The sequence below is a fragment of the Mixophyes fleayi genome, chromosome 6 (genome assembly GCF_038048845.1).
Source record: "Mixophyes fleayi isolate aMixFle1 chromosome 6, aMixFle1.hap1, whole genome shotgun sequence".
Lineage (NCBI taxonomy): Eukaryota > Metazoa > Chordata > Amphibia > Anura > Limnodynastidae > Mixophyes > Mixophyes fleayi.
The window spans coordinates 115,077,203-115,653,918 of NC_134407.1; positions in this window are offsets into that span (position 1 = coordinate 115,077,203).

The following is a 576,716-nucleotide window of genomic DNA, read 5'->3' on the forward strand; positions in this document are numbered from 1 at the left end:
TGCAATCATGTGGCAGACTGATACTTTAGAGAATTACCAGCTGGTAGATAGTACAGCAACAAGGTAAAGGTAGCCTGGAAAGCAGTATATAGTTGGACTGTTATAACACAATCTCACTATATTTAATTATAATTGTTTCAACCAGCTGTTCTATCTTTTCTTGAGAATAATCAAAGCCATATCAGGATATATTATCTTAATCCCTGTGAGAATACCATTGTTTAAGGCACCGGATATTAGCTAAGCATACTGTATGTAAGAACTCAATCAATATAGGGAATTGAACAATCTTTATTAAGAGATATAAAAAACTATAAACCAGGATTACATTTCTTTAATAGATCTTTATTATTCAAACATTTTTATAACATCAGTTCATTATAATAAATTAACATAGCGAGGTTTGGCAAATTTTCTGCCATTTTAAACACATTTGTTTATCACTGTGCCACTCACTCAGACCGCTTTTAGGGCCAGGGAGTAGGCCTGCCAGCCGCCCCCCGAATGCAATATATCACCTTTTTACCCGCGGCCGCATCTGATGACATGAGATGCGGCCGCGTTAGCGCACAGGCGGCCGCATCCCAATGACAGGGATGCGGCCGCGTCATTAATGACGCGGCCGCATCCCGTGTCATGTGATGCGGCCATCTGTGTGCCCCCCGGGCTTACCTCTCCCAGCCCGCGCCTGTGCATCACTATTTTGTTTTTAATTATTTCGCTACTGGTGACATTCAGGATAATATGGGAATCCAATTTTAAACATACCTAATGAAGAATTTGATTATAGAATTAATCAGCAATCACAGAGTGCCTCTGATTTCCATGTTTTTTTTCTTTTACTGTTTAATGTATTCCTGTAAGTGCAACACAACTAGACATGGACACATGGAATGATAATGATGGTTATCAGGAGCATTAACTACCCACTTCTTATTGGCTGACTGCATTTTGACCATTCCAGACGACAGTAGTTAAATCATTAGTGTTGTGGCTATTTTATATTAAATCATGGCTGTCTATTCACATTACACAATTGACATTTCCATTTGGAGTACTGCAGGAAAGAAGATTCACATTTTTTTTTTTAAAGGGAAAAAACAATGCTTGTATTTAATTTTATTTGTGCTTTGTGTTTAATTAGTTTTTCTATGAAACATGCTACGTTCATGTTTATTACTAACACTATCAAGTCACATCTCTATGCTAACTCTTTGCTTTGTCTATGCTATCTCTGTGATATCGCGGTGTGCAAAGTATTTGAGCTGAAAGCATATTGAGCTGAGAGAGGTATGTATCCTAGTAATGACAATAATCGTTAGCATATCACTATTAGTATACCATTTGAGTGAGATCGCCTGTAGATGCGCATTTAGATTTTGATAAAAATGTGCACTAAGGATATCATATTTACTGGTGAGTTGCTATTCCCCAGTTTTCTTATATCGTACTGTTTTCATGGCCACTATATAGATTGGACTAGGCAGTCAGCAATTCACTTGGTACCTGTCACTCACCGGACCGTGAGTGCTTCTGCGCTAGTGCATGATTCTCTAGCCTTCCTGCCGGCGCCTGTCCTGAGCCGCGGCCGTCCGCCATCTTGATGCACTGCGCATGCGCAGCATCCAAGAACTTATGACCTTTGCTTTTAATCTAATTGGTGGATTAGGCACCTCTCCCTATTTAAGGCACCTGTGCTCATTACCTCGTTGCCTGAACTTGAGTCTCATTCCCTGTGAGTCTCTGAAGGTGTCTCCTGTGTTCTGCTAGTGTCCTCAGCTTCCTGCTGATTACCTGCTCTACTCACCTGGGGTTCCCATACCCGCTACAGATTCCTGTATCCTGCTCGTGTCCTCAGCTGTCTGATATGCATACTTGTGATTGACTATCAGTTATTATCCCGCATATCCGCTTTGTGCAAGCCTCTCTACTCAGCAGCGGTATACATACCGTTATAGACTATTAGCTGTAACGCTGCATATCTGTTTGGAACAAGTTCCTCTGTGCTCTGTGTCTTCGTACCGTTATTGACTCTTTTCATGCCTCCACTCATCCGCACCTGAACTACTCCTCACTTACTATCAGTGGTACAACTTGCTATACGCAGACCACTGACTTCCTCGCTACCTACCTGCACCTGGACAAGTCTTCTCATCACAGCAGTGGTACAACTTGCTGTACACAGACCACTGACTTCCCCGCTACCTACCTGCACCTGGACAAGTCTTCCCTTCACAGCAGTGGTACAACTTGCTATCCGCAGACCACTGACTCTCCTGTTACCTTCCTTCACCTGCTCACGTCCACCCTGGTCTCCGTGGTTCAAGACTGCCTTTCCACTATAGATGCAAGTCGCTGACTCATCTACCAATATAGCTGCAAGTCGCTAACTCATTTACCAGTATAGCTGCAAGTCACTGACTATCATCAATTCCATTGGCATCCTCTCTCCATCTGCTGTTATATACGTTCCACTATTCACCCTGCTGCCAGAGGACTGCTGTGCAAACTCCGCCTCTCTGGTAAGCATAAGTCAACTGGTGAAATACTGGGAAAGACTCCTAGTGCCTGTGACAATAAGATCAGGCCATGACAGACCCAGGATCGGAACCAACAGCTAAAGAGATGCTGCAGTATCTGGTTACTCAGATTGAACAACAAGATGTTCGACAGCAACAGTTGTTTCAATGTTGTCAGGCTTTAGCCGCCCGTGGAATCCCTGAGCAAAATGTAGCAGCTACTGTTGATCCTCCAGTACCTCCATCTTCTTCCCCAGTGCCATTCCAGGTGTCTACCGCTTCCACGCTACACCTGCCTACTCCTTCTTAGTATGATGGAGACCCCAAAACCTGTAGGGGTTTTCTTAAGCAATGTTCCATTCATTTCGAACTCCAACCACATAACTTTTCTACTCGTTCCAAAGTGGCCTATCTCATCTCTTTGTTTTCCGGACAGGCTCTCGCATGAGCCTCCCCTCTGTGGGAAAGAAATGACCCCTTGCTGGAAGATAGTGCCATGTTTAATTCTACGTTTCGAAGAATTTTTGACGAACCTGGTCGTTTTATCTCTGCAGCTTCCAGTATTCTCCGACTACGCCAAAGATCTCGGTCTGTAGCTCAGTACGTCATACAATTTCAGATTCTTGCCTCTGAGCTTCAGTGGAACACTGAGGCGCTGATAGCCGCCTTCTGGCAGGGGCTTGCCGACAAGATCAAAGACGCACTGACCTCACAAGAGCTACCCTCCTCCTTGGACGAATTAATTTCTCTATGCCATCGTGTATACATGAGGTTTCATGAGAGAGATTCCGAAAGAGTAACTTTCTCCAAAGCGCCTGTTCGCACAGTATCCCAAGTTTGTCATCTTCCACCTCCAGTAGAACCCATGGAGGTAGGTCGCTCTAAATTAACATCTGAAGAGAGAGAGCGACGAGTGAAGAATAGACTCTGTATTTATTGCGCTGACTCTACTCACATGCTGAACTCATGCCCTAGAAGGTCGGGAAATGCCAGGCCCTAACCAGTTCTGGAGAGGTAAGGTTAGGGTCCCTGGAGTCCTCTCCATGTTCTATGGATGCTAAAGTCTGTGCTTTTGATGTTACCGTTTCCTTTGCTACTAAATCATTTATGTCTCAAGCACTTCTAGATTCTGGAGCTGCTGGAAATTTTATCTCTAGTTCCCTAGTGAATCAATGGTCCCTACCAGTGATTTCTTTAAAAGCACCTATAGCTGTTACTGCTATCGATGGGTCACGTATAATTAATGGACTCATTACTCAAAGTATGTCTCCATTGACCGTTCAAATTGGTGCCTTACACCAAGAAAAAATTTCTTTACTGGTCCTTCCTGTTACCACCAGTCCCATCGTACTTGGCCTTCCATGGCTTCAACTTCATTCCCCTCAGATTGACTGGAACACTCCTCAAGTCACCTCCTGGGGTCCCGATTGTCGTCATAGATGTCTCTCTCAAGTTGTTCCACTCAAAATACATCAGTCTTCTATTTCACCTTGCCCGCCGGGTCTCCCTCCACAGTATACTTCCTTCGCGGATGTATTCGATAAGGTTCAGTCTGATCGCCTTCCTCCCCATCGGGCGTGGGATTATCCGATTGATTTACAACCTGGCAAGAACCCTCCTAGGGGTCGTGTGTATCCACTCTCGCTACCAGAAACTCAAGCAACATCTGAGTCTATCAAGGAGAACATCCAGCGAGGATTTATCCGACCTTCCACCTCTCCCGCTGGAGCGGGGTTCTTTTTTTGTGAGGAAAAAGGATGGATCAATATGACCCTGTATAGATTATCGTGGAGTCAATGCCATTACCATCAAAAATCGGTATCCTATTCCACTAATTACTGAGCTCTTTGATCGCATTAGGGAGCCCGGATCTTCACCAAGCTTGATCTTCGAGGTGCTTATAACTTAATCCGGATCAAGTCTGGAGACGAATGGAAGACAGCTTTTAACACCAGGGATAGCCATTATGAATATCTAGTTATGCCCTTCGGGTTGTGTAACGCCCCTGCTGTCTTCCAGGGTTTCGTGAATGAGATCTTCCGGGACTTGTTGTATGTCTGTGTCGTCGTCCACCTGGACGACATAATAATCTTTTCCCAGGATCTACCCACTCATCATCAACATGTGGCAGAGGTCCTTTCAGGACTCCGAAGAAACTCTTTATTCTGCAAGTTAGAAAAATGTTCCTTTGAGTTATCCCAGATTCCATTCTTGGGATATATTGTGTCCGGAGTTGGTCTCAAGATGGATCCTGAAAAGGTGAACGCTGCACTATGTTGGCCCCACCCAACTACTCTTAGAACAATCCAACGTTTTTTAGGTTTTGCTAACTACTACAGACGTTTCATTCAAGGTTTTTCATCCATCGCCTCTCCAATAGTGGCTCTGACCCGGAAGGGAGCTAACACTAAACAATGGTCCTCCGAGGCCCTTCAAGCTTTCCAGTTCCTCAAGGAGTCCTTCTCTTCCGCTCCTGTTCTTCGACAGCCTGACGTGACTCTTCCTTTCTTCCTGGAGGTAGACGCCTCTAATGTTGGCCTAGGGGCTATACTATCCCAAAGATGGGAGCAACAAAAATTCCATCCTTGTGCCTTCTACTCTCGAGGTCTTCTACCTGCGGAGAGAAATTACACTATCGGGGACAAGTAGTTGTTGGCCATAAAAGCAGCATTAGAGGAGTGGAGATATCTGCTGGAGGGAGCTCGTCATCCTGTAACTATTTTTACGGATCCCAAAAACCTGTCATATTTGCAGTCAGCCCAATGTTTGAATCCTCGTCAAGCAAGATGGTCTCTTTTCTTTTCCTGTTTTGAGCTTATCATAACCTTCAAACCAGCTTCCAAGAATAAAAAAGCAGACGCCTTGTCTCGGGCGTTTGTGGCGTCCTCAGACGTTGAAGATGGTCCTAACCATACTATATTAGATCCCAAATGTGTGACTCTGGCCACTTCTTCCACCAAGGTGCTACCCTCGTGCCTCCATCTCTACGGAGGAAAATATTGTCCTGGTATCATTCCTCACGCTTTTCTGGACTTTCGGGTGAACGCAAGACTTTAGAAGTCCTTTCTCAAAGCTACTGGTGGCCCTCTATGAGGAGAGATGTCAAAGAATTTGTGGCTGCATGTGAGGTGTGTTCCCAGTTTAAAACTCCCCGAAGAACACCGGCGGGATTACTTCAACCACTACCCATTCCTTCCAAGCCTTGGACCCATATTAGTATGGACTTTGTCACCGATCTTCCTCCGAGTAAAAAGTGCAATACCATCTGGGTAGTGGTGGATAGATTTTCGAAAATGGCACATTTCGTTCCTTTGACCGGTTTACCTTCCTCATCTACTCTGGCTGACCATTTTATCAAGGAGATCTTCCGAATTCATAGATGTCCATCTGAGATTGTTTCGGATAGTGGAGTGCAATTTGTTTCCAGATTCAGGCAAGCCCTTTGCAAGACCTTGGGTATCTGATTGTCACTATCATCCTCCTACCATCCTCAATCAAATGGACAGACCGAGAGAGTCAACCAAGATCTTGAGACTTTTATAAGGATGTTCTCCTCAGCCAACCAAGACAACTGGGTAGATTTACTTCCATGGGCTGAATTTGCCCATAACAACATGTATCACGAGTCATCTTCAAAAAGTCCATTCTTTATGGTATACGGTCACCATCCGTCTTTCCCAGAATTTCCTGCCCTCCCTCCCACCCAAGTTCCTGCAGTGGAGAGTGAATGTCAGAGTTTCAAAAATATCTGGTCTCAGGTTAAATCCTGCCTAAAGAAGACATCTGCCAGATACAAGTGTTTTGCGGATAAAAAGAGGCGAGCTATTCCACCACTTAAGATTGGAGACCGCGTATGGCTTTCTACCAAAAATATTTGCCTGAAGGTTCCATCCATGAAGTTCGCTCCCCGTTTAATTGGTCCATACAAGATCACTCAGGTGATAAATCCGGTGTGCTTCAAACTACTATTACCTAAGAACCTTCGTATCTCCAACGCCTTCCATGTGTCATTACTCAAGCCTCTTATCATCAACCGTTTCTCTGTTCCTCCTGCAGCACCTCGGCCAGTACAAGTTCATCAAGAGGAAGAGTTTGAAATTACTCATATTTTAGATGCTAAAATTTCGCGAGGAGTTCTTCACTTCCTTGTGCATTGGAAGGGCTTTGGTCCAGAGGAAGGTTCTTGGATCCGCGCAGATGATCTCAATGCTCCAGCTCTTCTAAAAAAATTCTACTCCAAGTATCCGGGCAAACCCGGCTCCAAGTGTTCTGTGCCCACCTTTAAAAGGGGGGGTACTGTCACTCACCGGACTGTGAGTGCCTCTGCGCTAGTGCATGATTCTCTAGCCTTCCTGCCGGCGCCTGTCCTGAGCCGCGGCCGTCCGCCATCTTGATGCACTGCGCATGCGCAGCATCCAAGAACTTATGACCTTTGCTTTTAATCTAATTGGTGGATCAGGCACCTCTCCCTATTTAAGGCACCTGTGCTCATTTCCTCGTTGCCTGATCTTGAGTCTCATTCCCTGTGAGTCTCTGAAGGTGTCTCCTGTGTTCTGCTAGTGTCCTCAGCTTTCTGCTGATTACCTGATCTACTCACCTGGGGTTCCCATACCCGCTACGGATTCCTGTATCCTGCTCGTGTCCTCAGCTGTCTGCTGGATTACCTGCTCTGCTCACCTGGAGTTCCCATATCCGCTACAGACTACTGTATCCTGCTTGTGTCCTCAGCTGTCTGCTGAATTACCTGCACTGCTCACCTGCGGTTCTCATACCCGCTACAGCCGTTCAGCGCTCCCGCTGTACCTGCATATCCTCGTGGACAAGCTTCTCTACTCATCAGCGGTATGCTTACTTGTTATTGACTATAAACTGTTACTTTGCATATCCGCCTAGGACAAGCTTCTCTACTCAGCAGCGGTATCCATACCCGCTATAGACTATTTGTTGTTACGCTGCATATCAGTTTGGAACAAGCTTCTCTACTCAGCAGAGATATGCATACTTGTGATTGACTATCAGTTATTATCCCGCATATCCGCTTTGTGCAAACCTCTCTACTCAGTAGCGGTAAACATACCGTTATAGACTATTAGCTGTAACGCTGCATATCTGTTTGGAACAAGTTCCTCTGTGCTCTCAGTGTCTTCATACCGTTATTGATTCTTTTCATGCCTCCACTCATCCGCACCTGAACTACTCCTCACTTACTAGCAGTGGTACAACTTGCTGTACGCAGACCACTGACTTCCCCGCTACCTACCTGCACCTGGACAAGTCTTCTCATCACAGCAGTGGTACAACTTGCTGTACGCATACCACTGACTTCCCGCTACCTACCTGCACCTGGACAAGTCTTCCCTTCACAGCAGTGGTACAACTTGCTGTACACAGACCACTGACTCTCCTGTTACCTTCCTTCACCTGCTCACGTCCACCCTGGTCTCCGTGGTTCAAAACTGCCTTTCCACTATAGATGCAAGTCGCTGACTCATCTACCAATATAGCTGCAAGTCGCTAACTCCTTTACCAGTATAGCTGCAAGTCACTGACTATCATCAATTCCATTGGCATCCTCTCTCCATCTGCTGTTATATACGTTCCACTATTCACCCTGCTGCCAGAGGACTGCTGTGCAAACTCCGCCTCTCTGGTAAGCATAAGTCAACTGGTGAAATACTGGGAAAGACTCCTAGTGCCTGTGACAATAAGATCAGGCCATGACAGACCCAGGATCGGAACCAACAGCTAAAGAGATGCTGCAGTATCTGGTTACTCAGATTGAACAACAAGATGTTCGACAGCAACAGTTGTTTCAATGTTGTCAGGCTTTAGCCGCCCGAGAAATCCCTGAGCAAAATGTAGCAGCTACTGTTGATCCTCCAGTACCTCCATCTTCTTCCCCAGTGCCATTCCAGGTGTCTACCGCTTCCACGCTACACCTGTCTACTCCTTCTTAGTATGATGGAGACCCCAAAACCTGTAGGGGTTTTCTTAACCAATGTTCCATTCATTTCAAACTTTTCTACTCGTTCCAAAGTGGCCTATCTCATCTCTTTGTTTTCCGTACAGGCTCTCGCATGAGCCTCCCCTCTGTGGGAAAGAAATGACCCCTTGCTGGAAGATAGTGCCATGTTTAATTCTACGTTTCGAAGAATTTTTGACGAACCTGGCCGTTTTATCTCTGCAGCTTCCAGTATTCTCCGACTACGCCAAGGATCTCGGTCTGTAGCTCAGTACGTCATACAATTTCGGATTCTTGCCTCTGAGCTTCAGTGGAACACTGAAGCGCTGATAGCCGCCTTCTGGCAGGGGCTTGCCGACAAGATCAAAGACGCACTGACCTCACAAGAGCTACCCTCCTCCTTGGACGATTTAATTTCTCTATGCCATCATGTATACATGAGGTTTCATGAGAGAGATTCCGAAAGAGTAACTTCCTCCAAAGCGCCTGTTCACACAGTATCCCAAGTTCGTCATCTTCCACCTCCAGTAGAACCCATGGAGGTAGGTCGCTCTAAATTAACATCTGAAGAGAGAGAGCGATGAGTGAAGAATAGACTCTGTATCTATTGCGCTGACTCTACTCACATGCTGAACTCATGCCCTAGAAGGTTGGGAAATGCCAGGCCCTAACCAGTTCTGGAGAGGTAAGGTTAGGGTCCCTGGAGTCCTCTCCGTGTTCTACGGATGCTAAAGTCTGTGCTTTTGATGTTACCGTTTCCTTTGCTACTAAATCATTTATGTCTCAAGCACTTCTAGATTCTGGAGCTGCTGGAAATTTTATCTCTAGTTCCCTAGTGAATCAATGGTCCCTACCAGTGATTCCTTTAAAAGCACCTATAGCTGTTACTGCTATCGATGGGTCACGTATAATTAATGGACTCATTACTCAAAGTATGTCTCCATTGACCCTTCAAATTGGTGCCTTACACCAAGAAAAAATTTCTTTACTGGTCCTTCCTGTTACCACCAGTCCCATCGTACTTGGCCTTCTATGGCTTCAACTTCATTTCCCTCAGATTGACTGGAACACTCCTCAAGTCACCTCCTGGGGTCCCGATTGTCGTCATAGATGTCTCTCTCAAGTTGTTCCACTCAAAATACATCAGTCTTCCATTTCACCTTGCCCGCCGGGTCTCCCTCCACAGTATGCTTCCTTCGCGGATGTATTCGATAAGGTTCAGTCTGATCGCCTTCCTCCCCATCGGGCGTGGGATTATCCGATTGATTTACAACCTGGCAAGAACCCTCCTAGGGGTCGTGTGTATCCACTCCCGCTACCAGAAACTCAAGCAACATCTGAGTCTATCAAGGAGAACATCCAGCGAGGATTTATCCGACCTTCCACCTCTCCCGCTGGAGCGGGGTTCTTTTTTTGTGAAGAAAAAGGATGGATCAATATGACCCTGTATAGATTATCGTGGACTCAATGCCATTACCATCAAAAATCGGTAACCTATTCCACTAATTACCGAGCTCTTTGATCGCATTAGGGAGCCCGGATCTTCACCAAGCTTGATCTTTGAGGCGCTTATAACTTAATCCGGATCAAGTCTGGAGACGAATGGAAGACAGCTTTTAACACCAGGGATAGCCATTATGAATATCTAGTTATGCCCTTCGGGTTGTGTAACGCCCCCGCTGTCTTCCAGGGTTTCGTGAATGAGATCTTCCGGGACTTGTTGTATGTCTGTGTCGTCGTCCACCTGGACGACATATTAATCTTTTCCCAGGATCTGCCCACTCATCATCAACATGTGGCAGAGGTCCTTTCCAGACTCCGAAGAAACTCTTTATTCTGCAAGTTAGAAAAATGTTCCTTTGAGTTATCCCAGATTCCATTCTTGGGATATATTGTGTCCGGAGTTGGTCTCAAGATGGATCCTGAAAAGGTGAACGCTGCACTATGTTGGCCCCACCCAACTACTCTTAGAGCAATCCAACGTTTTTTAGGTTTTGCTAACTACTACAGACGTTTCATTCAAGGTTTTTCATCCATCGCCTCTCCAATAGTGGCTCTGACCCGGAAGGGAGCTAACACTAAACAATGGTCCTCCGAGGCCCTTCAAGCTTTCCAGTTCCTCAAGGAGTCCTTCTCTTCCGCTCCTGTTCTTCGACAGCCTGACGTGACTCTTCCTTTCTTCCTGGTGGTAGACGCCTCTAATGTTGGCCTAGGGGCTATACTATCCCAAAGATGGGAGCAACAAAAATTCCATCCTTGTGCCTTCTACTCTCGAGGTCTTCTACCTGCGGAGAGAAATTACACTATCGGGGACAAGTAGTTGTTGGCCATAAAAGCAGCATTAGAGGAGTGGAGATATCTGCTGGAGGGAGCTCGTCATCCTGTAACTATTTTTACGGATCACAAAAACCTGTCATATTTGCAGTCAGCCCAATGTTTGAATCCTCGTCAAGCAAGATGGTCTCTTTTCTTTTCCCGTTTTGAGCTTATCATAACCTTCAAACCAGCTTCCAAGAATAAAAAAGCAGACGCCTTGTCTCGGGCGTTTGTGGCGTCCTCAGACGTTGAAGATGGTCCTAACCATACTATATTAGATCCCAAATGTGTGACTCTGGCCACTTCTTCCACCAAGGTGCTACCCTCGTGCCTCCATCTCTACGGAGGAAAATATTGTCCTGGTATCATTCCTCACGCTTTTCTGGACATTCGGGTGAACGCAAGACTTTAGAAGTCCTTTCTCAAAGCTACTGGTGGACCTCTATGAGGAGAGATGTCAAAGAATTTGTGGCTGCATGTGAGGTGTGTTCCCAGTTTAAAACTCCCCGAAGAACACCGGCGGGATTACTTCAACCACTACCCATTCCTTCCAAGCCTTGGACCCATATTAGTATGGACTTTGTCACCGATCTTCCTCCGAGTAAAAAGTGCAATACCATCTGGGTAGTGGTGGATAGATTTTCGAAATTGGCACATTTCGTTCCTTTGACCGGTTTACCTTCCTCATCTACTCTGGCTGATCATTTTATCAAGGAGATCTTCCGAATTCAGATGTCCATCTGAGATTGTTTCGGATAGATGAGTGCAATTCGTTTCCAGATTCTGGCAAGCCCTTTGCAAGACCTTGGGTATTCGATTGTCACTATCATCCTCCTACCATCCTCAATCAAATGGACAGACCGAGAGAGTCAACCAAGATCTTGAGACTTTTATAAGGATGTTCTCCTCAGCCAACCAAGACAACTGGGTAGATTTACTTCCATGGGCTGAATTTGCCCATAACAACATGTATCACGAGTCATCTTCAAAAAGTCCATTCTTTATGGTATACGGTCACCATCCGTCTTTCCCAGAATTTCCTGCCCTCCCTCCCACCCAAGTTCCTGCAGTGGAGAGTGAATGTCAGAGTTTCAAAAATATCTGGTCTCAGGTTAAATCTTGCCTAAAGAAGACATCTGCCAGATACAAGTGTTTTGCGGATAAAAAGAGGCGAGCTATTCCACCACTTAAGATTGGAGACCGCGTATGGCTTTCTACCAAAAATATTTGCCTGAAGGTTCCATCCATGAAGTTCGCTCCCCGTTTAATTGGTCCATACAAGATCACTCAGGTGATAAATCCGGTGTGCTTCAAACTACTATTACCTAAGAACCTTCGTATCTCCAACGCCTTCCATGTGTCAATACTCAAGCCTCTTATCATCAACCGTTTCTCTGTTCCTCCTGCAGCACCTCGGCCAGTACAAGTTCATCAAGAGGAAGAGTTTGAAATTACTCATATTTTAGATGCTAAAATTTCGCGAGGAGTTCTTCGCTTCCTTGTGCATTGGAAGGGCTTTGGTCCAGAGGAAGGTTCTTGGATCCGCGCAGATGATCTCAATGCTCCAGCTCTTCTAAAAAAATTATACTCCAAGTATCCGGGCAAACCCGGCTCCAAGTGTTCTGTGCCCACCTTTAAAAGGGGGGGTACTGTCACTCACCGGACCGTGAGTGCCTCTGCGCTGGTGCATGGTTCTCTAGCCTTCCTGTCAGCGCCTGTCCTGAGGACCGGCCGTCCACCATCTTGATGCACTGTGCATGCGCAGCATCCAAGAACTTATGACCTTTGCTTTTAATCTAATTGGTGGATCAGGCACCTCTCCCTATTTAAGGCACCTGTGCTCATTACCTCGTTGCCTGATCTTGAGTCTCATTCCCTGTGAGTCTCTGAAGGTGTCTCCTGTGTTCTGCTAGTGTCCTCAGCTTTCTGCTGATTACCTGCTCTACTCACCTGGGGTTCCCATACCCGCTACGGATTCCTGAATCCTGCTCGTGTCCTCAGCTGTCTGCTGGATTACCTGCTCTGCTCACCTGGGGTTCCCATACCCGCTGCAGACTACTGTATCCTGCTTGTGTCCTAAGCTGTCTGCTGAATTACCTGCACTGCTCACCTGCGGTTCTCATACCCGCTACAGCCGTTCAGCGCTCCCGCTGTACCTGCATATCCTCGTGGACAAGCTTCTCTACTCATCAGCGGTATGCATACTTGTTATTGATTATCAACTGTTACTTTGCATATCCGCCTAGGACAAGCTTCTCTACTCAGCAGCGGTATTCATACCCGCTATAGACTATTTGTTGTTACGCTGCATATCAGTTTGGAACAAGCTTCTCTACTCAGCAGAGATATGCATACTTGTGATTGACTATCAGTTATTATCCCGCATATCCGCTTTGTGCAAACCTCTCTACTCAGTAGCGGTAAACATACCGTTATAGACTATTAGCTGTAACGCTGCATATCTGTTTGGAACAAGTTCCTCTGTGCTCTCAGTGTCTTCATACCGTTATTGACTCTTTTCATGCCTCCACTCATCCGCACCTGAACTACTCCTCACTTACTAGCAGTGGTACAACTTGCTGTACGCAGACCACTGACTTCCCCGCTACCTGCCTGCACCTGGACAAGTCTTCTCATCACAGCAGTGGTACAACTTGCTGTACGCATACCACTGACTTCCCCGCTACCTACCTGTACCTGGACAAGTCTTCCCTTCACAGCAGTGGTACAACTTGCTATCCGCAGACCACTGACTCTCCTGTTACCTTCCTTCACCTGCTCACGTCCGCCCTGGTCTCCGTGGTTCAAAACTGCCTTTCCACTATAGATGCAAGTCGCTGACTCATCTACCAATACAGCTGCAAGTCACTGACTATCATCAATTCCATTGGCATCCTCTCTCCATCTGCTGTTATAAACGTTCCACTATTCACCCTGCTGCCAGAGGACCGCTGTGCAAACTCCGCCTCTCTGGTAAGCATAAGTCAACTGGTGAAATCCTGGGCAAGACTCCTAGTGCCCGTGACAGTACCTATACAGCGACATTGCAGCTTGTATGCTGCTATTTACTCTATTTATTATTAGTGAACAGGCTCATTACATCCCCGGTAATATATTGGGTTGATTACTTTATACCCCAATCCTTACTTTTGAAGGGGATTCTGCCTAAGACTATACTTCTTTCTATGTCACAGTTATACATTATTTTGACCCTAAGATATACTATCTAGGGTAAACAGAATCAATCTCATTAATCCTTATATTATAGGGAAAAGCGGGAAGCTGTTATTAACCCTTATTAAAGGGTGATAATAAACTAGTGGACAATTAATTACACTATATAGGGAGAAACTGACAGATATTTTCTACTACTATCTGATATTAATTCATTGACAGAACTATGGGTCCATTTTCATATTATTACCAGAGGTATCATATACACACACAACTATCCTATCTCCCTTACAATAGGAGAATAAACAAGACTGGTATCATAATATTATAATAGTCAATAGTATAAACACTATTTAAAATGTTTATTAACAAAATTTAAGAGACAACAAAGCTACTTAAGTTTGATCTGCATTTTAATCAGTTATACCCAAGTTAATTATCAAATATAATTTCCCTTGTTTTTATTATTTTCAACTTTTTGAATAAATCAATATCAATAAAACACAATATTTTTAATGTCATTGAATACCCTGGAGTGCCGTGATATATACTTCTGTTTTCTCTTTTTCGTATACACTATTTAAATGCATGCAATCACACTATGAATTTATTTTTTATTTGACATATTACTTTATTGATATACTATCTCAGTATATCGTGTATTAGTAAAATATACCAATGATTAATAGATATATAATTTCTTCTTTGTGGATAAAGTATTTAATTAAATTTTTCCTTTATGAAGAACTGCCCAATTGCCCCTACATAAATTCCTTTCTTAGGTTATAACTCGTATTCAATGCTCCCAGAATACAAAATCTGCTACTATTTTCTTCCGTGTATGATTTTTTTTAAAGCTATGAACAAAGTGAGAAACCAGCTATTGCTTCCTTCCCCTTCAATAGGAAGCTGCAAGTTTTTCTCTATGTGCTAACAAGCTCTCAAGACCTTCATTCTCAACAATGTTCATTGTATTGAAAAGAATCAGCCTTCCATGATCTCACCTCTAAATTTAAAGGACCTAAAGAAAGACATGCCTGTAGCTGGCAGAGTCCATATTCCAGGGAATCCCTCCTGAGAGGTGGGAGACAGGAGGGGCTCTCAGTTGTATTGAGACTATTCTAAGGACACAATTGATCTTTGAGCTTGCTGCTTCCTGAAGCTGGCTCCTACTATATTTATATATAATTATGTTTTAACTTTAGGGTTTATTTACACTCCATTTTCTATAAATATTCAGAATTGGTTATTTCATTTGTGTGTTTGTGTGTAAAAAAATGTTCATTACAATCTGTTGTTTATCCAAGTTTGAAGAATAAATAATATTAGTAAACATTAAGGGCCTGATTCATTAAGAAACGTGAATGCCCATACGTGCCATATTTTGCAATAAATTGTGCTGCTCAAGCCCAGCAACGAACTATACGCCAGAGAACGCAAGTGTATGCAATTCATCTTCGAGCGCAAAGGACACTTTTGACAGCCTACAATATCATGGGCAGAACAGGAAGGGGAAGGGGTGTGTGCACGCAATCAATGTACAGTGCCAAGCTCAAGGGCACGCAGCAGCGTCCAATTCAATCTTTGGGCATATCTCAGGTACGTGTGTTCAGTCAAATCACTTGCACGAGCTACAGGTCAGATGTAAATGCCGAGTGATAGTGATGACGCTCACATATGCATGCTAGCACATGTGTTTTCAATCAAGAGGAACTGTAAAAATGCATTTTATGTACAGTAGACATTAGCAACATCCTTAGAAATGTATTTCATTGGAAAAAAATATAAAGAAAGTTATATTTTTTAAAATGTCTTTCATTACTGACTGATTCATTAGCGATCGGATCTTATCTTTTCTCATCTTAAGTTGCGATGAGTACTTTAAGCTGAAACTTGTTTAGAAATTCACATTTCAATAAGGAACGGAAAGTATAAAAGACACTCACCTTCAGTCCTTTACGCAACGGAATATAAGATGCAACGGATCTTAAGCAACTTTTTTAAGATAAGAAATGTATACGCCATGCCAAATGTGGGAGGGTCAACGAGTTTGTTTACAAATATAAAAAAACACAATTCGGTATGCATTTTATGCAGGACAGTTGTAACCTCATTATTCCTTTCACATTTATATGTTTTGTGAACCTGGAACAAATGACTTTGAAGTGTTTTCAATAGAGATGGGCGGGCTCGGTTTCGTGAAAACCGAACCCACCCGAACTTTGGAGTTCCGAGTACTCGGCTCGGATCTCTCGCGCCTCTTCGGATTCCAAAACGAGGCAAAACATCATTGTGACGTTGTCGGATCTCGCAAGTTTTGGAATCTATAAGTATCGCCCTTCCCCGCTATCTATTTGGTCATTGCTAAAATCCTAATATACCAGTCCTTGTAGTCTTTTTTTCTGCATTTGCACTAATAAGTGTAGGTGTATACAGTTATACACCCAAATAGAAGAGCTGTGTTGGTAATTTTGTCATTGCTGAAATAGTAATCTACAAGTCCTTGCAGGCTTTTTTTCTTAATTTGCACTATTAAGTGTAGGGTCTAATACACACCTAAAGAGGAGTGCTCCATTGCTAAGAATCATTGATGAATAGGAAGTCAAGCAGGCTTGTCTTCTGAATTTGCAGGCAAATTCAACAGTGTTATATTGAATAAACAGACACATAGGGGGAGACAGAAAATTAATCATCTTCCTCTTCCTCATTACTGTCAATGGTGTTATAGTCTCTTAGTAGGCTGTGGATCAGCCTGCAACAGTCCTGGATGGTCATCTTCTCCTTTTTCAAGATGAAGCGATTCCTGGCAAGCCAAATAGCATCCTTCAAGTATTTCATTAGGCTCCAGGCCTCCTTGATTGCCCCAATGATGTGGGTCCCAGGAAATAATCCATAAAATACCGAATGGTATGAAAGGCAAGTTCTGGGCACACTGTCCTTATGTTCATGTTCCAAGGCATCCAGCAGTTTCTGTGCAGTGGGGCAGTCCCAAAAAATATGCTGTGCTGTTTCCCTTCTGGTGATGCAGAAGGGTCAGTGGACATATCGACACAGGTTCCGGGAGTGCATGAATGTCCTGAGAGGTAGACATCGCTGGATAACTATCCATGCAATGTCTTTGTGTCTATCAGTCAGCCTCCTAGAGGCCACATTCTTCCACACGTGTTTTGTTGTGTTTGGAATCTGCACTGTACATGAAAGGTACCTAACTAGATTATAATTTTGTGGGAATTGGGGCTGATTCGAAGCTCACTGATAAACTATTATGTGTATGTTATTACTACGGATGGGCTACCTCTTGAAGGGGGGAATTGTTGTTTAAGGGCATAGGTTCCCTTTTGTGAAATGCAACTAGCAAATGCAAACCTTTTTTCCATCATCTACTGCTTGTATGTTATTTACCCATCTTGTATGGAAGAATACTATAGCAAACACTGGGTCAGCATGGTGGCTTAGTATCTAGCACCTCTGCCTCCCTGTGCTGGTGTCATGAGTTTGATTCCTGACCATTGCCTTATCTGTATGTAGCTAGTGTTCTCCCCATGCTAGTGTGGATTTCTTTGCAAAATCCAAAGACATACTAGTATCATCATTTGAGTCTCTCTGTGTTCCAGCTTTTACATTGTAAGCTCTTTTGGGACAGATTGCCTTCTCTGTGCACTGAGGCAGAATTAGTGTTGCTATATAAATGTTGCAATTATGATGTAGTAGTAACAAACAATCTAGCTTAAATGTTATTATTGTTTTATTGAAATATCCATTCTTTATTGTCCTTATACCCACATGTTGTGCAATTGTAATATATTAATAAACTAATATAATAAAGACACACACACACACCAATGACTGTGTTTGATTATATAATATTATTTATAAAATTGTGAAAAACGTAAAATTATGTAAATGAAAGAAAAAAACATTTAACCATACAGGTTTTTAAATAATTTAGTTTGGATTTTTTTTTTTTTTTTTTTATATTTTGTAATTTTTTAATTATATTGCATGATTTTACCAATGATTTCGGCCACCGATGGGGGGTTTCTGGCCCTTGTTGAGGCGTATTCTGGCCTCCACCACCGCCTCTGGCCCCTCCTCCTCGGCCTCCACCGCCGCTTCTGGCCCCTCCTCCTCCTCCTCGGCCTCCACCAACGCCTCTGGCCCCTCCTCCACATCCTCGGCCTCCACCTCTTCCTCCACCTCATGTTATTCTTGACGTCTATGGTCTGTTAGAATAAATATAACATATAAGTATATTGTTGAAAAGTTAACCTGGTTAACAATTATACAGATGTAGTCAGATAATATTGTTTTCAAACATTGTGAATCATTTTTTGGGCAACACAGATAAAGCTAATCTTTACCAAAAGGAAAGAAACATGACACATATTTCTTTCACATGGCCTGTAGCAATGTTTGCTTTAGGCTTAGGAGATGTGGACTGTCTCAGTTTTACTCAGTAATTGTTAAATAGTCGTTTTTTGGGGGGGCACATCAGAATTCAAACAGCCAGATAATGAATGACTGATTAGGGAGATATAATACAGTAGGTATTTTTTTTGCCCTGCTAATATGTGAAAATCATCTAAGGACAACTGTGAGCGTGGACATTGTTTACAAAGATGACGTTCAATTCTTTTTGCAATAACAAAAACACATCTGCCACTGTAATATTAAAAATGTTTTTAAGGTAAGGTCAACAAGTTGCCTTAGTGAGTAGCACTTCTGCCTCACAGCACTGGGGCAAGAGTTGAAATCCAAAACCTGCCTTAATGGTCTGGAGTTTGTCCCTTAATCATTAAGTAAAGTAAACGTTCAGCCACAAAAATTAAGAGACAGGGGCAAAAGCATGTTGCATTGGAGGGGGAGTTACATTTCTAGCCTTGTGGAAGATTGATATGTAGGGGTAGGCCATGTCATGTGATTTGGGTTAAAAATTTTCAAAAATTAAACCAAGTATGTTTAAGCACGAATTTATGCGAACAATAGAGAACTCACATCTCCTAATCTCCTCCCTGAGCTCATTCAAGAGCTGCGATTGACAGCAGCGAAGGTCGCTCCAGCGACGCTGGAGTTGGACAACCGTCCGCCGCCTATTGAATCGCACTCAAAGATAACTGCGGACCCATAGATAGGCCCGCAACTTTATTTCATTAGTGATGTATCTGTCACGGACTTACCTGATCCCCGCCGCTCCGTCCAGCCGCACTTCCGCATTCAGGACCATGTGACCGCACCCGGAGGCGGTCACATGACCACAACCCTAGAGGCGGGGATTTTGAATCCCCTTCAGTATAAAAAACTCACTCTGACACTCGCTGAGTGTCAGAGCAACACTTACCTGTTCCTGGCTCCTGCTCTTCGTGGATTGCAGTGTCTTCCTGTTTCCAGTGTCTCCTGTGTGCTGATCTCTGCCTGTTTGACTTCCCTGGCTCTCCTATCCCTGTGTACCGACCCGGCTTGCTGACCATTCTCCTATTCTTGTGACCCGTGTACCGAACCTGGCTTGTTGACTCCGAGTTGCCTTCTGATTCTGCCTGACTCCATTCCTGTGTACCGAACCGGCTTGTTGACTCCGCTACCACCGCTTCACTCCGCTGTACTACATCTTGAGGCAAACCTGGGGACCGCAACCAGCGACTCCTGGCAGCGAAGCCCACCCCGCCTTGCGGCGGTTCTTGGTGAACACCGGGGAGATCGTTAGACTCCGCACCTCAGGTAAGCCAGTGCTAATCAAGATTAGTACTATAGTATCCAGAATCTGTTACAGTTTGCTCTGACCATGGATACCACAGCTAAAGATCTGTTGGAGCATTTAGTAGGAAGGATGGATAAGCAAGAAGCTAACCAAGAGCAACTTTTAAAATTCCTCAATAGTCTATCCACTCGGTTGGATGTTGTCCAGAACACCCTAGTGGCTGGTGGATCACCCGGGCCGGCAGTGGCCCCTGTACCTCAGGCCACAGCAGCAGCTTCTTCCTCGCAGCTACGGTTACCTAACCCACCCAAGTTCGATGGAGACCCTAAAAATTGCAGAGGATTTTTAAATCAATGCTCCATACAATTCGAGCTTCTACCTGGGAACTTCCCCTCCGGAAAAACGAAAGTGGCCTATGTGATTTCGTTATTGTCTGGTCAAGCTTTAGCATGGGCTTCCCCCTTATGGGAGAGGGACGACCCCATTCTACATAACTTCAACCTCTTCTTGTCCACCTTCAAGAAAATATTTGATGAGCCAGGAAGGGTGTCCAATGCCGCTTCCGGCTAACTACGTCTCCGCCAGGGAAACCTGTCTGTGGGGCAGTATGCGGTCCACTTCAGAACCATGGCCTCTGAACTTCGCTGGAACGATGAGGCCCTAGTAGCTACATTCTGGCAGGGCCTTTCAGACCGAATCAAAGACGAGTTGGTATCCCAGGAACTCCCTACGTCTTTGGACGACATTATCTCCCTCTGTGTCAAAATTGATTTGCGTTTCAAGGAACGTAATTCCGAGAAGGAACAGTCGCGGCGTAGTATGATTCGCTTGGCCCCCAACTTCCAAACCCCTGTTCTTCCCCCTGAAGAGCCCATGCAACTTGGGAGGACCCGCCTATCAGCCGAAGAGAGGGAGAGGAGATTTCGGAACAAGTTGTGTTTATATTGTGCAGAGAGTGGCCATCTTCTGAGTTCTTGTCCCAAACGCTCGGGAAACGACAGGGCCTAACGAGTTCTGGAGCTGTATCGTTGGGCCTCTTTTCTCAGTGTCAGTCAGTTCCCAATAGTAATGATTGCCTGTCTATTCCCATTTCCCTTCAGTTAGGACAAAAGACCTTCCCGCAGTCGGCTCTTCTAGATTCCGGAGCCGCAGGAAATTTCATTTCTGCCACAGTAGTTAAACAATTCGCTATTCCCACACAAGCCTTGGAACAACCCATCTCTCTGATGGCCATTGATGGGGGAAGAATCCCTGAGGGGTCCATCCTGGTACGCACTATTCCTCTTCTACTTCAGATAGGAGCACTTCATCGAGAGAAGATTTCTTTTCTAGTAATACAGAGATCTACCAACCCAGTCATCCTAGGACTTCCTTGGCTGCGTGTCCACTCTCCCACTGTCACTCACCGGACCGTGAGTGCCTCTTCCCGGACATTTAGGAACCGTGGCCGTCCTCCATCCTGAGGGTCTGCGCATGCGCAGCCCTTTTCTACCCTTCAGTGTATGTCCCTTTAACTTAATTGGCAGATCAGGCAACACTCCCTATATTAAGCACCTGTGGTCAACACCACGTTGCCTGATCTTGGAGTCTCATTCCCCATGAGTCTCTGAAGGTGTTCCTGTGTTTCCTCGTGTATTCAGCGCTGCTGATTCCTGTGGTTTCCAAACCACTTCTACCTCTGTGGTTTCCAAACCACTTCTACTACTGTGGTTCCCATACCACTTCTACCATCAAGTTCATCATCAAGACTGTGAGCTGATTCCTATCCGCTGCCTCCGTGCACTACAGTCTTCTATACCACTTCAACTCTATCTCATATCATTGTGACTGTGAGCTGATTCCTATCCGCTGCCTCCGTGCACTTCAGCCACTCTCCACATCTACTCACCTGTTCATCATCAAGACTGTGAGCTGATTCCTATCCGCTGCCTCCGTGCACTTCAGCCACTCTCCACGTCTATTCACCTGTTCATCATCAAGACTGTGAGCTGACTCCTATCCGCTGGCTTCGTGCACTACAGTCTCCAGCTTGCAACTCGTCTGTGTTTCAACATCGTGACTGTTAGCTGATTCCTACCCGTTGCCTCCGTGCACTACAGTCTCCAGCTTGCAACTCGTCTGTGTTTCAACATCGTGACTGTTAGCTGATTCCTACCCGCTGCCTCCATGCACTACAGACTCCAGCTTGCAACTCGTCTGTGTTTCAACATCGTGACTGTGAGCTGATTCCTGTCCGCTACCTCTGTGCGCTGCAGTCTTCATCTCATCTCTCCCGTGTTTCCTCGAGACTGCTGCTATTATTGCCATTTGCTACTCCCGTGATCAACAGCTCCTGGTCTACTCTGCTCACCCGTGTTCCATCGCTATTTGCACCTGCTGGTTGCTACTGGTTACCTCCGTGTGTCCGCAGAGTCCTGCTCCTGCTGCCAGTGCTAATCGTCCATCTGTTGCTGATCCGCTCTCCACACCTTCCTGTGTCCCGCTGGTCTCTACCCGCCTGTCAGCATTGGATTCGTGTCTCATCTGCTATCCTGCTGCTAGATCATCACCATTCTCCTGGGTCCGCCAAGAGTCCAGTTCCGTGTTCTACCGATTCCTGTGGATTCGTGTCCCTGTTGGTTTACTTACCTGTACGCTGCACCTACTAGACCTCTGCTTCATCCATCCAGGGACTTCTCATCCTGCCGGCCTCCTGCCGCTCAGGTATCGCTGCACTCCTGTCTGACTGCCTGCTTCTGAACCACGGTATGCATACTTCTCCTTGACTGTGCTGTGTATTGCATATCTTGCTGGACTGTGTTGGTTCTCCTCTGGAGTCTGCTATCCGCTGAGTCTGTTGCCATCATTGACTGTACTATCTTGTTCCGGATTACTTCAAGAGACTTTCCATATTTGCAGTGCTGTTCAGTCATTCATATATCTATATTGTGCATATTACTGTGGATCGTGTTAAGGTGCCGTGTTTACCCTGTGTTGCAGTCTCTCCCCGTGCACCTCCTCACATATATATTCAGTGGTAGAACTTGCTAGTAGCAGACCACTGATCCCTGTTTCCAGTTTCACCTGTTCCAGTATCCTCTCACATAGCAGTGGTACAACTTGCTATCGCAGACCACTGACTCCCCGGATACCTCCACTTGGATTCCATTCCTTCACTCAGACAGCGGTACAACTTGCTATCCGCAGACCGCTGACTCTCATCACCTCCTCGTTTCTGTTGGACATTCCTCCTCACTATAGCAGTGGTACAACTTGCTATCGCAGACCACTGACTACCTTCACGTGTCCTTGTCCATACAGTTCCTCGTGTACTATTACCTCCATATTACCAGTGTTGCTAGTCATAGACTTTCCTGAGCATCTCATCATCTGCTATTTACTGTTCCGTGATCACCCTGCTACCAGAGTACCCTATTACCACCTACATTGCTCTGGTAAGCCTACCACCTGGTGATCCCTGGGTAAAGACTCCTAGTGCCCGTGACAGTAAGATCAGGCCATGACAGACCCAGATACGGAACCTACCGCCAAAGAGATGCTGCAGCATCTGGTCAGCCGTGTGGAGCAACAGGATGCCCGCCAACAGCTGTTACTTCAGTGTTATCAATCATTAACCTCCCAAGGAACATCTGGACAGACTGTGACAGCCACTACTGAGGCTCCTGTGCTTTCCTCCGTTTCCCCAGTGCCATCCCAGGTGTCTACAGCTTCCACGCTTCACCTGCCTACTCCGTCAAAGTACGATGGGGACCCCAAAACTTGTAGGGGTTTCCTTAACCAATGTTCAGTCCATTTTGAGCTCCAACCTCAAAATTTTTCTACCCATCGTTCCAGAGTGGCCTATCTTATCTCTTTGTTTTCTGGACAAGCCCTGGCTTGGGCCTCCCCTCTGTGGGAAAGAAACGACCCAATATTGCAAGATAGTGCCAAATTCATTTCTACATTCCGAAGTGTGTTCGATGAACCAGGTCGTGTGACCTCCGCTGCTTCCAGCATCCTCCGTTTGCGACAAGGATCTCATACAGTAGGCCAGTACGTCATTCAATTTAGGATCTTAGCCTCTGAACTTCAGTGGAACACTGAAGCCCTAGTTGCCGCCTTCTGGCAGGGGCTCTCCGATAAAATTAAAGATGCACTGACTACCCAGGAGCTTCCTTCGTCACTTGAAGATCTGATCTCTCTTTGCCATCGTGTTGATATGAGATTTCGTGAAAGAGAGGCTGAAAAAACAACTTCTGCTAAAGCACCTCTTCGTTCAAACCCTCAATTTCTTCCAGTTTCACCCTCTGTGATTCCCATGGAGATAGGACGTTCCAAATTATCTTCAGAGGAGAGGAAACGAAGAGTCAAGAATAGACTCTGTATCTATTGTGCTGATTCCACTCATATGCTCAGCTCTTGCCCTAAGAGATCGGGAAATGCCAGGCCCTAACTAGTTCTGGAGAGGTGAAGTTAGGGTCCCTGGAGTCCTCTCCATCTTCTATGAAATCTAAAGTCTGCGCTTTTGATGTTACGATTTCCTTTGCTACCAAAACCTTTGAGTCACAAGCATTGATTGATTCCGGAGCAGCAGGAAATTTTATTTCCAAATCATTAGTGCATCAATGGTCTCTACCAGTAATTACGTTAAGAACACCCATTACTGTGACGGCTATAGATGGATCACGTCTCATCAACGGTCTCATCACCCAGAGTACGTCTCCAGTAACACTTCAGATTGGTGCCCTGCACCATGAAGAAATATCGTTTTTAATCCTTCCAGTTACGACAAGTCCGATTGTCTTAGGCCTTCCATGGCTTCAGTGTCACTCTCCCCAGATTGACTGGCGCACTCCTCAAGTTACGTCTTGGGGGTCTGAATGTTACCATCGGTGCCTTTCCCAAGTTATTCCTCTCAAAGTACAGCAATCTTCCATCTCATCTTCCTCACCGGGACTCCCTCCTCAGTATGCTTCATTTACTGATGTGTTTGATAAAGCTCAGTCTGAACGTCTTCCTTCTCATCGTTCTTGGGATTGTCCGATCGACCTTCTACCTGGCAAGACTCCTCACAGGGGCCGGGTCTATCCACTCTCGTTACCTGAAACTCAAGCCACGTCTGAGTACATACAGGAGAACCTCCAGCGTGGGTTTATTCGACCTTCCACCTCTCCCGCTGGAGCTGGGTTCTTCTTCGTCAAAAAGAAGGATGGATCATTACGCCCTTGCATAGATTTTCGTGGACTCAATGCCATTACTATCAAGAATCGGTATCCCATTCCGCTGATCACTGAGTTGTTCGATCGCATCAAGGGAGCCCGTATCTTTACTAAGTTGGATCTTCGTGGTGCCTACAATTTAATTAGAATTCGTTCCGGTGATGAATGGAAGACAGCGTTCAACACCAGAGACGGGCATTACGAATATCTGGTAATGCCTTTCGGGCTGTGTAATGCCCCCGCTGTTTTCCAAGGCTTCATCAATGAGATCTTTCGGGACTTATTATACGTATGTGTCGTCGTCTACCTGGACGACATATTGATCTTTTCACAGGACCTGCCTTCTCATCACCAACATGTGGCAGAAGTCCTCTCCAGGCTACGGGAAAACTCATTGTTCTGTAAATTAGAAAAATGTTCATTCGAATTGCCCCAGATTCCATTCTTGGGGTATATAGTTTCCGGAGTTGGCCTGAAGATGGATCCAGACAAGGTGAATGCTGTACTACATTGGCCCCAGCCAACTACTCTTCGTGCTATCCAGCGTTTTTTAGGTTTTGGCAATTACTATAGACGCTTCATTCAAGACTTTTCTTCCATTGCATCCCCTATTGTGGCCCTGACTCGGAAAGGGGCTAATCCTAAGCAATGGTCATCTGAGGCTCTCCAAGCCTTTCAAATTCTCAAAGAGTCCTTCTCCTCGGCTCCAATTCTTCGACAGCCTGATGTGACACTTCCCTTCTTCCTAGAAGTAGATGCCTCTAATGTGGGCTTGGGAGCCATCCTCTCCCAACGCTCGGAACAGCAAAAATTCCATCCTTGTGCCTTCTATTCTCGGGGTCTTCTGCCCGCAGAGAGGAATTATACTATCGGGGACAAGGAGTTACTGGCTATCAAAGCTGCATTAGAGGAATGGAGATACTTATTGGAAGGAGCTCGCCATCCGGTGACGATCTTCACGGATCATAAGAACTTGTCATATCTCCAGTCTGCTCAATGCTTGAACCCTCGTCAAGCAAGATGGTCTCTTTTCTTTTCCCGTTTTGAATTAATTATAACCTTCAAACCAGCTGCCAAGAACAAAAAAGCTGACGCTCTATCTAGATGTTTTGTAACGTCCTCTGATGTAGAAGAGGTTTCCAACCATACTATTCTAGACCCCAAATGTATCTCACTGGCTGCCTCCTCCACCAAAATGCTACCATTTGGGAAGACCCTTGTGCCTCCTACTCTAAGGAGGAAAATCCTTTCGTGGTTCCATGCCTCCCGTTTTTCTGGACACGCCGGTGAACACAAGACCTTTGAGATTCTCTCTCGAAATTACTGGTGGCCTTCAATGAGGAGAGATGTCAAAGAGTTCATTGCTTCCTGTGAGTTATGTTCCCAGTTTAAATCCTCCCGCAGAACTCCAGCAGGGTTGCTGAGACCACTACCCATTCCGTCCAAACCATGGACCCATATTAGTATGGATTTCGTCACTGATTTACCACCTAGTAAGAATCATAATACTATTTGGGTGGTGGTGGACAGATTTTCGAAGATGGCTCATTTCGTCCCTCTGTCTGGTTTGCCTTCCTCGTCTATTCTGGCTGAACATTTCATTAAAGAGATCTTCCGTATCCATGGATGTCCGTCGGAGATTGTGTCTGATAGAGGAGTACAATTCGTTTCCCGATTCTGGCGAGCCCTTTGTAAAACCTTGGGCATACGATTAGCACTCTCATCTTCTTACCATCCGCAATCTAACGGACAAACGGAACGAGTCAATCAAGACCTTGAGACTTTTATAAGGATGTTCTCTTCAGCCAATCAAGACAACTGGGTAGAATTGCTTCCCTGGGCTGAATTCGCCCATAACAACATGTACCATGAGTCATCATCCAAAACTCCATTTTTTGTGGTCTACGGTCACCATCCGTCTTTTCCGGAATTTCCTGCCCTCCCGCCCACCCAAGTTCCTGCTGTGGTGACTGTTTGTCAGACCTTCAAAAATATCTGGTCTCAGGTCAAAACCTGTTTAAAGAAGACATCTAACAAATATAAGTCTTTTGCAGATAAGAAGAGGCGGGCTATTCCACCACTAAAAATTGGAGATCGTGTCTGGTTATCTACCAAAAATATTCGTTTGAAGGTCCCATCTATGAAATTCACCCCTCGTTTTATTGGTCCATATAGGATCATTCAAATAATCAATCCAGTATGTGTTAAACTTCTTCTTCCTAAGAATCTTCGAATTTCCAATGCCTTTCATGTGTCTTTACTCAAACCTCTTATCATCAACCGTTTCTCAACTCCTCCCTCAGCTCCGCAGCCAGTTCAGGTTCACCAGGAGGAGGATTTCGAGATTACTGAGGTATTGGATGCAAAAATTTCGCGAGGAGTCCTCCGTTTCCTCGTTCATTGGAAGGGCTTTGGTCCTGAGGAGCGCTCTTGGATCAAAGCTGAAGATCTTAATGCTCCTGCCCTTTTGAAGAAGTTTTATTCCAAAAATCCGGACAAACCCGGTTCCAGGCGTTCTGTGCCCACCTTTAAAAGGGGGGGTACTGTCACTCACCGGACCGTGAGTGCCTCTTCCCGGACATTTAGGAACCGTGGCCGTCCTCCATCCTGAGGGTCTGCGCACGCGCAGCCCTTTTCTACCCTTCAGTGTATGTCCCTTTAACTTAATTGGCAGATCAGGCAACACTCCCTATATTAAGCACCTGTGGTCAACACCACGTTGCCTGATCTTGGAGTCTCATTCCCCATGAGTCTCTGAAGGTGTTCCTGTGTTTCCTCGTGTATTCAGCGCTGCTGATTCCTGTGGTTTCCAAACCACTTCTACCTCTGTGGTTTCCAAACCACTTCTACTACTGTGGTTCCCATACCACTTCTACCATCAAGTTCATCATCAAGACTGTGAGCTGATTCCTATCCGCTGCCTCCGTGCACTACAGTCTTCTATACCACTTCAACTCTATCTCATATCATTGCGACTGTGAGCTGATTCCTATCCGCTGCCTCCGTGCACTTCAGCCACTCTCCACATCTACTCACCTGTTCATCATCAAGACTGTGAGCTGATTCCTATCCGCTGCCTCCGTGCACTTCAGCCACTCTCCACGTCTATTCACCTGTTCATCATCAAGACTGTGAGCTGACTCCTATCCGCTGGCTTCGTGCACTACAGTCTCCAGCTTGCAACTCGTCTGTGTTTCAACATCGTGACTGTTAGCTGATTCCTACCCGTTGCCTCCGTGCACTACAGTCTCCAGCTTGCAACTCGTCTGTGTTTCAACATCGTGACTGTTAGCTGATTCCTACCCGCTGCCTCCGTGCACTACAGACTCCAGCTTGCAACTCGTCTGTGTTTCAACATCGTGACTGTGAGCTGATTCCTGTCCGCTACCTCTGTGCGCTGCAGTCTTCATCTCATCTCTCCCGTGTTTCCTCGAGACTGCTGCTATTATTGCCATTTGCTACTCCCGTGATCAACAGCTCCTGGTCTACTCTGCTCACCCGTGTTCCATCACTATTTGCACCTGCTGGTTGCTACTGGTTACCTCCGTGTGTCCGCAGAGTCCTGCTCCTGCTGCCAGTGCTAATCGTCCATCTGTTGCTGATCCGCTCTCCACACCTTCCTGTGTCCCGCTGGTCTCTACCCGCCTGTCAGCATTGGATTCGTGTCTCATCTGCTATCCTGCTGCTAGATCATCACCATTCTCCTGGGTCCGCCAAGAGTCCAGTTCCGTGTTCTACCGATTCCTGTGGATTCGTGTCCCTGTTGGTTTACTTACCTGTGCGCTGCACCTACTAGACCTCTGCTTCATCCATCCAGGGACTTCTCATCCTGCCGGCCTCCTGCCGCTCAGGTATCGCTGCACTCCTGTCTGACTGCCTGCTTCTGAACCACGGTATGCATACTTCTCCTTGACTGTGCTGTGTATTGCATATCTTGCTGGACTGTGTTGGTTCTCCTCTGGAGTCTGCTATCCGCTGAGTCTGTTGCCATCATTGACTGTACTATCTTGTTCCGGATTACTTCAAGAGACTTTCCATATTTGCAGTGCTGTTCAGTCATTCATATATCTATATTGTGCATATTACTGTGGATCGTGTTAAGGTGCCGTGTTTACCCTGTGTTGCAGTCTCTCCCCGTGCACCTCCTCACATATATATTCAGTGGTAGAACTTGCTAGTAGCAGACCACTGATCCCTGTTTCCAGTTTCACCTGTTCCAGTATCCTCTCACATAGCAGTGGTACAACTTGCTATCGCAGACCACTGACTCCCCGGATACCTCCACTTGGATTCCATTCCTTCACTCAGACAGCGGTACAACTTGCTATCCGCAGACCGCTGACTCTCATCACCTCCTCGTTTCTGTTGGACATTCCTCCTCACTATAGCAGTGGTACAACTTGCTATCGCAGACCACTGACTACCTTCACGTGTCCTTGTCCATACAGTTCCTCGTGTACTATTACCTCCATATTACCAGTGTTGCTAGTCATAGACTTTCCTGAGCATCTCATCATCTGCTATTTACTGTTCCGTGATCACCCTGCTACCAGAGTACCCTATTAGCATCTACATTGCTCTGGTAAGCCTCCCACCTGGTGATCCCTGGGTAAAGACTCCTAGTGCCCGTGACACCCACCTTGGACTGGAAATCTGGTCACATATTGTCCTGGGGGCAGTCCTGCTTCTCTCGCTGCCTACAGAGAGTGGTTCCCCGGAATAGTCCCAGACGTACCCAAGAATTTCCTGTGACTCTCCTGCCTGAGCCATACCAAACCTTCTCTGATGTTTTTTGTCAACAAGAGGCCACTAGACTTCCCCCTCACAGAATCTGGGACTGTGGCATTGATCTGATACCTGGTAAACCCATTCCCAGGGGCCGTGTTTACCCCCTTTCCCTCCCGGAGTCTAAGGCTATGGAGGAGTACATCCAAGAAAATCTAAACAGGGGCTTCATCCGCAAGTCTGCCTCCCCAGCTGGGGCTGGCTTCTTCTTCGTAAAAAAGAAAGATGGGGGCCTCCGCCCTTGCATTGATTACAGAGGCCTGAATGCCATTACCGTTAAAAATCGGTATCCACTGCCACTGATTTCTGAATTATTTGACCGGATTAAGGGTGCCACCATCTTTTCTAAACTTGACCTCAGAGGAGCGTATAACCTTATATGCATTAAGGAGGGGGATGAATGGAAGACGGCGTTTAACACCCGAGACGGCCACTTTGAATATCTGGTCATGCCTTTCAGGCTATGCAATGCCCCAGCTATATTTCAGAGCTTTATGAATGAGCTGTTTCAAGACCTCTTGTACCAATCTGTAGTCATCTACTTGGACGACATTCTCATCTTTTCTCAAGATCTAGCATCTCATCGTACTCATGTATTGGAGGTCCTCTCTCGTATCCGAAAAAATCAGTTATTTTGCAAATTGGGGAAATGCACCTTCGAGCAGAGACAAATTCCCTTCCTGGGATATATTATTTCGGGCACCGGTCTACAGATGGATCCCACAAAATTGAAAGCCATACTTGACTGGCCCCAACCTTCGGGCCTTAAGGCCACTCAACGCTTCCTAGGATTCTCCAACTATTATCGTCAATTTATCAAGGGGTACTCCTCTCTCGTGGCTCCCATCACAGCATTGACCCGCAAATCTGCTGATGCTGGTATTTGGTCCTCTGAGGCTATCCAAGCCTTTATATTATTAAAGTCTCTCTTTTCATCTGCACCCATTCTTCAACAGCCAGATTGTTCTCGTCCCTTTGTCCTGGAGGTAGATGCCTCTTCTGTTGGCACAGGAGCCGTACTATCACAGCGAGGTCCTTCTGGAAAACTTCATCCCTGCGGATTCTTTTCCCGTCGCTTTTTACCTGCTGAGAGGAATTATGGGATTGGCGACAAAGAGCTCCTGGCCATCAAATTGGCTCTCTCCGAATGGAGACATTTACTAGAAGGAGCGCAATTCCCTATCACCATATATACCAAACAATAGAATTTGCTTTACTTACGCACTGCTCGATGTCTAAACCCTCGACAAGCAAGGTGGTCCTTATTCTTCTCACGCTGTGATTTCAACATCACTTTTCACTCGGGATCTAAGAATACGAAGGCAGACGCCTTATCTCGCTCTTTTGATCCAGCTGACATGGAATCCTCGGAAGATAAGAAATTCATTGTAAATCCATGTCAAGTATTGGCAGCTACACACCTGAAAAAGGGTTGTCCTCCAGGCAAAACATTCATCTTGCCACATCTACGCACCCGGCTCCTTCACTGGGCTCATCACTCACTCTTCTCTGGGCATGCCGGCATTGCAAGACTTGGGACTTATTGTCCTGAAGCTACTGGTGGCCTTCCTTGCTGGAGGATGTGAAGAGATTTGTTGCTGCTTGTTCCAAATGTGCTCAACACAAGACCTCTAGGAAAAAGCCTTATGGATGCTTGCTCCCATTACCCATTCCTGATTACCCTTGGTCACAGATCTCCATGGATTTTATCACGGACCTTCCCCCTTCCAAATCCTGTACTGTAGTGCTTGTGGTCACGGATCGCTTCTCTAAAACAGCCCACTTTATTGCTCTCAAAGGCCTTCCTTCTTCCTCCTCCTTAGCCAATATTTTTATTAAAGAAATATTTCGCCTCCATGGCTGTCCTCAACATATTGTCTCCGATAGGGGATCACAATTCATATCAAAATTTTGGCGGTCTTTTTGCAATAAATCCGGGATTAAGCTTGACTTTTCTTCCGCATATCATCCCCAGTCCAATGGGGCTACTGAGAGAACCAACCAAGAATTAGAGAAGTTTCTAAGAATATTTATCTCTAGTAACCAAGACAACTGGGTGGACCTTCTCCCTTGGGCCGAGTTCGCCCATAACAACCATTTTCATGAGGCCATCTCTAACTCCCCCTTTTTTGTTTTGTATGGCTGCCATCCTAGACTACCCACCTTCTCTCAAGTCACATCTTCTGAAGTTCCAGCAGTGGTCTCTCTGGTTCGTAACTTCTCTGATATTTGGGAACAAACCAAGACAAACTTAAAACAAGCAACTACTCGTTCCAAAAAATTCTACGATAAAAGGAGAAGAATGACTCCTAGTTTTGCAGTTGGTGACAGGGTATGGCTATCCACCCAGAACATTCGTTTAAAGGTTCCCAGTAAAAAATTTGCTCCCAAGTTTATTGGCCCATTTGCTATATCTGAGATTATTAATCCCGTAGCCTTTAGATTGAGTCTGCCTCCCTCTTTACGCATAACCAATGTCTTCCATGTCTCCTTGTTAAAACCGATGGTAACCAACAGATTCTCCACCTCATCCAGAACTCCTCCTCCTGCTGTGGATCGGGATCAAGTTGAATACGAGATTAAAACTATCCTAGATTCTCATAAAGTTCAAGGTGCCATACAGTTCATGGTGGATTGGAAGGGTTACGGCCCTGAGGAGCGCTCATGGGTAAGAGCCATTGACCTACATGCTCCCCGTCTACTTAAATCCTTCCATAAAAAATTTCCTTTGAAACCCTATTAGGTGTTCGGAGTCCACCTTTATGGCAGGGGGTACTGTCACGGACTTAACTGATCCCCGCCGCTCCGTCCAGCCGCACTTCCGCATTCAGGACCATGTGACCGCACCCGGAGGCAATCACATGACCACAACCCTAGAGGCGGGGATTTTGAATCCCCTTCAGTATAAAAAACTCACTCTGACACTCGCTGAGTGTCAGAGCAACACTTACCTGTTCCTGGCTCCTGCTCTTCGTGGATTGCAGTGTCTTCCTGTTTCCAGTGTCTCCTGTGTGCTGATCTCTGCCTGTTTGACTTCCCTGGCTCTCCTATCCCTGTGTACCGACCCGGCTTGCTGACCATTCTCCTATTCTTGTGACCCGTGTACCGAACCTGGCTTGTTGACTCCACTACCACCGCTTCACTCCGCTGTACTACATCTTGAGGCGAACCTGGGGGCCGCGACCAGCGACTCCTGGCAGCGAAGCCCACCCCGCCTTGCGGAAGTTCTTGGTGAACACCGGGGAGATCGTTAGACTCCGCACCTCAGGTAAGCCAGTGCTAATCAAGATTAGTAATATAGTATCCAGAATCTGTTACAGTATCTTCCTGAGGGCATGCTGTCCATGCCCTCAGTCAGCACCCGCAACTCCCTTCGGGCAAAAATTGCAGACCTCATTTTTAATCTCCAAAACCTACTCTCCAATACTCTGCGCTCTGATTGGTTCACTGAGCACATATGGGCATGCTCACGACGCACGTAGGTCTTTCCTACACCTGTGTGTAAAATGGCTGCCTGTCATTCCTAACAGTCCGAAAGGTGGAGAACGGAGCCATGAGACAAGTACTCCATGCAATGAAGTTGACTACTTTATGCTATTTGTTTTTGTGACTTCAAAAACATTATTATAGTATGTACTATTTGATGTGATATGTTTCAATCGATAGAACCTTTTTGCTTCAGAATAGGAACCAAACTTGTTAGGCAAAAAGCAATGTTACTGTTCTTGCAATTTTCAAATAGTGTGGTTTTGCTCTATATGCACAGGCAAGGTGTCATATTTAAAGCAACATTCTGCTAATGGGTTTCCAAATCAAAACCCAGGAGTAAGCAGACTATGGGCTAGATTTACTAACAGGCGTGTTTGTAAACCCGCCGACTTTCGGTGGGTTTGGCGGCGGTTTAGCCTTCACCGGATTTACTAAGGCTAAACCCGCCGTCCAAATGGCCAATAATGATGTTGTCAAACCCGCCTCTGTATAAAGCGCCATAACGGTTTCAACAATGTTCAACATACAAACAGCCGGATTTACTATTAGGGGGTTTATAAAGCCGCCGGAAAACTGCCATTCAAAAGACCAAAATGAAAGCGCTGCTTGTGAGCGGCGAGATTGCTCAAACAGTGTGCTGTTTCAGCTATTTTGACATTCAGAACAGAAGGGAAAGGGCCATTTTCATGTACAAAGTTTGCTCCTTTGGAATTGTATATGTGAAATAGCCACAGTGTCTTGTAATTTAAGTGAACGGGTGTTTTTATTTTATTTTTTTTCCCACCATGCAATCTATTTACTGATTTCAACATTTGTTTATTTTTTTCAATTGTAACAAATCCTCATGAATACTGGTGTTTGGGCAAAATCAGGATGTACAATAAGTAATTACATAGGTAACCCTTATTAGAGTGTAAAAACAATCCAAAATTTACCAATGAAAAAATGGGTTTCTGGCTGATGACTCCTCTGCTGCATCCTCAGACATCTGCACAGCACAAATTCAATGAGGCACACGTAGCCACTAACAGAGGTGTGTTACCTTCGTACTCTTGTAAACCGGGTTCAGGTTCAGAGAATAATCTGGTGGGGTGGCTATGTATGCACCTGAAAAGGTGTCTGATATTATCCTGGCTGGCTGTTTGATATGTAGCGCTTGCGGGGAACAGGACAGACGCAACACAAAAGAACTTACCCTGTAAAGGATGGTCACCTCCAGTCCGCCTCCGATATCCCAGCTGCGACCCGCTCCCAGCAGATTCGCAGCCGCAACCCTTGTCACCTCCAAACACGTCACCCGGAACACTCCCACTTCCGATCCGGTTCTCCTGCACCTCCCCGACTCCTGCGGATGACATGGAACACACAGCCTCCCTCTGCGCTGTCAGTGAGACTAAGATGGGCACCCACAAGTGCTAAGCTGTCTACAATAGCGACCCGACTCTAACAACACTCTAATGGTCGGCAACGCAACTAAACTATACAGCTGCAACTAACTAGGTGTGGTGCACTAATGGAACTGCTCACTAACCACTACGGGGAACACCAGCCGTGTTCACGGACTAAACCGGAGGGCGGTTCCTAACCCCCTCACCCAGGCCGTACCAAGAAGCTGCCTTCTTGCTATGGGGTCACCCACGGATCCTAAGGACCGGCTGCACCAGGCCCGACTGAGGCTCACTGGAACAGCACACTAACCTGCGTACAGACTGCCGCCCGGAGCAGCCGATCAAACTGAACCGCCCGACTGCCTGCACCCAGATATCGAACACGTATCCCACTCCGGAACCGCCAGGGAACCTGCACGGAACTGAGGACTGGGACACTCAACCTGAACCACGGGACGCCCCTGGAACTGCGTTGAGCTGTGCTGCACTACCACTGACTCACTCAGTCACCCCCTCTGGAAACCAGTGCGACCCCAGGGACCTAAGGGACGGGAAAACTACGTGTGTTCTTCCCTGACTATGTGTACGCTGGTAACTACACTTGTCCCCCACAGCACGGGTTAGTACAGGCAAACACAGGGAACAAGAGCCTACCTTTAATGCCCTTGTCACCTCCAACCACGTCCCTCTAAGAAAGAGGCAGAGATTACGGCCCTGCCTACCAGGTAAGGGCTGTCCGAGAATACGGCAATGAACAAGAACACTCTCAGTCCAAGCTCTCTTGCCGCCTCCTCACTTTGCGCAGAGGGAGGCTGTTTGTTCCTTGTCATCCGCAGGTGTCGGGGAGGTGCAGGAGAACCGGATCGTAAGTGGGAGTGTCCCGGTGAGTATCACGCTCGATTCCCACTTTCGGTTAGGCCCTCACCGGCAGGTGTGCGAGGTACTTGAGGCGGGACTAGTCCTGGTCTCAAGTGCCTGTAGTCCCCCGTGCCTTGGCATGAGCAAAGTGAGGAGGCGACAAGGGAGCGTGGACTGAGAGTGCTCTTGTTCCTTGCCGTATTCTCGGACAGCCCTTACCTGGTAGGCACGGCCGTAATCTCTGCCTCTTTCTTAGAGGGACGTGGTTGGAGGTGACAAGGGTTGCGGCTGCGGATCTGCTGGGATCGGGTCGCAGCTGGGATATCGGAGGCGGACTGGAGGTGACCATCGTTTACAAGGTAAGTTCTTTTGTGTTTTGTCTGTCCTGTTCCCCGCAGGTGCTACAGATACATAGCTTTACAACAACTTACCCCACCGATTATTGCAGTAGACAGTGAACAAGTAGGGGTCCGTGTCCCATCTGGTGATGTGCAGTGCACAGAGGGGGAGGCAGATTAGAGTCCGTCTCATTACAAACTACTTTACCTGTAAGGTCATATTTTGAAAAAGTTTTATTGCTATAAAATGTGTTTGATGTCATTGCAATTTATTTTTTACCTTAAATTTATAAGTAGATTGGAACCTTAAAACATAGGATAGTGTGTACTCCTCATGTGGTGCATGTGAACCTCCCTGAAAAGTTACAGTCAAATGTCAATGTGTAAGTGAAATTAGTGCATTGCTTTTTACAAGCAGTATACTCTTGATTACTTTGCAAAAATGAAAGACAGATGCATTGAAATATAACTGCATTTATTGCATTACAACACATTAGAAATAAATGTACAATGCATACACATGCATAACAAAACATAAAAACAAAATATATTTTAGACACTAGCGCCGCCTTTTTGCAGGCACCTCACCACCTCGGAAGCCACTATCTCCTCTCCCTCGCCTCTCCTTGGAGGCGTACTCTGTGCCGATCTGCTTGGCGTACTAGCTGTACTGGTGGAGGCGGATGAAAAAGGTGCTGGCAAGCGCGCAATGAGTTCCTGCTGTAGTTGGCCTGCCCGCCGGGTCACGTTCGCATTCCCTTCGCGAACGGATGAATGTAATGCCTCCACAGCCCCAGTCATTTGGGCCATCTACACATCTGTTTGTTCCCATGCATTAGCCAGACGGTTGATTGCAGCAGGTATCTGGCTATTTGTGCGGTGTAACCGCCTCATATTATTATTATTATTATTAATTTTTATTTATAGGGCGCCACAAAGTATCCGTAGCGCCGTACAAGGACAAACAATGGCACAGTACAAGGTGAAACAGCACAGAACAAGTAACAGTAAGCACTATAACTCTGGGGGCTCAGGCACAGCATGAAAGAGAGGGAGGGAGGGGAAAAGTGAGTATAGGCAGGTAACTATGGCCCAAGAGGGTGGGCACGGATGACAGGTTGAGAGTCACTGAGGGGAGCGGAGAGAAGCGAGAGGAGACAGAGGGCAGAGGGACTGAGAGGAGGTGAGCTGAGTAGCAGGAGAGCGCAGTTAAAAGTGATAGAAACAGAAGGTAGGAGAGCCCTGCTCAAAGGAGCGAACAATCTAAAGGGAGGGGAAGACAGACAGACACATGGATGAGACGGAGAGACGGGTGGAAGGGGGAGAAGGGATGAGAAAGAGAGGTAGCTGACCTGTGGGAGTTTAGGCATGACACTGGAAGGCTTTAAGGAAAAGGTGGGTTTTTAATGTTCGTTTGAAAGAGGACAGATTAGGGGAAGTTCTGGATGGAGCGGGGGAGCTTGTTCCAATGGAGGGGAGCGGCGCGGGAGAAGTCTTGGATACGTGCGTGAGAGGAGGTAATCAGAGGGGAAGAGAGGCGACGATCGTTGGACGATCGCAGAGAGCGGAAGGGGGTGGGAATAGAGATAAGGTTAGAGATGTAGGGAGCAGTGGAGTAAGTCAGTGTGAGGAGCTTGAAAAGGATTCTGTAGGGGAAGGGGAGCCAGTGAAGGGCTTGGTAGAGTGGGGATACAGAGGTGGAACGGCGAGAGAGGAAAATAAGCCTAGCAGCGGCGTTAAGTACAGATCTAAGGGGAGCGAGATGAGAGAGGGGGAGGCCGATAAGGAGAAGGTTGCAGTAGTCATATGGCCCGCAATTTGGGACATGTGGCGAGTTTTGCTCTCCATGAACATTGTTTGCTGCTGCTGGAATGCACCAATAGACAGCGCCATTTCTCTGGCTGGGTCCATACTTTGAGGTGCATGTTACTGGTGTGCTGGGGCTTCAGCAGGGCCAGATGCAACATCCTGGAAACCAGACACAGGGGCATCCACTGTTTCCAGGGTAATTGTCGTTTGCTCATCTGGCTCAGGGGACATTTGCAGGGACTCCGCCTGAGGTGCCTGGTATGAAGAGGGCCCTGTGTATGAAAAATGACGGTAAGTATATAGGATATAATATGTTTGTATATTGCATTCTGAACACTGGATAGGAAAGAATAATCTTTAGCAACTACAGATTGTTTGACAATGTTTGCATTCCTGATTTCTTGTCCTATGCTACCTGCTTCAGGATGCACTTTTTATTTTTGAATACACATTATCATTTGGACTATGTATGGCTGAGGGGGGTAAAAAAGCAAAGTTTTTTTAACCTACAAATATGAGGATTTAGTCAGCCAAATTCTGCTAGACCGTGGTTTGGGGTAAACTAATACTATTTTAGTACTCCCTCTGTGTAGTACATGCTGGGGTATTTTGAGTAAACTGCGTGGTTGCAAAAGTGGAGATGTTGCCTATAGCAACCAATCAGATTGTAGCTGTCATTTTGTTGAATGCAATACATAAAGTAAAGGTATATTCTGATTGGTTGCTATAGGAAACATCTCAGTTTAGTAAATGTAGCCCTAAGTTCTCATTGCAAACCCTTAAAAAAAAATGACAGCAACATTTGCACAGAAAATCAATTAACTCCATTATTTCTCTCCTAAACAGAAATCACGCACCTGCTTGCTCGTCTGTGCCCAAATCTCTCACTGAAGGTGGAGGTGTAAGTCTCGGACTGGGACTGTACTGCGGTCCTGGCGAATCTGGATGTATTTGAAAAAGCATACAATGTATTTGCAGCAAAAAACAATTTCAAAATATACAGTTTATTTCAAAAATGTGTTTGCAAATAAAAAAACAGGTTTTTTTTTTTTAAAAAAAAACCTTTACAAACTAATAGAGTAAAAAATACACTTGAAAAAGAAAAAAGTCACTTTTAAAAAGCAAAAAGCATTTCAAAAAAGAAAAAAGCATTTTTACAAAGAAAAAAACATTTTCAATACTGTTAGGGTAAAAAAACCAAATAACTCACCAACTACTTGGCCAAAAGAGGGCGAATCGGTATCCTGCACATTTATGCCCTCTACAATCTCAGACGGCATTATCTGGCGCAGCTCCTCCTCGTAAATGGTGTACTCTACACGAAGTGGGGGGCCACCACCCATGCGCCTTGTAGACCTCCTTTCCTGGGCCATTTTTTCCTTCACCCTCCTCTTAATGTCAGAGAAGCGCTTGCGGCAGTGCGCCACTGTCCGCTTCAGTGGGCCCACCGCGTTCACGGCATCACAGACACGCCCCCACAATTGGCTACGCCGCCTTAGAGGAGTCCGGGCTGCCAGGTTGCCTAGGATGACCTCATAACGGGGAATAATATTGTGCACCAGCACACAATTCTCATCATGTGAGAAACGCACATTCCTCCCTGTCTTTGTCTTCCTGCCCTGTCCTGTCTCCTCAAACTCTCCCTCTCCATCCTCTGACCCCTCAACCTCCATCTCCCTCTCCTCAGCCTGTTCTCCCCTCCTATCTCTGGACATTTTCACACAGAGAAACACAAAACACTGAAGGACTGACAAACACAAAGGACAAACTAGACTAACTACAGGCACACTCTCAACACAGGCACACACAAGTAACATAGACAAAGGACAAGTCAAATACAAAAAATACAAGACAGAAAATAAATGAGAAAATAAATGTACAAAACAGAAAAATACCACAGGACTACTCACACTTCAATTAGATATCGCTCCACCAAACTCCAACTCTCACCAACTATCACAAAGCACAATCCTCCAAACTCCTCTCACAAAACTCCTCAAAACCCTATCAAAAAAAAAGTGGCAGGCCAGTGGTTTATATAGGGCTTGTGATGTCAAATCTCCTGACTTTGAAAATAGGCAATAGTAACAGGCCATGAGACAGGTGTATTTTTCAAAAAAACCGTCTTCACACGAAAGCGCCGCGCTGCATGGTGGCTTCAAGCCGCCATGCATCACGCCTGATAGTAAATCTAGCCCTATAGCATTGTTGGCCTGATTAATTGAAATGTATAGAGCCACTATCTTTGGTGGACAAAAAATATGTATGTACAATATTGTATACACTTTCAATCATCCTTATGCCTCTTTTTTGCCCTCTCCTTAGATTTATAAGCAAATTGGTGCCATAGCTTTGCTCTGCTCAGGTATCTGACTTCAATATTAGTGAGTTCTCTGTGTTTCAAACACTGCAGATTAGTTAGTGATAAGAATGGATCTGTCCAATTGACCTTCATTTATCTGGGCCTCAGAAGGGGGTTGAGGCCCGTTACACCTGTTGGGGAGTTTCTGCGGTTAATCTCAATTACAGACACCTTGATCTATAAAGTTAGCAAACTTTCTTGTGTGAACTTTTTAACTGCTGCTGTTTTGGTTACTCACTCCTTTCCTCTTTTCTGGTGTTTCATTTGCCCATTTGTAAAAGTATTTGCTTTTAAAACCTATAGGGGGAAATACAATGTAATAAAGGCATATCTGAGTAGTGGAAGTGTTTTGCAAATGATGAATTTGTGGCTTTCCCTAACCCCCTTTTTTATCTGTTTTCTAAGTTGCAGGCAGGCCCGGCGCTCCCATTAGGCAACCTTAGGCAGTTGCCTAGGGCGCCGGGACCTGCAGGGCGCCGCTGCCGCTGACTAGATTTGAAAATCTAGTCAGCGGTGAGAAGTGGGAGAGGTGGTGCAGCGGCGGCGGGGTGCCGTCGCTGTTTCTTCAATGTCCGCCCAGGCTGCCCGGCGCGTCGCTCCCACTGTCTGTCACACACCTGATCACTGACATCAGTGATCAGGTGACACTGGGTCACTCTTCCGCGGCGCCTGTGTAGTATATCACACTGTCTGTCAGTGACAGACAGTGTGAATAAAGTTTGCTACCCAGCGCCCCCCTCCCTTCCCAGCATGCCACGGCTGCTCCACCCCTCTCCTCTGGTGTAAAGAAGCTGAGGAGCGGTGGGCAGCCATTACAGAAGAGCCTCTCTGCATCTGAACAGCCTTCAGCATCAAAAACAGTAAGTATCTTTATCTTTTATTTTTTTTTGTATTATTAATTTCATTTTATAAAAAATGGGGTACCCAAAGGGGAAGTGTGGAGGCCCAAAAAATGTTGGGGGTGGGATTTTTTATTATTATGTCACACATTATGGTCTATATTTAATTTAAAAACTATGGTGGATAAAATAATTATTTTATTGCACCTGATGCTCTATGTTTGATTTGCTTAAAGTCAATAATAGAGCATGACGTGCCAATAAAATAATTATTTTATCCACCATAGTTTTTAAATCAAAGATAGAGCATGAAGTTGCAAATAATATTAATATTTTTCTCTCATAGCTTGAAAATTAAATATAGAGCATGAGGTGGAAAATAGTATTTTTTCAATGGTATAAAAATTACTATTTTCCACGTCATACTCTATATTTGATTTGCAAAATATGTGGTGGAAAAATGACTATTTTGCTCTATCTTTGATTTAAACACTATGGAGGATAAAATAATTATTTTATTGGCACCTCATGCTCTATTATTGACTTGCTGCAAGTCAAATATAGAGCATGACGTGCCAATAAAATCATGGTACTGCAGGGGGGGGGGACAGAGGACATGATGCTGCAGGGGGGGGCAGAGGACATGGTGCTGCAGGGGGGGGGGCAGAGGACATGGTGCTGCAGGGGGGGACACAGAGGACATGGTGCTGCAGGGGTGGACACAGATGACATGGTGCAGCATGGGGGGGGCAGAGGACATGGTGCTGCAGGGGCAGGGACAGAGGACATGGTGCTGCAGTGGGGGGGTCAGAGGACATGGTGCTGCAGGGGGGGACAGAGGACATGGAGCTGCAGGAAGGGGACAGAGGACATGGTGCTGCAGGGGGGGGGACAGAGGACATGGTGCTGCAGCGGCGGGGACAGAGGACATGGTGCTGCAGGGGGGGGTCAGAGGACATGGTGCTGCAGGGGGGGGACAGAGGACATGGAGCTGCAGGGGGGGGACAGAAGACATGGTGCTGCAGGGGGGGGGGACAGAGGACATGGTGCTGCAGGGGCGGGGACAGAGGACATGGTGCTGCGGGGGGGGGGGGGGAGAGAGCACATGGTCAAGCAGTGGGGTGGGGCAGTATGCTGCAGGGGGAGCAGAGTGTGATGGGTCATTCTCACAAGTTTTTGTTCCCATATCTAATACTGGATACTTCCCCTCTAGAAATCTTGTGATTGCCCCTGGACAGCAGTAGAGTCTGGAGGAGTCTGTAGGAGGTAAGGCTTATTTTTTTATTTTTTTTTACCGAAAGTGAAGTGTGTGAGTGTCTGGGAAGTGGGTATTTGGCGTGTTCTGGGGTGGGTGGGGGGGGGGGGGCGGTATTTTGAAATTTTGCCTAGGGCGCTGAGAACCCTAGCACCGGCCCTGGTTGCAGGTGTATATTTATAAAGCACAAGCGTTTATATATTAATGTGCATGTACTTGCAAACTATGTAGGAGTCTACAGAATGCATTGTTTAGGTTTATCATGCAATAAAGTCGAATAAGGGGGTGGGCTTTTCAAATGTGCAAAGTTCAACATGAGTGTTTGATTTGTCAATGTTCACACTCGATTTCTATTATAGCTAACAATGTCTGATGCTGGGCCCAGCTCGTCCCCCGATCCAGTGGAAAGAATCAGGCACCGCCTTAATTTTACCAAGCGAGAATCACAGGTGTTTGTGGAGGAAGTGGCAAAAAAATTCCATTCAAGCACCAGACGACTTGCCGCCTTTGAAAAATCCCACCTATGGGAAGAGGTCACCAATCAAGTGAACGTCATAGCTTAGTGTTGACGTATGCCCCATGAAGTCCAGAAACGGTACTCTGCAATTACTTTGTATAAGCCACAATTTCATTTTGGTGCCTCGAAACATAGTACAAGTCTGATGACTGTAACCTTGACACATATTGGCCTGTGTAAGTCATTTGTCTGTCAAGCCCTTTTTTTTGCTAGCAAATGCCCATGGTGGCTCAAAGTGTACTTTTACAAATTTACAGGTCACTTTCGGTCCATTATCCACCCAGGAAAAGCCACACACATTTAACAGTGTAGTTGTGGGTAAATTGACACTATTATGTACCATGTTTTTGGTTATCAAACCATTTGAAGGCTAATATTTTTTTAAAATTTTGGCAGCTGGGCTGACTATAAGCAAAAATTAAAGACGAAAATAAATCTCCCCTAGGTATATGAGGAATATTTAATATTTCTGTCTGTTAATGTTTATGTTGTGTTTACGAACATGTGGCACCTCTATCAGTATGCGACTTAATGCATCCTTTCCAGTCATACTGTTTGTGCACCACATTTGAGGGAATGAAATGTCCACACTGATTGTAGAATGTGTTAATCTGTTGTTCCAATCTATTTCCAAACATAATTATGACTCTTTCCTAATGTCCAAACCACATATACTTAATACCAAGGTATGTTTGTTACTAAATTCCCTGTAGTCTTAATAATCAAAATGGATGCATCACAATTGGCCAGAATTAACATTTGTGCACTGAGCATTTTTGGAGTTTGCTTACTTCAGAAGGTAATTTATTATTTTATTGTTTTTTTCTCTATATCGGCGGTTCCCAAACTGTGCGCCTCGGCTCCCAGGGGTGCCGCGGCGCTGTCACTGAGGTGCCGCGGGCCAGCCATATAAAAAAAAAAAAGAAAGAACACAGTAACTTACCAATCCGCCAAGCGCCGAGACCCAGTAGACTCCTCTCTCCCGCAGCAGCTGTCACTGACGTCCATATTGAGTGACACTCTGCCTCTTCTCTGCCCCACTGTCACTCTCCTGCTGTCACCCTCCTCTGCCTCTCCTCTGCCCTGCTGTCACCCTCCTCTGCCTCTCCTCTGCCCCGCTGTCACTCTCCTGCTGTCATCCTCCTCTGCCTCTTCTCTGCCCCGCTGTCACTCTCCTGCTGTCACCCTCCTCTGCCTCTTCTCTGCCCCGCTGTCACCCTCCTGCTGTCACCCTCCTCTGCCTCTTCTCTGCCCCGCTGTCACTCTCCTGCGGGTGACACTACGACACATTATCTAGTTTGCCTAGTGATGTATCTCAAAGCACAATATTCCAAAATATCTCTGTTAGCCTTTAATGTGTTACTAATTAGCAATGTTAATAGCAAGGCTGAATATACACAATCTATATAAATGGTTACAGCATAATGTAATGTTGGCTATTCACTCTATTGTTTTTGAAACAGAACACTTGCCTAACTAGATTTTAACAGAGGACAGGTCACTAGCCCTAGCTAGATCTCCTGTTGTTTATGTTAACAAAGATAAGAAATGTTAAGCCAAAATCGGGGAAACCTGACAACAGAATTATTGATATATGTTTCTACAGATTGAGAATACACATACACCTACCCTTTTGCGTGAACAAAAGAAGTCTCAGACTAACATGAATACATGACCTACAGTGTAATAGATAATGTTACACCGTCTCATATATGACCAATCTTAAGGCTCATATCCAACCACAGTATGGTGCTGAGCACAGACATGCTATGGGAATGACATACTGAATTTCCAGTGTTAATGTGTGCTAGGGCAGACACTCTAGGGGGACATGGGGATAAAAAGTACATCTTAAACAGTATAGGGACAGTTTGGTCCTTGAGTAAAAATAACAAAAAATGCAATGATATCTCAACCCACCAGTGAACTGATATTGCACTGTGGATAATAAAAATATATATATTTTAAAACATCACATAAAAATCTCACATAAACAGTGATATATCGCTATTCAATAGACAATAATATAGTCACAATACAGGCTGAAATATGGAAAAAAAACATAAAAGTGTGTATAGGTGCACCTGTATTAATATAAACTTCCTCTTATAAAGGTTCTTCCAAAAATCGAACGGAGTGTTCATAAAAAATCAATAGAGTGTCTGATGAAGAAAGTTCTTATCAAACAGTCTCAATAGAGACAATGATGAAAATATATCAATCCTGGGCTGTCGCGGCTAATAATGAGTGAGGCGAAAAATAACTGTCTAAACTGGAAGATAATCCACAGGGTACAACTTAGGAAACAATCTCTTACCAGATTCCTGGATATAACGGTATAACGTCCAATCTATACCTTTCCAATGGCTCTATGAGCACTTGCTGTTTGGTGTTACAGTGAGGAGTTCCCCCGAAAGCATTTGCCCTGATTCTCCAGCTCCCGTTCCTCCACGAGTTCCACTACAAAGCACAATAGCGCTTGCCCGAAAACAAAAGTGAGCTGCCGATGTAGCGATATTGAGCAGTATAAAACTTCACATAAATATTGTATCAACTGGAACAATTCTCGTAAATATTCAGACACTTGAATCAGCAGTGTATGTATTCTATTTAACTATAAGTAGCGATCACACAAAGAAATAGATAACCAAACTGATGCATTTTATTGCCAGCAGACAACTTCATCAGAGATATAGTTCAAATCCCTTCTGGGGAGTGTTTTATATGGTTCAACCTATTAATTAAAATACCTTACACCTGGGGGTAAATGTATCAATCTGCGGGTTCTTCAACACCCGCGTATTCAGCCTCTTCCGCGATTAAATTTCAAGCGGCGCTGCATTGTAAAGGGAAGTTAACCCTTTACAATGCAGCGCCGCTTGAAATTTAATCGCGGAAGAGGCTGAACACGCGGGTGTTGAAGAACCCGCAGATTGATACATTTACCCCCTGCTGTTAATTCAGCTATATATCCACAGTGCAAAATAGCAGTTCAAAACTAACCTTTTAGATTCAAATACCAACAACAATAAAGATCCCTAAAACAATCAGAGAATATTTTCATTTATTATTTAGTTTGTATTTCTATATTGTAAATTTATTCTTGATAATGTATGTTTATTATTTGTTCAGCATATTAAAAAACAATAATGATATCTAAAGAAACCCCAAGACCTAACATAGCAGCATAAATAAACTAGCAATGCAGATGTCAACATATTGCATACTATTGTTAGTACATATTTACAACATAAAATTACACAAAGAATGATGAGTATATTCAGTTTACAATTCGACACTAGACTATTTCATTAAGTTCAATAGATTTATTGAGACCTGTGGGGGATAATGTGTTTAGGAGATAGATCCAGAAGACCTCCTGTTTACAGAGGCTCCTGAAACAATCTTCCCTCTAGGAGTAGTTTTAATAAACTCCAAACCTGTAAGCGAGATGCAATCAGGACTATCAATTTGATACAGTTAGGACACTTAATCGAAACAGCAGTAGAAGAACTAGTGAGAGAAGTAGGAGTAATAGGAGATTCTCGGGTACAAGGGCATCCTATAAACAAGCCCGTCCAAGATATGACTCATCAAATCATAAAAATAAGAGATCACCATATAAAAGAGATGTTTCAAGTCGATTTAAAGAGGAATCTAACCGTTCACGGGATTCTATGAGTGTTAGACATAAAATGAGGATCTGGATATTGAGTGATCATTACACACGATCTGATAGTGAGGGTCCAGGTCGGGTTATACCATCCATTAGAGATCATGATTCTGTGACTTTTTAAAGACACACCAGTCTCAGAGAGGAAAAGAAAAAGAAGGGTTACAAAGAAATCCATATCACCTACTTTCAACATGTCCGTTATAGGACCTGTTGAAAGTAGGAAAAAGGTCAAGACATGTGTCAGAAGAAAGGGAGGCAGAATCAGATCTCCATGTCAAGGAATGGGATGAGGTCTAGAGATCAAAGGCATTCATTTAAATGTTTCTGATTTAGTAAATAATATTAGTGATACAGCAATGGTGATGAAATTAAATTCAAAGAATAAGAATAAGGATGTAAATAGAAATAAATACAAAAATAAAAGCAAAAATAATGATACGAAATGTTTGAAAAATAGAGGAGTGTTTAATTGTCAAAGAAAGTGCTAACAGAAGCACAGGTAGAACTACTAAGCAAGGGGTTGAATTTTGCCCCATCTTTGGATCAAAATTTGCTTGAACTCTTTACGGAGTTAAATCGATTTGTGAGACTACTTTGCCGTAAAAAACATTTTGCAAATAAAAAATTAAAGAAGATCGGATTAGATACAGCAGTCCAGTCTATTATTTTAGATACAGAGCCAGAAGTCAAAGCATTGTCCGATCTAGAGGAACTTTGGTTACAAACTAATCATGACGAAAATTCCCCCACTGTATTATTTGATATCAAGATATTCCTATCAGATCATATTTTAAAGTAAAATCTGAATTCTTCTTTGTCCAAATGAAAAGTATACAGATGGATTGTTTCTTTAAGGTCACTATGGAGCAATTTAAGGATTTGTGCTCCAGAATGAATAAGAATAACAACAAGAAGAACATGATAACTTATCATAGCAGGAACAGAAAGCAATTAAAGCCTTGCAACATGATTTTTCTATGATCATTAAAAATGCAAATAAGGGGGAGGTGTAGTAGTTCAGGACCTGGTAGACTATCAAAAAGAGGCTCATAGACAGTTAGATAATTGTGAGTTTTATAGAAAATTGGCTAATAATCCGAGTGAGTCATATAAATTGGAATTAAAAGATCTCCTTGATTAGGCAGTGGCTGAGGGGGTCATTTCAAAAAATGAATTGCATTTTTTATTTGTTTCCCACCCTGTTACACCTGTTTATTATCATTTACCTAAAATACACAAACACTTGCCCTCCCCCCAGGACGTCCTATTATTTCAGGGATCGGATCACTCACTGCAAACTTATCGAGTTACGTTGACTCTTATTTACAACCACTGGTGTTCCGATTAAGATCCCATATCTGGGACTCTACACATCTCCTGAGTCTTCTTCAAAATGTTTCTTGGGATGCAGATTTTGCATTCCTTACAATGGATGTTGAGTCATTATACACTAATATTCCTCATGGTAAAGGAGTTGAAGTGATTAGAAAAGTACTAGCTCAGGGAGATGATTTTTCAGTTGAACACAAGAGGTTCCTTATAGATTCTATCACTTTTATTTTATCATACAATTATTTTATATTTGAGGGTTCACATTATTAACAGATCAAGGGGATGGCCATGGGGGTGCGCTTTGCCCCCAGCTACGCCAATCTTTATGTGAGGGACTTTGAGGAGTCCCGCGTGTGGACTGGCGAGTTTGTGGCGAACCTCATCTTCTATGGCCGTTATATTGATGTCCTATATTCTATTTGGAAAGGGGTGAATCACGTGCACAGTCTTTTGTGGATTATTTGAATATGAACAATTATCATCTTAAATTCACAAATAAATATCACAGAACTGAAATGAAATTTTTTTGATTTGTCCCTTACAGTCATAAATGTTCTGATATCTACCTCTACATATATTAAACAGGTGGATTGTAATAATTATTTACATTATTCGAGTGCCCACTATTATAAGTGGAAGAAAAATATCCCAAAGGGACAGTTTATACGTTTACATCGTAACTGTTCTGATGAGATCTTTTTTCAACAAGCTAATATAATATTAAACAGAATTTTTGGATCGGGGATATCCCCCATTTTTGGTTCATCAAGCACTTGAAGAGGTTAAAAAGCTAGATAGAGGAACTTTGCTGATCCCCAATAAGGATGGGGCAGATTCAGAAATTGGTATTAGTGGAATTCAACAAATTAAGAATGTTAGTAATAAATGTAGTAATGAAGTAAAAAGAAGGAAATATGGTGAGAATCTTGAATGGGCATTTATTTCTAAATTTAATAAAGCATCTTTGACCACACAAAAAATTATTCGCTCTAATTACCCGATTTTGAAACAGGATCCATTATTAAAATCACTTCTACCTAAAGACCCCGTAGTGGTTTTTAAAAAAGCTAGTAATTTGAAAAATATGCTGGCTGCTAGTTTTTTGAGATCACAGGTGAAAACCCCAAAAGAAAAATGATACAGAAAAGTTTGTGTCCCCTGGTGGGGCTAATCTGGACTGATTTCCATCTATTCCAGATGGCTCTTTTAAGTGTGGAGGACAACGGGTTGCACTACTTGCAAATATATTAAGAATAACACATATTCTGTTGAGACTATAGATGGTGAGAAAACATTTAATATTCCTTGATTCATCAATTTTAATTCAACTTTTTTAATTTACCTTCTTAGGTTTAGTTGTAATTTGTATTATGTGGGTCGCACCACAAGAAAACTTAAAGTAAGATTTAATGAACACAGAAGAAATATTCTTTAATGGGTTGAGAACCCATAGTGTATCAAGGCATTTCTATGAGAAACATAATTGTAATCCTGATTGCATCTCGCTTACAGGTTTGGAGTTTATTAAAACTACTCCTAGAGGGAAGATTGTTTCAGGAGCCTCTGTAAACAGGAGGTCTCCTGGATCTATTTCCTAAACACATTATCCCCCACAGGTCTCAATGAATCTATTGAACTTAATGAAATAGTCTAGTGTGGAATTGTAAACTGAATATACTTATCATTCTTTGTGTAGTTTTATGTTGTAAATATGTACTAACAATAGTATTCAATGCGTTGACATCTGTATGGCTAGTTTATTTATGGTGCTATGTTAGGTCTTGGGGTTTCTTTAGATATCATTATTGGTTTAATAGATTTGAATATGCTGAACAAATAATAAACCTATATTATCAAGAATATATATACAATATAGAAATACAGATTAAATAATAAATAAAAATATTCTCTTCTAGGATCTTTATTGCTGTTGGTCTTTAAATTTAAAAGGTTAGTTTTGAACTTTTTTTTGCACTGTGGATATAAAGCTGAATTAACAGCAGGTGTAAGGTATTTTAATTATTAGGTTGAGCCATATAAAACACTCCCTAGAAGGGATTTAAACTATTTCTCTGATGAAGTTGTCTGCTGGCAATGAAACGCGTCTGTGGAAGGATTTTTCCCTCCTTTTGGGTTTCAATCTCTTTAATATTCTGGCAAATGTATGTATGACCATTTAATACCGTTATATATATGACTATTACCATCAACCAACTCCTCGCAAAAGGTATTTCTAAATTAACCCAAGAAATATCATTCTTATATTCCCTTAAATCGACAAGCTTCAAGAATAACCACGACAAGATATAAATTCATTTAAAGTGTGTTGTATTATATTATAGAACAATAAACAGCGTAACAATATTGTACACAACATATATATTTTGTGCCATATATAACACTTATTGCCTGTAATATACTTATATGTAATTGTGTGTGTGTTTTGACTAACTATAGTCTAAAGGTGTGTGTGTGTGTGTGTGTGTGTGTGTATGCATTGTGTAGTGAAGGGGGAGGGGAAGAATCCATAGATACACTCACTCCATTCATCTCACTCAAAGTCCATAATGAAACTTCTTCTTACAATGTAGTCACCATCCAAAATGGCTGACTTGCCATGCTTTGTTACAAACACATGTTGACTCACAAGGCCTCACTTACTAACAATGTGAAGTCAGTACAGACCCATTACTCATTACAAGCCGTATTAGCCAGTCCACCACAAATAGCTCTCTATTCAGCAGTTAACACACAATGTCCACTGGCCAATTTTAACACATGGTATTCAAACCACATACTACATCCATCCGCACTACTTTCCCTATAAACCAACACAACCAACAAAACAATCTGATCACTTCCTGAAACCAACACAAAACCACACAGGACTATGTATAACACCAATACAAAATGTTATATTTAACGATCTGATCACTTCCTAATCCATCAATTTCTATGCATGTACATTAAACTGCATAAAGCAAATTCACTTCCTGAAACCAACACAAAACCACACAGGACTATGTATAACACCAATGCTTCCATGACCAAAGCTTAACCAACAAAGAACCATGTATAACACAAATGCTTCCATGACTAAAGCCTAACCAATACAGAACCATCTATAACACAAATGCTTCCATGACCAACAAGGTATGCATTTATGTAACTCTATTAAACAAAAATACAAATGCGCTCAATAATAGACTTAGTGACACCCTGCAGCAGCGGTGGAACCAAGGAATCCCTCCTTGTACAAATGAACAATAAATAAAAAAGTCCCAACTGCGCTCACAGGATAAAAGTTGAAGGCAGAAAATGAATGGAAATACTAAGGTGTCACGAAACCAGATGGTAGATGACAAATAATAAATCACAAATAATGACTATCAAATATCAAATATCTATGAATAACTATAGGTGATGTATCAATGTGTGACTAATATTCTGCAAATATACCACACAATAAACAAATTAACAACGGATCACATGATCTTGGGAGTTGTATAAATGTGAGCAAGGCTCTGAAATTAACTGTTGAAGCTTGGTTCAGTATCGATAATGTGTAGGTGAATCAATCCAGATTTACTCAGTCTGTCCAAAAAAGCTTGGATAAAAACCTCAAAGAAAAAGAAAAGAAAAAAAAGGGGGGGAGGGGAGGGGGAATGGGAATGGAGGGGGCAATTAGCGATTGTATAAATAATAAATGGAAATGAGATGCAATTGTAAAATATTATGGAGACAAGGTTAATGAAAGACTGGAGAAAGACAGTATAAAAAAATAATTACACAAATTTAATGATTCTCAGAAAAAGGCCATACAGACCAAGCAAATTATACCATAAAAACATGTGCAAATAATCAGAATGGGAATAAAAACATGTCCCAAATGCAGAAATTGGACAAGAACTCACACTGGAGGAGAGCATGGTGACATGAGATTGTAGATGTAGCCAAAGTGAAATATCCTCCTTCGGAATAGGAGTCCAGGACAGGCAGGATGGTCACGATGTCCAGGCTTGTGTAACGGAGGTCCGCAAACACCCTGCATTCCACCGTGGAACGCAGAGCTCCCTACTTCCTATGTACGGATGCTGAAAATGGTCAAAAAGGTGTCCCAACACGTTTCATCTCAACGGAGACTTCTTCAAGGACCTACACATTATCAATACTGAACCAAGCTTCAACAGTTAATTTCAGAGACTTGCTCACATTTATACAATTCCCAAGCTCATGTAATTTATGTAACTCTGTCCATCATTTACCATCTGTAATCAAACTTTCATTCTCACTTAAACTTTCATGTCACTTACAACAAATAATCATTCATTCTCATGTCCTCCATTCAACAACACATTACAACATGCTCACACTCACCTTTCATGCCATGCACACTCCAATCAAACTCCATACTAGTTAGGGCCTAAGGCCTGCTCACCTAGGAGCAGCAGGCAGCATGTTCCCTCTGTCCGAGCACCAAGTATGAAGAGATAGATTATTTCTCTGTGTACAGTATAAAACCTTTGTGGGCGGAGTCTAGAACCTGACTACAGTCTTTCATATGTTAATTACTGACCAAACTGAGACTGGTTTTACAAGTATTTATAAGCCATGCTTTCCCAGTGGGGGGAGGAGGATTTGTTCCTTGTCAGTGTGCTAATTCAATTGTAGCTGACTCTGTTGTGTTATAAATTTAAACATAAATGATAGATTATTTATGTACTCTTCATCAGCGTCAGTTTGGTTATCTATTTCTTTGTGTGATCGCTACTTATAGCTAAATAGAATACATGCACTGCTGATTCAAGTGTCTGAATATTTACGAGAATTGTTCCAGTTGATACAATATTTATGTGGAGTTTCATACTGCTCAATATCGCTACATCGGCAGCTGACTTTTAATTTTGGGCAAGCGCTATAGTACTTTGTAACGGAACTCGCGGAGGAACGGGAACTGGAGAATCAGGGCAAATGCTTTCGGGGGAACTCCTCACGGTACCACCAAATATCAAGTGCTCATAGAGCCATTGGAAAGGATAGATTGGACATTATACCATTATATCCAGGAATCTGGTAAGAGATTTTTTCCTAAATTGTACCCTGTGAATTATCTTCCAGTTTTGACTGCTATTTCTCGCTTCACGCATTATCAGCCGCGACAGCCCAGGATTGATATATTTTCATCATTGTCTTTAATGAGACGGTTTGATATGAACTTTCTTCTTCAGACACACTGTTGATTTTTTATGAACACTCCGTTCGATTTTTGGAAGAACCTTTATAAGAAGAACTCTATATTAATATAGGTGCACTTATATATACTTTTATGTTTTTTTCCATATTTCAGCCTGTATTGTGACTATATTATTGTCTATTGAATAGTGATATATCACAGTTTATGTGAGGTTTTTATGTGATGTTTTAAAATAAATGTATTTTTATTATCCACAGTGCAATATCAGTTCATTGGTGGCTTGAGATATCATTGCATTTTTTGTTATTTTATTTGATTGTTTTGAGGACTCAGACCTCATGCTCCGGTCTCTCATGTCCACCGCCATATTTAGCGCTAAAATAATTTTCTGGTCCTTGAGTTAACTTGTATTAAAATATATTAGAAAAATCCTTATTGAATGGGTGGAAGATTTGGAGTAGGGTTAGGGCTTGTCAGAGTTTAACTGTACAAATTTGTGCTGAGTGCTTTGGGTGGACAATGTGATTTGGATTATCATATTTGTGTTAAAAGTTTGGATTTTCCTTTATTGGGTCTCCATCACTTTGTGACATGGTTGCGCACAGTTAACATTAGCCAGATTGATAGTGCCTTCCTTTCCTTTATAACACAGTCCCTCTAGGTCACAGGGTGGCCATGGTATATTCCTCGCCTAGTAGCTACTTAGGCACATAAAACTTTGCATAGTGAATGGGGATATTTATAAATGCACCTGGGTGGAAACCCCTATGTTGGTGGTGGGGTTGGACATCTCCCTAGGGAATTTGTGCCAGTGGTCATTACTTACTGCTTGCTTGTCATTCTGGAGGATAGCCACTCTGCTTTGTGAGAAGAATGAAATTGTTGCCTGGTTGTGCTATTATGTCTAACATTTTGCAAGTACTTGTGATACATTAAATTTAGACACATGCTGAAGTAGGCATTGGTCTTACAATGACAAAAAGTGGGCCAACCTATTAATTACACACACACTTACAGATCCTCCTTGCAGATATTACCATCCTGATTCTGGCTTAACACTAATGTTTGTTTCTTTCCAGGACCATTTGCAATGTGAATACTATTGAAAATGAATGTTAACTTCTGACACCCAAATCCGATATGAACATTTGAGTTTAGATCAATACTGCTTGTTCAAAAACCCTAGTCATGTGATACTGTGACCATGTTCACACTATATATTCTGTACGGTTACATCATTAACCATCGTCAGACAAAAAAGTTTTTACAAAATAAAATAACCCAATGCAAGCAGCCCAAATAATACTGGCCATTAAAACACCAGGGACATTCAGGCTAATACTACCTAGCTAAGTGTAAGTGACAAAATGCAGGTTTGATGAGATTTCATGTTGGTGAATATAACAAAATTCAAACGTCTTGTGTCCCCCAGATTTTATCTGAAAACAACAAGTTACATATATGACAGGTGTGTGCAAGATCATAATCTGTGTCTTCACCAACAATGGAGTATGCTTAGAAGTGTGTATATCTGTGTGGATGGAATGGAATATTGCATGACTGGGCATCAACAATATAGTTGATGTGTAGCAGTTCAAAAATACACTAGGAAGCTAGACAAATCTGAAAAGGGTTTATAGTGTCATTGTTTAACTGCTGGACAAAACCGGATTTAAAAGTAATGTTGATAAGGCCTCCAACAGATGCTGAACTTGCGTATGACACCAAGGCATTGGACTTGATTGTGTGGACTTTGTGCTTTGCATTTGTCTGTAGCCACGATTCCGAGCAAAGTGACGATTGTGTCTGGAGTCTAATTTTTGCATTGTCGTTTGAACCTGTCCTTGCCTTGGAAGTGTTGTGGGCAACAATTCTAACATTTAAGGACCCTACTTTGACAACATTTACAGACATTACTGAAAAATATATATAGGATTAAGTTCAAATACCATGTTGAACTTGCACAATACAAAATCCTAACACGTGGACAAAGAAAAGAGAACACACATAATAACCACACAAATATATAGAATCTTAGAAAGTTCAAACCCACAAAATATAGTGTGAGTTAAGGGGAAGGGCTGTATGTGGCTAATGTCAAAATAAGCAAGGATGGCTACAATAGATAGTACAAGTATACATGTACCTAAATGGGCCCCATGGAGTGATATGGAGTGATTGTTGTGTATGACAAGAGGAAGAACAGCAGTGTAGTAAGCAGTAGATACGTCTTTGTGACTGATTGCTGACACTATTGCAGAGTCATATTTATTATTAACAGACATTATTAAATATTTGCAGCACAATACACGGAGAGTAAGACAGTGGTCTTTGACAAAGCTCCTTGGAGGATGAGCAAACAATCAGGGCCAAGTGAAGAAACACATAGGCTGGGTTGTAGCATTGGAAAAATACTTCAACGTGTGATAAGACACGGAATGCAGAGCTCTAAAATGCATGTCATTTTTGGCTGTTGAATGGAAAGAAAAAAATACTACAACAATATTAGCTCAAATCTAACTTTACTGCATCTACTTCGTTTATGCCTTTGTGCACATGAAGGTGGCCACTGTAACCTAACATGCAAAGGCTCTTGTAAGGCTCAACACAGTACTCTCTTGTCTAGAAAGTACCTAAAAAACCTCCAGCTATTAAGAATGTGGATTGGATAACACAAATTTCCATCACAATTTCAAAGGTTTTTTTACAGCAATATTGTATGCAGCACCCACACTTTTCAATAATATTAAATGTTATTTATCAGAACACTATAGATACTTACATTCTTCATCTGGTTATGACAGTATGGCCACCTCCTGCAACTCCAAAGACAAGTGCTGTGGGCCCTCAGCCCTGCCAGCACCTACAAAGTGTGGCATGTGGGTGAAACAACCTGTGGTTACAAAGGTAACACATTACTAGTTGTAAAAATGTTGCAATTGCTTCAGTCTAATGCCAACAAATTATAATATATACTTTAGATTCCTTGATGAACACTGTTATCCTAGATTTTTACTAATAATGTTAAACAAGAATATTTGAACGGTAATTGCCATTGCCTTACCAAACCATTATGCCATTTAATCAATGATATTATTCAAACAGCATATGGGTCATGTTAGGACAGTTGCAAACTAAGTCTTAATTTTGCCACTTAAGGACGTTGATGTTTTCACATTAGCCATTAGTTTTTCACAAAAACATTATTTTTTTGAGGGGGGAGGCCAAATGCTTGTTCAAAAAATTACACTAATTTGCGGAGAATTCCTAAAGCATTTTCAAGTACACTTACAGGTTGACATAGATTTTACAAGCGTGTCAAATGGATACAATTTCATTAGGACAACACCACATGTATGTTTGCCAAGCCATTTGTTTGTTTTGAATGTATGTTTGCATATATTTTTAGTTTGCTCATTATTAAATCAGATAGCATTGGTGTATTTGACATTTGACCTTTAAAGGAAACAGTACTAATACATTTTATTACCTCAAAAATATGTATCAATGACATACTGCCTAAAATTGGCCCCTTGATCTGAATCCCGTGGTGTGGCTTCAGGTTCCCCCACCTCGTCCATGCCAACAACCTCGTCCACCACCCCTGGAGCCACACTCCAGATGGCAATATTGCGAAACACCACACACAGAGCTATGATGTCATACTTTACTCGGCCCATACATCAGTGCACCACCAGACCAGTCAAGGAATCTGAAGCGGGCTTTTAATAGGTCAAATGCCCTTTCAATGACCGATCTGGTGGCTGTATGAGCCGAGTTATATGCAACCTCACGCTCTGTGTGTCGGCTCAACATCGGAGTGAGGAGCCTAGGGCGTAAGGGATAAGCGTTGTCTCCTATGTAGGATGAGAGGAAAGACATAAGAGTCAAACATTAATACACTGTAACACAAACAAATAACCACCCTCAAAATGCTACCATTCAAAAATCTGTCTAGTACATTATAGCAAAGGCAAATTGACAGCTAAGTGAGGAATATTACATTAAATAAACAAAACATTGAAAACTAATCACATTTGGGAAAACACAAACCATAGGTGGCTATAGGCTTTTTGCAATGTGTCTTCTACGTTATTTCGGAGGGATGGCATGGCCAATATCTATTTTACATGTAGTGACTACTTTTAATGTAACCACCTCTTTAACAATTTAAGCAAAACAAATATAATGTAACAATTTGAAAAGACACATTTCAAAGCAACTTGATTTAGGCATATGACCTTGTAGAGTTTACTAATGTGTGTAGCAAAATAGCCACTTTTCAAAACATCATGTAACCTTAGATGTTATATCTGTTTATGAAATCTGGCACAGGAGCATTTAGAAACGTGGACATTTTAAAAAAACAGTTTTTTAACAACTATAAAGAAAGGGCACATGCACTGTATGAAACAATGTGGAAACATAACATCTGAGGACAAATATCACATTCAGAGTACAGTAACTTTGAAGTTGATGATTGTTGAAAAAGGTTACCAATAAATTGAATAAATACATTTTTCTAGTTACCAAGAAGCCACGCGTCTCCATGTGGCTTTGCACCCCCTTGCCTCTCTTGCAATCTGTGCCACATCCCAGATTGCCTAAACGCGAAGGAGTCATGGGTACTACCACCCCATTTGGCAACCAGGGAATGAATCTGGAGAGACGGGTCACATATAGCCTGGACATTTATCGAGTGGAAATGCTTCCTGTTCAAATACAGAGAAGCATCCCCACTCGGCGGGACCAAGGCCACATGCGTCCCATCTATTGCCCCTATGACGTGCAGAAAGCCAGCTATGGTGACAAACTGCTGCTTAATCCGCACAAGGGATTCCTCATCGAGTGGCAGATGTATAAATTGGGAGATCCGCAACAGGAATGGCCAAAGCGCAACCTTCAGCACACAACTGAAGGTGTCCTGGGACATACCTGTCACGACCCCCACTGTGGTCTGGAAGGAACCAGATGCACAGAAGTGCAGTACCGACAAAAGTTTGGTCAAAGGCGGTACTGCTGTCGGGATGTGGCGCATTGGCTCAAGGTTACTCTGCACAATGCGCAGGGTGTCCAAGATGATATGAGGAATAAGCTGATAGTGACGGGCAACCTCAGCCTCTGAGATCCCAAAGAGGCTTGCACGTGGCCTGAAGACACACTCCCTAGGACGGGGATCTTGTACTAGTTGCTGATTTGGACATTGTAGAGGATCAGCCTTCTCGAGAACCAGATTCTCATCCAACTCCAGGATCGTCTGTATATGTGACAAAAGGCTGAGTTTAACATCAAACAAAATCATTAGCTGAGCCCTTTACAGCTTTGCATTTTCATTGTAGACTCCAAACATGAAACTTATACTTGCAACAAAATTGCGATTCATCTTCAATCTTTGTTTTGCAAGTACAGTCAGGAATTATTGAAATTAAATTAAAAACAAAACTAATAGTCAATACTTAAGCCCGAATGAATGAGCAAAGACACCACATCAGAGACCACCTCACCATAAAGAGACAGAAAGAGAAACACAACAGCCATAAGATTGGGTGCCATTGCATACTTACCACACAACAAAACCCAAAAGGCACCTTGTGCAAACCCAAAATATTTCCCTAAAGTTTGTATCAGATAATCTGTTAGGGGGGAAGCAGGTAAGAAAGAGAGACAAGAAAAGGGGTTATAAAAAAGAAATTAAAAAGAAAACGTGCATCAATACTCAAGCCATAGTGAAAGAGCAAAGACACCACATCAGAGACTACCTCACCATAAAGAGACAGAAAGAGAAACACAAAAGACATAAGAGTGGGTGCCACTGGATACTTACCACACACCAAAACCCAAAAGGCACCTTGTGCAAATCCACAAAATTTCTCCAAACTTTGTCTCATATAATCTGTTAGGGGGGGGGGGTAAATAAGAAATATAGACAAGAAAAAGGGGCACAAATTAAAGCAAACTATAAATAATTCTGTCAAGATGCAGTCCCTATTCAAAGTGACAATACACAGTGCAAGAAGGTCATCAATCCTAAATCATTTTCAATACTTTACTCCAATCGTCAAAAATCCAATTTAAAAAAGCAAATGTAAACCCCTTACTTCACAAAGTAGAGAAGCTTATAGTTAAATTAGCATTGGTGTATGAAACAATAAAACGCATCGCAATGCTATTTTAGCTAATAAAACATACTTTGATTTGTGAAAATACTATTCCAAATAGCTCTAAACAGCACTTCTTGGTCTGTCTTACTCACCAAAACCACTTAACTCCCAACCAAGAAAGAGTGCAGCAAATACAGTTTTAAAGTGAGGCCTAATTAAAGAAGTATCTGCAGGTGCATACGCTGATGCTGATCAGATGATGGCAGACACAGGTTCGTTTAGAGAGCGAGTGTGTTTGTTTTGGCCTAAGAAACCACCATGCTTTTTTCGCATTGTATTGCAAAAAATAATGTAAGTGTACGTGGTTCGTTTGATTACATCGTTTGCTAGTTTACTTAGGTGTTCCTACTGTGTAAAGAATAAGGGTTCACCATTGTAGATATGTTGCATGATCGATTGTTTTAGTATAATCTATGTAACATATTTACTCTTCAGTCTGGGTGTTAGTGTGGTGGTTAGCCATTCCATCTGGCAACAGTAGGGTACTAGATTTGCATCCTAATTGAAGAACGTACATGTACAGACATTGCATGTCACCATATACATCACTGAAATTACAGTATGCAAGTACATGTTTCACATTGCATACTATTAACCTTTACATCCGCATCCATGTTTATTTACATTTTTAAATTTCCAATGACACATTTTTCGTGATGGAGAACAAGAGAATGTGTGTGTGTAATTCTTTATTGTTTCTCCTTCAACCTTCATGTTGGCAGTAATGCTTGTGTTGAGTTGTATATTTGTTACAAGCTGAAGTATGCATTAGTGGTTAGAGATATGAGCTGGCAACAGCAGGGTCATGAGTTCAAAACCAGAATCATGCCTGTATCAGTGCTGAATTTGTATATCCCCATGTTTCTGTGGATGTACTCCAATGTGTCACTTATTGAAGAGCACGCTAGTATATGGTTTTTGAGTATCGTATATATTTATGATTGTGAATTGTTAGCCGTTACATCCACATCCAATGACACATTATTTGTGATGGAGAACAAGAGAATGTGTGTGTAATTCTTTATTGTTTATCCTTAAAGCTTCATGTTGACAGTAATGTATGTGTTGTGTTGGGAATTTCCATATCCAAAAATGTAAAATGTGCATGTACCAAGGATTAAGGGCTTGAATATTTCATTGTAGATTTGATAATAATCATATAATTGATTCATTAGTAAATTAATTAAAATTATCCACGTTAATCTGTTTGTTATGAGAGACGTTGATGCTCAGCTTTTCCTTCCAGTCTATTTCATGCACATAGTGTTTCCAATTGCACGTTGACATAGTAGTTAGACAATGCGCTTTTCATCAGGGGATTCATGAGTTTGATTACTGCTACATATTGAGGAATATGGCTAAATGGCATGCTGAAAATTGTGTGCAGCTACAATGCAGAGAAGCAGCTGTTCAAAATGACTTGATTGCAAAGACATAAGAAATATCCACAGATAAAAGCTAAAAAGACCTAAGTGTCCAAAAAAACAGAAAAACCACACAATCAATTTTAAGTCCAATTATGATTATTATATTTTTTATTATTATTAGTATACATGACTGAATTTCCATATCCAAAAACTGTGCATGTACCAATGACTTATGTCTAAAATATTTCAAAGTATAATCATTGACATTAATTACAATTAAAAATGGAAAAAAGCTTGTTATGAGAGAAGTTGCTGCTCAGCTTTTCCTTCTATTCTATTTCATTCACATATTGTTTTCACCACTTGCACATTGGCTTAGCGGTTAGACAATCCGCCTTTAAACAGTGGAAACCTGAATTTGAATCCTCACCAATGCTCTTGTCCTTGTGGAATCAATAATATCCTTCCCATATTTGTTTTGATGTCCAAAGTGTCCTTGATGTAAGAGTACGCTTGGTTTAAGTTCGCACAAATTATCCGTTAAATTTTCATAACTTATTTTTTATATTATTACTAGCGTATTGTTAGCTGTTTTGTTACAAACACTAGCAACGAACTGTTGACACATAAGCTACTTTACATTGCGATTTATTACAATTGTGGTTGTAATTAAAAGGAGGTTGTTTTTTTGTAAAAAATACACAATGTTTAATATTTGAGCTACATATAAAATAAAAATAATATTTTTCTAGTGAAGTGTATTAAGATGTTTATTGTGCATATTTAGTTGTGAGTGTTTTAAATGAACGATGCTTTTAGAACAGTTTATTGTTGTTACTCAGTACTGCTGCTATAGCTGGTATGGATTTAAACATGACCCTGAGCTTCCTTAAGTTTCAGCAAGGAGTTAAGATAAAACTCAACTTAACTATCCAACGGATCCGAAGGTAACGCCTACTCTTCTTAAGTCAGTACAAACAACTCCTACTCTTCTTAACTTATTTAAGATCTCCGGCCATTCCCCTCCCATTCTCAACCCTTTTTTCTTAAGTGGTCAGAAAATTTCTTAAGTGCAGTTACAATGGAATTTCATCTAAACTTAAGAAAATCTTAGCATACGCTATGGAATTTCCTTCGTATCTCCCTTTTCTGGGCATGCGCAGAGAAGATTTTCGTAAGATACACAAAAAACGGCAGATCCGATCGCTAATGAATCAGGCCCTATATTGTTAACGGGTGCATTCTGCTTGGACTGTATATACCACATAGGTATTTTACGTATCCTGCAGTGTATTGTGTCTTTCTCAATATGGAAAGTGCCGTTTATGCAGAGAGTACCTATGCCTGTTTTCAAAAAGAGATGTTTCTTCAAATCAACTTGTAGTTAAATACGTCAACTGCGATTTAAAACAAATGCACATTACGTTAGTTTTGCGTGCCTTAATGAATCAGGCCCTAACTGACTAAACAATATATGACTGGCAAGTGTTACAAAATTAGTGTGATGGGGATGTTTATGGCTCTCCTCACTAGGTCAAAGTAATTATTGTAATTAGGAAATGCTGTATTCACTATTTAGCCTTTTCTCTATTTTTGTGTTTGTTTTTACTTTTTTAATTCTTTTTTTGTTTAGTATGGCATGTGTTAACAGATAAAACCAAAGGCTTGGATAGCATTTACATCTAAGCTGTGTTTTTTGGCAATTCCAGTTTTATGGAATAAAAAGTGGATGCACTATCACCTATGTTTACTTTACAAATGTCTTCATAACCTATTTGAATGGAATGATGGATACATGTTGGCCCCTTAAATAAAATGAACTATTATTGAAACAAGCAAAACATTTTTGCATTATGTATACCAAGCATTGTGATATAATGGTAGCCCACCAATAGCAGAAGGGTTGCATTTTCCTTTGTTATTGAATACCCCCTAAAGATCTCCCAAAGTTGGCAAGTATGGTTCACACTAAATTGAGCTGAGTCATTGTTCCCCACAGTGTATTGATCTGTCCTCATTTACAAGAGGCTGCATTTACAGATTAGGTTATGGGCTCAGTTGATGACAATATTGTGATCTGAAAATATTTGGAGAGGCGAAATACAGTTGACCACCTGGTAAAATGATTGCCTGCCACCAGGTTAAATTATTCAAAGCTGAAAAATGTTAATTACAGTACATTTAAGTTCAATGTGCAAATACTTCTATGTGCCAAGTACTCAGAGTAGAGAAGCAAGGAAGACATTTTGATAAATTGGATAAAGAAATTTCACAGCAGTTGAGAAGTTTTAAGAAGCTTTAATTAATACACTTGAAGCTATACCAGAATAAGAAGTCTCTTTTGAGTCTGTTTAATTGATTGATGGATATAACCACAGGAAGGAAAGAGCAGAAACAACTGTTGAAGCTGGATAAATGATTGAAACTAATTCAGAATGTAGCTTTTGTTAATAGAATACTCTATTTAAAAAACTGTCAATGCAGGAGAATAACAAAGGAATTTGCATAGGCTGTTGAAAATAAAACTCCAAGTAACATAACTCCTCAGGAGAACGAGTGTTTTACACTCACTCAAGAAAACCTCTCATTAAAGATGAAAAAAATCATTGTGAAATTAAGTTTGGATGTGGAACAGGCCATTTTGCAGAAGTACGACATTTCGGCAATATAATCTTCCATTTCCATTTCTGCAGGATTGACGTTTCACACTGTAGGCCAAAAATGTAGTCGTAAATAACATCTATTTAAAGTATGAACTTTACTTAGTATTCAAAGCCACGCATATCTTTAGATATGTGTGGCTCAGAATACTAGAAAGCATGGTAGATATACGGTCTTAACTCTTTGGCACTTAAGAGTCTCAATGAGGAGTTCAACCTATCCTGTTTTCTACGAAACGCAATGTAATTAAAATTTTGAGTTGTAATTATCTGGCCATGCCTGGACATTACTAGTAATACTTTTGATCGAAAAACTTCACTTATCTTACTTCCAATTAGTATTATGAATTCCCTGAATGGAACTGCCTTATCCTGCTTGTTGTTGTTGACTCATAACTTAGCATCATTAATTTTTAACTGTGTAATATGTTGGCGCTACATAAATATTAACAATACTAATAATAATAATAATAATATGGAAAGGATCTTGTTCCAGTATGTCTGCACTAGTGGGCTTGTGTTCCCTGTAGCATCTCCAACATCTCCAAGCAGGTAGGGAAATTGTTCTTAATATAACATGTAAAATATCTTAAATTCCTTAGCCATGCTCACATTACACAAAAAGTAAAAAAAAAATGGATATAAAAATATATAAAAATGATCACAATAGATTAATAAAAACTTTTAATGCAATGCCCAAATCAGCAGCTCCTTTCTTCCAATAATCCACACCCACTGTGAATAAGATCTAGAAACTAAAAAATTGGGAAAACAGGTGCTCATGGTATAGTAATTGACATACCAATCATCGAACTATCGAAAAAAGCAGCGTACATCTTTTAAAAAGAATTATAGCTTATCTGTCAATGACTTGATTAAAGTTACTCTTACAATCCACACCAATCACTGAGGGTAGATTCGAGCACAGAATGACTGTATCCGAGACACAGTTGTGACCATGGCGGAAGATATTGTCCTGCACACAACAGACTTCCTGTCAGTAATTCTAGCCTCATATATTCTCTTTGTGTCTGAAAATCATCCAGTCTGAATCAGAGTGATGCATAATTTGTAGTTACTTTCTTGGATTGAATTGATTATTAGGGCTTATTAATAACAAGCTTTGTTTCTCTTGTTTTGTTAATAAAATATTCAATTCTTTCTTGATTTTTTTTATAGTGAGAGCCAGAACTAATTCTTGTGAGAATGCATTCCATAGTTTCACTGCTCTTACTATAAAAAGCCCTCACTGGTGGGAAATAAATCTCTTTCCTTCCTTCCAACCATAAGGGGTGACCTTGTGTCCTCTGCAAGGGCTTACATTGAACAGATTGCCAGAACTTACTGTATACGCCAAAAACCTACTTATACACCCTGATTATATCCCTTTTCACATGTAAATAAATCTAGTAACTCAGATCTTCCTTGCCCCTTATTAATTTAGTTGATCTACTCCATATTCACTCCAGTTCTGGGATATCCTTTTTGGGAATTGCTTGAACAAGAATAATATTCATGTCCAGGGTCCTCTAATAAAGAGGCAAAATGTTATTTTATTTTCTTGAGTGTATGACATTGTGTTCCTTTAAATCAATATAGATTTTACATTTTAAAATATAAATTCTAATTGTGCTGTTCAAATAAAGGCAAAGGAAGTGCTGATTTGCTCCATGTACACTAAAAGAATTGCAATTGAAAAGTAATATATCAAGGAAAACTAGAGAGGCACAAACTGTTTTGAGTTGGTCCATGTCTCTTCTGGTGTTGTGAGTGTAGTTTGTGATTTTCAGGTGGTTTGCCCATTTCCAAACAGAAACCACACATTTTAAATTACAATGAGTTAATGAAGTCTTTCCTTAGGATAAAAAAAAATATACCTAAGGTTCTTCAATGTTACCTACCATTGAAAATGAAATGTTTCCTCAATTTATAAGATATTTCAACCCCAAGCCATAGATAACATTCTACATAGTAACATAGTTGATGAGGTTGAAAAAAGACACCAGTCCATCAAGTTCAACCTATTTTGGATCTCCTGAGATCCCCCTCTTATATTTGAAATTGATCCAGATGAAGCAACTGCCAATCTGTTTCAATAAGGTAAAATCCCTCTTTTTTAACAATGTGTATATATATTAGCAACACTCACATCACGCACACTTAAACGTGGATAACCTTTCACTGAAATTAGGGGCAACTTTTCCCCTCATCCTGGGGTGCCTCTTTTCTCACAGAGGATAATCTGTGGACAAAATACTTCTCTAGTCCTTTAATAGTTCCCAGTTCCACACGGCACAAGGGGGTCCTGTTGTGGTGCCCCAAAATCTGAGTACCCTGGGGTGTATCTATATGTTTTTAATTTGTTAATTTAATTTGTTAATTGTTAAAAGTGTTTATAATTTTTTTTTTAAAAAAATGTTTCTTGAGGGAGAAGTGACAGTTGGGAGTGGTTGGTGGTTGCCGGGAGTGACAGGAAGGAGGAGTGTGTGGCATAGCAACAAGTCCACTAACTTTGGTAATAACTGTGAACTCCCAGAAGGCAGTGGGAAGAGGAAAGTTCTAGACTTCTGAGGGAGAGAGATCCCTGTGTCTGCATAGACTGAGAGAGAAAAATAGGAACAGAATGAAAATCGGACAAAGAGATATATAAGCAGATTAAAAGTGAAGAAAGTGTAAGAAGAGAAGAAGTGAGCCAAAGAGAGGTGTGAGTAAAAAGGAAAGTACTGAAAATAAATAAGCAGTATAGAGATCTGTGACATCACACTAAACAGACTGAGCTATGTACTGAGAACAGTGTGAGAGGAGAGAAAATAGAGAGGTCTGTGAATACACACAAAAGAGACTGTGTAATACAAAAGATTATCAGCTTATTTGGTGTGAAAAAGTAATTTATGGGCTCCAACCACGTGCAGCACTTCTACTAAATTCCTGTGCACAGTTCAACCCAGGACTGAGTGTAAAATATGGTAATGTTACCAGGGATAATATTGGTGCACCAAATGTATTAGTTAAATGTTAATGTTAAGTGATTTACCTAAAATTGATTTATTGTTATTGAAGATTTTATCGCAATTGTGCTCTATGTTGATCAAATGAATATTTTGTTATTACCATTGAGTTGAAGGGGTCAGTGGCGCGGTGGCTTACCAAAATTATCTTTACCGCATTATTAATAAACCCAAGCTATTTGTCCAATCCTTGTCCCTTTCATTGAAGAATTTATCTCCTGACCACCGGATATCCGACCAAAAAAGAACCTGACTCGTGTCTGGAGGACAAGGTAAGGGAAGGAACTCCCATCAGTCTCGGCCACCACACTGTTACTTGTGGGTAATTTGATTTCCACTCCCAATCACATGACCAGAAACAGTAAGTTTCAATCAGCTAGTAGCTGATCTCAGGGAAAAGGCTTTCAGGGGTTAAACTGGGAGATGTCTAGATCTTATTAGGACCCAGTCCCTCAATTAGGTTAAGTAGGTCCCCATTGTTCCAGGCTTTTTCCAACCTGACAGCCCAGAATCATAACATCTGAGGGTGTGTTGGTTTTAGCTAGGGACAGTCCCATAAGACAGCTGCCAATCCATGAGGGGTGATATATCTAAGCCCACCCATGGGCTAGTTCCATGGGAAATCTAACTGTCTTTAAAAGGAGGAATCCAGCCCTGGGAAAAGGGAGGAAAAACAGAGTCCAAAGGGTGTTGTGTTGGAGATTTTGGCTTCTGCTGGACTAGTGTTAACTCACACCTCCTCTGCGCATCAACCTGTTAGTCTGATAGCTTGGTGGGCCTCCTGGAGCAGGGAGACTTTGGATCAGATTCCTACCACACTGGTAGAGGGGTACAACATTTGGCTAAAAAATTGGAACTCAAGGTTCCAGGAACAAAGGTAACTGCAGTCCTCTGGGTTAGAAAGGTAAGGGTCAGGGTGTGTGTTAAACCAGCCTTGCATTTGTTTAAGGTATTTATTCTGGTGTATTATTAAAAAAATGACCATTGTTCTTAATAACTGCTTTGCCTTAGTGATTGTCAAATTCCTAGAAGATAAAAGATATACTTCTCAGGTATAGTAAGGCACCCCTGGGTGGCCAGCCAATGGGAAGTAGGTATTATTGAGCTAGATAAGCCTGATATCTTTGTAATTTTTAGCACATATCTTACATGTAGTACACATTACCTCTGAAGTTGCGCTAAATCCACATTGATTGAAATGCATGCGTCATTATTTTTGAAAGGATAACACACTAATGAAATCAAACAATCCATTGATTCTTGTTCTAGACATAATAATAATCATTTATTGGCTCTGAAAGATGTGACCCTTAAGAAAGACACTAGACCAGTGGTTCCCAAATTTTCTCAGTTCCGGCCCTGTGATCGTTGAGGCACCCCATCTGTTCCTGCCTGTAAGGGGTTAAATTCTCATAATTGGATTTGGAACATGATCAGCTGTGTCTGGCCTTTATAAGACTGCCTTTCCCTGCAAACTGGACCAGTTCATCAAGTGTCATTGCTGCTGGTCTCTTAGTGTAAACTCTTGTGAGCTGCTCCTGACTTCACCCCTGGTATTTGACTCCTGCTTGTTCTACATTTTCCACCTCCTCAGTTTATTCGCTGGTATTATTGTTGATCTCCTGGCTTCTGATCCCTGGCTTGCGAGACTCACCTTTTGCCTGATTCTCCAGATATCCAATATCTGCAGACCACTGTCTAACCTGGAAAACCAGAGTCTCCAGCTTGTTAGCTTCATTGGGCAATCCAGACTTCCTATACCTGCAATCACTTGTCAAACTTGGAAAACCAGTCTCCAGCTTCCCTGCTTAACCTGGAAATACAGACATCTGATACTTGCAGTCACCTGTCAAACTTGGAAAACCAGAGTCTATAGCTCCCCTGCTTAACCTGGCAATCCAGATAACCTGCACTCACAGTCATCCTGGTCTCCAGCTTCCCAGCCAGACCTGTTTACTCTGACTAACCTGTACCTGCAGTTAATCTGTTGAGCCTATTTCAACTGTTTCTATGGACTTGTTTTCAATGCCTTCTCTGTTCTATCTAAACAACTTATTGAATTGTAAAGAAACGGCATGGTGTATGGAACCAGAGTTACAACTCCTTATTCTAATCCATAACCGGACTGCACTTTTAGCCCTGCTGTTCTCAGGAAGTATCAGTGATGAAAATGTAATATCTCCTTGGGAAAGCACTTCAGGGGTTAAATTCTACCCCCACAGGGAACACTTAGAAGTTGAGTGAATTATCTTTCTGTTGTTACTTTTGTTTGCTCCCTATTGTCCACTAGTAAGCTATACAGACAGCCAGTATCCAGACCCAGCAAGGGTCACCTGAGGGAAGACTCCTGGGGGAGGTAGGGGAGGGGGCTGGATAGCATGAGAAGCCCACCAATCGAGACCTTTTGCAACTCCCCTGGGCAGGTAGTTCCCAAAGTAGGATTATGAAGTGATAAAAGAGGCTAGCATGGGAGCTGAGAAAGAGTGGCTGACTTTGGCCAAGAGGTGATGGTCTGCCAGAGATTCGCTATGGAACAGATCTCACGGGATTTATTTGAACTGATTTCCTCACTTGTTGGACCTGTTATTGTTAAGGGGGCCATGCTGTATTTAATCCTGTTCTGGAGAATAATGCAACCTTCTATTTTTCCTCCAATAACATGTGTGAGTGATTTGGGAACCACGTATCTTCACATTTGGTGGCAAGCAGTGGGATCACTCAGTGACAAGCACGGAATCGGAAAGGCACAGCAGAATGGAGGCAGCAGCACAAACATACAGAAACACCAAGAAAGGAGTCCTGCAGGAACTTTGCAAGGCAAGAAAAATTAAAATCAACTCAGTGGATAAAAGGGGGCCCCTAATCAAAAAATTGGCTCAGTGGCACTTAGTAAACCCTGCTGAGGAGGAGGAACAGTAAGACACTGTTCAGGGCCCGTCGGGGGAACCCAGTTATGGAACCAAGGGGATGGCAACCCAGGCAGCTGAAATAACCATCGGCAACACGGAACAGCTGCAGATTTGGCTGGATGTACTTGGTGTTAGGCGCCGTCCCGCGATCTCTCCGGGACGGCCGCCTGTTCTTCTGCCCAGAAACCAGACACATTACTTCCGGCCCGGCCGTCCGACCGCAGAAAAACAGCGTTGCTAGGCAACGGGACGCTATGAGCGGATCCCCCCGGCACTGAGTATGACAGCGCTGCAGCGGTGATTTCTATTGGGGCACTCCAGTATTGTATGGTATGGTTATCCACCTGGGACCTGAAACTAAAAGTTCCTTCTATGAAGATGGCTCCACGATTTATTGGCCCTTACACTATCCTGCAAGTAATCAATCCTGTGTGCTTTAAATTGAGACTTCCTCCTTTTCTGAAATGTCATAATACTTTCCATGTCTCATTACTACGACCATTGGTACTCAATAAATTCTTTCGTCCCCCCTGTCGTCCCCAACCAATACAAACCTCTTTTGGAACAGAATTTGAGGTTAACCGGATCTTGGCCTCCCGCATTCTTCATGGCAAACAGCAATATCTTGTCCATTGGAAAGGATACGGCCCAGAGGAGAGATCATGGGTGGACAAGCAGGACCTTCATGCTCCTAGGGTCCTTAAGAAATTCCTTCAAATAGGAGGAGGAGAAAGAAGAGGAGGGTATACTGTCAGGCGCCGTCCCGCGATCTCTCCGGGATGGCCGCCTGTTCTCCTGCCCAGCGTGTCTGGTTGCTTAGCAACCAGATGCATCACTTCCGGCTCGGCCGCCCGACCTCAGCAAAACAGCGTGCCCCGTTGCCAGGAAACCGGATGCTATGAGCGGATCCCCCCAGCGCTGAGAATGACAGCGCTGCAGCGCTCATTCCTATTGGGGCACTCCAGTATTTAAACATCTTTTTGCCCTCCTACCAGTGCCAAAGTATCAGGTCTTCCTGCCTCCAGCGTTTCAGTGTGTGTACCAGTCTTCTGCATTTGTTCCTGACTATCGTTGTGCTGCCTGTGACCTTTTGACCCGGACCGTTTGACCACCCCTATTTGGATTCTCCCTCTGTACTGTGCTACCTGAACGTTATGGACCCAGCTTGTCTCACCATTCTTCTGGATATCCTTTTATACCTCGTACTACCAGAACGTTACCGACCCGGCCTGTCTGACACCTCTTTGTATCTCGCTGTTGACTCGTGGGAGGACCGAGACCTGCGTGTCCCTGCAGCGGAGTCCATACTTCCTTGCGGGGGTTCCTGGTGAATACCAGGGGCATGTTAGATTCCGCACCTTCCTCTGAGTTGCGCCAACAATAGCAGGTATGCAATATAGTTGTGACACTTGGACCAGGAGCTGCCGCACATGAGAGAGCAGCAGTATTGGGAGCAGCGCTGGGTAGACCAGTCGTGGTACCTGCAATGCCATCAGTGTCAGTATTGGAAAGAAGACAGAAGCTGCGATTCAGATATCACAATGTACCATGCTTTGTGGAATCAGCCACGGACAATGACACTCACATTCAGATATTTGAGTCCATGATGGCAATGCATGGTATACCTGTGGCGGAGTTGTTGAAATATTTGATGCCTAGTTTGATGGGCCAGAGGCATACCATGCCCTGAGCCCAGAGCAAGGGAGAGACTACCAGGAGATTCGGAAAGTATTGTTGGCTCCAAATGCGGTCACCCCCTGAATCCTACAGAATTAAGACCAGAACCATGGCAAGAAGCAGTGACTCTTCTTATACAGAATGTAGCAGTTTTTTGCAAAGAAGCTATAATGGCTAGAAGGGAAGCAAGCAGCAACCGTAACGGACATTAAGAACATCTTTATATTGGAGCAGCTAATAAATAAAATGACTCCAGAAATCAGAGAGTAAGTGGTGGACAGAAATCCCACCACACCAGAGAAAGCAGCAGCATTAGCCGATTAATTCCTGATAAACTGTCCCCGATGAAGGGGACCTAGCACAGGTAACATAGTAACATAGTAACATAGTTGATGAGGTTGAAAAAAGACACCAGTCTATCAAGTTCAACCTATTTTGGATCTCCTGCGATCCTGCATTTATATTTGAAATTGATCCAGAGTAAGCAAACGCCAATCTGTTTCAATTGTGAAAATTCCCCCAGACTAAATATTGCAGTCCTATTTTTACCCTATATCCACTACTATCCTTCATTTTAATTAACGGTGAGATCCCTGGATACACTTTTCGGCTAAAAATTTGTCTAACCCTTTCTTAAACATATCTATTGAATCTGCCATCATAACCTTCCCTGGCAATGAATTCCATATCTTGACTGCCCTTACTGTAAAGAACCCCTTCCTTTGCTGGTTGTAAAATTTCCTCTCCTCTAAACTTAGGGGGTGACCGCGTGTCCTGTGTATAGTCCTTGGGGAAAAAAGTTCCCATGAAGGATCTCTGTATTGACCCTTAATGTATTTGTACATAGTAATCATATCTCCCCTTAGATGCCTCTTTTCTAAAGTAAACGTGCCTAAACTGGCTAACCTTTCCTCATAAGTTAATGACTCCATACCCTTTATCAATTTTGTCGCCCTTCTCTGAACCCTCTCTAGTTCCAGATTATCTTTTTTATAGAGTGGTGTCCAGAACTGTACCGCATATTCAAGATGAGGTCTTACCATCGATTTATACAGTGTCAAAATTACACTATCTTCCCTTGTATCTCTGCCCCTTTTTATGCATGCCAATACTTTGTTTGCCCTTGCAGCTGCTGCTTGACATTGAGCACTATTGCTAAGTCTACTGTTTACGAGCACTCCCAAATCCTTTTCCATTATAGATTCTCCTAAATTAATTCCATTTAATTTATAGATTGCGTTCTTGTTTTTGATCACTAAATGCATAACCTTACATTTATCTATGTTAAACCTAATATTTTATTTGGCCGCCCAATTCTCCAGGTTATTTAAGTCCCTCTGTAGAGAAGCTACATCTTGCTCTGATTTTATTACCTTAGAGTTTAGTGTCATCTGCAAAAATAGAAACTTTACTCTCTAAACCATCACCAAGATCATTAATAAATATATTAAAAAGGAATGGCCCCAGCACAGAATCTTGAGGTACTCCATTTAAAACTTTTGACCAATTAGAAAATGTTCCATTTATCACAACTCTCTGTTCCCTATTCTATAGACAGTTTTTGATCCAAGTACAAATGTTGATTTCTAGACCCAGTTCCCTTATTTTGTAAACCAACCTCTTGTGTGGCACTGTATCAAAGGCCTTTGCAAAATCTAAGTAGACCACATCTACTGTGCTGCCATGGTCTAAGTTCCCACTAACTTCCTCATAGAAACTAATTAGATTAGTTTGACATGACCTATCCCTCACAAATCCATGTTGATGCCCACTAATAATTTTATTGCGCACCAAGTAATCCTGAATACTTTCCTTTAAAATACCTTCCAGTAGTTTCCCCACTATTGATGTCAGGCTTATAGGTCTCTAATTCCCTGGTTGTAATCTCGTCCCCTTTTTAAACAACGACACCACATCTGCTATTTGCCAATCCCTTGGCACTGAGCCTGATGAGATTGAATCTCTGAAAATTAAGAATAGCGGTCTAGCTATTTCCGAGTTTAACTCCATAAGGACCCTCGGGTGTATGCCATCTGGACCTGGAGCTTTATTTTTCTTAATATTCTTCAGTCGCCTTTGGAATTCTTCCTTTGACAACCAAGTATTAATTAATGGTATGGTTTCATTTCCATTTTTATGTATTACTCCTACCATTTGTTCCTCTCTAGTAAATACTGAAGAAAAGAAAGTGTTTAATACCACTGCTTTTTCCTTAGTATCATTTATCAATTCACCCATCTCACTTCTTAGGGGTCCTATATTATCTTTTTTAATCTTTTTGCCATTTATATACTTAAAAAACTTTTTGGGGTTTGTCTTACTTTCTTTTGCAACTTGCCTTTCGTTTTCTAATTTAGCCAATCTAATTTCCTTTTTGCATGTTTTATTACATTCCTTGTACCTATGGAAGGACTCCTCTGACCCTTCAGACTTAAACTATTTAAATGCATGCTTCTTCCTTTGCATTTCTTCACTTGCCTTTTTATTTAGCCACATTGGTTTAGACTTAATTCTTTTACATTTATTTCCCATAGGAATGAACTTATACATGTATGTTTCCAACAACATTTTAAAGACAGCCCACTTTTCTTCCGTATTTTTTCCTTCAAATGCTTTGTCCCAGTCTATGCTCTTTATAGACTCCTTTAGCATATTAAAATTTGCCTTTCTAAAGTTTAAAGTCCTAGTTGATCCCTTATACAATTGCTTCTGGAAACTAATTTCAAATGAGACCATATTATGATCACTGTTTCCTAAGTGCTCTGTTTCTTGAATATTTGATATTACGGCTACATTGTTTGTTATTACTAGGTTCAGTACAGTCCGGTTCCTAGTTGGTTCCTCTACTAATTGGGACATGTAATGGTCTTTTAGTGCTCAAAACCTATTTCCCCTAGCTGTACCACCGGTCTCAGTACTCCAATCAATGTCCGGATAATTAAAATCCCCCATAATTAAAATTTGACCTAGTTGTATAGCCTTCTCAATTTGCTGTAGAAGTTGCGTTTCCTCAATCGTACTAATATCTGGCGGTTTATAGCATATCCCTATCCGCAACTTCTCTGAACTTTTTCCTCCGCTGGATATTTTCACCCACAATGCCTCTATATTATCACCTATATTCTTGTATATAACTTCCTGAATACTTGATTTTAATTCTGGCTTAATATAAAGACATACTCCTCCTCCCCTTTAATTTACCCTATCCCTCCTGAAGAGAGAATGGCCTTCCAAGTTGACTGCCCAGTCATGTGTATGATCCCACCAGGTCTCCGTAATACCTATAATAACATATTACTCATTCTTTGCTACTAGTTCTAACTTCCCTATTTTACCTGTTAGGCTTCTTGCATTTGCAAGCATACACTTAAGTCTATTGCCTCCCTTAGGTATTTCTTTTTGCTTTAAAAAGGGCCTCTCCTAATCGGCTATGCTTCCCTTTCCCCCCTCTCCACCCCCTTGACTCTTGTCAAATTCCTCCTTGCTACTCTCAATGTCCTTCCCATAAATATTTGCTTGCCCCTTCCCCCCGGAGCCTATTTTAAAATCTCCTCCAACCTTTTAACCATCCTCTTCCCTAGCACTGCAGCCCCCTCCTCATTCAGGTGCAATCCATCTCGACAATAAAGATGGCAACTGACCGAGAAATCAGCCCAGTGCTCTAGGAATCCAAAACCCTCCTTCCTACACCAATCTTTTAGCCACGCATTAACCTCCCTAATCTCCCGCTGCCTCCCTGGACTAGCGCGTGGCACAGGTAGTATTTCCGAAAATATTACCTTGGATGTCCTTGCTTTAAGTTTGCGACCTATGTCCCTGAAATCATTCTTTAGGACACTCCCTCTTCCTTTAACTCGGTCATTGGTGCCAACATGCACCAAAACCGCTGGGTCATTCCCAGCCCCTCCCAACAATCTGTCCACCCGATCCGCAATATGCCGAGCCCGAGCACCCGGGAGACAACACACTGTTCGGCATGCAAGGTCCCGGTAACAGATTGCCCTATCTACCTTCCTAATAATTGAATCCTCTACCACCACAATCTGCCTGGGTCCCTGAGTAACTTTGGTCCCCTCTATGCTGGAGAGACCGTTCTCCTGGTTGCAAGAGGAAGTAGTCTCATCCAACTCTACCAATTCTGAACTGCCTTCCACAGTATCTTCATCCAATCTGGCAAATCTGCTGGGATTGCTTAGCTCAGAAATGGCCTGTCTCTTCCTCCCTCTGCTATCCCTAGTAACTGTTACCCAGCTGCCTACCTGTGCATCCTCAGAGAAAAAGGAATCATCCGCACAGAGCCAGGATATACCTCATTATTATATAGAAAACATTTGTTTATATAGATGAGGGGGTGCTCTTTCCATTTGTAACATAGGAAGAAACAGAGGGGAAAAGAAATGGATAACCAGAGCACTCCTATCCAAACCAGAAAAATAAATATATTTATTATTTTGGGGCAAATGCCTTTATTATCGATATAATTTTAAAAAAAACATATCCATACAAATAGATTTGATACCCTCATTGGTAAAAAGTGAAAAATAAAAGAAAGAAATTTTTTTTTATGTGAAAAGAGAAATATAGTAGTGTATTAGAATTAACCATGGATAATGGAGCCAGATAGGGAAGCAGAGCTCATATATAGAATCAAATATAATCCAATTTGATTGTCACTTATTATTCCAAAGTGTGTTCAGACAAGTGAGGATTGGTATTAATATCCCTTACAAATTGAGATCATAGAGAGTGAACATATATTGGTGCATAAGCGTTGTATAGCTCTTAGGAATTTCTGTCAAATCGTATCTGGATCTTATATTGGGTGTAGCAGCAAGTAAGAATGTAGTCTAATAATGATTCCAAAGATCATAAGAAAGGCACTGTAACAGAAAAAATGATATAGAACTGTTGCTGTTAATATAATATACAGTGTGTCATCTTATCATATTACTCCCACCAGATAAATATTTCAATGATAAATACTGTGACAGCAAGGGTGATATAGAGCTGGGTATATTGCTGTTAGTATAATACACAGCATCTAATCTGATGTTATTACTCCTGGCATATGCACTTTGTGAGTCTCCCTTGATTAATATAGTTAGTGATATGAACGGGATCTGGTAATACTGCACAGGTCTAGTATTTCAATTGCAAGTAACCATGCTCGCTATAGCGATTGCCCTGCATTTCCATAATTGTAAACAGCGCTGGTACTAAATGAATCTAAAAACTAACCACATTGATAAGTGGTGAGAGAGCGCTCGAGGTGCCGTTGCTCCCTGGCTCCACTTCCGGGTATGACGTCAGTGTTGACGTCAATTACCCATAACCCCCAATGTACGTTTCACTTCAAAAAGCTTTGAAGTGAAACGTACATTGGGGGTTATGGGTAATTGGGAGGTGAATGTGGGACTTTGGATGGATTATCTACCCACGTTATTCTGGGGAATGATCTGGTTGGTGGAATGGCCAGTTTATATGTGGGAACTATCACCCAGAGTCGAGCACAGGCTTTGGAGACAGCACCTGAGGTCCCACCCGTACCAGCACCAGAAGTCTATTTTGGATCAGCTGCCACACCACCTGAACCGCTGTCGGTGAGTAGCGCTGTACCAGACTTACTTGACATTGATGTGAATCTGGGGGAGGTAGATAGGACTGCAGTTTTAGGAAGCCCAATGGACTGACCTGTCCTTAGGTGGTCTCCGCAGTGTGGCGGAAATGACACACTGGGGACCTCAGGAGGATAGGATCATGTGGGAAGAAGAGATGTTGCACAAAGTGCCCACCAAGGCTGACTCTCTAGAGCCAGGAGTGGCTAGAAAAGAAATGAATGTTTCCCAGCAGTATCGTTGATGGTTACTAGCACTAGCCTATGGCATGCCCGGTTGCTACAACATTTCTTCTGGCATGGAGATAACCAGGAGGTCAAACACTATAGTTCCTCATGCGATGTATGCCAACACCTGTGGGGACCCCACAACTGGTCCCCCTAAAGTCCATGCCCATCATAGGTGAGCCATTTAGGAGGGTAGCCATGGACATAGCGGGACCTTTTAAGAAACTGAGCTGAACAGGGAAGTAGTACATCCTGACTGTAGTTGACTACGCGACTAGATATCCTGTGGCAGTGGCACTAGCATCCATCTATGCTGAACATATTGCCCATGCTCTCATGGATATCTTTAGCAATGCAGGATTCCCTCAAGCAGTAGTCACCGACCAGGGGATGCAGTTTCAAGGGGATTTGCTGCAGACAGTATGGGACAAGTTTGGGGTTCAACCCTTCCACACAACCCTCTACGATCCCCAGACTAACTCGCTGTGTGAGAGATTTAATGTGATCCTTAAGCAGTTGCTTCGAGCATATGCTGAGTCAGAGAGGGCAGACTAGGAGAAGTCACTGCAGAAGCTATTATTTACATATCGTGAAGTGACACAGGATTCTACTGGGTTCTCTCCTTTTGAGTTACTAAATGCTCGAAGGGTACGGGGACCTCTCGACCAAGTCCGGGAAAACTGGTAAGGGTCATTCCAGGAACCTGAGGTTCCTGCCTTGGAATATGTAGTACAAATGAGCGATAGACTGCAGAGGTTGATGCAGCTCACTCATGACCATACGTGGCTCGAGAAAGGGAGCTAGAAGTTGGACAGAAAGTGATGGTGCTAGTACCTGCCCGAAAACACAAGTTACATGCGACCTGGGCAGGGCCCTATACCATAGTGGACAGGCAGGGCTGGGTAGATTACGTTATTGCACTAGATCGAACCAGGAAGCAGGTGGATACCTATCATATTAATAAGTTAAAGGAGTATGTCACCAGGGAAATAGGGGCCATGGCAATATGCTGCCCACCTGACGACCCAGTGACTGCCACCCTCCCTGACATACTTGCAGCAACCAAAATGGATATAGGGGTGGAGGCAGTGCCCATAGGCCAGCAGTTAACATAAGCTAAGACTCAACAGATGAAGGGAGTAGTGGAGGTAGAGCGGCCTAAGTTCACCAGCAGGCCTGGTTGCACTCATGTAGTGGCCCATAATGTTGTCACCGGTGAGACTCGACCTATTGGGCAACCTGTGTATCGAGTGAGTCCCAAAGTGCTTGACATGATCAAAACAGAGGTCGATGAAATGCTGGCATTGGGGGTCATTATACCATCCAATAGACCCTGGGAGGTTAGTGTGGTGTTAGTGCCCAAGAAAGACAGGAATACATGTTTCTGTGTAGATTATAGGGAGCTGAAGGAAGTGACAGTGACAGACACATATTCCATGTCCCGGGTAATGAGCTGTTAGACAGTCTGGGGGCGTCTTGCTGTGTGTCTGCTTTGGACCATAGTAAGGGGTTCTGGGAGACACCTCTTACCAGGGAGGCACAGGAGCGGACTGCGTTCACCACTCCTTTTAGACTATTTGGGCCTAAGTCATTAAGGTGTGCATACTGAGCGCATTGAGCAGTTGTTCTCAACGGCACGTAAATCGGCTAAGGAAACTCCCGGAGTCAGCAAGGAACTTATCACAAGATGCGTGTGGTGTTGACTATGGGTGTAGGTTCAGTCTGCTAGACCAGTCACTGCAGGATTTGTACAATACATATGTGGAATATGAAATCTCGAAGGAATGTACAGGACAAAAAATATTAATCAATTAATGTCAGCTGTCAATAATATAGTCATTTATGATTAGAAATGGAAATTGTATAAAAAATATATATATATATATATATATATATATATATATTTATTTTTTCCATTGAAAAACATTATGGTTAGGCTGTCTTTAATGTCTACTGTACATAAAATATATTTTTACAATTGCTCCTGATTGCAGACACATGTTATTGCATGCATACAATACTGACTCAGGACTTAGACTAGCCCCTTAGCTGGTGCAAGAGATACAGCAGAAAAACAAGACAGTTTCACACACGAAGAGCTTCATTCCGACATAGCTGCATTCGCTTGAGTTTGGCACACCCACATTGTGCATCGAGTATGGACACACTCCCTTTCCACGCCACGTTCACTCCCCGATTTCGTAGACCATCGTAATTGTCATTTGCGGTGGCATACGCAGCAGACTTGCTTTCGTTGACAGCCGAGTGTCCTCGATCTGGGCATGAACAGAAGGGAATTGCGTACGATACGCACAAAAAACAGAGATAAATTCCTCAATGACTCAGGCCGTTTGAGTTTACTGCCTTGGCCTCCGGAATGAAGAATGCCTGGACACCTTTCAGTGTACAGTAGACCGTTTGCTGACAGGGTGTGAGGAGTTCGCCCAGCCATACCAGAACAATATAGCTATTTTTAGTGAGACCTGGGAGGAACATCTGCAACATGTGGCCCAAGTATTAGCCCGGATTAGCCAGGCAGGGTTGTCGATCAAACCAGACAAATGTCAGATGGGAATAGCGGAGGTGTTGTACCTTGGGAACAGGGTTGGTGAAGGAAATATTCGATAGGAGCCGGCAAAAATTGATGCCATCCTGAATTGGCCTCAGCCCACTAACCAAAATTAGATACACGCCTTCAGTGGGACGGCGGGGTACTATCGCAAGTATGTGCCCCAGTACAGCACCATTGCCAAGCCGCTGATTGATATGATGACCAAAAAGTACTCCCGACAAATTGACTAGATCCCTGAGTGTGAACGGGCCTTTTCCAAGCTTAAGGATATCTTGTCCTGGTGCCTAGTATTTGCAGCCCCTGACTTCCACCGGCGGTTCATTGTGCAAACAGATGCCTCGGGCTGTGGAATAGGAGCTGAGTCAAATAGGGGAGGATGGTTGTGAGTACCCAGTGACCTATCTCTCCCGTAAATTTTTTGATCGCTAGATAGCATACGCCACTATTGAAAAAGAGTACCTGGCCATAATTTGGGCCCTCAAAAAGTTGCAGCCATACTTATATGGGCGCAAGTTCTTGATGGCCACAGATCACAATCTCCTTAGTTTGACTACAATACACCGCAGGAGTCAATGGACGGTTGTTGAGATGACGCTTGGCCCTACAACTGTATCACTTTTCCATCTCCCACAAAAAGGGTAAAGATCACGGGAATGTGGATGGCCTGTCCTGTCAGCAGGGACCAGACTCCAAGCCTTGGCACACCCCTGGAGCTGTCCAGCCAGCCTCTCTCACCACGGGGAACCAGAGTTACAAGTCCTTATTCTAATCCATACCCGTACTGCACTTTTTAGCCCTGTTGTTCTCAGGAAGTATTAGTGATGGAGATGAAACATGTCCTTGGAAAAGCACTTCAGCGGCTAAATTCTACCTCCACAGGGAACACTCAGGAGTTGAGTGAATTAAGTTACCTTTGTTACTCCTGTTTGCTCCCTATTGTCCACTAGTGAGCTATACAGACAGCCAGGAGCAGTTCCCAGCAAGGATCACCTGATGGAAGACACCTGGTGGTGGTAGGGGAGGGGGCTGGATAGCATGAGAAGCCCACCAATGGAGACCTTTTGCAACTCCTCTTGGCGGGTAGTTCCCAAGGTGTGATTATGAGGTGATAAAAGAGGCTAGCCTGGGAGCTGAGAAAGAATGACTGACTTTGGCCAAGAGGTGACGCTCAGCCAGAGATTCGCTGTGAAACAGATCTCACTGGATTTATTTGAACTAATTTCCTCATTTGTTGGACCTGTTATTGTTAAGGGGGCCGTGCTGTATTTAATCCTTTTTCGCGGAATAAATCATCCTTTTATTTTTCCTCCAATGCTGTGTCTGAATGATTTGGGAACCACGTATCTTTACATGAATCTCCAATGTTTTGCTCTACCCAAGACAAAACATCAACTCATGAATTTAAATGTACATCCAGATTCTAATTCTGTATCCAAGAATTTGCTCAGAATTTGGCTCAAGCCTGATACTGATGTTTTAAATGCCCTTGTTCCATTAAATGCCAATTTCTGCTTGTTGATTCTAATTTTGTGCACCATGTCAAGGGCCTTTCCTATCAGACCAAGCACAGACTTACTTGTGAGAGTCATTGCATTATTTACATCATCCAATGTCAATGTAAAAAATGAAACGTTGGGAAATTTATACGAATGGCTACGGAACACTTTGCTAATTATAGTTTTTCAGTTAAGAAGTTAAGCTAAATGGGACTACTAATACTGTTACCATATTGCCGGTCACCAGGCATATTGTGGAAGAAGAACATGCTGTGAAAAATGTTACAGTCATGCCTATTGTAACGATTGTCTTAGGAAGAGAGCCCTGGGGTGATGGATACACGTGTTAATCTGGTTTAGCGCTGGCCAAACAGAGAACCGCCGCAAGGCAGGGTGGACTTTTGCAGCCCAGAATATGCAGTTTGCAGCACTGTGATTAGCCACTAGGTGCAACAGAGCGGAGAGAAAGAGAAATCGGAAAGCAGGTCAGCTAGCCGAGGACTGGTACACTGGCTGTATGGAGGTGCAAAATTAGTATGCAGAATGGAAGTCCAATAGCAGGCCCGGGATCTGGTACACTGGCAATAATCCAGTACAAATTCAAGATCCGAGAGAGAATGGTCAAAACAAGAAAGGAGTTTAAAGGCAGAAGCACTATCCAAGAAGGAATCACAAGGGAACCAAATGTCAGCAGCAATACAGCATAATAGAGAGTCAGTCTGAGTATGAATACCTGTTGCTCTGACACAGCTGAAATGTCAGAGTGAGTTCTATATACTCTGCAAATTTGAATATGCCGCCTCCCAGCCACGATAATGTGACCGCCCGAAACTAGGAAGTGCTGACCTATACACAGAGGCAGAGGGAATCAGCAGCACAGGAGTGTGAAGCAGGTAAGTTTTGTGACATCTATTGACTTCTTCAGCTTGAACCAAAATGGATTGAGAGACTTAGTAATCTAATGGGAAAATACAGGTGCTTCCTTTGTTCGATCATAGGAAACACATATAACATACAAAAACTCAACAATCGCCCCATGAATAATAAATGTCCGGCAACATGAAAAACTTGATGTAAACTAAAATAAAATTATCTATGACAATCTCATGCGTAATACAAAAATCCAACAAGTCCTCATATAAACAATAATTTCTTCACTCCTGCCCCCATATGATTCTACTTACAGAATGCAAAGTAGAATCGGGCTCAGCGAACAGGGTTATTCCGACGGCTTCTGTAAAATGATCTGTGTTTTCCCAAGAGCCAAAAAACAAATGTCGAACCCACGTGTAGAATAGAATTCGAATCAACGAATAGGATGGTCCCGATGTCTTATTGTAAGGCAATAGATTTTTTTTCAGGAACAGAACAAATGAAGACCGAGTACTCCAATTCAGAGCAGATGTTGGTCCATCTAATTTCATTCAAATATGAAAGAAAGAAAAGGGGACATACATAGAGTAATACTGTCTTGTATAAAAAAACATATATTATTTATTTATATCAAACTCACATTTAATATATAAAACGTGAAACATATAGACACGTAGAGCATCTATAAACTGCAATATCTGTGATAATGCAAGATTCTTATCAGATGGTAGCGGGTAACAAACATTAACAAAGAACAAGCATCTAGCACCCGGGCTGAAGCTAAGATGCTAGTATAACATGCTTTCTTCACAATTTTACACAGATTGTATAGTAATAATGCTCCTCCAGCTCTGCACAAACGCATTTCAACTCCATAAGAGCTTTTCTCAAGGTGATAAAAATGAGCCGGAAAAGATCCAATATAAATACTCTTTAATTTATTCAATAATATAAAATAGATCAAATATCTCCATGCAATGATGCATGAAAAATACACAGCATACCGTATATACTCGAGTATAAGTCAACCCGAATATAAGCCGAGGCACTTAATTTTACCACAAAAAACTGGGAAAACTTATTGACTCGAGTATAAGCCTAGGGTGGGAAATGCAGCAGCTACTGGTAAATATCAAAAAATAAAAACAGTGCTGGATATCGTTAACACTGGGCTCCCAATAATACAAACGTGAGGTTGTAAATAAATGTATCAAAATTTATTGTTATTAAACATCAATAAAATTATATAAGTACATAATATATACCCATATCCTAATAAATTGTACACAAATGGTTAAACAAAATCCTTTGCACTTGGTATCAAGCCTAATAGGTGAACACAGATATAAATAACATTCACTAAAGACAACTCAGATCATTAATATAGAAATCAATGAGACAGTCTGTGGATACTAAATACATGTGCCAGTTCCGTTTATTCTCCTTTAGAAGGTGATGAGCAGTTACTCCTAAGTGTTCAGAACAGTACAGTAATTTAGGCTTTAGTAATGCAAAAGATGCTGCACATACGCTAAATGGAATTTGATATAATAGCTCAGATAAAGATAAGTTTGATTTTGTTTGCTGGAAGAAACATTTTAACAGAACAATACAATTTGCTTTGTGTGATTTAACCCTTATTATACTTGAAGTTTGGGATGTTTTTAGACTTTTCAATGATTTCACAGTTATGCAAAGCAATCTTCAGACACTTATTAATAGGTGACAAAAAATGAAAATATTGGACTTTAGAAAACTGATGCAAATAATTACAGTGGACAAGTCAGGGTACTCACATGTGTCTCTGACCAGCGGGGCTAGATGGAAATGTCCCGTTCTTTAGCTTTGACTGACAGGCTCCTTTTATTTTACTTTATTGTTCCATGTGCAATGAACACACAAAAACGGGCTACAATAAAATGGTGGCTGACAGTGATCCACAGAGGCTGCAGATGCCTGCAGATGAGCGGGGGAGACTGGAGAACGGAGACCGGGTAAGTGGGACTTGAGTATAAGCCAAGGGGGGCTTTTTTCAGCACAAAAAAATTGCTGAAAAACTCGGCTTATACACGAGTTTATATGGTAATTCATTCTATAAACAGTGTGCTAAAAAAATGAATGAATAAATAAATAAATCACGTTCATAGCATACTCGTCATACCTGTAGTGGACTAGATGATAAACTGAAAAGAAAATCCTCTCATTCACATGCAATGGTATCCCGATATAAACTGTAATAAAAGACTACTAACCTATTAAATAAACCTATTTTAATAAAGTGCTAATATAATAAAATTGAAGTCGATCAGTGCATCATTTATGAAATAAGGTTGACAGCAAAACGTTTCCTAACTAAAGCTTCTCAAAGTCGATCCACTGTCGACTAAATATTACACATGCACATCATTAGATAGATTAACACAATATAACTCCATTATATGAGTAAAAATAATGTGTTAAAGAAACAATTCTTTAATCAGCCTTCACTAGTAGGTGTAATGTCTATAAATATCCTAAGCAAATGAACTAATACTTTATCTAGATCAAAACTCCATATGAACAAATACAGACTATCCATGTATACTAAAAAAAAACAAAAAAACGCATTAATAGCAGAAAAATCTGAAACGGACCACATATCGATCTCAACTAATTAAAATTAACACACCATAGTAAGGTTTAAAAACAAGGAATAAGCAAAAGAATTTCAATTTTCACAACTAAAAAGTGATACTAATCTTTACCTAAAAAAACATTTTAATTCAAATTCTTGATTTAAACCACCCAGAAATAAAGTTTTAAACCAATTAATCCATTTCATTTCATTTCATATTTGGCCAGAGTTAATGGGACAACTCTGTACCTCCAATTATTTTCAGATTTATCAATGGCCCAATTTTTTTTAGCCCATTTACATAAATTTTGTGGCATGTTTTAAAATGGGCCTATACGGAATGATTTTCAAACCCCTTTTTTTATATTGCGAAGATGTTCAGCCAACCTAAACTTAAGGGGCAGGAAGTCCATCCCACATAAAGTAGGCTACACTTGCAGTTCATCAGATATATTACACTATTGCTGTTACTACTACTACTACTCCTAATATCATATGTACGGCCATTAACCTCAAAGTGCGTAATTTTGCTTTTTGATTACAAAATGTTGACCTACAGTCAACACATATTCCACATGTGAAAAAGCCTCTAGAGGTGACTCCTATTTTTTTTAGAATCAATTAAAGCACTCTTAACCAACCTATCCCTTAAATTAGGTCACTTTTATAGATAAATTTGTGTTTATGGAAGATGTTTTCTATATACTTATGTTGAGAATTATACTGGGTTATAAAAGCCAGCTTGTGGGAATGCTATCTTTTATTTGGATGGGGTTCTAGTATAAATTCCCTATCAATTAGGGAAACCTTATTGATGGCTTTATCCAAGGTGGACTCCTTATAGCCCTTTCTTAAATCTGATATTTCATTACCAACATCTGCTCCTGTAAAATATCTTGACTGGTACAGTTCTGTTTAAGCCATGGAAACTGGCCTGTCAGGATATTCTCCAGCCATCTACTATGATCTCATAAATCTCATATATAAATTCCACATTTACCTCATTTTGATTCAGGTAATTATAGAATCAATCTAAACTATGATGGTCCCCCTTCAAAACAAAAAGCATGTCGTCTATATACTTCATCCAGGACACCAGGTTCACTCTGAACTCATGGTCGCTCCAAATAAAAGGATCTTGCCAGTATACCAAAAACAAGTTGGCATAGCTCGGAGCGAATCTGGTGCCCATTGCCGTACCGACGGGCTGCAGATAGTATTGCACCTAAAAAAAAAGTGATTATTCATAAGGATAAACCCAATATCTTCAAGCAGAAACTTTTTCATAGATGGTTCAACATTCTTCTTATCCAGAAAATAATCAACAGCCTCTATTCCATCTTTATGAGCGATACATGTATAGAGGGACTTTATGTCTGCTGTAACTAAGAACCCTCCATCCCCCCACTCTAACTCCTTAAGCTTTCTCAAGACATGGCGGGTATTTTTAAGGTAAGATTTATTCTTAGTAACTATGGGTTGCAAATAGTAATCAACCCATTCTAACAAATTAACCGTCATTGACTTTGTTGCAGCAACTATTGGGCATCTCGGAGGATTCAGGGCATTCTTATGTACCTTAGGCAAGATGTACAGAACTGAAATAGTCAGATAAAATATTGTCAAATAGTCTACCTCCTCCGTACTTAAGACACCCATCTCTTTAAACTTATTAAACAAAGATTGTAAATCCAATATTATTCTTTCAGTGGGGTCATATTTCAAAACACTATACGTTCCCCCATCCTCCAGCTGTCTTTCAATCTCCCTTATGTACATTTCTCTATTTAAAAGAACAACGCCTTCCCCTGTCCACCGGTTTAATAACCAAGTAGCGGTTCTACATTAAGTTTTTTAAGGCATTTATTTTCATTTTTGGTAAAATTTTGCCTTTTTTGTATTACGCATGAGATTGTCTTGATGTTTTTATTTTAGTTTAAGTTGAGTTTTTCATGTTACCGGACATTTATAATTGATGAGACGATTGTTGAGTTTTTTATGTTATTTGTGTTTCCTATGATTGAACGAAGGAAGCGCCTCTATTTTCCCCTTTGGTTACTATTTCATTTTAAGTGAAGCAATTTTAGTGTTGTTGCTTGAGATTAGACGGACAGCATCTTTGTTGGGCACCTGTTCAGACTGTTCAACATTTTGTTTTGATTAAGAGACTTGGTAGCATAGCACATGATGGATTTAAGTAGAACTTTAAATGTTCATGATGTCTGTAGACTCACTATATATGTGGTACATTATTTTCTATAGGGTTCTTAAAATTAACCTTATACAATTTCCTGTTTTCATCTATTCATCTATCTTTAGGGGTTCTTTAGGAGTGCTATATATGCATTCATGCTTTTACATGTACCTTCCTCTTTTTGCATGTATTTTCACAAATTGGTGATACTAGGTGGGGAGAGGGGGGGCACCACTGTGTTCTGTTTTAGCACTCATTAGCACTTTATAAATTGATTGTCTGTCGTGAATGTTGTTCCTGAATAAAATACAACCGCTGTTACTGTATGAATAAAGGATTTCATTTTTGAACTCCTCATTGCTGACTTCTTGGTTTACAAAAGAAGCTGCTACATATTTATAACATTTACAGTAGTATACAATAATTAGACAGCAACATTCCATAACACATTACATAAAACATGAAAAACAAAATAATACAAAGAACAGAGATCTACTGATTAAACAAACAATGCACAGATAACTTGAAAATGCAGAACAAGTTATTTGCATACAGTAAGTGAGTGTTATGGTAATTTCCAATGTGAAGTAAACGTGGGCTCAAGAAAACAGAGCTAGGGAAGCAGGCCTAGAGACACAGAGGGTGATAGAATAATATAAAGAGAACACTAGGAAAGAGGTCCCTGCTCATGAAAGATTACATCCTAAAGGGAAACTGAAGACATAAATAGGGTGGCACTGAGTGGGGGAGTGGTGTGTGGTGGTGATGGAGGCAAAGGAGTTAGGAGCAGGCCTGATAGGTTTGAATAAAAAAATTATATTTAAAGGCATGTTTGAAACCTGGGAGAGTAGAGGCTAACCTGATAGGTTGTGGGAGATTGTTCCACACTGTACTGTATATATAAGGACATGAGAGTTTTAATGCACATCTGACTGGGGTGAAAACACCATTATGTATTCGGTCTTCATCTACTGCTCATCTGAGATGTATTTTTGAAGAGGGAAGATGAGTGTTCTGATCTTGTGGGAGGCAGTGGCCTGTCAATTAATCAGTGTGTAAATTAGGACAGGTTAGGACAAGGTTACTTGGGACAGAGACAATGTCAGGATGTGAAGATGGGAATAAAGGTAAGTGGGAAGTTACAAATTGAGAGAGTTAGATAGTGGAATGAGCAGTGTCCCACACCAGCCCAGAGTAATGTTGTCGGTGTCTTGTCAAACTAATAATGGAAGATTGTTGTGTTATAAGCACTTGTATATGAAAATAAGTTTATATTTAGACATTGAATTTGTTATGTACAGGTATAACAATAAAGATCCCCAGCCATGATCCTTATTGTAAGCCACATCTTGTTTATCTTGTGTTAATTCATTTGAGTGAAAGAGGCAAATTAAGATTAGAGAACACAACATTAGTGTGTCCATACTTAAAAATAATAATTCTTTATTTTTAAAATATGCATATATTTTTGGTTTAATTTTATTTTTACAGATAATTCCATGTCCATGCGAATGTCATTTTCCATGCAAGTATGTTTAGTTTGGGCATTATAAAGGGCACATACCTGCACCACTAATCAGATTGTTATTAGGAGGGGTGTGTGGTGCTTTCATTTTAACATGGTGCAAGGAACAGTGTTTGAGTTTGAAACACTGTCTCTCCCAAATACCATAGTACAGATTGAAATGTAAATAAATCATCAGTGTGATGTATTACAAGCACATTCCAATGCATTCAAAGCCTCTGCTCTCTGGCAAAATCATCAAAGTATTATTACACACACCTAGTCAAATCTACACATTGCAATACAGTATAATAATATACAATGTACCACTAGTGACTTTTACGTAAGTATTTGTGCTTTACCATCTGTACGGAATAGTATCCATATTGAGTGCTTATACAATTTATATAATGCATGCCAATATACTAGATAAGTCTGACAATCAAACCAAGCCTGTTGCTGTTTAAAATTTTCATTTCTAATACATGTAATAAACACAGTATTGGTTTCCTCTTACTCTCATGACTTATTTAAGTCATACATGAGCAGGGCCTGATCAACCACTAGGCTGACCAGGCTGCAGTCCCGGGGGGGCGCTGCCCTGTGGGTATTTTAAAAAAAAATATATATATATTTTTTTTTTTTCTTCATTCATTTTTTTTTTCGGGGTGGGGAGGGGGGGGTCGCCGCGGGGGGGTGGAGGGCTCGACAATCAAAAGCAATGGTGGTCAGTGGTTAGCAACACACAGCCAATCGCCAGGCTGCCTGTTGCTGTGCAGCAGACAGGAAGCAGGACGTCTTCACTTCCTATCTGCTGATCTGAGGAGAGGAGCGACGCTGGCACAACTACAGGTAATTGAAGGGGGGAACTGCCCTGCATATCTATAGGGAGGGGGGGGGGGCTGCCCTGCATATCTATAGGGAGGGGGGGAACTGCCCTGCATATCTATAGGGAGGGGGGGGGACTGCCCTGCATATCAATAGGGAGGGGGGGAACTGCCCTGCATATCTATAGGGAGGGGGGGGGAACTGCCCTGTATATCTATAGGAAGGGGGGGAACTGCCCTGCATATCTATAGGGAGGGGGGGGGGGACTGCCCTGCATATCTATAGGGAGGGGGGGAACTGCCCTGCATATCTATAGGGAGGGGGGGAACTGCCCTGCATATCTATAGGGAGGGGGGGAACTGCCCTGCATATCTATAAGGAGGGGGGGAACTGCCCTGCATATCTATAAGGAGGGGGGAACTGCCCTGCATATCTATAGGGAGGGGGAGAACTGCCCTGCATATCTATAGGGAGGGGTAACTGCCCTGCATATCTATAGGAAGGGGGGGGAACTACCCTGCATATCTATAGGGAGGGGGAAACTACCCTGCATATCTATAGGGAGGGGGGGAACTACACTGCATATCTATAGAGAGGGGGGGAACTACCCTGCATATCTATAGGGAGGGGGGGACTACCCTGCATATCTATAGGGAGGGAGAGGGGGGACTGTCATGCATATGTATAGGGAGGGAGAGGGGGACTGTCATACAAATCTATAGGGTGGGAGGGGGGGGGGCTGCCATGAAAATCTATAGGGAGGGAGAGAGGTTGATATGTATGAAGGAGGGCAGAGGAGGGGGGCTGATATATGTGACTGGGGGAGTTTTGATGTGACGGGGGGGATAGCTAGCTAGCAGAGTTGGAGGTAAGGAAAATAGCTGCAAGGGGGATGGATGCAGGATGGGAGGTAAAGAAAATGGCTGCAGCAGGGGTTAAGGAAAATGGCTGTGGGGGGGGGTTGTGGTTAAGGAAAATGGCTGCAGGGGGTATTTAAAAAATACAGCAGCTTTGGGGGGCAGAATCTCATGATTGTGTGGTGGTCACATGGGTGGTCTCAGCAATCACTAGAATACTAAATATTAGTGAGATGGGGCTGGTAGAGGTTTGTATTTGATTGACAACAAATATTCAGATATTGCTTATATATGCCTGTCCAATGGGTTACTTTTAGCTGGCCATAATGGAGTGTTTTGTTTTAACTAAAGGGCCTAATCATTCAGGGTTTGCATTATAATACATTATTGCATTTTTAAAACAGGACGCCAACTTTCCAGAAGCCAGCGAGAGGATAACAAAGTTGCAAGAGAGAAGAGCAAGAACAGGTAAGAGACAATGGCACAATCTGTCTAAATTTGAATGCTGGAGAATACACCTGAACATTCATATTCAGGAGTGTTCCTATACACCTATATATTCGGAGGAGGGGGGGGGGCGCTGCGGCGGTATTAGCCTAGGGCGGCCAGAACCCTTAATCAGGCCCTGTACATGAGGATCCTGGCAGAGAAGAATGATGGAAAAGTTGCAACTAAGGTGGTGGTCACAAAAGGATAGCAGGTAGGACTTTAAAGTAACGTTTAAAATTTTGCTAGTATATGAGTTTCTATCTCCATAACTCATTATACAAATGATCAAGAAGAGGGTCACATCCCAAAGCAGAACATGGGCATGCTCCATGTTATGCTGTTTGCAGACAAATACAAATACAGATGGAGCACAATTAACTGGAGAAAAAGTAGCGCACCTAACTAACCTTACTCACTCCTTGGTAAAATAGTGCAAATGTGGTGCAATTAGATGTGATTGTTGCACTATTGCACTAAGTGACAGTCACTCTATCATGCTGTTATAAAATAATGGTGCTCCAACAGCATTCACAATTGTGTACTATAGGCCTTCATTTTTTAGAGTTTTGAAAAATCATCTGTACCGATTCAATTTACTACATAACTGTGTATGCAAGGGTACAATCATTAGACGCAACTGAGCTTGTCATAAAATTTTACATTTAATGTAAATAGCACATCCATATTTATATGTTTTTATGTGTGTGTGCAGAGAGAGCACTGACCTGCTATCTTTTAACATGTGGCTAGTTCCATGTTGTTGTTTTGTGTGATAGAATCATTTCATTGTGTTCCTGGATCTCAGTACTAATTTGGAATTGCTGTAAAAAGTCTTAATTTGGCATTACAGAGATTCCAGGGATCCCCAGAGAGACAAGAGGGCGAGACGTTCCCCCAGACTGCAAACAGTGTCCCTGCAATCCCTTATGAGATGGGAGAAATGGAGCCGTTTCCTGCCATTTACTTCTATTATGGTTTTATGTGGAAATGGAGCCAAGTATCCATGAGGGAAGTTGATGGCTGCTGGGAAAGGGAAGGCTGTAGTTTATGTGCCTCAGGTGAATTAAAAGTGAGGTTTTGTTTTTGTGACACACTAATTAAAGAATGATGCTGAAAGACCACACACAGGCTAATACTTTATAGTTGATATCACAGCATATCTCTGCCACCTAATAATAAACAGAAGCTGTTAAGAATCAGACACAGTTGAGGTACATATAGAAGGGGACAGTGACCTCTGTCAGCTTTCAAATCCAATGCTGGTCAGTTTATTGTGTGGCTAATCATCACAGAATATTTCTCAGACATACTCCATAAGACTGTGGGCCTGGAGAGTAAGAATTAATAAACAATGACCAACAAACTTATTAAAAGTCAATACAATAACAATAAAGTTGCTCCCCAAATGCTATAATTTATGAATTTGAAAAATAATTTAAATCCAAAATGTAGACTATTGGGAAGTGTAAAACACTTTTCTGAGTTTACATGTTAAAGTAGTTCTTTATTGTTTTAAAATTGTTAAAATAACATTCTATTTGTGTTCTTCTATTTTTGCTTGCATTTGTATTTTTACTGTTTTGGTATTGTTGAACAATTGGCATTGTCTATCTATTCTGTTGTTTTTTTCATAGTAGAACTGTATTCAGACAGCATTTAGATACATTGGGGACTGGGGACTATGTTCTGTAAGACAGATATGGTAGAAAGAGTTGCTCATTTGCATTCTAATTTCCATTTTTTCTTCCCCTAATTCGCTTCACGCTGCATGCTCAGTTTCTGGAGAAGAATTTGGGGTACAATTACAGTGTGCAAGCATGGTAATGAGGTTAATTATTACCATGTAAGTGTGTGCTTCCTTCCTCTGTGCACCAAAATCATCTGAAGTTCCACTACTTCCATTTTTGAAGCACAACTGCAATATATGTAAGACACAATACCTACATATAGCATCAATGCTCTAAAAATGGAGCACTGCAGTGGCCCTAAGCTAACACATAGGAGGAGATTCAATTGCTGGCAGTCATCATTGTCCAGCTGTGCAAATTGGCAGCCATAACGGTAGGAATCTCCACTCATTTTACTAGGCACCTCTATGGGGCAAAAATGATCGGAGATTCCTGTCATAACATATGCTCGATGTGTCTCTGTGAACATTCCGGAGACACATTGCACTGAATTGAAAACCCCCCCATAGAGCCCAATATGTCTAATAATGCTTTGTAAATACATATTAACCTCTCATATTTATTGGCCAAGCTAAGTATAGTTTTTTAAAATTCAAAATAGATAAAGCCCCCTTAAGTAGCAAGTTCTAGAAAAATAGTATGGATAAAGACAGTATTCTTTAAGTGGCAGATTTTAAGAGACAGGAAAATCTTTAAAATATGTTGATTTCTCTTCTGTATCATCAGTAGAGATGGTCACTGACCCCCGTGTTTTGGTTTTGTATTCGTTTTTGGTTTTGGTTTTGCAAAACCGCCATTGCGTGTTTTGGTTTTGGTTTTGTTTGGTTTTATTTTGCTCTTTTGTTGGAAAATCAATGTTTTTGGGCCTAAAATAACCCAATTTAGTGCTCCACCTGTTTCATAGATAAGTAATCTAATTGTAAAGCTAATAAATCATCAAAAAAACAGTTTCATTCCTGATAGGTAGGCCTTAATTTATTCTACACACAAAACAGATTGTCTTCCTCTCCATCTATGCATATTGGCAATGCAGTCATCGTCTTTGGATGTATATTACACCCTACACTTATAGTTAAATATGTAAAGAAATGGAAAAAGGCAGTTTGCTTTCTGTCTTCATAGGCCCCCCTCCACTTGTTGAAAAAACCAAAACAATTCAGCCGTTATAGACTGTACAATATTAATTGAAATGGACAAAGCCAGTATGGTTTCTGGCTCTCTAGGCCCCCCTCCACTTGTCGAAAATACAAAAAAATTCAGCCGTTATAGACTTTACAATATTAAGAGAAATGGACAAAGCCAGTTTGGGGTCACTCTGTCTATGACACCCTACCCTTAAGGATAAATTGCCCAAACAGCAGCCTTTTAAGACGGTATGTGATATGGAAATTCCACAAGTCCCTTTCCTCTTTGGGGGTAGATTGCACCCTACACTTACATTGAAAGTTTTAAAAATATGTTATCGTCATTATATTCAGCTTCATCCTCCCCCTCATCAGTGTGTACGTCATCATCACAGACTATCAATTCATCGCCGCTTGAATCTGCCATTAGAGAACAGTCAGTGCTTGGATGTCTTGGATGGTGAAGGCCTTCCTTGTGAAAGATGTAGTTCATTTTTATAAACCTCATTTTCTCCACATTTTTGGGAAGTAACCTTCTACGGCGATCACTGACTAAGTTCCCTGCTGTGCTGAACACTCGTTCAGAGTACACATTGAAAGATGGGCAGCTTAAGTATTGCAAAGCAAGTTTGTACATGGGTTTCCAGATGGCATGCTTTTCTTCCCAGTAAGGAAAGGGACTGTCTGACATTTCCATATCAACTACCTCTTGAAAGTAATCCTCCACCATCCTTTGCATGTTTATACTCATATTGGATGGAGTTATGGGCAAAGTGATACATTTTTTTGAAAAATCCTTCAAGCCAGCACAGATGTTAAATTGTTCTGGTCTGCCCCCTGCGTCTTCCCTGCTTCTTTTTGGGAAATGTAATTTTTTTACGAGCAGCAGCAGCTTGAGAAAGTGAAGGAGGACACGTCATCAAGCCGAGGCCCAGTTCAGCGGCCAACTTGCTGAGAAATAGCTCCTTGCAAAAGTTCACATCTCGCTCATTTACAAGTAAAGACTCAATGTAGGTCTTAAACCTTGGATCAAGCACAGTGGCCAAAACGTACTGATCCGAGTTTAAGATCTTAATAACACGAGGATCATTGTGAAGCAAATTAAGTACTTGATCTACAAGGCCAACATACTTTGCGGAATTGCTTGCTTTCATCTCCTCCTTCAGTTTCTCAAGCTGCTTTTCCAATAGTCTAAATAAAGGAATGACTTGGCTCAAACTAGCAGAGTCTGCACTCACTTCACACATCACAACTTCAAATGGTTTCAGTACCTTGCACAGCACTGAAAGGATTCCCCACTGTGCAAGAGTGAAATACATCCCTCCTCCTTTCCCAATGTCATGGCTTATGCAATACGCTGGGATGGCTTTGCGCTGTTCCTCCATCCTCTGAAGCATGTGCAGTGTGGAATTCCAACTAGTTACCACCTCTTGCTTAAGTTGGTGGCAGGGCAAGTTAAACTGTTCTTGGAGCTGCTGCAATCTCCTACATGCTGTGGCAGAATGCATGAAATGGCCTGAAATTTTACGGGCCACCGAAGGCATCGCCTGCACCTCACAATTATTTCTTAGGAAGCTCTGCACCATCAAGTTGATGGTGTGAGCAAAACAGGGAATGTGATGGAATTCACCCAGCTGTAGTGCTCGCACTATATTGTTGGCGTTATCAGAAATGACATATCCTGGGGAGAGTCCAAGTGGTATAAGCCATGTATTAATCACATCTCTTAGTTTGCGTAACAAATTGACAGCTGTATGCCTGTTAGTGAAGCCGGTGATACAAAGAGTGGCCTGCCTGTGACAAATGTTACGTAGTGGTGTACATGCTGCTGCTATTCCTGCTGATGAAGGCGAATGACCAACCCAGTGGGCTGTCACAGTCACATAGTCTTTGGTTTGCCCACTTCCAATTGTCCACATATCTGTGGTTAAGTGGACAATGGGCAGAATGGCATTTCTCAGTGCAATCACCACATTTGTACACACTTTTTGGTATAGTTGTGGAATAGCTTTACGGGAAAAATGGTGTCACGATGGAATTCTGTAACGCAGACACCAAATCTTAATTAACTGTGAAAAACCAGCTGCGTTTATTGTGGATATTGGACGCAGATCTAACACTAACATGGCAGCCATGGCGTCTGTGATTCGCTTGGCGACTGGGTGATTCCTGTCATATTTGCTTCCCCTAGCAAATGATTGTTTCACAGTTAATTGTTGAAATGTAGGACTGCTCTTTTTCTTGGCCTTCCTCTGGGCTGATGATTCACCCCCAGCAGCAGCAACAGCAGCAGCAGTGGGACTAACGCTTTCTTCAGAGGAATCAATTATAGTGCAGGAGTCATCCAGCCTTACTAAGTGGGATGCAGGGCTAACCCCGAGCGCTACTGAGGATATTGATGAGGATGGTGTTGTGGGTGTATTCTGTAGCCGTCGGGATGTCAGTGACCAAAAGGTCCTAGCTGATGATGGAGTGCTTGTAATTTTTTTGGTAGAACTTTCAGCTTTTCCCAACACTTTGCCATGAACTCTCGTCAAATGGCGTAGCATAGACGAGTTTCCAAGATGGTTAAGGTCCCTCCCTCGACTGACCGTGGCTTGACATACAATACAAATGGCTATACAACTGTTGTCTGGATGTGGGTAGAAATAATTCACATATAAGAAGTGGATTTTTTTTGTTTTATGCTCAGGCATGACAATGGCCTTTTTCTTGTCATGTGCAAGAACTGCTACCACTGGTGCAGGACTTACACAAACAACCTCATCCTCATCAACATCCTCATTAGTGCCCTCATCGCCTACACAAATTTCCCCCTCATCCTCTTCTAATTCCAAAGTGGCATCCTCAATTGATGTATCACTGGTTACACTCGGGCTGTTCAGGCACACATCAGCAGAACTGCTGAAAGGGCCCTTTTTATGGGTACACTAACAGAATGCTCACGATTAGACATACCACTGGTGGATGGACTCTCCACAGGGATTGGTGTCCTTTCTGATTCTGAGCATACATTATCCTCTAAAGCCTTACTGTTTTGTTGCAGCTTGGCTTTGACGCGTAACAGTAGTTGTGCACCACTTTTAGATTCCAAATGACTTGGTCTTGCTTGGTCACGAGTGACCGTACAAGAACAAGGCTCAGTAACATTTTTTGATCTACCACTAATAGAGAAAGGCGAAGGCCTGATTCTTTCTTTGACACTGCGTGTGTAGAAGGGCATGCTGGCAATTTTTTTTATCGGCAGCTAACTTTTACTCAGTTACAGCTCTTTTTCGCTTCAACACGATAAAAATTTTTTGGTGTGTGTTTTTTTCCCTGATTTAAAAAGACTATGTACTTTTACATCGGCTTTACCAGATGACGTACTGGGAACACTACCATCAGGACTGGTGCCAGCACCTGCCTGCTAATTCTGCTCATATGTGGACTGCTTTGAATCCATCTTAATGAGCCCAAAGCACTTGTAGTGCAAAATAATGTATTAGATAGATACTGCTGACAAATATGACTTTTTGTGACTGCCAGAAAAATTAGTGTTTCACACTGTGAAATATGGGACACCCCAAATCACTTGTAGTGCAAAACATTGTATTAGATATATACTGCTGACAAAAATGACTTTTTTTTAAAGCCAGAAAAATTACTGTAAAACACTGGGGAATATTGGACACCCCAAATCACTTGTAGTGCAATATATTGTATTAGGTAGATACTGCTGACAAATATGACTTTTTGTGACAGCCAGAAAAATTAGTGTTTCACACTGTGGGAATATGGGACACCCCAAAGCACTTGTAGTGCAAAATATTGTATTAGATAGATACTGCTGACAAATATGACTCTTTTTGACAGCCAGAAAAATTAGTGTAAAACACTAGGGAATATTGGACACCCCAAAGCACTTGTAGTGCAAAATATTTTATTAGATAGATACTGCTGACAAATATGACTTTTTGTGACAGCCAGAAAAATTTGTGTAAAACACAGAGGAATATGGGACACCCCAAAGCACTTGTAGTGCAAAATTTTTTAAAATAGGCCTCCTCTATTCCCCTCTCTTCCTGCTCTAACAATTGCTAATAGAATTTGAATTAATAATATAATTGAATAGATTAGAAATGAAAGAATAATACAAAGAATAAGGAGTACAATTATTGCTCTGTCCCTGCTCTAATACAACCTGTGATCTAACCCTGCTCTCTCCCTCTGTCAAATGGCGATGGATTGCTGTGGAGGCGGGTATTTATGCTTTTCAAATCTCGCGAGAACCGAGCTCAGAAATACGAATACATCACGATGACGTTTTGCCTCGATTTCGATACCGAACGGGCGGGAGAGTCCCGAGTCTGCTCGGCTCAGTACTCGGATAGGCGAAGTTCGGGTGGGTTCGGATCTCGGGGAATCGAGCCCGCCCATCTCTACTGGGAACACACATGAAACAGTAGAATGAAATGTCAGTGCATTCAACAGTTTTGCCATTATATGAACTTTTGTACCTGCATATGTGAACAATAAAAATATAGGACTAACCATTTTTTTAGCTGGATTTATGCTATTTCTGCAAATTGTAGAACATCTTCAAATAAATTCTGAGCAACTGCTTAGTAGATCCCCTCTGGGATGGAATGAGTTAACAGAAATTACAGACTGTTATGCATTTCATTAATTTTTGTAGTGCTAGTGATCATTAGAGACTTAGAGAATACCTGCCTATATATTTTTCCTCCTGAAGACATGCAGTCAGCTACCTGCTGGTCACCCAAATTACTTCCCCCCCCCTTTCCCACTGTCCTTACTTATTTTTATTTATAGATTTGAATTTGCCCTGATTTGGAAGATTGACAACCTCACAACAATCTGAAAAGGCAGAATAAATGGTTTTACTGAGCTTGCCAGTAAATAAGCGTAGCTAAGGCATAAAGCTTCTGCCTAAAAACTAATTTATGTGCCAAACACAATGCAGAATTAACCACATAAAGTAAATTATTTATTTTACAATTTGTAGAGGTAACATTTATTCATAAATAGCAATGAATATTTTCTAGTACTAGCCTAAAGTTACATTTCTTTATTTTAGTTATGGAGCTAACACTTCTAACAAAGCATAATGTAATGGAAAATATAGTACATATAAGCTAACGGCTTACACAATTGTTGTAATATTACTTACAATCTAATCTTTTTAATAGAACTTCCCCATCTTTGCACCTAGATCCTGCACTTTCCAAGTTACATGTACAGATAAGTACAGTATAGGTGAGGTGTTGAAGGTAAGTCTTCTGCCTCTCGGGTGGTCCATCAACCATTTTTCTTCCCATTCTGTTAAGCTCATAAATTCCCATTGTTAGCTGTACATGACTCCCCCTTCACTGCTGCTCTGTATTGCACAACTGTTGGAGAGCTATATAAGCTATTTCGGGAAGAGGTATTCCTCTCCATTGTGCTACCCACACAATTAATATATTTTGCGTATGCACTGAAACTGTAATAACACTCCAAAATTCTCACTCAAAAGTTCCCAAATAGGATGCAACCTTGTATGCAATCATTTCTCTAATGAATACTGCCATCCAGAAACACACTATATGCTCAAGGCTGCATTTGATTGAATTATTCATTATATAGAAGAGATTCAATTAGAGGAGAAGGGGAGCAGTGGTGATCCACAGCATATGAGATGGATTCCTTTTGGATACAGTTTCACTTGCTACTAATTACGATGGTGGTTTTATGAGACATGTGACAAGTTCAGATCATAACATGCAGGTCACTGTTTTATACCTTCTTTGGCCGAACATGTTTGTCAAAGTCTGAAAAATACAGTAAATATCTTTCAGTTAACATTCAAAAAAATCCATGTAAATGACATACAATGAACAGTTGACCTCTCGTATATATACAGTACATGTATATATTTTTATATTATAAGGGCACAGTGGTGCCCTTATAATAAGGTTGCATCTCATAAACAACATTCTGTCATTGGAAATCTGTGAGAGGGGGGGCATGGTGTTTGAGGATCTACATTTTAAAATGTATTAAACCTAATAAGCTGAAATTTGGCATGCGAATGGAGAACTGTCCACAGGTGCCGCATTCCAAATTTCAGAAAAAGAGAATAAAAAATGACATCTTAGGAATAATCTAAAGTTAAAATTATCGCCATTTTTTTTCCACTTCCTGTTTTGCAAAAGTCGCCGTTTTTCTGTTTTTTTTGGGAGAGCGTAACTCGGTGCACAGGGTATTTAAAGACATGCAGTCAGTTTTGTTAGAAAGTTATTAGGGCTGAGGAGTGCCTTTGAGGGTTCACAAGTTTGATAAAGTTACAGTTTTTTTACAATTTGGTAAAATATGCCCCATTTTAAAGATAGGGGATTTCATAAGGTTGCGCATGTCTGATAGAGGTGTGTGCTGGGTGTACTCAAAGTGGCTTCACTTGAGAGTACAAATATGGCTGACTGACCCTCTCGCTAAGGTATTTTTTTCTGTGAGCAGGAGAATTTAGCCATATTTATTGGGTACACAGTGGGGCTGGTTGGTGTTTTGGGGATGAGGGGGGGGGGCACACTATACTAGTATTAGCCATAGTACCGCTCTCATTTCACAGTTTAATAATCTCTTCTAGCGGTGCCAGTGCTGTGTTACAGAGCCCATTTAAACTTCCTGGCCCTCAGTGACGTCAGTTAATTTATTCACTGCACTGAGCTGGGGGGCGGGAAATTTAAAAGTGCTCAGGTTTTCTGCTGTAATTTAAAAAAAAAAACGTGGAGTCCCCCCTCTATTCTCTATTAACCATAGTGCTGCCAGCCTACTGCTGGTTCCATGAAAATCGGAGAAAGAATTTGCGTGGGGTCCCCCCGATTTTCACAGGACCAGCACTAAGCAAACCAGTAGGGGTTGGTGGTATTATAGCAGGGGAACATGCGGCAGGGGTCCCCCTGCCATAATGACAAACCAACCCCAGGCTGTTCAGCCCTGGGATGGATTCCCTAGGGAGTGGCGTCTGCCAAAAAAATGGGACACCCAGCCCAGTGCTGATAGCACTAGGGCTCTTACTATACCCCTGGGCGGTGGGTGTAGGGTAATAACAGCGATTATAGGTGAAAAAAAAACAGACGCCATTTTGTTTTGTGGAACTACAATTCCCAGCCAGCCAGGATGCCATAAATAGTGTGGGCATGCTGTTACTTGTATAACTGCAAGCACCAGCATACCCATGGGAGCCAGGGCATGTTGGCACTTGGAGAACCACAAGTGCCAGCATGCCTTGACACCCACGGCTGGCTGGGACCTATAGTTCCACAAACCAAAATGTTTACAAAGCCACAACACCCTCATTAAAAGCACTAACATTTAATAAAATTAATAAACCCACAAAAAAGACAGTAAACACCCTCATTTACACCATATATTTTTATTCAAAATAATAAATTCCCTATACTCACCATTGAAATTTTCTTCTGTCGTCAGCAGCGATTAATCCTAAAATGGCTGTCAACCAAGGCCAAAATAAATTTGTAGTTTCCAAAGTCAGGCTTGACCAAGTCCAAAATAAAATTGTAAGTCCTGCTTCAAATGTCACCAAAGTATTTGTAGATCCAAAAGTCCTGCTTGAAATCTCTTCTGATCTTCTTGGGCATGAAGCCCCCCTTGTTGATTGCAGTCTTCAGCCAGGAGGGCCCCTTGTTGTTTGAAGTCTTCTTTGCTTCAGCCAGGAAGTCCCCATATTTATAAAATCCACGATTCTTCTTGCTTGCAGAAAAAAAAATAAAACAGCTAGAGCGCCGCAAACTGCTTCTACTAGGTAGAAACTCCGATACGCAATGAGCTTAGCTTATTGCAGTAGGTCTATTTTTAGTATTTGGAGTTTCCCACGCTTGTGGGAAAATCCCCTAATACTATAAATAGACCTACTGCAATGAACTAAGTTAATTGCGTTTTGGAACTTCTCAGCTTCTACACTAGAAGCTCTGTTTTAACAAAATGTATATATCTGTTAATGTTATATTATTCAAGTTAGGGAGACTTATACATTTATTTGAATTGAAGGTTATAATATACTTTAATTTATATATATCATCATTAGATGCTTAACATTATTGTTTATACTAAGACCTTATTTGAAGATTAAGGGGTAAATGTATGAACATGCGGGTTCTTCAACACCCGCGTGTTCAGCGTGTTCGGCGATTAAATTTCAAGCGGCGCTGCATTGTAAAGGGAAACTTCCCTTTACAATGCAGCGCCGCTTGAAATTTAATCGCCGAACACGCTGAACATGTGGGTGTTGAAGAACCCGCATGTTCATACATTTACCCCTAAGTGTATTTCTCCTAAATCTGAGACAATTTTTTTGCATATTCATGGTTTATCTATCAAAAGAGGTTGGTTGTCTCCCATCTCATCTGTTACCATTTCTGTGCTATTTGTAGTTTGACAGCACAATAGTTTACAATATAAAGCAGATATATGATCATGGAGCTCTGTGAATATATTAGATATAATAATTCTAAATGATCGAAATTATGTTTTAAATATATATTTTTTATGTTTTTCTTTTAAAAAGTGTATATTGATATATTTATTTATTTTTTGGATTTATATGTATATATATTCCTGTGAATGTCTTATGATTCAAGACGTGGAGATTAATACACTTATTTGAATTGGAAGTTATAATATATTTTATATATACTACTATTATATATTGACCATTTGGTTATATATTATCAAGACTCCTTTTGAAGTTTAAGTGTACTCCTCCTGAAGCCAAAAGAGGAAAAATTTGCATATTCACTGCATATCTATTGAAAGAGGCTGATTGTCTCCTTGTCACCTGTTTCCATTAACATGCAGCCCATTATACACACACACATTTTACTGATATACAGCCCATCACACACACACTTTACTGACATGCTGTCCATCACACACATACTTTACTGACATGCTGCTCATCACACACACACACACACACACACACACGCACACACACACACACACACACACACACACACACACATTTTACTGACATGCAACCCATCACACACTACTCACTGAAACATAGAGTGTTTTTGTTTTTTTGTGTTTTTTAATTATTCACCTGCCTTGCATTTTTAAAGGATTTGTGCACTTATACCGGGCACTGTTGTGATAGCACACGGCCGGTGGGGAGCATTAAGTGCTATAGAGACACAACCAATCATAGACTGCCATCCTGCTTACTGTCACTGCTGACAGTGAAAGCAAGCAGCATGATCAGTGCTTGGGTCAACACTCTGCCTTCCCCACATACTTCTTGATTCAATATGCCCTTCTACCTAAGCCATGTACTTTCCCCGTGTCTCTCCTGTCCCGGGGCCCCAGCCAGCACCTATGAGCAGGATTGGGACCACCACTGGCTCCCTGCTCTCCTGAGACTCCAGCACAACCCTTTCTAAAGTACATTGTACATAGCTGCATACTTACATTACCGACTTAAGAGCAGCGTTACCAGCATCGCATATCTCACTGATGTCGCGCCGGCGTCTTTCTGCATCGGGATTGACTGAAGCCGGTTCACAAAAGAGTCGTCATGGATCCTTGTCAGAAATCAGCCATCCGGACTGAAGATGTTGGGGTAAGTGTTGTCAGTGTACTCAGCACCGTTAGGCCGTACCCCACCCCCAGACCCTGGGCGCTGTGGTGTTGGTGATGGCGACTTGAGGCAACCAGAGCTTTTTGGTTCTGCTGCTTCTAACAGCTGTTTGGTCCTTTTTTATCTTAGCCAAACTGAAAACCAGAGCCATACATGTCAAAGAGAGTGGGTGTACTCAGCCTGGCTTCACATGAGCATACAAATATGGATGACTATTTTCGCTAAGAGATTTTCATTTCTGAGCTGGAGAAAATAGCCATATTTTCTATCCACAGGGGGGCTGGTTAGTATTTCGTGGCTGAGAGGGGGCACCCTGTAGTATTATTAGTGCTCTCATTTCAAAGTTTAATCTCTCTGAGTGGGGCCAGAGCGGCTGTAACAACGCCGTTTAAACTTCCCGCCCTTCAGTGACGTCAGTTAATTTATTCGCTGCACTGAGCTGGGGGCGGGAGATTTAAAAGTGCTCTGAGGTTCCTGCTGTGATCACCTATCTATCATCTGTGTTCTGTGCCGAAAGCCAGCGAGGTATGTAGCGAGTAACATAACACAGCTCTCTTTATAGTAGCCCACACACTTTACTCCTGCCTGCCTCGGAACCTGAATTTGGGGAGAACACAATATTCACAAGCTGCGCTTCACAGCTGGAAAACATGAGCCACATGATGTATGCCAGTGCGTGGCTCCCTAATATTTCACACACTCGCAGCGTCGGACTGGCCCAGCGGGCTACCCGTAAAACTACCGGTAGGCCCGGCTACCTTACGGCCACACCCCCTATTAGTTGTGGGCGGAGCTTACCTGGAGGCCCATTGTCGTCCAGGGTGCCCGCAGTCCTCTCCGCCGTCCCCGCTGCTGCAGATGACTGGCTGTCAGTGACAGCCAGTCATCTTTCAAATACGATCGCAGCTGCGATCATGTGACCCGCCTCTTCCCCCTGTCAGCTGATGTTCCCGCCGCCGCCGAAGGGAGAAGGAGAAGAGAGGCTGCATCAACATATGGGTCAGTAGACTTTAAATCACTTGTTTATATTGTTTGTGCCATCACTATATATATATATATATATATATATATATATATATATATATATATATAGTGGAAGAGGGTGGGTTAGTGCTCCCTAATACCTTGAAGTACAAGTGTGGATTGCTGCCTGGAGGGGTGAAAAGGGAAGTTCCAACCCTTGAGTAGACAAATATTGAGAATAAAGAGTATCACCCCTAGGTGCAAAGAAAAAATAGATAGACTGAGGTGTGCAGTATATCAAGTGTATTAGACAGATGTACACTGATAGCAAAACAACTTAATAATGTAAATACAAACATGTAAGGACCTCAATGAGGGCAAATAGCATGTATAGTAAACACAATGGAGATACAGTGATATAATGTGTTGAGATAACCAACAACAGTGGTAACAGCAGACCTCTGGTATCTGATAGGAGTAGAGAGTGCAAAACGCCCCAAATGAGTATTATGTATGTAGTAGCAGTCACAAAGACATACCAAAAAAGTCCTGATATGACTATAAGTAAACTCTGGAAGTATGAATGTACAAATATTAGAGGGTAGGAACAATGTCCAGTGCAAGTAATAACAAACACAGAGTCTTATGGTGTGAATCAAACAGTAGGGATGCGGTCAGCTAAAAAACCTTTAGTCCATAGTTCCTGGATGACTGTGTGGGATTCAAATGGCGTAGTGACACACCGGTATAAACTGACCCAAAAACAGCCACTGGTAACGAGTGTTCGTACCTCTGATGATGAGGGACGCTAGGTCTGGAAGATAGGGTGACGTATAGGGATAAGCAGATTAGCGCTAACCCTGCGTGAAGAGATATGTTTTACCTTGTTCAGTATGTTCTATCAGTTATATATATATATATGTGTGTGTGTGTGTGTGAATTGAGAGCACTATTGCATGGCATACGTGAATTGGGGACCACTATTGCAGGCATATAATGTGAATTGGGGACACTTACGTGGCATAACATTGGGGCACTACTGTGTGGCATAACATTGGGGGAACTACTGTGTGGCATAACATTGGGGGCACTACTGTGTGGCATAAAATTGTTTTGGGGCACTACTGTGTGGCATAGGGGGGCTGCCTATCTATACTAAACTATAGGGGGCTGACTATACTAAACTATAGTAAGGGGGGACTGCATAGAGAAAACTATAGGGAGGGGGTGATGGGACCTTTAATGCTGAGGTGGTTTGGGTCTATAATTGATGTGGGACTGAGTGTGGGGAGGAGGGCTATCTATTAAATGTGAATATTATTTAATGCTAAGAATGGTCGTGGGAAATGCATGTATTAAACGTAAATGCTATTAATTTATTGCTGGGACTGTTTGGAGGGAGGGTAATAGGTTTATTTATTAAATGAGAATACTATTAATTTAATGTTGGGGTTGGTTGGAGGTAAGTAGATCTATTTATCAAATGTGAGCACTATTACTTTAATATTGAGGCTGGAGAGAGGCCTAATTATTAAATTTGGGCACTGTTGATTTAATGGCAGGGATGGTTGGCGTTTCTAAATGTACCCATTATTTTTTTCAAATAGGGCCCTCAACATTCCAGGATCCAGACAAGCCACAACTAAAGAAACCAGCAGCCACAGGTGGTAAAAGTGACAACAACAGGTAGGACAGTCTGTCAAATGATCTGAGTCTAGTGCAGGCTTGGCTAACCTGTGGTACACCAGGTGTTGTGAAACTATAAGTCCCAGCATACCCTTTCAGCAATAAGTTGCTATATATTGGCAAAGCATGCTGGGGCTTGTAGTTTCACAACACCTGGAGGGCCACAGGTTAGCCAAGCCTGGTCTAGTGGGACAATCCTGATTTTTCGTGACTGTTCTGCCCAATCTAAGGGGCAGGTCAAGACTGTGTATTCTTTATACACACACTACATTCGTTTTATACTACACTAAGGTGCTAGCTGTCCTTCGTGGACTGACCACTCCCCCTCTAGTGTCTGGTCCCACCTTTATGATGGCTGACCACACCCCCTTTGGTGGGCCCCTAGTGTTGCAGTCCCCCGGTGGGCCCTTCATGCCCCAGTCCGACACTGCACACTCGCTGTCCTCATACTGCACTACCTGTCACTCACTGCTCTGGAAATTGCACTGTTTACAAATTTATTATCAATATTTTTATTTTACAAAAAGCCATGAAATTCCATAGACAAAAAACCTTACGGTTTAACATGTCCGATTAAGGTTCCTTACACACCATCTAAAATGTAAGAAAACTATTGAAGATCTTTCACTCAAACTCCAAAAAGCAATGAAATTACAAGGATTAAGGCAGAAACCTTAATGGACGTGTTACTTACGCAATACAGACATGGTTTGCCATCACATCCTGTGGTTAGCTGCAGATTCAGCACTATCATGTAGTGAGATTGCTGTCATGCACAAAATGGTGGAGGTGCTAATTCACAGATTTGTGTGTTCACTGGAATACACACATGCAGTACTATTACATTTTCTTAGTTTAGCTTTATCGTAGTTTATGGCCTGCGTGTCTTTGAAAGAGACAGTAGAGCAACTTCATAAAATTAGAATTACCTCCACATGTAAAAAACGACTTTCCAAAAAATCTACATTGACAAATCACGTCACTTTTACTGGTCAGAGTGAAAACAGTGCTTTAAGAGTGGCAATGGTTGGACCCACCGTCTGTGTAATGTAATCCAGGCGGTGGGTCCGGGCATTGCCGTTTTCATTTTTTTTGCAGCTATTTTACCTATTCTATGTAGTGGGAAGGATGATGTAGGATAGATAAAGACATAGAAAAAGTTCCAGGATCTAGATCAAGATACTGGGTGGCTCAGTGGACTGATAGACCCTATGTGAAAAGTTTATCACTGTTATTCCACTTCAAATCACTTTACAGGTTTTTTTTTAAAAAAAAAAAATACCTTGCATGCTGCTTTTACCTCCAGATTATCCTAATTGATTGACCTCAAAAGGCGTCTATCATGAGCAGACATTGGTTCAGCCTCACACCAAAGTGGGTGGATGGGGCTTATTTTGCAAGCGTATATAATGGGTTGTTAAGTAAGTTCATTTGCTATTGAGCCACCCAAAGATCCTTTTTTCTATGTAGATAAAAATACTTATTTGAGAAAACAACCGTGGGTGGCTCAATTGCAAATAGACAGGTGTGGTTTGAGTATGTTTTTAATGTGGATTAAATTCAAATCCTCTTACAGACTGCTCTTTTAAGTGCCGTAATTACAGTTTTGGCATACCTGCCAACTCTCCTGATTTGGAAGTATTCAGGAGGTTGAAGAAAGATATAGAAAAAGGTGTTGATGCTGCCAAAACACTGGATGGTTCAGTGGACTAATAGTCAGACACTTTAAGCGTAGTGTGTGGCTGCATCTCTGGTTCAAATGTGCTTACGTTTTTTTAAGAGCCTTGATTCCTGCTATGAAATACCACCAAGTTGACCTTAAAGAAGGTAGAGATTAAGCAACATAGGATAGGATATACTAATATGTGTGTGGGGGTCTTATATGTCCCTATTATTTAAGCCTAAGTATTAAAAAATATGCAGTATAAAATACATATGTAGATGAAAGACATACAAAATGGTTTGCAAGTCCTTTCAAAGGACAGGATGGCACATAGGAGTATAGCCAAGCACTAGAAAAATCAACTATAACTGCAATACAAGTTCAAATCCACTTACAGGTTGTATTTTTATGAGCCTTGATTGGTAATGTTTTATACCTTTCAACTGTCCTGATTGGTTCACTTGAAAGGGGGAGGATTTTAAGCAACCATTGATTCAGGTTCATACCAAAATGTGTGGGTGGTCATTGTTATGGTTTGAATCCTATCAGAGTCTATACTTTTTTTAAGTGCCTTGCATGCTGCTTTGGCATTCATCCTGGCTTTCCTGATAAGTTGACCTAAAAAGGTGAGGGCTTAACGGACCAAAAAGTCAGCTTCAAAACCAAGTAAGTGGGCAAGCTTATTTTGCCCACATTTACAAGCCTATGCGTTGTCACATATGCAGTAGGCAGAATGAAGAAATAGACAAAAATGTCTGATTTCTTCCAAAGCATTCTGTGGCTAAGTAAGCTAAGCTACATTTGTTGTTTGTAGTTGTTAATCAGTTCAAATCCTATTTCATGATTCTGGTTTCTTAAAAGCCTATGTATTGTGCAGTATGTTGATGGAAGAAACAGACAAACCACTGTGTGGCTCAATAGGCTAAACTACATATGTGTACATAGTTTAAGGTTGTGGCTCAGATTCAAATCATAAGACAAGCTATATTTATTTTAAGTGCCTTGATGCTGTTTTGGCATTTCTTCTCACTTTCCTGATTGGTTGACCTAAAATGGAAGGAGCTTAAGCAACCTCAAAGACAGCTTTAAAACAACGTGTATGTGGCCTGGCTTATTTCCCCCTGTTTAGAAGACTATATATTGTAAAGTGTGCAGTAGGTTGATGTAAGAAATAGACAAAAGTCTTCTTTTAAAACCAGCATATTGTGTGGCTCAGTAGGCTAAAATATATGTTCTCTGGGCATAGTTAAAAGCTCTGGCTCAAGTTCAAATCCCAACATAAGCTAAACAATTTTTAATGTGCTTTCGCATTCCTTCCATCTTTCCTGATTTGTTGACCTAAAAAGGGGAGGACCTTAAACAACAATGAAAGTCAGCTTGAAAACAAAGTGGGTGGACGGCTTATTTTTCATCCATTTAAAAGCATATGTAGTGTGAAGTATGCAGTAGGTTGATATAAAAATAATAGACAAAAGTCTTCCACAGTTAAGAAAGCACTGTGTGAATCTGTAGCCTATACTGTGTGTTCTGTAAACATAGTCTAAGGTTGTGTCTCAGGTTCAAATCCCAACACAGGCTTAATTTTTTTTAGGTGCTCTGGCATTCCTTCCATTTTTTTTGGTTGGTTTACTTGGTATGAGCTTAAGCGAACATGAATTCAGCTTTCAAACAAAGTGTGTGTATGGCCTTTTTTTTCCCCCATTTAAAAGACTAGGTATTGTGAAGTATGCAGTAGGTTGATGGAATTAATAGACAAAAGTCTTCTCTTTCACATCAAATGATTGTGTGGCACAGTAGGGGGGAGGTGTGTGTGTGTGTGTGTGTGTGTGTGTGCGTGTGTGTGTGCGTGTGTGCGTGTTTCATTTTCCTTGACTCAGGTTCAAATCCCGAACCCTGTTATGTTTCTAAGTGCTTTATATGCTGCTTTGGCATTTCTTCCAACTTTCCTGATTGGTTGACCTCAAAAGGTAAGGAGGTTCTTGCCAATGATAAGAGGTAGACCAAAAAATCTACCTCTTATGTGTGGAATTATCTTTTTCAAAATCCTGACAACAGTTTGCAATTAAATCTCTCTGTGCGTTGGAGCCACAATAATTGCATTTGAAGCATTTTAAAACCATTGTCAGTTCAGGTAGGGACCTTAACCATCTAGGAACCTCATCCATGTTGTTTTAACACTTACATATTTAGAGAACCTGGAACAAATGACTTTGAAGTGTGTTTAATGAGCTAAATCAACACACCTTCTTATTCACCTCCATGAAAGATTGCATCTAATTCGCTAGCATAAATAAATATGCATATTAATGTAAAAAATAATATATGCTAAAAAATTGTATACTGACCATTACAAAATGCGTAGCCTACTTTTCCCATTATCGATACATAAGAGAGTACATACAGAAAAAGGTCATGAGTCAGGAACTGAACTCATGAAACTATTGCTGGAAGGTGGATTGGCTAATCACTAAGGCAGCATTCATTTAGAATGAAAAATAAATTCTAGAGACTAGAGTGAGAAGCACAACAATACAGCATGTGGGCAATAGATGTAATCGCTAGATAATAGTACTCTTCCTTATTACCTAAAAATATATGCCAGTTACAATCTGCACAGGTACCTTAGTGGTTAGCACTTCTGTCTCACAACACTGGCGTCATGATTTCGAAAATCAAACATGACCTTAGCAGCTTGTGGGCCTGAATCATTAATGAAAGGAACTTTGCCCAAACCAGGCTTTCTTTGTAAATTTGCAAGGTGTACAAATAGGATAGTATTTAGAAAAATGAATGGTTTGTTTTTATGTAATACACAAACACTTGTTAGCTTGATTTTTCTCTGTCGTTCAAGCATAATCTCCTACATGCTCTACCACAATGATAAATATGATCCTCCTATTTTAGATGTATCTCACCCTCAAATGCCACTTTCTTAGGGCAAGGTGCATTAGGAATTTATTACTCTGTTTTACTTTCGAAAAGGAAGATGCCCCACAGGTCATATTCACATTATTATGTGCATTCTGACATCTATTACTAAGAATGGCCTAAGACTTAGAGGGTGGTGGCTTGATTTTTAGGTGTCTTTCTTGGACTAAAATGCAACATACTTGTTTTTTATCCATCTACAACTTGTATATTATGTGCTCAGCTTTACAAAACATCAAGGCAGATCACAGACAAGCAGCATGGTGGTTTAGTTGCTCACACTACTGCCTTACAACATTGGGGTCATGAGTTCAATTCCCAACCATTCCCTTCTATGTGTGGACTTTGTATGTTCTCTTCCATGTTTGTGTGGGTTTACTTTGACATTCAAAGTTGATCTATGCTATACTTTTGTCCGTTTTTAATCTGAAGACATATTTAACATTTACCTCCCTCTTCAATGCCAGATGGATTTATGAAGATGTTAATTTGGTTTGACATTTGCCATATACCTTCCTTAATGATTCAGGGCCCTTGGGCACCTCATGTGTATGATATTACTATGAATGGACTCACTTCTGGAGAGGGGAGAGTGTTGTTGTGAAATGCAATTAGCATCTGCCAACCTTACCTTGTTTTCTTCATCTTCTGCTTCTATGCCTTATCTGTGTGGAGTTAGTGTTCTCCCCATGTTAGTGTGGCTTTCCTCGTATATTCCAAAGACATACTAGTAGCGTCATTTGCTGCTAACAAATTGTTCCCAGTCTGCCTGTGTGACAGCTTTTACATTGTAAGGTGTTATGGGACAGATTATTTTCTCTGTTCAGTGACCAGAATTAGTGATGTTATATACATGTTGAAATGATGATGTAGTAGTATCGAGACTATCTACTATAAATGTTGTTTGTTTTTAATTTCCAACTGCATTCTTTATTGTCTTAATCCCCACATGATGTTCAATTGTAAGTATGTACAGGTTTGTTTTGGTGTCCTTATGTGGCAAATTAAGGGAAGAAATGATTGATTATGCATGTTGCATTGTTGTGCACTTTAAAATTACTATATGATGTCCAAATGCTTTAAACAATACATGAATTTTGTATAAAACACATTCTAAATTTAAAAACAAAACAGAGTACTCATTAGCTTCACTTGTAAGTAGCATGGTTTGATTAGTGCATTTACTTGTAGTAGTTTACTTCTATTTAAAAATTAAGCTAATCCAGGGAAGAATTTGAGTAGGGTTAGGGCTGGTCCTAGTATAACTGATCCTATCATAGTTTTTGGCTATTGGCGGGCGAGGGTTTTTTTGCATCTTTGGAGTTACATTTTTAAATCAAATACATAATTGTATTCACCCTTGCTTTGTGACAGAGTTGTTCAAAGTTTCACATTTGCAGCTTTGTACTGCTTTCCTTTCCTTTACAACTCATTCTCTCTAGGTCACAGCATGGGCCTGCAGCCATGACATATTCCTCACCTAGTAGTACTAGCGCTACTTAGGTACCAAAAACACTGCTTAGTGAAAAAATATATTTTTAAATGCACATGGTTGGAAACTTCTTTAAAGTAAAAGTTAAAATTCCATGTTGAAGTTGCAACATACAAAACCCTAACAGGTGCCCCAATAAAAGAGTTCTTACATTCTAACCACAAAAATATACCTAACACTAGCTATATTAAAACCACCAAATATAGTGTCGGTTAAGTGGAAGGGCTGGATGTGGCTGATGGGAAAAGAATCAAGGATAGGAACGATAGATAGTAAAAGTATATATGTACCTAAATGGGACCCAAAGGACAATGGAAGCAATGGTGTATATTAGAAGAGGGAGAACAGCAGTGTAGTAAGCAGCAGACACTTCATTGGTACTGATTGCTGACACTATTGCAGGGTGATATTTATTATTATGAGACATTATTGCATAATTTCAGCACAATACATAGAAACTAAGACAGTGGTAGTTGTCATAAAGTTCCTTCGATGATGACCAAGCAATCAGGCCAAAGTAAAGAATCACATAGGCAGGGTTGTAGCATTCTTCAGAAACTTCAAAGTGTGATGAGACACGAAATGCAGGTTTCCAAAATGCATTACATCTTTTGCTGTTGAAAATAAAAAAAATAAAAAAAAAAATACAACAATAGTACTTCATATATTACTTTAATGCGTGTACTTTCTTTATGTTTTTGTGCAGATGAAGGTGGTGTCACGGGCACTAGGAGTCTTTGCCCAGGATATCACCAGATGATGTTCTTACCAGAGTAATATAGCTGGTACTATGGTTCTCTGGTAGCAGGGTGACAACGGAACAGGAGAATCAGCAGATGGTGAGAGAATGCTCAAGGAAAGTCTATGACTAGCAGCAACTGGTAATGAGTAGATGTATGTACACGAGGAACCAGGTGGACAAGTAAACGTGAGGAGAGTCAGTGGTCTGCGTACAGCAAGTTGTACCACTGCTATAGTGAGGAGGAATGTCCAGGAGTAGCGAGGAGGTAGTGAGAGTCAGTGGTCTGCGTATAGCAAGTTGTACCGCTGTCTATAGTGAAGGAATGGATTCCAGGTGCAAGTAGGTAACGGGGAAGTCAGTGGTCTGCGTATAGCAAGTTGTACCACTGCTTATGTGAGAGGATACTTGAAACTGGTGTCACAGGGAAACAGGAGTCAGTGGTCTGCGTCAGCAAGTTGTACCACTGCTATATATATATGTGAGGAGGGGCACGAGGAGATGAATGTAATGCAGAGGATACACGGGACACACAGAACTTGATCCTACGATGATATCCACAATACAATAATAACTGACAAGCACTGCTTAAAGTATACAAAGTCACTATAGCGATCCAGGTAATAGGAAACAAAGTCAATGGTAACAATAGCTTCAGTGGATAGTAGACTCCGGAGATGAACACAACACAGTCCAGACGGATATGCAATACAAAAGCAAAGTCAATGGAAAGTATGCATACCGCGGTTCAGGAGAGCAGGCTGTCAGAGAGACGTGCAGGGATACCTGAACGGCTGAAGGCCGGCAGGAGGAGAGACCACTGGAGGATGGAAGCGGTAATCAGGTTGGTGCAGCGCACGGCAGGTAACCAGTATCAACGGCGCAATACTCAGGAAGCAGTAGTAAGTAAAACTGGAAACATGATGAACACGGGAGAGTTGAGGCTGTCTGGTATCCGGCAGTAGTAGCGGAGGCAGCGGAGAGAAGACACGCTGAACACGGGAGAGTAGAGGCGGTCTGGAATCCGGTAGTAGTAGCGAAGGCAGCGGAGAGGAGACACACTGAACACAGGAGAGTAGAGACGGTCTGGAATCCGGCAGCAGTAGCAGATAGGAATCAGTGGATAGCTGACACGATGAACACAGGAGAGTTGAGACGGTCTGGAACCCTGCAGTAGTAACGGAGGCAGCAGAGAGCAGACACACTGAACACAGGAGAGTTGAGGCGGACTGGAGTCCGGTAGTAGTAGCAGATAGGAATCAGCTGAGTGCAGGCACGATGAACACAGGAGAGTTGAAGTGGTCTGGAAACCACAATCGCAGTAAACAGGAATCAGCTGGAGCTGAATACATGAGGAAACACAGGAACACCTTCAGAGGCTCATGGGGAATGAGACTCCAAGATCAGGCAACCAGGTAATGATCACAGGTGGTTTAAATAGGGAGGGTTGCCTGATCATCCAATCAAATAAAAGCAACAGGTACTGAAGGTTAAATAAGGGCTGCACATGCGCAGACCCTCAGGATGGCGGATGGCCACGGTTCCTGAACACAGGAGAAATGGCACTCACAGTCCGGTGAGTGACAGTACCCCCCCGTTTAAAGGTGGGCACAGAACACCTGGAACCGGGTTTGTCCGGAAACTTGGAATAAAACTTCTTAAGAAGAGCTGGAGCATTGAGATCTTCTGCTTTAATTCATGACCACTTTTCAGGACCAAAGCCCTTCCAATGAACGAGGAAACGAAGAACTCCTCGCAAAATTTTTGCATCCAATATGTGAGTAATCTCAAAGTCCTCCTCTTGATGAACTTGAACTGGCCAAGGTGCTGAAGGAGGGACCGAGAAACGGTTGATGATAACAGGTTTGAGCAAAGACACATGGAAGGCATTGGAAATACGAAGGTTCTTAGGTAGTAGAAGTTTGAAACAAACTGGATTTATCACTTGAATGATCCTATACGGACCAATAAAACGAGGAGCGAACTTCATAGATGGGACCTTTAAACGAATATTTTTGGTTGATAACCAAACACGATTTCCGATTTTAAGTGGTGGAATAGCCCGTCTCTTTTTATCTGCAAAAGACTTATATCTGGCAGATGTCTTCTTTAAACAGGTTCTGACCTGAGACCAAATATTTTTGAAGGTCTGACAAACAGTCTCTACAGCAGGAACTTGGGTGGGAGGGAGGGCAGGAAATTCCAGAATAGACGGATGGTGACCGTAAACCACAAAGAATGGAGTTTTAGAAGATGATTCATGATACATGTTATGAGCGAATTCCGCCCATGGAAGCAAATCTACCCAGTTGTCTTGGTTGGCTGTAGAGAACATCCTTATAAAAGTCTCAAGATCTTGATTGACCCTTTCGGTTTGTCCGTTTGATTGAGGATGGTAGGAGGATGAGAGTGATAATCGGATACCCAAGGTCTTACAGAGGGCCCGCCAGAATCTGGAAACGAATTGTAATCTTCTATCTGAAACAATCTCGGAAGGACATCCATGAATATGGAAGATTTCTTTGATGAAATAATCAGCCAGAGTAGATGAAGAAGGTAAACCGGTCAAAGGAACGAAATGTGCCATCTTCGAAAATCTGTCCACCACTACCCAAATAGTATAGCACTTTTTACTAGGAGGAAGATCAGTAACAAAGTCCATACTAATATGGGTCCACGGCTTGGAAGGAATGGGTAGTGGTTGAAGCAAACCAGCTGGAGTTCTGCGGGGAGTCTTAAACTGGGAACACAATTCACAAGCAGCCACAAAATCTTTGACATCTCTCCTCATAGAAGGCCACCAGTAACTTCGAGAAAGAATTTCAAAAGTCTTGCATTCACCAGAATGTCCAGAAAAACGAGAAGAGTGAAACCACGAAAGGATTTTCTTCCTAAGAGCAGGAGGCACGAGGGTTCTCCCAAATGGTAGCACCTTAGTGGAAGAAGCAGCCAGAGAAACACATTTGGGGTCTAATATAGAGTGGTTGGGACCATCTTCAATGTCTGAGGACGTCACAAAAGCTCGAGATAGGGCGTCTGCTTTTTTATTTTTCGCAGCTGGTTTGAAGGTTATGATTAGTTCAAAACGAGAAAAGAAAAGAGACCATCTTGCTTGACGAGGATTCAAACATTGAGCAGACTGTAAATATGACAAATTTTTTATGATCAGTAAAAATTGTCACAGGATGACGAGCTCCTTCCAACAAATATCTCCATTCCTCTAATGCTACTTTTATAGCCAGCAACTCCTTGTCCCCGATGGTATAATTCTTCTCCGCAGGCAGAAGACCGTGAGAGTAAAAGGCACAAGGATGGAATTTTTGTTGCTTCGATCTTTGGGAGAGAATGGCTCCTAAACCAACATTAGAGGCATCTACCGCTAGGAAGAAGGGAAGCGTCACATCAGGCTGTCGAAGAACAGGAGCGGAGGAGAAGGACTCTTTGAGAAACTGGAAGGCTTGAAGAGCCTCAGAGGACCATTGTTTAGTATTGGCCCCTTTACGAGTTAGGGCCACAATAGGAGATGCAATCGAGGAAAAATCTTGAATGAAGCGTCTATAGTAATTGGCAAAACCTAAAAAACGCTGAATTGCACGAAGAGTAGTTGGCTGAGGCCAATGTAATACAGTATTCACCTTTTCTGGATCCATCTGAAGACCAACTCCAGAGACAATATATCCCAGAAATGGAGTCTGGGGCAACTCGAATGAACATTTTTCTAACTTGCAGAATAATGAATTTTTCTGGAGTCTGGAAAGGACCTCTGCCACAAGTTGATGATGAGAAGGCAGGTCCTGCGAAAAGATCAATATGTCGTCCAGATAGACGACGACACAGACATATAACAAGTCCCGGAAGATCTCATTAATGAAACCCTGGAAAACAGCGGGGGCGTTACATAACCCGAAGGGCATTACTAAATATTCATAATGCCCGTCTCTGGTGTTGAAAGCTGTCTTCCATTCGTCACCGGACCTCATTCGAATTAAATTGTAGGCACCACGAAGATCCAACTTGGTAAAGATCCGGGCTCCCTTGATACGATCAAATAACTCAGTAATTAATGGAATGGGATACCGATTTTTGATAGTTATGGCATTAAGTCCACGGAAATCTATGCAAGGACGTAATGACCCATCCTTCTTTTTTACGAAGAAAAACCCTGCTCCAGCGGGAGAGGTAGAAGGTCGAATAAATCCTCGCTGGAGATTCTTTTTGATTTACTCAGATGTAGCTTGAGTTTCAGGTAATGAAAGTGGATACACACGACCCCTGGGAGGAGTCTTGCCAGGTTGAAGATCAATCGGACAGTCCCACGAACGATGAGGAGGAAGACGTTCAGACTGAATTTTATCAAATACATCGGCAAAAGAAGCATACTGAGGAGGAAGTCCCGGTGAACAAGGTGAAATGGAGGATTGCTGTATTTTGAGAGGAACGACTTGAGAGAGGCAACGTTGATGACATTCAGGCCCCCAAGACGTAACTTGAGGCGTGTGCCAGTCAATCTGGGGAGAATGACGTTGAAGCCATGGAAGGCCTAATACAATCGGACTGGTAGTAACAGGAAGAATTAAAAATGAAATTTCTTCCTGGTGTAATACACCAATTTGAAGGGTTACTGGAGACGTACTCTGGGTGATGAGACCATTAATAATGCGTGATCCATCGATAGCAGTCACAGTAATAGGTATTTTCAAAGTAATCACTGGTAGGGACCATTGATTCACGAGGGATTTAGAAATAAAATTTCCTGCAGCTCCCGAGTCAATAAGTGCTTGGGACTTGAACGATTTGGTAGCAAAGGAAATCGTATCATCAAAAGCACAAACTTTTAATTTCGTAGAACATGGAGAGGACTCCAGGGACCCTAACTTCACCTCTCCAGAACTGGTTAGGGCCTGGCATTTTCCGATTTTTTAGGGCATGAATTGAGCATATGAGTAGAATCAGCACAATAGATACAAAGTCTATTTTTTACTCTTCGGTCCCTCTCCTCTGAAGTTAATTTGGAGCGACCTATCTCCATGGGTATCACCGGAGATGAAACTGGGCGAACTTGAGGACTTGAGCGAAGAGGTGCTTTAAATGAAGTTGTTTTTTCAGACTCCCTTTCACGAAATCTCATGTCTACACGGTGGCAAAGAGAAATCAAATCTTCTAGAGAAGTAGGTAATTCTTGAGTAGTCAGTGCATCTTTAATTTTATCAGAAAGCCCCTGCCAGAAGGCGGCAATTAACGCTTCAGTGTTCCACTGAAGTTCAGAGGCTAATATCCGAAATTGAATGACGTACTGGCCTACAGTACGAGAACCCTGACGTAGACGGAGGATGCTGGATGCAGCGGAAATAACACGACCAGGTTCATCAAATACACTTCGAAACGTGGAAATAAATTTGGCATTATCTTGTAATAATGGATCATTTCTTTCCCACAGAGGGGAAGCCCATGCGAGAGCTTGTCCGGAAAACAAGGAAATGAGATAGGCCACTCTGGAACGATGAGTAGAGAAATTGTGAGGTTGAAGCTCAAAATGAACTGAGCATTGATTTAGAAAACCCCTGCAAGTTTTGGGGTCTCCATCATATTTTGACAGAGTAGGCAGGTGTAGCGTGGAAGCAGTAGACACCTGGGATGGCACTGGGAAAACGGAGGAAGGCACAGAAGCATCAACAGTAGCTGTGATATTTTGCGCAGACGTTCTTTGGGAGGATAACGCCTGGCAACATTGCAGCAATTGTTGTTGGCGAACATCCTGTTGTTCAATACGGGTAACCAGATACTGCAGCATCTCTTTAGCTGTAGGTTCCGCTCCTGGGTCTGTCATGGCCTGATCTTACTGTCACGGGCACTAGGAGTCTTTGCCCAGGATATCACCAGATGATGTTCTTACCAGAGTAATATAGCTGGTACTATGGTTCTCTGGTAGCAGGTTGACAACGGAACAGGAGAATCAGCAGATGGTGAGAGAATGCTCAAGGAAAGTCTATGACTATGTTATGATCTGCCCTGTTTCTTTGTGTGCATTTTGCCCTGTGTTATTATTTGCCTTGTTTTCCTGTGTGCATATTACCCTGCTGTTATGATCTGCCTTGTATCGTTGTGTGCATTTTGCCCTGTGTTATTATTTGCCTAGTTTCCCTCTGTGCATATTACCCTGCAGTGCCTGTGATTCTCCTGGGGTACTGCTGTTCAGCCTTTCCGGTCAGGGGTTAACTTGCACTGCTAGTTAATCACTCCACACCTGTCTGTGGCCTATATGTGCCTGCTGATTCCTGTATCCTTTGCTGGTCATTGAAGTTTTCTTGCCTGTTCATGTGATGTTCCTAGCCTGCTCATGTGTCTCTCTGTTCCTGGATTACCTGCATGTTTCTGGCTGCTACTACAAACTGGTTTCAGTTAAGTCATCTGCTGCATTTCATTATTATTTACTGCTTGTTTACCAAGATATGGAAATCCATTGTTCCAATCAGCCTGAACTGTTACTGTTTATTTTGCCTTACTTGGATTATACTTTTCTGCAATAAACAGTTTAAAACGTTTATATCACGTGTCTGGCTCCATGGCTGTAATTAAGGAAATGGTTTTGAACAGAACCCTAACAGAATGACCTGCCAAAAAGAAAGCCTTGGAGTCCTGTGAAAAAACCCTGCTTCAGATTTCACCTGGAACTCTCATTGCAATTGATTTCATTTGTTTTCTCCCTGCAAACATGTCTGCTCTACAAATGGCTGAACAGCCTCTGCTTCAGTGTCTGCAAACTGACATAATTTTGTTACGCTCTCAGCTGGCTCAATTTTCTGCTATACTTTTGGACCCACTCAGAAGACTTTCAGAATCTGTTTCTCTGAAATCCAATACTGTTGATTTGCTTCAGCCAACTCTGTCTGCTGCAGAAACTGTGCTGCCAGCACATCTTAATAGTACTAGAACAAATTTGCATTTAACTAACAACTACAGTGTAACAGATGCCCAGTTCACAGGTGGTCCACGACCCCACCTGACCGAAGCGGAGCGACGGCGCAGAATAACCAACAAACTGTGTCTCTACTGTGCAAGTAATATACACTTCTTACAAGCCTGTCCTCTCCGCAGACCACGACAGCCTACCAAACCATCTTCTGTTGTTACTTCTCCGCATTCTGGATTTGTTTATACTTCACCTATTCTGCTCCCTAGCATGAGACCCAATTTGCCAACCCCAGTTACCAGCTCTGAGGTGCCAGCTCCAGCCTCTGTCTCCTGTTCCGAGGTGCCAGCCTCTGTCTCCTGTTCCGAGGTGCCAGCCTCTGTCTCCTGTTCCGAGGTGCCAGCCTCTGTCTCCTGTTCCGAGGTGCCAGCCTCTGTCTCCTGTTCCGAGGTGCCAGCCTCTGTCTCCAGCTCTGAGGTCACATCATCTGCCTCCAGCTCTGAGGTCACATCATCTGCCTCCAGCTCTGAGGTCACATCATCTGCCTCCAGCTCTGAGGTCACATCATCTGCCTCCAGCTCTGAGGTCACATCATCTGCCTCCAGCTCTGAGGTCACATCATCTGCCTCCAGCTCTGAGGTCACATCATCTGCCTCCAGTTCTGAGGTCACATCATCTGCCTCCAGCTTGGAGCCTGCTGCCACTGTGTCCGGTCCTGAGCCTGCTGCCACTGTGTCCGGTCCTGAGCCTGCTGCCACTGTGTCCGGTCCTGAGCCTGCTGCCACTGTGTCCGGTCCTGAGCCTGCTGCCACTGTGTCCGGTCCTGAGCCTGCTGCCACTGTGTCCGGTCCTGAGTCTCCTGCTGCAGCTGTTGCACCCGAGTCTCCTGCCACTGTGCTGCCCGGTTCCGAGTCTTCAGCCGCGGCCTCCAGTTCCGAGTCACAAGCTGCTGTCATTGTTCCTGAGCTACAGTCCGCTCCAGAGGGGGCGCTGCCCTTACAGTCCGTTCCAGAGGGGGCGCTGCCCTTACAGTCCGTTCCAGAGGGGGCGCTGCCCTTACAGTCCGCTCCAGAGGGGGCGCTGCCCTTACAGTCCGCTCCAGAGGGGGCCCTGTCCCTCCAGTCTGCTCCAGTGAGGGCCCTGTCCCTCCAGTCTGCTCCAGTGAGGGCCCTGTCCCTCCAGTCTGCTCCAGTGAGGGCCCTGTCCCTCCAGTCTGCTCCAGAGAGGGCCCTGTCCCTCCAGTCTGCTCCAGAGAGGGCCCGGTTCCATTCGGTTCAGCCCGAGTTGCCAGTCCATGCGGTTCAGCCCGAGTTGCCAGTCCATGCGGTTCAGCCCGAGTTGCCAGTCCATGCGGTTTAGCCCGAGTTGCCAGTCCATGCGGTTCAGCCCGAGTTGCCAGTCCATGCGGTTCAGCCCGAGTTACCACTTGGTGCTGTCTGCTCTGCGGCTCCTCACAGTGCTATCTGCTCTGCGGCTCCTCACAGTGCTGTCTGCTCTGCGGCTCCTCACAGTGCTGTCTGCTCTGTGGCTCCTCACAGTGCTGTCTGCTCTGCGGCTCCTCACAGTGCTGTCTGCTCTGCGGCTCCTCACAGTGCTGTCTGCTCTGCGGCTCCTCACAGTGCTGTCTGCTCTGCGGCTCCTCACAGTGCTGTCTGCTCTGCGGCTCCTCACAGTGCTGTCTGCTCTGCGGCTCCTCACAGTGCTGTCCAGTCCGAGTGGTGTGCTCAGTTTGGGCAATCCATCCAATGTGCCCAGCTTGCCGTCCCAGTGGGGGACTCCTGTTCTGCTTTCCCAGTCAGGGACTTATGCTCTGCCATCCCAGTGAGGGATTCTCCAGAGACTGCTGCTCAAGTTGAAGACTCCCCAGAGTTTCCTAGTGAGCCAGAATGCCCAGATGCCTCTTCCAAGTCATCAGATCCTCCTCCAGTCTTCTTTGATGGAGACATCAAACAGTTTATTTCGGTTCTTCAGCTTTCCATGAAACTGTTTCAAGACTCGCCAGATTACTTTGCCAGCCAATTTAACCAAGTGGGTTCTATGATCATGAATTTTAGAGGGGAGCCACAGACCTGGGCCTTCTCCCTTTTAAATTCCGATAACCCCATTATTCATAATACCATGGACTTTGTTAACGCTGTGTGCAAGAAGTACTCTCCATCAACAGTTGAGTTTCCTGGTCATAGTTCTTCTGTTTCCATTCCAGCCTGTGTTTCTGCACCTAAGCTTATTCACAAGTCATCGATGTCTGTTGCTTCCATTGGTCAACCTATATCTTCAAAAAATAAAAAGAACAATCACAAACAACAAACCTTGGTTACCGGCTTCATGGGCATTTCACCATCTTCTCATAAAATTAACAGTCCTGTTCCGACTCTAGGCTGGGACTCAGACTCTGAAAGCAAATTTTTGGAGGATACTAGAGTGTTAGTGGACGAACTTGCCAATTCTTCTGCTTCTGAAGAATTGGGTCTTCTCTGTATTCCATTGGAGAAGAGTCCAATTGTGTCTCCAGGGAGATCTTATAAAAAGAAAAAGAAGAGGAGAAAAACCTGAAAGGAGCATGTATGGAGCATCTGGAATCCGCTCCTTAAAGGGGGAGCTATGTTATGATCTGCCCTGTTTCTTTGTGTGCATTTTGCCCTGTGTTATTATTTGCCTTGTTTTCCTGTGTGCATATTACCCTGCTGTTATGATCTGCCTTGTATCGTTGTGTGCATTTTGCCCTGTGTTATTATTTGCCTAGTTTCCCTCTGTGCATATTACCCTGCAGTGCCTGTAATTCTCCTGGGGTACTGCTGTTCAGCCTTTCCGGTCAGGGGTTAACTTGCACTGCTAGTTAATCACTCCACACTTGTCTGTGGCCTATATGTGCCTGCTGATTCCTGTATCCTTTGCTGGTCATTGAAGTTTTCTTGCCTGTTCATGTGATGTTCCTAGCCTGCTCATGTGTCTCTCTGTTCCTGGATTACCTGCATGTTTCTGGCTGCTACTACAAACTGGTTTCAGTTAAGTCATCTGCTATATTTCATTATTATTTACTGCTTGTTTACCAAGATCTGGAAATCCATTGTTCCATTCAGCCTGAACTGTTACTGTTTATTTTGCCTTACCTGGATTATACTTTTCTGCAATAAACAGTTTAAAACGTTTATATCACGTGTCTGGCTCCATGGCTGTAATTAAGGAAAAGGTTTTGAACAGAACCCTAACAGACTAGCAGCAACTGGTAATGAGTAGATGTATGTACACGAGGAACCAGATGGACAAGTAAACGTGAGGAGAGTCAGTGGTCTGCGTACAGCAAGTTGTACCACTGCTATAGTGAGGAGGAATGTCCAGGAGTAGCGAGGAGGTAGTGAGATGTCAGTGGTCTGCGTATAGCAAGTTGTACCACTGCTTATGTGAGAGGATACTTGAAACTGGTGTCACAGGGAAACAGGAGTCAGTGGTCTGCGTCAGCAAGTTGTACCACTGCTATATATATATGTGAGGAGGGGCACGAGGAGATGAATGTAATGCAGAGGATACACGGGACACACAGAACTTGATCCTACGATGATATCCACAATACAATAATAACTGACAAGCGCTGCTTGAAGTATACAAAGTCACTATAGCGATCCAGGTAATAGGAAACAAAGTCAATGGTAACAATAGCTTCAGTGGATAGTAGACTCCGGAGATGAACACATACAGTCCAGACGGATATGCAATACAAAAGCAAAGTCAATGGAAAGTATGCATACCGCGGTTCAGGAGAGCAGGCTGTCAGAGAGACGTGCAGGGATACCTGAACGGCTGAAGGCCGGCAGGAGGAGAGACCACTGGAGGATGGAAGCGGTAATCAGGTTGGTGCAGCGCACGACAGGTAACCAGTATCAACGGAGCAATACTCAGGAAGCAGTAGTAAGTAAAACTGGAAACATGATGAACACGGGAGAGTAGAGGCGGTCTGGAATCCGGTAGTAGTAGCGAAGGCAGCGGAGAGGAGACACGCTGAACACAGGAGAGTAGAGACGGTCTGGAATCCGGCAGCAGTAGCAGATAGGAATCAGTGGAGAGCTGACACGATGAACACAGGAGAGTTGAGACGGTCTGGAACCCTGCAGTAGTAACGGAGGCAGCGGAGAGCAGACACGCTGAACACAGAAGAGTTGAGGTGGACTGGAGTCCGGTAGCAGATAGGAATCAGCTAAATGCAGGCACGATGAACACAGGAGAGTTGAAGTGGTCTGGAAACCACAATCGCAGTAAACAGGAATCAGCTGGAGCTGAATACACGAGGAAACACAGGAACACCTTCAGAGGCTCATGGGGAATGAGACTCCAAGATCAGGCAACCAGGTAATGATCACAGGTGGTTTAAATAGGGAGGGTTGCCTGATCATCCAATCAATTAAAAGCAACAGGTACTGAAGGTTAAATAAGGGATGAACATGCGCAGACCCTCAGGATGGCGGACGGCCACGGTTCCTGAACACAGGAGAAATGGCACTCACAGTCCGGTGAGTGACAGGTGGCCAGTGTAGCATAATATGCAAAGGGTCTTGTTAGGTTCAACATAGTACTCTCCGGAATACTGAATTATGGGGTTCAGCTATATATTGGTAGGGGTGTCTTGTTTGTTGTGGTTTGGGAGATATTTAAATTAAAAATCAATCATGGGAGTTTATTGAGGGCTTGATTGAAGAACACTGATCACATGTGTTTGCTAACCTTATATATTAATTGTAGTATGGCTACAAGCCAGTGATGGCTGCATAGTTAGTTTGTATAGCTCTAAGTGTATAGATACAAGTGTAAAACAAAAAATTTAAACAGCATAATTTGGAGTTATACCATAGTTAAACAGGAGGAAACAGGAGAAGAACATTCTGCCTGCTATCACAGCTACACAAGGACAACAGTCAGTATTCACTTGAAAAACCATACTCTACCCCTGATGTTTCCGTCTTTCTCTGGCTATAAGCTTCACAACATGAAAACTGTTATGGACTCTGATCTTATTATCTACTCAGCTCATGAAACTTGTTTTATTTGTCAGTTTATTTTACCTGCAACATTGACTCTGTTTAATCAGCCTGCTGTACTACTTGCTCAGCCACTCCCTACCCATGCTAGAGCTTTTTCAGTCCCCTATCTCATCATTGTGCTTTCAATTCTACTTAAGGCTTTGTCTGCCATCACAAGTAGGAAGAAATGATACTGAATTTGAACCACTCTCCTCTCTCATGACTCTGCAAAAACTCAGCTACTCAATCACCTGTTCTTTATTACTCTCCATTCAACACTTCCACCCACTCCCCCATATGGCTCTCACATCATTGCCCTATACTATCCAGACATCCATGAAAAAACGATATTTGCTGCAGCCTCACTCTGCGCTATTTCTCTGATTACACAATACATTGCAAATAGATAATTCTTTTAATTCCCTAATTTTTGCAATTTTACTCATAAATCCCAATGCTTGTCAAAATATTTTTCTTTCTCTGTTTTCATGACATTATCTTTAGGACTATATCATCCCTCATCCATCCTGCAACACACACCTCTGTCCACATTGCCCCATCATTACTTCACTCACCTCTAGTGAACACACATGATCTCTTTTCCTATTTAAATTCAATAACTTTAACAGCCTCACCCTGTCGCCAGAAACTAAAAAGACACACATCTTACAATCATATTTCCTACCTTTCTTTCCCCCTGCTTCTATTAGCTGGTGATATATCGCCTAATCCAGGTCCCCCTCACTTATCCCACATGCATATATCTGAACACTAGAGAAATCCAGCAAATCTCAAACGCATCACCTGTCTCCCCTCTCTTCCAAAGTCCTTTAAATGTGCCCTTTGGAATGCACGCTCTGTTTGTAACAAACTTACCTCTGTACAAAATCTCTTTCTCTCAAACAACCTAAACCTTCTAGCAATAACAGAAACATGGCTCACACAATCAGACACTGCCTCACCTGCAGCCCCAGACCAGGAGGCAGACAAGTAGGGGGTTTGGACTACTTCTCTCCCCACAGTGCACGTTCACAGTTCTACCAAATGTCCCATCACTCACGTTCACATCTTTTGAAGTACATGCTGTTAGGATTTTTAACCCATTCTCAATGCGTGTTGCTGTCATCTATCGCCCCCCTGGTCCACATCAACAATTTCTTGAACATTTCTCTGCGTGACTCCCTCACTTCTTATCCTCTGACATCCCCACCATCATCATGGGTGATTTCAACATCCCTATTTCTAATCCACGTTCCAATTCTGCTTCCAAACTACTCTCTCTAAGCTCCTCACTTGACCTCTCCCAGTGGATTGAATCAACTACTCATCACGATGGCCACTGTCTTGATCTTGTTTCCTCTAGACTATGCTCTGTTTCTGATTTCCTTAACACTCCTTTCCCCCTCTCGGACCTTATTAGATACTCGCTCACCCCCAGTTCTTTACCCTCCCTAGTGTCAAACTCTTCCAAGCCTCCTCACAACCGCAGGAATATCAACTCTATTGATCTTCAACAGTTTTCCAACTCTCTCCAACACCTTCTCTCCCCAATTTCTATTTTCTCCTCCCATGATCGGGCAGTACCCCATTTTCACCAAACCCTAGCAACTGCCCTTGATCACGTGGCTCCAGCGACACTACATACTTCGCGTAGACTTCGTTGCCAAACGTGGCAGACTAAAGTAACACGAACTCTACAAAAACTTTCTTGTAAAGCAGAACATTACTGGCGTAAATCTTACACCTCTAATGATTTCATCACATATACTGGTATCTACCACTCCTATAGAAATTCCCTGGACACTGCAAAACAAACATACTTCCAATCTTTCATCTATGCTCAGGCTTCTAACCCCAAACGCCTTTTAAATCTCTTCTGAATCCTCCCGCACCAAATCCTCCAACTACCATCTCTGCCCAGGATCTTGCTTCCTATTTCAAGGACAAAATAGATAAGATCAAACTGGAAATTGTATCATCTGCCTCGACAAGCAATCAACTCAATTCCTTTGTAGCACCCTCTAATATTCTCTCTTCATTTGATCCCACAAATGAAGTGGAAGTTTCTACCCTCTTCTCATCTTCCTACTCTACCTCCTGTCCTCTTGATCCCATTCCATCACAAATTAGTAGGTCTCTGTCTCCTGTGCTCACTCCCTCTCTAAATAAAATCTGTAATCTATCTTTTTCTACTGGTTTCTTTCCATCACTATTCAAGCATGCAGTGATTAATCTCATTTTAAAAAAACAAAATTCTGACCCAAACTCTCTTGCAAATTACCACCCCATCTCTCAGCTCCCTTGCCCCTCCAAACTTCTCGAGAGAATTGCCTACACCCGCCTCACACACTTTCTTACAGCAAACAACCTATTGGATCCTCTTCAGTCAGGTTTTCGCTCTTAACACTCCACAGAGACTGCACTAACCAAGGTTGTCAATGATTTGTTCACAGCAAAAAGTAAAAAAACATTACTCTCTTCTAATTCTCCTGGATCTCTCTGCTGCATTTGACACTGTTGACCACATTCTCCTCATACATACGCTACAATCCCTAGGTCTTAAAGGCACAGTCCTATCCTGGTTCTCATCCTACCTATCTAATCGCTCTTTCAGTGTTAATTTCTCTGGATCCACCTCTGCTCCACTTCCTTTATCAGTTGGAGTACCGCAAGGCTCAGTCCTAGGTCCTCTGCTATTCTCTATTTACACCACTTCTCTTGGAAAACTAATAAGCTCCTTTGAATTTCAGTATCATCTCTATGCGGATGATACACAAATCTCTCTATCCTCTCCTGATCTTTCACCATCTGCGTTGTCTCTCGTTACTGACTGTCTTTCTGCCATTTCATCTTGGATGTCTTCTCGCCAAATCAAACTCAATCTTTCAAAAACTGAATTAATAATATTCCCACCCAAAAACAGAAACTTCCTGCCTGACATTTCTATTTCTGTTGATAACATGACCATAAATCCCACCCCGCAAGCTCGCTGCCTAGGTGTAATCCTTGACTTACAACGATTATTTATTCCCCACATCAACTCCATTTCTAAATCATGTTACATACATCTAAAGAATATTTCTAGAATACGCACATATCTCACACATGATACTGCAAAAACCTTAATTCATGTACTCATCATCTCCCGCATAGACTATTGCAATTCCCTACTTACTGGTCTTCCCAAAGTCAGACTTGAACCCCTACAATCTATTATGCATGCAGAGGCTAGATTGATTTCCCATGCAAACCGTTCTTCCTCTGCTGAGCTACTCTGTCATTTTCAACATTGATTGCCTGTACTTCAACGAATCCAATATAAAATTCTTCTACTAATATACAAGGCCATCAACAAAATTGCAGCGACATACATTTCCTCACTTGTCTCAAAATATATCCCAACTCGACACCTCCGTTCTGCACAAAATATGCGTCTCTCTTCCACTCTCATCACATCCTCTCATTCTTGGTTGCAGTACTTTTTTTGGGCTGCACCCACTTTGTGGAATTCCCTCCCTCATACAATAAGACTTTCCTTTAGTCTTCAAACCTTCAAGCGTTCTATGAAAACCCACCTCTTCAGACAAGCTTATGATATTCCTCAACCACCATCTTAATCTCCCCTATTACCACCCTCTACACAGCTAATACAAGACAACAACCCTCTGACCAACATTGGTAAACACACAGCCCACTCAGTACTTTTACCTTTGCATTCTAGCTGGTCCAGTGTGCAATATGATGTAGCACATGCCCTTGTGTTTCAAACTCCCATTGTCCCATCGATTGTAAGCTTGCGAGCAGGGTTCTCCTACCTCTCTGTCTGTATGTATTACCCAGTATTGTTTTATTAATGTTTGTTCCAATTATAAAGCGCTACGGAATTTGCTGGCGCTATAGAAATCAATGTTGATGATGATGATGAATCATGTATTAAACCCGGGGATTCGTTCATGTTGCCTAGCCAGAAACACAATACAGCTTCTGAATTCAAAACCCACAAATTCTATGATACACACACCTTAAAATAAGATAATATGTAAATTTAGACTACACTATAGATACAATAGGTACAACAGAAGGAGGGCGCAATGGTGATGTTAATAGATTATACTGAACAAGGTGGGTGCAGAATAAATTGGCATAAGGATGTGATACAAGTCTCTGGGTTGGTGTCCAACAATAGTGCAATTAAACCAGTTCACAAATCCAAATGCTAGACAGAGTGTTCAAACGTAACAACCACTGATGTGCAGAGAGTCAATTTCTGATGCTGCAATCTGAGATGTAATTGCTACCCATGTAGAGCTTACTAGACAGAAGTAACACAGCTTATAATTCTCCAATCATATGTCAACAGAAGGACAGGGATAAGTGGAAGATGTGTGTAGTAGTACAGTTCACCAGATAACAAATCAAATAGGTTGGACCGTAGCAGAAAGTAATATAAAACCAGCTTATCTGTATCAGGGTCTCCGAAAGGAAATCTCGGCTCCGTCTGGTGTGTTAGGAACAGGCAAGACAGCAAATGCAGTATACAGTAGTTCTTAGCCTCGAGCAGCCGTCCCCATACAATCACCGCTAACAGTCTCCAATCAACTGAAATAGTAGAGATAGAGGAGCCATATAGTGTAGTAATTTATGTACAAAAAATTTATTCAGAAATCATATAAAATGCACACTCACATTTTGCAAAATAATAATAAGCTTATCTGTAATTAGGCAGTAGGTCAGCTTGTACCAGTATGGATCCCTGGAGAGCTTTACAGATATTACCAACGATCTCCACACAGAAGTATCAGGGTATATACAATAAAAGTTCAGGATGGTAGTGTGACCTACACAGGCATATAGCTAGGTAATGGGGCCTCAACGCATTTCACCTTGACAGACTTCTTCAGGAGGAAAAACGAGTGCCCATATTCAGGGCTTTGTTTAAATACTATGTACGGTGGCCATTTTGCGCATGCACAGTGCACGGATCTACCACGCATGCGCAGTGCGCAGGTGCTACTGCACATGCGCAGGACACCCGTGACCGAGCGGGTGCTGCAGGATGGATGATACTATAAAAGTATCTATAGGTATGCAGGACAGAGTCTCTGGACACTAATGGAACAATACCAGTGCCATATTCAAGTTAAAAAAGTCCAGGAAAAACATAGTGAAACCGAGTGCGGCGGCCATCTTGGATAAGGGCACCCAACATAGATTGTTATCAAGTGGAGTCTACAGTGGCCATTTTAAGTAAGGGTGCTATAGTATTCATTACATGCACAGTAAAATGATACAGAATAAAATGTTGTTTGAACATAGTAAGTAAGATGTGGCAAATAAAACATACATTATACATATAAATATCCACAATCACTGCATATATAAAACAGTACATAGACTGCAGCTAAAAGGACATATGCTAAAATATATATACATGCTAAAAAATATAATAGGAGAACAGTACTAAAAATAGATATAGATAAAAATGCAGACATTTCGATGCCATCTTATACATCCTCAAACACCATAAAAATATATGGTCCTTCTAAGCACAGGTCGCCATCAACCACAATTGGCCCCCTGGTGTTAATGGAAGTGTTAGTCAAAAGTGTAATAAGAAACATTACTATAAAAAAGGTGCAATTTCATAGCCTTCGTTAAGACCACAGGGGGTGAGGGTGTTCAGCTGGAAAATCCAAAACATCTCCCTTTTGGAGAGCTTGGACTGGAGATCGCCTCCTCGGCGCCCTAAGCACACATTTTCTATTCCCTTAAACGTAAGGTGGTTAGGGTCAGAGTTATGTTTCTTATTAAAATGTCTGGAGACAGAATGGGATTCAATTTTGTTTTTAATATTTCGGACATGTTCTTGGATTCTCAGTTTTAATGGTCTTTTTGTTTTGCCAATGTATTTAAGACCACAAAAACATTCTAACAGGTATATAACGGAGGATGTTTGGCAGTTCATAAATTCTTTTATGTTAAACTTCTGGCTGTTGTCATGGTTATAGAAAACTTTCTTATCAGGGCTCGCAAACTTGCAAATATTGCAGTGACTGCACTTGTTGAAACCCTTCACCGCTAAAAATGTGTTGGAAGTGTTGGTATGAATGTCAGGTAACATGCTAGGTGCAAGAGCATCTTTCAGATTCCTATTTTTACGGAAGATAATATCAGGTCTTGTGGAAGAATGGTGGCTAAAATGGGGTCCATGCGTAAAATCTCCCAATGTTTGGAGATGGTAGACCTTATTCTATTCTCACAGGAATTACAATTGGTGATAAAAGGGATGCGTTCCTTCTGGTTATCTCTGATTTTATGTTGTAGAAGGTCAGTTCTGTTGACTGCTTCTATTTTCGTCAGTGCTTCTGAACTGAGTTTGTCTGGGTACCCATTTTCCTGAAATCGTTGTGCATACATATGTAGTTGCTCCCTACATTGGGAGTCATTACTGCAGTTTCTTTTTATCCTATAGAATTGGGAGTATGGGATGTTCGATTTCCATTTTCTTACATGACCGCTCTTATAGTGGAGATAGCTATTGGTGTCAACTGTTTTGACAAAAATCTTCGCTTCAACCCTATCGTTAGTACTTGTGAGTACTAGATCTAGATATTCAATGTTGGTAGTACTCCGGTTGGCTGTGAATTTAAGATTATAATTATTAATACCAATGTATGCAAGGAATGAATTGATGGATTCCTTGTCACCTTCCCAAACCATAAGGATATCATCTATATATCTCTTGTAGACCTTAATGCAATGGGAAAAGAGATTAGGCTTGTATATATATTCACATTCCCAGCTTCCCATAAATAGATTGGCGAAGCTGGGCGCAAAAGTTGTGCCCATAGCTTTGCCACAGATCTGGAGATAAAAGGTTTCTGAAAATTTTAAATAATTGTGGGTAAGGATGAATTCCATCAATTCGCACAGAAAATCTTTATGTTCTAAAGAAAGGTTAGGGTCCGGATCTAGAAATTCTCTACAAGCTTTGATACCCTTATCCCTATTTCTTATCCCTACCATAGACTTTATATCTCAATTAAGAAACACTCTTCTAAAAGGTTTACGCAATAACGTATTAACCAAAGATGAATATCAATACTCACTAGTCTTGAACCCCATCATCCCTGTTTTCTACTTTCTATCAAAAATCCATAAGACATTGACTAAACCCCCTGGTAGACCTATAGTGGCCGGTATAGATTCCCTTACATCCCATATTTCTGAATATGTTAACATTTTTCTTAATAAATACGTTGTCAAGCTCGAATCTTATCTTAAGGACACGAGTAGCGTTTTGAGCCTCTTTGAGGATTTCTGTTGGAACCCAAACTATACTTGGTTCACCATTGACGTTCAATTACTGTACACAGCAATCGAGCACGATAAGGGTATCAAAGCTTGTAGAGAATTTCTAGATCCGGACCCTAACCTTTCTTTAGAACATAAAGATTTTCTGTGCGAATTGATGAAATTCATCCTTACCCACAATTATTTTAAATTTTTAGAAACCTTTTATCTCCAGATCTGTGGCACAGCTGTGGGCACAAATTTTGCGCCCAGCTTCGCCAATCTATTTATGGGAAGCTGGGAACGTGAATATATATACAAGCCTAATCCCTTTTCCCACTGCATTAAGGTCTACAAGAGATATATAGATGATATCCTTATGGTTTGGGAAGGTGACGAGGAATCCATCAATTCATTCCTTGCATACATTGGTATTAATAATTATAATCTTAAATTCACAGCCAACCGGAGTACTACCAACATTGAATATCTAGATCTAGTACTCACAGGTACTAACGATAGGGTTGAAACGAAGAATTTTGACAAAACAGTTGACACCAATAGCTATCTCCACTATAAGAGCGTTCATGTAAGAAAATGGAAATCGAACATCCCATACTCCCAATTCTAAAGGATTAAAAGAAACTGCAGTAATGACTCCCAATGTAGGGAGCAACTACATATGTATGCACAACGATTTCAGGAAAGAGGGTACCCAGACAAACTCATTTCAGAAGCACTGACGAAAATAGAAGGGGTCAACAGAACTGACCTTCTACAACATAAAATCAGAGATAACCAGAAGGAATGCATCCCTTTTATTAGCAAGTATAATTCCTGTGAAAATAGAATAAGGTCTACCATCTCCAAACATTGGGAGATTTTACGCAAGTGCCCCATTTTAGCCACCATTCTTCCCACAAGACCTGATATTATCTTCCGTAAAAATAGGAATCTGAAAGATACTCTTGCACCTAGCATGTTACCTGACATTCATGCCAACACTTCCAACACATTTTTAGCGATGAAGGGTTTCAACAAGTGCATTCACTGCAATATTTGCAAGTTTGCGAGCCCTGATAAGAAAGTTTTCTATAACCATGACAACAGCCAGAAGTTTAACATAAAAGAATTTATGAACTGCCAAACATCCTCCGTTATATACCTGTTAGAATGTTTTTGTGGTCTTAAATACATTGGCAAAACAAAAAGACCATTAAAACTGAGAATCCAAGAACATGTCCGAAATATTAAAAACAAAATTGAATCCCATTCTGTCTCCAGACATTTTAATAAGAAACATAACTCTGACCCTAGCCACCTTACGTTTAAGGGAATAGAAAATGTGTGCTTAGGACGCCGAGGAGGCGATCTCCAGTCCAAGCTCTCCAAAAGGGAGATGTTTTGGATTTTCCAGCTGAACACCCTCACCCCCTGTGGTCTTAACGAAGGCTATGAAATTGCACCTTTTTTATAGTAATGTTTCTTATTACACTTTTGACTAACACTTCCATTAACACCAGGGAGCCAATTGTGGTTGATGGCGACCTGTGCTTAGAAGGACCATATATTTTTATGGTGTTTGAGGATGTATAAGATGGCATTGAAATGTCTGCATTTTTATCTATATCTATTTTTAGTACTGTTCTCCTATTATATTTTTTAGCATGTATATATATTTTAGCATATGTCCTTTTAGCTGCAGTCTATGTACTGTTTTATATATGCAGTGATTGTGGATATTTATATGTATAATGTATGTTTTATTTGCCACATCTTACTTACTATGTTCAAACAACATTTTATTCTGTATCATTTTACTGTGCATGTAATGAATACTATAGCACCCTTACTTAAAATGGCCACTGTAGACTCCACTTGATAACAATCTATGTTGGGTGCCCTTATCCAAGATGGCCGCCGCACTCGGGTTTCACTACCTTTTTCCTGGACTTTTTTAACTTGAATATGGCACTGGACTTGTTCCATTAGTGTCCAGAGACGCTGTCCTGTATACCTATAGATACTTTTATAGTATCATCCATCCTGCAGGACCCGCTCGGTCGCGGGTGTCCTGCGCATGCACAGTAACACCTGCGCACTGCGCATGCGCAAAATGGCCTCCGTACATAGTATTTAAACAAAGCCCTGAATATGGGCACTCGTTTTTCCTCCTGAAGAAGTCTGTCAAGACGAAACGCGTTGAGGCCCCATTACCTAGCTATATGCCTGTGTAGGTCACACTACCATCCTGGACTTTTATTGTATATACCCTGATACTTCTGTGTGGAGATCGTTGGTAATATCTGTAAAGCTCTCCAGGGATCCATACTGGTACAAGCTGACCTACTGCCTAATTACAGATAAGCTTATTATTATTTTGCAAAATGTGAGTGTGCATTTTATATGATTTCTGAATAAATTTTTTGTACATAAATTACTACACTATATGGCTCCTCTATCTCTACTATTTCGGTTGATTGGAGACTGTTAGCGGTGATTGTATGGGGATGGCTGCTCGAGGCTAAGAACTACTGTATACTGCATTTGCTGTCTTGCCTGTTCCTGACACACCAGACGGAGCCGAGACATCCTTTTGGAGACCCTGATACAGATAAGCTGGTTTTATATTACTTTCTGCTATGCTCCCACCTATTTGATTTGTTATCTGGTGAACTGTACTACTACACACATCTTCCACTTATCCCTGTCCTTCTGTTGACATATGATTGGAGAATTATAAGCTGTGTTACTTCTGTCTAGTAAGCTCTACATGGGTAGCAATTACATCTCAGATTGCAGCATCAGAAATTGACTCTCTGCACATCAGTGGTTGTTACGTTTGAACACTCTGTCTAGCATTTGGATTTGTGAACTGGTTTAATTGCACTATTGTTGGACACCAACCCAGAGACTTGTATCACATCCTTATGCCAATTTATTCTGCACCCACCTTGTTCAGTATAATCTGTTAACATCACTATTGCGCCCTCCTTCTGTTGTACCTATTATATCTATTTTCGGCCTTAACAGCCAGAGTTTTGAAGGAAGGCTGCCTCCTCACGTGGAAGAGGTGTACCTGTGGGTTTGATTCTATCACTTCATTTATACAATACTGCATCGAGCGCCAGTGTTTACATCTTGTTATCTACATCTACACTATAGATACTTACAATCTTCAACTGGCTCCTACTTCATGTCCACCTCCTGCGACTCCAAATGGCAGTGCTGTGGCCCCTCAACGTGCCAGCACCTACATGATGGGCCATGTGGGTGAAACAGCCTGTGGTCAAAAGGTCACACATTACTTCATTTACCAATGTTGCATGTTTTTATGTATTAACCAAAGAGTTATTCTATATTCTTTAGATTCCTTTGTCAACTCTGGAATCCTAGAGTTTTTTTTGGAACTATGTTAGGGATTAATATTTGAACGCTCCTTGCCATTGGTCATGTTAGTAGATTTGAAAGCTAAGTCTTACTTTCTAAGCTTTTGGATGTAGATGTTTGGAATTTAGGCATTAGTGAGTTTATATCATTTTTTTATTTCATTTTGTGAATGTTTTATTTTTGTGAAAATGCTTCTCATAAATAATGACCCTAAGGTAAGGAGATATGCAAACACATTTTCAAGTATGCTTACAAGTTGCTCTCGAATTTACAAGTATTTTTAATGGCCTCGATTTAATTTGAACAATAACACATGTATGTTTGGCAAACCATTTGTTTGTGGGCAATGTAGGTTTGCATACATTTTTGCTTGATCATTTTTACATCAGATAGCATTGGTGTATTTGACATTTGACCTGGACAGGAAACAGTATCAAAATATTTATTGTACCTTAAAAATAGGTATCAACCCATATGGGCCTAGGTCAAACATGCCTCCATAGAATACTTGCGCTTTATCACCCACGGCTAGAATAAAGATAAATGGAGATCTTTCGGCTCCTGTCATAATATCTACCGGCACGAGACAAGGTTGCCCCCTACCGCCACTTATTTTTGTCCTATGTATGGAAGCACTGGTTAAACCCCGATATATCTGGAATCAGATTAGGTAATCTGGTTTTAGAGTTCCATAGATTTGGAGCTTTATCGAACTTTAAGATCAATTACTCTAAAACTGAGAGAGTGCCAGGGGAAGAAATTTTCATGGGTCAGTAGTATTAACATTGTTAAGATGAATGTTCTGCCTCGTGTCTTGTACCTTTTGCAGACCCTTCCGATACACATACCATGCAAGTGGTTCTCAAACCTGAACTGCTTAATCAAAAACTTTGTGTGGGGGGGAAGGAAACCTCGCTTTAAGCACGATACTCTATTTAGATGGAAACATCTGGGTGGGCTCCAACTCCCTCATTTTGAATCCTATTATGATGCTGTTATGCTCGGCAGAATACTTGTTTGGACAAGAACTAAAGCTGACAAGCAATGGGTTGAAATAGAGGAGTGGTCTCTCGGGCACTGTTCGAGTACCTGCCCCTGGCTTATGAACCTTCCAAATTTGCAACACCCGGTAATAAAACCTACTCTGAGGTGTTGGACTAAACTCAGAAAATTTAAATATATCTCTTCTGTTATTTTGCCTTTGACCCCAAGAGTTTAAAACTTGGTCTAGGGTAGGAATTCTTCATGCAGGCCAGCTGGTGGGTCCATCTGGTGTACATACCTTTGAGTATCTGCAGTAAAAAAGGAGCCTACCCAATTCGGAACTTTGGCATTACCTGCAACTCAAACACTTTTTAAACATTGAAAAGTTGTGGCTGGGGGCTAAAAGGGAATTCACATCATTTGAAACTATGTGTATTTCCCCTTTGAGCCCTGAGCATACCCTTTCTGGAATCTACACAATTCTGATTGAGAACCGCTTCTCCTCTTTGCAAAAATTTACCAGACTGGGAAAAAGACTTGGGGAATCGGCTACAAGAGAGATATTGGAGTAATATCATTCAAGCCACCAAGGCTAGGTCTCTTAGTGTAACCGTGTTTGAGACACAGTATAAGGTCCTCTCCAGGTGGTATCGGTGTCCTAATACCCTTGCTAAAATGTACCCTGGGAACTCTAACTTATGTTGGAGATGTGGCTCAGGTGTCGCTGCACATCTGGTGGGAATGCTCATTTTTGAGACCCTTCTGGGATGGTGTCATAGCGACTTCAAAAGAAATCCTAAAAACGGAGGTTCCAGACGATCCAGGTTTTTGGTTATTAAACCAGACAAAGTCTTCGATATCAATATATAAAAAATCCTTGCTAAAAAACTTAAATAGTGCCGCAAAGGAAGTAATTCCAGTTCACTGGAGATCTTCCTCTCCTCCAACCCTGAAGGAATGGCTCACTCGCATCGAATCCTATAGATATATGGATGACTTGATTCTTAGCTCATCTGATAAGTTTACTGAATATTGTTCCATTTGGTTTAGATAGTTAGAATTCCAAGAATCCGGAAGATACCCTGCCTTAGCTAAATAGCCCTCCTTCTGTTATTCCATGGAATTATATCTGTAGCTCATTTTTAAATGGATCTGTGCTCTTAGATCCCTTCCCCTCCCTCCCCATCCCTTTTTCTCCCTTCTTTTCTTTTCACTCTGTTTTATAATTTGTCTCTCTCTTCCCCCCTTCCTACTCCCTCTTGCTCTCTTCTCTCTTTTTTCAGAACATTTAAGCAATACTAATGTATAACATACAGAGGCAGTCACCAATGCAAAGGCGAAACAAATAACTCTGATAATCACATGCGGGTTAATGCTAAAATGAAAAAGTACCTATCGTGGTTATGTTCTCTATGTACTTTGATAATTGTCATCACATGTGATTGCCCTTGCTCTTTACGAATGTAACTCTGCAATTGTATTCAATAAAAAAATATTGTATAAAAAAAAAATAGGTATCAATTACATACTGGGCAGCACGTGGCCTAGTGGTTAGCACTTCTGCCTCTCAGCACTGGGGTCGTGAATTCAATTCCAGACCATGGCCTTATCTGTGTGGAGTTTGTATGTTCTCCTCGTGTTTGTGTGGGTTTCCTCCGGGTGCTCCGGTTTCCTCCCAGACTCCAAAAAAATACTAGTAGGTTAATTGGCTGCTAACAAATTGACCCTAGTCTGTGTGTGTGTATGTTAGGAAATTCAGATTGTAAGCCCCAATGGGGCAGGGACTGATGTGAGTGAGTTCTCTGTACAGCGCTGCAGAATTAGTGGCACTATATAAATAAATGGTGATGATGATGCTGCCTGAAGTTGGCACCCTTTTATGATTCTCGCTGTCTGACTACAGGCTTTCCCACTACGTCCATCCCAGCAACCTCATCCCTCCACCCTTGGAACCCCACCATGGATGGCAATATTGTGAAAAACCACACACATGATATCACATACTTTACTAGGCCCATTCATCAGTGCGCCACCAGACCGGTCAAGGCATCTGAAATGGGCCTTTAATATGCAACCACACGCTCTGTGTGCGGGCTCAACATTGTAATGAGGAGCCATGGGCATAAGGGATAAGCATTGTCTCCTATGTAGGGTGAGAAGAAAGACAGAAGAACCACACGTTAATACACTCTTAGACAAACAAATGACCATCCTCCAAATGCAAACATTCATAAATGTTACTAGTACATTATTTCAAAGGCAAATTGGCAGCTAAGTGTTGAATTTGAATTTAAATAAACAAAACATTGTAAACTATACACATTTGACAACCCACAAAACATAGGTGGCTGAAGGCTTTTAAGAATGTGTCTTCTACGTAATTTGAGAGGAATCACATGGCAAATATCTATCTCACATGTAGTGCTTACTTTAAAACAAACCACCTCTTTAACAAATAAAGGGAACAATATAACAGGTAGAAAAGAAACAATTTTGAAACCAACTTGACTTAGACATATGGGCTCAAAGGGGGGTATTCAATTTGTTAGCGAGATCCCGGAAAACGAGCGCTCTAAAAATATTAGCGTTAATACGGTAACTACTCGCTGAATTTCATCTCGCAGCTCCCTGATCTGGGAGATGAAATTCAGCGAGTAAACTACCGTATTAACGGTATTTAAGCGCATATTACCATATTAAAGCTAACATATTTTGAGCGCTCATTTTTCCGGGGATCTCGCTAACAATTGAATACCCCCCATAGAGTTTTCAAACTTTACATTGTGTAGCAAACTTGGCAAATTCAAAACATCATGTAACCTTAGATGTTATTTATCTGATTAGTAAATGTGGCTACATTAACATGAGCATTTAGAGACGTGGTCAAACAAACTAAACAGTTTTGCAACAACTACCAAGAAATGCCATATGCACTATATGACACAATGTGGAAACCTAACATACAAGGACAAATATTGCAATCAGAGAGCAGTCACTTTGAACTTAAGGATTGTTTCTAATTTTTTTTTATAAAAGAACAAAAAACATTAGTCTAATTACCAAGAAGCCACGCATCTCCATGTGGCCTTGCACCCCCTTGCCTCTCTTGCAATCTTTGGCACGTCCCTGATTGCCTAAACGCAAAGGAGCTATGGGTACTCCCACCCTATTTGGCAGCCAGGTCTCGAATCTGGAGAGACGGGTCACATATAGCCTGGACATTAATTGAGTGGGAATGCTTCCTGTTCAAATACAGAGAAGCATCCCCACTCGAAGGGAACAAGGCCACATGTGTCCCATCTACTGCCCCTATGAGGTGCGGGAAGCCAGTTATGGTGGAAAACTGCCACTTAATGCGCACAAGGGACTACTCATCGAGTGGCATGTGTATAAACTGGGAGATGTGCGACAGGAATGCCCTGAGTACAACCTTCAGCACACGACTGAAGGTGGCCTGGGACATACCTGCTGTGACACCCACTGTGGTCTGGAATGACTCAGTCGCACAGAAGTGCAGTACTGGCAACAGTTTGGTCAAAGGATGTACTGCTTTCGGGATGTTGCGCATTGGCCCAAGGTCACTCTGCACAATACGTAAGGTGTCCAAGATGTCATGAGGAGTAAGCCGATAGCGAAGGACAACCTCAGCATCTGACATCCCAAAGAGGCTGACACATGGCCTGAATACACGCTCCCTAGAACGGCGATGTTGTACCAGTTGCTGGTTTGGTGGGTGTGGAGGATCATGCTCCTCAAGAAAGCAATTTTCATCAAACCAAACCAAAAAATAGCTGAAGTGTTTAGAGCTTTGTATTCCCTATGTAGACTCAAAACATGCAAATCATACAACAAAATTGCGCATCATTTTGAGTAAGTAAATACTGAGACTGCAGTAAAAGTGACCAAACCTCACATCAGAAAATATATAACCATAAACTTACAAAAAGAGAAACACAGAATAGTAGGTGGGAGTGGAATAGTAGGTGGAAGTGGACACTTGCCACACTGCAAAAAGAAAAGGGGACTTTGAAAAATGCCACTTAAACAACAGGCAGATAATGAATAAAACCAAAACAGCAAATCTGTTTGGGGGGAGAAAGAGAGACAAGAAAAGGGGAATAAATGTCTTTACAACTAAGCTGGAATACATACTCAGACCGCAGTCAAAGTGACAAGACACAGTGCAAGAAGCTTGTAACTTGAAAATAGCATACAATTCAAAAAATCCCAAAAAAAAAAATAAACTCCCACCACCCAAAACATACCAAAAATATACAATTTCAACACATTACATCGAAAAGTAGAGATGAGTATTTAATGGCCATAAAAATAAACTTTGCCCGAAATTAATTCAACAAAAAATACCTCTTTCAAGCACTCCTCCAAACACATCACAACACCTAAACGTCCAACAAAAATCAAGTGCACCAAATGGTGTTTTAAACCGAACCATAATTAAAAAACTATCTGCAGGTGTACACGCTGGCGCTGATCAAAATAGGACAGATGCAGGTAATGTAAGAACACGCAGTTCTCTAATATGTTTGAAAAGTACCAAACACTCATAACATTTTGATCACTAGGAATGAAGTAGTAGTAAGTGTCTGTGTTAATTTATTTTGCATTTATTGTAACAATATTTAAGTGTTTCTTATGTGAAATGTAACAGTTCTCTCACTTGCAGACATGTTTTTCTTTTTTCCCTCGGTCTAGTCTATATAGAGTATGTAAATTTCAATGTGGATGTTGCCATAGCAGTTAGACATTTAACCTGCCAATATTAGGGTACTGAGTTTGAATCCAGAGTTGTGCCTGTATCTGTGTAGACTTTCTATATCCCCATGTCTCATTGAGTTAACTTGAATGTATCAATCATAGAAGAGTATGTTAGTATTTGCTTTGGGGACAGCTATGTAAACAGTGTTGCACCGTCTATTTATGATTGCGAATTATTAGCCATTGATTTCACATACACAATGGGTGTGCATTTTTTTAAATGTTTAGTCTTATACCTTCATGTTGCCAATTATTGTCTGTGTTGTGTTGTATGATTTTTCAGAGCAGTATTACCTTGGTTTCTAGCTTTTGCACTCATGCTCTTATTTTACCTATTAGAACTTTCAAACATGGTGGTTGTCATTCAATTCTTGGTATATTTGAATGTATGTAATTCTCAATCTGCACATTGGGTTAGTGCAGGCCTGTCCCACCTGCGGCCCTCCAGGTGTTGTGAAACTATAGCCCCAGCATGCTTTGCCAGTAGACAACCTGTTGATAGCTGGAAGGGCATGCTGGGACTTGTAGTTTCACAACATCTGGAGGGCCGCAGATTGGACAGGCCTGGGTTAGTGGTTAGAGAATCCACTTTTCATCAGTATTTTGGAATATGTCTATATTGCATTTTGAGATGTGTGGAAAAATTCAACACAGACAAGCACTTGTTCCAAAAAAAGTGAAAGTGAATCCAATTAAATAGCAAAAAAACACAGATAAAATTGAAAAAAAACTAAGTGGCCCCCAAAAAAAACAGAAGGCAAAAAAGGACAAACAATTTTAAGTCCAATTATTATTTTTATTATATAATATATAAATGACTTTTTATAGCAAATTATTTAAACTGTTTATGTAGCAAGGATTTAGGAATATTATTATTATTATTATTATTATTATCTTTGACTTATAAGGTGCAACAAAGGATCTGCAGTGCCGTACATTACATATACAGAAAACAGAGAACCAAGACAAAACATAATACAAAAATATATACAAACACAGGTGACAGGGTAAAGCAAATCAGATTATTTCTGGGACAGATAGTGAAAGGAATGGTATAAACCAGCGAGAAGAAGGCCGAAGCTTAAGAAAACAGGGAAAACAGGGCTAGCGAAGCAGGCCAAGAGGTACAGAGGGTGATAGAATAGTAGAAGGAGCACACAAGGAAAGAGGGCCCTGCTCATGAGTGCTTACATCCTAATGGGAAGGGGGAGACACAAAGAGGGTGGTACTAACTGGGGGAGAGAGCCAGGACAAGGAAGTTAGGAGGAGGACTGATAGACTTGAATAAAGAAATGAGTCTTAACGGCACGCTTGAAGCCTTTGAGAGTAGATGCTGACCTAATGGAACGTGGAAGATCGTTCCACAGCAGGGGAGCAGCCTGGGCAAAGTCCTGAAGACGAGAGTGAGAGGAGGTGATCAGTGAAGTAGTGAAACGACAGTCACAGGCAGAGCGGAGGGGGCGGGTAGGAGTGTAGGTAGAGATGAGATTGGAGATGTAGGGAGGGAAGATAAACTAAGAGCTTTAAAGGTGAGGGTGAGGAGTTTCAATTTAATTCTGTAGGGTATGGGGAGCCAATGTAGTGACTGTTGGAGGGAGACTGCAGAGACAGAGCGGCGGGAGAGAAAAATGAGGTGGGCAGCAGCATTGAGGATAGACTTAAGAGGGTCAAGGCGAGAATCAGGTAGGCCAGAGCGAAGGAGGTTACAGTTGTCAAGGCGAGAGATAACAAGAGAGTGAAAAAGGGTTTACGTAGCTTCCATGGTGAGAAAGGGACGTATTTTCCGAAGGTGGAAGTAGCAGGATTTTGAGAGGGACTGAATGTGAGGCTTGAATGAGAGGTAGGAATCAAGGGATGACCCCAAGGCATCGGACTTGGGGGACAGAAACAAGGGTAGTGTTATAAACAGAAATAGAGACTAGAATATTTCAATGTATAATTATTGACATTACTAAAAATTATAAAAGATTATGAGAGAAGTTCATGCTCAGCTTTTCATTCTAGTCTATGTGCCTGATTCATTACTGATCTTATCTGCCGTTTTTTGAGGATCTTAAGAAATCTTCACTGAGCATGCCCAGGAAAGAGAGATAAGAAGGGAATTCCACTGTGTAATTTAAGATTTTCTTAACTTAACATGAAAGTCTTTTTTAACTGCACTTAAGAAGATTTTCTTAAGGTAAAAGGGATGGGAATGGGAGGGGAATAGGCAGAAATCCAAAAGAAGTTAAGAAGAATAGGCGTTATCTGTACTGAGTTAAGAAGAGTAGGCGTTACCTCCGGATCTGTCGGATAGTTAAGAAGAAATGCTGTGAGTTTTATCTTAACCCCTTACTTAAACTTAAGGAAGCTCAGGGTCATGTTTAAATCCAAAGCAGCTAGCTAAAAAACAACAATAAACTGTTCTAAAAGCATCATTAGTTTAAAACACTCACAAATAAATATGCACAACATACATCTTAATACACTTCACATAAAATATTTTTTTTTTGGAAAATGTATTTTATATTTAAATCAAACATTAAACCTTGAGTACATTTTATTTAAAAGGAACCTCTTTTTAATTACAGCCCCAATTGTAACACATTGCAATGTAAAGTGGTTGATGTGTCAACAGTTAGGTTGAATGCCGGAATGAGTCTGCTTACTATAGCACCCTCTACTGCTTGGTGTCTTGAGTAAATCTTGCTGTCTTTTCTATGCCTGTATAGTGCATTTTGTTCTGCTACACAGATATGTTCTCTGTTTTAATATTTCACTGTTCTAATTATTATGACATGTTTGTGATATTATTTTTAAAGCATACCAATAAAAATTTTGTTTTTATTTTAATTTCATTCCGATATCCTTTGAGTGCCCTTAAACACAAACCTGCTCTCTGTTGATTCCTATGTTCTCTGTAATATGTGGAACAACTAATACACATATTATAATGCATATATATTGTATATCCCAGCTATATATTCTAGTTATCCGTTCTACCTGCCTTAATGTATGTCGTAATGGAGCGCTGAGTGCATTCCCAATCCATTACAGGTGTCGGATAGGACTTAGAGTACACTAACCATCCATACCGGCTGCCGGAATGAAGCGCCGAGTGCATTCCCCATCCATTCCAGCTACCGGAATGGGGCTTAGAGTACCCTAACCATCCATTCCGGCTGCCAGAATGGAGCGCTGAGTGCATTCTCCATCCTTTCCGGATGTGGAATGAATTCTAAATGGATCCACACAAATCTGTGAATTAGCAGCTTCACCATTTTTTGAGTGACAGCAATCTTACTCCATGATAGTGCTGAATCTGCAGCTAACCACAGGATGTGATGGCATACCATGTCTGTATTGTGCAAGCAGGGGCAGGGGGGCATCTACCCCCCCAGGTCGGTCCCGTAGTGGGCTACCTTGGGCTGGGTCACCTGCATTTTTTTCCATTGAAAATAGGCTGCTGAGTTGAGTTTGAGTGGAAGACTTTCAATCATTTTGTTCAATTTTAAATTGTTAAACTGTAAGGATTTTTGTCTGTGGAATATATATGTATTCCGTAGACAAAAAACCTTACGGTTTAACATGTCCGATAAAGGTTCCTTACACACCATCTAAAATGTAAAAAAACTATTGAAACTCTTCCACTCAAACTCCAAAAGCAATGAGATTACAACGATTAAGGCAGAAACCTTAATGGATGTCTTACTTGCGCACAGGGTGTGATGTGATAAAAAAAAGATCCTTCCGCAGGTTCACCTATGGAACCCTTGTTACGACTTTTACTTCCTCTAGATAGTCAAGTTTGATCGTCTTCTCGGCGCTCAGTAAAGTGTGTATGTGTGATGGGCAGCATGTCAGTAAAGTGTATGTGTGTGTGTGATGGGCAGCATGTCAGTAAAGTCTGTGTGTGTGTGTGTGATGAGCAGCATGTCAGTAAACTGTATGTATGATGTGCTGCATGTCAGTAAAATGTGTGTTTGTGTAATGGGCTGCATGCCAGTAAAGTTTGTGTGATGAGCAGCATGTCAGTAAAGTTTGTGTGTGTGTGATGAGCAGCATATCAGTAAAGTCTGTGTGTGTGATGGGCAGCATGTCAGTAAAGTGTGTGTGTGATGGGCTGTATGTCAGTAAAGTATGTGTGATGGGCAGCATGTCAGTAAAGTGTGTGTGATGGGCAACATGTCAGTAAAGTGTGTATGTGTGATGGGCAGCATGTCAGTAAAGTGTGTGTGTGTAAGATGAGCAGCATGTCAGTAAAGTCTGTGTGATGAGCAGCATGTCAGTAAAGTCTGTGTGTGTGTGTGATGGACAGCATGTCAGTAAAGTGTGTGTGTGATGGGCTGCATATCAGTAAAGTATGTGTGATGGGCAGCATGTCAGTAAAGTGTGTGTGATGGACAGCATGTCAGTAAAGTTTTTGTGTGTGTGATGGGCAGCATGTCAATAAAGTGTGTGTGTGTGATTGGCTGCATGTCAGTAAAGTGTGTGTGATGGGCAGCATGTCAGTAAAGTGTGTGTGTGTGATGGGCAGCATGTCAGTAAAGAATGTGTGTGATGGGCTGCATATCAGTAAAGTATGTGTGATGGGCAGCGTGTCAGTAAAGTGTTTGTGTGTGTGATGGGCAGCATGTCAATAAAGTGTGTGTGTGATTGGCTGCATGTCAGTAAGGTGTGTGTGATGGGCAGCATGTCAGTAAAGTGTGTGTGTGATGGGCAGCATGTCAGTAAAGTGTGTGTGTGATGGGCTGCATGTCAGTAAAGTGTGTGTGTGTGAGATGGACAGCATGTCAGTAAAGTGTGTGTGTGATGGGTTGCATGTCAGTAAAGTGTGTGTGATGGGCAGCATGTTAGTAAAGTATGTGTGTGATGGGTTACAGAAACCATTACAAAGTTTTTCAAAAGTGCTCAGGTTCCTGATGTGATTTAAAAAAAAAGTGTGGGGTGCCCCCTCTATTCAGTATTAACCCTAATGCTGCCAGCCTACTGCTGGTTCCGTGAAAATCGGGGAAAAAATTTGCGTGGGGATCCCCCGATTTTCACTGAAGCAGCACTAGGCAAATCAGCCGGGTTTGGTGGCACTATAGCAGGGGGACACGCGGCAGGGGTACCCCTGCCATAATGACAAACCAACCCCAGGCTGTTCAGCGTTGGGCTGGATTCCCTAGTGAGTGGGGTCCGCCGAAAAAAATGAGCGGGCCCCACTTCTAGGGACACCCAGCCCAGTGCTGAAAGCACTAGGGCTCTTCCTACACCCCTGGTTGGTGGGTGTAGGGTAATAACAGGGATTATATTGTAAAAAAACAAATGGACGCTATTTTGTTTTGTGGAACTACAAGTCCCAGCCAGCCAGGGTGCCATAAATAGTGTGGGCATGCTGCTACTATAACTACAAGCACCAGCATGCCCATGGCAGCCAGGGCATGTTGGCACTTGGAGAACCACAAGTGCCAACATGCCCTGACACCCACGGCTGGCTGGAACCTTTAGTTCTACAAAAGAAAATGTTAAATAAACCACAACACCCTTGTTAAAACCATATATATTTAATAAAAATAATAAACCCATAATAAAGACAGTAAACACCCTCATTTATACCATATATTTTTATTAAAAATAAATAATACCGTATGCTCACCACTGATGTTTTCATCTGTCGTCAGCAGCTTTTAATCCAAAAATGGCTGTCAAACAAGTCCTCAGTAATTTTGTAACCAAAGTCTGGCTTGTAAAAGTCCAAAATAAATTTGTAATTTCCAAAGATCTAAAATGGCAGAGCTGCGTTTAAAAGGTGAGACAAACCCGGAGCACAAGTCTGAAGCCTGGTGATGATTACATAGGCAGCTGGTGCCAGCGGAAGAGCTGCTTCACAGAGCCTGGTCTGCATGTAGGGAGAAAGCTGAGATGCGGTTGCACGGATATGATGCCAGCTGGAAAACACCTCACTGACCTGACAGTATGTGTGGGGCCCCATGGAGGATGTGGGCTGACTGAGACTCCTTACTTCCCTGTGTATCCTTAGTGTGTGCAGGGGTTCTGCGGTCACTGTGCAGTTCGTTTCTTCCCATTGATGTATGTACAGCAGCAGGCTGGGTTCCAGGCCGGTTAGCAGCTATGACCTGCAAGCACAGTAGTAGGACGTGTGGTACGTTGTCCCCGCCAAAACCAGCTCAGTGGTGAGATGTGACTACTGGTACAGGTTTTATGCCCAAAGCGGTTATTAATTGGTAGCTGGGAATATCAGAAGTCCAAACAACTGTGCCTAAGTTAGTGGGCCTAGGTGTGAGACAGGGTAACAGCCTGATTGCACTCACGATAGTGGGAGCTGTTAGGGAGTCCGTCTTGCCATTTTGGCTGCCAGGCCTCCCCGTCCAATCTTTTTTGATGTCACAGGGTCCACAGCTGTTTCACACTTCCTGTGAGCTGCCTCCACTCTCCCTCTCCGGACACCACAGCAATAACAGATCTGGCCACCGGGCGGCATTTGTTAACAAAGTGGGCCACGGTTGTTCAATTGGCCCACTGAGGATAGACCGGGTTGGCACGATATTCCCAATATAAGGCCTGGGTCTGTCACAGGGACCAAGGCTACATGACTCCCATATACTGCCCCTATGACGTGTGGAAAACCGGCTATGGTCGCAAACTGCCGTTTGATCTGCACAAGGGACTCCTATTCAGGAGTCAGATGTATTAATTGCCTGAGCCGCGACAGAAACGTCCGCAGAACAACCTTCAGCACACGACTGAAGGACTTCTGGGACATCCCTGCCGTGACTCCCATAATGGTCTGGAAAGACCTTGTGGAACAAAGTGCAATACCGTCAATGGTTTGGCCAATGGTGACATTGCTGTTGGGATGTTGAGCATTGGCTCCAGGTCACTCTGCACAATGCGCAGGGTGTCCAGGATGACACGAGGCAGGAGCCGATAACGACGTACCACCTCAGCATCAGACATCCCAAAGAGGCTGACACGTGGCCTGAAGACACGCACTCTGGGCCGGCGACGATGGACTAGTTGTTTGTTTTGGAGGCGTGAACGCTGGTTGCCCTCCTGAGCTGCCACATGGCCATTTCTAAGAAATGCTATATTTGAAAGAGAAGGATGTTACAAAAAATACATTACCTCATCACTTTGGAAATGTCACTCCTGTTTGCACATGAAAGATATACAATATACTTACACCTACAAGTGTGTTGGCCACACTCATAATGAGGCTGAAAAAAAATATATTAACAAATAAAACAGAGAATACAATTAGCCATTGTGCCACATGACTAGGCATGAAACAACGTAAGAAAAAACAAATGAGCACATACATATGTATCAGGGGGGAAAACACAGTAATAAGAAAGCCAAATTATTTATTACTTATTACTATTACTTATTATTACTTCTCCTTATATCCTATGTAAGGCCTCACACCTAAGACCATCTTATTTACCACAAAATGGAGGGTGATTCTTTGATGTAAATGTACTGTTAAACAGCAATATCAATAAAAAGCTATAGAACAGATAGAAAACATAAGAAAGATAATAAACAGCCCCATGACTAGGTTAAGAAACAAAATAAAAACAAGTAAACTATTACATGAAAAAAGTAAGAAAAAAAACAAAAAACAAATGAGCACATGTCTGAGGGTAAAAACCAAAAGAAACAGTATTAAAATCAGAAAAACTAGGCTACCAGTAAATAGACACTTAAAAATGTACAAACCAAACAAACCTTGGTAATTGCTTGAAAAGCAAAACCAAACATAAACCATGTACATGTAAATGCAGAAATGGCAGAATACAGGGTGCATGTTGTAATCAGACTTTTATAGTAGTGTTTAATTGGCAGAGAGTATGCAGGTGATTGGGAGCATACGTCACGATGACATGGCGATCCAGAGTCCTAATTGTGCATGCTAGTTGTTTGGCACTGGCAGATAAACTAGACCCAGAGTGGGTGCATACTATACGCTGAGAACCACGCAATTACATACGTTCGACCAAGTCTGAGTTTGACGTCCCTGCACGGGAACACCTTGATTGTGAATTGACTATGGCACCATGCCCCATCACCCCCATTTTCACGACTCAAAATCGCAGGCCGTAGTAAGTGGCGATTGCGTTCATGTGCGTCGAGATTCTGCATTCTTGGCCAGTCAATTGTTCCTTTGCATGCGCAGAAGAGTTTTGCAACAATACGCACAAAATAAGGACATATGCCCCTTAATAACTCAGACCCTCCATGTCTTTGAAAAAGTAAACATTGCTCATATAACATTATCAGTAAAGCATATTATATGAAGGATAATAAGGCTACTATTTTCCCTGATCTTAATTTCTCAATAATTCAGTTTAATCCATAAAACCTTTACACAATATACACAAAAAAACTTATGGTTCATGATATTAAAGTAATTTTAAAGTTTTTAAATAAGCATTGTCTAAGCGATTGTGTTGTGTTTCCAAGGCACAAAGTAATTTATTTTAGCAGATGCAAAATTTAGCAGTTCAATACATAATTATAATACAGTACAGTCAATACCAAAAGTTACATACATACCGCGCCCGCATGCGCTTGCTAAGCTGCGCTCCACTGGTACCAGCTTGCAGTACTTCACTCCAGAATATTGTGGTCAGAGAAGACTGGGCTAATACCAGCTAGAGCTGTATTATATACACTCAGTGCTACAGTGAAAACAATGCAGATGGTGTGGCTTGCTTCTATTGGTCCAGGTATCAGAAGGTCCAGTGTGCTGCAGGTCATAGGCCAGTTCAAACCAAAATATCCAAAGGTGGGGGTCATCTCTCCAGGGGTTGTGCTCTGACTTTCCCACCAAGACTCCAGTTTCAACTAGTCTATTAGCCTTTTACAGTTGGTATCACTCTGATCATTTATTCCCTAACATCAATAACTAGAGTATGCAATGTGCGATCTCTTCGGCGACTGAACCGGACAACTGCTGTTGAATAGGGGATTAAAATGACAATAAACACAGTTCCTGCAACCTGAACCACAAATAACACTAAAGTGTACATATAATCATAATATATAAACTAATAATAAACTAAATACTATCTGCTCATAAATCACTGTAGAACGGAACCAATATGAATATGAAATATCTAAATAACTAAATGTTAGAGTGCGAGTGTGTGCGTGCGTATTTTACCGTGCGATCGCGCTACCCCTAGTGTTACGTGGCATACTGATCGCAATGGCACGGCAAAACAATATTAACCAATATACTTTCGTTCATCCAATTATACGACTTCGACAATGATATGTTGGTGTGCGGTGTGGTCTTTTAGGTGCTCTTTGAGGAAGGGATCTTCCACAGTTGCTTGTGCAGGCTCTGGGAGATATGCAGCTGGGATCTTGGTGGACCAGGAAGATTCAGTCTAGACAATAAGCTCAAACCCTCATCTGGGGATCTTCCATTGTCTGTAACAATGAGACTAAAATCAAAACCCTGTTTATATTTGATGTTATTTTCTTTCAACCTTTTAGCTACGTCTTTCTGCTATCCTTGATTCTAACAGCAGTTTTACCTTGGTTTTAAAGTAGTGTAGTCTAAGGACTACATCCCTAGGAGGAGCAGGATTTTGGGGCCTTGAGCATATGGTTCTATGTGACCTATCCATCAAAAGTTGATCTCAAGGAAGATCTTGTGCTAACTTTGAGAAAAAGCATGGAAGAAAAAGTTCAAAATGAGAAGTGGTCTATGGTAGACTCTGGGAAATTTGTAACTCTATGCACCACTGTTTTGATGAAGCAGGCAACCACCTGGGAAACATGTTGAAGTGGTGTTTATGTGGTCTGCGATTACAGCAATTGGAACTCTTTTTATATTGGAAAATTAGTTTTATGCACCCAAATGTCAGTGTACACTCTTTTTATGCAATTTATGGTTCAAAATAGAATTGCGCTACTCGCTGTTTTCATTTCTTTAGAGAATAAAGGAATTTATTATTAACACATCTGACATCTGATTCAATAGAAGGTCTTACAAAAAATGCTGTTAAGGTGAGTGAAATTTCACCTTACACATTCTCTGAATTGTGTGTGCAATGCACAGTTATATATATATTTTTTTCCTCACATCTCTGTTATTGCATATACACATGGAAAAAAAAAATTCTATGTTGACTCTTCTAAGGCATCGTTTTTACCTATATCAGGTGAGCATAATCCTATTTCAAGTTGGTACAAGGTTTTTAACCGCACAGAGTGCACTTTCGAAAATACACCAGTGCTCTTTTAACTGCCAAATCCTCTTAGGGTAGATGCTTACAAGAAAATGAAAAAAATGAACTTCTCAAGATCAGACATGCATCTCCATTCTTATATTTGTTCTCCAATCCATATACTCGACCATGTAAACAGAATAATATAAAAACAAAAAAGGGGGATCTCGTGCATTAACTTTTCCAAACTGGTTTAATCACAATAAAAATAACACTCATCTTAAAAACATCAGCATCTTGTATAACATATGCAGTAAACCCGTACCAGAAGTCTGTGTCAATCTCAGCATATAAAAGACCCGGGACAGATGGCTTAAGCCATTACAGCAATGGTCCTCTCAGCACTGTTCAATCTCTCAGAACCTCTAGATATCAGGATGCAACCATAAACAATGCGTTTCCACCCATACGAGGGTCTTTTTCATGTCAGGATGGATTCATGGATTCATGTTGTTTATGACAATTTCTGGTCCTACTATCTGCACTCTACAGATGAAATGGAGAGAGATTCATCAGATCGGGCAATGTTTTTCCGATTTTAAACTGACCAGTTTTGGTGACAACTGTAGCTTAGTTTCCTGTTGTTAGCTGACAGGAATGGAGCCCACTGTGGTCTTCTGCTACTGTAGCCCATCCACTTCAAGGTTAAATTTCCTGTGCACTCAGAGATTCTCTTTTGCATACCAATGTTGTAACTGTTAGGAATCTGCCTGTATTTTTTATGCTGCTGCAGTACCTTAATTCCACCAGAGGTGCTGCTGTTTGTCCCTGAACTTTGCACCTCTCCTGTAGGAGTTAATCTCCTTACCTCATTAGTGTCAGCACCTGTTTTTCGGCTTCATATACCTGCTTCTATCTGTGTTCTGTGCAGTTCTTCGTTTATCCCTGGCTGCTGCTTGTCACCTGCTCATTCCTCTTCCAGTTTTACTTTACTGCTGTCTGATCTCCCATTGTGACCCTCTGCCTGGTTACCGGATCCTGCTTATCTGCCTGTTTACCGGATTATGCATGTTAGCTTGTGACCCTGACCTCTGCCTGGCTACTGGGTTCTGCTTGTACTCTTGTTGTCCTGACCTCTACCTGGTCACTAGACTCAGCTTGTCCGTCTGCTTCCCTGGACTGCCTCGTACCTCTGGCAATCTGGAATCCTGATCCCTGCCTCCTTAGCCTGGTGCCTCGTGCCTCCTGGCAATTGGGTAACTCAATCTACTTGTTCCTGCATTTAAACTGTATAAATGTAAAGAGTATGACTATGTCCATATGTCCATAGATTTGGTACGTGTGCCTCCTTTAGGATGGCTACACACCTATTCAATTATCATGCAGATCATGTGATTGATGAGCAGTTGATCAGATATTACAAGAGTGTGTACATTCCCAGGGTCATCTGTTATTTTGGTTTTCTAACCTTCCTAATAATCACGATCAACCTATAGAACAATGTATTTTCAGCAAATGGTTATGAGAGATGAAGGTCACAGATTTGAAGGTAAATTGTGTAGGTGTATACACATGAATTTGTATGGACTTCCAATTGTTGGTAACATCATTACAGATATTATTGCTTAGGTGTGTACACAGCTTTAAGATTGGAGAGAAACAGGAGGGCAAATGCATTCTGAGTACAATAAGGGCATGTTCTCATAATTGGAAACTGTGTCAGAAAAACACATATAGACATATACGCCTGTCATTAGCCGTATCACTTGCGGGAAATAGATGCTGATTATGGTAAAAGTCACCCACACTAGCTAGATGCTTCTGATTGACTGATTGCTGATAGTGCTTTTTCATTGCTTGTTCCTATAATATGTAATTTATGCACGTAATTTATAATTAATGTTTTACTACTTTCAATCTTTTATCAGAAGGAAGATTATACCTGTATTATAGGGTTTTTTAAATAGAAATCAAACTCAGCAAATCCATTTTTCACTATAAAACAAATGTTCAAATTTTTTTTTGTACTTATGACCTGGTCGTGTGTAAGTAAGACTTTTGTAAACCTGTCACTTATGCAACTGGTGCAGAGCTGGATGCATGCTGAAATGCGTACCACTAAGGATATGAATGCACTATTTTTACATGCAGCTTTTTAGAGTTTTCTTTTTTTTATATGAATCCTACTAAGCATCCTTAGTCACGGGGAATGAATATTTGCTTCTAATTTTATGATAAAACATCTCTTCAGTGAATCTCCTCCTTTCCCCTCATACCTTATATTTCACTCATTCCAGTGAAATCTAATAGTAATAATAATAGTTACATTATTTACAAACAGTAGACAATTTTGACATCAACTGTATAACTATTGAACACATATCTATGTGACATTCATGCACAAACATAGGTGTATGACCATTTCTTATTTTGGAGGATACACATGGTGACAAAAGTAAAAACTGTACTTCAAAGTCCATCTTTAATTAATATATAGTTTACATTTTTTTTAACCTAAAGTACTGCTTGTTGTAGATTCATTTATGTCCTAACTACCCCATAAAAGAAATGGGAAATTGGTGCTTTTATGTGTCACTTTTATAATTTTCAACTTTTATTTAATTAGATTGGTATGTGTGCACATCTAAAACCACATTTTTATACAGGGTGCTTAGTTGGTGCAAAAGTCAGCTCACTAAAAGAATTGGTTCTTGACGATCACTGGCACCTCAGAAGACCTGTAAATATGGAATGCCTCTGAGATGTGCAATCTCTATCTCTTGAAGTGCATTTGAGTAGTTTGTTTTTGCATCTAGGCACAATACAAGACATGCTTCTGTGGCTAGTCCATATTTAGCAAGGAACACCCAGAATCATATAGACCCTTGAAAATAAGCAACATTTTCTACCCCGATTATTGCTACCATCATAGCATTCTGTGTCATGCATTTACCTGTATGAATGGTTGCAAGTGTACTGAAATAGGCTCAAAAGGGAAAGAAACAGCATTTGTTCACTTCTGCAGATTCAGAAATTACCTCTTACATTTCACACTAGAAAGATAAGCCCATGTGCTAAATATAAATTTCTTACTTCAGACATCAGCTGTCTAAATTTATTACAATCAGAGTTGCATTTTCCAATGAAATATAGTTTATTGTAGACAAAGGATAGGGCTGGCTATTCCTGTGTGTCCTGATGATAATATTTCAACTGTTCCACCACCCTATTTTTGGCCAAGCAAGATCTAGAATCCCCTGTGAAAGACTCTGAGGCCTATGTGCCTGTAGGAGGGCTTCTCATCTCGAATTGTTTAATGAAATGTGAAAACATAATGTATGGAAATTATATAACAATTCAGAGTTGGCTGAGTTCTGTGTCCTTCATGTGTTGCTGTGCTGTCTTTTCCTCAGGCCGTTCCTTCATTTACCATTACATGGTTCACATGGGACATACTCCATGTTCCACCCCATTCTTGGCAAAGATAAAAGGGAAATGAGAGCCATTGCCTCTCCCCCAATCCCATCGTCCTAACCTAATGAATCCATCTGACATTAAACTCTAGATAATCGATAACAGTTGCTTTTCTGTCCCAAAGGAATCATACATCATTTCTACATTATCTGCTTCAAAAGATAGCTCATGGGACAGGATTACAAAACTGGTAATTCTAAAAGTGTCAATATGGGAAAAAGAGAGCAGGAAATCAAACAAGTCTATGATACTGCACATTTACCAGGATTTTGTTTTGGTAGGGTATTTAACACTGTTGAATATATTTGGGTCTAGTCAATCTACAATGTTTCATTCAATATATACGATTTTGATATGATTTTGATATAATTTAATATAATGCATGCTTTCTATATACTTTTCTAGACCATGTTATTATTATATAATAATATATATCAACTTAGAGGGTTGTTTAGACCCAAATCTCATATTCATATTGATAACTTACCTGTTTCTTGAATATAAATACATATATATATATATATATATATATATATATATATATATATATATATATATATATTCCTTTTGTCTCCAATTTGCAGGTGTACATAGTACACTACATATTGGATTGTTTCTTTAAACACAACACATGTAATCATATATGTTTTATATATTTTTTTTAAGGTTGTTATTGTTATTATTATTGTAATTGAGCAATGTTGAGCTTTAACAATGCATTGACGTATGTGGTCATTATATAATGACCTGAGTTCTTTAAAAAGTGATATACATATCTCAGATATAATATGCTATGATTTCACTACCATGAAATGTAGCTTTTTAGTTAATATTCAAATTAGGTGCCTATAATGTAAACACCATTACCTTCATCAGGAAACTGGCCAATAAAGAATAACAACTAACCGATTACATGATCGGAACTATACGGCGACCATGTGATTCACAATTGGCCAACTGCAGGATATAAAAGTTACATTTACTTGAATGGAAGTCTACCTCTGATGAAACCGCCTACTAAAGGGATGAAAAGACACATCAGCAAGACGTGGACGAGTCTGGACGCGCCTGTTTGAATACTTTGTATTGCTGGCACTTCAAAGGTGTTTTTTTTTTTATTATTATTTAGACACAGCGGCTATACAGCTTTTCATATCTATAGCTGTTTCCTGGAGGACCCATTAAAAGGAGAACATAAGTGGATGGAAGTCCATATAAGGTACACTTTTGTTTCAGCTGTTGATTAGGAGACCTTTACATTGCACTGTAGAGTGTTAGTGCTCTGTTTTTGGACTGTGATATTTACAGCTGTATTTACAATCTATTGCTAATAGGAGACCGTTCTTTTGTACTTTAGGTGTGCTAGAGCTCCATACCTGGATCGGGAAAAATAACTATACCTTTGGAGAATATATATCTGGGACTATATGTTGGACATTCCGCTCTCTTTTTTTATGAGTATTTGTGCCAATTAATAATATTTGTGCCTATGTGTATTAATATATTATATGTGGTACTACTTTATCTAGCTTGTTACACATATTAATGATTTATTTGAACTTTTGTATATTACTATATTAATAAATCAGCTATTTTTAGTTATACCAGCACTACCACCAGTTTCTTTATTTCTCTTCAATTTTGACAAGCCCAGTATGTGTCATGTGTAGTTAGCTGCAGGAAAACTCAATAGCAATTGTTATATCCTGCTCTGTTAACTGATATATCCTGCCCATGGTTATAAATTTAAAACTGGTCCATGATGATAATCAAGAGATCTGAAGCTAAGTTAAATAGTAATGGAGATAGTAACTGGGGGGCTGTATGTGCCAATGAAAGATAGTGAAGTTACGGGATTAGCATACATATATATCCTACAACTGCTAAGCACCTTGGGATTCACTTGTGGCACAGATTTTCCAAATCCTGGACCTTGCCCTGATTGCAACCTCCCACAGGATTACTTCATTTTGGAGGAACATTGAGCTGACCTATAAAAGATAGCTCACCTCGGTAGGGTCCACCCCTCCCAACCAAGTGGAGGTGTGGATCCACTTTGTCGGGTCAAATCTTAGGAATAGGTTTGAACAAACCCCAAGTGACACCCAAAGGACATTCCCTCCCCCCATTAGCAGCCACACTGCCCATATGAATGCCATCCCATTTGAGTTTGCTTAAAAAACCTGTGTTGTGAGGGGACAAACTGTCAGTCTTTTGGGAAATCAATCATCATTGATAAGCTGTTCTTGTTCAAGCCAATTTCCATTGGCGCAGAATATACCAGTTGTCTGTAGGTTATTCTCTGAATTGAATCCCTTTTTTTAAAACTATTTTGCTTGTGTATGTATGTCAATTGTTTATTAAATGTGTTTATAAGCTGAAAGCATTGTACATTTTGCAAATTAAATTAAAAATTGAATAAGTGATGTCCATATTGCTCTAAATGAATTCACTGCTGCCTGTTAGAGGAAACAGATTGCTTGACCATGCTAAACCTTTAAATGCTGAGGGGTGAATTGTGAATACATCTGTATACCAAGCCAAGTGTGTTCCTGCATGTACATTTGTGTCATAGAGCCTTGAAGGATTACGTGTTAAACTTTTGATTACTGATGTGTGCCTTGCTAACTGTGTGGAACAAGGAGTACTCACTCTGTGCCAGTGTGAGGCAGTATATTGTGGTGAGAGGAAGATTGAGTGCTGGAATCGTGTGCGGAGTGCGGGATGTGTCTGGTAAAGGCAGTTAGGAGAGATGTGTGTGATAAAAGATTTTTACCTCCTTATGGGTTTCAATCTCCTTAAAATTCTGGCAAATGTATGCATGACCGATTAATACCGTTATATATGACTATTACCGTCAACCAACTCCTCGCAAAAGTATTTCTAAATTAACCCAAGAAACATAATTCATATATTCCCTTACATTCACAAGCTTCAAGAATGACCAGAGCAATATATAACTTCATTTAAAATGTGTTGTGTTATATTATAGAACAATAAACAGTGTAACAATATTTTACACAAAATATAGTTTTTAGTGCAATATATCATACTTATTGCCTGTAATATACATATATATGCAATTGTGTGTGTGTTGACTAACTCTTGTCTAAAGGTGTAGTGTGTGTGTGTGTGTATGTTTTCAGCTATGTGTATATGAATGCATTGTGTAGTGAAGGGGGAGGGAAAGGGAATCCACACACACACTCCATTCATCTCACTAAAAGTCCAGCAGCCATTTTTAAACACATGGTTACAAACAGATCTATCTGCTCTAGTTTTCCCTTTAAACCAACAATCCAACAAAACAATATATTTAACAATCTGATCACTTCCAGAATAATCCATCACTTTCTATGCATTTACATTAGACCGCATAAAGCAAACTATTACCATTCAAAAACTCCATTACAGCAATAAACCCACACAGAACCACGTATAACACCAATGTTTCCATGACCAAGGCTTAACCAATACAGAACCATGTATAACACAAACGTCTTTATTTATATCAACAATCTATCCCAAACATCCCAACAAGGCATGCATTTATGTAACACTGTCCATATTCAAACTCTCATATCACTTGCAACAAATAATCATTCATTCTCATGTATCCATACGCACTCACTCACCTTTCATTCCATTCAAACTCCAACATTCACACTATTTAGGGCCTTTGTAGCCCATGAGGTTTTTCACTTCCCTACATGCTCACCTAGGAGCAAAAGCAGCATGTCCTCTCAGTCTGGGAACAGCTTCCAAACAGGAACCCTTTCTTTTTCTGTGTACAGTAAAAACCCTTTTATGTGGGCGGAGACTAGAACCTGGCTACAGTCTTTCATATGTTAATTTCTGACCAAATGCTCCAAACCTGATTATCAAGTATTTACAACCATGCTTGCAATGGGGGAGGATTTCCATGTGCAGTCACCTTCCAATTCAATTGTGGCTGAATCTGTTATATATTATAAAATGAAACATAAATAATAGATTATTTATATACTCTGCTAAACTTTTAAATGCTGAGGGGTGAATTGTGAATACATCTGTATACCAAGCGTGTGCCTGCATGTACATTTGTGTCATAGAGCCTTGAGGGGTTACGTGTTAAATTTTTGATTACTGGTGTATGCCTTGCTAACTGTGTGTAACAAGGAGTACTCACTGTGTGCCAGTGTGAGGCAGTATATTGAGGTGAGAGGAAGATTGAGTGCTGAATCATGTGCGGAGTGTGGGATGTGTCTGGTAAAGGCAGTTAGGAGAGATGTGTGATATATATTTTTGGCAAAGAGGCCTAATTGCTACACATCTCCTGCAGGTGAGGTTCAGGGGAATCTGCAGACCAGGTAACACAGGTATAGCATTGCACTTAGGTTCTGTTAGCTGCAGGTCTGAGACGTGTGACAAAGTAAATGTACAGGTTTGATTTTTACTTACATGAAGTGTTATATTTCCACAGCTAACAACAGAGCTGATAAGGCTGTCTATACTGAATAGGAGTTACAGAGCACCTGAGGAGAATATTTTAAATGCAAAGTGGGAGTGACACCTATCAGTCACTCGAAGGCTGTGGGAGGAGTCACAACAATAAAAGACTGTATTGTGCATATGTACATTGAGACTGACGCCAGTTAGTGGCCAGCTGATAGTGAGGGAAACTTCTGTATAGCCAGATATAGTTTACCTGGTGTCGTCCTCACAAAGTTGTTTGCTGATGTTGTGTGGTTTAGGATCTGGTTTAACTTCATGTTTTGGTCTCGGCAAAACCGTCCTCGCGTGTTTTGGTTTTAAATCTGTAGGAAATTAATTGATTCCCAGGCGCTAGTATAAATGTGTCACTCACCGGACTGTGAGTGCTACTTCTCGTGTGTTTAGGAACCGTGGACGTCCACCATCCTGAGGGTCTGCGCATGTGCAGCCCTTTCAAACCTTCAGAACATGTTCCTTTTAGTTAATTGGCTGATCAGGCAACACTCCCTATTTAAAGCACCTGAGGTCAATACCTCGTTGCCTGATCTTGGAGTCTCATTCCCCATGAGCCTCTGAAGGTGTTCCTGTGTTTCCTCGTGTATTCAGCTCCTGCTGATTCCTGTTGTTCGTTTGTGGTTTCCAGACCACTTCAACTCTCCTGTGTTTCATCGTGACTGCACCAGCTGATTCCTATCCGCTGCCTCCGTGCTTCTACAGTTTCCAAACCACTTCAACTCTCCTGTGTTTCATCGTGACTGCACCAGCTGATTCCTATCCGCTGCCTCCGTGCTTCTACAGTTTCCAAACCACTTCAACTCTCCTGTGTTTCATCGTGACTGCACCAGCTGATTCCTATCCGCTGCCTCCGTGCTTCTACAGTTTCCAAACCACTTCAACTCTCCTGTGTTTCATCGTGACTGCATCAGCTGATTCCTATCCGCTGCCTCCGTGCTTCTACAGTACCCTGCTCACCTCAACTCTCCCGTGTTTCATCGTGACTACACCAGCTGATTCCTATCCGCTGCCTCCGTGCTTCTACAGTATCCTGCTCACCTCAACTCTCCCGTGTTTCATCGTGACTGCTCAGCTGATTCCTATCCGCTGCCTCCGGGTTTCTGCAGTATCCTGCTCATCGCAACTCTCCAGTGCTCATCGTGTCTGCTGCCAGCCGATCCGCTGTCTCCGTGTTCTACAGTGTTCCTGCTTGTGTCCTCTCGCCTGTCTGCATTGGATCAACGCTCCGCTGCTTTCATCTCAGCTAGACCGCCTCAACTCTCCCGTGTTCTCCAGGTGTCCAGTTCTATATACTACTGCTTCCTGAATATTGTTTACATCTTTGCTGGTCTACCTACCGTGCGCTGCACCTACTTGGTTACCGCTTCCACTCTCCTGGGACTTCGTATCCTGCCGGCCTCCAGCCGCTCAGGTATCCCTGCACCTCTCTCTGACAGCCTGCTCTTCTGAACCACGGTATGCATATTTCTCATTGACTGTGCTGGTGTATTGCATATCTAGCTGGACTGAGTTGTTCTCCTCTGGAGTTTGCTATCCACTGAGACTATTTGCTATCATTTGACTGTGTTACCTTGTAGCCTGGATAGTTTTTGTGACTTTGTATATTTCTGCAGTGCTGCTCAGTTATTATTATTTTGTGCATATCATCGTGGGATCAAGTTCAGTGTGCCCGTGTATACTCTGCATTGCTTTCATCTCCCCGTGCTCCTCCTCACATATATATTTCAGTGGTACAACTTGCTAGAGGCAGACCACTGTTCCCTGTTTCCTGAGTCACCAGTTTCCAGTATCCTTTCACATAGCAGTGATACAACTTGCTAACGCAGACCACTGACTCCCCGGATACCTTCACCTGGATTCCATTCCTTCACCCAGACAGCGGTACAACTTGCTATACGCAGACCGCTGACTCTCATCACCTCCTCGTTACTTCTGGACATTCCTCCTCACTATAGCAGTGGTACAACTTGCTATCCGCAGACCACTGACTACCCTCACGTTCCCTTGTCCATCCAGTTCCTCGTGTACAGTTATCTACCTATTACCAGTGCTGCTAGTCATAGACTTTCCTCGAGCATTCTCTTACCATCTGCTGTCTCCTGTTCCGTGATCACCCCGCTACCAGAATACCATTTTACCACCTATACTGCTCTGGTAAGTCCATCATCTGGTGATACCTGGGTAAAGACTCCTAGTGCCCGTGACAGTAAGATCAGGCCATGACAAACCCAGATTCGGAACCTACAGCTAAAGAGATGCTGCAGCATCTGGTTACCCGTATGGAGCAACAGGATGCTCGCCAACAGCTGTTGCTACAATGTTACCAGATGTTAGCCTCCCAAGGAACATCTGGACAGAATATCACAGCTAATGTTGACGCTTCTGTGCTTTCCTCCGTTTCCCCAGTGCCCTCCCAGGTGTCTACGGCTTCCACGCTTCACCTGCCTACTCCGTCAAAGTATGATGGAGACCCCAAAACTTGTAGGGGTTTTCTCAATCAATGCTCAGTTCATTTTGAGCTCCAACCTCAAAATTTCTCTACTCATCGTTCCAGAGTGGCCTATCTTATTTCATTGTTTTCTGGACAAGCTCTCGCATGGGCTTCCCCTCTGTGGGAAAGAAACGATCCATTGTTACAGGATAGTGCCAAATTTATTTCCACGTTCTGAAGTGTATTCGATGAACCAGGTCTTGTCATCTCCGCTGCATCCAGCATCCTCCGTTTACGTCAGGGTTCTCGTACAGTAGGCCAGTACGTCATTCAATTTAGGATATTAGCCTCTGAACTTCAGTGGAACACTGAAGCGTTAATTGCCGCCTTCTGGCAGGGGCTCTCCGATAAAATTAAAGATGCACTGACTACTCAAGAACTACCTTTTTCTTTAGAAGATTTGATTTCTCTTTGCCATCGTGTAGACATGAGATTTCGTGAAAGGGAGTCTGAAAAAAAAACTTCAGTTAAAGCACCTCTTCGCTCAACTTCTCAACTTCGTCCAGCTTCATCTCCTGTGATACCCATGGAGATAGGACGCTCCAAATTAACCACTGAGGAGAGGAACCGAAGAGTAAAGAATAGACTTTGTATCTATTGTGCTGATTCCACACATATGCTCAATTCATGCCCTAAAAAATCGGGAAATGCCAGGCCCTAACTAGTTCTGGAGAGGTGAAGTTAGGGTCCCTGGAGTCCTCTCCATGTTCTACGAAATTAAAAGTCTGCGCTTTTGATGTTACGATTTCCTTTGCTACCAAATCCTTTAAGTCCCAAGCACTTATCGATTCTGGAGCTGCGGGAAATTTTATTTCTAAATCCCTCGTGAATCAATGGTCCCTACCAGTGATTACCCTGAAGACACCTATTACTGTGACTGCTATTGATGGATCACGCATTATCAATGGTCTCATCACCCAGAGTACGTCTCCAGTAACCCTTCAGATTGGTGTCCTACACCAAGAAGAAATTTCGTTTTTAATTCTTCCTGTTACTACAAGTCCGATTGTTTTAGGCCTTCCATGGCTTCAATGTCACTCTCCCCAGATTGACTGGCGCACTCCTCAAGTTACGTCTTGGGGAGCTGAATGTCATCATCGTTGTCTCTCCCAAGTCGTTCCTCTTAAAATACAGCAATCCTCCATTTCATCTTCTTCACCGGGACTTCCTCCTCAATATGCTTCATTTGCCGATGTATTTGATAAAACTCAGTCTGAACGTCTTCCTCCTCATCGTTCATGGGATTGTCCGATTAATCTTCTACCTGGCAAGACTCCTCCTAGGGGCCGTGTGTATCCACTTTCGTTACCTGAAACTCAAGCTACATCTGAATACATCCAAGAGAATCTCCAGCGAGGATTTATTCAACCTTCTACTTCTCCCGCTGGAGCCGGGTTCTTCTTTGTAAAAAAGAAGGAAGGATCACTACGCCCCTGCATAGATTTTCGTGGTCTTAACGCCATTACTATCAAAAATCGGTATCCTATTCCACTGATTACTGAGCTATTTGATCGGATTAAGGGAGCTCGGATCTTTACCAAGTTGGATCTTCGTGGTGCCTACAATTTAATTAGAATCAGGTCCGGTGACGAATGGAAGACAGCTTTCAACACCAGAGATGGGCATTATGAATACTTAGTAATGCCTTTCGGGTTATGTAATGCCCCCGCTGTTTTCCAGGGCTTCATTAATGAGATCTTCCGGGACTTATTATATGTATGTGTCGTCGTTTATCTGGACGACATATTGATCTTTTCACAGGACCTGCCTTCTCATCACCAACATGTGGCAGAAGTTCTTTCCAGACTCCGGAGAAATTCATTATTCTGCAAACTAGAAAAATGTTCATTCGAGTTGCCCCAGATTACATTTTTGGGATACATTGTCTCCGGAGTTGGTCTGCAAATGGATCCAGAAAAGGTGAATGCTGTGTTACATTGGCCTCAGCCAACTACTCTTCGTGCCATTCAGCGTTTTTTAGGTTTTGCCAATTACTATAGACGCTTCATTCAAGATTTCTCTTCGATTGCATCTCCTATTGTGGCCCTGACTCGTAAAGGGGCCAATACCAAGCAATGGTCATCTGAGGCTCTTCAAGCCTTTCAGTTTCTTAAAGAGTCCTTCTCCTCTGCTCCCGTTCTTCGACAGCCTGATGTGACGCTTCCCTTCTTCCTAGAAGTAGATGCCTCTAATGTTGGTTTAGGAGCCATTCTCTCCCAAAGATCGGAGCAACAAAAATTCCATCCTTGTGCCTTTTACTCTCGGGGTCTTTTGCCTGCGGAGAAGAATTACACCATCAGGGACAAGGAGTTGCTGGCTATTAAAGTAGCATTGGAGGAGTGGAGATACTTGTTGGAGGGAGCTCGTCATCCTGTGACAATTTTTACTGACCATAAGAATTTGTCATATCTACAGTCTGCTCAATGTTTGAATCCTCGTCAAGCAAGATGTTCTCTTTTCTTTTCTCGTTTTGAGTTAATCATAACCTTCAAACCAGCTGCAAAGAACAAAAAAGCCGACGCTCTATCTCGAGCCTTTGTGACGTCCTCAGACGTTGAAGAGGTTTCCAACCACTCTATACTAGACCCCAAATGTGTTTCGCTGGCTGCTTCTTCCACTAAGGTGCTACCATTTGGGAAAACCCTCGTGCCTCCTACTCTTAGGAAGAAAATCCTTTCGTGGTTTCACTCTTCTTGTTTTTCTGGACACTGGTGAACGCAAGACCTTTGAGATTCTCTCTCGAAGTTACTGGTGGCCTTCTATGAGGAGAGATGTCAAAGAGTTTGTAGCCGCATATGAATTGTGTTCTCAGTTCAAGACCCCCCGCAGAACTCCAGCGGGTTTGCTTCAACCACTACCCATTCCGTCCAAGCCATGGACCCATATTAGTATGGACTTTGTTACTGATCTTCCTCCTAGTAAAAACTGCAATACTATTTGTGTAGTGGTGGACAGATTTTCGAAGATGGCGCATTTCGTCCCCTTGACTGGTTTGCCTTCTTCTTCTACTCTGGCTGAGTATTTCATCAAAGAAATCTTTCGTATTCATGGATGTCCGTCTGAGATTGTGTCAGATAGAGGAGTACAATTCGTTTCCAGATTCTGGCGGGCCCTTTGTAAGACCTTGGGCATACGATTATTACTCTCATCTTCCTACCATCCTCAATCAAACGGGCAAACTGAAAGGGTCAATCAAGATCTTGAGACGTTTATAAGGATGTTCTCGTCAGCCAATCAAGACAACTGGGTAGAATTGCTTCCTTGGGCTGAATTCGCTCATAACAACATGTACCATGAGTCATCTTCTAAAACTCCATTCTTTGTGGTTTACGGTCACCATCCGTCTTTTCCGGAATTTCCTGCCCTCCCTCCCACCCAAGTTCCTGCTGTAGAGACTGTTTGTCAAACTTTCAAAAATATTTGGTCTCAGGTCAAAACCTGTTTAAAGAAGACATCTGCCAGATATAAGTCTTTTGCAGATAAAAAGAGACGGGCTATTCCACCACTGAAAATCGGAGATCGTGTCTGGTTATCTACCAGAAATATTCGTTTGAAGATCCCATCTATGAAATTCGCTCCTCGTTTTATTGGTCCGTATAGGATCATTCAAGTAATAAATCCAGTTTGTTTCAAACTCCTACTTCCTAAGAATCTTCGTATTTCCAATGCCTTCCATGTGTCCTTGCTCAAACCTCTCATCATCAACCATTTCTCGGTCCCTCCTTCAGCACCTCGGCCAGTTCAAATTCATCAGGAGGAAGACTTTGAGATTACTCATATATTGGATGCAAAAATTTTGCGTGGAATTCTTCGTTTCCTCGTTCATTGGAAGGGCTTTGGTCCTGAGGAGCGTTCATGGATCAAAGCTGAAGATCTCAACGCTCCAGCTCTTCTTAAGAAGTTTTATTCAAAGTATCCGGACAAACCCGGTTCCAGGTGTTCTGTGCCCACCTTTAAAAGGGGGGGTACTGTCACTCACCGGACTGTGAGTGCTACTTCTCGTGTGTTTAGGAACCGTGGCCGTCCACCATCCTGAGGGTCTGCGCATGTGCAGCCCTTTCAAACCTTCAGAACATGTTCCTTTTAGTTAATTGGCTGATCAGGCAACACTCCCTATTTAAAGCACCTGAGGTCAATACCTCGTTGCCTGATCTTGGAGTCTCATTCCCCATGAGCCTCTGAAGGTGTTCCTGTGTTTCCTCGTGTATTCAGCTCCTGCTGATTCCTGTTGTTCGTTTGTGGTTTCCAGACCACTTCAACTCTCCTGTGTTTCATCGTGACTGCACCAGCTGATTCCTATCCGCTGCCTCCGTGCTTCTACAGTTTCCAAACCACTTCAACTCTCCTGTGTTTCATCGTGACTGCACCAGCTGATTCCTATCCGCTGCCTCCGTGCTTCTACAGTTTCCAAACCACTTCAACTCTCCTGTGTTTCATCGTGACTGTACCAGCTGATTCCTATCCGCTGCCTCCGTGCTTCTTCAGTTTCCAAACCATTTCAACTCTCCTGTGTTTCATCGTGACTGCATCAGCTGATTCCTATCCACTGCCTCCGTGCTTCTACAGTACCCTGCTCACCTCAACTCTCCCATGTTTCATCGTGACTACACCAACTGATTCCTATCCGCTGCCTCCGTGCTTCTACAGTATCCTGCTCACCTCAACTCTCCCGTGTTTCATCGTGACTGCTCAGCTGATTCCTATCCGCTGCCTCCGGGTTTCTGCAGTATCCTGCTCATCGCAACTCTCCAGTGCTCATCGTGTCTGCTGCCAGCCGATCCGCTGTCTCCGTGTTCTACAGTGTTCCTGCTTGTGTCCTCTCGCCTGTCTGCATTGGATCAACGCTCTGCTGCTTTCATCTCAGCTAGACCGCCTCAACTCTCCCGTGTTCTCCAGGTGTCCAGTTCTATATACTACTGCTTCCTGAGTATTGTTTACATCTTTGCTGGTCTACCTACTGTGCGCTGCACCTACTTGGTTACCGCTTCCACCCTCCTGGGACTTCGTATCCTGCCGGCCTCCAGCCGTTCAGGTATCCCTGCACCTCTCTCTGACAGCCTGCTCTTCTGAACCACGGTATGCATACTTCTCATTGACTGTGTTGGTGTATTGCATATCTAGCTGGACTGAGTTGTTCTCCTCTGGAGTTTGCTATCCACTGAGACTATTTGCTATCATTTGACTGTGTTACCTTGTAGCCTGGATAGTTCTTGTGACTTTGTATATTTCTGCAGTGCTGCTCAGTTATTATTATTTTGTGCATATCATCATGGGATCAAGTTCAGTGTGCTCGTGTATACTCTGCATTGCATTTATCTCCCCGTGCTCCTCCTCACATATATATTTCAGTGGTACAACTTGCTAGAGGCAGACCACTGTTCCCTGTTTTCTGAGTCACCAGTTTCCAGTATCCTTTCACATAGCAGTGGTACAACTTGCTAACGCAGACCACTGACTCCCCGGATACCTTCACCTGGATTCCATTCCTTCACCCAGACAGCGGTACAACTTGCTATACGCAGACCGCTGACTCTCATCACCTCCTCGTTACTTCTGGACATTCCTCCTCACTATAGCAGTGGTACAACTTGCTATCCGCAGACCACTGACTACCCTCACGTTCCCTTGTCCATCCAGTTCCTCGTGTACAATTATCTACCTATTACCAGTGCTGCTAGTCATAGACTTTCCTCGAGCATTTTCTTACCATCTGCTGTCTCCTGTTCCGTGATCACCCCGCTACCAGAGTACCATATTACCTCCTATACTGCTCTGGTAAGTCCATCATCTGGTGATACCTGGGTAAAGACTCCTAGTGCCCGTGACAAAATGTATGTAATGAGATGGTAACTGGTGTGGTATGGAATGGCTCTTTGCCAAGATTTATTCTTGCCACAGGTAATATAAACGTTTCAGGACAATAATGTAAATGACATGAATCATACATGAAAACATCAAGTGCAAATGACTGTTACAAACGGAGTTGCAAAATGATAGATAGACATAAATGTGACAGTAGGCACAGATTAAAATAGAAATTATGCAAATCTGCTGGGTGAGAGTTCAACTTGAAATACAGAATGAATAAGTCACTTATTTTCTGCAGACAAAAATGTATAGAAATACACACAGCAAATCATTTTAGCTAGCACATAAAAGGCACTAGCTGCTCAATGTTCCAATGCAAGCGGAGATCTATAGGCTGATGCAAACAGACAAAAAGCAAAAAGTCTAAATAGATTCAAAACTTGACTCAGCGAGTACATAGGAGGATAAACACTTGGTGATGTAATAAATCCACAAAGGAAGGCACTTGGAAAGTTACCATTGAGGTTGTAATTGCATACAATGTGTGTGAGTACCGCTTGGTGTGGTCAAAGTAATATGAGTTCATACACGGGGTACCAAATGCAGTGTTGTTTACAATGTGTCCGATAAAGAATAGACAGGGAGGGCAGGAGTAACTAACCTAATTCCGGAGTAAATGCCCAGGGTGATCCTGGTCCGGTAGTCGGTGCTCCACGTGTTCGAAAACAGCTGTCCCAAGGTCCTGTTTCAACAAGAAGGAGAGGTCCCGTCCGACTGCCCCAATATCCTGGCAGATGTGTATTTGCATCTACAGGTAATAGCGGAGTTGTTGCGCATGCACAGAGGCGTGATAAGTAGCAATATTGGGAAAGATGAAAGTCTGTAGCTCATGAGCTGTTCATCAATGACCTACGCATTTCGCCCTCGTGGGCTTCAACAGGGGTTAATTGATGTGCAGTAAATGTGCCTCCTCAGTTCTCCTTATTTAAGGGAGGCAGCCATAGGTTCTAACCTTCTGATTGGGTCCTATGTCAGATTGACATTTATATGGAAGGCGGTCCTTTAGGTACACAGTGATTGGGAGATGATAGTCCCAATAGATATGGTCAGTAATAGAATAAAAGGTGTTATTCCACAATAAAGGTTACAAATCCCTTATGCAGTTGAATAATAAAAGAGATATTGCAAGAGGACAAAACTATGTAATAATAACCCAAGAATTACTATTCATAAAAGTGTGATTGGCTACATATGTGGGTAGTACATACTGAAATGTATAACCATACATAAATACTTCTCAGACCCCTCAAAAGCCATTATTTCCAACCACAACCTAGAGCCACAAGATGGCTTTAAACATACCATTTTAAAGAATCCATCCAAATTCAACCCCAGCTATTGTAAAGGCCCATCCATCAATACCTTTCAACAATTAGTTGAAAAAGATCTTGAAAAACTTACACTAAATGTGAAACATCCCAAACCCAACCTCAGTCGGGCGATTATAGAATTGGGAAAAAAACAAGAAATAATCATAAAGCCCGCAGACAAGGCGGGAGGGATAGCCATTCTCGATGCAAAGTACTATATGGCTGAATTAGAAAGGCAGCTTACTGACATTACCACATATGAATTATTAAAAGGTGATCCCACCACCGCCTACCTTCAAGATCTTGAACAGCTTGTGACTTCCTACTCACTAAGCAGCCAAGACTCCCCATCATTTACCACATTCCAAAAATCCACAAATCTCTAACCAATCCACCGGGAAGACCCATAGTGTCTGGAATAGGTTCACTTACCACGAACCTCTCGGAATACATTGATTGGTACTTACAACCTTTAGTTGTAGAACAAAAAAGCTACCTAAGGGATATGGGGAATCTGCTTTATATCATCAGAAACATTAACTGGGAACCTGGTTTCCATTTGATGACATGTGATGTGGTTTCTTTATATACAATCATTGATCACCAAGCAGGGTGCAAACACATCAGGACCATTTTGGAACAATAAGCCACACTTACACAACCACAGATAGAAATCCTGATCAATAGCATAGATTTTGTGCTCAATAACAATTTCTTTTGGTCCAGTGGGAATTACTACAGGCAGGTTCGAAACTGCTATGGGCGCAAAATTTGCGCCCAGTTACGCGAGCCTGTTTGTGGCCCACTGGGAAAACACTACCGTATGGAACCACAATCCATACAAGGACTGCATCGTAAAATGATATCGGTACATCGACAATGTATTCTGTATATTGGCAGGCACTAGAGACCAACTCTCCTCATTCATAAATACATAAATGACAACAATCTCAATATGAGCTTCACCAGCCAAGTTAGTACTGAAAAAATTGAATTTTTCGACTTAGATATTTTCATTTAGGAAGGACAACTTGCCACCAAAACTCATTTCAAAAAGGTCGATAGCAATTCCTTTATACCCACCTCTAGTAGCCATCACAAGAACTGGCTGAAAAATATACCTAAGGGCCAATTTACCCGCCTAAGGAGAAATTGCTCTGACATCACTTACTATGATGAACAGGCAGTTACCTTAAAAGAAAGATTTCTGGAAAAACATTATGACACAAACCATCGAGGAAACATGCCTGTAACTTCGAGAAACAGACAGGGAACTACTTCTTACCCAGAATAGGCATCACATAACCAACTCTGACGAGAACACACTAGCACTTCCCTTTGTTACCCAATACAATAGAGACCACAAGGTGCTTGAAAAAAATCATCAAAAGACACTGGCACATCCTGCTGGGCGATAATGATCTTATGAAAATACTCCCTACAAAACCTAAGTTCGTCTACAAGCGGGCAGCTAACTTAAAAAGCAGTCTGGTACAAAGTACCATCCCACCAAACAAGGGGATAAAAATAAAAACTCCACCTGGCTTAATGAAAAAGCAATAGGATTTTACCACTGCAACCACCGCCAGACCTGTAAAACGAGTAGAGCCTCAAGCACTAAACCCACCACTATGTTCAAATCAAACACCACTGGAGAAAGTTTTAGTATAAGAGACAAACTTACCTGTGACTCCTTTGGTGTAATCTACCTCCTCCAATGTCCCTGTGGTCACCAATACGTTGGTAGGACTATCAGAAAACTTTCAACCAGAATAGCAGAACATGTCAGAAATATAAAAAAACAACTACTAACTCAGTGTTTTGAACATTTCTCTACACATCACCAGCATGACCCCCTCACTCCTGCGCTTTTTAGGAAAATGCAAAGTCAACAAACTGTGGCGGGGTGGTGATTACATCAAGCACATTTCACAAATCGAGACCAAGTGGATTTACAATTTGAAGACCTTGGCACCACATGGTCTTAATATTGATATTTACATCAATAGCTTTCTGTAACTTTCTGTAGCTTTCTTTTTCTTTAAATTCCCTGTTAAGCGAATATACCACATTTCAGTATGTACTACCCACATATGTAGCTGTCACGACTGTAGTGGGTGTATGACTGGTAGAAGGTACCTGCTGTTGTTGGCGCAACTCAGAGGAAGGCGCGGAGACTAACGTGCCCCTGGTATTCACCAGGAACCCCCGCAAGGAAGTATGGACTCCGCTGCAGGGACACGCAGGTCGCGGTCCTTCCTAGAGTCCACAGCGAGATACAAGGGGGTGTCAGACAGGCCGGTTCGGCAACGTTCAGGTAGAGGAGGTACAAAAGGGAAATCCAGAAGAATGGTGAGGCAAGCCGAGTCGGTAATCTTCAGGGAGCGTAGTACAAAGGCAGAATCCAGATAGGGGTGGTCAAACGGTCCGGGTCAAAAGGGTCACAGGCAGCACGAGGAAGGTCAGGAACAATATAGCAACTGGTACACAGAAACGCTGGAGGCAGGAAGACCTGATACTCTGGCACTGACTAGAGGACAGGAAGGGGTTTAAATAATGTGAGGATCCAATCAGCTTCAGCGCTGAGCGCTGTCATGCCTGCCGCCGGGAATACATAGCGTCCCGTTGCCTAGCAACGGGGCGCGTCATACTGCGGGGGAAATGGATGGCAGGGGGAATCCGGAAATGACGCGTCTGGTTGCCTAGCAACCAGACGCGCGATCACGCAGTCAGGCGGCCGTGCGGACGGCGCCTGACAGTATACCCTCCTCTTCCTCCTCCTGTTTGAAGGAACCTTTTAAGAATTCTAGGAGCGTGAAGGTCCTGCTTGTCCACCCATGATCTCTCCTCTGGGCCAAATCCTCTCCAATGGACCAGAAATTGCTGTTTGCCACGAAGAATGCGAGAGGCCAAGATCCGACTGACTTCGAATTCAGTTCCATAAGAGGTTTGTATTGGTGGGGGACGACCGGGAGGTCGATAGAATTTATTGAGTACCAGTGGTCGTAGTAATGAGACATGAAAAGTATTATGACATCTCAGAGAAGGAGGAAGTTTCAATTTGAAGCATACAGGATTAATGACTTGCATGATGGTGTACGGGCCAATAAATCGAGGAGCCATCTTCATAGAAGGAACCTTTAGTCTTAGGTCCCGGGTGGATAGCCATACCTGGTCTCCCACCTTTAAGAGAGGAGTGGCCCTCCGATGACGATCTGCAAAGATCTTGTGATGCTGAGTAGCCTTGAGTAAAGCCGTCTTAGTTTTAGCCCAAATGAGAGAAAATTCCCGATAAAGAGTATCTACGGCTGGAACCGGTGAAGAGGATACTGGAAAAGGATCCGGAAACACAGGGTGACTTCCGTATACAATAAAGAACGGAGAGAATCCGGTAGACTCATGAATGTGTTGATTATGGGAGAACTCCGCCCAAGGAAGGAATTGAGACCATTTATTCTGGTTGTCGGAGGTAAAACAGCGGAGGAATGTCTCGAGATCCTGATTGATTCGCTCCGTCTGTCCGTTGGTTTGCGGATGGTATCCCGAAGAGAATTTCAATTCTATGTTTAATCTCTTACAAAAGGTTCTCCAAAACTGGGATGTGAATTGGACTCCGCGGTCCGAAATGATCTCCTTCGGGCAACCATGTAGTCTGAATATCTCCTTGATAAAGATATCTGCCAGACGACTGGCCGTGGGCAGTCCAGTTAGAGGAATAAAATGTGCCATCTTCGAAAATCGATCAATAACCACCCAGATAGTGGTAAACCCTGCACTGAGGGGTAGGTCTGTGATAAAATCCATGGCCACACTTTCCCAAGGAGCATCGGGGATAGGAAGTGGACGAAGAAGGCCTGCCGGGACTCTTCTACAAGTTTTGTGTTGAGCACAAGTAGTGCAGGAAGCAATAAATCTCTCAATATCGGCACGTACATTAGGCCACCAGAAGCGTCGACAAAGCAGCGATGTTGTCTTCTTTATTCCAGCATGGCCGGCAATGCGGGATGAATGAGCCCACTGCAGGGTCTTGAACCGGAGATGGGGTTCCACAAATGACCGGCCTGGAGGAGGAGAGGACGTTTTGGTCCTAGTAAGGGCTACGATATTAGAAGGATCAATAATATGCTGCGGAACCAATGGTCTTAAACGATCGGAATCGTCAAATGAGCGAGATAATGCATCGGCACGTCCATTCTTGGCTCCCGGGCAGAATGTGAGTTTCATGTCAAATCGAGCAAAGAAGGATGCCCAGCGGGCTTGCCGAGGATTAAGGCAACGAGCCTCTTGAATGAACACTAGATTCCGATGGTCGGTAAACACAGTAACAGGAAATATAGCCCCCTCCAACAGATGTCGCCACTCCTCCAGAGCCGCCTTGATGGCCAGTAATTCCTTGTCCCCTATTCCATAATTACATTCGCTTGGAAGAAATCGTCTGGAGAAAAACCCACACGGTTTGTGTGAGCCAGCCGGAGACTCTTGAAAAAGCACCGCCCCAATGCCTACTGAGGATGCATCTACCTCTAGGAAGAAAGGTCGTTCTTGATCTGGCTGGGACAGAACTGGGGCTGAAGAGAATGCTTTCTTTAACGTTATGAAGGCAGACATGGCCTCCGAAGACCAGACCCTAGGGTTGGCAGTCTTCCTGGTTAACGCTGTAATGGGGGCTATAATGGTGGAGAATCCCTGAATAAATTGGCGATAATAGTTTGCAAAGCCGATGAACCTTTGAATGGCTTTAAGGCCTTGTGGCTGAGGCCAGTCCAGAATAGCTGACACCTTGGTGGGATCCATACAAAGACCTTGACTTGACACGATGAAACCAAGAAAAGATACCTGACTAATCTCAAACACACATTTCTCCAGCTTGCAATAGAGGTGGTGTTTCCGAAGTCTACGTAAGACCTCCTTTACTTGTTCCCGATGAGTCTTCAGATCTTTAGAAAATATTAATATATCGTCTAGATATACTACCACAGAAGTGTATAACAGGTCATGAAAGATATCGTTAACGAAGGTTTGGAAGATGGCTGGGGCGTTGCAGAGGCCGAAGGGCATCACCAGGTACTCGAAATGTCCATCTCTGGTGTTAAAGGCCGTTTTCCATTCGTCTCCTTCCTTGATGCGAATTAAATTATAGGCCCCACGGAGATCTAATTTGGAAAAGATTTGAGATCCACTGAGTTTGTCAAAGAGGTCGGAGATGAGAGGTAGTGGATATCGATTTTTGACAGTGATGCGGTTGAGAGGACGATAATCAATACAAGGCCGAAGAGACCCATCCTTCTTCTTAACAAAAAAAAAACCTGCACCCGCTGGGGAAGTAGATTTGCGGATAAATCCCCGTTTCAGGTTTTCTGAAATATATTGAGACATGGCTGACGTCTCTGGACGAGATAAAGGGTAGGTCCGCCCTTTGGGGATGGGTTGGTCAGGAGATAAAACAATAGCGCAATCCCAGGGACGATGAGGAGGCAAGATCTCCACTTCCACTTTACTGAATACATCCTGGAATTCCATATAGGCCTCAGGAAGGTGGGTTAGCTCGGACTGAGCCATTACTTGACATTTAGGAGGCAAGACTCTAGACAGACATTCAAAGCGACATCCTTCACCCCATGACATAACTTGAGCGTGGTCCCAATCCATCTGAGGAGAATGTCTTCTCAGCCATGGTAGCCCCAAGATGAGGGGATTAATGGACCTCGGCAACACCAAAAGTTGGATCATTTCGCTGTGAAGTACTCCTACCCTCAACCGAACAGGAGAAGTCACGGAGGAGATGGAGCCGTGAGTGACACGACTTCCGTCGACTGCCGTCAGAGATAACGGTTGGGGCAATGGGTTCAGAGGTATTTGGAGCTGCGAAGCTAGATCCGCCGAAATGAAGTTCCCGGAGGAGCCGGAATCCACAAAGGCCGTGGTGGAAAAGGTACCCTTGGGGGTGCTCAGGATGACAGCCATCTGAAATTCTGGAGAATTTTCTTTAGCATAGGGAGCAACTGTGGATTCTCCTAAAACGGCCTCCCCGCCACCGTTTAGGAGGAAGAGTTTCCCGGTTTCTTGGGACAAACTCTTAGCAGGTGTCCCGGATCTCCACAATACAGACACAGGCGTTGTTTGAAGCGTCTCTCCCTCTCTTCAAGGGATAATTTAGAGCGTCCTACTTGCATTGGTTCGTCCACTGGCAGGATGGGATTTTGGAACTGGGGTGCTAGCCGTGGTATGAACCGTTTGCCAGGAGAGCGTTCCTGCGTGCGCTCTTGGTAACGCAAATCCACCTTGATGCACATGGAGATGAGAGAATCTAACTCAGCCGGGAGTTCTCTGGAAATTAACTCATCCTTAATCCGGTCCACCAGACCTTGCCAAAAGGTTGCCACCAGTGCTTCGTTATTCCATTTTAACTCGGAAGCCAGGGTTCGGAATTGAACTGCGTATTGCCCCACGGACAGGTCACCTTGGCGGAGGTTTAACAAGCTGGTAGCTGCAGAAGCAACTCTTCCGGGATCATCGAAGACTTTCCTGAAAGCTTCAATGAAAGAGTTGGAGTTATGAAGAAGTGGACCCCCTTGTTCCCATAAAGGTGAGGCCCAGGCAAGGGCTTGACCACTGAGGAGGGAGATGAGAAAAGCTACTTTGGTGCGTTCTGAAGAAAAGGCCCCTGGATTGCACTCAAATTGGATGGCACATTGGTTCAGAAAGCCCCTGCACTTCTTGGGATCACCGTCAAACTTTTCGGGTGTCGGGATGCGTACACCGGAGGCCGCTGTAGAGACCGTAACCACACTGGATGCTGTGGATGCCGCAGAGGTTATGGCTGGTGTAGCGGGTGCAGCATTCTGAAATGTATCGAAGCGGGTAGCAATCCCTTGGACACATTGTAGAAGATGCGCTTGGGCTGCTTCTTGTTGCTCCACTCGTTGGGCCAAATGCAGAAGTAGGTCACGAGCAGACGGTTCACCAGACCCCTCCGTTGTCATGGCCAGAGTATACTGTCACGACTGTAGTGGGTGTATGACTGGTAGAAGGTACCTGCTGTTGTTGGCGCAACTCAGAGGAAGGCGCGGAGTCTAACGTGCCCCTGGTATTCACCAGGAACCCCCGCAAGGAAGTATGGACTCCGCTGCAGGGACACGCAGGTCGCGGTCCTTCCTAGAGTCCACAGCGAGATACAAGGGGGTGTCAGACAGGCCGGTTCAGCAACGTTCAGGTAGAGGAGGTACAAAAGGGAAATCCAGAAGAATGGTGAGGCAAGCCGAGTCGGTAATCTTCAGGGAGCGTAGTACAAAGGCAGAATCCAGATAGGGGTGGTCAAACGGTCCGGGTCAAAAGGGTCACAGGCAGCACGAGGAAGGTCAGGAACAATATAGCAACTGGTACACAGAAACGCTGGAGGCAGGAAGACCTGATACTCTGGCACTGACTAGAGGACAGGAAGGGGTTTAAATAATGTGAGGATCCAATCAGCTTCAGCGCTGAGCGCTGTCATGCCTGCCGCCGGGAATACATAGCGTCCCGTTGCCTAGCAACGGGGCGCGTCATACTGCGGGGGAAATGGATGGCAGGGGGAATCCGGAAATGACGCGTCTGGTTGCCTAGCAACCAGACGCGCGATCACGCAGTCAGGCGGCCATGCGGACGGCGCCTGACAGTAGCCATTCACACCTTTATGAATGGTAAGTCTTGGGTTATTATTACATAGTTTTGTTATCTTGCAAGATCTCTTATTATTCAACTGCATAAGGAATTTGTAACCTTTATTGTGGAATAACACCTTTTATTCTATTACTGACCATATCCATTGGGACTATCATCTCCCAATCACCGTGTACCTAAAGGACCGCCTTCCATATAAATGTCAATCTGACATAGGACCCAATCAGAAGGTTAGAACCTATGGCTGCCTCCCTTAAATAAGGAGAACTGAGGAGGCACATTTAATGCACATCAAATAATCCCTGATGAAGCCATGAGGGCAAAACGCGTAGGTAATATTGAATTTCATTTATCAACAGCTCATGAGCTACAGACATTCAGCTTTCCTAATATTGCTACTTATCGCACCTCTGCGCATGCGCAATAACTCTGCTATTACCTGCAGACGCGAATACACATCTGCCAGGACATTGGGGTAGTCGGATGGGACCACCCCTGCTTGTTGAAACAGGACCTTGGGACAGCTGTTTTCGGACACGTGGAGCACCGACCACCGGACCAGGATCACCCTGGGCATTTACTCCGGAATTAGGTTAGTTACTCCTGCCCTCCCTGTCTATTCTTTATCGGACACATTATAAACAACACTGCATTTGGTACCCCGTGTATGAACTCATATTACCTTGACCACATCAAGCGATACTCACACACATTGTAGGTAATTACAACCTCAACAGTAACTTTCCTAGAGCCTTCCTTTGTGGATTTATTACATCACCAAGTGTTTATCTGCCTATGTACTCGCTGTGTCGAGTTTTGAGTCTATTTAGATTTTGGTGGTTTTTGTCTGTTTGCACCAGCCTATAGATCTCCGCTTGCATTGGAACATTGAGCAGCTAGTGCCTTTAGGTGCTGACTAACATGCTTTGCTGTGTGTATTTCTAGACATTTTTGTCTGCAGAAATTTATTGACTTATTCATTCTGTATTTCAAGTTGAACTCTCACCCAGCAGATTTGCATAATTTCTATTTTAATCTGTGCCTACTGTTACATTTATGTCTATCTATCATATTGCAGCTCTGTTTGCAAAAGTCATTTGCACTTGATGTTTTCATGTATGATTCATGTCATTTACATTATTGTCCTGAAACGTTTATATTACCTGTGGCAAGAATAAATCTTGGCAAAGAGCCATTCCATACCACACCAGTTACCATCTCATTACATACATTTACACTAGCGCCTGGGAACCAATTAATTTCCTTCAGCTACTATCACTTTGGGGATTAGGACAAGCCCCGTCACACTCCCAATGGCTGCACTCAACATATAGGTAAAGAAGTGCAGATCCCATTTTTGTATTTTGGTTTTAAATTTGTATTTTTAAGACACATTAGCTAAAATATGCTTAAATCACATAATTTTGCTCTTTTTTTGTTCCTACATTATTATTAAACTCAATAACACGGACTTCCAGTCATTTCCAGTCAATTATGAACACCTCACAGGTCACAATTGTCAGGGTTGCACATGAAGGATGAGTGAGATGATGACCCCGGGCAGGGCAATGTATAAAGAGGTAGCTAGGCAGAGGTCAGCAACAGACGATGAACCATAACTATTACCACTTGGAGGTGGAACGGATCAGTGGAGGTCAGCAGTGCATGCGGGATAGGTAGCAGGCGTTGATCACAGCGATAACCACTAACGAGTGGAACAGGTAACCAGAGATCAGCAGTATACAGAATATGCAGCAGAAGGTGAACCACAGCTATTACCACTTGGAGGTGGAAAGGATCAGCGGAGGTCAGCGGTGCATGCAGGATAGGTAGCAAGAATACTTACAAAATAACTTGGAATCCAGCATCTTTTTGATCTCGAATTCCTAGGTTTCTGAATCTAAAAATGAGTAGAAGAGGTAATAGGAGAGGAAAACCAATTGATGACCAGGGGCTTCAATAGCGAAATATGGAAGGCATTGGTAATCCGGAGAGCGGAGGGAAGCTGAAGTAAAACAGCACACCGGAGAGATGACTCGAGAGATCTTATAGGGACCAATATTCTTGGTTGATAGCCAAACTTTGTCACCAACCTTCAGGGGAGGCATGGCTCTGCGTTTCCTATCCGCAAATAATTTATACCGAGAGAAGGATTTCTTCAGTGCCCTTCAAACTTGTTCCCAAGTGGAGAGGAAATCCTGTGTTAAGGAATTAACTGCCGAAACCTGGGTGGATGGTAGAGCTGAAAATTCTGGAATTCGCGGATGTATGCCAAAGACAATGGAAAATGGAGTTGCTGAGGTGGATTCATGAAAGGCATTGTTAAGCATGAATTCGGCCCAAGGTAACATAATGACCCAGTCCTCTTGGTTAGCTGAGGAGAAAATCCTAAGAAACGTTTCTAAGTCTTGATTGACCCTCTCCGTTTGGCCATTGGTCTGGGGATGATAAGATGAGGAGAATTTTAGCCGAATGCCCAGAAGATGACACAGAGATCTCCAAAACTGAGATATGAATTAGACTCTTCAATCCGAAAAAATCTCTGAAGTGCATGAGAGAGAGAAAAGTACTACTTGTAAGGAAGGCACACTCATGAGGAAATTTTCTATTTTAAAGAGGGACACTCCGTTACACAGAACAGTGGTGAATAGAAATAAATGGACACCACACAATAAAAAATATTGTTTATTGATATAAATTAAAACTAAATGGTTTAAAAAGCAAAATATTAAAATTTTGGAGTCTCGGTCAGGCTCATGTGTTCAAAAGAACCGTGAGATGATAATGTATCCCCTAATTACGTTGATGTATTTTGGGAACCTCTGGATAATAAATGAACATCTATATTGCATACATTGATTGTATATAGATATCCGTAGACCACTTAGGATACAGTATTCATAATTTAAACTGAGTTGCTATTTATGCCTACTACTTTAGTTAATAGTCCCAGCTGTTTAGAGATAGATATATTTCTATTGAATAGAGATAGAAATGATGAGATCATATGCATTTCTCAAAATTTGAAGGATGTAAGGTAAGTACAGTCCTGGTAAGTATATTTTTGAGAGTCGTGAAATCACATATGGATGGTATAAGGTAAGTGTAATCCTAATACGTATATTTCTTTTTGTGATTATATGTAACCAGAAATTGATGTGCTCTTCTATAAATCTTCATCAAGGGCTGCTTGCAAGTGTTAAAATATATAACTACCCAATGCATATGATTCATACTTTTGCAGTTATATTTCACTTTTCATCTTTATAAAAAGGTTTTTTGACTGTCATTTAATTGTCACTAAATATATCGTTTTCATTCGTCGCTTAATAACATATGACGCCCATACTAAGAATGACATATATATTATCAAAATAGATGATGTGAAAGGTGATCTTGAGCTATATATGTATGGTGCTTTTAAAGCGTCAGGTGCTTAATCACCAACTGTTTTTTATAAGTATCCGCATTTCTTAAATAGATCACAGATTTTTTATTTATTATTAACTGCTGGTATTTCTGGTTATCCCTTAACATACGTCCACTTTTTCTAGTTTTCAGTCTTTCTATTATAATATGCGGAGCCTCTCTTAGGGTCACACGGACACCACGGGCTAAACAGTGTACATGGAAATCCTGGATCACTATTATCTTTCATATATGTGAGTTTTCAGAATTCTTTGCCTTTATGGCAATTATACTATGGATGGTGAATATAGTTATTATGCAAGTGGGATTATTGTGTTCCGGAGATGTTCTGGTCTAATACAAAAGGCATCAATCATAGATATCACAATAGTAGTATGCATAACAATTGTAGGAGTTATAAATTTAACTCTTGATTGACATTCCATAATACATGGAGCCTGTCTTAAAGATCACATAAACTCCGCCGACTAAGCGGCATAGGCAGAGATCCCAAATTGCTATTATCTTTCTTATATCGACATTAGTTTCATCATTTCATCATTCTTGCCCTTGCAACAACCGTGGTCTGAATAATTAATATAATCAGGACATGAATGGAGTCCTTGTATTTAATCCGTGTTACGGTATCCCGCTATTTAATCTTTCCGGAGATATAATAATCTAACATAGAATACATCAATCATGGTTATCTAAGTGATAATGTGTGTAGTTTACCCTTAGTTAAATATAGAGATATGTTAGGACTAATAACGACTTAGGCATACGAAGAATCCTTAAGATCTAACATCATCATCACCATTTATTTATATAGCGCCACTGATTCCGCAGCGCTGTACAGAGAACTCACTCACATAAGTCCCTGCCCCATTGGAGCTTACAGTCTAAATTTCCTTACACACACACACACAGACAGAGAGAGAGAGAGAGACTAGGGTCAATTTTGATTGCGGCCAATTAACCTACTAGTATGTTTTTTGGAGTGTGGGAGGAAACCGGAGCACACACGGGGAGAGCATACAAACTCCACACAGATAAGGCCATGGATGGGAATTGAAGTCATGACCCCAGCGCTGTGAGGCAGAAGTGCTAACCACTTAGCCACCGTGCTAATCGTTAGAAACCTGGAGACGTAAGTTCTGTGATACTGCCTGCCAGGGTATCCCGACAGCTGGGACAAATATTTATGCATAATGGCTGATAGACATTTGTATTATAAGTATTCTAATGTAGCAGCATTGTACATGTAGGAGTAGTTATCCGTTCCTAAGTTTAGGTATAATAGCTATGTATTGGAATAGTTTTCAGTGTGATAATACCAGGTCTGAAAGAGGTTTTCCCTAATGAGCCTGACACACAGACTTCTTCTAAAACCTGACGTACGTTTCGCTAATTGCTTCTACTCTGAGGCAACCCGTGTGTTATTCAGGCTGGTTATTTAAGTATCTGTCCACCAATGGATATCATTCAGTTTGATTGACATAAATTGTAGGAAATGAACTTAAGTTTTGATATAATTGACACAGGATTCCACTCTAGAATGTGACTCTCAGTAGATTTATAAAGATCCTAGGTCCCTGACTATGAGTAACACAACATCTTTTGTTTGTTCTTAGATAAGTCTTGTGCTTAAATCTCCAATATTTAATCTGATGTTTTATTCATTTCTCATTTCTATGTATTGTGTGTATAACATTGTTATGTTACTCTCTCATGAATTGAATTAACCATGTAAACAGAAGCAGATCTTAATGATGAACTCAAACAATAGACATGAATTTAAAAATATCATACAATAATTATATCAATAAAAATCTCAAAAAATTAAATGTGTTGAGTTGTTATTATGTATTTATATTAACTTAATATGTTAAGTATATAGGTGTTGGATAAGGATTTCTATCTGAAATTTGAGGATAAGATATGCTGCTAATAATATGTTTATTAATGTGTCAAATAACGTGCTGAAAGTGACATTTTAAGCTACCTAAAAGGTGAATTGAAAGTGAAAGATTGCTATAATCTGTATTAATAGGAGTGTCAATAAATAAATAAATAATAAAAAAAAAGATGGTGAAAAACGTGAAAAATTAATAACTGAAACATTAATGTGAGAAAATAACAAATGACATTTAAAAGTGAAAAACGCCCAAAAAAAGTGTGCTAAAGTAAAATAATATTTTTATTGAACATACATATATTCTTAGTGAAGAGATTAACTATCCATCTTTAAAACCTCAAGAGATATGTGTCAAATTGAGATCTTAATATGGGATATAGTGATCCAAAAATCTTAGTATAAATAAAACCTGTGAAGGTATGTATGGTAATTCAATTTCTATTTTTTTTTTCTTTTTTAATTTTTAATTTTAATTTTTTTTAATAAATATAGAATACAATTTTATTTGTCATTCTTTATTTTACTTTTTGATTTTTTGTTTATAATAGAAATATTAAAGATATCTAATGTATTTTTTACTCTTTCAGTATTTAAAAAAATATAAAAAAATATATTAGAAATTTAAATAAATAAGAGGACCTAGGGAATTATATATAATTAATTCACAGGAATGCTGTATAGTTAATGTTTTTGTTTAAGCCTGTGGGATGTATTGCATCCAGGAGAAAGATGTATCTACTTTCATTTTTCAACATCTCCTGAATGAGATTGCCACCTCGATTTCCTAAATTGGTTCTCATAATACCAAAAACGCTTACTCCTGTTGGATTGGCATCATGTTCTTTCAGAAAATGTCTTGCTACGGAAGTTAAGATCTTCAAATTTTCCTTATCTGTCTTTGCTCTCTTGATGTTACCTATGTGTTCTAGAATTCTTCTTTTTAAAGGTATAGTTGTCATGGCCACATAATGTTTATCACATGGGCATGTCAGACAATAAATAACTTGAGTAGTATTACAGGTAATGTAATCCTTAATTTCCAGTCTATGTCCATATTTATTCGTTTTTTTCATGTATATACAACATTTAACAGATCCACATTTGAAGGATCCCTGCATCTTATAAGGGTTCTTCAACTTTGAAGTTAGATGGCTATGAACCATCATATCTCTTAGATTCCTCGCTCTTCTACAACTCATTGAGATACGATCTCCAGAATCTCTTTAAGTTCATTGTCTGATTGTAAAATATGGTAGTTGTTCTGCAAAATATCACAAATTTGGTACCTTTGTTTGCAGTATGACCCTACACATCTGATTTCATTAATGTTTTTCTCCTTTATATTCTGTGAATAAAGGAGGGTACTTCTATTTCTGTATTTTGCTGTTTTATATGCTTTTTTAATGAGCGTGCGGCTGTAACCTATTTCTGTTAATCTGTGTAAGTTCTTCAGCTCTTTTTTCAAAAGTGGCATCATCTGAGCAATTTCTGCGTATTCTAAATAACTCCCTTTTTGGTAGAGCTTTAATTGTAGATTGTAAATGAAAACTTTGACTACGGAGAAGACTGTTTGTTGCTGTATCATTATGATACAAATCAGTTTTAATTTTTTTGTTTGGCATGACCGAAATAGATAAGTCTAGAAAGTTTATTGAGTTTTGACGAAATTCATAAGTCAATTTAATATTGAAGGTATTTCTGTTTAGGAGAAAAATAAATTCTTCTATAAAGGCTGCCGGTCCATCCCACAAGATGAAAATATCATCTATGTACCGAATCCACAACGTTATGCATTCCATAAACGTAATGTTTTTGTCATTGAAGACCCAAAGATCTTCACACCAACCCAAATATAGGTTGGCGTATGTCGGGGCACAAGTTGTGCCCATTGCTGTACATCTTAATTGTATATAAAATTGATCATTGAATATGAAATAGTTGTTTTTCAGAACAAAATTTAACAGTTCTACAATGAAATGATTAATTTCTTTATCATGATTAGTTTTCAAGAAATATTCAACTGCCTCCACACCAGTATCATGTTGGATGCTGGTGTAGAGTGTCTCCACATCACATGTTACCAACACGGTCTCTATTTCTTGTAATATCTACAAGTGTATTTTAGGACATCCGCAGTATCTTGGACAAAGGATGGTAGAGCTGTAACGTAATTTCTTAAATATCTATCAATGAATATGCTCGCCATTTCAGTGAGATTTCCTATTCCTGATAGAATTGGTCTTCCTGGTGGGTTTTTCTTATTTTTGTGTATTTTCGGTAATAAGTAAAGGGTGGATATCTTGGAGTTATCCACCCAAAGAAAATCTCTTTTCCCCTTGAGTATTATACCTGCATTTAATGTAGGTATAAAACCCCCTTTACTTATTACCGAAAATACACAAAAATAAGAAAACCCCACCAGAGAGACCAATTCTATCAGGAATAGGAAATCTCACTGAAAAGACGAGCATATTCATTGATTTAAGAAATTACGTTAAGAGGACGTGTGTTTAGGTATAACCAGAAATACCAGCAGTTAATAATAAATAAAAATCTGTGATCTATTTAAGAAATGCGGATACTTATAAAAAACAGTTGGTGATTAAGCACCTGACGCTTTAAAAGCACCATGCATATATAGCTCGAGATCACCTTTCACATCATCTATTTTGATAATATATATGTCATTCTTGGTATGGGCGTCGTATGTTATTAAGCGACAAATGAAAACTATATATTTAGTGACAATTAAATGACAGTCAAAAAACCTTTTTATAAAGATGAAAAGTGAAATATAACAAAATGCAAAAGTACGAATCATATGCATTGGGTAGTTATATATTTTAACACTTGCAAGCAGCCCTTAATGAAGATTTATAGAAGAGCACATCAATTTCTGGTTACATATTATCACAAAAAGAAATATACGTAATAGGATTACACTTACCTTATACCATCTATATGTGATTTCACGACTCTCAAAAATATACTTACCAGGACTGTACTTACCTTACATCATCAAAATTTTGAGAAATGCATATGAACTCATGATTTCCATCTCTATACGATAGAAATATATCTATCTCTAAACAGCTGGGACTATTTACTAAAGTAGTAGGCATAAATAGCAACTCAGTTTAAATTATGAATACTGTATCCTAAGTGGTCTACAGATATCTATATACAATCAATGTATGCAATATAGATGTTCATTTATTATCCAGAGGTTCCCAAAGTACATCAACGTAATTAGGGGATACATTATCATCTCACGGTTCTTTTGAACACATGAGCCTGACCGAGACTCCAAAATTTTAATATTTTGCTTTTTAAACCATTTAGTTTTAATTTATATTAATAAACAACATTTTTTATTGTGTGGTGTCCATTTATTCCTATTCACCTCTGTTCTGTGTAACGGAGTGTCCCTCTTTAAAATAGAAAATCTCCTCATGAGTGTGCCTTCCTTACAAGTAGTACTTTTCTTCTTTTCTCTCTCTCATGTAATGCATTACTACTGGAAGCAGCACCTCATACTATCATCTAGATACTATTTTTTGTGTATTTAAGAATTGCATATTAATTAGAAGGGATCTTCTTGTGCGGGAGTTTATACACTTCATTCATGTTTGAATCTCTGAAGGGAAGCCATGGCAGCGGAAAATCTCCTTCACAAAATGTTCGGACAAGACAGCAGAGGAAGGCAGACAAACCAAGGGGACGAAGTGCGCCATTTTGGAAAAACGGTCTACAATAACCCAAATGGTAATGTAATTCTTGCTGACAGGAACTTCTGTGATGAAATCCATCGAAATATGGGTCCACAGCTTAGGAGGTACCGGAAGTGGCTGAAAAAGACAAAACGCAGGTTGGCGAGGGGACATGTGTTGGGCACAGACTGCTCAAGTGGCTACAAATTCCTTAACTTCAGACTAGTACTTGGGCCAGCAATATTGATGGGAAATTAATTTGAAGGTCTTCCGGGCTCCCAGATGTCCATCAATGCGCTAGGCATGGAACCAGATCAACAGTCTTTTTCGCAGATAGCGAGGAACGTATATTTTCCCCGGGGTGGGGGAGTGGGGGGCTTAAGTTGATAGCATTGACACATTTTGGGTCCAGAATGTCGAAGTCAGCAAATTGGATAAAGTCATTTCAATTACTATCGAGCAAACTTGGTTGTCTTTGTCTGAAAATATGCGTAGAGCACGCTACAGCTTGGAAGGGCATGTCCAGCCGCAACACGTGGCAATAAACAGTTTCTGCACTTTTACACACAGTCGCACAAACATACATTTGTAAATAGTACACATTAATTGTAGTTGCAACACATAGTCATTTATGTTGAAATATAGTAGTATTCATGTTTAATATTATAAGTTATATGCATACTAGTTAAACCTATGGTTCAGGTTAAGGGAAATGTGTCATGTTTGATATCATATTAATCCCCTTTACATCAGCAGCTGTCCGGTGCATTCGGCGAAGAGATCACACATTGCATAGTCATTGATGTTAGGGAATAAAACTTCAATATGATGCTGACTATAAAATGCTAAAAGACTAGTTGAGACTGGATTCTTGGAGGGAAAATCAGAGCACATCCCCTGGAGAGATGCCCCCACCTTTGGATTCTTTAGTATGAACTAGCCTATGATCTACAACCCCTGGACCTTCCTGAAGCCTGGACCAATAGAAGCAAGCCACACAATCTGCATTGTTTTACTGTATTTCTGTTTGCATTTAAGCAGGAACTTTTCATCTAGTGTTCAGACATCTTGTCCACAGACTTCAGGACTGAATGACTGTTAACTGGATCCAGAGCGCCTGCGATAAGTAAGGGCTGTACTTATTATTATTTCACTTGAATTATTCTGCTACTTTTTGAGAATAAATATTTGTGCGTTGGAAACACAAATCGAGATTCGACAATCGTTATTGGATAGCGACAAAACGGGCATAACAATTTGGGGGTTTGCAGCGGAGGTTTCGTTGCCGGAAGATACGCAAGACCAACGGATTTCGGTTCCGCAACAAAGGGTGGAGACGCGTCATATACGGGTAAGAATGCAATGTGTTCAAAACCTGATTTTTATTCTGTATTGTGAAACCGAATGTCCGTTTTGCATAATCTGAAGGTGCGCTAACTGGAATCTAGGGACAAAAGAGAAAACTGTTTCTTTTTATTGTCATACTGCATTTTTATATATTGTATTGCTTAGCGTAAGTGTACTTCCTGATTTGCGTATGTGAACTTCCGGTAGATTTTCCACGTGGTTATACAATCGTTTTGATAGTTGTTATATACGCATAATATAATCGCTTGTGAAAACCTCAGAAACGTTATTACTATAGTTGGGAACTTTTGATTTTCTGCGCAGAAAAGGTGTATAGTGTGTGATGTTGTAACGTAGACACAATGTTTTATTGTGGATTGTGCTCAGTTGCTGTCTGACGAGGCAGGTTGCCCAACTGAAGAACGGTATACGGGGCAGGTATACCGAGTGCGAAAACAGGGTTTTTGCAAAGCGCCACCAATAGATCGAAAATGTTAACTGCTAATTAGTATCAGTAGACGGTACGATCTAACCGCACGGTAAACACAACCGTGAGTGTAAAATTGGAAGTGCAGCTTGGAGGAATTATATTGGAAAGGCTAATTGATTGTATCGACTTGGTGCTACCAGTTATATTAAACTCAACAGATTTTGTGGTAGAGCCGGGCAATTGAGGAGCTGATAGCCTTGGGGCCCACAGTGATATTTCTGTGTTAGGTATTCTCGTTTGGAATGAGAAGAAGCGAGTGGACGCGGCTAGCGGAAAAACGTCCACGGCCATTAAGAAATCTCTAGTGGTAGATTGCTGGTTCAAAGTGTTTGTTGGAAGGAACAGAGCACTGCGGTGTTATCTGTGGTCCGCATAAAGGGTATTGTTCAACATGGGTGCTAAGCATACGCTAGAGATGGCCAGTGTACTGCCCGAGGAAGGGCCTATTGGTTCAGCGAGGTTTCTTATGTGTAAGAAATATGGTGAGTACGCAATGGTTTATTGCGACACGTGGGTCATGATGACCAAGGATTGTGTTTGGCCTTTCCCAACAATAGAAAGTTTTAATTCAGAGGTACTAAATAATGTAAAAGATAAAGTGTGGTTGATTAAGTCAACAAAAGTGAGAAATAAACATAATGATTGTTTGAAATTGTGGCAAATGGAAGGCAACACGTGGCAGAGCAGCGAGTGCACAGCGGAAGTAGGCGTGGCGAAAAGCGTGCGCACAGCGGAAGTGGCCGTTGAGAAGCGTGGACAACTCAGCGCAAGCGCGCCCCCACCACCATATGTGGCGGGAGGAGTAAGTACAGCCGTTATTAAAAAGGAAAAAAAGGAATTTGCTAAGTTATATCCTGTTTTAAGTCAGTTTAAAACAAGTGTTTCTGAAGAAGAAGATGAATCCACTGTAATTTCAGCCATTGCCCATGATGTTAATATGCTAGAGGTTCAGCGTAAGTATGGAAAGTGGGCAATGGCTGAGATAGGTGAGAGTAGTGTGACCACTAGGAAGGATAACATCCAAAGTACTGAAGTAGTTACTCCTGTAGATAATCCTGAAGATAGTGAACCGGTGGGTACGTACCCAGTCCGCACAATATCAGTTCCCAATGGGAAGGCTGATAAAGATGGTGTAGTCCCTGTAAGAAATGTTACAATGCATTGTCCCTGGACTAGATCAGAATTACGTTCCATTATGACTGAATTCCCAGATGTATTAAAGATTGTTCATTGGAGAAAGATGACACCTTGACCGATGAGATTAATCAAGAAAATATAGAACAAATTGTCACACATTTAGCCATCTATTTTCCAGTAGTAGTAAATTAGAGTAAAATTTTCACCATTAAACAGAAAGAGAGTGAGAAAGCAGCAGATTACTTCAGTAGAGGTATAGCAGCGATAACACGGTTTACTGTGATATCAAACATAGGTGAGGATCCACATCACAGGGAGGTAGCTGTAGGGGTATTAATGGATGGTCTTAGAGAAAATTTAAAGACAAGGGTACAAACCTCATTACCTAATTGGAGAGACATCACAGTAGATTCTCTTAGGGAGTCAGCTGTGGAGCATGATAAAAATATCTTTAGAAAAAAAGGAAGAGAAGAATGATAGGTTAATGACGGTAAGTATACAGGCTCTAGAGGGAATGCATAAACGACCACCAGCATACAACCCACATAACAAGAAGCATAGATTAGTCAGATGTTTCAACTGTAACGAAGAAGGACATTTCATAAGAGATTGTAAAAAGGAAAGACACAATACACATAAAGGTGGGTCACGTAGATATCCTCCACAGAGAAATTCACATAGACAACAAGACTCATACCTGCCCGCGCATGTTATAGCAGCAAATGCTGCGCAGGAAAGCGATAGTCAGTGCTAGGGGTCAGGTCATATCTGTAGTCTACAGCCAGTGAGGTTAACTTTTCTTGTAGATACAGGGGCGGCCAGATCTGTAATAACCTCTCCTTTCAATCTACAGGTGACCAGTAAAACTATTCCAGCTATGGGGCTAACGGGAAGAGTGTTACATTATCCTTTAACTAAACCCGCAGAAGTTACTATCGGGCCTCTGCATACTAAGCATTCATTTCTCTTGGCTGCAGCAGCTCCTACTAACTTGTTAGGGAGAGACTTGTTATGTAAAATGGGATGTGTCATATACTGTATCCCAGATGGTGTATTCCTAGATATACCAGAGAAGGTCGTGCATGAGGTACAGGATATTTTGGACACCCCTCAAAGGTTGATGTTGCACTCTACCGTTATAGAACAAAGTCCATCTCAAGTAAAGGGGATGTTGCTGGAAATACCGGGTTCACTATGGACCAGAGATTGAAAGGACCCTGGATTGATGGCAAATGTAGCTCCCGTGATGGTAAATCTAAAAAGTGGTAGGATAGCCCCAAAAATCCCACAGTATCCATTAAAACTAGAGGTGGAACTAGGGGTATATCCTGTTATTGAGAGGCTGTTGCAACAAGGGATTTTAATTCGTACATCCAGCACAGCAAATAGTCCCATTTTCCCTGTGAAGAAGAGTGGGGGGTGGGGCTATAGATTAGTCCAGGACTTAAGGGGAATTAATAAAGTTGTTGAGAGCCAATTCCCCGTAGTGCCCAATCCAGCCGTCATCCTCATGCAGATTCCACCGTCTGCTAGTCATTTCACTGTCATTGATCTATGTTCTGCTTTCTTCTCAGTCCCTCTTCACCCTGACTGCCAATACCTATTTGCATTCTCCTACAGGGGAGTGCAATATACATGGACCAGACTTCCCCAGGGTTTCATTGACAGCCCCACTATTTTCTCTCAAGCCTTACATGACTGTTTACAAACTTTTCAGCCTAGCAATGGGTCTGTTCTAATTCAATATGTGGACGATTTGTTGTGCTCTGATTCTTTTATGTCATGTTTAAATGATACTAAATTGTTGTTGCTCCATCTCTCGCAAACAGGGCACAAAGTGGCAAAGGACACGTTACAGCCATGTCAGACTAAGGTCAAATACTTAGGACTCTGTCTCACCCAGGGGCTAAGACACTTGACGACCGACAAAATTGAGGCCATACAACACATGACTCTGCCGCAGAGCCAGAAGCAAATTTGTACCTTCTTGCGGATGTGTGGATACTGTAGATCCTGGATCCCAGGTTTTTCTATTCTGGCATTACCATTGCAGTAGCTAGTCTCTTCCTCGAAACCAGAACGTGTCGTACACACAGAAGAGTCAGAGCAAGCGTTCTTTAATCTTAAAGATAGTCTGACTAGAGCACCTGCATTGGGAATACTTGATTATGAAAAGCCTTTTGAGCTATACTGTACGGAAGCTGATGGTTGTGCAGCAGGTGTCCTCACACAGAAACATGGTGACACTAGCAGACCGGTAGCATACTACAGTGCACAATTGGACACTGTGGCAAGATCACTCCCAACATGTCTCAGAAGTGTAGCAGCAACTGCTCTTCTGGTAAGTAAGAGCAAGGAAATAGTATTAGGACATAATTCAACTGTCTATACACCCCATGCTGTATCAGCTCTGTTAAATTCAGCTCAAACCAGACATGTTTCTTCAGCTAGATTCACAAAGTGGGAACTAGCTCTGATGGCACCCTCAAACATCACCATCAAACGATGTAGCACCTTAAATCCAGCTACATACCTTCCATATGTGTCTCTAGAGACACAAAGGGTGGGAGGTGAGGAGACATTGGGTGATGATGAATGTCACTCACCGGACTGTGAGTGCCATTTCCCGTGTGTTCAGGAACCGTGGTCGTCCGCCATCCTGCGGGTCTGCGCATGTGCAGCCCTTATCAAACCTTCAGTACCTGTTGCTTTTAATTGATTGGATGATCAGGCAACCCTCCCTATTTAAACCACCTGTGATCATTACCTGGTTGCCTGATCTTGGAGTCTCATTCCCCATGAGCCTCTGAAGGTGTTCCTGTGTTCCTCGTGTATTCAGCTCCTGCTGATTCCTGTTTACTGCTATTGTGGTTTCCAGACTACTTCAACTCTCCTGTGTTCATCGTGCCTGTACTCAGCTGATTCCCATCTGCTATTACTACCGGACTCCTGTTCGTTTCAACTCTCCTGTGTTCATCGTGCCTGCACTCAGCTGATTCCTATCTGCTATTACTACCGGACTCCTGTTCGTTTCAACTCTCCTGTGTTCATCGTGCCTGCACTCAGCTGATTCCTATCCGCTGCCTTCGTTACTACTACAGAGTTCCTGATCGTCTCAACTCTCCTGGGTTTATTGTGTCAGCTCTCCGCTGCCTCCGTTACTACTACAGAGTTCCTGATCATCTCAACGCTCCTGTGTTTATCGTGTCAGCTCTCCGCTGCCTCCGTTACTACTACAGAGTTCCTGATCGTCTCAACGCTCCTGTGTTTATCGTGTCAGCTCTCCGCTGCCTCCGTTACTACTACAGAGTTCCTGATCGTCTCAACGCTCCTGTGTTTATCGTGTCAGCTCTCTGCTGCCTCCGTTACTACTACAGAGTTCCTGATCGTCTCAACGCTCCTGTGTTTATCGTGTCAGCTCTCCGCTGCCTCCGTTACTACTACAGGGTTCCAGACCGCCTCTACTCTCCCGTGTTCAGCGTGCCTTCTTTCCGTTGTCTCCACCACTACTACTGGATACCAGACAGCCTCTACTCTCCCGTGTTCTTCATGTTTCCAGTTCCACTTACTACTGTTTCCTGAGTATTGCTTCGTTGATTCTGGATTACCTGCCGTGCACTGCACCAACCTCATTACCGCTTCCACCCTCCAGTGGTCTCTCCTCCTGTCGGCCTTCAGCCGTTCAGGTATCACTGCACGTCTCTCTGACAGCCTGCTCTCCTGAACCGCGGTATACATACTTTCCATTGACTTTGCTTTTCTATTGCATATCCATCTGGACTGAGTTGTGTTCTCCTCCGGAGCCTCCTATCCACTGAAGCTATTGTTACCATTGACTTTGTTTCCTATTGCCTGGATAGCTATTGTGACTTTGTATACTTCGAGCAGTGCTTGTCAGTTATCGTTGTATTGTGGATATCATCGTGGGATCAAGTTCTGTGTGCCCCATGTATACTCTGCTTTACATTCATCTCCTAGTGCCCCTCCTCACATATATATAGCAGTGGTACAACTTGCTGATGCAGACCACTGACTCCTGTTCCCTGTGACACCAGTTTCAAGTATCCTCTCACATAAGCAGTGGTACAACTTGCTATACGCAGACCACTGACTTCCCCGTTACCTACTTTCACCTGGATTCCATTCCTTCACTATAGACAGCGGTACAACTTGCTATACGCAGACCGCTGACTATCACTACCTCCTCGCTACTCCTGGACATTCCTCCTCACTATAGCAGTGGTACAACTTGCTATACGCAGACCACTGACTTTCCTCACGTTTCCTTGTCCATCTGGTTCCTCGTGTACATTCATCTACTCATTACCAGTTGTTGCTATTCATAGACTTTCCTCGAGCATTCTCTCACCATCTGCTGTTTCTCCTGTTCCGTTGTCACCCTGCTACCAGAGAACCATAGTACCAACTATATTACTCTGGTAAGTCCATCATCTGGTGATATCCTGGGCAAAGACTCCTAGTGCCCGTGACAATGAGTTTGGCAAGAGTACTGATACGCATGACTGTATGGAATACCTGAACCAGACCTTTACTGCAAGGCTCGACACACGTGACACCCCCTTAGAAAATGTAGATTTTACGTTTTATACAGACGGGAGTTGTCATAGACAGACAAAGACGGGAGAACTATGTACTGGTTATGCTGCTGTAGATGATCAGGATGTTGTAGAAGCTAGACCCCTTGGCCCACCTCACTCAGCCCAGGTGGCTGAACTAGTAGCATTAAGGAGAGCCTGTGAGTTGGCAGAGCGTAAATCAGCTAATATATATATATACTGACTATAGGTACGCCTTCGGGGTAGTGCACAATTTTGGGGCCCTTTGGCGTCTTAGAAACTTTACGACAGCAGCAGGCACGCCAGTGGCACACTCACAACACATAAAAGGACTTCTGACAGCGATACAGTTACCCAGGACAGTAGCCGTCATAAAGTGTAAAGCCCATACCTCTGAAGAAGACCCGGTGTCATTGGGCAATAACAGGGCGGACAAAGCTGCTAAATGGGCAGCAGGGCAACCTATGACTGTATCGAACGAGACTATGATGGTTTTTCAGACATTAGACATGCAAAAATTAATTGAAATGCAAGATTTGTGTTCCCTGCAGGAAAAAGCGGTCTGGAAGGTTAAGGGATGTGGTCAAGAGTCTTCAGGACTCTGGAGAGATGGACAAGGTAAGCCTGTAGCTCCCAGAACATACTATCCAAGGCTGGCTGAAGCAGCACACGGTCTGACTCACCTGGGTAAAGAAGGTATGTGCAAACTGGTGAGAGCATACTGGTGTGCTCCTGGATTTTCCTCTCAGGCTGGTAAGAAGGCAATATCATGTCTTACTTGTTTGAGCAAAAATGTCGGGAAAACTATTCCAACTAAGCCATCCCACATCCCTCCTACAGACAAACCTTTTCAGGTAATACAGATTGGCTATATCCAATTTACACCTTGCAGGAATCTAAAGTATGTGTTAGTACGTATTGATGTGTTTTCCGGTTGGGTAGAAGCATATCCGGCAGCCACTAATACTGCTGTGTTCACTGCAAAGAAAATCGTACAAGAGTTTGTGTGTAGGTTCGGTATCCCTAGAATCATTGAAAGTGATAGGGGTACCCACTTTACTGGTGATATCTTTCAAATTATGTGTAAGCTCATGGGAATCAGCAGCAGACTTCACACCCCTTACCGACCACAAGCCAGTGGAAAGAGTAAATGGTACTATTAAGAACAAGCTTGGTAAGATAATGGCTGAGACTGGGTTAGCGTGGCCTGAAGCTTTGCCACGAGTCCTCCATAGCATCCGAACCACTCCTAGACCTCCTCTTAATCTGTCCCCCTTTGAGATACTGTTCGGCCCACAAACTCATTTGATCGTGAGTCCGCAAGACGACTTAAAGTGTAATAATGAAGTGACTGTGCAATATCTTATAAAAATGAGCAGACAGCTAAAGCAACAACAACAATAACTCAAAATGATGTCACCTGGTATGCCAGAAACGAACTGTCATGATGTTGATCCTGGGGAATATGTTATGAGCAGCAATTTCTTACGCTCAGGTTGTTTAACAGACCGTTGGGAAGGCCTGTACCAAGTGCTGCTGACCAGTACCACATCACTGAAGGTTGCAGAGAGAGACACTTGGGTCCATTCCACCCACTGTAGGAGAGTCAGTAATCCGGAGAAAGTGCGAGATAAAGCTGAGACCGACGACACTGATCTGTCACTCGTAAACCTGTTCCGGGAAACCTAAAGCCTGCAGTCAAGACACCTGAACCAGAGACGTTGCCTCAGAACTATCCTTTCAGTGAATGAGTGGCAGTTTTTTTTTTTCTTTTGTTCCAGGATTTTCCTTGTTTTTACTTTTTCTAGGACACTCGATTTTGGTGAAGGAGGATGGAGGACAGAGGCAGGTTCTGGTAGTGATACAGATGAGATGGAGTTATTAGAATACCCAGAGCAGCCCATTATCAAGCTTGGTCCAGGGGTTATGAAAAGGTCTGCTAGCTCGGGAACTCGGAGACAGTGTAAGGTGCTATTGTCTGATGAGTATTGTATCTGTAAGTTCTGTGACTCCCTAGTTGAAGAAAAGTGCATCCAGCGATGACAGTCCACCAGTACCCTGGACATGGGTGGGCATTCTCTGGAGGATTATCACTCCTTAGTGGGTAAGGTTCTAAATTTAACTGAGTGCTGGGTGTGCTCACATGTGCCTCAGGGACAGCATAACATAGGACTAGTACCATTCCCACTAAACATTTCTGAGGTACTAGAATTGAGGGGAGAGAGGCCCATAGAAGGGAGGTACAATAACACTAGGTCCCCTAGTCTGAAGCCTCGACAAAACTCCTAAGACAGATCTTTACTGTGCCTAAACATCTCTCATGCAAAGCGTCTGGAGAATTGGGAAGCTGACCTATCAGAACAGACAATGGCTCGCCACACTCATTTTGGAGGGAGACTTGTAAGGTCACCAATAGGCAGGACTGTTGATGGACACCACAAATTAGGGCGTGTAACTAAACATAAGAAAGTGCCATTGGAAAGGTCTGTATAGGTAATTGTAAGAATGTCATCCATGCTGACACGTGTCTCGAACAAATGGAGGCACTAGGCATGGGTAGTTTTGTCAAAACATTATGGGATATAATTAATGGGCATACTGTTCCTTATGTTCTCCCTGATGATGTGTACTTTGTTTGTGGGAGAAAAGCTTATTCCTGGGTGACTCCGAGTTCCAAAGGTTTGTGTTTCTCAGCTAAATTGGTTCCTGAAATCATGACTATTACTCATGAAGAAACGGTTGGTATTCACAAGACTACATCACCACCATACATACACACACAGTATGAACATCGTGGCAACAGAAATATGATTCCTGGTGAGGAGCCCAAAGCTACAAAATTGATTAGTGAAACCGCTGGTTTTCAAGTTATGGTTGCTCTAGACCTCACCAGGACCGCTCAGGGAACGTTAAATTTTAAATATATTCAAGACCTAGCTAAATTAATAGACAATATCACCGAGATGTATGATGACACTTTCAGGTATACTGAAAGGGAGCTACAAGCATACAAGAAGGAGTTGGTGCAACATAGGTTGGTACTGAATTATCTCACCTCTATTACTGGTGGATACTGTGTTACTTTGGCCACCCAGTTTGGTGTCAAGTGTTGCACATACATCACTAATAATACAGATGACCCCAAAGAGGTTATAGACCGGAAGATTCGAAGGAACCATAATTCTTTGTTATATGATGTTCGGGAAAAGGTGGCAGGTTGGTTCTCGTGGTTGAACCCTGTGAAATGGTTCTCTGGTTTGGGAGAGTGGGTACAGGAAATGGTTGCTAGTGTAGGTAAGCTCCTTCTCCTTATACTGGGTGTGATCTTAGCAATTGGTTTATGTGTCAAATGTGTTCCTACTGTGTTGAAGTGTGGAAAACAGTCTTCTGGGAGAATCACTGAGAACGAGACTGAAAGGGTGGTGATAGATACCGAGATCATGGTCTGTGAAGAAGTGTTTTATAATCCTGAACTTGAGATGGTGATTAGGTGGAGCTGTCGAAGTCAGCAAATTGGATAAAGTCATTTCAATTAATATCGAGCAAACTTGCTTGTCTTTGTCTGAAAATATGCGTAGAGGACGCTACGGCTTGGAAGGGCGTGTCCAGCCACAACACGTGGCAATAAACAGTTTCTACACACATTCGCACAAAAATATACATTTGTAAATAGTACATTAATTGTAGTTGCAACACATAGTCATTTATGTCGAAATATAGTAGTATTCATGTTTAATATTATAAGTTATATGCATACTAGTGAAACCTATGGTTCAGGTTAAAGGAAATGTGTCATGTTTGATATCATATTAATCCCCTTTACATCAGCAGCTGTCTGGTGCATTCGGCGAAGAGATCGCACATTGCATACTCTAGTTATTGATGTTAGGAAATAAACCTTTAATATGATGCTGACTATAAAATGCTAATAGACTAGTTGAGACTGGATTCTTGGAGGGAAAGTCAGAGCACATCCCCTGGAGAGATGACCCCCACCTTTGGATTCTTTATTATGAACTAACCTATGATCTGCAACGCCCTGGAAATTCCTGAAGCCTGGACCAATAGAAGCAAGCCACACAATCTGCATTGTTTTACTTTATTTCTGTTTGCATATAAGCAGGAGCTTTTCATCTAGTGTTCAGACATCTTGTCCACAGACTTCAGGACTGAATGACTGTTCACTGGATCCAGAGCGCCTGCGATAAGTAAGGGCTGTACAAATTATTATTTCGCTTGAATTATTCTGCTACTTATTGAGAATAAATATTTGTGCGTTGGAAACACAAATCGAGATTCGACAATCGTTATTGAATAGCGACAAAACGTGCATAACAAGAATGGGACGCTCCAGAAAATCCTCTGGTTCAGAACTGTGAAATGCTTGAGATAACACATCAGCCTTCTTTTTTTTTTCTGGCCAGGTTTGAAGATAACATGCAAGTTAAAACGTGTAAAGAAGGGCGACCAGCGGGCTTGAGGATTTAGGCACTGGGCGGATTGGATATAGAGGAGATTTATATGATCTGTAAACACTGTGACAATGTGTCGGGCCCCTTGCAAAATAGAACGCCATTCGCTCAATGCTAGTTTATAGGCCAGTAACTCCTTATCGCCTATGGAATAGTTCCTTTCAGCTGGTAGGAATTTATGGGAAAAGAAGGCACATGGGTAAAGATTCCCTTGACTTGACTTCTGTGAAAGGACAGCTCCCACTCCCATAATAGATGCATCGACTTTGAGAAAAAATGGGAGCGAGTGGTTGGGTTGCTTCAGGACAGGAGCACTAGAGAATGCCTCCTTGAAAAAGGAAAATGCCTCAACAGTCTCTGGGAGCCAATGCTGGGTGTCCACTACTTTCTTGGTGAGAGCCACTAGAGGAGCCACGATGGGGGAGTATCCAGAAATAAAACGTCTGTAATAGTTGGCAAAGCCCAAGAACCGTTTGAAAGTCTTGAGAGTATTGGGGCGGAGCCATTCCAAAATAGCCCAAACGTTTTCAGGGTCCATTTGGAGGCCAGAACCAGACACAATATACCCTAGGAAGGGCAGCTCGGCGGCTTCATAGGAGCATTTTCTCCAAATTAAAATAAAGATGATTCTTTTGCAGTCGAGAAAGAACTTCAGCAAGATGAAGACTTTGAGATAGGAGGTCTTTAGAGAAGATTAGTATATCATCAAGGTACACTACCACGGAAGAGTACAAAAGATCACAGAAAATGTTATTAACATAACTCTGGAAGACTGTGGGGGCATTGCATAGGTCGAAAGGCATAGCAAGATATTCATAATGGCCATCTCGTGTTTTGAACGCAGTCTTCCACTCACCTCCAGCTCGTATTCTGATGAGATTGTATGCCCCTCTAAGGTCCAGTTTATAAATTATGTTTGCTCCTTTAATGTGATTGAATAATTCCGTGATCAGTGGAATGGGGTAGCGGTTCTTTACTGTGATGGTATTTAGACCCCTATAGTCCATACAGAGGTGGAGGGTAACATCTTATTTCTTCACAAAGAAGAAACCAGCTCCAGCTGGAGAGGTAGAAGGTCTAATGAATCCTCGTTGTAAATTCTCCTTAATATAATTTGTGGTAGCCTCAGTCTCAGGCAACAAGAGGGGGTAGACACGTCCTCTAGGTGGAACTTTACCCAGAATTAAGTCGATGGGGTAATCCCAAGGACGGTGAGGAGGTAAACCTTCAGCATAGGATTTATTAGCGAAGGAAGAATACTGAGAAGGAAGAGCGGAGATACCAGAGTCTGAAAATGCAAGGAGAGTCCTCAAAGGTTTGACCTGTGTGAGACATCTTCCTGAGCAGGCTTTGCTCCAAGCTATAATCTGAGAGGATGGCCAGTCCAATTAGGGCGAGTGGAGATGAAGCCAGGGTAGGCCCAAGATGAGAGGACTGGTGGTAAGAGGAAGAACGAGGAAAGACATTTTCTCCCAATGGAGCGCTCCTATTTGTAAGGAGAGTAGACTAGTACGGTAATAAGACCGTTCGTGAGGCGAGCTCCATCGATGCCGGTAATCATAATAGGGCGTGTAACTAAACATAAGAAAGTATCCATTGGAAAGGTCTGTATAGGTAATTGTAAGAATGTCATCCATGCTGACACGTGTCTCGAACAAATGGAGGCACTAGGCATGGGTAGTTTTGTCAAAACCTTATGGGATATAATTAATGGGCATACTGAGTGGGAAAGAAACAAGAAATGGGGGGGTTTAAGGAGGGGGAACAGGGAAGCGGAGGGGGATTTGTTAAGAAGGACAGGCACATATATCGCCATACCTATTACAAAGGAGATTATAAGAAACAAATCTGGAGATTAACGACCTATGAAATAAATAAAATAAAAAATAGACGGCAAAATGTATGGATCTCTTACCCACGGCGGATGACGATCATCCTGGAGGATCCGTAGACGGCCCAGAGTCTAAGTACCATTAGAAGGCGAGAGAGCCAAAGGAGGTAAGCAGGTATGGCTACCACGGGGCCCAAACCTTGTCAAAGTTGTAAGATTTATCATGAAGGTAGCATGTTATACTCTCCATGCTTGCGATATACCAGATGTAGTTCCGAAAAGCCTGCATGGAGGGAGGGTTAGGGTCTTTCCAATGTTTAGCTATGAGGGATTTGGCAGCAGCCAATATGTGAGAAATAAGCTTATTGGTTGGGGCGCTCTCATCAGGGATAGGGCGAGAGAGAAGGAATGACCAGGGATCTTTAGTGATACGGAGTTAATAAGTGCAAAGACCATGTTCCAAAAAGGGATTATACAGGTCCACCATATATGTAGCATCGTGCCTCTCTGGCCACATTCCCGCCAACAGCTCGGAGTAGCAGTGGGAAACGTTCTAGACAATCTATCTGGGGTTTAGTACCACCTATAGTACAATTTGTATGCAGTTTCTTTGATAAGTGTGGATATTGAGCTCTTGGCAATCCCCTCTCTGATCGCCTCCCAACAAGACTCATCCAGAGGGGGTCCCAGATCTCTCTCCCATTCCCGTTCATGCCGCCCTGGGACATCAAAGGAAGTCTCTATTAGCCAATTATAGATCCTCGACGCCATCCCTTTGGTGACTGGGGAATGCAAACACATGTATTCAAAGAGAGTGAGGGGCCTAAGAGTGTCAGAGGCAGGAAAGGACATAGCGAAGTGTCGGACCTGGAAGTACTCAAAGAAAAGTGGACGGAAAGGTTTAAACTTGTGAAGATCTGACATAGAGGACCAAGTTCCATCGACCACCAGGTCCGAGACCACATATATCTCTGCACGTTTCCAGAGTTTGAATTGCTGTGACTGGCCACCTGGAGGGAAATATGGGTTGATCCAGAGGGGAGTTAAAGGGGAAATAAGGGAGGATAGTTTGTGCTTGAGCCGGCACGAGTCCCATAAGGACAAACAAAACTTAAGTGATAGGAGTGAAGAAACCCCCCTGTGGCCTGTCCAGTCTGGAGAGGCCCCATAGGGATGACAAGGAAGGGACTCCCACAAAGGAGTGCAACTTTTATGGCTGAAGTGCTTGGTTTGTTAGGGCCCCCACAAAAGAAGCTAACAATGGGCTTAAGACACCTAAGCAACTCTCCTATGGCAAGTCATGCACCAGTGGAAGCAATTCTTGCCAGTGATAAGAAGAAGGCCATTGTCATGCCTGGGCATAAGACCAAAAAATCCACTTCTTATGTGGGGAATTATTATTACCCAAATCCTGACAACAGTTGCCTAGCCATTTGTAGTATTATAAAGCCACAGTCAGTAACGGTAGGGACGTTAATCATCTAGGAAACTCATCCATGTTACGCCATTTAAAGCGAGTTCATAGAAAGCTTTTGTGAAAATCAGAAACATATGCTAAAAAACAACAATAAGCGGTCCAGCATCAGCTTCCTCCCTTCTCTCAGCTAGATCCCAGCACCTGCAATCTACACCCCCAACACCTTCCTCATCAATATCCTCACAAGTGATCACAGTCCTGCATTCAAGTTGCTAAGGTGAGATGACTCCTCCCCTATACAGCACTCCTCAGAAGAATCTTTGAGCGTTAGGCCCACTGCTGTTGCTCCTGCTGCTGGGGGTGGATCTTCAACCCAGAAGCAGACCAAGAAGAAGAATACTAGTAGTTTACAACAATTGACTGTTAAGAAATCCTTTGCCAGACGAAGCAAGTATGGCAACTGTCACCAAGTAGCACAGCAGTTCACAGGTGCCATGGCGACTATACTAGTATTAGATTTGCGTCCAATATTCACCATTAATGCAGCAGGAATAAGACAGTTAATTGAGGTCCTGTGTCCCCGTAACCAATTTCCATCTCAGCATCATTTTACTAGACAAGCAATTCCTCACCTGTACCAGGAGGTTACAAAAAAGAAAAATATTGGGCTACAAAATGCCATTCTACCCACTGTACATTTAGCCACAGATATGGGGACAAGCGGAACAGGGAAAACTAAAGAATATATGACTGTGACTGCCCACTGAGTTGGTAAATCGCCTTCAGCAGCAGGAACAGCAGCAGCATCTAACAAACAATGCCAGATCTTTCAGAGGCAGGCTACTCTGTGTATCATCTGCTTCACTAAGAGGCATACCATTGACAAGCTGTTTGAAAAACGAAGGGATGTCATGGCAACATGGCTTATCCTGCTTGGACTCTCCTAAGGATATATGATATCTGATAACGCCACCAATATTATTAGAGCATTACAGCTGGGGGAATTTCCTCACCTTCTCTGTTTTTGCTCACACAATCTTCTTAAAAAAGGACAGTGACATGCAGGAGATGCTGGCTGTGTCCCGAAATATTTAAGGTAATTTTCGGCATTGTGCAACAGCATGTAGGAGAATGCAGCAGCTGCAAGAAGCATCAAATTTAGGGGGAATGTACTTTAGTCCAGCAAAATGGAGAATACTTTCCATGTTGTGCAAGGTGCTGAAACCACTCAAAGTAGTCACCTGTTAGCTTGAGTCAAGTGATTCCCTTAATTAGACTTTTTTTAAAAGCAGCAAGATAAATTGAAGGAGGAAATGAAACAAAGCAATTCCACTAACTATGTTAAACTTGTAGATTAAGTACTTTATTCGCTTCACCAGGATCCAAGAGTTATCAACATCTTGAAATTGGATCATTACATTTTGGCAACTGTGCTTGATCCTAGGTTTAAGAGCTATGTTTTCTCTTTCTTTCAAGCTGACCCAGATTTCAAGAGATGCAATGAGCTCCTAGTCAGCAAGCTGACAGCTCAAGTGGTACATGACACAATGACGTCTTCTCCTTCAGTTTCTCTGGAAACTGCTGCTAGGAAAAACTTTTCCAAGACACTCAGTGGTGATGCAGATGAGTCAGCACAACATTTTGACATTTGGTCTGGTCTAAAAGTATTGCCCAAAATACGTGAAAGCTCTGCCGTAAATGAACTGCAAATTCCAGGCCTGATTCATTAAGGATCTTAACTGAAGAAACTTTGTATTTCAGTCTCCTGGACAAAACCATGTAACGATGCAAGGGGTGCAAACTAGAATTCTGTTTTGCACATAAGTTAAATACTGACTTTTTTCATGTAGCACACAAATATCAACTTTAAATTTCAGTGTACAAAAAAGCTATCAAGTATTTGTGTGCTACATGAAAAAACAGTCAGTATTTAACTTATGTGCAAAACAGAATTCTAATTTGCATCCCTTGCATTGTAACATGGTTTTGTCCAGGAGACTGAAATAAGAAGTTTCTTCAGTTAAGATCCTTAATGAATAAGGCCCTCCATTACTGGCAATTACATCAAAATAAACATACGTCTGTGATGGTGGATTCCAGCCGGGATGAATTAGTATTGTTTGAGGATAATGTGCACACTGATGAGGGTGAATATTATGACATTGTAGATTGCAGGTGCTGAGATCTAGCTGAGAGAAGGGAGCTAGCTGATGCTGGTATGCTTGGTAATATTTTGGGTAGAATGGCATGTTGGCAATTTTATGTTTTTCTACAGTAAACTTTCACCTTTATTAGAGAGGTGTTTTTTCTTTAAAAAGGTACAAGCTTTTTATTTATATTTTTGTTTCCCTGACTTACAACCACTATGCACTTGAACATAGGCTTTAGCACATGCAGTAGAGGTATTAGTATCATCATGACTGAGACTGAAGGGACAAGTATAATGTGACTGAAGACTGGAGAATGACAAGGACACTGTCACACCTCCTGTTTCTGTATGAGCTAAGGCACAGTAAAATGTGACTGGAGACTTTTAATCACACTGCCAGCCCTATTATTTCTATTCCAGCAATGACAATTAGCAATGAAGCAATGGACCTCTCCTGTTTCTGTGTTAGCCATATAACACAGTACAACGTGCCTGCAGATCTTGAAGAACACTGCCAGCTCTATTATTTCTATTTAAGAAATGACAATTAGCAATGGAAATCTCCTGTTTCATTGTGAGCTATAACTCAGTAGAATGTCACTGGAGACTTTGAAGAACCCTGCACCCACTCCTCTTTATTTTCTAGCTATGACGCTGCCCAACTGCACTAGAGACTGCCAAGAACTGTGCTACCCCTTCTGTGTCTCTCTGTGAAATGGCGTTGGATTGCCGTGGAGGGTTGTACTTATAGAATCCAAAACTCGCAAGATCTGACAACAAAACAATGATGTTTTGCCTTGTTTTCAAGTCTGAGGGTGCGCGAAAGTACCGAGCAGGCTCAGTACTCGGATCTGCAAAGCTCAATTGGACTCGGTTCTTGGAGAACATCTGAGCATCTCTAATGTTGTGATGTAACAATAAAGTGCCATTTGATTTGCAACAAGAAGTTGTCGATGTCACTGATGTCTGCAGGGTGCCCGTGTGACAAGAAGGGTGTTCTTGCTACAAGATATATATATATATATATATATATATATATATATATATATATATATATATATATATATATATATATATTGTAGTATAATCAGGGGAACAGGTACCATCTCCTGGGGGAAGATGTTGATGAACAGCAGCAGTAAACCACACAAGCCTAGAGGTTTCAGGTTAACAGTCACAGCTAGTTTATTCACCAGCTTGTAAACAAAACAAATCATAAACAAAATCCTAGCTGTCTGGCTACAAGCTAATACATTTCAGCAAGACCCTCCATCAGAGCTACAACATATTATTGCTCACTGCAGCAGGCACCTCACCTCCTCCCCATACACTGATTGCCTATTCTAGCTGCCTTTTCACAGGCACCTCACAGTTGCATTTCCTCATCAGTTTCTTTTGAGACTGGCAGACAAGAAGACCCGGACTGGGCCTTATGTATGGAGCTCACGCTTCACTTTCTCCATACATGACACCAGGGACCCTTACTATGGTTTGTTACCACATGGAAACACTCTGTGGGAAGCTTTTCCCACACATCTACGCCTTCTCCCTGGTGTTTTAAAGTACACAATGCAGGAAGCCTGGGACACATACCTCTGCCATTTAGTCTCCTTCCAGTGACTGTCACAATAAATAAATATATAAATATATATATATAGACCTGTGAGAGCTACTGGTGGTATGCGCAAAGCTCAAAAATCCTTTACACTTGCCTCAAAGGCTTTTTCAGCAACAAACTTAACAGCATATCTGCAATCCATTTTTGTTTGTTAGAAGCCATTCTGATCCCCTTGAAAAAGTGTCTGTTAAGTGTAAATCCTAATTGTTGATGTGTAAGTAATGTAGGTAATATGAGCTGTAGTCTATTAGCTATCACTGTAGCTAAGATTTTGAAGTCTTGATTTAGTTTGAGTTATTGGGGCAAAAGGGAAGAAGTACTCCTGATTTTTTTTGTTAGGTCTAAGGACTTTTCTATTAAGCTGTTTTGCCTTCAAAAATGAAATACTAAGAAGCTGAGGTGCCGCGTCTGGCCACTGGTGGACGCCATTTTGGATTATTTTATCTTCTTTTTCATCCAGCCATAGGCTGATTGTATTTCCTCCCACTCACCTCTCTCAAGTATTTAAATTCACCTGTATCTCACTTGAATTGCCAGATCTTCTTGTCCTTTAGCCTGTTCAGTTGTGGATAAACTGACTCCCTGCAATAATCCAGGATTCCTATATTTGCAAGTCATCTGCTAACTTGGAAAACCAGAGTCTCCCATTTTTTCAACTTTACCTGGTAATACAGATCTCTAATATTAGCAGTCACCTGTAACTTGGAAAACCAGAGTCTCCAGCTTCTCAGCTATACCTGGCAATCCAGACCTTCTATATTTGCAATCACCTGCTAACTTGGAAAACCAAAGTCATCAGATTTTCAGATTTATCTGGCAATCCAGTTTTGCTGTATCTGCAAGTCACCTGCTAATTTGGAAAAACAGAATCTCCAGTGTTTCAGCTTAACCTTGAAATCCAGAAATCTTTTTCCTACAATCTACAAACTACTTGGAAAACCAGAGTCACCAGCTATCCTGGTCATCCAGTCATCTATACTGGTCCAATATTCTCTCACCTTCCAACTGGTCTCACCTGGTGCCCCTCCAGGGATCCGTGACCTGCGGTGCTGAAGCAGCCAAGACCAAACCTCCTTGCAGGGGTCCCTGGTGAACACCTTCACCTCATTAGATTCCTCATCTCAGCGGTAGGCAGCACAAAACCACGCATATTGTAAAGGATTCAGAAGTCTTGTCTGCAAACGTGATAATGTTCTTGAAAAATTCATACAAGAAAATAGCATTATAAGCTTAATTAGAGTTAACCAACTATAGGAATATACCTGAGAAGTCAGTATGCTCAAATCAGACAGTAACCTAAAGTCTCCAAATTAGTAATGTTGCAGGGGCTAAATGGCATACTAATTTGATGCACCCTGCTATTCAACCACAATGTCTCTAATAAATATCTTCCCTGGCACTTTTGGTCCCCAATGAGCCCATGTATCTCCACTTCACCATTTGGGTAAGTGTTATTATGAGATACATATATGGGAATATGTGGCATGTTCCTCTTTAGAATTTTTCTAGCAATCCTCAGTGGCATCACTGAGAAGGCCCAAATCCAAGGTCTAGACTTAAAATTGTAGCTGGGCCAACCAATTAATTTTGTTTCAGAAGTATTCCCTTGCCACTTCACCATGGTGTTTGCTGAAAAACTCGGTACTCAAATTCAGAACTCCTCCCAGATATAACAAGATCAGTCCAATCATTCACCACACATCTGGATTAAAGCCACAATTCTCCTCCACTTTTCAGTAACTAGCTGGTTATCCTCCAGTGGCCCTAGGGAACAGTTATGGAATCACTTGGTCAATCATTTATGAGACTAATAGACTTCCTCACCACTGTCTTGGAGTGTAAAGTGAGGGTGCTTGGGAGAAAGGTGCTTCTTGGGGGTAGGTTGATGGGGCTTGTGAGAAGGATGTTGCTTAGGAGTAAGCAGATGTGGTTTGAAAAAAAGAAGCTGGTAGTCAGGGCTGCCATCAAAAATTGTGAGGCCACACTTCTCCGCCGGTAGTAAAAAAAAGTAGGAAGCAGTGTTACATATGGTCTCATTCTAGTCGACTCGCTCTCTTCACTGCCAGGCGTCCCTGCCGACTCCTTGACAACCGGGACATCACTTCCAGTTCTGGCCCGACCGTTGCTAGGGCAATGGCCAGATGCCAAGCCTCTCAGAGCCGCGGCCCGGCAATACAGGGCAGCCAGGCGCGTGCGCGGTAAATCAAAACAACCTGCGGACTAATGAATGGTTTTATTTATTAATTAGGCAGTGTCTGGGGCTGGTTTCAGGGCAAGGCCCTGATTCGCTATCTTCATTATTTAAGGCAGGGAGGGCTAAGTCTCCATGCCGGTTATAGCTTTCCAGTTCTGTGCTGTGCTGACCTGCTGTGAAATTTCGATTTGCCTTTTCTTCCGTTGTAACCCTTGCCTGTACTTTGGACCTTGCCTGTTTGCCTGTGACCCTGACCTTTTGGCTTGTATTCTGGACTTCGCTGTTTGCCTGTGACCCTGACCTTTTGGCTTATATTATGGATTTCACCGTTTTGCTACGGACCTCAGCCTGCCTCTGACCAACCGCTCCAGTCTGGTCTAGCGCCCCTGGTTCCATCTGTTCTGCGGCCATCTTGGATGAGCTTTTACTACTCTCAGCCTAAGACCTGGGGGCATCTGAGTACCTGTGAGCACATAAAGCTCTATGGGAAAGGCGGCTGCTAAAGGTGAAGACCACTACATTACTGTTCTAAAAGCTCATCCTGGTGGTCGTGGGCCCTAACAGTAGAAAAAATATAAAAGAACGCATTTAGTGGAACTTGCAGGAGAATGTGTACAAATCAATAAATTCAAGTTGCTGGAAAGTGAAGTGAAAGCAATAATTGTATATATAATATTTGATGACATACACGTGATTGAAAATCTACACTTGAGGCAACAATCAATAGAACAAATATACTTGCTTACTTTCCCGGGATGTCCTTGAGACTCAGATTTTAAGGAGTCTTCCTGGACTCAAGGCTGATTAAATCACCTCCTTTTGTGAAGTGAGGAAGGTCTTGATGTGAGTTGCATCATTATTGCGCCCATCACCTGATGCGGATTTTCACGCCTACCTGAACTCCCAGAGATTCAAACAGTGGGCAAGTACGGAAGAAAGTCTGTTGTGTATTTATAAGCCCCCACTTAGCAAACCTTTATCTCAAGTTCATAAAATTGTTCCACATATATTGAATGTTGCCATTATCTCTTTTATCTGATGAATAAAGCTGATTTAGTAATTTTCCAGTGCTAGAAGTGAACTTTTAATGTCTAAAATCCGATAAAGCCAATTTAGGATGGTTATTGCTTTCACTGTATAACGATTAATGCTGCAAATAATTACTAGAAATTGCCATAAATTATGCACATAATAACAGCTAAGTGTTATCTTCAACAAAACCTGCAAATTGCCTGACAATCATATTGTGTATATTGTGTTATTACCTTCCCTATTTCTGGTCACCTAACCAACCAGCTCTCATTACCTAAATTAAGGTTCTCATTTGTTTGCATTAGCAACAAGAATCCAAAATCTCAAAACAAAAGCACAAGTTGTTGCAGGGAGTTGGCTGTGTTTATGGCAGCACAAAGATTAATGTCATTGTTAAAGAGTGATATACAGGGCCACCAAAAGAAATTTTGGGCCCCGGTACAGCAACTTCATGGGAGCCTCCTATTGTGGACTAGCAGGGAAACCCATGTGCCAAATGGTTGCCATAAGATTGGAGGTGTGGCTGTGTTTCATTGGGAGTATGCCTAGGAGGTGAAAAGCGCAAGGCAAGGAATAATTAAATATATCCTCATTAGAAGATACAATCATTTGGTACTACAGGTACCCTCTGCCCGTATGCTTTATTTACACATGCCTCCCCCCTGTGACCAGCAGCTTTACACACACACACATGCCACCTCTGCCCACATGCTTCACACACACATGCCCCCTCTGTCAAGCATCTTTACACACACATGCCCCCTCTGCCAAGCAGCTTTACACACACATACTTCCTTTGCCAAGCAGCTTTACACACACACATACACCCTCTGCCAAGCAGCTTTACAACACCCATACCCACTCTGTTCACATGCTTTACATACACATACTCTCTGCCAAGTAGCTTTAGACACATACCCCCCTCTGCCCAGAAGCTTAAATAACACATTTCCCTCTCTGCCCAGCTGCTTTAATAATACATGCCCCCCCCCCCACATCACATCACCCCTTTCTTTTACTTTTTTCTCCACTGCACAGTACACAGGAACATGAAGATTTCAATCAAGCGTGCCTGCACTGTGTGTCATGTGACTGCAGCAGTCACATGACCTGCTGATGTCACAGTGACCGGGATCAAGCCATTGCCTAGTGGATGGATGCAGCCTGTGTGGTCCCTGCACACTGTCACAGCGCATAGTATGCAACTTGACTGCCTATACAGGAATCACATAGACTGCCTGCCTGACACCCCCCAAAAAAATTGCAGACAAAAATTCAAATTAGTAAAAGAAAAAAAAAATCTTGCTAGTGTGCAGTGAGGGCCTGGGCCTCCTGGCATACCTGGGCCCCGGTAATCAGTACCCGCACCCCCCACTCTCAGCACCCATGGTGGGCAGCAGTGCTTAGCATTTCTGCCTTACAGCACTGGGCTCATTTGTTCAATTCCCGACCATGGCCTTATCTGGAGTTTGTATGTTCTCTCCGTGTTTGCGTGGTTTTCCTCCGGATGCTCCGGTTTCCTCTCACACTCCAAAAACATACTGGTAGGTTGGCTGCTAACAAATTGACCTTAGTCTGTGTGTGTTAGGAAATTTAGACTATATGGGACAGGGACTGATGTGAGTGAATTCTCTGTACAGCGCTGCGGATTTAGTGGCGCTATATAAATAAATGGTGATGATGATATATTTATTAAAAGTAAAATAAAATTACTTACACAGTCCTTAATGAAAAACATGTTGATTACTGCAGCCCTTCTCTTGAAAGCAGAGTGCTCCTTCTTCCTACAGCGATAGCGGGAAGATGAGTGTGACGTGAGGTCACACCTTCAACTGACAAGGAAAGGTGGTGGATCACATGGGTGGAGCTTTTTTTCCCCTGAAGTTCATCTTCGATCGCAACTGTGTTGTCCCCGGTGTCCATGCTGCTGCTGTGAGCCTAGCAGTGACAGGCAGCTTTCAAACACTGATCTGCGATGAACGATCATGTTTTATAGCTGTCTGTCACTGCCAGCAACAGCGGGGATGCAAAGCAGGACACAGCAGCGTTGGACAGCTTATCAGTGGCCAGTAGGCCTCCTGGTATGTCTGGGCCGTGGGCCACCAGGTGAGCCCGGGCCCCATATGCAATTGCCCTCCATACCCTCCTGATGGTAGCCTTGCTGATAGTGAGAAATTATTTTGTTGCAAAAATTGGTTTGGAGCAAAAGAATGCACTTTGTTCGAGAGGATAGTGGAGCATTGTAGAAAAACTGGGAATTATAACTATGGTCAAATGGGGCTTGATGAGGTGGCAGAGGGTCTTGTGTGGGTAACGTTTGACTATGGACAAAGGTGAGGTATTGTGCTAATCGGAAGAGAGGAAACATGTGACATTTGGGCAGGAGTGTTGGAATTGACATATAGGGAAACAAGGTCAGTGAGATTGGAAGAGGTATTTCAGATGTCTGTGAAAGTGTTATTCACTGTGGTGAGGGAAGTGTCCATCTTGTGCTCAAAACAGATGAAAGTAGTGATCCTCTCCTGGGTAGTGTTTTCAAGTCATATGTTTGATTTGTGAAAGTTGTATAAGAATTCCAGGAGTTCCTTCTGCTGAATGACCCCTGTTTCCTCTTTCATCTGAGGCTCTAACTCATCATGGGCACCCTCCACCAGTCCTAAATGTCCTCTGGATCTGTCTCTTCACCTTTAAAAAGTGTATAAAACTAAATCAAGGTTAATCACTAACATACAGCTATTTGTGTTATTTTAACAACGTCACCAAAATGATAAATAATGATTTGCAACCCAATTTTGTGTGTATCTATGCTGAAATATTATGAAATAATATTTTTTTTTTAACAAAACTAAATTTCACTGTATCAACCAACGTATTTGATGGATGTTGTTGTAGTCTGTTAACTATCCATCAATTGTTGCAGGATAAGTGGCAAGAATTTGTTATCTGTATTACAATTGGCAGTTGCTAAGTATAAGAAAACTCAAAATTTACCAATAAGTCAGCTAATGTTGGGGAATGGGTTTAGTTAGGCCATGCTACAGAAACTTTCTTCTGAACATCAATTTAGTCTCTTTCTTACATATGCAGGACCAGGATACTCCCCAAGATATAAGAGATAACCCCCTCTTATGGAATAATTGCAAAATTTGGCATACTTTGAGCCACAAGTCTAACTTCTCATAACTCTCTTTTTCAAACACTCACATTCAACCCTGACTTTCAAAATGGCTCATCTTCCTACCCCTTCGTGGCTTGGAGAGAACGTGGTATTACTAATATAAGTTGTTTATAAGTTATTTTAAATAAACAACCACTTACATATGCCCAGGCAGTAAAAAAATTCAATTGTCTAGTCCCTTTCCCTTTACATATTTCTCAGCAGATGATTGGCAGAACTCATTGGATTCCGTTTTGTCTCATAGCCCTCGTTAAATTAAAACTATTACTCTCCGTTATAATTTCATCAGAAACCACATTGATCACTCAGAGTCTACAGCATGTCTTTCTCAATGGTTACACTCACTCCCAGACCTAAAGTAGACCCTCTTCTGAAGAACCTGAATGTTTTCTGCCGTTTGATACCAGCATCCATGTATATCGAATTATTTTTAAACACTGATCATAGATCATATATTTCTCTCACCATAGTCTCATAATGGGCTCAACATCCTTTCACCACTGTCCACACTGTAATAAAAGGGATGGAGATTTATATCATTGCTCATGGAGCTGTGCCCTGGTTAGGGCTTTTCAGCTTAAAGTCAAAACTTATGCCATCGATAAATTGGTAAATTATTTCTTCTTCACATCTCATTTGGCAATCCTGGGCATCCTCACTATGGGTCAACATGTGACAAAAGGCAGTAGACGCCTCCTTCTGGCCCTCAGCGCAGCAGCCAGAAAGACCATACTACAGGTATGGTCACAACCCGGGACTCCTCCCTGGAATATATTTAAAGAAAAGCTATTTTTCATTTTCAAGATGGATTGGCTTGAGGCCTCATTTGCTAGGGAATTTACAGTTAGAGGTTCCTTTGAAAAGTGGGAGAGTTACATTGACTGGCTTTAACTGGATATTAAATCACAGATTTACAAATGTTTCTCCTCAACCTCATGGTATGAATTGAGAATTGTTGCCGATGACCCGCCTATACTGTTGTAAAATTGGGGCCCCTACCTGCATGGCAGCAGTGGAGCACATTAGGCATATACCGTTGTCTTCTATTTGAAATGTTCAAATTTTTCACATATGAGTTTTATATATATGCTTGTTCACCTATATATACTAAGAAAAGGATATTGAAATGCTTAACGGCTTTCCTTACCTTATACTCTTACCCTTTAACGATAACCATAAATAAAACACAGACAATTTAAATGTGGCGAAAGAAAAGGACATTTATTGTAAGGTATGGTGGTGGAGAAAAAGAGCAGAGTCGGCTTCCGCCAGGCAAACCAGAATGCCCCAAAATTTACCATGGGACATCCGCAAACGAGGGACAACCACACACCCCAAGGTGCACATATCTACCTCAATGGGGTCATCACCCCGGGCACTACAGAACCCTCCCCCTTTCTAGGCTAACGGAAGCAACCACAAGCCAACCCACTCGGAAGGTACTTGAACTGAGACTAATAGCCCATTCCATTGAAAAAAGGTGGGTTAAGTGTGCCCGCTACCATAATATGCCCTTACCACTGGCCGTCGACTGTACTGCGATTTCCGGCCACGCCCGGATCCTTAAGAGCCGAGGCCCGCCACCACACCTACAAAACTTCCGTAACGCCCCTATAAACAAACACATGCCTTCCTCATTCAAATGAACACCACCAGACCGATAAAGATCCAGATTCTGAAAACAGATAAACAGATGCTCAATACGTACTCCACCTAACGAGCGAGTGAAGCAAGCAATCACAGAGTTCACCTTTATCCGTACCTCATCAGTTACTCTGCCTTCCTTGAAGTATCCCCAAGTCAAACTAGGCACTATATCTGACCAGCATATAATAAGGTCAGGCCAGGAGGGATGCCCCAGGAGTCAAAACTCTAAACCTTTCCATCTTCCCCCTGGACAACGCATCTGCTAACTCTTTCTCCACTCCAGGCACACGCAAAGCTTGAAAGCATATGTCGCAAGCCAGACAGCGCCAAAAAAACCTACGCAACAGCGTAATCACTGGAGGTGACGTGACCCTTTGCCTATTGATTGCCTGCACTACCCCGAGGTTGTCACACCAGAAGACTATTTGCTTCCCAACCAAACTGCCTGACCAAAGCTCCACTGCAACAATTAAGGGGAAAAGCTCAAGAAGTGTCAAATTTGTCGTCCAGCCGGACTGCACCCACTCCCCAGGCCATGGAGCAGCACACCACTCCCCTACAAAATATGCCCCGAAACCTACCGACCCAGGCGCGTCTGTAAAGAGCTCCAGCTCTGGACTGGACACAGGAGGGCCAGGCCATAACTGCACTCCATTAAAATCCTGAAAGTACAGGTCCCACACCGTCAAATCCTCCCGGATTTCCTCAGAGAGTGAGATTCGACTGTGCGAGCGCCTGCTCCCAGCCGTCGGCCTCTGAAGCTTCCGACAAAATACCCGTCCCATGGGTATCACGCGGCAGGCATCCCAATAACGCCTGAGCCTGCCGCAATGTCACTCGTCCCTGCCCTAACACCTCCCTTATCACTCCCCTCAGCTTATACACTTTGTTAAGCGATAAACAGAGGCCCCGGACAGTATCTATATTAATCCCCAGATACGATAGCCGAGTGGTGGGCCCTTCAGTTTTCTCCCCCGCAACGGTCACACCCAGAAAATGGAAAAGAGGCCTAACCGCAAACAGCATATCCTTGCAAGTCTCGTCACCCCTGGGCCCTACCACTAAGAAATCGTCCAAATAGTGGGTGACTCCTTGATGGCCCGTGCCCGCGCAGTAACTCCAGTGTAAAAACGAACTGGAAGCATTCGAAGAATGCACAGGACACCGCGCATCCCATAGGGAGGCATATATCTACATAATAGCCCTCCTCCAACTGAAACCCATAAACGGAAAAGAATCCGGGTGAAGAGGCAACAAACACAAAGCCGACTCAACGTCGACTTTCCCCAGCAATGCCCCTTTGCCAAATCCCCGTACCATGTCAAGGGCTGACTCAAAGGACTGGTACGTAACCCTACAAAATTTCACTGAAGAACCCTGGGAAAATGAGAGGTGCTGAATGAGTCGAAATTTCCCAGCTACCTTCTTAGGAACCACCCCTATCGGAGACACCACCAAGTCCCGGTACGGCGTGTTCCGAAAAAGGTCCACTCATGCGCCCCAGCACCACTTCTTTATGCACCTTCGCTAACACCTGTGGGAACAAACTGTCCAATTTCAAATTCCCCCCTTTACCCGACTGAACCGGCCCCTCAATAGGAACCCGAAACCCATAAATAAAACTTAGGCTAACCAAATTAAACGGCGATCCTGCATTCCACTTCCGGGCTGGCTACTTGCGCCACCTCTTTTATCCTGCTTGTCATAGGTCTTCGCTGGGTGACCTCCCCCACACTTAATGCATGCGTGCGTAAATCTACATCCCTGCCCGTGAGGGCAACTTGACCGATTGAAGAGGTAGCAGCGGCCCTTGCTAAGAAATGGAGCGTTACCCTTATTCGCCGTGGCTGCCGACGCCACATTGAGGAGGCAGGCCCTGCCCCCCAACCGTCCTGGGAAACTTTCAGCCATGTTTCCACATCCTTATACCCGAGCATCAGAGTGGCGCGCTCGTCATATTTCTCCCTAAACACCTCATCATAAGCCAGCCAAACCCCGGGGTGGGAGGACACATACAACTCGTGCACCATGTGCAGATATTTTAACATGTCCATCCATTCCCCAGGACATGTCTCTAAATAACAGGCGGCAAACAAATATGTGCCAGACATGCAAGTTCTTCTAGAACAAACATAGCATCATCCCCTGTGAGCCTGGAACCCCCCAAACTGCCCACCGCAGCGCGCTCGTCCTGGCGAGGAACACAATGTTTACGCAAGCGCTTCACTAACCATTGAGGACTACTTTGTGATTGTGAAAATGACATGCTAGAACTATTGCTATCAGACCAAAAAAGGCCCTCATCATACATATCATATACATTCATCTCACCTTGCGCACGGAGCCGCCATTGGAGCCTCCCTACTGACCTTCCATCTCAGCCCCAACCTATGCCTGCCACTCACGGAACACCGACCTATAGATTCGATCTCCACCAAAAGCACCGCCATCTGCTCGAAGAGACGTGTTAGAGAGTTTAGAAGTGAGAGTTTAAGTGTGAGAGTTTAGAAGTGGCGGTATGAAAAATGTAATGAGAATGTAAACAAGTGAATGGAATTTTATTATTTTACAATGAAGGCAGTACAAGAAGAAGTGGTATGGCCTACTACCATATACAGCCCACTTCCACCACTGTTTACCTTTCAATTCACACAAATTGTACTTTATCTTTAACTAAACTTAGGTATTAATCATAATTAACATGTCAAGAAACTGCAGTTCATGGTTAGCAAGCCCAGTAATAAAAAAACAGCAGTCTCCTATCACTACCACGTCACAGACCGTCCGCCACTACAGTTACTGACTGCAGCCCTCTACCTACAGAAACATGAACAAGCGCTGGAATGCAATAATTATGTTAATATTTCAGTCTTCTGCATGCATCCCATAGTGCAACATTTAAACAAGTCAGACCACCTCATAATATAAATCCCACCAGATTCAGGATACTTGGCAGACTGCCTTGCTCTCTCCTACCTGTTCTCGTCACTTTCACAGTTTGTGGCTGCTGGTGTCTTTAAATCAGCTGCTGCTTGTCTGGATCCTGGAATATTGGAAGCCCTATTTGGAAAAAAATGGGTACACGAAATTCAGTAAACTACAACCAGCCCCAGTGTTAAATCAATATAGCACCCACATTTTATAAGTAGACCTCCCTCCAACCAAAACATTAAATTAATAGCATACACATTTAATAAATAGACCTATTTCCCTCCAACCAGCTCCAACATTAAATTAATAGTGTTACCATTTAAAAAATAAACCTATTTCCCTCCCACAAACAGCCCCTCATACACACACATAATATACATACACTGGCCCCTCACACACACACATAATATACATACACTGGCCCCTCACACACACACATAATATACATACACTGGCCCCTCACACACATAGTATATTAATATAAAGGGTGCCTCTTTTCATTTTGAGGTAAGAGGTGTCAGGATTGAGGCAGCGGGTCATGTGAGGGAATAGATAATAAGCACGTGTCATGGGAAATATCAAAGAAAGGATAGTGAGTGTTGTAAGGGTATTGTTGGCTGAGGAGGGGCCGTATGGGGAACAGACTTCTAACTCACATGCCCCCTCTGCCAAGCACCTTCACACATGCCCCCTCTGCCCAGCACCTTTAGCCACACATGCCCCCCTATGCCCTGCAGCTTCCATCACACATATCCCCCTGCAGCTTCCAGCACACATGCCCCCATTGTGCCAGTGCAGCTTCCATCACACATGCCCCCTGTGCCAGAGCAGCTTCCATCACACATGCCCCCTGTGCCAGCGCAGCTTCCATCACACATGCCCCCTGTGCCAGAGCAGCTTCCATCACACATGCCCCCTGTGCCAGAGCAGCTTCCATCACACATGTCCCCTGTGCCAGCGCAGCTTCCATCACACATGCCACCTGTGCCAGAGCAGCTTCCATCACACATGCCCCCTGTGCCAGAGCAGCTTCCATCACACATGCCCCCTGTGCCAGCGCAGCTTCCATCACACATGCCCCCCATGCCCTGCAGCTTCCAGCACACATACCCCCCTGTACCTTCCATCACACATGCCAACCTTTGCCCTGCAGCTTCCAGCACACATGCCCCCCCTGTGCCCTGCAGCTGGCATCACACATGCCCCCCCACGCCCTGCAGCCTCCAGCACTCATGCCCCCCTGTGCCAGCGCAGCTTCCATCACACATGCCCACTGTGCCAGCGCAGCTTCTATCAGACATGTCCCCTGTGCCAGAGCAGCTTCCATCACACATGCCCCCTGTGCCAGCGCAGCTTCCATCACACATGCCCCCTGTCCTAGAGCAGCTTCCATCACACATGCCCCCTGTGCCAGCGCAGGTTCCATCAGACATGTCCCCTGTGCCAGAGCAGCTTCCATCATACATGCCCCCTGTGCCAGAGCAGCTTCCATCACACATGCCCCTTGTGCCAGCGCAGATTCCATCACACATGCCCCCTGTGCCAGAGCAGCTTCCATCACACATGCCCCCTGTGCCAGAGCAGCTTCCATCACACATGCCACCTGTGCCAGAGCAGCTTTTATCACACATGCCCCCTGTGCCAGAGCAGCTTCCATCACACATGCCCCCTGTGCCAGCGCAGCTTCTATCACACATGCCCCCTGTGCCAGAGGAGCTTCCATCACACATGCCCCCTGTGCCAGCGCAGCTTCCATCACACATGCCCCCCATGCCCTGCAGCTTCCAGCACACATACCCCCCTGTACCTTCCATCACACATGCCAACCTTTGCCCTGCAGCTTCCAGCACACATGCCCCCCCTGTGCCCTGCAGCTGGCAGCACACATGCCCCCTGCGCTCTGCAGCCTCCAGCACTCATGCCCCCCTGTGCCAGAACAGCTTCCATCACACATGCCCACTGTGCCAGCGCAGCTTCCATCAGACATGTCCCCTGTGCCAGAGCAGCTTCCATCACACATGCCCCCTGTGCCAGCGCAGCTTCCATCACACATGCCCCCTGTGCCAGAGCAGCTTCCATTACACATCCCCCTGTGCCAGAGCAGCTTCCAGCACACATACCCCCCTGTGCCCTGCAGCTTCCAGCACACATGCCGCCCCTGTGCCCTGCAGCTTCCAGCACACATGCCCCCACATGCCCTGCAGCTTCCATCACATATGCCCCCCCTGCAGCTTCCATCACATATGCCCCCCCCTGCAGCTTCCATCACATATGCCCCCCCTGCAGCTTTCATCACATATGCCCCCCCTGCAGCTTCTATCACATATGCCCCCCCTGCAGTTTCTATCACACATGCCCACCCCCTGCAGCTTTCATCACATATGCCCCCCCTGCAGCTTTAATCAAATATGCTCCCCTGCAGCTTTCATCACATATGCCCCCCCTGCAGCTTCTATCACATATGCCCCCCTGCAGTTTCTATCACACATGCCCACCCCCTGCAGCTTCCAAGTACCCTTCTTCTTACCTTTTTACACATGAATGATGACAGGAACAGAAGAAATGAGGGAGCTCCTGCACCGACCACTTTAGAATTCCAGCAGCCCGCCTTCACTGTGTACCATGTGACCGCTGCAATCACATGACCCTGATGTCATACACTACAGGTGTATTGCCACTACTGCCTCCACCCCTAGTTCTAACACCACACCCCCCCCCCCCCCCCCCCCGATTCGCGGCAACCCCTCCTCAGGGGTCGCGAGTCTGGACCCCCTGAGAGATGCTAGGCCCTAGGCAGGTACCATTATATTCACCCAGTGGGCCCTTCATGTCTCAGTCCGACACTTTTCTGCTTGCTCAAGATCAAATATTGTGATAGCACTGTTATGCACGTTTTGTCGCTATCCAATAACGATTGTCGAATCTCGATATGTGTTTGCAACGCACAAATACTTATTCTCAAAAAGTAGCAGAATAAATCAAGCGAAATAATAATAAGTACAGCCGTTACTTATCGCAGGCACTCTGGATCCAGTGAACAGTCATTCAGTCCTGAAGTCTGTGGACAAGATGTCTGAACACTAGATGAAAAGCTCCTGCTTATATGCAAACAGAAATACAGTAAAACAATGCAGATTGTGTGGCTTGCTTCTATTGGTCCAGGCTTCAGGAAGGTCCAGGGCGTTGCAGATCATAGGCTAGTTAATACTAAAGAATCCAAAGGTGGGGGTCATCTCTCCAGGGGATGTGCTCTGACTTTCCCTCCAAGAATCCAGTCTCAACTAGTCTATTAGCATTTTATAGTCAGCATCATATTAATGGTTTATTCCCTAACATCAATAACTAGAGTATGCAATGTGCGATCTCTTCGCCGAATGCACCCGACAGCTGCTGATGTAAAGGGGATTAATATGATATCAAACATGACACATTTCCTTTAACCTGCACCATAGGTTTCACTAGTATGCATATAACTTATAATATTAAACATGAATACTACTATATTTCGACATAAATGACTATGTGTTGCAACTACAATTAATGTGTACTATTTACAAATGTATATGTTTGTGCAAATGTGTGTAAAAGTGTAGAAACTGTTTATTGCCACGTGTCGCGGCTGGACATGCCCTTCCACGCCGTAGCGTGCTCTACGCATATTTTCAGACAAAGACAAAAAAGTTTGCTCGATATTAATTGAAATGACTTTATCAGATTTGTTGACTTCGACAGCTCCACCCTTTGATAGTGTTATAAACTATCACCTAATCACCGTCTCAAGTTCAGGATTATACAACACTTCTTCACAGACCATGATCTCGGTATCTCTCACCACCCTTTCAGTCTCGTTCTCAGTGATTCTCCCAGAAGACTGTTTTCCACACTTCAACACAGTAGGAACACATTTGACACATAAACCAATTGCTAAGATGACACTCAGTATAAGAAGAAGGAGCTTACCTACACTAGCAACCATTTCCTGTACCCACTCTCCCAGACCAGAGAACAATTTCACAGGGTTCAACATGAGAACCAACCTGCCACCTTTTCCCTGACCTTATATAATAAAGAATTATGGTTCCTTCGAAATTCCCATTTCAGTTGCAGAATTTCATCCATCTTCCGGTCTATAACCTCTTTGGGGTCATCTGTATTATTGGTGATGTATGTGCAACACTTGATACCAAACTGGGTGGCCAAAGTTAAACAGTATCCACCAGTAATAGAGGTGAGATAATTCAGTACCAACCTATGTTGCACCAACTCCTTCTTGTACGCTTGTAGCTCCCTTTCAGTATACCTGAAAGTGTCATCATACATCTCGGTGATATTGTCTATTAATTTAGCTAGGTCTTGAATATATTTAAAATTTAACGATCCCCGAGCGCTCCTGGTGAGGTCTAGAGCAACCATAACTTGGTTTCACAGCGGTTTCACTAATCAATTTTGTAGCTATGGACTCCTCACCGGGAATCATATTTCTCTTGCCATGGTGTTCATACTGTGTGTGTATGTATGGTCGTGATGTAGTCTTGTGAATACCAACCATTTCTTCATGAGTAATAGTCATGATTTCAGGAACCAGTTTAGCTAAGAAACACAAACCTTTGGAACTCGGAGTCACCCAGGAATAAGCTTTTCTCCCACAAACAAAGTACACATCATCAGGGAGAACATAAGGAACAGTATGCCCATTAATTATATCCCATAATGTTTTGACAAAACTACCCATGCCTAGTGCCTCCATTTGTTCGAGACACGTGTCAGCATGGATGACATTCTTATAATTACCTTTACAGACCTTTCCAATGGATACTTTCTTATGTTTAGTTACACGCTCTAATTTGTGGTATCCATCAACAGTCCTGCCTTTTAGTGACCTTACAAGTCTCCCTCCAAAATGAGTGTGGCGAGCCATTGTCTGATCTGATAGGTCAGCTTCCCAATTCTCCAGACGCTTTGCATGAGAGATGTTTAGGCACAGTAAAGATCTGTCTAAGGAGTATTGTCGAAGCTTCAGACTAGGGGACCTAGTGTTAATGTACCTCCCTTCTATGGGCCTCCCTCCCCTCAATTCTAGCACCTCAGAAATGTTTAGTGGAATGGTACTAGTCCTATGTTATGCTGTCCCTGAGGCACATGTGAGCACACCCAGCACTCAGTTTGATTTAGAACCTTACCCACTAAGGAGTGATAATCCTCCAGAGGATGCCCACCCATGTCCAGGGTACTGGTGGACTGGCATCGCTGGATGCACTTTTCTTCAACTAGGGAGTTACAGAACTTACAGATACAATACTCATCAGACAATAGCCCCTCACATTGTCTCCGAGCTGCAGAGGTAGCAGACCTTTTCATAACCCCTGGACCAAGCTTGATAATTGGCTGCTCTGGGTATTCTAATAACTCCATCTCATCTGTATCACTACCAGAACCTGCCTCTGTCCTCCATCCTCCTTCACAAAAATCAAGTGTCCTAGATAAAGTAAAAACAAGGAAAATCCTGGAACAAAAGATAAAAAAAAACTGCCACTCATTCACTGAAAGGATAGTTCTGAGGCAACGTCTCCAATTCAGGTGTCTTGACTGCAGGCTTTAGGTCTCCCGGAACAGGTTTAAGAGTGACAGATCAGTGTCGTCGGTCTCAGCTTTATCTCACACTTGGTACGGGCCTTCCCAACGGTCTGTTAAACAACCTGAGCGTAAGAAATTGCGGCTCATAACATAGTCGCCAGGTTCAACATCATGACAGTTTGTTTCTGGCATACCAGGTGACAGCATTTTAAGTTTTTGTTGCTTTAGCTGTCTGCTCATTTTTATAAGATATTGCACAGTCACTTCATTATTACACTTCAAGTCGTCTTGTGGACTCACGTTCAAATGAGGTTGTCGGCCGAACAGTATCTCAAAGGGGGACAGATTAAGAGGAGGTCTAGGAGTGGTACGGATGCTATGGAGGACTAGTGGCAAAGCTTCAGGCCACGCCAACCCAGTTTCAGCCATTATCTTTCAAAGCTTGTTCTTAATAGTACAAATCACTCTTTCCACCTTACCACTGGCTTGTGTTCGGTAAGGGGTGTGCAGTCTGCTCTCCCATGAGCTTACACATGTTTTGGAAGATATCACCAGTAAAGTGGGTAACCCTATCACTTTCGATGATTCTAGGGATACCGAACCTACACAAACTCTTGTACAATTTTCTTTGCAGTGAACACAGTAGTATTAGTGGCTGCCAGATATGCTTCTACCAAACCAGAAAACACATCAATACATACTAACACATACTTTAGATTCCTGCAAGGTGGTAATTGGATATAGTCAATTTATATTACTTAAAAAGGTCCATCTGTAGGAGGGATATGGGATGGCTCAGTTGGAATAGTTTTTCCGACATTTTTCCTCAAACAAGTAAGACATGACATTGCCTTCTTACCAGCCTGAGAGGAAAATCCAGGAGCACACCAGTATGCTCTCACCAGTTTGCACATACCTTCTTTACACAGGTGAGTCAGACCGTGTGCTGCTTCAGCCAGGCTTGGATAGTATGTTCTGGGATACCTTGTCCATCTCTCCAGAGTCCAGAAGACTCTTGACCACATCCCTTCGCCTTCCAGACCGCCTTTTCCTGCAGGGAACACAAATCTTGCATTTCAATTAATTTCTGCATGTCTAATGTATGAAAAACAATCATAGTCTCGGTTGATACAGTCATAGGTTGCCCTGCTGCCCATTTAGCAGCTTCATCCGCCCTGTTGTTGCCCAATGACAACGGGTGTTCTTCAGAGGTATGGGCTTTACATTTTATGACGGCTACTGTTCTGGGTAACTGTATCGCTGTCAAAAGTCCTGTCATAAAGTTTCTAAGACGTTAAAGGGCCCCATAATCGTGCTCTACCCCGAAGGCGTACCTAGAGTCAGTATATATATTAGCTGACTTACCCTTTGCCAACTCACAAGCTCTCCTTAATGCTACTAGTTCGGCCACTTAAGCTGAGTGAGGTGGGACAAGGGGTCCAGCTTCTACAACGTCCTGATCGTCTACAACAGCATAACCAGTACATAGTTCTCCCGTCTCCGTCTGTCTATGACAACTCCCGTCTGTATAAAACGTAAAATCTACATTTTCTAAGGGGGTGTCACGTATGTCGGGCTTTGCAGGAAACATCTGGTTCAGGTATTCCATACAATCATGCTTATCAGTACTCTTGCCAAACTCATCACCAACCAGGGTCTCCTCACCTCCCACCCTTTGTGTCTCTCGAGACACATATGGAAGGTATGTAGCTGGATTTATGGTGCTACATCGTTTGATGGTGATGTTTGAGGGTGCCATCAGAGCTAGTTCCCATTTTGTGAATCTAGCTGAAGAGATATGTCTAGTTTGAGCTGAATTTAACAGCTGATACTGCATGGTGTGTATAGACAGTTGAATTATGTCCTAATACTATGTCCTTGCTCTTACTTACCAGAAGAGCAGTTGCTGCTACACTTCTGAGACATGTTGGGAGTGATCTTGCCACAGTGTCCAATTGTGCACTGTAGTATGCTACCGGTCTGTTAGCGACACCATGTTTCTGTGTGAGGACACCTGCTGCACAACCATCAGCTTCCGTACAGTATAGCTCAAAAGGTTTTTCATAATCAGGTATTCCCAATGCAGGTGCTCTAGTCAGACTATCTTTAAGATTAAAAAACGCTTGCTCTGACTCTTCTTTGTGTATGACACGTTCTGGTTTTGAGGAAGAGACTAGCTCCTGCAATGGTAATGCCAGAATAGAAGAACCTGGGTTCCCGGATCTACAGTCTCCACACATCCCCAAGAAGGTACGAATTTGCTTCTGGCTCTGCGGCAGAGTCATGTGTTGACGACCGACAGAATTGAGGCCATACAAGTGTCTTAGCCCCTGTGTGAGACAGTGTCCTAAGTATTTGTCCTTCGTCTGACATGGCTGTAACTTGTCCTTTGCCATCTTGTGCACTGTTTGCGAGATATGGAGCAACAACAATTTCATATCATGTAAACATGACATAAAAGAATCAGAGCACAACAACAAATCGTCCACATATTAAATCAGAACAGACCCATTGCTAGGTTGGAAGGATTGTAAACAGTCAAGTAAGGCTTGGGAGAAAATACTGGGGCTGTCAATGAACCCCTGGTGAAGTCTGGTCCATGTGTATTGCACCCCCCAGTAGGAGAATGCAAATAGGTATTGGCAGTCAGGGTGAAGAGGGACTGAGAAGAAGGCAGAACACAGGTCAATGACAGTAAAATGACTAGCAGACGGTGGAAACTGCATGAGGATGACAGCTGGATTGGGCACTACGGGGAATTGGCTCTCAACAACTTTATTAATTCCCCTTAAGTCCTGGACTAATATATAGCCCCTCCACCCACTCTTCTTCACAGGGAAAATGGGACTATTTGCTGTGCTGGATGTACGAATTAAAATCCCTTGTTGCAACAGCCTCTCAATAACAGGATATACAAATAGTTCCACCTCCGGTTTTAATGGATACTGTGGGATTTTTGGAGCTATCCTACCACTCTTTAGATTTACCATGACAGGAGCTACATTTGCCATCAATTCAGTGTCTTGTCCATCTCTGGTCCATAGTGAACCTGGTATCATCAGCAACATCCCCTTTACTTGAGATGGACTTTGTTCTATAACAGTAGAGTGCAACATTAACCTTTGTGGGGTGTCTAATATATCCTGTACCTCATGTGCGACCTTCTCTGGTATATCTAGAAATACACCATCTGGGGTACTGTATATGGCACATCCCATTTTACATAACAAGTCCCTTCCCAGCAAGTTAGTAGGAGCTGCTGCAGCCAAGAGAAATGAATGCTTGGTATGCAGGGGCCCGATAGTAACTTCAGCGGGTTTAGTTAGAGGATAATGTAACACTCTTCCCGTTACCCCCATAGCTGGAATGGTTTTACTGGTTATCTGTAGATTGAAAGAAGAGGTTATCACAGATCTAGCCGCCCCTGTATCTACAAGAAAAGTTTGTTTCCTACCAGCTATGGCAACTATCATTGTTGGTTCTTCCCTCAGACTCTCTGTTAACCTCACTGGTTGTAGACTACAGGTATGACCTGACCCCTAGTGCTGACTGTCGCTTTTCCACGCAGCATTTGCTGCTATATCGTGCGCGGGCAAATGTGAGTCCTCTAGTCTATGTGAATTTCTCCTGGGAGGATATCTATTTGACACACCCCTATGTGTATTGTGTCTTTCCTTTTTACAATCTCTCATGATATGTCCTTCATTACAGTTGTAACACCTGACTGTTCTATTTTTCTTGTTATGTGGGTTGTATGCTGGTGGTCGTGTATGCATTCCCTCTAGAGCTTGTATACTCACCATCATCAACCTATCACTCTTCTCTTCCTTCTTTCTAAAAAGGTTTTTGTCATGCTCCACACACAGCAGACTCCCTGAGGGAATCTACTTTGATGCCTCTCCAATTAGGTAATGAGGTTTGTACCCTTACCTTTAAGTTTTCCCTAAGACCATCCATTAATACCCCTACAGCCACCTCCCTGTGATGTGGATCCTCACTTATGTTTGATATCCCAGTGAATCGTGCTGTGGTTTAATGGTGAAAATTTTACTCCAATTTACTACCACTGGAAAAAAGATGGCTAAATGTGATATTTATTCTCTAAAAGTAGCAGAATAATTCAAGCGAAATAATAATAAGTACAGCCGTTACTTATCGCAGGCGCTCTGGATCCAGTGAACAGTCATTCAGGTCTGAAGTCTGTGGTCAAAGATGACTGCCCACTAGATGAAGAACTCCTGCTTATATGCAGTCAGAAATACAGTGAAACAATGCAGATGATGTGGCTTGCTTCTATTGGTCCAGGTTTCAGGAGGGTCCAGGATGTTGCAGATCATAGGCTAGTTCAAACCAAAATATCCAAAAGTGGGGGTCATCTCTCCAGGGGATGTGCTCCGATATTCCCACCAAGAATCCAGTCTCAACTAGTCTATTAGCATTTTATAGTCAGCATCATATTAAAGGTTTATTCCCTAACATCAATAACTAGAGTATGCAATGTGCGATCTCTTCGCCGAATGCACCGGACAGCTGCTGATGTAAAGGGGATTAATATGATATCAAACATGACACATTTTCTTTAACCTGAACCATAGGTTTCACTAGTATGCATATAACTTATAATATTAAACATGAATACTACTATATTTTGACATAAATGACTATGTGTTGCAACTACAATTAATGTGTACTAATTACAAATGTATATGTTTGTGCGAATGTGTGTAAATGTGTAAAAACTGTTATTGCCATGTGTTGCTGCTGCGTACGCCCTTCCACGCCGTAGCGTGCTCTATGCATCTTTTCAGACAAAGACAACCAAGTTTGCTAGATATTAATTGAAATGACTTTATCCAATTTGCTGACAATATATATATATATATACAGTGCTTTTTTTCCCATTGAACGCTGGGAACGGCGTTCCGGCACCTTTTTTTTGAAACTTTTTTTTTTTCTCTGCAGTGCTGCTACAGTGCAGCACCGCATCTGTGTGTGTGTGTGTGTGTGTGTGTCCTGCTTCCATCGGCCGGAAGCAGGGCAGCGGGAGGAGCAGCGATCGAACTAAGGAGAGTGAAAAGAAGGTAAGTAATACTGACTACAGAAAGGGGGAAGGGGCGAAAGTAGAAGAGGGCTACAGAAAAACAAAGGGCGAGCAGAAAGAAGGCTACAGAATAGAGGGGGAGCAGAAAGAAGGCTACAGAATAGAGGGGGAACAGAAAGACGGCTACAGAATAGAGGGGAAGCAGAAAGAGGGCTACAGAATAGAGGGGGAGCAGAAAGAAGGCTACAGAATAGAGGGGGAGCAGAAAGAAGGCTACAGAATAGAGGGGGAGCAGAAAGAAGGCTACAGAATAAAGGGGGAGCAGAAAGAGGGCTACAGAATAAAGGGGGAGCAGAAAGAGGGCTACAGAATAAAGAAACGGAGCAGAAAGAGGGCTACAGAAAAAGGAGGGAGGTGGAAAGAGAGGGCCACAAAAAAAACAGGTTGCAGAATAGGGGTGAGAATAGCTAGCGGCCATATGTGAGAAAAGTTGGTAGGCAGCCGCAGCAGGGGACATGTCAGTGTGTAACAGGTGAGTGATGTCCAGTTGTTATGTTTGTTTTATTAAATTAACATATGGGGCCTCCCCTCTAGATATCCTGCATTTACTCCATCAGTCATCTGGACTGCAGCCTTGCCAGCCAACCAGGAGGAGGTAGGAGTTATTATTTTTATTTTACAATTGTCAAGTGTGTGAGGGGCAAGGAAGGGAGTAAATTTATGTGTGTATATATATATATATATATATATATATATATAATTTTTTATTTTTTTTCATAAAAGATTAATAAGACGTGAGTTCCGGCACCTTTTTTTTTACAAAAAAAGCACTGTATATATATATATTGTTATGTGCGTATTGTCGCTAACCAATAACGATTGTCGAACCTCAAGTTGTGTTTCCAACGCACAAAGATTTATTCGCAAGTAGTAGAATAATATGCTCAAGCGAAGTAATAATAAATACAGCCGTTACTTATCGCAGGCGCTCTGGATCCAGTGCAGTCATTCAATCCTGAAGTCTTGGGACAAGATGTCTGAACACTGGATGTGAAGCTGCTGCTTATATACACAATGAAATACAGTAATACAAGATGGTATAGCTTGCATCTATTGGTCCAGGTCTCAGGAAGGTCCAAGGGGTTGTCAATCATTGGCTAGTTCATCCTAAGGAATCCAAAGGAGGGGGTCACCTCTCCAGGGGGTATACTCGGTTCTTCCCGCCAAGATTCCTTAGTCTTAAGTAGTTCATAATTCCCTATCATTTATAACTTGTGTATGCACTCTGCGATTCCTTCGCAGAGAGAACCAAACAGTAGGATATGTAAAGAGGTTTATTATGATACCACTCATGATATGATTCCTTCTACCTGTTCCGTGTATTTCACTAATATGCATGTAACTCTAATATAACATATAAATACTATTATATTTCGACATAACTGACTATGTGTTGCAACTACCATTAATGTGTACTATATTATTAGTATGCATGTTTGTGCGAATGTATGGTAAAAGACCAATAATTGTTGCTGCCACGTGTAGTGGATGCGTACGCCCTTTCACGCCGTAGCATGCCCATGTACGTCGTAGCGTACCGTACGCATCTTTTCAGACAAAGACAACCAAGTTTGCTCGACTTTAATTGAAATGACTTTATCCAATTTGCTGACTTCGACAATATATATATATATATATAATAAGGCACCCAACCCCACTGAATACATTACAATTTTTTATATTGGAGTCACAGCATTGACCTACGTGGTTATTTCCTCCCATATCCGGGATATATCTTTGGCTGGGTCGAAAAGCTGCCGGGTGGTAAAGTGCAGTTTCTCTGCCACCAGCTGCACCAACACTTCCACCTCGTTTGGTTTGGAATCGGAATGCCTCTACATTGAGGCTAAAGTGGAGGAGCCAAATGCCTGACTCGGGCCTGACTGGTCCTTGTCAGACATGATTCTAAAGAGTTAATAAAACAGTCATTAGTAACAGTAATGAATGCCCTTTAAATTGGCTCACATAGGGCCAGACACTCACTAATAATTTCAAAGAGAAATCTATGAGCTCCCAATTCATAAATCTCAGCTCCAAATAACAATAGCTATTAGAACTCAAAAAATGGCTTGGCGGAATAATTGTCTCATCTGCTCTTATTTAGGACATGCAAGTGTTCTCTCCTACAATGGTGTATGAATGGCTAGCTGTTGTCACACCCCTAATTGCCTGGTTGCAGTTGATGATTGAGAATAATTGACAGATGTGTCAAGTTATTCTCATGTGGTATTTAAGGGATCCGTGAGTGACATGCCTACGCCCATACTTGCACTGAGATCCAATCAGTGCGCTGCTTGCTGAAAAATCTCATTCACCTGCAAACATAAGGGGTGCCACATTCGCCCGTGTCAAGTTCGGGTACTAACTACTGTAATAGACAATTTATATCAACCACAGGCGCCTACGGTTGCAATTTAACTGTAGTCATACTGTTATATAGTTCCGGTGGAGATGGAGCGACCAGAGGAGGAGACAGTCTGACTACCTCGCAGATTTGAGAGCAGAGATTTGTAAGTACCCTATTAATCGCAATTGCCTATATTTAAAAATAAGATAACAATTAGATCTAGCTGGCAATAACCATCATTAGACAAAGTACAAGGCCTGCTATGTAATAGTGATGTTTCTGATTCACTATGTGATTAATATAAACTGCCGAAGTCAAGTCCATCTGTAATTGGTGTAGAGGTGTGTTTACTTAGCCAATCATTGTCTATGTGTGGTATTGGATAATTCACAATGCAACTTAAACAGTATCTGCTGTTTCTATGCAAGTATGAGACAGAGATAACCTTTATAAATCAGCTAATGTGTCATATTTAGTTCACCAGAATGCCTCACCATGCTCCGTCGCATAAATATCCACCGGAGATGAAGTGGTTCGAGGGCGGAGCCTGCAGAGAAGGCCAGGGGAGGGCTGGCAAACTTTACCCCTGGGGGCAAGATTCGACTCAACAGCCTATTTTAACTGAACAAAAATACAGGTGGCCCAATCACACAGCACAAGGTAGCCTACTATGGGACCGACACGGAGGGCAAATGCCCCCCTGCCCCTGGAGGAAGCAATGGAAGCAGAAAGAAAATGAGGAGCAGGAAGGCCTGGATGAGCAGGAGGCCAAGGATCCCGTTGATATGGAAGAGGCTGTTGCTATAGAGCAAGACCGGAATGGCGAGGAGAAGGAGGCTGTTGATGAATGTAAGTATCTTGTTTTAATAATGTAGGATATTTTTTGGGGTGGGGGGGCATTATTATTATTCTTTATTTATATGGCGCCACAAAGTATCCGCAGTGTCGTACAAAATACAACAATACAATACAGAGAGTATACCAGGGGACAACAGAACAGAGTAAAATGAGTATAACCAATACTTCAATATCTCCAGGCATAGCACGTGCAGTGGGGAAGGAGTAGAAGATATGGTATTGAGATTGAAGGGAAGAGGCCCCTGCTCAAAAGAGCTTATATACTAAGACCCCTAAACAATCCACGTTTACCATCTTTATTGCTCACCTACATCAAGGGTCTTTCTTCTGCAATACATTCTGGGATTCTCTGAAAAATAAAAATCCTGATAGACAATGCAAAATCAGCTCCTAAGATCTTCACTGAAATTGAGCTCAAGCATTAATGGACCTATTTATAATATGCTGGCAATACAAATGCATAGCATACTCAAATGTACATGTGTCCGTGAAGTACACGACGGACCAAATACTTCCACTTACAGATTTAGTAGTACGCCACTCAAGCTTTTATATCACGTAAAAGTCTTTGTGATCAAATTGCTCTAGCAACGTATCTTGAGAACCATGCATTGATGTATTCAGGAGTGTGCAAAGCCAAAATATTTGAGTTTAAAATACCAGACGTAGGTTGCGCTCAGTATGCGTGCTTGATGATTCAGGCCTGAAATATTTTGAAAGCTCCATGTAGACCATGTCTATCCCAGTAGGATGCAACAAATACAAACGCAAAGGAAATCCTACAAGAGCAGTTGATTTGGTGTTATTCACAATCACTGACATTGCTGGTAAATCAGTCCTAATTTCTTTTTTAACATGATTTTGAGTGTGATTAGTTATGAAAGGATGTGCGCACATATGCAACAAGGGAATTTGCTTTTCACTTGAATTTTGTTGGTTGCAACGTCACATTAAAGATGGAAAAATGTCTGACATACATGGCTTTACACCAGCAATTTCAATAAGGGTGTGTAAACCTTTTATTTTGACTGTTTATTCTAACAAGCAGTTTCTGTTTCAATGTTATTTTTATATTAGCTGTGCTTAAAATCCATTGATCACTTGTTATTACTAGTAAGATACATATTTTTTTATTTTGCAGCGATAGAAGGCTCCATAATAGATGCAGCAAACGTGCCAAAGGGGGTGAAAAAAGTCACAACAATGTGATTGTTTAGCATTAAATGTAATTAATTTACAGATCCATTTTATTTCAGTACTACTCAGTTTAACCTGGGAATACAGTTTTTCCTATTCTGTTCTTTGGTATTCACTTTGGCACTGTATTTTCTATAAGCCCTGCTCGCATGTCTCTCAGCATTAATTTGCTTTATATAGCTGCAAAAAGTGAGTGGAATTCATCCTGGGTTTTTAAGATTTGGCGTTAATTCCTCATCTGATGTAGGAAATGTTATCAACACAGTTTGGAGTAAATTAAAAATGTCTTTCCTATCCTTTACCTTAAGAACAGCTTTAAAATAAAAAATATTTAGCAGTGTAAACTTCAGGCAAACTGGGAGAGGTAAGAGAACCAGACTTCCATCAGGAAATATTGTACCTTCTTATATTCCACCAATACCAATATTCAAAGTTAGTTACCTGCAGATTTTCTCCATTTTCTCCAAGGTAAAAAATCCATAACCCATAGTTATCAGGAACATTAATAGTTTGGGCGCAGTGATGTGATGAGGCCCTTTATGTAACTTCTTAAAGTCATAGCTACAGTTATGTCTACTCTATTCACAATCAGTACTCAATAAGGCAAAATATTTAATGCATTAGTAATAGCATAGCACATTATTCTGAATTAAATGTATGGTAATTTTCTCATCATTACTTTCAGAATCATATTTGCTTGGATAAATTTGTTATGAAGCTATATTAAGTTTGTACTTGAAGACATTAGTTATATACACATCAGTTACTAAATTACACACACATCAGTCAGTCTGTTACATACACTTTGTTGTCTTTATTCCTTCCCCGTCCTAGTACCCTTGCACCTTTCGCCCACTCATTTGCAAATCCATCCTCTCCCCTTCCATGCTTCCTCTCCTTACACCCTTAGTCTTTGACCTTGTCTCCATGCCCTGGTCCAATACCCATCCTCACCGCCTGCCCTCATTTACATCCAAAATCCAGCCCACCCACCAGCAAACCCGCAAATGATATCCCTATCTTCCCACTTCTCTGTCTACCTTTCTCCTGTGCTCTCTGGAATTTAAGATCCATCTGCTACAAACTGACCTGTATTCATTATCTCTTCACCTGCAACTCATTTAACCTTCTTAGCATCACAGAAGCCTGGCTTTCTTCCACTTATTCTGCTTTCCCCGCTGCTCTCTTCAATGAGGGGCATCTCTTTAACCCCCTCTGTTAGACTTAATGACCGCCCAGTCAGCGGGTTGGGCATTCTCTATGCCCCAATTGTACCTTTTGCCTCATCTGAGCTCTCCCTTTCATTCTCCTCCTTTGAAGTCCACTCTATCCATCTGTGACAAGATGGACCGCCTATGTCATCCTGTCTGTTGTTGCTGGGAACCGGCTGGGCCCACTTTGCCACCGTTCCCTTACGTTATCCCAAATGCGCCCTCTAACCGCAGTAGGAAGGGTTTACAAATGCGGCCACCACTGGACTCCTTACCGGCATCCAATACCGGGTTTCTTCTGGGTAACTGACACTGCTAGTGTACCCCGTTACTGGTGTACCTGGGCTGGTACCCCTGACCTCTTATTATGGATCAGGATTTCTGTGGATGGATCCCCCCTGGCCAGAGTTGCTGGTTAGTGGGCAGAGCAGTGGTACCAGAAAGCTGGGTCCAAATCTCAGAACAGCCAGGAACAGATTAGAGTTGGGTCTAATCTGTAGATCCCAGGGATAGACAAGTTTCCAAGCAGGTCTTTGAAGCAAGTGATGTTTATTTGCTCACCCTAGTTGAAGGTACCAGTGAGCAGGTCAAATGAAACAAGAAGAACAGTTTCCAATACAAAATAGTGCTTTTTTTATACAGTTCTGTACACAGCCTCACAGGGTAAGCCAGCCCCCTGAGGTCTCAGCTATTTTTAGAAGCAGGGTGCAGTATGTTTACCCAAACATGGATTTATATGCAATGCAAAGCTAACAATATTTACACTTATCTGCAATATCCTAAAAATTCCTGGGATTTCCTGCATATTGTTTTAGATACAGGAAATCTAACAGCAAGTCTAATTAAACTGTGCCTTCAGTTGCTGGACCCCCCTGAGATTAATAAGGATCCTTTCTTCAGACAATTGCAGAATACAGATTCTCATAGAAAAGTTACAAACCCCCAAACAAGTCATTTACATACAAAAATACACAAAAAAGAGGTTCCTCAACAAAGGCTCATTGCATCAGATATATACCTCAGAAATAAGGCATTTCCTTGAGCAAAGTTAAAACACTAAACAAATTTCATCCCCTGGTCTCAGAAATAGATATTTCCTTTACCAAAATAGACAAAAAAAATAAATCAAAAATAAGTACATTTGCAATTATATAAATAAGCTCCCTGTGCTATTTCCTTTAAATAAATTTATACCATAAGTTATTTATAAGTGATCTAGTCACACCGTCTCCTCTACCCCATCTATCTCTGTGCCTCAGTCATCTACCACCCCTCTGGTCCCACTTCACAATTTATTGATAACTTTATTGCTTGGCATCCCCACTAGCTCTCTTCAGACTATCATCTTAGGGGAATTTAATATCCAAATCGACAACTCCACAGACTCTGCGTCCATCAAACTTCTTGCCCTTTCTTCCTCCTCTGGCCTCTTACCCTACCCACTGTCTCGGTCACTCCCTTTACCTTGTCTTTTCAAATCAATGTGCTCTCTCATTTCCCCCTCGCATCATCTCTCCTTCACTCTTTCCTCATTTGCTGCACCTTTCCCCATGCCCAAGTGTACCCTTTTTATATGCAATTTTAATGCTCTTGATCCTTCTATTTTTGCCTGTTCGCTTAAAATTCTGCTATCCACCCTGGCCTGTCCCATTAGATGGCCTCCCTCTACAACCACACCCTCACCACCACTCTTGACTCTGCTGCTCGCCGCTTCTGTCCACCTTTGTAGCTCTAAACCCCAATCATGGCACTCCAAATATTCCTGATTCCTTCAAAAATGCACACCTGCCAAAAGCCACTGGAAGAAAACTTGTTCCTTGGCAGACTTCCGTCATTTCAAGTTCATCCTCTCATCCAACAGTTCCACCTTTACCTTTGCTTCAAGTCGTATCTATTCACAATACTCCAATCCCTGCTGCCTTTTGCCTATATCAACACACTCCTTTGCATCCCCCTCCCCTCCTATTCTCCTTTACTGCCACTGACTTAGCTTTAATTTTCAAAGTGAGAAAGCAGGCAGACAAAATCTCCTCCTCCCATCACTGTTCTGCCACCCCTACCACTTCATTCTCCTCTCCCTCCAGCCATCACGGCTTGTGCTCATTCTGCCCAACTACAGTTGATGAAGTCTATTCTCTTATACTATCTTCTCCACCCTCACCCTGCCATCCTGTTCCCACCTTGCTTACCATTTCAATCTGTTCCTCTCAACTTGAATATTCCCCTCATCCTTTAAACATGATCTTGTCTCTCCCATTCTTAGAAAAAACAACAACCTTGACCCCACCACACTAACTACAGCCCCATTTATCTTCCCCTTTTGCCTCCAAAATAATTGAGCAGCTTGTTTCCAACCATCTCAGCAGCTACCTTTTTGACAACTCCCTCCCTGTTCCTCTCCAATCTGGATTCTGCCCCAGAAACAGTGTTAACCAAACTCACTGATCTTCTCTCAGCCAAATCCAGGGGCCACTTCTACCTGCTTATCCTTTCGGACCTCTCTGTAGCCTTTAGTACTGTGGATTATACTCATCACACCATTGGGCTGTCTAACATCGTTCTTTTTATGGTTCACCTCCTACCTTGCCAACTGCTCCTTCTGTTTCTACCTCTGGTTCCTCCCTTCCCCCATCCATTCTTCCTGTAGAAGTCCCATAGTGTTCTGTCCTCGACCCACTGCTCTTATCTCTGTATATCCCCTCCCTGGGTAAACTCATCAGTTTCTTCAGCCTCCAGTATCACCACTATGCTGACAACACTTAACTTGGCTTCTTATCTCCTGATCTCTCCCTTTTCCTTCTCTTGGGTGACCTGTTGCCTCTCAGCTTTCTTCTTCTGGATGTCCTTACACTTTCTCAAACTTAACATGCCCAAAAATAAACTTACTGTCTTCCTTCCATCAAGAGTCTCCTCCCCTCCTGACATTTCAATAACTATTAACACCACCACTATCTCCACCGATGCCAATATGTTTTTCTTGACTAATCCCTCTCCTTCATCCCTTATATTCAATCTCTTGCCCAATCCTGTCACTTCCAACTTTGCAAAATCACTCACATCAGACCCTTCCTCTTCGAGGATGCCACCAAAACTCTTATCCACTCACTGATCATTTCTTGTTTCGACTACTGCAACCTTCTTCTACTGGTCTCTACTTCCCATCTCACCCCTCTTCGAGCTATACTTAATGCTGCAGCTTGACTTCTCTTCCGGCTCCACATCAGCCTCCCCTCTCTGCCAATCCTTACACTGACTCACCTGCCCCTACAGAATCCTCTTCAATCGCCTCACATACAAAGCCCTCTCCAACTTCACTGCTTCCTACATCTTCAACCTCATATCAATAGGTTTCCGAAGGGAAACCAGGTTCGGAGGTTCGAATGAGTTAATGAGACTTCAAACTCAGTTTCTATCTTAAAAGAGCTTTATTGTGAGGGAGTAGCAGAAGCAGCTTTAAAAAAATAATATGAAGCAGTAGGGGATAGAGATAATGCAACAAATTACTTAGCTTGTGATAGCAGTCGCAGATATGTTCAATCAATTGTACTTTCCAGAAGCCCTTTCTTTCTGAACTCCGAAAGCTAGGATGTTGATCAAATTCTGGCACTAACATGACCTGATGAATCGAAGACAACCAGCCCCATGTTGCACAGCCATCCCTCCTATATGGTCAGAAAGCAGAGGGTCCTGGGAAACACTTACAATTATGGTCATACTTGATTTCAGGCTTTTAATTGGAACAATAGATATATGAAGAGTACATTCCCTACGCAGGTGCAGTAAGCCCTGGGACAACACCAAGGCAAGATATTTTTGCATTGCCACGATTGCCTTGTTTACAAAAACATTTAAAGTAATACACACATAAAAGTATAATAGGACATAATAGGAGTTCAGTGGCCATTTTGATAGACCTGTTACAGTATACACACTCCTTCTCACCCTCTCCGGTCGGCCAATGACAGTCACCTCTGGTAACCACATCTTACTCCATTATCCAAGAAGTCTCCCGTGCTGCCTCCTACCACTGGCATCAGTCTATCCCCGGCCTGTATACCTTCAAATGGTCATTGAAAACCCACCTGTTTATAAATAGCTTACCAGTCCTCCACTTAGCCATTACACCATGTAAAATACTTCACCCTCTTTTATCCTCCATCTCTCTTGCTTCTTGCCCTCAGATCTCCTATCTATTGGCTCACTCCTATATGTCAATCCCTTTTCCCCTGCTCTAGTGAGCAGGGTCCTCTTCTCTTTACCTAAAATTTTTACTCACCAGCTATACTGCACACCTCCTCCTTGGGCTCTCTGCCCATTAATTATACTATTCCATTGTCTTTACACCTCTTTCAGTGGCTCTAAACCTGTTAGTTGCGCGAATGGACACATGTTTCAGCCTGTGCTGAATATACCCTTTGCATCCCAGTAGCTGTGTTGAGTGTTATTTGTTTACCATCTTATACTGTTATAGCATATACTGTCTTGTGTGTCCACTGTAAAGCACTGTGGACCTCATGTAGCACCCTGTAAATAAACATTATTAATAATAAAGACAAATTTTATCTGGCACAGGGCCGCATAGGAGTCACATTGGCTGTTATAACTATAGTTATGACCTGGATATTTACGTACTCCCAAATTGAGGTGAGTATTTCCATACTCCCAATAGAGTGGACAATACTCCAATAAGAATGTTGACCTGCCTACAATGGGGGCAGGGAAATGTTGCAATGACACAAATCATGTCTTTAAGCCCTGCCAAGTTCAGTGAACTCTGAGTGCATATATGTATCACCAAGTGCCTCCTCCAATATGCACTATGAGAAGCACTAATAAACCAAGTAATGAGGGGAAACCATGGACAGTGTGAGGAATGGTTGGCATAAGGAAACATCCCTAACCCGCCCAATTTCTCCCATCAGGGAGTAAATGTATTAAGCTCCGGGTTCTTCAACACCTGCAATTTCGGCGTCTTCGGCGTTTAAATTTAAAGCGGCGCTGCCTTGTAAAGGGAAGTTTCCCTTTCACAAGGTAAAGAGAACAGAAAATAATTAAGATAAATAAGTAATACACTAATGATTAACAAATACTAAACAGAAAATGAGCATAAATAAACCTGGGTGGTGTACCAAAATGAAATTAAACTATACAATATAAGACCAATGGACAACATAAGAATATCCGCAAGTGTAAATAAGCTGATGGTTCATATAAATATTAAAGAGTCTATAGAGATAACTGTTGAAACTGGAGTCCAATAGCGATGTTATATGACAATCCAAGATGTCTCAATATGTCCACAGTTCCAAAATGTATAACCTCTGAAAATATCAGGAGGGGTAGGGGAGGGGGAAATAGCGATCAACAATTGTACAAAGTGTTTAACAGATAAATAGAAATTAATATTGGCATGAGGTAAAGCATGAGGTAGAAAGGAGGGAAACGTCCCACAAGCAGCACAAATAACGGGAAATAACAGTATTGAATAACAAACAAAAAATTAAAATGTAAAAGTCAATAAAACAATTTGGCCATGCCGACTAAAGGCTACAAACATAAAAATGCCTCAAAAAATAAGGAATAAATGCAAATAGCAAACCGAGGAACTCACACTAAAGATGTAGATGCATGCGTGAGAAAGGTTCCTAGACATAGAAAATAATCCAGTGGCAAGTGTCCTCTCTTGGGATAGAAATCCAGATCAAACGGAATAGTCGCAGTGCACGATATTGGTCAAATTGCGTGCCACAGTGGAACGCAAAGCACTCCACTTCCTATGTACGGATGCCGATAAGAATTAAAAAAACAGGGTAACATAACAGAGTACAAAATAGCCCTAGAGGGAGATCATAAAACGCGTGCAGCCACGTCCGAATCAAACTCTAAGCTTCTCAAAGATACTTGTTTTTCTGCCGTATCTCTTGCTCAAGCTAAAGGGCTAGTCCTGATCAGTAGGGATGACAGTCTCGGTTGCATGCTAGAACATGTGTTTGCAATCACGGGCAACTGCATTTTATGCTCAGTACACATTAACAACATCCCAATGTATTTCATGGGGAAGAAAAAATGAAGAAATACTTAAACCATACTTGCCAACCTTTGAAAATTTAATTCTAGGAGATCCCGTGACAAAATGCTAGTTTTGTCGCCGGGGGGCAAAATGATGCACTTCACCGCGATTTGTGTCATTTTGACGAGCAATTTGCAGTATGCAGGATACTTACCTGCTCTCCCGGGAGTCCAGGAGACCTACCTGAATTTTGGGAGTCTCCCGGACATTCTGGGAGAGGTGGCAAGTATGACTTATACAGGTGACATTAATTCAATATTTATTTTTTTCCTGTGCGTTGTTTTGCAAATTTATGATCCACATAGGTATTGGACGTATCCTGTAGCGCAGTAGAGCACAGCAGACTTCTTCCCCGATCTCAACAGCCCGGGAGTATGGAAAGCCTAGTATGGATGTTTAATACTAAACGCAGGTTGGATTCAGGTTGTGTGCCTTGATGAATCAGGCCCGCTGTGTGTAACAGATGTCCACAATTGTAGCTATTTTGGGAATTGTAATAAAAAATCTTATTCATAAATAATCTATTTATTCACACACAGAATAATGTACAGTAAATATGATACACTTGAGATTTTTGAGCTTGTGTGCAAAATATATTGCTTAATTATGGGTAATCATTCTGCTCAGATATTGTGATAAATTTGTGTTTAATTAATGAGCGACTAAAATGAACTGTTCAAACATGGCTAACCATATTAATCCATTATTTTTCAAATTATTTTAGTGTACCACACATGTATAATAGCTGCAATTTCGTGAGCTCATCAAATATGATCCCAATTCAAATCAAACATGTGCGGATGACTGTAATAAAATAAATTCATCCAACATGTTTTTGCTGACAACTGATATTTGTATGTTGATTTTAACTTCATGTAAGCTTTGTATTGTTAAATAATTACAGAAACATAACACAGCTTTCATGTCTTTGACAAATACATTACATCGCCAAAAGTATGTGGACACTAATTTTAATTAGGGGGTTTGACTATTTCAATCACACCCATTGTTAACAGGTGTGTAAAAACAAGCATACAGCCATGCAAACTCCATGGCCAAACATTAGCAGTAGAATTAGTCATACTGAAGAGCTCAGTGACTTTCAACATTGAACAGCCATAGAATGCAACCTTTTCAACAAGTCAGTGCATCAAATGTCTGCACTGTTAGACCTATCTGTTCATGCATTGTGTTTCCATCCATGAGTAGCCACATACAGGCCTCATATCACCCTGTACTATGCAGAGTGTCGACTGGAGTGGTGTTATGTTACCATTGAAATCTGCCATTAAATTTTGGAGCAGAGGAAACACTTTCTCTGTAGCAATGAATCACCATCTGGCAGTCTGACAGAATCTGGGTTTTGTGGATGCCTGAATGCATACTGCCCAGAGCCGGATTTAGACCTCATGGGGCCCTAGACAAGATACTGGTTTGGGGCCCCCTCCCTGAAAAAATCCATAGCACTATAGTTTTTTTAGCATAACATATACCCCTATTCAGGGGCTGGCTGGCAGACTTTAGCCCGGGGGGACAAGCATATAGCACTGGCCCATAAGTAGCGGCCCATTTTTAAAGGGTGGTCTCACCGCCGACCCTGGGGACCGCTGGGTCCTAGGCAATTGCCTAGGTTGCGTAGTGGTAAATCCAGCCCTGATACTGCCATCTATTTGGATGAGGAATAATGTTCTAGTTCCAGTAAAATTAAATCTATACTATAGCATAAAATGCTCCCAAGAACAAAGCAGAAGAACTTAACTGGTCTGCACAGAGCCCTGACCTCAAACCCATTAAACTCCTTTTGGATGAGTTTCCAATGCTGACTGCAAGCCAGACATTATTGCCCATCATCAGTGACCAACCTGACTAATGCCTTTGTGGCTGAATGAATACAAATCCTTGCAACCATGTACCAAAATGTAGTAGAAAGCCTTCCTAGAAGATTGGATGGTCTTATAGCTGCAAAGAGGGGAGGGCAATGCCAAATTAATGCCAAACATCTTGGAGTGACATGTTTACATCATATGTGATGTGATGTTCGGGGGTCCAGATACCATTGGCCATGTAGTTTATTTTGAAACAACTGTCTTAAGGCAAATTTTGTGTTTAGCTCTCACTATTGAGCAATACCTCCACCTCTAAGCCCCATTCCAGCAAGCTCAAAATGTGTTCTGCAAGACCTGCAAATATAGAAGTAATAGTGCCAAATTGCTTTATAAGGGTATGATATTTTTTAGGTCCCTTCGTATATGACCCCTTATCTGTGTTATGTTGACAGCTGGGCGAGATTTCATATATACTGTGATATAGGCAGCCCTCTGGTGATGTACACACAAGCAGCTTCTTGCTTTTTAAACAGTACTTTTATTGTTCCAACACAATAAAACAGCATACACTTCTGTCAGGGTAACACTAGGGGGTAAATGTATCAAGCTGAGAGTTGTCCAGCGGGTTTGAAAATTCGAGATGATGCCTATATCAACCAATCAGATTCTAGCTATCATTTTGTAGAATGTACTAAATAAATGAAAGCTAGAATCAGCTCGATACATTTACCCAGTGCCGTAAATATATATTTTAGTGCCCTGGGCGAGACAGGGCACCGGTGCCCCCATCTAAGTGGGAGTGACATTTGCCGAGTGGGTGTGGTCAACCTAATGTGGGGGTGTGGCTAGCACTTTACTGACAGAATTCTGTTACACATATTTGCAAATGCATGAATATATATATATATATATATATATATATATATATATATATAAATATTTTTTTATTTTTTTTGTTTATAATCTATTAATATTAATTTACTCCCGTGTTTGCTACTATAGCAGCCTCCACTCTTTTGGGAAGGCATTCCACTAAAGTTTGGAACATGGCTGCAGGAATTCAGCCACAAGATCATTAGTGAGATTGGGGTACTGATGTTGGGCGATAAGGCCTTATTTGGAGTCGGCATTCCAATACATCCCAAAGGTGATCGATGGGCTTAAGGTCAGGGCTCTGTGCAGGCCAGCCAAGCTCTTCTACTAAAAAATAGCAGCAACCTGCACTCCAATTACTGGAAATGATACAAGAGCTGCAGGATTGGCAAGGTCTCCCTCCTTGATAGCAATACATAGCAGATAAAAAAATCATGCGCTCATTCTTTCTTTCTGTCAAATGCTGATAGGGAAATAATTCAATAGATAAGAAGCATATTAAATCTGATATATTTTCATGTACACTACTAATGTAGGAACACATTTAATAAACAAATGATAGTTATGTGCAAAAAAAAAAAATATATCAACCTACTTGAAATCTAAAAAAGTTCAATCATAGGTATGGTTCTTTCTTCTCTTTGAAACTTGATACATAATCATTTGGTGCAAAGTCGTTGAAACTTTAAAATAAATCCTGATTTTCAGACCTTGGGGGAAGTTGAGTCTAGAGTTGCTCCAACCTCATGTGAAATGGGTGAGTGGATAACCTACTATCTACTGTGACTTGGCACAGGCTGAGATTCAGCTCACTAACTTAGATGTTGGCTAAAAAACGAAGAAGCATAGGTATCCTTTCTCAATATTTATTAATAAAAGCATACATATAAAAGCTCATAGATATAGCAAACAAATAGCCCTGGAACAATAAATTGTTAATTTTTCCCAGCCCCTTCCCCACTTTTCCATTCCCTTCAGTAGTTTACTTACCACAGAGTTATTAGAAATACCTCCGCGCTGTAAACATAAGTAAAATAGGCAAGTTTATTTGTTAACAACAAAAGATGATAGTGCTGGCCAGAACAGTGAAACAGAAGCCCAATAAGTTCAGCACAGTGAACACAATGATAACATATAAATCACAGTGGTACAATCTCAAATATAAGCATGCTTCACGAGTTGCAGGTAATAAAACAATAGTCCCCCTGCAATAAAACAATGGCTGGTTCAAGCAGCTGGGTAAAGTGAGGGTTTGAATCTTGTCCATCCATTATAAACCCTGTGTATTAATGAAGGATATCTCCATTCATAAACGTAGCGGATTCTAGCACAGTTAGTAGATAGAATGTCAATACTTGTCCGCTTCAGCGGGCAGTGCAGAGATTGAAAACTTCAAAGAATGACAGAAATGAAAAGGTCTTTGAACTTACAGTCCCGGAGGGACGGTAATCTTCCAATGCTTCTTATACTTCTACTTCCCAGAGTGTCTCTTCGCTTCTCCATGCTGTCACCTGTCGGCTCTTCTGCAGTGAAAGCAGCATGACGTGATTAGGTCATGTGACCACGTCAGCTGCAGGGATCCGGCGCCGCTAGCCTCTATGGTTGTGGCTGTTTTCTGGGACCCGTAAAGGTGCTGTGTGCAAACGCGCACACAGCACCTATCATCTTCAGGAAAACACTTCCTTCTTGGGGTAAATTGCGGGGGGCGGGTGGTCATTGTGCCCGCTTAGCTTTGCGCCCGGGGCGGTCGCCCCGCCCGCACCACCCTCGTTACGGCTCTGCATTTACCCCCAGGTATCCTAACGCTAGACATAGTCCTTCTGTCTGGCATCGGTCAAACTGCACAAGTGAAAAGAATAGGTTTAAATACACAATGTCCCTCTCTGTAGTATGATTAACCCATCAGGCCTTATTCACCACCTGTGTGTGCAGCCTTAAGGTTTACTATGCAGGGAATTAACCTCGTCTGCAAACTTTACCTGCAAACTCCCCGGGACCTCTCCTATCCCTATGCAGGAGAGCTATCACAAATAACTACAGATGATCACTGAACCCCGTGAAGTGGTTTTGGTTTTGGATCTGGATTAGTTTCATGTTTTGGTTTTGGTTTTGGCAAAACCACCTTCCTGTGTTTTGGTTTAGGTTTTGGATTTGTATTTATTTTTTTAAAAATTGCTAAAATATGCTAAAATCACATAATTTTGCTCTTTTTTTATTTTAAATTATAATTAACCTCAATAACACTAATTTCAAGTCATTTGCAGTCAATTTTGACCACCTGGCAGGTCACAATATTATTTTCATATACTCTTGGACAAATACTGCAGCGCTCTGGCTGGATGGTAAGTGATAGAGCACTTACTCAAACAGTGTAGTTCCTACCACATCTAGGACACATTGGCACACTGCAGTGGCAGAAAAGAAAAGTGGGGCAAGATGGAATTGTCCTTGGATCATGAAACCAGTTATGGTTCATTTGATCGCTCCACCTGTTTCTTGGATAAGTAAGGCAATTCTTCAGCTAATACATGGCAACGAGCACTGACCCCCCCGGGATGCGTGCTTTTATCAGACACACACCAATCCAGGGTGCCAGACAATGCACTAAAAAGAGCCATTGTAATTCCCAGCAAAAAGCTAGTTCATCAGTGAGCTTCAAATCAGCCCCAATTCCCACAAAATTATAATCTAGTTAGGTACCTTTGATGTAAAGTGCAGATTGCAAACACTTGATGAAACAGCAGCAAAGTGGAAGGTAATACATATAAATGTCTATTTAGATATCCATGCTTACATTAAGCATGAATGGATTGGGCATAAGGCTTACCTGGACTTTTCCCGGTAGGCCATTGGACAACAGAGGCCGCCCGGAGGCCGCCTAAAGTCTCTCTTAATTCAGCTTTGTTTTTTTTGTTTTTTTCTTCTTCACTCATTCATATTTGTCAATGCGTGGTGGAAAACTTGTTTGCGGTCCACGGCCGCACAGTTATTAAAGTTATAAAAAAAAAGAAAAAAAGAAAAGGCTGGCCGCTCCTCTCCTTGTTGGGGCCGTGCAGCCTATTGCTACAGTGCACGGCCCCTAACTCAACGGCCCCTAATTTTTTCCTGGTGGCCTTTCCTCACATGCCATGGCAGGGTCATCTTCCACTAGCCAGCAGCATCACGGAAGATGAATCAGATCCTCAACAGGTAAGTGAAGTGAGGAGTACATCAGCAACAGGGAAAGGGGGAGAGGAACGAGGAAGATTGAGGAAAATAACTGTTGTGAACAAGGGTAATGATTGGGTTTGATTATGAGTGTGAAGAAGTTTATGGACCCCTAATGGAGGTAATTATGGTAAGGGAGGTAATGAGGGGGTTAATTAATATGAATTAAATTAATTGATGATGTAGATAATGTGGATGAGGGAGTTTATTACAATTGGGTTAGTGATGTTGAATAGGGTTGCTGAAATAGTTAATGATTTTTAAAAAGGCTTAATTGAGGATGATATTGTAAGGTGCTCACTAGCGTGTTGTCTGTATTTTATGACGCTCCCTAGCATGCTGCTGTATTGTATGATGGTCACTTGTATGATGTCTGTATTGTCTGGCACTCACTAGCATGCTGTCTGTATTGTATGATGGTCACTTGTATGATGTCTGTATTGTCTGGCGCTCACTAGCATGCTGTCTGTATTGTCTGGCGCTCACTAGCATGCTGTCTGTATTGTCTGGTGCTCACTAGCATGCTGTCGGTATTGTCTGGCGCTCACTAGCATGCTGTCGGTATTGTCTGGTGCTCACTAGCATGCTGTCGGTATTGTCTGGCGCTCACTAGCATGCTGTCTGTATTGTCTGGCGCTCACTAGCATGCTCTCTGTATTGTCTGGCGCTCACTAGCATGCTGTCGGTATTGTCTGGCACTCACTAGCATACTGTCTGTATTGTCTGGCGCTCACTAGCATGCTCTCTGTATTGTCTGGCGCTCTCTAGCATGCTGTCTGTATTGTCTGGCGCTCACTAGCATGCTGTCTGTATTGTCTGGCGCTCCCTAGCATGCTGTCGGTATTGTCTGGCGCTCACTAGCATGCTGTCTGTATTGTCTGGTGCTCACTAGCATGCTGTCTGTATTGTCTGGTGCTCACTAGCATGCTGTCTGTATTGTCTGGCGCTCACTAGCATGCTGTCTGTATTGTCTGGCGCTCCCTAGCATGCTGTCGGTATTGTCTGGCGCTCACTAGCATGCTGTCTGTATTGTCTGGTGCTCACTAGCATGCTGTCTGTATTGTCTGGCGCTCACTAGCATACTGTCTGTCTTCTATGGCGGTCATTACCATGCTGTCGGTATTGTACTAATATCACTAATACTGGGCAAATTATTATTCAAAGCAATATAATACCTGATATGTCTTGCAATACATTTTGAATGGTGTATATTTGTTTAAGTCAAACAGAAAAAGCATTTGGTGAATTACTGATGCTAGTGTTCACAAGTAATCACAGTTAATCATACAGGTAGACAGAGGCAATGTGATTTTTCCTTTTTTTGTTTTGTTTTTAGTTATACCACTAGGTAGAATTTAGAATCAGTGGGAGATTAACAGGGATGAGGCCCCAGTTGGAATGATCCATATGATAGTGGTCAGGCCTCATGCAATAGGAAGGACTTCACAGACACAACTACTATCACGTTAATGCTAACCCTGAGATCCTCCTGCTGCTGGATTAAACTGCACCGCTAAATGTAACCGATGCGTGTACTCCACCCACTGATGTGCCCACTATGTGTTACATTTGCTTCGCCTACCACCGATGTGGAAAGGGCTAACAATGTGTTAACCCCGCCTACTTTTGTGTTTACCCCACCTACAATTGACTTGGTCCCGCCTACATGAGGCCACTTTAAGTTTTTTTTCCAGGGCCACTTTAAGTTCGCAATCCGCCCCTGGGCGTCTGTGATCCGCTTTGCGACTGGGTGACAGCTTTCATACTTGCTTCCTCTTGCAAACGATTGTTTAACAGTCAATTGTTTTAAACTACTAGTAGTCTTCTTCTTGGTCTGCTTCTGGGATGAAGATTCATCCCCAGCAGCAACAACAGCAGTGGGACTAACTCTCAAGAATTCTTCTGAGGAATCCAGGATAGTGGAGGAGTCATCTAGCCTTAGCAAAGTGGATGCAGGACTAACTTCGATCACTACTGAGGATATTGACAAGGACGGTGTTGTGGGTGTAGATTGCAGGCGTCGGGATGTAGGTGGGAGAAGGGTCCTAGCTGATGATGGACTGCTTGTTGTTATTTTTTAGCATAACTTTCTGATTTTGCAAACACCTTGCTATGAACTTGCTTCAAATGGCGTAACATGGATGAGGTTTCTAGATGGCTAAGTTCCCTGCCTCGACTGACTGTGGCTTTACATACACGACAAATGGCTAGACAACTGTTGTCAGGATTTGGGTAAAAATAATTCCACACATAAGAAGTGGCTTTATTGGTCTTATGTCCAGGCATGACAATGGCCTTCTACTTATCAAGTGCCAGAACTGCTTCCACTGGTGCAAGACTTACACAAACAACATCATCCTCATCAAAATCCTCATTAGCGCCCTCATCGGCTACACAAATATCCCCCTCATCCTGTTGCAATTCCAAAGTGGCATCCTCAATTGGTGTATCACTGGCTACACTCGGGCTGTTCAGGCACACATCTGCAGAAATGCTGAAAGGGCCCTTCTTTATGGGTACACTATCAGAATGGTCACGATTACACATGGCACTCGTGGATGGACTCGCCTCAGGGATTGGTGTTATTTCTGAATCTGAACATACATTTTCCTCTAATGCCTTACTTTTTTCTTCCAGCTCGACTTTTACACGTAAAAGTATTTGTGCCACTTTTGGGGTCTGAATGACAAGGTGTTGCTTGGTCACGACTGACCTTACAAGAAGATGGCTCAGTAACATTTTCAGATCTCGCACTCAAGAAGAAAGATGAAGGCCTCATTCTTTATTTGCCACTGCGTGTGTAGAATGGCATGTTGGTAAGTTTATTTTTTCTGCAGATAATTTTGCCTGGATTCCAGCTCTTTTTTTCTTGACAAAGGTAAATTATTTTTTTTACGTTTTTGTTTGCTTGACTTAACACACTATGTACTTTTACATAGGCTTTACCAGACGTAGTATCATCATGACTGGTGCCAGCAGCTGCTTGGTGCTCCTGCTCTTCTGTGTACTGCTGTGAATCCATTTTGATAACAACGTACACTTTGACTGCAAATTCAGAACAAAATCCTGCAAGGGCTAGTTTTTGTATTTTAGCAATGGAGCAATGGAGCTCTTGTCTTTGGGTATATATAACACCGTACACGTTTTGGTGCAAATTCAGAAGAAAAGCCTGTAAGGACTAGTTTTTGTATTTCAGCAATGACATTTAGCAATGGAGCAATGGAGCTCTTGTCTTTGGGTGTATATTACACCGCACACTTTTTGGTGCAAATTCAGAAGAAAAGTTTGCAAGGACTAGTATTTGTATTTCAGCAATGACAATTAGCAATGGAGCTCTTGTCTTTGGGTGTATATAAAACCGTACACTTTTTGGTGCAAATTAAGAAGAAAAGCCTGCAAGGACTAGTATTTGTATTTCAGCAATGACAATTATCAATGGAGCAACGCAGCTCTCCTTTTTGTGTTACCTATAGAACACAGTAGCATTGGACTGCAGAATTACATGAAACCTGTAAGCACTATTATTTGTATTTTTCTGCAATGAGATTTAACAGAGGAGATCTCCTTTCTGTGTGTTACCTATATAACACAGTAGAATTGGACTGCAGAATTATACCAACCCTGCCAGCACTAATATTTATATTTTTCTGCAATGGGTTTTAACAATGGAGCTATGGATCTCTCTCTCTCTCTGTCCTCCTCCTCTGCTCTCTGTCCCCTCCTGAATGTCACTGAATATTTTGTTTAACACTGCTACCACCCTCCTCTTTCAAATCTATATCTTTGCCTGCCCAACTGCTCTACATTCTATGTAACCCCTTCTGTGTTCCTCTCTCAAATGGCGCTAAATTGCAGTGGAGGGCGGTATTTATAGATTCCAAAACTCGCGAGATCCAAGATCTGACGACGTTACGATGATGTTTTGCCTCGTTTTTTATTCCAAAAAAGAGGGAAAGTACTGAGCCGAGGCTCGGTACTCGGATCCCCTAAGTTCGGGTGTGTTCGGTTCCCAAGGAACCAAGTCGGAGCATCTCTACAAATAACCCTCTTTGCTATATTACCATGAAAGCTTTATTGTAATTTATTCCAGAATAAATCATATTTAAAAATGCTTTAGATTGTTTATTTCAACCTACATTTATAAGTTAAACATAAAAAAGAAAAATGTTATTTTTTTATGTGGAGTATAAAGGAAGAATACAGTGCAAAGATTTACATTGCTATGATTTACCCTGGCCATCCATGCTGCTTTGTTGAAAATTTTAATATTTCTTCCATACCTCGATTGTATACTATAAACTATATACTTCCAGCTGTTTTACAGTGAATATAATATAAAGAGCTTAATAGACAAAATTTTGCTTGCTGTATTATCCATGCAGCCAGAGCCATAACCAGACAGGTGCGGACAGTGGCGTCGCCCAGGGCGCAGTCCCAAGTGGGCGCAGTGGCCTCTGTGTGTGGAGACTGAAAAAATAAATAAAAATAGACAGACCTCAGAATCAGGCTGCCGGCCTCCTGAGCATCCAAGATGGCGGCTGGCACCCGACTCCTCCTACTTTTTAACTCTGCCCTCTGTCCCTGCAGCGTCTGAGATCATGATGCTGCTGGGAGCAGAGGATCAGAGAAGTACACACAGGTGGTCAGGAAGTAATTCGCACCCCACCAGACCAGAGAAAAGAGTCTAGGGCAGTGGTTCCCAAACTTTTGCAGTTCGCGCACCCTTAGAGTCTCCAAATTTTTTCAAGGCACCCCTCCAAAATAATTACTGAGCAGTCCTGTTTTAGAAGTAGTTGGTTTAAAAAATCGTAATAAGTATTTAGGTCACGACAGAAATACTTATTTAGTTGTATGCAAAAATGCCCCTCTGCATCCAGACGCTCTGCCCCCTCTGCATCCAGGCACACTGCCTCCTCTGCAACCAGACACACTGCCCCCTCTGCAACCAGGCACACTGCTCCCTCTGCATCCAGACATACTGCCCCCTCTGCATCCAGAGACACTGCCCTCTCTCACGTTGCTCCCTCTGCCCTCTGTCCCCCTCTTCTGCCCTCTGTCACGCTGTCCCCCTCCTCTGCTTTCTGTCCCCCTCCTCTGCCCTCTGTCCTCCTCCTCTGCCCTCTGTCACGCTGTCCTCCTCCTCTGCCCTCTGTCCCCCTCTTCTGCCCTCTGTCCCCCTCCTCTGCCCTCTGTCCTCCTCCTCTGCCCTCTGTCTCCTCCTCTGCCCTCCTCCTCTGTCCCCCTCCTCTTCCCTCTGTCCCCCTCCTCTGCTCTCTGTCCCCCTCCTCTGCCCTCTGTCCCCCTCCTCTGCCCCCCCTCCTCTGCTCTCTGTCCCCCTCCTCTGCTCTCTGTCCCCCTCCTCTGCTCTCTGTCCTCCTCCTCTGCTCTCTGTCCTCCTCCTCTGCTCTTTGTCCCCCTCCTCTGCCATCTGTCCCCCTCCTTTGCTCTCTGTCCCCCTCCTCTGCTCTCTGTCTTCCTCCTCTGCTCTCTGTCCTCCTCCTCTGCTCTCTGTCTTCCTCCTCTGCTCTCTGTCCCCCTCCGCAGTCATGATCCCTCTCACTCTGCTCCGCGCCAGGCACCAGCCCTAGAAAAAAGAAAGAAAACCGAAACTTACCAATCCACGCGGCGCTGGCAGCCTCCTCTCTCCCGCAGCTGTCACTGACGTCGATATTCAGTGACAGCTGCGAGAGAGAGAAGGCTGCTGGGTCCCGGCGCCGCGCGGATTGGTAAGTTTCTGTTTTCTTTCTTTTTTCTAGGGCTGGCCCGCGGCACCCCAGTGACAGCGCCGCGGCACCCCTGGGAGCCGCGGCGCAAACTTTGGGAACAGCCGGTCTAGGGGGTAAATGTATCAAAGTGCGAGTTTGCCAGCATGTTTAAATCGCGGCAAATCGCGGATGTTTACCCGCGAGTTTTGAAAAAAAAAACTGAAATGTATCAAGCTGCGATTTTGACACTGAAGTTCAAAATCGCTGGTTATCTCTGACAATTTTGTGCGATGTAAACACTCCCGAGTTTAGCTAACTCTCCTGTGTTTGGCAAACTCTCCTGTGTTGTAACAGTGAGTTGTAAACACATCACTGTTACACTGACCTGTCATACAGCTGCCGGAGCTCCGGCAGCTGTAAAAACTGTAAAGAATAGATAAAAGTTGAAAAAAAAAAGCGTGAGGTCCCCCCACTAATCATGCTTAACCCTAGCGCTGCCTGGCTAGTGCTGGTCCCGTGAAAATCGGGGGAAAATTTTGCGTGGGATCCCCCCGATTTTCACTTTACCAGCACTAGGCAAACCAGCCAGGGTTGGCGGCACTATAGCAGTAAGACACACGGCAGGGGTCCCCTGCCATAATGACTAACCAGCCCTAGACTGTTCAGCACTTGGCTGGATTCCCTAGGGAGTGGGGTCCGCCGACAAAAACGAGCGGGCCCCTTCCCCTAGAAAGAACCAGCCAAGTGCTGATAGCACTAGGGCTCTTCCTACTACCCCTGGGCTGTGGGTAGTAAGGTAATAACGGCGATAAAGATTGAAAAAAAATAAACTGACGCCATTTTGTTTTGTGGAACTACAAGTCCCAGCCAGCCAGGTTGCCAAAAACAGTGTGGCCATGCTGCTGCTTGTATAACTACAAGCATACCCACGGCAGCCAGGACATGTTGGCACTTGGAGAACCACAAGTGTCAACATGCCCTGACATCCCTGGCTTGCTGGGACCTGTAGTTCCCCCCAAAAAATGTTAAGTAAATAACAACACCCTAGTAAACACCACACACATTTATTCAAAATAAAAAACCCACAATAAACACACTAATCACCCTCATTTACACCACATCTTTTTATTAAAAATAAAAACACCCCAAATACTCACCAAAGATGTCTTCTTTCTTCTCCAAAAGGTCCGTGTTTGCCCCAGTCCCATATTAATTATACCATCCAATAGTCCTGCTTGCCCCAGTCCCAGAATATTTATACTTCCAAAAGTTTTGCTTGGGCAATCTCTTCTGTACTTCGCCCAGAAGGGGCCCCTTGTTGATAGAAGTCCTCGTTGCTTCGGCCAGGAGGGCCCCATATTTGTAATTTCCACGACACTTTAATCTTGATTGCAGAAAAATAAATTGCAGCAGCATGGCCACACTGTTTTTGGCAACCTGGCTGGCTGGGACTTGTAGTTCCACAAAACAAAATGGCGTCTGTTTATTATTTTAACACTTTTGCGCCGTTATTACCTTACTACCCACAGCCCAGGGGTAGTAGGAAGAGCCCTAGTGCTATCAGCACTGGGCTGGTTCTTTCTAGGGGGGGGGTCCGCTCGTTTTTTTTGGCGGACCCCACTCCCTAGGGAATCCAGCCCAGCGCTGAACAGTCTAGGGTTGGTTAGTCATAATGGCAGGGGGACCCCTTCCGCGCGTCCCCCTGCTATAGTGCCGCCAACCCTGGATGGTTTGCCTAGTGCTGGTAAAGTGAAAATCGGGGGGACCCCATGCAAAATCCACCGTGTTGTTTCTGGCGTGTTTTGAAGCAAACTCTCCTGAGTTTGCTTACTCGCAGCTTCATACATTGGAGACTTGTATAGCTGCAGTGGAAAACAGTCGGGAGTTTGATCTCTGGAGATTTTGCAAATAGCGATTTTGACAGAAGCACAACTCTGGCGATTTTGCATGAAATCCCAGCTTCATACATCTGCGAGTTTCAACTCTCCCGAGAAAATCGCTGGAGTTGCAAAATCGCACTTTGATACATTTACCCCCAAGCATTGATTAGGTAAGAATGGATGGCTATCAGTCAGTATGTTGCCCAGAAGTTGATTGACAGCGTGCCAGGGCGAATTGCAGAGGTCTTCAAAAAGAAAGGTCAACACTGCAAATATTGACTCTTTGCATAAACTTAATGTAATTGTCAATAAAAGCCTTTGACACTTATGAAATGCTTGTATTTTTATTTCAGTATACCATAGCAACATCTGACAAAAAGGTCTAAAAACACTGAACAGCAACAGTAAACTTTGTGAAAACCAATACTTGTGTCATTTTCAAAACTTTTGTCCATGACCGTACTATGGGTGCAAGAATGTGAGAAACGCACAACTTTCTCTATGCTTCTGCACCTGGTTGAACATTATACAAATATATAATTGCAACCCCACAATGTTAATACATGTGTCTGGATTTATCTGTAGATGCACCCAGGTAAGCATATGCATGTAATTGTGCTTTTTTATGCGTGTGTCATTTCCTGCTTAAGATTGGGACTAAATGCATCAAACTGTACTTGAGCTTCCAACTTCTTTCACCTGATCACATTTATTTTTATCTACTTATATTCAGTTAACATTATACCAAGTGCTCGAAGTGGGGCTGTATGTGCCAGTATGTAATACTGACAACTGACACTTTAAATAATCATCTGGTGCCGGCAGCTGCATCTGCAGCCCTCCTCCCCCTCACTGTCAGATGTGACATCACCACGTCCAGTGAGGAGTGGCGCAAAGAGGAGCCGGCACACTGAAGAAAAGAAGACAGACGAGGAAGAGAAAAAGTAGAAGAAAAGAAGGTCATAGAAAGGCAAGTAAAGAACTTAGGGGACACCAGAGTGATTACGGAGGTACCAGTGCGATTAAGGGGGTTGCAGTGTAATAATGAGGGTAGAATGATGAAGGGGACAGAATGATTAAGGGGCAGCAGTGTAATGTAGAGGCCATGATGTGATGATGAAGGGAGCACAATGTGATTCAAGAGGGGGCATGGCGTGATTTAGGAGGGGACATAGCATGATGAATGAGGGGGCACAGCGTGATGAAGGAGAGGACACAGCATGACGAAGGAGGTGACAGCGTGATGAATGAGTAATCAGTGTAATGATGGAGGGGGCACAGTGTGATGAAGGAGGGACAAACAAGTGAATTTACTAGCTAGAGAGCAAAATAGGAGCAGGAGCAAAGATAGATAGAGAGGATCAAGGATTAAGGGAGGAGTGAGAGAAGTAGTATGTGAAGCACGGGGAGAGCAGGTAGGGAGGGAGAGAGGAGGACCTACCTTCCCTGAGCTCAACTACAATGAAGATAGTGGGACATAGGAACAGAGAAAGGAAATAGATAAGGGAAAGATAAAGAGTAACATAGATTATATAAGAGAGACATGAGGGAGAGGAGGAGGGACAGAGAGGAGAGGTAAATGGGCACAGGAGAGGTGGATAGCCTTACACCATTTAATGTGTTTTATATTATGCAATAGAGTGTTAAACTGCATCTAAAATTATTTTCACTCTATGAAAACTAGAGATGGTCACTGACCCCCGTGTTTTGGTTTTGGATTCGGTTTTGGATCTGGATTACCGTCGTGTTTTGGTTTTGGTTTTGGTTTTGCAAAACCGCCCTTGTGTGTTTTGGTTTTGGTTTTGTTTGGTTTTGTTTTGCAATTTGTTAAAAGAATTACATTTATTGGTGCTAAAATAACATAATTTAGGTATTATTTTGTAGCTACATTATTATTAACCTCAGTAACACTAATTTCCAGTCATTTTTTATTCAATTTTGAACACCTCCTATGTCACAATATGATTTTCATACACTTGAAAAGAAAAATTGCTGCAGTTCTTGACAGTGATAACAAAAAGGCCATTGTCATGCCTGGGCATAAGACCAAAAATCCACCTCTTAAGTGTGGAATTATTTTTACACAAATCCTGGCAAGAGTTGTCTATCCATTTCTAGCGTTTTTAAAAGCCACACTCAGTAGAGGAAGGGACCTTAACCATCTGAGATCCTCATCCATGTTTCGTCATTTTTCAGCGAGTTCTTGGAAAACTGTTGGGAAAATCAGAAACTTCGGTTAAAAAAATAACAACAAGCATTCCAGCATAATCTACCTCCCTTCTCTCATCTACATCCCAGCACCTGCAATCTTCCCCCCAACACCTTCATAATCAATATCCCCATAACCAACAATTGACAGTTAAACAATCCTCTGCAAGAGGAAGCAAGAATGAAACCTGTCACCCAGTCGCAAAGCGGATCACAGACGCCCTGGGTACTATGCTAGTGTTAGATCTGCGTCCAATGTCCACTATTAATACAGTTGGTTTAAGACATTTAATTGATGTGTTCTGTCCCTGTTAGCAAATGTCATCACTATACCATTTTACTAGAAAAGCTAATTATCTCCTGTACCGGAAAGTTCCTAAAAATTTAATTATTGGGCGACAAAATGGCATTCTACCCACTGTACACTTAACCACAGATATGTGTACAAGCGGAACTGGGCAAACTAAAGATTATATGACTGTGAAAGCCCACTGGGTTGGTCATTCGCCTTCCCCAGCATGGACAGCAGCAGCATGTACCCAGGTACGTCACATTTTTGAGAAGTAGGCTACTCTGTGTATCAGCGGCTTCAGTAAGAGGCATACAGCTGACAAACTGTTCCAAAAACTAAGGGATGTCATTGAAAGATGGCTAATCATGCTTGGACTCTCCTGAGGATATGTCATTTTTGATTACGACCCCAATATTGGTCAAGCATTACAGCGGGGTTGAATTCCATCACATTTCCTGTTTTGCACACACTATCAGCTTTGTGTTACAGAACTTTTTAAAAATGACATGCAGGAGATGCTGTTTGTGTCCAGAAACATTTAGGATCAATATCTGGTTTCTCCAACAGCATGTAGGAGAATGCAGCAGCTGCAAGAAGACTAGCATTTGAGGGGAATATACTTTAGTCCAGCGAAGTAGTTACCTGTGAAGAAAGTGCAGACACGGTTAGCTTGAGTCAATTGATTGCCTTAATAATACATTTTGAAAAGGTGCTACAGAAAATTATAGTGTGCAATAAAACAAAATAAATGTGCTAACTATATTTTAATTGTAGATTAAATACTTAATTTTCTTTGCAAGGATCCCAGACTTATCAACATCTTGTTGGGACGTCTTCTCCTTCAGTTTCTCTGGCAACTGCTAGTTGTAAAAGAAATTGCTTTCCCAAGACACCCAGTGGTGATGCAGATGAGTCCGCTCAATATTTTGAAATTTGCTGTGCTGTAAAAGAATTGCCCAAAAATCGTGACAGCTCTGCCCTAAAATCAACTAGTCATTCCCTTTGGAAGGCCATTATCAGCAATTACATCATACTACACAGACTTATATGATGGTGGGATGAATTAGTATTGTTTAAGGAAGATTATCATTAAACGCTGCCACCTCTCCTGTTTCGCAGTGAGCTATGGTACAATAAATTGTAACTGCAGATTTAGACCAAGACTGTCAGCCCTATTATTTTTATTCCAGCAATTTCAATTAGCAATGGAGCAATGGAGCTCTTCTCTTTGGGTGTTACCTATATAACTCAGCACAATTTGCCTGCAAATTCTACAGACAAGCCTGCTTGTCTTCCTCTTCATCAATGACTCTTAGCAATTGAGCACTCGTCTTTGGGTGTATATTTACACCCAAACATTATTAGTGAAAATTAGGAAAAATACAGTTTAATCCCTGATAGGCCCTCCACCATCCTTTGCATGTTAATAGTAGGATTGGTTGGAGTTATGGTCAAGTTCACACATTTTTTTGACAAATCCTTCAAACCAGCCCAGGGGGTAAATGTATCAAGCTGCGAGTTTGCAACTCCAGCGATTTTCTCAGGAGAGTTGAAACTAGCCGATGTATGAAGCTGAGATTTCATGCAAAATCTCCAGAGTTGTGCTTCTGTCAAAATCGCTGTTTGCAAAATCACCAGTGATCAAACTCCCGACTGTTTGCCACTGCATCTATACAGCTCTCAAATGTATAAAGCTGCGAGTTAGCAAACTCAGGAGAGTTTGCTTCAAAACACGCCAGGTACAACACGCTGCTTGATAGCAACGTGTTGTACAAACACATCACTGTTATACTGCCCTGGCAGTGTTAAAATGGTAAAGAACAGATAAAAGTTGAAAAAAAAAAAAAGCGTGAGGTCCCCCCGCTATTTATGCTTAACCCTAGTGCTGCCTGACTAGTGCTGGTCCCGTGAAAATCGGGGAAAAATTTTGCGTGGGGTTCCCCCGATTTTCACTTTACCAGCACTAGGCAAACCAGCCAGGGTTGGCGACACTATAGCAGGGAGACGCGCAGCAGGGGTCCCCCTGCCATAATGATTAACCAACCCTAGACTGTTCAGCGCTGGGCTGGATTCCCTAGGGAGTGGGGTCCGCTGAAAAAAACGAGCGGGCCCCCCCCTAGAAAGAACCAGCCCAGTGCTGATTGCACTAGGGCTCTTCCTACCACCCCTGGGCTGTGGGTAGTAGGGTAATAAGGCGTAAAGTAGTAAAAAAAAAAAACTGACACCAATTTTGTCTGTGGAACTACAAGTCCCAGCCAGCCAGGTTGCCAAAAACAGTGTGGCCATGCTGGTGCTTGTATAACTACAAGCACCAGCATACCCACGGCAGCCAGGGCATGTTGGCACTTGGAGAACCACAAGTGCCAACATGCCCTGACATCCCTGGCTTGCTGGGCCCTGTAGTTCCACAAAGAAAAAAGTTTTCAAAGCCACAACACCCTCTTATAAATCACATACATTTATTAAAAATAATAAAACCCACAATAAAGACACTAACCACCCTCTTTTAAACCACAAGTATTTATTAAAAATAAAAAAAAACAAATACTTACCAATGATGCCTTCTTTCTTGCTCCAATGTCACTTATTATTTGTAAATCCATCTTGCCGGCTTGCCCCAGTCCCAGCCATTTGTACCTCCATAAGGGAATCTTTGCCAACAGGAACTCTTCGCCCAGAAGGGGCACATATTTGTACATCCCGACTCTTTAGTGTTGCTTGAAGATAAAAAATAAAAAAAACCAGGAGCCGCCGCAAACACCTCCTACCTAGTAGGAGGTCCGTTTCGCAATGCTCTTACGCTGTTTGCGTAAGAGCTAACTACTGTATTATGGTATTTTCCCACGCTAGTGGGGAAATTACATGATACTGTATCTAGCGCTTACGCAATTAACGTAGCGCATTGCGCATGCGCTACGCTACTTGCAAAACCTGTATTTACTGTATTACAGCTTACGCAAGTAGCGTAGCGCATGCGCAATGCGCTACGTTAATGGCGTAAGCGCTAGATACAGTATTATGTGATTTGCCGCGATTTAAACACGCTGGCAAACTCGCACTTTGATGCATTTACCCCCAGATGTCAAACTGTTGTGGTCTGCCACCTGCGTCATCCCTGCTTGTGTTTGGAAAGCGCATATTGGTGCCAGAACCTCACGTGCCAGAACTGCTCCTACTGGTGTCACACTGCTGCAGGACTTACACAATCAACCGCATCCTCATCATCGGATACCCAAATCTCCCCCACATCCTTTTCTAAAGACAAAGTGTCATCCTCACTTGGTGTATCACCGGCTACACTCGGGCTGTTCAGGCACACATCAGCAGAACTGCTGAGAGGGTCCTTCTTTATGGGTACACTAACAGAATGCTCACGATTAGACATCCCACTGTTGGATGGACTCTCCACAGGGATTGGTGTCATTTCTGATTCAGAGCAAACATTATCCTCTAATGCCTTACTGTTATCTTGCAGCTCGGCTTTGACGCGTAACAGTAGTTGTGCACCACTTGTAGGCTCGCTAACATTTTTGGATCTGCCACTAATAGCCAAAGGTGAAGGCCTCATTCTCTCTTTGCCACTGCTTGTGTAGAATGGCATGTTGGCAATTTTTTTTTTATCGGCACTTAACTTTTGCTCAGTAACACTTCTATTTCGCTTCAACACAGTAAATTTTTGGGGGGTTTTGTTTTTTTGGACTGATTTCGAAACACTGTGTAGTTTGACATCGCCTTGCCCAGATGACGTACTGGAAACACTAACAGCAGGACTGGTGACAGAACCTGGTTGCTCATTCTGATCATATGTGGACTGCTTTGAATCCATTCTGAGCCCAAAGCACTTGTAGTGGTGAAAAATATTTGGTAAGATACTGCTGACAAATATGACTTTTGACAGCCAGAAATATTTATGCACAATTATGGGGGACACGCCAAAAGCACTGAGGAGTCCTAAAAATTAGTTGGTAGATACTGCTGACAGATATGACTTTTGACAGCCAGAAATATCTATGCACAATTATGGGGGACACCCCAAAAGCACTAGGAAGTGCCAAATATTAACAAACAATTAATAAACCTCTATCCTCCTCTCTTCTCTAGCGATTTTTGTTAGAACAATTGCGAGAAGAATATTGGAATCTCTGTCCCTGCTCTAATCAGCCTATGACTACACCCTGCTCTCTCCCTCTGTCAAATGGCGATGGAATGCTGCGGAGACGTGTATTTATAATGTTGAAGTATCGCGAGAACCGAGCCCCGAGATCCGACGACGTCACGATGACGTTCGGCCTCGATTTGGATTCGGAATGGGCGGGAGAGTACCGAGCTACTCAGCTCGGTACTCGGATACCCAAAGTTCGGGTGGGTTCGGTTCTCAGGGGACCGGACCCGCCCATCTCTAATGAAAACAATTAAATCATCAGTGGACCAATGTGTCCAATAGGTCCCCGGCCAGTCATTTCTAAGTGAAAGTTCAATACCAGCAATTCTATATTTCTACTTCAACCACTGATTATACCCATAAATAGTTCACTGTGTATGCCCTTTATCACCTTCACCACACCTTGAATAAGATAACCAACTTATATAAAATAAAGACACAGAGACTTGAATAAAGTGGCAAACTGACGTAATTTATTGGCCTTATTAAACCTGGTGGCGGAGAAAGAGCACTGCTGATCAGATCCAGCGATACCCAACCAAGCGTGGGCATGGCAATATAGCCTTAAGTCCACCCACTTTTCTCATAACCCCACTGCTTGGCCGGCCCTAACCTGGCGTCAGAGTAAACTGCACTCACCTCACTACTCACTCCCTCTCCCTCACTGAGCCGGGGCGAGGCCCCTCCCCACAGAAGGAACAAGAGTTACCGATTGCCTTGTAAGGGGACAGATACCTGCGACCAATCATGATAGAACGTGTATATATCAGCCGCTGAGCACAGTGCCTTCCTCCCACGCTGCTGCCCTAAGGGCAAAGCAGCCCGCCACCAACGAAACCGAACCAAACCAAACCCCGATAACCTAACCAATAAACCCGGCTATTCCCCATACTGGTAAACCTCGTCTGAACCCCCAGTCTGGTTAGCTGCCCAGAATATGTAAGAGTGCCTGATGATCCAAATATTTCTTGCAGTTACCACATCATCTAAAAAAAAGAGAAGTGTTAAGTACTGCAATATTTACCTGACCATCACACACAGCACCAAGGTGCACATAGAGATTGACAAAGGCAGCCCATCAGACGAGCATGGAGCATAGCTGGCAAAAAGAAACGGAAAACGGGGAGAAATGGATTTGGGTAAGGGTAAGTTACTCACACGAAGGTAAAACCCGATCAAACCCCAGAGGCACACCACTAATCAGGCCTCCGGAGAAAAAAACCGGGAGAAAACCCTTTGCGCCCTCGCTCAACGCGACAAGCAGATAAGCCTTAAGTAACCGGGAAGTGGGTAGAGGGATCAAACAAAAAGGTATTGTAGAAAATAGGTCTAGATGTACTTGACAGTGACAAACAACAATGAGAAACAGCCAAACGGAGAATGAAAAGACAAAAGAAAACAACAACAAGGCAATAAACATTCGGATATACAATTGTTCACTCTTTAAACATTAGGCCTAATGTAAACTCAGTAGGCCGCGGATTTCCATCTACCAAGTGATTTTATAGCCTCCACTGATGACCCCGCCAAAGCCGCGGAGGTGGCTGCTCCAATTCTAAAAGAGTGAGAACTGTAAACAGAAGGGTTTAATCCTAGCAATTTAACCGAATGCTTCAGAACCGCATTAAATTGATATCTTGTCAGCTGCGCCCCATTTTGGTGTACTAGAAATAACTGGGTTAACGGGCCTGATTTGAACATAAAGGGTTGTTAATTTTAACGGACATATCTCCTTATCTTTTTGGGCCTGCATCTGTAACCAGCAACCTTTCCCTCCCTGATCCATTTTAGAACTGGTTATTTTGCAGCTCAGATAGGGGATGAGCACATTTTCAGTAAGCAACCCTGCAGGGACATGAGCCTTCACTTGCCCATTCAACTCAGAAACCCTGAAAGCCCTAAAAAATGCCAGGCTAAACGCAGTACGAAAAAGCAGGACCTCAATCTCATCCCTCGCTACATCCGCCAAGGCATGCATCAGTTGAGATAATGTCTGGATAGTGATCGGCCTCACTTTCGCCCAACCTTTAAGCGCTCTAGATATCAAGAAACCCTTAGTGACATCTACCGCGCCATTGAGCCGACACATAAACTAAATCCCCGCCAGGGCAGATTACATACTAGCCTTAGAAGCGCCCTCATTATACATCAACCACATGAATTTCATGACAGCATCCCGCTGACCTGCCTCTGACTGGTCCTTGGTGCTGCTGAACTGGACCCTGTCACTCACCGGACTGTGAGTGCTACTTCTCGTGTGTTTAGGAACCGTGGCCGTCCACCATCCTGAGGGTCTGCGCATGTGCAGCCCTTTCAAACCTTCAGTATCTGTTCCTTTTAGTTAATTGGCTGATCAGGCAACACTCCCTATTTAAAGCACTTGTGGTCTATACCTCGTTGCCTGATCTTGGAGTCTCATTCCCCATGAGCCTCTGAAGGTGTTCCTGTGTTTCCTCGTGTATTCAGCTCCTGCTGATTCCTGTTGTTTGTTTGTGGTTTCCAAACCACTTCAACTCTCCTGTGTTCATCGTGACTGCACCAGCTGATTCCTATCCGCTGCCTCCGTGCTTCTACAGTATCCTGCTCACTTCAACTCTCCCGTGTTCATCGTGACTGCACCAGCTGATTCCTATCCGCTGCCTCCGTGCTTCTACAGTATCCTGCTCACTTCAACTCTCCCGTGTTCATCGTGACTGCACCAGCTGATTCCTATCCGCTGCCTCCGTGTTTCTATAGAGTCCTGCTCATCGCAACTCTCCAGTGTTCATCGTGTCTGCAGCCAACTGATTCCTATCCGCTGTCTTCGTGCTTCTACAGTGTTCCTGCTTATGTCAACTCGCCTGTCTGCATCGGGTCAGCGCTCCGCTGCTTTCATCTCAGCTATTGGTTATCAGACCGCCTCAACTCTCCCGTGTTCTCCAGGTGTCCAGTTCTATATACTACTGCTTCCTGAGTATTGCCTAATCCTTGCTGGTCTACCTACCGTGAGCTGCACCTACTTGGTTACCGCTTCCACCCTCCAGTGGTTTCTCATCCTACCGGCCTCCAGCCGTTCAGGTATCCCTGCACGTCTCTCTGACAGCCTGCTCTCCTGAACCACGGTATGCATACTTCTCATTGACTGTGCTTGTGTATTGCATATCTAGCTGGACTGAGTTTGTTCTCCTCTGGAGTTCCCTATCCACTGAGACTATTGCTATCATTTGACTGTGTTTCCTATTTGCCTGGATAGTTCTTGTGACTTTGTATATTTGTGCAGTGCTGCTCAGTTATCATTATATTGTGCATATCATCGTGGGATCAAGTTCAGTGTGTCCGTGTATACTCTGCATTGCATTCATCTCCTCGTGCTCCTCCTCACATATATATTTCAGTGGTACAACTTGCTAGATGCAGACCACTGTCTCCTGTTTCCTGTGACACCAGTTTCTAGTATCCTTTCACCTAGCAGTGGTACAACTTGCTAATGCAGACCACTGACTCCCCTGATACCTTCACCTGGATTCCATTCCTTCACCTAGACAGTGGTACAACTTGCTATACGCAGACCGCTGACTCTCACCACCTCCTCGTTACTCCTGGACTTTCCTCCTCACTATAGCAGTGGAACAACTTGCTATACGCAGACCACTGACTACCTTCACGTTTCTTTGTCCATCCAGTTCCTCGTGTACAGTTATCTACCTATTACCAGTGCTGCTAGTCATAGACTTTCCTCGAGCATTCTCTTACCATCTGCTGTCTCCTGTTCCGTGGTCACCCCGCTACCAGAGTACCATAATACCAACTATACTGCTCTGGTAAGTCCATCATCTGGTGATACCTGGGTAAAGACTCCTAGTGCCCGTGACAGACCCACTGCAGCCACGCTGCTTGATACACCTGCAACGTAGATTGTGCTAGGCCGCGTTCCGCCAGACCTCTTATGCCGGTGTGATGATCTGCCAAACACAAGAGGGACAGGGAATGCCTATACTATTGGCCTGAGGGGTCAGCTCACGAAATCTCTTCCACTGAAAACGAGACAAAGCATCCGCTATTTCATTTTTTATCCCGGGGACATGTCGTGCATTAAATGTTATTTCGTGCTCCAGACAGCGAAGTATCAGGTGCCGCAGCAGAGCTATGGCCTGTGGGGAGGATGCACTCTGTTTATTTATGGACTGGACTACACCTAGGTTATCACACCAGAAAACCACATGCTTGCCCCGTAAGGCCACAGCCCACAGTTCAATGGCAACAATAATTGGAAATAGCTCTAACACGACCATGTTCTTAACCCATCCACTTCTACGCCATGATTCTCGCCACGCCTCTGCACACCACCATCCGCCTAGATAAGCTCCAAAACCTGCGCGCCCGAAGCGTCAGTGTAAAGCTCCAGTGTAGCATTGTTTACCGGTGGGGTGGGCCAAATCCTTTTACCGTTAAATTCCTTCAAAAACCTCTGCCATATAAGGAGATCATCTTTTATTTCTTGTGATAGGCATACCGCCGCATGGGGTCTACTCTTTCCCGCTATAGCTCTTTGAAGCTTACGACAGAAGACCTTACCCATTGGAATCACCCTGCACGCAAAGTTAAAAAGCCCCAGGAGCGACTGAACTGTCTTTAATGAGATATAAGGGGAAACCAGCGTGACCCCAATTGCCTCCTCTAATTTTTCCAACTTATCCCCCGGGAGCCTACAACAACCTGCCACCGAGTTAATTTCAATGCCTAGAAACGATAAACACTGTGCGGGGCCTTCTGTTTTATCGTGGGCAATGGGGACCCCCCATCACCGTAAATAGGGCCTGTGCTGATTGTAACACATCTACGCAAACGCGGGACTTATCTGGACCTATGATCAAAGAATCATCCAAGTAGTGAGCTATCCCCCTGTGCCCGGTTCCAGCCTGAATGCACCAGTGGAGAAAGCTGCTGAACTTCTCAAACAAGGCACATGATATAGCGCAGCCCATGGGTAGGCAACGGTCCACATAGAAACCGTCGCGGTGTCTAAAGCCCATAAACTGGAACGATTCTGGATGGATCGGCAACAGGCGAAAAGCTGACTCTATGTCAATTTTGGCCATCAGGGCCTCTTCTCCACACTCCTGCACTAGGGAAAGAGCGTCCTCAAATGACTGGTATTGAACAGTACTTACCGCCAGGTCTATGGCGTTGTTTACCGAGTCGCCTAACGGGTAAGAAAGGTGCTGAATAAGTCTAAACTTACCCTCTGCCTTCTTGGGCACTACACCTACCTGGGATACTACCAAATTGGGGATGGGTATGTTTGTAAAAGGCCCTAGCCGAACTTCTTTAGCTATTTTTTCGTCTAATATCTCTGGGAATGTAAGGGCCGATTTAAGATTACTGGGCCATGGCAATTCTAATTTTTTTAAAACAGGGATTCTGAAACCAAAATGAAAACCTTCCCAAATTGTGGCTGCATCATCGTTATCACCATAAAGTTTAAGCCACTTGTCTAGTTGCTCTAGCCTAATTGGGGATTTGGCCTTGACCTGAAGCTGCCTGCGCAATTCCGCGTCCTCTCCCCCCCATGTCTGGCTTTACCGCATTCTGTGGAGGGATGGAATCCATTACATGTGAAACAGGAGTGCCGGAATCTACAGGCCGACCCCCTCTGACACGTCCCTGCATTAAAAGCAAAACACTTTCCTTTGCCGGGGAGGTGCTGCTGCGCTCTCCCCGCCCCAGGAAACCGCCTCGCTTGGGTCACCTCCTGCGTCTGACTACTGGGCCTCATGAGATCCATCCAAGTATCGATATCCTTGAAACCGAGGGGTAACCTCTCCCGACCAGTCATCTTTTTTCTAAACATTTCATCATACACCCTCCAAATTACTGGTCCATCTTTCAAGTAAACATCTGAAATCAGGTGTAAGTATTTCCAGACCTCTACGTGTTCCTCCAGCCTATAGTCAGCATAGAGTGTGGCAAAAACACAGAACCCTTTTACCCACTTGGGGAATGTCTTATAATTCTCCTCCCCCATTCCGTTCCTATCCACAGCTGCTTCCAAACCTTTCTTTCCCTCGTCTGTCAAGGTGAACATGTCAACTTCAACTCCTCTTTTAATTTTATCTCTGATGCCATATAGCAACACCTCGTTCTCTATTCTCCCTGAATCTCCAGCGCGCGCGACTATATTGGGCCCTAAAGCCTGTAGGGGCCTGGTGGTTCGCTTCCCTATTAGCTACGCCTGCAACAGTTTAATAAGCTTGCGGGGCCTGTGCCCAGACCCAGAAGATTCTTCACTTGTTGTGGACACCGCTGGGCTACCAACACGGGATTTGTGTGTAACAGAAAGATGTTTTTACCTCTCCCCTCCGCCCCGGCTCCTGCCGCCAGGCCAACCACCGACCGATCATCCGTCCCAGCCATCGTTGCCCCTACTAAAGGATCACCCGTGCCTGCCAAAGACACACCCGCTGCCGCTTCTGGCTCATCCTGCCGTGCTCCCGGCCCTTGAAGCACCAGCTCCTGATTCTGCGAAACTGAAGAGAAAACATAATGAGATTCTGGTACCCCAACGTTTACATTCCCTACCACCCTAGTATCTGACGGTGTTACGCTAGTTGGAACTAATGTCGAGGAGGCGGCAGGCCTACCTCGAGCCTCAGCACGGTACTCTGGCTCACACATCCCCGGGCTGAAACCCCACCCCCCTCCTGCTACTGGGGTGGTACCTCCTCGCGTGCGTTGCTCACCATGCCATTGCTCGCGAGATTTGCTGAAATCTACCGGGGGGGCCCACTGCGCTCTCCCATCTATACTCCCATGATAATAATCGAAAACTCTTTCACTTAAATGCTCACCCCAATGACCAAACCCAAAATTAGCGTCCCTACTGTCCCCTTGCCTTGAGTACCCCAGAAAATCACTCTTCCTTCCCCGCCCATAGTACGGGGGGGGGGGGGGTAATTGGTGACGCTGCACCTGACTTAAACCCGGGAAAAAAGCCTCCTCTGCCCCGTACCCTGGATAGTCACGAACACCCAAATTCACCTGTGACCCAACCAGGTCCTGATTCCAACCCACCGAGGAATTGGCCCTGTTCTGTGCAAAAAAGGCTCTTCTCTCTGAGGCCGCATCCTCCCCGTGGACGGGTACAGTGCCCTGCGGGCGGACAAGGGGTGTGCCTGAAATTGCACCCCCCATGCTGACCCCCTCATGCTGTTATACAAAAAGGGGTTTGGGGGGAAATACAATTGAGGTGGGGCCTGACAAAAAGGGCCCGGGATCTGCGTATGCACCCGCTGGCCCGCGCCCACCAGACCTCCTCCTGCCCCAGGTCTCCAGGGAGGTAGGAGGCACACTGCCCACCAATGCAGCTTGCACCGGCGAGGAGCACTGACCATGCCCCCCCGGAGCCGCCGCTCTCGACCGCGACCGCGCCCCCATCCCCAAGATGGCAACGGGAATCGCCTGAGGAGGGAGAGCAAAGGCGAGCCGGCCTAACCACAGCCCTTTTCGGACGGGGCATCTTGAATTAATAGAGCACAGGGGAGACACAGTAAAAATGAGAAAAAGGGGGAAATAAAAGAGAAGAAAAGGGGGGAAAAACAACAAGAAAAAGTAAAATTAAACAGACAAGAAAATTAGGATAAAAGAAAAAAAGGACAGACAATCAATAGAAAATACAATTAGCTTAAAGACAAAAGTTTAAACACAAGAAAAACAGTTTAGAATACAGTAATCCTTATCTGTCTCCACGTGCTCTCCTAACAGGATTTTGCCAGCCGAGTGACTCAGACAGGAAATGCAGCATACTATACAAAGACACAAGACCCTCCCCTTAACAACACTGGTCGGGTCTACAGCCCTGTTAACCCCTTCAGGTAAGTGCAAGCTCAAATGCAACACTGTCACTATTTAATTGCGTTCGTCTATAGGGGACTCTCTTGTAATTATCTTAATCTCCACCTTCTTCTCTTTCTTTTATAAGCATATGAGGCTTACTTTTTAGTATTTTTTTTTATCATCCTTATCTTTATATGATTATATACAAAATACAGCCATACCCCCACTTATATCCAAGTAGGTTTAATGTTTATATGCCAACACGTAAATATTATATTATTAATATTATTGTTGAATGTGTTGCCTAGCAACAAGTGACTGCTTCAGCTCTTCTTAACATCATTTGCTACTGAATATACATGTATGTATTTCTGCTTGCCTCAAATGCTGCTATTTCAGGGCCATCTTTTCCATTGGGAACGATAGGCAGGTGCCTGGGGGTCCCACGGGCAAGGGGGCCCCATAGGCAGGGCTCTTAATTAGAATAAAAAATCTTGCAAAAAAAAAAACCTGAAAAAAAAAACCTTCAAGGGTCACTGAGCAAGTACATCTAATCTCTATCTCTATATATCTATATCTATATTTGTATCTCTATATATCTATATATAGAGGTGATCGTGGAGACTCTCTGATTTCGAGCTGCTTCAAATAGTGCCATTCGTATATGAATATCAGAATTGAGCTGTTGTACTATTTATGCCTGAATACCTTTGCCATCTGGTACGTGCTATTTTAATGTTTGAAATAAAACATTTTACTTGGATAATACACTATGGAAGCGCCCCTGTTTTTTTGATACTGTATATATATATATATATATATATATATATATATATATATATATATATATATCTATATATATTGTAACAAAAGGATCCATTTAGCTGGCAATATGCAGAGAAAGCAGGGAAGGGGAGTAAAACATTTGTGCAGTAATGCACCTAGAGTGAAGACTTATGTATGAAAAGCAATAGTTTAAATTTGGTTAAACTTACATGATCTGAAATCCTTCCTCTCAGCAAACAGACAGGGCGTGTCTGGTTGTGCAAACAGAGCCAGTGATGGGTGTTTTCTTTTAAAGAGAAGGTGGGTGTGTCACCTTTCCATCAAGCTAAGGCTGGGGGAGAAGCATCATGTATAAAAGCTTGTTTGTTTCATTTGTTCAGGAAGATTAACGCTGGAAAAGCTGGCTGATCTTGAGAGAGAGCTGAGCTAGCGTTTAGGGTCTCCAAGTATTGCTGTGAAATCTCTACGGTGTCAAAACATTTACCATCCTGACAATAAAACGACATAAAAAGGAAGAAGTTGTTCGCGTGTGCTTCTGCAGTAGCGGGCTCTTGCCACAAGTGGTGTCAGGAGTGGGATACTCCGGAAAGCAGGTTTCCGCTACCCAACCCGCGCAGACGTCAACATGGAGGAAGTACTGAGAACCCTCGTGAATGTGGCCGCTGCGCAGTAACAGCAGCAAGCTCAGATGCTACAAGTTGCCGAGGCACAGGTGGAAAACACAAAGCTCTTAAGAGAAGAGTTAAGCCAGGTGAAACATGACAGAAATTAACCCCTTGGTCCTGTGCTCCAGAAAATGTCGCCAGGTGATGACATAGAAGCATATCTGGTGTCCTTTGAGAGACTTGCAAAAAGGGCATAATCTGAAGTGTTTTGAATGTGGTGAGCCAGACCACTTTAAGGCAGAGTGTCCTAACCTACCGGAACCCATGGACTGTTCCGTGGCACATATTGGGCCTGCTTTTCCAAGCTGTTTTACCATGAGTCCCCCATCAGGAAGTCCTTGTTTGTTCCGGGTGACTGTGCTAATCAACCAAAACCTTGTTCTGGCCCTGGTTGACTCGGGGAGTGAACTCTCATTGGTTTCCAGCTCTGTCTTACCCGAAACCATAACTTCTCGGTTGCCCAAGGTGAAGGTTCTTTGCGTACGTGGCACGACAGAGGAGTATGAAAGAACAATACTACCAGTCACACTTAAAGACAAAACTGATATGGTGGTAGCTGCCATAGCACCTAAACTCCCATATCCACTAATTTTGGGGCAAAACTTCCCACTGTTTAATGATGTCCTCGGTGAGCGGATCCGGCCGGACATGCCAGCAACTGATGCAACGGTCGGAAGCCCGGTCTTAAAGGAACCGCCTAAGAATCCACAACATCTGGACATCGATCTTTGGGAACCGCCAAACCGGAATGCCATCCTGGGAGTCATAGCAGGAGTTCCACAAAAGCATCCACCTGGACAGTCCAAACTAGCATTGGTCGGTGATGTCGCAGATGAGCCCACCCCACCTCTCAGTGAGGATACGGACTGGTCCGCAATACCAATTTTGTTTCCTCTGCAGGACTTTGCTCGAGACCAACTTAATGATGCAACTTTGGAACATGCCTTTAAAAGTGTGACTGAGGTAAATGAGGTAGCGAAAGCCGCCCAGCCTGCAGAAGGTATACCATATTTTATTGTTAAAAATAATTTCCTGTATAGAGTTGCTACTGTACAGGGGGATAAAGTAGAACAATTAATGGTTCCTCAGGTCCATGTAACCCTAGTGTTAAAAGCAGCACATACACATGTCTGTGGGGGACACCTAGGGGAGGATAAAACACGGGAACGAGTTCTGCTTAGGTTTTACTGGCCCGGTGTACACATGGCAGTGAAAAAGTATTGCCGGTCCTGTCCCATTTGTCAGAGAACCTGTCCCAAACCCATGTACAGGGCACCTCTCATTCCAATACCAATTGTACAAGTTCCCTTTGAACGGATAGCTATGGACCTTGTGGGGCCACTGGAAAAATCCGCAATATATACTAGTGGTGCTTGACTATGCAACCAGGTATCAAGAGGCAATTCCCTTACGAAATATAAAGTCCAGCACCAAAGCTAAGGAACTTGTATTGATGTTTACACGCATGGGAATACCCAAAGAAATTCTCACAGATCAGGGTACTCCTTTCATATCTAAACTGATGAAGGACATGTGCCAGTTGCTAGGGGTTACGGCGCTTCACACCTCTGTATACCATCCACAAACAGATGGCTTATTGGAACGCTTTAACCGCACATTAAAGCACATGCTCAGGAAAGCAGTGGCTCAAGAAAAAAAAGATTGGGACACTCTTATTCCCTATTTGATGTTTGCCATCCGTGAGGTACATCAAGCTTCAACAGGGTTTAGTCCCTTTGAGTTATTGCTTGGGAAACAGCCCAGGGGTATCTTGGATATTTTAAAAGAAGGGTGGGAGCAGCAAGGTCCCAGGGAGCCAAATCTGGTACAATTTGTGTCACAAATGTATGAGAGGCTAGGAAAGATAGGGCCCATTGTGCAGCAACATGTAAAAGAGGCTCAGGAATGACAGAGAAAATGTTATGATAAAAGTGCTGTTGTTCGATCTTTCAAGCCTGGGGACAAGGTCCTAGTCCTGGTTCCCACCCAGGAAAGCAAAGTTTCGCCCATTGGCAGGGTCCATATGAAGTTCTGGAGGCTGTCGGTCCTGTCAATTACAGAGTCCGCCAGTTAGGCAGGAGAAGGGAGGAGCAAATATATCATGTCAACCTCCTTAAACCTTGGCATGATGAGGAAAACTCTCCTCAGGTAGTGAGTACTGCCATTGAAAAGTCTGAAGTGCCCATAGAGCCAGCCTTGTCCATTCTGTAGAGACAACAGACTGAAGAAATGATTCGCCGGAACAGGGATGTCTTCTCTTCCATTCCTGGGCGTGCTACCTTAATCGAACACGACATTGTCACTGCACCAGGAGTCATTGTAAAGCAGAAGCCGTATTGTATTCCAGAAGCCAGACGGGTGGACGGGAGAAAGGAGGTCGAGAAGATGCTCCAGTTAGATGTGATTGAAGAGTCCACTAGTGAATGGAATAGTCCCATTGTGCTTGTCCCGAAACCCAATGGGACAATTAGTTTCTGCAATGACTTTAGGCGCCTAAACAGTATGTCGCAGTTTGATGCTTATCCGATGCCACGTGTGGATGAACTAGTGGAAAATCTTGCTGGTAGCAATTATTTAACAACCCTTGATCTAACAAAGGGTTATTGGCAAGTTCCCCTGACTTCCACGGCCAAGCCAAAGACTGCATTTTACACCCCTGATGGTCTCTATCAATATAAAGTCCTACCCTTTGGGTTGCATGGGGCACCTGCCACCTTCCAAAGGGCCATGAATAAATTGCTGCGACCTCACACAGCTTATGCAGCCGCTTACTTGGACGATATAGTGATTTATACCCCAGACTGGGGATCACATTTAGCCAAAGTTGAGGCGGTCTTAGCTTTATTCAGGTCAACAGGGTTAACAGCTAACCCAGAGAAATGTGCCATAGCCATGAGAGAAGCCAAATATCTGGGGTACATTGTTGGTCGAGGGCATGTAAAACCCCAGCTAGACAAAGTGGAGGCAGTCAAAAATTGGGCAAGACCAGAGAAAAAGTCGCAGTTAAGAACCTTTTTAGGCTTAGTAGGTTACTACAGGCGGTTTGTAAGCCACTTCGCCACTAGAGCTGCTCCACTTACGGACATGTTAAAAAAAAGTTGTCCACATAGATTAACCTGGTCTGATTCTGCAGAAACTGCCTGGTCTGATCTTCGGTTAGCTCTATGTTCCTCCCCAGTTCTACAAGCACCAGATTTTACCCGGAGGTTCTTCCTCCAAACTGATGCTTCTGGTGTTGGCTTAGGTGCAGTCTTGTCACAGGAGAAGAATGGAGTTGAAACTGTACTGTACCTGAGTCGTAAGTTGCTTCCAAGGGAACAAAAATATGCCACTGTGGAGAAAGAATGTCTCGCCATAAAATGGGCAGAAGCTCTGCGCTATTATCTCCTAGGCAGAGAGTTCACCTTAATAACAGACCATGCACCATTGAGATGGATGCAGAGCAACCGGGAGGTAAATGCCAAGGTAACCCGCTTGTTCTTGGCACTACAACCTTTCAAGTTCTCAGTAGAATATAGACCTGGGATTCTGCACAAGAATGCAGATGCATTGTCATGAAAATATGCGCTCCTCACGAAGTCCGCGTTCCCCTACTTGGAGACGCTAGGGGGAGGGATATGAAACAAAAGGAGGCATTTAGCTGGCAATATGCAGAGAAAGCAGGGAAGGGGAGTAAAACATTTGTGCAGTAATGCACCTAGAGTGAAGACTTATGTATGAAAAGCAATAGTTTCCATTTGGTTAAACTTACATGATCTGAAATCCTTCCTCTCAGCAAACAGACAGAGCGTGTCTGGTTGTGCAAACAGAGGCAGTGATGGGTGTTTTCTTTTAAAGAGAAGGTGGGTGTGTCACCTGTCCATCAAGCTAAGGCTGGGGGAGGAGCATCATGTATAAAAGTTTGTTTGTTTCATTTGTTCAGGAAGATCAACGCTGGAGAAGCTGGCTGATCTTGAGAGAGAGCTGAGCTATGTCTAGCTAGAGTTTAGGGTCTCCAAGTATTGCTGTGAAATCTGTACGGTGTCAAAACATTTACCATCCTGACAATAAAACTACATAAAAAGGAAGAAGTTGTTCACGTGTGCTTCTGCAGTAGCGGGCTCTTGCCACAATATATATATATATATATATATATATATATATATATATATATATATACATACTGATAAAGAGTGCATAAATAATATATTATTTATGCTTAATTTTATAATATATAACAGAGATTCAGTCACAGTTGAATTGCACAAAATCAGCCATTCTGCCCCCCACCTGTGATTGTGGGTGGTAACTAAATACTTGATAATCTGGATTTCAGCAGTTGGCCAGTAATTAACATATGAAAGCCTATAGCCAGCTTCCAGACTCCGCCCACAAGAGGTGTTTAGTAGACAAAGAAATTAGCCTGGACACTTTTACTCCATGCTGGATTTCGGACTGATAGGTAATGTAGCTTCTAGGTGAACAGGCCTACTTAGGCCCTGACTAGTATGGAGTGTGCATGACATGAAAGGTGAGTGTGAGCATGTTATAATGTTTTGTTGAATGGAGGACATAAGAATGAATGATTATTTGTTGTAAGTGATATGAAAGTTTAAGTGAGAATGAAAGTTTGGATTGATTGGATTGATATGGACAGAGTTATATGGACAGAGTTACATAAATGCATGCCTGGTTGGGATAAATGAAAGCATTTGTGTTTATACATAGTTAATGCTGTGCTGTGACTTGTGGAGTGCTGTACTATACATAGTCTGGATCCTGGTTGGGATAAATGATAGCATTTGTGTTTGAATTTGGATCGATTTGTTAGGCTTTGGGAATGGAGACGTTTGTGCTATGTGTGAAATATCAGGTGTTAAAATTGGCCAGTGGACATTGTGCGTTTACTGCTGATTATAGAGCTATTTGTGGTGGATTGGCTAAATACTGCTTGTAATGAGTAATGTGTCTGTACTGAGTTCACATTGTTTAGTAACTGTAATTGTTTAGTAGGCCTTGTGGGCCTACAAGCATGGCAAGTCAGCCATTTTGGATGGTGACTACATTGCATAGAAAGTGATGGATTAGGAAGTGATCAGATTGTGGTTAAGTGATCAGATTGTTAGATATGCATAGAAAGTGCAGGTTATGTTGGTTTATGCATAGAAAGTGTAGTAGTTTGAACTGGTTGAAACCATGTGCTTGAAAATGGCCGCTAGACTTTAAGTGAGGTATGTTTGTGGTCTGTATGGATTCTCCCCTCCCCCTTCACTACACAATGCACACACACACACACACCTTTAGACAATAGTTAGTCAAAATACACACAATTACATATATATCTATATTACAGGCAATAAGTATGATATATATATTGCACTAAAGCTATATTGTGTGTACAATATTGTTACGCTGTTTATTGTTCTATAATATAATACAACACACTTTAAACAAATCCTATATCTTGTCGTGATTATTCTTGAAACTTGTTGATATAAAGAAACATAAAAATGATATTTCATGGGTTAATTCAGAAATACCTTTTGCGAGGAGTTGTTAACGGTATTAAATGGTCATACATATATTTGCCAGTATATTAAGGAGATTGTAACCCAAAAAGGAGAAAAGGAGAATACTATAACAATGGCGAGCCCCAGCCCGAACTGTTTTTTTTATATAATTTTTTTGAAGATATAGTGGTGAAATTACTGTTATATTGTAAACTTTTTTTGTTTGATAGAGGGGCGGGAACAAAGGTGGTAATATTTGTGTGATATTACCGTACGCCTTTTCTAGAAAGCGGTTTTGACAAGTAACATTGTTTCATCTGTGTCCTGAAAGATATATAATTAATTACAGCGAATCTAGATTATGATTTTTAATTTTCATAATGTGTTGGCAAATAGACGTTTAATAACGGGAGTTGTATGTATCTGTTGAACAATTCTGTATTTTTAGGTGTACTAAGATGGCTATTGCTTTGTCTTCACTTATAATACAGTGTAGTTGGAAGGACTTGTGTTTACTTAGCGGTTATATTTATAGTTTAAATCTGATTCCGTGGACTGGGGGGACAGATACTCAGGAGAAAATCCTTCCTTTTTAATCCCCAGAATCAAATTTAGTTATAACTTCTCCTGTGGAAATTTATATTTTAATTTGGACTTTTTGCATAACCAAATTTGCAAGTTATGTGATAATTAGGGATCATTTTAATCACATAATAATTACACCTTGTCTACAGAATAGGTTTGGAGAGGTAGTTTTGGATACTTGGCGGTTTTTGTGAAGGGGTGTGTGAAATCTGGGTAATATAGAACCCTGTCAAACAAAAGAATCGCGGGAGTAGCGCTCACGGATTCTTAGCAGGAACGCATAAGCGTGAAAGCTGGGACACCCTGTCCTGTATTGTAGTGGTAGGAGGTGATTGTTTGGAAGATTGTGTAGAGAGATGTCTCTAAAGTACATCGGAGATGTCACGGGTGCGTATTATTCGACGTGACGAAAATAGCGAAAAAGGCGCAAATTGTATTATACGCCGATAGTTACTTTGGGTTGATACAATATTTTTATGTTATATGGATAGATCAAGTTGCTTGTATCTTGTAGATTAAGTATACTAGGTAATCCATAGAGGCATTCCGATATGTAACTTCTGTAGAAACACGCCTATGGCAGTTGTTTAGTGGGTACGGCTACGGCGACACTTAAATTATGAGCGGATCATGCGCAATGGTTCCCCGGTAAAGCCATTATTAGCGATTTTGGCTGGGTGCAACCAGATCTGCAAAACGAATTTACCAATCATTATACGATTGAGAACAGCATTTCCACTCAGTAGACAGGGGGATACTCACACACATTATTAACACACAAGTCTATAACATGGAACATATGGATTTTATTTTTTTAATTACTTTGGAAACTCGCAAAGTGTGGTATGTTTAACCTGTGTGTTTAACCCTGCTAAAACGTATAGTGATCACCAGTAGTAAGCTTATAATCAGGTTATGTATTGATAAGCTAGGTGTAATTACGTGGACCGTATCACAGGTTGCGGCAGGTAAAATATGAATATTTATATTATTCAAGATGCCACAGATGTAGTATGTCTAAATCAAGGTCTTTTAGTAAAGCAGGCCACAGGTAGGTATGTACATGGCTGCAAAAGACTTGATTTTAGATGGAAAAAAAAACCCCAAAAACCATGACATTATAAATTCTGAGAAATAAGGTATTATATGTACTCAGAGCATTGAACACTTAATTGCCCTTGTAACATAATTAATAGGGAATAATAAGTAAAATTTGGGTTTTGACATTGGAGATAGTTGAATGTATACAAGGAGACGTCCTTGCTGTTATGTCAACAAATGAAAATTGATTTAGCCCTTGCAATGTCTGAGATATATATGCATTTGTTTTAAAACTGTATATGAGGACATATGGGATAATAGAGAGAGGTGGTATTTAAAATCCTACTCATTTTAAAAACCCAGGTATATACAGGTAAGTTATAATGGTATATTGGTAAGAACAAATAATATTGGTAACAGACACACTACCTAGTGGTTACAAATATATATTGCAGCCCCTTCATCAGAGTTTGTACTCTGGAAATGGGCGGGATAAAATATAGATCTGATCATTTTACATGTCATTATTTTGGAGGTGTTTGGCAACATGTAGCATTAGAATTAATGAAACCCCTGGATAATGGTAATGTGTTTTATTGCCTAGGGATAAAAAGGTGGATCCTAATGCACAGTGGTATATGCCACTCAAAAGTGTGACATGAAATTTCCACTTATGTAAGGTTACACAGCAACTGATAAATGCCATCAGAACTGTTGTATCATTACATAAGGACTAGGTAGGGAAACACACAATTGTATGTAGACATGGTAAACTAGAGTCAAGGAGAAACCCAGGGCATGAATATTAGTGCTTGTTGATGACAGACACAAATTTCTAAAGTTTGTGTTCATAAATACCCATAAAACCGAGTTAAATAAAATAAACCCCAGTGAGTAGTAGTTTTATTCACCAGGATCAGGGGGACTGATATGGATCTTATAGTAGATTAAGCAGTGATTGTTTACCAACTGCAGTAAAAGTTTTAAAACAAAATAGTAGTTTAGTGATTTTGTTGCATTAATCTTTGCTGGCCAGTAGGGGCAATAGCGCACCTAAATCAGTTTTCTTTCTTAGAGAGAGAACATCAGTAGTGGATATACAGATCCGCTACCCAGCAAAGATGGTTATGTACAAAATGTCTAATGCTTTTAAGTGTTTAAAGAGGTTCTTTAGAGGGAAATTGCCATTACCAATATACTAAATGGGTAAATCTTTAAACATCGTGTGTCCTTGGAGATATGATTAGGTAAGATGACGTTATGTGACATAAATGTATTATGTATACTCACATTTCTTTCTGTCTCCACAGGTAACTAAGAACAGGATTCCTTTGTTTCTCCTTCCCAATTGATACATAGATCATTGGAAATGAGAAAAAGGGGGATAATGGTAATGCTAAGAAAGGTATAAAAATTTGAGTTTCCCAGGTACATGGAAACTTTGAAGGAATTTTTATGGTATTGTAATAAGATAAGTCAGTCTACAGATCCCTGGCGCCACCTAGTGGTCAAAAATATGTGAAGTTTGGTCCATAATACTCGCAAAGGACAGAAAAATGTTTGTTTTTTTCAATTCCATAATGATGGTAACACCTGGAATGAAATTCGTAAGTCATCAGAGGGGACGGGATAGGATTCTAACCATGCTCGGAAGGGAGAATTCCCAGAAGAGTATTTTTGTTTTTCTTCCCCTATTAGGAACCAAGAAGTGGACAGCTGCAGAGGATATCGGAATGCTACAAGTGGACCGGACGCAGGAACGACAGATGGGTAGGAAAAAGTAAAAATTTCAAAACAACTGATATTCTTCTTTTCTTTCCTACAAGATGGATGAGAATTAAGACGGTGCCCAGCTGTAGTAAATGATATCCCTGACAGATGACACGAGATCCTGAGATGGTCGTTAAGGACACAGAATGGCAGGACTTGGACACAGATGAGATCCAAACCAGATGTCAAAGATGACTGTACCCCACAAGACCCCCCCCTTGTACTTGGCGAAGATGATGACATCATGAAGAGACACCAAAGATGGAACAACCTTCGGACCTTAGATTTATTTGTTGAGGGATAATTTATTGGGGAGTACCTTGACATGTGTTGATTTTTTCTCCTAAGACTAGGTTTTTTCATCAGACATGGCAACGTAGAAGACCCATTAGCGTCTTCCCCCATTCTTTCTTGATATTTGTGCTAAAAATTGCCTTACCATAATTAATTCCAAACTAAAAAATATATATATGTATCCTTAGTGACCACCTGTTCACACACACTCATACATGTTGCATACAATCACTAGGAACACTAGGGACACTGATAAGAGATGACAACAGATATCTGTCAGTCTAACTGTAATGACAGAAAACTGACATCAGGGGGAATGATAAAGAGTGCATAAATAATATATTATTTATGCTTAATTTTATAATATATAACAGAGATTCAGTCACAGTTGAATTGCACAAAATCAGCCATTCTGCCCCCCGCCTGTGATTGTGGGTGGTAACTAAATACTTGATAATCTGGATTTCAGCAGTTGGCCAGTAATTAACATATGAAAGCCTATAGCCAGCTTCCAGACTCCGCCCACAAGAGGTGTTTAGTAGACAAAGAAATTAGCCTGGACACTTTTACTCCATGCTGGATTTCGGACTGATAGGTAATGTAGCTTCTAGGTGAACAGGCCTACTTAGGCCCTGACTAGTATGGAGTGTGCATGACATGAAAGGTGAGTGTGAGCATGTTATAATGTTTTGTTGAATGGAGGACATAAGAATGAATGATTATTTGTTGTAAGTGATATGAAAGTTTAAGTGAGAATGAAAGTTTGGATTGATTGGATTGATATGGACAGAGTTATATGGACAGAGTTACATAAATGCATGCCTGGTTGGGATAAATGAAAGCATTTGTGTTTATACATAGTTAATGCTGTGCTGTGACTTGTGGAGTGCTGTACTATACATAGTCTGGATCCTGGTTGGGATAAATGATAGCATTTGTGTTTGAATTTGGATCGATTTGTTAGGCTTTGGGAATGGAGACGTTTGTGCTATGTGTGAAATATCAGGTGTTAAAATTGGCCAGTGGACATTGTGCGTTTACTGCTGATTATAGAGCTATTTGTGGTGGATTGGCTAAATACTGCTTGTAATGAGTAATGTGTCTGTACTGAGTTCACATTGTTTAGTAACTGTAATTGTTTAGTAGGCCTTGTGGGCCTACAAGCATGGCAAGTCAGCCATTTTGGATGGTGACTACATTGCATAGAAAGTGATGGATTAGGAAGTGATCAGATTGTGGTTAAGTGATCAGATTGTTAGATATGCATAGAAAGTGCAGGTTATGTTGGTTTATGCATAGAAAGTGTAGTAGTTTGAACTGGTTGAAACCATGTGCTTGAAAATGGCCGCTAGACTTTAAGTGAGGTATGTTTGTGGTCTGTATGGATTCTCCCCTCCCCCTTCACTACACAATGCACACACACACACACACCTTTAGACAATAGTTAGTCAAAATACACACAATTACATATATATCTATATTACAGGCAATAAGTATGATATATATATTGCACTAAAGCTATATTGTGTGTACAATATTGTTACGCTGTTTATTGTTCTATAATATAATACAACACACTTTAAACAAATCCTATATCTTGTCGTGATTATTCTTGAAACTTGTTGATATAAAGAAACATAAAAATGATATTTCATGGGTTAATTCAGAAATACCTTTTGCGAGGAGTTGTTAACGGTATTAAATGGTCATACATATATTTGCCAGTATATTAAGGAGATTGTAACCCAAAAAGGAGAAAAGGAGAATACTATAACACATACATACACGCAACAGATACCCAAAACAAGGGGGCGCGTGACCCACTTCTGTGCACAAAGTCAATATACAATGGTATTGCTTAAAAACAACACTGTGTAAACACAAAGTCCAATTTGCAGGAGGCAGCCAGTCCCAAAAACAGATAGTGAATCTGGAATATCTAAAAAAGAGGGATAAAAGGAACAGGGCGCCACATAGTGTGTTGCCACAAAAAAAAACACAGCAACATTTGTGAGAATAAATGAAGTGTGGTAGATTGAAAACACACAGGTATGTTGTGATTCTCACAATGCAGATAGAATCAGAATAGTGATAAGATAAAAACACTTGTGCCAATATACTAGAATACCGGGTGTGATCACCAATAATACTGATTATGCGTACCGGATAGAAAACCTTTCAGGCATATCTGTGGAGCTGTTGAAGTATCCAACATATAGATGTCTCCCAATCCTGCAATTCTCATCAATCAGGGGGATCACTGGCAACCACTTGACCTCAGTAGCATAATATAATAAAAGAAGCTAAAATAGTATAGTACTGTATATAACAGGATTTATTAAAAAAGTAAGTATCAAACTCACATAAAATCATTCACAAAATTGCATATAAAGGTATCTTTGGTGGTAAGCGGAGCCGTTATTCATAGTGAACGGGTTGAGGAGGAGGCAGTCCTTTTCACTTTACGGACGAAACGCGTTGAGGTTTGAGGATCTATTGGCCTGCTGAGCGGTCGCAGGTCATCGTCGAGTCATGAAAGCTAGTAGACCCCCTAGTACATCTTAGCACCTTCCAATAGATAAGGTATAACCTGGTTTGGTGATTAGGCGTGTAACCTTTTTCCACCTTTATTGGTTTTGCTAGTGTGGCTGACTGCCCTGCTCTTTAGGATATCGTGGCACCTATATAAGAGATCCGTTGTGGAGATATATTGAGATTGACAACTATCTGCCCTGTGGAGGACACATGCCTGTCCAGATGAGTACCAACAAAGATACCTTTATATGCAATTTTGTGAATGATTTTATGTGAGTTTGATACTTACTTTTTTAATAAATCCTGTTATATACAGTACTATACTATTTTAGCTTCTTTTATTATATTATGCTACTGAGGTCAAGTGGTTGCCAGTGATCCCCCTGATTGATGAGAATTGCAGGATTGGGAGACATCTATATGTTGGATACTTCAACAGCTCCACAGATATGCCTGAAAGGTTTTCTATCCGGTACGCATAATCAGTATTATTGGTGATCACACCCGGGATTCTAGTATATTGGCACGAGTGTTTTTATCTGATCACTATTCTGGTTCTATCTGCATTGTGAGAATCACAATATACTTGTGTGTTTTTAATCTACCACACTTCATTTATTCTCACAAATTTTGCTGTGTTTTTATTGTGGTAATACACTATGTGGCGCCCTGTTCCTTTTATCCCTCTTTTTATATATATATATATATATATATATATATATATATATATATATATATAGGGGCCCCGGTGCACTGCTTTGCCCGGGGGCCCATAATGTTGTTAAGATGGCCCTGTGCTATTTGTATGTTCAAAGAGAGGCGTAATGATAAATGGTTATTGAACTGTACCAATCAATTTTTGCCCTGTTGTAAATTACCTTGTTTATGTGTATGTCTATATAATCAATGCATTATATTTGTAGTTTGCTGATCGCATGCATTATATATTTATTTGTAGATACATTTTTTTTGTGTATGTGTGTGTAAATGATGTGACAGCAAATACAAAACTAATTTTGGTGTAGATTTTTTTAGTTTCATGACCCTGAATCACATAACTTTTAGTGAGGTCAGCCTTAAACATTGCTATGAGGGAAAAGAACTATAACGTTTTATTGCAGGTATTACGAGTAACAGCTCTAAATATTGCCTAGCCTTTTAAGAATGCCTGGCTCAGAGGGCACAGAGCCAAGTTATGAAGAAAAACTGAGTTGTTTCCCCACAAGGTTATTACAATTGTAACATTAAAAAAGGGTAAGGATCCAGTGGCAGAGTGACAATGTCAGGTCAGAGGATTGGGGGGGGGGAGGTACAATTGTTTTTCACATCTCGACCAGCACGTGCTAAATGTCATTAACAATGTTTGTTCCTCAGCGTGGCGCCTGTGATATTAATAGTTGTTTTTCGGGAAGCTTAAGTTATTAATTCCTGTTTTGATGAGGCACTAATCACATCCTCAACAGCAATACACTGAGCGTCAAACTAAAATTTGACCTCTAGTCAAAGGCTTGTCAAGCATCGCTACATATTGAGCATCAAGCTATATACTGAATATCACTCCTTTCAGCATAAGTGTTAGTTGAACTTTTAATCACACTAGTAGTGTTTTATAGAGAGTGGAGATCATGACCTGCTAGAACTTAAAACATATTTTTTTTTAGCAGAAGCTTAAAACCCCATACATTCTTTTTTTATATTAGGCACTTTAAATCCCATACATGCAACTATAAAAGCAGTATTAACTAGTTATTTATGGACAAGAACAAAATTAGGAGATGCAGAGCATATTTTTGAGCTTATGCACCTATTTGTTCAGCATGAGCTTAAAGGCCATAGTTTCTTCAGCTTATTAACTCTTTTGCCCTCAATTAGCACTCTGCTGCTTATTTATATTTCTAACACCCTTTCTTATGACATTTCAAGATGTCATAACTGGTGGTTCAGAATGATAACTATCGACAGCCAGTTCACATTTGCTAGTATTTAAATAATGATAAAAATAGAACATTATGATTTTCTTTTCTGTAAGGATGCAGAACTTGTACTACAATATATGGGGTCATGTTGTGCCTTGTCCAGTAGTGGCTGTCATAAAACACATTGGAGTTCATTTACGAAGCTCACTGGAAATGCAGTGTAAATGCTTTGGTTTTGCACTGGTATGCCTAGATGGATCCATCCAGCACATATCAAGGTTATACTCAGGGCCGTACTGGCCATCTGGCACTTCTGGCAAATGCTAGAAGGGCCGATGGTCAGATGGGCCGGTTCGAGCAGTCAGTGCACTGACCGTGTACTGGGCGGTCAGTGCACCGACACTTCCTGGTCATAAACACTGCACTGCGCGCGGCACATGTGATCAGTACAGGTCCTGGAAGGCAGCTGACGAAGAGCGGGCAGAGAAGAAGCTGAGAAGGTAAGTAAACAAAATGGGGGGGGGGGGGTGTTGAAGAGAAAAAGTGCCACACAAAAAAAGGGGGGAGAAGAGAAAAGGTGCCACACAAAATACGGGGAAGGGGGGGGAGAAGAGAAAATGTGCCACACAAAATATACGGGGGAAGAGGAGAGAAAAAGTGCCACACAATAACAGGGGGGGGGGGGGGGAGAAGAGAAAATGTGCCACACAATAACATGGGGGGAGAAGAGAAAAGGTGCCACACAATAACATGGGGGGGGAGAGAAAAGGTGCCACACAATAACAGGGGGGGGAGAAGAGAAAAGGTGCCACACAAAAAACAGGAGGAGGAAAGGTGCCACACAAAAAATGGATAATATTATTTGGCCCACTACTGTGTGGCATAATTTCAACTGGGGGGCACTATTGTGGCATAATATCAACTGGGGGCACTATTGTGGCATAATATCAACTGGGGTGCTATTGTGGCTTAATATCAACTTGGGGCACTACTGTGTGGTATAATATGATTTGGGGCACTACTGTGTGGTATCATATGATTTTGGGGCACAACTGTGTTTTATAATATGATTTTGGGGCACTACTGTGTGGTAAAATATGATTTTGGGGCACTACTGTGTGGCATAATATGATTTTGGGGCACTACTGTGTGGTAAAAGATGATTTTGAGGCACTACTGTGTGGCATAATATGATTTTGGGGCACTACTGTGTGGCATAATATGATTTTGCGGCACTACTGTGTGGTAAAATTTGATTTTGGGGCACTACTGTGTGTCATAATATCAATTGGGGGCATATACTCAGGCATGAGGGAAGGAGGAGAATGTTAATATAATGTGGGAGGTAGGCTATTAATTTAATGGTGGAGTTTAGGTGGGGGCTAATTATTTAATTTGTGCTATTTTATTTGTGGGGTGATGTGGGTTAATTTTATATTAGGGCCTAGCAATTTAAGATAGGGTGATTGGACCTTTAATTTAATACTGGGGTGGTTTGGGGGCTATTAATTGAAAGTGGGGCTGTTTGGGAAAAGATGTGTATATGAATTATTTAATGGCAGTGATGGTTGCGGGAAATAGGTATATTTATTAAACATAAATGCTATTTCATTTATTGCTGGAGTTGTTTGGAGGGAGGGAAATAGGTTGATTTATCAACAGCAGCAGCTATTTATATTAAATGTAAATACTAGTATTTTAATGTTGGGGCTGGAGGGAGGCCTAATTATAATTTATGGGTTGTATTGATTAAACACCAGGGCTGGTTGGAGTTTTCTAAATTCCATGTACCCATTTTTTTTCCAAATAGGGCCTCCAACATTCCAATATCCAGACAAGCAGCAATTGAACTAAAGACACCAGGAGCCAGAGGTGGTGAAAGTAACAAGACAGGTAGGAGAGAGCAGGACAGTCTGCCAACTGTCCTGAATCTGGTGGGGAAGTCCCGAATTTTGGTGACTGTCTCGTTTAGGGAGATTTGGTCCGACTACAAGGACAGTTGGGAGGTATGTCCAGCTTCACACTGTACTGCTTGTGAAGGCAGAGCTGCGTGCAACTAAAAGTATTGCACACAATATTGCCTGTGTATTTGTCTAACATTTGTCAAAAATGATAGCCATGTTACATAATAGGGGCTCCCTGTCTTAAATACCCCAGGCCCACCAAGCGTTAATCCAGCTCTGGTTAGCAGGAGGGAGAGGATAGCAGCTCCAAGTCTCTGGATAGGATACAGCTTGCAGAACAAGCCGAGGAGCTCTAATTCTCACAAGATTTAATAATTTTGTGAGACTAAGAGCTTCCCTGCTCTTTACAGGAAGTTCTCACCCTGATGGATGTCAGCAGCACCAGAAGCATAGATTAGTACAGTGGGCTGGGGGTGTCATAATGTGCCTCAGGGATGGCGTGATAAATGTAATGTTTTATTTTAATGTATGTATCACTGTCCCATGTGGCTACACCCACAACACAATGTGGTCACGCCTTTTTTGGTGCCGCCGCGCAGGCCCACCTCAATTTATTTTCTGCTGGAACTGAGGTGGGCCTGTGGACTTTAAATGCCAAAACTGATTTTTAGTCCCAGTCCGGCCCTGGTTATACTTGTCAACTTTTAAAACTTGTTCTCCAGGAGATCCCAGGTCAGGACAGGTCGGTTCATGTGACAAGTGTAGGGCTGGCGTGGTGACGCGGTCGCATCACCATATTACTGCCCCCTATTATAAAAAAATGAAATTCACAGCATTGAAAATCGGGGGATTGTGGCTTAATGGTAAAATTCAGGAGCCTCCCAGAAATTCCTATTGAGTAGGCAAGTATGAGTAAGGTACACAAATGGTTTGCACCACACCGAGTAATCCAATGAACCCTCCTTGAGATAATTATGGATAAATTTATATATACTCATAGGGGGTGAACTCACGCATTAACAATCACAATTTCAATGAGAGAAAAGGAGGAGAGGGAAAATGTGTATCACTGAGGTACTCCATGGATAAATACATTTTGAATTTAAAAATGTCAATCTTTATTGCTATGCATTAAAATACTTTTGAATAGAAATTCCTTTCAGACTTAGCGAAATAATTATAACTTGATGAGTGAAATTAAACAAAAAAATAATAAATTAACAGTTAAAATGGCAGAAAAAACTGTCTACCACGTCTCTGTCACAGATTATTGGTAAATATCATATAAATTCATAATCATCTGCTTAATTATAATAGTACTGTAACTTAATTAACTACCACCAATAAAATATATATTAGTTTGTTTTAAATTTGTATGTATAAATGTATTATATCTGTTCATTAATTGCATACTTGCCAACATTTCATTTTTTTTTTCCGGGAGCTGCTAGTAGGAGGTAGGTGTGTAGGGGGGCGGGGCCCCGAAAAATCACGGCATTTGAACCGTATTCTGCCCACTTCTGGGCAGATCAGGGAGATTGCCACACTCTCTCGGGAGACCGGGAGACTCCCGCAAAATGCGGGAGTCTCCCGGACGTTCCGGGAGAGTTGGCAAATATGATTAATTGTCATAAAGTAAATAGTCAGTGAATTTAAATGGTAGGTCAGTAATAATACAGAGAGTTTCGCTATAGGCTTAATCGTGGCAAGCTGAGGGCAGGATCAGACAGGAATTAGCCCAGCCTGACGTCTAGCAATACCCAGGAACACCTGACATAGTACCTTAAAACAAAGGTATCCTGCGGATAACAGTGAAACCTCCCCTATAATGAATATAAGAAAGAAGTCAGTTTTACCCATCTTTGTCTACAACTTTTCTTAGAATGTTTTTAAGGGATTTATTGAATTTTTTATTAGACCATCTGTTCAGTACAGTAGACAAATGTACAGCGATGGTTAATAAACAACTTGCAGAATTCTTTAGACTCTTTTTACTAAACACCAATAACTGACACCCCCACCCCCCACAGCACCTAAAACCTTCCCCCTTCATCTTATTAATTTACCTAAATAACCAGAAATAAAGACACGGACACAGTGGTAACTTTTGGCGCCTTAAGGTCACAGTTTTAATTGTTATATATAAAGAAAGAAATGGTGACAGCAAAAGCAAGTGCAGTAACAGCTACCAGTCAATACTAAACATTAACTTGGGGTGGCCACCCGGCCCTGAACCCCGCCGCTACATTAAAGGCGTCAGAAAGACTCTGCCCCTTCTGGTCCCAGAGGCACACTCCCACAAATGATACCCCGGGCACCTACACAAATGACCCTGAAGAGACTACAGCGAAAGGGAAATCCCTCTGCGGCCGAACATAAATCTTGCGCCCATGTATTAGCTGGCTGCACCGCTTTCTGCCGACTGTATTACCTCGGAATAAAGTAGAGAAAACATGTTAGATAAGAAACTTAATAGCAAATAAAACCACATTTAGGGAGAGGAGGGTGGGAAATCCTGATGAGAAGAGAAAACTGTCGGTGATCCATTCTCTGTATGAGCTATGAAACCCCTCCTCCTAAATCTCATAGGCCAATTCAAATTTGAGGGAAAAGCTTAACCCTTACAGTACAGTGCTGTGGTAAAAATGCAAGCCTGACGTTTAACAGCATTCTAACCCATTTGGGTCCTAATTTTTCCATAAAGGTGTCAGGATTCACAAGGATGAATGGGATCCTTCTGTTCTGCCTGTGATTGGTGGTACTTCTCACAGAGGCGCAAAATCTAGCAAAGTGGAAGGTTTTCACCAGAGGTTCCCCCAAGGGAATTTGGGGTTGGCAGCTTCCACCCTGCAGGTCGTGGATCTCTAGGGGAGTTCCCAGTGAGCAGTGATAGTGAACCGAGTACAGATGAGAATGTAGGCACTAGATAGCCACAAATGAGTAGGAGTACTGAGTGATGCTCAGTGATAGACCACAGAGCGATAATAGGGGATTTTCAGCAGCACACTTGGAGAGATGATAGCGATGATCTGCAGTAGTGACCACTAACAAGTGGTGGAGCAGGTAATAGGTGATTTGCTGCAGCACACTTGGACAGATAGTAGCAATGATCTGCAGTAGTGACCACTAATGAGTGGAGCAGGCAATAGGTGATTTTCAGCAGCACACTTTTAGAGATGGTAGCGATGATCTGCAGTAGTTACCACTAACAAGTGGAGCAGGTAATAGGTGATTTGCAGCAGCACACTTGGAGAGAAGGTAGCGATAATCTGCAGTAGTTACCACTAACGAGTGGAGCAGGTAATAGGTGATTTGCAGCAGCACACTTGTAGAGAAGGTAGCGATGATCTGCCGTAGTTACCACTAATGAGTGGAGCAGGTAATAGGTGCTTTGCAACAGCACACTTGGAGAGATGGTAGCGATGATCTGCAGTAGTTACAACTAATGAGTGCAGCAGGTAATAGGTGATTTACAGCAGAGTGCATGAGCTGCTTCCAGGCCAGTAGTCTGACGAGAAGAACCAGCACTAATAGGAGCTGGGAGAAGCCTTATAAAGGAGAGGTAACCAATGGATGAGCGGGACAGGTGAACACAGGTGAGATTATTACCTGCGCATGTGCAGAGCCAATTGCCGGCCTGACAGCCTGGGAAGAAGCAGGGAATGAGGAATGAATGATACACAGGTTACCAGATGGCAGCCGTGGGTGAGCGGCATGTGACAAAAGGGCATATCCTGTTCTGTTAGAATCTCATTGGGATGTCAACCCAACTAAATTTATGGACTCATTATTTTGCAGCTGTATTGCACAATATCATTGCCTCTGAGTAACATGTGGCATAATCCACTGTAACTAAAATATGCTGGTTGCGCCAGGAAACATGTACTGCATGTAAGAGTATTAGAGGACTGCAACAATGCGGCATACGGGCATTACCATTTAATATCACCATGTAGCCCTAGTTAGAAGAACCTCTGCATTATTTTCTGTAGCTGTTAGCCAGGTGTATAACCATCTTTCTATAAGGTTTAGGTTCTTCTAAATGGTTCACAGTGTCTTCTCCATTTTTAGACAGGTAAAATATTTTTTAAGGCCATATGGAGGAAGGAAAGACTAGTATCAGCATCCAGGGTCTTCCCACTTATTACCTTTATCACTATTGCACTGGTAAGTTTAGAATCTTTCCTTTGTTTTGAAGCAAATTCCTTTTTTCTTATTTCAATATTACATTTAAGGTAGGGATGAGCGGGCTCGGATTTTCTAAATCCGAGCCCACCCGAACAGTGCGGATCCGACGGGATCCGAGCACTGTTCGGGAACTTATGGGCGCCAAACGGAGCCAAACCGAGGCTATGACATCCAAGTCTCGCATCGGATCTCGCGAGACTCGGATGTCATAAATTCAGCGCTAGCGGCCGCCATCTTCATTCTGGCTGCGATCACTCGTGAGAGAGGTTGCAGTTAGGGAGCTCCTGTCCTTGTTTTAATCTTAGTGGTACTTTTGTGCTTTGTCCAGTGCTCTGTTCTGCTGAGTCTAGTGGTGCTTTGCCCAGTGCTCTGTCCTACTGAGTCCAGTGGTGCTGTGTCCTGTGCTCTGTCCTGCTGAGTCCAGTGGTGCTGCCTGTGTCCTGTGCTCTGTCCTGCTGAGTCCAGTGGTGCTGCCTGTGTCCTGTGCTCTGTTCTGCTAAAAACTAAATTAAAAAGTTATACAAAAATTATAAAAAAAAAAATAAGAAAATAAATTCAATATTTATAAAAAAATTATACAAAAATAATTGTAAAAAAAATATAACAAAAATATTTTTAAAATACTAGGTACTGCTGTATAACTCCAGTACAGTGGTACTCTCCTGTGCCGCAGATAATTTATAAAGGCTTTGCCGAGTGTGTGTGGTTTAGGGGTACGCTCTCTTGTGCTGCATATAATGGAGTACAAAAATTTGGAGGATAAAGTAGGGAAAGGTCAACACCCACTTCCTCCTCCTAATGCTGAAGCTGCTGCCACTAGTCATGACATAGACGATGAAATGCCATCAACGTCGTCTGGCAAGGGCGATGCCCAATCTCCTAGAGGGCATGTAAAATCCCAAAAACCAAAGTTCTCTAAAATTAGCAAAAAAAGAAAATTGAAAACATCTGAGGAGAAACGTAAACTTGCCAATATGCCATTTACGACACGGAGTGGCAAGAAACGGCTTAGGCCCTGGCCCGTGTTCATGACTAGTGGTTCAGCTTCACCCAAGGATCTAAGCCCTCCTCCTCCCCCCCCTCGAAAAAATTTAAAAGAGTTATGCTGTCATCAACAACACAGCAAACAACTCTGCCTTCTAAACAGATGACATCACAAATCTCCAAGGCGAGTCCAAGGGTGTTGGTGGTTGCGAAGCCTGACCTTCCCATCACTGTACGGGAAGAGGTGACTCCATCCACCATTTGCAGCCCACCCTCTGCATATGCTGGAGGATGACCCACAGTTTAGATCCAGATTTGGATAATCAAGGTGTCAAGGAGGCTATTGATGTAGCTGGCGTTGTGGAGGAACTTGACGAGGAGGATGCTGATGTTGTTATCATAAATGAGCCACCAGGGGGGGAAACAGTTGTTGTCCATGGGATGAAAAAGCCCATCGTCATGCCTGGTCAGAAGACCAAAAAATCCACCTCTTCTGTCTGGAGTTATTTTTATCCGAATCCGGACAACAAATGTATGGCCATATGTAGCTTATGTAAAGCTCAAATAAGCAGGGGTAAGGATCTTGGCCACCTAGGGACATCCTCACTTATACGTCACTTGAAGAACCTTCATAATTCAGTGTTTAGTTCAGGACCTGTGGCTAGGACCGTCAGCAGTCCAGGGACACCTAAATCCCTTGGTCCTGTTGGATACATACCACCAACACCCTCCTCGTCAACTTTCTCCACGATCTCCATCAGATTTAGTCCTGCAGGCCATGTCACCAGCCAGACTGAGTCCTCTTCAATACGGGATTCATCCGAGGAATCCTGCAGCAGTACGCCTATTACTGCCACTGCTGCTGTTGCTGCTGGTAGTCGGTCATCTTCCCAGAGGGGAAGTCGTAAGACCGCTACGTCTTTCACCAAACAATTGACCATCCAACAGTCATTTGCCATGAGCACCAAGTACGACACTAGTCATCCTATGGCAAAGCGGATAACTGTGTCAATAACAGCAATATTGGTGTTAGATGTGCGTCCGGTGTCCGCCATCAGTGGAGTGGGATTTAGACGGTTGATGGAGGTATTGTGTCCCCGATACCAAATCCCGTCGAGATTCCACTTCACTAGGCAGGCGATACCAAAGATGTACAGAGAAGTAAGAACAAGTGTCCTCAGTGCTCTGAAAAATGCGGTTGTACCCACTGTCCACTTAACCACGGACATGTGGACAAGTGCTTCAGGGCAAACTAAGGACTATATGACTGTGACAGCCCACTGGGTAGATGCATCGCCTTCCGCAGCAACAGCAGCAGCTGCATCAGTAGCAGCATCTCCACAATGGCTGCTCGTGCCAAGGCAGGCAGCGTTTTGTATCACAGGTTTTAGTAAGAGGCACAACGCTGACAACCTCTTAGAAAAACTGAGGGAAATAATCTCGGAGTGGCTTACCCCACTTAGACTCTCCAGGGGATTTGTGGTGTCAGACAACCCCAGTAACATTGTGCGGGCATTATATATGGGCAATTTCCAGCACGTCCCATGTTTTGTCCACACCGTTAATTTGGTGGTGCAGCATTACCTCAAGAATGACAGGGCTGTGCAGGAGATGCTTGCGGTGGCCCGCAAAATTGCTGGACACTTTCGGCATTCTGCCAGTGGCTACCGCAGACTCGAGAAACATCAAAAAAGTCTGAACCTGCCCTGCCATCACCTCAAACAAGAGGTTGTGACGCGCTGGAACTCCACCCTCTATATGCTGCAGAGGATGGAGGAGCAGCAAAAGGCCATTCAAGCCTACACAGCCACCTACAACATAGGAAAAGGAGTGGGGGTGCGCCTGAGTCAAGCGCAGTGGAGACTGATTTCCGTGTTGTGCAATGTTCTGCAGCCGTTTGAACTTGCCACACGAGAAGTCAGTTCCGACACTGCCAGCTTGAATCAGGTCATTCCCCTGATCAGGCTGTTGCAGAAGCAGCTGGAGAAAGTGAGGGAGGAGCTGGTAAACCATTGCGATTCCACCAAGCATGTAGCTCTTGTGGATGAAGCCCTTCGTACGCTTTGCCAGGATCCGAGGGTGGTCACTCTTTTAAAGTCAGAGGAATACATTCTGGCCACCGTGCTCGATCCTCGTTTTAAAGCGTATGTTGTGTCTCTGTTTCCGGCGGACACAAGTCTACAGAGGTGCAAAGAAGAGTACCGTGACATACAAACAGCTCCACCTTCATATTCTTCCACACCTGTGGCTGCGAGGAAAAAACTCCGTTTTCCTAAAAGACCCGCTAGCGGGGATGCAGACAACATCTGTTCCGGACTGAAGGACCTGCCAACCATTGCAGACATGTCTACTGTCGCTGCATTAGATGCTGTCACAATTGAAAAAATGGTGGAGGATTATTTTGCTGACACCATCCAAATAGACATGTCAGACAGTCCATATTGTTACTGGCAGGAAAAAAAGGCTGTTTGGAAGCCCCTGTATAAACTGGCTCTATTTTACCTGAGTTGTCCCCCCTCCAGTGTGTACTCGGAAAGAGTTTTTAGTGCAGCGGGTAACCTGGTCAGTGAGCGGCGAAGGAGGTTGCTTCCTCAGAACGTTGAAAAAATGATGTTCATAAAAATGAATTATCCATTCCTCAATTAAGTACAGCACTGCACTCCAGATAATACAGAGGGACCTGTGGTTGTGGAGTCCAGCGGGGACGAATTGATAATGTGTGAGGATGAGGAAGTACACACTGAAGGGGGCCAGGAATCAGAGGATGAGGATGAGGACGACATCTTCCCTCAGTAGAGCCAGTTTAGTTTGTACAGGGAGAGATGAATAGCTTTTTTTGTGTGGGGGCCCAAACAAACCAATCATTTCAGCCACAGTAGTTTGGTAGGCCCTGTCGCTGAAATGATTGGTTTGTTAAAGTGTGCATGTCCTATTTCAACAACATAAGGGTGGGTGGGAGGGCCCAAGAACAATTCCATCTTGCACCTTTTTTTTTTTTCTTTCCTAGCTCGTTTTGTGGGGGCCCAAACAAACCAATCATTTCAGACACAGTTTGGTAGGCCCTTTCGCTGAAATGATTGGTTTGTTAAAGTGCGCATGTCCTATTTTAACAACATCAGTGTGGGTGGGAGGGCCCATGGACAATTCCATCTTGCAACTTTTTTTTGGCATTATGTGACCATTTAACAGTCGTTTGCCATGAGCACAAAGTAAAACAAAATTAAAACAAATTAAACAAATTAAACCAAAAGTATAATATAACTTATAAACACTACACTTGAAAGCTTGAGCCTTTAAATGAAAAAGTCACTCTTCATTGCACGAAGATTTGCAACAGGGACAGTTTTTTTGTTCCCAAAGTCAACAAATAACACTTCGACCCTGTCTGTCTTTGACATACTTGATGGGATCTCAATGATGAATGCTCTGTACCATGGTCGTCAAAAACAAGAGGTATTGACATGCTAGAACTACTGTAGTGTTTATAACTTATAAACACTACACTTGAAAGCTTGAGCCTTTAAATGAAAAAGTCACACTTCATTGCACGAAGATTTGCAACAGGGACAGTTTTTTTGTTCACAAACTCAACAAATAACACTTCGACCCTGTCTGTCTTTGACATACTTGATGGGATCTCAATGATGAATGCTCTGTACCATGGTTGGAGGAGGTATTGTGGCCCCGGTACCAAATTGGGTACCGGGGCCACTCCACTACGCAGTCCAGAAAGCCACCTCGGTGCAACGTTTTGGACTAAAAACAATATTGTGAGGTGTGAGGTGTGAGGTGTTCAGAATAGACTGGAAATTAGTGGAAATAATTGTTATTGAATGTTATTGAGGTTAATAATAACATAGGAGTGGAAAAGAACAAAAAAACAGGATTTTAGCGCTTTTTATGCTTTTTTAAAAATAAATCAGAACCCAAAACCCGAAATCAGAACCAATACCTTTCGTCAGATGTTTTGGCAAAACAAATCAGGACCCAAAACCTCAAGCTAATCAGAACCCAAAACCCAAAACCCTAAAAGTGCCCGGTGCACACCCTTAATTTAAGGGCACTTAAACCTTGCTAGTTTTTGCTTACACCTCTATGAGGTGTGAGCAAAAATTAGCAATGTTTTACTTACAGTAATAACTTAATGTGGGCTCAGGTGCACCTTATGTGAGGAGATGTAGTCAGTCTATTGATGCTGAACCTGTCGAAGGTCAGACTGTTGACACCAAAATGTCGACAGTCAGAAATTATAAAAGAGTACATATGTTTCTGAGAAACGTTTTGAAGTGTAGCAGTACACATAAGCTAACTGAGCTAACATAAACTTGTTATGCAGAAAAGCACCTCTATATTGCATTGGTTCATCAGTTAAGAGACAGTTTTCTTTTTTGACAATTAAGCTGTCTTGTCAGCCTTATATAAGGCATTCTAGACGTTCCCAGCCTATATGGCCAGCCCCTATGTCCTGGGCCAACATATATGCCTGTAAGTAGTCATATCACTTGAGGGTGCCTGAGGGCTTGTGCGTATAAACACTGATGATGCTGTCAGTCTCCAGCAGTCGCTAGCCACTTCTGATGGTGAGTGTAAATTTAACCCTAAATCTGATAGGTGCTTTCTACATTTGTCGTGTATATATTATATAATTTATTGAGCATATTATTGTATTAATGTTTTGCTATTTTTGGTCATACTTGAGAAGGAAGATTGTTTTACAGAGGTTTTTTTATTTAAATCAAGCCTAATCGCGAATAAGGTTTACACTATTAAAACAAATGTTAAAAAAAGTTCTTGTGCTTTTGACCAGTTTGGATGTAAATGTATCTGGGTGTAATCACGCCTGATGTATACTTGACATGTACAATATGTGATTGGTTCACAGTTGGATCCATCTTTAAATGGCTCCAACTCAGCACATGGGCGTATAGATGGTATTGTTACATGCAGTTTTTTAGAGCTTATTTTTTTTATGCATATGTATCCAACTCAGCATGGGCCCATATGTCTTCTTTAATACCTCTTGCTCAGCTGTCCTTTCAATCTTGTTGACATAGGCCTACACACTATTTGCTACAGCCATCTTTTGGAGAAAGTGGCTTGTACAAATGGTTTAACAAGGCATTGTTTATCATTAATATCTTCATCGTCTTAGTTTATTTTAAGACGCCACAGAATCTGCTGCGCCGCACAAGCAACAAAAGATTAACAGAACAAAATACATATAAGAGGCATGAGAAACAATAGACTCTGTAAAAATCAATAAAAGAAAAGACAGTAGTAACTACATAAGAAGACACTGCGAGAACCAAGGAAACCGCACAAAAAGTATGAGACGATAGGAGATAGAGAGGGCCAAACTTGTGAGAGTTACCATTCAAGAGGAGTAGGGCAGTAAATGGAGATAATAGGGGTAGAGGGAGGGAAGTGAGAGGTAGAGACATATGGAGCAAGAAGAGGGTGTTGTTTAGGGGCGTGTTAACAAGTAAAGATTATAGGGGTAGAGGGAAAGGGTTAGAAGGGGCAGGTAGAGAGAATTATTTTAGGATGGGGTGGGATAGGCAAGTGTTTAAAGTTGAGTTTTGAAGGAATTTCAGTGTAAAAATAAAGCTATCAAGTATTTATGTGCTATATGAAAAAACAGCCAAGCCCACTATGTATATCCAGGCCGCAAAGAGGAATTTGGTGCCCCGATACAGCAAATTTTTGGAGCACCCCATCACAGGCAATAGGTTAAATGTACTGTATGCCGCCAATGCTAAAGTGGCGTGGTCACATAATGTTGAAGGCGTGGTCAACATTGGGCGTGGCTGCGCTTCTTTAGATGTGAAAAGTGGGAGGAGATTTTTGTTATATCTCTGCCACAAAGTGTTTCGCTGATGTTCCGAAAACACTTTGCGCTAGTTGAATTCCTCCATTATATATTAAAATGGTGTTACTCACACCTACCTGTTATTGCAGTTTTCACAACCTGGTTCTAGATTCTTGCATGGATCCTGGAATGTTTGGACCTGTTGGAAAATGTAAATATGGAAAACTGAGCAATAAGTGAACACAGTGCATAACACAGATCATGCAGTTTATAATAAATACATTGTAATAAAATGTTACATTTATCACACCCTCCCAGCTACATCACGACACCTATTAGTCACAACACACATCACACAACCCCTGCCACATCATGCATCATGCCACCCCCTTTCACATCACACATCACCATCACACCACCTCCTGCCACATCACACCTCCCCCCAGACACACCTCACCACCTCCCAGGCATACCGTGCCACCCCCCAGACACATTATGACCACCCCAATACATATTACAACCCCCCAGATACATTATGGCCCCCCAGAGACATTACAAACCCCCCCAGACATATTATAACCCCCACAAAAAAATTGTTGCCATCAAACTAGAAAACATCCTGCAGAGTGAGCAGGGAAGCTCTTAGATTACGAAATCTCTTGAGATTAGGAGTGTCTGGCTTGCTCTGCAGGCTGTTGGACAGTGTGTGATAACACACACTGTAATTACACACTGTAGAGCTCCAGTGAGTCCCTGGCTAATTTGTAACCCCCACCCCCTCTTGGCACCCCTGTGTGTGTGTGTGTGTGTGTGTGTATGTATATAATATATATATATATATATATATATATATATATACATATATACATATACAATATACGGACAAAAGTATTTGGCCACACCTGTTAATTTTTGAATTAAGGTGTTTCAGACCCGTTGCCAGAGGTATATAAGATCCTAGCACCTAGCCTTGCAGTGTCCATTTACAAATATTTGTGATACTAAATGGGTCATTCTGAAGAGCTCCTTGACTTTAAGCATGGTACTGTGATAGGATGGCACCTGTGCAATAAGACTGTTCGTGAAATGTTATCCTTGCTGTTATTAAAGTAATTCTATCGTTTTAAAATAAGCATTGCCCAATCAATTGTATGTGTGTCCAAAGCACAAAGTGATTTATTTTTAACAGATGTAAATAGTCAACAATTCAATACATTATTATATCATGATAAAGTACAGTACAGCACAGCCAATACCAAAAGATAAGTACATACCAATGCAATCGCTTGCGCACGCTGCGCACCCACCGGACCCGATGGACAATATTCTGTATAGAATATTGTGTCAGAGTTGACTGAGGCCCCAGTGAGATGCAACTAATATATATACAGTCATTGTTTCATTGTGAACAATAGAGATGACGTAGATTGTTTCTATAGGTCCAGACGTTGGGTGGGTCCAGGCCAGACAGGTAATAGGTTGATTCAATCTAAGGAATCCAAAGGTGGGGGTCTTCTGTCCAGGGGGTCTGCTCCTTTTCATAGCCAGTATCATACAAAGGTTTACTCTCTAATATCAATAACTAAAGTATGCAATGTGCGATCTCTTCGCCGACTGCACCGGACAGCTGCTGATGATAAGGGCTTCAATATGATATCAGGCATGACACCTTTCCTATTACCTAAACCTTTAATAACACTACAATGTACATATAATCACTATATATATACACTAATAATAAACCGAATACTATCTGCTCCTGAATTACAGTGTAACAGAACCAATATGAAATTATATAAATAACTAACTGTTGTAATGCGAGTGTGTGCGTGCGTATTTTACCGTGCGATCGCGTCACGCCACGTAACACGTGGCGTACGCTTTGCAATATGCACGGCAAACCAATATTAAACCAATATACTTTTGTACATCCAATTATACGACTTCAACAGTCCACCCTTTGATAGTACAATAAACTATCACCTTAAAGATGTTATATGCAGGATCTCAGTACCACGTTTCATTGTTATGTAATACAAATCCCCCTTGGTGTATGTCCACGCTGTTCGTAGATCTAAACAAATTATCATAAGAGAGAGTCTTAATCCTCTAAACGACTTCTTCTTTTACTATAAACCGTACACTTCTGGAGCTTGGAGATAACCTTTTGTATGCCCTTCAAGGGTGCAATAAAACACTTAATACCTTATTTGGAAAGGTACAAGGTACAGTAGAACGTGTGTCAGCTATACAGAATTCTCTACTACAGTTCTCCAAGTTTAACAGGTTCTTCTGTCCAACGCATGTCTTTAAGCTCAGAATACATTTAAACACTTCATGTTCATCAATAGCATCATCCTATGTCTATCAATAATGTCATATGCAATCTCCTTCAGCTTGCGTTAATATACACACATCTAATAATGTCACCAGTTCTTTTCATCAACACTTGTGGGCGGGCTATTGTCTGTTCATTCTTCCCAGTCTCTCAATACTCAGATTTAACAGTGATCGGCTTGCAAAGCATTGGGAAACTTCAGACTAAGGGACCTATGTGTTCTACTTTTTCCCTTAGTGACCTCCCGCCTATAGTTCGGGTACCTCAAGAATATTTAGTGGAAAGAGAACTAATCCTACTTGATATAATCACTGAGGCACGTGTGAGCACGCCCAGCACTTTGTTTGGTCTAAAACCTTACTCTCCCAAGAATGATAATCATTCTCAAGGATGCCTGCTCAAGTCCGAATATTACTGGACTGGCATCGCTGGGTGTGTCTCTTTTTTTTAACTATGGGGTCGCCGTACTTACGGACGTAATGCTACTCAGACAATAGCCCCTCACACTTTCTCCAAGCTCCAAGGTTTCTAAATTTTCCTTTACCCCTGACTTGAATAGAGTAATTGACTGGACTGATTATGCTACTAACTTCTTCCTCCCCAATACCTCCTTATCATTACCTGAACCAGTCTCTGTCACCTGCTATTAATTAAAAGAATTAACCGCCCTGAGAAGAGAATGAAATGAGAGAACACAAAAGAGGATAAACTGCAACTTCATGCTGGACAACAGTCTTAGCCTTTGGCTCAGGTGCTACTAACTGCATTTGAGGCCTTTCAGTACAGACTCATGAGTGCCCTTGGACCCTTCTCTGAGTGTTGGCCCCTCTGCAGTGGGTGGTATGGGCACCAGTGTGTCTCTGCTACCCTTGAAGCCGTGAGGCTGGTAGCCTACACCTGGTACCTGTCTGGCAAATAACCTAAGCTTAAGAAATTACTGCTCCACAACTTACTCTCCTGATCCAACATCCTGACAGTTAGTGTGACCTTTCAGGAAACAGTGTTTTGGACGTTCTCGGTTGCTGTCTCACTATTTACCTTCTCTCAAGGTCTAACCTAGCCTCCCAGTTACAATCTCATCTCACGAGGGGTCGAGAACATTTCAAAAACTGACAGGTTAGGAGTCTGCCCAGGGGTGATCTCTTGGTAGCGGGAAAGGACTAGTGGCACTTCAATCAAGTTCCAACTCTTATTCTATTCAATTCATTCTACCGAGTACCACTACTTTATGTTCACACTGGTTTATGGCTAATTGAAAGTATGTGATTTGTTACCACTACTCATACATTATACATCTATTATCAATAACATGAATACCCCTATCATCTATTATAACTCTAGGACTATCACATTGAATAACAAAAGCTTTGAGTATGATACAGTAATACATTAGACACATTTCAATACACCTCTACCCAGACATTTTTAATTGGTACACCTGTGTATACTTGAGGATCCTGCATGGTGGTAATTGGATGACGTGCATTTGTTTTACCTGGAGGAAAACCCATCAGCAGGAGGGATATGGGATGGCTCTATTAGTCTACCTTGTCCATCTCTCCAGAGTCCACCAGACTCCTCACCACATCTCTTCACCTTCCAGACAGTTTATCCTTCAGGTAACACAAATCTTCCTATATTAACCAATATGTGTATGCGTGCATGTGTGTGTGTGTTCACCTTTTTAAAACTAAAACAATACAACGAAAAACACACAAAACACAGATTTGTTAGCTGTCACATAAAACCCTGTTGTCTATTTGACAGCTATGTTCTCCCTGGTGTGACAGCCCTGTATGGTTGTGCATGTAAGTGTGGACCTTACTAGCAGCTACTTCAGTTGGTAACTGTGTCACTGTATAAAGTCCTCTATGTAGTGTCCTAATCATGTGCTGGTATTGCTATAAAACGATTTCTCAGTCACCTCAACATCGCCCTCTAGACTAGAAAAATGCTAAAGACCAATGTATATCAATCGATTTTCCCTCTGCCAACTCACATGTCATTCTCAGTACCTCATATTCAGCTACTTGACTAAGTGGGAAAGGCAAAGGGGTCTCTTTCTATAACACTTTCTTCAAATATAACAGTATCCAGTACATGTCTGTCTAACAGTGAAAAATATAAAACATGAAAATTCTACATTTTCTAGGGTTTCACATTATGTCGTATCTTGTGGTAAAAATCCTACTCCAATGTTCTATACAGAGATGCATATCTGTATGCCTATCCTCTAGCATTCTTCTGTCCTCCTGTCCTGCCCACCCTTTGTGCATCCATATAAAGGCACATTTTTTGTACAGGAGGCACGAGCCAAAACAAAAAAACAAAACAGATATGCAATCTATAACACATGAATCGTATTTCCACAACAGAACCTTTCTGCTTAAAATCAGCAGTTTCTATACACATGAAAACAAAACCCCTGACTGTTTCTGTAACTCATGTCAATCTAGTGTGTGTATCTCTGAATTTGTCTTATGTAAAAACATAAAATATGTTTTAGCCCCATTGTTGAGACTGTCTGATTTTATCTCTACCAGAGCAGAGAGAGAGAGAGAGAGAGAGAGAGAGGGTAGAGAGAGAGAGAGAGAGAGAGAGAGAGAGAGGTAGAGAGAGGTAGAGAGAGAGAGGGGTAGAGAGAGAGGGAGAGAGAGATAGAGAGAGAGAGAGGTAGGGGGAGAGACTAGCATTTGTGTAAAGAATGAGAAATAGGAAAGCAATGAATGATGGGAATACAAAGGTTTGAATACAAACATACATGTAGAAAGGGAGATTTTTACAACAAAATGACAGCTGGATTGGACTCTGACTCTATGGGGAAATGGCTGTATTCATTCCACTGTTCCCCTTAGCTATTTGCTAACTATGACCCCTCCCCATACTTGACTAGGGGGTCTTAACAGTGCAATCCAGTGTCGTCCGTCATTTGTTCATTAAGAACTCGGTATCTCATTGACTACATACCTTTTCAACGGACTTTTCTAACTTATGATAGAGAAATGAAAAATTTACTCTTAGTGACTCATGTTTTCTCTGAAATACATAAAACTATATTTTGGAGCAAAGTATGTACATACTTCATTGTTGGATAATGATTCTCGGCCAAACAAATTATCATGAGTCACTGCAGCCTAAAACAAAAGAGTGTTCCAATTGTCTATTGTTAATTAGTCTTTCAAGAGTAATTCTTCTATTTCTCTCTCACCCCTTTTAAACACTTGTCTATACTTCTTTTGTGTCCCCTCTATCTGTGAAAAGAAAAACAAGATAGTTATCTTAAAACAGCAAACACAACAAACATTTCTATTCTTTGCCGCCGGCTAGCAATTTAGGAAAACAAACATGTGACAACATAAAACGAACAAACAAAATCAACAAAGATTACTTTTTAAAAAAATAAGTTTCTTTCTACATTTTGCACCTTAATGCTCACCACAGATTAACTCTAGAGTCGGCTATATTTCTCCCCCAGAATATTAGTTGTTACAGAGTGTGCAATCAATTAAAGGGGAACCTCTGAGAGAAGTGTACGCCTCCTTTGTGGATGTCTATGTGATTTCCAACCCTGTCATGTCTGCACAATGTTTTGCTAGGTGTCCTATTTTATTGCCTTGAAAACACTTCCTCAACTTGTGTTGTTTCTCTTCCTTTTTACAATCTTTCCTAATGTGTCCTTCTTCTCTGCAATTGTAACATCTCACTATTCTGGGTTTCCTGTTATGTGGGTTGTATTCTGGTGGTCGTGTGTGCAGTCCCTCTAGTGCTGGGATACTTATCATCATTACCCTATCACTTAGTGTCTCTTCCTGTTTCCTGTTTGTTTATACTTTTATCATGTTCTATAGCTGACTCCCTGAGAGCACTTACAGTGGTTCCTTTCCAGTATGGTAATGAAGTTTGCACCCTTCTTTTCAAGTTTTTCCTGAGGCCATCCATTAGAACTTTAACAGCAACCTCTTTGTAATATAGATTATCTTTTATGTCTGGTACCCCAGTATATTTGCCCATTGCTATCAAAGCTCTGCAAAAATAGTCTGCTGCATTTTCACTATCTTTTTGCTGGATACTAAAAATTTTACTCCAGTCCACTATCACTAGGAAATATGTGACCAACTGTGTGATTATATGTCTAATATTGTCCTGATTATCATCCTCGGTTAAGGATTCATCCTCCTCCAACATACAATCCTTAATGAACTTTTGTATGTCAGTATTGAGAGGAAGACAGGTCTTCAATAATACTCGCCAATCGTTATTAGTTGGCTCATACACATTACCATAATATCTAAAAAACTGCTGACATTTGGTCAAATCTTTCCTAGGATCAGGGAAATCAGACAAAATTGAAAATGTTTCAGACCTAGTGCATGGATCATGCTTTGCTACATGTTTTAAGGGAACATCACTATTCCTGTCTGCTTTCCCATTGGGAACTGCTGCTGTGCAGACAGGATGTAAGTCTACCAAATCACTAAAACTAGTTGCTGAAATTGCTGCTGCAGTACAATGGATGTCTCCCCCTGTGTTAACCTTTTCATTATTCTCACCACTTTCAGCAGCTGCCCCTGCTGGTGGGACCGTTCCTCTTCTTTGTCCTGAAACATTACTTTTAACGTTACTTAAAACAACACATAACTTACTAGTTACAGTTTTTACATTTTTGGTATTGGCTGTACTTCCCGCCCCGACCGAATTTATCGGGGGCGTGTTTGCGCTCAGTTCGCCACGCTTTGCAACGCACACTTCCGGAATGCTTGTTTCCGGTACGCTTACTTCCGCTGAACACGTGTTTTTCCTTACACTCACTTCCGCTGTGCGTTCGCTGCTCTGCCACGTGTTACCTTCCATTTGCCACAATTTTAAACAGTCATCATGTTCAATTCTCGTTTTTGTTGATTTAATCAACCTCACTTTATCTCTAACATTATTTAACACCTCTGAGTCAAGAGTACCTATGTTTGGGAAAGGTTTCACACACTCCAGGGTCATCTTGACCCATTTGTCGCAGTATGCCGTTGCATACGCACCATATTTATTAAACATACGGAACCTTGCGGAATCAATTGGTCCTTCCTTAAGCAGCACAACATCAACCATCTCTAGCGTTTGCTTAGCACCCATTGTGAAAACAACCTATTTCTCAATGCTACGCAAAAAAAGACTTTTTACCTGTTCTCCTTTCAAACAGAACTTACTAGAGATTTTTTATCCGTGGACGGTTTCACAGGCTATGCCCACGCACCTCCTAACCCAGAAATATCACTATGGACAACAGAAATATCAGCTCCTCGATATCCTGGCTCTCCACAAAATTCTGTTGAGTATTACTGAACTGGTAGTACCGGGGTTTTATACCCGTTTGTACCAGCGTAATTCCTCTCAGCCGTTCAACCCAAGTCACAAGCACGGTCGTACAACCATGCGGTCCGATCGCACCGCTTAGCAATACTAACTATCGCTAAACTTTGCAATTACTCTTGGGGAGAAAGTTTCCAAAAGCTTTTTAACTGTTCTCTTTTCAAACAGGGCTTTTGCTGCCAGTATACCTGCCTTGTATACTACCTCGGTTGCAAGCCCGCCTCGTCAAGCGGCAACCGATATCCCTGTCTTTTTGACAGTAAATCAACTTTCACTTCAAAATCATATAATCACCAAACATATACACCTTAGTTTTCTGCACAGAAAATAACTTTCCCAAACAATGGCACTATCTTTTCAGAGACTTTACCATGTGCTTACAGTATGCACATATTAACTATCAAAACTATTGTTCAACCACGTGGCAAATCTACCGGAAGTTCGCGTACGCACAGCAGGAAATACACATACGCTCAGCAATGCAATACACTTTAAAACATAAAACGACAATAAAAAGAAACATTTTTCTTTCTTGTCCCTAGATTCTAATTAGCGTTCCTTCAGTCTATGCAACAACGGACATTCGGTTTCGCAACACACAGTGAACCACAGGTATTAGACGCATTACGTTCTTTCCTGCTTTATGCGACGCGTCCGTCAATCCACCCTTTGTTGAGGAACCGAATATCGTAAGCGTTGCATACCTGCCGGTAACATAATTCCTAACTCAAGAGCCCCCAAATTATTAAAGTAATTCTATTGTTTTAAAATAAGCATTGCCCAATCAATTGTATGTGTGTCCAAAGCACAAAGTGATTTATTTTTAACAGATGTAAATAGTCAACAATTCAATACATTATTATATCATGATAAAGTACAGTACAGCACAGCCAATACCAAAAGATAAGTACATACCAATGCAATCGCTTGCGCACGCTGCGCACCCACCGGACCCGATGGACAATATTCTGTATAGAATATTGTGTCAGAGTTGACTGAGGCCCCAGTGAGATGCAACTAATATATATACAGTCAGTGTTTCATTGTGAACAATAGAGATGACGTAGATTGTTTCTATAGGTCCAGACGTTGGGTGGGTCCAGGCCAGACAGGTAATAGGTTGATTCAATCTAAGGAATCCAAAGGTGGGGGTCTTCTGTCCAGGGGGTCTGCTCCTTTTCATAGCCAGTATCATACAAAGGTTTACTCTCTAATATCAATAACTAAAGTATGCAATGTGCGATCTCTTCGCCGACTGCACCGGACAGCTGCTGATGATTAGGGCTTCAATATGATATCAGGCATGACACCTTTCCTATTACCTAAACCTTTAATAACACTACAATGTACATATAATCACTATATATATAGACTAATAATAAACCGAATACTATCTGCTCCTGAATTACAGTGTAACAGAACCAATATGAAATTATATAAATAACTAACTGTTGTAATGCGAGTGTGTGCGTGCGTATTTTACCGTACGATCGCGTCACGCCACGTAACACGTGGCGTACGCTTCGCAATATGCACGGCAAACCAATATTAAACCAATATACTTTCGTACATCCAATTATACGACTTCAACACTGTATATTCAACTGTAAATGATATTTGAAAGTGGAAGTGCTTAGAAACAACAGCATCTCAGCCACGTAGGAGAGAACCATGTAAAATCACAGAGCAGTGTCAACGACTGCTAAGGCGCATGGTGCGTAAAAGTCACCAACGATCTGCTGATTCTAAAGCTGAAGAGTTCCGAACTTCCACTGGCATTAATTTAATCACAAAAACTGTGCATCAGGAGCTTAATGGAATGGGCTTCCATGGCCGAGCAGCTGCTTGCAAGCCTCACATCACCAAGACCAATGCCAAGCATCGGATAGAGTGGTGTAAAGCACACCAAGGGGTAAATGTATGAACCTCCGGATTCTTCAACTCCGGCGAGTTCAGCGTCTTCAGCGCTTAAATTTAAAGCGGCGCTGCCTTGTAAAGGGAAACTTCCCTTTACAAGGCAGCGCCGCTTTAAATTTAAGCGCTGAAGACGCTGAACTCGCCGGAGTTGAAGAATCCGGAGGTTTATACATTTACCCCCAACACTGGACTGTGGAGCAGTGGAAACGTATTCTGTGGAGTGACGAATCACACTTCTCTGTTTGGCTGTCTGTAACATGCCAGAGACTGAAAAAGGGGCCCAGTGGTGGTGAGGAAGGCAAGCCGCAAGAAGATTGAATAATAAAGAATGGTCCAACGTAGCTGGGTTTGGTACACAGTAAGTTTATAAATAAAGGATTCAGGAGGAAGAGTAGTCGAGGACAAGCCGAGGTCGGTTCACGAGTGGCAATAGCTGACAACAGGATGCAGCAACAGGAGCACTAGATAGGAGCACAATCATTTGGCAAGGGAAACAGGAAGAAGCCAGGCTTTTATAGGAAGTCAAGGGGAGGAGTCAGAACATGCTGGAAAATCAAGAAAGCATTGAAAGTGGGCTAGAACACAGAGTGAAGGCAGACTTTAGCCCAGGGGGTAAGCACACCGCACTGTCCCATAAGTAGTGGCCCATACTTAAAAGTTGCTTTTTGGTACAATAAATATTTATCTATATAAAAAGAGGCTATTTTATGTTGCTTAATCCATATATATATTTTTATGCCCAGACAGGGTAACCCCCTATGATGTAGCATGTTTATCATTTTCGACAAATACACAGGCAATACTGTGTGCACTACTGTTAGGTGCATACAGTTCTGCCTTCACGAGCAGTACACGGTGAAGCGGGACATACCTCCCAACTGTTCTAAGCTAAACTGTCACCCAAATCCGGGACTGTCCCACCAGATTAAGGACAGTTGGCAGACTTTCCTGCTCTCTCCTACCTGTTCTTGTCACTGTCACCATTTGTGGTTGCTGGTTACATTAGCTCATTTATGGTTGTCTGGATCATGGAATATTGGAGGCCCTATTTTAAAAGAAAATGGGTACATAAAATTTAGAAAACTCAAACCAGTTGCAGTGTTAAATCAATAGCACCCACGTCTTATAATTAGGCCTTCTCTAGCCACAACACTAAAATAATAATATTCTCATTTGCTAAATAGATCTCTTTCCCTCCAACCAACCCTGACATTTGATAGCAAACACATTTAATATATAAACCTATTTCCCTCCATCCAAACAGCCCCCGTAAAAATTTAAATAGCATTTATGTCTAACAAATATAACCATTTCCCACAACAATCTCAGGCATTAAATAATTCATGATCACATTGAATAAATAGACCACATTCTCCCCAAACAGCCCCATAATCAATTAATAGTTAACCACCCCAGCATTAAATTAAAGGTCCAATTACTCCATCTTAAATTCATAGGACCCACTATTAAATTAATTTGCCCCACCATCACCCCACAAATAAAATAGCATCCAATAATTAGCTCCAACCTGCACTTCTTGATTAAATTAATAGTCTATCTCCCACATTATATTATGAGCCCCCACCCACACAAACACACAATACATTCACCTACTGGACCCAAACATACACAATACATTTATATACTTCCCCCCCCCCCCGCACACACACACACACACACACACAATACCTCCGCTAGGTCTGGAAGATACACTCTGGGAGCTACTGGTCTACCTTGTCCATCTCTCCATGGTCCAGAAGACTGCTGACCACCTCCCTTCACCCGTCAGACTGTTTATTCTTAAGGTAACACAAATCTCATATATTAACTAATTTGTGTGTGCACAATTTAAAACAATACAACTAAAAACAAAACAAAACACAGATTTGTCAACTGTCACGTAAAACTCTGCTGTCTATTTGACAGCTATGTCCGCCCTGGTGTGACAGTCATGTACAGTCATGTGTGTAAGTGTGAAGTTAACTAGCAGCTACTTTAGTTGGTAACTGTGTCACTATCACAAGTCCTCCATGTAATGTCTTACTTATGTGCTGGCATTGCTATAAGAGGTTCTTCAGTCACCTGAACGTCGCACCCTATACTAGAAAAATACTGAAGACCAATGTATATCAATTGATTTTCCCTCTGCCAACTCACATGCCATTTTCAATCCCACACATTCAGCTACTTGGCTAAGTGAGAAGGGCAAAGGGGTCTATCTCTATAACACTTTCTTCAAATATAACAGTATCCAGTACATGTCTGTCTAATGGTAAAAAATATAAAACATGAACATTTTACATTTTCTAGGGTTTCACATTATGTCATGTCTTGTGGGAAAAATCCTCCTCCAATGTTCTACACAGAGATGCATATCTGTATGTCTAACCTCCAGCGATCTCCACCCTTTGTGCATATATATAAAGGCACACTTTGCACAGGAGACAAAAAGGCAGATATGCAATCTTTAAAACATGAATTCTATTTCCACAACAAAAACCTCTCTGCTTAAAATCAGCAGCTTTTATACAAGTAAAAACAAACCCCTAGCTGCTGCCGTGACTTATGTCAATCCAGTGTGTGTATCTCTGACTCTGTCTAATGTCACAAATGTCGTGTTTTTGTATCTCATTGCAAGAAAAGGCGGTTTCCCCGGCGCTGGAAAAGGTAAAAAGGGGAATGGGAGGGGGGGGGAACCAAACAACAAAAAAATTGTGTTCTGACAAGTAGGCCAGCCGGCGTACTTGTATTTATTTAACAAAAATGTGATGACTCAAATTCAGTGGGGGCAATGGTGCTCTTAACAAGTCTGGTTTTTAGATTGTCCTTTTATTTACAAATTGTGGTTTAGAGGGTAGAATGTTTTTAAGATCTTTATCTCCCAACAAGATATTCAAATGCTTTTTGAAAATTTGTTCAACTTTCTTTGCATCCTTATTATACCTGGTAATGAAGGGGAGGGTGGGTTTGTTCTTGGAATTATGATTATCTAGTGATGTTTTGTTGCCCAGCAGTTCGTCTCTGTCCATATTTCTAACTTTGATATAAGCTGAATCAATGACTTCAGGCTCATACTTTTTTTCTAAAAATCTCCATAGGATTACCTATTTCTGTCACTGTTTATTGTATCTAGAGACTTTATATCGTGGTATGAGGATTCATCCACCATCCTTTTCACACAGAACTTTTATTGCTGTTTATTTGTTCTGGATTATCTAATATGTGGACAATATCTCTCCACGGTCTCACTGCATATATTGATTATTACTAGCCGGCTGGCTAAAGCAGCAGAATACACCCACTGTATTTACGGGTGTAAGGTCCACAATATTGTGTCCCTACACTCTTGCTCTTTTTGTGTTTCTATAGGTTTTTTCAGTCAGAATTACATTCTGTTGTTTACGGAATTTGAGTCATCACATTTTTGTTGCAAGTACGCCGGCTGGCCTACTTGTTAGAACACAATTTTTCGCCTTCCAAGTATTTCTGTTGTTTGCTCTCCCCCCTCCCATTCCCCTTTTCCCGCACCGGAGACACCGCCTATTGCTATCTATTAGGGGTTGGGACCTACCCCTTCCATTTATCCTCTTGGCTGCATCCACATTCTTTGGGAAGCACAGTATCTCCACATCTCTATACCCTTTACAAGAAAAGAGTGAGATACTGACAAGGGATGTAAAGAGTGTGAAATAGGAAAGCAAAGAAATAATAAGAATACAAGGATTTGAAAACAAACAGAAAAGCAGAAAAGGAGATTTAACAGCAAACATGACAGCTGGATTGGACACTATGGGAAAATGGCTCTACTTATTCCACTAATCCCTTTAGCTAGTTACTAAACTATGAGACCTCCCGATACTTGACTGGGGGTTACGTCACCCGTCCAATCCCGTGTCATCCAGCTCATATGGAACACGGTATCTTCATAACTACATACCTTTGTGATAGACTTCCTGACTACAATAGAGAAGTGCAAAATTAACCTTTCACTTCATGATCGCACGATAAAACACGCACGCATACACTCACACTTTTACATTCATCTACTTATATATTTCATATTTATAATGGTTCCATTCCACAGTCCTTTATGAGCAGATGGTATTTGGTTTATAGTTATATATATTATAAGGTTATATGTACATTTTAGTGATATTTAAGGTTCAGGTTACAGGAAATATGTCATGTATCATTTTTATCCCCTATTTATCCGCAGTTGTCCGGTTCATTCACCGAAGGGATCGCACATTGCATACTCTAGTTAGGGAATAAATGTTTAAAATGATACTGACTGTGTATTGTAAATAGACTAGTTTAAACTAGATTTTGGGTGAGAAAATCAGAGTCATCATCTGGAGAGCAGACCCCCACCCTTGGAATGTTGACACTGGACCCTCTTGAAGCCTGGACCTATAGAAGCAAGCCACATCATCTGTATTGTTTTCTCTGTAACACTGAGTGTATATATAAAGCTCCCTGGAACCAGATAAAACAGTCATCACTGACCACAGTCTTCTGGACTGAAGGACTGTTCTAGCTGGATCCAGCAGAGAGTGCAGCGTATGTATGTATGTATTTGGTATCGGCTGTACTGTATTATAATTGTTTAATGACCTGCTAAAACTTTTACTTTTGCTAAATAAATTGTTTGTGCTTTGGAACCACAAGAAATCGCTTAAACAATGCTTATTGGAAAACGATAAAATTACTTTAATATTTTGGGGGCTCGCAGTTGGTGGTTACGCTACTGGACGATGCACAACGCATACGGATTTCAGTTCCTCAACAAAGGGTGGATTGACGTGTCATATACAGGTAAGAACACAATGTGTTTAAAACCTGTTCATCATTCTGTGTTGTGAAACTGAATGTCCGTTGTTGCATAAACTAAAGGAGCGCTAACTTGAATCTAGGGACAAGAAAGAAAACTGTTTCTTTGTATTGTTGTTTTGCGCTTTAAATGTATTGTATTGCATAGCGTATGTGTACTTCCTGCATTGCGTATGTGTACTTCTGGTAGATTTGCCATGTGTTTAAACAGTCATTTTGATAGTTTGTTATATGTTTAGTATAATGACTTGCTAAAGCCTCTGAAAAGATATTACTATTGTTTGGGTAATTGAGTTTCTGCGCAGAAAAAAAAAGGTGTATGTGAATGGTATGCATAAAGACAAGAGTTTATTTACTGTTGAAAAGAGACAGATAAGAGAAGAGTTTATGTACTGTTGAAAAGAGACAGGCAAGAGTTGATCTATTGTTGAAATGATACATGGCTGTTGTTCAGGTGTGTTTGACGAAACACGGTAAAAAGGTGACCTGAAAACAAAGGTTCTGTTTGAAAGGCGAACAGGATATAAAGAAACCGTTGTGTGAGTGGTGTTCTGTTCTAGCAAAGAACAGGGGAAAAAGAGACTCCACAGAGTATAAATGACAGGTATACTCGAAGCGAAAATAACAGGTTTTCGCGGCATTCCCAATAGTAATCGCAAAGCTTACTGATATTTAGTATCTGTAAGCGGTGCGGTCGGACTGCATGGTTGATTGTGCAGCCGTGATTGTGACTTGGGAGATGTGGGAGGAAATACGCTGCAACCACTGATATTCATGATAAGTATCGGGTGCTAACAGTTGTAAAGTACTCAAACTAGTAAAGGCAGGGTATTGCGAAGTTGGTACTTGTCTGATCCCAGTTGTGTTAGGTTGTTTCTCCATTGAGTACATTGACAATCGCGTGTTATTGTTCAGTGGTACTCAGTGACGTGGAGTTGAGGGGACGTATCTGTTGAAATCGTCCACGGCCAATAAGAAATGGCCAGTTGTGTGCTGCCTAAGGAATGGCCGGTTGTTGCGGCAAGGTATATTATGCATAATAAATATGGTGCGTACACAACGGCGTAGTGCGACAAATGGGTCAAGATGACCCGGGAGTGTGTGAGACCTTTCCAAAACATAAGTAAGTTTCGAGTCAGAGGTGTTAAATAATGCTAGAGATAAAGTGCCGTTGATTAAATAAACAAAAATGAGAATTGAACATGATGACTGTTTAAAATTGTGGCAAATGGAAGGGTACACGTGGCAAGGGAGTGTGTGCACAGCGGAAGTAGGCGTGGCGCAAAATGCACACACAACGGAAGTGAGCGTTGTAAAGCGAGGAGAACTGAGCACACGCGCGCCCCTGGTGCAAAATGCGGTTGGGGTGGTAAGTACAGCCGATCCCCAAAAATGTTAAAAATGTAATGAGTAATTTGTATGATGTATTAATTTATGATGAGAGTAATGTTTCAGAAGAAGAAAATGTACCCACCGTCATTTCAGCCACTACCCATGCCAGTAACATGCAGAAAGCATTACACGGACAAGGAAAAAAGAAAGGGGTCCACCAGCAGGGGCAGCGGCTGAAATTGGTGAGAATAATGTAGAGATTAATAGAGGGGGGGACATCCATTATACTGCAACAGCAATTCTAGCAACTAGTTCAGAATGTAGTGATTTGGTATGTTTGCATCCTGTCCGCACAATAGCAGTTCCCAATGGGAAGGCGGACAGAGATGGCGTAGTTCCCATAAAACATGTAGCAATGCATTTTCCATGGACTAGAACGGAACTGTTTTCAATTATATCTGATTTCCCTGATCCTAGAAAAGATTTTGCCAAGTGTCAGAAATTTATTAGACATTTAGTTAATGCACATGAACGACTACTAATAAAGATTGGCAAGTGGTGTTTAGGGCCTGTCTTCCTCTCGATACCGATATACAAAAGTTCATTAAGGATTGTATGTTGGAGGAGGATAAAGCCTTAACCGAGGATGATAATCAGGAAAATATTAGACATATAATCTAACAGTTGGCCATATATTTTCCAGTGATAGTGGCCTGGAGAAAAATTTTCACTATCAAACAAAAAGGTAGCGAGATTACAGCTGACTGTTTTGCTAGGGCTCTGGCAGCCATGACTAAGTACACAGGGATACCAGATATAAAGGAAAATGTGGAACACAGGGAAGTAGCTGTTGCAGTACTAATGGATGGTCTCAGGGAGCATCTAAAGACCAGGGTACAAACCTCTTTTTCTAATTGAAGAGGTCTCACGTTAAATGAATTTAGAGAGTCTGCCATGGAACATGATAAAAACATATGTAAAAGGGAAAAGGCGCAGAGTGATAGGCTGATGATGGTGAGTATCCAGGCTTCAGAAAGATTACATTCACAACCTCAGATTTATAAAACCCACTATAAGGGATGAAAGAAACAGAAATCTTTGAAGTGTTTTAACTGCCTTAAGAAGGGACACTTGAGGAAAGATTGTAAAGAAATTATTAGAGCGAAAGCTAGGAGATTAGGACCAGGCAAGGCAAATGTTAATCAGTGGTAAGTATCAGTGGTTAGGTTTAGACAGAAATTGACTTAAAAAATATACCTTGCTGTAATTGCTTGTTTGTTTTATGTTGTCTTGTGTTTGCTTTCCTGATCGCTGGCCGATGGAAAGGAATGAAAATGTTTATTTTCTTTGTTGTTTGAAAATAACTATCTTGTTCTTCTCTTTTCATGCTTAATGATTAAGGGTTGGATAGAGGAGTGGAAAAAATTCTCTTGAAAGACAAATTAATATTGGGTCATTGTAACACTCCTTGTTTTAGGTTGCAGTGGCTCATGATAATTTATTTGGCTGAGAGTCATTATTCAAAATGAAGTATGTACATACTTTGCTCTGAATGTCTTTTCATGTATTTCAGATTGAAAAACATGTGAGATGCTAAGTATGAGTCACTAAGGGTTAATTTGGTACTTCTCTATTATAAGTCAGGAAGTCTGTCGCAAAGGTATATAGTGATGGTGATACCGAGTTCCATATGAGCTAGCGACGGACGACACTGGATTGGATGGGTGACACGTAAGACTCCCCCCAGTTAAGTATGGGGAGGGGTCATAGTTTAGTGAATAGCTAAGGGGAGTAGTGGAATAAGTAGAGCCATTTTCCCATAGTGTCCAATCCAACTGTCATGTTTGCTGTAAAATCTCCTTTTCTGCTTTTCGGTTTGTTTTCAAATCCTTGTATTCTTATCATTTCTTTGCTTTCCTATTTCACAGTCTTTACTTCCCTTGTCAGTATCTAATTTTTTTTCTTGTAAAGAAGATACAAGAACACGTACACATGGTCTCATTCATTGGGCTAAGACCTTTGTGACATCAGACAGAGTCAGGGGTAACACACACTACATTGACATAGTAACGGAAGTAGCTAAGGGTTTGTTTTTATGTGTATAGAAGCTGCTGATTTTAAGTAGAAAGGTTTTTGTTGTGGAAACATGATTCATGATTTATAGATTGCATATCTGCCTTTTTGTCTCCTGTGCAAAGTGTGCCTTTATATATATGCACAAAGGGTGGAGATCGCTGGAGGTTAGACATACAGATCTCCATCTCTGTGTAGAACATTGGAGTAGGATTTTTGCCACAAGACATGACATAATGTGAAATCCTAGAAAATGTAAAATTGTCATGTTTTATATTTTTTCACCGTTAGACAGACATGTACTGGATACTGTTATATTTGAAAAAAGTGTTATAGAGATAGACCCCTTTGCCCTCATCACTTAGCCAAGTAGCTGAACGTGTGGGATTGAAAATGGCATGTGAGTTGGCAGAGGGAAAATAAATTGATATAAATTGGTCTTAGCATTTTTCTAGTCTAGGGGGCGACGTTCAGGCGACTGAAGAACTTTTTATAGCAATGCCAGCACATAAGTAGGACATTACATGGAGGACCTATGACAGTGACACAGTTACCAACTGAAGTAACTGTTAGCAAAGTCCACACTTTCACGCACAACTATACATGACTGTCACACCAGGGTGAACATCGCTGTTAAATAGACAGTAGGGTTTTATGTGACAGCTGACAAATCTATGTTTTGTTTTGTTTTTTCGATTGTATTGTTTTAAACTGTGTACACACACACACATACACACCCACACCCACAAATAAGTTAATATATGATATTTGTGTTACCTGAAGGATAAACAGTCTACAAGGTGAAGGGATGTGATCAGGAGTCTGGTGGACCCTGGAGAGATGGACAAGTTAGACCAGTAGCTCCCAGAGTGTATCTTCCAGACCTAGCGGAGGTATTGTGTGTGTGTGTGTGTGGGGGCCAGCTGGGTACAGAAGGTATGTGCAAGCTGATAAGACTATATTGGTTTGCACCAGATGTTTCTTCTCAAGCTAGTAGGAAGGCAATGTCCTGTCTTGGTTGAGAGTGTGTCAGGAACATGATACCAATAGAGCCATCACATATCCCTCCTACAGTTGGACTCCTACAGTTGGACTGTCCCTAGGTAAAACAAATCCATGTCATCCAATTACTACCTTACAGGATCATCAAGTATGCACTGGTGTACCGATGAAATATATCTGGGTAAAGGTGTATTGAAATATTGCTAATGTATTGCTGTGTCATACTCAGGGCTTTTGCTATTCAATGTGATATCCCTAGAGTTATAAAAGGTGATAGGTGTATTCATGTTATCGGTAATAACTGTATAAATGTATGATCAGTGATAGTGAGTTGCATATTTTGATTAGCCACGAACCAGTGGGAAAATAAAGTAACGGTACTAGCTAGAACAAATTGAATAAAGTGAGGATTGAAACTTGATTGGAGTGGCTGGTAGCTTTAGCCACTATTCCTTCCCACTATCAAAATCACTCCTGAACTGCCTCTTTACCTGTTGTCTTTTGAAATATTTTTGACTTTTTCTTGTGATGAGTTTGTAACAGAGAGACTGTTCTAGACCTTGAGAGGAAAAGCAAATAGTGAGACAGCAACAGAGAACGTTCAAAAAACACTGTCTCCTGAGAGGTGTCTCCTGAGAGGTGTTACACTAACTGTCAAGATGTTGGACTGGGAGAGTAAGTTGTGGAACTGTAATTTCCTATGCTCAGGTTGTTTGACAGACAGGTACCAAGTGTTGACGACCAGCATCACGTCCTTAGGGGTAGCAGAGAGACACTGGTACCCATTCCATCCACTGCAGAGGAGCCAACATCCGTAGAAGGTTCCAATTACACTCGTGAATCTGTTTTGGGAGGCCCCGATTGCAGTTAGCAACACCTGAGCCAAGGACTTTGCAAAGACAGTTGTCAAGCATGAAGTGGTAGTTTTTCCTGATTTTCCTGTTCTGTGTTTCTCTCATTCTCTTTTCAGGACTTTTCTTTCAATTGTGAACAGGTGACAGAGGCTGGTTCAGGTAGTGATATTGTGGAGTTGGGGATGAAGGAGAAGTTGGTAGCCAGCCAATTACTCTATTCAGTTCAGGGCTAAATGAAAATTTGGAAACTTTGGAGCTTGGAGAAAGTGTGAGGGGCTATTGTCTGAGGAGTATTATGTTCGTAAGTAAGTTGACCCCATCCTTTGATGCCAGTCCAGTAATATTCGGACTTGAGCAGGCATCCTTGAGAATGATTATCATTCTTGGGTGGGTAAGGTTGTAGACCAAACAGTGCTGGGTGTGCTCTCAAGTGCCTCAGATATTATATCAAGTAGGACTAGTTCTCTTTCCACTAAATATTCCTGAGGTACCCGAATTATGGGGTGGGCAGTCAATAGGGGAAAGGTAAAACAGCTAGGTCCCTTAGTTTGAAGTCTCTCAATATTTGGCAGGCCGATCACTGTTTCACGTACAAAGAAACTTGAGTATTGGGAGACTGGGAAGAACGAACAGACAATAGCCTGCCCCACAAGTGTTAATGAAAAGAACTGTTCATATTATTATATATGTGTATATACTAACTCAAGCTGAAGGAGATCGTATATGACATTGTTGATAGACATAGGATGATGTTATTGATGAACATGCATTATTTAAATGTTGTCTGAGCTAAAAGACATGCTTTGGACATTTAAACATGTAAGGCATGAAGAACGGTTGTAGGCTATTCTATATTGTTGATACATGTTCTATTGCACCCTTGAAGGGCATACAAAAGGTTATCTCCAAGCTCCAGAGGTATATGTTCTATAGTAAAAGAATATTGTTTCTAGGATTATGACTCTCTTTTATGGTAACCTGTCTGGGATTTACAGACAGCGAGGTCATATACCAAGGGGGACTTACATTACAGACCAATGAGACATGGTACTGAGATCCTGCATATAAAATCTTTAAGGTGATAGTTTATTGTACTATCAAAGGGTGGAGCTGTCAAAATTGTATAATTGAATGAACGAAAGTATATTGATTAATATTGTTTTATACGTGTGATTGCGATCAGTATGCCATGTGTTGCGTGTCATGGCGCGATCGCACAATAAAACACGCACTTTTAAATTCATCTATTTATATATTTCATATTTATAATGGTTCATTCCACAGTGGTTTATGAGCAGATGGTATTTGGTTTATAGTTATATATATTGTAAGGTTATATGTACACTTTAGTGATATTTTAGGTTAACGTTACAGGAAAAATGTCATGTTTAGTATCATTTTAATCCCCTATTTATCCGCAGTTGTCTGGTTCATTCGCAGAAGGGATCGCACATTGCATACTCTAGTGCAAGTGATGTTAGGGAATAAATGTTTAAAATGATACTGACTGTGTATTGTAAATAGTCTAGTTTAAACTGGATTCTGGGCAGGAAAATCAGAGTCATCATCTGGAGAGCAGACCCCCACCCTTGGAGTGTTGAACCCCACCCTTGGAGGGGGTTGTTTGAACTGGCCTATGACCTGCATTACACTGGACCTATAGAAGCAAGCCACATCATCTGTATTGTTTTCTCTGTAACACTGAGTGTATATAGACAGCTCCCTGGAACCAGATAAAACAGTCATCACTGACAACAGTCTTCTGGACTGAAGAACTGTTCTAGCTGGATCCAGCAGAGGGCGCGGCGGAGCGCGGCGTATGTATGTATTTGGTATTGGCTGTACTGTATTATAATTTTTTATTGAACTGCTAAATTTTTGCTTTTGCTAAATAAATTGTTTGTGCTTTGGAACCACAAGAAATCGCGTAGACAATGCTTATTGGAAAATGATAAAATTACTTTAATATACATGACCAAATTATCTAATAAACTTCTGACACTTTGCCAAATCTTTTCTAGGATCAGGGAAATCAGACATAATTGAAAACATTTCAGATCTAGTCCATGGACAATGCATTTCTACATGTTTTATGGGAACTACACCATCTTTGTCTGCCTTCCCATTGAAAAGTATTATTGTGCGGACAGAATGTAAACCTACCAAATCACTACATTCTGGACTACTTGCTGGAATTACTGTTGCAGTGCAATGAATGTTCCCCTTTTAATTAATTTCTACATTATTCTCACCCATTTCAGCCGCTACCCCTGCTGGTGGAACCATTCTTTTTTCCTTGTCCGTGTAATGCTTTCTGCATGTTACTGGCATGGGTAGTGGCTGAAATGACAATGGGTACATTTTTTTCTTCTGAAACATTACTCTTAACATGACTTAATAAAACATACAAGTTACTGATTACATTTTTAACATTTTTGGTATCAGCTGTACTTACCACCCCAACCGCATTTGGCGGCGAGGGCTTGCGCTCAGTTATCCACACTTTGCAACTCTTACTTCCATTGTGCGTGTGCTTTGCGCAATACCTACTTTCGCTGTGCACGCGCTGCCTTGCCACGTGTACCCTTCCAGTTGCCACAATTTTAAACAGTCATCATGTTCAATTCTTGTTTTTGTTGACTTAATCATCAGTATTTTATCTCCAACATTATTTAACACCTCTGACTCGAAACTACTGTTATGTGCGTATTGTCGCTAACCAATAACGATTGTCGAACCTCGATTTGTGTTTCCAACGCACAAAGATTTATTCGCAAAAAGTAGTATAATATATTCAAGCGAAGTGATAATAAGTACAGCCGTTAATTATCGCTGGCGCTCTGGATCCAGTGTGCAGTCATTCAATCCTGAAGTCTGGGGACAAGATGTCTGAACACTAGATGAGAAGCTGCTGCTTATATGCACACAGGAATACAGTAAAACAATGAAGTTGGTATAGCTTGCTTCTATTGGTCCAGGTTTCAAGAAGGTCCAAGGGGTTGTCAATCATTGGCTAGTTCATCCTAAAGAATCCAAAGGAGGGGCTCATCTCTCCAGAGGGTATGCTCTGCTCTTCCCCCCAAGATTCCTTAGTCTTAAGTAGTTCATAATTCCCTATAATTCATAACTTGCGTATGCACTCTGCGATTCCTTCACAGAGTGTACCGAACAGTAGCAAATGTTAAGAGGTTTATTATGATACCACACATGACATGATTCCTTCAACCTGTTCCATATATTTCACTAATATGCATATAACTTATAATATAAAACATAAATACTACTTTATTTCGACATAAATGACTATGTGTTGCAACTACCATTAATGTGTACTATTTTACAAGTATGCGTGTTTGTGCGAATGTATGTAAAAGACTAAATACTGTTGTTGCCACGTGTTGTGGCTGCGTACGCCCTTTTACACTGTAACGTGCCCTTTTACGCCGTAGCGTACCGTACGCGTCTTTTCAGACAAAGACAACCAAGTTTGCTCGATTTTAATTGAAATGACTTTATCCAATTTGCTGACTTTGACACTACCGATCTTTGGAAAAGGTCTCACACACTCCCTAGTCATCTTGACCCATTTGTCGCAGTACGCCGCTGCGTAGGCACTACATTTATTATGCATAATATACCTTGCCGAAAGAACCGGCTATTTCTTAGGCAGCACACAATTGACCATCTCTTATTGGCCGTGGACGATTTCAACAGGTACGTCCCCTCAACTCCACATCACTGAACAATAACACGCGATTGTTAACGTACTCAATGGAGAAACAACCTAACACAACTAGGATCAGACAAGTACCAACTTCGCAATACCCTGCCTAGTTTCAGTACTTTACAACTGTTAGCACCAGATATTTATCAGAATATCAGTGGTTGCAGCGTATTTCCTCCCACATCTTCCAAGTCACAATCACGGCTGCACAATCAACCATGCGGTCCGATCGCACCGCTTACAGATACTAACTATCAGTAAGCTTTGCGATTACTTTTGGGAATGCCGCTAAAACCCGTTGTTTTCGCTTCGATTATACCTGCCATTTATACTCTGTGGCATCTCTTTATCCCCTGTTCTTTGTTAGAACAGAACGCCACTCACACAAAGGTTACTTTATATCCTGTTTTCCTTTCAAACAGAACTTTTGTTTTCAGGTCACCTTTTTACCATGTTTCATCAGACACACCTGAACAACACCTCTGTCTCTTTTCAACAGTAAATCAACTCTTCTCTTCTCCTTATAATCATACAACTGACATACACCTTTGTTTTCTGCGCAGAAAATACATTTCCCAAACAATAGTAATATTTTTTCAAAGGCTTTAGCAAGTAATTATACTATACATATAGCAAACTATCAAAACAACTGTTTAAACATGTGGCAACAACACTGGAAGTACACACACGCAATGCAGGAAGTACACATACTTTCTTTCTTGTCCCTAGATTCAAGTTAGCGCTTCTTAGATTATGCAAAAACGGACATTCGGTTTCACAACACAGAATGATGAAAAGGTTTTAAACACATTGCGTTCTTACCCGTATATGACGCGTTACTCCACCCTTTGTTGAGGAGCCGAAATCCGTAGGCTTTGCATATAGTCTGGTAGCTTAACTTCCAGCTGCGAGAACCCAAATTATTACAGCAATTTCAGCGTTTTCCAATAAGCATTGTCTATGCGATTTGTGTGGTTCCAAAGCACAAGCAATTTATTTAGCAAAAGTTCAGCAGTTAAATAAATTAGTACAATACAGTCGATACCTGATACATACATGCATGTGCTGCGCTCAGCTGCGCTCTCTGTTGGATCCAGCTAGACAGTCCTTCAGTCCAGAAGACTGTTGTCAGTGTGACTGTTTAGCTGGTTCCAGGGAGCTGTATATATACATTTAGTGATACAGTGAAGACAATAAAGGTGACTTGGCAAGTTTCCATAGTTTCAGGCTCCAGGAAGGTCCAGTGTGAAGCAGTCCATAGGTCAGTTCAAACAACCCCCTCCAAGGGTGGGGGTCTGCATTTCAAGGGTGATGGCCAGCTCTCCAGATGATGCATACTTACACACACACACACACACACACACACTCACTGTCCCCCTCATTACTCTGCGCCCTCATCTTTCTGTGCCCCTAGATAACTCTATATATCAATATCTATCTATCTGTACTCCCGTATCACTGTATATATATATATATATATATATATATATATATATATAATTTGACGCATGTCCAGTCACACAGTTTCACCAGCAAAGCCAGTGACATTCTGTCTATGCCTGGGAGGAACTGCTACGCATGCGCTGTAGCTCCATTTTGGCAATGTTAGAATATACAGCAGCCACAATGCTGTTGCATAATTGTCTACGGTGCTGTACATTGGGCCCATGTTTAGCATGTTAATACATGCTTTTGCCCGTTCTTTGTCCTTTGTCCGTGGAGGGGGGGGGGGTGGATCCAGGAGACCCAACCACCCCTCCTGCCCTCTCTCCTTTCTGGGATGAATTACAAATATTAATAGATATACATGAGACAAGGAAGTATGGTGACAAAGATTCTAAGATTTGAAACAATATATAATTCCAGGTCTTGATATAGGAGTAATAAAATATATTAATTAGTTCCCATCGAACTACGACAGAACACTGTGAAAGGAACTATATGAATTGTGAGAAAACACTAGTGTGGACTTTTTTTTCACTTTTAAAAAAGGTCTGAAACTATGCAGACTGACAGTTAAGTATGATTTGTTAAATGAGCAGAGCCCTAGGTGACCACTGCCAACATGTTTGTGGAAAACTGTTTAAAAATTGCAGTATAGTCCATTTATAAGATGTACAAACTCATAATTCTGGATAATAATCAGTACCACAGACTAATGTGTAACCACCCTTTTCAGGGTGATCTATGACAATAAACACCATTCAGTTACATGATCCTGCATGACATCTATTGCCTCTTGACCTATAGATAATCCACTGTAATCCAACCCCCACAGGATTGTGCTGAACCCAGCCCCCTGACCCAACATTCTGCCTGCTACCCAGCAGACATGAACCAAAGTAAGTGGTCAGAAGAAACCAGCCAGTCACCAGCAAAAAGGTGCTACAGCAGCTATTCACTACACCCAGATGTAATCGGTCCCAGGTGCAGGCGAATGAGCCTGGGGGTGATAGTGACTACTCTCCTACAGTTAGTGTGCAGGTGGAACTTGCAGTCATTGAGTGTCTGGTGACCAAATCACATTGGTAGGAGGGACTAGTAATGGCAGGCTAATGATGATTAGGAAGCCCCAAGACCAAATAATATCACAAATAAACCATCAAGAGAGAAAGACTAGGCAAATATCTGAAAAAAGAATATGATTTATTTAACTAAAAATCTCTCACCATCGAGCTATAATTATTTTAAAAATATGTAGATCAATCACTCTGTACAACTGTAAAAGAACATAGAAGGTAATCCACACAAAATAAAAACATATACCATTGAACCAAACCCAGGGGCATGTCCAATTGGATACACTCCAACAGTCCATGGCTGCTAATCTCTTTTACTGTCAGCAAGGCAGTGATCCAGCTTCAGTTTCACCCACTTTTCAGGAGTCACACCATCAAACCACAGGATCCACATAATTCGGGAAATAAGTAGTAGGTCTTGTAAAGCCTATCCTTTGCAGCTTGTTATCCTCAAAAGTAAAGCTGGAACTGTAGCCCTTAGCTGGTTCTGTCTCCAAGTCTCTCACTGCAAGGCGGGCACTGCGTTTTATGCCCCCTTTTGTTTTCACAACAGCGGATGTTGGATATCAGGGGGTTGCTAGCCTCCTTGGCAGGCAGGATTAGTGGCCCACATCTGCTGAGTGTGGTTACGGGCCAGTCCTTGGCTGAACACAGTTCCAAAAAGTCAGCAGACAATGGCATGAATAATAGGTACCAACTTCATTCCCCAAAATGGTAATGATGAGTAGTATTTTGGATTAGCTCCTTAGAGTCATTTTGAGTCTGTTGGAGCTTTGGTATGTGGGCACTTCTGGTCCCCATAGCCAACTACTAAAGCACAATGTAGCAGTAGTTATAGTAGGAGCAGCCGGCATTTATCACTATGACTAACATTGCCTCTTTATTAGTACTCAGGAAGGTTATGGCTCTTTCCAAGACAATTTCCTAAAGCATAACAGTATGTACAATACAGTAACACCACATGGCAACATTTAAGAAACATCAAGGTAAGCGTCACTGTCATTCTTCCAGACGAGAGGGGTACTTAACCTATTTTGAAAATGCCCGGTACCCAACTCTTGTCACAACTCTTACTCAATTTCTCCTTCATATATTTCACAAAAATTATTATCTACACAGCATGAATCATCCATTACAGCTCTATCTGACAATTCCAAAAGAGGTACAGTCTTCCATTGCTTATATCTTCAGCACTGACTGAAATTATATTGTTCTCCTACCACACACATATTAAAGTACAGAGGCCATGGGCACAGGCGAAGTACTGGAGGGATGCAAGCAACCGTCAGTCCACCAGCTGGGCACCAGGGACTCAAAACCTGTTTTGAAATGTGTCAGCCTATGGCTTGTTTTATGAAATTGCTGTAGCTATAGTCATGACAAGGTAAAGTTTTGCAACTTTTATGTCTTTAAAAACATTTAATAATGCATTACAAAATTATGCTTGACATTGAAGAGGATAATTGTCATTCCCCAACACTACATAGCATACGTATAAGTTACGCCTTAGCAGTCTCGCCTACAGTTATGCAAGTCTCTAAAAATCTTGGGATGAATGTGAAATCAGAAAAATAATGGCTGTTTTTATTTTGCTGGTTATAGTTAGTAGCTATTAAAGGAGGAAACACTGCATTGGAGCTTTAGGAATACAGAATAAACCAGAATTTTAGCGTGAAGTTTTAATGCTTCAATATTGAGGGATACATTGTATTAGGCACCACTGAGATCCATGTAAAAGAAAAAAATATTCTTACCAGATACATTAACTTCCCTTTTACAAATATGCCCCATACTCTTATTGAGCATCAGCTGCATAGAGAGTTAGGCATCAGGATTTATTTGGTATATGAAAGATAGATTGTAAGCAGGGTCTTCTTACCTCTCTGTCTGTCGGTATTACCCAGCATTGTTTTATTGCTGTGTTTTTCCCAATTGTAAAGTGCTACATAATTGGCTGGCGCTATATAATAAATGTTGATGATGATGATAGCATACCCATTATCCACCACACATACCTCTCAACATCATGCCTCTGAAAATGGTGGCTGCATGGCCGCATCACTTTGGGTTTCCCAACCCCCTTGCCCTCCCTTAAAACCTCTGTTTGTCATACGCACCTGCTACTGGCAGATATGCACTGTGGACTTACCTTTCATCAATGCCATCATTCGAAACAAACAGCCTAGCAGTGGGACAGTCCCCTAGAATTGAAGCTGTCCCACCTAATTCATAACAATTGGGAGTTATGACCACATGCGTATTAGCTCTTCACAAACACATGGCACATTCCTACATGTTATCTGCAAGTGACAGGCAGCCAAACTACTAAACATAGCTCCTTGTCGTTTTGCAAGAAAATTAAATTTTGAAACTTGTTACTCAGTTTCTCCTATTTTTGGAAAATATAACACATAAAGCTTTAACCCTAACTCTAGCTCTTCACATGAAAATGTCCAATCTTATGAAAAGTGTAGAGAAAATTCCAAATCCTTATTGAAAACCTTAGTGGATTCCCGGATTGGAGGTTGCCAAATTTAGTCCTCAAGCTACCTTAACATCCATATTTTAAAGATATCTCTGCTTGAATTTTGTTGAATCAAAATGACTGATGTAGTATTAAAGTCACCTGCATTCAAGCATGGATCTTCTTTACACCTGCTGGACTGTTAAGTGGACTTGAGGGTTTTGGGAAACACTGGCCTAACTCTAATGACTTATTTTAAAAAATGTGATTTTCTTTCGAACCGACAAACACCTACATATTGGTGAGCAGTTGCACCTAAGTAGTGTTAGCAAGAGTATGTCTCGGGTCAAGTAAAGCTCAGGGTATGCATGGCAGGAGGAGATTATAGGGAAGACGTATTTCCTCTAACAGAGGGTGGCGTAACCCATGTTGTCACAAACAGCACAGTCATGGACATGGGTACACAAGGGAGCATTCATATTAAAATAGCTTGCAACAAATATAAATAGTCTGTTTGGGTAGAGAGTTAATGAAACGACTACATTTATTTATAACCTTTATTACACTATTAACTCTTTAAAATGTATTCCTAACCCAAGCTATCTTAATTATTTCTCCTTTACCGTGACCGCTCCTAGCCCATCTGTAGGAGGAAAGTTAAGCTCAAACTTCATGTCAAAACTAAATTAACAAACCATGCGAATTCTGAGGCACTTGGCTTTTACAGATTCATTTTGGATAATTCCCTCCAGATGTCTATGAGCTGTGGGATGCCTGGTAACATTTCCAAATTACGCCTCTTCTCATTCACTTTGAAAGTGATCAGTGTTCAAAGTTTCTATTCCTTCTGACAAGGATCCTGCATATTCATGAGAGGGTGCCTAAGCCAGACATGCTGCACCCCACTCTCAAGATTTTAGGCTTGGCTGCAAACAGACAGCTGCTTTGGGCTTCCCTTTCTATGTGAAATTAAACTAATAACCTGATCCCTCATTGATTGTGGGACACAGTCCAGAAATCTGTTGGAGTCCTAAAGCAATGCAGCGTCAAGAGATGATAACTTACCTTTTTTTGGCATTGAAAAATGTCTCAAGTTCGCAACACATTTGATGGACGCTCAATCCAACTTTAAGCATGCAAAATCATATAGTGGAATCAAATCTCAAACACAGTGATTAGCCTTGCTGACAGTGTTGGGACCCTGAGTTTGCATCTGTCTGGAGCGATATACATTGATTTAATATGTTCTCCCCGTGTTCTTGTGTGTTTTCTCTGTGTGCAACGGTTTCCTTTCACAGGCCAAATACATATAGAAAATTAACTGGATTCTTGGCAAGGAAATTAGATTGTAAAATCTACTGTAGCAGGCGGTGATGTGATATGTTGGTGATACATAAATAAAGGTTAATAAATAATAATAATGAATAATAATAATAAATTAATTTGAAGACCCCTTTTTGGTATTACACTAAATAATTTAATTTATCAATAATTCTGAAAAAAGTAAAATCATTCCTTAAGATATGTTTTACTTAGACAAAAATTACCCACTTTACTCGCCCATCATTGGTTTAGATTGAGCTTTATGACAAATCTCCCTGTCTGTAGGATGGAGTTTGTGCATAAATTGAAAACTGCACGTAGGAGTTTAGCAAGCTTAATGTGGAGCTGACACATGCATGGTAGCACAGCACAAATCATAGTCACAGTCAACACAATAAATGCGCATTAGCATCCCAAGAAGTTAGAAATGTCGTTCAAGAGGTTTTTAAATAAAATGTGATGCTCAATATTGCAAAAACAACAGCAGAAAATAATGTAAATTTAACTATGGCAGTAGTTAGGCATAGCATTGTAAGCATTGCGATGCACAAGTTTATCAATGTTTGCAGGTTGCTAACTAGGGGCCCGATTCATCAAAGTTCGCAAACGCATACGCATCTGCCTTGCATACTTTGAGTGACGTAAACCGAAATAAGCACCTCAAACAGAAAAAACACACCCCCATGTGGTCTAAGTGACGGAAATAAGCACTGCAAACGTTAGAAAACACACCCACCTGCGGATCTTTAAACATGCTACACGCTTAAGCGACGGCTCTCAACTGATTGACGGCAAGCCAAGCAATGCAAACCTCACGCCTACTGTGGGAGGGACCAACAGTTTGTTTACACACAACACAACACAAATGCCTGGGGCTTATTTTTACGAGATAGCTCTTACTCATTAATCACTGACAAATAACAATGATTTGCAACACTCTGGACGGTTGTTTTTCCTTTGCTACTAATTAGCCTAATACACGCTTGTAACAAACACATTGCTCACGATCTTTCTGTGTTTACGATTTCGATTTCAAGTCGCCGTATAGTATGCAAAATGCATGCACATGGCTACATTAAAAACACATGAATAACGAATGTATTAAAATGTATGTGGTGTGAATACATCTTTGCCTTTTCAGTAAAATGAATGGAATGCATAGCATACTCTTCCATAAAGGATACACACAAGAGTGTATACAACTTCCACACAGAGGAAGGGTTTCTGTTTCTGTCTGGATTAGAACTCATGAGTGACTGTATGGAAAGTTGGACAGCTACCCACTAGGCCAACCTGATATTTGAAAAAAATCCAGACAACACCAACCATACAGCATGCGTGCTACACAGGAAACTGACACTTAATACTACTCTTCATTATTCACTCAAATTATTCACAAAAATATCCATCTCACAGGTAGCTCACTGGTTAGCACTTTGGACTCACAACTCAGCAGACATGAGTTCAAATACAAAGCTTACCCACAGCTATTGTGTGGACTGAAAACATGATGCTAACTAGAAACGCAATGGTTTTATTTTGTAGATTTGATTTGTACTACATTGTTAGAAATGCCCTCCTAATTATCCTGTATTGTAATAAAATGAATTTTTGGTGGGAATTTTCAACAATGGCTCAGGGCCCATAGTTCACAGGCACATTATTATGTGCATGCTGACATTTATTACTACAAATTGACTAAGAGGGGGGGGATTTGTAGGGGACAGCCTTCTTTGAGTTAAATGCTACATTGGCTGCCATCCGACTTGTGACTTTCATCTGGATCCACGCCGTACACGTTATGTCATGTACTCAGCTGTTTCAAAACACAACAGACCGCTTACCACACTCCAGTACCATGAAGATTAGCTTCGCTTGCACTTCTGCCTTACACCACTTACGCCACTTCTGGATACAGTTTCCATATGTTCTCTTCAATGTGTGACTGGCTTTGCTCTGACACTTGAACGTAACTTTGGACTATCACTACAATGACACATGATTTGGGGAAATTGTAAACTAGCTAGGGCATTTGACCTTTGGGAATTTATCTTGCACACAGGGCCTACAGATGCCATACCTCTTAGAGTGGTGGCTTGTTGGTGGAGGGCACATATTCCTTTTGGATGAAATGCATACAGAAAATCAACATCTTTTCTGCTAGAGAAATTATTTTATCCAAAAACCAGCTTGCTGAAATGTTACTCTTTTCGGCTTATTAGATATATTCTATTTTATCCTTACAACCACATGTAGGATAAATAGATGAATAAACACACACACACCAAGGTTTTTTTTACTTAAACTTATATATTTTTAACATATTTACAAACAGAAAAATCTTTGTACATTTATTATTTTAAACTATTTACATAAAAAATTTAAATAAAAATAAAACAAAAACTATTGATACAAAGCACAACAATAGGCCAGTTTGGCCTCAATGTCCTGCATGTGTTGCTCCTGCTCTTTTTGGAGCTCCTTAATTTTTTGCCACGAGGCCAAAATGTCCGCCCTCAACTCTGACAAGGTTGGTGGGGGGGGGGGGAGGCCAATTGTAAGCTTCCTCCATGTGTGCTGAAACAAATCAGGAAAAAAAACATTACATACATGTATACCTATTTTGACAAACAGACAGTATTTACTAGAGATTACTGTTACATTACTTTCAAATGTTAGGGCTCTAGGTACAAATGCATTTTGCCGCACAATAGACGTTGAGAAGGCTTTGGTGTTGCATTTGGATAGATGTTCTACATTCTGGTGTGGCCCGGGGAGAGGCCTGTGGACAGGTTGGTCTTAACAGCATTATATGCCCCAAGGCAAAGCACTACAGTGGCCCATTATCTACACAACCACTCACAGGAAGTTACAGTAATTTGGTTTACATTTGAAGTGAAAAAAAAAACCATTCATATACTGACACATTCACAAGGCTATCGGGCACATTTGTGTTGGCCTGCCCTGCGTGGCCATGTGTTATGATATCTCTGTCTGTGGTTTGAGTGGTTAAAGACATTTACATGTGTAGGCCCATTTAAACCGATGACATTTAGGTTACCATTAAATCCACATGTGTGAAATCAGGTTTTTTTTGGAAGGATAATGGACATCTCAATCTTATCCAATTATGTCCAGCACTTATATCAAATACTTACTATCTCCAAAGGCCTCTGGCTCTTGCCTGGCCGATGCTGCCTCCTGCCCACTCTCCTCCTCCAGCACCCCCACCGGCAGATGCAGCTGGTCGTCTTCCTGCTCCTCTGCCTCCACCACCTCCTCCTGCTCCTCCGCCTCCACCACCTCCTCCTGCTCCTCTGCCTCCTCCTGCTCCTCCTGCTCCTCTGCCTCCGCCTCCACCGCCTCCGACTCCACCACCTCCTCTGCCTCCGACTCCACCACCTCCTCTGCCTCCGACTCAGACTCCACCACCACCGCCGGCACTGCCTCCTCCTCCTCCTCCTCCTCTGGCTCCTCCACTGCCTGCGCCTCCATCACTGCCCGGCGCCGATGGCGGCGTTCCCAGCGTGCCCGGTCTGTTAGAAAAAAGAATGATTCAAAAAAAGGGCATGTTAACACAAGCACCAGCTTAAAAAACTGATAGTATTTTGAAAATCGGATGATCATACATGTTTAATAAACTTTGCATTGGCAGGATACAGAAATATTAGCTACTCCAAAAACAAGGCGCTAAACATGATGGACACAAAGCATTTCACATAACTTGTCGGGCCGTCACAGTGGTCTAGTGGTTAGCAAATCTGCCTCACAGCACTGGGGTCAGAAGTTCAACTCCCTGATTATTGTTTCATATGTGTGGAGTTTGGAGGCTTGCTCCATATTTGTATGTGTTGTCTACCACACTCCCTAAACATACTACTGGCCGCCTAATTAGGTTTTGAACAAATTTGGCCCTAGTATGTTTTTTCATGTAGGTGAATTTAAGTCAGCAAACTCCCATGGCCCTGGTAATGATGTCAATTAGCTCTCTCTTTACATGATCACAGAATTAGTGGATGGAGCTCCAAATCTTAGAATGTTGAGTATATTTTGGAAATCACCCTTTGTTGGGACTACCTCACAGTCTACAATAGTTTAAAATAGGCAGTTAAGTAATGATTGATTAGCTAAATCTAGTACACTCTGTAATCTGTTTGCATCTTATGGGAGTTTTTAAAAACTAGTCTATACACTAAGGTGTTAGGAATTTGAAACCTGGCTTTTACATCTTTGCCAAATAATGACAACACATCTGCCCCTACAAAAATTTTTTAAGGTTAGACCAGCAAGCTACAGCACACGGGTCAAGAGTTACAATGGCTGATTCCAAAACCCACCCTTAATGGTCAGATTTTTCACAATCAAACATTTAGGTCATTAAATTCTCAGCAGACAAATGTAGGAGACAGGAGGCAAAGCATTTTGGGTGCACTGGAAGGGGCATGTCCTTTAGAGTGTGCTTGCACATTGTTATGTAGGCCATGTCAGGTGATTAGGGTGAACTTATTTACAAACATATAGCAAATATATATGTACACATGTGATGGTTTTTGCGATTAATACAGAACTCACTTCTTACTATCTCCTGCCGGAGGTCATCAAGGAGCCTGGGCTGACGGCGCCGGAGATCGCTCCAGCGCCTCTGGAGCTGGACGACGCTCCTGCGTATCCCATACCGCAGGCGTAAATGTCTGCGGACCCTTTGATATGCCCGCAGTTTACCCTCATTGGACACATATCGCCCAGAGGGCACATTGTCCATGGCCTCTGTGAGGACACGGAGCTCACGCCTCGCGAAAATACTAGCCCTCATTTTTCCTCACAGAAACCAACTCAGCAGTATTCTGAGCTCCGATTGGTTCTCAGAGCACGTATGGGCGTAACTCACGTCACATGCGGATCTTTCACACACCTGTGTTTCTCCCACCAAGAACATGGCGGCCCCCTACGATGAGACGAGTACTCTGTGCATTGCAATTAGGAGGAAGAGTGTACACCTGGTTTATTAATTAATCCAAACCTCCATTTAAACCCACCTGTGCTTTGCCTTACTGCCTGTTCAGTAGCTGATTTGACTGAACAGGACACATTGAACTGTGAAAACATTTACATACTTTGCCTAATAAGCAAACAACAAACAGTAACAATAAAAGTAAGGAAATTATTATAATATATACAATGTGCTTGTCTCTTCTAATGTAGTTTTTGTTTTTTAAATTAAATATGTGTGTCTTAGTTATCAAATAACTCAGTGGGAACCGGCAAATAACAGGACGCGAGCGCCAAATGCATTGGCAGGAAATCACAAGGCTCATCAATGAAATATCTCCGTATGAGCGTACAAAGGTTGAAGTACAGAAAAGGTACGAATTAAATTTAAAAATAATAGCCCTATTTAACTTTACTGACTGTGTCTATTTGTCAAATAATATATATAGATATCGCTAGAGATAAATATGGATATTGTGACATAGTAGCATTAGTCACCTGTGAGGTGAAACCACCTTGTGACTCCAATGCATTTGTTGATCAGGCCCTTTGTTTTCAGAAACTAACACCATGGCCCTTGGTCACATTGACATAATATGTTTACCACATTATACGCGCTTCAAAAGAGCAAAATCTGTATTACTGTATGTGAAGGTTAAATTGGTGTGATTAGCAAACATGCAATGTATTTTATTGAAAAATGTGTCATTTTGAGTTGAAGGTACTATGTGAGGCAATAATGTTTGTCTATTCCACAGATGGGCAGACTATAAAGGATGCCTGAAAGCGAAGCTTGTTGAGATTCACAGGCATGCTCAAGGCACTGGTGGGGGGCCTCGACTACGTACTATTTTAACACCCCTCGAGGAGCGGGCGAGGGCTGCAATAGCCCTGGTGGAGATAGTTGGGGTGGGCGACATAGACACTCGCTCTAGCCCATCCTGAACAGGAGAGGCCGCTCCACTAGGTACATGATGAGTTTGCTTACTTAATGTCTGTAAAGCTTTGTATCTGTCTGAGTAAAAGTGTCAACTCTCAGGATGTGTGTGTGAAGGTAAACTTCAATTGCACAATGTGTTTGCCTATCACATAGTAGGAGATTAAATTTACACACTGAAGACAAATGGTCTCAATATGTAGGGCTCATCCTAAAATGTCAGACCATAAGTGGCAATGTTTGTATTTGGGGAGCGGAAAGGGCTGCTAGCACATTCAAGGGAAGCTGACACTTTACCAATGCTACATCACGCGTTGTAAGATGTTTTTGCCAATATAATATCGCACCTTACTCATTGATTCTAATTACTTTATTTTACTTATTATCTCTCTACAGCATGTGAGCAGCAGGCGCCTGCTTCACCAGTGGATGATGAAGTTGCCCGTGATGTGGAGGAGCCTCAGCTGCCTCCAGCTGAATATGTAAGGCAGCGGACACTCGCACACGCAGCCCAAAATCTTAAAGACGTCACTCTTGCACAGAATGTTCACCTGTCACAAATATCAAGCACTGTCCAACACACGGATCAGCAAATCACCAGTCTCACTAACACACTCTCCGATTTCATGAGCACACACACCTCTTTACTGACGACACTCGCCACCAAAATGGATAATTTAAATACTTCAGTGACAAATATTGCAACACTCCTGGGTGATATCTTGCATGCCCACTCCCAACGCACCTCCGGCACAATCCCTTCACCCAGCTCAGATTATTTGTTCGGCAGCCCCCATACCCAGTTGTCTGTCGCGTCCGCCCTCCCTGATGTGTCTGTCGCCTCCGCCCTCCCTGATGTGTCTGTCGCCTCCGCCCTCCCTGATGTGTCTGTCGCCTCCGCCCTCCCTGATGTGTCTGTCGCCTCCGCCCTCCCTGATGTGTCTGTCGCGTCCGCCCTCCCTGACCCCGAACTATGTCGTTTTATGTGTTTAGCCTTTGCTCGTGGCTATGGCCAATCCCCTGTTGTGCCCACTTCCCCCTCACCTGTCGTGGCCCCATCCCCATCCCCTGACCCTGCACCTTCACCTCGTCGGACACAACCCGCTTGCCTTGCCCCATTGCCTGGTTCCTCTGACTCCTCTACATCACGGGTGACAAGAAGTCGGAGTAGGGGAGCCTCCCTTCCAACCCCCTTTAAAAAGACACGGAAAAAATAATTTGTATTGTTTTAACCTAATAAATATAGTTTAATATATGACGAAAATATGTATATATTTTTTTTTTGTAATAAAAAAATTCCTACTACTGAAATGTGTATTTATTTTGTACGGCAGATTCCATAATGTTTTTTTTAAAAACAATACTTGTTATCAAGTCTAACCAAAGTATAATCTCCAAACAAACTGGCTGATTCATTAACGTATTCAAACAAATATGTATCTAATATCAGTGTGCTGATCAAAACCATGCCATGGCCCTGATTGAATAATGAACCTAGATGTCAAGGATACATATTTCTGAATGCTGCTCAAAGCAACATTCCCGTCCTCCACAGCTTCGTTTGTAATCAAACACACACTGTTTGTTCTGCTGCATGTGCACAGGCATCTTGGATGCAGTCAGGTGATCATTCCAGATCAACCAGATTCAGCACCTGTGATCCCATTAAGTGCTCAGCCAATAGTTGCTTGGGACAAACTATTTAAAGCTGGTGCTGTGATCTGTTCATTGCCTAAACAACACACTTCTCTCCAGTGGATAGTTATTGGCCCCAGTGTTTCTGGCTGCATTACAAAATCAGTGTTTGTGTCCACATTCTCAGACTGCTCATTCCCCTGCTAAATTGGACAATCAGCAAGAACATGAGCAGGAAGATCATCCAGGCTGCTCTGTTCAGATTCAGACCTGCTGCAGGTAATCCCAAGGGTCCCTGATTCGGATCAAGAAATACAGACTAACGTGACAGTTTGACACAATATAAGGGTGTATGTAGTGCTGTGTGTCTGACTAATCATGTAAGACGCAAATGAAAAAGCTTGGAGTATAGATATGGTTTGGTCAGGCAAAGAAGCACACTCTGTAATACAAGTAAGTAGACTCCAAGAGGTAGTTTGTCCACCAAACTCCTCTATCCTGTAAAGACTTTTCCAAACTCTATGATCTGATCCCCCCAATCCATGATAGTTTAAACCAATCTGGAACCTTGAATACATTATTATAACAAACAGACCCTAGAGTTTCTTACGTAATGTACACTGATACATTCATTGTTAAAGTGGGCACGTCTCTTGGATTTGTAAATCCCGTCCCTTCCAGTTTTGGAAAACATTTATGCAAGGCCAAGCTATTTTATATAACGGGCAACATATTATAATTTGAAGCTTGGTATGTTGTGATTTCTTGCTAATACAGACACAGGTACCCATTGCACACGTTCACCATCTATAGGCCAAAAAAACTGGATGCCTCACCTAACAATGTAAACATCAACAATATCTACCAGACAATAATCCCTCAAATTACTATGTACTCGGCCCAACACTCTTGGATTACATCAGGGGTGGGCAAACCTGTCCTCAATGGCCATATCCAGTTCATGTTTTGAGGATTTCTGTCTGTAGAAACAGGTGGGATAATTACTGACCCAGCCAAATAGATTAACTCAGCTGTACATGATTAAAGAAATCCTAAAAACCTGAACTGGATATGGCCCTTGAGGACAGGTTTGCCCACCCCTGGATTAGATGGTGGTAAAGGAATTTGAACATGGAGCCATAATCCTAAAGGGAGGATATCTGTACATTAAGGCTTTGTACTTCCCTTGCCCATGGACAAATGCTGCAAATTATTGTTAACATTGACTAGCATGTTTAAACAGACATAGGTTGTATTACGACACACACTTTGAAGAGAAACAAAAGTGGAATGTGAATTTGTCACTACTTTCCACTTTCAGAGGGCAATCTACATGAAAATGTTATTGAGAATAAATTTCACATTTCTACACCACAATAACATTGGAGACCTACATTATCAGGTTCAGCAAACATGTCAAGTGACCGCTGCCTAACAATGTGTAATCAGACTAATGTAACTAGTTCTCATGTGGAGTATCTATGTTGGCTGTAAGTTTACATAGAGCTGCCTTGACCAATTAGCAAACTAGGGGCCTGATTCATTAAGGATCTTATCTGTCATTTTTTGCTTATCTTAAGTTAGTCCACTCTGTTCATGCTCAGAAAAGAGAGATAAGAAGCAAAATCCACTGCATAAGTGAAGAATTTCTTACGTTAAGAGTGAAGCAAAGATGGATTTTCAGCCTATCTCCCTGTTTCTTCGTAACAATAAGCATCTTACCTTTTGCACAAGATAAGAAGATTACTAATGAATCAGGCCCTAGGTGATGGTATTATGGCCTTGTAGCAAGACTCCACTAGCTTAGTGCCCTAATGCATTCCCCATAATTGTTAGTGTGGGGTTTGTGTCTGGCATGTGGGTGTTGGACCACTTTGAAACAAAGTGCCACTAGCACAAGCGAAAAATATTGTTATCCCATTTGGCCAAGGGCCAAAAGTTGGTAGTGTGTGACCTGACACTGCTAACATTTTTGCTTTCTTTATATACATTTACCTGTAATGTGATGCCTATATTCCTACGCACATCACATGTTCGCTCTAAAAGCTGAAAGTGTCCAAACAATTTACTACTAAGCACCAAACACACATACAAACCTCCACACTATAGACATTTTCTAAAACTATACATTTACCCCATTGAGCGTGTTTGTAGGCTATGGTGTATTTGTGGCAAAGGAGAAAATAACCACACCTAGATTTCATATATTCATTTAAAATAAAACCTGTTCCACAATAGTTTTGAAAGCACTACACATGGATTTATGGGTATTAAAATATTAATCAGTGCACTGTAGTAATGGTACAAAATGGCATGACAACTGATTGCTGACACATTTGCAGCATAGGCTAGATTTATTACATATATTAATTGAAACGTGCTGACAAAAACAAAGCAAACAAGGTAATGGTCTGTGTGTGTAAAAGTTCCTTGGATTAAGAGATGACAATCTGGCCAGACTGAAGAGAGACATAAGCAGGCTTGGAGCTCTGGAGAAATTCAACAACATGTAGTGAGACACGAATTGCACAAATCCAAAATCCACGCCAACACACCCTGTTGAACGAAAGGCAACAAATTAATATGGCAATATTAGCTCAGACAACTTGCATTTTGATATCAAGAGGTTGAGCACTGTATTGGCATGTGTAAAAAAGCCAGTAATATTATAGTGAATAATAATGGCTTGTGTGTTTGGACTATACCTAGGATTCTGAATGCACTATTTGACTTAATTTGAAACACCAAACCCATATGTTACATAGCTAGCATCTGCCCATATGTTTTGTTTGTGCAACCACACATTGCAGGCTTAGTAACGACGACATTATTGTATGGAGCACACTCACTGGCCAATCACATTTTAGTGCAGATAGCACTATACTACTAACATTTGACAACACCCTTCACCATGGCAACATCCACCAACTCCAAAAGGAAGTGCACTGGCAGAAAAGCCAGCACTGCAGGCCAAGTGTAATCTAAAGGCTGTAGATATAAGAAAAACAAATAAAGTGTCAATAATGTGCACTCCTCAACACTATATGTGCTGATCAATAAACTGTAGAAAAACCAAACAATTATGTTGCCACATTAGGCTGTAGATTTAAACTACCCCATTAACGTGCATTTAGCTAAAGACATTAAGGCTATACTTTCTACACACATTGTAAAGGTATAATACAGGTAGCCATGGTTTTTCCACTATTATTACACATATAAACCATTTCACTAACACACCAGACCATGTCTATTCATAGTCCCATTTTGAATTACCATACCTTAGATAATCAACCCTTGACTAAGCTTGCACATGATTTGACCACTGATCTTTTAAATGTGAAGATATTTATGTTTTGTTCCAAAAATAACCAAAAAAATTACATTGACCCATTACATTGTAACATGCTTTGTCCACTAGAACATTTACTTATTTTTTATCCTTTGCTCTCCTTAATGACTCAAGCACAGAGTGTTAATGTGTCTTTAAGGTAGGGTCTGAAAAACCACACTTCAAATAAAAGGTATTAGAAAAAGAAAAACAAAAAAAAATAAAAATATAACAGCATGGACATTCTTAATGCAAAGTGTTTTAACAAGGGGTATGTAATAAAACAATATCTGGTTTCTACTTACCACACACACAGACAAATGTGGAATGTCAATAAGCAAGCACTAGACACCCAAAAAACACAATCCAGGACCAAAATCTGTGGGGGGAGGATAAACAGGTACAAAATAAATCAATATAGATGGATAATCTTTATGTGTGTCACTACAGTCGAGAGGTATCTATGCAGAGACACATCCCAGGTCTACACAGTTGCCTCAATATTCAAACTCTGCAGCTAATTAAAGACTTTTCCACTAACCTTCAACATAAAATTCTTTACCATTAGGACCTTTCAGCATAATTTTCTCTCTGTATCTCACCAATAGCTTTTCCAAAAAATAAACATGAGTGTTGAGCAAGGTACAGCAATAAACTGCAGAGATTATGAAACATTTCACCATTAAGGGCTACTTACCCAGAACTGTGAATCTCCCAACAACACAGAAGGCCAAGCAAGGCATTTTTAAGTAGCACTGTAATTAGTGAATTAAATGCAGGTGAGTAGGCCGCAGAGTATGCCGGACACGTCATTAGGAGCACGCAGGTGCGTTCTAATTAGCCAAGTGTGGTTTTGTGTAAAAGTGACCTTTATTTTCTGTAGGGTAAGTAAAGATTATAACGATTATTACAGATGTCATTAATGAGCTAAGCTGTTAGTGTTGTGGCAATAGTATGGGTAAAATAGTTTTAAGTACAATTATATGACGTATGATTCATTTGCATGTGCTACATTTAGATGTGCCACGATAGTGTAGTGGTTATGTATTTCACCCACCAATACTAAGTGCAGAAGTTCAAGACCCCAGGTCAACCCTAAGCACCAAGTAAGTTAATAAAACACATTATTAAGCATACTCCTAAAATTAAAAAAATATATGCAACTGCTTGTATTTAGCGTAGGATTCGCAAACGCACTTAATTCGCGTTTGTTTGACGTTTTTACAGCTTCTGCTGCTTTAGTAAAACAGTGTTTTTATTCATGTGTGTGTTTATCTAGGGTTAATATTTTAATACCACGTTATCCATCATGCTGTTCATATTAATTGCAACATGGGCAATTTATCAGGTCTAAGACAGTCATTCAGCTGTGCTAACTAGTTAATGTGCAGTTTGGTGTTGGTGTTTCAATGTGAAGTATACCTTAGTGAATAAAGAAATGAGCTTACAACAACAAGGTAATGAGTTTGAACCCTGAATGATGCGTGTATGTGGCTAACCTTGGTATATTTACAAGTTTGAGGGTATTTATTCCACTCTGTGACTTAGTATATGTTTTGGTGTGTAAGGTGGCTATATGTAATGTTCAACAGTGTTATCAGCTACAACACAGCAAAGCAAATGTTGGCAAAGACTTTGGATTTCAAAGACATAGGAATTCTGTACTGGCAACAGTGGAAAAAGCGAAGTGCTCCACCAAATCAAATTGTAGAAATGGGAGCAATAAATGTTCTATTTGAGATTTGTATTTATCAACATGGATATATTTCGATATGCATACATTGTGACTCTGCATGCACCAAATCTTTCTGGGTATAATATTTCCAAGTATGCCATCTTTCCCCATGTTTTAAGGGAAACAACTTAGGCTAGAAGTTGCTGGTCATCTTTAATTTGTATTCTATTCCCTTGACATCACCACTTGTACAGTGGTGTAGCAGTTAGGTAATCCACCTTGCAAACTTGCTACGTGGGTTCGAGTCCTCACCAATTCTCTCGGCTCTTAGGGATCATTAATATCCTTACACTATTTGTGTTGCTGTTAAAAGTGTCCCTGTGGTAATAGTACACTTGTTTTAAATTTGCATAAATCATGTGGGTAAAACCCTAAAATATTGTTTCGAGTTATTATATGTCTATTAATATTATTTGTTATTGCAAACGCACCATCACCAACTGTCAAATCAGGCATGTAACATATTGAGACTAATGATATTGGTAATTGTTCAGAATGGTTGGAGATTTATCATAAATATTTATGACAAAGTCTATTGTTTGGGAGACATTTTACATAAAATGAAATAATTACCCATGCAGTGTGCACAATTCCGGCAGTGGAATGAATGTGGAATGCACTGAGGCAACCATTCCGGTAGTGGAATGAATGTGAAATGCACTGAGGCAACCATTCCGGCAGTGGAATGAATGTGGAATGCACTGAGGCAACCATTCCGGCAGCCGGAATGAATGTGGAATGCACTGAGGCAACCATTCCGGCAGCCGGAATGAATGTGGAATGCACTGAGGCAACCATTCCGGCAGCCGGAATGAATGTGGAATGCACTGAGGCAACCATTCCGGCAGCCGGAATGAATGTGGAATGCACTGAGGCAACCATTCCGGCAGCCGGAATGAATGTGGAATGCACTGAGGCAACCATTCCGGCAGTGGAATGAATGTGGAATGCACTGAGGCAACCATTCCGGCAGCCGGAATGAATGTGGAATGCACTGAGGCAACCATTCCGAAAGTGGAATGCATTGAGGCAACCATTCCGGCAGTGGAATGAATGTGGAATGCACTGAGGCAACCATTCCGGCAGTGGAATGAATGTGGAATGCACTGAGGCAACCATTCCGGCAGTGGAATGAATGTGGAATGCACTGAGGCAACCATTCCGGCAGCCGGAATGAATGTGGAATGCACTGAGGCAACCATTCCGGCAGTGGAATGAATGTGGAATGCACTGAGGCAACCATTCCGGCAGTGGAATGAATGTGGAATGCACTGAGGCAACCATTCCGGCAGCCGGAATGAATGTGGAATGCACTGAGGCAACCATTCTGGCAGCCGGAATGCACTGTGACCTGGATTCTCCCCATAATGCTGAGAAGATATGTGGCTAGCAGTGTACAGGCCTATAAAAGGCAGTCCTCTTTACTGAAGAGGCAGTAAGCAGCAGAGGGCGCTATTTCCAGCTAACTAATTCCGGCATTCCGGCAGTTCCGGATTGAGGCCAAAATAACATCAAACATGTTGCACTTGCGAATTGCATTGATTAGAAAGGGGTATGTAAAGCAAAAAAAAGCTTAATTTACACAAACATACTAATGGAACATTTGTAAGATATCTAAAAGCTCAATAAAAAAAAATTTTTACAAAAAAAAAAAATGGCACAGGCAGTCTGTATTGATATGTATGTATGTTGTGCATATTTCGTTTTGCATTTTAAACGCAAAAGATGCTCCTAAAGGCGTTTAATAGTGGTTTTAGCTAGCTGTATTGGAGTTAAACATGACCCTGGCCTTCCTTAACTTTTGTGAAAGATTTGAGACAGGAGTGACGTCAGTTTCACTCATCTGGGCAGAGGGAATGCCTACTATTCTCAAGTGAAAAAGCATAACGCCTACTTTACTCAAGTACTATCTTATCTCCGCCCAGTCCGCGCCTACTCTCCGCCCATACCCACCCATATGTTCTCAAGTGGTCAGCAGTCATCTCAAATCTATTTGCGTTGCAGTTTGAGATTGAGTCGCCTTTTGAGAGCTGTATCTGCCGTGCTTGAGTAGCGTATGTAGTGTTTTGCGCTGCTTAAGTGTTGTTTCGCGCATGCGCAGAGCCATTTAGCAGATGCGTATGCGTTTGCGAACTTTGATGAATCGGGCCCCAGGTTACCAATAGGTTCTTTCTCTAGCTCCTGGAACCACTTTTGCTTCTGGGTGGAGTGTGCAGCTGCTGCAGCAGCACTGTTTTTTGTTTTGCTGGCTGCCCTGTCTGGATCCTCCAGACCTTAGATTGATGGGTAACTGTCAGAGCACTGAGGTAAAACTCTGCGTTTAATGCAGGACAGCTGGGGGATGGATTAATGTGTTGGTTGTAATAGCCTGTTCCTATATATAGAGCCAAAACCGGTTTACACAAGGATCATAAACTCAAATATGCACTTGAACAACTGCACCAGTCCTAGGTAGTAATTTGAGTAGAAAACCAATCTGGGCACTGAACCACCCAACCAAGAATAGAATTGACTGGGTCAATGGACATGAAGCTACACCCATCCAGGGTGTAGCTCTGAACACAGGCAACAAGGGGGTGTCTAAATACACGGTGGTTTAAAGATGGTTTATAGCAATTTCTAGCTCTCTAACTACTGTGTGCGTCCACATACACATGGCTCACCATTGGGATAATTTCCCCTACTAGCCATAATCCACTTATCGGGTGACATTTTACCTTTACAGTGTTACTGACAGAGTTAAAATACCACTATGAAATAAAGACACGGAGACTTGTTTTGTCTAAAATGAAAGGTCAACAATTTATTGAGATTATCAATATATTGTGAAGAGGTGGCAAATATAAGCAGACCAATCGGCCCCTTGGTCACACCCATGAGCTATAATCTCCGCCCCAATAGATTGGGTACGGCTGAGGCATACCCGCCTAAGCGGAGCCCCATAACCCCGAAGGGTTATTCTCACTAATTGCCCAATCCCTTTAGGGGAGAGTCCTACCATGTCTTGAATGTGACCAAATTGTCCGCTGACTGGGCGGCTTACCACCACAGCTGGGTTCCCGCTAGGAACCCGAGCCCGCCACCAACTGACCTCTCATAGCCAAAGCACTGAAAATCTGCTCTACCAAATACGGCAACCCTGTATCTGACAAATGTACCCATATGAGGTGACCAATGAAGCTTAATTACCCTCATGTCTGCTTGGATACTACTATGGGTTCCAGACCTTACCCATACCCAAATCATTGCCCCGAGGGGGTTGTAAGAAGGGCGCCTAGATCTCACTTTGCTATCCATTAGAACCTTTAATAGCGTCCCCCTGTGTCCTATCCACCAAACTTGCCTGGGTGGATCTGGCCCATTTATGAGCGGGGCCACTTTTACTGACCCAAAAGACGACTGAATGGCCAACCAGCCAAATACTTTGTTCATCCTGACGAGAACCTGCAAGGTGGATTGAGATGCGTGTCAACAAGAGACGTAATACACACTTAATATATAGCGGAAAGGGACACCATTGTTTGTGCTAGATAGGGTGACCCATGCGGAGGTAAAACCAGAAACCTCGGGGTGCCAACAGCCAATCAGGCCCCCGAAGAAAAGAAAATGGCGAAACCCTCCTCGCCTCCTTTCAACAAGATAAGCAACCTATGTCATGGGTCAACCTCCCGAAATAGCAGCGAACCGCTAGAGTTCAATTGGTGGATGAACATACATCCTAAAACACTTTGACTTCCACCTACCCAATGCCATAATAGACTGTTCTGAAGCACTTACTTCAGCCGCCACTGTTATGCTATGACCCTGTGGAACTGGGAGGGGATTGCAGCTAAGGATGCCAGCCTCTATAATTATGTTTGGGTTTACTTCAGCAGACCTGCAGCGTTTCCCTCCCCAACCCCAGCGCCAGTCTGGTTGTCTGGTTCTGGGTTGGGGGGAATAATTTAATGGCCGCCGCCAACCCCGCATTGACGGTCGCGGCGGACCCACGTTGTCTCCCCGGCCTTTTAACTGAGGGGAGGGAGGGCGGCACACACAGCGGAGTGGACTGGTCCCTTGCTCTCCGCTGTGCAGCGGTTGCGGTGGGGAAGGTAGCCTCTAAGAGGCAGAGGGGGGGACCCTGGAGCGCTTGGCCCTAAGCATGGTGGGGGGGTGATGAACTGAGGGGTGAACCCGGGGCAGATTGGAAGGGGAGAGAGTGGAGATGGGCAGCTGGGTGAATAGCAAGGAAAAGGGAGGAAATCAGGGAATAGCAGAGGAAAAAGGTGCAGAAATAAGGGGAAAAATGCAGTAAAAAGAGAAGGAGATGCAGGTAGAAATTAAGCAGAAAGCAAGGGGAAACACAGGAGAGGACCAGAAATACAAGGTACTATAATACACTACTAAACAACAGGAGTACAAAATTAAACAGTTTGCACGGTAATACTCACCAGGACAGCAGAGAAGGCCAGACGCTCACCCAACAAACTCTCACCAGGACAGCAGAGCAGGAAAGACGATGGACTCCCTCCAAAAACTCTCCAGACAATGAAAGGGGAAGCTGACTGCTGGTACCTGGACCTTATGCTGCTTCCCCCACTACCTTCCTGTAATCCTGCCCCCTACGTCCCTACTGATTGGCTGACCCCTGCCCCCCAGTAGAGTTAACTATTGCTATACTGGTGCTTCCTTTTACCTGCCCCCTCAGCGTTTATGTTACCTCGGGCTAATCCCCGCCCTCTGTTATCTTTCCTTACACAGGAAGACATCATACCATATACAAATATATCTGTACATTTACACTTATATACACAAGGTGCATTGCAATGTCAATATATAAATAATTTCCCATTTTGTGAGGAGGAAAGGAGGTAACAGTTTTCTAGGTTTATATGTTTGAAAATTAACTTTTAGTGGCAGAAATGGAGAGGCACCAAACAACTGTTATGTAAAATTAAGTTTTAGTTTGGAATTTTCTCTCATGGAAAATTGTCTTATACTTGAGATTACCAGGGACCATTTTTAAGAGAAAGGGACGAATGAAACAACATGCACAAGGTCAAAAGGGTGTATGAAAGTAAATTAACCAGACTTTTCTATGTTGCCTTGCTGCTACCTCTTTTTAGATTAAAAATCCCTTACTGATAGACTACATCCATGAAATTTGATTGTTAACTTTGTTAGGTTAATGGTTGTCCTGGCACTTTTATTTCTATAGCACAATAATGCAATTAAAAAAATAAATACAACACCAGAATCACCATCATGGTTTACAGTTGAAAGTCACTTAGAGGACCTGATATGCATAAGGGGGAGATGTGGCTCTCAACATTTATAGTAACACATCCTTGCCCTACCCCTTGCTTGTTGCCAGGAGAGACCTTTCAGGTGCTGTCATTAACATCTAGCAGACAGCTCCTGGCACTATGATTTGTATATAGTGTCAAACAGAAAACTTTACAAATAATTTCTGTTATACACTAGTCACCATATTGGAGGTCTACTTCATATGTTAGCTTAGCCAGATTAAACGTACAACTGCTATCACAATGGTGTTTGAATTGTGTGCCGGGAAATAGAATTGGCTCAGGTTTGTATAGTTTCCACTAGACTGTACCTTATTTTGCATACTAGCCACCAGAAAGTACTCTATATAGCAATCACCGGAATAAGAGGCAGTGTGGGCCTGAGCCCTGTTTGTCAGATGCAAGTGGACACAAGATTTCTGATCGTGATCATTTACACATTAAATTTATACACATGAAACTTAGAGCACAATACACAGTTCCTCCTGACTTTTGATATACACTATATGGACATAAGTATTTGGCCACACCTGTTAATTATTGAATTGAGATGTTTCAATCAGACTCGTTGCCAGAGGTGTATAAAATCAAGCACCTAGCCATGCAGTTTCTGTTTGCAAAACTTTTGTGATACAAAATTGGTCGTTCTGAAGAGCTCAGTAACTTCAAGTGTGGAACTGTGATAGGATGCCACCTTTCAATAAGACGGTTCGTGAAATTTCATGCCTGCTGGATATTCCATGCTCAACTGTAAATGATATTATTAGAAAGTAGAAGCGTTTAGAATCAACAACAACTCAACCACAAAGCAGAAGACCACATAAAATCACAGAGCGGGGTCAACGACTACTAGGGCGCATGATGCATAAAAGTCGCCAACTCTCTGCTGATTCCATAGCTGAAGAGTTCCGAACTTCCACTGGCATTAATGTAAGCACAAAAACTGTGTGGCGGTAACTTAATGGAATGGGCTTCCATGGCCGAGCAGCTGCATGCAAGCCTCACATCACCAAGACCAATGCCAAGCGTCAGATGGAGTGGTGTAAAGCACAATGACACTGGACTGTGAAAATGTGTTCTGTGTAGTGACGAATCACGCTTCTCTGTTTGGCAGTCAGGTAGGCGAGTCTGGGTTTGGCGGATGCCAGGTGAACGTTGCCTGCCTGACTGCATTATGCCAACTGTGAAGTTTGGAAGAGGAGGGATAATGGTATGGGGCTGTTTGTCAGGATTTGGGCTAGGCTTATCTTATTGCTTCAGCATACCATGTCATTTTGGACAATGCTATGCTTCCAGCTGTTTGGCTACAGTTGGGGAAAAGACCTTTTCTATTCCAACATGACTGTACCCCAGTTGACAAAGCAAGGACTACAAAGACTTGGGGCTAGATTTACTATCAGGCGTGTTTGTAAAGCCGCCGACTTTCGGCGGGTTTGCTGGCGGTTTAGCCATCGCCGGATTTACTAACGCTAAACCCGCCATCCAAACGGCCAGAAATGATGTTTTCAAACCCGCCTCTGTATAAAGCGCCGTGACGGTTTCAACAATGCTCCACATACAAACAGCCGGATTTACTATTAGGGGGGTTTATAAAGGCGCCGGAAAACCGCCATTCAAAAGACCAAAATGAAAGCGCTGCTTGTGAGCGGCGAGATTGTTCAAACAGTGTGCTGTTTGAGGTATTTGGTCAATCTGAACAGAAGGGAAAGGGCCATTTCATGTGCAAAGTTTGTCCCTTTGGGATTGTATATGTTAGAAGGCCAGTGTCTTGTAATGGCAGTGTAATTTGGGTTTCTTTTTCTCTTCTGTTTTCCCACGATGCAATTTTTTTACTAAGTTCAACATTTGTTTAATATTGCAACAAATCCCTTAACAGAGTGTAAAAGCAATTTTAACTGTACTCAATAAAGAATGGGTTTCTGGCTGATGACTCCTCTGCTGCATCCTCACACATCTGCACAGCACAAATTCAGGCACAAACCCACTAGTAGAGGTGTGTTATAGCGTACATTTGTACTTTGGTAAACCAGGTTCAGCTTACTAGAATAATCTGGTGGGGTGGTTATGTATGCACCTGAAAAGGGGTCTGATATTATCCTGGCTGGCTGTTTTATACATAATCTAGCATTACATCAATTTACCCCACCGATTAGTGCAGTACACACTGAAGCAGAAGGGGTCTGTGTCACATCTGGTGATGTGCAGAGCACAGAGGGCGGAAGGCAGATTAGAGTCCGTCTCATTACAAACTACTACACAATAGGAAAAACATTTATTTCTCTAAAATGTGTTTGATGTGAGTGCAATGTTTGTGACAGTCAGAGGGCAATGTGTAAATGATTTGAGTGCCTAGTTTTTTAAAACATCACTATACTCTTGTTTAATTAGCAGAAAATAAACACTGACACCATAGAAATGTAACTGCATTTATTGCAGTACAACACAATAAATAATAAAGGATAATGCTTATACAAAGTAAAAAAAGCATGAGGCAATAGTCATGTGTTAGCGCTAGCGACGCCTTTTTGCTTGCATATCGCTATGTTTTGCCCCACTCTGTCCTCTCCCTGGCCCACCCCTGGTGCGAGCACCTCTCCTTGGAGGAGTACTCTGTGCCGATGTGCTTGGCGTACTAGCGGTACTTGTGGTGGCCGAGGAAAAGGGTGCAGGCAAGCGGGCAATGAGTTCTTGCTGCAGTTGGCCTGCCAGCCGGGTCAGGTTCGCATTCCCCTCGCGAACGGAGGAATTTAATGCCTCCACAGCCCCAGTCATTTGGGCCATCTGCAGATTGGATTGCTCCCAGGCATTAGCCAGACGATTGATTGCAGCAGGAATTTGGCTATTTGTGCGGTGTATCCGCCTCAACTGGGCCGCAATTTGGGAAATGTTGTGAGTTTGGCTCTCCATGAAGACTGATTGCTGCTGCTGGAAAGCACCAATAGACTGCGCCATTTCACGGGCTGGGTCCATACTCTGAGGTGCCGGCTGCTGGTGTGCTGGGGCTTCAGCAGGGCCAGGTGCAACATCCTGGAAACCAGACACAGGGGCATCCACTGTTTCCAGGGTGATTATGGTTTGCTCATCTGGCTCAGGGGACATTTGGAGGGACTCCACCTGAGGTTCCTGGTATGAAGAGGGCCCTGTGTATGAAAATGACGGTAAGTATATAGGATATAATATGTTTGTATATTGCATTCTGAACACTTGATAGGAAAGAATAATCTTTACAAACTACAGATTGTTTCACAATTTTTGCATTAATGATTTATTGTCCTATGCTACCTGCTTAAGGATGCACATATTATCCTTTTAATACCCAGTATCATATGAACTATGTATGGTTGAGGGGGCTAAAAAAGCATAGTATTTGTAACCTACAAATATTGTGATTTATTACGCAATATCTGGCTAGACCGTGCCTTGGGGTACACAAATCCTATTTCAGTCCTCCCTCTGTGTAGTACATGCTGGGTATTTTGACTTAACTGCGTGTGTAAAAAAGTGAAGACGTTGCCTATAGCAACCAATCAGATTTGAGCTCTCTTTTTGTAGAATGCAATAAATAAAGTAAAGGTATATTCAGATTGGTTGCTCTAGCCAACATCTCAGTTTAGTAAATGTAGCCCTAAGGTCGCATAGCACACCATATTTTAATAAAAAAAATTTTGCCAGCAACATTTCCACAGAAAAACAATTAACTCCATTATTTAGCACAAAAACATAAATCACACACCTGCTTGCTCTTCTGTGGCCGAATCACTGACTGAAGGTGGAGGTGTAGCTGTAGGAATGGGACTCAACTGTGGTCCAGGTGAATCTGGATGTATTAGAAAAAGCATACAATGTATTTGCAGCAAAAAGCCTTTTACAAATAATAAATCTTTGGAAGACATGTGTTTGCACATTAAAAAACAGTTATAAACAAAATTATTGCCCTTTACATACTGATTGAGTAAAAAAGACACTTTTACAATAAAAAAACATTTTCAATATTGTTAGCTTAAAAAGGACAAATCACTCACCAACTCCTTGGGCAAACGAGGGCGAATCTGTGTCTTGCACATTAATTCCCTCCACTATTTCACGGGGCATTATCTGCCGCAGCTCCTCCTCATAGCTGGTATATTCAACGCGAAGAGGGGGGCCACCACCCGTGCTTCTTGTGGACCTCCTTTCCTGGGCCATTTTTTCCTTCAACCTCCTCTTAATGTCCGAAAATCTCTTGCGGCAGTGCGCCACTGTCCTCTTTAGTGGGCCCACCGCGTTAACAGCGTCGCACACTCTCCCCCACAATTGGTGGCGCCGCCTTAGCGGAGTCCGGGCTGCCAGGTTCCCCAAGATCACCTCGTAGCAGGGAATGATATTGTGCACCAACACACAATTCTCATCATGTGAGAAGCGCACATTCCTCCCTGTCTTGGTCTTCCTGCTCTGTCCTGTCTCCTCAACCTCTCCCTCTCCCTCCTCTGACCCCTCAACCTCCATCTCCCTCTCCTCAGCCTCTGCTCCCCTCCTATCTCTGGACATTTTTACCCAGAAGACAGAAAAACACAAAACACTGAAGGACTTACAAACACAAAGAACAAACTACACTACCTACAGACACACTCTCCACACAGTCACACACAAGTAACACAGACAGAGGACAAGTCAAATACAAAAAATACAAGACAGAAAATAAATGAGAAAATAAATGTACAAAACAGGAAAAAACCACAGGACTACTCACACTTCAATCAGATATCGCTCCACCAATCCACCAAACACCAACTCTCAGCAAACCACTATCCTCCAAACTCCTCTCACAAAACTCCTCTAAACCCTATCAGAGAAAAAAGTGTCAGGCCAGTGGTTTATATAGGGCTTGTGATGTCAAATCTCCTGAGTTTGAAAATAGCCAATAGTAACAGGCCAGGAGACAGGTGTAATTTTCAAAAAAACCGCCTTTACACAAAAGCGCCGTCATTTAAAGCAAAAGCGCCATGTTCTATTCAAAGCCGCCGGCGGCTTTGAGCATTACATCCCGCCGTTACATCGCCGGCGGCTTCAAATTGAAGCTGAAATGCGCCCATTAGTAAATCCGGCTGTTTGCAATGCAAACACGCCGGAAAACCGCCGCGATGCATGGCGGTTTGAAGCCGCCATGCATCACGCCTGATAGTAAATCTAGCCCTTGGTTTGATGAGTTCGGTGTGGAAGAAGTTGACTTGCCCGCACAGGGCCCTGACCTCAACACCATGGAACACCTTTGGGATGAACTGGAACGGAGATTGCAAACCAGGCCTACTCATCCAACATCAGTGCCTGACCTCATAAATGCTCTACAGAATGAATGGGCACAAATTCCCACAGAAACACTCCAAAATCTATTGGAAGGCCTTCCAAGAAAAGTGGAAGCTGTTATCGCTGCTAAACGGGGACCAACTCCATATTAAAGCATAGATATTTTAATACAATGTCATTACAGTCCTTATTGGGGTAATGGCCAAGCATCGAATATCGTCCATATAATGAATATGGTGTCAATTATGTTTTGGACATAGTAGATAGGATAATGTACCCCTTATGGAATCTCCCAAAGCAGGGAAACAGTAGAGAAAAATCCCCCAGCACATGGCTGACCTCATAAATGCTCTACAAAATGAATGAGCACAAATTCCCACAGAAACACTCCAACATCTATTAGAAAGCCTTGCAAGAAGAGTGGAAGCTGTTATTGCTGCTAAACGGGGACCAACTCCATATTAAAGCATAGATATTTTAATACAATGTCATTACAGTCCTTATTGGTGTAATGGCCAAGCAACGAATATCGTCCATATAATGAAAATGGTATCAATTATGTTTTGGACATAGTAGATAGGATAATGTACCCCTTATGGAATCTCCCAAAGCAGGAAAACAGTAGAGAAAAATCCCCCAGCACACGGCTGTGAACCAGTAAAAGAACTGCTTTTCTACTTGTACATGAAAATGTAGAATTCTCAGTTACACACATTTACAAATGCATGATAAGCCACCGCCACTTCACGGCACTTCTGCTAATAGGGTGGTCCTAACTCTAAACAATGAGAGTCCCTTTTTTTGGGATGTACATATTTGTATTATTAAAGTTAGAGCTAATTTACCAAGAGGCATCCCAAGGGCCTCCAAATGGCAATACAGCACCAGCACTCAATATCATCTACTGACACCAAACATGCCTCTCAAACAAACAAAGCAGAAAAGGGAGTTGCTAAATCAATTTATAGTGTCACAGCATGTGTTTGATAGTGTGGGGTTATCCAATAGAGAAAAACGCCTCTACTTGTGCATAAAAATGCAGAATTTTCAGTTACGCACATTTGCAAATGCAGGATAAGGTGACTTTTGATATTTGTAACAATTTAGAGAAGTGGGTGAATTATTCCTTATAATATACAAGTTCTCCTTATAAGCACTAAAGTGATGACAACAGAACTCACCAATTATAAGCAAAGACATCAGAAGTCATAATGTATGCAGATATTATTTACAGGAGTTTCTACATATATTAGCATCACTTGTATATTATATACCATACATTCTCACTTTAGAAAACCCAAATAATTACAAAATAATTTACTTCTTCTAAAAATTGAGCCTCAGTTGTACATAGCTCTAAATTCCATGCAGTCAGCAGCACAAATATAATTTTGACCGTAAGAAAGATGTTGCATCTTGACCTATAAATGCTCTCATCTCAGACTAGATTAATTATATATCTTATTAACAACATTGTTGTGAGCGTATTTAATACAGACATTTTCCTACGTATTTACCTTTGTTCTCCTAGAGCACTGTTGTTGTAATGATTTTTCTATATATCAATGCTGTGTTCAGTGTCTGGTATGTATTTAGTTAAATAAACTATTTCAAACTATTTCAAACGCAAGATGTAGGAATGATAAAGAAATGGATTATGTCTAATTCCCGGGGCTGTCTGTGCAGTTGTAGGAGGAACAGGGCTGGGAAGTAAGGAAGGAGAGACACTGAGCTGTGGGGTAAAATAAAAAGCATCTGGTCCCAATTTGGATTTAAAGTGGGATATTAAGTTCATTACCCCAACTTGTAGCTGTCAATCATTATGTCCAATATATTTAACAAAAAAGTGTGGATTTCATGTCTCCCTCCTGCAAATTTGGATTACCTGCCATTTTAACTCTTTCTTGTCAGCTTCAAATGCACCCTGTTCTCTTACAGGGTGCAAGAAAGTCAGCAAAACCAGATATTTATATGGAATATTATCATCAATTTAGAGAGCACTCAATTTAGAGAGTACCAAATTAGATGTAATAGTGTGCACCCAAATATTCTGCATTTTAAATCTATTTTAGTCCCAGGCAGCTCAGTTAAAATCAATAAGTAAATGATTAACCAGTTCATTAATAAAATCTGTCTTGTGTATGTGAATGATATACATTATGCAGTATCATTAAGACTGCAAATGTAAATAGCCTAAGATCCTCTTTTATGAAGTGCAACCCACCAAGGTGCAGTGCAAAATCTTTTATCACAGTGCCATGTGCATCGATTTGCAAAGGTGCATCTTGCTTCGCAACTTCTTCCAACTTACAAAAGTGCTAAGGGGCACATTTATCAATATTAACATAAAGTGAAAAATAGTTTTCAATCCTTATCGCAATGATAAGGATTAACTATTTCTCACATTTATGTACAACCCAGCACAGAAACAGCAGTTCCGAAAAACTGCTGTTTCTGTGATAAAAAAATCACTTACCCCCCTCTTCGGAACGCGATGTCCACGGATGATCTCCTGGTCCTCTTCAGTCTTCTTCTTTCAGCAATTGCGCATGTGCAGTTCCAAGAACTGCACATATGCACAAACATCTCGCTCGATCTCTGCAACTATAGTTGCAGAGAGCGAGCGGTGATTGACAAGGAGGGATCATGTGATCCCTCCACACATGCGCTGTCCAGCTCTGCTCTTCGGAGCAGAGCTGACAGCACTGAGATTTCTCATTTTTGATAATGTACGCCAGCTTCAGCTGGCGTACATTATCAAGACAAGTTCCCGAAAAAAAAATATTTTTCGGAACTTCTTAGATTGCAAGAGGGAGCAGTCACCATACTGTTGAATGGTGACTGCTCCCCAAAACGAAGCAGAATGCAAAGCAGCAGATATCCACGATATCTGCTGCAATGCACCTTTAATAAATATGCGGGGGACACATCGTGGCATGGATTCTACGTTAAGTGCACGATAGTGAACCATCACAATTTGTTAAATATACCCCCAAATGTGATAAAGACGAACCCAATCTTCCCTAACTCTCATGACTAAATTAATCTGTAAGTAAGGCTAAACTGAGCAGTAAAGTTTTATTTCGCCAAAAGCAGTAGGAAGTTTGATGTTTGAAGTGACATTTACAATGTGCCTCTTCAGGTTTTTCTACCTCTCCACAAGTCTAGGTGCACTTATGATTTGCAGAAGCATTTCCTGAGAATGGAGAGTACCTTGATGTGCACTGGGAGAACCATGTACCTACCGTTGCAAGACCAAAATATTTTGCACTTCGCTTTGTTAATAAGATCCTATGAAGGTAGAAGTGCACTCGTGATCCCTGTACAAATAATTTCTGTTATACACCAGTCACCAGACTGGAGTAAGATGTTGATATTTAATATTAAATATTTTTTTATTATCATTATTACTATTATTATTGTTGATTTGTAAGGCACAACATTATTCCGGACGCTTTGGAAAACAGAACATACATAAAACAGAGACATGCAAGGTATGTAAAATAAAAGCCAACATGAAAACAAAGGCTATAGGGAGGATCCTGTTAATGAGAGTTTACAATCTAATTGGAAGAGGGTACAGCTGAAACATGAGGAGCGAGTGTGGCTCATAGTGGAGATTGGGACAGTTGTTAGTGTGCACTAGTGTGGGTAGTATCTGTGGGACTAGGGTAAGCTTTAATAAAGAAATGGGTTTAAAGAAGGTTTAAAGATTTGAATTTTGTGGGAAAGTCTGTCCGGGAGTGTTAAAGAATACCATAAGTTGGGTAGATAATGCTTTAGGTAGCCCAACTAAAAGTGAAGATTAATATAACATGTAGGGATAGAAAACAATTTCAAAACTGATAGAGGGACAAGTTGAGCAAGTATAGACCAAGACTGCAGAAACCCCCTACCTCTTTAGTGTGCTATGTTAAGCTGATTTAGGACACTTCTACCACTGAATCTAATAGAAAATATAGCTTGATTAAATAGTGGTGTGACCTATGGAGCTGCCGATAATTCTTCAGAACTTTAAATTTTATGCCAATGCAAATTCCACAGTAAAGTATTAACATTGCACACTGTAGTTACAGTTCTTACTACTCTTTAGTCAATGATAATTTAGAGTGTGCAGATCTGTTTACACACATTTCTACTGATCTAGTTGTTCAGTAGCATGTAAGTATTCATATATGCATTTCGCGCTCAGCATAATTTTTCCTTTCACTCTTAAACATTTGCAATCCTACTCAGCACCACATTAAACAGAGTAATCCAACATTTAAGTGGGTTAACTAGTGGAATTCCAGTTTGATAAATCACCTTACCGACATTATAAGTTGCCAATCTATACAGACATCTTTCCAACTTGGTTGGCAGAGTTTACCCCACCACTCCCAGGAGACATGCCTCAAGAGAATCAAAGCACATTGGTACATATGAATATACTTTACCCATACCATATAAATGAAAGTTCCACAATGGGTACTTCTATTACATTCCCCACTATTATGCAACTTTACTGATGTATAGTTAATTTTGTACAAGAATTTGAACTGGACCAACCTAACTCTAGAACTAATAACCAAGTCCATGAATGTTTACTGAGCTTGTTCCCAGTGTTCCTCCGAACTATGTGTAATACCCATTAAAATTCTGGGAAATGTGGGTTGCAACAGAATGTAGCATTTGGAGAAGGACATCAATGACTAGGGGGATAAAAATTTAAGGCACCATTTGAGGACCCAAGAACTGTGTGGGTAGGCTGGCACAAGGATAATCCATTAGCTTTAACATTATTCACTGCATTCACTAGCGCTTCAGTGATTTGTAGTGGGGACTTCCAATTAAAAACATTCTGACTTGTAAATGCTAAGTGATATGTCTAAAATCCAGGGATGAAAAGCCCTATAAAGATAAAGCACTTTCCACAAAAGGGAAATAGGAGGGATATTAAAAAAGCTAGATTTAGTTATTTAAACTGAACCATAATGGAACACCTTTACTTGCCCTTAGTGTGTAAAAATGTTTAAATACTTTGTGAATGTCTGCCAGTAAAGAATGGGGTATGGGTTAACTTCCAAAAGAAGGATGTAATATTCTATTTTGTCTGCCTCCATTATCATGATTTGACGTCCACAAGTTCATATCAAAAGTGGGGACAAGTAAAATCCTGACCCAGAGGACTCCAGAGTGATAGTATGAAGACTCTCATCCCATAAGTCAAAGAACTCCAGATGACATTTATTTCCAACCAAACTTGTGATCGCCTTATGCTGTCCCAGACAGAAATGGCCTCACATCAGGAAATGGTATGAAAGCTCAGAGCAGAAAATCTGCCCTGCCAGATACCTGTTCCTTCCCTGCTAATATTCCTCCTTTATTTTCATTGTAAAAATCAAGAAGAGTGACATCCCAGGCCACCTTTATTACATTATTCAAGAAAGTCGCTTTGGCATATGCCAGACTGTCACGAATCCTGTGGATATTTAGTGGATCCCTTGTAACCGCCAAGTGATATTGCTCATTCAGGGACGCGGATTCTAACGGGTAGGTGGTGTTCGCCATGGACCCCTGAAAGGGGATATGGACTTTGCTGCCCCTATTCCGCAGGTCGCAGTCCCCTGGATGAGTGTTGGGCAGAGTAGTAGGTGGAGCCTGACACGGAGGAAAGATGACGGCAACTAAGTGGAGTAGTGGAGAAGTAGCACTAAAGCTTACCCATTGGAGTGCAGAGCAGCAGCAGGAGAGTGTCTGGGACAGTGGCAGTTCAATAATAGAATGATGGCTGAAGCGATGATGGCGAGTTCAGAACAGCAGGAGAATTATAGGTACTGCGGTGGTAGTTTAATGAAGGCTATAGAGGAGTGGAACTATAGCTGATCCAAAGATGGTAGCTCAGAGCAACATCAGGTGAGTCACTGGTACAGCGGTAGTTTCAACAGAAGCAGTAGTGGAGGAGAACTAGCTGATCCGTAGACGGCAACTCAGAGCACGGCAGGTGAGTCACTGGCACAGCGGAAGTTCAACAGAGGCAGTGGCGGAGTAGAACGAGCTGATCCGTAGATGGCAACTAAGAGCACGGCAGGTGAGTCAGACCTAAAGGAGTCAGGTCCTTACAGAGAGTGAATGAACTCGAAGAACAGGCATCTGACATTATCTGACAGGCATCTGGAAGTGGGAGGTTTAAATAGTTCTCCAAAATGCCAGGACCAATCGTGAACAAGTAGAAGGATATAAGAGAGGGGAGTAGGCTTGCACATGCGCAGAGCAGATGGTAGATGCATCCAAAGTTGTCATCAGGATACCGGAATCACTGCTTACAGAAGGAAGGTAACAACGCCAGTGCCCGTCCGTGGGGCCGGCGTGTGACACAGACTTCCTGGGCATCCAGCCTGATACCAAGGATAATCCAAAATACCAGCTTTGCTTCAGGGATGAAGCAAAGCTGTGATGGTTAGACCTTCAGCTCTCCAATTATGCCAAAACAATCTGGGACACAGTGTCAGGGTTCCCAGTATGCAAACCACATTTTTGAAAATGAAATTAGAGTTTTTATTTAAAGCAAGAATGCACATGTTAATAACTTGATGCAGGCAATGGTAAATACAGGAAGCACAAGTCCATAGGCACTACAGGTAAGAGATGTAGAGTTGAATTAAATCAATAATACAATGGCAAAAATAGTTGGCACAATAGGCAGAGGATATTGGCAGTAGTAGTTGCAACAATAGGAAACAGACATTGGACTGAATAAACTGCAGGAATTGAGTGCTGTGCAAGTACCAGCTATAGCAGACACTGAATATAGGAAAATCCTCAGAGGCACAGCTTATAAATGACTGGAGCTTAAGGCTTACATATGTGTTTTCTGTAGCAGAAGTTGGATGCTGGAATATCCTCAGGAGATAGCTAGAATTGAATGCTGCACATATAGCAACTATGGCAGATGCTAGATATACACAGAAGATAGCAGGAAACTCCTCAGAAGGAGTACACAGAAGGATGGTCGGCAAGTCAGGGTCAGAAACTGGAATATCCACAATAGTACCAAGGAGCGACCAGAAGCTAAGTCAATGAAGCCAAAGTCAGGGTCACATGAACATGTTCAAAGCAATAAACCATGCAGGAGTCAGATACAAGGAGATCAATCAGTTGCATATCACAGGAGTACAGCGAAAGAGACCAGGAACAGTAAACAATTGATGAACATGCTGAAAAAGGTAGACTTTAAAGACCAGGCACAGGTGTTCAGGATCCAACACAAATGAGTGACATGAGCCTAGATGCATCTGTCGTTGCCAGGACTCATACCAGTTATCCCAGGTTAAATGCCAAATATGAATCCTAAAAGCAAATGACTAGGACCTAGAGAGGTTATTTTTGCACCTCAGGTTTCCAAGACTTCCACTGCCAAAACAGTTTAGGCTGAAATCTGTGTGGGATGAAGATGAAAGGCAAACTTAGAAGTTAGCTCTCATTTGCAGAGATCTTAACTATAGCTTCTGTTCACCAGGAACCGTCTTTTCTACAGGTACCAGTTCAGATCCAGGTAAAAAAAAAGTCAGAGGTGTGATGGAATTATGCAGGGAATACCCTAATATTGTTGGGACTGCTACCTAAGGAGGTCATTCAGATAAGCCTTACTCATATTGAATACACGAGGTTGACCAGTCCTAACCCCTGTATGAATTACATGCACTATTCAGGGGAGTAGGGGATACCAATACCTTAAAGATAGGAATATGTCCATATTTTCCAGCTACCTTGTTGATAGGTAGAGACTGGTTGGTATGTGCCCTCTGTTTTGTGAAGGTCCCAGATGTTCCAACTGTTTTTTCTGTACTGGATGATGCCTAAAACCCAGAAACAGAAAATAAGGAATTTCATGTTAGGTTCTAGTGGGGGAGGATGGCGAGACACAACCCATCAATGACAATTTTGAATTGTTTAAAATTAATGAAAATGTGTTCTTTTGCACCACTCCCAGAGGTGCTAAGACCCGGTTTTATGTAATACCTTTAAAAATGATAAATAGTAAATCATTACCTGTGGTGAAACTAGGTATTAATATCACCTCAACCAGTCTGCACCTCATTTTTCACAAGTGGACTATAAAAACAGGTAGTTTTTCTAGCCCTCTGGTTCCCCATATTTGTCAGTCATATTTAAACTTGTATATATTCTATTTGTAAATAGTTAAAATGTCTGCCAGCATGGTTTTCTTATCTTGAAGACTAGTCCATTGTTTAAGCCTAGGCAAAAGGATTATTGTTCACCAGTCCTGTATGAATGTACACCACACCAGGACGTCTCATATATTAAGATAGGGAAAAGGTCCACAGATAGAGCTCTATGTACAATTACAGAGAACTGCATTGTGTAGTTAAATGTAATGTGTCTGGATTGTGATCTCTCCTGTTTAAACAAACTTTGCTGTATAGTCACAGAACAATACCTATGCTTAATTATATCAAGAGTGACTCATCTGCTATCCTTTTGTCTGTATGTTTACCTGTGAAAAGGTAAATGCAGAAAATGACCAATCAGGCAGGTCCTGAAACTCCTGAGAAGGTCATTTGTGACTTTAAAATGGAACTCCAGAGGACAGCAAATTGAAATTCACTACCCAGTGATAGCTGAAGTCAGGCTGGCGTTGAGGCCTCGGCCTCTGTCCTGACAGGAAATGGAGAAGTAGTACTTGCTTTTTCCCTTATCTACCTCTCCAGGTCTTGGGGAGCTGTGTTTCCGCCAAAAGCGGAGTGACAGTGACTCAGGATCACTGCCTTGCTGGTAGCCTCAAAGGAGAGGGAGGAGAAGCTTGAATGAATAGACAGCAGTTCCTGAGAGTGGCTAGGATACTGGTGAGGTGTTTTCATTATACTCTGAATGTTGTCTGTGTCACATTGTAGTGTTATTTGTTGCAGGTTATTATTTAAACATGTTTATTGCTGTTTGGTGCAACCATTTTGTTAAATAAACTTTTTTATGTCAGATATTTGCCTGGGTGATTTTCAACCTTGGATAGGTAGTGGGTAGGCCAGCTGTGCGGCACAGAGAGTTACATTAAACCGGGTATCTTCACATTACCTAGTATGAAAGAGCCCAGGCACCTTTGGTTTGCTAAATTATATTTAGTACCAAAGCAACTAACACAAACAAATGAGGAATGTTTTTCAACAGCTGTGAGAGCCTTCTTCCCCCCTAAAAAAACTTGTCTTAGCCCTAACTCATACTTTTAGCTGGGGGTCACTTGGGGAAAGAGAAGACCACAATAACAGTATAATTTTGCAACTCAAAGTGTATGCTGAAGTGACTAAATATTGTGCATCATTTCCTATGTGGGACAATTTCAAAATAGAGTTGGAACCTGGTTAAAACGTTCTTACTTTCTAAGTCGTATCAATATGCTTAAAATGACATTATGTTGGGGGCGTGGCCTGACAGCCATATCGGATGGCCGCGCTGAACTGGAGCTCAATGGATTCCTTTTTACTGAGGACTTCTCGCTGCTACACACCAGCCATAATCGTGCCTACACAGCTCCCACTACTTACCGGCACCCTCCACTGTGCTCCGGATAAATCCCGGGGTGTCCACCGCATTCCCGGGTCATCCAACATCCTTGAGGCCTAACTTGCGCCGAAAAGCAGCGGCCTCGATTTTCGGACCCTCGGACGCCCTCTTGGTGCAGGAGCGTTTCCTTCCGCTGGACCCCGGGACTGGATTGCTGAGCCCTGCTCCTCTCTGCTCAGTCTCTCCCTCCCTCGGGTTTAAGATCCACTCATGGCTTGCCTGCTGAGCTGTGCAGCCTGGGTGCTGAAAACTATTTTTGGACCTGCTCCTCCTGAACTGCTCTCATTGTATTGAACTGGCCTGCCTCTAACCTCCAACAAGCGGTGAATTATTGCCTCCTTCTCCAGCCTGGATCATCCACAAAGTAGCACACTCCTGCAGTGTGTAAGAAGATCCACTCACCAACCTAAACTCTATCCCAAACTCACTTCATAGAGGTGAGAATCTCCTCTTCACCAAATATATATGTGATCTTTTCTGAGGCTCTCTGCCACACAAATCTGTAGGACCCCCTCCTGGGAAAAGGGGTTCGGAGGGATGTAAACTCCCATTGTTACTAATCTACTCTGGTCAAGTAGATCTATACAATCAAATTGCCTGACCCTATCTGCACTTCCAGTGCTATACCTATCACTGCGTTCTATAACTTCCTAAGAAATAATACTTATATGTCTATAATTCCCTTCAGTGCCTGCATAATACCAGAGAAACAGTAGCACCAACCTACAGTTCACCCTCCACTTGGTAGCTTTTGCCCTAACCATAGTTCAACTCATCAACATACACGGTCTGCTACCAACATTGTGAGGTGACTCCACTTACTAAGATAGGTTCTGGCCATCAAATACCTTACAAATTGGGGCTCCCACATTTCCCTACAATATTTCCGCCCTACGAACTGCGGATGCCTGGGTATTAACCATGCCTTTATACCCCCCTTGGCCCTGAACCATTTATAGCAAAGCAACCAAACTTCCTTTCGCACTACTTCCTCAACTTGTTTCCTCCCCATTCTACTATGATGCCCAGAGGGGAAAAAAAAACCTCCAGGAGGAGATCTCCTCCCATATCTCTCCAAACAGAAAACTCCTGCCAGATCCAGTGATCATTCTGATATGGATCTTGATACTGAGGATTGTTCTCCTATGTTTTGCCGAGACTTCCTATCCTTCATCAAAGAGCTGAAAGATGTCAAAGTCTCAGTCCAAGCCCTCCACTCACTAAAAGCAGACATTGCTGACATAGGCGATAAAATCGATCATCTTGAACACAGAGTGGAAGAGGTGGTGACTTATCAACAATCACTCGGAATGGATCTCCACCAAATCCACCAAGACATTGCCCAACTACAAGAAGGACAAGAAGACCAAGACAATCGAGCACGATGCAACAATATGAGAATCCGCGGGATACCGGAACAGATTGAACCCGCCCACTTGGACCTTTATCTCAAGAAACTTTTCACTCAGCTCTCCCCTTTGACTCCTGAGGAGCACCTTCTCTTGGACAGAGCCCTTCGGGCGCTGAGACCCCGCTCCCAGGATCCATCCCGACCAAGAGACGTCATCCTTAGAATGCATTATTTCACGGTGAAAGAAGACATCAGGAAGGAAGTCCACTGCCTCCAATCATCTTTGACAATGTTAGCCTTCAAATCTTCCAGGATCTTTCCCCATTCACCCTAGCTAGAAGGAGAGACTTCAAGCCTATCACCACACTTCTTCGCCAACAACAAATTAAATACCACTGGGGATCCCCCCTTTCACATCCTGATTTGGCATCAGGGCTCAATGCTTATGGCAAGAACTCTCTCTGAAGCCCAATACCTACTTTGGAAACTTGGAATCACTACTGGTCTTCCAGCCCCTTCCGAGTCATCCCCTCTTCCTCAGAGAACAACAAGACCTATGTCAAGTCAAGCTCCCAGCACTGAATGGACAACCGTACCCGTTTTATCACCACCATCTGATGAAGCCTCAGGGACTTGATTACCCCTATCAGGCTTTGTTATTTTGTACTTTCAATGTTCTTCTTCACTCTCCCCCTTGTTATTCTTTTCTTTCTCTGATGTCCGACCTAGGAGCCGCATTGTAAAGTCCATGTATAACTCTGGGTCCTCACTTCCAGTGAGGTACCCCTCATTTTTCTGCTTTATGGCGTCACACTGACTTTCCACCTGCTCGGTGCTCTAGGCCCCACATCTCTCCACACTGCCTGCTATCAGGCCTACCTTCCTGTGTCTCCTCCTACACATTTCCAGTATTTTTTGTCATACTAGAGGGGTCCACACACGAACACCATTTTATTCCAAGATATTTACCATTTTCATTGTTTAATATGTTACTTCCTATATTATCATACGGTTATGTTAGTCTTATCTAATGTTATTTGGGGGGCCTTGGCTGCTGTCTGCTTTTTCCTCCTGTGGAGGACGAGGCCACTGCATTATGTTCATCTGTAGTTCTGTTTCTTAGCATCTCTGCTGGGTGCTCTTGTGCCGCAGCTCCTCACCACAAGTGCCACCCGTTTGCCCATGTTGACTCCTGCCTAGTTTTCTTGCATCAGTCACCCAAATGACCTGTTTTGAGTGGGGGCTGTTGCACGAGACCACCCGAATACTTATTAATCTTTGTTTTACTGCATTATTACCTGATACCACTTCACTTTGTTCAATTTTAAAATGTATGGTTATATTGTTCCGGTATTGTCTATCATACTAGAATGGTCCACACAGGAACACCACTCTATTCCACCATATTCACCTCATTTTTATTGTTTTACATGTTACTTCCTTTATTATTGTACGGTTATGTTAGTCTTATCTAATGCTGTTTGGGTGGCCTCGGCTCCTGTCGCCTTTTTTCCTCCTGTGGGGGACGTGGCCGCTGGACCTAGGGTCCCTTATAACATACTGCATTATGTTCTTCTGTAGTTCTGTTTTTTAAACAGGTGGGTGCTGGTGGGTGGTCTTGTGTCGCAGCTCCTCACCACAGATCCCGCCTGATTGCACATGTTGACAGCTGCCTAATTTCCCTGTATCATTCACTTACCTGACCTGTTTCTGGTGAGGTTGCTGCATGAGAGCATCCGACTACTTATTAATGTTTGTTTTACTGCAATACCACTTGATACTACTTTACCTTGTTTAATTTTAAAATGTTTGGTTACATTGTTATGTTTTGTTCCACCCTCCTATTCTTTATTCCTTTGCCCTCTCTCTCCCACACTCACTACCCTTTCCCCCTCTACCTCACCTCAACTCCCACCTCTTTCAATACTTTACAATCTCACCATCCCTACCTTCTTCCCGGGTTGCTTTGCCCACTATCCACATTTAATCCCACCCCAAAGCTTCTATATCCGGTACCCCAAGGGGATACACCCCCCTGATTCGTCCTCTTGGATGTGTCTACTGGATGCCTCCTTTGATGACCTATGTGCTCCCCCAGTACATAGTAACCTCTCCCGATGTCGGCACCACTGGTCCCGTCCTACTCTGCCATCTGACTCACTTCCTACCCTTTCCCCGCTCTTCCTAACCTTTCCCTCTTTCCAACTGATCACATGAAACATTTAGATATAACCTCTTTGTCTACCCCCCGTGTACCACACAACCCCTCCAGCGCCATATCATCACTTACCTGGGACTACCCTCAGCCCCCTCCACACTGGGTTCTCTCTCTATCTCTCTCCTCCTCACCTCACATGGGTCTTAGAGTCCTCTCCTTTAATGTAAAGGGCACCAACTCCCCCCAGAAACGTGGTAAACTCTTCGCAACTCTCAAACTCCACACAGGCGATCTAATTTTTTTACATGAAATGCACTTTCTACACAACTTACACCCCGAGTTACGCTCTAAAATGTACCCCAATACTGTGACCACTCAGCCAAAAAATGCGGAGTGGCGATTATGTTTTCGCGTCACCTTACCTTTGAAAACATTAACACGCTTACTCTTAAAGAGGGCCGCTTCCTCATCTTAGTAGATAAACTTAACAATAAGCTCTGTACCCTGGTTAACATATATGCCCCCAACCAACACCAACATCGTTTTTTCTCAAAATTGTATACTTTGTTGACACGACTCCGCCAAGGGGATCTCATTGCAGCGGAGACTTCAACGCCGTTCTAATTAGTTCTTTTGACCGCTCTTCCCCGGTGGCTCCAGCCCTACCCATTTCAGACCCACTTTCCTCTAAATCCCTCCTCAGTCTCATGAAGTCCCAACTTCTTTATGATTCTTGGAGAGTGAAGGACCCAACAGCCCGAGATTACAAGTTTTATTCCTCACCTCACCATTCTTATTCCCGCATAGAAATGATTCTGCTCAGCCATGACTTTGCTTTAAACCTCCAGGAGGCCCGGATCCATCCTTTGATTTGGTCTGACCACTCACCCATTTCCATTGACCTCTCCAGCCTCACACCTCGTCCCCGCCCCATGACATGGCACCTTAACGAATCTCTCCTCCACAATGTGGACATAGTATCCCAGCTCAAATCACAACTAGAGAACTATTTTGAATTAAATGACTGCCCTGATATTTCCAAGTCTACACTCTGGTTGGCACATAAAGTGGTCATGAGGGGACACTTGCTCAGCGTGGCCTCCAAAAAGAAAAAATATACACTCTCACTCCACCTGCAAACTTTGGAAACCCAACATAAAATGACCCTTGTCCCTGCCACAATGATGGCTCTACGCACAACAAAAGCTGAACTTGACCTCCTTCTCTCCAAACAAGTTGCCAAATGACTTAAATGGCTTCGCCAAACCTTCTATGAGAAGGGGGACAAAGCAGATAAAATTCTTGCATAACGTCTCCGCTCTTCTAGAAAAAGCAACAATATTGTCTCGATCTGTATCTCTCACAATCAGCTACTTTACAATCCTGCGGCCATCAGACAGTCTTCCAACAATATTACACAGAACTCTATAACCGCCTATCCTCCCCCACCACCCCAGTACACCGACCCAATGCTACTCTGATCTCTGAATTCCTAGCCAACTCCAAACTTTTCAAATTATCCCACCAAGCTCTTGAACATCTCAATGAGGAGATCTCAATAGATGAAGTCCAGCAAACCATTAAAGGGCAAAAAAAGGGCAAATCCCCGGGCCCCGATGGCTTCACGGCTGCCTATTATAAGAAATTTTCAGACTTGTTTGCTCCCCACCTGCGCTCCCTCTACAATAATATTCTTCAAGGAGACTCCTTCCCTGACGAAATGCTTGAAGCCAGGATTGTAGTAATCCCCCAAGAAGGGAAAGACCCGCTCCATTGTGCAAGTTATAGACCAATCTTCCTCCTCAATCTTGATTTGAATATATATGCCAAAATTCTTGCGAATCGCTTGAACCAAATCCTCCCCTCCTTAATCCACTATGACCAAGTGGGATTTATCCCGGTACGTCAGGCAAGAGATAACACCAGAAGAGCCATTGACATCATCCACATTGTAAACTCCAGCTCCTCCCCAACTATTATGCTCTCTCTTGATGCTGAAAAAGCATTTGATAGGATCTCCTGTGGCTTTATGAGGACCGTCCTTGAGGCCTTTGGATTCGCTGGCGGTTTTCTCACTGGCGTTCTGGCATTGTATACTACACCTTTTGACAAAGTTTTGATTAATGGTATACCTTCAGACCCGATCTTCATCCAAAACAGTACAAGGCAAGGTTGCCCCTATCGCCCCTTATATTCGCACTGGTGATCTAGTCCCTGGCCTCTCAGATTAGATCCAATCCCAACATTCAAGGGGTGCAGGCGGGTAACATCAACTCTAAGATTTCTCTGTTTACAGATGACCACCTCCTCTCTATCTCAACCGGCGATCTCCCTTCCTAATCTCTATGAAATACTTCAAGCCTATGGGACCATCTCTGGTTATAAAATAAACTATGCGAAATCAGAGGCCATGCTGCTTCATGTCTCCCCCCCCCGGGAAACCAACCACTTCCCATCCTCCTTCAGTTTCAAGTGGCAATAAATACCAAATATTTGAGTCTTCCTCACCTCTCGCTATGACCTCCTCTTTCCTGAAAACTTCCCTCCCCTTTTTGCTAAGACGCTCTCCGACCTGACCTCCTCCAAATGCCTCTTTAACTCCTGGCTGGGCAGGATCATAGCAATCAAAATGTCTATCATACCTAAATGGCTATACCTCTTTCAAATACTGCCGCTCGCAGTTCCTGCTTCCTTCCTTGCTAATATTCAAAAATCCCTCACCCGTTTCATTTGGAATTATAGACCCCCACGGATCTCAGACAGCATTCTGGCCTTCCTGATATTAAACTATATTACCTGACCTCCCACTTTTCCCACATTGTTACCTCATATGTCCCCTCAGGCTCCACCTCCTGGCTCGATATAGAATCGGCTTATACTATCTTGCCCGATCTTACTTCCCTATGGGGTCTCTTCCCTACATATCACCCTCCTGCATCCAAAATGCTCCCTACCATTAAGTTTGACATTAAGCTCTGGGATTCTGACTCCTTTAAACTGAAGCTTACTACAACTCTATCCCCTCTAGCCCCCATTTGGCACAATCCTGTATTCCCTCCTGGACTCTCCACTGCAAGAACTCGTCTTTGGACTCAGGCTGGCTTCAAATATCCAATAGACTTCTCCAAGCTAGGTTACTGGCTCCCGCTGGCGGAATTTCAACGCCGCTCCCCATCCCGCATACTTAGTCCATTTGATTTTTTCCAAATTAGTCATTTCCTACGGACCCTCCCGCCTACCTATGTCTTGCGAGACCTAACCCCCTTTGAAGATCTTTGTAAAAATCACCCTAAGGATATAGGTATGATATCCCAACTCTACAGAATATTTGTCGCCACTGTCTATCCGGCTCCGAACTCCCATGAAGTTGATTAGGAAAGGGATCTTGGTCCCCCTCCAGATGACGAGGCTTGGGATGTCATGAGACTGGGGATAGCCAAAAGCTCCATATCCACCAAACTTAAAGAAACCTTCTATAAAATCTATTATCGTTGGTATTATACTCCTACACGACTTCATAGCATGTTTCCTTCCTCTTCACAAACTGTTGGAGGCTGTGGCCACAGGGGGACTATGCTCCACATATGGTAAACCTGCCCAATTATCTCCTCTTTCTGGGAAGCTGTTTGTGGCCTTCTAAATTCTCTATTTGAGGCTCCTGTTACGAAGGACCCCTGGGTGTTCCTGCTATGTTATATAAAAAAATTAGCTACACATATACTGACAGCTACTAAATACCTTATCACACTAAACTGGAAAAAAAATCCCCCCCTTCTCTAGCAGCCCTTAAAAAGCAAATCTGGCACGTAGAAGCCATGGAACGGATCACCTATTACCTCCATGATAGAGGCCATGCTTTCAACCAGGTTTGGGCCCCATGGCAATTTGTAGAACGCTCGCTCCCCTCGCCCCTTAGCCCCACGATGAGGACCCATGTGTGGTGAACACAGCTCCCTTATACGCTTTGCTCTCTTACCGTCTTGAGTCATCTACACACTCTCCACCCTCCGAGTACTATCGCCCCCCTGCTTTGTGGTCCCCCCCCAAAAACTCCCTCCCGTCTACCCCATCCCCATACTTCCCACTTTCTCTACAGTTACATTTTTTTTGATACCGCATATAAAATTGTAAAAAATGGTCGCTTTTCATTATAAGCTTCTTCTAGCTACAGCATGTTGATTTTATTTACTGACCCTGTTTTCTACGTCTGTACAACAATAATACAGTGTCATACCCTGTATTTGCTTATTTGACCAACCAGAATAAAGAATTATAAAAAAAAAATTACATTATGTTTTTCACTTGGAATTTAGTTCATAAATAATTTTAGTTGGAAATTAGTCAGTAATTTTTTTGTGCTACATTTTTTAGTGCCTGATTTAAAAATGATTTTGTTTTTTCAAGAAAACATTTTTTTTTTTTTAATACTTGTTAAATATTTTGTTGCACTTTGTTGATCAGCTGTTTTCTGTTTTTTCAATACAAAGGTGCCAAATGTAATTAACATAAAAATATTTTTGGACCCATACTATCTGTAATTTGTGGCATATTAAATCTTAAATGACCTGCTTGACAGGCAGAATAGAAGCATCAATGTACATCTATAGACACTTGGAGTAGTAATACAATGAACATAATGACATAAATCATGATATTCTTTGAATTAGTATCGTGAAAGTCATATTTCCATTCACTAAAGCTGGTTTCCCACTTTACAATTATGGGTGGCTAGTTGTGTCAATTGCATCAAACTGAGTTTGATTTACTCTGTTTTCTTTTATTTTGCTTATTTTGAGAAATGGACGTAAGATATAACATAGGCATTGGAAATACTGCTACCTTCTACCATGTATGTCTAGGACATTATAAATCAGCTCTGTTAATACACCATGTCTATATTGCTTCAGACCTGCTCCATAAAATAAATCCATGCAATTCAGATACATGTCAAATTGGTGCAGGCTCTCTCTTACATCCCAACTGATCATGTCCCTGTATTGTGTCTTTCTGTTATGTCTTACAGATTATATAGTGTCACGGGCACTAGGAGTTTTACCCAGAATTCACCAGGTGGAATTTCACTTTACCAGAGGCACGGAGTCTAACACAGTGGCTGGTCTTCTCCAGGAACTCCCGCAAGGGAATATGGTTTTAGCGGCTGCCACTGTGCAGGTCGCGGCCCTCTGGGAAGTGTAGTCAATATACGGAACTGTACAACTGAATAGAAAAGGGAATGTCAATGATATAAATGCAGAGTCTCTGAACAATGGAAACAATGGTAACACGGTAGACTGATGAGCAGTAATAAAAGGAGGAGAAAGTTCCAAAGTGCATTAGCACACAGGTAGCATACAGCAGACCAATATATGACAACCGGATAAAGTCTATGGAAGGACCAATCAATAATGCAGCAGGAGAGTAAGCGAATCGCAGCTATACTTCAGAGGCACTATAGGCTTTAGTCCTAATAACAGGTACCATGCAAAATAGTAGGGTAAGCTGCTCCTGACATATGTTCCCGCTGGTAATTGTAAAGACTTGTGCAGATGTAGGTATGTTATCAGGTAGCGTAGAGTGGTCTGCGACTAGCAAGTTGTACCACTGATATGGAGAGACAACTTGTCCAGGTGCAGGTATGTTATCAAGTAGCGTAGAGTGGTCTGCGACTGACAAGTTGTACCACCATATGGAGAGAAGACTTGTCAAGGTGCAGATATGTAACAAGATAGCATGGAGTGGTCTGCGGCTGACAAGTTGTACCACGATATGGAGAGAAGGCTTTTCCAGGCGCAGGTATGTTCCACAGCAATCAGAGAGCACGAGTAGAAACCGGAAACACCTCGGAGTCACAAGGGAATGAGAACCAAAGAACAGGCAACGGTAATAGAGTAACAGGTGTCTTAAGTAGTGAGAGGTGATTGATTGACCAATGAGACTATGAGCAAGGTTTTAACAGTTCGTGGTTTCTGCACATGCGCAATCCTTGGTCAAGATGGCAGACAGCCGCGGCGCCGAACAGGCGCTGGCAAGAGAGAGAGAGACCCATGTCCTAATCCAGAGGCACTAACCGTCCGGTGAGTGACATATAGCCATATCACTAGAGGTCTAAGTGTACCATTGCTCAGGATCCCCTAGAAATCTTGTTGAACATGCTTTTCTTTCAATTTTTCTTTACAAAACAGAATATAGTTTTGGACACTATGGTTCTATTAGTTGAGGATGGCCTTCAAACAAAATTAATGATAAATGGAATTTCCTTTTTAACATTATTGGATATCCTCTAGCAGACAGCAATATCCACCACTATGATCCAAGAGTAGAGATTCTATGTATTATGGATTTTCCATTTTTATAATTTAACAAAATATGATGGTGTGTTCATATAATTTTTAATATGAACTTCTAGTTATATATTTTTATATTTTCCCCTCTATCCTTAAATATTGTGAATAACTGAAAGACTGAGGGGTCTATTTATTAATATCTATCTATATATCTATATATCTATATATCTATATATCTATATATCTATATATATATATATATATATATATATATATATATATATATATATATATATATATATATATATATAGAGAGAGAGAGAGATCTTGTGCCTCAGAGTGGAATTGACTATGGAAAAAGTAGACCACACTATATACAGGTGTAGGCACTGTGCTTATGTTCAGTTATGTACAGGTCTGAGACATATGAAAAAGTAAATGTAAAGTGTGATTTACTTACATGCTTTAAAGTGTTTATTTCTACAGCTAACAGCAGAGCTGATAAGGGTGTCTTTGTTGAATAGGCGTTACAGAGCACCTGAGGAGACTTCCTTTAAAAACAAAGTGGGAGTGTTGCTTGTCAGTCACCCAAAGCTGTGGGAGGAATCTGTACTATAAAAGACTGAACTTGGCAATTGTGCATTGCTACCGATGCCAGTTAGTGACTGGCTGGTAGTTAGGGAACTGCCGTAGATAGGTTGCCCGGTGCCGTCCTGACCTGTGATGTGTTATTTTGATGTAACAATTTCCTTATCATTACCCCAGCAAATCCTGCAATGTGACAAAGTTTTATCTGATACCCAGGCCCTGTTGCAGGTTTTTGGCATTCCAATTACGCATGATGAGACTGAATGCCCCCCTACATGTCTGTTATTCCTGGACATCGAAATTGACACTATAGTGGGTTGCTACCGCCTTCCTATGGACAAGGTAGCAAAATGAGGGTGCAATTGTAAATTACATATTCAGATAAAGTAATCCTTCTGCAGATACAACCAGTGTTAGGGTTCATTAATTTTGATTGCCACATTATTTCTATGGGGAAAGTTTTTTGTTGGAAATTTGCAAAGGATGATGGACAGCATGACTCAAGTGCATGCACATATTCGGCTATTCCAACACATTAGGGAGGACTTCTTGATTTGGGTGCGTTTCCTTGATGACTGTAATGCTGTACGCAGCTGACCAGTACCTTTTGTGTCCAGCCGTGATCTTCAGCTGTACACAGGCTTACCATGATGGGGCATGCAGTGTCATGGGCCTCACACTGGTTTTTGTCAGGTATTATTGCTAATTTGTTAGTGCTAGAGCTTTTTCCCATCATGGTGGCTATGGAGTTATTGGCCCCTTGCTTACATGGTCGTGACAAATTTTTCTGGTTCAAAAATTTAGGGGTTGTCCAGTCCATCAATAAACAATGCTTTACTTCTTCCTCTGCGGTTAGGCTTATTAGGCATTTTATTTTGCGCTGCCTCGAACATAACATTGGGTTTAGGGCTAAGCACGTGCCAGGTATCGAGAACGCTTTGGCCAAAGCACTTTGCCTTTTTAACTAGGTGAAACAGGGAACTTGCTCCTTGTGCTGACATTAATGGTACACCCTTGACCGTTTCATGTTTGTCAGATTGTCGAGCCGGCATAGTGGGACATCTTTGGTCCTGTTCATCTTAAAGGTATACAGAGCATCATAGAAGGATTGGATTAAATTTTCAGTCAATAAAGGGGTTGCCAGCACATAAATCAGCGGCACTGCATGCTGAACTATGTTTGGCATAAGTATAAGATGGGTGTTTCGAGGGCATTGAGGTCATCCATGATAGCTGGTATTTCTTTTATGACCCAGTTGCAGGGGGAAGTGGATTTTATAAAGGGTTTTAAATCAGGTAGGCTTTGAGGGGATGGGCCAAACCTCAACCCTCTAAAGATGATACAGGTGGCCTATAGACGCTCCTTTTTCGCATATGCTAATTGATGCGGTTCAGGGGGTGATGACAACCGATTATGAATTTATATTTTTTTTTGCACAACTTCGCTGGCCCTTGGAGGTAGCGAGCTGGTATTTGCATCTATACTCTCCCGTGCTTTGGGGCAGAATGTTATTTTAAGAGATGCATCCATTGAATGGAACCTAAACAGATCAATTTGAAAAGCGGTGTTGGGTCACACCCTGATCCCGGAATCTGCATAATAGCACTGGCTAGGGCTTACTTATTGATTTGTTGGCAAGTTTGGCTGCTCCACATTGAGTCTACACCTCTTTCCAAATACCAATTCAGTTTTATCTTTAAGATATTTGTTACAATTATTGAGCTGAATGCAGTCGATTATAGCATATGTTCCTTTAGAAGAGGTGCAGCTACTTCTGCGGCAGTGGTAAGTCCTCAAGAAGGAATTGGGCGATTGGAAATCATCCGCTGATAAGAAATACATTAGACCTGCTAAATTATTATACTGTGCTCCCTGTAGGACACGAGAAAGCCCTGGTTATGGAAACTTACAATTTAAAGATGAAGGGGCAGACTAAAAAAATACACAAAGTGAGGAGGCAGGGTAAGAGGACCAGAAATAAGGCAGAGATAACCAAGAGCCGGTAGTATCAGGTACACGGAAGAATGAGGTTGAGGTGTACTATGATTAGTAAATAAGGATCATGAAGAGGCGAGTTGTAGCGGGCAGGGATTGGTAAAACAGGTGGGTTTTAAGGGATTGTTTGACGTTTGCAGGCAAGGGAGTAGCATGATAGAATGAGAGAAATAGTTCCAGAGAAGGGGAAAAGCAGGGGAGAAATTTTGAAAGCGGGAGTGAGACGAGATAACCATGTGGGAGATGAGGAATGGTCATTGGCTGACCGTAGTGGGTTAGAAGTAGTATGACTGGACATGAGGTTGGAGACATAAGGAGCAGAGGCGTTAGAGGGCATTGTAGGTGAGGGTAAGGCGTTTCATCATCATCATCAACATTTATTTATATAGCGCCAGCAAATTCCGTAGCACTTTACAATTGGGAACAAACATTGATAAGACAATACTGGGTAGTACATACAGACAGAGAGGTAAGAGAACCCTGCTCGCAAGCTTACAATCTATAGGACAATGGGAGTTAGAAACACAAGGGCATGTGCTACATCATATTGCACAATGGCCCAGCTAGAACGCAAAGGTAAAAGTATTGAGTGGGCTGTGTGTGTTGCAATGTTGGTCAGAGGGTTGTTGTCTTGCGTTAGCAGTGTAGAGGATGGTAATAAGGTAATCTAAGAAATTAAGAAGGTGGTTGAGGAATATCATAACCTTGTCTGAAGAGGTGGGTTTTCAGTGAACGCTTGAAGGTTTGAAGTCTAGAGGAAAGTCTTATTGTGCGTGGGAGGGAATTCCACAAAGTGGTTGCAGCCCGAAAAAAAATCCTGTAACCGAGAATGGGAGGATGTGATGAGAGTGGAGGAGAGACGTAGATCTTGTGCAGAACGGAGGTGTCGAGTAGGGAGATATTTCGAGACCAGTGAAGAAATGTATGTTGGTGCAATTTTGTTGATGGCCTTGTATGTTAGTAGAAGAATTTTATATTGGATTTGTTGAAATACAGGCAGCCAATGTAGAGACTGACAGAGTGGCTCAGCAGAGGAAAAACGGTTAGTAAGGAGAATCAATCTAGTTGCTGCGTGCAAAATAGATTGTAGGGGTTCAAGTCTGACTTTGGGAAGACCAGTAAGGAGGGAATTGCAATAGTCGATGCAGGAGATGATGAGTGCACGAATTAATGTTTTTGCGGTGTCTTGTGTTACATATGTTTGTATTCTGGAAATGTTCTTTAGGTGTATGTAACATGATTTAGATCTGGAGTTGATGTGGGGAATAAACGACAGTTGTGAATCAAGGATTACACCTAGGCAACGAGCTTGCGGGGTGGGATTTATGGTCATGTTATCAACAGAAATAGAAATGTCAGGCAGGAAGCTTCTGTTTTTGGGTGGGAATATTATTAATTCAGTTTTTGAAAGATTGAGTTTGAGTTGGTGAGAAGACATCCAAGATCAAATGGCAGAAAGCCAGTCAGTAACGCGAGACAAAACAGATGGTGAAAGATCAGGAGAGGATTGATAAATTTGTGTATCATCCGCATAGAGTAGATACTGAAATCCAAAGGAGCTTATTAGTTTTCCAAGAGAAGTGGTGTAGATAGAGAATAGCAGAGGACCTAGGACTGAGCCTCTTGGTACTCCAACTGATAAAGGAAGCAGAGCAGAGGTGGATCCAGAGAAATTAACACTGAAAGAGCGATTAGATAGGTAGGATGAGTACCAGGATAGGACAGTGCCTTCAAGACGTAGAGATAGTAGCGTTTGTATGAGGAGAGAGTGGTCAACAGTGTCAAATGCAGCAGAGAGATTCAGGAGAATTAGAAGAGAGTAATGGTTATTTTTTGCTGTGAACAAATCATTGACAACCTTGGTCAGTGCAGTCTCTGGAGAGTGTTGAGAGCGAAAGCCTGACTGAAGAGGATCCAACAGGTTATTTGCTGTGAGAAAGTGTGTGAGGTGAGTGTAGGCAATTCTCTCGAGAAGCTTGGAGGGGCATGGGAGCTGGGAGATGGGGCGGTAATTTACGAGAGAGTTAGGGTCAGAATTCGGGTTTTTTAAATTGGGAGTAATCACTGCATGCTTGAATAGTGATGGAAAAATACCAGTAGAAGGAGATAGATTACAGATTTTAGTTAGAGGGAGAATGAGCACAGGAGACAGGGACATACCAATTTGTGAGGGAATGGGATCAAGAGGACAGGAGGTAGAGTAGGAAGATGAGAAGAGAGTAGAAACTTCTTCTTCATTTGTGGGATCAAATGAAGAGAGAGTGTCAGAGGGTGCTACAAAGGAATTAAGCTGATTGCTTGTCAAGGGAGATGATACCATTTCAAGCCTGATCCTATCAATTTTGTCCTTGAAATAGGAAGCAAGATCCTGTGCACTGAGTTTGAAGAGGATTCTTGAAAAAAAGGGGAGCCAGTGCAGTGCTAGACGGAAAAGGGGAGGCAGATATAGATTATTGTTGTGGCATCATTGAGTATTGACTGAAGTGGAGCGAGATTTTTGCAGGGGTGGCCAGTAAGGAGGGGGTTGCAGAAATTAAGGTGGGAAATGATCAGAGAATGGATTAGTATTTTGGTGGCATCAGTGGAGAGGAGGAGTCTGATGCAGGCTTTATTGCGGAGACGGAAGCAGCAAGATTGGGTGAGGTATTGCATATGTGGGGCGAAGGGGAGGGAGAAGTCAAGGATGACACCCAGACATCGAACTTGGGGAAAAGAGGAGATGTTGGAATTATCAATAGTGATGGAGAGAATAGAAGGGGAAGAGACTCTTGAGGGAGGGAGAACTATAAGTTTAGATTTGGCCATAGTTAGTTTAAGGAAACATTGGGACATCCAGGAGGAGACAGCAGAGAGGCAGCAGGACACCTTGGTGAGGAGGGAAGTGGAAAGGTCAGGAGATAAGAGGTAGATTTGGGAGTCATCTGCATAGAGGTGGTACTAAAGACCAACCCAGGAATTTTTAGTGATCCACTTAGGGGGCAATGACTTGGGAAAAGGGAAATCCATTGGGCTCCTGTTACATGTCATAGTTGATTTGCAGCTTGTAGTTGATAGCTGGCCTGCACTTAAGATCTGCTGGTCCAATATCATCAACTTGGAAGGGTGCTCATAGTCGACTGGTCATGCACGAAGTATGACAACAAATTAACCGCCCTGTGTCTAATTTTGTGAGGCGCATGGGGGGAGTGGTTTTTCTATACCCCTTACTTAAATACGGCCACCCTCATTTTTATAGACCCAATGGGGTTCATCCCAGGGATGAAGGTTTAGGTATTTTTATACCCCAATTACTTTGCTCTTTTGGATGGAATTTCTAGGGTCAGGTGGTGGTGGGCTGTGTGTCAAATAAAGGACAGCAGGTTTTGGTGGGAAAGCATTGCAGTCAGCAGTTAATACATGGCACAAGAGTTTCTGTTTTGCCCTAGGATTATTTCGGCTTTGATCTATGTCTCTTTTCATATCTGCAAATGCTCTGGGTATCGATTCAGCAAACAGTGCCCTTTAAAAGCAGAAGGCGTGTAGTCTCTTTGATACCATTATGCTAGCACTTGGAATTCCGCCATCCCTATGTTTGTTTGTGTAATATTGCTTTCTTTGACACCATTATTTATACATTTAAAACGGAGTGTGCCAAAATTGAAATCTGTGTTCCTGTCTTATTTCAGGTATTTAAATAGCCTTCTTTATTCTAATTGTTAGAAGGTGAATGTGCAGAGGGAGAATATCAGCACAGGCAATGTTTTGCACTCATAAATAAAAATAGCAATTACCCTTTTATTTTAGATTTTAAGCACAAGTAATTGTGTTTAATTAAAATAATGTTCAAATCTCAAAGTGGCTGCAAAAGAATCTAGAGATTTCTACAATACAAGAAATTTGTATTGAAAATGTAATGTATTGCCCTTTCACAAAATCATAAACAAAGTATGTTGATATTGTAGACTATTGTTTACATATGCACAATGCAGTATACACTATATGGTCAATAGTACATAATTTTTAACTCTACAGTGCATCATTGAAACTTGATTTACAGGTGGACACTTCATGCTCAAGTTCTAAGCTCCTTATTGAAGATAAATGATATGCTATAAACATGTCACTTTGCATTTTCTAGACACATTTGTCCATGTTACAGATACTGTATAGTACATGTTACTTGACACCAATCTCACAGATACACAATTCACTGTGTTACAGAAACCCTTTTGTCATGTACTATCTCATATTGCTGAAACATGGAATCCAGTGCAAGGTCATTTATTCCTATGTAAGCATACCAGTTAATTCTTTATAACCTGAATGAAACTAAATAATCAAGAATTTTGCACGTTGTAACTGCAAGCACTCAAACTTGAAATGACATGAACTCCTAATCCACTAGAAGTTTTAGAATTAAAAACATGCTTTAAAATAACATAACAAGCAAACTCCTGCTTCCTGGCTTATTCTAGTACCCACATATCTATTGATTTTAGTCCACCATTGTTCTGCGTTGCACACTAGATCCCACATATGAACTGTCTAAGATCAACCACAGGGGCCGCAACCTGTGGGTTGCATGCAGCATCCCACACAGCAACCCATACCTCCTTGCAAGGTTCCCTGGTGAACACCAGCAATGTAAAAGGGCCTTCTTGATTTCGACAATCACACCACTCCGCTAGCAACTGTTCTACACACCCCACTTTGGGGAAGGCAGCAACAATTACCCAGGCGAAAGAGTGCAGAGTGGAGAGAGAAAGGGAGTGTCTGAGGTGCTGGCACAAGAAAAGAAATTGCACTCTACTCTTGTTCCCAATACTTTAATTTTGTTCTGGGACTTATGTTCTGGGATTTACCATAAAAGTGCAAATACAGATGTTCGGCTGCTGGCCCTGACCACCAAACCACAGAACTAGATGATGGTGATCTTCGCCTATAGCAGCCGCCTTTCCCTTAGAGCTTGACGCACTCACCGGAACTCAGATGCCCCCAGGACTTAGCTCCATGTGTTGTGTGGGTTGATAATGCAGGACCACAGCGGCAGGCCAGGAGACTGGTAGAATGCAGCGGGTAGTCAAAACGATAGCCAAGGTCAAAGGTCACAGGCAAACAGGGTAATCGATAAACACGCCAGAGGTCGAGGTGACAGGCACGGTAGCAAGGTCCAAGGTACAGGCAAGAAAGGTCAGGGTCACGAGCAAAACAGGCAGAGTCCAATAATCCAAGCAGGGGGTCATACACAGAGTATCCACAGGACAGGGACTAGGAAGCAGGAGCAGGTCAGCAAGACTGAAACAGAGACGCTATAACCGGCAGTGAGGCTCAGACCTCACTGCCTTAAATAGTACTAAGAGCCAATCAAGACAGAGGAGGACAGGGCTAACAATCAGCCTCAGGAGGCAGCTATTTAATTACTAGCTAGAACTAGCATAGGTAATAACATAAACCAGGAAGCATGTATAAAAATATAAATGAACCAGTTTAAATATACTATGAGAGCTCCCCCTGGAGTTGGAGGATGTCCCTACACCCTCCTACATCTATGCCACAAGGATAAAAACAGAGCAAAGAAACTAAAGCACGCGGCCGGCTGCTAGTTCACGCTAGGATGCGGCGTACCACCACGGCTCATGACAGTACAGCTTGATTCCAATCGTTACTTCAGAGCAGACACTATATAGCTTTATTCATACACTATATAGCTTTATTCATACACTATTTTGAACAAGGAACGATTGGAATCAAGCTGTAATTGGTCGGATATCGTCATGTGACTCAAATACCGGCTTTAAATAGCATGTGAATAATGCAACAGTATTACTCCTCTGATGAAACCGTGGTTTACACGGAGAAACACGTCAGGTTATTTATACTGAATTTATTCAACACATTATCTGTGGACACCCATTTCCTGTACCCTGGGGTATTCAACAGGATATCAAGTAAGTGAATTCAGCGGTCTTATCCGTTGCCTCTGTGCCTCTTCCACTGACTGTCAAGTGCGAGGAATATCGAGTCATAGACTTTTATACTACGGTTGCTGCAGCTCTTATGCATGCCATATACTAAGCCGCTTGGCTGATGAATATCTGTGGAAATCACGAGAGTGCATTATCTGCTTGCAAAACCGCCTGTTCTCTGCTCACTATAGGATTTTAATCTATATACTACAGCGGCTGCATGTATGCCCGGTGTGTGGAAGTTTGTGTCCTAGATTGACACATTACTATCGTTGGAGCTTCTGTGCATGCCAATACTAACTTGCTTGGCCGACTAACATCTGTGGAAGCCAGGAGAACTTGTTATTATTTTTCACAAGTACAACAGCTTGTTCTCTATTTCCAATTCAGGACTTTAATTGTTTCATCTGCTGCAGCGGTTGTCTGCATGCTATAAAGTCCGTTAGAACCAGACACAACATCACCCAATTATATGGTTCTTCTTGCTAATTAAGCAAGAAAACTGTGTGTTCGATTTCTCTTTCCCCATGTAGGTGGATTTATTGGTTTAAAGTTTATCTATGCACTCATTCTAATTGTATGCCATTTGCACATTCTACCAGCTGATTTTACCTCTGGGAGCCAGAAGTATACTAATGTGAATTCTATCAACGATATATTTTACATCATGTGGATAGGCAGGTGCATTTGCTTCATTTAAATGGAGAAGAGATGGCACCAGGATGCACTATAAATTAGTGTTGGCAGACACATTGGCTAGATTCAAAAACTATTGGACACATTCCTAAAAAAACAAAACATATATGTATTGACACTTATAAACACATTTGTTTTGAGGATGAAGGATTGAACATGATTATTAAAATGTATTTCTTCACATTTCTAATATATTTGGCCAGAAAACAATTTCAATGCCTAATAATAAACTCAATGAAATGGCCTAACTTTTGGTTGGCAGATAACCCTTATTAGCCAGTTTGTGCAGTTATCTGCCAACCCCACTAGCAGGCCCTTATTTGATCCTTCTGCTTAGTCCAAATAGTCCAAATAGGAAAACATCACTTTTACCCACACTTTAGAAATAATATGTTAGCACTTAAAATCTGATTTTAAATAACAGCAATCTCCATTTGGACATTCTTGGTCATTCTCCATTTGTACTTGCAGTTCAACGAGATAAAGAGCCCAGTCATCATCACATTGAAGGCATCCATTTTGTGGGCTTAACAAGTATGCATACTATCAATTTGCTATGAATTAGTGACATCACTGATGCACTGCCTGATTAATAACCACAGGGCCTCACATATTCATAAGGTATAGATTCCTAATGAATCAATAAGCTGTAATAATTATGCATGTGAATATTAGTTGAGTCCAAAATTGTATGCCACCACTGTGTAGGTGACACAGCCACTTTAAGTTTAAGAAAAACTGCAACCTTAGTAATTATTTAATGGAAATTGGTTTACTCTGGCATCATAATATTAAAGGGTCCCCACCGTCCTCATTTTAATAAGAATACCTGTCCTAGAACTCCTACAGCTACCATGTAATTACTGGCCATGCAGATAAGAGAGCTTCCACTGTTGGAGGATTTCAGCACTCGTAACATGTTACCAACTGGAGATGTGACTTAATGCACTAGATCTGGTGCAATTAAAGTGGAAAATTAGAAGTGGAGGTATGGAAATTTAGAAGTGGCGGTGTGGAAATAGCAATGGCAATGTAAGTGAATGGTATTTGATAATTTTAAAATCAAAGCAGTAAGAGAAGTGGCACTATGGCATACCACCGTATACAGCTGTTACATTTGTTTGTATCACCTGCAATAAAGATTCTCCGATGCGATCACTGTGGATCCAAAGCACATAGGTTTTATTTGCAAAGTATTACAAGGTAAAGTTTGGCATGCACACGCTTGCGCCTGTTGGCACCAACACAAGCTTCTATCAGAATGTTCTGGTTTCCAAAGCTAGAGGTGAACAATCTAAAGACTGTACAGTTGTAAATAATAGTGACATCACAAAGATACACAGTTACAGTATTAAGGTCCACCTCCCAAGAACTTGACGTGCCATTGGTTGATTCTTCTGGTCATTGTTCCTTGAGATAGCCAAACTCAATGTAATTAATATGTTGGAAACATTAATTAGCTTTTTCACTACATAATATTTTATATTAACTAAAAAAATAGACTAAACTTATTTTCATGTTATTTGCTAAAATAATTATTCAATTGTGTTCTTATCACATCACAACCAATATTAGTGTACAGAAAATATTGGTTACCACTTTCATCCATTTATTAAACTTCAACACATCTCTACGTTGACCACTGATCTGGTGTCAAATTTGGCACATGCCATTTCCAGAGTTTTACCACTGAAAGTTATTTTCTCTGTCTATACTCAAACAGCAGGAAATGACACTTATTGCAATGTGATAATGAGTGTCCCCTAAATTGCTATCCACGTTTGGTATCAACTACAGTAGGGGTTTATCAAATATGGATGCACACTTTAAAGTCTGCTTATCATTTTCAGGGGTTTGTAACTGTGTAAAACTCAAAAGAATACAAAAAGTTAAGTTAATTATTGTTTTGAACTGGAAATCTGTGGATACATTCAACCAGAAATTCACACATACATATGCACATGCATTTAAGACATTAAAAATTATTTGAAAATAAATTAAATAGAAACAGATATTTGAACATTTTAGAAAAACACAAACAATAAAACACCCCATTCCTCTCAAATCCATTAATAAGCGAGAGCTAATATCCAAAAGAAAGTCCACAACGTTAAAAATGCTGTACTGTTATGTGACATAAAGTACAGCGGGTGGTCTATCCACAGCTATCAGATTCCCACTGAACAAATTGATGTTTGGGGGAAAAGCTGTGGGTGGACTATAGAGTTTTCTGTACAGCTACCTCTCTTGAAATAATTGAATAATTATGTAATAGATATCTAAGTGAATTTGGTTGGAACTTATAGTGGCTGTGTTGACCCTGAAGCAATGGCAATAGTCCATCATCCCAATTTGTTCAGTAATTAGTATTCTTCATAGGAGTACTTGGCAGATATCTTTAAAAACACACTGTTTTGCAATAGTCTCATGTGTGAATAAGTCTCATGGTGGTATTTCATCATGTTCAATGCAATAATGGAAGGAATGTATTGTTATTTCGGTCAGGATATGTATACTTTCAGATGATAGCTGTGTATTAACCTTTGATCTCCTATGTCCTTAAGTGTTTTATTTGCACTTTGCCCTAAAGTGCTTTATGGGGAAATCAAAGGGAAGCTTTATGTTATTTGGAGAACAATGAATGTCCCTTTTTTCCCCCCAGCAACATAAAGTACTAAACATTCCATGTGTTTTTTATAGCAAGCTGGTTTTGACCATGTTCTAATTAAAAACTGCAGGTGGCAATAATATAAAGAGATTGGGGTAAAGTCCAGGACAATCCCATAATAAGAGGTGTTTAAATTAAGTCTGCAGATTGTACATTTAAGTACATATCCATAGCTGTTTTCTTAAGGAATCATACATAGTTAGCTGAAATGATTCAAACTTAGATTGTACGCTCCTTTGAGCAGGGTCACCCTCTCCTCCTGTCTTCACCACTTTTAACTCTGCTCTCCAGCTACCTTTCCCCTCCTCCTTTTGGACTCTCCCCCCCCCCCCCCCTGTGCCCTCTCACTTCCTCTTCTCCCTCTCCCTGTCATCCGTGCCTTCCTTTTTGGGCTCCGTCGTATGCGGACCTTCCCCTCTCCCCCTCCCCCACCCCTAGCTGTGCTTTGAGCTCTCAGAGTTATTGTGCTTATTGTTTACTGTACTGTCTCTCCTCTTATTGTAATTTCGTTTGTCCCTGTACGGCACTACGGACACTTAGTAGCGCCCTATAAATAAAAATTTATAATAATAATTAATAAAAACTATAGTTGGGAGTCCGCGCTTCCCTATTAGTGTAATAATCAGTATGCAGCCAGTGGAAAGATGAAGGGGGAGTGGTCCCAAACCTCAGATGGATGCACATGCAATATAATCCCAGGCGCAGTATAGGTGTGTAACGAGAGTAACAGGATGGTGGATTAATATGTAATAGGGTATCAACAGGACGGTGGATTTATATGTAATAGGGTATCAACAGGGTGGTGGACTTTTATGTAATAGCTAATTGGTTTTACAGCTTGACAAGCTTAGTGCTTTGTGAGCATTATCTATTTGGACCAAACAGGAGAAAACTCTTTGGAAAATATTAAAGGATCACATTTGCTATTCACATTGGTACTTTTGCAAGGCCCAGGTAAAACCAAAATACTGGAAAATGGGACATGCACAATAAATGATTGGCTTTGCCTGTCATTTTTCAGAGTAGTTTTCTACTATCTGATTCCAAATAGTGCTTGCCTGAATGACCCAATAAGATTCAATGAGCAGAGAATATTCTAGTAATAAGGCGAACACCAGTTGCAGATACACCTATCTAACAAATGTTAGCTAGAATCCACTGCAGTATGCCACAGCAAGGTTTTGACAATGTAAATTAAAAATACTTCATGCCTCATATACATAACATGGACAAAAGTTCTTGGATGCTTGACCAATACACCAACAGGGACTGTAATGACATTGTATACAAATACATATACTTTAATATTAGGTTGGTCACCCTTATAACAGCTACCATTCTTCTTGGAAGGCTTTCCACAAGATGTTAAAGTGTTTCTGTGGGAATTTGCACCCAATCATTCTGCAGAGCATTTAAGAGGTCAGGCACTGATGTTGGAGAAGAAGGTTTGGCTCATAATCTCTGTTCCAGTTCATCCCAAAGGTGTTCGATGGGGTTGAGGTCAGAGGTCTGTGTGGGCCAGTCAAGTTCTTCCACATCGAACTCAAACCATGTGTTTGTAGTCCTTGCTTTGTGCACTGGAGCGCAGTCATGTTGAAATAGTAAGGGACCTCCCAAACCCTAAAAAACAGCCGCATACCATTATCCCTTCTCCACCAAACTTCACAGTTGGCAAAATGCAGTCAGGCGGTCTCCCGGAAAGCTGCAAAACCCAGATTTGCCCATTTGACTGCCAATGTGATGTGAAGCTTACATGCAGCTGCTCGGCCATGGAAACCCATTCCATTAAGCTCCTGCCACACAGTTTTTGTGCTTACATTAATGCCAGTGGAAGTTCGGAATTCTTCAGCTATGGAATCAGCAGAGCGTTGGCGACTTTTACACACCATGCGCCTTAGAAGTCGTTGGCCCTGCTCTGTGACTTTACGTGAACTTCCTCTGAGTTACTGTTGTTCCTAAATGCTTCCACTTTCTAATAATATCACTTACAGTTGACCGTGGAATATCCAGCTGGGATGAATTTTCACGAACCATTTTATTACAAAGGTCGCACCCAATCACAGTACCATGCTTGAAGTCACTGAGATTTTCCGAACGACCCATTTTGTATTACAATTGTTTGCAAATGGAGACTGCATGCTTAGGTGCTTGATTTTATACACCTCTGGCAACAGGTCTAACTGAAACACCTCAATTCAATAATTAACAGGTGTGGCCAAATATTTTTGTCCATTTAGTGTATGTTAATTTATTATTAATATGCTAATTGTGAGTAAACAGGTTTGCCTCATAATATATATATATTGCTGTTTTGGCTTGCAACTTATTCAAAATGTAATCTAGGAATGACTATTCTGTGAGAAGCAAAATAATTAGGGACTTTTTAATATGCAGTGCGTCTCTCTTTCCTTTGTCTGGTATTGTCAGACAGTGAGCTTTAATACTGCCCAGACATTGCTCTGATTTGTGGGACCAAATAACTTATCACAATTAGAATAAGGTTAATCAAATTTGTTTTGACCATACTAACATATCTGTAACACCAATGCCAGCATACTCTATGTATTCAGTTCATCATCTTTGTGATTTAGTTTACCATGTATGTATACACATTTAATACAGATCTGACCATTATGACTAGTTCCTTGAATGGGCAACATAAATTTAAGCCTTTTTTGGCACATATAGAAACATTTGCAAATTTTAATATATATATATATATATATATATATATATATATATATATATATTGTTATGCACGTTTTGTCGCTATCCAATAACGATTGTCGAATCTCGATTTGTGTTTCCAATGCACAAATATTCATTCTCAAAAAGTAGCAGAATAATTCAAGCGAAATAATTATAAGTACAGCCGTTACTTATCGCTTAGGCGCTCTGGATCCAGTGAACAGTCATTCAATCCTGAAGTCTGTGGACAAGATGTCTGATCACTGGATGAAAAAGCTCATGCTAATATGCAAACAGAAATACAGTAAAACAATGCAGATTTTGTGGCTTGCTTCTATTGGTCCAGATTTAAGGAAGGTCCAGGGGGTTGTAGATCATAGGCTGGTTTAATCTAAGGAAAACAAAGGTGGGGGTCATCTCTCCAGGGGATGTGATCTGTTCTTCCTGCCATAACTCCAATTGAAACCAGTCCATTAGCATTTTACAGTCAGCATCATATTAAAGGTTTATTCCCTAACATCATTAACTAGAGTATGCAATGTGGGATCTCTTCGCCGAATGCACCCGACAGCTGCTGATGTAAAGGGGATTAATATGATATCAAACATGATACATTTCCTTTAACCTGAACCATAGATTTCACTAGTATGCATATAACTTATAATATTAAACATGAATACTACTATATTTCGACATAAATGACTAAGTGTTGCAACTACGATTAATGTGTACTATTTACAAATGTTTATGTTTGTGCGAATGTGTGTAAAAGTGTAGGAACTGTTTATTGCCACGTGTTGCGGCTGTATACGCCCTTCCACGCCGTAGGGTGCTCTACGCATAATTTCAGACAAAGACAATCAAGTTTGCTCGATATTAATTAAAATTACTTTATTCAATTTGCTGACTTTGACAAATATATATATATATATATATATATATATATATATATATATATATATATTTATATTAACTACACACACAAATATTATACTGAGGTAAATAAAGTTGTTTTATTATGAACCTTTTAATATCTAGGCAGCCAATTTATCCTGCCTTTCAATAGCTTGTCTTATCCAATTAAACTATGTAATATTGGACAGTTAACTACAGCTCAATAATGTTACATTTTCCTTTTAATTTTTAGACTTTTATATCAGCCTTGCCAACAGACCAGAAAATGGAAATTGAAATAAGTGATCGGATCATGACCTTGAGTCACTTGGCAGGTATACAATGTACACAATGCCCTGTGGTTAAAAATGCACAGGGATATGGGGGTTTCCAACACATTGTCTGAATGTGGAAGTAATTATAAAGGTGCTGTATGATTGCAAGAATGCAATGTGTATATAATTTACTTGTTTTGGGTTTGGTCGCTCTAGTCCCGAAGAACTGGATTTTATAATTATGTGATAGTATGCGGTGTCCAATTCTCAAAATACCATTAGATTGAGCTATGCTGGATGTCTTAAAATGGTTTACAAAAACAAAAGAGGGCTGGCAATTTTTAACATTGGGCAAACCTGTGTAGCGTAAGCTGTTGTAGCAGTGTGCTGCAACATAAAATAAGCATGGTCAAGCCATGTTGGCATATTTTTACTGAAAAAAGGAAATATATGATATCTACAATCAATACAACATAAAGACCATACTAGTGACTTGTATACAATACAGAGAACATTCTTATGACCATTATAAAAGTGCATGGTAGGGATTAATACATAGTGCCAACTCTGTTCTGGAGGACTCTATACAATGCAGATCCACAAATCTCTGGTGACTTTGCAATGCAGGCCTCCAAAATCTCTTGTGGCTTTATAATACAAGATTCCTCAAATCTCTGATGGGTTTATATTGCAGACCTCTATAATCAGTGGTGGCTTTAAAGTGCAGACCCCAGGTATCTGGTGACTTACCAATGCTTACTTTAGTTATCTGTACGTTATGCAATGCATCCCCCAAATCTTTGATGGTTTAAAAATGCAGACCTCTGGTAGGTTTTGTATACAGTTGGCAGATTTCTGGTGGCTTTACCCCCCCCCCCCATTCCCTGACTCTGATGAAGACAAATTCAGACCAAAATGGTTATACCTGGTTCAAAGATACGGCAAGATAATAGCCATAATAGTGCCCATGCATCATAAAAAAAATAAAGGTTTCTCCATAACTACCATAACTAGAACAGAAAGGAGTTTCAATGTAAATGGTGCAGGACAATCATGGTTGTCAGCAACTGAATGTCTGAAGATTCCTACAATAATTTATTAAATATTCATGTCTCCGCATTCTCTTTTCATTCCAACTGTACCACACTACTGGAAGCTGCAGAAAAATGTCAATCGCCAATGGCTGCTTTACAATTGGTGGCTAATAGGGCTTCTGTCTTGGGATAACTACACACACTTTCCCCAAAAACATCTGGGGTTAAATATATCAAGCTGGGAGTTTTCCGGCGGGTTTGAAAAACCAATCAGATTCTATCTTCTATTCTTTTATTTATTTAGTACATTCTACAAAATGAAAGCAATAATCTGATTGGCTGCTATAGGCAACATTTCCACTTTTCAAACTAGCCAGAAAACTCTCAGCTTGATACATTTACCCCCTGGAATTAATTTTTCCCCAATCCTCTTACATTTTGGCAGGAACATTTTTTCCTCCTGTTTCATGTCATTGTATGGACTTTGTTTGCGTTATGATTCCCTCAATATACAATCTTATTTTAAATGTCAGCAAATTAAGTAATAAAAACAATATATAATAATAAATAATTATACTACTACTACTACTACTACTACTACTACTAATAATAATAATAATAATAATAACTTACCTTCTGCAGTCCTGCTCTGTCTGCTGGCCCCCTGGAAATGAAGTGTGGCTGTTTTTGTAAGCCATCATAGTAGATGGCTCCAAGTACTCTGACTGGTGGATAGCACTGGCTAGTCATCAAACAGCATGTCAGGACCCCTAGCAAATGATTTCAGGCAATTTAATCCCTACATTCATTGGGTTTGTCGGCTCTATAGTATAGTTTTGTGCACTGTATTTTTTCCTGAATATTCTCTTTTATGAATCATCATTTTCTATCATTATTATTTTCTATTTTTAAAGGGTGATCTTACCCTCCTCAGTGCAACTTTCCTGCACATATACCTTAGAAGTACTAAAGATGAGTCCCAGGCGTCATTACCACACACAGGTTTCAAAAACTATATTTAAGAGCCCCCCTCCGAGATTTCCTGACAATGTGGGCCAGGGGATGAGGTGGTGTTCCACTACACTAAATAAATATTTGAGGAACTAGGAGATGAGGGTGGGGTATCCTTGTTTGAAAAAGGGATGTGGCCCCTTAAAAGCTATTGTATGATAATCGTGTGTGATCAACAAACAATAACCCCTACACTCAGGAATATGCAACCCCCCTCCCCCCTCAGAACCCCTGGCCTCTTCAATCCCCCCCCCTCTACAATTAACTTGCTTGCTGTTTTTGATGTGATGTTCTTGATGTGATGTGGTCACTCCCAGTCACTGATAGACTGGGAATGTGTCGCGCTGCAATGAGGTCAAAATGTGGTGTGCTCCTTGCCTATTTAACTAACAGAGGGCTGCCACATTACCAAAGTAAAAGACAAATAATTTTAAAAAAGTCAAGCAGGTCACTCTGGGCCCCCAAGATTACATACAGGCCCCTTACAGTAGTACTAACTTGTTAAAGTCATTTTATCGCTTACAAATAAGACATTGTCCAATGCGATTGTTGTGTGTCAGGTGCCATCCCCCGATCTCTCTGGGACGGCTGCCTGTGCTGAATCCTCGCGCGTCTGGTTGCTTAGCAAACAGACGCGCGAGGAGAACTCTTCTACTGCGCTTCCTGAACGTTACTGACCCGGCTTGTCTTACCATCCCTCCGGATATTCCTTGTGTACCTCCATTTGCCAGCACAGTTACCAACCCGGCTTGTCTGACAACGCTTCTCACGTGCCTCGCTATCCGACTTGTGGAAGGACCGCGATCTACGTGTCTCCTGCGGCGGAGTCCATACCTCCTTGCGGGGGTCTCTGGTGAATACCAGGGGCACGTTAGATTCCGCACCTTCTTCCGAGTAATGCCAACGATAGCAGGTACGCAACGCATAGTCGTGAGATTGTGGTTGAAAAGCACAAAGATATTTAACTGCAAAATATAGCAGGATTTACAGCAAGCCATTTTTATTCATTAAAGATGTTACAATAAAGCAGGAAAGTATAAAAACACTGAATAAATTTCATTTTCCTTAAAGTGCTTCACACAGTCATGGTTGCATGTAGTCAGGATCAGAGAGAGAGAGTGAGAGAGAGAGAAAATTGGGCAGCATGTTTATATGTAGCTTCAGTATAGAAATAAACACTGATGATGTCACTATGTATACAGATAATACAGATAACACTTAGTGAGATCTTCATTGATCCAGGGTTAATGATATTCCAGTTGCCTGCTTGTCATAGGTCAGTTCATTTGATCCTTTCAAAGGGTGAGGGGCAACTTCCCCAAATATTGTCCATGTGTATTCACTCTGAATAACCAGTTCAAACTGACCCACACACAAAGTACTTTTGAGTATTAATCACATATTGCATGCATCTTGCGATCGCTAAATGCGATCGCTACTCTGTCCAAACCGGGTTAATGCTGGTGAAATAAGCTTTACCTTATGAAACACCTGAACCATAAATACCTTTACTATAGTATTATCTATTATTATCTTTTATTATTATCTTTTATTTGTTAGGCGCCACAAGGTATCCGTAGCGCCGTACACAGTACAAACAGTGGACTATACAGGGTGAAACAGTACAGAACAATAAACAAAAATACCAATACTTCAAAAGCTCCACACAGGGTAATACAATAAGCACGGAGTAGAAGAACAGGTGAGGAGACAAGAAGGAAGATGGCCCTGCTCATGTGAGCTTACATCCTAAGGGAGGTTGGACAGAACAGGCACAAGGGGAGCAAAAAGAGAGACGGGAGAGCGAGTGGAGGAGGAGAGGAGGTTAAGTGGATGGTTGGTAGGCTTTACGGAAGAGCTGAGTTTTCAGTGCACGTTTAAAGGAGCACAGAGTAGGAGAGAGACGGATGGAACGAGGGAGGTCATTCCAGTGAAGGGGGGCTGCCCGGGAAAAGTCCTGGATTCTGGAGTGGGAAGAGATGATGAGAGTGGAGGAGAGGCGGCGATCATTAGCTGAGCGCAGGGAGCGGGCAGGAGTGTGAATGGAGAGGAGGTTAGAGATGTAGAGATGTAGGGGGCGGTAGAGTGGGAGAGAGCCTTGTAAGTGGTGGTGAGGAGCTTGAAGAGGATTCTATAGGGGAAGGGAAGCCAGTGTAAGGAGAGACAGAGTGGGGAGGCCGAGGAGGAGCGGCGTGAGAGGAAGATGAGTCTAGCGGCCGCATTGAGTATAGAGCGGAGGGGGGAGAGACGGGAGTGGGGGAGGCCCGTGAGGAGGAGGTTACAATAATCGAAGCGGGAGATGATGAGTGCGTGGATGATAGTTTTGGCGGCGTCCTGTGAGAGAAAGGGACGGATGCGGGCGATGTTGCGTAGTTGGAAGCGACAGGTTTGGGCAAGGGAATGGATGTGGGGAGCAAAAGAGAGAGAGAGGAGTCGAGGGTGACACCCAGGCAGCGGAGTTGGGTGACAGAGGAGATGGTGGTATTATTGACGACAATAGAGAGGTCATGGTGGGTGGGAGTCTGGGTGGAGGAAAGACAATAAGTTCCGTTTTAGAGATATTAATTTTGAGAAAGCGAGCAGACATCCAGGAAGAGATGGCGGAGAGACAGTCAGATACACAAGAGAGGAGGGTGGAAGAAAGATCAGGAGAAGAGATGTAGAGCTGAATGTCATCAGCATAAAGGTGATACTGAAGACCGAAGGAGGAGATGAGAGCACCAAGGGAGGAGGTGCATAAATAAACAATCTAATACATTTTACTAATAAATTAATGTGGATTGGAACCTTAATAAATGTGTATTATTTACAAGTGGAAGTGTGAATGTAAATGTGTGTGTTATGAACCCATGCGATTGCATCATAACATGTGGCATATTAATCGCAATTGCACGGTAAAACAATATTAATCAATTTGGTTTACTTTATCCAACTATTTGACTTCGACAGCCCCACCCTTTGAGAATACACCTAACAATCTCACCCTAAAATTTTTATTTGCAGGATCTCAGTAGTACATTTCATTGTTCTGTAATGTATGTTACGTATGACCACACTGTCTGTGGATATCAGTCAGGTTACCATAAAAGAGAGTCGCAATCATAGAAATAATTTTCTTATCCTATGGAACATATACCTTTGGAGCTCGGAGATAACCTATTGTATGCCCTTCACTCACACATGTAATACATTATCTGGAAGGATACAAGATACAATAGAATGTGTAAGATCATTATAGAATATTCTACTACAGTTCTTCATGCCTAACATGTTCATCTGTCCGAAGCATGTCTTTTAGCCTAGATGACATTTAAATAACACATGTTCACCAATAACATCATCCTATGTCTATCAACAATGTCCTTTATCCTTCCACCTGTGTTAGGAAATACACTCTAATAATATCAACAGGTTTTTCATCAACACTTGTGGGGCGGGCTATTGTCTGTTTGTTCTTCCCAGTCTCTCAATACTCAATTTTTTTAGTACGTGAAACAGTGATCGGCCAGCCGAATATTGGGAGACTTCAAACTAAGGGACCTAGCTGTATTACCTTTCCCCTAGAGGCCTCCCACCCCATAATTCGGGTGCCTCAGAAATATTTAGTGGAAAGAGAACTAGTCCAACTTGATATAATCTCTGAGGCACTTGAGAGCACACCCATCACTCAGTTTGGTTTAAAACCTTACCCACCCAAGAATGATAATCATTCTCAAGGATGACCACTCGAGTCCGAATTATCACTGGACTGGCATCGCTGAATGTACCTCTCTTCAACTATGGGGTCAAAGTACTTACTGATACAATGCTCCTCAGACAATAGCCTCTCACACTGTCTCCGAGGTCCAAGGATAGCAAATTTTTCCTTTACCCCTGAATTGAATAGCTTAAATGGCTGGACCGATTACGCTAACAACTTCTTCTTCATCCCCAACTCCTCAATATCACTACCTGAACCAGCCTCTGTCACCTGTTCACAATTGAAAAAATTGACTGTCTGAAAAGAGAATGAGATGAGAGAAACACAGGACAGGGAAAAACAGAAAAAACTGCTGCTCCATGCTGGATAACAGTCTTTGCAAAGTCCTTCGCTCAGGTGTTAACTACGATCTTGGTTCTCCCGGAACAGATTCACGAGTGTAATTGGAACCTTCTCTGGGTGTTGCCTCCTTTGCAGTGGATGGAATGGGTACAAGTATCACTCTACTACTGCTAGGGATGTGATGCTGGTCGTCAAAACTTGGTACCTGTCTGTCAAACAACTTTAGCGTAGGAAATTACAGTCCACAAAATATTTCAACTAGTCTATTAGCATTTTACAGTTGGTATCACTCTGATCATTTATTCCCTAACATCAATAACTAGAGTATGCAATGTGAGATCTCTTCGGCGAATGAACCGGACAACTGCTGATGAACAGGGGATAAAAATGATACTAAACATGACACAATTCCTGCAAGCTGTACCTCAAATAACACTAAAGTGTACATATAATCATAATATATAAACTAATAATAACTAAATACTATCTGCTCATAAATCACTGTGGAATGGAACCAATATAAATATGAAATATATAAATAACTAAATGGTATAGTGCGAGTGCGTGCGTGCATATTTTACCGTGTGATCGTGCCATGCCACGTGTTACGTGGCATACTGATCGCAATCGCACGGCAAAACAATATTAACCAATATACTTTTGTTCATCCAATTATACGACTTCGACAGTTCGTTCCCTTTGATAGTATAATAAACTATCACCCTAAAGATGCAGGATGCAGGATCTCAGTACCACGTTTCATTGCTCTGTAATGTAAGTCCCCGTTGGTGTATGACCACGTTGTCTGTAGATCTAAATAAGTTATCACAAATAGAGAGTCTTAATCCTCTAAACATTTTTTTTTTTCTTTTACTATAGACCGTATACATCTGGAGCTTGGAGATAACCTTTTGTATACCCTTCAAGGGTGCAATAAAACATGTAATGCATTATTTGGAATGGTACAGGGTACAATAGAACATGTATCAACAATACAGAATACTCTACTACAGTTATTCTTGTCTAACAGGTTCATTTGTCCAAAGCATGTCTTTTAGCTCAGACAACATTTAGATAGTACATGTTCATCAATACCATCATCCTATGTCTATCAATAATGTCATATACAATCTCCTTCAGCTTGCATTAGTATATACACTCTAATAATGTAATCAGTTCTTTTCATCAACACTTGTGGGGCAGGCTATTGTCCGTTCGTTCTTCCCAGTCTCCCAATACTCAAGTTTCTTGGTACATGAAACAGTGGTCGGCTTGCCAAATATTGGGAGACTCCAGACTAAGGGACCTAGGTGTCGTACTTTTCCCTTAGTGACCTCCCACCCATATGAGGAATGGGTGGGAGGTCCCTCCAGCCCATATCAGGAATATTTAGTGGAAACAGAACTAGTCCTACTCGATTTAATCTCTGAGGCACGTGAGAGCACATCCAGAACTTAGTTTGGTCTAAAACCTTACTCACCCAAGAATGATAATTTTCAAGGATGCCTGCTCAGGTTCGAATATTACTGGACTGGCATCGCTGGATGTACCTCTCTTCAACTATGGGGTCAACATACTTACGGACGTAATGCTACTCAGACAATAGCCCCTCGCACTTTCTCCAAGCTCCAAGGTTTCCAAATTTTCCTTTACCCCTGAATTGAATAGAGTAATTGGCTGGACCGATTGTGCTACCAACTTCTCCTTCATTCTCAGTATCACTACCTGAACCAGCCTCTGTCACCTGTCCACAATTAAAAGAATTAACTGTACTGAAAAGAGAATGAGATGAGAGAAACACAGAACAGGAAAAACTACAACTTCATGCTGCACAACTGTCTTAGTCTTTGGCTCAGGTGCTACTGACTGCATTCGCTTTGGTACCTGTCAGTCGAATAACCTGAGCCTAGGAAATTACTGTTCCACAACTTACTCTCCCGGTCCAACGTCCTGACATTTAGTGTAATTTTTCAGAAGACAGTGTTTTGAATGTTCTCGGTTGCTGTCTCACTATTTACCTTTCCTCTCAAGGTCTAGACCAGTCTCTCAGTTACAAACTCATCACAAGAGAAGTCAAGAACATTTCAAAAGTCAACAGGTTAGGAGGCAGCTTAGGAGTGGTCTTGATAGTGGGGGAGGACTAGTGGCCAAAGCTACCAGCCACTTCAATCGAGTTCCAACCCTCATTCTATTCAATTTATTCTAACTAGTACCGTTACTTTATGTTCACACTGGTTTGTGGCTAATCAAAAGTATGTAATTTGTTACCACTACTCATACATTATACATTTATTATCAATAACATGACTACCCCTATCCTCCTATTATAACTCTATGGCTATCACATTGAATAACAAAAGCTTTGAGTATGACACAGTAATACATTAGACACATTTCAATAAACCTTTACCCAGATATATTTAATTGGTAAACCAGTGTATACTTGAGGATCCTGCAAGGTGGTAATTGGATGACGTGGATTTGTTTTACCTGGAGAAAAACCCATCTACAGGAGGGATATGGGATGGCTCTATTGGTATCTTCTTGACATTCTCTCAATCAAGACAGGACGTTGCCTTCCTACTAGCTTGAGAAGAAGTGTCTGGTGCACCCCAATATACTTTTACCAGCTTGCATATACCTTCTGTACCCATCTGAGCCAGATCATGTGCTGCCTCCACTAGGTCTGGAAGATACACTCTGGGAGCTACTGGTCTACCTTGTCCATCTCTCCAGGGTCCACCAGACTCCTAACCACATCTCTTCACCTTCCAGACAGTTTATTCTTCAGGTAACACAAAATCTTCATATATTAACTAATATGTGTATGCATGCATATGTGTGTGTGTGTTCACATTTTAAAACAATACAACAAAAAACAGAACAAAACATAGATTTGTCAGCTGTCACGTAAAACCCTGCTGTCTATTTGACAGCTATGCTCGCCCTGGTGTGACAGTCATGTTTAGTTGTGTGTATAAGTGTAGATTTTTGCTAGAAGCTACTTCAGTTGGTAACTGTGTCACTGTATCAAGTCCTCTATGTAGTGTCCTACTCATGTGCTGGTATTGCTATAAAAAGGTTTTTTTTAGTCACCTCAACGTCGCCCCCTAGACTAAAAAATGCTGAAGACCAATGTATTTTCAGTACCCCATGTTCAGCTACTTGGCTAAGTGAGAAGGGCAAAGGGGTCTATCTCTATAACACTTTCTTCTAATATAACAGTATCCATTACGTGTCTGTCTAACAGTGAAAAAATATAAAACATGATAATTTTACATTTTCTAGGGTTTCACATTGTCGTATCTTGTGGCAAAAATCCTACTCCAATGTTCTACACAGAGATGCATATCTGTATGTCTAACCTCTAAAGATCCATCCACCCTTTGTGCATAAATATAAAGGCACACTTTGTACAGGAGGCCCGAAACAAAAAAAACCAAAAACAGATAGGCAATCTATAAAACATGAATCGTATTTCCACAACAGAACCTTTCTGCTTAAAATTAGCAGCTTCTATACACATAAAACAAACCCCTAACTGTTTCTGTGACTTATGTCAATCTAGTGTATATCCCTGAGTCCGTCTTATGTCAAAAATGTCTTAGCCCCATTAATGAGACCGTGTCTACGTCTTTTATGTATCTCTATACAAGAGAAGAGAGAGAGAGAGATACTAGCATAGATGTAAAGAATGAGAAAATAGGAGAGCAACGAATAATAAGAATAGAAAGATTTGAATCAAAGGGTTTGAAAACAAACAGAAATGCAGAAAGGGAAATTTTACAGCAAACATGACAGCTGGATTGGACACTATGGGAAAATGGCGGTATTCATTCCACTAATCTCCTTAGCAATTCGCTAAACTATAACCCCTCCCCATACTTGACTAGGGGGTCTTACATCAACCGTGCAATCCAGTGTCGTCCATCATTTGTTCATTAAGAACTCGGTATCACCATAACTATCTACCTTTGCGATGGACTTCCTGACTTATAATAGAGAAATGAAAAATTAACTCTTAGTGATTCATACTTATCTGAAATACATAAAACAATATTTTAGAGCAAAGAATGTACATACTTCATTTTTGAATAATGACTCTCAGCCAAACAAATTATCATGAGCCACTGCAGCCTAAAACTAAGAGTGTTCCAATGATCCATTGTTAATTTGTCTTTCAAGAGTAAATTTTTTACTTCTCTATCCCATCCCCTTAATCACTAAGGGCTAGATTTACTAAACGGCGGTTTTGAAGAAGTGGAGATGTTGCCTATAGCAACCAATCAGATTCTAGCTTTCATTTTCTAGAATGCACTAAATAAATGAAAGCTAGAACCTGATTGGTTGCTATAGGAAACATCTCCACTTTTTCAAACCCGCCGTTTAGTAAATATACCCCTAAGTCTCTATTTCTTTTGTCTACCCTTATCTGTGAGAAGAAAAGACAAGATAGTTATCTTTAAACAACAAACAAAACAAACATTTTCATTCCTTACCATCGGCCAGCGATCAGGAAAGCAAACATATGACAACATAAAACAAACAAGCAAAATCAACAAAGTATACTTTTAAATCAGTTTCTTTCTAACCGTTCACACTAATACTTACCGTTGATTATTATTTGCCTTGCCTGGTCCTAATTTCCTAGCTTTCGCTCTAAGATTTTCTTTGCAATCTTTCCTCAAGTGTCTCTTTTTAAGGCAGTTAAAACACTTTAAAGATTTCTGTTTCTTTTGTTTCTTATAGTGGTTTTTATAAATCTGAGGTTGTGAATGTAATCTTTCTAAAGCCTGGATACCCACCATCATTAGCCTATCACTCTGCGCTTTTTCCTTTTTACATATATTTTTATCATGTTCTGCAGCATGCTCTCTAATTTCATTTACAGAGTGACCTCTCCAATTAGGAAAAGAGGTTTGTATCCAGGTCCTTAGATCCTCCCGGAGACCATCCATTAGTACTGCAACAGCTACCTCCCTATGATGTGGATTCTCCCTTATATCTGTTATCCCTGTGTACTTAGTCACGGCTGCTAGAGCCCTAGCAAAACAGTCAGTTGTAATCTCACCACCTTTTTGTTTCATAGTGAAAATTTTTCCCCATTCCACTATCACTGGAAAATATTTAGCCAACTGTGTGATTATACATCTAATATTGTCCTGTTTATCATCCTTAATTTATCCTCCTCCAACATACAATCCTTAATGAACTTTTGTATATCAGTATCGAGAGGAAGACATGCTCTAAACACCACTCGCCAATCTTTATTAGTAGGCTCATGTGCGTTACCTAAATGTCTAATAAATTTCTGACACTTTGCCAAATCTTTTCTAGGATCAGGGAAATCAGACAAAATTGTAAACAGTTCCGTCCTAGTCCATGGAAAATGCGTTACTACATGTTTTATGGGAACTACACCATCTCTGTCTGCTTTCCCATTAGGAACTGCTGTTGTGCGGACAGGATGCAGACCTACCAAAGCACTATATTCTGAACTAGTTGCTGGAATTGCTGTTGCAGTACAATGAATGTCCCCCTTTCTATTAATTTCTATATTATTCTCACCGATTTCAGCCGCTGCCCCTGCTGGTGGAACCGTTCCCTTTCCTTGTCCGTGTACAGCTTCTTGAATGTTAATGGCATGGGCAATGGCTGAAATGATGGTGGGTACATTTTCTTCTTCTACAACATTACTCTCATCATAACTTAAGACATCATACAAATTGCTCATTACATTTTTAACATTTTTGGTATTGGCTGTACCTTCCACCCCAACCGCATTTGGCGGCGAGGGCGTGCATGCGATCTGTTCCCCATGCTTTGCAATGCTCACTTTCTTTGTGTGCGTGTTTTGCGCCACGCCTACTTTCGCCGTGCACTCGCTACTTTGCCACGTGTTACCTTCCATTTGCCACAACTTTAAACAATCATTATGTTTAAATCTCACTTTTGTTAATTTAATCAACCACAACTTTTCTTTAACATTATTCAGTACCTCTGAATTAAAACTACCTATGTTTGGGAAAGGTTTCACATACTCCCGGGTCATCTTGACCCATTTGTCACAGTATGCCGTTGCATACGCACCATATTTATTATGCATAACATACTTTGCCGAATCAACCAGCCATTCATTAGGTAGCACACGATTGGGCATCTCTCCTTGGCCCTGGACGATTTCAACAGGTACGTCCCCTCAAAAATATCAATACTTTTCCTAGTTTGAGTACTTTACAACTCTTAGCAACCGATATGAATCAAGAAAATCAGTGGTTGCAGCGTATTTCCTCCCAAATCTCCCAAGTCACAATCACGGCTGCACAAAATCAACCATGCCGTCCAATCGCACCGCTTACAGATACTAACTATCAGTAAGCTTTGTGATTACTATTGGGAATGCCGCGAAAACCTGTTATTTTCGCTGCCGTGTATACTCTGTGGCATCTCTTTTTCCCCTGCTCTTTGTTAGAGCAGTACACCACTTCACACAAAGGTCTCTTTATATCCTGTTCACCCTTAGAACAGAATGTTTGTGTCACTCACCGGACCGTGAGTGCCTCTTCCCGGACATTTAGGAACCGTGGCCGTCCTCCATCCTGAGGGTCTGCGCATGCGCAGCCCTTTTCTACCCTTCAGTGTATGTCCCTTTAACTTAATTGGCAGATCAGGCAACACTCCCTATATTAAGCACCTGTGGTCAACACCACGTTGCCTGATCTTGGAGTCTCATTCCCCATGAGTCTCTGAAGGTGTTCCTGTGTTTCCTCGTGTATTCAGCGCTGCTGATTCCTGTGGTTTCCAAACCACTTCTACTACTGTGGTTCCCATACCACTTCTACCATCAAGTTCATCATCAAGACTGTGAGCTGATTCCTATCCGCTGCCTCCGTGCACTACAGTCTTCTATACCACTTCAACTCTATCTCATATCATTGTGACTGTGAGCTGATTCCTATCCGCTGCCTCCGTGCACTTCAGCCACTCTCCACATCTACTCACCTGTTCATCATCAAGACTGTGAGCTGATTCCTATCCGCTGCCTCCGTGCACTTCAGCCATTCTCCACATCTACTCACCTGTTCATCATCAAGACTGTTAGCTGATTCCTACCCGTTGCCTCCGTGCACTACAGACTCCAGCTTGCAACTCGTCTGTGTTTCAACATCGTGACTGTTAGCTGATTCCTACCCGCTGCCTCCGTGCACTACAGACTCCAGCTTGCAACTCGTCTGTGTTTCAACATCGTGACTGTTAGCTGATTCCTACCCGCTGCCTCCGTGCACTACAGACTCCAGCTTGCAACTCGTCTGTGTTTCAACATCGTGACTGTGAGCTGATTCCTATCCGCTACCTCTGTGCGCTGCAGTCTTCAACTCATCTCTCCCGTGTTTCCTCGAGACTGCTGCTATTATTGCCATTTGCTACTCCCGTGATCAACAGCTCCTGGTCTACTCTGCTCACCCGTGTTCCATCGCTATTTGCACCTGCTGGTTGCTACTGGTTACCTCCGTGTGTCCGCAGAGTCCTGCTCCTGCTGCCAGTGCTAATCGTCCATCTGTTGCTGATCCGCTCTCCACACCTTCCTGTGTCCCGCTGGTCTCTACCCGCCTGTCAGCATTGGATTCATGTCTCATCTGCTATCCTGCTGCTAGATCATCACCATTCTCCTGGGTCCGCCAAGAGTCCAGTTCCGTGTTCTACCGATTCCTGTGGATTCGTGTCCCTGTTGGTTTACTTACCTGTGCGCTGCACCTACTAGACCTCTGCTTCATCCATCCAGGGACTTCTCATCCTGCCGGCCTCCTGCCGCTCAGGTATCGCTGCACTCCTGTCTGACTGCCTGCTTCTGAACCACGGTATGCATACTTCTCATTGACTGTGCTGTGTATTGCATATCTTGCTGGACTGTGTTGGTTCTCCTCTGGAGTCTGCTATCCGCTGAGTCTGTTGCCATCATTGACTGTACTATCTTGTTCCGGATTACTTCAAGAGACTTTCCATATTTGCAGTGCTGTTCAGTCATTCATATATCTATATTGTGCATATTACTGTGGATCGTGTTAAGGTGCCGTGTTTACCCTGTGTTGCAGTCTCTCCCCGTGCACCTCCTCACATATATATTCAGTGGTACAACTTGCTAGTAGCAGACCACTGATCCCTGTTTCCAGTTTCACCTGTTCCGGTGTCCTCTCACATAGCAGTGGTACAACTTGCTATCGCAGACCACTGACTCCCCGGATACCTCCACTTGGATTCCATTCCTTCACTCAGACAGCGGTACAACTTGCTATCCGCAGACCGCTGACTCTCATCACCTCCTCGTTTCTGTTGGACATTCCTCCTCTCTATAGCAGTGGTACAACTTTCTATCGCAGACCACTGACTACCTTCACGTGTCCTTGTCCATACAGATCCTCGTGTACTATTACCTCCATATTACCAGTGTTGCTAGTCATAGACTTTCCTGAGCATCTCATCATCTGCTATTTACTGTTCCGTGATCACCCTGCTACCAGAGTACCCTATTACCACCTACATTGCTCTGGTAAGCCTACCACCTGGTGATCCCTGGGTAAAGACTCCTAGTGCCCGTGACAGTAAGATCAGGCCATGACAGACCCAGATACGGAACCTACCGCCAAAGAGATGCTGCAGCATCTGGTCAGCCGTGTGGAGCAACAGGATGCCCGCCAACAGCTGTTACTTCAGTGTTATCAATCATTAACCTCCCAAGGAACATCTGGACAGACTGTGACAGCCACTACTGAGGCTCCTGTGCTTTCCTCCGTTTCCCCAGTGCCATCCCAGGTGTCTACAGCTTCCACGCTTCACCTGCCTACTCCGTCAAAGTACGATGGGGACCCCAAAACTTGTAGGGGTTTCCTTAACCAATGTTCAGTCCATTTTGAGCTCCAACCTCAAAATTTTTCTACCCATCGTTCCAGAGTGGCCTATCTTATCTCTTTGTTTTCTGGACAAGCCCTGGCTTGGGCCTCCCCTCTGTGGGAAAGAAACGACCCAATATTGCAAGATAGTGCCAAATTCATTTCTACATTCCGAAGTGTGTTCGATGAACCAGGTCGTGTGACCTCCGCTGCTTCCAGCATCCTCCGTTTGCGACAAGGATCTCATACAGTAGGCCAGTACGTCATTCAATTTAGGATCTTAGCCTCTGAACTTCAGTGGAACACTGAAGCCCTAGTTGCCGCCTTCTGGCAGGGGCTCTCTGATAAAATTAAAGATGCACTGACTACCCAGGAGCTTCCTTCGTCACTTGAAGATCTGATCTCTCTTTGCCATCGTGTTGATATGAGATTTCGTGAAAGAGAGGCTGAAAAAACAACTTCTGCTAAAGCACCTCTTCGTTCAAACCCTCAATTTCGTCCAGTTTCACCCTCTGTGATTCCCATGGAGATAGGACGTTCCAAATTATCTTCAGAGGAGAGGAAACGAAGAGTCAAGAATAGACTCTGTATCTATTGTGCTGATTCCACTCATATGCTCAGCTCTTGCCCTAAGAGATCGGGAAATGCCAGGCCCTAACTAGTTCTGGAGAGGTGAAGTTAGGGTCCCTGGAGTCCTCTCCATCTTCTATGAAATCTAAAGTCTGCGCTTTTGATGTTACGATTTCCTTTGCTACCAAAACCTTTGAGTCACAGGCATTGATTGATTCCGGAGCAGCAGGAAATTTTATTTCCAAATCATTAGTGCATCAATGGTCTCTACCAGTAATTACGTTAAGAACACCCATTACTGTGACGGCTATAGATGGATCACGTCTCATCAACGGTCTCATCACCCAGAGTACGTCTCCAGTAACACTTCAGATTGGTGCCCTGCACCATGAAGAAATATCGTTTTTAATCCTTCCAGTTACGACAAGTCCGATTGTCTTAGGCCTTCCATGGCTTCAGTGTCACTCTCCCCAGATTGACTGGCGCACTCCTCAAGTTACGTCTTGGGGGTCTGAATGTTACCATCGGTGCCTTTCCCAAGTTATTCCTCTCAAAGTACAGCAATCTTCCATCTCATCTTCCTCACCGGGACTCCCTCCTCAGTATGCTTCATTTACTGATGTGTTTGATAAAGCTCAGTCTGAACGTCTTCCTCCTCATCGTTCTTGGGATTGTCCGATCAACCTTCTACCTGGCAAGACTCCTCCCAGGGGCCGGGTCTATCCACTCTCGTTACCTGAAACTCAAGCCACGTCATACAGGAGAACCTCCAGCGTGGGTTTATTCGACCTTCCACCTCTCCCGCTGGAGCTGGGTTCTTCTTCGTCAAAAAGAAGGATGGATCATTACGCCCTTGCATAGATTTTCGTGGACTCAATGCCATTACTATCAAGAATCGGTATCCCATTCCGCTGATCACTGAGTTATTCGATCGCATCAAGGGAGCCCGTATCTTTACTAAGTTGGATCTTCGTGGTGCCTACAATTTAATTAGAATTCGTTCCGGTGACGAATGGAAGACAGCGTTCAACACCAGAGACGGGCATTACGAATATCTGGTAATGCCTTTCGGGCTGTGTAATGCCCCCGCTGTTTTCCAAGGCTTCATCAATGAGATCTTTCGGGACTTATTATACGTATGTGTCGTCGTCTACCTGGACGACATATTGATTTTTTCACAGGACCTGCCTTCTCGTCACCAACATGTGGCAGAAGTCCTCTCCAGGCTACGGAAAAACTCATTGTTCTGTAAATTAGAAAAATGTTCATTCGAATTGCCCCAGATTCCATTCTTGGGGTATATAGTTTCCGGAGTTGGCCTGAAGATGGATCCAGACAAGGTGAATGCTGTACTACATTGGCCCCAGCCAACTACTCTTCGTGCTATCCAGCGTTTTTTAGGTTTTGCCAATTACTATAGACGCTTCATTCAAGACTTTTCTTCCATTGCATCCCCTATTGTGGCCCTGACTCGGAAAGGGGCTAATCCTAAGCAATGGTCATCTGAGGCTCTCCAAGCCTTTCAAATTCTCAAAGAGTCCTTCTCCTCGGCTCCAATTCTTCGACAGCCTGATGTGACACTTCCCTTCTTCCTAGAAGTAGATGCCTCTAATGTGGGCTTGGGAGCCATCCTCTCCCAACGCTCGGAACAGCAAAAATTCCATCCTTGTGCCTTCTATTCTCGGGGTCTTCTGCCCGCAGAGAGGAATTATACTATCGGGGACAAGGAGTTACTGGCTATCAAAGCTGCATTAGTGGAATGGAGATACTTATTGGAAGGAGCTCGCCACCCGGTGACGATCTTCACGGATCATAAGAACTTGTCATATCTCCAGTCTGCTCAATGCTTGAACCCTCGTCAAGCAAGATGGTCTCTTTTCTTTTCCCGTTTTGAATTAATTATAACCTTCAAACCAGCTGCCAAGAACAAAAAAGCTGACGCTCTATCTAGAGCTTTTGTGACGTCCTCTGATGTAGAAGAGGTTTCCAACCATACTATTCTAGACCCCAAATGTATCTCACTGGCTGCCTCCTCCACCAAAATGCTACCATTTGAGAAGACCCTTGTGCCTCCTACTCTAAGGAGGAAAATCCTTTCGTGGTTCCATGCCTCCCGTTTTTCTGGACACGCCGGTGAACACAAGACCTTTGAGATTCTCTCTCGAAATTACTGGTGGCCTTCAATGAGGAGAGACGTCAAAGAGTTCATTGCTTCCTGTGAGTTATGTTCCCAGTTCAAATCCTCCCGCAGAACTCCAGCAGGGTTGCTGCGACCGCTACCCATTCCGTCCAAACCATGGACCCATATTAGTATGGATTTCGTCACTGATTTACCACCTAGTAAGAATCATAATACTATTTGGGTGGTGGTGGACAGATTTTCGAAGATGGCTCATTTCGTCCTTCTATCTGGTTTGCCTTCCTCGTCTATTCTGGCTGAACATTTCATTAAAGAGATCTTCCGTATCCATGGATGTCCGTCGGAGATTGTGTCTGATAGAGGAGTACAATTCGTTTCCCGATTCTGGCGAGCCCTTTGTAAAACCTTGGGCATACGATTAGCACTCTCATCTTCTTACCATCCGCAATCTAACGGACAAACGGAACGAGTCAATCAAGACCTTGAGACTTTTATAAGGATGTTCTCTTCAGCCAATCAAGACAACTGGGTAGAATTGCTTCCCTGGGCTGAATTTGCCCATAACAACATGTACCATGAGTCATCATCCAAAACTCCATTTTTTGTGGTCTACGGTCACCATCCGTCTTTTCCGGAATTTCCTGCCCTCCCGCCCACCCAAGTTCCTGCTGTGGTGACTGTTTGTCAGACCTTCAAAAATATCTGGTCTCAGGTCAAAACCTGTTTAAAGAAGACATCTAACAAATATAAGTCTTTTGCAGATAAGAAGAGGCGGGCTATTCCACCACTAAAAATTGGAGATCGTGTCTGGTTATCTACCAAAAATATTCGTTTGAAGGTCCCATCTATGAAATTCGCCCCTCGTTTTATTGGTCCATATAGGATCATTCAAATAATCAATCCAGTATGTGTTAAACTTCTTCTTCCTAAGAATCTTCGGATTTCCAATGCCTTTCATGTGTCTTTACTCAAACCTCTTATCATCAACCGTTTCTCAACTCCTCCCTCAGCTCCGCAGCCAGTTCAGGTTCACCAGGAGGAGGATTTCGAGATTACTGAGGTATTGGATGCAAAAATTTCGTGAGGAGTCCTCCGTTTCCTCGTTCATTGGAAGGGCTTTGGTCCTGAGGAGCGCTCTTGGATCAAAGCTGAAGATCTTAATGCTCCTGCCCTTTTGAAGAAGTTTTATTCCAAAAATCCGGACAAACCCGGTTCCAGGCGTTCTGTGCCCACCTTTAAAAGGGGGGGTACTGTCACTCACCGGACCGTGAGTGCCTCTTCCCGGACATTTAGGAACCGTGGCCGTCCTCCATCCTGAGGGTCTGCGCATGCGCAGCCCTTTTCTACCCTTCAGTGTATGTCCCTTTAACTTAATTGGCAAATCAGGCAACACTCCCTATATTAAGCACCTGTGGTCAACACCACGTTGCCTGATCTTGGAGTCTCATTCCCCATGAGTCTCTGAAGGTGTTCCTGTGTTTCCTCGTGTATTCAGCGCTGCTGATTCCTGTGGTTTCCAAACCACTTCTACCTCTGTGGTTTCCAAACCACTTCTACTACTGTGGTTCCCATACCACTTCTACCATCAAGTTCATCATCAAGACTGTGAGCTGATTCCTATCCGCTGCCTCCGTGCACTACAGTCTTCTATACCACTTCAACTCTATCTCATATCATTGTGACTGTGAGCTGATTCCTATCCGCTGCCTCCGTGCACTTCAGCCACTCTCCACATCTACTCACCTGTTCATCATCAAGACTGTGAGCTGATTAATATCCGCTGCCTCCGTGCACTTCAGCCATTCTCCACATCTACTCACCTGTTCATCATCAAGACTGTTAGCTGATTCCTACCCGTTGCCTCCGTGCACTACAGACTCCAGCTTGCAACTCGTCTGTGTTTCAACATCGTGACTGTTAGCTGATTCCTACCCGCTGCCTCCGTGCACTACAGACTCCAGCTTGCAACTCGTCTGTGTTTCAACATCGTGACTGTGAGCTGATTCCTATCCGCTACCTCTGTGCGCTGCAGTCTTCATCTCATCTCTCCCGTGTTTCCTTGAGACTGCTGCTATTATTGCCATTTGCTACTCCCGTGATCAACAGCTCCTGGTCTACTCTGCTCACCCGTGTTCCATCGCTATTTGCACCTGCTTGTTGCTACTGGTTACCTCCGTGTGTCCGCAGAGTCCTGCTCCTGCTGCCAGTGCTAATCGTCCATCTGTTGCTGATCCGCTCTCCACACCTTCCTGTGTCCCGCTGGTCTCTACCCGCCTGTCAGCATTGGATTCATGTCTCATCTGCTATCCTGCTGCTAGATCATCACCATTCTCCTGGGTCCGCCAAGAGTCCAGTTCCGTGTTCTACCGATTCCTGTGGATTCGTGTCCCTGTTGGTTTACTTACCTGTGCGCTGCACCTACTAGACCTCTGCTTCATCCATCCAGGGACTTCTCATCCTGCCGGCCTCCTGCCGCTCAGGTATCGCTGCACTCCTGTCTGACTGCCTGCTTCTGAACCACGGTATGCATACTTCTCATTGACTGTGCTGTGTATTGCATATCTTGCTGGACTGTGTTGGTTCTCCTCTGGAGTCTGCTATCCGCTGAGTCTGTTGCCATCATTGACTGTACTATCTTGTTCCGGATTACTTCAAGAGACTTTCCATATTTGCAGTGCTGTTCAGTCATTCATATATCTATATTGTGCATATTACTGTGGATCGTGTTAAGGTGCCGTGTTTACCCTGTGTTGCAGTCTCTCCCCGTGCACCTCCTCACATATATATTCAGTGGTACAACTTGCTAGTAGCAGACCACTGATCCCTGTTTCCAGTTTCACCTGTTCCGGTGTCCTCTCACATAGCAGTGGTACAACTTGCTATCGCAGACCACTGACTCCCCGGATACCTCCACTTGGATTCCATTCCTTCACTCAGACAGCGGTACAACTTGCTATCCGCAGACCGCTGACTCTCATCACCTCCTCGTTTCTGTTGGACATTCCTCCTCTCTATAGCAGTGGTACAACTTGCTATCGCAGACCACTGACTACCTTCACGTGTCCTTGTCCATACAGTTCCTCGTGTACTATTACCTCCATATAACCAGTGTTGCTAGTCACAGACTTTCCTGAGCATCTCATCATCTGCTATTTACTGTTCCGTGATCACCCTGCTACCAGAGAACCCTATTACCACCTACATTGCTCTGGTAAGCCTACCACCTGGTGATCCCTGGGTAAAGACTCCTAGTGCCCGTGACAGTTTGTTGTCTGGTCAACTTTTTATTGTGCCTCGTCAGACACACCTGAACCATAGCACTATCTCTTTTCAACAGTATAAATCTCCCCCACTGCTCTCCCAAAACTCAATCACAGCCTTACCGTGCGGTCCAATCGCACTGCTCAAAGATACTAGTTATCAGTAAACGTTGTGATTAGTATTGGGCGTGCATGCAAAAAAACTATATTCCGTCACCAGTATACTTTTTGTCTTTATGAATAACAATCACATACACATACAACCTTTTGTTTTCCGCACAGAAAATAAATTTCCCAAACAACAGCAATTTCGTTTCAGAGGCATTATACTATACATATAACAGAATGTAACGAGCCGCGGCGGTGCCTGAAGCCGCCGCAACTCGCTTCCTCTTGTGCCCTCGCGTCCCGCCCGTCGTCAAGATGATCAGGGCTTCACTTCCGCTATGTCCCGGCCGTTGCCAAGACAACGGTTGGGACGCTTCACGAGTAGAAACCGGAAACACCTCGGAGTCACAAGGGAATGAGAACCAAAGAACAGGCAACGGTAATAGAGTAACAGGTGCCTTAAGTAGTGAGAGGTGATTGATTGACCAATGAGACTATGAGCAAGGTTTTAACAGTTCGTGGTTTCTTGACATGCGCAATCCTTGCTCAAGATGGCGGACTTCTGAGTAGACTCCGGGTTTTGTGTTGCGGGCTGTTGGGGTTCCTAACACAAACTATACAAACGACTGTTTAAACACGTGGCAATATCACTGGAAGTTCACATACGCTAAGCAGGAAGTACACATACGCTATGAAATACAATACCTTTTAAAATGCAAAACGACAATAAAAAGAAACATTTTTTCTTTCTTGTCCCTAGATTCAAGTTAGCGTTCCTTCAGATCATGCAACAATGGACATTCGGTTTCGCAACACATAATGAACAACAGATTTTGAACACATTGTGTTCTTACCCATATGTGACGCATCAATCCACCCTTTGTTGAGGAACCAAAATCCGTACGCGTTGCATACCTTCCGGGAATGTAACCTCACCGCTAAGAGCCCCCAAATTATTAAAGTAATTCTATCGTTTTCAAATAAGCATTGCATAAGCGGTTTGTGTTTCCAAAGCACAAAGTAATTTATTATAGCAAAATTTAGCAGTTCAATACATAATTATAATAAAATACAGCCAATACCAAAAGATACATACATACCGCTGCACTCGCTTGCGCTAGCTGCGCTCCCACTGGTACCAGCGTACAGTACTTCACTCCAGAATACTGTGGTCAGAAAGACTGACTTGGTACCAGTTAGAGCTGTATTATATACACTCAGTGTAACAGTGAAAACAATGCAGATGGTGTGGCTTGCTTCTATTGGTCCAGGTTTCAGGAAGGTCCAGTGTGCTGCAGGTCATTGGCCAGTTCAAACCAAAATATCCAAAGGTGGGGGTCATCTCTCCAGGGGTTGTGCTCTGACTTTTCCCGCCAAGACTCCAGTTTCAACTAGCCTATTAGCATTTTACAGTTGGTATCACTCTGATCAATTATTCCCTAACATCAATAACTAGAGTATGCAATGTGCGATCTCTTCGGCGAATGAACCGAACAACTGCTGATGAATAGGGGATTAAAATAATACTAAACATGACACAATTCCTGCAAGCTGAACCTCAAATAACACTAAAGTGTATATATAATCATAATATATAAACTAATAATAAACTAAATACTATCTGCTCATAAATCACTGTGGAATGGAAACAATATAAATATGAAATATATAAATAACTAAATGCTATAGTGCGAGTGCGTTTGTGCGTATTTTACAGTGCCATTGCGCAATGCCACGTGTTACGTGGCATACTGATCGCAATCGCATGGCAAAACAATATTAACCAATATACTTTTGTTCATCCAATTATGCGACTTTGACAATACACTCTTCATTGTAAATAATAAATCTCAACCAAATAAATTATCATGAGCCATTGCAATTAGAAGAAAGAGTGTTACAATGACCCATTGTTAATTTGTCTTTCAAGGGAAAGCTTTGTAGTTCTCCTGCAATTCCTTTAATTACTAAATATATATTTATTTGGCTGTCCTTATCTACAGAAGAGAGGAACAAAACAAAGCTAGTATCAAATAACAAGGAACAACAAACAATTTCCTTTCTTTACTTTCAATTCTTATCATCGACCAGCGACAGGAAAACAAACACTAGACAACAGAAAACAAACAAACAAAAATAAATATAAACATTGTTTCTATGCAGGAAAATTCCTTAGCAATGGTTATCTACAATCCTTCTATGGTTCTAACGCTATATAGCTTCATTGCATTCAGGGTCAATTAACTAAGCCCATTTGTCTGGACACAATGGATATCTCTCACCTACTGAATAGCACATACATGTGAAACCTGATTTTTGTCTTCTAGGAATCCTGAATCTAAGCCATTGCATGGACACAGCGAATTTCTTTTCTACACTTCTTTTCCCTGGCTGCACTTTATGAATGGAATAAAACATTAGTTTCTTCCGACTGTTTGAATGACTGGTCTTTTTTTTTCAATTGCAGGTTTTTTTTCCTAAATTCAATCACACACACCATGCATAAACACACACAAAAGATATATACATTTAAGTTACTCAGCTGTAAACCTGAATAGTTACACACTTAATACAGATTATCAGTTACATTTGCTATTTTTATAAGTTTTTTTTAAAAAAATGTATCCGGTTTTATACTTTTCTGCTTTGCGTACACTTCTCTATGCTAAGAAACGCCATTTTCCGCTGCGCACGCTATCCTGCTACCTACTCCCTTTACTATTACCACATTTTTAAACAGTCAGATTAATTCTCAATTTTCACAATTTTTTTTTATCACTAACCTTATTCAGTAACTCTTGATAAATATTACAAACCATGGGAAAGGGTATCACACATTCATTGGTCATCTTGACTCACTCATCACAGTATACCATTGTATACTTACATTTACTGTATGCCATTACATAACTTCACCATATACTTGACTTTACCAAATACTTAACTTTACTGTATATTTACCTGTACTGTATAATTACCTTACAATCTCTACTCAGAAACACAGACCCTATTGGGCCTACTTTGACCTGTACGTTGGTCGTATCAGCCGTCTCACACGTTTGTTCAGCACCCAAATGGAAACAGAATTTTCCAACGCTTATCAGTGCAAAACTCCCGTGTGAGATTTGTGGCGGCCATAGACGAATTACACAAGCTGTATCCACTCACTTCTTCTCCACTGCGTACCACTAAATAATACACGTGTCACTCACCGGACTGTGAGTGCTACTTCTAAGGTAGCTAGGAACCGTGTCCGTCCATTATTATGAGGTACTGCGCATGTGCAGTCCCTTTTAACCTTCAGTTCTGTTCCTTTAACTTAATTGGCTGATCAGGCAACACTCCCTATATTAAGCACCTGTGGTCAATACCACGTTGCCTGATCTTGGAGTCTCATTCCTCATGAGTCTCTGAAGGTGTTCCAGTGCCTTCTCGTGTGTTCAGCTTATGCTGATTCCTGTTTGCCGTTTGTGGTTTCCAGACCACTTCTATTCCTCGTGTTCCTAGTGTCTTCAGCAGCTGATTCCTATCCGCTGCCTCCGTGTATCTACAGTTACAGATTACTGCAAACTCTCCTGTGTTTCATCGTGACTCCAGCAGCTGATTCCTATCCGCTGCCTCCGTGTATCTACAGTTACAGATTACTGCAAACTCTCCTGTGTTTCATCGTGACTCCAGCAGCTGATTCCTGTTCGCTACTTCAGCGTGTCTACAGAGTCTGCTCGTCTCAGCGCTCCAGTCTGCATTCTACCTGCCGTCAGCTGACCCGCTGCCTACTGCTTCTACAGTGTGTCCATTTGTGTCAACTTGCCTGTTGCATCGAGTCTACGCTCCTCGGCTTCCAGCTTTGCTACATGGCTTCAACTCTCCCGTGGTCTCTTGCTGTTCTATTCGATATACTACTGCTTCCTGAGTATTTGTCGTCCTTGCTGGCCTACCTACAAGTGCGCTGCACCTACCTGCCACTTCCATTCTGCAAGGACTTCTCATCTCGCCTGTTCCCTGCCGCTCAGGTATCCCTGCAGCTATCTCTAACAGCCTGCTCATCTGAACCACGGTATGCATACTTCTCATTGACTGTGCTGGTGTATTGCATATCCATCTGGACTGAGTTGTTCTCCTCCGGAGTTTCCATCCTCTGAGACTATTGCCATTATTGACTGTGTTTCCTTTTGCTGGACTATTTGAGTGACTTTGTTTATCTGTGCAGTGCTGTTCATTCATTATTATCATTGTGTGCAGTTCAACGTGGGATCAAGTTCAGTGTACCCGTGTAGACTCTGCATAGCATTTATCTCCTCGTGTCCTTCCTCACATATATATTCAGTGGTACAACTTGCTAGAGGCAGACCACTGATTCCTGTTTCCCTGTGTCACCAGTTGCATATATCCTCTCACATAAGCAGTGGTACAACTTGCTACTCGCAGACCACTGACTTCCCCGTTACCTTCTCCTGGATTCCATTCCTTCACTACAGACAGCGGTACAACTTGCTATACGCAGACCGCTGACTTCCACCTCCTTATTACTCCTGGACATTCTTCTCACTATAGCAGTGGTACAACTTGCCGTGCGCAGAACACTGACTACCCTCACGTGTCCTTGTCCATCCAGATCCTCGTGTTCAGTTACCTATTGTTTACCAGTGCTGCTAGACATAGACTTTCTGAGCATTCTCTAACCATCTGCTGTTTCCAGTTCCATTATCACCCTGCCATCAGAGTATCATATACCAACTCTACTGCTCTGATAAGACCATCAGCGGGTGATACTGGGTAAAGACTCCTAGTGCCCGTGACAACACGTGACTGCCAGCGTACGCAGCGAGGTCCCTAATGAAGGCACTTTCTAATGGACTGACGGAAATATCAACACTGCAATATCTTGCCTTTCCAGCACACCTGTTTAGTAGTCTAGAACTGGGAGAACTGAGTATTGAAGAATATCTGCCTTTCCAGTGAATTTCCTCTCACCGTATACAATTGGCACAATCGAGAGATCTGATCGCACAGCCTACAGATACTAAGCTATCTGCAGGCTCTACGATTGCAATTGGGACTACCTGTTTTCAACATATACCTTGTATACTACCTGTCACGAACACGCTCCCAGCTGCCGTGACTTTGGGGTGTTTGCTGTATGAAGTGACACACGATTTCCGCCCGCAGTCTCTCTCACCTATCACACAGGTTCTAGACTTACGGAATCACCCCCAAACACAGCGCTCTCACACCCCCAGACACTTCAAGGTTCAGCCACCACCTATTGGGTACGGGCAATAGGACCCCAATATGCTGTCCCACACTGGCACACAGGCTTCTAGTTATTATTAACATGCAGGGTTAACTCTTCACACCTCCAGACTGTTACAGAAATGTAAATACAAGCACACACAGCTTTTCACACTTTTTCAAACCAAATTTACATGTTGCCTGATTTCCTAACCAATTCTACTATGTGATATATTTTTCCTGGACAGCGTTACATCGATCCAATTTTATCATTAATAAATCCCCTATGACTTTGTCCATCTAGTCATATCAAACATGCCTAAGTACAGGGCATTCGCAGAGCTTACACTCCTTTTATTCATTTCTCTGTGGGGCAGAATTCTTAATTTAACATATGAGCTGCCCTTCATCATGCTATGAGGAATATGTGGTTGATCACTATTTTTATTGATTTTAAGTGGCATATTTTAAAACTGAATTCTTTTTGTCTATACAGTATTACATATAGGCTATATTAGCACATGGCCTCATTGAGCCAGACCATATGCTGAGCAGTACCTAAAAGTCTATTCAAGTGTCACAAATAGTCTAGATCTCACCCCGGGAGTCCTTTGAACTGCCCCCAAGTGACACTTCTATCTATTCACACTGGGGTGTGCAAAGCCATCCAATAAATTTACAACAGACTCTCTGACTGCAAACCTTACACGTTAACTTATCAATGGATTTATTTGATATCACCTATTTACACTGCAGTTATGAATTATCCCTTTTAAATAACTGCAAGCTCTCTATGTTCACGACACTACCTATTCACTGTATACTACCTATTTTCAACATATACTACCTATTTTCACTGTATACTACCTATATTCACCGTATACTACCTCAATTCACCATATAATACCTGAATTCACCGTATACTACCTTTATTCACCATATACTACCTTAATTCACACCGTATACTACCTATACTCCGGCATCTATTTATATCCTGTTCTCTTTTCAAACAGAACGCCACAAAGGTCTCGTTATACCCTGTTCTTTGTTCAAACAGAAAATCAACTTTATCTTCACAATCACACAATTCCCATACATATACACCCTTGTTTTCTGTGCAGAAAAATGCTTTCCCAAAAGGTTGTAATAATGTCTCGGAGGTTTTAGCAATTCATTTCAAATAAAATACAATAGGGCTCAACAATATCAACTCAACTGATTAAACACGTGGCAACAATACAGGAAATGCATTTGCGTATGCTAAGCAACAAACCAGGTTTAAATTGCAAAAATGACATGAAAAAGAAACAGTTTTTTTCTTTCTTGTCCCTAGGTTCTAATCAGCAATCCTTAGATTACACAAAGTGGATATTCAGTTTGGCAACAGTGGATGATATAAAGGTATAGAACTATTTATGTTCTTAAATGTATAGGACGTCCCACCCTTTGTTAGTAAACTGAAATCCGTATGTTTTGCAAATCTTTTGGTAGCGTGATTTCTGCTCAGAGCCCCCACATTGTTAAAGTCATTTTATCACTTACAAATAAAACATTGTCCAATGCGATTGTTGTGGTTCCAAAGCACAAAGATATTTAATTTCAAAATATAGCCGGATTTACAGCAAGCCATTTTTACTCATTAAAGATGTTACCATAAAGCAGGAATGTATAAAAACACAGAATACATTACATTTTCCTTAAAGTTCTTCACCCAGTCATGGTCACATGTAGTCAGGATCAGAGAGAGAGAACAATGGGCAGCATGCTTATATGTAGCTTCAGTATAGAAAAAAACACTGATGATGTCACTATGTATACAGATAACAGTGAGATCTTCATTGGTTCAGGGTTAATGATATTCCAGTTGCCTGCTGGTCATAGGTCAGTTCATTTGATCCTTTTAAAGGGTGAGGGGCAACTTCCACCAACTGTTGTCATGGCAATTGTTGCCATGTGTTCTCACTCTGAATAACCAGTTAATACTGATCCATACACAAAATACTTTTGAGTATTAATCTCATATTGCTTGTATCTTGTGATCGCTACTCTGTCCAAACCGGGTTAATGCTGGTGAAATAAGCTTTAATATGAGACCAAACTCTTTAACTTTTAAAACACGGGAACCGTAAATACCTTTACTACAGTATTATCTATGCATAAATAAACAATCTAATACATTTTACTAATAAATAAATTTGGATTGGAACCTTAATAAATGTGTAATATTCACAAGTGTAAGTGCAAATGTAAATGTGTGTGTTATAAACCCATGCGATTGCATCATGTAGCGTATTAATCGCAATCGCATGGTAAAACAATATTAATCAATTTGGTTTACTTCATCCAATTATTTCACTTCGACACATTGTACCCCCCTTTTGGCAGCCTTGTCTACATTACAAAAATCATTAAGACTTTCAGGGATGAGGGATTATCTAAACTTCAGAATTTATTATGAAAACTTATGTGTAGAATATGGCTCTATGCTGTTTTAGAAAGATGAATTAATACCAAAGAATCACAAGGTATTGCTTGGTAATGTTTAGAAAAAAAAAATACACATTTGCTTTTGGTTCACTTTCTTGCAATGTCAATAAAGAAAAACAACTTTTGGGAATTTGGGGTATATTTTTATGCCATGGCTGGAGAAATAAGCAAACTAATGATGTTATTTTGAAAAAAAATCAAAGCCTTCTTAAAAAAACAAGGTATAACTTTACTGCATAAGCAAATTACTGATATTGATGTTGGAATGTGACCAGTCCAAAAATTACCAAAATAGGTTCATTACAGGGGTGAGAAGAGCTTTAGCAGTGAAGAGGTTAAAGAAGACAATTCCAGATATGCACTACGTTGACACCTTAACAATGTTTTTTTTTTTTCAAGCCCTTTATACCGGCAGACACCTTTCTTTAGATCAAATTGGTTTACATATATACCTTGAGGAGTTCAAACTTTCCTTAAATGGGGTAGATTTTTTTAAATCCACAAATTGCTGCAAATAATGGGAATAGCAGATGGAAACACATGGTAATTATGTAAATCTATTGTTCAGGGAATGCCTGAGGACCATAAGACAGACTTAGGACTCATGACCACTGGCTTCTTTTAAACATTTTTAAATGCGTTTAATACACGTAATACCCATGTAAACTGGTCTGACACTAAAAACCATTGCTTCTAAAGTTAAAATACCTATTGATATATTTACTTGTGTTGCATTGTGCATTGCATTGTTGGAAACACTACTTTTTATTATTAGGATGTAAGCTCGAATGAGCAGGGCCCTCTTCCCTCCAGTCTCCATACCTGTTCTTCTGCTCCGTCTCTACTGTATCTGCCCCCCCGGAGTTTCTGAAGTACTGGTACTGTGTGTTTATTGTTCTGTACTGTTCTACCCTGTATAGTCTACTGTATAGTCTACTGTTTGTACTATGTGCGGCGCTGCGGAAACCTTGTGGCGCCCTACAAATAAACAATAATAATAATAATAATAATAATAATAGGAAAACATTGAAAAAAAATGTTTTTAGCTCTAGCAAAAACATATGTCAGGGCTGAAAATAATGAATCTATCTGGCTTGTTAGCTGCTTATAAGCTAAAACAAGAGTCACTTTTATTATCAATAGTAAGATGCAAGTGGGTATGTGGCCTTACAGAACACAGTTTAATGCATGCTTTAATTACCTCTCAATAAGATTATGAAGAAAAAAGGAAACCTTAAAGCGACACTACCACCTAGGGAAATGTATTATTATGTTGACCCTCCCTCTAGCCCTGTAGCCCCTCTCAGGGGTGCACAAAGGATTTTTTGTTTTTTTTTGGGGGGGGGTTTCCCCCCGACCCCCCAAAAAAACAAAAAAACCCCCAACCGGCGCGAGAGCTACTTCGCATGCGCCCTCGCATGCGCAGCAGCTCCGTTTAGGCAGCGCTGTCCTATACAGCAGCCGCGGCGCTGTCAAAGTATACACTACAGCACTGCCGCAGACGCTTCTTTAACATCGCCGCGGCTGCTGTATAGGACAGTGCCGCTCCTTTTTAATTTTATCTGTCCAGTCGAGATCTCGCTGCTCACACAGGGCAATTAAAACTTCCTTTGCTTTTTTCTTGTAAGCAGCTGCCATCCTTGCAGTTACTTTGCAAAATAAAAGATAGAAAAGAAAAGAAGAGAGAAGGGGAGGGAACTGCTTTGCACGTATGTCTTTAAAAATAATAGGCCCTGAGCTTTTTCCTTGTAAAACTATTATATTCCTCGCAAGGTTACAATCAGTTTATAAGTGCAAGGGTTAATTGCTTAAACCATGCACTTAATACTCTAAGAAATTAAATCATCCCACCGCTATGCCACCAATTTGTCACGAACACGCTCCCAGCTGCCGTGACTTTGGGGTGTTTGCTGTATGAGGTCACACACGATTTCAGCCCGCAGTCTCTCTCACCTATCACACAGGTTCTAGACCTACGGAATCGCCCCCAAACACAGCGCTCTCAAACCCCCAGACACTTCAAGGTTCAGCCACCACCTATTGGGTATGGGCAATAGGACCCCGATATACTGTCCCACGCTGGCACACAGGCTTCTAGTTAACCACAAACTAACAAGACCCACACCAGCACACACAGGGTTAACTCTACACACCTTCAGACTGTTACACAAATGTAAATACAAGCACACACAGCTTGTTAATCAAATGTATCAACAAATCACACACTGGCATTCCAAGGGTTATCCTGGTCGAGCAATCTCTTCTAAACAGGCTATGGATTCTTTAAAGTATCAAGGACGCAACTTATTAAATTATAGATTTAATATACAAAAAGTACAGGGCATACAGATAACAAAAATAATGAATAACAATTAATAAATTTGACATAACAAGCAAAAACAGTTTAAAATAAAAAGGATTACATTCAGATTTGCACTTACATGAATTGCATTCTGGCAAAGGGAATTTGGCTAAGAAGATGGACAGCTTGTCGATGTAACTTGATTTTCCCAGAAGTCTGACACTTTGTCCCTTCAGACACAGGTTTTTAAGCAAACTCAAATGGGATGGCATTCCCCCGGGCAGTGTGAATGCTAACGTGGGGGGGCGGAAATGTCCCCTGGGTGTCACCTCAGGTTTGTTCAAAGTATTCCTAAGTTTTGACCTATTTGTAATTCTTCACAGATATATCGCAGAGAAATAACACCCCCCTCAATAAACCGGTCATAATCTCCCGCACATTTTAATACCAAACATGATGAGATTACAACAATATCCAATCTCATCCTGAAATACATGTGCCTATGGCTGTTCCCTGTGTATTTGGTATCTATGCTTCAAGACCCTTGTGTGGTTTTTGCCCCTCAGTACGTAGAGGCATCCAGATTTCCCAAAATATGAACTATAACAACATTTTCCTTTGAAGGTCATATTTCTATATACCTGTATAGGCTTTCACATGCTGCCTACCAGGATCTCCAGCTGTGATTGGCACCACAAAGTCTATTCAAGTGTCTAAAGCCAACAGTATGATGTCCTGGAAGCTGCTAAAAGTGGCAGGCTTATCTCCTCACACTGGGATGTAAAAAACCTTCAAACACAATTACATCAGACTCTGCCTCTTTAACTTTCACACTACCTTATCAATGGATTCATTTGATACAACCTATTAACACTGCAGTTATGAATTAACCCTTCTAAATAACTGCAAGCTCTCTATGGTCACGACAGATATAAACTGCAAATAAATGCAACCACTTCCTATAGTAGTTTAACTCACCAATAAGAAATCTGAATAGATGGTCGCATAAATCCGGAGATGTCTTGTTGTGGGTTGTTATTTACAGATTATTTCAGTAAAACTTTTGAACTTTACAATGCATTGTTTTTTTTTAAAATGATTCAAGGCTATAGATTATTTGATACATTATTTCTATCATCATCATCATCAACACATATTCATATAGCGCCAACATATTCCGTAGCGCTTTATAATTGGGAACAAACATTAATAAAACATTACTGGGTAATACATACAGACAGAGAGGTAAGAGGGCTCTGCTCGCAATTTTACAATCTATGGGACTAGTTCAATTTACACGAACAAGCATGCATTCAGTGTATTATTAATGCAGTAACAGGATTGTTTATTGGGAAAAAACTATGTGAAAGCTTATGACAGCTACTAGGAAGCTGTAACATCGTAAAGTATTATATCCTGGGACCAGTGGTGTAATGGCAATTTGACTTTCCACTATTTAATTTTGCTATTACTTGTTAGCTGACTCGCATTGCTCTGTCCGACCACTATTTTTGTTTAAATAAAAACTGTGATCATTTGCCAAATTGTTATTGGTGTCCCAGTGGTTATTTATTTATTCTGTTACAGTAATAGTAAGTCTGAACATGCAAAGGAGGTTTGGGTGCAATGAAAAGGCAATATCAACACTTTTCAGTTTATTATTATTTGAATTAAATCAAAGAGAGCAAATACAATGATGACTATTTAGAAAATCCTTCATTAAGACTGCTCGCTGCAGACTTTGGCCAACATTGGTGAAAATAGGACCATTGTGAAGGGATCATTTGAAAATATGCTGGAAATGACTGGAAATTAATGTTAATGCTATAAATAGTAATATAGGAGTAAAAACAGCTCAAAATTGCATTATTTTACCTATTTTTCAAAAATTTTAATTAAATCCAGATCCAAAACCAAAATCTTTCATATTCTCTAGAGAAAAACGGTAGCAAAGCCAAAACACACAGTTGGTTTAGAGCCGACAACGGTTTTGAAACTGAAACACGAGGGTCAGCACACATCTCTAATATCTACTTTACTGTACAAGGGTATGGCTTATGCTGGTGCTAAATTAATAAAGGATAATAAAAATATTAACACTTTCATGAGAGCAGCGAGGGAAAACACAACTCCATAATAGAAAGTTCTGTGCGCTAATCTTTGAGTATGCTATAGGAAACAACAATTACAATGGTCATCTGCATGAGTTTAAGAATATAAGATAAATGTAAAGTGATTGTGAATATTCATCATCATCATCATTTATTTATATAGTGCCACTAATTCCGCGAATATTGAAAGGGATCTTGAAATGAAAGGTACAGGAAAATGGAAAGAAAAGATGGAAAAAGTGTTATTTTAATCGTAAAGTTGTGGTGAATCTATGACACAATGCCTGCCTATTTGTTACCTTTCTCCCATTCGCTCATTTCCCATTCTATTTCCAATGCTGACTTTCCTGTAATTGAAATACTTTGAATACTGGCTCCTCTCAGTATGCAGAATGCAATGCTTCTATCAAATAGTTATGCCTCAGTTTACCTTTTGTTTGTCACCACCACCCCTTAATTGAGTTTTGAGACACAATTACTTCATTTTTTAATTTCCTATCTTTATATAGTGTTGGCAAGGTGTATAGTATTGTCTGTTCAGAATAATATAACAAGATAATATAATAAGATAATTCATCTTACATTACTGGAGAATAAAGTTATTCTATGCAATGAAATAGTTTTGCTTTTGCCTTTGTGCCAACAATTACACTGTCCAGAATGATAAAAATTGAAACTTAAGGATTTTCTACCAACAAAAGGGTTTACATAAACTGGACAATTTATTAAGTATGTCTACTGTTCCCATGTAATTGACCCAGAAAGGGAGGCCTAGGAACTCTGTACCCATCCACCCCCATCAGGGGCAAACGCAGGATTTGAGGAGGGGGGTTTCTGCGCCACGATACAAGTGGGCGTGTCCAGTATGTGTAGGGGCGTGGCTACAAACACACACGTGTCAAACACACAGATATGTAAACTGTCCCATACACAGACAAGCACAGACACACACAAACACACAGGATCAAACACACAAACATGTAAGCTGTCACATACACACACACACACACACATAAACACACACATACATAAACACAGGATTAAACACACAGATATGTGAGCTGTCACATACACATACATACATACATACATACATACATACATACATACATACATAAACACACACATACATAAACACACAGATATGTAAGCTGTCACATACACACACATACATAAACACACAGATATGTAAGCTGTCACATACACACACATACATAAACACACGCACATACATAAACACACAGATATGTAAGCTGTCACATACACACACATAAATAAACACACAGATAAGTAAGCTGTCACATACACACACATACATAAACACACACATACATAAACACACACATACATAAACACACATATATGTAAGCTGTCACATACACACACATACATAAACACACACATACATAAACACACAGATATGTAAGCTGTCATATACACTGACACACACAGACACTCACACACACACACATTCTTACCTTCTTCTGCTGCTGCCTCCTGCATTACACCCATGCTGGCCGTGTGGGGGGAAGGGGCGGGGCCAATCTGCCGGCAGAGAGCTGTGCTCACACAGCAGGGGACTGACTGAGAGATGATTACAAGCAGCAGTGGCTGGTCCCGGGAGAGGGGCCAGCCACTGTAAGCATAGGACACCCCAGGTAGGAGAGGGGTTTCTGGGGACTAGGAAACCCCCCCTGGGTGCACCCCTGCCCATGTCAGGTACAGATACAGTACACGCAGGAACATATTACACAGCAACGCTGCTGGGGATTCTGAAATTCCAGTCAGTGATGGTACTGTAATTGAAAGGAGAACATTTATGGAACGGTCCCTCAAAGACTTACACTTGTGCAGAATAACAGCTGAGCTGCAGTCAAGTATAAACAGAACACCTATACAACAGCTCAATACCCCATATGGTTCACAAAATGGATAACACAACTGAGCTAAATTTCTATTTCTGTAACTGAATAGCCAAGAAGGTGAAGTTGCAGTGGTCTAAGGGACTCCTGAAAAAACTTTACCTGGTTTTACCTGACATCAGGGTGGTGCTGGCAAATTTTAGCCTGGGGGGGCAAGACTTGATTCAGCAACATACTAGGAACATTTTAAGATTAAAAAAAAATGCAGGTGGCCCAGTGACCCAGCCCAAAATAACCCACAATGGGACCAGATGGGGGACAGCTGTTAATTTCTCAATTGCTTTAAGCTGTTTAAATTTTTCTAAATACGCAGAGATTTATTATCGTTTGTCTCTGAAATATTATAATAATGAGCACGGTGGCTCAACGTTAGCTGGGGTCATGAGTTTGATTCCCAAACAGGGACTTATATGTGTAAGTTTGTATGTTCTCCCTGTGTTGTGTTTGGGTTTCCTCTGGGTGCTCCGGTTTCCTCCCATACTCTAATAACACACTGGTAGAGTAATTGGCTGCTGACAAAATTAACCCTAGTCTATGTGCAGGGGAGGGCTGGCAGATTCCAGCCCGGGGGGCAAGCACACAGCAGCGGCCCATCCTTAAAGGGTGGTTTTTGGTACAATATATATTTATCTATATAAAAAGAGGATATTGGAGTATTGCTTAATCCATATATATATATATATGTATGCCCCCCAGAGCTGGATTAAGGCTCTGGGGGGCCTGGGCACTTTAGACTGGGTAACCCCCTATGATGTAGCATGGTTATCATTTTAGACAAATACACAGGCAATACTGTGTGCACTACTGTTCGGTGCACACAATTCTGCCTTCACAAGCAGTACACGGTGAAGCGGGGCATACCTCCCAACTGTCCTAAGCGAAACAGTCACCCAAGTTCGGGACTGTCTCACCAGATTCAGGACAGTTGGCAGACTGTCCTGCTCTCTCCTACCTGTCTTGTCACGGTCACCACTTGTGGCTGCTGGTTACTTTAGCTCATTTGCTGGTTGTCTGGATCCTGGAATGTTGGAGGCCCTATATGGAAAAAAAATGGGTACATGAAATTTAGAAAACTCCAACCAGTCCCGATGTTAAATCAATAGCACACTCATTTTATAATTAGGCCTCCCTCCAGCCACAACATTAAAATAATATTCACATTTTCTAAATATATATCTTTCTCTCCAACCAACCCTGCCATTAGATAGCAAACACATTTATTATATTAACCTTTTTCCCTCCCTCCAAACAGCCCCAATAAATAGCAATTTAAATAGCATTTACATTTAACAAATATTACCATTTCCCACAACAATCACAGGCATTAAATAATTCATAATCACATTTAATAAATAGACCTCATTTTCCACAACCAGCCCACAATTAATAAATAGCTCCCAAACCACCCCAGTATTAAATTAAAGGTCTAATTACCCCATTATAAATTCATAAGCCCCACTATTAAAAGAAATTGCCCCACCATCACCCCACAAATAAAATAGCACCCAATAATTAGCCCCCACCTGCACTCCACAGTTAAATTAATAGCCTACCTCCCACATTATATTAAGACCCACCCCCCTCCCTTCCACACTACATTCATTTACTGTCCCCCCCACACACTACATTCATTTACTGCCCCCCCCCCCACACACACATATTTTGCATTCATTTACTGGCCCTTCACACACACAATATACTGGCCCCATACTCATATATATATATATATATATATATATATATATATATATATATATACATATATATATATATACACAATATGCTGCTGACACACATACATACACAATGCTGCCTGACATTGACACACATACATACACAATGCTACTGACACTCATACATACACAATGCTACTGACACACATACATACACAATGCTACTGACACTCATACATACACAATGCTACCGACACACATACATACACAATGCTACTGACACTCATACATACACAATGCTGCTGACACTGACACTCATACATACACAATGCTGCTGACACTGATACTGACACACATACATACACTTATGCTGCTGAAACTGACACTCATACATACACAATGCTACTGACACTCATACATACACAATGCTGCTGACACTTACACCGACACTCATACATACACGATGCTACTGACACTCATACATACACGATGCTACTGACACTCATACATACACAATGCTGCTGACACTGATACTGACACACATACATACACAATGCTGCTGATACTGACACTCATACATACACAATGCTGCTGACACTGATACTGACACACATACATACACAATGCTGCTGACACTCATACATACACCCAAGCCCCCCCCCTTCCCGCTGCACTTACCTTGTTCTTTAAGCGCCGCACGCTCTGCAGTCTTCTGACATGGGACGGCACCTATCACGTGGTGCGCGGCCCATGTCACAGCCGGCCTATTGGGAGGGAGGATGGGCTGCCGGCAGCAGCGTCAGCAGCAGCAGCCAATGAGAAGGTGGCTGGTCCCGGAGAAGGGGCCAGCCACCGAGTAAGTGAAGTTAGGGCCTGCCCAAAATAGAGTTTTTGGGTCCGGCCAGGGTGACATCTGCCCCCCTGCCCCCGGCCCCAGCCCGCCCCTGTCTATGTGTGTGTTAGGAAATTTATATTATAAGCTCCATTGGGGCAGGGACTGATGTGAATGACAGAAATTCTCTGTACAGTGCTGCGGAATTTGTGGCACTACATAAATAATTGGTGATGATAATGACAGGGGAATGAGCCCAAGAAGTACAAAATAATTTGGCAGAGATCTCTAAAATATGATCTGAGGCATATTAAAAAGCTATTTTTTTGCCTAGTATGTTTTAAGGAACTTTTTGAGTCTGTGACCACGACTAATGGTGAGAGTTTTTGGTATGTTTTATTTCGGAGCTCTACACTCCTACATTCATCTTGGTTAAAAACTAAGCCATGATTGTAATAGTGGGGTTGTTACAATCACTTTTACTCACACATATACAGATTCAAAGCTCAGACTAAAATACCCCCCTTCACAGTCTCTGTCTTAACCCTTTAACCTAGTCTGGTTGGGAATGTATTAAAATTACTTACTGTATATCACATTAAATCAAGGTAATGCTGTGCCCAATTGTGTAGTGTAGCTAAAAACATGGATGAACAAGCCTGAGCTTAAGCAATTTGTGTGAATTATAGGAGCTGTTTGAAGTGATGCAGTTCTCCAGTAGAGTGTACTTTGGGCAGCTGTGCAGACCATTATGTCACCTGTACAGTGCTTCCTTGCGTGCTTCTTATCCAGAGATATGCTCAGTAGCAAGAGAAATGACTGTAACCATAAGATTATACAAATCCTAGCACATAAGGTTTTTTGTTCTTTTAACAACAAACTTATTTTAATCATCAAGCTTAATGTGAGTAATTTACTGAAATAACAAATACTGCTGAATACTTTAAACTCCTTTGTTAGCTGGGAAGAGGAGAATCCAGGCATTTACTTGTACAACTGTCATAACATTGGGGGTCATTTACACTGAATGTCACAAGGTAAACATATGTTATTCTTTAGTACTGTTGCTACCACTTTTGCTGATACCAAAATGGGCTATGAATATACAATTTTCTCACTTAGATTTGTGCATCCATTGTGATTTGTGGTGAGAAACTCCTCTGTCTTGAAAAGGTGCTGTCAAAGATTTAGCTATCTGCCTAACTCATGTAAGTGACAGTATGAGAACACCATGACTGTCTTTATTTGTGGTATGATATTATTGTAATTAGATTTTAAATACAATGATTTACTTGTGCTTATTTTACTACCACTTTATATAATTTCATGCTTTGTCTTCTTAGACAAAGCAAAGAATGTTGGTGAAATTATTACAATAGAACTGGTTTTTCAACTCTCAGTAGATGTAAAAAGAGGTTAAAGAACTCAACACAAAATGGTTGCCTTCAAATATATACAATCTCCACCTCTTGTCCACAAAACAAACTGTTACTTCTATCACAATCTTTGCATAATTGTGGCTAACCCACATAACAAATGCTGCAGTCCATCCGAGTGTGCTTATCACACTTAACTGCAAATGACATCTTACAGCACATATTCATGTGCAGCTGTGTAGAAAAATACACAACACCTGCAAATGCAGATGTGTGGTGTTAACGCAGCTGTGAAAGGATTTTTGTAATGCGACAACCATTAGTAACTCCTATTGAGTTTGAGCTAGAAATTCAGGGATATGAATATCATGTCCATTTTGAAGAGAATCATGATCATATACCATTGGGGTAAGCACAGAAATTAGAGCTTTACTGAGCAGCACATCTTATCTTTCAATATGGAAAAGAATCATAAAGGAAAACTTAGATTTATGGTATATAAAGACAAATGTGGTTATTGAACCAAGCAGGACTAATATTACTAATATTACTAGATTAAGCAGTCACTATTGGAAGTCAAGAAATAGTAATAGTCAAAAGATTGAAATAAGAGACACAAAATGAGAGATAATGGTTTAAAGTATTATGTAGTTTCATATAAAAGTTATATTTATATGGCAATGATAAGTTGCAATACTGATACAAGGTATCAAACTGTTAAATTAATTTTCATTATATAACATCTTTTACAAATTTGAAGTTGGCATTAATGTTACAACTATTGAAGAACATTCTTTTAAAGAAGTATGGTACCTCCTACAACTAAGAAAGGCAGTGTCTTAAATTGTGGATTACATATAAATATACAAAAAGCTACCTTATGTTTTTAGAATCAGAAAAAATGTAGACATTCTCTGTTTTATTATACAGTGTAAAATGACCTGCTGATATAGCAGGAATGTGGTTGACTGAGTTTATTTGTGTTTCTGTTGAAGGGCTAGGGACTCACATGAATTTATAGCTTTATAATGAAGCATTCAGGGGCACCACTGGTCACATATGTGTTCCAAAAAATAAGGTGAGGGTCCCCAACCTTAATCCTTTATATAGGCATACAGCAGAATGTCTCTGTAAATGAACATAATACATTGTTTTTTGAAAAAGCATAATGCATTTTTAAAGTGTCAAACATTTAATTTACAGTTATCATACCCAAAACATGGGTTTCTCTGGAATTAAACTATTCTTTATGTATGTGACATCGTTTTTCTAATATGCCACGATGCCCGCTGTTGATAGAGATATCATTCATTAGACCTTAGTTTGAAAAAAAGAGCAGACAAATCATGTGAACTCCGCTTGAACATCGCTATGTTCAGATGTCTGTGATGTATAAAGTTATTTTCAACCAGACCTCGTTCTGGAGGAGGGCGTGTCCGTTGAGTGAGTCACGCTGTGAACGCTCCGTCAGCGCCTCTGCATGATCAGCGGGGAAATGAAGAGTATTTAAACTTGGATTTGGATTGCGAGAGTCATGCCTTGAGAAAGACCCGGGACTGTGGGTTGAAACGCGTCGGCTGGTGACCCGGTGATCGAGTGTACAGGTGACAGTGCTGTTTAAATTGGAACTGAGCTGCAGCAGTGATTATTTGCATACATGCGCTTTCATGTTTTACACTTGGTACGGGTCCATACTATTGACTCTAATCATTCAGATTGTTTTTATGGAGAATAAATGTGCTTTGAGATAATGCACCATTGTGGTTGCTTTGCTTCTTTTTCTTTTTATGTCCATATGTTTGAGTGGAGTGAGAGAGAATATATACTGCAATACTGTTAAGGGAGCAGAGAATAACCCTACAGGCGCATATTGATCTCCTGTAATGTAAGCATATACCCTAAGGGGGATAAAATTGAAGAAAGAATCACGGGTGCTTATTGGAAGTTTTTATTGACATCACCTATTTTTGAGGATTACCATATACCCCATAGTGGTGGTGGACTTTATTTGGTGTTGTACGTTATTATGCCATGTTTTTTCTTTGTCTCTTCCTTTATTATGTACCTCGTATGACGAGAGGATTGAGGAGACACATTCCTCTGTTTTAGAGGTTTTCTGTGAGTCAAAGACGGAAGCGCCAGTGTACGTACCATTTTGTGTATTACTGTGTATTGATTGTTAAGTTTTTGGTGGAAACTCTGGGGTGTGTACACGGCTGCATACTTGAGTGAAGCACCCTATAAGGTCTGTTTCAAATATACTTAAAGTACCCCTATAGCTTCATATGCAACCATATGCTTATGTATGGTTTATATAACCCTATATCATCCTATGTGTCTCCCAATAGCCTCATCTATCCCCAGAGCCACAGTTCCAATCAGGGGCATACTGGGAACTTAAAATGGCCCTGGAAAAAAAACTGACAGTGGCCTTATCTAGGCCGAAAGCAAATCAATTGTAGTTGGGCCAACCCAAAAGTAGGCGGGATTAGCACATTGTTAGCCCTTGGCACATCATTGGTACGCGAGACCAATGCAACACATAGTAGGCAGACTCTGCATACCAGTGGGTGGAGTACATGCATCGGTTACGTTTAGTGGTTAAACCCAATCCAGCAGCAGGGAGTTCCCAGGGGTAGCATTAATGTGATTGTAGTTGTGCCTGGGGTCTTGTCCTTGTTTTTGTCCCTACCATATAGATCATTCTAACTGGGGCCTCATCCCTGTCAATCTCCTTCCGAATCTAAAGTCTTCCTAACATTACAAAATAAAAATGGAAAATCCTGTTGCCTCTGCCTACCTGTACGCAAAACTTTGCCGTGTCCCAACCATCAACATTTATATATATAGCACCAGCAGATTCCGTAGTACTTTACAATTGGAAGGAAAACCATGGTGCTTAACTGTGATTACCTGTAAACAGTAGCATCAGCAATTAAAATAAATGCTTTTTCTGTTTCAATTAACTGACAACACGCTATGCAAATGTAGTACCTACTGGAAAATGACATGACACACACAGATATTACCTGATCATGACGTACCACTGGGACATCCACAAAAGAACTCCAGATGTGAGTGCATCGATTGTCCTTAAAGCTTGTACTAATTTTCCTTAAAGGGATTCAACATTTCACCAAAAACAGATTTTCTTTGCTTAACAGTTATCCGCAACGTCCTGCTGGGAACAAAGCACAACACACACAAGGACAAACAAATACAAAGACAAGGCCCACTCACCAGCACCTCCAGTGATTTGCACGCTGCATTGCAAAATTCAAATGGCCATTGGAGAGCCCTGATTGGCTCACTGTCCTGGCCACTGACTGGCTTGCAGCGAATCTGTTCAGATTCACTCTTAATAATGCTGGGGAGCACTGTTGAAAGAGAGAACTTACCAACATGCCCACTTCAACTATCGGGTAAGTCTAGCTCCACCGTTGGGCACCTCTTCACTCAAAATGTATCGCAAGTCAAAGCAGTTATTATAATGCTTTGAACGATAATTTGGCCAGTATTAGTGATAGATATATAATACAGAGAGCATGTTAGTGACCTCCATAAAATACAGGCTGGATCCTAGTGACCATACAATGCAAAGAGCATGCTGGTTACCACCATACAATACATAGAGGATGCTGGTGACCGCCATATAATACAGAGAGTATTCTTGTGACCATCGTACAATACAGAGAGCATTCTTGTAACCACAACACAATACAGAGAGCACTCTTGTGATAACTACACAATATCATCCCCATCATCATTAATGAACCCCTCCTCAAAAAATCATTAACTTCTTCAGTATCATAACAACCTCATTCAACATCAGTAACTACTCATACCTATTATTAATTAGCTCCCACATCATCATTTAATTCCATTCATATGTATTAACACCCATATTATCTTCCAGAGTCTCATTAAAAAATCCCCTTCATCATAATTAACATTAGGGGTCCATAAAGATCACTTCACCATCATAATCAAACCCAATCATAATAAATAGCCCCCCTTATTCACAATAGACAATACATTTAGGACTACTCTCTTCATTGCCTGTTTTGCTGCCATAAATCACAATAGGAGCTCCATGTATCAAGGCTTAGTTTTGTACCTAAATGATCAAATGATCACTCTGATATAGCTATTTCTACCTAAAAAATGCTAGATTGACACTAGAATTTTGGTGACTGCAAAGATGAATTAATTCAGAGGTCATTCTACTCAAAGCTAAGGCTACTGCCCATTTGGAAGAACAGTAAATAGATGTAAAACCTGAAACACAACCCCAATTGCAAAAGCCCAGTCCTAGTGGGTACTTTATTGATCACTATAAGACATTTAAAGATATTTATGCCCAACCAGTTTGGAAAGTGATTCATTCTATTAGGGATTCTTATTGCTTTCATTTCTCTCTTCCCACACCCTTTTTGTGTGGGTTGAAAGACTGCTGAGCCTGGTTGTTGTTTACTTAATGTAGATACCAAAATGTACACTAGATGTTATCAAATAATTCAACGCCTTTATGCCTTTAATGATACATTCTGACCAAGGAGTGATTATCCTCAGTAGAGAAGGAAGGGATAACACTACAAGACTAATTCATTCAATATGTCATGTGAATAGAGGTATAGAGAGAGAGTGATGGTCTTATCTGTTGATATCAAAGGCAAAAAGGCAACTGACTATATAAATTGGACATTCTTATCAATGGGTAGGAATTGACAGATAGGTCTTATCAATGGGTTGGTATTTACCTTGGGATTGACAGAGGATCCATACATAGCATATTTGCTCTTTATTTCAGAATATGTATTCACCGAAAGCAGGGGCTGAGGATGGTCAGTTGCTCACAAAGCTCCCATCCTTGGCTGTTGGTAAACACAGCTGTTGGTTGTCCAAGCGAGGCGAGGCAGCACTTGTGGTCACTGACTGGATTCAATAAGCTAGATACCATTATAAGACAACCGGCTAAGTGAGCAGCGGCGCCTGTCACTGTTTCTAAAAACCCCACATTCCCCCTGCCCATCCGGAATTCCCTCACATGACCCCCTCGCCCATTAGCTTGTCCCTTATATGCTGCCTCCTCATCAGATTATACTGCACATGCCTCTATTTTCCTGCATTTCAACTTCTTCTTAACTGACTTACCTCCATTACTGTGCAGCTACTACGCTTACATCAGTTTTAATTATGTAATGCTGAGCACCAGAGATTGGAGAAGCATGTGTTGAATTCCCCCAATCCAATAAGTGTTGATAACTGTTACTGCTTGAACTGCTGCAGCTTGAGTTTCCACCAGGAAACTGGCATCATTCAGTGTCTCTTAGAGAAAAATGAAGACCCTGTTACCTCGGACTTCTTGAAGGAGCACTGCCACACTAAATTAAATGCAAGACTCCTAGGTCTAACATTTCAATAGGTGTTTTTATAATGTAGCCATTGACCATCTGTATTGTACCACAAACAGGGAAATAGAAAATAAATAAAAATGCATATATAGTTAGAGATATAGAACAGATCATTAGGGTTATAAGACAGACATAAACAGACAAATAAGACACACAAATAGAAAAGAGGACACCCATACAAACAGGGAAAACCAGAAAAACAGACAGACAAGTAAGGAATGATAGATAATAAGATACAAAGGTATGTTATAAGAGTTTTGTCGCTATCCAATAACGATTGTCGAATCTCGATTTGAGTTTCCAACGCACAAAGATTTATTCTCAAAAAGTAGCAGAATATATTCAAGCGAAATAATAATAAGTACAGCCGTTACTTATTGCAGGCGCTCTGGATCCAGTGTACAGTCATTCAGGTCTGAAGTCTGTGGTCAAGGTGACTGAACACTACATGAGAGCTACTGCTTATATGCAAACAGAGATACAGTGAAACAATTCAGGTGGTATAGCTTGCTTCTATTGGTCCAGGCATCAGGAGGGTCCAGGGGGTTACACATCATAGGCTGATTCAATCTAAGAAATCGAAAGGTGGGTCTCTCCAGGGGATGAGCTCTGTTCTTCCCGCAAAACTGCTCTGTTCTTCCCGCCACACTCCAATTACAATCAGTCTATTAGCATTTGACAGTTAATATCAAATTAAAGGTTTATTCCCTGACATCAATAACTAGAGCATGCAATGTGCGATCTCTTCGCCCAATGTACCGAACAGCTGCTGATGTAAAGTGGATTACTATGATATTAGACATGACACATTTCTTTTAACCTGAACCATATGTATCACTAATATGCATATAACTTATAATATTACACATAAACACTACTATATTTCGACATAAATAACTATGTGTTGCAACTACGAAATATGTGTACTATTTACATATGTGTGTGTTGGTGCGAATGTATACTAAAGTGTAAAAAATGTTATTGCCACGTGTTGCGGCTGGATACGCCCTTCCACGCCGAAGCGTGCTCTACGCATAATTTCAGACAAGGACGATCAAGTTTGCTCGATATCAATTAAAATGACTTTATCCAATTTGCTGACTTCGACAGGTATATAAAATGCTGCTAATGATGATGAAAGGTAAACAAGGACGTAGGACAGACTAACATATATACACAAATATAGGTGGGAAATAGGAAAAACACACATATATGGAGAAACAGGACAGATATACAGGCACATGAATAGGCATGCATGTAGAATAGATATACAGACACAGGTAGACAGGGAAATAGGACAGATATCCATACACAGATAGACAAGATATATACAGTGTAATACAGTACAACAGTCAGATTGATATATTGAACAGACAAGCACATGCAAAAAAAACTAATGTAGACTAACAGATATAGACAAAACATGTAAACACATGGGAGGCAACAGGTTCTCTAAGCCTGTGAGAAAGAAAAAGAGGTGATACTTCCTTACTGTGGCCTCTTTGCAAGGAATCAGTCTCTACTGTCTACATAACTGAAGACGTCTACTCTGTCCCTCTTTTTCCAAATAGTTTAAATACAGCTTGTGACTGGATCACTGATAATTAACTTCTGGTATAAATGTATTTAAAGGAAATATCGCAAGGCACTTATTTATATAATTGCACATGCACTTATTTTTGATATTGTGTATATTTTGGTAGGAGAAATCTTTATTTTCTGAGACCAGGGGAAGAAATGTGTTTCTTGTTTAACCTTGATAGAGGAGATGCATTATTTCTTAAGGTATATATCTGATACAATAAGCCTTTGTGGATGGAATTCTTTTGTGTGTTGTGATGTGGGGAAGTGGTTGTTTGGGATTGTACCTTTCTTTGGGAATGTGTATTGTGGACTGTCTGAAGATGGGCCCATGCTAATTAGATCTTTTGATGTGTGAAGGTCCAACATTGAAGGCAGGAACTTTTATTTAAAACTGGCTCCTAGATTCTCTGCATCTTAAAACCAGATGCAGGACATCAAAGCATCTCTAGAATTTCATAGATAAGTGTAAATATTGTTGGCATTCTAAAAATAGCCTGTGTCCAAAGTATAAAAAGCACTGTCTTGTACACTGAAATGTTCTTCTGATTTCATCTGACATGATCACTGGTACCTCAAACCAGTGAAAGAGCAAATAAACATCACTTGCTTCAAAGACCTGCTTGAAAATATCTTCCATGCTGAAAATCCTGTGACCTACAGATTAGACCCAAAATCGAATCTGTTCCCGACTGTTTCTGAGGTTGGACCCAGCTTTTCCGGTACCACCGCTCTGCCTGCTACCCAGCAGCTCTGGTCAGTGTGATAGGCCATGAGGATCCATCCACAGCAACCCTGATCCATAGTAAGAGGCCAGGAGTACCAGCCCAGGTACGCCAGTAACAGGGTATAGTCGCAGCGTCAGTTACCCAGAAGAAACCCAGTACTAGATGCCGATAAGAAGTCCAGTGGTGGCAGCATTTGTAAGCCCCTCCTACTGCAGCAAGGGGGCGCATTTGGGATACTGGGAATGGTGGCAAAGAAAGACCAGCCAGTTCCCAGCGGCAACAGACAGGGTGGCATAGGCGGTCCATATTGTCACACAGCTAAACACACTCAGTGATTTATTGATATCATATTCAGTGGTTGAAGTGGTAATTTAGAAGTGGCTGTATGAAAAATGTAATGTAAATGTAAGTGAATGGAATTTAATAGTTTTAGAATTAAGTCAGCATTAGTACACCCCACATCAACCAATGATCAAAAGAATGTGCAGAAATAAAAAAAAGAAGAGCAACGAATAGTTATGAGTATATGCAGAGGAATCAGGACCCATAGAGTTGGGGTCCCTGTCCCCATCATCTGTTGATCCAAACTGGCCCTGTCTGACAACATTTCCCATTGGAAAATCAGCATAAATTGAGTCAAACTCCCAACCACCCAAACCATAGCCTTTTCTGATAAGCAAAAGCCATTTTCTAATGAACTCACACTCCTTTAGGTTGCTCAAAATATGGACTGCCTGAAGAATACACAAACTGTTGAAGGGTATGTACTGTGGTGAAAAGGGCATTTTGCCACAGCTTGTTAAGAGAGAGACTGATAGTCTTTCAGAGAGTCTGCAGGCTCATACTGCAGACAGGGTTAATTCCTAGTCCTCAGCAAACAGGTGAAAGGCACGGGTGCATCTAAGTCCTTGCTTATTATTTATACAGTGCTGGGGTGGAAGTATAAATAGGTGGTCATGTGTTATGGGTAGGGAGACCAATGCAGTACTGGTTGGCCGGTGACTAGTTAGGGAACAGAATGTTTAGCCAGACAAAGAGTCATGGAAATTGGAAATTCTGTATTTGTTTGCTGGAACTGCATATATTGCTGACTGTACCACCCTGACATACTGTATCTGAATAAAAGTTTAGCAAATTTGGTTCAGTAAAATTGTGTGATTATGCGTCTGTCTGCCATGCTAATCACAGTACACTTACATGGCATATACAGAAAGTGAGTTACTGTAAATCAATTAAAAACACAATTTTAGAAAGCAACTGCACCTGTTTGCTTAGTGTAAAATTTTCAAATTTGAACTGCACATGGAGAGACAGAATGAGCTAGGGAAGGGTCGTACAAATGCCGTCTGAGTACAGTAAGATTTTGTTCGCATAATTGCGATCTAAGGCAGACCCGCATAGAGATGCAGATACAGCTAACAGTAGTTGTATCACTTGTGGGTTCTTGAGGGCTGGTGCAAATACACACAGATGATGATGATAGTCACCTGCACAACTAGCTTCTGATTGCTGTTTGAGCTCTGAAGCTGATATTGCTTTCTTCATGGATTGTGTCTATATTATATGATTTTGTGGCATATTTTAGAATTCCTTTTGTTGCTACTTTCATGAGAAAGGTAGATTATGACACTATATTATAGAGGTTTTTATTTATTTAAATCAAATCTAATAGCTTGATATCAAAACAAATATGAAAAATGTTTTCTCGAGCTTATCACCTGGTTCGGTGTAAATGTATATAATGTACGTCTTATATAAACCTGAAGCATATGTCATTGTTGTAGAGCTGGATGAATCTTGAGACTCAACCAGGGGCGGATTGGTCATAGGCACTACCAGGAATTTTACCGGTAGGCTGATGACCGAATGAGGCCGCCCGTGTGCCGCCTGATATTTTTTTATTTTAAATGCATACTTTTTTTTTTCTTTAAACAAGGAAGATGGCTGGCCCCTTTCCCCGGGACCAGCCACCTTCCTTCTAGTGGCCGCGGATCTGTCCCTCCCTCCCCCTCTGCGTGGCCTATCCTGTAACAGTTAAATATCACATGGGACGTGCACCAAATGACAGGTGCCGTCCCATGTGAGCAGAGCAGAAAGCGCAGCTGAAAGCGGATGACAGGTAAGTGTCAAGTGTGAAGTGTGAAGGGGGGAACCTGATAACAGGTGTGTGTGTGGTGCTGATAACAGTAGTGTGTGTGAAGGGGGGGCGCTGAGAACAGTAGTGTGTGTGAAGGGGGGGCGCTGAGAACAGTAGTGTGTGTGAAGGGGGGGCGCTGATAACAGTAGTGTGTGTGAAGGGGGGCGCTGATAACAGTAGTGTGTGTGAAGGGGGGCGCTGATAACTGTAGTGTGTGTGAAGATGGGGCGCTGATAACAGTAGTGTGTGTGAAGGGGGGGTGCTGATGACAGTACAGTGTGTGTGAAGATGGGGGGCTGATATCAGTGTTGTGTGTGTGTGTGTGTGTGTGTGTGTGTGTGTGTGTGTGTGTGTGTGTGTGTGTGTGAAGGGGGAAATAATGGCAGTACTGTGTATGTGAAGGGGGGGCTGATGTCAGTGTTGTGTGTGTGTGTGAAGGGGAAATTAATGGCAGTACTGTGTATGTGAAGGGGGGGCTGATGTCAGCAGGGCTGCCAAGAGGAATTCAGGGCCCCGGTACAACAAATTCATGGGGCCCCCCTCATAGCTGAGCATGGTAAAAAACAATTGCGCTGCCTCACGCCTTCGGGGTTATGGTAGTCCATTTGGGGGCGTGGCAAATTCGCCATTGGGGCGTGGCTAACACTTCAAAATCACTCTGCTCTCAATTCGCATGACCGTCACATATGTCCAAGCACTTCTGGCTTTCAGGACATCTAGCACCAAAGTGTAGTATAGAAAAAAATGCAGTGTGTACACAAAGAGTTCAGTCTTGGCCTCCACCTTACATTGGGCACAACACTCACCAAAAATTGACATTGTCCCTATTAGAATCACAACATTTCACATACTGTCCTGCTCTCTCCTACCTGTTCTTCTCACTTTCACCACCTGTTGCTGCAAGTTTCTTTAGTTGTGGCTTGTCTGGATCCTGGAATGCTGGGGGCCCTATTTGGAAAAAAAAATAGCTACATTTAGATAATTCCAAACAACCCTGGCGTTAAATCAATACCATCCACGATTAATAATTAGGCCTTCCTCCAGCTCCAATATTACAATAATGTGCCCCTTCATCATCGCTATGCCTTATGATCACACTGCGCCCTTCATGCTGCTTTTGCCCCCTTCATCTGGCTCCCATTCATCACACTATACTATGCTGCTCCCCCCCCTTTTTCAATCCCACTGTGCCATGCCTCCCCCCTTTTTTAACCCCACTGTGCCATGCTGCCCACCATTTTTTAACCCCACTGTGCCATGCTGACCCCTGTTTTTTAACCCCACTGTGCCATGCTGCCCCGTTTTTTAACCCCTCTGTGCCCCCCCTCGTTTTTTAACCCCTGTCATGCTGCCCCCTCCCTCATTTTTTAACTTCTCTGTCATGCTGCCCCCCCGTTTTTAACCCCTCTATACCCCCCCTCATTTTTTAACCTAACCCCTGTCATGCTGCCCCCTCCCTCATTTTTTAACTTCTCTGTCATGCTGCCCCCCCCCCCCGTTTTTTAACTCCTCCATGCCCCCCCTCGTTTTCCTCCCTGCACTTCTCCTTTCTTGGTCTTCTCTGCTGCTCTGTGCTCCATTGCTCCAGACTGACTGAATGCTGGGCACGACATGATGACATCACACCCGGCATTCAGACAGTCTGAATGGAGCACAGAGCCGCAGAGAGGAGGGATGCCGGCTCCGTGATCAGGTAAGTATGTTTTTTGTTTTTTTTTTAAACTAGCCTGCTCCCCCCACCAATGACCGAGCCCCCCCCCTGCAAAAAAAAAAAGAAAGAAAGAAAAAAAACGACATGCTCGGGCCCGGGTAATTTGTACCCGCTCCCCCCCCCCCCTCTCGGCGGGGGAAGGGGGAAATAATGGCAGTACTGTGTATGTGAAGGGGGGGGCTGATGTCAGTGTTGTGTGTGTGTGAAGGGGGAAATAATGGCAGTACTGTGTATGTGAAGGATGGGGGGCTGATGTCAGTGTTGTGTGTGTGTGTGAAGGGGGGCTGATGTCAGTGTTGTGTGTGTGAAGGGGGGGCTGATGTCAGTGTGTGTGTGAAGGGGGACTGATGTCAGTGCTGTGTGTGATGACAAGGGGGCATGTGGTAATGTAATGTGAGTGTGAGGTAGGTGGTGGCTAATAGGTGATGTTTTGTTTGTGGGGTGATGGGGTAATGTAATTTAATAGTGGGGCCTATTAATTTAAAATGGGGTGGTTTGGGGGCTATTAATTGAATGTGGGGGTGAGTTTGGGGACAAATAGGTCTATTTACTAAATTTGAATGTGAATTATTTAATGCCAGGATAGTTGTGAGAAATGGTTATATTTATTAAATGTAAATGCTGTTAATTTATTGCTGGGGCTCTTGGAGGGAGGTTTATTTATTCAATGTGAATGCTAGTATTTTAATGTTGGGGTTGGAGGGAGGCCTTATCATTATATGTGGGTTATTTTGATTTAACCTCAGAGCTCCTTAGAGTTTTCTAAATTTCATGTACCCATTTTCTTTTCCAGATAGGGCCCCCAGCATTTCAGGATCCAGACAAGCGGCAAACTGCGCAAGAGACACCAGAAACCACAGGTAGGGAAAGCAGCAAGAACAGGTAAGAGAGAGCAGGCCAACTGTTTTTTTCTGTATTGGCAGTTCCTTTGCACCCTGTTATTAAATAAACACAAATATGTACAGTCATGGCCAAATGTTTTGAGAATGACACAAGTATTGGTTTTCACAAAGTTTTAGACCTTTTTGACAGATATTGCTATGGTATACTGAAGTAAAATTACAAGCATTTCATAAGTGTCAAAGGCTTTTATTGACCATTACATTAACTTTATGCAAAGAGTCAATATTTGCAGTGTTGACCTTTCTTATTGAAGACCTCTACAATTTGCCCTGGCATGCTGTCAAACAACTTCTGGGCCACATACTGACTGATGGCCGACCATTCTTGCCTAATCAATGCTGGGAGTTTGTCAGAATTTGTGGGTTTTTGTTTGTCCACCCGCCTCTTGAGGATTGACCACAAGCTCTCAATGGGATTAAGCTCTGGAGAGTTTCCTGGCCATGGACCCAAAAATTTGATGTTTTGATCCCTGAGCCACTTAGTTATCACTTTTGCCTTATGGTTAGGTGTCCATCATGCTGGAAAAGGCATTGCTCGTCACCAAACTGTTCTTGGATGGTTGGGAGAAGTTGCTCTTGGAGGATGTTTTGGTACCATTCTTTATTCATGGCTGTGTTCTTAGGCAAAGTTGTGAGTGAGCCCACTCCCTTGGCTGAGAAGCACCCCACACATGAATGGTCTCAGGATGCTTTACTGTTGGCATGACACAGGACTGATGGTAGTGCTCACCTTTTCTTCTCTGGACAAGCATTTTTCCAGGTGCCCCAAACAATCTGAAAGGGGATTCATCAGAGAAAATTACTTTACCCCTGTCCTCAGCAGTCCATTCCTTGTACCTTTTGCAGAATATCAGTCTATCCCTCATGTTTTTACTGGAGAGAAGTGGCTTCTTTGCTGGCTTTCTTGACATCAGGACTTCCTCCAAAAGTCTTTGCCTCACTGTGTGTGCAGATGCACTCACACCTGCCTGCTGCCAATACTGAGAAAGCTATGCACTTGTGGTGCCTCGATCCTGCATTCTGGGGTATATGCAAATTGCCATCATAAAAACTGAGACAGCAGACTTTGTGAAAATAATATTTGTGTCATTCTCAAATTTTGGCCATGACTATATATTGTGATGACATTTTCTGTTACTGGTTTACTACTGCTAAATTTAGTTGCTCATATTGTCCTACTTACTATGTATTAGTCAAAGTGTATCCATCACTCGTACACAGAGAAGGCAGCCATTATGTGGGTGAACCAATCATCATACCACCTAACTGTCCCGATTTTAGCGGGACAGTCCTGATTTAGGGTTCAGTCCCGCCCAGGGACATGTTTGTCCCATGGGTGGGAATGTTGTAGGAAGGGTGCTATGTAAAGGGCAGTCTAGCACTTTACAGGCCTCTGGTGGCATAGTCGACTTTGTACTAATCCCGCCTCCATTTGTGCTTGCCCTGCCTACAGTTGATATGGTCCCGCCCACATGAGGCCACTTCCAGAAATTTTTCCAGGGCCACTTTAAGTTTCCAATCCGCCCCTGGACTCAACCATTAAAAGTTGACATATTATGCATCATACTGTAACCGCATTTTGCATAACACTTATCTGCATTTGCACAACTTGAGACGTATTTTGAGGCCATGCAGATGAAAGTTAACCACTTTTTGCATCCTATTTTATGTTACACATATCTTTAGCAACACCTTTCAGCAGGTAAGGCCCTTTATAAATTGGGTGCATGATGCTTGCTTTATCTGTGCTCTGGATATATCTATGCACTCTATTTTAGATTTATTAAAATCTTAAAATACAGATGGAAAGAACATACAAATGTGTAGGTGCATCTTTGCTTACACGCAATAGATGCATCCAAACATGCAAATCTAAATGGGTCTACATTGTATAATTTTAAATAGAAATATTGACCCGCTAGTCATTGTTAGATCATACTTGCCAACTCTCCCGGAATGTCCGGGAGACTCCCGCATTTTGCGAGAGCCTCCCGGACTCCCGGGTGAGTGTGGCAATGTCCCGAATTCTGCCCACTTCACTAGGACGTGCCCCACTTCCTAGTGAAGTGGGAAGAATTAGGTCCCAAATGCCGAGATTCCCGGTGAATCGCGGCGTTTGGGGCCTAATTCTGCCCACTTCACTATTTTTGTTGCCGCGCCCCCCTCACGCGCACCTCCACTGCCAGGCTCCCGAAAGAGAGCTGAAGAAAGTTGGCAAGTATGTATTAGATTAACACACAAGATAGAAAGTACTATTTTAAAATTCTGCTGGAAAAAATATAATCTCAAATTAAATTGCTACATATTGCTGCCTCCAAAATCTGCTGCATGGGACAGCTGCCTATCTTTGACTTATATGGCTATTACACATAAAGGTTATTAAAGGATTTTGGAATGTATCATTTCTGGTCAGAACAAAGTATATTATCCTTACAGTCACACATTTTCTTTTCTAAGAATGTGCATATTTCTGTTGCCAACAATATCCAGTCCTTATTTTTTCAGCGCTGCATGTGTAATCACTGTTTGTTCATTTATGAGAATATACCTCTGTCAGTCAAGGAAGGCGCCCCTGTCCCTTCCCTTTTCCTCCTCTGTCTTTGTAGGCTGGGTGCCATCTTTAGTTTTGGCCCACCCCCACCTTATTGAGCTAGCAGGAGAACAAAAGACCCTGACTGTGTCCTTGCCATAAACAATGCAGAGAGTGACTGTCACAGCTCAAGCTGGAAAGAGTCTCTTCCTGTTACCAATGACAGCATGGGAATTAGAGGCTTCCTACAAAACAGCATCAACACTACAGCTGGGCAGTGCTCCAGCGCATTGTGATACTAAGGTCTAAAATATAGAAGCTGTTTGAACTGACCACTTTGCTACTAATTACATGCAATTCAAACATGAAATAAAGCATGGCAGTTAATTTCATATATTTAATACATTTTTATGAAAGATGTTACAATGATAATGACCAAATACAAAATATTCAAAACTATAATTACAATTTGAGAAAACAGGCTACACTATAAATATACCAAGTCAAGTGAAAATATATAAATGTATGTTTTTAGAGAGTGGGAGGAAACCGGAGCACCTGGAGGAAACCCACACAAACACAGGGAGAACATACAAACTCCACACAGATAAGGCCATGGTCGGGAATTGAACTCATGACACCAGCTCTGTGAGGCAGAAGTGCTAACCACTAGCCACCATGCTGCCCTTTAATATGCTTTTTATCCTACACTTATTTCGCTTTTGTGGACATTACCTGCTACATTTTGAGCATATTGTACACAGAATCACTATGCACATGCCCAGTATAGACAGATATGTTTGCGAAACAGAGAGACATGGATGTGTAAGCAAGCACTGTTCATGCAATAGTGAGTGCATGGAGCACTTACTACAGCATGTAACTTCGGGGACTGAACTGGGCGAGGAAGAGGCGTTTTGCCATAGTCAATGTACAATAGGGGTGTGCCAAACCTGAGCGCACGCAGCCACATCCGAATCAAGCCCCACACACATCAAAGCTATTTGTATTTTTGCCGTATCTCTTGCTCTAGTTAAAGGGCTAATCTAAGTGCCGATCAGTAATGATGACAGTCTCATATGCATGCTGTAACATGAGTTTGCAATCATGAGCAACTATTACATTTATTTTTATGTTCAGCAGACATTAACAACGTTCTAATAATTGTGGGGGAAATTTTTTCACTGTTTTTTTCGTTATTGCTTTTATTATTACCATGTGACATGAATTCTATATTTTTTAATTTTCCTGTGCGTTCTTTTGAGAATCTACAATCCACATAGGGACTTGACGTATCCTACAGCATCATGTATAGTAGAGCACAGCAGACCTACACCTGAATTCAACAGCGCGCATATCATGAGATCTCTACCTTGAAGAATTCGGGAGTGTGCAACGCCTAAGTACGTGCACAGAATACTGAATGAGAGTTGTGCTCAGAATGCATGCCCTTTATGAATCAGGCCCATACTGTCTTGCTATATGAGACCAAAGTCTAGAAAGAAATCTCTAAGTTCATAAAACGACTTACTTGCTTCTTAACTGCCCTAATAATATGCGCTGAACAATGTTAACAGTAAATAAACAGAAAATGCTACTGCAGATACAGTACCTTCATAACCAACTTCATTTCTCACTATGGGCATCAAGAATATTTGTTAAAGGGCAATGCACAGACTTACTTGCTGGTACATGACAACTGCATTGCTCTCTATGGGCATGAAGAATATGCACACACATGCTTGAATATTATAAAAATGGATAAAGTCTAAAACAAAATGATAACAAAATATAATGGCCCCCTAAAACCACTATCCATAGAGTATTAGGGACACCTTGGCACTAGACTATTCATATATTATTATTTGCAATACTTGTTAAAAATTGCATGTGCAAATTGTTCTGAAATTGGATTTTTCAATTGAGATACCATCTTTAAACTACTCCATATTTTGATTGACTGGCTTGATCTTTTAAAAACATTTCAACTTGTCAATATGATTCTAAAATCCAAATTCCAGGGGATCATACATTTCACCCAACCAGTGAGCATAAGGTCTTAGAATTCCAGCTCAAACCTATTGCCTTATATGGTACAAATACACACTCATTAGGAAGACAAATGTCTATTTAAAGTGTAAGGAATTATAAGGCACAGTACATGCATAACTCACTTTACATGCTCTTTAGTAGATTTGGAGGGATTTATTTGAATCTTCTCATCGCACTTATTGTAGTTGGATACCTGTTTCATTATTTTCTATAACAATCCAGACCCTGCTTTGTGTGTTCTTTTGTTTTATTACGTCCTTTGAAGTTACATGATTTATATAAGCATATATATATATAAGTATAAGTTATTCACAGTATCTAGTTGTTATAATTGAATGATTACTATTTACACATTACACATCTTACATCGTATTACATTTTAGTATGGTTAAATTTTTTCCAGTTAATCACTCCTTTACTTACATAGTTTATATTATTGCATAGTGTGTTACCAGCATCTTCCATTCTAGTGCGTATATATTCACGAGTGAAGCCGGAACTGAAACTAATATACCTTTCGAAGCTTCTAAGAATATAGAAGATATTTTTTGGACATTGTGTTTTGTCTATAACAATATTAAATCTGTTTTTTCTTTTACTTCTATATTTTTCTGATAGTGTATTGAAAGAGAAAAAGAGAAGAGAAAATTGGTTTTGTCAGATGCACTAGGCACTCCCCTTGTTTAAGTGATTCTAAATAGTTAGGGATTCTCCAGTGTAAAACTTAACTTTTATTATATTAATATTAAGATCTTCTAAAACAGCGAAATATCCAACAGAATAAAATAGATTGGTGAAATTGTGAATTTAAAATCTGGTCACTTCTCATAAATCTCTCATTCACCAATCATATAGGGCAGTTTAGTAAATTACAGTCTCAATATATAGTGACTATTATATTGATCCCTCTATGAAATTTAAAAGCAGTCTAGGTATTCAATGTAAAATACCTATTAGGGTAAGTAGACTTGTGAAGAACCCAACATCAATGAGTTAATTGTTCATTATATAGCGCTGCAGTTTCTCATGTCAGTTATAAACAGACTTGTGAAAACGCCGATATTAGTGAATTAGTTGTTCATTAAGTATAGCTCGTATAGCGCTGCAGTTTCTCATGTAAATTTTAATGTGATCTATGTGCTACTGAGGTACAATAGGATAAGTTGAGAGATCATTAAATAGAACACTGTTACTTTTAGTATCAATTGTAGCAGAGATATAACCTGTAAGTTATCTACAATGTAGGAAAAAATTACAATGAAGCAGGCAGAACTTAAATAAAAGTCTGCGATCTGGGATTAGTATGTCCAAAAAATTGATATTCTGGGTAAGAAATAATTGAGGTTGATGGTAGCATATAGTTGAAGTGAAGCCCAGGATATCTTCACCTGACATCTATCAGGACTTCAGACATAGCGGGGAATATCGCGCTTAGATTATAAGAAATAGTATTCCACCAATGATTACAAAGATAATTCCTTATCAAAGTTCCCATTCGTGTATTGAAAGAGCCTTGCTTGTGTCAAAATAAAAGAGTGTCTATAAAGTGCTGTTTCGGTGGTAATATGTGCCCTCATGGCTTCACAGGATCCTCCCTGACTCCTCTGATTGCTGTTGACGAGGGTGCTCCCAAGAGAGCACTTTCCTCCATATTTGGTGGACATGCCCAAAATTGACTCACTTCTGGGCTAGTATCAAACATCTGATTCAATTGATTTTCCAGACTGATGTACAATTGGAGCCAAAAATTTTCCTTCTCCCACTGGGAGCCCCCTCCACAACACGTCACCAATATAAGCTGGCAAGACACATCACTACTTGCCCATCCCTCCAAGCTATAATCAATAGAGTTTGGCAGACACATCATTTGTAATATATGATAAGCATTCTTCGCAACTCACCGATATCCTTCATCAAGGTTTGGGACCCATGGCTCTCTTTATATCAAGCTAGATCTCCAGGTTTCTCTGGTCCGCCCTTCTATTGATTTTTTCTTCTTACTTTTAACCTCACTTTTTTAGTAAATAACCACTCCTCTTCTCTTTCTCCTCTTCCCTATTTATTCTTCTTTTCTTATTTTCTAATTGGCGCTCAGTAATTTATCATACAAGGTGCAAAACTAAATGTCAGAAAAACATATAGGAAAATTCCCCATAGACACATGTAAAATATATAATGAATTAAATCAAAGTAGTTCCATAAAATCTATAAAGCACTTCTGTGTCATATATCCTGAAAGGATAGGTGTCTCATGATCCCCTCTAGGTGTTAGGCTTACATCAACAGGCAGATAACAATCAACTTCAATAAAGGGTCTTTACTTTCTTTTCTTCTATCCACTGTCAGGCGCCGTTCTGCACGGCCGCCTGTCTGCTGACAGCGCGTCTGGTTGCATAGCAACCAGACGCATCACTTCCGGATCCCCCTGCCGTCCGACCTCTGGGTGTGATGACGCGCCCCGTTGCTAGGCAACGGGACGCTATGAAGGATTCCCGGCGGCAGGTATGACAGCGCTGCAGCGCTGATTCTGATTGGGCTACCACAGTATTTAAACCTTTTCCTGCCCTCTCACTAGTGCCAGAGTATCAGGTCTTCCTGCCTCCAGCGTTTGTGTATACCAGTTGCTGTATTCGTTCCTGACTATCCTCGTGCTGCTTGTGACCTTTTGAACCGGACCGTTTGACCACCCCTATTTGGATTCTGCCTTTGTACTGTTCTCCCTGAAAGTTACCGACCCGGCTTGCCTCACCATTCTTCTGGATTTCCCTTTGTACCTCTTCTACCTGAACGTTGCTGACCCGGCCTGTCTGACACCTCCTTGTATCTCGCTGTGGACTCTAGGAAGGACCGCGACCTGCGTGTCCCTGCAGCGGAGTCCATACTTCCTTGCGGGGGTTCCTGGTGAATACCAGGGGCAAGTTAGACTCCGCGCCTTCCTCTGAGTTGCGCCAACAACAGCAGATACCCACTATCAGTCGTGACATCCACTTCCTTCATATATTAATAAATCAACCACATCTCTATATCATATATGCAGACGGTCTCTCATCCAAGTATTAATCAGACCCAATTCTACATAGCTTCCAAGATCAGTCAAGAGTAAGCTTATTCGGGATAATGTAGCTAACTTTAATCAAGGGTCTTTACGTTCTTTTTTCTCTTGTATCCTCTTTCTTCTTACTCCCAAATATTCATTCATGGAATAGGAGACAAAAGAGAACAAAGACCGAATCTAGGCTGATTACCCTTTTAAAAACTTTAATGCAAAATATTTTAAAAACTTTAAAAACTTTAAAAAACAAAATACATCCCATACAAGGTACTATTGATAATAGCCAATCTTCCTACCGGAATCTCTCCTTTCAGCCGCATATAACAAAATAATCCAATATTTTCTAGATCCAATCTTGCTTGTATAGTGGCACAAGGGTATTGGTGATCAGAAGGCAGTTCAATATATATCAAATAATAACCAACACGTTTCGATCTAAGCATAGATTTTTTTCAAGGTTTGTGATGTGTCCAATATGGACTACTATTTATAGTGTTAGTGTTCCAATCAATGTCCTTCAATTAATTATCATAAACATCAAAACAATAATAAAAGTAATCAACATTCAAATGCTAATATTCATTTGAAGGATACAGATCATTCTATAAGAAGTACATAATTCACAAAAATAAAAACAATCTTAGGGGGGTATTCAACTGTCCGCTTATTCGCGTAATATATCGCGAACAAGCGGAACCGCGAACATCGCAAAAAATCAACTTCCCGGAAATGACGCTATTCAATTGTAGAACCTAACCCAGCCCCTTATCGCGTAATATCCTTCTTGTGCGATGTTCTTTTTGTTTTTACACTTTTCCCGTCGTTCGCGATTTCCCGCCCACATTTCTATATATAAAAAAAAGTGCCACTTTGCAGAGATTTCGATGCCGGTGGCTGATTCCTGAGACCCTCTGGTTTTGTGAGATTCTGGATAGTTCTTTTTGCAGCTTTATATACATTTTTTCATTATTTTCACATTATTTACATACATTTTATTTTGCATTACACAGTCCTTTAGTAAGTTATATTTTTACACAGTACTAACACCACACACTACACAACACCACACATATTTTATTTCATTGCAGACATCAATATACTGCATACAGAAAAAGTGTGCAATAGTCACAATTAAATAAAAGTTTAGTTACTTTTTAGTTCCTAGCATTAGTTTTATTTATTTCAGCTACATAGCAGCTACATAGTATATATATATATGTATATATATATATATATATATATATATATATATATATATATATACACATATATATATATATATATATATATATATATATATATATATATATATATATATATATATAGACATCACTATGTCTAGGGAGCATAGGGAAAATCTTTCTGAACAGGTACACCTGGATGAAGAAGATATCAGCAGTGGAGAAGAGTGGCAGCATGACACAGAGGAAAGAGATCGAGCACAAGAAAGGAGAAGACAGAGATTCCTTCAAAAAGTGTCTACCAGACTCTCGCAGCAATCTACAGTGGCTGAAGAAGATGATGATGGTGATGATCCTGAGGAAGGTGGTAGTAACATCACCAGAGCACCTCGTTTCTCTGAGCAGCAGAACTACATCCTGGTGGACAAGATAGTAACTAACTATGATGTACTGTATGGTAAACGGGCACATGTCACAAGTCATCAGCAGAGGAACCAGATCTGGCGTCAGATCTCTGACATGATGACTTCTTGTGGGCAAGTTCCAAAATCTGTTGAGCATTGCAGGATATGTTTCCGGGACTGCAAGAGGATTGTAAAGAAGAAGATGGCTGCATCCAAGAAGCATGCAAAAGGAACTGGTGGTGGGAAACCTGCAAATATCAGCATGAAACCCTGGGAAGTGAGGCTGTCTGAGGTCCTGGATCCTGTACTCGTGGAAGGTGTGGAAGGTGCTGTGGACACAGAGGAACCTTCAACATATTAATCTGAAGGTATGTATATATGTTTATATCTATGAAGATGTGTTTATTATTATTTTTTTTTTAATAATAATTTTTTAAATAATTTTAAACCCTGTTAAATTTAATTGTAGAGCCAACTTCCAAGCGCCCATCTAAGAAAAGGTCAAAAGGATGTCCTGACACAGCTGCCAGCCAAGTTGGCAAGTGTTTTTTGTTTGACTATATTCATACCTATAAATTGTCAGAGAGAGAGACACACACACACACACACACACACACACACACACACACACACACACACACACACACACACACATATCTCATGTCTAAAATATATTCTCAAACGAAAATCATATGTTATAATTGCCCATGGGTATTTTTACTGTACATTTGTGTTGTTTGTATACAAAATTTATTTTTCAATGTACACACAGCTGTCCATTGAAATCGGTATACATACAAACCAATATGTAGATGAACCCCACCACGACAATAATAACATAGGATTTGGGTGTGTGTATATTAAATGCTTTTTTCAATGTAAATTAAAGATATGCATATATTTTATATGTACACATTCTCAATCACCACTGTTTTATGTATACTCATTTCTTTTTATCTAAAATATACCCATTTTAGTTATATTTTTGATATAGATGAATAAATAAACATAAAACATAGGTGGTTGTGAATGTGTGCATAATATTATATATATATATATATATATATATAAATATATATATAGATATATATCTTTTTTTGTAGGTGTGTGTGTGTGTGTGTGTGTGTGTGTGTGTGTGTGTGTGTGTGTTTGTGTGTGTACATATATTAAAATATATACACATACATACTATGGTGTAACAGAGAAGAAAACAAACACACACATACACACAAACATGTTTACGTTTTAGACCATAAGAACAGTATATTAAAGCTAGACGTGTATATATAAGTGTGTTTATTACCATATAAATGGATCAATATAGCCATTGTGGTAAAATTATAGAAATTGATCCATTTTTATCTTAATAAACACCTTTACCTGTACACGTCAACCTTTAATATACTGTTCTTATGGTCTAAAAAGTACACATGTTTGTGTGTATGTGTGTGTTTGTTTTCTTGTCTGTTACACCATAGTATGTATGTGTATATATTTTAATATATGTACACACACACACACACACACACACATACACCTACAAAGAAAGATATATATCTATATCTATATAAATATATATCTATATATATATATATATATATATATATATATATATCTATATAATCATATGCACACATTCTCAATCACCACTGTTTTATGTATACTCATTTCTCTTTATCTAAAATATACCCATTGTGGTTATATTTTTGATATAGATAAATGAATATACATAAAACAGAGGTGGTTGTGAATGTGTGTGTCACGGGCACTAGGAGTCTTGCCCAGGATTTCACCAGGTGACTGGGCTTACAAGTGTACTGAAGTTCACACAACGGTCCACTGGTAGCAGGGTGACTAGCGGAACATATATCACAGCAGATGGAGAGAGAATGCCAATGGATAATAGGAAAGTCAGTGACTTGCAGCAATCTTTGGTCAATGAATCAGCGACTAGCTGATATAATGGAAAGGCAGATTTGAACATGGAGATCAGGATGGACGTGAGAAGATGCAGGGAGGTAGCAGGGAAGTCAGTGGTCTGCGTATAGCAAGTTGTACCACTGCTTATGGTGAGAAGACTTGTCCAGGTGCAGGTAGGTAGCGGGGAAGTCAGTGGTCTGCGTATAGCAAGTTGTACCACTGCTTATGGTGAGAAGACTTGTCCAGGTGCAGGTAGGAAGCGGGGAAGTCAGTGGTCTGCGTATAGCAAGTTGTACCACTGCTTATGGTGAGAAGACTTGTCCAGGTGCAGGTAGGTAGCGGGGAAGTCAGTGGTCTGCGTATAGCAAGTTGTACCACTGCTTAATAGGTGAGGATGTGTACAAGTGTTGATGAGTGGAAGTATACAAAGATAATAGGATGCAGACATTGAGAGCACAGAGGAACTTGATCCCAATAGGTATGCAGCGTATCCAACAAAGTCTAGATAACGGTATGTGTGGCGCTGCTTGGTAGAGACTTGCTCAGCACAGATATGCAGGCCAATAAGGGATAGTCAATCACAGTTATGCATATAACGACTGAGTAGTACGGTTAATTCCAAACAGGTATGCAGCGTAACAACAACAGTCTATAGCGGGTATGGATACCGCTGCTGAGCGTGGAAACTTGTCCTAGCGGATATGCAGAGTATACGTAGAAAGTCAATAACAGATAGGCATACCGCTATTCAGTAGAACAGTCTGTCCACAGGGAGATGCAGGAACTGCAGAGACGCTGGACGGCAGAGATGAGTGTAGGAACCACAGGTGAGTAGATCCGGTAATCAGAGTCCAGCTGAGGACACAGGCAGGAAACAGGAAACTGTAGCAGGTATGGAAACCAGCGATGAGTAGCACAGGGAATCCACAGGAACTTAAGATACGAGTAGTACACAGGAGATAGTAGCGGGTATGGAAACCAGCAATGAGTAGATCAGGAATCAGCAGGAAACTGAAGACACTAGTAGAACACAGGGAACACCTTCAGAGACTCACAGGGAATGAGACTCCAAGATCAGGCAATGAGGTAATGCAGACATGTGCCTTAAATAGGGAGTTGCCTGATCAACCAATTTGGATTAAAAGACAGTCACAAGAGTTCTTGGGAGCTGCGCATGCGCAGACCATCAGGATGGCGGACGGCCGCGGTTCAGGATAGGTGCCGGCAGGAAGGCTAGGGAGCCACGCACCGGCGCAGAGGCACTCACGGTCCGGTCAGTGACAGTACCCCCCCTTTTAAAGGTGGGCACAGAACACATGGAGCCGGGTTTGACCGGATTCTTTGCATAGAATTTTTTTAGAAGAGCTGGGGCGTTGAGATCATCAGCCCATATCCAGGAACGCTCCTCTGGGCCAATTTTTGCGTCTAATATATGAGTGATCTCAAACTCCTCCTCTTGATGAACTTGAACTGGCCGAGGTGCTGAAGGAGGAACAGAGAAACGGTTAATGATAAAAGGCTTGAGTAATGACACATGGAAGGCGTTGGAGATACGAAGGTTCTTGGGTAGTAGAAGTTTGAAGCAGACTGGATTTATCACTTGAATGATCCTATATGGACCAATGAAACGAGGAGCAAACTTCATAGAAGGAACCTTCAAGCGAATATTTTTGGTAGAAAGCCATACACGATCTCCAATCTTTAGTGGTGGAATAGCCCGCCTCTTTTTATCCGCAAAGGACTTGTATCTGGCAGATGTCTTTTTTAAACAGGTTTTGACCTGAGACCAGATATCTTTGAAGGTCTGACAAACAGTCTCCACAGCAGGAACTTGGGTGGGAGGGAGGGCAGGAAATTCCGGGAAAGTCGGATGGTGACCGTAAACCACAAAGAATGGACTTCTTGAAGATGACATGTTGTTATGGGCGAATTCAGCCCATGGGAGTAAATCTACCCAGTTGTATTGGTTGGCTGAGGAGAACACCCTAATGAAAGTTTCAAGGTCTTGATTGACTCTCTCGGTCTGTCCGTTTGATTGAGGATGGTAGAAAGATGAGAGTGATAACCGAATAACCAAGGTCTTACAAAGGGCTCGCCAGAATCTGGAAACGAATTGCACTCCCCTATCCGAAACAATCTCAGAAGGACATCCATGAATTCGGTAAATCTCTTTGATGAAGTGATCAGCCAGAGTAGATGAAGAAGGTAAACCGGTCAAAGGAACAAAATGTGCCATTTTCGAAAATCGATCCACCACTACCCAAATGGTATTATACTTTTTACTTGGAGGAAGATCGGTGACAAAGTCCATACTAATATGGGTCCAAGGTTTGGAAGGAATGGGTAGTGGTTGTAATAATCCCGCTGGTGTTCTGCGGGGAGTTTTAAACTGGGAACACAGTTCACAAGCGGCCACAAAGTCTTTGACATCTTTCCTCATAGTGGGCCACCAGTTGCTTCGAGAAAGGATTTCTAAAGTCTTGCGTTCACCCGAATGTCCAGAAAAACGTGAGGAATGGAACCAATATTTCCTCCTAAGAGATGGAGGCATGAGGGTTCTCCCAAATGGTAGCACCTTGGTAGATGAAGTGGCCAGAGACACACACTTGGGATCTATAATAGAATGGTTAGGACCATCTTCAATGTCTGAGGACGTCACGAATGCCCGAGACAGGGCGTCTGCTTTTTTATTTTTGGCAGCAGGTTTGAAGGTTATAATAAGTTCAAAACGGGAAAAGAAAAGAGACCATCTTGCTTGACGGGGATTTAAACATTGAGCTGTAGATATGACAGGTTTATGTGAAACGTAAAAATAGTTACGGGATGACGAGCTCCCTCCAGTAGATATCTCCATTCCTCTAATGCTGCTTTTATGGCCAACAACTCCTTGTCCCCGATGGTATAATTCCTCTCCGCGGGTAGAAGACCTCGGGAATAAAAGGCACAAGGATGGAATTTTTGTTGCTCTGATCTCTGGGATAATATGGCCCCTAAGCCAACATTAGAGGCGTCTACCTCTAGGAAGAAGGGAAGCATCACTTCAGGCTGTCGAAGAACAGGAGCAGAAGAGAAGGACTCTTTGAGAGACTGAAAAGCTTGAAGGGCCTCGGAGGACCACAGTTTAGTGTTAGCCCCCTTGCGGGTCAGGGCCACTATAGGAGAGGCAATGGACGAAAATCCTTGAATAAAGCGTCTGTAATAATTCGCAAATCCTAAAAAGCGTTGGATTGCTCAGAGAGTAGTTGGCTGGGGCCAACGTAACACAGCGTTCACCTTTTCTGGATCCATTTTAAGACCGACTCCGGACACAATGTATCCCAGGAATGGAATCTGGGATAACTCGAATGCACATTTCTCTAGTTTGCAAAATAAAGAATTTATTCGGAGTCTGGAAAGGACCTCTGCCACCTGTTGATGATGAGTGGGAAGATCCTGGGAAAAAATTAATATGTCGTCCAGATAGACGACGACACAGACATACAGCAAGTCCCGGAAGATCTCATTCACGAAACCCTGGAAGACAGCGGGGGCGTTACACAACCCGAAGGGCATAACAAGATATTCATAATGGCCATCCCTGGTGTTAAAAGCTGTCTTCCATTCGTCTCCGGACTTGATCCAGATTAAATTATAGGCACCTCGAAGATCCAACTTGGTAAAGATCCAGGCTCCCTTAATGCGATCGAAAAGTTCAGTGATTAATGGAATAGGGTACCAATTTTTGATGGTAATGGCATTGAGTCCACGAAAATCTATACAGGGACGTAATGATCCATCTTTCTTCTTTACGAAAAAGAACCCCGCTCCAGCGGGAGAGGTAGAAGGTCGGATAAATCCTCGCTGGAGGTTCTCCTTAATGTACTCAGATGTTGCTTGAGTCTCAGGTAATGAAAGTGGGTACACACGGCCCCTAGGAGGACTCTTGCCAGGTTGTAAGTCAATCGGACAATTCCATGCCCGATGAGGAGGAAGACGTTCTGACTGAACCTTATCGAACACATCCGCAAATGAAGCATACTGAGGATTGAGGCCCGGTGGACATGGTGAAATGAACTACTGCTGTATTTTGAGTGGAACAACTTGAGAGAGACAATGATGACGACATTCGGGACCCCAGGAAGTGACTTGAGGAGTGTTCCAGTCAATCTGAGGGGAATGAAGTTGAAGCCATGGAAGGCCTAATACGATGGGACTGGTAGTAACAGGAAGGATCAATAAAGAAATTTTTTCTTGGTGTAAGGCTCCAATTTGAAGAGTCAGTGGAGACGTACTTTGAGTAATGAGACCATTAATTATACGTGATCCATCAATAGCAGTAACGGCAATGGGAAACTTTAAGGAAATCGCTGGTAGAGACCATTGATTCAATAGGGAACTAGAGATAAAATTTCCAGCAGCTCCAGAATCTATAAGTGCTTGAGAGACAAAGGATTTGGTAGCAAAGGAAACGGTGACATCAAAAGCACAAACTTTCACATTCATGGAACATGGAGAGGACTCCAGGGACCCTAACCTTACCTCTCCAGAACTGGTTAGGGCCTGGCATTTCATGACTTCCCAGGACATGAGTTCAGCATGTGAGTAGAGTCAGCGCAATAGATACAGAGTCTATTTTTTACTCTTCGTTCTCTCTCCTCAGATGTTAGTTTAGAGCGACCTAGCTCCATAGGTTCTACTGGAGGTGAAGAATGACGAACTTGAGATACTGAGCGAAGAGGCGCTTTGCAGGAAGTTATTCTTTCGGAATCTCTCTCACGAAATCGCATGTCTACACAATGGCAAAGGGAAATCAAATCATCCAAAGAGGAGGGTAACTCTTGGGAGGTCAGTGCGTCTTTAATTTTATCGGAAAGCCCCTGCCAGAAGGCAGCGATCAGTGCCTCAGTGTTCCACTGAAGTTCAGAGGCAAGTATCCGAAATTGAATGACATACTGAGCCACAGTCCGAGATCCTTGGCGTAGTCGGAGGATACTGGAAGCTGCAGAGATAACACGACCAGGTTCGTCAAAAATACTTTGAAACGTAGAAATAAACAAGGCACTATCTTTCAATAAAGGGTCATTTCTTACCCACAGAGGGGAGGCCCATGCGAGAGCCTGTCCGGAAAACAAAGAGATGAGGTAGGCCACTTTGGAACGATGAGTAGAGAAGTTATGAGGTTGAAGCTCAAAATGAACGGAGCATTGATTAAGAAAGCCCCTACAGGTTTTGGGATCTCCATCATATTTAGAAGGAGTAGGCAGGTGTAGCGTGGAAGCGATGGACACCTGGGATGGCACTGGGGAAGGAGATGGAGATACTGGAAGATCAACGGTTGCTGCTACATTTTGCACAGGGGTTCCTTGGGAGGCTAAAGCCTGACAAAATTGCAACAACTGTTGTTGGCGAAAATCTTGTTGTTGGACTCGGGTGACCAGATACTGCAGCATCTCTTTAGCTGTTGGTTCCGATCCTGGGTCTGTCATGGCCTGATCTTACTGTCACGGGCACTAGGAGTCTTGCCCAGGATTTCACCAGATGACTGGGCTTACCAGAGTCGTAAAGTTCACACAACGGTCCTCTGGTAGCGGGGTGACTAGCGGAACAGATATCACAGTAGATGGAGAGAGAATGCCAGAAAATAATAGGAAAGTCAGTGAGTTGCAGCAATCTTTGGTCAATAAATCAGTCTCTAGCTGATATAGTGGAAAGGCAGATTTGAACACGGAGATCAGGATGGACGTGAGTAGATGCAGGGAGGTGCAGGGAAGTCAGTGGTCTGCATACAGCAAGTTGTACCACTGCTTATGGTGAAGAGACTTGTCCAGGTGCAGGTAGGTAGCGGGGAAGTCAGTTGTCTGCGTATAGCAAGTTGTACCACTGCTTATGGTGAGAAGACTTGTCCAGGTGCAGGTAGGTAGCGGGGAAGTCAGTGGTCTGCGTATAGCAAGTTGTACCACTGCTTAATAGGTGAGGATGTGTACAAGTGTAGATGAGTGGAAGCATACAAAGATAATAGGATGCAGACACTGAGAGCACAGAGGACCTTGATCCCAATAGGTATGCAGCGTATCCAACAAAGTCTATATAACGGTATGTGTGGCGCTGCTTGGTAGAGACTTGCTCAGCACAGATATGCAGGCCAATAATGGATAGTCAATCAAAGTTATGCATATAACGACTGAGTAGTACGGTAATTCCAAACAGGTATGCAGCGTAACAATAACAGTCTATAGCAGGTATGGATACCGCTGCTGAGCGTGGAGACTTGTCCTAGCGGATATGCAGAGAAAACATAGAAAGTCAATAACAGATAGGCATACCGATATTCAGTACAACAGTCTGTCCACAGGGAGATGCAGGAACTGCAGAGACGCTGGACGGCAGAGACGAGTGTAGGAACCACAGGTGAGTAGATCCGGTAATCAGAGTCCAGCTGAGGACACAGGCAGGAAACAGGAGACTGTAGCAGGTATAGAAACCAGCGATGAGTAGCACAGGGAATCCACAGGAACTGAAGACACTAGTAGTACACAGGAGATAGTAGCGGGTATGGAAACCAGCGATGAGTAGATCAGGAATCAGCAGGAAACTGAAGACACTAGTAGAACACAGGGAACACCTTTAGAGACTCACAGGGAATGAGACTCCAAGATCAGGCAATGAGGTAATGCACACAGGTGCCTTAAATAGGAAGTTGCCTGATCAACCAATTTGGATTAAAAACCACAGTCACAAGAGGTCTTCGGAGCTGCGCATGCGCAGTCCATTAAGATGGTGGACGGCCGCGGTTTAGGACAGGTGCCGGCAGGAAGGCTATGGAGCCACGCACCAGCGCAGAGGCACTCACGGTCCGGTGAGTGACATCATCTTAGGTTCACAGGTGGAACTTGGAGCGGGTTGTGAGGTTTTCGCGGCTTCTTCTTGAACGGACAAACGCTCAGCCAATCCCTGGATCATTTGATACAAGGACTCAACATGGCCTGCTAGGCATTGTGCCGGAGACGGTGTGGATCCGCTTGCATCCATTCAAACCTCGTCTCTGTGTGTGGGCCGGTTATAATGTTAGGAACAACACAACCCGGAGTCTACTCCGTCAGTCAGGTGTTCACTGGAGCCCCTGATGGTGGGGACAGACTTGGCAGCAGACTGACAGAGGGTCGTGAAGTGTGTACCGGCTGGGGAGAACCCAGGCAAGCGTAGTGGGGTCCAAGCAGAGGTCAGGGGTCACGAGCAGACAGGGAGTACGGTAAACAAGCCAGAGGTCAGGGGTCACGAGCAGACAGGGAGATCGGTATTCAAGCCAGAGGTCAGAGGTCACAAGAAGCACAAGCAAAGTCCAAATCCAAGCCAAGGGTCATACACGGGAAATCAGCAGCGAGTCCAAAAAACAGGAACAAGGCAGGAAGCAGGTTATGCTGGCTGGACACATGAACTATAACCGGCAGTGAGGCTGCAGACCTCACTGCCTTAAGTACTGAAGACCACCAATCAGAGCCTAGCTCTGAATCAAGCACAGCCCCTGGAGATTAATCAGCCCACAGGCTGGTCTGTCACACATGCGCCCGGCTACTCAGCCTGCTGGAGCGCCTACAGCCTATTTTCAGCGTCCGGCCATTGCCCTGGCAACGGTCGGCCCGAAATACCCGAAGTGACGTCCCGGTCGTCATGGCGACGGCCGGGACGTCGGAGAAAGGTAATGTGTGTCGCGGAGGTGCCCGCGGCCGCCGCATCTGTCTAACAGAAAGTTTTAAAAAGATGTTATCGTCATCATCTTCAGTTTCATCCTCACCCTCATCAGTGTGTACGACATCATCACAGACTATCAATTAATCGCCGCTTGAGTCCGCCATTAGAGAACAGTCAGTGCTTGGATGTCTTGGATGGTGAAAGCCTTCCTCATGGAAGATGTAGTTCATTTTTATAAACATCATTTTCTCCACATTTTTGGGAAGTAACCTTCTACGGCGATCACTGACTAAGTTCCCTACTGTGCTGAACACTCGTTCAGAGTACACACTGGAGGATGGGCAACTTAGGTATTGCAAAGCAAGTTTGTACATGGGTTTCCAAATGGCATGCTTTTCTTCCCAGTAAGGAAAGGGACTGTCTGACATTTCCACATCAACTACCTCTTGAAAGTAATCCTCCACCATCCTTTGCATGTTTATACTCGTATTGGATAGAGTTATGGGCAAAGTGACACATTTTTTTGAAAATTCCTTCAAACCAGCCCAGATGTTAAATTTTTCTGGTCTGCCCCCTGCGTATTCCCTGCTTCTTTTTAGGAAATTTAATTTTTTACGAGCAGCAGCAGCTTGAGAAAGTGAAGCAGGACACTTCGTCAAGCCGAGGCCCAGTTCAGCGGCCAACTTGCTGAGCAATAGCTCCTTGCAAAAGTTCACATTTCGCTCATTTACAAGTAAAGACTCAATGTAGGTTTTAAACCTTGGATCAAGCACAGTGGCCAAAACGTAGTGATCCGAGTTCAAGATCTTAATAACTCGATGATCATTGTGAAGCGAATTAAGTACTTGATCGACAAGGCCAACATACTTTGCTGAATTGCTTTCTTTCATCTCCTCCTTAATTTTCTCAAGCTGCTTTTCCAATAGTCTAATTAAAGGAATGACTTGGCTCAAACTAGCAGAGTCTGCACTCACTTCACACATCACAACTTCAAATGGTTTCAGCACCTTGCACAGCACTGAAAGGATTCCCCACTGTGCAAGAGTGAAATACATCCCCCCTCCTTTCCCAATGTCATGGCTTGTGCAATATGCTTGGATGGCTTTGCGCTGTTCCTCCATCCTCTGAAGCATGTAGAAGATGGAATTCCACCTAGTTACCACCTCTTGCTTAAGTTGGTGGCAGGGCAAGTTAAACTGCTCTTGGAGCTTTTGTAACCTCCTACATGCTGTGGCTGAATGCCTGAAATGGCCTGAAATTTTACGGGCCACCGAAAGCATCTCCTGCACCTCACGGTTATTTCATAGGAAGCTCTGCACCACCAAGTTGATGGTGTGAGCAAAACAAGGAATATGTTGGAAATCACCCAGCTGTAATGCTCGCACTATATTGTTGGCGTTATCAGAAATGACATACACTGGGGAGAGTCCGAGTGGTATAAGCCATGCATCAATCACATCTCTCAGTTTGCGTAACAAATTGTCAGCTGTTTGCCTGTTAGTGAAGCCGGTGATACAAAGAGTGGCCTGCCTGTGACAAATGTTACGTAGTGGTGTACATGCTGCTGCTGTTCCTGCTGGTGAAGGTGAATGACCAGCCCAATGGGCTGTCACAGTCATATAGTCTTTGGTTTGGCCACTTCAACTTGTCTACATATCTGTGGTTAAGTGGACAGTGGGCAGAATGGCATTTTTTAGCGCAGTCTCTACATTTTTACACACTTTTTGGTATAGTTGTGGAATTGGTTTACGGGAGAAATGGTGTCGCGATGGAATTCTGTATTGCGGACACAAAACCTCAATTAACTTTGAAAAACCAGCTGCATTTATTGTGGAGATTGGACGCAGATCTAACACTAACATTGCAGCCATGGCGTCTGTGATTCGCTTGGCGACTGGGTGACTGCTGTCATATTTGCTTCCCCTCGCAAATGATTGTTTCACAGTTAATTGCTGAAATGTAGGACTGCTGATTTTCTTGACCTGCCTCTGGGCTGACGATTCACCCCCAGCAGCAGCAACAGCAGCAGCAGTGGGACTAACACTTTCTTCAGAGGAATCAATAATAGTGCAGGAGTCATCCAGCCTTAAGTGGGATGCCGGGCTAACTCCGAGCGCTACTGAGGATATTGATGAGGATGGTGTGGTGGGTGTATTTTGTAGCCATCGAGATTTTGGTGAGCAGAGGGTCTTAGCTGATGATGGGAGTGCTTGTATTTTTTTGGGAAGAACTTTTAGCTTTTCCCAACACTTTGCCATAAACTCTCGTTAAATGGCGTAACATAGACGAGGTTCCAAGATGGTTAAGGTCCCTCCTTCGACTGACTGTGGCTTGACATACACTACAAATGGCTATACAATTGTTGTCTGGATTTGGGTAGAAATAATTCCACACATAAGAAGTGGATTTTTTTGTTTTATACCCAGGCATGACAATGGCCTTTTTCTTGTCACGTGCCAGAACTGCTGCCACTGGTGCAGGACTTACACAAACAACCTCATCCTCATCAACATCCTCATTAGCGCCCTCGTCGCCTACACAAATCTCCCTCTCATCCTCTTCTAATTCCAAAGTGGCATCCTCAATTTGGGTATCACCGGCAACACTCGGGCTATTAAGGCACACATCAGCAGAATGCTCACGATTAGACATCCCACTGTTAGATGGACTCTCCACAGGGATTGTTGTCATTTGTGAATCAGAGCAAATATTCTCCTGTAATGCCTCACTGTTATCTTGCAGCTCGGCTTTGACGCGTAACAGTAGTTGTGCACCAATTGTAGGCTGGGTAACTTTTTGGGATCTGCCCCTAATAGGCAAAGGTGAAGGCCTCATTCTCTCTTTGCCACTGCGTGTGTAGAATGGCATGTTTGCAATTTTTTTTTTATCAGCAATTAACTTTTAAATTGATGTTTAGATAACTGCTAACACAGCGCTCTATGATCCTGAATGCAGCCAAAACCTTGGAAAAAGGGTATACAACCTAAGACAATCTAAATTACAGCATAATGCCAAGACATTCAGCGCTATCTGGTTTTCACGAAACACAAACACAGGTGCAAGTAAACTTCACCCTAATCACAATACAAACTTATTCAACCTTCATTAAAAGTTCATATAGCAATTCATATATTCGTCTCTATCTTGCAGAGAGGTTAGAGATGATCATTTTACATCATAAGTGGTTTACTTCAAAGAAATAGGCACCTCCCCATCACCTTCGTGGTAGTAATATAAGATGGACTCCTACCAGATTGTAGAATAGTGTGGGCTTGTAAGTATTTAGAGGACTTCTCCCAATTCAGAATTCCTTTAAATCGAATATCTCACTGTTCATCTCCTCTCCAACATGGATGACATTTCTTAATACTTTAGAGTGATGATGTTGTTGGGAGATGTCCCCTTTGTCTTCCTGTTCTTAGTTCGGTGGATGGTCCCAGTGTAGATATTTTTTGGTGTTCCTTCAGAATGAAGTGGTTACTTGGTTATATTCCTCTTGTTGGGTATTGGTGCACTTGTTCCTGAAGTAGTTTATCCTCCGTCTTGTACAGAGCCCGGATGTAGCTTCCTGGTAAGATGCGTCTGAGAGCTAGTGTGACCACTTAACTTTTGCTCAGTAACACTTCTTTTTCGCTTCAATACAGTAAAAAAAAAATTGTTTTTTGTTTTTTGCACTGATTTGGAAACACTCTGTTGTTTGACATCGCCTTGGCCAGATGACGTACTGGGAACACTAACATCAGGACTGGTGACAGAACCTGGTTGCTCATTCTGATCATATTTGGACTGCTTTGAATCCATTCTGAGCGCAAAGCACTTGTAGTGCTAATAATTAGTTGGTAGATACTGCTGACAGATATGACTTTTGACAGCCAGAAATATTTATGCACAATTATGGTGGACACCCCAAAAGCACTGAGGAGTGCTAAAAATTAGTTAGTAGATACTGCTGACAGATATGACTTTTGACAGCCAGAAATATTTATGCACAATTATGGGGGACACCTCAAAAGCACTGAGGAGTGCTAAAAATTAGTTGGTAGATACTGCTGACAGATATGACTTTTGACAGCCAGAAATATTTATGCACAATTATGGGGGACACCCCAAAAGCACTGGGGAGTGCCAAATATTAACAAAAAATAATAAACCTCTATCCTCCTCTCTTCTCTAGCGATTTTGGTTAGAGCAATTGCAAGAACAATATTGTATTGTATTGTATACCCTGCTCTCTCCCTCTGTCAAATGGCGATGGATTGCTGTGGAGGCGTGTATTTATAATATTGAAGTATCGCGAGAACCGAGCCCCGAGATCCGACGACGTCACAATGACGTTCGGCCTCGATTTCGATTCGGAACGGGCGGGAGAGTACCGAGCTACTCAGCTCGGTACTCGGATACCCAAAGTTCGGGTGGGTTCGGTTCTCGGGGAACCGGACCCGCCCATCTCTAATACTTACCAACTTTTGGCAAGTCTTTTCCGGGAGACGGGCATGACTGGAAGGTGGGAGGGGGTGAGGTGTGGCAAACGCATAATTTTGGCCCCGCCCCCCACAACGGAAATGCTGTTTTGTCATGGGTTGCGGGGCCAAAATGATGCGATTCACCGCAAATCGCGTCATTTCAGGAAGGTAATTCCCGGATGCGGGAGATTTGCCATCTCTCCTGGGAGTCCGTGAGACCGACCCGAATTTCGGGAGTCTCCCGGACATTCCGGGAGAGTTGGCAAGTATGCTTAACAGTCATTATATACAGATAACATCAATAGACAACCTTCATTATATACTTCCATTAAATTGTTATTGGTTATATGCAGATCATGTTAAAAATTGGGATGACGATTTGTGACAAGTTGCGATTTTACTGCGAGCTAGTCTTTAATAAATTTGTCAACAAGTTGATCAAATCGCAGCTTGATAAGTTCTTCCCAATATATCAACCAATATTTTAGGTGCCTTCTAACCATTGACACTCCAGGCAACAATCTAGGTTTGCCCTATTACCAGCTCCATTATCAACTGCATTCCACAGCTCAAACTATATTTTTTACTTTTACATTTTTTTTATCCTCCTCTTGTTTCCCAATGTCAGATTGTACCCCAACATATCTTGATCATGTCTTGTCTGTGTCTTGGACCATTATCCCTGAAGTACACCTCTGATTGAAAGCAAACAATAACTCAATAGCAAAAGTAATTGTGTCTGTTAATGTAGGGCATCTGTAGTTCATATGTGAACCCTGACTCTCTTCATTCCTACTTTTTGCACTACTGTGTATACCTACATGGTATATGTTTGATTGTTTCATATTCAATTTCTGGGTTTTATGCTTTGATGTCTGATTTAGGTTGTGTCATGCTCACCTTTGTTTTATTTTTCTTTGTGTTCAATTTTCTATTCATATTTACAGTATTTTATGTGTATCCCCTTTTGCCTGACCTCTAATTCTTCTGTCTGTATTTCTCTATTTTCTCTCAATAAAAACTCTGATTATGACTATGGAATAATTTACCACTATATTCAGGTATGTAGCTAAAATAGCCTGGGCCCAAATGTGACATTTGTTCCATATGTAATATCGACAAAAACAGCATAGCAAAGCAGAGGACACCACAGGGCAGGATGTGGTATAATATAGATGTCAACAATGAGTACAAGGGAAAGAGAGCACAAGGAATATCTCTTACACCATACTCAGCACATGAACTGGGTTGCTGGGTCCATTAATCTGTATTGTTCCTTTAACAACATAACCTATACAACCTCTTACTTTAACCTCTACCTTCACCACTTTTTACCATCCTACCATTCCTAAGATTCAATTCACATGTCACCCTGTCCTTTCTTTCAACTGTCAACCAGCTCCCTTAGCTCTCAGTGGATTGCTGCTGATGTAACCCTTGTGGCTTCCCTTTGCTCCCTGTTCGTTAAAACATTCCCCACTCTGTGCGGCTAAGTTTATTCTCCATAGCACTGTTTATCTACCCCGTACATTACCCTTTGTTGTGACCACCCATTGCCCTTTTGCTGATATTACCCAGTTCACATTTTGAATTTAGAAGAAACCACAAGCATTGCAAAAAGACAGTATCTAAGAACATTTCCACAAATTCCCACACAATAACGTGACAGATCATTTATTTTTAACAGCACACTCTTAATCCCCTTTTCTTACTGCAACACTCTGCATCAGTCTTTTACAACACAGGCAAGATTACACAGGATGTAAGGCTAAAGACACATGACCTGAGAAACACTGTTCTTGTTTTATTTGTTTTTGTGCTCTGCACTTATGGACAGCTTTAAAAATAAACTGATTAATTTCAACACTAATTAAAGTGTATTCTCTCTAAACATGCACATTCAAGGGCAATACAGGAACTGTGATCTAAACCATACACAGCTCATGGGGATTAGGGATTTTTATTAGCGCAATATATTCTGGTAATGATGATAAGCACTAAGAAGAAGAGCATTATATTCTTATGTACTAATAGTCATAGTCCTGCAGTCCCCAAAAATACTCTCAGGACCAGCTCTGATGTGCAAGTACAAGTCATAAGTTCCTAGTGCAAAAAGCACCAAATGCTTACACTTCAGCTTGTCCATCTCCCATTCAATAAGGTCTACTTTTTGTTTTATCATACAGATTTTTTTTTAAACTCTGTCACTATGTCTGATTGTGGGTTTTTTAATTTTCTAAGCATATACACTAAAAATTAGAGATGTTCACTGATCCCCGTGTTCTGGTTTTAGTTTTGGTTTTGGATCTGGATTAACTTTGTGTTTTGTTTTTTTTCTAAAATCCCTATTTTTTTTGCTAAAATTACATAACTTTGCTCTTTTTTTCCCCTACATTATATTTAACCTCAATAACACTAATTTCAAGTAATTTGCAGTCAATTTGGACCATCTCATAGGTCACAATATTATTTTCACACACTTTCAAACAAAGACTGCAGCGACCTGGCTGGATGCTAAGCGACAGAGCAATGACTCAAACACAGGGCAGTTCATAGTACATCTAGGAAACATTACCACACAGCAGTGTCAGTAAAGTGGTGCAAGATGTAATTGTCCTTGAATCATGAAATCAGTTATGGTTGATCGCTCCACCTGTTCCTTGGATAACTGTGGTAATTCTACAGCTAATACATATGGACAAGTGCTGATTCCCCCCGTGATGCGTGCTTTTATCAGACCCAAACCAAGCCAGGGTGCCAGACATTTCACTAAAAAGAGCCATTGTAATTCACAGCAAAAAGCAAGTTCAGCACTGAGCTTTGAATCAGCCCCAATTCACTAAAAATTATAATATAGTTAGGTACCTTTGACGTACAGTGCAGATTACAAACACCTTGTGCAATACTGATGAAACAGCAGCAAAGTGGAAGGTAATACATATTCATGTCTATTTAGACATCCATGCTTACATTACTTCTGCAAGCAAAGTTGTTCTTTGTTAATAAAACTGTTGACACCATTCAAAATTTTTTTTAAATAATCGTCCACCATTTATTGGATATTGATAGTTGATAGTAGGATCAGGTGGAGTTACAGCAGAGGTGTCACTAATTCTGGTCAATTCTTTTACAGTAGACAAGACCATGGGGTAAATGTATCAATCTGTGGGTTCTTCAACACCCGCGTGTTCAGCCTCTTCCGCGATTAAATTTCAAGCGGCGCTGCATTGTAAAGAGTTAACTTCCCTTTACAATGCAGCGCCGCTTGAAATTTACTCGCGGAAGAGGCTGAACACGCGGGTGTTGAAGAACCCGCAGATTGATACATTTACCCCCAGATGTGAAAATGCTGTGATGAGTCATCTGCATCATCAATTGGTGTCTAAGAGTTTTGCAAAGCACACAACAGTATATAGCACATGTAGGTAACATTGACACACACAGCGGTAGCTGAAAGAAAAAGTGGTGCAAGATGGAATTGTCCTTAAGCCATCCCACCCTTATGTTGGATCTTAAAAAGGACATGCACGCAGAGGTGTCACTAATTCTGGTCAATTCTTTTACAGTAGACAAGACCAGATGTCAAAATGTTGTGCTGAGTCATCTGCATCATCCCTGGGTCTCTTGGGAAAGCTAAGTTTTTTCCTAGCAGCAGTTGAGTGACAAACTGAAAGAGGAGACTCCATCCTGTCACGTAACACTTGAGCTGTCATCTTGTTCACCAGGAGCTCCTTGCATCTACTCAGATCTTGGTCAGTTGAAAGCAAAGAGAAGACATAACTCTTAAACCAAGGATCAAGCATAGTCGCCAAAATGTAGTGATCCGATTATAAGATTTTCATAACTCTTGGATCCTGGTGAAGCGAAGAAAGTACTTGATCTACAAGTCCGACATACTTATTGTAATTGCTTTGTTTAATCTCCTGCTTCAGTTTCTCAAGCTGCTTTTCCAAAAGTAAGGGAATCACTTGACTCAAGCTAGCAGTGTCTGAACTCACTTCACAGGTGACTACTTCAAATGGTTTCGGCACCTTGCACAACACGGAAAGTATTCTCCACTGCGCTTGAGTAAAATACATCCATCCCCCTTTCCCAATGTCATGGCTTGTGGAATAAGCATGGATGGCTTGTCGTTGTTCCTGCATCCGCAGAAGCATATATAGGGTGGAATTCCACCTTGTCACCACCTCTTGCTGCAGGGCAAATTAAATTGCTATTGTAGCTGTTGCAATCTCCGAAATGCTGTTGCATAATGCTGGAAATGTCCAGATATTTTATGGGCCATAGGCAACATCTCCTGCACATCCCTGTCATTTTTTTAAAAAGCTCTGTACCACCAAGTTTATTGTGTGGGCAAAACAGGGAATGTCATGGAATTCACCCAGCTGTAATGCTCTCATAATATTGGTGGCATTATCAGAAATGACATATCCTGAGGAGAGTCCAAGCAGGATAAGCCATGTTGCAATGACATCCCTTAGTTTTGGTAAAAGATTGTCAGGTGTATGCCTCTTAGTGAAGCCGGTGATACACAGAGTAGCCTGCCTCTGACAAATGTGGCGTACTTGGGTACATGCTGCTGCAGTTCCTGCTGGTGTAGGTGAATCACCAACCCAGTGCATTGTCACAGTCATATAATCCTTAGTTTGCCCAGTTCCGCTTGTCCACCTATCTGTGGTTAAGTGTACAGTGGGTGGAATGTCATTTTGTAGCCCAATAATTACATTTTTACAAACCTTCTGGTAGAGGTGAGGAATAGCTTTTCTAGTAAAATGGTGTTGTGATGGAATTTGATAACGGGGACACAAGACCTCAAGTAATTGTCTAAAACTAACTGCATTAATAGTGGACATGAGATGCAGATCTAATACTAGCATAGTCGCCATGGCGTCTGTGATCTGCTTTGCGACAGGGTAACAGCTTTCATACTTGCTTCCTGTTGCAAAAGATTGTTTAACAGTCAATTGTTGTAAACTACTAGTAGTCTTCTTCTTGGTCTGCTTCTGTGATGAAGATTCACCCCCAGCAGCAGCGGAACTAATGCTCAAGAATTCTTCTAAGAAATCTAGGATAGTGGAGGAGTCATCTAGCCTTAGCAACTTGGATACAGGACTAACTCTGATCGCTACTGAGGATATTGATGAGGACGGTGTTGTGGGTGTAGATTGCAGGTGTTGGGATCTAGCTGAAAAAAGAGACCTAGCTGATGATGGACTGTTTGTTGTGATTTTTTTAGCATAGGTTTCTGATTTTCCCAACAGCTTGCCATGAACTCGTTTGAAATGGCGCAACATGTATGAGGTTCATAGATGGTTAAGGTCCCTACCTCTACTGACTGTGGCTTTAGAAACGCTACAAATGGCTAGACAATTGTTATCAGGATGTGGGTAAAAACAATTCCACACATAATAGGTGAATTTTTTGGTCTTATGCCCAGGCATGACAATGGCCTTCTTCTTATCACGTGCAAGAACTGCTCTCACTGGTGCAGGACTTACACAAACAACATCATCCTCATTAACATCCTCATTAGCACCCTCATCAGCTACACAAATATCCCCCTCATCCTGTTGCAATTCCAAAGTGGCATCCTCAATGTGTGCATCACTGGCTACACTTGGGTTGTTCATGCACACATCTACAGAAATGCTGAAAGGGGCCTTCTTTATGGGTACACTATCAGACAGGTCAGGATTACACATAGCACTCATGGATAGACTCTCCTCTGGGATTTGTGTCATTTCTGAAACTGAACATACATTTTCCTCTAATGCCTTACTGTTTTCTTCCAGCTCGGCTTTTACACGTAAAAGTATTTGGACACCATTTTTGGAGTCCGAATGACAAGGTCTTGCTTAGTCATGTCTGACCTTACAAGAAGATGCCTCAGTGACAGTTGCAGAACTAGCACTCATAGATAATGGTGAAGGCCTCATTCTTTCCTTGCCATTGCGTGTGTAGAATGGCATGTTGGCAATTTTATTTTTTTCTGCAGATAACTTTGCCTAAATTACAGGTCTTTTTTTCTTGACCGATGTAAAAGGTGTTTTTTTACATTCTTGTTTCCCTGACTCAAAAACACTATGCACTTTAACATAGGCTTTGGCAGATGACGAAGAGGAATTACTATCATCATGACTGCTGCCAGCAGCTGCTTGGTGCTCCTGGCCTTCTGTGTACTGCTGTGAATCCGTTTTGATAACACAGTACAATGTGACTGCAGATTTAGAAGACCAAGCCTGCCAGACCTATTATTTGTATTTCAGCAAATGCCATTTAGCAATGGAGCTCTCCTCTTTGTCTTTTACCTATATAACACATTACAATGTGACTGCAGATTTAGAAGACCAAGCCTGCAAGACCTATTATTTCTATTTCAGCAATGACAATTAGCAATGAAGCAATGGAGCTCTATTCTTTGTGTTTTACCTATATAACACAATACAATGTGACTGCAGATTTAGACGACAAAGCCTATCAGACCTATTTGTTTTTCAGCAAATGACATTTAGCAATGGAGCAATGGAGCTTTCCTGAATGTCACTGGAGACTTTGAAGAACATTGCTACCCCTCCTCTTTCTTTTCTACCTGCAACGCTACCCAACTGCACTAGAGACTGTCGAAACTGTGCTATTCCTTTTGTGTCCCTCTGTGAACTGGTGCTGAATTGCTGTGGAGGGCTTTATTCATAGAATCCAAAACTCGCGAGGTCCGACAACGTAACAATGACGTTTTGCCTCGTTTTCAATTCCAATGGTGCGCAAAAGTACCTAGCCAGGGACCTTTTCCAGCTGATGGTCATCAGGCTGGAAAACGTTACAAAACGGTTTCTAAAGACTTTGGGTTTCAACAATATACTGTCAATCAGATAGCATATAAGTTGAGACAATTCAACACCACTGTTACTCTTCCTAGAAGTGGACATCCATTAAAAATCACTCCAAGAGCAAGGCCTGTAATATTTTGTGAGATCACAAAGAAACTAATGGTAATATCAAAGGCTTCTCTTGCACTTACTAATGTCAGTGTTCATGAGTCCACCATGAGGCAATTACTGAACAAGGAGGAAGTCAGTACTCTCCTAGAAGAGCATTGCTGCCCTTTTAAAGTTTGCTAAAGACTACCTCGATTAGCCAAAATAATGTTGTGTGAGATGAGTCTAAGATAGAGCTTTTTGGATAAAATGAGAAATGTTAAGTCTGGAGAAAATCAAACACTTTTTGCAACTTAAGAACCTCATCCCAACTGTGAATCAGGGTAGGCAGTATCATGATGTTGGGCCTTTTGATGCCACAAAACAAGGATGGCTTGTACCAGAAAATTCTACAGAAGATTGTCAGGGTATCCATCCATGAATTGACGGTCAATAGAAGGTAGGGTCTTGCAGCAAGACAATGACTCATAATACAAAAGTTAGCCTACAAATGTTTGAAACAGAAGAAATTTTGTATTTTGGAATGATCTTGTCAAAGTCCAGACAGTAATCCATTAATCCAAATGAAATGTTGGTGGTGTTGGTGTTCATGCAAGAAACTTTACCAACATCCATTTGTTGAAGTAGTTCTCTAAGGAGGAATAGGCTACAATTCCTCCAAGAGGTTGAGTGGCACCGAACAACAATTACTGTAAATATTTGAGTCATTGCTTCTCAAGGGGGGTCACACCAATTCTGAATCCATAGGTTCACCTACTTATTCACACAAAGAAATTTAGTGTTGGATCATTTTTATCATTAAGTGAATTAAAAAGGGTTTTTTTATTTCATTTATTGGGTTCTCTTCATCTGTTTTTCTGACATAGATTAAGATTTGAAACCATTTAATGTAACACTTTTTCAGAAATGTAGACAGTTCTAAAGGTTAACAAAGTTTTTAGTAAACTTTATATACGTAATGAGCACTGCAACAGAAGTCCATTTTATTTCACCAAATGTTAATAGAGTAGGCCAAATGTTAATCAAAATGGATGCAAAGTGAAGCAAATGCTTGTCAAAAAGTGTATATGTAGAGGTGTGTTTGCTTGCATTATTTTTGACTATGCCTGTTAATAAACGTTTAATAGGCTTCAAGAATAGGATTTATATTTAGATTTATATGTTACAGTTACTGGTCAACACAAGTTAAAGCTTGCACTAATTGCTACAATTGCAATGAATAGAGGGCTAGGCACCAGCCAAGTCTTAGCAATCATCATTTGAAACATGTGGCAATAACAACGTGTAATTTTTTACACCTTAACTGCCTTCAGCAACCTGATACATATTCCCCTCAGTGACACAGCAGAGATGGAGGCAGCATTGCAAGTGCCTCGTTTAATTGGATTCATGTTCCTAGACAGTACAGGTCATGAGGATAAGGGATATGTGATTTCAGCCTCTAATTATTTTGATCTGCTTCTCAGATTCCGTGCAAGGCATTTAACTCCAGGACACAGCCAGGTCCCCAGACAGCCAGGTAAAGTCGTGTACAGGAAGTATCAGGCAGAGATGGAGAGCTGTGTTGGAAGAACAGATCTGGAGGTTTTGTGGGAGTGTGTCTTACTGTGTCGCACTCTAAATCCCTGTGCAACTGCCAGACAGGAATTAACAAAAGTACAAAAACAGTTCTTCCCATATATATAACACACATTGTATGGTAACTCTGTAACTATATGGGCTTTTGCAATACTACCCTCCACTGATACATCCAGAGAATGAAAATAGATACTTTACTGGTCTCTAATAGTCCAAGACAGAGAGTAAAACTGTAATTTAAGGGACAGAAACTGAAATATTTGGCTGTTAGCAGAATATGTGAGTACTCAGGCCCAGATCAACAAATTACCATCAAAATATAGGTGATACAATTAATAAAAATGTTGTTATAATATAATTTATTTTTTTAAAATATTTGAAGTATTTACAATTTTCATGAACTTGTAAACTTCCTATGCTGGTAGTGTGCTTTGTAAGTGAATGCATTTTTCATTTGTACTGCTGTGTTTAGCTGTGCAAGCCACAGGCTTGTAGTGAAAGGTACAGAATACAAAAACTGGCCTAGGGACAGGGTGATTGCATTAAACTGTAGGTATTGGTGTAATGACATAAAAGTAAGTGCATTAAAAGGAAAAAGCAGCTGTTTTAGAAGTTATTTTATATGGTTACTGAACAGTTTAGCTTGTTAAGGTGAGCGTTGGATTACCATCCACATCAAGCAATATCAGAATAGCAGGGTAGACCAGACAGCCTATCCCAATCAAACACTACTTATAGTGAACAATTACTAAGAAAATAGGGCTCCAGCAGACTGCAAAGTAACAACTGCAGTGGTGATGGAATTGTGTAGAAATCAATCGGAAACTATTGGGCTGATGCAGAGTTGGTGCCAAAAATGAAAGTAAATTACCACCCATATGCACAGCTGTACACATACCGGTCTCTCCTGTTGTTACCCTGTCACCCTGTTTGAGTTTTGCACCCTGTAGCCCTGTGTGCTTGAGGGATGCGTAACTCTGCTGCCTTGTGTAAAGGCTGTGAATATCCAGTCCATTCCTACCTTTGATTGGCAGTTGGCATCAGAACTGGGCTGCATTTAATCCTGCCCATCAACACGGCTGGTGTACTATGCAACTTCAGAGTAGTGGCTATTATTATTATTATTATTATTATTATTATCATTTATTTGTTGGCTAGTAATCTCTGCATCTGGCTCTCAATACAGACCGGTCTACTAATGGCATATCCTGTCAAAGTGGATATATTGGGTTTCATTGCAGCTGCACCAGAACTGTTTGTTCATCTAAGGATGAACTACATCCCTTGAGTGATCTTCCTGTGGTGAGCTATGTGAGCTTTGTTTTCTTGTCTAGTTCTTAGTGATATTGTGACATTGTGACATCGAATTGGCATAATTTATTCCTTTATTTGGTCTCAATTCAGATAGGTTGCTGTAATTGTTTGACACTTGTGTGGGCCTTTGAGGGTCCCTTGCATCCAGCTGCTTCAACCTCTGCTCAGAACTGTTGAACACTATGTCCTACAGCTTGTAACTTTGGATATGATTCCATATTGAACCAAATGTATGCCTGCCACCCGTGTACAGTCATCTGCCTAGATATGGTATGCTATGTTGCCACTCACTAATTAAAAATGACTGGGACTTTATGTTGAATTGAATAGCTATCATCTGTGCCAACCAACAGTGTCCAGTTCATTCCAGGATCTCCACTTTGACAGGTCTATCTAGCCCGTCTTTTACTATGGGTCCTAAAAAACTTAATCAAACAAGCTCACTCAACCGGTCCAATTCTTTAAACTACAACAGTCGGGGCCTGATCCCTCCTCCTCTAAGTTAGGGAATTCATCTAGGGGAGCCAAGTCCATGCCTTTTACAGATTTTATGTAAATCTCTTCTCCTACAGGCGCCCTTTCAAATTTAGACCATGATGCTCTGGTCAACCTTAAAAAAATGCATCAGTTACTCTCAACTCTCAAGCCTGATTTACTCTTTGACATGTGTTCTTCACGCAAATAAATTCAAGCAGTAGCAACAGAGCTAGGTAACAGAACTGGACATATGGAGGATAATATGGAGAAGTTGGTAACATCTCATAATGGCCGCATTACATCGCATAAGCAACTGGAAACTGAAGTTGGTTTGCTGAAAGACAAGCTTGCATACCTAAAGGATAGGTCCCACAGAAATAAAATCAAGATCCAGGGAATCCTGGACTATGTCTCCAATGCAGACCTCCTCTCTTTTGTTACGGACAAGTTCCATAAACTTTCACAAGCGGCCTCCGAACAGGACCTACTCATTGACAGTATACATAGACCCCAGATACCTCACCCAGAGACGCTTATGAGGCTGCATTTTTTTCTATATTAAGGAAAGAATTTAGAGATTCTCCTTAATCTTCAATTTTTGCGTGCCTGTCACGAGAATACTACGGGATAATGAAATTCAGTATCGCCTTCCGTCAAGCTTTTGATCACAGGAATATTTTCACGCATGTGATTTCCACGGTGGAGGAAGTTAGTAAGCTTTTGATGGACTGGAATCTCCTTCTACAATCATCTCATCCCACACATTGAGCTCATGTTCGAAGAAACTGTTCTAGACAGGGCAAGACATGATCCTTGTTCTTACCACTTTCTTAGACACATCCAACCATACCTTCCAGGTGGACTGGATTTCTCATTTCCTACTATTTTTGACTGCCTCTACTCCAGAAGGATTGACTTTTGAAGTGGAGGTTCCAGAGTAACTAGCATGTATAGTCCTCGCCCTGGACATTTAAATATTTAAAAATTTTCAGCTAGTCTTTTTTGCTGCTTTCTGTCACTCTGGTTTTCCTTCTTCAGGAGCAGCCCTACAGTCTCTATGTCCAATTTTTGTTTAGATTATTGCTTTATTCTACAGTGCAGAGGGATTAGATAAATTGTTTACTGTTATTTTTTGTATGTTAAGATAATTCTCTTCTGTGCATAGTTTGTATTCGAGAATAGACATTATCCTTTTGAATAAGTGAGTACTTCAGAATTCACTGAGAGTTAAATATTTTTCCTATGACGTGGTCAGACCATGCTCCGTTCGTGTAGACATGGAACCCTACATGGCCCCAAATACCCCCACAGCTTTGGCACTTTCCGGCCCACCTGCTTTCCTTTTTAGAAGCTAAAATAGCAATTAGGGATGCAATACTACTTTTTACTCAGACCAATAACCCTGGGAATACCTCTATTTTCACTTACTGGCACGCCTTTAAGGTGGTTGTTAGAGGGGTGGTCATTCAGATAGGCTCTAGGCTAAGAAAGGGGAATCTGTATCACCAACAGGATTTGGAGTCCAAATTTAGGGTCCTGGAATTCCAGCAAATGGCACCCTTGTCTGTCTCTTAAATTGGAATTAACTCAGATAAGATCAGAATTTCAAAAACTTCTTATGGCTCATACCCTCATGGCTCTTTCTAGCTGACATTTTGACCATTATTAATTTTCCCTTCTTATTCTGGGTCCTGACACTCAAGAGGGTCTTAAAACACCATGATTCCGATCATCCACCAGGTTATTAAAAATATAAAGCCCAGGGTCCCGATTTTTTTACTTCCTTTCAAGAAGCATCCTATCTTGGAACAATTGTAGAAAGCAGGTATTTCAAAGGGGTGCTCTCCTGCGGAAATGTTGGAGTCGCATATTCCTGTTATTCACAATGTCGAAGTCGTATAATTGGATGAACGAAAGTATATTGGTTAATATTGTTTCATTATGCGATTGCATTCAGTATGCCATGCTACACGTGGCATACTGCGATTGCATGGTAAAATACGCACGCACACACTCGCATTACAACATTTAGTTATTTATATAATTCATATTCATATTGATAACATTCTACAGTGATTTATGAGCAGATAGTATTTAGTTTATTATTAGTTTATATATTATGATTATATGTACACTTCAGTGTTATTTAAGGTTCAGGTTATAGTAAATGTGTCATGTCTGATATAATTTTAATCCCCTATTCATCAGCAGCTGTCCGGTTCATTTGCCGAAGAGATCACATATTGCATACTCTAGTTATTGATGTTAGGGAATAAATAGTCAGAGTGATATCAAACTGTAAAATGCTAATGGACTAGTTGTAACTGGTTTCTGGGCGGGTGAATCATCTGGAATGTTGACCTCAGCCTTTGAGGGGGTTGTTTGAACTAGTTTATGACCTGTTTACCCTGGACCCACCTGAAGTCTGGACCTATAGAAGCAAGCCACGTCATCTGCATTGTTCTCTCTGTAACACTGAATGTATATAATCATTGCTGTGCTCCCACTAGCTTCAGTCTACTCTGACCACAGTATTCAAGAGTGAACTACTGTTCACTGGTACCTGTGGGAGTGCAGCGAATCGCATGCGAATGCAGCGGTATGTATGTATCTTTTGGTATTGGCTGTACTGTACTGTATTATATTATAATCATGTATTGAACTGTTAACTTTTTACATCTGCTAAAATAAATTACTTTGTGCATTGGAAACACAATTGCTTGGGCAATGCTTATTTGAAAACGATAAAATTACTTTAATGATTTGGGGGCTCTGAGTTTGTAGGTTACGTTATCGGCAGGTATGCAACGCTTACGGTTTTCGGTTCCTCAACAAAGGGTGGATTGATGGACGCGTCTCATACGGGAAAGAATGCAATGTGTTCAAAACCTGTTGTTCACTCTGTGTTGCGAAACCGAATGTCCGTTGTTGCATAATCTGAAGGAACGCTAACTTGAATCTAGGGACAAGAAAGAAAAATGTTTCTTTTTATTGTCGTGTTACGTTTTAAAGGGTATTGCATTGCATAGGGTATGTGTATTTCCTGCCTTGCGTATGTGTACTTCCGGTAATATTGCCACGAGGTTAAACAATCGTTTTGATAGTTGTTATATATGCATAGTGTAATCACATGGTAAAATCTCTGAAAAGATAGTGCCATTTTTTGGGAAAGTTATTTTCTGCGCAGAAAACTATGGTGTATGTATTTGTTGATTTTGAAGTGAAAGTTGATTTACTGTTAAAAAGACAGGGATATCGGTTGCAGTTTGACGAGGCGGGCTGGACAACCGAGGTTAAGTATACACGGCAAGTATACTGGCAGCAAAAGCTCGGCTTTTGAAACTTTCTTCCCAATAATAATCGCAAAGTTTAGCGATAATTAGTATCGCTAAGCGGTGTGATAGGACCACATGGTTTATTGTGCAACTGTGCTTTTGACTTGGGTTGAATGGCTAGAGGAATTTCGCTGGTAAACTCCGATGCTACCAGTTCAGTAATATACTCAACAGATTTTGTAGAGCCATGGTATCGAGGTGCTGATAGCCCTATGGCCCACAGTGATATTTCTGGGTTAGGAGGTGAGTGTGGGCGTAGCCTGTGAAACCGTCCACAAATAAAAAAAAAAAAAAAATCTCTAGTTGGTTCTGTTTGAAAGGAGAACAGATAAAAAGGCCCTGTTTGTGTAGCGTTGAGAAATAGGTTGTTTTCACAATGGGTGCGAAGCAAACGCTAGAGGAGGTTGATGTTGTGATGCCTTAGGAAGGACCAATTGGTTCGACGAGGTTCCGTATGTTTAAAAAGTATGGTGCATACGCAACAGCGAATTGCGACAAATGGGTCAAGATGACCCGGGAGTGTGTGAAACCTTTCCCAAATATAGGTAGTTTCGAGTCAGAGATGTTAAATAATGTTAGCGATAAAGTGTGGTTGATTAAATCAACAAAAACGAGAATTAAACATGATAGTTGTTTAAAATTGTGGCAACAAGAAGGGTACACATGGCAAGGAAACGCGTGCTCAGTGGAAGTAAGCGTACCGGAAAAAAACGCTTCGGAAGCGTGCGTTGCAAAGCATGGAGAAGTGAGCGCTAGCGCGCCCCCGACAAATGTGGTCGGGCCGGTAAGTACTGCCAATACCAAAAAAAAAAATGTAAAAACTGTAACTAGTAACTTGTATGTTGTTTTAAGTAATGTTAAAAGTAATGTTTCAGGACAAAGAAAAGGAACGATCCCACCAACAGGGGCAGCGGCTGAAAGTGGTGAGAATAATGTAAAGGTTAACACAGGGGGAGACATCCATTGTACTGCAACAGCAATTCCAACAACTACTTCAGAATGTAGTGATTTGGTAGGCTTACATCCTATCCGCACAACAGCAGTTCCCAATGGGGAGATGGACAGAGATGGTGAAGTTCCCTTAAAACATGTAGCAAAGCATGATCCATGGACTAGGTCTGAAATGTTTTCATTTTGTCTTATTTTCCTGATCCTAGAAAAGATTTGGCCAAATGTCAGAAGTTTATTAGATATTATGGTAATGTGTACGAGCCAACTATTAACGATTGGCGAGTATTATTGAAGACTTCCTCTCAATACTGATATACAAAAGTTTATTAAGGATTGTATGTTGGAGGAGGATAGATCCTCAACAGAGGGAGATAACCTTGAAAATATTAACAGCATAATTTCTCAATTGGCTTTATAATTTCCTGGTATTGAACTGGAGTACAATTTTCACTATCAAGCAAAAGGATAGTGAGAAGGTAACACATTATTTTCACAGAGCTCTGATAGCGATGGCCAAATACACTGGGGTATCAGACATAAAAGATAATGTACACTACAGGGAGGTTGCTGTTTCGGTTCTAATGGATGGCCTCAGGGAAAACTTGAAAAGAAGGGTGCAAACTTCATTACCAAACTGGAAGGAATCACTGTAAACGCTCTCAGGGAGTCAGCTATAGGACATGATAGAAGTATAAGTAAACAGAAAGAGACACTAAGTGATAGGGTAATGATGGTAAGTATCCCAGCACTAGAGGGACTGCACACACGACCACAGTATAATAACACCTGGTTTAAGGAACAATACTTTGAGGAAGAACTATAGTGAACCCTAGAAATGAGGTCATACCTATAGTCCTACAACCAGGCAAAGTAAATGTTAATCTGTGGTAAGTAGTAGTGTGCAGGTTTAGAAAAAAAAACTGATTTAAAAGTAATCTTTGTTGATTTTGCTTGTTTGTTTTATGTTGTCACATGCTTGCTTTCCTAATCGCTGCCCGATGGTAAAGAATGGAAATGTTTGTTTCATTTGCTGTTTTAAGATAACTATCTTGTTTTTCTTTTCACAGATAAGGGAACACAAAAGAAATATAGACTTAGTGCTTAAAGGAGTGGGATAGAGAAATAGGAAAGTTACTCTTGAAAGACTACTTAACAATGGATCATTGGAACACTCTTTGTTTTAGGCTGCAGTGACTCATGATAATTTGTTTGGCTGAGAATCATTATCCAAAAATGAAGTATGTACATACTTTGCTCCAAAATATCGTTTTATGCATGTCAGATGAGTCAAGAGTTAATTTCTTACATTTCCCTGTCATACGTCAGGAAGTCCGTTGCAAAGGTTTGTAGGTAATGTGATACCGAGTTCTTAATGAACAAATGACGGACGACACTGGATTGCACGGTTGATGTAAGACCCCCTAGTCAAGTATGGGGAGGAGTCATAGTTTAGCAAATAGCTAAGGGGATTAGTGAAATGAATACAGCCATTTTCCCATAGAGGCCAATCCAGCTGTCATTTTTGCTGTAAAATCTCCCTTTCTGCATGTATGTTTGTTTTCAAACCCTTGTATTCAAATCTTTGTATTCCTATAATTCATTGCTTTCTTATTTCTCATTCTTTACATCTATGCTAGTATCTCTCTATCTTTCTCTCTCTCTGCTCTTGTATAGATACGAAAAGACATAGACACAGTCTGATTAATGGGGCTAAAACATTTTTTTTACATAAGACGAACTCAGGGATATACACACTAGATTGACATGAGTTACAGAAACAGTTAGGGGTTTGGTGTTATATGTATAGAAACTGCTAATGTTAAACAGAAAGGTTTTTTTTGTGTGGAAATACGATTCATGTTTTATAGATTGCATGTCTGTTTTGGTTTTTTTTGTGTTTTGTGCCTCCTGTACAAAAATGTGCCTTTATATGTATGAACAAAGGGTGGGAAGGACAGGAGATTGCTGGAGGTTAGACACACAGATATGCATCTCTGTGTAGAACATTGGAGTAGGATTTTTGCCACAAGATATGACATAATGTGAAACCCTAGAAAATGTAGAATTTTCGTGTTTTATATTTTTTCACTGTTAAACTGAAATATACTGGATACTGTTATATTTGAGGAAAGTGTTATAGAAATGGACCCCTTTGCCTTTCTCACTTAGTCAAGTAGCTGAATGTGAGGTACTGAGAATGGCATGTGAGTTGGCAGAGGGAAAATCGATTGATATACATTGGTCTTCAGCATTTTTCTAGTTAGGGGGTGACGTTGAGTTGACTGAAAAATCTTTTTTATAGCAATACCAGCACATGAGTAGGACACTACATATAGGACTTTATACAGTGACACAGTTACCAACTGAAGTAGCTGCTAGTAAAGTCCACACTTACACACACAACCATACATGGCTGTCGCACCAGGGCGAACATAGATGTCAAATAGACAGCAGGGTTTTATGTGACAGCTGACAAATCTATGTTTTGTTTTGTTTTTCATTGTATTGTTTTTGTTTTAAAATGTGAACACACACACACACACATGCACGCATACACATATTGGTTGATATATGAAGATTTGTGTTACCTGAAGAATAAACTGTCTGGAAGGTGAAGAGATGTGGCTAGGAGTCTGGCGGACCCTGGAGAGATGGACAAGGTAGACCAGTAGCTCCCAGAGTGTATCTTCCAGACCTAGTGGAGGCAGCACATGGCCTGGCTCAGATGGGTACAGAAGGTATGCGCAAGCTGGTAAGAGCATATTGGGGTGCACCAGACATTTCTTCTCAAGCTAGTAGGATGGCAACGTCCTATCTTGATTAAGAGAATGTCAGGAAAATGATACCAATAGAGCCATCCCATATCCCTCCTGCAGATGGGTTTTTCTTCAGGTAAAACAAATCCACGTCATCCAATTACCACCATGCAGGATCCTCAAGTATACATTGGTGTACCAATAAAATATGTCTGGGTAAAGGTGTATTGAAATGTGTCTAATGTATTACTGTGTCATACTCAAAGCTTTTGTTATTCAATGTGATAGCCCTATAGTTATAATAGGTGATAGGGGTATTCATGTTATTGATAATAAATGTATAATATATGAGTGGTGGTAACAAATTACATACTTTCGATTAGCCACAAACTATTGTGAACATAAAGTAACGGTACTAGGTAGAATGAATTGAATAGAATAAGAGTTGGAACTTGATTGAAGTGGCTGATAGCTTTGGCCACTAGTCCTTCCCTGCTACCAAAGATCACTCCTGGGCTGCCTCTTAACCTGTCGATTTTTAAAATATTCTTGACCCATCTTGGGATGAGTTTGTAACTGAGAGTCTAGTTTAGACCTTGAGTGGGAAGGTGAATGGTGAAACAGCAACCGAGAATGTCCAAAACACTGTTTCCTGAAAAATCACACTAACAGTCAGGATTTTGGATCGGGAAAGTAAGTTGTGGAGCAGTAATTTCTTAGGCTCAGGTTATTTGACAGACAGGTACCAGGTGTAGGCTACCAGCATCACGACTTCAAGGGTAGCAGAGACACACTGGTGCCCGTTTCACCCACTGCAGAGGGGCTAACACTCAAAGAAGGGTCCAAGTGCACTCATGAATCTGTTCTGGGAGGCCTCGAATGCAGTTAGTAGCACCTGAGCCAAAGGCTAAGAATGTTGTCCAGCATGAAGTTGTAGTTTTTCCTGTTCTGTGTTTCTCTCATCACATTCTCTTTTCAGGACGGTCAATTCTTTTGATTGTTGACAGGTGACAGAGGCTGGTTCAGGTAATGATAATGAGGTATTAGGGGTGAAGGAGAAGTTAGTAGCATAATTGGTCCACCCAATTACTCTATTCAATTCAGGCGTAAAGGAAAATTTGGAAACCTTGGCGCTTGGAGAAAGTGCGAGGGGCTATTGTCTGAGTAGCATTAAATCCGTAAGTACAATGACCACATAGTTAAAGAGAGGTACACCAAGCGATGCCAGTCCAGTAATATTCGGACTTGAGCAGGCATCCTTGAGAATGATTATCATTCTTGGGAGAGTAAGGTTTTAGACCAAACAAAGTGCTCGGCGTGCTCTCACGTGCCTCAGTGATTATATCAAGTAGGACTAGTTCTCTTTCCACTAAATATTCTTGAGGTACTAAATATTCTTGAGGTACCCAAATTATGGGTATTATGGGTGGGAGGTCACTAGCGGAAAAGTACGGCACCTAGGTCCCTTGATCTGGAGTGCCCCAATGTTTGACAAGCCAACCGCTATTTCACGCACAAAGAAACCTGAGTATTGGGAGACTGGGAAGAACGAACAGACAATAGCCCGCCCACAAGTGTTGATGAAAAGAACTGATGACATTATTAGAAGTGTATATATTAACGCAAGCTGAAGATGATTGTATATGGCATTATTGATAGACATAGGATGATACTATTGATGAACATGAAGTGTTTAAATGTATTCTGAGCTTAAAGACATGCGTTGGACAGATGAACCTGTTAAACTTGAAGAACTGTAGTAGAGTATTTTGTATAACTGATGCATGTTTTATTGTACTCTGTACCTTTCCAAATAATGTATTACGTGTTTTATTGCACCCTTGAAGGGCATACAAAAGGTTATCTAAAAGCTCCAGAAGTGTACGGTCTAAAGTAAAAGAAGAAATCGTTTTGAGGATTAAGACTCTCTCTTATGATAACTTGTTTAGATCTACAAACAGCGTGGTCATACACCAAGGGGGACTTGCATTACATAGCAATGAAACGTGGTACTGAGATCCTGCATATAACATCTTTAAGGTGATAGTTTATTATACTATCAAAGGGTGGAACTGTCGAAGTCGTATAATTGGATGAATGAAAGTATATTGGTTAATATTGTTTCATTGTGCGATTGCATTCAGTATGCCACGCTACACGTGGCGTACTGCGATCAAACGGTAAAATACGCACGCACACACTTGCATTACAACATTTAGTTATTTATATAATTCATATTCATATTGATTCCATTCTACAGTGATTTATGAGAATATAGTATTTAGTTTATTATTAGCTTATATATTATGATTATATGTACACTTCAGTGTTATTTAAGGTTCAGGTTATAGGAAATGTGTTATGTCTGATATCATTTTAATCCCCTATTCATCAGTAGCTGTCCAGTTCATTCGCCAAAGAGATCACATATTGCATACTCTAGTTATTGATGTTAGGGAATAAATAGTCAGAGTGATATCAAACTGTACATAAGAAAGATTATATACCAACGCACTAAGTAATTTACATATCCAGACTAATATTTTGTTACCTTTATAGTTGTATTATATAGCTGGATTGGTGCACCTCTACATGTAAAACACTAAGATTAGAAACACATGTGATAGAAGAAAGCATGCTTAACAAGGGCACTCTGTAATGATCATTTTGTTTAAAATATACCTTTTATTTATATGATTTAAAATATAGTATTCCCATTATAAGCCTAAATATAGTAGGCAGCAAAATAATAAAAAGAGGAAAAAGTAATGAAAATAAAGATTTAAAATAAAGATGTTAATAAACTGGCAGAATATGCCAAGCCTCATTGTGTTGTTTTATTTATTTGAGGATATATTTCATTAATTAATAATTCTCACGCTGTATAGATTCACAGTTGACCAAATATATCAGTATATAAATTCAGATTACTTATTAGCAAGGTTTATATTCATCACCTTTGCCATTATTTACAATGTATTGTGTCGAAGTCAGCAAAGTGGATAAAGTCATTTCAATTAAAGTCGAGCTAACTTGGTTGTCTTTGTCTGAAAAGATGCGTACGGTACACTACGACGTACAAGGTCACGCTACGGCGTGAAAGGGCGTACGCATCCACTACACGTGGCAGCAACAATAATTGGTCTTTTACCATACATTCGCACAAACACGCATACTCATAAAATAGTACACATTAATGGTAGTTGCAACACATAGTCAGTTATGTCGAAATATAGTAGTATTTATATGTTATATTAGAGTTACAAGCATATTAGTGAAATACACGGAACAGGTTGAAGGAATCATATCATGAGTGGTATCATAATAAACCTCTTTACATATCCTACTGTTTGGTTCACTCTGTGAGGGAATCGCAGAGTGCATACACAAGTTATGAATGATAGGGAATTATGAACTACTTAAGACTAAGGAATCTTGGCGGGAAGAGCCGAGCATACCCCCTGGAGAGGTGACCCCCTCCTTTGGATTCCTTAGGATGAACTAGCCAATGATTGACAACCCCTTGGACCTTCCTGAGACCCGGACCAATAGATGCAAGCTATACCATCTTCATTGTGTTACTGTATTTCTATGTGTATATAAGCAGCAGCTTCACATCTAGTGTTCAGACATCTTGTCCCCAGACTTTAGGATTGAATGACTGCACACTGGATCCAGAGCGCCTGCGATAAGTAACGGCTGTATTTATTATCACTTCGCTTGAGCATATTATTCTACTATTTGCTAATAAATCTTTGTGCGTTGGAAACACAAATCGAGGTTCGACAATCGTTATTGGTTAGCTACAATACGCACATAACAATTTGGGGGCTCGTGAGCTTTGGAGGTTTTGTTGCCGATGATACGCAAGACCAACGGATTTCGGTTCCTCAACAAAGGGTGGAGACGCGTCATAAATGGGTAAGAACGCAATGTGTTCAAAACCTGAATTTTACTCTCTGTTGTGAAACCGAATATCCGTTTTGCATTGTCTAGGGCACGTTAACTAGAACCTAGGGACAAAAGAGAAAACTGTTTCTTTTTACTGTCATTGTACGTTTTAACTGTATTGCATTGCTTAGCGTATGTGTACTTCCTGCTGTGCGTACGCGAACTTCTGGTAGATTTGCCACGTGGTTAAACAATCGTCTTGATAGTTATTATATGTGCATAGTATAATTACTTGTGAAAGCCTCTGAGATATTATTACTGTTGTTGGGAACTTTTGATTTTCTGCGCAGAAAAGGTGTATAGTGTGTAATTTTGTAACGTAGATACACTGTTTATTATTCATTGTGCTCAGTTGCTGTCTGACGAGGCGGATTGCCCAACTGAAGGATGGTATACAGGGCAGGTATACCGAATGAGAAAACCGGGTTTTCGCAAAGCGCTACCAATAGATCGCAAGGTTTGCTAATAATTAGTATTGGTAGGCAGTGCGATCTAACCGCACCGTTAGTGCGAATTGGTGAAGCAGCTAGGAGGAATTATATTGGAAAGGCTGGTTGATTGTATCAACTTTGTTCTCCCAGTTATAATAAACTGAACAGGAATTTGAGATAGCCGGGCTATCGAGGAACTATTTCTGTGTTAGGGATTCTTGTTCGGAACAAGAGAAAGCGAGTGGACGCGACTATTGGAAATACGTTCATAAGAGCATTAGAGATCTCTAGCGGTGATTGTAGCAACAGGTTTGAAATTGTTGGCCGAAGGAACAGAGCATTGCGGTGTGTCTGTGTTCCGTGTAGAGTGGTGTTGTTCAACATGGGTGCTAAGCATACGTTAGAGATGGTCAGTGGACTGCCTAAGGAAGGTCCTATTGGTTCAGCGAGATTTCTCATGTGTACAAAATATGGTGCATACTGCGTATTGCGACACGTGGGTCAAGATGACCAAAGATTGTGATAGGCCTTTCCCAACAATAGGAAGTTTTGATGCAGAGGTACTAAATACTGTAAAAGATAAAATATGGTTGATTAAGTCAACGAAAAAGAGAAATAGAAATAATGATTGTTTAAAATTGTGGCAAATGGAAGGTAACACATGGCAGAGCAGCAAATGCACAGCGGAAGTAGGCGTGGCGAAAAGCATGCGCACGGCGGAAGTAGCCGTTGAGAAGCGTGGCGAACTCAGCGCAAGCACGCCCCCGCCACCTTATGTGGCGGGAGCGGTAAGTACAGCCGTTGTTAAAACTGAAAAAAGAAAAATTGCTAAGTTGTATCCTGTTTTAAGCCAGTTTAAATCAAGTGTATCTGAAGATGAAGATGAACCCACTGTGATTTCGGCCATTGCCCATGCTGTTAGTGTACAAGAGGCTCAGCGCAAGTATGAGTTAATGAGTGAGATAGGTGAGAGTAGCGTGATCACTAGGAGTGAAAGCGTTCTAAATCTTGAACCAGCAAATCCTGTAGTGTCCCCTGAAGTCAGTGAACCAGAGGGTGCGTACCTAGTCCGCACAATATCAGTTCCCAATGGGAAGCCGGATAAGGATGGTGTAGTTCCTTTAAGAAATGTTACAATGCATTGTCCCTGGACTAGATCAGAATTACGCTCCATTATGAATGAATTCCCAGATCCTAGAAAGAAGTTGGATAAATGTCAGAAATTTGTTAAAGACTTAGGAAATGCCCACGAACCAACCAATAAGGATTGGCGTGTAGTGTTGAGGGCGTGTCTTCCTCCCAATACTAACATACAAAAATTTATTGAAGATTGTTTGTTGGAGGAAGATGACACCTTGACTGATGAGATTAACCAAGAAAATATAGAAAAAATTGTCAAACACTTAGCCATCTATTTTCAAGTAGTAGTAAATTGGAGTAAGATTTTCACCATTAAACAAAAGGATAGTGAAACAGCAGCAGATTACTTCATTAGAGCTATAGCAGCGATAACACGGTTTACTGGGATATCCAACATCGGGGAGGACCCACATCTCAGGGAAGTAGCTGTAGGAGTATTAATGGATGGCCTTAGAGAAAATTTAAAAACCAGAGTACAAACCACATTACCTAATTGGAGAGGCGTCACAGTAGATTCTCTCAGGGAGTCTGCTGTGGAGCATGACAAAAACATTTTTAGGAAGAAGGAAGAGAAAAGTGATAGGTTAATGAGTATACAGGCTCTAGAGGGGATGCATACACGACCACCAGCATACAACCCATATAACAAGAAACCTAAAGTGATCAGATGTTTCAGGTGTAATGAAGAAGGCCATTTTGCAAGAAATTGTAACAAAGTGAGACAGGATACACATATGGATAGGGAATCATATAGGTATCCTCCACGAAGAAATACACATAGACAAGAGAACACACAGTTACCTGCGCATGTTATAGCAGCAAATGTTGCGCGGGAAAGCAATGGTCAGTGCTAGGGGTCAGGTCATACCTGTAGTCTACAGCCAGTGAGGTTAACTGAGAGTCAGAGTGAAGAACCAACAATGATAGTTGACATAGCTGGTAGGAAAGAAACTTTTCTTGTAGATACAGGGGCGGCCCGATCTGTGATAACCTCTCCTTTCAATCTACAGGTGTCCAGTAAAACAATTCCAGCCATCGGTGTAACGGGAAAAGTGTTGCATTTTCCACTAACTAAACCAGCTGAGGTTACTATCGGGCCCCTGCATACTAAGTATTCGTTTCTCTTGGCTGCGGCGGCTCCTACTAACTTGCAAGGGAGAGACTTGTTATGTAAAATGGGATGTGTCATATACTGTACTTCTGATGGTGTGTTCTTAGATATACCGGAGAAGGTCGCACATGAGGTACAGGATATATTGGACACCCCTCAAAGGTTAATGTCACATTCTCCTGTTATAGAACAAAGTCCATCTCAAGTAAAGGGGATGTTGCTGGAAATACCAGGTTCACTATGGACCAGAGATGGACAGGACACTGGACTGATGGCAAATGTAGCCCCTATCATGGTCAATCTAAAAAGTGGTAGGATAGCTCCAAAAATCCCACAGTATCCATGAAAACCGGAGGTGGAACTAGGGGTATATCCTGTTATTGAGAGGCTATTACAACAAGGGATTTTAATTCATACAGCCAGTACAGCAAATAGTCCCATTTTCCCTGTGAAGAAGAATGGGGGGAGGGGCTATAGATTAGTCCAGGACTTAAGGGGAATTATTAAAGTTGTTGAGAGCCAATTCCCCGTAGTGCCGAATCCAGCTGTCATCCTCATGCAGATTCCAGCGTCTGCCAGTCATTTTACTGTCATTGATCTATGTTCTGCTTTCTTCTCAGTCCCTCTTCACCCTGACTGCCAACACCTTTTTGCATTCTCCTACAGGGGAGTGCAATACACATGGACCAGATTACCCCAGGGGTTCATTGACAGCCCCAGTATTTTCTCCCAAGCCTTACATGACTGTTTGCAATCCTTTCAACCCCACAATGGGTCTGTTCTAATTCAATATGTGGATGATTTGTTGCTCTGCTCTGATTCTTTTATGTCATGTTTTTTACATGATACTAAATTGTTGTTGCTTCATCTTTCACAAACAGGGCACAAGGTGGCAAAGGATAAATTACAGCCATGTCAGACTAAGGTCAAATACCTAGGACACTGCCTCACTAAGGGGCTAAGACACCTGACAACCAACAGGATTGAGGCCATACAACACATGACTCTGCCGCAGAGCCAGAAGCAGATTCGTACTTTCCTGGGGATGTGTGGATACTGTAGATCCTGGATCCCAGGTTTTTTTATTCTGGCATTACCATTGCAGGAGCTAGTCTCTTCCTCAAAACCAGAACGTGTTGTACACACAGAAGAGTCAGAGCAAGCGTTCTTTATACTTAAAGATAGTCTGACTAGAGCACCTGCATTGGGAATACCTGATTATGAAAAGCCTTTTGAGCTATTTTGTACAGAAGCTGATGGTTGTGCAGAAGGTGTCCTCGCACAGAAACATGGTGACGCTAGCAGACCGGTAGCATACTACAGTGCACAATTAGACAATGTGGCAGGATTACTCCCAACATGTCTCAGAAGTGTAGCAGCAACGGCTCTTCTGGTAAGTAAGAGTGAGGATGTAGTATTAGGACATAATTCAACTATCTATACACCCCATGCTGTATCAGCTCTGTTAAATTCAGCCGAAACCAGACATGTCTCTTCAGCTAGATTCACAAAGTGGGAACTAGCCCTGATGGCACCCTTAAATATCACCATCAAACGATGTAGCACCTTAAATCCAGCTACATACCTTCCGTATGTGTCTCTAGAGACACAAAGGGTGGGAGGTGAGGAGACCCTGGTTGATGATGAGTTAGGCAAGAATACTGACATGCATGACTGTATGGAACACCTGAATCAGACCTATACTGCAAGGCCCGACATACGTGACACCCCCTTAGAAAATGTAGATTTTACGTTTTATACAGACGGAAGTTGCCATAGACAGACAGAGACGGGAGAGCTATGTACTGGTTACGCTGTTGTTGACGATCAGGATGTGGTAGAAGCTGAACCCCTGGCCATCCTCAATAAGCCCAGGTGGCGGAACTAGTAGCACTACGGAGAGCGTGTTAATTGGCAGAGGGTAAATCAGATAAATATATATACTGACTCTAGGTACGCCTTCAGGTAGTGCATGATTTTGGGGCCCTTTGGCGTCTTAGAAACTTTACGACAGCAGCAGGTACGCCAATGGCACACTCACAACACATAAAAGGACTTCTGACAGCGATACAGTTACCCAGAACAGTAGCCGTCATAAAGTGCAAAGCCCATACCTTTGAAGAAGACCCAGTGTCATTGGGCAACAACAGGGCAGACGAAGCTGCTAAATGGGCAGCAGGGCAACCTATGATTGTATCGACCGAGACTATGATGGTCTTTCAGACATTAGACATGCAGAAATTAATTGAAATGCAGGATTTGTGTTCCCTGCAGGAAAAGGCGGTCTGGAAGGCGAATGGATGTGGTCAAGAGTCCTCAGGACTCTGGAGGGATGCACAAGGTGTGCCTGTAGCTCCCCGAACATACTATCCAAGCCTGGCTGAAGCAGCACACGGTCTGACTCACCTGGGTAAACAAGGTATGTGCAAACTGGTGAGAACATACTGGTGTGCTCCCGGATTTTCCTCTCAGGCTGGTAAGAAAGCAATGTCATGTCTTACTTGTTTTAGGAAAAATGTTGGGAAAACTATTCCAACTGAGCCATCCCACATCCCTCCTACAGACGGACCTTTTCAGGTAATACAAATTGACTATATCCAATTACCACCATGCAGGAATCTAAAGTATGTGTTAGTGTGTATTGATGTGTTTTCCGGTTGGGTAGAAGCATATCCGCAGCCACTATTACTGCTGTGTTCACTGCAAAGAAAATTGTACAAGACTTTGTGTGTAGGTTCGGTATCCCTAGACTCATTGAAAGTGATAGGGGTACCCATTTTACTGGTGATATCTTCCAAAATATGTGTAAACTCATGGGAATCGGTAGCAGACTTCACACCCCTTACCGACCACAAGCCAGTGGTAAGGTGGAGAGAGTAAACGGTACTATAAAGAACAAGCTTGGTAAGATAATGGCTGAAACTGGGTTGGCATGGCCTGAGGCTTTGCCATTGGTTCTCCATAGCATTCGGACTACTCCTAGACCTCCTCTTAATCTGTCCCCCTTTGAGATACTGTTCGGACGACAACCTCATTTGATCGTGAGTCCACAAGACGACTTGAAGTGTAATAATGAAGTGACTGTACAATATCTAATAAGAATGAGTAGACAGCTAAAACAACAACAACAAAAACTAAAAATGCTGTCACCTGGTATGCCAGAAACGAACTGTCATGATGTTGAACCTGGAGACTATGTTATGATCCGCAATTTCTTACGTTCAGGTAGTTTAACAGACCGTTAGGAAGGCCCATACCAAGTGCTGCTGACCAGTACTACATCACTGAAGGTTGCAGAGAGAGACACTTGGGTCCATTCCACCAACTGTAGGAGAGTCCATAATCCGGAGAAAGTACAAGATAAAACTAAGACCAACAACATAGATCTGTCACTCGTGAGTCTGTACCGGGAGACCTCAAGCCTGCAGTCGAGACACCTGAACCAGAGACGTTGCCCCAGAACTGTCATTCCAGCGATGGAGTGGCGGTTTTTGTTTTTCTTTTGTTCCAGGATTTTCCTTGTTTTTACTCTTTCTAGGACATTCTATTTTTGTGAAGGAGGATGGAGGACGGAGGAAGGTTCTGGGAGTGATACGGATGAGATGGAGGCAGAAGAAAAGCTATTAGGATACTCAGAGCAGCCCATTATCAAACTTGGTCCGGGGGTTATGAAAAGGTCTGCTAGCTCAGGAACTCGGAGGCAGTGTAAGGGGCTATTGTCTGATGAGTATTGTATCTGCAAGTTCTGCGACTCCCTAGTTGAAGAGAGATGCATCCAACGATGCTAGTCCCCCAGTACTCTGAATATAGGCGGGCATCCTTTGGAGGATTATCATTTCCTGGTGGGTAAGGTTCTAAACCAAACTGAGTGTTGGGTGTGCTCTCACGTGCCGCAAGGGCAGCATAAAATAGGACTAGTGCCATTCCCTCTAAACATATCCGAAGTACTCGAAGTGAGGGGTGGGAGGCCCATAGATGGGAGGTACAATAACACTAGGTCACCTAGACTGACGCTTCGACAATACTCCATAGGCAGATCTTTGCTGTGCCTAAATATATCTCATGCAAAGCGCCTGGAGAATTGGGAGGCTGACCTATCAGATCAGACAATGGCTCGCCACACTCATTTTAGAGGGAGACTCACAAGGTCACTACTAGGCAGGACTGTTGATGGAAGTCACAAATTAGGGCGTATAACCAAACATAAGAAGGTATCCATTGGAACAGTCTCTACAGAAAAATGTAAAAATGTCATTAATGCCGACACGTGTCTAGAGCAAATGGAGACACTAGGCATGGGTAGTTTTATCAAAACTCTGTGTGATATAATTCATGGGCATACTGTTCCTTATGTTCTCCCTGATGATATGTATTTTGTTTGTGGAAGGAAAGCTTATTCCTGGGTGACACCGAGTTCCAAGGGCTTGTGCTTCTTAGCTAAACTGGTTCCTGAAATCATGACTGTTACTCATGAAGAAATGGTTGGTATTCACAAGACTACATCACCACCATACATACACACACAGTATGAACACCGTGGCAAGAGAAATATGATTCCTGGTGAGGAACCCATAGCTGCAAAATTGATTAGTGAAACTGCTGGTTTCCAAGTTATGGTTGCTCTAGATCTCACCAGGACCGCTCGGGGAACATTAAACTTTAAATATATCCAAGACCTAGCTAAATTAATAGATAATATCACCGAGATGTATGATGACACCTTCAGGTATACTGGAAGGGAGCTACAAGCGTACATGAAGGAGTTGGTGCAACAAAGACTGGTACTAAATTATCTCACCTCTATTACTGGTGGGTACTGTGTAACACTGGCCACCCAGTTCGGTGTCAAATGTTGCACGTACATCACTAATAATACGGATGACCCTAAAGAGGTTATAGACCGTAAGATGGATGAAATTTTGCAGCTGAAATGGGAATTTCGAAAGAGCCATAATTCTTCGTTATATGAGGTCGGGGAAAAGGTGGCGGGTTGGTTCTCGTGGTTGAACCCTGTGAAATGGTTCTCCGGTCTGGGGGAGTGGGTACAGGAAATGGTTGCTAGTGTAGGTAAGCTCCTTCTCCTTATACTGGGTGTCATCTTAGCAATTGGTTTAGTTGTCAAATGTGTTCCTACTGTGTTGAAGTGTGGAAAATGGTCTCATAGGAGTAACACTGAGAAAGAGACTGAAAGGGTGGTACCAGATACCGAGATCATGGTATGTAAAGAAGTATTGTATAATCCTGAACTTGAAACGGTGATTGGGTGATAGTTTATTACACTATCAAAGGGTGGAGCTGTCGAAGTCAGCAAATTGGATAAAGTCATTTCAATTAAAGTCGAGCCAACTTGGTTGTCTTTGTCTGAAAAGATGCGTACGGTACGCTACGACATACAAGGTCACACTACGGCGTGAAAGGGCGTACGCATCCACTACACGTGGCAGCAACAATAATTGGTCTTTTACCATACATTCGCACAAACACGCATACTCATAAAATAGTACAGATTAATGGTAGTTGCAACACATAGTGAGTTATGTCGAAATATAGTAGTATTTATATGTTATATTAGAGTTACATGCATATTAGTGAAATACACAGAACAGGTTGAAGGAATCATATCATGAGTGGTATCATAATAAACCTCTTTACATATCCTACTGTTTGGTTCACTCTGCGAGGGAATCGCAGAGTGCATACACAAGTTATGAATGATTGGGAATTATGAACTACTTAAGACTAAGGAATCTTGGCGGGAAGAGCCGAGCATACCCCCTGGAGAGGTGACCCCCTCCTTTGGATTCCTTAGGATGAACTAGCCAATGATTGACAACCCCTTGGACCTTCCTGAGACCCGGACCAATAGATGCAAGCTATACCATCTTCATTGTGTTACTGTATTTCTATGTGTATATAAGCAGCAGCTTCACATCTAGTGTTCAGACATCTTGTTCCTAGACTTCAGGATTGAATGACTGCACACTGGATCCAGAGCACCTGCGATAAGTAACGGCTGTATTTATTATCACTTCGCTTGAGCATATTATTCTACTATTTGCGAATAAATCTTTGTGCGTTGGAAACACAAATCGAGGTTCGACAATCGTTATTGGTTAGCGACAATACGCACATAACAATTGTTACATATATCAGAATTTATTTCTCAATTGTTTTCATATACGATAACATTGATCACATGACTATATGCCTGTTACAAGAGATTAGTCAGTGAGATTTAAATTAAGTTAATTAGTGCAGTGACTTGTAGGTTCTCATTATCCTCTATTAATGATCACATTGATCTAGTGTCATTTATACAATAGAGCTGCTACGTTACTGTTTTCATTAGTTAGCATTTAAATCTCAAAGAGACTATAGCCTAGGAGAATCTAGAATCCTCTATTGTCAGGTGTCACTTCTCATGTACTAAGTATTGTTGGATGAATGCCGTGAATAATTAACATTCCAACATAGGGTGATCTAAATCCCTCTTGTAGCTTTCCCCTGGCTAATAAGATTCTCAGTCCAATACATCTCTGTTATAATGGGATTAGTATCCCTCTGATAATTGGATTTATGGTATTTCTGATCATATAGTCCAGTGTATCTCTATTATAACAGGATTAATATCCCTCTGATAATTGGATTAGTAGTATTTCAAAGCATATTATAACATATTGAGATATTTGAACAGCATAGCGAGGCAAACGCCGACGCGCGTTTTGCTACTCGCTTTAACTAGGCAAGCCGAGAAAGGGGAACTGACATCTCTTTTATGAGGTATGAATCGCCCCTGTAACTGACATCACAGTGTATGGGCCAATCAGATTACGTTAAAATCGGGAGAGTCTTTTTGATGGACAGTAGCAGTAGCAAATCTGTCGGGGGTCCCACCCATCAGATACAATAAGTTGATAGGTGTAACTTCTCATAGGTGGATATGGGTGATGTTTGTAAGTATCTATACATTTATATATGGATTTCTTTATTATATATATTTATGAGACCTTCATTGATCCTCCTAATATTTATCACATTGTGAGAATTTATCAGGTTAAGTTATAATTAGGAAGATCTGTTTACTAGACATAAACAATAACGAATCAGTCAACGGTCCCGTCCATCAAATTAAAAAGAATGATAAGTGTAGTTTCATGAATGAATGTAAATCGTGTTTGTGAATATCTATACATTCTATTCTAAATGGATCTCTTTATTAGGAATATATTGTGCCTTTATGAATCTCTCTAATATTTATTCACTGGGTGATTTATTTTATTATTGGAAGGCATTACAATATTGTGAAAACTGATATGATAAACAGTTGGTTACAAATGTGTTTAATAAAATCACCATTTTTATATATAAAAAGATGTGTCTTGTGTTTTATATTTCATAGTAACTATACTGAGTATACATTTAAGTAATAATCATTATTGATTTTTAATTAAAACTCATAAATGATGATAACAATAGTTGAAGAGTGTATGAATTAGTGAAAAAGGTGTTGAAATATAAGGGGCTAGGCAGCTTTAGCTATCTTATCCCTATTAAAGTGATAAGAATTGAATTTAAGACATACATAGATACGTATGATGTGAAGAGGTGATAAATTATAATAAATAAACAAACAAGGAGTGGAAAAAGTGAGGAGTAATAATTATAATTAAATTAATTATTATAAGTGATCATATGTTATTATGTCCATTGAGGTCTGTTAGATAAAGACCATATAATTGGTTTTGTCATTTAACCCATGTGGCACTAAACTGTTCATTAAAAATATTAATTTAGATTATTTTTTCAGAAGTTCCTGTTGTAAATTTCCACCCCTGATTTCTAAGGATACTTGTTCCATCACAAATGCTTGAAGTGTATCCGGGTTGTTTTCTTGATATAATAAAAAATGTTTAGCTACTGCGGTGATGGGTTTGAATTTGTCCCCATCACTAGGAGCATTTTTGATGTTGCTGACGTGCTCCAATAGGCGTCTCTTAAATGGCCTTGTTGTCATGCCTCTATAATTAAGGCAACAAGGGCAGGTTAAACAATAGACAATTCCAATTGAATTGCAGTTTACAAATTTATTGATTTTCCAAACTTTAGAATATCTATCCACGTATTCATGTTTCTGAATGGTAAATTTACAGGCTTTGCAACTGCCACATTTCTAAAATCCCCTTATTGGGTTCAATGGTTTCTTTTTCTTAACAAAGTGGCTATGAGCAAAGCGTCTCTGAGGTTTCGGGCTCTCCTCCATGTTATTGTAATTCTGTCATCCAAGTTTTGTTTAAGATCATCATCTAATAATAATATATGCCAATGTTTTTGAAATATATTTGAAATATTTCTCCATTCAGAGCAGAATGTCCCAATCATTCTCGTTTTTTGTTCAGGAACCGGTTTGGGCTTAGGGAATATTAAGGATTCTCTCTCTCTCTGATTCGCTTCATAAGAGGCCTTTTTTATATTCTTTTTACTATATCCCCTTTGTAAAAGTCTTTCTTTTAGTTCTCCAGATCTTTTATGGAAGGTGGTAATGTTTGAACAGTTCCGTTTGGTTCAAAGGAATTCCCCTTTTGGGACACCCTTTATCACTGAAGGAAAGTGTGCACTCGTAGAGTGTAATAAACTGTTGGTAGCTGTGGACTTTCTAAACATGTCTGTTGTTAGTTTTCCTTCTGTTTCAATGGATATTTGGAGATTGAGAAAGTTGATAGTTTTTCATTGTATGTCAGAGGAAAAGTAGAAGATTCAAGTTGTTAGTGTTTAGTTGTTTGGTAAATTCATGAAATGAAGTTTCTTCTCCTTCCCATAGTAAGAGTATATCATCTATATATCTGAACCATACTTGAATATGGTCAGTATATAGTTCATTCTGTTCATTAAAGACAAATTCCTTCTCCCACCAGCCGAGATATAAATAAGCATAAGTTGGTGCACAAGCAGTGCCCATAGCGGTTCCACAAATTTGTAGATAGTATCTATAATCAAATACAAAATAATTGTTGGTAAGTATAAATTCCAAAAGGGAGATCAGAAAATCATTCATGAAATTATGAGTGGTTTGTCCGATCGGTTCCTAAATCCATATATTAAATCCAAATGAATTTTGTTACAAGTAGCCGTGATGGATATATTGGCTAATCCAATAGGGGATTTTAACAGTCAGGTATCATCCCTATTGATCTTAGATAAGTGTAGGAGACATAAGAAAAATTATGAGTGTTATAAGTGTGTAGCGTGGTAGCGCTGCTCCATTCCTGTATAAAATATTGTCTATGTAAGACTGATCTCTCCTTATTACTAGTCAGATTGTAATAAATTCCCATAGCACCTTAAAATGTGGAACATTTAGGAAATGATAATAATTAAGAAAATATATATATAATTATATGCGATTATGAATCAGTCATAAGATATGGCTATAATGCATTGTTACTTTAAAACTCCTTTAAGCCAAATTATGGTCCATACTTCTCAAGGCCAAAAGATGTTATTTTAGTACAAACGTACAAATAATTGTGTTTAACCAAATGTGGTTTATTACCTTATTATCTTTTATATATTAATCTTGATTTTAATATAAATGGGTTTTCTTAACTCCAGAACGGAGTCAAGGTAATGAATAAATTTTTTTACTATCTAAAAAAGGCTACATAGTGGCTATTAACTATGTTTTCTGATTTCTAAAATCCTATATGGTGATATTATTGAATGTTTGTATAGACAGACTAACCCCAAATTATTTATCATAGAATAGGATCTATTAACCTGTTTGGTTATATTATGCTTTGATCATGTACTCTTAGTAATTCCAGTTTACATATAATTACATCTATAGAAAGTGTATTATTTGTTAATTGGTATTGCATCTCTATATAATTCATTAGTTTATAAAGGTTATAAACTATATTTGTACAACAGGCATTTGGACAATTAGAGATAAGGGGTTAAATGTATCAAGCTGAGAATTTTCCGTCGGGTTTGAAAAGTGGAGATGTTGCCTATAGCAACCAATCAGATTCTAGCTATCATTTTGTAGAATGTACTAAATAAATGATAGCTAGAATCTGATTGGTTTTTCAAACCCGCCGGAAACCTCTCAGCTTGATACATTTACCCCAAGGTCTTTATACTAACAGATTTTAACTTTGTAACTTAGTTTTTCAATTTACTAAGAAAATCTATTCACAACCTATCTCTATAATACTGGTGTATTATTATAGTCTTTATCTTGTTTAGACACTATATCATGCTGTGAGGACACCAGGGTTAGAACAAAAGCTCACTAGATACCCAGTCCCCTGGGTTTACAGGTCACACAGGTAAGGAGACAGGAAAGAGATAATAATCCCTTTTATTAAGCAAAAGTGCTTCCCAAGGCGAAATGTGTTTCCCCACCAAAAATTAACAAGTGTCAATAAATCACCAGTGCAACTAAATTCACCAACAAAGTCCCCAGCAAGTTACCTCCACAGCACAGAGATCTAGCAGGCACAAAGTCCTGGCAATAACAGTCCACAGAAGATAGTCCAAATGGGTGAGGAGCTCTGATCTGCAGGTAGGTGCTTGTACTTTGAGGAACCAGGCCACTCGGCCAACTCTCCACCAGCTTGGTGGGAGTGGGTATTAGTCTCCTTGCCGATGCAGGCTCACTAATTCCCCAGAATCTGCAAGTGTCTCCCGCTGGAGTAGTGAGACTCAATCCTACAGGTGCACTCTACTCTGTTTCAAGAAACTCCTTCTATAACAATACTTTCTGTCCCTGAGAGACTATGATTACTCTCAATTATAGTTCCTTCTCAAAAGACATCTAATCCTGGCTCCCTTCCTGTGTCAACCCTGATCATTGTCCTTTTGAGGTTGGTGGTGTGAGGAGTTTAGGTGGTAACAGGGATTTAGGTAAAGCATGACCTCAGTGGTCTCACACCTGCTGTGTTCATGCCATGCAGTCTGGGTTGAAGAGTTGCTGAAACAATAGTTAGCAAACAGGCAGAGTCCACCTCTTGATTTTAGACTCCTGACTACCCTGTTTTTACCCCCTTCCACTCTTTTTTGATGTTACAGGGTCCACAGCTGTTTCACACTTTCCGTCACCTGCCTCCTCCTTCCCTCTCTGGACACTACAGTAATAACAGATCTGACCACTGGGTGGTATTTAATAACAGAGTTTGCCACGTTTGTTCAATTGACCCAATTATGACAGACCGGGCTGGTAAGATATTCCCAATGTAAGGCCTGTGTCTGTCACACATGCTATTCCACATTGTATCAACATATCAATTTTATATCAAAGTCTATGTTCAGCCCCCTAAGGACTAATCTCAATTCTTAATTTGTATATCCACATTGCCTCTACTTTATTATTTTTTTTAAGATGAGCCCTTCCTTTCTAATTCTCCCCAACTTTTGCAATGTCTATACATTTAAATCCCCTAGACTTACTGTTATGATTTTAGGCAAAGTGTTGTGATATTCTATGTAATGTAAAACTCTTATTGATGTTATATCCTCACTTATTCTAATTCTTCACTTACTGATAGTACGACCCACATACTGGATGTGAGACGGACAATCCAGCAAATAGATCACATCATGAGTGTCCCAAGTTAAGTAATCTTTGATGTTTTTTGTCTCAAACATTTGTGTAAATGTAAATGTGCATGATCGTTTATTTGTTTTGTACCCTAGGGTTTTGCAGCTTATACAAGTGCTGCAATTGTATAAACCACGCTTTCTGGCTTCTCTGTCCAGGCAAAGATTATTATCATGCTTCATTGGTATGTGATTCTTTGCTATTTTTTAAATTAAATTGGGTGCTTTGTGAAAAACAAATTTAGGTTTATATGGTAGGTAGCTCTTTTAGAATGTCAAGCTTTTGTAAAATTTTCTAAAGGTGTTGGAGAATATTATTCAGATGTTACGCAGACTCTGTTAAAATAGAACATCCTGATCTGATTCCAATTTTTATATTCCTCATTCTTTGATTTATAATGAGCAGATCCTCCCTATCCATACCCTTGACTTCTTCTAATGCTTTGTTAGCTACAATTGAGTTGTAATTGTCTCTCTAAATTTTTATTTCATTTGTATTCCTTGTTCTATATACACTTCAATATCTGTGCAATTCCTATGAAGTCTGAATTGTCCTAAGGGGATGTTTGAAAGCCAAATGGGATGATGGTGGCTGTCTGCAAGAAAGTATCTGTTTACATCAACAAGTTTCAAGTATGTTTTTGTCTTAATAATGTTATTCTATATTTATATTTCTAAGTCTAAATATTCTATCTTTTGCTAAATTATTCTGATTGTCATTGGTATATGCTAGAAAGTGATTCAATGACTCCTGAGTGCCCTTCCACATTATTAGCATCTCGTCTATGTAGCATTAGCAGAGCACTAGGTTTGCCCTGTGCTGGTGGGAGGATCAAAAGTTTTCATCCTCCCACTTGCTCATAAGTAAATTAGCATAGCTCAGGGCACACCAGTGCCCATTGCTGTATCTTGTGTTTATAAGTAGAACACACTATAACACTAAAAATAATTATGTTCTAAAATTAACTATATATACTGTTCAAGATAAAATCTATTTGTCTTTGTGCTAATTATCCAGCCTTCTTTAAGAAGTTTTTGCTGCTTTATATTCCTTGTTTGTGTCTGATTACTGTATATATATCACAGGAGACTGACCAGTAGTCTTCCTGCCAAGTGATTACCTTAAATATATTGATAACTTGTGTAGCATCTTGAATACATGATGGCTGAATTTTTACATGTTCCTGTAGAAAAAAAATCACATAATGTGATTACAATTATAAGGTGTTAGGGGAATTTCAAATAATCTGACTAGTAATAGGGAGAGATCTGTCTTACATAGACAAGATATTCTACATAAAAAAAGTATACTAAAAATTGATAATATCGATAAGGATAATGTCAGATTAAGATTTTAATTGTAATATTTAGGAAAAAATAGGGACTTTCACTAGAAAGAGGAGTTTCAAACAAGGGCATATGATTTAATATAGTTTTTTTTAAAATATTGGAGATATAAATTGATGAATTTAATTTTTAAGTACATTTTAAAAGCATGAACCAAAGCAATGATACTATAATTGATAACCATTTGGAACTAAGGGACACATAGAAATTTAGATTACGGAATAACAAGTATGGTGGAGAATAATGAGATAGGATATAATTACAAGCGCAAACACTTTTACTATAGTCAGCAACAACACCCAAGATAAAAGTAATTAATGCAGGTAATTAACCAGCCCATCAATAAACCATACAGTTTTTAAGACAAACTAACAGGAAGTTCAAAATGTTCTTTCTAAAGTTCTAAACAGAATGAAATGCATTGAGCTAAGGGGACACAATTTACACCACTTGCAGGTGAACGCTTACTGTCTTTGCAGAATTGATTACATGCTTTTAATGTTTTTATTGTGGACGGAGAAAAAAACAGAACAAGCAGGAGGTATTCGCTAGAGCATGGTGTGCAAGTGCCAATATCAACTAATTTTGATGTAAGTGATCTTATTTGCTTGTGTGTAATGAAACAATTTATGATTACAATACTGAACCTTTCAATCCTATGAGACTTTTGGGGGAGATTGGCATAAAAGTAAGGAGGATCTACAGCAACTACATTATCTTAAACAACTGGACACATGGAGAAAATGGATATAAAAAGTAGAGATGCTCACTCACGCCCGTGTTTTGGTTTTGGATCTGAATTACCGTCGTGTTTTGGTTTTGGTTTTGGTTTTGCCAAACCTCCCTTCCGTGTTTTGGTTTTGGTTTTGGTTTTGTTTGGTTTTGTTTTGCTAATTTAGTGCTCCACCAGTTTCTTGGCTAAGTGAGGTAATTCTAAAGTTAATAAATTATGAAAAAAACAGTTTAATCCCTGGTAGGCCATCCTAAAGTCTAACACTTGCCTGCAAATTATACAGACAAACCTGGTTGTCTACCTCCTCCATCTTTGACTATTGGCAATGTAGCCATCGTCTTTGGGTGTATATTACACCCTCCACTTGTAGTGAAATAGGAATAAATCAGCCTGCATTGACTGTACGTTAAATAGAAATGGCCAAAGGCAGTTTAGTGTCAGTCTCTATAGCCCCCCTGCTATAGAGTAGTTAAATAGAAAAAAAGCAGCCTACATAGACTGAACAATATAACAAATAAATGGACCAAGGCAGTTTGGTGGCTGTCTATGTCCCCCCCTCCACTTTTAGTTAAATAGAAAAAAAGCAGCCTGCATAGACTGAACAATATAAAGAATAAATGGACCAAGGTAGTTTGGTGGCTGTCTATGTCCCCCCTCTCCACTTGTAGTTAAATAGAAAAAAAGCAGCCTGCATAGACTGTAGAATTAGAATATTAAAAGAAATGGACAAAGGCAGTTTGGTATCTGTCTGCATCAGACCCCCTCTTCACTAGGAGTCAAATAGAAAACTATTCAGCCGTTATAGACTGTAGAATATAAATAGAAATTGAGAAAGGCAATTTGGTATCTGTCTGCATCATAATCATCAACATCATCATTAGCTCCCTCGTCGCCTACACAAATCTCCCCCTCATCCTCTTCTAATTCCAAAGTGGCATCCTCAATTGGTGTATCACCGGCTACACTCGGGCTGTTAAGGCACACATCAGCAGAACTGCTGAAAGGGCCCTTCTTTATGGGTACACTAACAGAATGCTCACGATTAGACATACCACTGGTGGATAGACTCTCCACAGGGATTGGTGTCATTTCTGATTCTGAGCATACATTATCCTCTAATGCCTTACTGTTTTTTTGCAGCTCGGCTTTGACGCGTAACAGTAGTGCACCATTTTTAGACTCCAAATTACTTGGTCTTGCTTGGTCCCGAGTGACCGTACAAGAAGTAGGCTCAATAACATTTTTTGACCTGACATTAATAGAGAAAGGAGAAGGCCTCATTCTTTCTTTGCCACTGCGTGAGTAGAATGGCATGTTGGCAATTGTTTTTTTTATCGGCAGTTAACTTTTCCTCAGTTACACTTCTTTTTCGTTTCAACGCGGTAAATGTTATTTTGGTGTGTGTTTTTTTACCTGATTTAAAAAAGATTATGTACTTTAACATCGCCTTTCCCAGATGACTTACTGGGAACACTACCATCAGGACTGGTGACAGAACCTGGTTGCTGATTCTGCTCATATGTGGACTGCTTTGAATTCATTTTAATGAGCCCAAAGCACTTGTAGTGCCAAAAATTTAATTAGATAGATACTGCTGACAAATATGACTTTTGACAGCCAGAAAAATTATTGTTTCACACTGGGGAATATGGGACACCCCAAAAACACTTATAGTGCAAAATATTGTTTTAGATACTGCTGACAAATATGATTTTTGACAGCCAGAAAAATTATTGTTTCACACTGGGGAATATGGGACACCCCAAAAGCACTTATAGTGCAAAATATTGTTTTAGATACTGCTGACAAATATGACTTTTGACAGACAGAAAATTTATTGTTTCACACTGGGGAATATGGGACAACCCAAAAGCACTTGTAGTGCAAAATATTGTTTTAGTTATTGCTGACAAATATGACTTTTGACAGCCAGAAAAATTAGTGCTTCACACTGGGGAATATGGGCACCCCAAAAGCAATTGTAGTGAAAAATATTGTTTTAATACTGCTGACAAATATGACTTTTGACAGCCAGAAAAATTACTGTAAAACTATGGGGAATATGGGACATCCCTAAAGCACTTGAAGTGCCAGAAATTGAAAAAAAGCCTCCTCTATCCTCCTCTCTTACTGCTCTAATAATTGGTATTAATATTAGAATTGTATAGAATAGAAACAATAATGTGTCCAATTATTGCTCTATCCCTGCGCTGATATAGCCTGTGACCTAACCCTGCTCTCTCCCTCTGTCAAATGGCGATGGATTGCTGTGGAGGCTGGTATTTATGCTTTTCAAATCTCGCGAGAACCGAGCTCAGAAATACGAATACGTTGCGATGACGTTTTGCCTCGATTTCGATTCCGAATGGGCGGGAGAGTACCGAGCCTGCTTCGCTCGGTACTGGGATAGGCGAAATTCGGATAGATTCGGATCTCGGGGAACCGAGCCCGCCCATCTCTAATAAAAAGTCTCCAGGCACCAAATCGCTTCTGATTGTGGTGGATACAGGCATATAGTCAAGTATGATTTACAGAGGTTCTAACATCACAGAAGGCTGGAGAAGTGCATCACACTGGAGCAACAACCTTCCAGGCATCAAATTCACTGTAAGGGCAGCTTATTATTATTGCAATATACAAACAGAATATACACTAATACTGGACTCCTATATTTTCTCGATATGCACAACATATGATACCACAATTGGGGTGTATTAAGGCAACTTGGGAGACACATCACAGTAGAATTAAGTGAATCGAATTGATTACATTCCAGGAGCGAGGAGAAGGGTTAGAATTACAAGTAAAACAAAGATATTATCTATACTTAACTGTGGAAAAAGACTTATTTCTCATAAATTTTTAACTACTATTATCAACACTCATTGACATTTATTCACATGATTCATCTGTATGTTCCTTAGGAGATATATTGGATTTGAAAATAAGGGTTACACTGTTAAATATTAGGATATCCTGAGTTGAGCGCTGAATGTTACCTTGTCTATTGAAATTTACTATGAGTTTAAATAAATTCTACTGACAGCAATCCTCAGGATTAAGACCAATACCATCAGGAGTGTTGCACTTCGAATATACCTTTAGCAACATGGCAATGTGCTCAGAGTGAAAGAAAGCGTGATCAACATAATATTGAAATATAAACAGTCCAATTATCTCATATATATTACAAGTTAACCCGTGCATGATACTTATGCATTCTAGTCAAATCAAGCTACTTAAGGTCTTAAAAAGGTTCTTGTCATGCATTTGGACCTAGCGCAGGCCTCCTCAGGGGAAGAGCGTTAGTTCCCGACGCAAGCGGCCTTTTTAACGTGTGTTCATGAGGTAAAATTACCTCACGAAAATGAGTTTGAGCCCTACCAAATTTCAGCCCTTTTTAAAAAAGTTTCCCCACACACACTAAGAATTTAGTAGGTCAGTGTATAACTCTGCCCAGCAGGTGGCGCTGCAACTTGGTTTGTTTTTTTCACACACAGACAGACGCCACTAAGCATTTATATATTAGATTATGCTCAGTAGTACAGCCTTTGATATATATGATATCTCAAATTGTGTTTTTTAAATGTTTTTCAAGTGCTCATTAATGTGCTATTACCTGTGCATTATGGAATGATTTCTATTAAATGGTGAGATTTTTGTCACTTACATAGGGGTGGATTTGGCCGCAGTTGCTTTTTTTACAGTGAAATGGGAAATGATGCTGGTGAGAAACACCCACAGACAGGCTAATGTTCTCAATTAATTAGACACCCATGATTTATATTTGAAAATAAAGCTTCCCGTTGGATAACCACACCTTGTCTTCCAAGACTGGTCTAAGAACTGGGTTGGGTACGTGTCCCCGACTACCAGTACACCAACAATGACTTACCCAACTTGAGAAGGCAGAAGCTGGCAATCACGACACAATGTTAATAGCGAAGGTTTCAAATCACTACCTGGCAGAATCGCAAGGATTAGGGGTGTTAAATGACTAATGCAGGGAGGCGGCGGATGTACAATATTTTACAGCAATGCTTCTACTTTGTACATTTGACTCCTCTATTACTTCGATAACACCCCTAATAATAGTATAGTCCCAGAAAGTCACATGACTTTGTGTGCCAGCTTCTGCATTCCTCTCGATTCTACCAGGTAGTGATTTAAAAAAACTTTTGTGTTAACATTGTTTCGTGATTGGCAGCTTCTGCCTTCTCAAGTCTGGAAAGTCCTTGTCGGTGTAGTGGTAGTCGCATTAGTGACTACCACTGCTAAGAACTATTCTACTCTTTTTGTATGTGGAAGATTTGTAGAAAGATGAAGCTTTGGTTAATTTTCCTTTAACTCATGTCCAAGTAACAGAAAACTTCCGTAATAAAGAACCAACGGTGGAAATCTCTGAACTGGGGATAGAAGGAAGCACAGGAGGAAGAGGATGTCAGCCAAATTGTATAAAGAAGGGAGATATTGAGGTGGTTTCATGGGTGTGATTGTAACCTTAGACTCGGATAGCAAATCTACCCAGTTATCCAGATTGGCAATGATGTATCCTTAGGAAGGTCTCCAGATCCTAATTAATCCTCTCCATTTGTCTGTAAGACTGTGGGTGGTATGCAGTGGAAAAATTTTATTTGATACCAACATTTTTGCAGAGTGATCTCCATAATTTGGCCAAAATGTAGACAATCGGATTGGAGAAAATCTCTTGAAGACAGCTGTGTAGCCAAAATATCTCATAATATATAGGTCTGCGAGAGTGGTAACAGAAGAAAGCTCCTTCATGGAAACAAAGTGGTCCACCTTGTAAAACCTGTCAACTAAAACCCAGATGGTATTAAATTCCTTGTGGAGAGCTCAATCTGTATCAAGTCCATGAATATATGTGACAGACTTGTCCAGGTCTGGTAGAGGGAGTAAAAGGACCAAAAGGTTTTATGTTGAGCGCAAATGGGATAGTCTGCAATGAGCTCCTTTAAAGTCAGAGGAAATGTGGTCCACAATTATCCTTTTTGGAAATCAGTTCTTCAATCTTTTTAACTCCTTCATGAATAGCGAAACATGGGCCAATTGAAGTAACTTGGAATGGAGTTTAGGAGTGACAAAGGTTTTCCCTGGAGGGAGATTGGCTGAAGAATTTTGGTCAAAGGAGCAGTACAAGGCATCGGTTTGTTTGTTCTTTGAACCCAGCTGAAATGTGAGCACAAGACTGAAGCATGAAAAAACGAGGACCAACCCGCTTAACGAGGATTTCTCTTGAGAGTGCTCCCTAAAGTGGACTCCAAGAGGTCAGCTCAGGATAAATTAGATATGGACAACACTTTCCATAATGTTGCTACCGGAACTTTATTATTCCACTGCAGTTCAGATGCTAAGAAGGTGTTGCAGAAGGTTACGGGGATGCGGGTTACCAGTGGAATCAATGGTCAGAGAATTCTGTCAGATTAGTTAATTCTATTTTGCCAACCTGTATAAGCGCTGGCAGTAAAAGAGGCACAGAGTCTAAACGACTCACCTGTTTTCACCATGGACCCCCACAGCGAATGAATATTTTGTGTATTTTGCGCACACTTATTCTAATATGTCAGAAACATCCAAATTATTCTTCGACCACAAAGAACCCTTAGTCAATGTACAATAAGAGCGTGTCAAGCTCAAGCGCATGCAGCAGTGTCAGATTCAAGCTTTGGGAATCCCAAAGGTATCGCTTGCACCAGCTACAGGTGTGGTGTAAGTGCTGATTACTAGTGATGGCTGTGTGTGCATGCTAGAACATGTGTTTGAAATCAGCAGCAACTGTAAAAATGTATTTTATATACAGTAGACATTAAGAATTTTATAATTAATGTATTTTAGGGAAAAATGTTTTGTCATTACTGACAGGTGACATTAAATGAATGTTTTTGTTCTGTGCGTTTTTTCGGGACTTGATATTCCACATATGAATTGGACGTGTCCTCAAGTGAATTTTCTGTAAGAGCAAAGTAGACCTAGACCCGTATTCATCAACAGACAGACCCTCAGATCTACTCCTTCTTGTATACAGACGTGCATATACACAATGAATATGTTTTGGGGTTTTTTAAATGCACATTACGTTCATTTTTGTTATTGAATCAGGCCCAAAATGTCTGGGATCAGGTGCGGGCTGGGAGACTTCAGGCGGGGGGCACACAGGCAGCCGCATCTCATTACACGGGATGCGGCCGCGTCACATCCCGTATCATGTGATGCGGCCGCCTGTGCGCTAACACGGCCGCATCTGATGTCATCAGATGCGGCCGCAGGTAAAAAACCAGGGAAATTGTATCGGGAGGCGGCCGGCCCTACAAGCGAAAAGTCTGAGCCCCCCGGCCCAGCCCGCCCCTGTCTGGGATTCACTACTGAGCTGAAGTGTGACGTTCTTTACTAAATACATAAACAAGCTGAGTTCCCAAAACAACAACTTAATAAAGAGACAATAACAAATAAAATATGTATTATTTTTTATTACAATTTCAAAATTGATTAGCACTTTGTAACAAAATGTAGCCTTGTTTTCATATGAAATTCCTTCTGATTTTATGTCCATCCCCATCCTGTCAAGATGTGCATTCTTGTATGTTCCATATTATGATTTATGTTTGTACAATATTTTAGTTAGTTCAATATTTTGCTTGCTGTTCAACTATTTGATGTATAATGTGTAATTCCCCACTATATGGCACTGCTCAATACATGTTTCTGCAGGACTGAAGTATCTGAACAGGTTTCATTCCCTTAACACTGGCAGTAATTCCATTTTCTTTTTAGGTGTTTCAGCTAACAAATAAACATTTGCGATATTTGGCACAAATTATCTGGTGTTATTACTAGTGAGCTGTGACTCTTCCCACAGCTCCTGTGCTCTACTCTCTAAATGTGAGGAGGTGACAGGCTGGGAAATTTGAACATCAATCATGCTACACTCATTGCCAGGAATAACGGCTGAACTCCTTCCAGAATTCACCTTCCCTCCAGACTCCAGCTGAATGGGAGCTGCTAAAACAAGATATCTGTTTTTGTAAAATTGTGTCTCCAACAACAGTTGGAGACTTAAGGAAAACTGAGTGAGGCTGAACAGATAGTATACAAGGAGTAAGAGAATACATAAAAAAATAATTATATTAGTGGTGGATTAACACTGCCAATAATCAAGTTATAGCCCAACTTCCACATTTTTGTAGTAGCAGACTCTGTGTCTGCTAACTCAATGCTACACTTATACTTCCCAAATGATACTGTCAAAATATCTTTTAGTTTATTCATGTGTGCAATCAAAATAACTAGTCTTTTAGACTGCACAAAAAACCCTAAATCCAAGCTTATTTCATGTCGCAACTCTGGGTCACGTCTTCCCTTCTGGAAAAATTCCATAATTCTAAATTATAATCTGTGACTGATTTCTGTTAACCTACTGAAAAATAAATGAAATGTAGACAGCCCTAGGGAGATATCTAAGATAGCATGGACTATTTTCACTTACATTCTTTGGTAACACCCCCGTTATATGTCCAGAATACTCAAATACATACTGTATAGATACAGATCAGAAGAATGAGACATCAAAATCTAACCTACTACCGCTATAGGACCAACCACTTGTGTTTTAAATTAATAATGCTAATGAGTGGACATCAGCACTATCTTTTTCACATGTGTAAACACTTGTGTAACTGAATGTTTTACATTTTTCAAAGTGCACAAAGAAATGTTGTTTTCTGAACAAGTGCAGCTGGAAGGATCCGATCTCCTCCACCTCAGATGTGGCAGAAAAATCAAGGCATTCTGCGTGGAGAAAAAGAATGTGCACTATCCTGAAAAGAGTTTCTTATTTAAATAATCTTATCAAAATGAAATTTTGTTTTCAAGTGTAGATACAAATGTAGATACACTCTTGCTCCTAATTTACTATTTAAGGAACCCCCCATAATCCACTTAACAGATCAGAAAATGCCTACTTTTGCACACCTGCAGATGTGATCTTGCCCAACAAATCCATTCATTAACCCATAAATATTGATGAATATAAAGAAAGTAATCATGTGACATCACAGGTCAGCATTTTAATTATAGATTTATACTCTCTAGAATGAGTCTTAATGTCTGTGCTTTTAGCATTTATATTGGTCTTGAGATTAAGGTTAGAAACAATTGGATTACCACAACTCAACATTGTGAGGCAGTTTCTACCAGTTATACAAAAGTAAGTACAATGAATGACACACTTTTTAGGATGTGTTTCCTGTTCTGTAGAGTTTATGGTCAAACATTTCTTTCTAGTATAGGCCCCTGATCAATATGCTATAGAACAGACTGGTTTGTCTCAGTGTTTAATTATAACACTGCCACTGACATCTTTCATGTGATGCAGTGCAGGACCCTCTGAACTCAATTTCTGTAGTCATAGAGCTTCTAGTCTACTGGCCCCTATATCTCCAATCTCCTCTCAATCCACACTCCCGCCCGGTCCCTGTGCTCGGCCAATGACCGTCGCCTCTCCTCCACTCTAATAACCTCATCCCACTCCAGAATTCAAGACTTCTCCCGAGCTGCCCCCTTGCACTGGAATGACCTCCCTCGCTCCATCCGTCTATCCCCTAACTTGTGCTCCTTCAAACGGGCACTCAAAACTCATCTCTTCCTCAAAGCTTACCAGCCCTCCACTTAACCCTCTTTCCATGCTCTCTCTCATCTCCTGGCTCCTCCATTGAAAAGGGTGCGCTTGCTCACCTCCTCTGACTCCCTCTGTGCCGATTGTCTGTTTGCCCTCCCTTTAGGATGTAAGCTCTAATGAGCAGGGCCCTTCTTCCTCCTGTCTCTCTACCTTCTCCTCTGCTCCAACCTCAATATTTTTGCTTTTCCTGGAGCATCTGAAGTCTTGGTATTACTCGTTTATTGTTCTGTACTGTTATTCCCTGTACTGTCCATTGTTTGTACTGTGTTTAGCACTGCAGAAACCTTGTGGCGCCTTATAAATAAATAATAATAAAAATAATAGTAGCAGGCTTCTTCTCTAATCAACATCCACCTGGTCACTAGATTGCAAGGGGTACATGTATCAAGCTGCATGTTTTATTATTATTATTATCCTTTATATGTTTGACGCCACAAGGGTTCCGCAGTGCCGTACACTGTACAAACAGTAGACTATACAGGGTAAGACATTGCTGAACAATAAACAATAAATACCAAACTTCAGAGGCTCCAGGCACGTTAATGCAGTAAGTACAGAGCAGAAGAACAGGTATGGATACAGGAGGGAAGAGGGCCCTGCTCAAGTGAGCTTACATCCTAAGGGAGGGTGAACAAGACTCAGGCACAGAGGGAGTCAGTTGACGCATAAGGGAGGGAGAAGGGAGCGGGAGGAGAGAGGGGACAATGGGTTAGGTGAAAGGATGGTAGGCTTTAAGGAAGAGGTGAGTTTTAAGCGCTCGTTTGAAGGAGCTAAGATTGGAAGAGAGACGGATGAAGCGAGGCAGGTCATTCCAGTGAAGGGGGGCTGCACGGGAGAAGGCCTGGATTCTGGAGTGGGAAGAGGTGACCAGGGTGGAGGAGAGGCGACTGTCATTGGCCGAGGGCAGGGAGCGGGCAGGAGTGTGAATGGAGAGGAGGTTAGAGATATAGGGGGGAGTGGACTGTTTCCAGAGGGTTTGAAAAGTGGTGAGATTCCAGCTATCATTTTGTAGAATGTACTAAATAAATAACTAAAATCTGATTGGTTGCAATAGGCAACATCTCCCCACAGAAAGCTTGCAGCTTGATACATTTGTCCCCAGTTGTCTCTTGGCTACTGATCCCTTTTTTTCTGGGTTTACAGCTACAATTTGCTTTCATCTCTTTAGGTTATTTTCCTCTTCTCTCTGTCAGGGAACCAACATTTGTATTGGGAATAGGTAAATATTTTTTTTTTTAGTGCAAGCTAAACATAACATAACATAAACATAACAGCTATATATCACATATCTTTTTTAAAAAAAACATAGCATGATATATGCCACATAATAAAATATAGTAAACCCTAAGTTTTTACAGGGGTATTCTGATGTCGAGTTTGAGGGCAAAATTAATTTGGAAACCAGCATATCTGTTTAAAGCTGCAGTTCAGAGCTCTGTGCCAAAGAATCATAGGCCAGCCTTCGTGCAGGTCTAATGACTCTTAGCAATGTTGGACTGGGTGAACTGGTAGGCACTTAATCTTACACTTTCTCAACTCATTAAAATGTAAGGGACAATATCTATTAATATGGCATTACATTCCTGAACACCATCAACAGCTAGAGCATACATGTCAACATTGAAAATAATATTTTCTTGCTGGAGAAGTGAACCTCAAATACGAACATGACAGCATAACACCAATTTGGCCCTTTAAGTAGTTGGTGCCAGGTACGATGTTGGCTCCTCATGAGACCATAGCTCGAAAAGACAGCAGCTCGTTCAAAATCTGCGAGAAAATATCAGACCTACTATCTTTTTATCAGGCATAGCCACAATATATTAGAGCACAAACTAAATAGTCGCCAGTTCAAGTAATCAATAAAAAATAAATTGATATGCTTACACATATTTATAGTCCAGGACAATACATGTTCTGAATAAGTAATAGCATAGACGAAAATACATGAATAATCTAGAATAAAAATATTAAAACTTAATTTCATGATTGCAAAATACAAATAATATCTAAAAGAGATAGTATAACCATTATACACATAGCACTGACACTAAAGTGTCCTTAACATAGAAATCATAATATTAATAAAATAAAATAATAAATAATGAAATGTAAAAAATATAAAAATAATAAGTTAGTATTAAAAAATAAATAAATGAGCAATTATGATATGATGAAGAGGACTATAAATTATAATAAACACAGAAAAGAGAGAAAAGGGCTAAGGATATATCTAGTATAACATTTAGATCATTAAATAATCCAATATTTTACTTAAACCCTCAAGAACCATTATGTGCAGGCTTAATATCCCAAATTATTCTCTTTGACATCATTTTTTGAATTAAGAATGGGCTTTAAGTTTCTGAAAAATATGTTCCATTTTAACCACAGAGAGGAATCTAGGATCATTCAAATGTTTGTTACAAAAATATAGAAACACTGTGTATTCCTTAAAGATGCTCCTTCGATGTTCCAGATATCTTGACTTAAGGCTTTTAGTGCTATGGACTACATATTTGCTCTGCAATTTAAAACAGTACATAAATAAAAAAAATATTTAAATGGCTCTGAATCAGATGTTCAGAATCATTTACAGGGGACCTGTATGTTGTAATTTTATTTCCAATATATTTGCATGTAAACCACATCATGGGGTGAAGGTATCAAGGTGAGAGTTTTCCGGTGGGTTTGAACAACCAATTAGATTCTAGCTCTCATTTATTTAGTACATTCTACAAAATGATAGCTAGAATCTGATTGGTTGCTATAGGCAACATCTACACTTTCAAACCCACTAGAAAACTCTCAGCTTGATACATTTACCCCCTATATCCATATTTAAAACATGGCTATTCAGCTTGGCACTTTGTGCAGGTTTCCTTTTAAGGGGCTTAAATTAAGTCCTTTTGAAAATACTATTGTAGGTGTTTTCGCAATGGATGGTAGGAGAAAATTTTCACAGATCAATATAGTCCAGTGTGTAAAAATATTTTGTATTTGTTTTATTTTCTCGCTGAATTTGGTAACAGACAAAGGATGATGCAAAACCTCAATAGTAGAAGACTTTCTTTGGTTAAGTACAATTCTTTTGTATATTTTTCAGGTTATTGCAAGAACATTGAAATGGTGATAGTTTTAAATATTCCTTATTTTTAAATTGATCTAATATAAAGTTAGAACTGGACTTCAAAGTTTAAGAAAGAGGAACAATTCATACTTATTCTGCTTAATTGACCAAACTGTATATTTTTTTGCCATGCATGTGACAGGCATTACAAAGGTCGAAGTATTGATTATATACCCTTCTGTCTCAATTAAAGGAAAATCACAAAATCAATGAATTTATCTTGTACCTCAGATGTGAAAACCGATCCAAGTGAATTGTTATTAAAGTAAGTGATATGTTCTGGGATCAATGTATCAACCCATCTCAAATATAATACAGTACAGTATCAAATTTTCACCAACTGAGCAACTTGACTTGTTACTTCCTAGAAGACTTTAAATAAATTTGCAAAGCATCACATATTTTTTTTTACCAATCACCAGACCACAGCCTTGCAAATAGTATTAGAATTAAAAGCAAAATAAATTTTGATTCACAATAATTGTATGTCATACAATAGAAACTCCAGGCTCAAAGGGATGGTGTGTATGTATGTGCAGGAAAAAGGTACAGCTTTAGACCTAAATAATTTCTAATTGATGTATACAACATACCTAGTGGACTCTGCAAGGATCTACAACCTTAAGAATGAGAACGACTTGGTGGAGATAATATGTTGAGACATCAGGAAAAGTTGAGGAGAAACTAACTATGAGGTTTATTGCCCCCCTCCCCTTTAGGTGCATTGAGGAGCCTGGCAATGCAGTAACCATATACAATACCCAAGAGAACCTGCTACCTAGCTCCATATAGATATTTGTAAGAAAAAGAGGTAGTCTATTCCTCAGAATTATTTCCATGGAATATATTTTATCTAAAATGGCTGGTACTGAAATAACCTTCTTTTTCCTGAAATCTCTAAAGGCAATTAGTTTAATGTACACTAATTAATGAAATTGAAAAAGTGATAACGTCTATGGTGGATGTCACATTGGACCCATATAAACATGACTAGAAAGCCAAATGTTAAACAAACAAAAAAAAAGCCATTTGGTAGGAAAACTAATTCTTCTTATTTGCAAAATTATCACAAGTGCCAGTATTTTCTCCTGTTTACCCTCCCTAAGCACGAGGGTGGGGAGATTCAACAAACAATAAACATCAAGGACAGGGATAAAAGTCCAAAGAAAATTTCTCCATTTATCATGACATATTATACTTAGACAAAGAGCGAGGCCCCACATGTAGCTTCTGCAGATTAAACCACAGCTGGAGGATGCCAGCCACAATTCTTCTTCTGGAAGATAAATGTGGCCCACTCTGACTTTAACAGCCAAGGATTATCCATTGTCTTCCACAGGACTGGCCCAGACATTGTGGCAGGGACACCGAAGGGCAGCCACTGTTGAAGGCTGACTCATTTCCTCTCGCACTTCTACCCCCTGGTTCAGCACCCACCACTGTATAAGAAGGAAAGACCCAGGGGTTTGCCCAGGGGCGGGAAAACACTGGGGGGAATTGGCCATGAATATAAGGAGCCACTCCAGGTGGGGGGTGTCTGTGGATTTTCTGAGGAGAGAATTTCCTGATTTTCTGAGGAGTGATGTTATGTGCTCTACCAGCAGACCCGGTAATCATCGCTGTCCTGTATTTTGGGAAGGAGACTGTTGTTCCATCTGGGGATCTGTCATTACCTCTCTCCATCGGGAGATACTTGCCAGGTTCTGGACAAATTGGTGTGACTAAAGCAGTGTGGAGACTGATACCCAGAACCCCACCACACTGGTGAATAGTTGGCCAAGTGACAAGGAACAGCATGCTACCAGGACACCATGAACCTCCAGTTGAGTCTTTTGCCTGTGAAACTGTGGTATGGCTAAGGTGAGTGGGAACTTTGCTGGGACTCCTATTGACACTGGTGATCTGCTGACCTATTGGTTAAAGAGTACAGATTTACGCTTTGTTGTGTTACTGTAAACATAATGTTGTATCTAACATTTTCCTTGTCTGTGTGATTCCTGAACCTAAGAGGGCAGGGTAACCTAGTGAACTTTGGTTCTAAAATCCTGGTATCCTCACAATATCTAAGGAAAAGCAGTGGTCGTTGTAAGTCAGTTAGTGCGGCATATGATAATAGGAGCTATATTTAATACTGTGAGTAATAAAGAGAGATAGTGTTGTTTGTACTTGATAGTGGTACTATTTTTTGTGAGATAGCACATGGAGTTTGTGACTGTGCAAAATGGGAGTCGTAGTTAGTCAGAATGAGACTTGTAGCTATATTAATAATGGAGTAATTGTGGTAGTGTTGTGAGAAATAGGTTTACTAAACTGGCAGTATTAAGATAGTATTGAGCAAGATATATGGGAGCAACAATATTTTACTGAGGTGCAAGTGGTATAAAGAATCTGAGCTACACTATTATAATAGGATATTGCTGAGATATATATGAATGCTGAGCTAATGCTGTTAACATTAGAATTGTAATGGAATCTGGGATATACGAGGTATGTCTATTAAATAATGAGACTGATTAAATAACTCACCTTTATCTATAGGTATTACAAATTTAATGTTTGTCCCCTTCAATATATTCCCCATTTGCACTAATACATCGCTGTAGTCTCGTTTTCTACTGTTCGAAGACATGGAACTAATCAATTTCTTTCATTTGTTTCAACATATCTGCCGTTTTCTTTGCTTTGTGAGCAGGTGCGTTGTGTGAGTGAAGAAAGAAACCATTTTTCCACAGTTGCGGCCGTTTCATTCTGACTCTTTCTCTTAGCTTTTTCAAAATTTCCTTATAATAATGCTGATTAACTGTTGTGTTTTCTGGAATTCATTCTTCCCAAATTACACCCTTGATATCGAAAAAAACAATGAGCATTGCTTTGAATTTTGACTTGCTTTGATGAGCTTTTTTCATTCTTGGTGATGATGGTGTTTTCCAGTGCATTGACAGTGCATTGGTTTCAGGATCGTACTGGAAGATCCAGGTCTCATCACAGGTGATTACTTTACGAAACAGGATCTGTGTCAAGTTGCTGCAAAATGTCAACACAACATTCCTTGCGACGTTCTTTTTGCTCTGGTGTAAGAACCCTTGGGACCATCTTTGCACAAACTTTCATCATGTTAAGATCCTCACGCAAAATTTTCCATATGGTGTTTTTGTCAATGCTCAAGGATTCAGCTATCATTCGAACACTGAGTCGGCGGTCTTTTTGGACAATCTGACTGATTTTTTTGTACATTTTCTTTGATTCTTGAAGTGCAAAGTCATCCTGGGCGTTCATCATCTTCGACATTCTCAAGTCTCTTGCTAAATCTTTTGTGCCACTCAAACACACGCGCACGAAACAGGCAGTCATTCTCATAGGCCGTAGTAAGCATTTCAAAACATTCTGTTGGTGTTTTGTGCAATTTTACTAAAAAATTTAAATTGACACGTTGTTCAACTTTTAACTTGGGCACTCTACAGAAAACACAACCAAACTAAATGGCGACTCACAATCAACTGAGCGTCATAGAGTGTTGAAGCTTGTCATGCAAGTTCAAAGTTCAGACCGGTTCACAGTTACTACGTATGCAGTTATAACCGGTTCTGACTGCTTTGTTTACTAGGTGCAATCAGAGTCTCGTTATTTAATAGACATAATTCGTATATATTATCATTGTCCCTGTGACATGCTATGTCTATGTAAGCATATATGATTATGTATTCATACTGTCTGAGTATATAGCAGAATCTGTGTGTAAAGGCCTGAAGGAAATTAATATTTACCATGTATATGATTGTAAGTCCCACATCTAGGATGTCTGCTAGGTATGTGTCTGAATGCTATATAGTGATACATATGTCTATCACAGAGTTAATTTAAATCAGAAAATGAATATTATTTCTTAATCTTTAGACAATCTTTGTGAGTGGTTAATTGAGGAGATTAAAGGGATTGGTTATTAAATGGTTGTTAGTGTATTTGCCTCGCTATTAGTCCCAACATAATGCTAGCACGTCCTTCAACATCACCCATTACAATACAGGGTGTATAGCTGAGTCTTATACTAGTCTTTGCTTCACCAAAATACTTCTTCTTAGTGAAAAAGAGAAATAGGTATTGGTTTAAGAAATATGTATTGTCATATTTTTCTGTACAGCTTTCAGAAGTAATTTGTTTTTCAACTTTAGCACAATTTATCAGTCCTAAAATTAAATATTTTTTAGATAACATTACTAGATGAAACTACGCATGTATGATAAAGGAACCTCAGTCTTTACCTACCTCTTACACTTGAGTGCATTTATTAGAAGTAGAAATGGTGAAATAATTATGCTTTTATGAAAGACCTAGAGTCATCGTAAATTATAGCTGTCTCCCATTTTCATGTGACACTCTCTGAATCTTATATAATTAGACTCAGGACTGGGTTGAATTTCATAGTAGAAAAGAAAAGGGTGATTTTTGTCATAATCAGCATGTATGTAAATATCCATTAAACCATTGTTTCTACAGCTATATATTATGGAAATAATATAAAGCCCATATTCAAGAGAAATCAATTGTTAAATAGTTCACATTACTTACATAACAGTAAGAATTAGACTAAAATGAATAGGTATGTTCATTGAGTCATATGATGTAAATAATATTCTTGTGTTATTTTTTTGCACACATTTTACATTGCTTCACATTTTTCTTTACTCTTGGACTTTTATTTTCTGTCCCCAGACAGGTTATATGGAGCTGTTGTCAATCAGAGTCATGCTGCCAGGTAATTAAATTGACTAGGAATACAGCCAATCAAAAGAAATTCAACTCTGCTCTATTTAACAACTTTTCATTAAAAACAATGAAGAGCAATTAAACAAAATAAAGCATAAGGACCACCCCACACTTTGTTTCTCTGTACTGTATGATGTCACTGGGAGATATGCTGACACTGCAGATATTGTGACCATTCAGTTCTAGGAACTACGTAAAAGAAAAGATAAATTAAAGGAAAGCTAGAACTGAGCTCATATGATACCAACTTGTAACTTGTGACCAAGCCCCTTTGATTGTGACTATGCACATTGTCCTAATCTGGATACAGGAACCATAGGAACGTGTGACCGCTGTTCTTCAAAATGTCTTCAGTGAAATTGCATAGACATAGAAACATTTTTTGTAAAATATCATAAAGGCTAAATACTTACCCGTGGCATCATCCAGTGCTGGAAGTATTAAATGAAATATACTGTGTAACTCATACAAATAGGAATAAAACCCACCAGGCACAGGTAGTGTCTAAATTAACAGACCTGGAAATCATATAATGCCTGATGATACTGAAAGTAGATTGTAACAAATTTCAGGGACTGGAGAAAGTAAGATAATCAATGTCACAAGCTAAAGTGAGCATTGCAGAGATTAGTACAATGATCACACACTATATGGTTTAGTACTAAAGTCTTGCTCAGCCAAGGAGTGCTGAGAAAAAGTTATTTTGATAGGAAACATTTAGTGTTAGGTACTAATGAGGAGTGATGATATAATCCTGTGATAATTATAAACAACTAATGTCACATGTACCCAGATGCAACTGTGAGATAAGCAAGGATGAGGTGAATGCATGAAGCAAAAAGGGGGCCTCTATGCTCCATCTCCCATCTTGGTAGTTGTGTCTCCTGTGATTTAGTGAAGACAGGAAATGAGGCAGCCTCAAGCCGTCTGCATCGCTCTGCTGAGCATGCACAGACAGGATGTTCAGCTCTCAGCAGGTTCTTCCTGTGACAGTTGAACTAAAAAGAGGTTATACCTGGGGGCGTGGCCTGGACAAGCATGGAGTATCATGTATCATTGCTTGCTCTCAGGCCCATATATCCTGTTAAACTCCTGTATGGTGGCTAAGGTGAAGGTTTGGACAGAGAACCAAACTCACAACAAGCTGCTGACAAGGTGGACCTGTGGTGAAATTGGACTCGGTGCAGGAGTGAGGTATCTTCCATCCCCATTGGAGCCCTGCCTGTGTGGCGGTAGTTGGTGCGGGAGGCCGGGACAAAGCCAGTACACCCAAAATAACTAGTTAGCACCCCTTACTAATACCGGACCTGATTCGTCAGTTTACCAGTGCTGGATTACCGAACTACTGCCTGTGTTCTGACAGGGCTGCCGAGCAAGAGCGGTGGCTGTCAGGGGAGCGCTCATTTATACTTACCTTCTTCTGTATTTAAGACTCCTTGGTTTGATCCGTTGGGCTGCATGCACGGTCAGCGCTGTCCCATCCTGAAGAACATCTGTGGGGACTTGGTTGCTTATGTCAAACCCCTCTTTTCCCACTGCTCAATGATCCGGGCACCATATTGCCGATGGCTGTAGAGCTGCACACCGGGCCTCTATGTGACGGTGGGGAATCTCCCCGTATTTCTTTTTCACATTAAATACCAGCTCGGGCACATAATTGTTCACACTCTAGACACCTCTTCAATCTATACCAGGCATATCTGAACCCATGAAGCCTATAATTGTTAACTTAAATACAAAAGGCTGGGAGTACGCACTTTATTCTGTAGCATATGGTGGAGGGTGAGTGCATCTGGCCGTAATCTGTCAAGTTGTTTTCAGACAAACAGAATTTACAGTCAGCATTACAACTTCTGACGCCCAGACACCTGCTTAACTTCGTGTTTGCTGCTCAGCTATATACAAGTCTGTAGAATAAACACACTTCAGCATCACTTCAAGGTAATATATATTTTATTTCTCCTAAAATTATGAGCAAGAATGGCCAATCCAGTGCAGCTGGAAAGTTGGAGTGTTTTGCCTGGTCTTCCACCACTGTGTTTGGCTCAGGAGATGCACTGCGCTCTGAGCCGTTGCGAACCTCCACTTCTTCTCCCTTGCCGGTCCCTCCGGCTCGCCATGAGGTCACGCCACCACAGGTCTTGCAGGCCATTGGTACCTCCGAAAACGTGTGACTGAAAAAAATGGCAATGTGCAGGCCGACCTTCTCCGGCATGACATGCAGAAAATCACGAAGAGAGTGGGTGACTCCATATCTACAGTGGAGAATGCCTCTGCACCAGTTCGAGGGTCTGAAGTCCTAACTTTCCCTGTTTAAGCAAAACCTCATGGAGATTGAAGGATGTTTATGCCGAAATAACATCCACTTAGTTGGGCTGCCTGAGAAAGCAGAGGGTTCATGGCTTTAAGGCCGATCTTGGTCTCAGTTTGCCCCTTCCCTTTCCCTTTCTTCTTATTTCTTGCTTTTCCTTCTATTTATTTCCTTCTGGTCTCCTTTGGAGTTTGTTAAGAGCGTTTTGTCGCTATCCAATAACGATTGTCGAATCTCGATTTGTGTTTCCAACGCACAAATATTTATTCTCAAAAAGTAGCAGAATAATTCAAGCGAAATAATAATAAGTACAGCCGTTACTTATCGCAGGCGCTCTGGATCCAGCGAACAGTCATTCAATCCTGAAGTCTGTGAACAAGAAGTCTGTTCACTGGATGTGAGGCTCATGCTTATATGCAAACAGAAATACAGTGAAACAATGCAGATGATGTGGCTTGCTTTTATTGGTCCAGGTTTAAGGAAGGTCCAGGGGGTTGTAGATCATAGGCTGGTTTAATCTAAGGAAAGCAAAGGTGGGGGTCATCTCTCCAGGGGATGAGCTCTGTTCTTCCCGCCATTACTCCAATTACAACCAGTCCATTAGCATTTTACAGTCAGAATCATATTAAAGGTTTATTCCCTAACATCAATAACTAGAGTATGCAATGTGCGATCTCTTCGCCGAATGCACCGGACAGCTGCTGATGTAAAGGGGATTAATATGATATCAAACATGACACATTTCCTTTAACCTGAACCATAGGTTTCACTAGTATGCATATACATTCTTTATTAAACATGAATTCTACTATATTTCGACATAAATGACTATGTGTTGCAACTACAATTAATGTGTACTATTTACAAATGTTTATGTTTGTGCGAAAGTGTGTAAAAGTGTAGAAACTGTTCATTGCCACGTGTTGCGGCTGGATACGCCCTTTCACGCCGTAGCGTGCTCTACGAATAATTTCAGACAAAGACAATCAAGTTTGCTCGATATTAATTGAAATTACTTTATCCAATTTGCTGACTTTGACAAGTTTTACCTTCTTACTCCGCTGGTTGGCGGACGGCTTGCCCTGTTGGACCCAGGCTGTCTTGAGCAGTCCAGGCTCGGCTGGTGTCGTGTGCTGGCTTGCTGAGTATCTTAAGTTAAGTCTAGTTAAGGATTAAGATATACTTTAGTTTAGGGTGAAGTATACAAGGGGTGGGGGTGGGTCTTTTAGTAGCAAGGTTAATCAGATTATGATTGTAGCTATTATGTTATCGCAAAAGTATGACCAATGTTTACATGTGCTTAAAATTATATTAGATAATGTATGCTCTATAATGGTGAGGGTTCAGGGCAGGGGAGACCTGGGGGATCAGTTACAATGGTATGTGGATTATGTATGTATACTGGTGCATCTGACAGGGAGTTGAGATTTCTCTCTGGGAATGTAAGGGGTCTTTAAAATAGTGTGAAACATTCTCTGGTTATCTGCCAAATTAGGAAAACATCCCTGACATTGTTTGCCTGCTTGAGACCCATTTACATGGTGATAGAGTACTCTCCTTAAAAAATCATGGGTGCTAAAGGCACATCACTCCACTCACTCCACCATCTCTCGAGGGGTCTCTGTGCTGGTGCATAGACATCTTGGTTTCTCCTTGAAAAAACTTCAGGTGGATTCTGGAGGGAGGTATGTCCTAATGACAGCTCTTATTAAATGGACTACAGTACTTTTCCATGTGGTATATATATACCCCCACTGTACATTAGTGAGGTACTAAAGAAATGTGGTTAATTCATAGCATTGTTTCCGGAGGTGTCTATCATATGTGTGGGGGATTTTAATAAAGTGATGAATAAAACTGTTGATAGATGGCGGGAGCAAAGTGCTGTAGTAAATCAATCTGCCTCAGCCTTCTCCACCTTGATAGATGAATTGGGCCTGGTGGATGACTGGTGCCTGTGGCATCCAGAAGCTGTCCAATTGTCCTGTTTCTCCACGTCATATAATGCATTTTCAAGAATTGATCTAACTGAGAAGTCCCGCTCTCTGGTGCCGACTGCTCGTGTAATAGAATACAAGGGATCTCTGACCACTCGCTTCTGCTCCTGTCTATTGACTTTACTATTACTAGGGGTCAGTTCTTCTGGAAACTGAATCCCCTTTGGCTTTCCCTGATGGGCACGGGAGCAACATTAGTGACTCAGTGAGAGGGATTCTTTGCAAATAGCTCTGAGACAGTAAGGCCTCCTATAGTCTGGGATGCCTTTAAGGCCTTTTTGAAGGGGACATTGATTGCCGATGTAGCAGAAATCAAAAAGTCGTTAAGACATGGAGAAAAGGAATTGGAGAAAACCTGTAAATTATTAGAAGTGTAGTACAGAAATGGTAGAAACGAATCTACAAGGTGAGCATGGCAATTAGCACAGAGGGAGTGGGTTGACTATATTTTGACAAATCCAAACGTAAGCTCTTCTTCTCAAAACATTTGCAATATGCTCAGGGTGACAGAAACGGGAGTTTTTTGGCATACTGGTGAGGGTGGAGAAAGCTGATGCGGCTATAATGATCATTTGTGATGATTGTGGGGTTAAGCGGTTTCTGATGCCAGATATTGTTGAGGTATTTTACAATTGTTATGCTAACACATACAAGTCCCAGGTTCAGTACAATTTGGATGCCTTGCAGACATACTTGGGTATTGCCTCTCTCTCCCCGTGCTTTCCACAGATAGTAAGGAGTATCTAGATTCACATTTCACCTTAGAGGAAATTGACGTGGCTATCATGTCATTCCCCATTGGAGTGGATGGCATACCTATAGAACTTTATAAAAAACATCATCCCTTTTATGTATCCAGGTTGTTGGACACATTCAGCGAGACTGGTTTCCTCTCCCCTTCTATGGCAGAAGCAACAGTGATTGTGCTGCCTAAATTAGGGAAAGATCCATTATATTGTGAGTCGTATTGCCCTATCTCATTCCTGACAACTGATGTAAAGGTTTTGGCTAAACTACTGGCACTGAGGTTGAACAGGGTGGTGTTGGAACTGATACATCCTGATCAAATGAGATTCATGCCAGTCCACATTCATGCAAGTCAACATCTATTAATCTTAGGAGACTGTTCACTCTCCTGCAGGTGCGGTCAGCTCCTTCAGAGACCCTAGTTGTGGTGTCCTTGGATGTGGCCAAGGCGTTTGACTCGGTGGAGTGGCCGTACCTTCGGAAGGTGCTATCTCACTTTGGGCTGGGTCCAAAATATATAAATTGGGTTAAGTTCCTGTACTCTAACCCAGTAGCACGCGTGTGGGTTAATGGTTATCTCTCTTAGCCATTCCAATTGGAGCGGGGCACTAGACAGGGTTGCCCATTGTCCTCGGCGCAGTTTGCACTGGCAATAGAGACTTTTACTTGTCTGTTTCGTCATGATAAAAATATTAAAGGACTTAAATCAACACACAGGAAGGACAAGGTGGCGTTATACGCTGACGATATGTTGCTGTTCCTTGCGGACCATGATGTCTCCCTAAGAGCTCTCTTGCGGGTAGTTGACAGGATTGGGGGTTTCTCCTGGTTACAAATCAATTGGGACAAATCCAGCATGTTTCCCTTTGATTGGGTGACACCATTGAAAGATCTCCAATTGAAATGGAAACCCAAATTTAAGTATTTGGGAAAATTGATAACCAATACCCCTTCAGAAAATGTAGAGTTGAACTTGCAGCCTCAAATCGAATATATTGAATTGAAAATTCATGTGTGCAAAAATCTCCTGCTCTCTGTTTGATTAAGATAGTGGTACAGCCAACATTTATATATATACTCCAGCAATCACCCATATATATCCCACCTTCCATCTTTCATAGCATAAACCAATACTTGGTCTCTCTGGTTTGGGGAGGGGGGATAACTAAGGTTAAGCTTAGCTCGCTATGCAAGTCTAGATCCTCTGGTGACCTTGTGCTTCCTAACCTGAAACTATATTATATTGCCTCTTAGTTAACCTATCTCATGGCATATGTCTCTGACACTGATTATCATGACCTACATTGGGAATTAGTTTGCCAATTCAATGCTAACCATACACCTTTATAGTCACTGCTGTAGGTATGGCTTAATTCACGGGCTTCCCCGCCGTTGATACAAGCAATTAAGATTTGGACAATTAGTAATAAAATGGTGTGATATACTGACACTGACCCATGCACACCCATTTGGGGGACAAAGAAGTTAAAGGAATTGGACACCATAGAATGGTCCAGGTGGTGGTCTCAATATGGTGTAAAGGTTCTTGGTCAATTATATGACACAGATGTTCTCAAATCCTTTGATCAGTTGTCAAGAGAATTCTCCATACCCAAAACAATGTTCTTCTCTGACCTTCAATTGCAACATGCTATAACAGCACAATTTAAGGGGAAACCACAGGTAATTGTTATAGCCCCACTGAGAAAGCAATTACAGGCCCTTGGCCACAAGGGTTTGATTTCACATTTGTACTCACACTTCCTCTATGAATCTACGGTGCACAATTTGGATGGCCTGAGAAACCAGTGGGAAATAGATATAGGTCATTTTATGATAAGACTGGGGGATTATCCTGGATACCTCTAGTGGATACACAGTGTCCTTAAAGTTCCAAGAAATACAAGTTTTTATTTTACATAGGGCCTAACTGACCCCTATTAGGCTGACAAAAGTCCTCCCTGATAATTCTCCTAACTGACTGAAATGTAACTCAGAAATTGGTAGCTTTTGGCAACTTCTTTGGGAGTGTCCCCACATACAATTTTCTGCGCAGGGTCACTCCCTGTGTTCAAAAAAATGGAATTGAGGTTCTTCTCTGGTCACCAGTCACATGTCTATTTGGGTTGCACCTGAAGGGCAAGGTTAACAAGCGGGCATAACTCTATATTTCTCAATTGTTTATGTTAGCTAAAGTCAGCATAGAGATACTCTGGTTGGCTCCAGCATGTCCTACGATAAAAAATTGGAAAGAATTGGTCAACACTACTATAGGGCACGAGAGGTTTGTGTATACCAGCAGTCCTAAAGAATTTTGATGCCATATGTTATAGTTGGCTTAAACCTCCATACGCACTTGCTTCCCCGAGACGATGGGCCCCAAATGCTTAAGTCTACAGGTCCCCAGGTCAAATGTTAAATGTGAAATGTCACACACTTTGTAATATGCATGCATTGTCTAGTTGCGCCACTATGGCTCATGTAAACTATGCAGACCATTTTCTTGTATCTGTATGGATATTTATTTGTGGGCATTTTGGATTCATGCTCCTTAATGAGTTTAGCACATATGATGTAATTTTGCGATGTACTTATATGGATAATTCTCCTGACTCTGATTGAGTTATACTTGTGATTGTTTTTCGTTGTATGTTTTCTTTTTTCTCTTTTTTTTATTGTAAGTTTGTATTTTTTAAATACCAATAAAAATACTCCAATTAAAAAAAAAAGGTTATAACTGGAGCTGTATATATGTAAATATTATCTATTATAATACATTCTGAAGTAAAACCAACAAATTGGTTAAGTCTAAAAGCTTTTTGCGGTTTAACATCTACCACTAGTGCCGGTGATAGTTATTACATATACCAGCACAAGTGCCCTGATAATAGGTTTCTGCCAATAAAGTTAAGTATTGTTACAAGGTGAAGGAACATTGTGTTATGAAGTTTACTGGAATTACTGTGTGACATACGTATACTGAGAAAATACATGGAGCTCTGTAATGCATAGTGGTCGAGAAATGGGTATCTGTGCAAAGGTAAATAACAGTGAGGAAGCTATGCCATAAACATTACCTATGCATTTTTAGAAAATTAAATATATGAAAATATTCTAAATATTTTTAAGGACTGTTCCCCCAGTGCTGATAATGACTACAGCACTAGGTGAACTCTCAGGAAAGTTTTTAAACGGGACTGCATGATGACCATACATCAAATAGCGATCATTAATTACTAAAGGGTTAATAAATATTGTTAAAAATAAGATTGTGGGTAAGTCTATAATGCTGAGTCTCCAAATGACAGCAAGGGGACCAGGTGAGAGCCCCCAACACTATGCCATTGGCTAAACGTTAATAAGAAAAATCCATCCAAATTCTCAAGTTTTTTGTGGACTTCACCATTTGGTGTACAGTTTGTTGGGAATAAATTTAATTTGAGTTATATTTTGTTTTGGATATAATTCATTTTGGCTACATTTCATTTGGGTCCTTCTCATTTGGTTTCCATAAATTCTGATTACATCATTTTGGCTCCAAAACCTAAATCCCTAATTCCAATTTCTAGCCCAAGTTCCCAATGTTAAATCCAATGTTTTTATTGCAGCTTATTATGAGAGCACCTGATTGGTAAGGGTTAAATTACCACTTCACCAGACTATCAGTTCCACTAATGTGGAAAAAAATAAATGAAAAAGGATAAAAATAGATAGAAATTATTAAAAACAAAATAATATTAATGATAATATTTAAAAAAAAAAATAAAAAAAAAATACTTAACTAAATAGGTATTGCAAAAACTGCCGTTATACCTGTTAAATAGACTTTGCCATGCAAAGGTATTGGGCAAAAGCCAGCAGATCATACAGAGGTAACCCTTTGATGTCTATGGCAAAGCAAAGGTCTTATCACTTTTAGCCTATCGATGAGCCCCTTAGTAAGTTACTTACAATGCACTAAACTTGCAAGTAGAAATTCCTCTTGTGCTGCTATACCTAGTTTTCCACCAACGTGCATTGGTTTGAAAGGAAAGATAATAGCATCTGTAGAGGTGGAAAAGTTTGTACCAGCTTTTAAGGAGAATGGGGCAATATGAGGGTGTTCCTTGCTTAGTAAGATCTAGGTGCTTAGGTGCTCCCAGTTTTGCTCACCCATGCAAAATGACATTTTGTGTTTGAAGCGAGAATACTGAAATGAGTGAAAGGCATGGAGAGTGCATATTTTTAGAGACTGCACACAGCTTTTTACAGTCTCTTCTTACACTCTCCTATTTCCCTCTCCCTATAGCTCTCATTACAGCCTCTTCCCTATAGTTCTCATTAGAGCAGCCTCCCTATAGTTCTCATTACAGCCCCTTCCATATGTCCATCACATATTATTTACCTTTAGATGTTAAGCCTGCAGGCGCCATTCTGCAGCATCACTGAAGACACTTTGATTCTCAGACAGGAAATTAATACACTCATACTATGAAGGTCTCCTACATTTACACCTCACATATCATGGGATGCTCTAATAGTCGCTACCAGAAGCTCTATTACTGGGGAAAATATAAGGGGTGGAAAGGGGTATCCCTGTCAAGTGACATGCTTATGGTAATTGAGTCAGAGGGAGAGCTATTGACCATGATTATAGCTGAAGGGTGGTGTAAAGAGCTATTCTTGTCTTTGTTTGGCATTGTCATCTTGCGATTATGGAAGATTATACAGTTTTAGGTAAAAAAGAATAATTTTAGTCTGACCAATCGAGGGTGATAGGTAAAATTTCACTGTGAGTCTTTAATATTCAAGAAAATAAGGGTGGATATTGTTGCTTGAAGTTTAGAGACTAAGAATCTAACAGATTTATCTCCTTTCTCATAAATTGCAAAATAAACCTGCCCACGATAGAACACAGTAAACTGAATTAAGGGTCAGGTGTAATTTTTGTGTACATTTTTTTCATAGTGCAAGGCATTATGTAGAAGAAAATATAGTTCAAAGTAAACCAAGACCAGCGTCAATGACTGGATGGATAATGTCTAAAGTTCTATGTAAATGAATGTACCAAGCTGGGAGAAGGGTCAGAGTGATCATATGAAAATCATATGTAAATCCTAACAAAATCTATGATTTAATAGAAAAAGAAATAATTTACATTAGGTGACTGTAATTTAACTTTGCTATTTTTTTTTTATTGTAATTATAGTACACACTATATTTTGAGCATAAAAATCAATAACAATAATACTAGAGACAAGTGTTTCAGATCTGAAAACATGAAAATCCATTTTCATGTGACACTGAAATCTTGTTGATTCTAAAGTCTGCCTGGAAAATGTATACCACTCCCTCATGATGGCTGTCATTTTGTCTTCGGAAGTGGTCGGTAGAACATGGGTAGAGAGTCAAAGCACAAATGAGTACAAGAAAACAGCAAATTGCTTTTAACGAATCATGAAAACTTGAACACTAATGACTTGGTGGGATTAGTTTAATAAATAAGACTACATACTCACATCCCACCATGCCCATAAATAACTAAGACTAATGTTATAATTTAGGAAATTGATAAACAAAATGTTAAGCAGTTGGGCTGCAAAAAACTTTCTGTATTCCCGCACAACTTTGTAAGCACAACTAATTCTACAGAGTGCAGAATTATATTACATGTTAAGCAATTAGCTCACTCCCCAAAAACACATTGCATTTTGCTGCTAGCAATAAAAAAAAAAAAATTTTTTTTTACAATGTAAATTATACATAGTAATGTATAGGCAAACTCAACTCTTACAATTATTTTAATTAGGCAATACAACAAATTAAATAAATGAGTACACAGCAAATTTTATCGAAATTCATAAAGCTAGTTCTAGAAAACCATTTTGTCACGGGCACTAGGAGTTTTACCCAGAATTCACCAGGTGTAGCTTTACTCACCAGAGGCGCGGAGTCTAACACAGTGGCTGGTTTTCTGCAGGAACTTCCGCAAGAAATTATGGTTTTAGCAGCTGCCACTGTGCAGGTCGCGGTCCTCTGGGAAGTGTGGTGAATATACGGAACTATACAAACAGAATGGAAGAAGGAATGTCAATGATATATATGTATAGTCTCTGAGCAATGGAAACAATGGTAGCACAGCAGAATGATGAGTAGTGATAAAAGGAAAAGAGAGTTCCAAAGTGCCTAGCACGCAGGTAGCATACAGCAGGCAAATACTTGACAACTGGAGAAAGTCTATGCAAACAGTCAATCAACAATGTAATAGGAGAGTCAGCGACTCGCAGCTATACTCCCGAGAAACTATAGACTTTAGTCCCAAGAATAGGTAACATGCAAGTAGTAGAGTGAGCTGCTCCTGACAGGTGTTACCGCTAGCATAAAGTAAAGACTTGTCCAGGGATAGATAGAGCACAAGGTAGCCTGAAGCAATCTGCGACTGGCAGGTATTACCACTGATGTGGTGAGAAGACTTGTCCAGGTGCAAGTAAGATACAATATAGCGTGGAGCGGTCTGCGGCTGGCAGATATTACCACTGATGTGGAGAGAAGACTTGTCCAGGTGTAGATACAATACAATATGGTGTAGAGCGGTCTGCGGCTGGCAGGTATTACCACTGATGTGGAGAGAAGACTTGTCCAGGTGCAGATACAATACAATATAGCTTGGAGAGGTCTGCGGCTGGCAGGTATTGCCACTGATGTGGAGAGAAGACTTGTCCAGGTGCAGATACAATACAATATAGCGTGGAGCGGTCTGCGATGGCAGGTATTATCACTGATGTGGAGAGAAGACTTGTCCAGGTGCAGATACAATACAACATAGCGTGGAGCGGTCTGTGGCTGGCAGGTATTACCACTGATGTGGAGAGAAGACTTGTCCAGGCGCAGGTAGCGTCCACAGCCAACAGATAGCACAAACAAGAACAGGAAACTCCTCGGTGTATCAATGGAATGAGAACCAAGAACAGGCAAAGGTAATAGGGCAACAGGTGCCTTAAATAGTGAGAGGTGATTAATTATCCAATGAGACTAGGAACAAGGTTTTAACAGTCCGAGGATCTTGCACATGCGCAATCCTTTGGTCAAGATGGCGGGTGGACGCGGCGCAAGACAGGCGCTGGCAAGAGAGAGAGACCCATGTCTAAAACTAGAGGCACTAATAGTCCGGTGAATGACACATTTTAGAGACAGCTTTGCAAAATTGTATTTGGTGTGCTGTGTCTGCCCTAGTGCTAACATATAAACAAACAGATTGGTGTTCCATCTTCTAACTCTTCTTTACTTCAAGTGTTTTAAAAAGCTAAAGCTGCTGTGGTATTAGCAATTGCTTTCTGAATCTCCTAAATGTAGGACTTTTGTTTAGGTGGACTGTGTATGTGAACGCCCTAGTGGAAATATATAAGCAGAAAACAGCTTAGTGATGCAACATTCTGTTCAAACCAATAGTTTTAAAAAGCCACCTTGGCAGATAGGGACCATTTTTTTGTACAATAACTGGGTGTTCACCCCCACAGTTTCAGGAATTTCAGCTTGTATATCCTACCACTATTGCCCATTTGTAAGCATTAGACTCCTTCACACTTGAAATTTACAATGTAACAGTTTTGTAGTCCCATTTTTCTTTGCTTCATTGTACATTCACCTGGGATTGTGGCAAGTAAAAACAATATTATATTGTTATTTGCTATTGTCAATGTAATGCACAGATTTACTTCATTTTATAGTACAAGAACATCCTAATACTGGCAGTAATACTTCTACTGGTTAAAAAGGGTCATTAATACTATTGAAGATTGAAGATCCCAACCAAGGCCAAAACAACATGGCTTTCAATCTTTAAGGGAAAACATAAAAATTACAAGGTCTTCTGAAACTTTTCATGTACAACCTTCTAAAAGAACCTCTTAACAATCAAGTATAATCAGGAAGATGAAAACCGTTGCAAACACATCCCATTAAACTAAACATACGTGGAAATTGCTTTTCAATATTAAATGTAAAAGATGGAGAACAGTTATATAGAAAATCATCAGTAGGGAAATCAGTTTAATGTAAAGAGAAACATTTTATACATATAGGAAAGACGCTTCTATAACATTAAAGATCATCATCACAGCCATCTCTAAAAATAAACAGTAGACACTCAGAGCAGGGCATCACTGGTGATGTTCCTCCAATAGGGTGCTCCCAACTTCGAGCAATCTAAAGAAATGAGTCTGTTATTAACTATTGGGCATGCCCAGAATGCCAACCGGAAACATATGCCATCTTGTCATACATTGAGCAACACATTGAGTGGACAGCCAAACCAAAGTCATGATGGAGGCATCAACAGTGAAATTCCAAGATCAAGTAACGTATATAAAATTTTAAAAAAGTCAAGAAAAAAAAGGACAGATTACATTTCTGTATAGTATATTGTTTATAAAGGTAGGTAGTATATTTTATGTAAACTAGGCAACATCGTTATTTATAGCTTTGGAAGTGTACATATTTTCAAAATAAAAAGTGCTTAATGGTAAAAAAAACATTGTTCAGAACATAATAAATATATGTACATTCTGGTAACATGACTACAAATATCTGAATGACTGTAAAAAAACAACCTATTCCTGCTTACAATGATATTAACAAAATACTTAATTATGTACAGGTAAATATACAAAACATGAAGACCACATACGTAAACAAATATAACAGATCTTACATCTGAACAAACAGACCTGAGTTATTTTAAAAACAGAGGGCAGATGTAAATGTTTATTCAGGCCCTATGGTAATCTAATTCTGATTGTGTAGATTTAGAATTCGTCTTTTTTAATAATTTAAAATCCTTTACGGATGCTATTTGAGACTACTTCTATATGTATACATTTCAATAAAGTATTAATACTGTTGTGCTTAGAATGAAAGTGCTGTTGAGAGATATATATTTTAAATAAGTTTTGTGATATATATTTTGGGAAAAAAATTATACTGTTTATTTTTTTAATATCCTGATTTTAAGTTTTTGAATAGCATTCTAAATACATTGTAAGTCACATGGACAACATAGCAAATAGATAGTAGAACAACTTTAACAGTTAATATACTCGGTAATAACAAAGTATCTCTTTGTAATGAAAGATGGAAAGATTTCATTTAATTTTTATTTTTGTTTTTACGTTTGTTTTTTATAATAATTTTATCTTATTGATCTTTTCCACCTATATTAGTGTCTGTTGAATAACAGGCTCAGGATAGATTTTAATCCTGTTATTTATCAATTCTAATTTATTTTGAAGTATACATGGACCTGAGCAGCTTCTCCCAATTTTAAGCAGATGATAATGTTATTAATAAACTGTTATGACAAATGCTTGCATTCAGATTAGAACTTACATTTGTGGTTTTCATCATCATCATTATCATCACAATTATTATCATTTATTTATTTATAAAGTGCCACAAGGTACTGAGAATAATTGTCATTTACATCTGTCCCTGTCTCATTGGAGCTCATAGTCTGAAATCCCACACAGAATACGGTTAATTTTGACAGCAGCCAATTACCCTACTAGTATGTTTTTGGGGTGTCGGAGGAAACCGGAGCACCCAGAGGAAACCGACGCAAACATAGGGAGAACATACAAACGCCACACAGATAAGGCCCTGTTACAGAATGTGAATTTGATTCTTGTTATATAGATTTTTTTAAGTGCAAATTATTATTTTTTGTGAAGATCGAGCTTTTAAGGTTATACTGAGCATAGTCTAGACCTACTTGAAAACATTGAAGGTCATGGTTGGCACCGCCTCTCAACATGTCAATATCATAAATGTTTCTCGTCCACAGATAGATTTATGGAGGAGACATCACTAGGCAAGAGTTTAGTATCCTTCCACCATCTCATATATAGGCTGGGGTAGACGGGGTCAAATTAAGTCACCATTGCTGTCTAACAAAGCTGTCTGAAAAGGGTCCTCTCAAAAAGAAAATTACTGTGTGTTAAGGAAAAACATCCAAAATTAAATATTGGTGAAAAGGTGAATTTTGAGAAATATTCAGAAAAAAAGAAACTGCTTACAAGCCCATTTCATGAGGAATAAATGTGTATTACATCTAATTGGACTAAAATGTGAGTAGATTGCCAAAGAAGATGAAGAACTGAAACTGTTTTTTAAATATGGAGGCAAATTAGTGATAAGGGGTTTATGTAATAAATCAATACGTTCAGGCATACTGTTTTTTCATAGGTGTACTTGATAATATTTCCCTTTTTTAGGTCCAATTTCTTTTTGTATGCATTTGTATGACACTCATTAGGACTGAACAGTGCTTTGCTAATGGAAGCAATAGATGTCTCCGAACACAAACTCTGTTTGCTAGATGTCATTCTTGACTACTCCCTCTCCTTCACCCCTCATATTCAATCTGTTGCCCAATCCTGTGGTTTAAAGCTCTGCAACATCACCCATATAAGACATTTTTTTATTTCAGGATGCCACCAAAACGCTTACCCACTCACTGTTCATTTCCCTTCTCAACTACTGCAACCTTCTTCTTACTGGCCTGCCACACTCCCATCTCATTCCTCCTTGATCTATACTTTATGCTGCAGCTAGACTTATCTTTCTCTCTCACCGCTCCACATCTGCTTCTCTCTCTGTCAAGCGTTACACTTGCTGATCTTCCCCTACAGAATCCATTGCAAACTCCTCACCCTCATGGACAAGGCCCTCTCCAACCCCACTGCTCCCTACATCTCCAACCTCATCTCCATATATATTCCCTCCCGATCTCCGTTCGACTAATGCCTTTCCTGCCCTCTGGTAGCCATATCTCACTCCCTTATCCAAGATTTCTCCTATCAGACTACATGCTATTGACAACCCACCTGTTTAGAAAAGCCTACTAATGCTCCACTTAACCATTTCACCATATAGTATACCTCACCCTCTTTCATCCTCCGTCTCTCCCTCGCTTGCTTTTTATCCTCAGATCCCCTTATATTAGCTCACCCCATGTATCAATAGTTTGTCTGCTCCTTTCCCTTTAGATTGTAAGCTCTAGTGAGCAAGGACCTCTTCCATCCTATTCTCATTACCTATACTTTTTGGAGGCTATCAGTAGCTGTGTCATGAGTTGTAGTGTTATTTGTTAATAATATAGTACTGTAGACTTTTCTGGTGGCAACCCAGTGCTGTTTAAGACACTCACCCCTCCACGGTGCTTTTGCTAATTGGGTGGTCCTAACTCTAAACAGTGAGAGTCCCATATATTTGGCCCATACTTAAATGTATTTTTTAATTTAAAGCTAACTTACCAAGAGGCAATACAGCGCCAGCTCTTCCCCTCAGCTACTGACACCAACATGCCTCTCAGACAAATACAGAAGTGGAAGTTGCTCAATCAATTTATAGGCTCATAGCAGTTGCTTGAAAGGGTGGGTCTATGCTAAAAGGAACAAACACCAAGAAAAATCCCCCAGTACACTGCTATAGTAAGCAAAGGAGCTGCCATTTCTACTTGTACATAAAAATGCAAAAGTCTCAGTTGCACACATTTGCAAATGTATGTTTAAGCCACCTGCCACTCCACAACGCTTTTGCTAATAGATTGGTCCTAACTTTAAACAGTGAGAGTCCCATATATTTGGGCCATACATATGTGTTTTTAAATTGAGAGATAACTTAGCAAGAGGTATACCAGAAGCCTCCGAATGGCAATACAGCGCCAGCACTCCCCCTCAGCTACTGACACAAAAATTGAGAGCTAACTTACCAAAAGGTACCCCAAGTTAGGACTACATTGTACCTCAAGTTCTATTTTCATCCTGCTCTCAGTTTAGTGCTAGCACACAATAGGTCTTTCCCAGATAAGCTAATTTATGTATTGCTGGCTTCACTATGAAGTAAAACAGTGTCAATCTGTTAGAAAAACTCAGGAGGGTCATATTGAAATGACTCAACCCCTAGGACTTGCCTCAAGATTCCTCATTTCTGTTCTGAGCAAACATTTTCTGTGCCTCGTGCTATGTCCAGCCTAAAGACAGGACAACCCATAAGATGATTTACATAGACAAAGTTTAATATGATTTGCATGCACAATATACTAGGTGGTCAATATCATCATCATCACTGCAGGAACAGTGAGCGTACTTTAAAATCTGATACTAATATTTATGCACTGCAGGAACAGTGAACGTACTTTAATATCTGATACTAATATTTATGCACTGCAGGAACAGTGATCGTACTTTAATATCTGATACTAATTATTATGCACTGCAGTAACAGTGAGCGTACTTTAATATCTGATACTAATATTTCTGGACTGCCTATTGAAGTGGAATCTCGACGGGATTTGGTACCGGGGACACAATACTTCCATCAACCATCTAAATTCCACTGCACAGTAGGCGGACACCGGACGCACGTCTAACACCAACATAGCTGTTACGGCCGCATTTATCCGCTTTGCCATAGGATGACTATATAGGAGTGGCACTGCAGTAGCAGACAGGATGGCAGTTTGAAAAGCTAGGCCCCAAAGAGCACATAATGACAAAAAAAAAATTGCAAGATGGAATTGTCCTTGGGCCCTTCCACCTACCCTGATGTTGTTGAAATAGGACATGCGCACTTTAACAAACCAATCATTTCAGCGACAGGGCCTACAAAACTGTGGCTGAAATGATTGGTTTGTTTGGACCCCTACAAAACGAGCTGGCAAAGAAAAAAAAGAGGTGCAAGATGGAATTGTCCTTGGGCCCTCCCACCCACCCTAATGCTGTTGAAATAGGACATGCACACTTTAACAAGCCAATCATTTCAGAGACAGGGCCTACCAAACTACTGTCACTGAAATGATTGTTTGTTTGGGCCCCCACACCAAAAAAGCTGTTCATCTCTCCCTGTACAAACTAAACTGGCTCTACTGAGGCAAGATGTCGTCCTCATCCTCATCCTCTGATTCCTCGCCCCCTTCAGTGTGAACATCCTCATCCTCACACAATATGTATTCGTCCCCGCTGGACTCCCTCTGTAGTCTCTGTAGTCTCTGGAGGCCAGTGCTGTTCTTGATTGAGGAATTGATAATTCATTTTTATGAACATCATTTTTTTAACGTTTTGCGGAAGCAACCTCCTTCGCCGCTCACTGACCAGGTTCCCCGCTGCACTAAAAACTCTTTCCGAGTACACACTGGAGGGGGGACAACTCAGATAAAATATAGCCAGTTTGTACAGGGGCTTCCAAACTGCCTTTTTTTCCTGCCAGTAAAAATAAGGACTACCTGACATGTCTACTTGGATGGTGTTAGCAAAGTAATCCTCCACCATTTTTTCAATTGTGACAGCATCCAATGCAGCGACAGTAGACATGTCTGCAATGGTTGGCAGGTCCTTCAGTCCGGAACAGATGTTCTCAGCATCCCCGCGAGCGGGTCTTTTAGGAAAACTGAGCTTTTTCCTCGCAGCCACAGGTGTTGAAGAAAATGAAGGAGGAGCTGTTGGCATGTCACGGTCCTCTTCAGAGGACAATATCCTGACCAGCAGGTCTTTGCACCGCTGTAGACTTGTGTCCGCCGGAAACAGAGACACAACATACGCTTTAAACCGAGGATCCAGCACGGGTGCCCAGAATGTATTCTTTTGACTTTAAAAGAGTGACCACCCTCGGATCCTGGCAAAGCATACGAAGGGCTTCATCCACAAGAGCTACATGCTTGGAGGAATCGCAATGCTTTAACAGTTCCTCCCTCACTTTCTCCAGCTGCTTCTGCAACAGCCTGATCAGGGGAATGACCTGACTCAAGCTGGCAGTGTCGGAACTGACTTCTCGTGTGGCAAGTTCAAACGGCTGGAGAACCTTGCACAACACGGAAATCAGTCTTCACTGCGCTTGACTCAGGCGCATCCCCACTCCTTTTCCTATGTCGTAGGTGGCTGTGTAGGCTTGAATGGCCTTTTGCTGCTCCTCCATCCTCTGGAGCATATAGAGGGTGGAGTTGCAGCCCGTCACAACCTCTTGTTTAAGGTGATGGCAGGGCAGGTTCAGCCTTTTTTGATGTTGCTCGAGTCTGCGTTAGGCACTGGCAGGATGCCGAAAGTGTAGAGCAATTTTGCGGGCCACTGCAAGCATCTCCTGCACAGCCCTGTCACTCTTCAGGTAATGCTACACCACCAAATTAACGGTGAGGGCAAAACATGGGACGTGCTGGATATTGCCCATATGTAATGCCGCACAATGTTACTGGCGTTGTCTGACACCACTAATCCCCAGGAGAGTCTAAGTGGGGTAAGCCACTGAGAGATTATTTTCCTCAGTTTCTCTAAGAGGTTGTCAGCGTTGTGCCTCTTATTAAAACCGGTGATACACAACGTTGCCTGCCTTGGAACAAGCAGCCGTTGTGGAGATGCTGCTACTGATGCAGCTGCTGCTGTTGCTGCGGAAGGCGATGCATCTACCCAGTGGACTGTCACAGTTATATAGTCCTTCGTTTGCCCTGAACCACTTGTCCACATGTCCGTGGTTAAGTGGACAGTGGGTACAACCGCATTTTTCAGAGCACTGAGGACTCTTTTTCCTACTTCTCTGTACATCCCGGGTATCGCCTGCCTAGTGAAGTGGAATCTAGATGGGATTTGGTACCGGTGACACAATACCTCCATCAACCGTCTAAATCCCACTCCACTGATGGCGGACACCGGACGCACGTCTAACACCAACATAGCTGTTACAGCCGCAGTTTTCCGCTTTGCAATAGGGTGCCTACTGTCGTACTTTGTGCTCATGGACGGTCAATTGTTTGGTGAAAGACGTAGTGTTCTTGCGACTTACCCTTTGGGAAGATGACCAACTATCAGCAGCAACAGCAGCAGTGGCAGTAGTAGGCGTACCGCTGCAGGATTTCTCGGATGAATCCCGGATTGAAGAGGACTCAGTCTGGCTGGTGACATGGCCTGCAGGACTAAATCTGATGGAGATCGTGGAGGAAGTTGACGAGGCGGGTGTTGGTGGTGTGTATCCAACAGGACCAAGGGATTTAGGTGTCCCTGGACTGCTGACGGTCCTAGCCACAGGTCCTAAACTAAACACTGAATTATGAAGGTTCTTCAGGTGACGTCTAAGGGAGGATATCCCTAGGTGGCCAAGATCCTTATCCCTGCTTAGTTGAGCTTTACATAAGCTATATATGGCCATACATTTGTTGCCCGGATTGGGATAAAAATAACTCTAGACCGAAGAGGTGGAATTTTTGGTCTTCTGACCAGGCATGACGATGGGCTTTTTCATCCCATGGAAAACAACTGTTTTTCCCCCTGGTGACTCATTTAAGATAACCACATCAGCATCCTCCTCGTCAAGTTCCTCCTCAGCGCCAGCTACATCAATATCCTCCTCCCGGTGTACAACATTCACACCTTCATTAGCCAAATCTGTAACTGGACTGTGGGTGATCCTTCCAGCATATGCAGAGGGCGTGCTGCAAATGGTGGAAGGAGCCACCTCTTCCCGTACAGTGATGGGAAGGTCAGGCTTCGCAACCACCAACACCCTTGGTCTCGCCTTGGGGATTTGTGATGCCATCTCTTTAGAAGGCAGAGTTGTTTGCTGTGTTGTTGATGACAGCTTAAGTCTCTTAGATTTTTTAGAGGGGTGGGGAGGAGGAGGGCTTAGATCCTTCGGTGAAGCTGAACCACTAGTCATGAACACGGGCCAGGGCCTAAGCCGTTCCTTGCCACTCCGTGTCGTAAATGGCACATTGGCAAGTTTACCTTTCTCCTCAGATGATTTCAATTTAATTTTTTTACTAATTGTAGTGAACTTTGGCTTTTTGGATTGTACATGCCCTCTACTAGGAGATTGGGCATCGCCCTTGGCAAACGACGTTGATGGCATTTCATCGTCTATGTCATGACTAGTGGCAGCAGCTTCAGCATTAGGAGGAAGTGGGTCTTGATCTTTCCCTACTTTATCCTCCAAATTTTTGTACTCCATTATATGCAGCACAAGAGAGCGTACCCCTAAACCACACACACTTTGGGACTGCAGAAACAGTGAACGTAGTATTATAGATTGCAATTCCTATTTTTTGGGACTGCAGAAACAGTGAACGTAGTAATATAGATTGCAGTTCCTATTTTTTGGGACTGCAGAAACAGTGAACGTTGTAATATAGATTGCAGTACCTATTTTTTGGGACTGCAGAAACAGTGAACATTGTAATATAGATTACAGTACCTATTTTTTGGGACTGCAGAAACAGTGAACGTTGTAATATAGATTGCAGTTCCTATTTTTTGGGACTGCAGAAACAGTGAACGTAGTAATATAGATTTCAGTTCCTATTTTTTGGGACTGCAGAAACAGTGAACGTAGTAATATAGATTGCAGTTCCTATTTTTTGGGACTGCAGAAACAGTGAACGTAGTAATATAGATTGCAGTTCCTATTTTTTGGGACTGCAGAAACAGTGAACGTAGTAATATAGATTGCAGTTCCTATTTTTTGGGACTGCAGAAACAGTGAACGTAGTAATATAGATTGCAATTCCTATTTTTTGGGACTACAGAAACAGTGAACGTAGTAATATAGATTGCAATTCCTATTTTTTGGGACTGCAGAAAAACTGAAAGTAGTAATATAGATTGCAGTACCTATTTTTTGGGACTGCAGAAACAGTAAACGTTGTAATATAGATTGCTGTTCCTATTTTTTGGGTCTGCAGAAACAGTGAACGTAGTAATAAAGATTGCAGTTCCTATTTTTTGGGACTGCAGAAACAGTAAACGTAGTAATATAGATTGCAGTACCTATTTTTTGGGACTGCAGAAACAGTGAACGTAGTAATATAGATTGCAGTTCCTATTTTTTGGGACTGCAAGAATATATTCCTCCAGAATATTTTTTATACTTTTTAAATAATTTTTTTATTATTAGTTTTTTTAAAAAAAAAATTAAGATTTTTTTATAATTATAAAATTACTATGGACTTAGCAGAAAAAAACACAGGACAAAAGCACCACTGGACTCAGCAGGACAGACACTGGAGAAAGAACCACTGGAATCAGCAGGACAGAGCACTGGACAAAGTACTACTGGACTCACCTATACAGAGCACTGGACAAAGCACCACTTGACTAAACTAATCAGCAGGACAGAGCACAGGATCTCAACAACCTCCCTCTTCAGTGATCGCAGGGAGAATGAAGATGGCATCCGAGTCTCGCGAGATCCGACGCGAGACTTGGATGTCATAGCCTCGTTTTGGATTCCTTTGGCAGCCGGAAGTACCCGAACAGTGCTCAGATCCCGTCGGAACCGCACTGTTCGGGTGGGCTCGGATTACCGAAATCCGAGCCCGCTCATCTTTAATTCAGACATAATATTTTTTGTACTTATGACTCCTTATGCCTGAGAAGACATGTAAGTGGAGGAAAGTGGTGTTGTAACATAGGCAATGTACAATAAGAGTGTGTTCGAGCAATTGAGTCTCGGACATAGTCGCACATATGGCTGAAAATGCTTTTTTTTCTGTATATGGTCAAGGCAGGTGTAAGTAACAGATAATGATGATTACAATCAGGCAAACTAGAAAACTGCTTGTAATAAGAGTTTTGCCAATTATTCGCAGTTGCTTATTGAGACTTTAGTAGCTCTTGCTTAGCTACAGATTAGGATTTGTTAAGCGTGTTGTAGCAGAGATACAAAAAAATGTTAAAAAGTTATTCATGCTGTATTAGCAAGGTTATTCAAGTAAAAAAGTTTTTGAACATGTTTGCAATTTGGACATGTCTGTTGACAAACGTATGCGTCTGCTTCTAATTCAGATCTGAACACGTCTTCAACTCAGAATATGGTGTACATATGTACAGTGTCAGTCTAGGGCATGAAGAGCCCACCGGGGGACTGCAATGCCCACCAGAAGGGGTGTGGCTAGCCATCTTAGAGGAGAGACCAGACACTATAGGGGGAGTGGTCAGCCCACGAAGGACAGCTTGTACCATAGTGTACTATATAAAGAATGCAGCGTGTATTTAAAGAGTACACAGTTTTGACCTGCCCCTTAGATTGGGCAGAACAGTCACCAAAAATAGGGATTGTCCCACTAGACCAGGCTTGGCTAACCTGTGGCTCTCCAGGTATTGTGAAACTACAAGCCAAAGCATGCTTTGCCAATATATAGCAGCTTATTGCTGGAAGGGTATGCTGAAACTTGTAGTTTCATAACACCTGGAGTGCCACAGGTTAGCCAAGCCTGCGCTAGACTTAGAACATTTGACAGACTGTCCTACCTGTTCTTGTCACTTTTTTTACCTGTGGCTGCCGATTTCATTAGTTGCGGCTTGTCTGAATCCTGGAATGTTGGGGGCCCTATTTGGAAAAAATAATATGTATATTTAGAAAATTCCAACCAGCCCCAGTGTTAAATCAATAGGACCCACAATTAATACTTAGGCGTTCCTCCAGTCCCAACATTAAAGTAATAGTATTCCCATTTAATAAAACTATTTCCCTCCATCCAGACAGCCCCTGCAATAAATTAATTGCATTTACATATAATAAATATACCTATTTCCCGCAACCATCACTACCATTAAATAATTCATATTCACATTTAATAAATACACCACATGCTCCTCAAACTCAGCCCCACATTCAATTAATATCCCCCAAACCACCCCATCTTAAATTAATAGTCCCCACTATAAAATTAAATTGCCCCACCTTCATCCTACAAATAAAATAGCACCCATTATTAAGCCACCACCTACCACACACACACACACACACACACACACACACACACACACATTACATTGCCACATTTCTGCTGTACTATCACACCCACATTACTGTGTCCCTTCATCACCATGCTGTGCGTCCTTATGAGCACATGCTGCTTTTGCCCCCCCTTCTCCTGGACCCCCTTCATCACCCTGTGCCATGCTGCTTTGGCCCCACTTTCACACTCTGCCATGCTGCTTTGGCCCCCCTTTCACACTCTGCCATGCTGCTTTGGCTCCCCTTTCATACTCTGCCATATTGCTTTGCCCCCCTTTCACACTCTACCATGCTGTCTGTGCTCTCCCTTTTCACACTGTGCCATACTCCCCCTTTGACACTCTGCCATGCTCCCCCTTTGCACTCTCTGCCATGCTCCCCCTTTGCATTCTCTGCTGTGCTCCCCCTTTTTACTCTCTGCTGTGCTGCCCCTTCAATCTGCCGTGCTCCCCCTTCACTCTGCCCCCCTTTCACTCTGCCGTGCTCCCCCTTCACTCTGCCGTGCTCTCCCTTCACTCTGCCGTACTCCCCCCTTTCTTCCGTTCCTTCACTTACCTATTCTATTGGCTTCTTTCTTCACTTCTTCTCTTCTGTCTTCTGCCTTCTTCTCGATTCCTCTCTGCAGTGCTACTCACTGAACGTCGGGCGCGATGACATCACGCCCGACACTCAGTGTGAACGGAACAGAGAGGAGTCGGGCAGTGCCATGGTCACGTGAGTATTCTTTTTTTTTTTTTTTACGTTTTCCGCTCCCCCCTACCAACAAAGAGGGTAGTGATCAGGGTTGGGTCCTTCTGGGGGATAGCCGGTCCCCCGGTGGCCCAGTCCGACCCTGCATACGTATAGACTTGTGTGAAATTTTTTCAATCACAAGTTACATCTACACTTGTGTTTCGCTCTGATTGAGGTCCAGAGTGTACAATATAAATCCCATTTTCTGTAGAGCTAGAATGTGCCCCATTCTCTGGATCCCCCATACTCTTGACAGTTCTCTGTGATTATTTGCTGATGACAGCTCAGTTTTCTCCACCACCGAATTCTGTAAAATTTAGTCAAGAACATTTTTAAAAGAATTTGTAGGATTAATTCCATTGTGTCCTTCACAATAGGGTTGACACTGATTTATTTCTGTTAAATTTTATCTTGTTCTACTATTAGGAAATACTGGACTTTGCCCACCTGTATATTTTATTAAACTGCCATACTACTGTCTATCTGGGGATACTGTTCCCATCTGTTTCATGTACATTCAATGTCATCTTCTAAAGGTAGAAAATAAGACATAACACATTTACTTGGTCTAATAACTAGCCACAAGAAACCTACCTAGTCAATGAGTGTAAAAAATAGCGTAAGCTTGTTTTCCACCAAGCTGTTATAGATCCATTTCATATTGGGGTAGGTAACATTTTCAGACAGCCAGCTCACTGCAGTCAATGTCCATTGTTGCTAATATTTAGCCAATTTTGCTGTATTAGCTTCATCATCATCATGTAGTTATCATCTGTACTGCAACAACGATGTCTGGCATTGTTATAGATATGAGCAACAGTTTGACAATGACCATGTAATAATATAGTTTTCTAGCCACAATTTAAGCCTTTTTGCCCCTTCATGTATTCAAGTTCTATATGAGTTTTCACAAACTTTCATATACAGGACCATACAGGGGACAATAGGTCATCAATTGCGAATGGAAAAAAGATGGTGTAACCATTAGCATAGGAAGGAATTGATTATTTTATGGGTAGTTAAACTGTGGATTTCATACTAAATTAGTGGCAATGGCAAATTACAAATAATATATGTAGTTTTAGTTATCTGTATAATTATGTGTAATTAATTTATTTGCCATTTTTTTATTTTTTTCCACCTGTGATGCTAAATTGCTAACTGTCACATTTGGCGCTTCTTTTTTGCTGTCCTCTGGATCAACACAATTGAAATTTAAGCTTTAAAATGACAGACATGTGCTTTTTTTAACCTGATTAATTATTTAAATATGTAACTTCCCTTGTCCATTTCAGAATCAGTTAATATTTCCAGATTTTTTTTTTTCTGATTTACTAGGAAAACTTCAACTTAATCTCTCTTGGTTTGCATTCTGAGATAATGAGTCACATTTATAAAATCTTTTATTTCAATATGTTGTTTTAGATATATAGAAAAAATATAAAATATCATCCACATAAATCAAGCTGTATTAGTTTTCTAGCTTAACTTATAGGAAAGTATCTTCCTTGTACCTGGTGAATCTGACATGGAAGAGGACTTGGTATAACCAGTCATTCTGGGCTCTAGCTGCTTGCTTAAGACCATGAATACCCTTCTAAGGGTTTCATCATAGGCCTTTCTTTTCTGAATTTAAAAAAATCTGGTTGTTAAATCTAAATATATTCTTCATCAATCTTACTATAAGGAAATGCACTTTTACATATTGGTGTTGTAGGATTTTTTTTATGTGATACTTAAGGTCATGGTTTTATAAGTTTGACCTTTGCAGCTAGGTTTCCACTGAGATTTCTGTAAGATTTCTGGTTGTTGAGAAATAGTGTGAACATTTGCAATTACTTGGTTAATTGTTTGACCTGTTCAGTGAGTAGTTATGCTCTATCTATCACATGTACTGGATTTGCCTCTTGAGAGGTTGCCGGTGTCATAAATCAACTTTTAGTGAGGAAAACAAAATGTATACTGCAGCTTACTGACATGTGGCAGTTTTAGGCATAACAATTTGCTTTGCTCACTTTATCCTTTCCAAATGACTTATATTGCTCTGCCTCCTAATGTGGTGTACTTTATATGTGTACATTGGCCTTACAATCAAATTGCCCTAAATTGGACAACAATAGGTTACTTACTATTCCAAAGCTCATAGGGTGTAGCAGCTATTGATATGGATGGATTAATGTATTTCCTTATAATTTGTTTGCCCCAGCATAGTACTCAGGGCTGTACATTAATGGAATAATGGTACAAAAAAATAAAATACAATGACATGAAACAGAAGGTAATTATGACCCTGCCCAAAAGAGCTTACAGTCTAATAGGTAAATACTTAATTTGTAAGCTAGCAGAATAACTGTAAATTTGGAGATATAGCCACTGTGCTAATTCTTGGCTCCAGGCAGTTGCTGGATATAGGTGCTTTTCTAGTACCCTGGCCTAGTAAGTTGACAGTAAGTCAATAACTGCTCCCATTCCTTGGGTTGCATGACTTTTTTGGGGCTGCACAGACTTTGTGGAATGCCCTACCTTACCCAACAAAATTCTCTTCTAGCCTCCAAACCTTTAAGTGTTTCATGAAAACTCACCTTTTTTATGTTTATCAAATTCTTGAATCACTCTCTTTATCTTCCTAGGCTTTTTTACTTGATTACCACTCCTCTATTCTATATGTTTGCCATCTCAACAGTTCACACAAAACTTACATGTTTTCATGCTATACTCAAAAATCACTTTGACCCCCAGACCAACATTGTTGAGCACTTTTACCCTTGCAATCCTGCAGGACCAAAATGCATTATGTGGTGCTTAACCCATGTATCAAACTCTTATTATCCCATAGACTTTAAGCTTGTTCTGGGCAGTAGGTAATTAATGATAATTTACGGTGATATAATTATGCTGCTGAATTATATTTTTTTTTACTTGCTGCTGAATTGTCTACTGTTGAATTGCTGCTATGAATGGTTAATGGAACAGTTTAATTTTGGACTTTCAAAGCAATAATAAGGTTTACTTTTATACAGAGTGCTGGTTTCCAGTCTTGTTTGGACATAAATTGATGTGCAATTTATTGAACCTGATATATACGTGTGTGTGCTAATCTTTATCAATGTTGCTATCTTCTTTTCAAATGTCTTTTTTCTCCTCTCTATATATAATATATTTTCCTCTCTATGTGTAAAATCTTTTCTTAGTTACCTTTCTTCTTTGCTTCTTGTAGTCTGTTTATCGTAGGTTTTATTTTTCTAACTTAGTTTTCCCTTCCTTGAGGGAGATTTGTATGCTATTTGCAAACCATCACACATAACATGCGGTTTTAAAAGTCAAACTATTTGGAGGCTGAACACTCAAACCGAATGTGATATGTGGAGATTTGTGAACCACTTGTGATGTATGGTGTAAAGTGAAACATTCGATTTTACTTTGTGATTTTCCTATATGGAGTCCTGGTGATGTTCTCTGTGCCCTCCCTGCAGGACTCACTTGTGTAAAATAAAAATAAAGAAAGGAAAAAAGTGCATTCCCTTCCACCTGTAAGAGCCTAGTCTACTCAGCATATTTGGCATTGGGCCTGGTCCTCTGGAGTTGAGATGAAAAAATGATTAGGCCCCCGCACCTAGGGGTCTATTTATTAAAGTTTTCCCCCCTTGTAAAGCCCCGAAAACAACGTTTTACCGGTAAAATCATTATGTATTAGGCTTGCATCGCAGTAGATATCGGAGATATCTGCTGCTTTGCACCTATTACCGTTTATCTGAGCGCTCCCCATAACAATGTATAGGGAGCGCTCAGTATCACTATGTATCAACATCTGGCAATTGAAATCTTTCTCAATTTCTACATGAAAATGTACGCCATCTGAAGCTGGCGCCATCTGAAGCTGGCGTACATTTTCATAAGTGAAAGTTTTCTCACCTGTCAGCTCAGCAGAGCTGGACGGCGTCTGTGTGGAGGGGTGGAGGGATGTGATCCCTCCCAGTCACATGCCAGAGTTCACCAGAGTTCACTGTTCTGGTCACTGCTGCCGAGAGACGGATGAGAGAATTGCCTCTGCTATTACCTTATATTTTACAACAATAAAATACTGGTTTAATTACAACTGAGATTGCTGCTGTGAAGAAATATTAGCTTACCTGTTTTTGCTATAAGATGTGAACCCTTGGTCATAAATACATGTTTTTTATGTGTACAGTACTCATACAGTATACATTAATTATTACTACAACACTCTTTATTCACATTCTTTTTAAAAGGGAGTTTAAAGAAATAGGAAAGAATGAATCAGTGGGAGATGACTGCACATGCCTGGCATTTACAGTCAGCGCATGGGCAGTAAACAAAACAAACATAAGAGAAGATCACTGCAGCTTTCAAGAAGGGGATAAGCCTGCGATACACTGGTGAGTCACTTCTCAGGGACAGCAGGTTATCGGCATTTTTTTAATACATTGCCGTTACTTTTCAATCCTTATCAAGGAGATAAGGATTGAAAAGTTTCAACTGAAAAAAATGAAGGGTCATAAATAGACCCCCTAGAGAGAGTCTGCCCAATGCTGAGTATCACTGTATGCATATTTCGGACATTTTTGTGCATGCTCATGGTGCAGGTGCCCCCAGTAGTAAAAATAAATAATTGTGCCCTTTGGTATAAAATAATAGTAGTGCCTCCTTAATAAATAAAAAAGTATTGGCCCCATATTTAATAAATAAATGTTGCCTCCATAATCAATACTTATCTAAAATCTGCTTTGTTTCTTGTTCTGCCATAATCCAATGAGAATCATGAGGAGAAATTTTGTAAAAAAAAACACGTATGGACTGATCATATACCTAGACAGTCAATCAGGATAATCTCTTGTACCACTCAGGCACAGATCAGCACTCTGTGATTGGCTGAACAGTGAAAGCGACTATTCCTCAGTAAAAATCAGGCTTGAGGTTTTAGATCTTGCAGTTTTAACTAATGATTTTTCATGTGCTGTTTGGCCTTTAGCAAATCTCACAGTTTACAAAATGCACATAAAGTAAGGGTATGCACCGGGCACTTTTAGTGTTTTGGGTTTTGGGTTCTGATTAGCTTGAGGTTTTGGGTTCTGATTTGTTTTGCCAAAACACCTGACGAAAGGTTTTGGTTCTGATTTCGGGTTTTGGGTTCTGATTTATTTTTTAAAAAGCACTAAAATCCTGTTTTTTGGTTGTTTTCCACTCCTACACTATTATTAACCTCAATAACATTCATTAACAATCATTTCCACTAATTTCCAGTCTATTCTGAACACCTCACATCTCACAATATTCTTTTTAGTCCAAAACGTTGCACCGAGTTAGCTTTCTGGACTGTGTAGTGGAGTGGGCCCGGTACCCAATTTGGTACCGGGGCCACAATACCTCCGCCTTCAAATGGTCTCAATTCCACTGCACAGCTGCCTGCTCCTACATCCTCTGCAGCATATACAGGGTGTAGTTCGAGCGTGTCAATGCCTCTTGTTTTTGACGATGACAGGTCATTTTCATTAATTTTGGATTTGGACCCAACACTGAATGTAAGGTAAAAAAGGAATGTGAAATCCAAATAGCGCTTCACTTTTAACAGCCGCCCGCTAGAATTCAAAGGGAATATACACAACTTCCCAACAATTCATAGACAAAATACAGAAATATGAAGATCTACAGGCGCTTATAAATATTCTTTCTGAATAAATAATAAAAATAATACTTAAATTTAGTGATGACCACCCTCCGATTCTTATTTCTCACAAATATTCATGTGATCATGGAACAAAGAGAAAAAAGGACAATATAGTGTAATACAGTCCAATTGATATATATAACAACAAAACTATATTGTTCAATAAACACAGAAGATCTTCTCTTATATGTAGACACCCCCTATGGTGGGGTACTCACAAGAGTCAGGTGAAATATAGGCTCATCAAAAGGTAACTTGTCTTTTCTTTTCACAAAGTCTCCATCCATGGGATATTTCCATTGACACGAATTTTAGATGTTTTACCAGATAGATGAAATATTCAGGCAGTTTGTAAAGGTTCCACAAAGTTTCCAAACTGGTTCCCATGCAGAGTACACCAAACATAAACATCCATTCAGTGTAAGAGATATTAAAATCAGCAGTAAACAAGCTCCAACATGTTTCGACCTGAACTGGTCTTTTTCAAGGTGTAGTTGATACGCATCTATCTGGACTGCGTAGTGGAGTGGCCCCGGTACCCAATTTGGTACCAGGGCCACAATATATCACCCGCAACTGTTCTGAATTCCACTGCACAGCTGCCTGCTCCTACATCCTCTGCAGCATATACAGGATGTAGTTCGAGCACGTCAATACCTCTTGTTTTTGACGATGACAGGTCATTTTCATTAATTTTGGATTTGGCCCCAACACTGAATGTAGTTTAATATCTGATACGCATCTATCTGGACTGCGTAGTGGAGTGGCCCCGGTACCCAATTTGGTACCGGGGCCACAATATATCACCCTCAACTGTTCTGAATTCCACTGCACAGCTGCCTGCTCCTACAACCTCTGCAGCATATACAGGGTGTAGTTCGAGCGCGTCAATGCCTCTTGTTTTTGACGATGACAGGTCATTTTCATTAATTTTGGATTTGGACCCAACACTGAATGTAGTTGATACAGGGCCGTCTTTCCCATTGGGCATGCTGGGCAGGTGCCCGGGGGCCCTGCAGCCCAGGGGGGCAGTCCGGAGGCAGAAAAAAAAAAAACCTGCAAAAAAAGAAGAAAATACTTACCGTGCTGTCAGCTGGCGATCCAGTTCCCTCTCTGGTCTCCTCCTCTGTCGCGCTGGCAGTGCATGTCGGGCGTGACGTCATCACGCCCGCCCGACATCCATTGCGGAGCGCGACAGAGGATGAGACCAGGGAGGGAGCCGGATCGCCAGCTGACAGCACGTAAGTATTTTCTTCTTTTTTTGCAGGTTTTTTTTTTCTCTGCCTCCGGAGGGCCCCCCTGGGCTGCAGGGTCCATATATATAATATTATTTTTTTTGTATATATAGGGGCCCCGGTGCACTGCTGTGCCCAGGGGCCCAAAAGCTTCTTAAGAGGGCCCTGAGTTGATACGCATCTATCTGGATTGTGTAGTGGAGTGGCTCCGGTACCCAATTTGGTACTGGGGCCACAATATATCACCCTCAACTGTTCTGAATTCCACTGCACAGCTGCCTGCTCCTACATCCTCTGCAGCATATACAGGGTGTAGTTCGAGTGCGTCAATGCCTCTTGTTTTTGACGATGACAGGTCATTTTCATTAATTTTGGATTTGGACCCAACACTGAATGTAGTTGATACGCATCTATCTGGACTGCGTAGTGGAGTGGCCCCGGTACCCAATTTGGTACCGGGGCCACAATAAATCACCCTCAACTGGTCTGAATTCCACTGCACAGATAAAAACAAAGAACATAGTATAAAAAATGGCAGTTCCCCTTTTTTGGAACTACAGAAACAAAGAACGTAGTAATAGAAATGGTAGTTCCTCTTTTTTGGAACTATAAAAACAAAGAACATAGTAATAGAAATGCCAGTTCCCCTTTTTTGGAACTACAGTAAAAAAGAACGTAGTAATAGAAATGGCAGTTCCTCTTTTATGGAACTATAAAAACAAAGAACATAGTAATAGAAATGGCAGTTCCCCTTTTTTGGAACTACATAAAAAAAGAACGTAGTAATAGAAATGGCAGTTCCTCTTTTATGGAACTATAAAAACAAAGAACATAGTAATAGAAATGGCAGTTCCCCTTTTTTGGAACTACAGAAAAAAAGAACGTAGTAATAGAAATGGCAGTTCCTCTTTTATGGAACTATAAAAACAAAGAACATAGTAATAGAAATGGCAGTTCCTCTTTTTTGGAACTACAGAAACAAAGACAATCTCCTTCAACTAGTCTAAATTCCACTGCACAGATGGCGGACACCGGACGCACGTCTAAAACCAACATAGCTGTGCCGGTGACACGGCCTGCAGGAATATATTTGATGGAGATAGAACTAGGCCCCAAAGAGCACATGATGCTAAAAAAAAAGTGGAATTGTCCTTAGGCCCTCCCACCCACCCTGATGTTGTTGAAATAGGACATGCACACTTATACAAACCAATCATTTCAGCGACAGGGCCTACCAAACTACTGTGGCTAAAATGATTGGTTTGTTTGGGCCCCCACACAAAAAAAGCTATTCATCTCTCCCTGTACAAACTAAACTGGCTCTACTGAGGCAAGATGTCATCCTCATCCTCATCCTCTGATTCCTCTCCCCCTTCAGTGTGTACTTCCTCATCTTCACACATTATCAATTCGTCCCCGCTGGACTCCACAACCACAGGTCCCTCTGTAGTATATGGAGGCCAGTGCTGTACTTGATTGAGGAATTGATAATTCATTTTTATGAACATCATTTTTTCAACGTTCTGTGGAAGCAACCTCCTTCGCCGCTCACTGACCAGGTTCCCAGCTGCACTAAAAACTCTTTCCGAGTACACACTGGAGGGGGGACAACTCAGGTAAAATATAGCCAGTTTGTACAGGGGCTTCCAAACTGCCTTTTTTTACTGCCAGTAACAATATGGACTGTCTGACATGTCTATTTGGATGGTGTCAGAAAAATAATCCTCCACCATTTTTTCTATTGTGAGAGCATCCAATGCAGCGACAGTAGATATGTCTAAATGGTTGGCAGGTCCTTCAGTCCGGACCAGATGTTGTCTGCATCTCCGCTAGCGGGTCTTTTAGGAAAACTGAGCTTTTTCCTCGCAGCCTTAGGTGTGGAAGAAAATGAAGGTGGAGCAGTTGGCATGTCACGGTCCTCTTCAGAGGACAATTTCCTGACCAGCAGGTCTTTGCACCTCTGTAGACTTGTGTCCGCCGGAAACAGAGACACAACATACGCTTTAAACCGAGGATCGAGCACGGTGGCCAGAATTTATTCCTCTGACTTTAAAAGAGTGACCACCCTCGGGTCCTGGCAAAGCGTACAAAGGGCTTCATCCACAAGAGCTACATGCTTGGTGGAATCGCAATGGTTTACCAGCTCCTCCCTCACTTTCTCCAGCTGCTTCTGCAACAGCCTGATCAGGGGAATGACCTGACTCAAGCTGGCAGTGTCGGAATTGACTTCTCTTGTGGCAAGTTCAAACGGCTGCAGAACCTTGCACAACACGGAAATCAGTCTCCAGTGCGCTTGACTCAGGCGCATCCCCACTCCTTTTCCTATGTCGTAGGTGGCTGTGTAGGCTTGAATGGCCTTTTTCTGCTCCTCCATTATCTGCAGCATATAAAGGGTGGAGTTCCAGCGCGTCACAACCTCTTGTTTGAGGTTCAGCCTTTTTTGATGTTGCTCGAGTCTGCGGTAGGCACTAGCAGAGTGCCGAAAGTGTCCAGCAATTTTGCGGGCCACTGCAAGCATCTCCTGCACACCCCTGTCACTCTTCAGGTAATGCTGCACCACCAAATTAACAGTGTGGGCAAAACATGGGACATGCTGGAAATTGCCCATATGTAATGCCCGCACAATGTTACTGGCGTTGTCTGACACCACAAATCGCCAGGAGAGTCTAAGTGGGGTAAGCCACTCCGAGATTATTTCCCTCAGTTTTTCTAAGAGGTTGTCAGCGTTGTGCCTCTTACTAAAACCTGTGATACACAACGTTGCCTGCCTTGGCACGAGCAGCCGTTGTGGAGATGCTGCTACTGATGCAGCTGCTGCTGTTGCTGCGGAAGGCAATGCATCTACCCAGTGGGCTGTCACAGTCATAAAGTCCTTAGTTTGTCCTGAACCACTTGTCCACATGTCCGTGGGTAAGTGGACAGTGGGTACAACCGCATTTTTCAGAGCACTGAGGACACTTGTTCGTACTTCTCTTTACATCTTTGGTATCGCCTGCCTAGTGAAGTGGAATCTCGACGGGATTTTGTACCGGGGACACAATACCTCCATCAACCGTCTAAATCCCACTCCACTGATGGCGTACACCGGACGCACATCTAATACCAACATAGCAGTTACCGCCGCAGTTATCCGCTTTGCTATAGGGTGACTACTGTCGTACTTTATGCTCAGGGCAAACGACTTTTGGACATTCAACTGTTTGGTGAAAGACGTAGCGGTCTAACGACTGCCTCTCTGGGAAGATGACCGACTACCAGCAGCAACAGCAGCAGTGGCAGTAGTAGGCGTACCGCTGCAGGATTCCTCGGATGAATCCCGTATTGAAGAGGACTCAGTCTGGCTGGTGACATGGCCTGCAGGACTAAATCTGATGGAGATCGTGGAGGAAGTTGACGAGGAGGGTGTTGGTGGTATGTATCCTACAGGGATTTAGGTGTCCCTGGACTGCTGATGGTCCTAGCCACAGGTCCTGAACTAAACACTGAATTATGAAGGTTCTTCAGGTGACGTATAAGTGAGGATGTCCCTAGGTGGCCAAGATCCTTACCCCTGCTTATTCGAGCTTTACTTAAGCTACATATGGCCATACATTTGTTGCCCGGATTGGGATAAATATAACTCCAGACAGAAGAGGTGGATTTTTTGATCTTCTGACCAGGCATGACGAAGGGCTTTTTCATCCCATGGACAACAACTGTTTCCCCCCCTGGTGGCTCATTTATGATAACCACATCAGCATCCTCCTCGTCAAGTTCCTCCTCAGCGCCAGCTACTTAAATATCCTCCTCCCGGTGTACAACATTCACACCTTCATTAGCCAAATCTGTAAATGGACTGTGGGTGATCCTTCCAGCATATGCAGAGGGCGTGCTAGAAATGGTTGAAGGAGCCACCTCTTCCCGTACAGTGATGGGAAGGTCAGGCTTCGCAACCACAAAAACCCTTGGACTCGCTGGACTTGGACTAGTTGTTGATGACAGCTTAAGTCTCTTAAATTTGTTAGAGGGGGGGGAGGAGAAGTGCTTAGATCCATGGGTGAAGCTGAACCACTAGTCATGAACACGGTACAGGGCCTAAGCCGTTCCTTACCACTCCGTGTCGTAAATCGCATATTTTTGGGAACTTTAGGTTTTTGGATTTTACATACCCTATACTATGAGATTGGGCATCGCCCTTGGCAGCCGACGTTGATGGCATTTCATCGTCTATGTCAATGTCTTGACTAGTGGCAGCAGCTTCAGCATTAGGAGGAAGTGGGTCTTTCCCTTCTTTATCCTCAAAATTTTTGTACTCCATTATATGCAGCACAAGAGAGCGTACCCCTAAACCACACACACTTTGGGACTACAGAAACAATAACCGTAGTAATAGAACTGGCAGTTCCTATTTTTTGGAACTACACAAACAATGACCGTAGTAATAGAACTGGCAGTTCCTATTTTTTGGAACTACACAAACAATGACCGTAGTAATAGAACTGGCAGTTCCTATTTTTTGGAACTACACAAACAATGACCGTAGTAATAGAACTGGCAGTTCCCATTTTTGGAACTACACAAACAATGACCGTAGTAATAGAACTGGCAGTTCCTATTTTTTGGAACTACACAGAGAATGACCGTAGTAATTGAACTGGCAGTTCCTATTTTTTGGAACTACACAAACAATGACCGTAGTAATAGAACTGGCAGTTCCTTTTTTTTGGAACTACAAAAACAATGACCGTAGTAATAGAACTGGCAGTTCCTATTTTTTGGAACTACACAAACAATGACCGTAGTAATAGAACTGGCAGATCCTATTTTTTGGAACTACACAAAGAATGACCGTAGTAATAGAACTGGCAGTTCCTATTTTTTGGAACTACACAAACAATGACTGTAATAATAGAACTGGCAGTTCCTATTTTTTGGAATTACACAAACAATGACCGTAGTAATAGAACTGGCAGTTCCTATTTTTTGGAACTACACAAACAATGACCGTAGTAATAGAACTGGCAGTTCCTATTTTTTGGAACTACACAAACAATGACCGTAGTAATAGAACTGGCAGTTCCTATTTTTTGGAACTACACAGAGAATGACCGTAGTAATTGAACTGGCAGTTTCTATTTTTTGGAACTACACAAACAATGACCGTAGTAATAGAACTGGCAGTTCCTTTTTTTTGGAACTACAAAAACAATGACCGTAGTAATAGAACTGACAGTTCCTATTTTTTGGAACTACACAAACAATGACCGTAGTAATAGAACTGGCAGATCCTATTTTTTGGAACTACACAAAGAATGACCGTAGTAATAGAACTGGCAGTTCCTATTTTTTGGAACTACACAAACAATGACCGTAGCAATAGAACTGGCAGTTCCTATTTTTTGGGAACTACAGAAACAATGAACATAGTAATAAAAATGGCAGGTCCTCTTTTTTGGACTGCAAGAATATATTGCTCTATAATATTTTTTATACTTTTTCAATTATTTTTTTATATTTTTTTTATATTTTTTGTTAATATTTTTTAGAGATTTTTATTTATTTTTTTAAAAGATTTTTGGCTGCTTAACTAATTGCTATGGACTTATCAGAAACAAATACAGGACAAAAGCACCACTGGACTCAACAGCACAGACACTGGCCAAAGCACCACTGGAATCAGCAGGACAGACCACTGGAAAAAGTACTACTGCACTCAGCAGGACAAAGCACCACTTGACTAAATAAATCAGCAGGACAGAGCACTGGACAAAGTACTAATGCACTTAGCAGGACAAAGCACCACTTTAGTAAAGTTATCAGCAGGACAGAGCACATCTACCTCCCTCTTCACTAACCACAGGGAGAAAGAAGATGGCGGCCACGAGTGGGGCATTTATGAGATCCGAGTCTCGCGAGATCCGACGCGAGACTTGGATGTCATAGCCTCGGTTTGGCTTCATTTGGTGCCCGGAAGTTCCCGAACAGTGCTCGGATCCCATCCGCACTGTTCAGGTTAGCTCGGATAAGCGAAATCCGAGCCCGCTCATCTCTAACATAAAGTAGCAAAAAGCATAGACAATCCGAACTTTAGTACATTTTTCTCTTGGAGTCTTATTCTCTTAGCATATTCCTCCCTTGTTTCTTATTTCTATTTTTCCTAGTTCTTCTTGTTTTTTGTAATTGCTTCTCCTTTTTTCTTTTTTCTTTCCTAGTTTGTGTGTTTCTTGTTGTCTCTTTATTCAGAGTCCTTAGATACTAATAGTAGTGGAGCCGACACCGCAACTCTTCTGAAAAATCTAATTGCTCTTGTATTTCCAGATGGTTTTGAAGTTTCATATTGTATAACTTACTTTATAGGTAGTGATTACTATTTAATTTTGATATTTGCTGCAGTGTTTTTTACACAAATCATCTTGGCTAGGAAACTAAAAAGAAGGAAAATAAATTACTTACAATTGCCTTGGACCCTGTAGTCACTTCCTTCTTCTGTGCCCAAACCCATATCTCCTACAAACAAAAACTTGAGCACCTATGTTTATCCATGTGACAGAATGGACCGCCTATGCCACCCTGTCTATTGTTGCTGGGAACCTGTTGGGCTTACTTTGCCACCGCCCCCTTTTGGTATTTCGAATATGCCCCTCCTGCCACAGTAGAAGGAGCCTGCTGCCACCACTGGGCTCCTTTATGGCACCCAGAACCACGTTCCTTCTGAGTAACTTTCGCTGCTAGTGTACTCCCGTGCTGGTACACTTGTGCTGGTATCCCAGACCGCTTACTATGGGTCAGGGTGCTGTGGATGGATCCATCTGGCCTATCACACTGGCCAAAGCTGCTGGGTAGCAGGCAGATCGGAGGTACCGGAAAAGCTGGGTCCAACCTCAGAGACAGTAGGAGAACGGATTAGATTTAGGGTCTAATCTGCAGGTCACAGGATTACAGCAATATTGAAGAAGTTGTCAAGCAGGGTCTTGAAGCAAAGAGTGATGTTTTATTTCACTCAGGTGCCCTGACAAGGTCAGTTCCACTGATTAAAGGTGTCAGTGGTCAGGTCAGATGGGACATCAGAATGATATATCTCAGTATAAAAGACAGTACTTTTAATACTGATTTGGACACAGGCTATATTTAGAATCAGAATGCAACGTGTTTACCCAAACATGAATTTACATGCATTGCAAAGCCAACAATATTTATACTTATCTGTGAAATTCTAGAAACGCTGTGATGTCCTCCATGTTGTTTTTAGACACAGGAAATCTAGCAAGTCAAAAGGTCTAATTCCAATGAATACTTTCTTCAGACAGTCGCAGAATACACATTCCCAAAGAAAGGTACAATCCCCAAACAAGTGATTTCCCCACATTACGATACACAAATACTTTCTAAACAAAGGCTCATTGTATCAGATATATACATTAGAAATAAGGAATTTCCTTTAGCAAGGTTAAAACAGAAAAAGCTAATTTTTCTACCCTGGTCTCAGAAATAACGATTTCCTATATCAAAATATATACGATAGCAAAAATAAGTGCAATGGCAATTATATAAATAAGCGCCCTGCGCTATTTCCTTTAAATAAATTTATACCATAAGTTATTTAGAAGTGATCCAGTCACAATCCACTTAAATGTTATACTTTTTATGTGCTTCCTGCAGATTGATAATTGCTTTCTTGTGAAGTTCTTTGCACATAGGCATATTACTTCCAGAAACAACAGCTGGTATAGGTTGGGGATGATATCTATAGTTAGTGAAGAATGGAATTGGTAAGGTAGATGAATGAGTTGCATTTTTATAGAAAAATTCAGCCCAATCATCCTGTTGGAAATTGGTATATATTTGAAGACACTGTTCTAGGCATTGGTTAACTCTTTCCATTTGGCTATTGGGTTGAGATTGGATTGATATGCTGAGGAAAATCCAGAAGTATGTGTAAAATTACAGCTTTGTATTGGGTCCCCCTGTCAAGAATACTGCATTTAGATGCAGGAATATCTTTCTTTAGCATCACAGCATGGCAAGTACAGCTTCTGCAAGTTCACTGAGATACAGTCATCATAGAGGCATGGTAGTGAACTTATAAACTGTATATAAACTAAGGGTGTGCGACGAAGGGTTTTGGGTTCTGATTTATTTATAAAAAAGCATAAAAAGGGTTAAAATCAAGTTTTTTGTTTATTTTTCACTCCTACGCTATTATTAACCTCAATAACATTCAATAATAATCATTTCCACTAATTTCCAGTCTATTCGGAACACCTCACACCTCACAATATTGATTTTAGGTACAATATTTGATTTTTTTGGTACAGCAGCAACAGTGAACGTATTTTGAAATAGCAGTACCTATTTTTTGGTACAGCAGCAACAGTGAACGTAGTTTGGAATTGCAGTACCTATTTTTTGGTACAGCAGCAACAGTGAACGTAGTTTGGAATTGCAGTACCTATTTTTGGGTACAACAGCAACAGTGAATGTAGTTTAATATCTGATACGCATCTATGTGGACTGCGTAGTGGAGTGGCCCCGGTACCCAATTTGGTACCGGGGCCACAATATAAAACCCTCAACTGGTCTGAATTCCACTGCACAGCTATCTGGACTGCGTAGTGGAGTGGCCCCGGTACCCAATTTGGTACCGGGGCCACAATATAAAACCCTCAACTGGTCTGAATTCCACTGCACATATGGCTGCTCCTACATCCTCTGCAGCATATAGAGGGTGTAGTTTGAGTGCGTCACTACCTCTTGTTTTTGACGACCATGGTACAGAGCATTCATCATTGAGATCCCATCAAGTATGTCAAAGACAGACAGCGTCGAAGTGTTATTTGTTGACTTTGTGAACAAAAAAACTGTCCCTGTTGCAAATCTTCGTGCAATGAAGAGTGACTTTTTCATTTAAAGGCTCAAGCTTTCAAGTGTAGTGTTTATAACATCATTACACCAACAGGTAAAAATCCTTTTAATTGGGATAATGGAGCCACAAAGGAAATTGCACAATGCTACTGGCGTTGTCTGACACCACAAATCCCCAGGAGAGTCTAAGTGGGTTAAGCCACTGAGAGATTATTTCCCTCAGTTTCTGGACTGATGCACCACTGGACTCAGCAAGGACAGAGCACTGGACTGATGCACCACTGGACTCAGCAAGGACAGAGCACTGGAGTGATGCACCACTGGACTCAGCAAGGACAGAGCACTGGACTGATGCACCACTGGACTCAGCAAGGACAGAGCACTGGACTGATGCACCACTGGACTCAGCAAGGACTTTTTTGATTTATTTTTTTTATATTAATTTAAAAGGATTTTTGTAGAATTTTTCTTTTTTTTTTTTTTTTTCATGGAAGTATTTTTAATACTTTTGAAAGAAATATGCACTTTGCAGAACAAAGCACAGGACAAAATGCACCGCTGGACTCAGCAAGGACAGAGCACTGGACTGATGCACCACTGGACTCAGCAAGGACAGAGCACTGGACTGATGCACCACTGGACTCAGCAAGGACACAGCACTGGACTGATGCACCACTGGACTCAGCAAGGACAGAGCACTGGACTGATGCACCACTGGACTCAGCAAGGACAGAGCACTGGACTGATGCACCACTGGACTCAGCAAGGACAGAGCACTGGACTGATGCACCACTAGACTCAGCAAGGACACAGCACTGGACTGATGCACCACTGGACTCAGCAGTAGAGGGCACTGCCAAAAGCACCACTGGACTCAGCAGGATAGAGCACAGCACAGCACAGCACGAGAAATAGCAGGACAGAGGACCACATAACATACCCTCCCTCTTCCCTGATCAATGCCCGAGTGAAGATGGCGGCGGCAAGCGGGGAATTTAAAGGTTCTGAGTATCGCGAGATCCGACAGCGGGATTATGACTCAGAGCCTTGTTTTAAGTTTCGGAATTGGCGGGAATACCCGGACAGTGCTCGGATCTGACTCGGATCCGCAATGTTCGGGGGGGCTCGGATTCCAGGAATCCGAGTGCGCTTATCCTTAATATAAGCCCGCGCTGCTATCATTCCCTGCCAGAGTAACAGCATTGCTGTTCTGATCTCCAGAGCATGTGAAACAGAACACCTTTCCACATTAAAGATTAAATAGTTGTGTAATCTTGGAGAAATTCTTGATAAAACACCTGCAATAATCTGCAAATCCCGCTGTACTGCCTTCAAATGCTGAGATTCAGGCCATTCTTCAATTTCTTCTAGGATCCATAGTCTAACCCTTGGAATACACAATGTGCCAAAGAAAGTTGCTTGAAATTATAGCAGTAAGAAGAACCAAGAACTGGTGATTGCAAGATAGAGCATTATTGTAAGCAGTTACTAGAGAATACATATTTATATACATCTGAAATTAGGTGATAATTAATATTGTAATGTATGTATACTAGGTGAATAGAATCTATGTTTTCTAAGATTGCCATATATTCATAATAACTATAGCAAGTACAAAAAGCCATCTTCCACTTGTCTCTGTGCCAAATTCAAGCCAAGTTGTAGGTACCTCTTAAATCCAAGTAGGTAAATATCTGAGTAAAGTCGAGTTATTTTAACAATTACAGAATATGAGATAATGGATAATGATTCTGAATAGAATTGGAATTTAACACTATATAGTCCATACATGAATGTAAGCCTCCACCCTTTTTTCCCACATAAAATATGTGTTGACCAGACAATCAGTTAGAGGGTCAAAAGAGATCTTGTAAAAGATTTTCATTAATATATTCATTCAGAGTGGTAAATTCAAGCTCTGGTAAAGTGTAAGTATGTCCAAAGGGTATCCAGGCTCTTGGTACAAAATCTGAAGGACAAGCTTAGGAAGCTTGACAGTGTAGGGCCTCAGTTCCTTATAGAAAACGTCAGTATAATCTTGGTATGGGCTGAATAGGTAGGGAAGATATAACTATGGTACCGGAGCTTGCAATATCCTGAAATGAATGCTAACTTTCCATGAGCCTATTGTTATTAGGGTTGTGTTTGGCAAGCCCAATACATCAGGAAGCTTAAGAGACTGGACCACATCCAAAATTAAAAATTCATGATGCCCTTGATAGGTCTCCAAAAATAAAGGTACTATCTCGTTATCTACCTGAAAAATTAATAGTTTCTAAAAGAATGACAGTAGACTTGGCTTTGATGGGACTTTGATAATGCTTGATAAGCCCTGCAGTTATGAAGCTGCCAATGGAACCTAAGGCGACCAATGCAGCACTGATAAGCTAATGCATAATGTCTGTGACATTTAATTGATTAACTATTAGAAGATAAGAGAAAAAAATTATCAAGGTCTCCCCACCTCAAGAAGCTGGGGTCTCACGAGATCTACTCAGTAAGGCGAATACAGCGCGTCGGGGAAGGACTGCAGTGAAAGTGCTCAGCAGCTTTGATCGGGCCGGGGGCGCCCCCGACCGATCAATACTGCTGCTGAGTGTAAAAGGTAGGTAGGAGGTAATAGCTTCGGTGTAACATCTACATTTTTGCAGAATGTACCTATTGTTATTTTGCTACAACAGCGCAATCCTAGGTCCATTGTGCAGAGAATAACATTTACATTGAAGTGTACTGTACAACCCGTCTAGGACAACAATGAACAACAGGCAGACCTACATGCCTTCACCTAAAACCCCGATCTCCTTACTGCTTTATTGTCAAATTTGTTTGTTATAACAGATTAAGGGTAATGTGGTATCAGGCACCATCCCTGTTTTTCTCCTTCCGCACAGGAATAAAGCCAGCTTCCTGTGATGCGACCACATCTGGTCTTGCTAACAGGCGCATAGGTTCCGCCCTCTGAGCAGGGGCTTCCACACATGTGTGTCCCATTGCTAGGCTATGGGACGGTACTACTGGACCTTATGGTGGCTGCTGATTTCATCACCTCTGGTAGTTCACTCTGCATTCTCTCCTTATAAATAGAAGACTCTGGCACCATTAGAGTTTTGGGTCCCCATGCTCCAGTACCCTTTTGTGTTGCTCTCCAGACTCCAGATTGGCTCCTGTTTTTGACTTGGCTTCCCTCTGACCCGGCTTCTGGATTTTCCTACTAGTTCCTTTATTTGATTCACGTCTCTGACCTTGGCAGCCTGATCATTCTCTTGGATCATCCGCACATTATTAGCTTGGCTTGTCTGACTATTCTTCCAGGTCATCTCTATGTACTCTGCCTGCCGCATGGTTCTGACCTGGATTGCCTCAACATCCTTTTCATACCACGGCTTCTCTGGTATCTCTATTAATGGACTGCGACTTGCGCATCTCTGGCAGCAAAATCCAAACTCCCTTGCTGGGGTCCCCGGTGAAGACCGAAGGCAAGTAACCATCCTTCCTCATACAGATCGTGACATGTAGGCCCTTTTGAAGGTTAAAAGGCGGTCCTTTTGAACACAAACGGCCAACACATGGCCCTTAAAGTGTATCAGAATGCCTGTGATAGATCTATGAGCAGCAGTGCAAAATCCAGGCATTTAGCAGTGCGCCCCTAGGAGGCTGATGCAGAGTTGGACACAAAATGTGAGTAACTTACTCTTATAAAAGAACATGAAAAACAAGTGTAGTTATTCCTATATGCAGTGTTGTATGCATCTTGAGGTGTATTTGCCTCTGCATCAGTAGAATATACGCCTGGTTGATAACCTTTGTGAAGTAGGGGTTGCATGGTGTCCCCCACCCCCTCACTTATATAGCCACCTGCCCTGTGCTTACCACACTAGGGCTGGTTTTCACTATGTCAAGGAGACCCAACACTCATGAACATTCTATTATAGTGGAGTTAAGCCTTTTCTAAACAGCACCGATCCTGTAAATCTAGTACTTGTGCTGAGGTCTATGGGAGAGGGGAACTATTCCTATTATCACTCTGGAACCAGCTGTTATAGAAAATAACGTTGCAGTATGTTATGTTCGTCTAGTCGCTATTCAATGAAAATTGTCCAATTCCAATAGTGTGGTTCCAACTCACAAAGCGATTTAATAGCAAAAAGTAGCAGAATAACAATTCAATAAAATAAGTACAGTCGATTACATACGCAGGTGCCCTGGATCCAGCATACAGTCATTCAATCCTGAAGTCTGTGGTCAAGAAGACTAACTGTTGGTGTTACATTGAAAACAATAGAGATGATTTGGCATGTTTCCATAGGTTCAGGCCTCCGGACAGTTCAGTGAAATGCAAGCCATTGACCAATTCAAACGATGCCCTCCAAAGGTGGGGGTCAGCTCTCAAACAGATGCATGCTAATCTTCCGATAGAAACGGACATCTGAGGATAAATAGGGGATTAGAATGATAATAGACATGATATGTTTCCTATATCCTGAACCTTAGATCTCAATAAAGTGCATTTAACATTATGATATTTAACTATAAACTCTATTATATTTGATTATAAGTGGCTATGTGTTGGAACTATTTTAAGGTGAACTACAAGTGAATGTGTAACTGTAAATGTGTGGAGAAGTGTTTGTACGTGTTGTGATTAAATACGCCCTTCCACGCTGTAGCGTGCTATTCACATATTTTCAGACAAAGACAATCAGATTGATGGATATTCATTTGAAACGACTACATCCAATTATTTGACATCGACAGCTCCACCCTTTGATAGTCCACACAACTATCACCTAATTATGCTTTCTATTTCAGGAAAATAATGCAGTTCTTCCTTGATATCTTGATATCCGTACTTCTCATCACCATCACAGTATCACTCTCAGTATAACGTTTTCCACACATCAACACATCTGAACACATCTGACACATTAATTAATTTCTGTGTGTCTATTGTCTGAAAAACCATAATTTTGTCAGTTGATACATTTACGGGTAAACCATTTGGCAGCTTCATCCGCCCTGCTCTCCTTCCACCCTTTGTGCATCTCGAGGCACATATGGAAGGTATGTAGCTGGATTTAAAGTATTGCACTGCTTGATGGTGATGTTTGCAGGTGCCATCAGAGCTAGTTCCCATATTGTGAACCTTACAGAAGAGACATGTCTGGTTTGAGCTGAATTCAACAGAGACGATACCGCATGTGGTGTATAGACAGTTGAATAATTTCCTAATACTAAGTCTTCGCTCTTACTTACCAGAAAAGCAGTTGCTGCTACACTTCTTAAACACTTTGGGAGCAATCTTGACACAGTGTCCAATTGTGCACTGTAGTATGCTACCGGTCTGCTAGCATCACAATGTTTCTGTGTGAAGTTTACTGCTGCACAACCATCAGCTTCCCTACAGTATAACTCAAAGTGATTTTCATAATCAGGTATTCCCAAGGCAGGTGATCTAGTCAGACTATCTTTAAAGATAAATAATGCCTGTTCTGACTCCTCTGTGTGTGTAACACGCTCAGGTTTTGAGGATGAGACTAACTCCTTCAATGATAATGTCAAAATAGAAAAACCTGGGATCCATGATAAACAATATCCACACATCCACAAAAAGATACGGATTTGCTGTTGGTTATGCGGCAGGGTTATGTTCTGTAATGCCTGGATTCTGTCCGTTGTTGACAAGTGTCTTAGGTGGGTGAGACAGTGTCCCAAGTATTTAACCTTAGTCTGACATGGCTGCAATTTATCCTTTGCAACCGTGTGTCCTGTTTACGAAAGATGAAGCAACAACAATTTAGTATCATGTAAACATGACATAAATGAGTCAGAGCACAACAACAAATTGTCCACATATTGAATTAGAACAGACCCATTGATTAGTTGGAAGGATTGCAAACAGTCATGTAAGCCTTGTGAGAAAATACTCGGGCTATCAGTGAACCCCTGGGGAACCTCGTCCATGTATATTGCACCCCCTTGTAGGACAATGCAAAGAGATATTTACAGTCAGGGTGAAGGGGAACCGAGAAAAAAGGCAGAACAAATATCAATGACAGTGAAATGACTTGCAGACGGTGGAATCTGCATAAGGATGACAGCTGGATTGGGCACTACGGGAATTGGCACTCAACAATCTTGTTAACTCCCCTTAAGTCCTGGACTAATCATTTTTCTTCTCTGGGAAAATGGGACTATTGGCTGTACTGGATGTAGGAATTAAGATCCCCTGTTGCAGCAGCCTCTCATTTACAGGATACACCTCTAATTCCACATCCGGTTTTAATGGGTGCTGTGGGATTTTTGGAGCTTGCCTGCCACTTTTCAGATAAACCATTACAGGAGCTACATTCGCCATCAATCCAGTGTCCTGTCCATCTTTGGTCCATAGGGAACTCGGTATTTGCAATAACATTTCCTTTACCTGAGATGGACGTTGCTCTAGGACTGCAGAGTGTAACATTAACCTTTTTGGGGTGTTCAATATGTCCTGTACCTCATGTGCAACCTTCCCTGGTATTTCTATGAATACACTATCAGGGGTACAGTAAATGACACATCCCATTTTGCACAACAAATCTCTGCCCAGTGTCACACGCTGCTTATTCGGCTTCCATGGACAAAGGCTGAGACATTCACCTGCGTCTCATTAGCAGACCTCAAATCCCTAAGTCTTGATCTAAGTCTTGATTTGCGCATGTGCAGACTGATTACCTGTCTACTTCTCAAAAGATTCCTATTGGTTCCTGTTTTGGGCTCCAGACTTGAAAAGGCACTTCCTCCCTTTCCTCTGGGTCTGTTGATCAAGTTGCCTGTCTGGATAGGTTCCCACCTATTCAATGAACTCTCACCTGTATCGTCAGTGCCTCTGCTGTATGCTACTCCACGGGGTATATCGCTCAAGCTGCACCTGTCTCCGCTGTGTTCTACTCCACGGGCTATACCGCTCAAGCTGCACCTGTCTCCGCTGTGTGCTACTCCACGGGCTATACCGCTCAAGCTGCACCTGTCTCTGCTGTGTGCTACTCCACGGGCTATACCGCTCAAGCTGCACCTGCCTCAGTTGTAGTCTTGCTCCACGGGCTGGATCGCTTAAGCTACACTTGTCTACAGGGGCCGTGCTGCTAAACGGATTTCGGCACCTTTCAAGTCATCTCTCAAAACTGTCCTGTTCAAGCTTCATCTACTCCGCATTTGCCTCTGTGGCTCAGTGGCACTACAGGTCGTATCATCAAGTTGCTTGTTGTTATCTTCTCTGGCTGAACTGTTCCTGTGTCACCTAAAGCATATTAAGGCATTGTATGGTACTTGATTCCTGCCGCATCGGTTGTGATTATATTGCTGCCTGGATTGTTACTCTCTCCTCCGATGTGCGCTGTCCTAATGCCATACCATACACCTGCTGCCTTATCTTACCCACCATTTTGCTGGACTGTTCATTCTATGCCATATTTGATTACATGCTGATTGTTCTCATTGCATATGATATTGCCGGTGGCTCTGCTCATCTTGTACTACACTCCTAGGGCTAGATTTACTAACAGGCGTGATGCATGGCGGCTTGAAGCCGCCATGCATCGCGGCGGTTTTCCGGCGGATTTGCATTGCAAACAGCCGGATTTACTAATGGGCGCATTTGAGCTTCAATTTGAAGCCGCCGGCGATGTCACGGCGGGATGTAATGGTCAAAGCCGCCGGCGGCTTTGAATAGAACATGGCGCTTTTGCTTTAAATGACGGCGCTTTCGTGTAAAGGTGGTTTTTTTGAAAATAAAAATACACCTGTCTCCTGGCCTGTTACTATTGGCTATTTTCAAACTCAGGAGATTTGACATCACAAGCCCTATATAAACCACTGGCCTGACACTTTTTTCTCTGATAGTGTTTTGAGGAGTTTTGAGAGAGAGTTAGTTGGTTTGTGCTTTGTGAGAGTTGGTGAGAGTTGGACTTTGGTGGATTGGTGGAGCGATATCTGATTGAAGTGTGAGTAGTCCTGTGGTATTTTTCTATTTTGTACATTTATTTTCTCTTTTATTTTCTGTCTTTTTTGTATTTGACTTGTCCTTTGTCTGTGTTACTTGTGTGTGCCTGTGTGGAGAGTGTGTCTGTATTTAGTGTAGTTTGTCCTTTGTGTTTGTAAGTCTTTCTGTGTTTGGAATTTATTTGTCATTATGTCCAGAGATAGGAGGGGAGAACAGGCTGAGGAGAGGGAGATGGAAGTTGATGGGTCAGAGGAGGGAGAGGGAGAGCTTGAGGAGACAGGACAGGGCAGGAAGACCAAGACAGGGAGGAATGTGCGTTTCTCACATGATGAGAATTGTGTGTTGGTGCACAACATCATTCCATGCTACGAGGTCATCCTAGGGAACCTGGCAGCCCGGACTCCTCTAAGGCGGCGTCACCAACTGTGGGGGAGAGTCTGTGAGGCCGTGAACGCGGTGAGCCCACTAAAGAGGACAGTGGCGCACTGCCGCAAGCGCTTCTCTGATATTAAGAGGAGGCTTAAAGAGAAGATGGCCCAGGAAAGGAGGGCAACAAGGCGCACGGGTGGTGGCCCCCCTCTTCGTATTGAGTACACCACGTACGAGGAGGAGCTGCACCAGATAATGCCGGCAGAGATTGTCGAGGGGATAAACGTGCAAGACACGGATTCGCCCTCTTTTGGCCAAGTAGTTGGTGAGTTATTTGGTTTTTTTACCCTAACAGTTTTTTAAATGTTTTTTTTTTTTTAAAATGCTTTTTTCTTTTTAAATGTATTTTTCTTTTTTAAAAGTGTATTTTTTACTCTATTAGTTTGTAAAGGGCAATTTATTTGAAAAAAAAACGTTTTTTTTTATTTGCAAACAGATTTTTTTAATTAACTGTTTATTTTTGCATAGTTATTTGCTGCAAATACATTGTATGCTTTTTCTAATACATCCAGAATCGCCAGGACCGCAGTTCAGGCCCAGTCCCAGACCTACACCTCCACCTTCAGCGAGAGATTCGGGCACAGACAAGCAAGCAGGTGCGTGATTTCTGTTTAGGAGAGAAATAATGGCGTTAATTGATTTTCTGTGCAAATGTTGCTGTCAATGTTTTTTTTGTTTTTTTTTTAATTGTTTGCAATGAGAACTTAGGGCTACATTTTACTAAACTGATATGTTGCCTATAGAAACCCATACAAAAGTGGAAGCTGCTCAAATCAATCTATAGGCCATAACAGGTGCTTGAAAGGGTGGGATTATCCTGCAAGGAACATACACACAACATTTTTTCCCCCAGCACACTGCTATAGCCAGCAACAGATCTGCCATTTCTACTGTAGATAAAAATGCAAAAGTCTTTGTTGCACACATTTGCAAATGTATGTTTAAACCATCCTGCCACGCCAAGGCGCTTTTGCTAATAGGATGGTCCTACTCTAAACAATGAAAGTCCCATATATTTGGGCCATACATATGTGTTTTTAAATTGAGAGCCAACTTACCAAAGAGGTACTATGCCTATAGAAACCCATCAGAATATGCCTTTACTTTATTTATTGCATTCAACAAAATGACAGCTAAAATCTGATTGGTTGCTATAGGCAACATCTCCACTTTTTATAGCATGCAGTTTAGTCAAAATAACCCAGCATGTACTACACAGAGGGAGTACTAAAATAGTAGTAGTTTACCCCAAAGCACGGTCTAGCAGCATTTGGCTGACTAAATGCTTATATTTGTAGGTTAAAAAGACTTTGCTTTTTTATCCCCCTCAGCCATACATAGTCCAAATGATAATGGGTATTAAAAGGATAATAAGTGCATCCTTAAGCAGGTAGCATAGGACAAGAAATCAAGAATGCAAACACTGTGAAAGAATCTGTAGTTGCTAAAGAATATTCTTTCCTATCCATTGTTCAGAATGCAATATACAAACATATTATATACTATATACTTACCGTCATTTTTCATACACAGGGCCCTCTTCATACCAGCCACCTCAGGCGGAGTCCCTGGAAATGTCCCCTAAGCCAGAGGATCAAACGACCATCACCCTGGTAACAGTGGATGCCCCTGTGTCTGGCCTCCAGGAAGTTTCACCTGGCCCTGCTGAACCATCACACCACCAACCTGCACCTGAAAGTATGGACCCAGCCAGAGAAATGGCGCTGTCTATTGGCGCATTCCAGCAGCAGCAAACAATGTTCATGGACAGGCAAACTCGCCACATGTCCCAAATTGCGGCCCAGTTGAGGCGGATACACCGCTCCAATAGTCAACTCCCTGCTGGAATCAACCGTCTGGCAACAGCTTTAGAACTAGAGATGGGCGGGTCCGGTTCTCCGAGAACCGAACCCACCCGAACTTTGGGTATCCGAGTACCGAGCTGAGCAGCTCGATACTCTCCCGCCCATTCCGAATCAAAATCGAGGCCGAACGTCATTGTGACGTCGTCGGATCTCGGGGCTCGGTTCTCGCGATACTTCAACTTTATAAATACACGCCTCCACAGCAATCCATCGCCATTTGACAGAGGGAGAGAGCAGGGTGTAGTCATAGGCTAATTAGAGCAGGGACAGAGAATACAATATTGTTCTCGCAATTGCTCTAACCAAAATCGCTAGTGCAGAGAGGAGGATAGAGGTTTATTATTTTTTCTTCATATTTGGCACTCCCCAGCGCTTTTGGGGTGTCCCCCATAATTGTGCATAAATATTTCTGGCTGTCAAAAGTCATATCTGTCAGCAGTATCTACTAAATAATTCTTAGCACTCCTCAGTGCTTTTGGGGTGTCCTCCCTAATTGTGCATTAATATTTCTGGCTGTCAAAAGTCATATCTGTCAGCAGTATCTACTAAATAATTTTTAGCACTCCTCAGTGCTTTTGGGGTGCCCTCCCTAATTGTGCATTAATATTTCTGGCTGTCAAAAGTCATATCTGTCAGCAGTATCTACTAAATAATTTTTAGCACTCCTCAGTGCTTTTGGGGTGTCCTCCCTAATTGTGCATTAATATTTCTGGCTGTCAAAAGTCATATCTGTCAGCAGTATCTACTAAATAATTTTTAGCACTCCTCAGTGCTTTTGGGGTGTCCTCCCTAATTGTGCATTAATATTTCTGGCTGTCAAAAGTCATTTCTGTCAGCAGTATCTACTAAATATTTTTTAGCACACCTCAGTGCTTTTGGGGTGTCCTCCCTAATTGTGCATTAATATTTCTGGCTGTCAAAAGCCATATCTGTCAGCAGTATCTACTAAATAATTTTTAGCACTCCTCAGTGCTTTTGGGGTGTCCTCCCTAATTGTGCATTAATATTTCTGGCTGTCAAAAGTCATATCTGTCAGCAGTATCTACTAAATAATTTTTAGCACTCCTCAGTGCTTTTGGGGTGTCCTCCCTAATTGTGCATTAATATTTCTGGCTGTCAAAAGTCATTTCTGTCAGCAGTATCTACTAAATATTTTTTAGCACACCTCAGTGCTTTTGGGGTGTCCTCCCTAATTGTGCATTAATATTTCTGGCTGTCAAAAGTCATATCTGTCAGCAGTATCTACTAAATAATTTTTAGCACTCCTCAGTGCTTTTGGGGTGTCCTCCCTAATTGTGCATTAATATTTCTGGCTGTCAAAAGTCATATCTGTCAGCAGTATCTACTAAATAATTTTTAGCACTCCTCAGTGCTTTTGGGGTGTCCTCCCTAATTGTGCATTAATATTTCTGGCTGTCAAAAGTCATATCTGTCAGCAGTATCTACTAAATAATTTTTAGCACTCCTCAGTGCTTTTGGGGTGTCCTCCCTAATTGTGCATTAATATTTCTGGCTGTCAAAAGTCATATCTGTCAGCAGTATCTACCAAATAATTTTTAGCACTCCTCAGTGCTTTTGGGGTGTCCTCCCTAATTGTGCATTAATATTTCTGGCTGTCAAAAGTCATTTCTGTCAGCAGTATCTACTAAATAATTTTTAGCACACCTCAGTGCTTTTGGGGTGTCCTCCCTAATTGTGCATTAATATTTCTGGCTGTCAAAAGTCATATCTGTCAGCAGTATCTACTAAATAATTTTTAGCACTCCTCAGTGCTTTTGGGGTGTCCTCCCTAATTGTGCATTAATATTTCTGGCTGTCAAAAGTCATATCTGTCAGCAGTATCTACTAAATAATTTTTAGCACTCCTCAGTGCTTTTGGGGTGTCCTCCCTAATTGTGCATTAATATTTCTGGCTGTCAAAAGTCATATCTGTCAGCAGTATCTACTAAATAATTTTTAGCACTCCTCAGTGCTTTTGGGGTGTCCTCCCTAATTGTGCATTAATATTTCTGGCTGTCAAAAGTCATTTCTGTCAGCAGTATCTACTAAATAATTTTTAGCACACCTCAGTGCTTTTGGGGTGTCCTCCCTAATTGTGCATTAATATTTCTGGCTGTCAAAAGTCATATCTGTCAGCAGTATCTACTAAATAATTTTTAGCACTCCTCAGTGCTTTTGGGGTGTCCTCCCTAATTGTGCATTAATATTTCTGGCTGTCAAAAGTCATATCTGTCAGCAGTATCTACCAAATAATTTTTAGCACTCCTCAGTGCTTTTGGGGTGTCCTCCCTAATTGTGCATTAATATTTCTGGCTGTCAAAAGTCATATCTGTCAGCAGTATCTACTAAATATTTTTTAGCACTCCCCAGTGGTTTGCGCTCAGAATGGATTCAAAGCAGTCCACATATGATCTGAATGAGCAACCAGGTTCTGTCACCAGTCCTGATGTTAGTGTTCCCAGTACGTCATCTGGCCAAGGTGATGTCAAACAACAGAGTGTTTTCAAATTAGTGCAAAAAACAAAAAAAAAATTTACTGTATTGAAGCGAAAAAGAAGTGTAACTGAGCAAAAGTTAAGTGACGATAAAAAAAAAATTGTAAGCATGCCATTCTACACACGCAGTGGCAAAGAGAGAATGAGGCCTTCACCTTTGGCTATTAGTGGCAGATCCCAAAAAGTTACCCAGCCTACAATTGGTGCACAACTACTGTTACGCGTCAAAGCCGAGCTGCAAGATAACAGTGAGGCATTACAGGAGAATATTTGCTCTGATTCACAAATGACAACAATCCCTGTGGAGAGTCCATCTAACAGTGGGATGTCTAATCGTGAGCATTCTGCTGATGTGTGCCTTAATAGCCCGAGTGTAGCCGGTGATACCCAAATTGAGGATGCCACTTTGGAATTAGAAGAGGATGAGGGGGAGATTTGTGTAGGCGACGAGGGCGCCAATGAGGATGTTGATGAGGATGAGGTTGTTTGTGTAAGTCCTGCACCAGTGGCAGCAGTTCTGGCACGTGACAAGAAAAAGGCCATTGTCATGCCTAGGCATAAAACAAAAAAATCCACTTCTTATGTGTGGAATTATTTCTACCCAAGTCCAGACAACAATTGTATAGCCATTTGTAGTGTATGTGAAGCCACAGTCAGTCGAGGGAGGGACCTTAACCATCTTGGAACCTCGTCTATGTTACGCCATTTAACGAGAGTTCATGGCAAAGTGTTGGGAAAAGCTGAAAGTTCTTCCCAAAAGAATACAAGCACTCCCTCATCAGCTAAGACCCTCTGCTCACCGACATACCGACGGCTACAAAATACACCCACCACACCATCCTCATCAATATCCTCAGTAGCGCTCGGAGTTAGCCCGGCATCCCACTTAAGGCTGGATGACTCCGGCACTATTATTGATTCCTCTGAAGAAAGCGTTAGTCCTGCTGCTGCTGTTGCTGCTGCTGGGGGTGAATCGTCATCCCAGAGGCAGGTTAATAAAATGAGCAGTCCTACATTTCAGCAATTAACTGTGAAACAATCATTTGCGAGGGGAAGCAAATATGACAGCAGTCACCCAGTCGCCAAGCGAATCACAGACGCCATGGCTGCCATGTTAGTGTTAAATCTGCGTCCAATCTCCACAATAAACGCAGCTGGTTTTTCACAGTTAATTGAGGTTTTGTGTCCGCGTTACAGAATTCCATCGCGACACCATTTCTCCCGTAAAGCTATTCCACAACTATACCAAAAAGTGTGTAAAAATGTAGAGATTGCGCTGAAAAATGCCATTCTGCCCACTGTTCACTTAACCACAGATATGTGGACAAGTGGAAGTGGCCAAACCAAAGACTATATGACTGTGACAGCCCACTGGGTTGGTCATTCACCTTCACCAGCAGGAACAGCAGCAGCATGTACACCACTACGTAACATTTGTCACAGGCAGGCCACTCTTTGTATCACCGGCTTCACTAACAGGCATACGGCTGACAATTTGTTACGCAAACTGAGAGATGTGATTGATGCATGGCTTATACCACTCGGACTCTCCCCAGGGTATGTCATTTTAGATAACGCCAACAATATAGTGCGAGCATTACAGCTGGGTGATTTCTAACATATTCCCTGTTTTGCTCACACCATCAACTTGGTGGTGCAGAGCTTCCTACGAAATAACCGTGAGGTGCAGGAGATGCTTTTGGTGGCCCGTAAAATTTCAGGCCATTTCAGGCATTCAGCCACAGCATGTAGGAGATTACATCAGCTCCAAGAGCAGTTTAACTTGCCCTGCCACCAACTTAAGCAAGAGGTGGTAACTCGGTGGAATTCCATCTTCTACATGCTTCAGAGGATGGAGGAACAGCGCAAAGCCATCCAAGCATATTGCACAAGTCATGACATTGGGAAAGGAGGGGGGATGTATTTCACTCTTGCACAGTGGGGAATCCTTTCAGTGCTGTGCAAGGTGCTGAAACCATTTGAAGTTGTGACATGTGAGGTCAGTGCAGACTCTGCTAGTTTGAGCCAAGTCATTCCTTTAATTAGACTATTGGAAAAGCAGCTTGAGAAAATGAAGGAGGAGCTGAAAGCAAGCAATTCAGCAAAGTATGTTGGCCTTGTCGATCAAGTACTTAATTCGCTTCACAATGATCCTCGAGTTATTAAGATCTTGAACTCGGATCAGTACGTTTTGGCCACTGTGCTTGATCCAAGGTTTAAAACCTACATTGAGTCTTTACTTGTAAATGAGCGAGATGTGAACTTTTGCAAGGAGCTATTGCTCAGCAAGTTGGCCGCTGAACTGGGCCTCGGCTTGACGACGTGTCCTCCTTCACTTTCTCAAGCTGTTGCTCTTAAAAAATTAAATTTCCAAAAAAGAGGCAGGGAAGACACAGGGGGCAGACCAGAACAATTTAACATCTGGGCTGGTTTGAAGGATTTTTCAAAAAAATGTGTCACTTTGCCCATAACTCCATCCAATATGAGTATAAACATGCAAAGGATGGTGGAGGATTACTTTCAAGAGGTATTTGATATGGAAATGTCAGACAGTCCCTTTCCTTACTGGGAAGAAAAGCAGGCCATTTGGAAACCCATGTACAAACTTGCTTTGCAATACCTAAGCTGCCCACCCTCCAGTGTGTACTCTGAACGAGTGTTCAGCACAGCAGGGAACTTAGTCAGTGATCGCCGTAGAAGGTTACTTCCCAAAAATGTGGAGAAAATGATGTTTATAAAAATGAACTACATCTTCCACGAGGAAGGCCTTCACCATCCAAGACATCCAAGCACTGACTGTTCTCTAATGGCGGATTCAAGCGGCGATGAATTGATAGTCTGTGATGATGACGTACACACTGATGAGGGTGAGGATTAAGCTGAAGATGATGCCAATAACATCTTTTTAAAACTTTCTATGTAAGTGTAGGGTGCAATCTACCCCCAAAGAGGAAAGGGACTTGTGGCATTTCCATATCACATACCATCTTGAAAGGCTGCTGTTAGGGCAATTTATCCTTAAGGGTAGGGTGTCATAGACAGACTGACCCTAAACTGGCTTTGTCCATTTTTCATAATATTGTACAGTCTATAATGGCTGAATTTTTGGGTATTTTATACAAGTGGAGGGGGGCCTAGAGAGACAGAAACCAAACTGGCTTTTTCCATGTCAATTAATATTGTACAGTCTATAATGGCTGAATTTTTTGGTATTTTATACAAGTGGAGGGGGGCCTAGAGAGACAGAGTGACCCCAAACTGTCTTTCTCCATGTCAATTAATATTGTACAGTCTATAATGGCTGAATTTTTTAGTATTTTATACAAGTGGAGGGGGGCCTAGAGAGACAGAAACCAAACTGGCTTTCTCCATGTCAATTAATATTGTACAGTCTATAATGGCTGAATTTTTTGGTATTTTATACAAGTGGAGGGGGGCCTTGAGAGACAGAAACCAAACTGGCTTTTTCCATTTCTTTACATATTTAACTATAAGTGTAGGGTGTAATATACATTCAAAGACGATGGCTGCATTGCCAATATGCATAGATGGAGAGGAAGACAATCTGTTTTGTGTGTAGAATAGGCCTACCAACGAAGAATTAAACTGTTTTTTTGGATGATTTATTACCTCAACAATTAGATTACTTGTCTCTAAAACAGTTGGAGCACTAAATTGGGTTAATTTAGGCCCAAAAACATGGATTTTCCAAAAAAATAGCAAAACAAAACCAAACAAAACCAAAACCAAAACCAAAACACGCAATGGCGGTTTTGCAAAACCAAAACCAAAACCAAAACACGACGGTAATCCAGATCCAAAACCGAATCCAAAACCAAAACACGGGGGTCAGTGACCATCTCTATTTAGAACAGACCAATGTGCAGCTGGCCCAAATGACTGGGGCTGTGGAGGCCTTACATTCCACAGTACGTGAGGGGAATGCCAATGTGACCCGGCTGGCAGGGCAACTACATTCAGAAATTGTAGCCCGTTTACCGGCACCTATGTCTTCAGCCACCACCAGTACCGCTAGTACGCCTAGCAGATCTGTACAGAGTACTCCTCCAAGGAGAGGTGCTCGCACCAGGGGTGGGCGAGGGAGGGGAGAGAGTGGCACCAAGCATTGTGATATGCCTGCAAAAAGGCGTCGCTAGTGCAATAATTATTATTGCTTAATGTTTTCAAAAGTTTGTGTAAGCATTATACGTTATTATTTATTGTGTTCTGCAATAAATGCAGTTAAATTTCTATGGTGTCAGTGTTTCTTTTCTGCTAATTAAACAAGAGTATACTGATGTTTTAACAACTATGCACTAATTTCACTTAAACATTGACCTCTGACTGTCACATTCCAGGGATGTTCATATTTACCACATGAGGAGTACACACTATCCTGTTTTTAAAGGTTCCAATTTACAAAACATTTAAAATAAAATAAAAAAATTGCACTCACATAAAACACATTTTTGATCAATAAATGTTTTTCATACTATGTACTTACACGTAAAGTAGTATGCAATTAGACGGTCTCTAATCTCCCTTCCGCCCTCTGTGCTCTGCACATCACCAGATGTGACACGGACCCCTTCTTCTTCACTGTCTACTGCAATAATCGGTGGGGTAAGTTGATGTATTGCTAGATTATGTATCAAACAACCAGCCAGGATAATATCAGACCCCTTTTCAAGTGCATACATAGCCACCCAACCAGATTATTCTAGTAACCTGAACCTAGTTTACCAAAGTACAAAGGTACGCTATAACACACCTCTACTAGTGGATATGTGCCTCATTGAATTTGTGCTGTGCAGATGTGTGAGGACGCAGCAGAGGAGTCATCAGCCAGAAACCCATTCTTTATTGAGTACATTAGAATTGCTTTTACACTCTGTTAAGGGTTTTGTTGCAATATTAAAAAAAAAACAACAAATGTTTAAATCAGTAAATAAATTGCATGGTGGGAAGACACAAGAGAAAAAGAAACCAAAACAACACTGCAATTACAAGACACTGGCCTTTTAACATATACAATCCCAAAGGAAAAAACTTTGTACATGAAATGGCCCTTTTCCTTCTGTTCTGATTGACCAAATATCTGAAACAGCACACTGTTTGAACAATCTCGCCGCTCACAAGCAGCGCTTTCATTTTGGTCTATTGAATGGCGGTTTTCCGGCTGCTTTATAAACCCCCTAATAGTAAATCCGGCTGTTTGTATGTTGAACATTGTTGAAACCGTCATGGCGCTTTATACAGAGGCGGGTTTGGAAACATCATTTCTGGCCGTTTGGACGGCGGGTTTAGCCTTAGTAAATCCGGCGATGGCTAAACCGCCGCCAAACCCGCCGAAAGTCGGCGGGTTTACAAACACGCCTGTTAGTAAATCTAGCCCCTAGTGTCTATATATATATTGAGATTTTCTTGTTATTCATCCAGTCATCATTAAACCGCTGATTGTACTTTTATCTTGCATCTGTCATCTATTTACCCTCTGGGTGCTACTACCACTTGCCAGTGTGTTACAATACTCCCCGAGAATCCGTTCCTCTAACATCCATTGAACGGATCCAGAGTCCAGAATAACAAACCGTGACACCCAGTAATTTAGTAAAAGCCGCTGCAGCCAAGAGAAAGGAATGCTTGGTGTGCAGAGACCCGATAGTAACCTCTGCGGGTTTGGTTAAAGGGTAATGTAGAACTCTCCCCATTACTCCTATAGCCGGAATGGTTTTGTTTGTGACCTGTAGATTTAAAGGAAAAGTTATCACTGACCTGGCTGCCCCTCTATCTCCCAGAAAGGTTTATTTTGTACCAAATATATCAACTGTCATTGTAGGTTCTTCCCTAAGATTCTCATTTTACCTAACTGGCTGTAGAATACAGGTATAACCTGACCCCTAGCGCTGGCTATTACTCTCCCGCAAAGCATTTACTGCTACAATGTGTGCGGGTAACTGTTGGGAGTTTTCTGAAACTGGTTTATGTCTTCTTTGTAGGTATCTATGTGATTCCCTCTTAGGTGGCCCATGACTTCCCTCTCTACAGTACTTTCTTATGTGTCCCTCTTTATGGCAATTATAACACTTTGCTGTCGCATATCTCTTTCTATATGTGTTGTAAGTTTGTGGTTGTGTGTGTAGCTGTTCTAAAGCCTGAATACTCACCATCATTAGCTTATCACTTTGGGCCTCTTTCCTCTTACATATATTTTTATCATGCTCAATGGCAGACTCTCTAAGTGCATGTACCTTGATTCCTCTCCAGTTAGGTAAAGAGGTTTGTACCCTGGTCTTCAAATTGTCCTTGAGACCATCCATTGGCACCGTAACAGCTACTTCCCTGTGATGCACATCATCCTTTATGACTGATATCCCTGTGCACTGGGTCATTGGGTCAGTGACAGTGAGCTCTGGCAAAATAATCTGTTGCAGCCTCACTATCTTTTTGTTTGATAGTGAAAATTTTGCTCCAGTTCACTACCACTGGAAAGTATATGACCAACTGTGAGATTATTTGTTTGATATTTTTTTGATTATCCTCATCCTTTAAGGATCTATCTTACTCCAAAATATAATCCCTAATAAACTTTTGTATATCAATATTTTGAGGAAGACAGGTCCTCAATACCACTTGCCAATCTTTATTAGTTGGCTCATGCGCATTATCTAAATCTTTAACAAATTTCTGACATTTGGCCAACTCTTTTCTAGGATCTGAAAAATTAGACATACTTGAATTTAGCTCAGATCTAGTCCATGGACAATGCATTGCTACATGTTTTATAGGAACTACACCATCTTTGTACACTTTCTCATTGGGAACTGCAATTGTGCGGACATGATGTAAATCTACCAAATCTCTACTGTTTTGGGTACAATGAATGTTCCCCCGCCTATTACTTTCTCCACTACTCTCACCAATTTCAGCCGCTGACCCTGCTGGTGGGACCTCTCCCTTTCCTTGTCTGCGTGGTGCCTTTTGCATGTTAATAGCATGGACAATGGCTGAAATGACGGTGGGTTCATCAACTTCTTCACAAACATTACTGTTAAAATGGCTTAATATGGGATAAAATTTGTTAGTTTCATTTTCAACATTTATGGAACCGGCTGTACTTATCACCCCAACCGCATAGGGCGGCAGGGGTGCGTGTGCGCTCCCTTCTCCTCGCTTTGCATTGCTTCCTTCCATTATGCACATGCTACCTTGCCACGTGTTCCAATCCTGTTGCCACAGATTTAAGCAGTCATGGTTTTTAATTCTCTTTTTCATTGATTTGATCAAACATATTTTATCTCTAACATTACTTAACACCTCTGAATCGAAACTGCCAAACTTGGAAAAAGGTCTCACACATTTCCTGGTCATCTTGACCCATTTGTCGCAGTACACCGTTGCGTACGAACCATATTTCCTATGTTACGAGCCGTGGTGTCCAGCCGCCGCGACTCTCTCACCTGAGTCCCGGCCCTTGCTATGACGACTGGGACGTCACTTCCGGGGCCAGCCCGACCGTTGCCTTAGCAACGGTCAGACACTAATCAGTCCAGCGCCGCGCCCCGGCACTATGGGGCAGTCGGGCGCAGTGTATAAACCAGCCTGTGGGCTAATTATTAATTAATTATCTATTAGGCATAGGCTGGGGGCAATTTCAGAGCCATGCTCTGATTGGTCACATTTGGTATTTAAGGCAGGGTTTAGCCTCCCTGCCGGTTATAGCTTCCAGATTTCTGTTTGCTACCTGCTGATGTGCTGTTGGTGTAAAACCTTTGGACTTCCTTTTGCCGTGTATGACCCCTGCCTGTACCTGGGATTTGCTTTTTGCCTGTGCCCCTGACCTTCTGGCCTGAACCTTGGATACTGCTGATTTGCTCGTGACCCCGACCCTTGGTGTGTTTTCTGACTATTCTACCAAGCAAGTGACCCCTGACCTCGGCTTGTTCTCTGGATACGCTGTCTGCCATAACTCTCTGTTCCTGGGTTCTCCACAGCCGGTACACATTTCACGACCCTCCGTTTATCTCCAGCCAAGTCTGTCCCCACCACTAGGGGCAACAGTGAACACCAGACTTTCGCAGCAGACTCCCGGTTTTGTGGTACTGGCTGGAGGGGTTCCTAACATCCTACACATAATATATCTTGCCGAACCAATCGGCCCTTCCTTAATCAGCACCTTATCGACCATCTCTAGTGTTTGCTTAGCACCCATGTGGAAATGAACTTTTCCAACGCTTCGCAGCACACAACTACCACTAGAGCTTTTTATTGGCCGTGGACAAATTACATAGCTGTGTCCACTCACTTCTTCTCAACTGTGTACAACTGAACAACACCCGCGATTGTCAGCGTACCCAGCGAGGACCCCTAAGACAGAAACTGGGAGAACAAAAGTATCGATTTTGCAATTTCCTGCCTTTCCAGCACACCTGCTGAGTATTTTACAACTGGTAGCGCTATGTATTTACTAATACCAGCCTTGCCACTGTATTTCCTCCTGCAACTTCCCAAGTCACAATCACGGTCTCACGCTGTACCATGCGGTCCGATCGCACCACTTAGAGATACTAACTATCAATAAAGTTTGGGATTACTATTAGGAGTGCAACGAAAACCTTTTGTTTTTGTTACCAGTATACCTGCCATGTATACCAATGCTCGGCTGTCCTACCTGTCTCGTCAAATAGCAATTGATATTCCCTGTCTCTTTCAACAGTGAATCAACTTTCACTTCATAATCACACAATTCACACACATATACAGCTTTGTTTTATGTGCAGAAAAATACTTTTCCAAGTGATTGTAACAACTTTTCAGAAGCTTTAACAATTGATCACATAAATACAACAAGACTATCTATCAAAACGACTGATTAAACACATGGAAACAATACTGGAAATTCGCTTACGAAATACAGGAAGTACACATACGCTATGCAACATAAATCACATTAAATCGCACAGTGACAATAAAAGAAACAATTTTTCTTACTTGTCCCTAGGTTCTAATCAGCGCTCCTTGGATTGCACGAAAACGGACATTCGGTTTCACAACACAGAATGATAAACAGGCCTCGAACACATTGCGTTCTTACCCGTATATGTTGTGTTTCCACCCTTTGTTGAGGAACCAAAATCCGTAGGCTTGGCGAATCTTCCAGTAGCCTGATCTCCGCTGAAGAGCCCCTAAATTGTTATGTCAGTCTAGTCGCTATTCAATGAAAATTGTCCAATTCCAATAGTGTGGTCCCAACTCACAATGCGATTTAATAGCAAAAAGTAGCAGAATAACAATTCAATAAAATAAGTACAGCCGATTACATACGCAAGTGTCCAGCATACAGTCATTCAATCCTGAAGTCTGTGGTCAAGAAGACTGACTGTTGGTCCCAGAGCTACTTATTATATACAGTTGGTGTTACATTGAAAACAATAGAGATGATTTGGCATGTTTCCATAGGTTCAGGCCTCCGAACAGTCCAGTGAAATGCAGGTCCTTGGCCATTTCAAACAATACCCTCCAAGGGTGGGGGTCAGCTCTCCAACAGATGCATACTAATCTCCCCACCAGAAAGCTGGTTGAAACTGGTCTATTTGCATTATACACACAATACCATTCTGATCATTTATTTCCTATAATCAATAACTCGCATACACAAGGTGTGATCTCTTAGCCGATAGAAACGGACGTCTGAGGATAAATAGGGGATTAGAATGGCACTAGACATATGTTTCCTGTATCCTGAACCTTAGATCTCAATAAAGTGCATTTAACATTATGATATTTAACTATAATCTCTATTATATTTGATTAAAAATGGCTATGTGTTGGAACTATTTGAAGGTGAACTAATTACAAGTAAATGTGTAAGTGTAAATGTGTGGAGAAGTGTTTGTATGTGTTGTGGTTAAATACGCCCTTCCACGCCGTAGCGTGCTATTCGTATATTTTCAGACAAAGACAATCAGATTGATGGATATTAATTTGAAATGACTACATCCAATTATTTGAATTTGACAAGTAATGGCCACCCGAGGAAATTTCTCAGGAGGGGTTTTGTTATTGCAATAAATAAGTTTCTCCAAACCATGAATGTGGGGTAATCATGCAGAGTTTTCTATACAATTTTCTTTCTTAAAAAGTGATACAACTAAATTATTTTAAATGTATACGATCCTGTTCAGTTTCTTGGTGTAAATAATGAACTTAGGCCTTATTACACGCATTTGCACTTTTACCATATGTAGTAAAACATATGTTGCATATGTTGCAAGCAAATGTTCAGTCGCGATCATTTATGAAGAACGGTGGTACATCAGTTGGTATTCTTTCAACAACTGACATGTTGAGTTCTTGAGAATAATACACTTTGATTGATAATTTTGAACATCAGTATTTTAATACTGTTGTGTTATTTGCCAGACATTTTCTTGTTTGGTGGTGATGCATCTATGATGTATTCAAGATATGGTGAGATTAAATTATGTCACTTTTGCAGTTCAATGGTAGTTTCAATGGTTTCCGTAAAATTATCACATTCTATTTAGTACACAAAGCACAATTTGATTTATTAGTGAACATTTTGTTTATTGTTCTGGAGCAAAACTTACATATTGATCTCAATATAAAGTCCATTGACAACAATCACTTACTTCTGTTTAGTAGCTTCACCCACCTAATGTATTTAATTCTATTTGTGTGTTAAAGAAAACATGAACTCACAAACCTAAACATGTAACTATATACATACTTGTACATGCAGCTATCCTATTTCTCTGCATGACGACTGCCTTTGACTGTAAACTCGGTTGGTCTCTTTGAAGTGTTGTGTCAAAGTTGTTTCCTGTGCTAACAGGAATCTGCCTGCTTGGACTTGGATTGTTTATACAGTTAATGGGACATGGAAAGATATTTCATGGCTGGGGATGATTTTTCAGCACTATACACCTTCTCCCTGTATCAAGCTAAAGACCTATAAACAGTTTAAAGGACCTTGATATGGATAACTGGTCTGATAGGTCTGATAGTTGACGTTTCTTTGACACAGTGAACCAATTCATCACCATCCTCATCATCAACATTTATTTATATAGTGCCAGCAAATTTTGTAGCACTTTACAATTGGGAGCAAACAGTAATAAAATGATACTCGGTATTACATACAGACAGAGAGTTAAGAGGGCCCTGTCCGCAAGCTTCAATTTTAAAACTATATATTTTCCTGCCATTCTAAATTTGATGTTTGAAAAAAGTAGTTCTGAAATATATTTCATATGGTTAAAAGTGGTGAATGACGTTTTAGCCTCGTAGAATTGGTCAAAATTCCGCTTTGATTTTCTGCACAATAAAACAACATGAAGCATTGAGTTTCATGTAAATTGCACTTGCAACCTCTTATGCACCTACCCCACCAGGAAAAACCATCATTGTGCAGCAGGGCCGGACTGGCCATCTGGCAGTTCTGGCATTTGCCAGAAAGGCCGAATGCCAGGTGGGCTGGTCCGGCCGCCCGCAGCTCTTCCTGCTCAGAGCGCTACCCATCAAGCAGAGCGGAGCTTGATGGGCATTTTCATAGTCGCGCGGTAGCGCGATGACGTCATGACGTTGCTGACGTCATGACGCTGCGTGTGACGTCACTCGCAACCGCGTAGTGGTTAGGAAGAGCTGGGTACAGAAGCGTGTGGAGCCGTGGGCTGTGAGTGACAAGAATAAAAAGCAGCAGGCAGCCAGCAAGCAGGTAATTCAATTGTACTGTGATATGTCATACAAAGGGGGCGTCTGGCTGATTAAAAATAATTACAGTGCATTTCTTTATTTTTTTTTTTTATTTTTTTTTTATTATAGTCTGTATCTGACTGAATATGGTGGAAAATAATATTTTCCACCATATTATTAAAGGATAGTATTAAATAGTAAATTGGATGTTTTAGGTGTGGACTTATTAACTCTTACACTGCCTACCATGCACATACTATTTGGTGGAGAGCAGCTGTGACACTCTAGAAGTTATTATTTTAAGAAGGTAATTTTATGTCAAAATGGAAGTTTTTTTTATGGTAGATGCATATGGTGTTTTATGTTTATACTATATTTTTATTATTGTTTATAAATAATTTAAAATAATTTTTAATTATATTTTTGGTAAGTGATGTATTACTTTTTTGTATCGTTTTCTGGTCTGTGCTAGACACTTGACAAGGTACTATTTTACAGCTGCGGCTATATATATATATATATATATATATATATATATATATATATTATGCTTGTTTGTTTGTTTTAGTTTGGAAATAAGCCCCGCTAGAGTATTCTGTCCTGTCCTTTCTTACTCACTTGCAGAGAGAGAAAATATAGTTTTAAGTAATTACAAAGGGTGTTTTTTCTTTGATGTCATTCCTTTGGGAAATATAGGTTCAGTAGTTAAAAGCCCGTTACCATGACGGTAAAAAATAATATAAAGATAATATAACAGTGGCAGACCTGATTTCACCGAATTAGACTTTACCCTTGTGGCATCATTGAATGAATAGTTTGTCAGATGGCTGCTCAGCCACAAAATGCTTAGCTTATATTATCTCTGTCCTGTTAGCTCTTTGACTGTTTTCTCTGTTACGGCAACTTGCTGAGGAGTCAGATTTGCATGGCAATGACGAACATGTGTTGTCTTTGGTCATAAGTCATAGTTTGTCGCAGGCTTTATCCTGCTCCACCCCTCACCTCCATCACAAAAGAGTCATTTATAAACGTTGTACCCATTTTTTTGTGTGCATTTAAATGTGTGGAGCAGTGTTACATACATACATGTACACACACACATATATATATATATATATATATATATATATATATATGTGTAATATTTTTTTTAAAAAACATTATAGTCTTGTGCATTTTCACGGTGCTCCAGGTGATTTGCACAAGAAGGGAATTGAACAGGGTGGGCAAAAGACAAAGTGTAATACATAATTTTGTGCTGATGCTCCATGTTGGACTGCACCAGCAACGCCACTTCGGCATGCAACAATATTGTGCATGGAGCCGACAGCAGGTGGGCCTGTGTGTTTTAAATGCCAGGGCTGATTTTTAGTCCCAGTCCGGCCCTGTTGTGCAGATAGAACTTGACTCACCCCAACACCCCTGAACCGTAGGTATTGCGGTAATAATGTTATCTGTATAAAAAAAATTGTATTTTAATATGTGGAACTACTGGTCCCAGCAAGTCCTGGCAGACATAAATTGCTTGGGTATGCTGGCATTTATTGAACTACAAGTGCCAGCATAATCATTAGATACTTAAGATATGTGCAACTAAACAAATAAGACTACAATTTTGTTCACATTCAAGCTGCAAATTGCACATAACTCTAAATGGGCTCTGTTATGTTCAATTGGTATTCTCAAACATTTTACATCTTTGGTGAATAATATATAGCACTATTTTTATGTGTAAACTTTGACATTTGTTGGTTAACAATAAGAACTCTGATAAATGGGGGATTGTTTTTTAGCAGAATTCTTGAACAGGACAATTCTTATTCACAGACAAATAAAAAAAACATCCATTGCTACCTTTTTGCACTTGAAAGGATTCATGTTTTTAGTACGTGTCTATCATGTTTTTCACTATAGTTAGTATGTCTCCTCCGCCACTAGTGCATTACAGAAAAACAGAGTTAAGGCGCACAGATCTGAAAAAGACCATGGACTAGATTTACTAAACTGCGGGTTTGAAAAAGTGGGGATGTTGCCTATAGCAACCAATCAGATTCTAGCTGTCATTTTGTAGAAGGTA